This window comes from Ambystoma mexicanum, chromosome 11 (assembly GCF_040938575.1).
Source record: "Ambystoma mexicanum isolate Mex_15411 chromosome 11, UKY_AmexF1_1, whole genome shotgun sequence".
NCBI lineage: Eukaryota > Metazoa > Chordata > Amphibia > Caudata > Ambystomatidae > Ambystoma > Ambystoma mexicanum.
The window spans coordinates 544,099,333-544,676,048 of NC_090934.1; the positions used below are offsets into that span (position 1 = coordinate 544,099,333).

At 46.5% G+C, this 576,716-nt stretch overlaps 1 protein-coding gene across 1 annotated transcript; it reads left to right on the forward strand.

The window, feature by feature from the left end:
* The first annotated feature begins 11,150 nt into the window (after positions 1–11,150).
* SLC1A2 (solute carrier family 1 member 2) lies at positions 11,151–417,094 on the forward strand. Its single transcript, XM_069623362.1, has 11 exons — positions 11,151–11,658; positions 293,661–293,800; positions 328,317–328,469; positions 333,981–334,231; positions 339,448–339,616; positions 342,967–343,093; positions 368,910–369,143; positions 373,621–373,815; positions 387,757–387,891; positions 399,010–399,238; positions 403,808–417,094. Exons 1-11 carry the CDS (start codon positions 11,642–11,644, stop codon positions 403,895–403,897), a joined length of 1,740 nt encoding a protein of 579 aa, XP_069479463.1. The 5' UTR covers positions 11,151–11,641; the 3' UTR covers positions 403,898–417,094.
* The last annotated feature ends 159,622 nt before the right edge of the window (positions 417,095–576,716 follow it).

Genomic DNA, 576,716 nt, shown 5'->3' on the forward strand with positions numbered 1-576,716 from the left:
GAAAATCCCAATAAAATTCTGCCCTTGCCATCAGATCGTGCATACTATTTTCCCAAGTAGGATCGTTCTTCTTCAGTGCGGCCTCTTTTAACAGGCCAAATAGGGAGGTTATGTTTGCTAGGTGACACTTCCTAAGAAATGACAAAGATTTCCACTGGACCATGTGCCAAAGAAAGCAGAGCTAATTAATTTCATTGGTGTGCTTTTAGGAAGAACTAAAACTTTGTTTTAGAAGATACTTTCCATAAGGTTCCACGGTAGGTCAAGTATGTCTAATTTAAAATCTGATCCTTATCCCAACACAGAGACCACTTTCTGTTTATAAAACATTAGCACCGGACATAGGGAGTACAACCATATCTACGGTGCAGCACCAATCTCTGCGCTGCCAATGCTGCTGCCTTTAATCTAAGAGTATGTCTAACAGGAAGATATCAAGAATGAGGGTTCATATTGATACCCATGTATTTATATTCCTCTACTCTTTCTAGTGGAAACTTAGATAAGTGCCATTGAAATCCAGGGGTCTTCTTAGATCTCACTGAGCTCAACTTTAAGATACTGGACTTAACCACATTTATTTCCAGGTTGGTAATAGTGGCGTGCTCATATAGAGCATTTAACTGCCTCTGCAGCCCTATGGGAGTCTAGTCCAGAAGGACCAGATCATCCGCATAGAGCCAGTAAGGTAGCTCAGTGGGTTAAGCGCTAGTTGATGTGATCTGCAGGTCACAGGTTCAAATCCCAGCATTTTCATCCTTCAAGGTCGATAAAGTGAGTACCAATTTTGATTGGGTAGTAATAATATTGTATACAAATATGTGCTATGCAAAGTGCTTTGCATAAAAGTGCTATATAAATAACACATTATTATAGAGCAGCCATTGGACAGGATACATATTCGGGGAGGAAAAGTATATAGTTCACATAGAGTATCCTTAATATCAATATGAAAATGTTGAACAAAGTAGGGGTGAGAACACACCCCTGCTTTAATCCTCTGAACATCCATATCTCCTTAGAGAGCATCTCCTGCATATGTGAACAAACCTGCAACGAATTCTGATCATATTGCGCTCTTAAAATATTCAATCGATAGCAAGGCCAACCCCAGGATTTAAGCTTGCCCCACAACACCCACCAGTCGATACTATCAAATGCCTGTTTACAATCTATAAATCCTAATTAGGTGACCCAGAGCTTAGGGCTCACCTTAGGGCTGATACATAAATATAATCCACAATGGATTCCTGGTTACCTCTGGTTCATGTTGGTCTAGCCGGGGTATCTCCCTTTATGAAACCATGTAATAAAAGCAATCCTCTTGATTCCATTAAAGAAACCCAGAGCATACCTCTCTTCCTAGAATCAGTCCAAGCACAGTTTTACACTGGGAAGTGGAGTTCTAAAGCGGGGCAAGTGGCATTTAGATCTCTGCATATACCAATTGCAGAGATAGATAGATCCTCAAATGCTGCATTTAGGATGCTTATGACAGAATCAATAAAGGCTTCATCGAAGATACCTTCAGGGTTCCAGTATACATTGACCAGAATCCAAACCCTTAGCCCAATAGAATCCACAATGTCCACACAATTTTAGTAGCTTGCAGAAATGGATTAGGAGATAGCCATTCTGTAAATTCTAGACCTATATCATTATGGGCAGCATCAGCCAACCAGAGGACGGGCGCCCTAGAGGCCCCTTACATGCTGGAGATAGTAAAATGGAATATCCATCTACACTTGGGGTACTAATGAGCCATATTTTTTGCAAACAGAAAACATCAAATGCAGACAATTCACATCCCTCGGATTGAAAAAGGTGCAGAAACCCCTTTATAATATATCCTTTTGAAGTTGCTTTGATCTAGCAACACATGATTTTTTCGCCATTAAAGCTCCTGGTAACCACGATCAGGATTCAATTGAGTCTTTGATCATCAAAGACTTAACAGGTTGCTTTACAGTTCTTATTCCCGTAGGACCAAATGCACATGTCATCTTCAAGGTAAGAAAGGTGCTACCCTTCGTATCATCCTAGACTTCATGGGGTCCACTTTCCAGGGGAACCAAACATCATCCCTATTGACCTCACAGAGTTCATATCCGAGGGGATGCAGCATCGGAGCAGCTTCCAGTAGAATATTCTCCACTGGTCTTGGCCCAATGTTAAAAAGACCTGATCTAAATTGTGATCATTACAAAACTCGACATGATCTACATCCTTAGATTGAATAGAACATAGTGTGGGAAACAAGTCAAACAGGCTAAGAAGATTTGCACAATTTTAGATGATGTCAATCTTAGACATTTGGAGGCACTCCAATAACAAGCAGCCTACTCATGTAGGTTGATTAGGAAATTGAGGAGTTTATATGCCAGAGTTCAAATTATGGATTCCCAAATAGAGAGAATAATGAGACATTGTATACCATATGCGAATTGTGACAACGTCTATTTATGTGTAGACTACCATTGAGTCCTCTTCAGGTGCCAAGTGGGCCATGAGTCAATCTGGGAGTATAAATTGTGGGGGCATTTCAAAATCTAGGACCTACAGGAACATTCTTAGTCATATTGGTTGACCATTTTTCTAGATGGTTAGAATGTGCCACTATGGGCAGAGTGACTTGAAACAACATACTATTATTTTTAGATAAAGTGTTTAGAAGAGACAATTGTCCAGAGTCAGTGCTGAGTGACAATGGGCCTCAATATACAGCCAAGGAAGTGAAGCTGTTTTACAAACAAGTGGGTTTTAAGTGCAAAATATACTTCAGTGTATCATCCAGAGTCCAATTGTATGGTGGAAAGATCTAATAGGGTTTTGGTAAAGTGCATCCAACACGTGACTGCAAATGGAATCGAGTGGAAAAAGTAATTAAGTAACATGGTGTGGAGTATGAGAGTGCCACCTCACAGTACAACATAGGTGTCATCATTTAGACTAATGAGGGGTAGGGAACTGCTGCAAGTTCTCATCTTCATGGACTTCAGAGAAAGCAGGAGTAAGAGAAACTGAACGAGGATTCATTGCAGTGAAATAAGTGGAGCACAAGAGAGCTACAAGGAATATCATGAGAAGACGTGTCCTCCAATCAAAATAAGATGTGTTGGTGTCACTGTGGGAGATTATATACAAGTCAAATGGGGAAGGAGAATAAATAAAGGGGAATCAAAGTACTCTAAACTTATGAGAGTGATACAGATGCTGAAGAATGCTGTAAGGGTTGCAGATGGGAAGGTATGAAATCTTAATCGAGATTTGCATAATCAAGAGAGAACGAAGGACTTGGGGACAGGAAGTTTGTGAGAAAGAAGGGAATGGGACTGTTCCAGTGACATACTAATGAGAATATAGAGCGCTAAGAGGGGGAAGGTGTGAGAATGGACGAAAATTGCCCGGGAGAACGAAATTATGATAAAATGGTTGAGCATTGCCTGGGAGCAGGAAATTATCAGGGGAGTGAGATAGGTGAAAAGAGGAGTATATGGGTAAGGACGTTACCTGAAAAATTCAAGGATTTTGCTCCTAATGGGTGAAGTATTCAGAGAGTGAATCCTCTGCATCACATTAAATTCTCGTCAATTGTGACTAGATGTCTGTTGACACAGCTTTATGATTGTATTGGTTTTCTTTCGTTCTTGGTTATTATTGCCTTGTTAAATATGGGGGGGTGGTATGTCTGTGATGTCATGGAGCGTAGAATAACTCTGTGTTCTGAACTACAAGAGTTCTAGAAGCGAGTTGCTTGAAGAGGATCAGTTTGTGAGGTGTGTGTGGACATGCAGGGTTGTTACCTATGAACTATATAAACTACGCTACTCTGTTACTTACCAGAGTCTCCTGTGTTACTTCCGTGTCTATTCCCAAGCATTTGTTTTCTGGGCGTTCTTCACCCACACACTTGCATTCATTATTGAATCGGAAATATCTCAAAAGGAGCATAAAGGGCGCACATGATTGTTTTGAGAGGACAGAATGTGTTGAATTCCGACGGGAGTCAGAGACAGGGGCTGCAATCAATGATGTTAAACAAATGAATCAGAACAATAATACGCGGGAGCCTGTTCAATGCTTCTGAACGCTTTAATTAACCACGCGAGAACTGCCTCTGAGGCGGTAACCCCGCCTCTTCCCTTTTCGTAGGATGCAGTCCACTAATCAACATGCAACAATGGAAATGGGACTTAATTCCCAATCAACAATATTATGGACATAGAAAGGGGACGCAACATCTCCCCGCCACTTAAAGAAGGAGTGGACTCTAATTCATTTCTTCTATCCATCGAGTGGGCTTGCGTATAGTCCGTCTCGACGGGCTTCGCCTTGGGGTCACTGTCCAGTTTGCTGAAGTGTCACTATCGCTGTCATCAGTGTCCCTTTCTTCCCTTTTATATTCAGGTTCCACGTCTGATGATTCGTAGTTGTTCGTGGTAGATTCTCCAGCAGGTTCTGTATCTCCTTCAAAGGTTTTAAAGAATGATGAGTTTCTCGTGATTGTTCCACGCGGGCTGGCTGCTGTTATCATGGATCCGTTGATGTGGGTCACTGTCATGGGTTCAGGTCTGAACGCGGGTGTGTCCTTGGTGTTTTGTTCTTGTCGTACCAACACCACGTCGCCTACTTGAATGTGGCAAGGTTTGGCTTGTCTCCTTTGATCCGTGTATGTTTTTGTCTTTTCTTTGCTCGCCTTGTCTCTTGTTCTGGCATCGTCGGCAATGGTCGGGGTGGACGGACACGGGGATTGTGAGGAAGTTGTGTTCGTACAATGTGACCAAATATTAAAGTGGACGGACACTCACCCGTGGTGCTGTGTGGGGTGTTACGATATTCCCTTAGTAGCGTGCAGATGGCTTGCATAAATGACCCATTGAAGATGGAACATACTTGCAGTGTCCTCTTGAGACTGCTCATACATTTTTCAGCCATTCCATTGACTTGCGGCCACAATGGTGTTATTGTCCTGTGTTGGAAACCTAGGTGTTCTGCAAACATTGCAAAATCGTGTCCACTGAACGGCAGCCCATTGTCTGACTTTACAGTTGAGGGTATTCCATAATCGGCAAATGTCTTGTCCAGTGCAGGTATTACGGCCTGTGCGCTGGTTGAGTGTATGAGATGTACCTCAGGGAAACGTGACATTTCATCCACGATTACTAATGCATACTTTCCACTGGCTAGAGGTCCGAACATGTCGACTGACACTTCGTCCCACACTTGCAGGTGCGTTTCAGATGGCCGGAGTGGTGTTGGGAATGTTCTTGGGGCTACTGCTTAGCATTTGAGGCATCTGCTTAGGAGACTTTCCACCTGCTCATCCATTCTTGGAAACCAGACTTTGGTCCTCAATTGTCTTTTTGTAGATACTATTCCACGATGACCAGCGTGAGCTATGTCCAGTATTTGCTTTTGTAGGCTGTATGGAATTACGAGCCTGTTCTCTTTGAGAAGCAGCCCTTCCGGGGACATGGACAAAGTGTGTTGCACAAGTTTGAAGATGCAGAGTTGTTCTTTCTCTTGAGCCTATAGGCCCGAAGCTTTCCGATCCTTCACGTGCCACCGGCCCGATTGTATGCACTCCTTTACTATTGGCAAGAGTTTGTCTGTGCATGTGGCTTCCATGAATTGTGCTGTGGAGACGTGCTTTGAAAGTGCATTGTTGACAAGGAAGTTGACGTATTGATTTGCTTTAGTGGATTGCCGTTCTTCTTGTGCTGGCAGGGGGTATCTCGATAGAACGTCTGCAGGGTTGTTGTCTTTCCCTGGTCGATGAATGATGGTAAAGGAATACTCTTGTAATCTCAAACCCCATCTGGCAATGCGGGGTGGCATTTTGGATGTGGGTTTTCCATAGATCGTGGTTAGGGCCTAGTCGCTGGGAAACATCACCATCACACAGAAAGCCAAGACAGAAACGGTATGCCCCATTCGAACTCCTGCTGACTCATCAGATCAAAAGAAATGCCACAGATGCGGTTTCTGATTTCCCCACGTAGGTCCATGCCCTGCGATTGGCCATCATTGCGACAAATGTGGAGGGAAAACCACTTCCAGTCCGTCTGCAAGAACATAACATTTCCTAGTGAGCCTAGTGATCTGTGATAACGGTGAACGGGCGCCCGTACAGGAATAGATCATAGTGCTCGCACGCCCATACAACTGCAAGACTTTCCTTTTCAGGTTGGGAGTAGGTGCACTCTGCAGGTGATAAACTTCGGCTTGTGTAGGCCAATATGCGTTTAGGTGAGTTCGGTGGTGCTCCAGGTCTGGATTGAGCTAGTATAGCGCCCAAACCTACTGGACTGGCGTCTATGGTGAGTTCAGTTTCAGAGGCAGGGTCATAATACGCCATGCATGAGGCTGATGATATACGCCGTTTGATCTCTTGATATGCTTCCTCACATTCTGCTGTCCACTGGAACTCTCGGTCTTTCCCTGTGAGGAGCCTTAGTGGTGTGCTTACTGACGCGAAATCTTGGATGTATCTGGTGCAATAACTAGCCATCCCTAGGAAGGAGCGTATGGCTGATGAGGAGGTGGGAGTGGGGGCATCCACTAGTGCTTTCACCTTCTCCGGATCAGGACGCATGGCTTTGTTCGAGAATATGTGTCCAAAGAATTTTAACGTGGTTTTACTGATCTCACACTTCTCAGGATTGAGCGTAAGATGGGCATTTTCTAACGCCATGCAGACTCTTCTTAGGGTGTCATCATGCCTTTCTTGTGAGGTGCCGAATATGAGGATGTCGTCGCTATAGTGCGGGATGTGTTTGATTATTTGATGTATTTCGTTCTGGAAAATGTCAGCAGCGGATGACACGCCAAAGCTTAACCTCTTGTATCTGAAGAGGCCCAGATGAGTTGAGAATGTGGTGATATATCTTGATGAAGGATGGAGTTCAAGTTGATGATAACCTTTGTTCAGGTCGAGCTTTGAGAAGATGGTGGCTCTGTGTAAAAGATGCATCATATCTGTCATGCGTGGTGCTAAATGTCATTCCCTTTCAATGGCCACATTAGGGGTGCACATGTCTACACAGATGCGTATGCTTGATGCGCTGTCTTTCTTTGGTACAGGTACTATTGGCGAGACCCATGGTGTGGGGCCAGACGCTGGCTCGATGATGTCCTGTTGTATCAGCGAATGTATTTCGTCTCCAACCTGTCGCTGTATGTTGAGGGGAATGCCCCAGTAGTTCTGAGCTATGGGAGGTATGTGTGGGTTGATGTGTAGTTTGATTTGTCTATCTTTTAGGCAACCTAGTCCTTTGAATAAAGATGGAAACATCTTTTGGATCATGTCCTTCACGCTGGAGGTGTACGCAGACATGATTTGGTACAAGATGCTGATTAAACCCATTTGTATGGCTGTACGGAAGCTTAGGATGCTTCCTCTGGGTACTTCTCCTTTGATTACATATATTTGCACCTTATGGCTTTGTTCTTTGATTTGGCACTTAGCGGTGAACATACCTTTGCCGTCCAGCGGTTTGTTGGTCCCGTATGGGTATATTAATGTATCACCATTCCGTAATTCCTTCTTTACCTCGAGAGCTTTGTATACTATGTCACTTATAACATTAACTGTGGCACCTGTATCAATCAGGAATTCCAAATGTTGTCCGTTTAGTTGAAGTAATAGCGTTGGGCTGTATTCAGCTGCTATGTCATTGCCGATGGCATGAACATATGCTCGTTTCCTCTCCCCGCTGGATGATGATGATCTGGCTGTTCTTCTTTCTTGTGGTGAATCATCCAGGTATCTGATCCTTTGTCTGGGCTTGCGGTGTGGGGAGTTATGTCGACTCTTGCGATGACTTGAGGTGTCTCTCCTTTCTTCCCGCCACCGGGTAGATGACATGTGTTCCCTGGATGAGCTGGGTGAGCGCCGCCTGCTGGGCGCGGTGGATTGACTCGAATATTTGCGTGCGCTTTCCCACCTTGAGTTTCTGCCATCTTGTCTGCAGGATTCTCGGTTGGTTCCCGCACTTTGGAAAAATGTTATGTTCTTGCAGACGGACTGGAAGTGGTTTTCCCTCCACATTTGTCGCAATGATGGCCAATCGCAGGGCATGGACCTACGTGGGGAAATCAGAAACCGCATCTGTGGCATTTCTTTTGATCTGATGAGTCAGCAGGAGTTCGAATGGGGCATACCGTTTCTGTCTTGGCGTTCTGTGTGATGGTGATGTTTCCCAGCGACTCAGTTTGTAGCGTTAAAGCTGCGTCAGCCCTCGCTATTTGAAGGATTTCTTCCAGGGTTCTGCTTTTCTGTAACAGTTTTTTTGCGAAACTCAGGCGATCCACACCCTGCAATGGCTTGCGATTTAAGAGCCTCATCAGTGGAATATTTGTCAAAGTCACAATATTTTGCTCTTTTTCTTAGTCTTATGACAAAATTGTCCATACTTTCTTCTTTATCTTGGGTAGTTGTGTGAAATACATGTCTCTCATAATCGACATTTCTCAGAGGTGCAAAATAAGTGTTTAATGAGTCAATTATGCCCTGAAATGAGTCAGTGTTGGAATCAGGCATTTCAAAAACGATGTCACGTACCGTAGGACCCAGTGAATGAATCAGGATTCCTCTCAAACGGCGTTCCTCTCTGACTCCAGAGGTGTCAATGTAAATGTTGAGTTCTTTTATCCATCTGGCCCACCTGGGTGCCAAACTATTAGTGTCTGTCATATCAAAATGTGGCACTGCTTGCAGTTGTAGTGATTCTGACATACCTTCCTCTCTTCTGCTAGCCGCTCTGGGGGTGGAACTTGCCTGAGGGTTTTGAAGGCCACTGTCAGCGTTATCTTCCGACATGATGGTGTGCACGTGAGATCTACTTTGCTGTGACATGCTCTGGGGCCGTTATCACCCTGTATTTCCACGTGGCCAGAGGAATGTATTGTAAAATTTCGAGTTCGAGGGCCCACGTGATTTATTAGCGAGTCTGTGTCCTGGGCTGTGATTTCCTCCGTGGCGGTGCCTTCGATAATGAGTGCACACTCGAGCAGGAGCCTTCTTACTTCAGCTGCCTAACTGCGAAATTGTCACGGTGATGGGAACAGCAATTTGCTCTGTGGCGGTGCAGTGAATGGATGTATGCGCAGGCGAACAGGATCCGTCTCTCTGCTGCTGCCCGAGCGTGGAGTGACTCGGTAATGAGAAGCGGCAAAGAAGTTGTAGGCCTGCGGCCGCGGCCTTCCCGCCGTGTTGTAAACGCGGTCAGGTGGGTTCCACTGGGCTTGGCAACCCAGTTAAGATGTCCTCGTCGCCATTGTCGAATTAACCACGCGAGAACTGCCTCTGAGGCGGTAACCCCGCCTCTTCCCTTTTCGTGGGACAAAGCCCACTAATCAACATGCAACAATGGAAATGGGACTTAATTCCCAATCAACAATATTATGGACATAGAAAGGGGACGCAACAGAGTGTTTTCGAGAAGGCAGACCCACGTGTTCTTGACAGATAAAAGGTCTTCCCAGGACACCAGAAGACTTTACAATAGGAACATATTTTGTCTTTTGAGCACTAGATGGCAGCAAAGCCCAAGGAGTGAGAGATAACTCGCTTTACTGTAACGTACAGTTCGTGCTACTTCTGTGCGCATTTTAAGGCACAGGAGTTGCCAGTGGTTCGCACTTTGACTCAAAGTGCATAAATATGGGGCTGGGAAAGGGGACGAGTCAAAGCTAGGAAGTGAGGGGCTGTTTTAGGGGGGCGGGATGCAGGGGTAAACGAGGGGGTAGGGAGAACATCAAGGCAGCTGAACATTAACTTGAAAGCCCTCTGCAGCTCCTATCTCAGCTCCCCTCCACGACATGCAGATATTACGACTTCCAGGAGTGTTCGTGACCTGGGAGCAATCTTCTGCGCCCCACAATCTATTCGCGACTGGCACAACTGTCTAGATATCCAGGAGTAGGCGGCTGCTGAGCCTGGCGGTGTAGACAGCCAGTGGCAAAATGGTAACTTCTGTGCAAAGGTAATTTGGGAACACAGCACCCCTCCCCACACACACGTTAGGAGGCTGCTTTGCGAAATGCGCCCTTTGCATCTGTATGGGGTCCCCCATCCGTTAGGAACTGGCCATCTGAAATTAGCCACTCCCTCCTCGCGCACATACGTGTGCAAACCACGTGTCCCTGCCACCTCCCCATCACCTGAACACACAACAGCAAACCAGCACCGACAATATCACCTTTACGCCCTTAGCCGCCCCTTCCCCCAGCAGTCATCGGGGCCGCCCTAATACACGCATCCTCCCGTCTACGCGCCCAAGCCCCAAGCGTGACAGCTCCGACCGGATAGACCCACAGCGCTACGAGGCCGCGCCACGCGCGCTATGCAAAAGTCAAGTGCAATAACACGGCACATACAGTTACTCTGACTGAATGTAACATCTCCGCGCCAGGGAAACCGGGGTACTCCGGCCCACCCTTGGGCCAGGTTCCATCCTAGTCTTTTGGTTAAGACGAATTGAATTCTGCGATACGTAGTCTTAGCTAATTCCCAATTAAAAAAATGCGGCTTGAGCGCCCGATACCTGTATTTTTTTTTTTTAAAGCGAATCCTTGGAGTGATGGGGAAACCTAGTCACGTGCTTATCTTTTGTTCCCCGAAACACCGTTAGATGCCCATTCGTCCAGCTGATAAGAAGTTCATATCGGCCTTCTCTGTAAATATCACGAATCCCTCATGTAAGGAGGAAACCGTCACAATAGACAAGCAGCTGAAAATGAAGGAAAACAGCCGGCTCTCCACCTTGCGAGAACTCACACAAACCCAAGGTAACGGCTCGAAACTATTAAGGGCCCAGGAAACCGCGAGGGCATGCCATATAACCCCATATGTGCTCCTCTCTTCGGAAGAAAAAAAACGATACTAGGTAATGTATGGTAAGGGGACGCGTATAGCAGGGTACAGAAATAACGCACGAAACCATGGAAACAGCGGAGGCGCAAATAATACCATAACACGAAGCAAAACATGTATAAACTGCAGTAAACGGGAATACAAAATATATAACCCCCATCCCAAAAAAAATACACAGCGAGCGTTGCGGGGAAAGGGCGCTTGCGAGCGAGGGGCGCGTGGGTGCACGGGGGGGGGGCTCTCCTGGGGGCAATGTGCGAATGGAGCAGGCGAGGCGGCCGCCAGCCCCGCGGGTGCCCGTGCACAGGGCTTTGTCGGTGTAACAGCAGCCGGTGATGTTAGCTCTGCCTGAAATAGAGCGGGCTGCTGAGCAAATCCACGATTTAAACCCCTGTGCAATCCCGCCTCGCGCAGTCACCGCCAGGTCAGTGCGCCAGCCAGCCCCCCTGAGAGAGGAGAAAGCACGGGATCAGAGGCGGGCGCAGGAAGGGGTCCCACCGCCCCTCCCCCACCTCATCCTCCTCCTCCTGCAGCGGGGGGGGGGGGGGCACTGGCAGACCCGGACCGCGAGCGGCGCGCGGCAGAAGCGAGTGGGGGACCTGAAGGAGCAGCAGGGCTCGCGGACTCCGCCTTTTGGGATTACTTGCCTGAGGGCCATCGTATGCCTCCCTCGTAACATCACCTGCTCCATTCCCGAGACCGAAGTGGGCTGGATACAGTTTGGACCCCGAGGAGACCACGAAAGGAGCCCACATCAGAGCCACCATGACTTCCACAGAGGGGTAAGCGCGCGCTGCGTGGGCGGGGGGGGGGGGGCGGTCCGGCGCGGGCCCCGGCGCGGGCCCCATTGCTCGCAAACTGATGACACCCTGGATGCGGAGGAGTGCGGTGTCCCCGCGGGCGGGAGCGTGTTCTTAATTACCTGTAAAGGTGTGCGTGCTAATTACATTCTTGCGTGCACAGCTGTGTGGTGGAATCTCGGGGCTGTAGAATGGACGCGCCATGCATGTTTCCGCCCGAGAAGCGCCAGGTGTGCAGGGGAATGCTCTTACACTTGGGGGGGGGGGGGGCTGGCACCGAGCCCTCAACAAAAGACACAAGCAGCATGTGTTGATGAGTCGTTACAAAAGTATTTCACTTTGCTATTTGCCAAGGCCAGCTCCTGCAATCCGTGTCTGCAGTGGGCGGTTATGGGGTTTAAGCGACCCCAGTGTGTTCTTTGTATTTTCTGCAGCAGGGATGGGGTGTGTAGAAGTGGCTTCGGGTCTATGATTGCGGTGACAAGGTCCATGGTACCCGGAATTAATGAGTGAGTGAATGAATTAATGAATTAAGGAATTGCACTTGCTATGCATATAGCGCCAGCTTCCATTGTTAATGGGCGTTGGAATGGGTGGATGGGTGAATCAACGTGTGCCGGCCTCGAGGCGCTTTCTGGGTTGCACGGGAATTCGGGAACGGTGGGTGGACGCTAGCCCCCCGCAGCGGATGCACCCTGGGGCACTGTCCACAGCTGTGGGCCTTAGAAAGGCTAACCGCTTCTTCATGTTCTGAGCTGGCCGCGCGATTTAATAAGTCCCCAAACAGGGACGTTTTTAAGAAGCAGATGCATCCTCAACGAGACCCCAAAATGGAAATTCAGTGAGGGTCTTAGTTAGGAGGACACGCGCTCGAAATGGACCCTGGAAGTATTTGGCGAATAGGGAATGCCCGAGTCAGAATCTAGCTAAATCCCGGAGGGCCATGCCAGAGTCTAGGTAAGTGCCAAAGGGCAGTGTCAGAGTCTAGGTAAGTCCCAACAGGCCATGCTGGAATCTAGCTAAACCCAAAAGGTCTGTGTCATAATCTGTCCAATTCCCAAATGGCAGAGTCCGGATCTAGCCCAATCTGAGACGCTAGCTAATTCCCAAAAGGCTGTCTCGGACCCTCGCCAAGTCCTAAAGAGCCACGCAAGAATCTAGGAAAGTCCCGAAGAGCCATGCAAGAATCTAGAGCCATGCAAGAATCTAGAGCCATGCAAGAATCTAGGTAAATCCCTAAGAGCCATGCAAGAATCTAGGTAAGTCCTAAAGAGCCATGCAAGAATCAAGGTAAGTCCTAAAGAGCCACCATGGAGAATCGAGGGAAGACCCAAAGAGCCATGCAAGAATCTAGAGCCATGCAAGAATCTAGGTGCATCCCATTGAGAAATGCAAGAATCTAGAGCCATGCAAGAATCTAGGTAAATCGCAAAGAGCCATGCAAGAATCTAGGTAAGTCCCAAAGAGCCATGCAAGAATCTATGTACATTCCATAGAGCCATGCAAGAATCTAGAGCCATGCAAGAATCTAGGTAAATCCCCAAGAGCCATGCAAGAATCTAGAGCCATGCAAGAATTTGGTAAATCCCAAAGAGCCATGCAAGAATCTAGGTACATCCCAAAGAGCCATGCACGAATCTAGAGCTATGCAAGAATCTAGGTACATCGCAAAGAGCCATGCACGAATCTAGAGCTATGCAAGAATTTGGTAAATACCAAAGAACCATGCAAGAATCTAGGTGCATCCCATTGAGAAATGCAAGAATCTAGAGCCATGTAAGAATCTAGGTAAATCGCAAAGAGCCATGCAAGAATCTAGGTAAGTCCCAAAGAGCCATGCAAGAATCTAGGTACATCCCAAAGAGCCATGCAAGAATCTAGAGCCATGCAAGAATCTAGGTAAATCCCCAAGAGCCATGCAAGAATCTAGAGCCATGCAAGAATTTGGTAAATACCAAAGAACCATGCAAGAATCTAGGTAAATCCCAAAGAGCCATGCACGAATCTAGGTAAGTCCCAAAGAGCCATGCAAGAATCTAGGTAAGTCCCAAAGAGCCATGCAAGAATCTATGTACATTCCATAGAGCCATGCAAGAATCTAGAGCCATGCAATAATTTGGTAAATCCCAAAGAGCCATGCAAGAATCTAGGTACATCCCAAAGAGCCATGCACGAATCTAGGTAAGTCCTTAAGAGCCATGCACGAATCTAGGTACACCCGAAAGAGCTGTGCAAGAATCTCTGCACATCCCAAAGGGCCCTGCAAACATCTAGGTAAGCCCTAAAGAGCCATGCCATCGAACGACGTTGTAAAGGCCTTTGCAGGCCTGGACTTTACCTATTTTCCATAAAATGTCCTCACTCCATCCTCTCGCGTGCTCGCTCTACGATACCTGGTTATTTTAGGCCCTTGGTTTCTTAAGAACCTCTCCCACCTCTGCGGACTCAGACTGTCCTCCTTCCATTGTTAACATCTTTAATTCATAATTCACAAATGTCTCCCCTTCTCCACCTGCATGGATCTCCCCCCCCCCACACACACACACACCGGCAGAATGCCTTCCTCTACAAAGGGGAGGGGCACTCGCAGAATTCCTCCCTCTACAAAGGGGAGGGGAACTCATGCTTTAGGCACTGACAAGATAAGTCGATTTAAAATGTCTCCACCACGCACAGAAGGTGTCCTGGCGATGGAAGGTGGGGCTCGTAACAGATGTCACACGCGTTCATAGATATTGGGGGTGCTGGGCCAGTCTCTGGGTTACACTGGAAGCACCGAACACCCCCCCCCCCCCCCACTCACCCCTCTAACCACCAGCAAATCACCCATCAGTGATCGTGTGTGTTATGGCCAATGGGGTCAGGGGTCTGAAACCTGTGGGGCGATGGTCCCCAAATACCCCGGGGATGTGAACTTGCCCTCGGATCTGTGCAATATTGCGGTGGCCCCCGATAGGCGGTGTTATCGCGACAATGCCGCCCTTGGTTCACCCTCAACGCCGCTGTGTGACACTTTGGGACATTGAGACAGCCACCGCGCGAGGCATGAGTGGCCAGTGTAATGTCAGGTGTGTGTCACCGCCTCCTCGCCTGGGGGCGGTGGAGATTATCAACTAAAGTACCCATGACCATGTCCAACTTGGTCCGTACACCAACATCGCAGCCCGCAGGCACCGATATATACATGCAGAACACACACACGTATACACGCCCGAGCATGCATGCCATGTATGTGGTAGTTTAAACGCTGCATGTTTCGGGGGTACACTGTGTTGGCACGTCAGGTGATGGCTGGTGTCAAACATGGCACCTGGCATAGTGCGGGCAACATCTGGGGTGCGATGCCCGGATGTGGGAGACTACGGGTGGGTCTTGAGGCAGCAAGCCCGGGAGTCCCAGAACAAAAGAGACAGAGGGGGATGGGCACGGCAAGAAGAGCCGGGGAGAGCAAGACGGAAGTAAATATCTATATTCATGGGGACGGAGCGCTCTGGGTTTTCTGTAAATTCGCGAGTTCGTGGATGTCGGCGTCAGTAACGGGGCCGCGACAGCCCGCGACCGCACTGTGCAGCCTCAGCGACCGCCGGTCACATAACGGTGTTAACGCGTTAATTCAGGAGCTGCTCCGCACAGGCTGTTGATAGGCATGTAATCCAAGGCTCGCCTGACGCAGCGTGTGGGACGCAGGCCAGCACCGAGGACAGGAGATCTCTAGCGGAAAGCAGGCAGGAGCGAGCTGCCTGCGCGGAGCACGCAGGAGAGCAGTTCATCCTGCAGGGAGCAGACAGGAAGGAGCATCCTGCGGGGAGCAGGCAGTAAAGCAGTACATCCTGCAGAGAGCAGGCAGGAGAGAGCATCCTACGGGGAGCATGCAGGAGAGCAGTACATCCTGCAGGGAGCACGCAGGAGAGCAGTACTTTCTGCTGGGAGCAGGCAGGAGGGAGCATGAAGGAGAGCAGCACTTTTTGGCAGGAGCAGGCAGGAGGGAGCATCCTGCGTGAAGCATGCAGGTGAGCAGTACATCCTGCAGGGAGCAGGCAGGAGGGAGCATCCTGAGGAGGGCATGCAGGATAGCAGTACATCCTGCAGGGATCAGGCAGGAGAGAGCATCCTGCAGGGAGCAGGTAAGAGGGAGCATGCAGGAGAGCAATACTTTCTGGCGGGAGCAGGCAGGAGGGAGCATCCTGCGTGAAGCATGCAGGAGAGCCGTATATCCTGCAGGGAGCAGGCAGGTGGGAGTATTCTGAGGGGAGCAGGCAGGAAAGAGCATGCAGGAGAGCAATACGTCCTGCACAAATCAGGCAGGAGGGAGCATCCTGCTGAGGGCATGCAGCAGAGCAGTGCATTCCATAGGGAGCAGAGAGCATCCTGCGGGGAGCATGGCGGAGAGCAGTACATCCTGCAGGGAGGAGGTGACATCCTGCATGGAACATACAGAAGAGCAGTAACTCATTGCAGGAAGCAGGCAGGAGGGAGCATCCTGCCGAGGGCGTGTAGGAGAGCAGTACATCCTGCAGGGAGGAGAGAGCATCCTGCGGGGAGCATAGCAGAGAGCAGTAAATCCTGCAAGGAGGAGGTGACATCCTGCACGGAACATACAGAAGAGCAATAACTCATTGTAGGGAGCAGGCAAGGGGGAGCATCCTGCTGAGGGCATGCATCAGAGCAGCGCATTCTACAGGGAGGAGAGAGCATCCTGCGTGAAGCATGCAGGAGAGCAGTACATCCTGCCGGGAGGAGAGAGCATCCTGTGGGGAGCATGGCGGAGAGCAGTACATCCTGCAGGGAGGAGAGAGCATCCTGCGGGGAGAATGCAGGAGAGCAGTACATCTTGCAGGGAGCAGAGAGCATCCTGCGGGGAGCATGGCGGAGAGCAGTACATCCTGCAGGGAGGAGAGAGCATCCTGCGGGGAGAATGCAGGAGAGCAGTACATCTTGCAGGGAGCAGAGAGCATCCTGGGGGGAGCATGGCGGAGAGCAGTACATCCTGCAGGGAGGAGGTGACATCCTGCACGGAACATACAGAAGAGCAGTAACTCATTGTAGGGAGCAGGCAAGGGGGAGCATCCTGCGGGGAGAATGCAGGAGAGCAGTACATCTTGCAGGGAGGAGAGAGCATCCTGCGGGGAGAATGCAGGAGAGCAGTACATCTTGCAGGGAGGAGAGAGCATCCTTAGGTGAGCATGGTGGAGAGCAGTACATCCTGCAGGGAGGAGGTGACATCCTGCACTTAACATACAGAAGAGCAGTAACTCATTGTAAGGTGCAGGCAGGAGGGAGCATGCAAGAGAGCAGTGCATCCTGCAGGAAGCAGGCAGGAGGGCGCATCCTGCCGAGGGCGTGTAGGAGAGCAGTACATCCTGCAGGGAGCTGGCAGGAGGGAGCATCCTACGGGGAGCATGCACGAGAGCAGTACATCCTGAAGGGAGGAGTTAGCATCCTGCAGGAAACATGCAAGAGAGCAGTTCATGCTGAAGGGATGAGGTAGCATCCTGCGGAGGACATGCATGAGAGCAGTACATCCTTCATGGAGGAGGTAGGAGGGGGTATCCTGCGAGGAGCATGCCAGAGAGCAGTACATCATGCAGGGAGCAGGCAGGACGGAGCATGCAGGAGAGCAGTACATCATGCAGGGAGCAGGCAGGACGGAGCATGCAGGAGAGCAGTACTTTCTGCTGGAAGCAGGCAGGAGGGAGCATGAAGGAGAGCAGCACTTTCTGGCGGGAGCAGGCAGGAGGGAGCATCCTGCGTGACGCATGCAGGAGAGCAGTACATCCTGCAGGGATCAGGCAGGAGAGAGCATCCTGCGGGGAGCACGCAGGAGAGCAGTACATCCTGCAGGGAGCAGGCAGGAGGGAGCATCCTGCGGAGGACATGCATGAGAGCAGTACATCCTTCATGGAGGAGGTAGGAGGGGGTATCCTGCGAGGAGCATGCCAGAGAGCAGTTCATCCTGCAGGGAAGAGGGTGCATCTTGCCAGGATCATGCAGGAGAGTGCATCCTGCAGGTAACGGGCAGGGCCAAAGCACATCTTGCGTAGAGCAGGCAAGGGGGACCTTCCTGCTGAGAACTGGCCGGAGGCAACATCCTGTGGAGAGCATCCTGCGTGGATATGCAGGAGAGCAGTACATCCTGCAGGATGCAGGCATGATTAGAGCACATCCTGCAGTGAGCAGGCAGGCAGCAACATCCTGTGCGGAGCAGGCTAGAGGGAGCATCCCGAGGGGATCCTGCATGGGATCGCATTCTGCAGGTACCAGGCGGGTTTCAAATCACATCCTGCGGGGATCTGGCAGGAGGGAGTTTCCTGAAGGCAGCAGCAGCAGGCAGTAGGGAGCATCCTGCAGAGAGCAGGCAGGAGGGAGTATCGTGCATAGATCATGCAGGAGTTCACATCCGGCAGGAAGCAGGCAAGGCTCGAGCACGTACTGCATGGAGCAGGCAGAAGGGGCCATCCTGTTTGGAGCATGCAGGCGATCACATCTTGCAGGGAGCAGGCAGGATTCAGAGCACATCCTGCAGGGAGCAGGCAGGGGTGCACATCCTGGAGGGAGCAGGCAAGTAGGGAAATCCTGCGGAAAGCAGGCAGGAGAACACAACTTGTGGGGAACAGGTCAGATGAGATATCATGTAGGGAGCAGGCAAGAGTCAGAGCATATCCTGCGGGAATCGGGCAGGAGAGGTAATACTGCGGGGAACAGGCAATAGAACAGGGAACATTCAGGAGGGGACATCCTGTGGGTAGCAGACAGGAGTCAGAGCAAATCCTGCAGGGGGAAGGCAGGAGCGAGCTACCTGTGGGGAGCATGCAGAAGAGCACATCCTGCTGGAATCAAACAGGTAGAAAAAACCTTTGGGTAGTGAGTGGGAGTGCGCATCCTGCTGGGAGAAGGCAGGAGGCAACATCCTGTGGAGGGGCACACAGGAGAGCACAGCCTGTAGGAAGCAGACAAGAAAGAACTTCGTGTAGGCATAAACCAGGAGGATATATCCTGCATAGCCTGCAGGGAACAGACAGGAGGGGTCATCCTGCAGGGTGGAGGCAGTAAGGAACACCCTGTTGGGAGCAGGCATGATGGGACATCCTTCAGGGAGCAGGCAGGACTGCACAACCTGCGCGGAGGCAGCCAGAGGGTAACCCTGATGTGAGCAGGCCAGGGTCGAACACCTCCTAAAGGAAGCAGGCAGAAGGGAACGTCCTGCAGGGAGCCTGCAGGAGAGGACTTCCTGCGGGGAAGAAGCGGGAGGAAACAACCTGCAAGTGATGAGCAAGAGTTCCCGTCCTCCTGGGTGTAGGCAGGAGGGAACATACCTCAAGGAGCCCACAAGAAGCATATCCCACGTGGTGCAGGCTGGAGAACACAATCTTCGAGGAGTGGGCATGAGAGCGCGAGAGCGTGCCATGCAGGGGAAAGAAGGATAACCAATGCAGAGAGCATGCAAGAAGGAACATCCTGCAGAAAGACTCTGATACACCTGGATAATATACACCTTGGGATAATGAGGGGAAGCGGGCGTGCAGTTTTATGTGGCTTACTACAAGAGAGCCCATGGGGCAGGATAATACAGGATTCTGTAAACATGTAAAATGATGCAGGATTCTGCAACCATGAAAGTTGATGCAGGATTCTGCAACCATGAGAGATGATACTGGATTCTGCAACAATGGAAGATGATGCCGGATTCTACAACCATGTAAGATGATGCTGGATTCTGCAACCATGGAAGATGATGCTGGATTCTTTAACCACGTAAAATGATGCAGTATTCTATAACAATGGACGTTGATGCAGGATTCGGCAACCATGGAGGATGATGCAGGATTCTGCAACCATGGAAGATGATTCTGGATGTTTCAACTAAGGAAGATGATGCACGATTTTGTAACCATGGAAGATAATGCCGGCTTCTGCACCCATAAAGGATGATCCAGGATTTTGCAACAATGGGAGATGATACAGGATTCTGCAACCATGTAAGAGGATGCAGGACTCTGCAACCATGAAAGATGATGCAGGATTCTGCAACCATGAAAGATGATGCTGGATTCTGCAATCATGGAAGAAGATGCCGGAATCTGCAACCAAAAAGGATGTTCCATTCAGAATTCTGCAACCATGTAAAATGATGCAGGATTCTGCCACCATGGAAGATGGTTCTGGATTCTGCAACCGTGGAAGATATTCACCATTCTGCAACCATGGAAGATGATGCTGGATTCTGCAATCATGGAAGAAGATGCCGGAATCTGCAATCAAAAAGGATGTTCCATTCAGAATTCTGCAACCATGTAAAATGATGCAGGATTCTGCCACCATGGAAGATGGTTCTGGATTCTGCAACCGTGGAAGATATTCACCATTCTGCAACCATGGAAGATGATGCTGATTTCTGAAACCATGGAATATGACGCCGGATTCTGCAACAATGGAAGATGATGCAGGATTCCACAAACATGAAATATGATTATATGATGCAGGATTCCTCCACCATGGGAGATGATGCAGGATTCTTCCACCATGGGAGATGATGCAGGATTCTATGGAATGGGGCGCAGTATGCAGGTTAAAGCAGGCTAATGCAAGAGAACACAGCATGCAGGACAACCTGCAGGAAAATTTGAGATTATGCAAGAGAGTACAGCATGCAGGATAGCACAGATTACTGCAAAAAGCACTCCTTCCTGGGGGCTACCTGATGCCAGAGAGAACCAGGGAAAATCTGGCTGGATAGTACGGGGTGCTGCGAGGAGGACTCCGTGCAGGAAGGTGCAGGGGGGGAAAAAGGGAGTGTTTTCATTTTTCCTCCAAACGCCCTAGTTGGAGGGGCCTCTCCTGCTCGATGTACAGACCGCCTTTTCCGTATTAGCATCTATGCCTGTGTTGTGGGCGCGCATTTCAACTGCCCGGCTGGTGTACATAGCTTCACCAAACGCCCATTTTTACCAAAACGGTCCCCCAAGTGCATGTGCACAGCTCTGTTCCATGGATGCCAGCAGCTGCGCCTTATGCTACAGGGAGCTCCAGCCATGAAAGTATTTGACTGCGCCCATACCTTTTTTAGTTTGAACATGCATATTTGCACGCATCTGTGCACGCTTTGCGTTTTCATGTCTAGGGAGAATACCTATCCACGTGCATAGCATTATCCCCATGGCGCGGCGTAGTTGTCTGTGTCTTGCAGCACCATGGACAGGGCCTATCCGCGCGCGCCTTAGCTATAGCCATCATATCTAACTACTAGCCATGCATACACCGAACCAGCCCCTTTCGTGCCGTGGGCAGGGCACAGGCGCGGATATAGCGACCCATGCACGCAAACAGATGTGCACCTGCTCTGCAGGTCGCGGGTAGGACAGGACCCCAACACCAGTGATCAATCTATCTAACGAAATCAATACATCATCAGCCAATATCGTGTCCAACTTCCAGTGCTATGGAGAGGGATAGGTAAACACACACTTCTACGTATATACAAGCAGCGGTGAGCAGTGCTTTAAGTGGGTTGGTAAATTGAAGGGGGGGCGGGCTCTCGTAGTGGGCGTGGCCTAAGTACTGGTGCTTAGGCCACGCCCCCCATCACGAGCCCACCCAACCCCCACCCCACCCCCACCAGTCCTTGCATTCAAGGCGCCGTTAAAGAATTGCTCGCTGGTGTTCCTGACCCTCCCACTCAATATTTTAACCACATGGCTCCTTGAATGCAATGGGCTGCCTGCTGTGTGATGTCTCTTTATTCTGAAACAGGCTGAAGGCTGGGTTGGCCAGCGTTTCCTTTTGTTTCTGAGTAAAGAGCTAGCAAGCAGTGGAAGCCCTTTAACCAAGCATGGCTAATGCACTTCCTGCTGCATGGTAGCTCTTTACATAGAAACAGAAGGAGAGGCTGCCCAACCCAGCCCTCCTCCTGTTTCTGAATAAGGAGACGTCACACAGCACGCGGCGTTTTTTCTTCTAATACAAAATGCTGACACCTGCAGACAGCCGTGTAACCGTGTAGCGCTCAGCTAAGCGGCTGCCTGAGTGGTTGGCGTGGCTGGGGCTAGTCAAGGTGAGTCCTGGCAGGGCCCCGGATTGGGAGCCTATCTCAGAGACTGCCCGGGCCCCGGCAAGCCCCGGCCCACTTAATGCACTGGCCATGTGTCTGCCATTTTACCATGCCTATGGTTAAGCCTCTCCTCCAGCGCTCCATGTTATGCTATTAGGCTTTTATACTGCTCCAATCCCCACCATTTGTGCACCGCTATAGTTAACCGGACAGTAGTTGATCAAAAGAGCTGTGTGTAGGTTTTTCATAGCATGCATGCACATACAGTACAGAGTATGTGTAAATAGCTTTGTGTCTGCATTTCACTATCGAATAATTCATAAGATACAAGACAGACTGAATGGTATGTTGTGACTTAAGAGCTGTTATTACCCAACTCAGTGTTAATAGAGCTCATTTGACCAACTTTGGAAAAGATTTTACATTTCATATATGAACAATTTTTGCAGATGGGCATCTGTTGTGGCCTGTATTTCAGTACACAGGGTTTGGCATGTGCATTGGTTACCTACTGTTGGTATAGCTAAGCACCCATGGGAGGGGTGTGTGTAGGTGCGTGTATGTGTGTGCACGCACATCCACTCTCGCTGTTATCAAACTGTTTGGTTTCTTATACAGCTGCCTTGACTCGCCACATGTTTTGGCTCACAATTCCCTTCAGCGATAACCAGCATAGTCAATAGAGGGGGATCATGGGAGTCGTAGTCCAAAGCATCAGTAAAACCACAGGTTGTGGACCCCTGACCTGAGGTACCCAATAAAGATAAACAGCGCTCAATGCAAGATTCAGATATAAACATAAAGAGGCCATATGTTCAGTCTGAAGGAACCAAGTTTTCACCAGATCATTCGTGTTTTTCATGTGGATTGTTACCATATCACAGACTCTCCTTTTCTGCCTTCCGATGATGAGTGTCTTGGCATTGTGGGGAGCTTAAATGGAAAGCATGTCAGAAGTTGTAGTTCTGGCGGTTTGTGTGGACGCTGCCTTCAGAGAGGCCTGAGTGTCCGGTGCCACATGCCCTCTGTGCGGGAAAAGACTACCTCTGTGCTTGAATATTGATTGGTGGTGGCGGTATAGCCACACTATACTTGAGGATGAAAACAGATATTGAAGCAATCCCTAGAAAGGTTTTTTGACTAGAGGTCTATGTGGTAGTTGAGCAGGCAATGATCCAGGTAGTGGGCGGGAGAAAGGAGGCAGTCTAGTGAGACATGGACCCGGGACAGCAAAGCCTGACCATAGAAAGTATGTACAATAAAGGCATTTAGTCATTCATATTATTCAGTTTGAAAGTAAGTTCTGTGCCAGTGGCAGCCTTATACAGATAGGGTTTGCATTGCTTGATTACAGGAAACATGATGTCTTGGCCGGCAAAGGGCACTGTTGCCTGGCACCATTGCTGAGCCCGCTTCCTGATGCTACCCATGTCTTTCACCAATTAATTCTGCCTCTTAGTGGAGATGACATTTCATTGCACTATAGTAAATATTTTGTTTATAATATGTCTTTAATGCCATAAACAAAATTAAAATGAAATGAGACAATTGGATTCAAACGCCTCCCATGGTGTACACGCCTAGAGTAAAAAAAGGGACCCTGGACAGTTGTCCCAGGCTTACCTTGCCAGTGTCAGTGTGACGACTGCTGTGGGATTACCTCTGACACTGCTTTGAAATGACAATAGACGGTTGTTGTATAATCTTGTACAGATGACAGGAGGCGTGGTGACTGGCAGGATGGCTTTATTCAACAATTAACAAACTGCCATCAACATATAAGTATTGTAAGGCCTGGGGCTAAGCAGTGTTGCCTAATAGCAGTTCCTGGTCAGGGAGACAGGAGTGTCCAACGTTTGTACAGGCCCCCAGGCCCAGATCTCGGAGGAGCCGGGAGGACGCGTCTTGCCGCGTCCTCTGGTGCTCCCGTAATGCGCGCGAAGCGCGCGGGGGCGGTCCTAGCCGCCTACGCGAGATCTCGCGAGAGTAGGGTACTCTCGCGATATCTCTACAACGGTGCAATCGAGCCAGTGCTTTCATTATTATTGACACAGTTCACAGCTAAGGTAAACATTTCAGACAGGCAACTTTTGTCTGCGTATCTTTAATTTTGGAGCTTTTCAGATCCGTACAAAATAAACATCTCAGCACTAGAGGATTCTCATTAGCACAATGTGTACATTAGAATGTCAATTAGTGATCAGATGTCCCCTTCTCTGAGCACTCTAACATATCTCCCAAGATCCCTCTGTTCAGTTGCTTCCTCTGCCTGCACTTGCTGTGCCTTCAGCAAAGGGAGGATTACTCTGCAAGGTGCATTTTACTTATCTAGTAAAATGCACAAAGGCAAGAAAGCTTAAAATGACATCAGCATATGATAGAAAAAGAGATGGTGCATTTCATCGAGCCACGGGGGCTTAGTGGCACAGTGCATGCTTCCCTAAATCTGAGAGGAATGCCGGGTCCCAGAATACCACCTGGAAGACGGACTACATCAGGGGGTACTCAGGTGGTCCTTCCTAACCGCTATGAACTTCAGTGAATGTAACTCTTAATCTAAAGCCGAACACATTGTTTTCAAAAACACATGGTTCACCCGCTGGTAGTTTGGCTGAAGGTTCAGACTTTTCTCTGAAAAAGACGGTTGAGCAAGAGCAGAAGACTCCCCCTGCCTCTGAATCGGGGAAGGAAGGCTACACAGGGACAGATAGGCCAGAGCAGGGCACTCCTCCTGCCTCTGAATCAGGGAAGGAAGGCTACACAGGGACAGATAGGCGAGAGCAGAGGACTCCTCCTGCCTCCGAATCAGGGAAGGAAGGCTACACAGGGACAGATAGGCGAGAGCAGAGGACTCCTGCTGCCTCTGAATCAGGGAAGGAAGGCTACACAGGGACAGATAGGCCAGAGCAGGGCACCCCCCCTGCCTCTGAATCAGGGAAGGAAGGCTACACAGGGACAGATGGGCGAGAGTAGAGGACTCCTCCTGCCTCTGAATCAGGGAAGGGAGGCTACTAAGGGACAGAGAGGCCAGAGCAGGGCACTCCCCCTGCCTCTGAATCAGGGAAGGAAGGCTACACAGGGACAGATGGGCGAGAGTAGAGGACTCCTCCGGCCTCTGAATCAGGGAAGGAAGGCTACACAGGGACAGATAGGCCAGAGCAGGGCACTCCCCCTGCCTCTGAATCAGGGAAGGAAGGCTACACAGGGACAGATAGGCGAGAGCAGAGGACTCCTCCTGCCTCTGAATCAGGGAAGGAAGGCTACACAGGGACAGATAGTCCAGAGCAGGGCACTCCCCCTGCCTCTGAATCAGGGAAGGAAGGCTACACAGGGACAGATAGGCGAGAGCAGAGGACTCCTCCTGCCTCTGAATCAGGGAAGGAAGGCTACACAGGGACAGATAGGCCAGAGCAGAGGACTCCTCCTGCCTCTGAATCAGGGAAGGAAGGCTACACAGGGACAGATAGGCGAGAGCAGAGGACTCCTGCTGCCTCTGAATCAGGGAAGGAAGGCTACACAGGGACAGATAGGCCAGAGCAGGGCACTCCTGCTGCCTCTGAATCAGAGAAAGAAGGCTACACAGGGACAGATAGGCCAGAGCAGGGCACTCCCCCTGCCTCTGAATCAGGGAAGGAAGGCTACACAGGGACAGATGGGCGAGAGTAGAGGACTCCCCCTGCCTCTGAATCAGGGAAGGAAGGCTACTAAGGGACAGAGAGGCCAGAGCAAGGCACTCCCCCTGCCTCTGAATCAGGGAAGGAAGGCTACACAGGGACAGATGGGCGAGAGTAGAGGACTCCTCCGGCCTCTGAATCAGGGAAGGAAGGCTACACAGGGACAGATAGGCCAGAGCAGGGCACTCCTCCTGCCTCTGAATCAGGGAAGGAAGGCTACACAGGGACAGATAGGCGAGAGCAGATGACTCCTCCTGCCTCTGAATCAGGGAAGGAAGGCTACACAGAGACAGATAGGCCAGAGCAGGGCACTCCCCCTGCCTCTGAATCAGGGAAGGAAGGCTACACAGGGACAGATAGGCCAGAGCAGGGCACTCCCCCTGCCTCTGAATCAGGGAAGGAAGGCTACACAGGGACAGATAGGCCAGAGCAGAGGAATCCTCCTGCCTCTGAATCAGGGAAGGAAGGCTACACAGGGACAGATAGGCCAGAGCAAGGCACTCCTCCTGCCTCTGAATCAGGGAAGGAAGGCTACACAGGGACAGATAGGCGAGAGCAGAGGACTCCTCCTGCCTCTGAATCAGAGAAGGAAGGCTACACAGGGACAGATAGGCGAGAGCAGAGGACTCCTCCTGCCTCTGAATCAGGGAAGGAAGGCTACACAGGGACAGATAGGCCAGAGCAGGGCACTCCTCCTGCCTCTGAATCAGGGAAGGAAGGCTACACAGGGACAGATAGGCGAGAGCAGAGGACTCCTCCTGCCTCTGAATCAGGGAAGGAAGGCTACACAGGGACAGATAGGCGAGAGCAAAGGACTCCTGCCTCTGAATCAAGGAAGGAAGGCTACACAGGGACAGATAGGCCAGAGCAGGGCACTCCCCCTGCCTCTGAATCAGGGAAGGAAGGCTACACAGGGACAGATAGGCCAGAGCAGAGGACTCCGAGGCCAAAGCAGTGGACTCCTACTGCCTCGGAATCAGAGAAGGAAGGCTACACAGGGACAGATAGGCCAGAGCAGGGCACTCCTCCTGCCTCTGAATCAGGGAAGGAAGGCTACACAGGGACAGATAGGCGAGAGCAGAGGACTCCTCCTGCCTCTGAATCAGGGAAGGAAGGCTACACAGGGACAGATAGGCCAGAGCAGAGGACTCTGAGGCCAAAGCAGTGGACTCCTACTGCCTCGGAATAAGGGAACACAGTCTATTCAGGGACAGATAGGCCAGAGCAGAGGACTATCATGCCTCTGAAGCAGGGAAGGAAGGCTACTAAGGGACAGAGAGGCCAGAGCAGAGGACTCCTCCTGCCTCTGAATCAGGGAAGGAAGGCTACACAGGGACAGATAGGGCAGAGCAGAGCACTCCTCCTGCCTCTGAATCAGGGAAGGAAGGCTACACAGGGACAGAGAGGCCAGAGCAGAGGACTCCTCCTGCCTCTCAATCAGGGAAGGAAGGCTACACAGGGACAGATAGGCCAGAGCAGGGCACTCCTCCTGCCTCTGAATCAGGGAAGGAAGGCTACACAGGGACAGATAGGCGAGAGCAGAGGACTCCTCCTGCCTCTGAATCAGGGAAGGAAGGCTACACACGGACAGATAGGCCAGAGCAGGGCACTCCTCCTGCCTCTGAATCAGGGAAGGAAGGCTACACAGGGACAGATAGGCCAGACCAGGGCACTCCTCCTGCCTCTGAATCAGGAAAGGAAGGCTACACAGGGACAGAGAGGCCAGAGCAGAGGACTCTTAGGCCAGAGCAGAGGACTCCTACTGCCTCACAATAAGGGAGCAAAGTACATTCAGGGACAGGTAGGCAAATGCATAGGACTATTCTTGCCTCTGAATCAGGGATCAACGTCTTGTCAGCGATATATAGGCAGGAACGGAAGATTAATTCTGACTCCAAATCAGGGAACGAGGGTTACTCAGGAATAGAAAGGCAAGAGCAGAGGACTCTCCCATCTCAGAATAAGAGCGCAAAGTATATGCAGGGACAGAAAGTCAAGAGCAGTGGAGAATTCCTGCCTTTGAATCAATCTGGGAGAGAACTCTACCCAGGGAGAGATAGCCAGGAGCAGAGGACAGTTCCAGCCTCTGAATTCGTGAGTGAACTCTACCCAGGGAGAGATAGCCAGGAGCAGAGGACAGTTCCAGCCTCTGAATTCGTGAGTGAACTCTACCCAGGGAGAGATAGCCAGGAGCAGAGGACAATTCCAACCTCTGAATTCGTGAGTGAACTCTACCCAGGGACAGATAGCCAGGAGCAGAGGACAGTTCCAGCCTCTGAATTTGTGAGTGAACTCTACCCAGGGAGAGATAGCCAGGAGCAGAGGACAATTCCAGCCTCTGAATTCGTGAGTGAACTCTACCCAGGGAGAGATAGCCAGGAGCAGAGGACAGTTGCAGCCTCTGAATTAGGCAGAAAGGTCTACTCGGGGACAGGTAGACAAGAGCAGAGGCGTATTCCTGCCTCTGATTCGGGGTTGTGGCAGTCTATCATTGATAGAAGACTGCCCAGGCTCTTAGCAAATCAGGGTCTGACTCTGGATCACGTCATCAATGTCCAGCCAGTATTCAGTAAAGGTGTTGGGGAGATTACCACATCAAAGTGAGCAAATATCCAATCAACTCACTATGCATTTTTTCAAAACTCAGTCTCTCATTTCCCGGCAGGCAATATGTTATTTATAGACACAATGTTACAAGACGATGTAGTGGCATTTTTGCATCCTGGTGACATGTTATGTTATGAAGATCTCATGCTGCACCAGGTCATCAATGCAGTCGTCTCAGAGTGCCTCAACTTTGAAAACATGGACATATGAGAGGTGTGAGATTATTTCAACTGGTCACGACCTCCAAAATATACACCCTTTGAGCTTGGGTTTTCATTTTATAATTAATTCTGCTTTCTAGCACCTGTGAACTGTTAAGCTGGTCCAAGAAACAATGTGGCCTTATGTACCCATTCCACGGGCAACACCGGCGGGGAACAGCCTGTGGCCCCATTTACTGGCCCGAGCGAAGCCTGTGCAATAGGTATATAAGGCTTTTAGCACCCCGTGTTACCAAAGTTACCAACGTACTAAGAAAAAGGATTTTCCTTCCTACAACAGGACGCCACGAGCGTCCCGTTGTAGGAAGGAAAATCCTTTACCAACATGGCCGCCATGGAAAGGGACATGGGGCTCTGTACGGAGCCCCTCTTCCCTTTCCATGGTGGCCGAGGGAAACTGAGAAAGGTGTTGTGCGCAGCCAAAATAAGGTATATTGGGTGGGGGATAAGGGTAGTAAAAAAAAACAGGGACGGTGGGTAGGGGGGAAGATGGCGGCAGCGGGAGCCGGCCATCAGGTGGCATGGAACGCTGGCTTACACCGGCGGATCAAGCACACGTTCTTAGCCACATTATAGGCTGGCACCTCCGCCCAAGGTGCTAATTGTAATCCAGGCCTTATTGAAGGAAAATACATTTACACGTGTCTCAGAGAGAAGGGAAAAGGCACACCTAAACCAATTCTGTAGTGTGGAATTTTAAGTAAGATGGCTACCGCCAAATGTTCTCACCTTATTCCGTAAAAGAATCCTATTAAAAATCTGATACAATCTTTTGGATAATCACCACCAACAGGCTACTGCAGAGTGGTTGACTTGAGAGTAGTTACACTCCCAAGACAAGAGATGTTTGTATATCTCTGATGTGATTCACCAAACAGGGCATGGAAATGTCTTTAATGAATTACAGAAAAAGAAGGCACAGCAGTGATCGGATTTCATTAAAAAATAAATAATCTAAGGGAGCATAGTCCTACATGCTTAATGCACCGAACTGTCAGTGCACAGGAACAAGGTGAAACGTTGACAGGCTGATTTAGTCAGTGTTATACACAGAGATGCATGAAGGAACCATACGGGTGCAGAGGTAGAAGGAATGCAACATCCATGCCTGCACAATTACCACCCACCCCCTATCTTCTAGGGACTGTGCATGTACATCAGAACCAAGGTAGAGGAATACACTGTAGGCATGCACACTCATTTCTTGGTTTTAGCGATTGAAAGAACAATCTACATTTTTTGGGGTGCAATCCATGTGATGTATTTGGCATTCCCTGAGAACAGCATCTTGAGGGGCAAGAAAAGCCAACCAAATGCTAGCTAAAACCTCAGAGGGAACATAAGGATCCTAGAAGCTTGTGATGCCCCTTGGTTCGGGGTACGAAGCACACACCATAGCCAAACGATCGGGATATCCTTCTCTGGAGCAGTCCAGTAGGATCTGGAGATGTCCCAGAGGAGGGACAAGTCTGATTTGTGCCATGCAAGCAGGGGTGGTTGCTCTTTTGGTGAAGCAGTGGGCCATGACAATAGTACTGGATGACATCCGGGGCCAGCAGAGTATTTCATTGACTTTGGTACTGGAGCAGTCTCCAAGTCCTGTCCTCTAGAGCCAAAGCCACACCAGGCTTTCAAGATAACCACCGACTCCCATTTAGATGCACTGTATTCAAATGCATTGTGTTTGGACATCTTGAAAAAGTGGTGGGCATTTGGCTCGTTGTGATCTGACTTGAAATGTACAGCCTAAGTACCAAAGTGTTCTTCTTGATGTCTTGGAGCATGGTGTTCAGAATTCGGGTGAAGACTAGGACAGAAAGAGCACGGTAGCTCAGTCTGGAGAGTGCAGACCCCCAGGGAGATTCAGCGGGAAGAAAACCAGTGAAGTTATGGGCCAGGATCAGCTAGTATTTGTAAGTTGTCACTTCTTTGGTAGTGTCTCTGTAGTAAGAGTTGTGTGCTCTAGCACCTGAAGTGTCTCATGTGCTAGATGGAATTACCAGTAATGATTTCAGACCCAAATAATCAGACATACTCAAAGAATAAGGCAAAGTAATACTTTATTATTAGCATACAAATAAAGTAGGGCAATCTGGTGAACAACAAGCAGTAATTCCTGCACTCACATCCAAATGTGATTATACAAATGTTTTATACCTTGATATGTGTCATCTCTGATGTCATCCTAAGTGGCAAACTGTAAAACCTTTTGAAGGGAGGGATTAGTTAAGAGAACATGTGTACCTATAGTATATATAAGTGTTAATAACTTCATTGGCTGCTCCTTATCTGGCGGGCACACCTTGAACCACCTCTAAATAGGTATAATACTGATTGTAGTGGAAACATGCAGTGGGTTGGTTTTTGCAAAATTGTATAGCATGTTTCTACATAGACCCTCTGATTGGTTGGCCTGCTTTACCAACCTTGGACTGTGAGTTTGTTAGCCGCATGTAAGCAAAATGAAACTCAGGTGCCGAGAGTAACGCCAGGCTACTCTCCACCTTTTCAATTAGTCCATCAGCTCTCATTGGTCAGGCCCCAAGCAAAGGGTTCTCTTTTGCAGTTGACCTCGAAGCCTGTTCTCGGTTCTGGGAAATTCAAGGGGTTGTAGGCACACCATCATCCTTGTTTGGGCTCAATGAATAGCCCTCATTTTGGACTTCTGAATCACGTGTGAGGAGACCACAACTGTGTCCATCTTGACCTTCTATTTACTGCTATTTAATTCAATTGAGCTGGGTGTCATTACCCTTCTTGGTCTCTGGGGACTTGCTCACTCCATCTTGCATAGGGTTTCCACATCTTTAATTGTTCAATATTTGGTTCTTGCAGATGTTTTCTTCTTTGCTTAATCTAAGAGAAATATGTCTTTCGTTCATGGCTTATCCTTTTGACTCCCCTTGTGCCTTGCAATTATTCCTTGGTGTAGCATCCTTGATCCCAGGCCAATAGACCCCTCTTAATTCCTCACACAAAGCTGTTTTTCCAGCATATCCTTACTCTGCGGCCCTGTTTTGTCTCGGAGGTAGCTTGATAGGTTTCAATACGAGTCTGGCATCCATCTTTCCATCATGGACACTCTAGCCATGTTATGTTTTCCTCTGCTGCAAGCTTCTATATGTCTTAACTACCTTTCATTTCTGCAGATATACACTTATTGCATATATGATTTCTTCATATTCGATTACATGTTTCGCTTGTTACTTCAGGTTACATCTTTTTTCTTTGAGTATTTGCACATTGTTTCAGTTTCAGAATCTTTCCTCTAGGACGTCACTCTGCTCTTGTCAGATTTCACTTATACCTCTATGTCCAATCAATGGTGTGTGCAGACATCCTTCCACCCTCTCTGTGGGAGGGTACATTCGATAAGCTTATCTGAGTGCATATCGTCACTCATACACTCGATGCAGTATTGGGGTGATGGGTTCCAGGTAGGGTTCTTCTCCTGCTGCTCCAGTATGACAGAGGTGATGGGGTGGGTGCTAGGAATGACGTGTCCACCTGCTCCTCTACAGTTTTTTATTGACTTGTATGGTGGAATGGCAGCACAGATGTGTTAGGGGAGTGTGGAGGGTCTCATTTTGAGAACCAGATGAGGGGATTTGGAAATCAAAGCCGAGAGATCTGTGTTCATCATTGGTTAATGGAAGTTTGTTGTGGTTCATCATTTAGTCCTTAAAAACTGGCTTGCCATAACAGCGATTATTAGATTACTTAGAAGCGAGGGGATCTGGCAAGAAGCACTACAGAGAAGCCTTAATAGACTTGGGGTCTCTTACCACTAGCAGGGCACAATTAACATATATTTGGTATCTGACAGCTGTCGGAGGAGGTATGTCAGTGTCAAATAGTCGAGGTTGGGGAAGTGAAGATGATAAGGTAAGGGCAGCTGCTTAATTTTGGGGCGCCATTTAGGGGGTCAAACACTCATTGATCAGACTTCCCATTGCTCTAATCAGCTGGACCCCTTTTAAACTGACCCCATAGTTATTATGGGGCCTTCATTCCCGTTTTAGTGAGGAAGACGAACATGCAATGACAACCTGTGCATTGTCTGGCCATTTTTCTTACTTACACAAGAGCCATATCACTACGAGAGGTCCTGACCTGTTTTCTGAATGCCCTTATGCGCTCTGCTGGTTGGCGGAAGCCCTTGCAGAGTGAGCTTCTGCCCGCAGAAGGCAGGCACTGCACCGCAAGGACTCTGGGCGGTGGGCACGAGATCTTCAACGATTGATGCTGCTGCGCCGGTGGCACTGCTTCAAATGTGTGTCAGGAGGAAATGTGCAGCACCATTTCTGAAATTGTACACGACAATTTAATAAACACAAATGTATTTATTTAGTATAAGTTAGCCTGTTAAAGCTGCTTCTGCATAAATGCACATAAAAACAAATACAAGTCATCACACCCATGTATTTTTATGTTTCTGGAGGACGGGGCGCAGATGCGCTCTCACTACCCGAAATCCTGACTCTGTCGAAACATAGCTCGAGGGCGGCCTTCTGGCCACAGAAACACAACATCGTGGCTACCGTGTGCCCGCCTGGCACGGCTTTCGCGCAGTATGGCATGGCTGCCGCCTTCTGCTCACACATCCAGTGAGTGAGACAGCCTGCCTAACGTGGGACGACGGGCCTGGTTTACAAAAGCGTTTTCTAATGGCCCATTCCCATTGACAAGACTTTGGAAATCAGGGAGGAGTTTTCCCTTGTAATTTCCTCTAGAGGCCTCTCTGGGAACACACTGACAGATTCACTCAATTAGCTGCATTGTACTTATTGATACAAAAGGAATGGACTTTCAATCCGAAACACTTCATAGTAGGTGTGTGAAAATTGTGTTTACAAATGGTTTGGGTAAAATTGAAAGGGTGACTGTTCTTTCAAATGTGTTCTTTTAATTACCAATAGCTGGGTCGATTTTCAGACTGGTCACATCAATTTTCTGGCAGCTTGGTCACCCTCCTGAACAAGATTCTGACCCTATGTGCCGGGATGTCATTTTACCAAAATGCCAGGGGTAGTGGAAGTGACATCACACGACCATTGACCTCTGATGACATTATGGGAGTGATGTAATTTGACCCCACCCTGAAGTGACATCACAGGAAAGAAAGGGAACACAACCTTTCACCCCATGGCAAAACAGGAAGAGGCATCACATAGCATTACTCCTAAGTTCACTATTAAAAGTATGGTTACAAGATCACTGTAAGGTGATACACATTTCATACAAGAATGGATCACCATATGTATCTTTAAGATCAGTGTGTATAGGCTCATATTGTGAATGCAAGCAGATGGTCTAAGTCTTATAGTTTGTTGTTTCTCAGGGACACATATGTTGATGTTGGTTTTCAGGGTGCTGGTGGGTACTTCTAGTGTGTCACTGCCATCCTTGTACTGGGGTTGTAATAGGTAGGAGGTGAGGTTGGCAGGGACATCAATGAGTACTTTTATTGGGAATTCTTTGAAGGAGCGGAATGTCTGCTACATACCCTTAAATTATGTGCAATTGGCTGGGACGACATGGTTGATGGTGAAGTGTTCAGACCATAATTATGCCGCAGCGGAGGGTCATTTTGGGAGTGATGATAAAGGCTAGGATTTTGCCTTGGCTGTAGGTTGGGTCCGTTTTGTGCTGGGCGAGGTTCATTTAGTCTTGCAGGCTGAGTGGTGTTTCCTTAATAATCTCAGTGGCTGTGCTGTCTGGGAGGCCGAAGTCCCAGAGGAAGTTGGGGTGTGTGAGGGACATGGCGGTGACCAAATCGGCAAAGTTGTCAATGAAAGAGATTTTTGATGGTCCGTACATGAGGTTGAAGGTGACTGCTTCAGTGGGTGAGAAGGGAAGTGGTAGGAGAGTGCTTCAAAGCAGCCGATAGTGGCTACTTCACATCCGATGCAGGGCCAGGAATATATGTGAATGATGGACTGTCCTCTAGCAGTAATTTTGGCTTGTCCATGTGTTGAATGATATAGCAGTCAGGGTCAAGACATATGGGAAGTTGGTCAAGGAGGGCTTGATCCATGTTTCAACAATGAATGGTGCATACAAGTCGTGGGTGGTATGGATGTCTGCAGTGTCTGTTGCATGTGTTTCCTTAGCAGGCTTTGGCTAGCATGACCTTCAGCATCTGTGTGCTGGTAGGAGCTGCTGTGTGTGCTGCCCTGAGAAGAATGTAGACGTGGGAGTAAATGAAAACTACTCATCTGGAGGAGTTTAGGAGTGAGCAGTGGATACATTCAGCCACACACTACTACTAAACCAGCAGTGATCTCAATAATTTAGGTGAAATTGGCACAGACCGGCAGGAATACCTTGTTCTCCTCTTTTGGTAACGTGGGCTGAGGGCAGGCTATATCCTAAGGATGGGCTTGAGCTGGTAGCAGTAGCATCCAAAACAGCTAGCACAATGGATGCAAAATAATAGGTAGTTCAATCAGGGTTTTAGAAAAAATTAGAACCTTTATCAAAAAAATAAATGCAATGTACCAATTAAAACACCAAAAAAGACTCTAGTAAAAGAAACACAAACAATGGAGAATTGTGATGTGAGAGGGCAATTTGAGTTAATAAGCAGGTGTGTTCTGGCAAAAAACTCAGCAACACTGTCAATTGTTCAAGGACATGCCTTTGGAAGGTATTGAAGGGGAGTTTAAAAGTCACTGTGGCCCTTTAAAAATGGACAATAGCTTAGTTCTTGACTTTGGGTTCTCAAAAGTGTCCAGCTGCTCTTCTAAGTGCTTTCTCAGCATGCAAGACATTTAGAGTCTGCACTTCCACCTGCGAGTTGGTTCAATGTGTTGCACTGATGTTCATGATGGTCATGTTGGTGGCTTCCAAGGGCTTGGGACGGTAGTCGATTTGATTGTGTGGGCATTCGAGAAGGGCAGTGGGTCGAGACAGAATCTAAATGGCTCAAAGTGCATCATGCAATTAGAAGGTACAGAGAGTTCAAAAGCAGCAACGTGGATCCAGTGGTAGTTCGAAGTGCATTGAGCATGGTCGAGCTGACTCGCAGATGCCCCCAGACAACAAAACAATATCCATGCTGCTTGTGGTTTTCTGTGTTGCTTTGAGGCCCAATCCAGTGTATCCAGGACAAGGTGAGCCCTTCAGTTCTACACTTCCACTCCAGGACCTTGGCTAGCACCTCCGGGGACCTCCCATAAACATAATCCTGGTTCCATTGCAATAGCCAACAGAGATCTTGGTCCACAGCAGTTCACCCCACTGCTCCCTGCATATGGTTAGCAAGTAGAGTTTGCCTCTGCCTTAGATGCCATCTGTCTTTACCTGTGTCGCAGAGGATTTAGGAATAGGCTGTATTCCCAATATAAGTGAACCCTTTATCTTCTCTTGAGAGACAAACAATGACAGAAAGAAGGAGGAATTATTCCTCCTTATGAAAGGAAAATGTTACAGGAGATTGGCCCTGCTGTATGTGGTCCAATCCAGTCTGTTGTAAAAAGGGCCCTTTGCCTATTGACATCATACCCAGAGTGCCTTGTCCTGCAGGAGATTGGGGAGGGGCAGAAAGCTGAACAGGACCCTATAAGACACCAAGATAAGGAATCCCCCTCTCAGCATACCTATCACCCCTAGCTACCCTTTTCCTGGAACTTCCCAGGTCTGCTGACTTCAAAAGGACTCCACTGGGCAGTGTGAATGCAGATTTGTTATGTGAGTGCTGTCTTTGAAGCACCGATTTTGAGGTGAACTGCACGGGAGAGTTCCTGTGCCCTGGATGAGGGTGTTGCTCTGCTGGAGGCTCAAAGAGGACGTTTTCTGGGCATTGTCCCACATGGCAGTTGTGGAGACATCCAGGCCAGATGGCTAATACACATCAGCTCTGTCATAGCCGAAACCCTGTTTACAAATCCGAAACCTGTATGATATCAAATTGCTTTAGGGGTGTAATTGTGTGTCCCAAGTGGCCACCAGGATGCAACCAGACATGGCTTATATTTAAAGATTAACATGCCACCAGGCTAACTAGTTTACACAATTAAAATGTGTAACAGAAGTGAAGGCAGTTAAAAAGCTGCTTGTTTGTGCTCCAGCAGTTGGAGTGCACATGACACCCTTGAACTTGCCCTGTGCCATGGCAGGGCTAGTGCTGATGGTGTCAGTAGACTAACTCAGCAAAGGCACCTGTTTGCAATATCGTTTTGGCATGGATCTTTATGAAAGGCTGTCTGATTAGCAGACCTCCCTTTCAGGAACAGAATTACCCAAATTGCAGGAGGCCTATCAGGGTTTTTACCAGAGCCAGTTCTTTCCCAGAGGCAGGGTGAGAGAGTTTGGAGGGCACCAGCCTCTGCCTCCTTTATGTGCCATGATTGCTACCACGGGTCCCATTTTCCATCAACTAATCCCTCACCGCTTTGATGCTGTCCCGAGCTCTTCTTGTTTTGTTGCAGAACTCCAAGTACCAAGAATAAATACTTGGAAACATGAGAAGGGAGAGGCGGGATCTGCACGAGGACTGTAGGTTTGTGGGTGAAGAAAGCTGAGAGAAAAACAGAAGGAAAAGTGGGAAGGGAGAAGGGAGGGGTATGCGTAGGGAATGAAAGCAACAACAAAAAGCAGGCAGGAAAGGGTCAGTAGCAGCAATAAAGTGACCGGGTAAGACTAAATATGGGCAACGCCCACAGTTGAATCAGGAGGGGATGGGCGCTTTGGCACTCTGGGTTATTTAGGCCTGCTTTCAGAATGGTCACATAAAAGACATACGTGCCTTTTCTGCTCCTGCCAATCAGTTCGGTGCTCTCTTTTGAAAATGGAGTGGGAGAAAGCTAGGAACTAAATTCGGGCAAAGAACACCCCATTCACCGCATGCCAGCTCCCAGCCTGATGTCAGCCGTGCCCTTTACTGCCCATTAGCCAAAGAACTGCACAAAACAAGTGCATGACTGGCAACGCTGCCAGAGGAGTGGCTGGCGCCAGCCAATGGCTTCCTAGTTCCTGAGTTCTCTTTTCTTTGGGCTGCCCAGGGTCATGCCATGTTCAAGCCCGTGGTGATGGATGGCATTCGTGGGCGTTGCCTGGGAGAGTTGGCATAGGATGAACCCTTGAGCAACTTTCCCACGAGGCGGCTTCGCTTCGGTGAACCCCTGCCAATGTCTGGAAGGAACGCCTCTGCCACAGGGATGCTGAAAGGCAGCTTGCAGGTGTAGTGCTGGGCAAGTCTAAGTGGTAACTGTATAGGTTTAAATCCCAGTTTCAGCACTTGACTGAACTGAATAATAACAATTATGATAGTGTCAGATTGTTATCTAGCGCTTCGTGTCCATTTCCTCCTGCGTCTAAGCGCTGACATAATAGTTAGGCATACTCTCCAAGCAACTACTCTATTCATATCTTCTGTAGAGAAATAATTCAATGATTTCCTGTGTAAATTGGGATGAGTACAGGCCTTAGCACGTAAGGGTTTAATTGCAGATGGGCAAGAAGAGCCTCAAACTTCTTATCTGCAGCAATCGTCTACACAGGTCCCGGGAGGATAGCTCAGCGGCAACATGCTCGCCTTGGAAGCAAGACAACACAAAGCAACACAGGTTCGATCCCCGGGTCCACTCTTAGAATCCTCTGGGTATTTAAGCGTGTTATAAATACGCAACTAAGGCAAAAAACACCTACGCAACTAAAACAAACAATTCCAGTAACAGCGCCTCGATGCCCCCGGCTTGTGTGAGCACTTTAAAAAATACAAAAAAATGCAGAGGTGGGTGAGGTTCCACTGCCACATTTCCCATTGTCAACTACGCCAGTGTGTTTCTCTGCAGGTGCAGGGCCCAGATCGTGCCAAGGTAAAATACCTGATGGAGTATTTTATCATCTGGAAGCCCAAATCACCCCTAACTTCTACATCGGTACACAAAGCATCCCATGGCAACATTGACCCGTCTCTCCTCCGCACTACAACATGTCTTGATGAGAGAGCATCTTTACACACAGAAACAGGGAGTGCAACTTCACACCGCATGCAGAAAACTCTTCGGCAAACTGCACGTTTTACCTCCGTTCGATACAGCCGGCAGCGAAGGGTTTACATTAGTCAGTTTATTGCAGTCTATTAGTAAGAAAAATAACACAAACATTCGGTTTTCATGTTCAAATGTATGTGGGATTTTTTCTAAGCACTGTAATAATATAGTGTTAGCACACGATCTGGCAGGCCAGGTCGGGTGTTATCGGCCCGTTAAAGGCCCGAGCGAGGGCGTTTAAAAAAGGGTCCCTGGCCCAATAACACCCGACCCGGTGTTAATGCTATTGCACCCCGAGTGCAGAGAACAGGTTGTTTCTAAGAGGGAAAAGTGATACACTCTGGATACTGACAGGAGGGTAGTTGGTATGGTTAATAACCACAATCGTTTTTAAAGGCTTCTTGGCTTTAGCAATAAAGGGGTAACGGGTCTTAAAATGTCTCCATGGGCCTTCTGGGAAGGGTCAGGGGACAGAACCATAATGTACCTTTCGCTGTAGTTTGCTGTAGTTGTTCTTGGTGCTCAACAGCATTGAGTCAGCTTCAGGCACTTTCAGGCTTCTGCAACAGCGGTTGAGATGAGTCAGCAGCGGGTATCCGACTGCAAGACGGTTCCGCGAGCAAGGCTTGGCGAATGGCTACAGCCTGACCTTCACAGCTGCTCTGGGTCAGGAATCGTTGTCTCCGTGCTGATCGGCGGTTCCGAAGTGTTGGTCAAGACGTCTCTGGTTCCTTCAGCGAATGTGGCTTGATGACGATAGTTCGAGGCTTGATGGCGGTCAGCGTTTCAGGCGGTTGTACACATATCCCTGTGTGGTTCCTTTTTAAAGTGGCAGATCACACTTGAAGATGCTGAAAGACCAGACTCTCTGACTTCTGCAAAACACCTTCTTGTATCTTATGAATAGGGTCCCCCTAGTGGGGGTTGTCTGCTGGAACAATAGACTCAGACATGTCGGTTCACTATCTTTGATACTGAGGGTGGGAGCTGGCTTCAGGTTAACACAGTTACATATGAAAGGTTTGTTTGGATTCCTGTTTTCTTTGTGATCCTGTACAGCCAGGCCCCATGGGGGCTTGTTTGCAGTGCCCTGTATTGGTATGTTAATCGCTGCCACCAGATGCAGGACAAACAAAGGAGCAGGGTGGTTCCATGGAGCCGTTGTCAGTTAATCAGGCTGTCCATGGCAGGGGGAAGCTTTTCTCCCGCTCCATGGGATGACATCATGGTCTCCTCTCCTGCCATATTCCAACTAAATCTGACAGGGGTGGACAGTACCTGTAGGCTGTGTTCATGCCGGAGTACACAGGTCTATGTGTTTGTTGTGGTGTGAGCATAAGAACCTGTGTGGATTAGCCTCACACATTTTATTGATGCAGGGCTACCATCATCCATTTACTTAAACATTTTCAAAAAGCCCAGGCAAGCCCACGCCCACCATGCGGATGGTCGAATTCCTCATAGTGCCAACCGTATCTCTAGAAGTATGCAAAAGCCAGGCATGTACTGGCACTTATGAATATATGGAAGCTGGACACATGCACGGAAAATCCCTAGAACATCTGCAATCTTTGGCTCCAGAATGTTTTGGACTACAACTTCCATTGGCTCTAGTCAGCATAGTCAATGGTTAGAGATCTTGAGAGTCCTAATTCAAAATATCTAGAGAGCTGCAGGTTGCGGCCACTGCTCTAATTAATATGGACCAGCTGGGCATTTGTGTTGACAACCGTTGCATGACTATGCAGAGGTAGACATGTACAGACCGCCAATCAATGAATGCACATTAGTAGGGCTTGGGCAGATAGACTCTCAATTAATCCGCATTAGATGAAGGAGTGCATAGACATTCCTTTAATGTATATGAAGGTGCCAAGCAGTAGGGATCACCCCTAATAAATATATAGCCCCTTTCTCACAGATGTAGCTAGGACTACTGAATGACACAGCATCTCTGAGCCTACCCAAAATGGCCCTGAGTCTTCTTACGCAACAAGTGCCAGAATTGTTTGCAATGGGAGGCACGTGAACTTTGTTTGGCAGGGAAATATGTCATCCACAAAATGATGACACGAAACCATGCTTCTGCAATTGTGTACTTCTCCTACTCATATCCCTTTATCAGGCTTGTAACATGACTTATCTTTCTCCCAATCTGCATCAGCCTCTTCTTGGATTTCTCTCCCCTCTTCTTCTTCTCTCTGTCTCCAGCTCTCCTCACCTGAGGTCTTTCCTATCCCCCTCCTTCGTCTGTCATTCTTCCCTCTCTTGCTATTACCTTCAACCCCCTTTACACCTCTTTCTCCCTCCCAAGCTCCTGCCACTCTTCCTCCAAGCTCGTCACATTTTCGGTTGTTTCTTCTCCTCCCCCGTCCTCACCTCCTCCTCGCTGCTTCTTCATTCTTCACGTTCTCTGTATTCTTCCCCTCCTCATTCTTACTCTACACCTCCACCATATTCCTCACCACTTCCAAGATCCCCTCCAACACCCTGACATCCTCTCTCCAGCCTCCTCCATTCTCCTGCTGTACCGCCTCATCCTGCAACCTCTTCCAACACACCCTTGAACTGCCTCCAAATGCTCATCCTCTCTTGAAACGATCTGCACTTTAAAAAGGGTCCACCTCACTACTGGCGAGTGTCCTCGCCTAATATTCCTACTCGGGGTTCATGTGTATGCACCCTAGAGCAGAAATAGTTAAGCTTTCACACTCCGCAGCGCTGCTGCCACTCTGGTGCACCAGCATGCAAACACTTCCAAAGCCTTCCTATAGGCTGCCTGCCATGGAGGAACACCATTTCAGGCATGTGTAGAGTTGAGGTGCCTCAGCGGAAAACCTGGTATTGCTTGATCGCAGGTGAGGCTCAGAAAACTGGGGGCCTCTGATTGCTTGTGTGTGTATTTCATTACAAGAGTTCACGTGTCCTTCATCGGTCCGAAACCCAGTGTCTCCTGAATCATTCCGCCTTTGCCCACAGGTCTAGGCAATTTTCTTTTCCCTAGTGGCCATGATCTTCCCAGTCCAGGTGTCATGACAGTTCTAACAGAATCCCACTTGGGAGTTGAGGTTCTCGCTAAGGGGGAATGGAGCATGATTTGGGTATCACTCTACGAGGGGCAGGTCAGTATTTTAAAGAGTTGAGCCACACCGGGAGCTTCCCTGAGCAATAGGGGCATGGTTTCACTTGTTGAGACAAGCCGCTGCCACGTCACCGGGGCATGGTGGGGGCAAGCAGGGAATCCTCCCTGCACTACCTCTGAGCCCAGCAAGGTTTAGCGGGTGGTGGCACACGGGCCCCATTGCTCCAAGCCGGGGGGCTTTGTCAGAAAGCCTTCGATCTAACTAAAGAGCAGCCTGATTAGACATGTAGCACAGGACATTCGTTAACACCACATGTAATACAGAACATGCCCTTTGATCTACAAGCATGCTTGAAATCCACATTAGAACACGGCTGCATGAAAATTCACGAACCCTGCCAAAACCGCTCAATGAAGCCACATTTCTTTTGTCTGGGACATTTCGCAAACATTTGAAAATCCATTTCACCCCAATTCATGTCCAACCCTATTTGTATGGGAGTTGTAAGGCAAAATCAATCTTTTAGACCTTCCCCCTTATAACTAAACCTACATTGCTGCCACTCCCTTGCCCAATCTGCATTACAGCTTGAAAGTTACACAAGAAATATTTAGAACTTGTGGCATCCCTCAAGGCTCGTGCGTCTCGCCGACCTTATACAATATCTTCACAAAGCTTTTGTTCGACCACCTAGATAACCTGGGTGTCACATGCACAAACTATGCTGACGTTTCCCAGGTTCTCAACACCCTATCAGGTTGCTACGAAGAGGATGCCACACGGATCAACGACCTTTACCTGGAAATCCAAGCCTGGATGGCAGAACATGGCTTATGCCTCAACGAGGAGAAAACTGAGCTCCTTGTCGTCGGCTCCCAACCACGGCTAAACTAAACTGGACCCCTGTTACACTTCTATCAACATAGATGGTAACCTTATCACAGTAGCCAAAGAAATCATTTGGATTCCACGCTCTCGCTCAAAAAACAAATAACAGCCACAGCCTCATCCACGGCTTACACAAATAAGCTCATCAATGCCTGCGAAGCCTTCCTCTCGCCTTCCAGCTGCATTACCCTAGCCAGAGCGCTAGTGCTCTCAAAAATCGACTACTGCAATACGCTCTTCCTTGGCACTTCAGAACGCAACTGTCACAAATTTCAAGTGTTGCAGAACAATGCCCTCAGAGCCGCTCTGAGTATCCCGTGGCACTCTCACATCTCCAGCTTCAGACAAGATGCCCACTGGCTCCCGGTATGTGTCAGAATCTCCCTTAGATTCCTCTCTAATGACGCTCCCAAGTACCTGGCAGACAAGTTTAACAAAAACATATCAGCCAGACCTACTAGAACGCTGTATTCTCACTGTCTATCCATTCCCAAATTCTCCCTAAAAAAAGCAGGCGGCTCCAGCTTCCCGGTCCTAGCTGCCAAACAATGGAATGCTATACCACTGAACCTTAGAGCAGAACACTGCTTTTGGACCTTCAGGGCAAAAACCAAGTCTTGGCTTACCATCAAGAACTCTCCTTCTGTCTGACAGACTAGCCTTGTGTTTCACCACCGTACGTCTGCCGATGCCCGTTGACCACCCTGTAACCAGGCCATGTGCACTTATTCTTATTATCTTGTATGTCTGTAATATCTTGTATGTCTATAATATGTTGTAACCTGCTCTAAGTCTCTGGCCCCCAGTAACCTCAGGGTTCGGCGCGCGGTAAAAAGATAGAAAGAAAGAAGCAAACAAACAAACATTGGATGGAGACTGTACATGAGCCAACATTCCTGTGTAAGCCACGTTGTGATCTTAACTGGGCAATACCAAAGGCTGACTGGAAAATATGTAACGACGCTTGCACATACGTATGCTTTTACAGTCTAGCATTGACACCTACCCATAATAAGGAAATGACATCATTATGCAGTTGTAACCCCACATTATAGTTGAGCCGTGACATCATAATTCCAGCTTTCAGAGCCAGCACACGGTAGATCTCCTGCTGCCACCTGGGTCCATCACTGAACATGGGATTAGCATTTCGGATTCCCTTTTCCCGAACTAATCGAATGTGACAATTTGACGTAATTAGTAGATCAAGGGGCAGTTTATGGTGCTATAATTATCGTGTGTGCATCCCTAGCTGCTAGACTGGCTAAACATACAAGAGGCTGCGATGGGCAAAGCGTGCATGCTTTCTTTTTGCCAGGGAATGTAGCGTGTCTCTGTACATTCCCGCATGCGCAGAGTGAAATGCACGTCGCCCAAGAACAGAACAAACATGGCTGCCACGTCCAGTAAAGCCAAAGGGGAGTGCCCTTGTTCCGCAGCAGCATAGATGTGAAATGCTGCCAGGAGCACAGGGACTGGCCAGCTTCCTCGCCCCTTCAGTTGGAATGTGGTGGGAAGGGAGAACAAAGTGAACCCAGGATTGCATTTTACTGTGTGGCATCTGCATACATCTCAGATACACCCCTCACGGGTTTCCAATGCCACACACAATGTCCAGGTTCACATGAGCTTTTAGATTGGCTGAATGAACTTCCACTCCTCTGATACCTTGGTATGTCGATTTAGTACACGCACTCTGTAGTTTGGGCCTAGATGCAATTGTGGGCAGCAATATACATGAAGATTCAAGCATTGCCGCGGGTGGATATTAAGGGGATTCGCAGGTCTGCACAAAATGAATTGTGCCACTTTTTTTCTTCTTGCGGTCTGTTTTTGCCCGAATTACCCAAACATGATGTAAATCTAGGCCTTTGCTGCAGATGCACCGACAGCCCCCTCCGCCCCCCCAAAAAAGCCTAAGAGTTAGTCCTTTTTTTGTTAGAATGTTATCTTCTGAAAAGATCAAGAGTTGGTTTTAGGTTCCTGTGCTATTATTGTGGCTAGTTTTGAGGTCATTACCTTAGAAGATGTTTTATGGAGAGTGACTTTTTTCTCTCTCTTTCCTGGTATTGTTCATTGCATCGTTCTAATAATGTGTCTTATTCCAAGTGCTGCTGTCGGATGGCAAATCGGTTAGGTTGCTGCGGCCTTTCACATTTTGCATGTTAACCAGTGATACGTATCCTCAAATCAAAACTCCACCAATCTTGCCCAGAAAGATGCAGGTCCTGAATATTAAGGCTTCTCTCTGATTGGCTGAAACCCTTCCTTTGGAGGCCACCACATGCACAGCGCAGGACGGGGCATGTTTCTGTCATTAACTCAGGGCTCAGGTCGAGGGCACATGCGGGTGGATGGTGTCCACCCACTAATTTCAGAGGGTGGACGCGGTCCCCCCTGGGTATTTTAGAGGCATGTCCATGAAAATATACTTAGAACATTTCATTTTTAAAATTAAATATACTGCCATCGCTGGGATTCAAACCGAGGTCGCCAGGTTAGCTGGCCGGGGTCTTCACCACTTCACCAGATGTGCAGTGTTAACAAAATAGGCAGGCAAACACAATGTTAAAAGCAGACAGGCCAGGCCTGGATCTGCGTAACAGAAATACTTTTATTTTATTGGTTGCTTACCAGCCAATGAAATTTGTCAATCACTGAGTGTGGGTGGGGGCAGTGGCTCACGAGAGCCAGAAAAGAGAAAAGTGGACCTGTGCGTGTGGCCTTCCTTGCATGATGACTGGTAAGCAATCATCCCTTTCCTCAGTTTCATTCTTACTTCACTTTGCCACCCCCCTGCATGAGGGGACTGAGAGTCAGGTGGGCTACTAGGCCCCAGTCTCCCAGGGAGAGGCCGGGGCCTAATACCTCCGAGTTCAACTTAAAAGCTTCAGGCTACGGTCACCAGTGCGCGTTCAATTATATTATAACAATAATACAATCGAGCCTGCACTGGCTACCGTAGCCTGAAGCTTTTAAGTTCAACTCGAAGCTACTAGGCCCCAGAATGCAAGAGCTGCACTGAACATAATGTGAGGAGACAGAGCGACGAGGGACCAATAGGACAGGGGTGTAGGGAACATGAGGAGGAGGTAGAGAAGGATGTGGAGAGGGGGGTCTGGAAAGGTGTGCAATGGCAGGGGGGCAGGAAGTGTTCAGCCCCACTTTACAAAATTGTTGGCATAGCTAGTGCTCCTATACTTCATTCAATTACGTTTTACTGTTCCTATACTGTTATTTTAAAAAGAAACAGTTCCCCTAAACAGCAGGAGCATGTGTTTTGGGGTTTGTATTGTGCGTATGAGGGGGGGTGGCAATGGGGTGTGTGAGGAGTGGTGCAGGCCAGTAGGGAACACAGTGACACTACTTATTTTCGTACACTTTGACCACTGACTGATTTCCTATAATTAATGGTGCCGCACGTCTGTGCAATAGGATTTTCTGGCCCTGGTAACGCTTTTTTCAGAAGATATTTATTACTCACAGTGGAAGAGCAGTGGCTTGATTTATCGGAGTCCAATCCTTTTTTCTATGGAAAGTCTCTCCTGGGGTTACCTGGCCAACTGCATTTATCAGAGGAAAGAAAGAACTGTGACATGATGAGAGCAGTGGAGGTCTGTACCCTTGCAGGGAAAGGGTTGCCTATGATTAAACCACTGCATGTGAGAGGGGAGTACTGAGCATGCAACTGAAAAAGAAAGGGGAGTATGGGGGATACCACCACAGGAAAGTAGTGAGAATGGACTGTGCCATTGCAGGCAAAAAGGCTGCACAAAAGATGACGGGGGGGGTTCGGGCAGGGAGAATGGTGCACACAAGACATGATGACATGTCACTGAAAAATGCCTGTTCAACTTTGCATCACATACATTGCACAAGGGGAACGTTGTGCATGGTCTCATTGTGAATATGATGCTAACTGTACAAACCTGGTATTTTAAATAGCACTGTTTTTAAAAAAAACGATACCACTGAATTGTGATTTTCCATTGCATGGGATATTTATGGCATGGTGGTTGAAAAGTGTTGCATGGAGAAATATGGATTATGTACTTCATGCAGCGCAATCTATGTACCACGTGTAGTAAATACCCCACGTTACCCCAATTCACAATAAGATGGCATATCCCAACTCATAATAAGGAGGCATTTTAAAAACAGGAGCTTTTCAAAATATATTTCTTATCAGACACCTCTGCTTGCCGGGTTCCATATATTAGTAAACAGCAAAGCATCAGAGCAGCAGCACCAGCCTCTCCTAAGCAACGCAAACCCCACCTGCCCAAACCCAAAGGAGCACCTCCGGTTTCACAACTTCACTCTCCCTATTAACTTACCCCCACTGTTCCTTTCAGAACCAACTGCTAAAAGGTTGCCAAAATGGCAGAAGTCACCCCATAAACTGCCCTGTTGAATACATCACCGCTATGTCCATATTGAGTCCTTGGCTGGCAAAAAAGAAGGTACATTGAGGGGCAGAGTTTCCAAAGGGCCTCCAGCTATGAGTGAGGGCTAGAGGAGGATTGGAGACATCACTGCCAGGGAGGGGAGATGATAGCATGGGACATGCCAGTTCAAGAGAGGGGTGATAGCATTGAAGGAGAGAGGGTGGCATGGGAAGGACCACTGCAGGGCAGTGAAGGAGAAGATATTTCATCAGGGGAGCGGGTACATGGCAGAAAACCCTGTAGTAGTGATTTGAGTTTAAATGATTCATTAGTAAAGCACCTTTACTTAAGGAACCACCCTGGAGAACCTGTGTCTATACAAAAGAAATACAACAAAAAATAATGCAATATGTATTTTTTCTCTTGGTTGAGTGTTTTTGTCTGCTGAACTGTAATAAATGCCATAGTCCCAATTCCTGCATAAAGCCTTTTTTTGGTTTCGGTGAAACAAAACAGAGTCTGTGTCGACTGATGTTTTCTCTGGCTTGGATGCACCACAGGAAATGCAGTCTACTGGGGACAGATGTGTGTAGCAGCCTGTAAGAAGGGCACAGCACAACAACAGATGGTACTTCCGGTGATGGCACTTCTGGTGATTTCACTTCCGGTGACGCCACTCCCCGTTGGCTATTCTAATGAGTCCCCCACTTCTTTTTTTAGGACTTGACCCCTGCATTTACTGATGGGCCTGCCGTCTCACTTCATGGAAGCAAGGACATGGGAATTTTGTGTTTTCTTACCGCCCTCCGATCTTAGCGCCAGAGACCCCGAGGCCTATTGGCATCAGTGTTAATGATGATACTGCAAATTTGCCACCGCTTTATAGATGCCGGGCTCTGATCTCTCTGAAAAAACGACCATGAAGGCCATGATGAGTTCTTTCAGGGGTATCAGTGTTTTGCCTTTTTATTGTGCTTCCTGCATCACACCAGGGCATTTGAGAAAATAATTGTAATTGCTCATTTATAAAGCGCTGAATACCCAGAGGTTTCTAAGCGCAGACCCGGGGATCGAACCTTGCTTCCAAGGTGAGCACGTTGCCCCTGAGTGATCCTCCCGAGGCATAAGATTGTATTATTGGGTGGTGTACTTGGTACTGTATATTTGCTTTGATTAGTGGGATTGCTGCAGCTTTGTTGTTTATTTGGTATTTCTGCTTTCTTTTTTTTTGACATTTTGGTTTTGATTTGAAACTGTGGATTAATCCATCCATGAACTTTCCTGCTGAAATGCAGTCCACCATTTTATCATTAGTCAGGTTTATTAGAAGCTGGGTCGGCGCTTCCAAAGGTCCCAGAAACAGCCAGCCTCCATAATGAAGGGCATCCTAATGAAGATCTGATATCTTCCTCTCTTCACCCTGTGATCTGCGGTCCAGGCCTGCAAAACTCTCAGTACCCCTTACCAAGGTCTCATCTCAAGTGGAAGTCTGAGGTCCTGCTCCCCCATCCAGTCAGTGGCATGTGGAAACCAGTGCCCCAGATGGCATTGGCTCTGGACTTGTTTGAAGAAACCTGGAAGCGTGGCCCCTACCAACAGCAGCCAACTCTGCTAAGAAATAGAGCAATGATGCTCCATCCAGAGTGTATTCATGCAATAGGTATCAAATTCTGCTTAGATTGCCAGATCCCAAATATATATTTTATATATATATAATATATACTTCTCAAGACCAAGCCATGGACCTGCCTCCCAGCATGACCTATCTGGCCAGTGGGGCCCTGTGTTACACAATAGCCCACATATATCAGTCTTTTGGTTTACCTGAATAACAACTTGGGTGGTTTGCAATAGTGCTAATCAACTTTCAGTCTTTGGCCATCCAAAGACCAGAAGACCGCTGGAAGATAATGAAGTCCACAGCCAGTCCTCTCAGAGTCTCACTGGTCCCCAGCACCCCCACCAGTCCTCTCCCACTTGCCTCGGGGCCCTACACCCCACCCTCACTCAATGCACTGAGAAATGTACCCAAGAGAGTGGCTTCCTCTGCACTTACCCCAGTCTCAACCGACCGGGTGCACTTGACCCTCCCCTCCCTGTGACCCTCTGTGCACTTCTCAATCCATATGCACTACGCCTGAAGATAGTTTTGTCTGTCTCTCCCCTGTCTCCACCCTAATTGTACTGTTAAAAACATGCAGAATCGTCGTCAGGCCTATTTGCTATTTTCGACACTGTTAAATGAATTGCATGCACTTACTCTGCCTGTGCAGACTATTATCGTCTTAGAGTTACAAGGGCTCTGAGCGACTATTGTTTTTTTTCCGCCTGTGTTCCCACATTCCTTGAGCGCTTTGAAACTCTTGGCTGTGTATAGGCGCTATATAAATAAACAATACAATACAAAATAATATCTGGCACAGGGCAGTGCCTGTTGCTTAACTTCCCGTAGACTCATGTGGACTACATGAGTATGAAAATGTGACCCGCTCCTTGTTTTAGTGTTCGGGTTCTGGATCTTCACTCTCACTTGTTTGTTTGTTTGTTCATTTATATATAATGCGCACCCGACCCGAGGGACTCGGGGCGCAATAGTACAGAATATGCAAGGCTTAAGTTACAGTGTTTATACAATATGAGAGCAGAGCTATATATACAAAGGCAGTAGAGGTCAGATAAGTATGTACATATAGGAGGCAGGTATCAAAAACACGTAGATACATAAATATATACAAGCAATGTGCATCAGAAGTCTTATATACAATTGTGTGGACCTAATTATCCAAGGATTTCAGCATATTTATATAATTGGATCTGAATTTGAGATAGGGTATCTCTTCTCTTATCTGATTTGGTAGGGAGTTTAAGAGTTGGGCTGCTTTAACTGTGAAGCTGTCGCCTCCTACCTTAGACAACTTAAATCTTGGTATGATGAGGCTATTGGAATGGCTTGTTCTCGTAGGTCTGGTGGAGGTTCTTCTCTGGAAACTGTCCATGAGGTAACTGGGGGCTGCATTATTCAGAGCTTTGTGGGTAAGGGATGCAACTTTTAGATTAATTTTATTTTGGGTAGAAAGCCAATTATTTTGGCGTCTCATCCTTGATATGTGATATCTTTTAGAAATGCCGAGAGCCGCTCTCAGGGCATTGTTTTGAAGGATTTGAATGCTATGGATCGTCGGTTTATTCGCACCGATGTATAGGGCGTTACAATAATCAAGCCTGGATAGAATGAGGGCTGTAGCCAGGATAATACAATTGTCATCCGAGAGAAAGGGTTTACCTGTTCTGATGAGCTTACAGGTGTAGGATGTAGCTGATGCCATAGAGTTCACCTGTTTGGTCCAGGAGAGGGTAGACTCAAGGTAGAACCCAAGTGTTTTACCTCCTTGGCCACCTTAATAAGGTTCCCATCAATTACGAAGGAAGACTAGTCCTGTCCTAATTTCTTGAGGTTGGGGTTAGTACCCGGGATGATGAGCTCAGTTTTTTCATCATTCAGGCATAGACCGTGAGTTGCCATCCATGCCTGGATGATAAGATACATCCTATTTACCAAGGCCAAATCCTTGTTGTAATCCCCGGAAAGTGGGAGACCTGAACAGCCACTTGGGTGGTTTGCAATAGTGCTAATCAACGTTCTGTCAAACCATTCTAATGTTTCAAGGCTTTGGCCATCCACAGACCAGAAGACCGCCGGAAGGTAAGCAAGTAATACAGCTAACACTCTTCTCTAGTGCTGGTAGGAAGAGAGCGTCTTGGTGGTTCATGTTGGCATTCAGCACTGCACAAAAACATGCACTCATTGTCAATTACCTACCCACTTGCAGGGGAATTACATATATGGCTAGCAAATTAGAAGAAATGGGGAGAGACTATGTTTAATAGAAGCAGGAGCGGGTCGGGCCTTAGAAAGCAGAGCTGTCTCTCAACGGAGAAATGGGGAGAGAAAAGGTTTAACAGAAGCAGGAGCGGGTCGGGCCTTGGAAAGCAGAGCTGACACTCAAAGGAAAAATGGGGAGAGAGAAGGTTTAACAGAAGCAGGAGTGGGCTGTGCCTTGGAAAGCAGAGCTGTCTCTCAAAGGTGAAGTGGGAGACAGAAGGTTTAACAGAAGCCGGAGCAGGTCGGGCCTTGGAAAGCAGAGCTGTCTCTTGAAGGAGCAATGGGGAGACAGAAGGTTTAACAGAAGCAGGAGCAGGTCGGGCCTTGGAAAGCAGAGCTGTCTCTCGAAGGAGAAGTGGGGAGAGAGAAGGTTTAACAGAAGCAGGAGTGGGTCGGGCCTTGGAAAGCAGAGCTGTCTCTTGAAGGAGAAATGGGGAGACAGAAGGTTTAACAGAAGCAGGAGCGGGTCGGGCCTTGGAAAGCAGAGCTGTCTCTCAAAGGAGAAATGGGGAGACAGTAGGTTTAACAGAAGCAGGAGCGGGTTGGGCCTTAGAGGGCAGAGCTGTCTCTCAAAGGAGAAATGTGGAGACAGAAGGTCTAACAGAAGCAGGATCGGGTCGGACCTTAGACAGCAGAGCTGTCTCTTAAAGGAGAAATGGGGAGAGAGAAGGTTTAACAGAAGCTGGGGCGTCAGGCCTTAGAAATCAGAGCTGTCTCTTAAGGGAGAAATAGGGAGACACAAGGCAGGAGCGGGTCGGGCCTTGGAAAGCAGAGCTATCTCTCAAAGGCAAAATGGAGAGACAGTAGGTCTAACAGAAGCAGGAGCGGGTCTGGCCTTAGAAAGCAGAGCTGTCTCTCAAAGGAGAAATGGGGAGACAGAAGGTCTAACAGAAGCAGGAGCTGGTCTGGCCTTAGAAAGCAGAGCTGTCTCTCAAAGGAGAAATGGGGAGACAGAAGGTCTCACAGAAGCAGGAGCCGATCGGACCTTAGACAGCAGAGCTGTCTCTCAAAGGAGAAATGGGGCGACAGAAGGTTTAACATAAGCAGGAGCGGGTCGGGCCTTGGAAATCAAAGGTGTCTCTCAAAGGAGAAATGGGGAGAGAGACTGTTTAACAGAAGCAGGAACTGGTCGGGCTTTACAAAGCAGAGCGGTCTCTCAAAGGAGAAATGGGGAGAAAGAAGGCAGGAGCGGGTCAGGCCTTGGAAAGCAGGGCTGTCTCTCAAAGGAGATATGGGGAGAGAGAAGGTCTAACAGAATCAGGAGCCCGACAGACCTTAGACAGCAGAGCTGTCTCTCAAAGGTGAAATGGAGCGACATAAGGTTTAACAGAAGCAGGAGTGGGTTGGACCTAAGACAGCATAGCTGTCTCTCAAAGGAGAAATGGGAAGCCAGTAGGTTTAACAGATGCAGGAGCCAGTCGGGCCTTACAAAGCCGAGCTGTCTCTTAAAGGAGAAATGGGGAGACAGAAGGCAGGAGCGAGTCTGGCCTTGGAAAGCAGGGCTGTCTCTCAAAGGAGAAATGGGGAGAGAGAAGGTTTAACAGAAGCAGGAGCAGTCAGGCCTTAGAAAGCAGAGCTGTCTCCTAAAGGAGAAATGGGGAGACAAAAGACATGAGCGGGTTGGGCCTTGGAAAGCAGGGCTGTCTCTCAAAGGAGAAATGGGGCGACAGAAGGTTTAACAGAAGCGGGTCAGACCTTAGACAGCAGAGCTGTCTCTCAATGCACAAATTGGATGACAGAAGGTTTAACAGAAGCAGGAGCGTGTCGGGCCTTAGAAAACAGAGCTTTCTCACAAAGGAGAAATGGAGAGACAGTAGGTCTAACAGAAGCAGGGGTGGGTCTGGCCTTAGAAAGCAGAGCTGTTACTCAAAGGAGAAATGGGGTGTCAGAACGTTTAACAGAAGCAGGAGCCCGTCGGACCGTAGACAGCAGAGCTGTCTCTCAAAGGAGAAATGGGGAGACAGAAGTTCTAACAGAAGCAGGAGCGGGTCGGGCCTTAGAAAGCAGAGCTGTCTCTTGAAGGAGAAATGGGGAGAGAGAAGGTTTAACAGAAGCAGGAGCGGGTCGGGCCTTGGAAAGCAGAGCTGTCTCTCAAAGGAGAAATGGGGAGACAATAGGTTTAAAAGAAGCAGGAGCGGGTTGGGCCTTAGAAAGCAGAGCTGTCTCTCAAAGGAGAAATGTGGAGACAGAAGGTCTAACAGAAGCAGGATCGGGTCGGACCTTAGACAGTAGAGCTGTCTCTTAAAGGAGAAATGGGGAGAGAGAAGGTTTAACAGAAGCAGGAGCGTCAGGCCTTAGAAAGTAGAGCTGTCTCTTAAAGGAGAAATGGGGAGACAGAAGGCAGGAGCGGGTCGGGCCTTGGAATGCAGGGCTGTCTCTCAAAGGAGAAATGGGAGACAGAAGGTCTAACAGAAGCAGGAGCGGGTCGGGCCTTAGAAGGCAGAGCTGTCTCTCAAAGGAGAAATGGCAAGACAGTAGGTTTAACAGAAGCAGGAGCCGGTCGCGACTTAGAAAGCAGAGCTGTCTCTCAAAGGAGAAATGGGGAGAGAAACTGTGTAACAGAAGCAGGAGCTGGTTGGGCCTTACAAAGCAGAGCTGTCTCTCAAAGGAGAAATGGGGAGAGAGACTGTTTAACAGAAGCAGGAGCTGGTCGGGCCTTACAAAACTGAGATGTCTCTTACCGGAGAAATGGGGAGACAAAAGACATGAGAAGGTCGGGCCTTGGAAAGCAGAGCTGTCTCTTGAAGGAGAAGTGGGGAGAGAGAAGGTTTAATAGAAGCAGGAGTGGGTCGGGCCTTGGAAAGCAGAGCTGTCTCTCGAAGGAGAAGTGGGGAGAGAGAAGGTTTAATAGAAGCAGGAGTGGGTCGGGCCTTGGAAAGCAGAGCTGTCTCTTGAAGGAGAAATGGGGAGACAGAAGGTTTAACAGAAGCAGGAGCGGGTCGGGTCTTGGAAAGCAGAGCTGTCTCTCAAAGGAGAAATGGGGAGACAGTAGGTTTAACAGAAGCAGGAGCGGGTAGGGCCTTAGAAAGCAGAGCTGTCTCTCAAAGGAGAAATGTGGAGACAGAAGGTCTAACAGAAGCAGGATCGGGTCGGACCTTAGGCAGCAGAGCTGTCTCTTAAAGGAGAAATGGGGAGAGAGAAGGTTTAACAGAAGCTGGGGCGTCAGGCCTTAGAAATCAGAGCTGTCTCTTAAGGGAGAAATAGGGAGACACAAGGCAGGAGCGGGTCAGGCCTTGGAAAGCAGAGCTATCTCTCAAAGGCAAAATGGAGAGACAGTAGGTCTAACAGAAGCAGGAGCGGGTCTGGCCTTAGAAAGCAGAGCTGTCTCTCAAAGGAGAAATGGGGCGACAGAAGGTTTAACAGAAGCAGGAGCCGGTCGGACCTTAGACAGCAGAGTTGTCTCTCAAAGGAGAAATGGGAGACAGAAGGTTTAACAGAACCAGGAGCGGGTCTGGCCTTAGAAAGCAGAGCTGTCTCTCAAAGGAGAAATGGGGAGACAGAAGGTCTCACAGAAGCAGGAACCGATCGGACCTTAGACAGCAGAGCTGTCTCTCAAAGGAAAAATGGGGAGACAGAAGGTCTCACAGAAGCAGGAGCCGATCGGACCTTAGACAGCAGAGCTGTCTCTCAAAGGAGAAATGGGGCGACAGAAGGTTTAACATAAGCAGGAGCGGGTCGGGCCTTGGAAATCAAAGGTGTCTCTCAAAGGAGAAATGGGGAGAGAGACTGTTTAACAGAAGCAGGAACTGGTCGGGCTTTACAAAGCAGAGCGGTCTCTCAAAGGAGAAATGGGGAGAAAGAAGGCAGGAGCGGGTCAGGCCTTGGAAAGCAGGGCTGTCTCTCAAAGGAGATATGGGGAGAGAGAAGGTCTAACAGAATCAGGAGCCCGACAGACCTTAGACAGCAGAGCTGTCTCTCAAAGGTGAAATGGAGCGACATAAGGTTTAACAGAAGCAGGAGTGTGTTGGACCTAAGACAGCAGAGCTTTCTCTCAAAGGAGAAATGGGAAGCCAGTAGGTTTAACAGAAGCAGGAGCCAGTCGTGCCTTACAAAGCCGAGCTGTCTCTTAAAGGAGAAATGGGGAGACAGAAGGTCTAACAGAAGCAGGAGCCCATCGGACATTAGACAGCAGAGCTGTCTCCAAAGGAGAAATGGGGAGACAGAAGGTCTAACAGAAGCAGGAGCGGGTCGGGCCTTAGAAAGCAGAGCTGTCTCTTGAAGGAGAAATGGGGAGAGAGAAGGTTTAACAGAAGCAGGAGCGGGTCGGGCCTTGGAAAGCAGAGCTGTCTCTCAAAGGAGAAATGGGGAGACAATAGGTTTAACAGAAGCATGAGCGGGTCGGGCCTTAGAAAGCAGAGCTGTCTCTCAAAGGAGAAATGTGGAGACAGAAGGTCTAACAGAAGCAGGATCAGGTCGGACCTTAGACAGCAGAGCTGTCTCTTAAAGGAGAAATGGGGAGAGAGAAGGTTTAACAGAAGCAGGAGCGTCAGGCCTTAGAAAGTAGAGCTGTCTCTTAAAGGAGAAATGGGGAGACAGAAGGCAGGAGCGGGTCGGGCCTTGGAATGCAGGGCTGTCTCTCAAAGGAGAAATGGGAGACAGAAGGTCTAACAGAAGCAGGAGCGGGTCGGGCCTTAGAAGGCAGAGCTGTCTCTCAAAGGTAAAATGGAGAGACAGTAGGTCTAACAGAAGCATGAGCGGGTCTGGCCTTAGAAATCAGAGCTGTCTCTCAAAGGAGAAATGGGGAGACAGAAGGTATAACAGAAGCAGGAGACGGTCGGACCTTAGACATCAGAGCTGTCTCTCAAAGGAGAAATGGGGTGACAGAAGGTTTAACAGAAGCAGGAGCGTGTCGTCCTTAGACAACAGAGCTGTCTCTCAAAGGAGAAATTGGAAGATAGAAGGTTTAACATAAGAAGGTGCGGGTCGGGCCTTGGAAATCAAAGGTGTTTCTCAAAGGAGAAATGGGGAGAGAGACTGTTCAACAGAAGCAGGAGCTGTTCGGGCCTTACAAGGCAGAGCTGTCTCTCAAAGGAGAAATGGGGAGAGAGACTGTTTAATAGAAGCAGGAGCTGGTTGGGCCTTACAAAGCAGGGCTGTCTCTAAAAAGGAGAAATGGGGAGACAGAAGGCAGGAGCGGGACAGGCATTGGAAAGCAGGGCTGTCTCTCAAAGGAGATATGGGGAGAGAGATGGTCTAAGAGAAGCAGGAGCCCGTCGGACCTTAGACAGCAGAGCTGTCTCTCAAAGGAGAAATGGCAAGACAGTAGGTTTAACAGAAGCAGGTGCCGGTCGCGACTTAGAAAGCAGAGCTGTCTCTCAAAGGAGAAATGGGGAGAGAAATTGTGTAACAGAAGCAGGAGCTGGTTGGGCCTTACAAAGCAGAGCTGTCTCTCAAAGGAGAAATGGGGAGAGAGAGTGTTTAACAGAAGCAGGAGCTGGTCGGGCCTTACAAAACTGAGATGTCTCTTACCGGAGAAATGGGGAGACAAAAGACATGAGCGGGCTGGGCCTTGGAAAGCAGAGCTGTCTCTCAAAGGAGAAATGGGGCGACAGAAGGTTTAACAGAAGCAGGAGCGGGTCAGACCTTAGACAGCAGAGCTGTCTCTCAATGCAGAAATTGGATGACAGAAGATTTAACAGAAGCAGGAGCGGGTCGGGCCTTAGAAAACAGAGCTGTCTCTTAAAGGAGAAATGGAGAGTCAGTAGGTCTAACAGAAGCAGGGGCGGGTCTGGCCTTAGAAAGCAGAGCTGCCTCTAAAAGGAGAAATGGGGTGACAAAAGGTTTAAAGAAGCAGGAGCGGGTCGGGCCTTTCGAAAGCAGGGCTCTCTCTCAAAGGAGAAATGGGGAGACAGAAGGTGTAACAGAAGCAGGAGCGGGTTCGGCCTTAGAAAAAAGAGCTGTCTCTGTAAGAAATGGAATGTTCTCACTTGTGTCATGAGGTTTTAACCACATGGATGTAAGAGGTAAACATGAACTTTTGCTTTGATATTAGAGGTGGCTCATTCCTGACTGATTATTTAAAGTGTGTTCATGTAACCCTCAGTGCCATTACTTTGCGTGGGGCATTAAGATGGGCTTTCCGGGCCCCCAATGGCTGCTATTGCCCACCTGTGCATGCTCTTGGTTTCATCATAGAGTAACAGTTAAAAGAACTGGGCACTGTTACCAGGCAACTAAAATCTGTACAGGTGGACTCACTGGCTAGTCCCTCAAATGTCCATCTTTATCCCCAAAGTGGCAGCCTTTCGGAATATTGGTGAGTAGGAGCAAGATCATTGTGATGGGCTCATGATACTGAAAGCAGATGCGATAGGAGCTTGACCCTGTAGATAAGGCCGTATAGTGAGGTGTTTCAGCCCTATCTCAGCTAGAGTGCTGCTCGCATGCCTCCATGAGCATCCTTGGCCTTGATATTGAGATATGGAGCTATTGGTGCTGCCCCTTCCATGCATACTATGCATCTTATGCGCCTTATGTCCCTTTATGCCACTGCAGTCCCGCAGTCTAATATTGATATGCTGCCGTAAAGGGCACAGAGGTCGTAAGCCACACCCACTCCTTCTTCATTTATGTTAGTGTGATTTATACAGCTCACTGCTGCCATTTTCATGGCCTCCAGGTGCCCAGGCTGCTCTGAAAAGGAAGGGGGCTGGGATGGGTTTGTTAGTGGAAATGAGAGGGAAAAGTGCAAGAGAGCTTTGATGTGCTGCTGGTGGATTCAGTTCGGAAAAACCGGTCACTGTGTGCTGTTCTATATTCATTTCATCAACATTTGTCTGGTGTTTGGTAGGTGGTTGTATGTGGGTGTTTTATGTGCATCTTGGGTGTTGTGGAGAGTCGGTAGTGCTTGTAGTTTGCAGTGTTTTTGTTTTTGTGGCAACGGTTTGTGTCTTATTCTATTGATTTTGGGGGTCACTTTTTTAATTTCTTTGGGCGATCTGGTTATGCGGTTTCTTAATGTGTTGTGTTGGCAGTTCAAGAGTCATGTTTTTAGCAGTTTCCTGAATTTGTATGGATCTTCTGTTATTTATATTTAATTTGGGAGCGAGTTCCAAAGTCTCGCCACTATGCAGGAGAATGCTGATCCTCCAAATGCTCGTGTTTTGCGTATTGTTTCGGTTTGACGCGAATGTCGTTGCTGGACCTTAGTGCTTGTGTTGTTTTGTAGAGAGAGATTTTTCACTGTATGAATTCCGCTCTTTGGCTGTGGATTGCTCTGTGTGTTATGCAGAGTGTTTCGAAGAAGATACGCACCAGCGGCTGGTGTGATGTGTTCTCTCTTAGTGAGTCTGAGAAGTAATCTTGCTGCTGCGTTCTGCATTTGTTGTAGTTTTCTCGTAAGGTATTCTGGCATTCCGAGATAAATGCTGTTCGCGTGGTCTATTCTTGACGCGATGAGAGATATGAGGGCAAGTGTTCTGTGTGGGAAGGTGGAGAAGGGAAGTATCCCCTTGATTGTGTGTAAGTGGAAGAAGCATTTCTTAATTACTGTCTTGACTTGTGGCTCTAGTGTTAATTCTTTGTCCATTAGGATTTCAAGAGTATTGACCACTTTGGATCGTTCTGGTGGGTTTCCCAGCTCCGTAGGCCATGGGATGAGGCCTCCGAGCATGACACGAAGGCATGACGGCTGTAGGCCTTTCTTTCCGCTTCTGAGCAAAGATTTCTGGACTCCTATTGGCATATTTTGCTCCCTTAAACTCTTGACCCCACAGCGTCAGGTCCTAATTTACTGCGTGGTGGGGGTAGCCGGTCATGCAATAAAGCCTGTCTGGCTATTAGTTATTGAAAACTGTGACCTTGCAGTGTTTGGCTGCCCCTGATTCGCGATCAATGGCTTCCGAGTTGACGCATAGGCCGACACTTTGAAGAGATAGTGTTCCTCTGAGCCCATTCATCAGGCCTTTGCGTGCACATTTCCCACGGCTTGCAAAGGATACTTGCTAAACGTCCCATTCATTGTGTGGACTAGGCCAGGCTGTGTGCTGCCATGTGGGAGACCGGGCTTCCAGTTCACAGTGAGGATGGGATCCTGGCGTTTAGACAGATTGCAGGAGGGGGTTGTGCCAGAGGGAGAGTGATGACTCAAAATCTACAATATTCTCCACCTGCAGGAAAGCAGAAGAACATCAGTGGGTCGTCTCCGGATTGGCCCAGTCCCAGATAGCTCCCAGCGTTACTTATGACCCCAAACACACTGGAAAGCATAAAACCCCAAAATAAATTAATGCAATATTTTCTACAAACATAACCCCCACTTGTGAGCAAGGAAATGCAAATTCGCTTTGGAAACGTCAACGGCCAGTGTAGGAAATGGGCCGGAACGAGACAGGTCAGAGCTGCGACAATCTTTGTCTTGCCAGTGCACCGTTCCGCACATCAGTCCCCAAACCAAATGGCCAAGCAGCAGACATATTTCTAATGCAAAATGTGGTCCTTCTTAGCTTCCAAAAATGCGCTTTGCTTTTATTCAAATCGGCAGGATTGGGCTCCCTGAAAAGATAGGGTGCTTCTGGCCTTGAGCTGGGGCGCTGTCCATTCGTCCCGCCCACATAACTAACCTTAACTAACCTTAAGCCCCCCTTTAACCCCTCCCCCATCCCAACCGCACAAATGGGGGAGGGTTCCCAGAGTAAATTCTTCCCGTTTCCAGCTCTGGCAAGGGCTGCGACCACCATTAACTGGTTTTGGTGCTTAAACAGCAGGGGTGGGCTGGATTGGAACCAAATGCCACCCTCAACATTTTTGTCAAACCAGCCATATATTAGATTGCGCTCAGCAAGGGAGCCCCATAGCCTACCAAGGAAGCTGGGGATGGATCCAAGAAAAGGTTTTCAAAAGGTTTTCAAATTCAAAAATAGGGCATACCGAATATTTGTTTGCGTACAAACTGAACAAAATGCCATCTAATTTTAGAGCACAGATCCTGATCTCAGGAACTTTGTGCACCAAACTGGCACAAGGGCATCCATGAATTCACCAGGATATGCCTAAAATATTCAAACTTTTAGTAACATCAGCCATGCTTGCTCAAACATGAGATGGACGCCCAACGTTTGCTTCTTTTGGGCATCCTCCGCTCTGTATGCCACCATTCTAGCTGTGGTGAGATATGCCTACGATCTGGAAAGCATTCCCCATGAAAGGTTCTCCAAGACCGAATAGTGGGGGTGGTCGGGGTTCCCACACAGCCACGCTGTCTCTACCCCCACAGTGCTCTATTGCTCAAAATATCAGAAATTTAGACGCAGAAATAATTAGACTAATGAACAAAGAAAGATACCACAACTTGGCTTGTGTTTTGTTAATGATTCTATGACAAGAGTTATGTTTATTGTTTCAATTTGATGTTTTGTTGAAAATTAAGAAATAAAGAGTTAATAAAAAATTAAAAAATAGGTCACAACCAGAACGTTATAATTACTACCGTTAGAGGGTCAATTACTAGGTGGTCAAAACCACCCTCAGAAGTGTGCGCCTGCTTCCACCTGCCCCAAGATGGTGGCCACCTGAAGGGACTCCATGGGGCTTATCACATTTTAGGTTGATGGATGTTTCTTCCTGTGTCCGGGCAATCTTGCCTAGGGACCTACCCAAGGGGGACTTTTTGTACCGTATGGATTGTCTCAGTTCACTCAATGGGACCATTCATGACACAATAAGAGTTTGCCAACCTATATTGGTTCTCTGCCGCTTCACAGGCAGACCATGAAAGGTGACCAAAAAAACGTTTTGGTCCAGTGGAGGCTGTCCCTTGGGCCTTGCAGAAGTAGTGGGATCTTCAAATTCCACAGCTCTTGCCATGCTTCCCTGCATTTAGGGGTCCCTAAATGGGTAGGCCAAAAAAAGAGCGGACTGAGGTGGCAGATCTTACCTAAAGCGAACCTCCCCGCGGGCCACCCCCGTGACCTTATCTTGCCCCTTGTTTGCAGAGAACTCCCCTTCTGGCTGCTCTCCTGGCGCTTCTCTCGCTCTCGCCATTGCAACTTTTCTTGGTTCCTTCTGTGTCTGCCCCGGCTCCTCCACAGTTACTTTCCTGAAGCTGCATCCTTTTCCACAGATGCTCTCATCTTCTGACCTGCAAGTGTAGCAAAGGATAATTATTTCGATCCTGCTGTCACCCAGGCCTCCGCCAAGTGACTACTCATGTTCCTCATCTGCACCTGTAAGAAAGAGAGCGAGAAATAAAATCCTCGTTGGGCACTGGGAAACAGCTCTTGCTAATGTGTGGTGGCGGTAGCAGTACTGTAGCGGTAGCAGCGTCCCGTTCACGCAAAGAAAAGACTGTTCAAAGATGGCCACCATGGAATGAGAAGGCATGGCTCCATACGGAGCCCCTCTTCTCTTTCCGTGGCAGCCAGTCAGGGTTTTGCAGAAGGAGAAGGCAGCTGCGGGGGGCGGTCAAATAGGTGAGTGGGGAAGGTGGAGAAATATTTCAAAATAGGGAAAGAGGGTGCGGGGAAGATGATGGGCTGGGGATCTGGTGATCAGGCAGCTTGGAACATGGGCTAGATCAGGAGTATCAACCAGCGTTTCCAGCCTCCTGATTGGCCACTCCTCCCACCCCCACAGGGTGCTAATAATGTTGTTATTATGGCAAGCAGAGAAAATGGGAGCAGGGAAGTTTTCACCACAAAATGTGGTGGGAAACTAAACATTCCCAGGGCCATCTACCCACCCTTTCCTTATATAACCCCCTCTTACAGCTCTGCTACCCATCACTCCGCAAGGCCTCTATCAGGTCATGTTAGCCCGGGATGCTTAAAGACCACTAGGCATCGTGCCCATCCAGACAGCTCACTGCACCCCTTCCCTTTACTTGCAGACCTACTAGGCCGGAATATTAACCACGCCCACTTAATATTAGTGAGCATTTATATCTCTCCCAGGATCATCAAGGTATATATGGCTCCTGCGGGTATGCACATTTGCAAGGAGCCCCTATTTTCAAGTACCGCAGATCTAAAAGCGTACTCAGGCTAGTAAAGATGGATAAAGATGGAAAGCAGTGCCGTAATTACGACTTTGTCCATCAAGGTCCAATGTATCGCAAAACTGTAATAATTAGGGACATATTCTGCCTAATGCTTGCCTTATTTTTGTAGTCCCTTTTCACTTGCCCCTCATGTTCAATATAAGCACTATGGCCTTGTAGTTGGGCAAGTGCAACCCCATGCAGCTCATTAGCCTTCTTGCCAGGGACCACATTCTGTGCTTGAATTGGAGAGAAGGCAGATGACTGGGTTGGCCAACCTTTGGCCAGGTATACATAAGTGAGTGCCAACACATATCGGTTCTATATGCTTGAAACCCAAGGAGCGTTTCCTCTATCCTTGCTTCCTGTTGCACTTTTTGCCACAGAGTTCACTGTCGTGAGTGCCATAGAACATCGTTATTGGTTCAGCGCCCTCCCTTCCCCTCAAGTCACCTCATTGCACGAAACTTCACTAATACGGGGGACAGTCCTGCAAATCCTATCTTCACTCTGCCCTACCCTTGCCATCTCTGGCTCCCTCATTTGCAGGTGTGCAGGAGAGACCTCTGTTCCAGCCTTGGAGGTCTGAGAGGTGCCTTGTGTCGTGCCCGCATGCAGACCATGGAGCGCGCCACACTGCTTGAATAAATGGTACCCGCTTGGAAATAGAGGCTTAACAGCCTCTTGTGCACGTAAAGCCACTTCTTTATTTTTGCAGTGAAGTTTCATGACGTCACCACGTGCATGCTTGCATGCGTGCTTGTGCGTGAGGTTACAACCCCGGCTCCACCACCCTATCAGACTGACACCAGCACATTCCTTCCCTTCATAATAAAGTTTCAACATTACCTGCTTTTGGATCCCACCTTGTGCTGGGTCCAGGTCCTTTTCAGTCCATATAAAGTCTTAAACGTTCCTGGCATTCACCTCTGAACTCTTGTAGGTCTTGGGTCTTGGTGATCCTTCCGGGGCCCCTGGATCATGAATTGTGATTGGCATTTGTCCACCAGGGCTCTGCTGTCTTTGTCGAGGCACGTTCAGTCTGCACAATGCCTCCCCTTTTGGTCTCTCCATCCTCTTCAGACTTTTTCCTGGGTCCCAGAACACTCTCTGGATGCTTGGTCAAGGCTCTGAAGTGTGATGAGTTTTTGGTCACCATAGGTGACCCTTGTTTTGCAGTGACCATACTGCCTTCTTGGGCAGTGACTATGAGCGTGTGGCAGTTTAGAGGCAAATGAAACGTCCCTTGGGTTCTTGTTTCTCAAGAGTACAGAGTCCCTTACTTGCATCACAGGCTTACGTGCTCTTCTCCACCTGTTCTCCACTTTGTTGAGATCTTCTTGGTGTGTGGGGCTCCTTCGAGCATCGCATTCGAGTTGCCCCCATTGTGGAATGTTGGGGATGGTTGCAAGACGTGGGACGTGAGAAGGCTGTCCGGGCACACCCCTGTTGATGAGTTGGATCTTGTTCAGTATTCCTGCGAGAATAAGAATACGCCCCTCTCCGGGTCATCACTGTGGTCACCGGCTATGCTAAGCACTTTGTTGAGGGTGCATATAAAGCATTCTGCATCCCCTTTGGCTTCCGACCAGCTCTGGGTGATCCAAAGGTGGTGGATATTGAGGGCTTCCAGGAACTGTCCAAATTTATCTCCTTGAAAAGGAGCCCTGTTACCTGCTTTGTGGGGGTGGTTAATGACCCAAAGTAAGCACTGCTATGTTCCCACGGGAAACTGCCTTTCAATGTAGACCTGATTAGGGCTGGGTGGATTGGGAGGATGGTGGCCTGACACAGGATGCAGCTCGACGCAATTGCTTCCACAGATTGCTTCAGTCCCGAGGACTGCAGCCTTTCCCAAAGATGGGCTTTGGTCTTGCACTGTTGCAAGAGGATTCAATTCAACACTACAGCTAAGTCAATGCCTAGTCTGGGATACTGAATGGAAACCCTTATTGATATATCTTTATGTCCAGTTCATGAGTTCTGGATGACTACCCCTATATAACACCCCTCTCTTCGAATCCCCCTGACCCCACTGAGCCAAGAAGTAGTTCTGTTTTGCAAGTTTAAAAGGTTTATTTGAGAAATAAAACAAAATATAGATACCACGCTTTTATAATAAATTAATAATCGATATCGCCCTTATAAATATAATGTTAATCAACAATGGGTAATCTGACACTAGCACACTTCTTTATAATCAATGAGGAGTTAGTAAAGGATGGATAAAGTAGCAAAAATACTTTTATGATTTCAAGGGAAAAGCAATGAGGAATAAAATGCAGTACAGAAATACTTAATATGATTTTAGCAAAAGATAGGTAGGAGTTTGAAACACAGGCCCAGAATGCTTTTTAAATGTGATGGCAATTGATGAAAAATAAGCTGAAAATGCTTTTAATTCCCTTTAGGAGGTTCAGGGTGAGTGAGAGATACTTGGGATGAGCTCAGGCTCGCTTTAGCAATGATTCAGGGATGGTTATTAAGAGACAAATGAATTTTTAGCACGGGAAAGCAAAAAGCTGCTATCTTTTTACAGGTAAAGAAATCAGGCCAAATCGCGGCAAAATTCGCGAGTGTGTGAATCGTGATTACGGCAAAAGTATAAGGAGCAGCAAGTCGGTTCTAGGTTCCTAGCCCAAACGGTTCCAGGGATACGGACGATTAAATAAAGGTAGTTTTTCGGATTTAAAGTAAACTCAAAATGACAGGTGGCAGCTGCAGAATTGACAGGTGACAGTTGTGCAGCTTTAAAAATGACAGATGATACGATTTCTAGGAGGCAGTTCTACTTAGGTTAAAATAGTTTGGATTAGATTATTTTAACTAAGAGATTGGTTCTGCACAGTTCTGCTAGGTACTCACAATATAAATTTGAAATAGGCCTTGCCACGGATCTGGTCAGGTTTTGGACTGGACTCCGGTTCTGGTCTCGGCACTTCACAGTGATCTGGGTCAGCTCTCTGGTTCTGCTCACAGCGGTCTGGGTCACTCTGGATCTCTGGTCTGGTCTCTGGCAATTGTTCTTGGCAAAAGAATTCAAACAGCTCGCCCGGCTGTGGAATAGTTTGCAAATGATTTCAAGGTTGCTGAGGCCTGCTGAGAAGAGTTCTCAGTTTGTGGGTTTAGGCCCTTGCTTTAAGTTCTGAAGTAAAGTTCTGGTCTTTGGAGATTGATGGATTTGAAGTCTGGATCTCTGGATGTGAAGTCGTCGGTCAGCATGCTCCGCAGCAAATGGAAATGAATGTCTCTACCTGTCCCAGCAGTCTCTTTTTATGTGTTTTGAAAATGGGTGTGTGCCTGGGCCTTGCTAAGCCTGCCCCTCTCTACTTGTCATTTTCCCAGTTCTCCCCTCTCCCATGATTGGGGGAAGGAAATGGATTGTCAGCATGAAGAAGTCTGTTTATGGGTCAGAGGATCCTCCCCTGGTCAGTTTGCCCGCAAATCTATATTTGATTCAAATACATCCTTCCCAGATATACAATTTGTTGAAATTACATGTGCACATCATATATTTCTTATGGTCCATGCTTGTCCACCTCTGATCTTCCTGGGGGCTTGCATTAAAAAATGACAACATTTTGCGCTTTTTAACTGGTTTTGCAATATCGGACATTTACCCAAAATTACACACATGTGCGCAAGGAGTATGGACATTAATTGATGAAGTGTCAGATTTTTAACATGCAGACATTTGGAGTGAGACCCTATTTTCCGCTAGCAACCCCCCAGAATACACCACAGGGTCCTAACGCCACTCAAAATGTTCACAGAAAAATCACAAAAATAATGATATTACTTATATAATTCTGACAAGTCCGCACTATGATTATCTATCTTTTTAAAATTATGCCGTGGTCAAAAAGGGATGTGGCTTCCCACATCACAGGGTGAAATAACTGGTTTATCCACCTCCCCCAAGCTCATCTGCTAGCAGAGGCACTGCCCCTCCCAGTTTCCCCTAAGAGGAAGCCACTTTACGGCCCCCCAATATAACATTTGCCTGAGTCCAGGACAGGCCTTTGTTCAACTCCCTGTAGTCCCCATCTGCTCAACCCCTAATCTAATCAGAGAGGTGACAACTCCTTTTGGCAAGGGGAAGAGAGGCTGAGCAGGTTTCAACTCCTGTCGGGGGTAGTTGTCAGGCAGAATCCAGTTTCATTAAGCCAGGTTTCAGCTAAATGTCACTTTTTGTTCCCAGTTTTCTACATTCAAATCAAACTGACAATTTTTACATATACATTAAATAATTACTTCCTTCAAGTCATTTCAGAATATAGTTTTAAATTGTATCCACCTCTTGGCAAGTCTTTCCTTGGTCTGGTTTTGTTTCATTTGTTCAGTTTTACACAAAAGTCTGGTGGTTTTAAAACTCCGGCTTTCTGATAGTGGTGAGTACTGGTAATGCAACCATTTTTGGGATTAAGAAATTGAATTCCCCACAAGAAGGTTGTATCTTTGGAGTGGTCTCGTGCCAACTGCACAGTTCTCCTATTCTGGCGTGAATGTGGGCGGCAATAGCTCAACCCCACATCCACCCAGTCTATTGATTTAGTTTGTTCTGGGATAGAATAATGGGCGGCGACAGCTCATCCCCACATATACCCAGTCTATTGATTCAACATGTGTCAAAACCCATGACACTGTCCTTGGTCAGCATTGTGGCGGCCCCTCTTCCAACATGGGCAGTTCTTTATTTCTGAGGACAGGGCTCTTCAGTCGGTGCTGCAAAGCCTCCTTCCCATACTCTTGGGCTTGTAGAAAACTCTGCCACTTGCCTGTGGTGAGTGCTTGCCACTCCTGTGAATTCATGGCTAGCAGTGCTTTTCTGCATTCCTCCCACTGACAGGCTCTTTGGAGCACTTTCTGCTGCCACTGTGTTAACATGCTATTCCAATCACAGAGCAGCCTTCGCTTCTCTGGGAGACCTGATAGGAAGTCCGCTGGGTTTTCTGTGCTGGCTGGTATTCAATACTGAATTCACACTCCTGCAGCTGGAGGATCCATGTTTTCGGTCTTGTGGGGTGCAAAGTGCTGAGCAATTGAATATTGGGATGAGGGACGTGTGGTCTGTCAACACTTTGAAAGGTCTATCACTTTGACGGGTGAGTTGGACCCGGTAGGTATAACTCAAAGTCCCCCCTGCCCCCCACTAACAGAAAAGCCTCCTTTTCTATTTGTGAGTAACTGATTTCATGGGGAGATATGATATGATATGATATGGTATGATGTGGCAATCATAACGCGCCTGTACACAAGTGTTTCTAGGAGCAACAAGATAAGGATGGGGAAAGAAATGGAGGATAAAATAATGATATTACTAGGCCTTCTGTCATTCAGATCGTGGAAGTGCAGGGAAGAGGGACAGGGAGAAGTGCCAGGGGGAGGGGAAGGGGAAGTGCAGTTTACTCACAAGTGCAGCCTGTGGTGGCTCATAAGTGCAGAGAGAAGGGACTTTCGGGTTGCAGATACAGACCTTTAAGTGCTGGGGAGCCCAGCGGCAGTGCGAGGGCAACTGGACATGCAGGAGCCTGGGCCCGATTTCAGTGGGTGACCAGGTGACCAGTGGGTGGAGCAGTCAGGTACAGCATCAGGGGAGAGAAAGAGAGAAAGCTGAAGCAAAAAGGAATGTCTTGGCTTGCTTCCGGAACCGGAGGTGGTACTACTCAAGTTTGAGAGAGGCAGGAAGGCTGTTACAGAGGGAGGCCCCCGCCGAGGAGATAGATATGCCCCAACACTCTGCTTGGAGAATCTTCTGACCCTCACAGAGTTGCAGGTGGATGAGCGGAAAGCTCGAGAAGGAAGATATTTTGGAAGAGAAAGTTGGAGGTAGAGCTATCCCAGGCCCCAGAAAGCCTTGTGGGTGATGCAGAGGGTCTTGAAGTTGATCCTTGGTACCACGGGGAGACAGTCAAGTTATTTCAGTCCTGGAGAGATACGATCCCTAGGCTTGAGGCCAAGGACAAGTCTTGCAGTCCTATTCTGAATAAGTTGTAAAGGTTGAAGAGTAGAGGCAGGAAGATTTAGAAAGAGGCAGTTGCAATAGTCCTGCCTAGAGAGGACCAGACCTCTGGAGACAGTGAGCTTCTGGGGGAATGAAAGGAAAGGAACAATACCTCTGAGGAGGTGCAGCTGATAGTGAGACTTCCTAGATACATCAGAGATGTGAGGAGAGAAGGAGGGGGTGGAGTCGAAGAAGGCACCAAGGTTCTTAGCCTCACAGGAAGGAGCAGGAAGAGAGCGCAGAGTAGGCGGCCAGAGAGAGGTAACGCTATGCTTGTGAATGTTACTGGGACGATGTCACCTGCCTGTGTTCATTGATTGAGCACTGCTCCGAGGACGTGAGGGCTGGCATTGACAACAAACTCTCTCTGCTGCTTTGGGTCAAAGGACACCACAATGGTTTCTGCGGTTAGAGTGTCTTTCGTGGCTTGGAATACCACCAACTGCTGCTCTCCCAACTCCCAGGGTTCCTCAATCCGTGTCAGTTGCTGCATTGTTTCCGTGAGGGGGCAAAGCTTGGAATGAACTGCCTACAATAGTTGACCAGGCCTAGAAAACTCTGCATTTCAGACTGGTTCAGGTGGGCAGGTGTTGCTTTGATGTCTTTAAGGTTTTTGGGGCCTGCTGAGATGCTGAATACAGACCCAAAGAATTCTAATTTATCTTTGTTGAATTTGTACAACCTCTGCTTGAGGTTCAGGCCCTGGCCTCTCAGTCATTCATGCATGCTTGCAGCCATTGATGACATGTATTTAGTCTCAGATGCCTATGACTCTTCTTCGGACGACACTCCAAAGCTTAGGTATTGGTAGTGGTGGAGGCCCCTGTGAATGAGAATGTTGTTATATAGCGGAAGTCCTTGTGCTATGGGAACTGGTGGTATCCAGTGTTGAGGTCTAGCTTAGAGGACTGTTTTATTCCTCATACATTGGCTAGCAGATCATCGAGTTTAGGCGTGGGGTCCTCTCCCACTTTACTGCTCTGTTTTGTAAGTGCATGTAAATGCATTGGACTTCTTGAGTCCTACGTTACAGCCTTGGGGATCAGAGACATGCCCTGGGCCCTGGGGGCATGCAGGGATGCGCTGCTTAAATAAATTATGTCCGCTCTGGTTATAGCGTGAAGCTGAATTGCCGCTCATGCACGGTTTGCCTTTTCTTTATTTCCCAGTGACGTTTCACAATGTCACTGTGTACATGGGTGCGTGCATGCATGTGAGAGCGTGGTCTGTGAGGTTTCAAACTCTGACACACTGCATCATTGGAATGACAGAACCCTATAAACCCCTCACACCCACATACCATCTGCCCACCTCCTTACCTCAGGGTGTCCTAAATTGTACCTCAGGCACACCTTCTCCTCCCTCCACCGCTCACTAATCGCCCACTCTCTAGCTTCCGTCTAACCCCACCAGGGGCGGATGGGAACCAAAAGAGGCCCTGGAATAAGTTTCAAAGTGGCCCCATAGTCCACATTTTGAGCAAGCCCAACCATTTTCCTATGAGAAAATTTGAAAATAAAATACAAAAGCGGCCCAGGGTTCAGAGGCCCACTGGGAAATCTCCAAAGTTCCCTGTAGGCAAGTCCAGCCATGAACCCCACACACTGCATGGCCTGACATACGTATCCGGCCTGTTGTGGCAAATTGATACTTGCATGATTTAGGTGGGCAAACGAGTCGCTAAAAGTGTCCCGTCAGGAAGGCTTTTCTGGCAAATGAGGGCACTTCCCACATGTCTAGTTGAGCAGAGGATAACCCAAAAAGTGATGGGGGCAAGGTTTTGAATAAATCTGAACCACTGGCATTGCTATGAGCAACCGCCCACACCACCGTTACGCAGAGGAGATATTTGTCCTTTCTCTTTTTCGATTGCTATATGAGGAGGGGTGTTTCTAGCAGGTGACACAGTGCGCGGGGAAGTAAAGATCATAACTGAATTGTCGCACCATTATTGTAGAGAGGCTGGGAGATCGTCAAAAGTCGTGTAGGAGGCATGTCTTTACCCCATGCACTGCAGCCACCAGTACCTTAAGGCAACTGGGCATGTCAATGTGTATCAACAACCACGTGTCAGCAACTGGGCCCAGCAGAAGCCATCTGTAACTGGTCACCGGACTCTCGACTTGGGTGGAGGGGGGAGGGGGCAGGATTTCCAGCTGAATTGTGCCCATGCGTGAGAAAACAGAGCTTGGGGAACTGGACGGTGGGTTTTTTCGCCCAGTTCCCCGCCCCCACCCTTACTGCTTTCGGGAAGCGTACCATTGGCTCTGAACTGTAAACACGCAGCGCAGGCAGCCTGTCACTGCCGGTCACTGTACCAAGAGCAGCGAAGCAGGGCAAGGAGGGCGTGGTAACTGCGGCTTGGGGTGTCTTGCTGCGTGAGTGACGCACAGCCGGCGGAAAGCCAGGATAACGGGATGCTGAAACTAAGACAGGCGAAGACAAAAAAAGCTCCTCACATTCAGGATAGCTTCAAAAACGTAACACTTCCAACACGCGTATCTTAAATAACGGCAAAAGGTGCTCCTCGCCGCGTGTTCTACCTCACTTAAGAGTTGTTATGTAAAGAACGCTACGAGTGTAATGAATAGTAGCCTCTTATTTGCCAGGTAACTAAGGCGTGAAAATGGCCATTGTATCCTTGTTCAGTCACTGCCTACCCCTCGATCCCAGCTCTGTGCGAGAGCTCCTGTTTGTACATTCTCCACTCTTTGTGCCTTGAGGGGATGTGTTCTGTATGTGGCACGTTATAGCAAATAACGAATACGAATGAGGGTGGCTCTAGCCTTTACGGTCAGGAATGTTGCCAGCCGGGGCCAGAAGGGGGGACAATTGCAACTACTCTAGTCTCTGCACGTTGGATATTTATGTCGACGTGGACAGTCGCTCACGGTGTAGTTACGGCTCTTGATCACAAGATGGCGCCCGAGACATACCGTAGAGTCGCGCCTCTCCAGCCCGCACTCAAAATTGCTCATTTCATTTATGATTCTTAGCTCGCGTCAGGGCAGTCCCCGGGGAGAGCGGTGATTGAAAACGTGTGTTCGCAAATTTCATTATGAAAATATCGTGGCTGCCTGCCCCGGTGAACTCCGTTCTCCCGCACTTCCTAATACCCGCTTCCAAAAAAAGAACGCTCGGTTTGTTTTTCCAAACTCAATCGGTCGCTCCGAAAAAAACACACAGGGGCACGCAGCCGCCATTGACCACCGGGTGTGATGAGCATGAGGCGGCAAGGGTGGGCCGCGGCATGTCCCAGTTTACGGGGCCTTGTGTTTGGACTCCTATTTTGGGCAAGATCGCCAACCCAGTCACGTTCAGATATTCTAGAGAGCTTGTTGCTGTCCCTTGTGCACCTTTTTACACCGCTTTATGCAGAATAAATTAGAGACGTTGGCAGATAGTATGTATGACATTGGGCCTCTTTATGAGGTAGGAGGTAGCCATGGTGCTATGAGCACCATGGCTACCCCCTTACCGCATTCCGGGTTCCCAAAATAGGGACTTACCGGGTCATTCCAACCATGGAGGACCCGGTAAATCCCCATTCTGGGAACCATTCCCCATTCCCATTCGAGCCCCCATAGGGCTCAATGGGAATTGGGATGGAGCAAATAACGGTACCGCAATTTGTGGTACCGTTATTAGCTATGAAGTCTCTTAACGGGTCCCATCCTTAACGCCTGGTAAAACCCAGGCGTTGAGGAAGGGACCTCGGAATAGGGTGGTAAGGGATTACCGGCACCGGTGTCCTTACCGGTGCAGGTAATCCCTTACCACCTACCTCGCAATGAGGCCCTTTGTGTTTTCACTGTGGTCTAAATGTGTTATCAGCACATGGAAGTCATTATTGACCTCTTAGCCAAACAGAATGCATGTAACACAGTCAATAACCACTGTTATTGAATGAATTCCGAAACGTTCTAATTCCAGAAGAAAAAAGTATTTCTCTGCACTTAAGAAACAGTCATGCAATTTACCAGCACGATTTCTTTCAACAAGAACCTCCCTACAAGGATATGGAGGCCGGAGAATCCCTCTGGGGCTAAGCGCTTGCCTTGGCAGGTCGATGCCGGGCAGCATGGATTTAATCCCTGTCTGGTGCATAGAAGCTGGATGAGCCTGGCATTATGTGTGCCCTGATGGCTGCGGGCTATGGCGCATAACAAATAAATAAATAAATGCATTAAGTGCAGTATACATTACCAACGATAATAACAATACGTTCTCACCCCGTTCCTGCAACATACAATGCATTGCACCTAAGTGAGAGTAACATATCGCACCCTCCTTTCACTCGGCTACAGAGAAGCCATTTACTTTTACATTGCATCTCATGTTAAACTCTTCCATTCCAACTACACTTAGAAATGCTTACTTTACAAAGACACACCTTTTATTTGAAAACTGCAAAATAACACCACATTTCATTTACTAGTCCACTTACTTTACTCACAGGGCTCAAGTCGACGGGCCACTCTGGTGGATTGCACCCGCCTTCTTTTTTGAGAAGCTGCACCCCGTCCCCCTATGTTTTTAAGAAATGAACCAAAATATATACATTTCCTTGACACACATTTCATCCTTTTTTCCACTGGCGCAGCGACGCTGTTAGCCGCAAGGCCAGATGAAGTGTGCATGAAGACACAGTAAATTAATTATAATTTATTTCTTATGTAGCGCTACACAGCTATAGGTCTCAGAGCACTGAAATAACAGAAGACATTATTAACTCACAGAGTGGTACTCAATATATTAGCCTCAGAAGGGTGAAAGGCTGAGTTGACACTGCTGGGTTTCCAACCTGCCACAGCAGGTTGCACACAGATATCATGGGCGAGTGCTTAGCTCGCTGTGCTATCTGACCAGCAACATTTCTCCAATATTCACTTCATGTGACCTCACTTTCCCATCCTTGTGTCACCATCCCCTCACTTTTTCATTCAGCGCTCGAGCCCTGCTTACTCACTACTAAACTGTTATATTTCATAATACCAAGCTTCTATTGCTATGCCCACTCGGCACTGTAGGCCCCAGGAGCAGTCATTATCTCACGTGAGATGGACTCCTCACCCCCAACTTGTGTCCCAAGGCAAATAAGGCGATTTTAATTTTTCTGTGTACAGATGGTTTGTGTAAAACCTCCAGTTTTGGTAACATTTTGGAAATTTTAGCCAAAAAAATCGATGCCCAAAAATGTGGCAGTCATTCCCTGTTTTTGGAGGTCCAAATACTTCCATTCTTTACATTTTGGGAGTAAATGTCTTATGCACAGTGGTCGAAGTGTACGAAAAGAAGTGGTGGAACTATGTTCCCTGCTGGCCTCCCCCCGCTTCCCACAAACCTCATCGCCACCCCTCCGACACACAACCCAAACCCCCAAATAAACACACCTGCTATTTAAGGGAATATTCAGTGGAGTGCACTGAAGTGCAAGCTTCAACTTCTTCCTAAATTTTTATTTTAAAACGAAACCATTCCAGAACGGTTTCTTTTTAAAATAAAAGTATAGGAACAGTACAACTTAAAAATAGAAAGTATAGGAGCACCATTCCCGACCGCTCCCGCCCACTTCGACCTCTGCTTACGGAACACAAACATGTAAGGGAAATTAAAATACCATCAACAAGTTTAATAATGCATCACTACCGAGGGAGTCGCGGGAGGATAGCTCAGCGGAAACGTGCTCATCTTAAAAGCAAGACAACACTGAGCAACACGGGTTCGATCCCCACGCCCGCGCTTAGAAACCTCTGGTTATTAAGCACATTATAAATAACCTATCATATCACAGGCGAACTACAATGGGAAAATAAATGTTAGGAACCACAAAGCAAGCAGGATAGTCTGAAGAGTCAAGACTGACTGCAGTAAAAATAAACACATACAATGTGCCACCGTTACTAAACTGCAGAATAACACCAACAGGGCTTCTGAGAATGCTCTCAGTGGGACCACGAGTGCAAGCAACTGGAGTGGGGTACATTTTCATAGGCTATTATTTTAAAGAACATCACCCCAGCACATTTAGCCACGCCATATGCAAAGAGCAGTCCATAATCCATTTATAGAGCGTCTTTAACTGGTGAGAGACCAGTCCTTCTACTCGAGGGCTCCCAATGTCTTTTGGAATGAGGCCAGACTTGACCCTCCTGTCTAATTGCCCTTTTCACCACGGGGTTAGTGGCTGTGCTGGAAATAAACACGGCGATATCTCGCAAATAGAAGCACATAAAGTGCCAAAGGGGTCCCCATAAGCTTCCTTTAATTAAAATGAAATATTGATGCCAATGTGGGGCATTACGCTAGCATGGAGGACCCGGCCCGCAGTCGCCATGGAAACCTAATGTTGCCCGTGTCAGGATCATTACTCTGCTCTCAGCAGTGAATTATTCATGTTTTCATCTCTTGGAGCCCCTGCACTTCCCCCCTCCCCCAGAGACACTAATTGGTATGTCATAACCGGGTAGATGGCTCATTTATTCAGCGCTGGCTTCTGAAATTGGGGGAAACCTCTGCTACGCAATTTCCAAATCCCTAGCGGGGCTGACTCAGCCCTTGATCCCTCCGAGGTTCATAAATCAAGGGCTATTAAACTGGACAGTAATAACAGCTTTCATTACGTGGTTTGGAAGATGGAGGTCTCCAAAGGGAAGGTCTATATAACAACCTAATATTATTAATTTGATCATGCACTTTTTGCGATGGGGAATCGGAAACGATTGTAAACCCTATAAAAACACATCCATGCTTCATATGTAAACATTTTTAAGAAAGGAAACTAATAGACACCCATTTGTCTGATATGAAATTATTTTTTCAAAATTGAATTTCAGGGTTTCATGAAACTGATCGCATTTAGAGCTCTGCCATTTCAGCACATAATAACACAACCATTTTTCACAATGTCAGGTTTGATCCAATGACCACTATTTTGTGAGTGCTTCTTCTCCCCTGGAATTCCCTGGTTACAATCTGCTAGAGGATCTGTTTCCACCGCCATGGGATCAATGCATGTGCTTGATCTGTGCTTCATGGCGCTATCAGGAGTATTTGCAGGAATAAGCACCTGACAATAACCGAATGTGCCACTTTACAGGGTGCAGACTGGCATGCTAGTAACAGAATTGCTGCTCCAGGCTTTCAGTCACCTATAGACAAAGGAATTCGATGGAAAGTGCTGTGGATGGAAGTCATTCGTGGAGGGAGTGGTTTGGGCAGGGTCAGAGATACATGGTGCATTTGTGATCTAAGGGCCTCATTACGACCTAGGCGCTAATGGGTTAACAGCGCCGTAAAAGGCTTCAGCGCCGTTAACCTATTAGCGCCTAATTACGATGTCCCTTTGCGGGACCTGACCATAACAGCTGGTTTTACCAGACGTTAAAGTAGGGACCCGCAAAGGGACCTTGGTGCTAAGTACAGTGCCGCAATTTGCGGCACCGTACTTAGCGCCTTCCCCATTCCCATTGAGCCCTATGGGGCAAAAATGGGAATGGGGAAGGGCCATGGCGGCATGGGGAATTACCGCCCCGCCAACCTCGGAATGGGGTGGTAATTCCCCATTCCGCCATGGCGGACACCAGCATGGACCATGCTGCTAATAGCACCATGGTCCTCCGCCTGGGTCGTAATGAGGCCCTCACTGTGTTATAGGAAGTGATGCAGGTCAAACATAAAGAAACACGAATTTGTTTTGATGTAAGGAAACAATACATTAAGGGCCTAATTCACAGAAGCGTTTTATAATTGCAAAACCCATTAGAAAACACTCTATAAATGAGGCCCTTATTGACTTTGATGTAAGACGGTAATAGTGAAAGTGGTGGTGACAAACAATGATACGGGTAGTGATTGAGATGCCAGGCAGTGATAAAAGGAGGGATGTAGATGGTTGGCAGAGATATCAACGATGATATAGGTTAAACACAACGATATAAGGAGTTATCATGGCGTGGCTTAGTGTGTGCATTGCTTTTCAGAACTGGCCACTGTAGTGACCCGTCTCGGAAACGACAGATCCTTTGGGAGCACTTAACACTACTCTTCTTCACCCCTCCTGCACTTTCCCTTTGATGACACGTGACCAGTGACAGCCGTTGTTTTCATTTGAGGAGCTGAAGTATGTCCCACACATGTGTGTGAGTGACCAAGTGTAGTGAGGGCCCCAACTAAGTAAGGGTGTTCCAGGGTGATCTCCACCGACTCATGATTTCAAACAATTGGGTAAAATGGTGGATTTCATGGCCCTACCACTGGGGAAAATTGGCTAAGAAGCCATACAATTTGAAGTCGGTTTTGTAGGATAACACGTGAAGGCAAGCAACAATATACAGGAGCATTTCACAAATGCGTTTTCATGAAGCCCATAACATATGCAATTATTCTACCAGTTCCAGAAGACATTTCTATGCTGGATCTGTCCAATAATGCCAGTGTTTCTATTTGAAACAGGCACACCTATGCCGACTGTGCCAATTTATGCCAGCATGCCCGCATAAGGACGCACTCATTTTGGCTGTGCCCATAATGCTACTATTGCCACAGCAAGAAGACACGTCGATGCTGACTGCATCCATACATGCCAGTATTTTCATGTCAGAACACACATGTATTGGCTTTTTTTTCATTGTGCAGTAAAGTCCCTGTGGGGAAACATGTTAATGCTGCCAATAATGCCACCTTCACCACGATCAGAAGACTCGGTCCATGCTGGCTGCGTCAATGTATGTCAGTATTCCCAGGTCAGAATGGATATGTTGGCTTTTCCTGTAATACACTAATGCCACTGTAGGAAGACAATGACCATTTCAGCTGCATCAATATATGACAGTAGTCACACATAAGAACACATATTTTGCTTTGCTGATAATGCCAGTAATTTCACTATAAGAAAACATGTGAATACTGGCTACACCGATTTATTTATTTATTAAATCACAGAACTACGGTACAGGCTGTGGGTTGTCAGCACGGCTGTATTCCCAGGTAAGAACACGCATGTTGGCATGGCCCACAAAACAATAATAACACTGCAAGAAGACTAGCTATGCTGTCGGTGTCAATATGTGCCAGTATTGCCATGTAAGAACACAAATACATTGGTTTTGCCCATAACAACAAAAATGTCACTGTTAGAAAACATTTTGTTGCTGGATGTGCCTTTGTATGCCGGTATTGACATGCAAGAATACACATAGGTTGACTTAGTCCATAATTCCAGCAATGCAACTGTAAAAATACATGTTCATGCTGACTGCACCAATGTATGCCAGCATTGCCATTTGTGAAGGCCTGTTGGCCGTTTACACTAATGACACTGTAAAAGACAACATGTAAACTATATGTGCCTAATTCCCCAACACCATCACCAGGCCATGGGGGTGATCCCACACTCCACAGCCTAAACCGGCTCCTTGAACCCGCCTTCTCACACTGCCTGCACTGACTCGCATGCTCACACATAGATGCACACACCTACATGCTCAAATATAGACAAACATACTAAAATTCACACAGCACGCATTCACATGTGTGCTCACATTCACACATTCAAAGAACACTCATGCACACTGTTTATTTTCTCATGTACCTTTTGTGAAGGGCTGGTCCTGCGCCTTGTTACTCAGCTCCACTCCTTCCACCGTGGGTACCCACAAAAACTTGAAGCAGGAATCATGTTGGGGGGTGTTGATTGGCACATCCCACCATAGTTCCTGCCTCCTGCAAGGTTCATAGCGAGACTTGGGAGGAGTGTCAAGATTAGACAGTAGACACCCTCATGGCTTTCTCCCTGACATGCCTCCCCGCTGCCTTCTTTGAGCTGCATGGACAGAAGCCTTACAAGGCTCTCCCCAAGTGAGAGTCTGCAAAGCTTCTGTCCCTGCAGACAGTAGCCAGTCATTCTGTTTGGCACCCTACTCCTCGAATTCAGAAATGTAAGAGTGGCATAATGAGTGAGAGCTGGTGCATAATCGGTGAGCTTGCACCCCACTGTCCATTTCGCGTCAGACGTAACTTCACGTGATTTTACAAATGTTCTGTGTTGTGTGTGCATTATCTGGGTGGAAATTCTTTAAAACAACTCTGTAGCCAGTCTAGATCATTATTCCAACATCTTCCGACCCGAGGGCAGAATTGGAAGGAAGTAAAAAGAGCAAGGAGAACAACGAGTAGGGTTGGATATATGGGACTTTAAATACAAAATGGGTTTGGGGTGGAAGGTCGGATGCACTGGGGCTTCAAAATCAGAGTAGGGTACCACTAGAGAGCAGATAGCGCACATTTCCTCTTGGACAGTTTTTCCCCAATGACAAAGTTAATCTGATTATACTGTGTAACACCTAAGATCTTCCATGGATAGTCAATCGATGCAATATTAGGCCTCTGTTATTAATCCAAGCTTGGGCAAACATGTAAACAATTGTGTTGAAGGGTATCTTTACCAAAACAACCCATATTGTCTGTATCTCGATGCCTCTTGCGCACCACGTGTGCAGTTATTGTTTTGTCCACATTTTCACTTTTTGGTTAGGGAATGACTTTAAACCCTGGAAGACAGCACTAGGACCTCCTTCGCAAGGATGGCTATTTGGAGAATTTCGTGTTCCTTATTGCAGCCAGACTGAACGTTCTCATAATTGCTCCAATGAGAGCGCCATTGTTCCTGGGGAAATGGCAGCTAATAGCAAAATTGCAGCCTCTGAATGAACTGCCGCTCCGAAGTAAGGTTGTGCTTCGTGAGAATCCCAAATTCACTGCGCACGGTAATAAGCCTGCAGTTAATAACTATGTTCAGCTTCTGCGGCTCCTTTGTACAGGATTAGGGGGTCTGGTTGGCTCTAGGATTGGAACTTGCCCATGCTGTGCACCACTTATAGGTTGGGAGGTTTTTTTGTTTTTTTGTTTTTTTGGTGTCGCAAGATCACAGGAGTGGTTTGGGGTATAGCCAGGACCCCAATTTGGTGCGTATAAGAAGAGGGTTTACTCCTGGTTATCTTGTTTAGTTTTTGGTATCAATAATCTTCCTAACACGGTAGTTAGTGCGTTACAGGTCCGCTTTTATTGATGATTTTTAAAAGATTCCACTTGATACAATGGTTAGTGTGTGGAACACTGTTATGGCATTGTGTGCCTTGGTGCGGTCAGCCGACACGTGTTTCAACCCCTAAGGGTCTTTCTCAAGGCAGGTATGTCATGCTGAGATCCCCAGGTGGGGTTTCTTAGTGTGTTGTAGGTGGCTGTCCTTGTGGCAGTCTAGCTCCTATTGGGCTCTTCGTCAGAGTAGTATCAGTGGTGTGTTGCTCCCTGCGGCTTCTGTGTTCTTGTACAGGATTAGTCACAGTTTACAGAGCGACATAGTGCGTCCAGTTGGACGCATAGCCACCGAGGGCTCCCACGCACAACGCGTACCAAAGCTAGCAGTAAATGTATGTAGGCCTCAATCCAAACGCTACAGGCTTACCAGAGCTCAGTGCTTCTGAAGGGTGCCTAGACATTGGGGGCTCATATGGACGTCGATACACAGGCATGCATCCAAGCACTACTATGTGCGTGGCTCTGCTCCTTGGAACACGGAGTCACTGTCAAGAATCAACTTCCAGGGCACCCGTGGTCCAGGGATGAATATCGGTTTCTAAACCATCAATCAACCCCACACCTCTAGTACACCAGAAGGAATCCGAACAGATTGGAAACACAAGAAAATTATAAACCCCCTTGTCCAATTTTGGTAGTGTGGACGGACTGGCAGGCTTATCTGCGCAAGGTCCTGGATCATTTGTTAATTGCAACACACTGAAAATACAATTATTACCCAATGATAAAAGGGCTGTCCAATTATCTACTTTATTATTATCACAACAGACAGCCTGGCACACTACAAACACATCACACCCTGTGAAGGAATGCAGAGGACAGACAGTTTCAAAAAGAAAAGGGATGCACTCTGGATAGTGACAGGAGGGTAGTAGCCAAAGTAATTAATCACAATAGTTCAAGAATAATTGGTTTCAGCACAGAGGGAGCAATGGGTCGGAAAAATGTGACACGGGGCCTTCAGGGATGGACCAGGGGGACAGAACCACAATGTACCATGTGCTTGTAGAGGTTCTTCGTGCTCAACAGCGTTGAGTTGGTTTCATGGTGCTTTGCAGCTTCTGTGACAGAGTTTAAGATGGGAGACAGCAGAAGGCAGTTCAGGGAGTGAGGCTGGACGGGAAGCTGCAGGCTTGACTACACGGCGTCTCTGGGTCAAGAATCGTTGTCTCAGTGCTGGTTGGTGGGTCTGAACCACTGGTCAAGGCATCTCGAATGGTGTGAACGACGGGGTGTGACAATAGTCAGTGGTACCGTCGGTTGCAGCTTGAGGGGCTCGACTGCCTCGAAAAATGTCCTTTCCAGCAGATGCTGGTTGATGCTTGTCGATGCACTCCTCCTAGCATCTTCACTGGGCTCGTGTTGTCCTTTCAGGCGGACGGCCCAAAGATGAGGAGAGTGTTGCAGGTAACGGCTTTGTCCTTCTTCTGGTTTGGTTCAGAGACTCACTGGCACTTCCCACCTAGGAAGCCTGCTGCAGAGCCTAGCGGGGCATGCTGTTTTATAGCTGGGTACCGGTTCTGGAGCTGCTAGTGGGTCCCCTGGGTTCAGTATCTCCCTCTGTTCCCTGCCTGGGAGATGTTTAGGGGAGGGATCTTGCTTCCCCCTTTGGAAATCCTGCCCTTCCTTCACTGGTGGAAGCTATAAGGCAGACTGTACCTTCAGCCAGGGTCCAAATGAGTCCTTCTTGTTACTCCTTGCAAAGTCTTCATATGATCTTCTAAGAGAGGTCTCAGCCCTCTTTTAAAGTCAAATGGGATCCCAGTGATTGGTGCAGGCTAAGCCTACCTCAATGAAGCAATCCTGGGTCCCCACCAACAATCTTTTATTATGCGTGAGGTCATAACCAGAGTGCTTTGCAACAGGAAAGGTAAAGGGGGTGAAAACATGTACTGGTAAGCCCCACCCATCGTCCTGTATGTTGTGCATCAAATGGTCTCTCTGGTTAATTGAGCTCTCTCTGGTCCCTGATCAAAGCGCAGGTCTCCCTTGAAGTTATGGCGAGAACAGACTTTCTGTCTCCATCAATTCACATACTTATTCACCCTGAAAGGGGGTCCCCCTGCAGGGGGTTTCCTACTGTAAACAGTTGTCCCAGACACAACATTCACTGCCCTTCATACTAAGGGGTGGGAGCTGACTTCAAGCTGACACAGATGCATATTGAAAGGGTGTTGGGTATCCTGCCCTTTTTCAGTCCTGTGACCAGGCCTCCTACAGGCCTGCGTAAATTAACTCTCATCAGTATGCACTGCCACCAGCAGGTGGACTAAGGATAGGCTGGATTCATGGAACCTTTGATATTTAATTAGGCTGGCCATGGCAGGGGGAAGGTTTTGCCCTCGTCCTCTTGCTGCTTTCATGTACTCCTGGCAGTCACATTCCAATTGAATATGACAGGAGGACTGCGCCTGTAGGCTGTGTCCACCCAGAGTACACATGACTATCTGTTTGTTGTGCGGTGAGCATAGGAAAATGTGTGCGGATTAGCCCTGCACATTTTTCGAGGTTGATCTCCCATCATTTAATTTAAAAAATCAAAAAAGCCCAGGCAAGTGCACACCCGTCCTGCGGATGGTCGAATTCCTCACAGTGAAGATGCTCAAAAGTGAGGCCCTTCTTATCACATAAAACTCTGTAAAGAGGAAATGCCTTCATGCATCTCAAAGAAGCCATCCCCTAAAAGGAAACTGGGGGTTTACCAGAGCTCAGTGCTTCTGAATGGTGCATGGATTGGATAACAGTCGTGCTGTGGGCTGCATAGCCATCGGGAACTTTCACGCATGATGCAAGCTATGGCTAGCAATACATTCATGCAGGCTTGCATACAAGTTCTACTGTGCATGTGGCTACACACCATGGTGTATGGTGTGGAGATGCTCAAAAGTGACATCCTTCTCCCCACACTAGCTCTGTGAAGAGAAAATACCTTCATGCAAAGCACGGGGAGAGCGAGGCAGCATTCGGTAAATGGAAACTCAGGGATTTACCAGAGGCTCTGTTCTTCTAATGGTTGCAAAGGCATCAAGTAGAGTCGTTCATATGTCATCCATGCAGGGCTTTAAGTGGGCCAGGGCTAACTGAGCTGAGCCCCGGCAGGCTCAGAAATCTCTTTCTGAGGCAGGGCCCTGCTGGGGCTCATTGATTTCTCCTGGCAGCCCCAGCTGCTGGGGACAAGACTTTTTTTCTAAAGCCTGAAGATCTCAGTCATTTGTGGGAGTTTCGGGCTTTAGGAACAAAAGGCCTCGGCTTCCGGCGGCCTCACCTTTTCAGCCTTAATGGTGACGCTGCCTCTACCCAGGCCTGGCGAGGGGTAGAACCACCATTAAGGCTGTAAAGGTGAGGCGCTGTCCCCGGCCAGGCAAGCCTTTAGCAAATAAATGCAGAGATCAGCAATCTCTACAAAAGCCTGCCTGGCAGCGGTGCCTGTAGCCCATTGAGCTGGTGCTTGGCAACGGGATGTGGCCAATCAAGCCAGCAGGCGACCCCTCCAACCCCAGACCCTGCCATTAGGCCGCGCCCCCTTGATGAGCCCTGGCTCATTTTTCAGTGCCACATAAGGCACTGCAGCCATGGCACACAACTAAATAACGACTATGGAGATGCTGACGTGACAAAGTGACTCCCACCCTTACAAAGACATTATCGTTTGACTTCCTCTTTAAAGGGGTATGAAGATAGTTAATGGAACAAAAGCGTAGCAAAGTGCAGGTTTTTAACAATGAGCAATTAAAGGAAAGTCTACGGCAATCAGCAGAGAAGTTTCCAGAAATCTCATGGGTGGATGGGTTCCGCACTGGTAGGCCCGCACTGCATCCAGTGGGCACAGCCAGTAGGCACTGGCCTGTGGCACAAGGGCAGGGCTGGCCATGCAAACAAGGATACAAGCTATCCTTGAAGTATCTATGCCCACTTCTGGCTTGAAGTAAAAGCGCGGCCCCATTGGAGGAAAGGTCTGCGAGAGATGCGCTCAAAATGAGCGACATTTTGGCATCCAAGCAGCCATTTTCTGCACGAAGTGGAGCGTCCACACCCGTCTAAAGTTCTTCTTCTTGGTGCAGCCGTCTACGATTGTTGTTCTTATGCAGGGCCCCCACTGCCCGAATGTGTTGCTACAGAGATGTTTAGCAAACAACACGTGTGTGTCCTCGGGGTTACTCTGATATGTGACACTAAGGGCCTGATTCACTATAATGGCGCAATCCCATGGGAAAACGCTCTGTGAATCGGGGCCTATGTGTCTACTCCACTGACACGATTCAGCAGCCACCAATCAGTGCTTTGTCTGAAAGGGGTCCGCAGCTCTGCATTTCAGTTGCCGGGAGTCTAGATATTTATAAACCATTAACGGTGGGATTTTGCCAACTGCAGCAATGCAGCAGTAACTTTGTATGAGAGGGATCACCTGTGATGCGCTGCAGCTCAGGGAAAACATGTCAGTTTAACAGAAAGAGTAACTTCAGTGTTCATTCGCACACCATATAACCGACATCCCGCGCCACAGGGGCACCCTCTCCACTTTCCCAGAGATCGGTCACTGGACATTGGAGATTGGTCATAGAACCGTTTTGACGTTGAAGGGTGTGTGTGTGTGTGTGTGTGTGTGGGTGCGTATATGTGTGCGTGCGTGCGCGGGTGTGTACATGTGTGCGTGCGCGCGCGCGCGCGCATGCGTGTTTGCGTGGGTGAGTGTGAGATTATTGATTGGTTTCTGATCTTGCAAAGCACAGCATGTCCATTACAGTGGCACTTTAACAACATATAAGGCCTGGCGCCAGGTATGCCAATCGCCATTCATAACATTTCACAATCAAGTTTTTGAATTGTACCTGGGAGCGCATTTTAAGGAAAGCTTGTGGAAAACTGAGCACATTGGCTCCAGCAACTTTGGTCAAAATTAACAGATGCACAGGAAACTGGGCCAACAAAAGGCTCCAAATAGGTGTTCCTAGCTCACAGAGATGATGAAATCGGAGGGACACCATGGTGAGCATCATGGGCACACCCCGGTGACCACAGCGGGACCATGCTTAATCGTGGTGTGCCACGGATCGTAGAAGCAGGCCGCAAAGCAATACTTTAGGAAGCCATCTCCCCACTCGATGCTTCTGGTTTGATTTTTTCTTGGTTTTTCGTTGGTAAAAGAACCCGTATCCTTGCTTTTGAGGTATGAGTGCGCGAGCTGGGCTTATTCACAATACCCTTCTTATATTTAACATTGCATGTCGCTGTCCCTCACTGCAATCTGTGGGAAGAGGCGTGATCATCATTCAGCAAGGCCACTTGTTTTATCAACCCCGGTACAACTAACGCCCTGACTGGGTGGAAAAGCCTGAACTACTGTTGTGTGTATTAACCCACAGAGCTCTCCTGCTAGTTCTAAGATGTTACACAAACACAGGTGCGTCAAAAGAGGCAATCGTTACTGACCCTGCTCTGGCTGCATGTGCTGTCTGCCCACCCATTTCTCCAGCTTTTGTCGGAAGTGCTTGCTGACATTCTCTGACACTCTGGCAGGTGTCTCTGACAGCCTCGCACCTCTGATTTCCCGAGAGGCCGCTACAATTTACCCCTATTTTTCGATAACCATTTCAATCTTTGACGAGTGTGACGGATGATCACAGGCAGGCCTGACATCCCTGGCTGACATTCTGACCTTGATGAGATGTCCACTGTCACCGCCATCCAATCAGACCTCAGAGTGTTTTCCGGGCCTGTCTGTCACAGGAGCATAATGAGAATGCAGGAGGACTGGGAGCCCAGGCTCTGATTGGCCGCCTCTTCTATAATTCCATCGCTCTGTCCAGACACCGCGCTCCTCAGCTCAAGAAAAGACAAGGCAATAAAGGCGAGATCAGGCGCTGATGGAGCGAGAGCCAGGGCCATGCTGTGCATTCTGATGGGCCGAGAGCGTCGGAATAGAAAATGGGGAGTTGCCGCGCTGCCAGACAGTTTTATTCAACCATCCCTAGAGAGTCGCTATTCTACCCTTTCCCAACCTATACTCTGCTGTCTACCCGGACTCTACCTCTTTATGTGTGTACCCCCTCGTCCTTCTTTCTCCGCTTCCCACTCTTACCCTTCCTTTACATTTCTGCCCCATTATCTCTTTTATATTCTTGCTCTGTTTCTATCTCCCTCTTTCTCTTTCTCTCTATTTCTTTCTCTCTCTCTTTTACTCGTTCCTTCTCACTCTCTACTGCAATACCCCTCCCCTTCCTCTCCTTTTAAGTAAATTGTTCTGCATACTGTATCACTGGTTTGTTTCATGTTTGTAAATATGCTTCTTTCATTATTGTACCTTGTTATACTGTAAAGCGCTTTGGCGTAAAGCGCTATATAAACTCAATAAACATAAACATAATAGTCAACACTACACAACTTATTAAGTGGAGAAGGGAGCATGCATGCCTACATCCCAGAATGAAAAACCCAGAGATTTACGTCACTGGAATACCCTGCCCACATGTTTGCTAGGCCATGCCCACACGTTTGCAATATATTTTACTATGCACTATATGTGTTTTGTAAGCTCCCAGGATTGTAATAAGCACTAAATGTGCAAAACCTATGAAGAAATCCATCAAGAATATATATGTACGTGTATGTGAACTAAATGCATTATTAACGTGATAAAGGAATCTCGAGAACACATGGCGGGATAGCTTTTATTTTCTTAATCCACATGCAGTATAAGTGTTCCCCATAGTGGAGGTCTTAACATGTGCCCTTCATTACAGTTAACTCGTTTTGAAGGCAAACATGAGCGCATTTCCAGAGGGACAGTAAGGAAATGTTTGCTCCCTTCAGATCTGCTGTTAAAAAGTGCTGAAGGGCACAGTTACTTGCTGGTATCGCGTGGCAGGAAAGGGATCAAGCACACAAATCTAGTGGAGATGCAGGAATGGCTGGAAAACCCGGAGACTCCACGCTCTTCCCCGGAGACACGGAGAAGAGCTTAAAAACCCTGAGTCTCTGGGGTAAACCCACAGGTTAGGCAGGTATGGTAGGAAGTGAGAAAGAACAAGTAAAAGAGAGAGAGCGAGAAAGAAAGGGGGAGAGAGAGCCCTTCCTCCATTTCCATGCGCTGGTGTAACTGGGGACGGTGGTGGAATGTCGCACCTGCGCCCCATTGTTCCATTGTGGCTGATTTTGGGCAGCAGAGTTGGCTGAGTCACGGCAGAGGGGTGTGGAGGCAAGCGGGGATGGGTAATGGGGGGGTGCCCAGGGAGTCAAGAACAGTACAGGGGAGTTGGGGCTGCTGTCTAAAAAAGTGCAGAGACAAGCTGCAAAGTGGAAACTCAGGGTATGTGGTGCCGGATCAAATGCAGGCTTTTATCTTTAAATAAAACCTTCAGGCTGAGAATTCTAATTGGCTGGCAAATATTTCTCCTTAGTTAGTAAGTGACCAACCCTAGCTTGCCCACAAACTATCCTTTTCCAGTTCCGCTAAGTGTAAAGGCTTATATGATTCGATTTGTTTATTTATATACAAGAGGGGTGTTGTCGTGCACCGAAACTTAAAAGTGCTTCCTGATTGAGCAGGAAGTAAGGCATGATGGAAGAAGAGGGTTCTCTTTTCTGAAATGCCTTCCAAGGATTGCACTTGGGACATCTGGCTTCTAGGGGTAGCAATGCATGCTAGAGGGAAAATACTTGGGCAGGTTACAGGCAAGATGAATGGGTAAGGAAAGTGGGCGTACATTCCTTTACCTTCAATTTCGATTTAAAAAAAGGGGGTGTGGCACGTGAGTGATCCCTAAGTACTTGTATTAAAAAAAGGAAAGTCAGACGATATCTTCAAGAAAAGAAAATAACTACAAGCTCCTGTTGAGTTCTGCTCAATTTCCACGTCATTGCAATACTTTGCATATATTCGTGCTACCCTCTTTCAAGAAAATGTTCAGTAATTTCCAAACTTATCACATCTCATCCGTTGACAGCTCCCCTTCGGTTTCCTGGGCAGGCCTTGGTGCACTGGAGCAGCACAGCAGAGGAGGCAAGGAGGAGTCCAGGGGCTGTGGATGTCTGGCTGGGGGGGTGGTGGGACAGCAGAGCAGGGGGGTGCGCAGCAGTGGCTCGAGGAGAGTGCAGGATCAACGGGCAGGAAGAGAAGAAAGGCTGGTGGGCAGCTGCAGCACAGAGCTTGCTCAAAACCTGTGCCCGGGTTGGTGGATTCAGTGCCCGGGTTGGTGGATTCAGGGGTTCATTATGAATGTTCCGGTAATATCGGATCCGGCATTTATCCCGGACCTGCATACTTTGACTTTGCCACTCAGGGCAGTGAACTACACCGACAGGCCTGACCTGCCAGGAGTTCAGGCCCCTACCGGCAAAGTATTGGCCCTATCACTGGCACCGTTACTACCAGTGCCAGTGATAGGAGCAAGCCCATTCCAGGGAGTCCTATTGGATTCCATGGAATGGGGACTTAATGCCGTTGCCGGCACCTGGAATATCCCAGTAACACCGATATATCGGGCAGCGGTAACGGTAAGAGGAGTTTGCCGGTAACCTGCCTGGGCCTTTTTTGTGTGGTAACCTATATTATTTCCACATTTTCTCATAGGAAAAGGGTTGGACTTGCTGAAAATATGTAATATGGGGCCACTATGAACATCATTTCCAGGGCCTCTTTTGGTTCCCAGTCTAGCACTGGCCGGTAGTACCCGCTGGTTACCGGCAACCTCCTAATGAGGGCCTCAGTCTGGGTTTGAGCACCCTGACTGGCTGCCGCACCTGCCCCGGGTGCTAATGGCTGTTTCCATCATGAGAATACTTGAAATAGAGAACAATTACATGGTGGAAATGCCCACATGCAAATATTTGCTTGTACATTCTAGCATGGGGTTGGTCAAACCGGGTTAGAATGTAAAACTAGATATTATGTTCGTGTCTGAGATGACAACTGCACTTTCCCCCAAATTGGTGCATTAAGTGAGTCGGGAGAGGGGAGGCTGATGGGGGTTATGGTGACCATGATGTTGTTCTGCGGAGCGGTGGGAAATGGGTTTGCCAAATTATCTACACCCCAAATATTTTAAAGGGGTCAGAGGTCATGCAGGGGTAGTTCCGCCCATAACTAAAGCCTATTCATAACCCATCGACTGACTTCAGCTATGTGATGACCAGAATCCTTGGATTTTGCGACATTCATCAAAACCACGTGGCCATGAGAATGGCAAGCAATGCGCGTTACAACAGAACATAACAACATAACATGTAGACGGATCATGTTTCAGAGACTCACGCCCCAGCCGCATTTTTAAATGATTGATAGAGTTTCTTCTGTCATCATAACATGGTCAAGTACGGGGGGCACTAAACACGATGACATCATGTTTATAACACAATTATAATGATTATGTATTAGAGAAGGAAAAGAGGATTCCCCCTATGTGTGCCAGCTAGGGATGGACAGGTATAATGGTATATCCCCCCACCCCCACCCGCCACTACAGGCAGGCGCAAACCCGCACTCACAGACACACGTCTTCTTTTTCCTTCTCCCTCCTCTTGTCTCTTTCTCCACTCTCTTGCTTCCTCCTCGATGATTATTTTGTTTCGCTTATTTGTTATTTGTTAAGCGCCCACGGCAGTCACAGCTGCTTCACAGCGCTTCCAAGATAAGGGAGCCGGTACAGAGAGATGATCGTTCACAAGGGGATCGGGGAGGAACGCGAAGCGTTTCCCCCCCAGTGTGTTTTTGAGCGCTGCACAGGCCAGCGGGCTGGCCTGCGCATAGAGCGCCACTAGGTAGTATAAATGGGGGCAGGGAAGGTTCAGGAGCAAGTGACAGTGGGAACGGGAGTTTGGCATGGCCTCGGGGAGAAGATGGGAGAAAGCGTGAAGGAAAGTTGAGGAGATTTTAAGGAGACAGAAGGGAGCAAGGGATAGGCAGGGAGGAATTAGAAATAATTTAATTGTGGGGGGAATTAAATAGTATTTTGTTGTTTTTTTTTGGCTATTTGTTAAACATGGTTATGTTTGTCTGTAAGACCAGGTGCCAGGTTAGCATTTCTTTGTAGTGATCTTTGGCCTGTCACATTAAAGCGACCTTTCCTTTTCCACTTTAAAGCGAGTCTGGGTGTCTTTGTGCAGTAAACCCAAAAACCTGGACGCCTTCAGATTATTAAAAGCAAATGGAAGGAGAAGAGGAGATTACCATAATACAAATGCATGGAGTAAACTGTTTCAAAAAATGTGTTCAAGGGAAGGATGAGTGAAAAGGTACTAAAATACAAGGGTATTAAAAGTGACCGTTAGGTGTAGAGCACGAAAAGTACAAGGCCCCAGGAGGAAAATCAACAAGTCCTGCTTTGGAGATTAGGAACAGAGAGCGATTTTTTAAAGACAGTTTAAAAGTTTTTTCCATAACCATCATTGGCTTTCCTCCTTTCTAAGAGGGTCATTCCAGAGGGGACCTCCCGATTAAATAAGGAGGTCATGTACAATTCCCTTTGCAAGAGTAAAGTGTAACGTCGTCTTTGAAAACTAGGCTCTTCTTGCTAAACTCAAGTGGACCTGCTTTAGCTGAAAGTCAACATTGCATAATTGGTAAATGTTTCAAATTCTGCATGCTGTTTTAAGGGCAATGCCTATTTTTGACTGTATTTTGTTTACTTAAAAAAAATCTTTTTATTTTCATTTCGTTACAGTTCAGCAAACAATTTCCACATCAATACGTCGATATCACCCTTTTCTTCCATAATACAACAACCCCCAACAGGTTTAACTCACTAACTCAGTATCTAACAGCTCATCATTCCACAGAAGTTCTTCCAGGGGTCAACCACCTCAATATTCCTCCCCCTCAGTCCCTGCCCACCACCTCCTCCACACCAATTCCTGTATCCCACCCGTTTTCCGCGTCTCATCCTGCTCACCTCTTCTTATATCCCTTTGGCCGGATATGTACTTGCCCATCCTTACCCACGCACTAGGTGTTGCATAGAGCCTCCTGCCCCACCATAGAAACCCTTCCCCCACCCCAATTATCTCCAGAGAGGCATACAATAATTCCCAGTGTACAGAATCTAACGCCTTAATTGTGTCCAATGCCACCACGACACAACCTTCCCTCTACGTTCACATCCTGTCTATCCCCACATGTAGCCTCCTCAAGTTCCCAGAAGACGCCCTCCCTGGGGACATATCTCATCTGCTCAGGATGTATTAACGTCCCTATAACTGCCTTGAGCCTCTCGGCAAGGATAGCTGTAAGGATTTTACTGTCTTGGTTAATCAGAGAGATCGGACAATATGATTTGCAGTTTTGCACTGATTTGCCTGGCTTTGGTATCGGAACAATTATATATTTCTGCATACTCAGTGGTAATTGGCCAGTCTCATATCATTGCATCCTCAAAGGTTTTTAGCAACCTCGGAGCCACACCATCTATGAACACCTTGCAAAACTCAGCCAGTAGGCCGTTCCCCCTGGTTTCCTGCCTGTGGCTAACGAGCAAATCACCACTTTCAGTTCCTCTATCATAAGAGGTGCTCCCAGTGCCTCTGCCTGCCCCAAATCCAGGGTAGCAAATCTATATGTGACAATGTCTCCTTGATCTCCCGTCTGTTATCCACCACATCTATACTCTACCGGTCTCAATAACATTTCTGAAAGACGTCATTAATTTCCCGCTACAACACCCATAGTTCACCACATTCGTCTACAATCTCATTAATCCCACTTCAGGTCTCTTCTCTTCGGCAGTGGTATGCTAACAATCTGCCTGGTTTATCTCCCTTTCCATGCAGCCTCTATAAATATCTCGCATTGGCGATATCTGCCAAGTCGTTCACAGTGTTCCAGACATTCGTGTATAAGCGCGAGGATGTGTCCCCTCTAATTGTTTAATGCTTGCCTCAGATTCCAATAACTTCTGCACTAGCTCCCTCTGTACCCCTCCCACCTTAGCAATGGCAGCACCTCGCACCACCACCTAAAAGGCATCCTATAAAATACCCCACTTGCTGATGCACCCCTGATTAGTACTGAACTACTCTTCAACCTGTTCTGCCATACAAGCCTGAAAGGGTTCATCCAGCAGGGTCTCTGCCCTGAGCCTCCACATGGGCACAGGGGCAGGATGAGTGCTCACCACCCAATCAACAACCAGGGGAGAGAGATCTTAGTGTACTACCCTCATATGAGGTGCCCATAAACTCCCTGAGCTGATCCATCCCAGTAAAGAAATAGTCAATGCGTGTATAAATATAATGCATGCCTGAATAATATGAAATTCCTTCCTTGTTCCCTTCACTAACTGCAAATATCCTGCAACCCTAAATCCTCCAACAGCACCTCTAGGGATTTTGCCAGTGGGCAGGGCTTAGTATGCTTATTTTCGGATCCGTCCAATGATGGGTCAAGAGTGCAATTAAAATCACCACCCCAAATGCACATCATCCCCTGGAAGGGGGCCAACCTGGCATACAAGGAGCAAAGAAGGAAGACGCATCATGATTGGGGGCATAGTTGTTAATAAGACACAGATCCATCTTGTCTATAAAGACATGCACCAAAACCGTCCTCCCTTCATAATCTGTGCAAAACCCCCACCATCCGAAAGGGCACTGCAGGGGCCATCCAAATAAGGACCCCCTTGCATAAGTAGAGAAGGCTGATCCAAATCCCATCCCACCATATGTTTTAAGCACACTAATCTGTTTCCTGGTTGTGAGATGCGTCTTTTGTAGCATTGCTATCCCAACCCCTTTCCGGCACAGGTATGAGGCCACTCTGGTAAGCTTAACATGGGCCACCCTGACACGCTTAAAATCATTATTCAGCCCCCTGACGTTCCAAGAGAACACTCTCAACAATCCTGCCATGTTACTATTTCCATACATTAGTCTTTCCTTTCCCATACTTCAGATACCTGTGCTTCCCTTGTTCACCCCATTGTTGCTCTCACAGCTTCCCCCTTCCCTCCCAATCCTCCCCATTCCTTTACCTCTGTAGAACACCTTATATGTCCTGTCATACATTACCAAATTGTTATGTAAAAAAAAAAAACACAAAAACTTAACTAACAACCCTACAGAACCCGTCTGTGCAGGTATATCTGTCATTCATCCCACCCCCTCTTGTAGGACTTGACAGCTGGATAACACAGCAGTATTTGTGATTTCAACAAATAAAAGGTCATGGGGGGCCAGCCTTCTGGAACTGCCGGTCCACACATTTTAAAGAAAAGGAGTGTGAACCCAACGATTCATGCTAACAATGTAGCTCCCAGTCCGTAACACCATTGTAGGTCTGTGCATCCCATGCATCACAGCGCCCTCTTTGGTGGCCTAACGTAAGGTATTGCTCCTTTTGTCCTCCATAGCATCCATCCAAGTATTCACTTCCGCCGGGCATAAAGAAAAACACCTTTCTCTTATATATGATCTTTAACTTTGGCAATGGCATATATTTAATGCCCTGCTGTCTCCGTTTTTCCTTCATAGGGCCAAACTGGCCTCTCCTCCTTTGGACCTGCAAGCTATAGTCAGGGTAGATTGCTAGCAGAGCGGATGCTTGTTGGATATCCCCTCCCTCCTAGAGAAGGCCATGATTTTTTCCATGTATTTGAAGTTTAGAATCTTGGCAATGATTGGCTGAGGTGGTGCCTTCGGGGGAGTTCTTCTCGACAATGATCTGTGGGCTCTTTCCACCATGAATCCCTGTTTCAATTTTCCTGGGCTGATCTCCTGGAGTAACATATTTTCCACAAACGTGGTGGGATCTCTGCCTTCCTCCCCTTCCGTCAGCCCTAAAATCCTAATATTACTCCTCCCCGCACTCCCCTCTGCATCTTCAGCCTGATATTCCAGCATCTGTACTTTCATCATGAGATTTTGAACCATCACTTTCAATTCCTTTGTGGTGGTTGACATCTCTTCCACTTTCACTTCAGTCTCTCCCACCTTACTAGCCAAGTGTCATAGGTCTTGCCTCAAGTGACCAACGTCACATTTGATCTCATCTATGCATGACTCCATTGATGTTCTCAGGGCTGCAATCACTTCCAATATTTTGCCATCCATTCCTCCCGGTGCCTCCCGGTGCCTGGTTATCTCTGTCAGATTGTACCCTCAGATCCAGTAAATCCACCTTTGACACCCTCTTCTTCACAAAGGCATCCATCTTTGTCTGTTTTGGTTTTGCGGGGGGAAGGGGGCTTTCTCATGTCTAGCATGTGTCTCTGGGAATCCGGTATGGGGCCTATGCATTACCTGATTCACTACATCGCCTGACATACCTCCAATGAGGGACCTGCTCTCCTGCGAAACCCGGTCCTACTGGCACAGTTATTGTATCTCCCACACTTCCAACACCCTGTCTGATCCTAAAGACATCTTCACCATCCCCCAGCGACGCAGTCCCTTTTGGGCTCCACTCGGCTAGTCTCAGGGAGGCTACAGGCCGTGCCTCCAATCCACCCCCCTGCACCAGGCCATCTACCCAGCTACCAGAACAGCAACTTCTCGAGCTCCACTCGATTAAATGGTCCACTACCCACCAGTCACCTCACTAGCAGCTGTTGGGCCACCCCTACCCTATTTTAGCTGTAAGAATCTGGTGCAGGGTCACTTCCCCGGTCGTATCAGCCGCCTTCTGCTACCAGACCAACTTGATATCTCTGAGTCAGCAATTAAGGGCTCTTTGGGCCACCTCCTTGTACCACCAATCCTCTGTAGGCGTGCCCTGCACACAGGACTCCTCCATCATTCGTCTCACTACCCAGGTGGCCTCCCAGGCACTCACTGCCTTGACCAGCGACCAGTCTTCCCAGCCCCTCACACGTTGCTTGTGGTGCATCTTACCTCCTCTTCATTCCGAGGTCCCCCTGGGACAGGACCTCCATGACATGATAGGTTATTTATAATGCGCTAAATACCCAGAGGTTTCTAAGCGCAGACCTGGGGATCAAACTTGTGTTGCTCCGTGTCGTCTTGCTCCCAAGGCGAGCACGTTGCCCCTGAGCTATCCACCCCATCTCGGATTACAGCCGGGCCCCTCCATCCTTCTCATCTGTGTCAGCGCCAGTATTTGCAGTTGTCCTGGGTGGCCCAGGTCCCTCCTGGCAGGTCCCCGCAGCATATCTCAGCAGCAGTGAGCCTCCCCACCTACGGTAGGGCTCTGCCCATCGCAGCCACCATTTTGTTCCCCTAGGGCTTGGTGCCTTCAATCTCCTCCTTGCAGCAGCCCAGAGTGCTCGTTTCCTGGTCTGGAGACGAGCCAGACCATCTCCCAATGTCAGGACACACGGCCGAGGAGCTTTTCGAATTAATCTGTGCACGGGAAATATATAAGTTAGAGGATCATTTAGGGTGATCGGTGGAAGCAGGTCTTCCCTACATCGCAGATGGCCATGCCCCCTCTTTGTTTACCTTTATGGTCAAAACCAATACAATAGAAATCTTGATTGCCTTAAAAAACAAGAATATGGTTCTCCTTTTAAAAAAATGGCCTCCCTTTCTGAGAAATCAATGTTATATTCCTTTTTTTTCCAGAGAGAAAATATAGCAGGTTGTCCCCAAACTACACATTGCGATAAAACAAATATGGTTTAGGTGAACAGAATGCACTATAGATTTGCTAAATCCAGGTGAGTCAATTATTTCAATGGGGGGAGTGGCTGTGGGGGTGGGGGTGGGAGGCTGGTGCATGTGCGATGTGTGTGTGTTGATAAGAGCTCGAAGAAAGAGCTCGACAATGTGGAAATAATCATCATAAAAGGGTATGAGGGTGAAAAAGGTGAACGCTATAGTTTCCATGGAGACATGTGTGAGCAACAGAAGCGAACTCGCAATGTGCCCATTGTGAGTTGCTCCTCCAGTGAACACCTTAACGTTCTACGCTCAAATGACAACAGATGCCCCCCTCTACCTGATACCGATCAAAATTGGTGCTCTTGGAGCTCATGCAGTGGTAGAGAAAGGCCATTAATGCCTGGCGCCAATGAATACGATAGGTTTAAGCAGTGCTTTAAGTGGGATAAGAAATTAGGTGAAATGAGAGAAGCAGCATAATGTGTCAAAAAATAGCATGTACAATAGCAAAAATACCTTTAAAGGACATGGGGACTGTGGAAACAGAAAAATTGATATGAGGCCGGGAAGCCCAAAAGGAAACACACCAACACAGGTTACAAAGGACATACAAAGCGCTTTATTTCAAAGTTACAAAGTTATCAAAGTCAATTGACATGCGAATAGCTATTCGGCCCTCTGACTAACACACGAACCTTCAACGTTAGGTTCGCACTGAAAGTGGGAGAGACCGATCATCGGGATGCTTGGGTTTTTATACATTTAGCACTGCATTGGCCAGCCCTCTTACAAGTTAACCATTTCTGGAACCATGGCTAGGGTTCGTAGCCAGGTCGAACATGCAATCTCCATATATTAGATCGGTTCCGCTGATACAGTTACATATTTACATCGAGGTTAAACAGAGGACAGGGTCTTAGTTCATGACCCTAACAAGTAGCCTGTGGACATATTATTCATTCACGTGTGCGGAGGTCACCATGGCCGAAGTCTTACTCGCAATGTCATTCGGCCTCCATTTTGTGATTCGGGGTGACTTCCACACTGCAAGAATACCTAAAATGGCGGCTAGATCCAAGATGGCAGCTTACACAATACATTGAGGTCAAGACCTTGCCGCGGAACCTATGTTCACAATATTCGTTAGACAGCTTGGCGTAGGCCAACATACATTTAAACAATGCGATTGGGGTCACAATATTATATCGATTTCCACAGACCCTCCTTTTGGCCTATGCCAAGTGCTAAAGCATATTTCCTAATATTCTTGAAGATACTGAAAGGCATTATCATTCATAGGTTCCGCATCATTGTCTGAAATGTCAATGGCCATAAGGTCGTTCGTAAGAACTTCTTGCAACATGAACTCTTTAGATGCTGTCTTCGGGGTATGTATTCTACGCCCTATTGCACTCATAACTTGGGCACAACATCCCCCTATCATTCCGCACATACTCGGGAGGCATTGAAAACAGCAACAAAGGAATAACAGAGTCCCTAAAATACCAAAAATAACAGAAAGCACCTTCCACCCCCAAGATCGTATGGAATCCCAAAACCAAGTACTAAGGCTCCAGTCTCCTACAGGGATATGGACTTCAGAACTAAGAGTGTGTAAATTCTGAATTGCTTTAAATATTGTTGGTGAAGAATCTGGTACGAAAACACAGCAAGCGGACCCCACTAATTTACATACTCCACCTCGTTCAGCTAAAATGACATCTAATGCCATTCGATTTTGAAGTGCTACCAATCTTATCGCCTTTTGCTCTAAGGTCATATTGTAAAGTATGTCCGTGGTCCGGTTGATCGTTTTCTCCAATACCCTCGCTAATCCCCTAATATTTTCTGAATTTGCTATCGGTCCCCAAAAGGGGACTACTGATTTGGCTATATCCCCGAACACTTGTCCGGGGGTATCTCCATCACTATCTCGTCGCGAGCGAGCCTTGGATACCTCTAAGGTACTGGCTATAAATACACCTGGTAACAATATCCCTAAATAACAAGTCCCCTGCCAATCCTGGGGCAACCAGGGAAAAGCTAAGCTACCACAAACAAAATAAACGGGTCCCCCTACATACAAAGGCCTATTTTCCCCAGTCAAATTTACAATATGTACACAAGGCTCAAAATCTCCCATTGGCCTAGTGCCATTTCTTTGTACACAGAAAGGGACAGAATCAGGATTGTGATTTACAGAATAGGAAGGAGGCATGGCATCCTTATTGCCTATCGGAGCCATCTTAAAGGAAACTAGATTTTGGAAAGGAAAGGAAAGTTTATCAGACGGCCTAATAGAAGCGATATTAGGTCTACTCCTATTTGCGAAAAGCGAGCATCCCAGGGGAGTCAATTCACGTCTCTCAAATTCATTCAAATTAGTGCCATCGAAGTTCCCTGAGATGCTATCATTCCATCGGCCAAAGAAGAGTGCTCTAAGAGAGGCATAGCAGGAAGTTGTTAGAGGTAAGGGATGTATATACCATCCCAGTCCCTTGTTCCCATGCTGTGGTAAGTGAGTACAAATCCAACAATTACTCTTATTAAAAATAGCATGTGTAGCATTCATCACTATCATCAGAGTGTTATTATGATATTTCTGTCTATGCCGAGAGTCCCTAGGGGACAGAGTATGAAGGTGTACAAAGGGAGTCAAAACAGTTGGTACAATTTCGGTCGGTAACAGAGGCTTCAAAGGATAAATCTCTTCAAAGTACCAAAGTCCCACGGCAGCAGTTGCAAAACTAACAATAATCAAAACAAGAACACAACAGTACGTTTTCAGGGCCCAGGCACATTGTCCATTATTCGAACTGGTCACCTCCTTATCTAATAGTTCAATACGAGGAGCAGTGGTGAAGGCGGCAGGCATCATGGCTATCCCGATCGACGGCCCCAATGTTCGTTGCTGGCGGCACTTCGGCCGCGCGACTTCTTAGTCCTTCCCAACCCTAGCCAACAGAACCCTATTGTATTTCAATCACTCCTTTTCCTCTCAAATGCACTATACTCGTGCAGCGCGTGGTCGAAGGTTGTACCTGATGGTACCCAAGTTTGAATCCAAAAGCAAAGTATCGTCGCTCCCTGAGGGGAGCGTCACGTCGGTGGCGACGGAAGTCGCAGAACTTGAAACCAGAGTTTCCGGAAGTGATTGATCAAGGGAGTGCGGAGACAAAATGGACGGCTCCCCGAGCTCCTCAGGCTCAGAGAACTTCTCCGACGCACTCACAACATTGCTTGCTACTCCGAGATCAGAAGGTGTAGCATCAGCAAGGGGTTCTGTTTCTTCTGTAACGTGTGGCGTCGGGTGAGCGATCTTCTTGATGTGTGTTGCATGTATCCAGTTCTTCTTTCCTGCCACCCGCACTGCCGTCCTGGTGACCAGTAACACCTGGTAGGGTCCCCGCCAGCGAGGCGCGAGACAGGAAGACCTTTCGTAGGCTTTTACCAGGATCCAGCTGCCGGGCAATATATCGTGTCCTGGGCCCGTAAACCGTACAGGTAAGGCGGCCTTCACCTGGTGGTAGATGAAATACAGGTTTTTAGTCAATTGATTACAATAATCTACAAGCAATACACTCTCCACATCCCTCAGAGCTTTAGGTTTAGGGAGGCCCCAAATATTAGCAGGCCTTCCCATCACCACTTCAAATGGAGAAAGCCCAGTTCTAGTCTGGGGTGTGGTGCGCATAGCTAACAATACAATAGGTAAAGCATCTGGCCATTTTAATTTAGTCTCAGCACATGTTTTTGCAAGTTTGTTTTTCAAAATACCGTTGTGTCTTTCTACCAACCCCGCACTTTGAGGATGCCTAGCTGAATGAAAACGTTTCTCAATCCCTAAGGCAACACATATTTGCAATATTACAGCTGCGATGAAATGCGGGCCATTATCCGACCAGATTATCCTCGGGAGCCCAAATCGAGGAAAATATTCTTTTACCAAGATCTTTGCGGTAGTCATGGCGGTAGCATCTTTGGCAGGGAAAGCCTCGACCCACTTGCTAAAAGCACAAATGATAACAAGAACATATTTTAGGTTATTACAACGTTCCATTTCAATGAAATCAAGGTGAATGGTTTCAAAGGGGACAGAGGGGGGCCCGAAACTTCCCCTTGGAGTCACTGTCCCTTTACCCACATTGTGCTGCAGGCAAATCATACAGTTCTGAACGTACTTTTTTGCAGTTTCCAAAATTTTGTCATTCACCCCAACCTGCTGTAATATTTTTGTAATTTGCTGGGCACACACATGTGTTGGACCATGTGCCATTGTAACCATTGCTAATACATAAGAATCAGGAAGCAACCATTTCCCGTCAGATGCGTCCACCCAACACCCTTCGTCATCCAATTTCCCCATGCCTTCAGCCCATTTCCTAGATTCTTCAACAGAGGCATCAGTCTGAATATCTCGCACAGACCCAATGCCTTCATCTATTATACAACCATCTCTCACTTCCCTCGTAGTATACATGTCTGTGCTAAGGTCTGTAGCTGTTTGTCTAGCTATCGAATCTGCAAAAGCATTTCCTTTGCCCACATCATCTATGACCTTACGATGAGCTGCACATTTCATTATTGCTAGTTGTTTAGGGAGTGAGAGTGCTGAAAGTAACTGTACTATTAAGGGACCATGCTGAATCTTGGTCCCATGTGAGGTCAGAAACCCTCTTTCCGACCACAATTTTCCGAAGTTGTGAGCCACCCCAAAGGCGTACTGACTATCCGTATAAATATTAACTCTATGCCCTTGGGAGAGCTCACAAGCACGGGTCAACGCTATAATCTCTGCGGCCTGCGCAGAGTTATGCGGAATCCTTTTAGTCTTTACGATCTTGTTCAAAGTAGTAACTGCATAAGCAGCTGTAGATGTGCCATTCGGAAGTTTAAAGCAGGAGCCATCACAAAACAGCTCCCCTTCCGCATTCTCCAAAGGAGTATCTGAAAGGTCTATTCTGCCCTTCGTTTCCTGTTCGGTGGCGTACAGGCAGTCATGTGATCCATCATCACCGCAAGCAGAAGTTTGCGGGAGAGGCAAAAGTTCAGCCGGATTGAGAACACAACACCTTTTAATTTGGATATGAGGTGCAAATAGAACTAATTCATACCTGGTCAACCGGGCAGAAGTAAGGTGTTGTGTTTGAGTTTTATTCAATAGAATATCAACAGAGTGAGGTACCATCAAAATCAAATCGTGGCCTAGGACCATCCCCTCACTCTGTTTTACAGACGCAGCAGCAGCAGCAACAGCGCGCAGACATCGCGGCAAAGCGCATGCGACAGGATCGAGGGCGGAGGAATAATAGCCGCACGGCCTATTCTTCCCTCCATGTTCCTGCGTTAACACAGACAAAGCACATCCATTACACTCATGCACAAACAACACAAAGGCCTTATCGTAATTTGGTGTACCCAGAACCGGTGCTGAACACAGCGCGGCTTTGAGAAGCTCAAATGATCGTTGATGTTCCGATTCCCATGGCAGTGGCAAAGAAATGCCCTTCCTCGTCAAAGCCAACATCGGTTTTACCACTAGGGCAAAATTCGGGATCCACAGTCTACAGTAGGACGCCATCCCTATCAGGGCTCTGACTTCCTTCTGTGTTTTTGGGACAGACATGCCAGAAATGTGTTTTATTCGTTCAGGTGTCAATCTTCTCCCCTCCTTTGACAGGAGGTAGCCTAAATAGGCAACCTCCTGGCAACAATATTGAAATTTCTTAAGTGAAGCTTTGTGACCATGTTCAGCTAAATGAATAAGCAACAATATAGTGCCTTCTTTACAAGCTTTCTCAGAGTCTGCAGCTAAGAGCAAATCGTCTACATATTGTAGCAGCGTGCAAGTAGGTGGCAGTTCAAGGGTATCGAGCTGCTCTTTTAAGGCTCTACTATAGATACTAGGACTTTCAGTATACCCTTGAGGTGCCCTTGTAAATGTAAATGAGCGTCCCCCCAAGGTGAACGCAAACAAATACCTGCTCTCCTTGTGTATCGGAATACTAAAGAAGGCGTTTTTCAAATCTACGACACTGAAGTGCGTAGCCGTAGCAGGGATCATTGTTAAGATTGTTGTTACATCCGGCACGATCGGAAATTGTGGGGCCACTACCCGGTTAATAGCACGAAGATCTATTATAAACCGGTACGGAATTGCATTGTCGCCTTTCTTATATACCGGTAAGATCGGACTATTACATAAGCTACCTGTAATCTCTTCGATCACTCCACAATGTACAAAATCGGAGACAATGCATTTCAGAGCGCGCTCGCCCTCAACTGAAATTTTATACTGCGGAATGCGCGGTAGTTTAACCCCACGTTTCAATACTATCTTAACGGGCTCAACGTGCAATATTCCGACATCATTGTCGTTTATTGCCCACAAACATTCCGGGACAATACCGAACTCGGGAGGTAGAGGTCGGGTCAAGTACTGGGAGTTAAAAGGTTGCTGTGGTGAAACTGTCAATCTTATACCGTCAGGGGTACAATGGATCACTGCATTCAGTTTTTTCAACAAATTCAACCCCAGCAAGTTTTCTCCACAGTTTGAAGTAAGAAGAAAAGGGCACTGGTCTGTAAAAGGGCCCAAAGAAACAGATACCGGCGCAGAGACCGGACAAACAGTTGGTATACCAGAAAACCCTATAGAAACGTTTGTTTGCCCTGACAGGGGAATGTTTGGAACCCGTGAATGATCAATGGAGCACTTCTGTGCTCCAGTGTCGATCAAGAACTGATGTTTCCTATTCCCTACCAATAATTCAACATAGGGGCCCTTCTGAATAACGGGAATAGGTAAAGGTTCCAAACGCTGCTTCGGGCAATCCTAGTAAGGCAGAACTTCATCAAAGGGAAGTTCCTCAGAAAGATACACGGCGGAAGGGTGATCAAATATATTTCTCGAGTCCATACTCGAAGTCTGATTTTCCTGTGAAAAAGGTTGCTGTGGGTCTCGTAAAAGCTGACCCCTATCAGGACCCCCTGCTCCAGGGCGGCCCCGTGGTCGCCTACCCATACCTCCAAATGTGCCTCCTGACCTCTGACGGAGGGCAGGGCACTGTGTTCGCCAGTGACCTTCCTGGCGGCAATAAGCACACTGATTAATATTTAGAGGAGTATTTCCTCTTGGAATGTACTGACCTCTAGTTTGTGTCGTACCTCCTCTGGGGTGTCTGACAATTTGCTGCAACAATACCTTAGTCTTTAGGTCACCCCTTCTTTTTTCGATTTTCTCTTTTTCGTTATTAACCCGATTCTCATAATACTGAGCCATATGCAAAACCTCTGACTGAGATTTTGCCTGCCAAGCGCTCTCTGAGGACATAATTTGTGACTGGATGTCGGGCAACAATCCACGCACAAATTTGTCCACAAACAACCTCTTCCCCGACTCTGTACCCAAATCCTGTCCACTGAAGTCGGAGAACACCTGTTCAAACCTATTAAAAAATTCAGTGGTACCTTCAGTTTTCCCTTGGACACAGGCCGTAAGCTTGTCCCAAATAATCCTTTTTTCTGGAATTATAGTTTTCAATTTGGCAACTATTCTGTCAGGTAAAGTGAGTATTACCTGGGGTGGTTTCTCACCAGCTGGTCGTTCCCCATCTATTCTAGTTAGATTTACCCATGTATCCCCTAACCCCGGCACATCATCTACTGTCCGTACCTGCTTCCATACATCAACAGGTAAAAGCACTGGAAACAATAAATCCATGTCACTTAAGGTGAACACGGAAGACTGCAAAACGGATTCTATTTCTTTATAAAACCCTGTCGGGTTCTTCCTAATATCAGGGACTGATTGTCTGATCGTGTTCACTTCCTGTCGAGAGAACGGGACGTGGACAAACTGTGATACGTAATGTGCTGGGATATCCACCGCGGGAGCACCAGTCGCCGCGTTGGCGGGGATTTCTACTTTTGGGACAAGGGTCGGAGGGACCTCTCTCATAGGCAACTGAGATATAGGGACCTCCGACCGCTTACTGAGTAATAAGGCCAAATCAAGCGCTAAAGCAGCTGTGGAAGTGTCGGGCGAAAAGGCTCTTTTACAAATACCTAATAACTCTGTGGGGCAACCAACCTTCTTTCTTATACATTCTTCCTGCAAGTGCTGTATCATCACTTGGATTACCTTCCTTTGCATTTCTACCGTATACTGACTATATGTATCGTATACCTCATCCGGCGGTATTGATGAATCCGAGATCCATCGAACCGCATCTCTAGTACAGATCCGTACTTCCTCGGGTACTGATCTTCGGCACGAAAGGAACCGTTTCTGCATATATATCCTATCGTCCTCATCATCCTCATTTTGTAATCTTTCAAAATCCTGTCTAAACTCAAACAATCTATCAACATGTCCATATACTTTCTGTTCGGTATCCCTTGAGAGTGCCAAAGCGTTCAGATCTCTCACCCCTTGTGGGAGATCCGAAGTCTGCAATCTACCCCACATTACACCTAAATGAATCCCCAGCCCTTCAATAAAAACGTTTTTCTCAGGAAAATCATGCAAATTAGATAATGTTGAAAATACTTCAGTTTGATCACCTTTCTCCATGCAATGTTTAGCCCAAGCAAATAGTTCCTGTTTCCTGCCCGCAGGAACAGTACTACGAGTCACTATCCTCGACCCTGCACCAGGATCTGATTTAATAAACACAGGACTCCCCGAAATCGAAAGTGTAGATGAACCTAACATGGGTGCAGGGGAAAGAGGTAAAGTAGCAGACGAAATAGACGGAGAAGCGACAACTAAGGAACCAGGGGTAATAGGCTGTGTAAGAGAAGTAGGAATAACAATAGGAGCAATAGCAGGAATGGGAAGAGTGCCTACAACAGGAACATACGGAGGTGGCGCTGAAGAATCAGGCCTCCGTTCATTTAATATTTTCTCAATGAACTCCTCGGAAACATGGAAATCTTTAGAAGGGTAAATTTTCTGGACTCCGAGCGAAAAAGCTCTGTCCATTTTCTGGGTTTCGTCTAATCGTTTTTCCTTATCATATAACAATGCCTTTTCGGCATTCGTTTTATGACGTCGTGCATGTTTATCCCTACTTTTAAGCTGCTGTAATGCTTCCTTTTTCCAATTTTGTAACACATCAAAGGCTGCTGGCCTAGCCTTCTTTTTAAGCAAAATCGACTCTAAGTATTCAATACGGGGGATCTCAAAACTACCATTGATTGGCCACTGAAATTCGGAGGCATTTCTGGTCTGTCTGTGCCAAATGTCATTAAATACAATACTACCAATGCCATACTTACAGTACATAGTACACGCCGGCGACCCCTCCTGTGGTGCCGGACGGCTAAATTCCAAAGATTGTCGATCGCTGCGGAATAGAGCCCTAAAACAGCTAGACAATTTCCCAGGCATTTCTCAAAGAATTGGTGTTACCTGGTCCAATAATTGTGTCTGCAGATACAATACGCCAAATTCAAATTGTCAGGGTTAAATTAAGAGCCGGGTCACGACTACACCTGACCAAACCTAAGGAGGACCGTACGGTTTTCAAAGGACTTCAACTAACAAATTTTACCTGCGTTCAGTGGTTTCGGCAAATCTGCCCGCCTCGGAATTGGACCCTCGTCAAGATGCCGTGTCAGACCGCACGACTATCGCCCAAGGATCGGATCGTGCAGCGCTGCCGAGGTATCGCGTCTCGATCGGTCGGGCCCGCAGAATCACACCGTCCGATCCCGATTCGATAGTCTGCGTCAACCTTCAATGATCCGGCATCAATCTTGAGGGTCCCTATTCGGGCGCCAACTGTGGAAACAGAAAAATTGATATGAGGCCGGGAAGCCCAAAAGGAAACACACCAACACAGGTTACAAAGGACATACAAAGCGCTTTATTTCAAAGTTACAAAGTTATCAAAGTCAATTGACATGCGAATAGCTATTCGGCCCTCTGACTAACACACGAACCTTCAACGTTAGGTTCGCACTGAAAGTGGGAGAGACCGATCATCGGGATGCTTGGGTTTTTATACATTTAGCACTGCATTGGCCAGCCCTCTTACAAGTTAACCATTTCTGGAACCATGGCTAGGGTTCGTAGCCAGGTCGAACATGCAATCTCCATATATTAGATCGGTTCCGCTGATACAGTTACATATTTACATCGAGGTTAAACAGAGGACAGGGTCTTAGTTCATGACCCTAACAAGTAGCCTGTGGACATATTATTCATTCACGTGTGCGGAGGTCACCATGGCCGAAGTCTTACTCGCAATGTCATTCGGCCTCCATTTTGTGATTCGGGGTGACTTCCACACTGCAAGAATACCTAAAATGGCGGCTAGATCCAAGATGGCAGCTTACACAATACATTGAGGTCAAGACCTTGCCGCGGAACCTATGTTCACAATATTCGTTAGACAGCTTGGCGTAGGCCAACATACATTTAAACAATGCGATTGGGGTCACAATATTATATCGATTTCCACAGGGACCATGTAGTTAAAGGAGAAGAAAGGGTTTCATATATGCGATGAAACGGAGTAAAATCTATTTCGGAGGTGTGCCAAAGAAGCACACAGGACATGATTACCTTGTCATCATTTAGACCTGATACCAACTGCCTTCCTCAAATGTAATCCATCCAAGACTGATTCATCCTCGTCGGTCCCCCGTTAAATAACAATGTTTTCAACAATGACTCAATAATATGCTCCTAGAAGGATTTGATCTGTAACTCTTGTATTCAGCTAAATCCTCAAACTTGACCATTGACAGCAGACCGTCCTGCCAGAAGCAAATAGCCAAGAAGGGCCAAAAAGCCTGGCTTCAAATCTGCACCCTTCGCACAACGAAACCCTTCATCCCTCCGCATGACCTCTGGACTGTCGTGCAGACACTTGTGGTCTTGCACATCAATGGGGGGAAATGCCCTCCAGTTAGGGTTACCAGCCACACACGTGGTCTCCAAAAAGCAGTCCACCGTGCTGCAGCACATCTTATTACAGGTGCACAGAAATTCTTCAGAATCACCCCCATCCTACGTGAACTACATTGGCTTCCACTCCACGCCAGGATACTGTTCAAGACTGCATGCATCATTTACAAACCAGTCTTGAATAGCACACCAGCGTACCTGATGGCTAAGCTCCACATATCTGATGGCACATGTTTGTTGTGCAGCAAATCGACCAACTGGGTCAAATCACAAGGAGTCCGCAAATAGAGCATCCATTAACAATCCTTCCATTGACACATACCCACCCTTCAGTATAATAGGCAAAGGTAATAGGCTACTGTTAAAAGATGCCAGCCCAAACGCTGGCTAATCACACCCCGTTCAGCGCTCCACTGCTGTCGAGCTAGGTCTGAGCTTTAAACAATTAAATACAATATATATATAAATACTATATTGCAAACATCAAATGTATTCTCTATATTACCACTTCCCTTTCGTGTTAGAAAACAAATAATGTAATTCTAAATGCCTGTAACTGGTGAAGTGTTTCCAAACGTGGCTGATAGACATCCCTCTCCGACCAATTTTTTAAACCTTGCCAACACCACCCTGTCCTACAAGAAAGCCATTATTTCAACAAAGCCACCTCTTATGACAACAGAATATCAGGCAAAAGTTCCAATACAGAAGAACTTTTCACCATACAGAGGGAACTGGAGACACCTGTCCTAACTAGCACTCACACCAGGGTGGATAAAAATGGTGTGCCATCATTCAAGACAGTCTTGCTAACAAAACCGAACTGCTTTGCAACAAAATGAACCTAAAGAAAACACCACTTGCAGCTAAACACTCCACTGGCCGCCATCGAAGGTTCAGCCCCAAACAACATAGCCACAACAGCCACTTTGCTATCTTTCTCATTCTCCCAAGTGTTTCAGAGCACGTTGCTGGGGACTATCCACGCACTAAAACCATGCAACTGCAAGGGAGATGTACGCCCCGTGCACATCATCAAACTTTATGCCCCTACTGTGACCCCTATTATTACTGACTTGTCAATGCCTCCTTCAAAGCCTGCCCTGTCCCCAGCAACATCAAATCAGACTGGGTCACGCCACTTCTTAGAAAACCCACCAACTACCGCCCTATCACCACAGTGCCCTTCCTGCTCAAGATACTACACTTCATTTCTTATGCACAAGTTCAACAATCCGGTTTTCGATGCAAGCACAGTACTGAAACGGAACTTCTCGACCTTGAAAACAGTTGGACAGTATATGCAACAGTGGTAACCGAGCCCTTCTTCTCCTCCTCCTCGACCTCTCGGCAGCCTTTGAATTGGTTGATCACAACACACTCTGCCAACACCTCCGCTCTTACTTCCACTTCTCCTCAAAGGCTATCACTTGGATCAGATCCTTCCTTAGTGATGGCGCTTCAAGAGTGTCCACTTACAATGCAGCAGCCAACCCCATCCTCATCCCCTTTGGTGTCCTCCCAGATTCCTGCCTGTCCACCACCCTATATAACACTTACTCCAAACCGCTCTTTGACATTCTGGACTCCCTTGGTATCATTTACAAAAACTTTGCAGACGATACTCAAATCCTCATCCCAATTTCAGGCAACTACACTGAGGACAGCGGCACCATAAACAATGTGTACAGTGCTATTTAAAAATGTATGGCCACACACAATCTCTGACTCAATGATGAGAAAACTGAGTTACTCCTCGTTGGCTGTCCCCGCAACTCAAATCCTTGGATACCTCCTATTCCTCCCTCCAAATTGAGGGCGTCACTATCCCAGTCCTTAAACAAGTTAAAGCTCTGGGGTTCTACCTCGACGCAGAGATCACCATGATGAAGCACATCAATGCCCTTGCTTCCTCAACAGCCTACACATTGAAGCTCAAATCCCTGAGTAGAAAGTTCATCTCCACCATTAACTGCCTCAATCTATAGAGAGCCCTCATACTCAGTAAACTTGATTACTGCAACGTCCTCCTCAAAGGCACATCTGCTGCCAACATCGATAAGCTTCCACTCCTCCAAAATAATGCATTATGCACAGTTTTGGTGCTCTGCCGCTCAGACCACACCAAAGCAGCTCGCTGTGACTCCCATTGGCAGCCCATCAAAACCCGGATTGGCTTCAAGACTATCAATTGCTCACCGGTCAATCTACAACGAAGCCCCCTTTACCTGAACCACACCATCACAAGGATACAACAGAAGTGTATCCTGCGATCCTCTAGCATCATCGCATTGTCCACTCCACACTTCAAACGTGTTAGAGCGGGTGGCTCTAGTTTTAGTGTCATGGCGTCCACTCTTTGGAACGCATTACCACGGGCCATTAGGAATGAACCTTCCTACTCGTCATTCAAGAGACTTCCAAAAACATGACTTTTTGACAAATATGACTAAGTGCTCCAGCAGGGCTGCTCCAACTCTACTCTTCTGACACTGAGACTATTGGCATATGACCTTCCTCCACACCTCAGCCGCTGGCATTTGACTCGCTGCTAAGATCCATTTCACGTTTTGTAACTGTCATCGCTTTCTGGTACAAACACTTTGATACTTCTGGGTCTGGGCGTTACAATAATGTTGTAAATAAATAAATAGAGACACTTACTAGGGAGAAGCAGTATTGTCATTCAAAACTCTTTATTTACTTTTGCACACTAAGATTTGTGAAGTCTATTCGGGAAGCCCAACAGAGAACCAGTGTGAAGGCAATGTTTGTGGACTGCCATGGCTGAGTCCCAGCTAGCCCCGCCCCTCTTAATCCCTGGCTTTATCAACTTTGTGCTATCCATCGTGATAGTGCTGTATATGCCAACATCCCCCATGGTCTAAGGGCATCTTTCATATTACCAAGTTTGCTAATAGTGGGAGTTATCCAGGGAGCTTCTGAGCCAGGCCCAGGCAGAGCCCAGCTGGCAAAAGATCACATCGCATGGGCATTGCACCCGTGCTGCCACTCACGAAGAAGTCTGTTTGCAAGGCTGTCACTTAATTTCCACGTTTCCGTCTTTAGAATTAAAGATGAGCCATATGCTGGCGAATTGTACATGTGGATCAGCGTGTTGGTAAACTGGGCAAATCCGCGCTATTCTGAACTACTTATAGACAGAAGTGCACTGAGCCAATAGGTGAAGTAGGAGAGTTCCCAGCAGGCTGGTGTCTCAGCGAGGATTCCTCCGCTTTCCCTCCGAGAGGCTTCCACTGTTCCAAGTACCTGTTCTGCGCCCAAAGAAAGAAGGCATTGTGAAATTCTTCTCCACAGCCTGCCCTCCCCATATTATTTTATTTAGTACCCATGAAGAAATGTGTCACTATCTCCAAGCGCCCAGTGTGCCCTCCAATAGGTATCTAATCTACCACCAGGAATGGATGCATCATGAATTCCAAGCGCAAGGCGTGCCCTCCCTCAAATGTTCGACGTACAACCCTTGTCTGTAAGTCTCAGAAAGTGCACCGGCAGGCTGTGCACCCCAAGTGTATCTGACCCTTTCATGTATGGATCATGGGTTCCATCCTTGGATGGATGCGGTATAAAATACAAGGACAAGGTGTGCCCTCCCCCAACTGTCTGACCTACCACCATAAGGTACATCAGTATGAAATCCCAGGGCAAGGTGTGCCCTCACCCAACTATCTGACCTACCACCATAAGGTACATCAGTATGAAATCCCAGGGCAAGGTGTGCCCTCACCCAACTATCTGACCTACCACCATAAGGTACATCAGTATGAAATCCCAGGGCAAGGTGTGCCCTCACCCAATTATCTGACCTACCATCATAACATACATTGGTATGAATTCCCAGGGCAAGGTGTGCCCTCCCCCAACTGTCTGACCTAACACCATAAGGTACATCAGTATGAAATCCCAGGGCAAGGTGTGCCCTCCCCCAACTGTCTGACCTAACACCATAAGGTACATCAGTATGAAATCCCAGGGCAAGGTGTGCCCTCACCCAACTATCTGACCTACCACCATAAGGTGCATCAGTATGAAATCCCAGGGCAAGGTGTGCCCTCACCCAATTATCTGACCTACCATCATAACATACATTGGTATGAATTCCCAGAGCAAGGTGTGCCCTCTCCCAACTATCTGATCTACCACCATAAGGTACATCAGTATGAAATCCCAGGGCAAGGTGTGCCCTCACCCAATTATCTGACCTACCATCATAACATACATTGGTAGGAATTCCCAGGGCAAGGTGTGCCCTCCCCCAACTGTCTGACCTAACACCATAAGGTACATCAGTATGAAATCCCAGGGCAAGGTGTGCCCTCACCCAATTATCTGACCTACCATCATAACATACATTGGTATGAATTCCCAGGGCAAGGTGTGCCCTCCCCCAACTGTCTGACCTAACACCATAAGGTACATCAGTATGAAATCCCAGGGCAAGGTGTGCCCTCACCCAATTATCTGATCTACCATCATAACATACATTGGTATGAATTCCCAGAGCAAGGTGTGCCCTCTCCCAACTATCTGACCTACCACCATAAGGTACATCAGTATGAAATCCCAGGGCAAGGTGTGCCCTCACCCAATTATCTGACCTACCATCATAACATACATTGGTATGAATTCCCAGGGCAAGGTGTGCCCTCCCCCAACTGTCTGACCTAACACCATAAGGTACATCAGTATGAAATCCCAGGGAAAGGTGTGCCCTCACCCAATTATCTGACCTACCATCATAACATACATTGGTATGAATTCCCAGGGCAAGGTGTGCCCTCACCCAATTATCTGACCTACCATCATAACATACATTGGTATGAATTCCCAGGGCAAGGTGTGCCCTCCGACAACTATCTGACCTACCACCATAAGATACATCGGTATGAAATCATAGGGCAAGGTGTGCCCTCCGCCAACTATCTGACCTACCAGCCTTGGATGGATGTGCTCTGAGATCCAAGGGTAGGATGTATCCTCACAGAACCATCTGGTCTACCACTGATGGATGGATGTGGTATGAGGTGACAGGGCAAGGTGTGTCCTCACCCGAGTATCTGGCCAATGACCCTTTGTTGTTGTGAAAGCTTGTGCTGGTCAGCTGACCCCTCTCATCACAAAATTGGTAAACTCCTTGTTAAGGGAATATCTTGTGCCAATCTGCATTAAGCAGGCTTGCATCTCGCCACTATTAAAAAAATCTATTGACCCTAGTGTGCCCTCCAATTACAGGCTTATTTTTAACGCACCGTTTTTGCTTAAGATCCTGGACCGGGCTGCCTATCTGCCAGAAAAGGAACATAGAAGGGAATTACCCTGTCTCTTTTACTCGAATTCTTAAGGGTAGTGTCTAGTCATAGGCCTTTGTACAATGCCTTGTGTAGGTGAGTACCGACATAAAAAGAGAGTGCTTAATCAAACAATAAAACAATTGCTGATCCAACATCCTGAACCGAATACAATATCAAAACATACTGTATTATAAACTAAATAAACACAAAGTTTAAAGTAGAAAAACATACACAGTTCACAGTAAGTAACAAGAAAAACATTACTACAAAGACATAATATAATACAGTATGTTACAAAGCATCTAAGAGTGGGGTTAGTGCGTGTATCTGTGCATAGCACAATTCCTTTAAGACAAAGCAGAGTAATGGTGTTCAAAACACAACTCTGTCATACTAGCTTTTTAGATGTCTTTGCTGGTCCTTATGGCGTCTGAAGCGAAGATCGAGATACCGATCTTTTTGTAGTGAAACATTATGGGCCACGCGATGTGTGCCCATTTCCTGTCTTCCTAATAAACAATACAAGACGGGTATAAAGCTATATATCCTTTCGAAACATCAAACCCAAAGGGTTACTGCTAGTTATCCCACACGGGAAACACATCGCCTAAAAGCACACGACTATCGAGCCACTTGATTAAAGACGACTGATAAGAGATTAGACTCATCTACACTTGCGAAGAGGGCAATACGTCAATCAAAGAAATTGAGAGATTGAGGACTGAAGATATTACTTTTCCGCCTCAAACTCCGGCGACTTACACTAACAGAGTGTCTGTTTTTGGTCTCTGATTCGTTTTCTCAACATTGCTAAGTGGGTTAAAAATCGAAAAAGGTACGAAAAAACGACGATTAATTGCTACAACCATATTACCTTCACATCGTTTTCCTGTCCTGAAGACGGCTATACTAGCAAAGACAGACAACTGGTGATATCGTCTGATCTTTTGCCACATGCCGAAACATATGTCGACTATCGCATAAGATCGAGACATCTAAAAAGTTTGTATAAATTGCCTTCTCTGTTCCTTTTCTGACTCAGATTTCTGACCCTCGAAGTCTCTCCCCTCCAAATAATAGGGTCTACCCACATTTTTTATACTACCTATCTGCCAGTACGAGATTTTTTGGAGATACATCAGATCTTGGGTCAGAGGCAGTTGGGTTATCGCAGGGCTCACAGCACGGAATCCGTCTTGCTCGATCTGAAGGCCAAAATGCTGGAAATCTTGGAAAGAGGAGGCATGGCACTCCATACGCTTATCGACCTTTCGGGGGCTTTTGACTTGGTGGACCCTACTATGCTAGTCTCCAGGCTCACTCACTCCACCGACTTCTCACCTTCGGCCACAAGATGGGTGGAATCCTTTCTCACTGATCATACGGCATGGGTCTTTGCTGATAATCACATGGCTAACAACTTTGTGGTGCCCTATGGAGAACTCTCAGGGCTCGTGCTTGTCTCCTGCTCTCTTCAACATGTTTACCATGGGCCTCATTATAAGTTTTCCAGTCCAGAAACAAGGGTGCCAGTAAGCTCACTGGCACCCTTGTTTCTGGTTCCGTAAACTATGAGTCTGCCTACCGTGGCCGCTGTGCCTGACAGGTCTGACTTGCCAGGCGCAGTGGCCACAGTAGGCAGACTGGTCATGGAAGCACCGCCACCATTAGCAATGGTGCCGGTGCTTCTGTATCCCCACTCCCATACAGTCCTATCGGACTCCAAGGCAGCGGTATTCAAACTGTGGGTCGCAACCCACCACAGGTCCGTGGGTCCATCCCTGGGGGGACCTGAGAGCTCAGCAAGAAATATATTTTTAAAAAAAACATTTTTATTTTTTTTAAATTGGAAGAAATGAGTAGGGGTGGCTCACATGGTCGGGCTGAATCATGAAACTGTCTTAGGCAACAATGAAAAAGTGGCCCGCAGTTGTAAATGGATATTCATTCCTTTAGTCACAGACTGGGCCTCATTACAACTATGGCGGTACGGTAACAACGGTGCTGGTAAGCTACCGGCACCGTTGCTACCCTACCGCCATAGTGAGAGTTGTGCTCGCGGGTGCCTGACAGCCCACCAGGTCTGACCTGGAAGGCTGTGCGGCACTCGCGAGCACAGCTCATCGGATGCACCAGCACCATTATTAACGGTGCCGGTGCGTCCGAGCTCCCCATTCCCATTGAGCCCTATGGGGCTCATATGGGAATGGGGATCTACCGGTACCGGCACCTGCGAAAGGGCAATTATCAGGTCTACCTAACTCGGCATGACCCAGTAATTGCCCGTTCGCGGGTGGCGGACCCGGATACAACTCCGGCGGCAGCCATGCCGGTTTTACCGTCACAGCTACCGCCAGGGTTGTAATGAGGCCCACTGTTTCAATAGTACCCAAGGGGGTGCTTTGTGTTAAAATGTAAGTAAATTGTGATATATTCAGCAACAATGGTCAAAACTACTAACTGCATAGTTACTCATAAACCTGGTCCACATTGGCCAAAATGGTGGCCCATTTTGACTGGCCCACGCTAGCATTTTACATTTCTGGTACAGGCATTGCCCTATAGGCCAGTCTGAGCCTGGCGGCTCATCCATAATGGCGGGGGGACGCCCACCCAGTGGCCCCTCACCCATTATGGAGGAGCAAAGGAGCCAGCCCAGTGAAACAGTGAGCACTCCCTCGGCTGCTTTTTCCAACTGATGGAGTGCTCCTGGGCTGGCTGAACTGTCAAAGGGAAACACTGTTTCCCTTTGACAGTTCAGTTTAGTTCCCCAGCCGCACATGTTCACTGAGCCATGCAAGTGCTGGGCTGCTTTGCTTCGCCAGCATTGCATAGCTCATCGGAAATGCTAGCTGGGGCGCTGCATGTCTGTATATCCGAGGGGGAGCTCCTGCTCCTCCTCGCACATACGGACAGAGCAGCCTGGAGCAGGGCGTTTCAGCACCCACACGCAGGCCAATGCAGAAGGTACGTTTATGTTCATTGTTTTTATTTAAACATGTGTATGGATGCGTGTATGCTTATGTTATGAGTGAGTGTATGGTGATGGATGCTCGTGTGAATGATAGAGTGATTGCTGTATGAATGTGCAGTGCCTTGCATACACACATAATCATGTTGATTGTGTTAGGCCCAGTGGGGCCCAGTGGGGCCCAGGAGACAGGGATGGTATCTTTTTACTCGACGTCTATCATAGATGTCCAGTAAAAAATGTCATGCCTGCAGCCTGGGCCCCCCAGCACCAATTGCAAACTGTTTGGCTATTTACCCATTTTTTTGTTAAAAGTATGCTCTACAATGCAACATTTCAACCGATTATTTAACAAAAATTCACAGGGGGAAACCCCCCCGAACTCCCTTATATTGGTTCGGGCTCCCTCACTATGCTCGGTCGCTATGGCATTTTTGGGGGAAATAGTTATGCCCCTCCACTTAAAAAAATCACCAGCCGCCACTGGCCCTCAGACTGTGTTGGGAACGGGATGGGGGAACCCAGGGACTATGGTGGAGCACAATGGGCGGGAACCATGGGATAGTGGTGGGAGCAGAGTGGGGAGCGCCCAGGGTGTGTGATGGGATGGGGAGAGACCAGGGACTGGGTAGGATAGGGATGAGGGAGCCCAGCGACTGTGATGGGAGCAGGTGATGGCGCGCAATACATACTGTCCATTAGGCATTTCTGGAGGGTCCCGACCTGCCCAAATTTTGCTCAGTAGAGCCCCGGTCAAAAAAGTTTGAAGACCACTGCTCTAAGGGAATGGGGACTTACATTTTATTGGCACCTGGCTTCCCAGACCGCCGGACTTGGAATCTCCTGGTGGCACCGGGAAGTCAGGCGTCGGTAAAATTTTACGAGTCTGACAGCACCCCACCGGTAGCACCGGAAGCGTTACCAATTGACTCGTAATGAGGCCCCATGTCTCTATTTGAATTGCTTGATGCCAACGGGGAGCTATACATAAATTATGCTGATGATACTCAGTGTCTCATTCCACTCTGGAAGACTACATCAGGGGCAACATGGTCTACTCCCTCATAGAAACCCTGATGTTGGATAATGGCTTAGCACTTAGTGATGCAAAAACTGAGCTAATGATCAGGGGCACAGCCACGTAGTTAAGGAAACTAAGTCCAGACTATAGTGCGTTTCATATAGCCAGCTGTGTTATTACCACCCTCCTAAAGTTAAGACGCTGGGCATGGTATTTGACCAGGAACTTAGCATGAAGGACATTGTAAGCTAACTGGTATCGTCCACTTCTTACTAACTAAAACTGCTTGCACAGCTGAGGCCTTTCTTGTCTCTAGAAAACTGTGCTATTATTGCCAGAGCCAAACTGTATTATGGCTCTAGCCTGCTACAAGATGTGAGCAATGGAGAAATCCTGCACCTGCAGATCATCCAAAATAACACTGTTAGAGTTCTAGAAGGCTGGCGTAGAAGGGATCACATCTCAGAGGCCAGGAGAGTGTGGAACTAGCTCCCTATAGCCTGCAGAATGTATTTCCGTCTCCTCTGCATCACACACAAATGCCTGTATGGAGCTAGCCCAGGCTATCTCTCCACTTGTCTCTCTTGGTCGCCGGCACGACCGACGCTGAGGTCCAGTCATTTGGTCCTCTTGCAAGCTCCGGGGGCCAAACTTTTGCTGTGGCTCAGGGTTCTTTAGTATGTACTGCCCCCAAAAGCTGGAATGCACTTCCCCCTGACCTGTGACTGTGTCAGTCTCTCTCTAAGTTTAAACGCGGACTAAAAATGACTTTCTTCTGCTGACCAGTGGCCTAAATTTTGGATCGAGTGCCGTATCTCTGTTTTTTGTTGTTGTTGTGTGTGTCATGTTTGCACTACTATGCCCGTGCCAATGCGCTATAGAAAATAAATATAATAAAATTATTAAGAAGGAAGCAAATAAGAGTGATATAAAATATCCAACTCTCCCACCTCTTGCATGAGAGAAAGAGAAATTAGATGAAAAGAGGGCAGCAAGAATAGATGAGTCAGAGGAGGAAAGCCAGCTTTCAGTCAAGCCAAATAATTGTAGTTCTAGACGAAGACAAAGGTTACGAATGGAATGGGTCCTATTACAGATGGATAGAGCATTCCAAAGAGCAAAAGAGAAAGGAACAGTAGGGGGTGAGTGAGCAGTGCTCAATGAAACAAGGTTCGATGAATAGAGAAAGGCAGTGTGCCCAGTAGTATTACTAGAGGAATATTGAGCAGTAATGGTGCGAGTTATAGTAATAGCGGGAAGAACTAAAGATGAGAAAGTAATAATATAAGGATAAACTGTATGGAAGGAGAGAAACGGTGCCACCAGGTGGAATGCAAATCAGAATGACAGATCCGACTGTTGTGGGTAAAGGAGTATTCACACAGCATTTTCCAATGGGTTTATGCCATTATAAAAATGCTTCTGTGAATTAGGCCCTAAGAGCCTTTTTACTTTAGGCAGCTCTGACACCTCCGGATATTGTCAATCGATTAGCCAGATTTGGAGATTGACGAAGCACAAAAGCCTTATAAGCAAGGTAGTTCCATGAATGATTACCACAAGATAGATGCAGATAGCGGGGACTTCCCCATGGGTGTATTAAATCGAAGGATTTTGTTTAGGGAACATTTTTAAAAGGTGGCCACCAAAGCTTGAAAGCAGTGTGTAGATACTTGGTGGAGTGGGGTGTCTGGCAAGTTTTAGAGGGTATTTCTTGCAAAGTTCATGGTACTCAATGTACGCTTTAATCTCAGAACATTGGTGAACCATCCACTCTTATATTGCCAGGTAACTGGGATTTCAAAGCAGTCGAATGGCAGAATCCAAAGGCTCTCTCAAAGTGCAACACTAGAGAGATTCATGGAAAAGTGCGCAGAGATTCCACAGAGCCCAGGTGCCGAGAATGCCTCTGTGCAAGCCTGCATGCAGACGTTTTCGTGCAAGCACTACGTATTCATGGAATTGTTTGCGCAAAGTAACCGTATACCCAAGTCGGGGTACAACACTCCCGACACGCCCCCATGCAAAGCAAAAACGGGCAGAAACAGCTACCTTTCCACGCTCACCGGGCTACATGCACCCTTAACACTGTTCTTTGGGTCCACCACAAGCAGTTCTGCATGTCAGCACTCTGCGCGGGTTCCCCCGGTAACTGTTACCGGCAACCCGACAACGTGCATACGATTCATCGTAACTCGGGTAAAACTCAGAAAGTATGCTTGCAAACCCCTGTAAACTGTTCCTGCACTGCGCCACACTGCGTACGCGCACCGCTGAATTAGTTATGAACCTCGGTTGAGTACACGCGCCCCTAAATCTGACACCAATTCCACCTCTGCATGGTGATGCCCATGCGCAAGTGTCTGTGCGCCTGCCTTCGGGTGGCGATCAGATGAGGGCTTTACATGGCCATTTCCCTGCCAAGAGGTTGCACGGTTGGTTTCATGAATGCATATTGTTTCCAGCAATAGTAGGCATGGGATGGACTCCCTGCGGGCCATCCCTCGTAACGCCCCCATTTTTCCTTGTTCTTCTTACTTTTATGAGTTCCGCCCCCTTCCCTGACCTCTGTGCAAGCCACCCCCGTGCTCTGCGGGGTGTCTCGCTGAAGGCACTCGGCCGTTCGCAGAGACATGCCGAGCCTATGCAAAGTCCATGCAAGGTATGAAAAAGTGACACATAGTCGGTTCCATGAATTGACAAACGGGATTTTGCATGTAGTTTGGCACATAAATTACCCATTTACCGTACAAATAATTCCATGAATCGGGCCCTAGGTGTTGAAAGGGGAAGGCTAGACAGCCCAGCATGTCTTTTGGTGTCATTTCAGTGTATGTTCCATATATATATATATGGAGTGCATTCCAGGTCACCTAGTGACTTTCCCTCATCTCCTGCTTTGCTAAAGTGTGCAATTTCTTTACCGTTGCTCACTCCGGCCCAGAGGCGTTGCTAGAGGTGATCTGGGAGGGCTATAGCCCTGGGTCTTTTGGTTGTAGCCCCAGATAGAAGCTCAGGGGCTACAGCCAAAAGGCTAGCTAGCCCCGAGTCCTGACAGTCCCGTCATTAGTTTTGCCCCAGACTAGCAACTCCCCTCCTGCCTCTGCTACTGTATTCTGCATTTCTTTAATTTCGAGGGTCTTGAAGCACTCTGAGGTGGTCGAAAGGTGGCGCACACACGCACGCACGCACACACACACACACACTCTTTTGCCATTTTACACACGAAAGGAAGAGCCTGGGGGGGCAGGGGTGTTGCTAGGTATGGAAAAGATCCGGGGCTATGCTAATTTTCGGACTATAGGGACTCATGGTTAGTTAGCCTTTTTGGTTGCAACCCCTGAGCTTCTATCCAGGGCTACAACCAAAAGGCCCAGGGCTATAGCTCCCTCAGCCACCCCCCTAGCATCGCCTCTGGGGGGGGAGGGGGGTGTTGAGCTTGGCCTCTTGGAATTGCAGTGCAGCGAGAGGTGATTACAGCAGCCCTAGCGTGAACGCTCGATGTGCATCACTTTTCCCTAATGAGTCTAAAAATACCGCACAAAGAAATCAGACCTCAGCCAGTAAATTGCGTGCGCGCGCACATGTCAGTTTCTTGTCTGCGCTGGCGAAAAAAATATAAGAGCGATCGCTCGCTCGCAATCTCATTCAGCTCGCGTACGATCCCGTTTTCTGTTCAGGGACTGGAGAAGAAGAGAAAAAAAAAAAAACGAGGATTAATCGGAGAAAAAGAGCACTGGGTGTCTACTGAGGGCTTGCCACAAATCTGAGCTAGGGTTTACCGGGAGATCAGCCCCGTCTATCGAGCGGCAGCAAAGATTAGCCGGGCTTAAGCATAAAACACTTTAAAAAGTTTACTAAAAATAACCAGGCATGCTGTTATCCATGAAGAGACCCAAGGACTACAGGCGCAGGTCAGTACCCGCCACCGCCTGCGAATGGGGCTCCCTTGACAGGAGGGGGCGTAATGTTGGGGAAGGGGGGACACACTGGATAACATGCTAGTTTGGTGGATGTGCTTCTTCACTGCTCCTAATGATAATGATGCGTTATTTATATAGCGCCTTAATCCAAAGCGCTTTACAGAGCACATATTTACATACAATATCACCCAACCGAAATTGGTACTCATTTATCGACCTCTGAAGGATGAAAGGTTGAGATCACCTTGCCCTGATTCGATCCTGCGACCTGCAGATCAGGTTCAGATCGCTGCAGCAAGCACTTAACCCGCTGAGCTATCTTACCGGCAAAGGACAGTAAAGGAAATTGTTGCGAGAAAGGTACACATCAGGGACATCAATTTATACTCCAGCAAAAAAGGGATACCTGACTAGCACCCCTTTTGGGAAGGCTCTGCTCTTTCTTTCTCGATCTTTTCTCATCTTCTCAATGATGTGAAATAAAAAGCAACAGGTGCTGTGTGAGATTCAAGAATTCGAAAAGACCCGAATTGCGGGTAAAATCCTTCTTTTTCTTCTTCTTAATTACTGAATGTGTGGGCGGACCCACGCAGGCGCTTCCCCATCCAATAGGATAATGTGCACCAACCCACCAATCAACACATAACCCACATAAACTCACAACTCCTCCCACCACCCTGTCTGTCTCACAAAATCCAACAACACACTGCAATGTAAAGTCCTATCATTACAGGTCAGCATGGTGGGCTGCTGACACCATCATGTTAGGGTGGGTTTACAAAATGCACGGAAAATCCGGTCTACATTAACTGTGAGAGCAGACTAGGTCATTTCAGCTAACAAGTCCAACACGCCACAGCGCCTCCCAGTAGCCATGCCTGGAAGTTCAGATCCTGTTCAGAGCCGCTGATCACTGCATTGTGGGTATGCACATTACCTTATATGTGAGTTTGTGTGGTGTGTGTGAGATAGCATGGTGAAATGCACAACAAACAGGACGAAACAAGCGCTTTTGATGGTTGAATATTTCTGGGAGAGTTCCGTGAAGGGACAGTTCCTTCATGATGTTATCAGGAGTTTTTGGTCGAATTAGTTCGAGATTTAATCATAACGGGTGTTTCAGAGTGAAAGCCTGTATGCCCACTGCTTCACCTTGAATCTTAATGCTGTGGTGAGATCCCTCAATGAGGGGTTGGAAGTGCAGATGTTGGCGGAAATGGGAACTTTCGACGGCAGAAATAGAAATGAAAAGGATGGTTTCGCATGTCAATCCGGAATGTCTAGTCAAGAAATGACATGCACTCCTTGCGTGTTTGCAAACCTCCTGGCACCTATTTTTAGTTTTGGCTTATTAGTAGCACAGCTATTATCATCCGTGCACGTACATTGTGAAGGGATGCAAGGATTATCTAGGCAATGCTGTGTGTATACTTGTGCATTGAACAGGATTCATACAGCATGGGGCTCAAACTAGGGACCTTACCGATGCTTGTTTTTTTTTAGTTGGACAGCACCCATTTGACCCATTTGTTTTAAACATTTTAGAAACACTTAATGCATTCCTTCATCATCCCTTAACAGCAGGACATGAGGTGCCAATTTACTTGAAATGAATTACAGCTGAACCTCGTTAGTCGGGGGGGGGGGCACCAGTGACGTTGATTTCTATTAATACAAGGTACACACCTCAAAGAGCTGCAGGGTAAACGCATGTCCAGGAGTTTTCTTTAGAATATACAGGGCCTAATTCACAGAAGCGTTTTATAATGGGAAAAAATCCCATTGAAAAACGCTTTGTGAATAAGGGCCATACTTTTTTCCTTTTCCGGAGGCGAATCTCAGAGCTCAGGGCCTTCAATTCTCTTAATTGATGTTGGCCAGTGTTAGGTCGTCATGTTGTGCCATGGCCAGTGGTTGTACCCGCTGACATATTAAATTAGCTATTGTTGCATGTGCAACAAACAATTGCATGTACTCAGTATCTGTTTGTGAAAAGAGCAGAGAGAGGACATGCACATGTATTGTGTAGAAGTTTAGGCCTTGTGCGGTGCTCAAAAGCCAAGGTCTAATCTGCGCATCACTAAGAAAATGAATGAGGATAATGACATTATTCCAAATATTTCTTCTTGCTACGTCTTTAAACACAATGTTTGAATGATATCAACATCTTCACACCTTTCATAAAGGATTACTTTAAAAATGTGATCTTCTTCCTTTAAATTTTCTCTGAAGTTAAGTCCTCATTTTGTTTGAATATTATACTATACCGAGAGTTGTAACTTTTCATTTTTATATTAGATTTACAGCATACTGGGTGTCTTCATGACAAATGTATTGGAGGGTGTTCAGCTTAATTTAACACTTCCATGGCAGGCACTCTTTAGTTTTATTGAGAACCTCTGGGTCTGGGTTTCCCATACTTATTTGGTTATGCTTCACACCTAATTAACTCTGTGTCCTGCAGTTTGTCTTCTTCAACACTGTTTCGGGTCCTATGTTGTGGCTTCGCTGGATGTTTTTACAGTCACATGGGATGCACACAAAGCACGACTAGGGGGTTTTGTCCCCATTTTATCATAGGGGTGCTGTTCCACATGCTTACTGTGGATAGACGCCTGGCTTGTATTAAGCTTGCATTGGTTTCAAAGTTCTTAAAATGTGAATTGTTTCTGAAATCAAATCTCTACCTGTTAAAAAAGAGGCACGAGGGTAGCTAGCGGTAGCAATGTCTACCTTCTGCAGGTAAGTGCCAACAACATGTACTGCTGGCTAATCTTGGTGACCAGGCTGCCCACTTGACAGTGAAATACTCTGATGTTAGTTTTAGTAGTTGGGTGTTTTTGCCTGTTATTAATCACTGTTTATTTAGTTTATGACTACCCTTGATGCATGTATATATATATACCTCATAATTTCATGGTGGTTACATCAGTTAAAGGGTTAACATGGGGTAGCCTTGTGTTTTTACTAAAGATTTGTTTAAAAACGTTTGCAACAACCATTGTCAGTGTCAAAGCTCGTGTTATGTCACTGCAATGTGTCTAGGGTGCCACGGGCGGGTGATATCACTTCTGCTAATGTTATGATTTTGGTGAAATTACACTCATTGAAAGGAGCAATGTCTTTCCATATGAGGTCAGTGGCTGAGAGCCACAGAATGGCAACCTGTCCACAGCGCTGAACAGAGGAGCTATCGCTATGACCAGTGTGGATAGAGCTCTATTTAGAAATGTATTGAGAAGACTTGACATTCAAACACGTTAGATTTGATGAGGTTTCTGATCCGTATAATTCAAATAGATCAGAGATTCATGTGCTTGTATGTGTTGAGATGTTGATTAGATGAATTTGTGTCAGTATGAACGTATTAACCCCTGTCACCTGTAAGGAACTCATGGTGGCAACTGTAAAGACAGACACAAGTGATCACAGTTCAAGGGTGTTTGTTGAACAATGAATGCAGGGTGAGAAAACGCCTAAATTAAGCTAAATCTAAAATGGGAGCAAGCGTTGACCACAAATTAAAAAATAAGCTAGTCCTAGTGGCGTTGTGTCAAAATAAAAGGGCCTATACTAAAGAAAAACTTATTGCCAATTCCTTACAACGAATTATAGAAAGAGTGTGGGACAGTGCTTCAATAAAGAAAAGAAGTGTTCCAAATAATAAGTCAGGATGTGATTGCCAGGGCTCTCCCCTGCGCACATTTTCAGCACGGGACAAGGTAGCACCCTGGAGCACAGCACTCAGCATGAGCCAACAGTCCTGCTCCAGCTAGCAGAGTACATGCTGGAGGTTTCTCAGCACGACCCAACAGTTCTGTTCCAGCTATCAGGTTCTTTGATGGTAAAGTCTCTTTCTCATAAAAAAAAGTCTCTTGCCTTCGAGGCTTGATGTATCCAACAAATAAACACAAAGTTATTTTCACAGATCTCGTTGGGTGATGGCACCGACCCCTCGTGTATCATATTCAGCCAATCAGTTGAACAGTTTCTTTCTTAATGAACTTTGGGTGACAACTTTCCACCACCCGGAACTCCCTCTTTTGAGCTCGGACCCCTTCTTGGCGTTTGCTTCCCTCTGCCGGGTTCACTCTTGCCAACTTTACAACACACTGTTCATAGGGACTTCAGCAAACAGGACTAATTTCCTTTAGCTTCTCAATCATCTGTTGGTCAAAGACTTTCAACACTACAGTGGATTTTACAAGACCCCTGTATGACCACTTTGACCTTTTCTCACCTCTTCCCAAGGACTTCTGGTTATGGTAGTGTTTACCTTCGGGTAGTCACCCAGAGTTTCCTGTCTGAGCACAGTGCCGGACTCCTCTGTTGCTGGTTTTCCCCTTGCTCGTCAATTGTATCTTAAATTCTTTCAATGTTCAAATTGCCATTGACTATTTTCGTTCAACACAGTTCAGTATTTTATCGATTCTCCCTTTGACTCCCCAGCTGTGATGAACCACTTGCCTTTCTTTATGCTTGGTGTCAAGGTTGGTACCGGCGACACCAGCATCCTTCCCCGGCTTGGTTATTAGCAGAGGAGGGACTTGCGTACCCTAGACATCTGCTGCACCACACGCTGGCTATTGCTTGCGGTCTTATGATTCCTTCTGTGGAGGATTCACAGGCCTTAGTCGGAAAGGGCAAGGTCCCTTCTCTCTTTGTCACCCTCTCGGTCTGCACCGTCTTTCTCCTCCTCTTGAACTGCTGTGCTGAGTTAGCTCTCACATCGTGCCTTTTGCCTTGCTCGTCCTGTACTCTCATGCTCTACCTTTTAACCCTGTGGGGAAGGGAAAGGGCTGTCAGGTGTGTGTGATTCTGCTCAATTGCCTGACTTTGCCTGACCTAAAATGGCTCTGATGTTAGTCTGTTGTCTTTCGTGTAGTGCGGAAGTGTTCATGTAGGAAAAGGGGGGGGCAGTGTTTTGGAATATCCTACATGGTAGGATGGGGAAAAGGTGTTGAAACAAGGGGGATACCCCTTCTCACCCATCGGTCCCCATCCCACTCCCCAAGGACTCCCCCATCCAGGTGATCCGCCCTCACTAGTCCACCCCCAGGAACTGGATCCAATAGCGATGGCCATGCCCTGGCCACCTAGATGACAGATCCCCAGAGACTAGCTAGGGAGACACCTTCAGGTTCCTCACACACTAGATGACAAAGTTTGATTATTCAGATGAATATATATATATGTACAGTTCTGAAAAGACCTAAATTGTTCAATCAGAGTAATACATGTGTTCATGACTACTCTTCTGAGGTGCGCTGGGTATTAATGTGATAAATTCCTGGTGGGGGCAGCAGTGCTTCTGGGTCCCCTTTGTGGCCAGACAGCTGTTAACATGCTACAGCTACTTGCTCAGTATGTGTTTGGTTGCTCAGTTGCAATAAACAACATTCAGAAGGTTATCAGAGTCAAGGAAAGGACAGCCAAGTAAACAGACTCTGGCACTGAAAAATGTCTGTCCTCATACTTGGTACACTTTACGGCAGCAGTGTTTCTAATGGGGAATTAGGAAACATGGCCACTGACATCCCAATACAAATTGACTAGAAAACCAAAAAAGGTAACAGTCCCACATAATAGCTAGAGCTCCCGTGATAAATGGTTGTTGCTTACGACCCATCATAGCAGCTACTGCCAATGTCACAAACGAATGTTGCTTGCCACCGACCATAGCACCTACAGCTCATGTCATAAATGGCTGCTCATCATAGCAGCTACTGCTAATGTCACAAATGGGTGTTGCTTGCTTCCATCATAGCAGCTTCATCACCTGTCATAAATGGCTGTTGTTTGCTACCCATCATAGCAGCTACTGCTAATGTCACAAATGGAGGTTGCTTGCCACCGACCACAGCAGCTACAACTCCTTTCATAAATAGTTGCTGTTTGCTACTCATCATAGCAGCTACATCTCCTGTCATAAATGGTTATCTTTTGCTACCCATCATAGCAGCTGCTGCTAATGTCACAAATGGATGTTGCTTTCCACCGACCATAGCAGCTACAGTTCCTGTCTAAATAGCTTTTGCTTGCTACCCATCATAGCAGCTACTGCTAATGTCACAAATGGATGTTGCTTTCCACCGACCATAGCAGCTACAGCTCCTATCATAAATAGCTGTTGCTTGCTACCCGTCACCGTTCACAAGGTTACAGTGGCTGACAGATGCTAGAGGGCATCTCAGCAGTAGGGCCATTGGTGTCTGTGGTTCACGTGTGCTCAGCACTGAGGCTAAATATACCATGACATGTTTTAGCAAATGAGAATCCTACATAACTACTTCCACTTTCCGTCATGCTTTTCACAGAGCTCCTAGTTCATTCAAGAGCAGCACTGGGAACCAACTTTCTCTGAAGTTAAGGCCTCATTTTGTTTGAATATTGGAACCAATTATTGACCAGTTCACCTTAGAAGCAAGAACATCCTATGACAGGGTATCTTAAGCCACCATCCTTGATGTATTTTATTTGTACTGCTGTTTAGTGCACACATGTTCTGCTTTGAAAATCCACTGGTTCAAAGATGTTTCTGTCTCGTAGGAGTTTGCAGAATTTGCCTTCGGTTGATCTTCAGTCTCTCTCTGCTGAACATTCATTTGAGCTTCCTATTTTTATGAACGCTTCCAAAATGTTCAGGCTTGAGAGTCCAGAAAAGTCTGTTGTATTTGTGGTCAGAGAAATGAATGAGTAGATTGGAGGGTGGTGGTGGTCCTTTTGTGTCTTCTGCATCTATGTGTATGGCTTTGATGCTAAGGTGGCCGATGATGGGAAATAAATGAACGTTTGCTATAGGGTTTATGCCCCAGTGAAAGCCTGCAAATCGTGTACTGATTGTCTGGGAGGTGGAAACTATGGTTCAATACATCAAACATTACAAACTTTGATCACCATGCAGGATACCTGAGGTGGAGCATTGTAGGGGGGAAGATGATGTTTTGAAAGCCACCAAGCCAATGAGATAACGAAAGAGTGATATAACCAGGTGACTTGCAACTGGAAAAATATTGTGACCAGTCTATGGGCAAAGCAAGAGAAATATTAATATGCTCAAGAAATGAGTTGAGGTTGCTTTACCCATGGGATGGACTCATCTAGAACTGGCTGCAGAGCAGATTACCCAAGTTTAATTGCAGCAGGATTAAGGCCATGATCGATGATGCATGGAGGGGACTCTCCGCTTGGTCAGGAATTTGGGAATTCCACCTTCAAAAGTAAAGTGATGTCATGAAAAGTGGTCTCATAAAGAACACATCTGGCACATTATTTCTCTGCATGGCTCGGTATTAAAGAAGGATAGTGGGTTGTGAGTGGGATAGTGGGAGAGGCTGATGTGAAACCTATGGTGCCGATGGGCACAGGTCGGAAGCACCCAAGACCTGTGCAACGTTCTGCTTCCATGGGATTCGCAGAGATACTTGGCAATATACTATCTGAAAGGGAGAGCCCAGGATCTGATAGACTATAGCGCTTCGGGTATAATCAGCTGCTGACGGGGATGTGTGAAAGGTCTAGAGAGGAGAGATTTGCCATATCTCGATTATTGTTAATGTGGTAATGGCTAGGACTGTGGTGGTAGTATGAGGGGATATTGATTATGTGGTGTAAAGCGGTCGAATTATTTTCAATCAGTAAGAAATGGGTAGTAGTGGTGGGTAAAAGAAGCTTTGTGTGCTTCCGGAAGTGACGTAATAGGTACGGAAATGATTTAGTGGGACGCATACAATCACTGTATTGAGACAGTGCCAATATCACTCTTGTGTGGTTCCTTGTCCGTAACTGCAATTGTCTTTATTTGTGACTATCTATTAAAATTAAATTGGTTCTTGCATCTCAAAAATATGGCTGCACATCTGGTGGTTGCAATGCATGGCCACCATTCCATCTTTGTAGTTCAGCTGAACTGGTTTCCTGTTGACTCAATGAGTAGGTTTGTCATATTTGTGTATATTCAAGAAGGCCCTACTTCCCAAAGGCCAAACTTTCATTACTGATTCCTGCAATAAATCCTCAGGTGCACAATATCTACTCCTCAGGCCCTATTCTTTTTTTTTTTTAAAACTTATTTTTATTATTATTATCAGTGGTCACAAAAGATACACAGCAATTCTCACCTCACGTTCATAGTTACAACAGTTAAACAATACATAACACATTTGAATATTGCAGCTTATTCATTCTCGTCATCATCAGAAATCATGTCGCACAAGTGATTCTGAAGGGTCCCCATATATCTTTGGGTCTGCGTGCAGCTGGCCGGGTGAGGACAAATTGCTCCTCCGATTCGTTTATATATGCTAGTTCCCGAAGGAACTTTTTCATGGTAGGTGGTCCAGTACTTTTCCAGTTTTGTAAGATGCATTTTTTGGCCACCGCACATGAGATGTTAAACAATCTCCTGATCTTTTCGGAGCATTTGTCTATATCACCAAATAGGTATTTCTGCGGAGTTAGCACCAGGGGAACCTGTGTAATTTCTTCTAGCATCTCAGCCACCTCCCTCCAAAAGCCCTTCAACACTGGGCACTCCCAGTACATGTGTAATGCTCCAGCCTGGGGCTCTCTGCATTTAGGTCATTCACCCAGCCCATTCATCGTGAATTTGGCTACTTTCGCTGGGGTATAGTGTAACCTGTTTAAGATTTTAAACTGGATTAATCGCAGACCAGCATTTTAGGACACCCTCTTGGTGAGCAAACAGTATCTTTCCCATTTTATGTCATCAATAGGGGCCTGTAGGTCCCTTTCCCATTTGTCTTTCACTAGATTAGTCGTAGGGGTATGTGCCTGGACCACCATGCATAGTTTGGAAATTCCCAGGTTGTCTTTGGCAGTTGCCAGATGTATACAAGGATGTTTGATAGGCTGATCTGGGAAGAGTGGCCAACGCTTCTGGAAAGCTGACCTCATGCGGTAGTATTGGAGTGTCCTAAGTGGCCCCCTACCGAATGCCCCCAGAATGTCTTTTAGAGACGCAAATTTCCCCTCAATGAATATGTCACCTAGTTTCATCTCCCCATTGGTATCCCAAGCCTCTTGTAGACTGTTGTCATGTGTTGGTGGTATACCCTGGTAGTTCCATAGGGAAACTTCAGCGTTATAAGGGTTTTCCACTCCCAGCCTCTTGAATATAGCCTTCCATGCTCCGACCGTGCAGCTCACTGGGTTATAATCACATGTATCTCTGTAGAGTGTGTCAAAAATGACAGACTGAATATTCATGGGATGCGTGGTGTATTCTTCTATCCATGTATGGGGTGGATAATTAGTGTCATCATACCAGTATTTCACAAATTGAGCCTGGGCAACATAATAATACAACTTGAAATCAGGCGCCGCTATGCCGCCGGAGGAGTATGGTTCAATCATTTTTCCCCACCCTATTCCAGCAGTGTTCCCATTCCAGAGGAAGGTTACCTCCATTGTTCGGAGCCTATCAAAGAAGGGGCGCCCCGACCATATAGGGATATTCACGAAAAGGTATAGGCCCTCATTACGACCCTGGCGGAAATCGCGGTGCTAAATGCACCTCGGAGCACGGCGGAAAGCTGCCGATAGCGCCATGGGGGTTGGCGGATTTTCCGCCCCATGCCGACCTTGGCGGAGCGGTAAATCCCCAATCCCCATTTTACCCATCCCCATTCCCATTCTTGCCCCATAGGGTATAATGGGAGTGGGGAAGGCGTTAATTACGCCACCGTAAAGTACGGTGGCGTAATTAACAACAAGGTCCCTTAGCGCCATGGATTTCTCCGCCCGGTAAAACCAGGCGGAGAAAGGCTCCATGGCGCTACGGGAACTCGTAGTAGGGCGGACGGGTCCGCCACGAATACCGCTGGCGGAAACCCACTCCGCCAGGGTCGTAATGAGGGCCATAGTAATTTGGGTAGAACTATCATTTTAAGGACTGCGACTCTTCCATGCAGTGAGATCGGGAGGCGTCCGTACATCAGTATTTTGGTATTTAGTGTGTGCAAAACGTTTTCATGGTTGTCTGTGTACAATGTATGTCTGTCCTTGGAGACAAGAACCCCCAGGTATCTGATAGTCTGGTCGGACCATTTAAGTCCACACCGGGAAACTGGACATTTAGTGGCCGGTGTGAGTGGGAATATCTCTGATTTACTATTGTTTATAGTATATCCAGAGTGGACTGAGAATTCCTTTATTTCCAACCTTACGGGTGTAATGTTTTTCTCTGGTTCCCGCAAATATAAGAGCGTATCATCCACGTATAGGGAGATTAGTTGGGTTGCGCCCTTCATGTTTATTCCTTTATCTGAGTGTCTGAGTCTAATCGCGATTGCCATTGGTTCTATCGTGAGTGCGAATAGTAGAGGCAAGAATGGGCACCCATGTCTAGTACCTCTACCCAGAAGGATTAATTCAGACATGGATCTATTTGTCAACACCCTAGCACCAGGTTCCGTGTATAGCAGCTTCACATATCGAATAAAATTGGGGCCTATCCCAAATGCTTCCAGAACCGCCAACAGGTAAACCCACAACACGGAGTCGAAGGCCTTTTCAGCGTCCAGGGACATGGCCACAGCACTTCTTCCAGGATATATCTGCACCATAATGCCGAAAAGCCTACGGAGATTAAATCCATTTTGGTCTGGGTGGACAAGTGTTGGGACCGCCGGGAGAAGCCGATTGGCCAGTATTTTTGCAAATATCTTGGCATCAGTATTTATAAGGGAAAGGGGCCTATAGGAAGATATGTCTTGGGGGGGCCGCCGAGGTTTAGGGAGGATGGTTATTACAGCCTCCCTCATTGTCGGTGGTAGTATATTGCTCTGGAGCACTTCCTCCCAGACCTGCAGCAGCACTGGCACCAGCTCCTCGCAGAACTCTTTATAGAATTCGGCCCCCAATCCATCTGACCCCGGAGCCTTACCCGACGCCAATGCTTTATTCGCCTCAGCAATTTCCTCAGTGGTCACAGGCTGTTCCATTGCCAGCTGGGACTCCTCAGGGAGTTTAGGCATGGAGAGTGCTTCCAGGTAGGATTTAATTTCCGATTCTGTTTTGGTATCTTTGTTTCTATATAGTTCCTGGTAAAATTTAGTGAATTGGCTATTGATCCCCTTCTCATCCAGAAGAACCTCCCCTTGTGATGTTTGTATACTTGTAATCTGGTTGGGTTGCCTATTCTGTTTGAGTAGGTTGGACAGTATTCTCCCTGCCTTGTTCCCTTCCCCATATCTGCGGGCGCGGACCGGAGCCACCATATAGCTCACTTTTCCAGCGGCCAGCGAATTGTATTTTTGTAGCTGAGTCTGGATTTCAGCCAGTATTGCCTTGTCTTGTGTGTGCATATAGGTTTTTTCAAGTCCCCCCAATTTGCGTTCAGTTTCGGTCAATTCGGTTCGGTTCGAACCCCCTTTAGGAAACCAACGGATTTGGATATCAAAGTGCCCCTGGTCCAAGTCTTAAAGGATTCCCAGACAGTGATGAATCTGTCAACAGATCCAATGTTATTAGTAAACAATTCTGCGATTTCTATGTGTAATTCCTCCACTACCCCAGGGTCTCCCAGCATACCTCCCGGCATTCTCCATCTTTTAGTAGTCCCAGGGGAATCAAAAACCACCACCTCCATCACAACAGGGGAATGATCAGAAAATGTACGGGGTAATATTTCGCATGTTTTCAGCGTAGTAACCACAACCGGGGAGATAAACCAATAGTCGATCCTAGACTCGTAGTCATGGACCGAGGAGTAGTATGTGTATCCCCTATTGTCCGGGTGCAGCAAGCGCCAGGTGTCAACAAGGGAAAGCTGTGATAGAATGTGTTTGAGAGTGACAGCAGCATTGGCAGGAGCTCTGACAACACCGCTGGATCTGTTCAGCTCGGAGCCATGGCCAAGTTGAAATCTCCCCCCATATTATTGTAGTCACATTGATTGACACAATTAATTGATACATGTCCATGTAAAACGTAGGATCATCAACATTCAGACATACGTGTTAACCAACAACATCTTATTTGCAAGCAATCTCACCCCAAACCAATACATATCTGCCGAGCTGGTCAATTTTCTGGCCCAACAGTTTGAACCCTATGCCAGGATGAATAAGAGTAGTGACCCCCCTGGACTGTGATGAGTAATTGGTGTGAAACCTCAGCTTGTCCCATTTGGACATTGTGTGCACATTATTCATATCTATTGTGTGTGTTTCCTGCAACATCACAATCTGGGGGGCGTGTCTAGAGATATAGTTGCAAACTTTTTTAGTTTTCAATCAATTATTCAGACCTCTCACATTTGACGATAATAGTTTAACCTTTAGTCCGTCACCAGTGTTACATGGGGCAATGTTCCGCCTGTATCTTGCATCGTGATACCATAATATATGCCTGTTGTGGGTGGTGCTAGCATCTGTGTAACCATTAATTTAACCAATACCAAACAACTTGTTCCCTTCATGTCCCATTCCGGACGAGGCTCCATATCATGGGGTCCAGTCACCGTTTCAATACAAGAATCTATGTGCCAACAGCAAAACATCATACACCCACCCTCCACCCTCCCTCCCTCATCATCACCCCCAACTTGACGATGATTCCAAATCAACTTGTGGAGTATTCCAGGGGTGATCATGTTGCTCCACATGACCGCCAACTCCGGTTCTCACCGCTCCACCTCTTCATCCAACATGGTGCCGCCCAACAAGCCGCCAGCTTCGTTATGGTTCAAAGAAGAGTCGCTCAGCCAAACCACATGCGCAGCCAGTACGAGACCTTAATCCGCCGGACGGGGTCTATTGTTCTGCACGGGTCTGTCCCTCTGGGAGCAAGGGTATAGAAGACTCTATGTAGGCTAAAGCTTCAGTCGGATTTTCAACAGAGTGCGCTCTTCCTGCATGTTGAATCCTCATCTTGGCTGGAAACATTAAGGCGTATGTGATCTGTCGAGCTTTCAGGAGTTTCTTAACTGGCTCGTATGATTGTCTACTTGCCTGAACAGTTGTGGAGAAGTCTGGATATATGTGTATACGGTTTTCCTCAAACTGCAGTGTACCAGCCTCTCTTGCCAGGCGAAGGATTGTGTCTCTGTCTCTGTAGTTCAGTAGATGTGCAATTATTGTACGTGGCGGTGACCCAGGTTTGGGCACCGGCGCCAGCGTGCGATGCGCTCTTTCAAACAGGAAATGGTCAGAGAACGCATCAGGACCAAATATGGATTTGACCATGGCTTCCAGGTGCTTCTCCATCTGATTTTTTCCCAAAGGATTGCCGACCACAAGGACGTTGTTTCTCCTTGATCAGGATTCGAGGTCCTCACACTTATTTTGCAGCTTGCTTATCGTTTTCTTTAATTTGAGAAATGTCTTGACTATGGTGAGCAATAGTGTCCTCGTTAGCACTTATCCTATTTTCATTTTCTGTGACATGTGCGCTTTATTTATCTATCTTGGCCCTCATGGAGCCTATGGTAGCCACTATTTCATCTAGTTTCATATTTACTGGCAAGAACCCATTTTGCATCAGCGTTGCAAGTTTGTCTTCACGCTACCCTCCGTCATGTTCTCCCGAAACAGTAGGTTCCGAATGTACCTCGGCTGCAGCGGTTTGGCATTGGCTGCTAGTGTAGGTGTCATTGGGCCCATTTTCTTGCCACCCGGGGTCTTGGATGTCTTGCCTGCTTTATGTGGTTCCCCCATGACAGCGAGGAACCGTTTGTCACTCCCACCTGTGCCGGCATATGGCATGGCGGTGATTATTATAGGCACTCGAAGCGTCACCCCCTGGTTTGCATTTCCGGATAGAAAAGGGGTTTTTGGTACCTCTGTTATACACTCTGCGTTTTTGTGTCCATGGAGCTTGTTGGCACGAAAGGACTGTGCTCTTCCACGTATTTGATATATGTTTGTAGTATATCGTGGCCACAAATGCAGTGTTTGCCTGCGGAGTCCATATGCATACAGGAGTTCCTTCCCCCCCCTGCGGAAGGGGCCGTGGGGGCGATTCCCGCGCGCCTCCCGGTAATAGGGGGCCGCAGTATCTGGATGTTGTGGCTCCCCTGCACAAGACGATCGAGATGCAGCCGGCAGTATTGTGCGCGGTTAGTGAGATCACCGGTGGGGTGTCGCCGCACTTGCCGACTTCAGGCGGTCCCCAATGTGCAGAGCACAGGATGTCTTCCCCCTCACGGGCAGCAACCAGCTCCGTTGCAACGGCAGTCGTGGCCAGGACGGGAGACCCAGGTCTAACTAGACGGAGGCCGTCACACTGCGTTCCACCCCCACCTCGTCCCCACAGTATCTCAACAGGGGACGAGGGTGGGCCAGGGGCCGAAGCATCCGCCGCGCTGCTCCGTCTCTGTCCAGACCTCCGTTCGATCATCGTACACGGGAGGGCAAGGCGTGCCTCCACCTCCGTCTCCCCGCAGCCAGAGCAGCACCGGGTCATCCGATGGGAACTGGGCCTTGGGTAGGTGCCAGCAGCCGAGGTTCTCGTAATCCGTATCAGTGAGGGCCAGTGAGGCAGGGTAGGCGCGAACCGCGCGCAGACTCCTCCCACCAGCAGCGCGCCCACAACCACAGTGAACGGGTGGATCCATGCGGTTCCAGCAGTCTGGTCGCCTCAGTGCCAGGCGTCGGCCAATTTCCACACGGCCATATCTCGCCAGCACTAGATCGCAGTGGAACAGGATTTTCACTGACTTTGCCCAGGCGAACGAGTCAATAGCAGCACAGGATATTGCGGTGGAGCGGGAGCTCCAAAATCAGGCAGCCATCTTCCTTGTGCGCAACAGCGCCCCCCCCCCGTCCCCCAGCAGGCCTTATTCTATGGTTCTGTAAGTTCCAGCACAGATCTACGTGATTACTACGCAGTGCAAAATTGAAAATCAGAAAATATAGAATTCCAAATTCCTGCTGTGCAGTGATCACTTAGATTACTATCCCGACATCCCGTATCCCCCTATCCCCACACAGACCTTTTCTGTGGCACACACAGAAGTGTGCCGCCGACTCTCCTCTTTCCCTGCGGCGTCAGTACCCTCCCACTAATGTGGGCTGGAGCTAGCACTGCGGGGTCACTTTTTTCTGTTTTTTTCTTTCTTTTTCTTTTCTTTATCCAATGTCATGGAAGCGGGGGACACCCCTGTAAACCCTGAAGCCTATAATGCTGAACAAGGGGAGCAGGGCACCTCGGCGCAACCCCCGCTCCTCATGTTCAGCATTATGGGCTTCGATTTTGTTTCCAAGCCGAATGCTCCGTGAAAGCCCATTCTAAGAATGGTTGGATACGTCTGCGGAGAAGCTGAACATTCCAGACATTAATGTAATCCTGGCAGTGAGGGAGGGAGGTATGACAGGCAAGGTGATGGTCTCCAAGAGTGTAAAAACAGATCATTGTCTGTGCAGATGCGTTCCCAAAACTGGAGGTCATAATATCAGACTAAATGGTGGGGGCGGGAGTGAAATTAGATGATAATTGTTCAAAGAAAGAGTACAGTCTAGAATGGTATTGAACAACTCTCCAAGCAGGTCTGGTACAGAAACAATATTCAGCAATTTAGAGAAAATCATGAGACACAGTACAGGCATTCAAGGTCCTGGGGTGCTTTTGTCTTACAAAAAACAATTCTGTGAGCACCCCAGGACCTTGAATGCGTGTTCAGTGTCTGATGTTTTTACTCTGAATTGCAGAATATAGTGAGGTGGCTGTGTGTGAAAGTCTTTTGGGTTTGTCTACCCATTTATTTCGTGGTAACAATGTTATAGCTCGGGAAGTTTGTGAGTCCTGGTATAGAAACCAACATTAAATGAAAAGAAATAAAGCTTCAAGTGATGCAAGAGTTTGGCAGCACTGCAGCATCTGCTTCTTCCCTCAACCCACCCACCCGCCCCCTCCCAAAAGCCACACCTTCTCACTGCTTGATGCTGTCTGCACAGCAGGTGCATTCAATTCCGTTGTGCAATTGTGGGGAACTCTGTGTACAAGTTGTGTTTCTTTCAGGCAAATACTCAGTGCTGGCTGAACATTTGTCAGGGCCTGTGTGGGCCAATTTCAATATGATGTTTGGGGTCCCCCTTGCCTACAGTTCGGGAAAATAGTTGGAGTCATCCGTGCTTAAATAATAGGTACAAAGGAGTGCAGCAAGGATGCTAATCACTGCAGATTATCACAGGGCAGTCAGCCGGCAGGAGCCAAAAATAAAACGACTAATTGCTCTTTCTCAACAAGGTGCTAATGCAGACAAAACCGGAGTGAAAGGCAGCAAGGTGATAACAACACTGCTAGATGCTGGGTGACAGCAAAGGCAGCTTGTAACGTGTATGCCGCAAAGTGCACATTTAATGTTTTGAATTATGGTAACAGCCTGACGGCACCAGCAAAGGTAGCCTGTAACGTGCATGCGAAATAGCACATGTTTAATATCGTGAATTAAATAAACATGTGGCTTTGTAGTAGGACTGTTAGCATGTGAGCAGTTGCTGGGGGGCACCGCTTAGGCTCGGCCCATTTCAGCTGACAATATTGAAAGGCTATAAAGCTGTCCCTGCAAATACTTTTCATATATGGTACAAAGAGAACCCCCTCATATAACTCCTGCCAGCGCCAGCTCAAGGTGCGCTCAGAGGGTGCTGCTGCACACAAGGGCCACCCCCAGTCTTCCCCCTTCCCCCCAGTGCATCAAATAAAGGGCGCCTTGCCTCTAGTTTACATGACACTGAGCTGGAGGCTCCAGCTCAGTGTCATGTAAACTTAAGTATCGGTTTGGCCCAGCGCCTATTAAAGAATCCTGCTGCGCCCTTAAATACACTTTACAAGGACAGCAGGGGGCTCTGTTCTGTTCGAGAAAAAGTATTAGTCGAAGAACAGGACTGAGCCCCGTGCGGCGAGAGGAGCCAGGGGGACTGAAAATTCTTGTACATGGCGCTGGCAGACCTCACTGACTCTTGCTCTTTTTGTTTGATTTCTTAAATTTAGTTCATGTTTTTTAGGAGCAATCCTCTCTACTGCCCTTTTGCTCCCTAACTGTCTGTGCCAGTGGCGTTACTAGCAGGGGCTGGAGGAGGTGGGGGGGGGCTGGCTCCTTCTCTGAAATCCTGCCACCCCCCTTGTCCTCCCCCTACCTCAGCTGGGCTACGTTCTCTGCACTGTCTGCAGTGCTGTGACCGCCAGCACAGCACGCACACAGGTCCGCAATCAATGCTGCCGCACAACAATGAAGACATGTTAAGTTCCCCCTGCAGCCAAGAGCAGCCCCTCCAATCAGAATGTAGCGCATGAAAGCACCAATGATGGGTCATTACTGACGTAATGGTTTAATGCCTATGATTGGAGGGGAGGTGCAGTGGCGTGTAGTAGTTGGTGTGCACAAAAAAAAAATTATCTGCAGGAGTGCTTCTGATGTCACACATTGCCCTTTTATAGGCGCTCCCCCTACTTTTGTCTGTGGCCCCCTCTGTGCCCCTCTTAAATTGGATTCCTGGCGATGCCACTGATCTGTGCCCCCGACCGTAAAGACCACCACTGTGAAATCAGACCGCTCAAGCTTCCCCTTTCCAAGCATTAATATACATTATCCAGCCTGCCTTTTTTCTTGGAATTCTGGATTTTTAGTCCTGAATCTAAAATGCAAAAAACACAAACTAGAAGTTCCAGAATGCAAAAAAATGGAATCGGGACTAGATGCATCCTTGGGAATATACTGGGGCGACAGGATAGCTCTGCCAGTTGAAGAACCCCCGCGCCCTCCCAGTCGCTGGCTGCTCGGTTCCGTCAGTTTCCGCTTCACGTGCTCTTTGGCGGGAGTTCTGTCCGGCTCGCGAGGCTGAGCACGCTGCCAGCACTTGGCACGCTGCGAAATGCGGCGCACGCTGTTCCCTCCTCATCCGATGACATTTCCCACAACACAGGCCGGAGTGTGAATTTCCATCGGAGCCTACTCGCTCTTAATCCGATTATAGCTGCTCTTTGTCCCGGAGCCGAGAGCCCAGAGAAGAAAAGAGAACAGGGGGAAGCAGGATGTTGGCTGCGTTAGTTATTTACATTTTTCACTCGCCCAAGTGAACAACTTTTTTGCGGTTTGTTGAATAAGGGAACCTCCTATTATAGAAGTAATCTTGGAGGCCCTCTGAACGAGCACGGTGGATCATTGGAGGTGACCTGACGTGCTTATATTTAGAAACACTGAAAAACCGGCGGTGGTATTACAGACGCTTTGCATCAATGCAAGAGTAATGAGTGCTAGGACAGAAGTTGTCCTAGTGCAGGAAAGCTATTCCTTCAATGCATTTTTGCACCAGAGCAATGGATTAGGATGGCACAAATATGCATTCATAGCTTTGTTTGCATTGAAGACATGTTTAACTCTTGTACTAATGTCCCTGGCACTGGTGCAACGTTTCTGTAATATCACCCAAGATGGGCCACGGGGCTGAAAGTGTGGCCTTGCAGTCTGATTACAGTTGTAAGGCATATTCTAACTTTGAGTGTAGCAATCAGAGGGGGCGTAGCGTGTGAGAAGGGATTTTCCCACGGGCAATTCAGGGGGGAAAGTGTGTAAAGAAGTGCCATTAAGTCAAACTTGAGTAAGCACTCTGGCTGCTGTTAAACACAGTATACCATCAAAAGGATGAAAACAAAGTCTGGGAAGCCCTCTACAGAGAACGAACAGAGCCAAATAACCTGTTCTCTGGGAAGGTGCCCACTCGGGAGGGTCTATAACCATGTTTTAGCTCATTGCACCATTCACAGAGGAGACATTACCATTTGTATATCAGTCTGGTGCTATCCACTTAGGCAGTTCAGCACCGAAATGCTACCATCAAAAGATGTTCTATAACCACTACCATTGGGTAATAACTCACTTCCGGTCCAGCCTGGAGCTCCTTGTGGAATGAGTGGATATTTTGTATGAGCACATCTAGAAAAGTGTCACTAAAGTGATCTTAAAATGACACATGTGAGTAATTTTAGTGGGGACGCATGGGATTGTCCCTCTCAAACGTTGTGGAACTACAGCTCCCCCCCAACTTTAGCATGAGGCAGGAACGCAATCATTATTGTGATGCGGTATGGGCGGCACTCTACAAGATCCAAACATTCAGAGTGGTCATTCCTCCCCCACTTCACTGCCAGTCTGGATTTCAACCTTTAAGAGCAACAGATATTCTGGACATGGGAGACGTATGATATCAGATATATGATAGTTTATTTATAATGCGCTTAACACCCAGATGTTTCTAAGCGCATACATGGGGATCGAACCAATGTTGCTCTGTGTCATCTTGCTTCGAAGGCGAGCACGTTGCCCCTGAACTATCCTCCTGAGACTAAATAATCTCTATTCCTCTTTGGGCATTGAGTGGCCTGTGCCCTCATCCTCTTTCACATCTCTGCCGTATATGATACTGTTGACTACACGGTTCTCATCGAACGCCTTCAATCATAGCTGGGCGCAGGTGCGACTGCCCTATCCTGGTTCAAACCCCTCCTCAATGACTAATCATGTGAAGTGAAAATTAACATAATGACCCTGACATGTGGGATGCTTCAGGGGCCCACCCTGTACCCTTGTTTGTTTCTTCAGCAAGTAGGTAACGATTTTGGCTCCCTCTTGGAAACCCTCAATACACCTTTCCAGTGTAAGCGAACAACTTCAAGTCCAGGTTCATCTTAACCACAACCACATCAGTCATCAGAAATCAAGCAGAACCCACATCTCAAAAGTTATCTAGTGCATAACAGCAAGCAACCTCTACCTCAAGTGTGAAACATAGCCCTCCTGTTTTGCCTTTACATCACTGGTGCACTTCTTTTTCATTATCTAACCATGTGGGGTAACCCCTTTCGTCCCTCGACCAACCAACCTAAAAACCTGAGAGGCCGTTTTGACTCAACATTGCCATGCAAATCCCATGTTATATTTGCAGAAAGGCTCATCCCTGGCTTCAGCTCCTTGACATCCTCCTCCCATAGAGTGCCCCAAAAAATCAGAGCTGGCCCAAGCCCTGGTCCTATCCCATCTAGACTATTGAAACAGCATGATCGCAGGGGCACCGAGGAAGGTCCTACCATAATCACATCCCGTCCAAAACTGGGCAGCCAGATGTACTTAAATGTTATAGAATTATGAGCACATCAGCCTGCACGTTGCCCATTCATTAACTCCCAATGGACAGAGGATGCACTGATAATGTGTATCACCACAGGGCGTTAATAGACAATAGATCCAGTTACTTTCCCACACCTTGCACGGTTTATAGTCATAATTTTGAAATCAAAAATTTCGAAAGTCAAAAAGTCGAAAAAAAAATGTCGAAAAAAATAATGTCGAATTTATTTTTTATGACGGTTCTTTTTCGAAATGGGGGGGTTCCCCCCTAACCCCTGTTTTTTCTTTTTTTTTTGTTTTTACATATTTTTTTTATATAAACTAGAGCCCAAAAAAAAATATCAAAAAAAAAAATAATTCGACATTTTTTTTTTCGACATTTTGATTCGACTTTTTTGCCATTCGAAATTTTGTATTCGATATTATGACTGGACACCACCTTGCACCAGTGCCACTGACATTAGCACAAGAGCAAACATGTCTTCAGTGTAGCAAAACCTTCTATTAATGCATATTTGTACCATCCTAACCCTTTGCTCTGGTGCAAAAATGCACTGAAAGAATAGATTTCTTGCACTAGGGCAATTTCTGCCCTGGTGCTCTTGCATTGATGCAAAGCTTTTGCAATACCACCGCTGGTTGTTCAGTATTTCTAATCGTATGATGGCATTGAATGAGTTATGGTTACATGTCATACCATAACTAGCACATTTGTGGGATTGTGTTGTTTTGTGCTCCAACCATAATGTTCCTTTAATAACACATTTGTCTCTGAATTTGTAAGGCTTTTTCAGAGAAACGTAACTGTTCATAGGTGTTTAACTACCATTTAGTTACTGAATGCCAGTTTTTAATGATGTAGACTGCCATCTGTACAGTACTTGTGGGGTATAGCCTGGGAGGAATGGGAGTGGCTAGGAGTGGCTCGTGCCTGGGGAAATGCATTGAGATGACATTTGGAAGAATCTTCATGTGTACTGCCATGTCTTTCGTGATGTATGGATACAATGAGCTTGAATTTCTGTGACACTTACTCTGATTAAATAATACATATATGTACTAAACCAGACTGCCATGCCTTTGTTATTCTACCTCCAATGTTTACAGAGATGGACAACTGAACACCACATACTGGAAGTATGGAAAAGCATAGTAATGGTGTTGATTAAGAATCACAAGAGAATTTCCTTCAATGATGACAAACAGCCCAGAAGCACATTTGTTGATGACTTAGAATAATGGCACGCCTTTGCTTTATGTGCCAAAGCGTGCAAGTATGGCATGTTCATAATTTGTTCCTCTCGGGTATTATAAAACACATTCTTACTGAGTTGGAAGAACAGCTTGTTGGCTTTCCTATCACACAACAGGTGTTCAAATCTCAACTTTGCTTCTGATCTGGGGAGCATGTTTATAGAGTTCCCACTCTGAGGGAGAGTGATGCATAGGGAAATCAGAAGATTTTACCAAGAGGATGGTGATTTTGAAAGAGCAGTGGGGCTGGGGTAGAGTCATTCACCTGCCCATCCCACACTTTCTGAAAACACCACTCTACCTGTAAGGAGAGCCCACACACACGGATTCTCTTGATTGTGGTTCAAAGTCCATGTAAAAGGTTTTTATTATAGCACACAGCTGCTGTTGGTATGACTATGCAGCACTGTACCCTTGTCTGTTAGCTGCAAATGCTCTGGTATATCACGAAACAGAGACAAACTTCACAAGGCATGTTGCCTTGGATGAACATAGTCTGCATGTGGTGGCCTGCAGGTGCACGGTGAGCTCAGCGGTGTGCTCTTAACTACCACTGCAAGATTGATACTGGGGGTCATTATGAGTTGGACGGTAAGGGATTACCGGCAACGGTAAGGAGACCGGTGCCGGTAATCCCTTACTCCCAATTCCGAGGTCCCTTAGCGGGAACCGTAAGGAACGTGTGTTCTGACCACACGTCCCTTACGGGTCCCGCTAAGGGACCAGGGCGCTAATAACGGGCTTGCTAGCCGCAAGCCTGTTATTAGTGCCCTCCCCATTCCCATTGAGCCCTATTGGGGCTCAATGGGAATGGGGAATGGTTTGTTCAATGGGGACTTACCGGTCCCTCCAGGGTCAGAATGCACCGGTAAGTCCCCATTGAACAAGACCGGTGCCGGACCCGGTATTGGAGGCAGCCATGGCGTAAATAGCGCCATGACTACCACCAATCTCGGAATGAGGCCCACTGTGTCTATTTTTCAGTGAGGTAGACTGTGAAGTGAGCAGTGCATGCAGTGATCTGTGCAGTGTGGTTGTAGTACTGTAGCACGGGGTTTATCATGTCTTCCTATGTGGGGTGGCCGAACAGTACTCAACCTGAGTGCAGGTATGATGTGAGGTGTAACCTAGATTTATGTGTATCTGTGGGTTATGTGTATGGGTGATGCTGGAAAAGAGCACTGCACATGGCAATGTTTGCTAGTTCTATTCCTTTGAGCAATGTGCAGTATCCAGTTTGGCTGTGATGAATACAACCATCTGCATGGTGGGTGTGGGCTTGCCTGGGCTTTTTAGATATTTTTAAGTAAATGGATGATGGTAGACCTGCCTCAGGAAAATGTGTGGGACTAATCCACACACAATTCCCTATGTTCACACCACAACAAACACATAGACCTGTGTACTCTGGCCTGGACACAGCCTACATGTACAGTCCTTCCTTGTCATATTTAGTTGGAATATGACAACAGAGGAGAGCATGATGTCATCCTAAGGAGAGGGAGGAAAAACATCCCCCTTCCATGTACAGCTTAATTAACTGGCAAAGGCTCCATGGAACTGCCCTGCTCTTTTGTTAGGCCCTGCCGCTGGTGGCAGCGATTGACATACCAACAGAGGGTCCTTCGAACAGGCCTGCTTGCAGAGGATAACAAATGAGCCATGAAACCGAAGAAACTGTTCATATTTAACTGTGTCAACCTGAAATCAGCTTCCACTTCCTCAGTATAAATGACAGTGAACTGACATGTCTGAGTCTATTTGCAGTAGAAAACTCCCACTAGGGAATCCCATTCATAAGATACAAGAATGTGGCTTGCAGAGAGTCTGGCCTTTCAGCATCTTCAACAGAGACTGGCTTCTTTAAAAAGGAACTACACAGGGCGAAGCATTAATCAGAGAGACTATTTGATAATAGCAGCCAAGAAGCGTGGTGGGACCTAGTATCACACGGCAGTGAGCCCAGAGCTCTTTCTGGTAAGGGAAGGGTTCTGCCATATTTGTTCTGGGACACCCCTTTTTCCTGTAGGACCCACTTACCTTTTCCTGTTGCAAAGCACTCTGGCTATGACCTCACACATACAGAATAATGTTGAGAGGGACGCCAGGACTGGTTCGCTAAGGTAGGCTCAGCCTGCACTAATAACTGTGGCCCACTTGGCTTTAAAAGAGGCCTGGAGCTGCTCTTTAGGCAAATCCTCTGAAGACTTCACTTGAAGCATGAGGAAGAATTCATCCTTGGACCCTGGCTGAAGGTACAGTCTGCCTTACAGCTTCCATCAGTGAAGGAAAGCCAGGAGCATCCAAAGAGTGAAGCAAGATCCCTCCCCCTAACGTCTCCCAGGGAACAGAGGGAGAAACGAACTCGGGAGACCCCACAACCTCTTCAGAACCTGTACCAAGCCTGCACACAGCATGACCTGTTTGGCTCTGCAGCAAGCTCACTGGACAGTGAGCAGCAGAAGGCCTCTGAACCCAAAACCAAGGACAAGGCAGCTGCCTGCAACACATTCCCTAGATCTGGGCCATCTAGAGGTGGGGAGAAGGGCAACGACAAGCACCTTCCACTGTCTGCCTTAAAGGACAATTTCGAGCCAATCGAGTTCCTCAATATGCAACTGCCTGCAATGCTGACCGCTTTCAAGCCTCGAGCTATCACCGTCAATCTACAGTCACTTAATGAACCCAAGATGTCCCATCCAGCACTTCAGATCCGACGATCAGCGCAGAGACATTGATTCCTGAACCTGACATGCCATGAGGCTCAGCCTGCAGTCGTTTGCCAAGCTTCGCTTGCTGAACTGCTTTGCCACCCGATACCTGCAACTGACTCGCATCTCAAATTCTGTCGCAGAATCCTGATTAGCACCCTGAAGCCGACTCGATGCTCTTGAGCACCAAGAACAACTACAGCAAGAGGCTGGTTGTGTTTAGTAGTGTTGTTAAAATGTTGTGATAATAAAGTCGATATTTATATACAACCTTGACTGAACACTCCTGTTATCAATGGATAATAATTGTATTTTCGCTGTGTTGCAAACAACCAATGATCCATGACCTTTATCGGAGATAAGCCTGTCATATCACCCACATTAAAAACATGGGACAATGAGGTTTATACTTTTAATGGTATGGTTGTTTGATTTGTATTTGTATTTTATTTGGGTTTTTATAGCGCTTTATGACAAAGCGTTGTGCATGAGGTCATAAAAACAGTGCAATACAAGTGAGAATTAACAAAAGCAATCTGCCATGTTAACCAGAGTGAAGTAGATAAGATTGAGAAGAGTCACGAAATAAAGAATAAACAGAGAAAGAGCAAAGAGAAAGAGGGAGAGCATTCCAGTGCAGGGGATTTAGCAAAAAGAATGAACGAAAACGTGACAGAGCACACGGAGGACGAGGGACAACAAGAAGAAATTGAGAAAAGAAGCAAAGAGAGCAAGAGGGTAAACAGAATGAAACCAAAGAAGAAATATGGTCAGGTGAAAGACCATGAACAGATTTGTAGACAAGACACAAAGGGCCTCATTACGACCCTGGTGGAACGGGTTAACGGGCTCCGCAAAAGGAGGCAGACCCGTTAAACCCGTTCCGCCACATTAGGAGGTCCCCTCACGGGACCCGGAAAGGACGCCTGGTAAATGCAGGCGTTGTTACTGGGTCCCGCGAGGGGAAGAGGGAGCAAACAACGGGCCACTCGTAATCGGCCCGTTGTTTGCTCCCTCTCCCATTCAGCCCTATGGGGGCTGAAATGGGAATGGGGAAGGTCCGGGCCCGGGTTCCTGGAGGGAGGAATTACCGGGCCCTCTAAACTCGGAATGGCCCGGTAATTCCCCATTCTGGCAACCCGGACGCGATTTCGGCAGCAGCCATGCTGACAATAGCGGCATGGCTACCGCCAAGGTCGTAATAAGGCCCAAAAAGTTACATTTAAGTGGAGACTGGAGCACGAGCCAGCCAAGAGTAGAAAGATAATAAGAAATAAAATCATAAGATTCCCAAAAGGCCTCCTAAATTCTGGTGAAGCTTGGGCAGTCCTTCATATGTCATGAAGCCAGAATGTGACCTAATCTTCCCTAGACCTGCCGCTTGCCACACATCTCCCATTTTCTCTGCAGGCCAAGCTGATTATGTACATTTGTAAGTGTACTTGCGGTTTACATATGCTTCCATAAACATTTTTCTTTTTGATATAGATCTTTGTCAATAAGTAAACCAAATACAGCCCCTTGTAGCCAAGCCACCGTTTTCTCTCTTTCTCTGGTAAGGGGGAATCCCCTCATTCCTTCTGTTTTCCCCCTCTTGCTCCCTTCCTTAATTGTTTTCTAGTGTTTTAACCCTTTCCCGTTTCCCCTCTCAGATAAATATGGATTTAGGTCTGCTTTATTCCACTTGATCTTATTGGCGAGGGCTTTTTCTCAAAGCTCTGCATTCAAATGTCACTGTAGAGGTCTCCTGTCTCCTCCAAATGATCATTTTCTCAGGCAACCTCAACATGTGGGTGGCACGCAAGGTTTCCTCTTTTGATGTACACAGATCAAGGCATTTTTCACTGTGTTGGCTTCAGACTGCAACCCTCTCTTCCATCACTTGCTACTCAAAGCGCACGGAAAGCTAAGCTAGACACACTTTTTACAAATCAACATTAGTGTTGGCCCATTGCATTTGTTTCAATATTCCTCCCTCTATTCTTAACCCTTAGAGTAAAGTTAAGGTTCCCTTTTTTAAGTCAGGGCCAATATGTAGCACATAGGAGACTACCCAAAGCTGCTTCAGAGTAGATGCTGTTAGTTAAAATTCGTATAATGGGATTCCACATTGATCACCCATGGCACATGTTGACATTGTTATTCTCACACTAAGATATGGGTTGGCAAACATATTCTGTTCCATGCTTTGTTACAGCGCCAAGATGCCTTATCCAGGTGAAGTCTGCACCACACAGAAGCATGTGCCATCCCAGACCAAGATTGGAATCACACATTGAAAGGGGAGCCAAACCTTCTCTGAAGAAGTGCAGTCTTCACATCTTCACATCCTTCCTAAAACCGAGAAAGTCTCCTGTGCATGGCAGGTTGACAGACTGTGACTTTCAAATGCTGGCCCATTGGATTGCTACAGTCCTTCCTCTAATCATTGCCTATCAAACCTTGTCCTACTAAAAGGTGGCAACAGTCCTGACTGAGCAGTCGAGATGGTGTATATTTTTTCTCAAGATATTTGATATGCAGAAGTCCCTAGTTTTAGTGTGCTCAGTGGCAAAGGTAATTCTACTCTTTGCCCAATTGGAAACCAGCAGGGATTTTTAAGGATGAGAGAAGTACAGTCTCAAAGCTTTATTTTACGAATGATGCGTATCACTTTATCATATAAAGTAAGTGGGGCAAAATGACCATCCAGGCGAGGAGCATTGTTACAAATGAAGATATTCTGATAACTTTTCATGATGGTGGCAGCTTTTACCAGGCGTTGTACTTGAGCTGATGGTTGTAGTTCATTAAGAGGCCTCCTGCACCATTCATAAGGGGAGCACACGTTGAGTCACCAAAGAATGTGGGTGGTTCACATCCCACCAAGCTTCAGAACTACCCCAGAGGATCATCGGGGGAGTTTGAGATCACTAAGTGGTTGCAAACTAGGGCTACTGTCATACCCCACAGTGCCCTATAACACTGCCCCACATTGGTCTGGCGGGCCCCACACAACACAGGGGCATGTGAATATGTGTGTCTATTTCCAACACAATCAAAAACAATCTTTAAAACATTTTGTTGGAGTACAGGTGAGTTGTGGTGGCTGGCATGGGCCGGAGAGTAAGGCGATTCGTAGCAGAGTGCAGGACAACATGGCTGGAACCCATACCCAAGGTTTCATGGGTGCCGATGAACTTTTGGATCAGTAACACGTGAAATTCTACTTCTCTCTTATGCTGGTGCTCCAGAGCCCCGAGTGAGGTGTTTATGCCCCACCCAGTCCCAGTTTATTTTTTGCCTTGTTGGAGCAGAACTACAAGAACAAACATTCAAAGGAATGAAAACCGGATCGGCTGAACGAATCTCATCGGGCCATGGGTCAACTTGAGATCTCTAGAGATCCGATGGAAAGCATTAGATTGAGGGTCCTGATGAGACCCTTGACCAATAAAAGATAACTTGTCACATGTTTAGCTATAGAGGAAACATCATGGCCGCCCCAGTGACAAGGTTGCTTGAGTATGCAGGTAATTTGTAGAATGCCCATCAGGCAGGTGCCACTTAAGGAAGTCCAAGACTGGGATGAGCCTGACATGTGATTGATTCTGTCCCATTGGAAAGATGTTCCGATACAGGATTAAAAGGCCCCTCGTCGTTTACACCTACCGACAACCAGGTGACAAAAGAGATTCTTACCTTTGAGAAATGTGTACTCAAGGGGATCCGGGACTTAGAGCATGATAAACAGCACCTCAGATATAATCTGACCAATTTGGAAAGACAAGCTATTAAAACTATATCTGAGGATTCTGAATTAGTCATCAAACCCGCCAACAAGGGGGGCGGTATAGTGATCTTTAACCAACAACAATATCACACGGTGGGGCGTGGCTAACCGCCATGTAGAGTGGACGCGTCTCTGGTGAGCTCCGCTCGAAGGACATCGATAAGCTGCTTTACGGGACACTTAAGCAACACTTGAGCCCGCAGAAACATCGAAGGAGTGGTGGAAGCCTGCAGGAGGCCCTTGGACTTCTCATACAAGGAAATCGCGGCCCTAAAAGACCTAAACGCGGCTTGCGAACAACGGCGTAATCTGAGACCAAGATGGCGGCCGCATCCTACTAAGCCCGTGGAGCCCCGCGCTGGCCTGGAGATCCGCGCCCCCATCGCAAGTGAGAGAGAAGAGGCTCCGGAGGAAGATCGAAGGAGGCCTCACCGGGTTCGAGACGGTCCCTGCGAGGGCATATATAGTGGCCCCGCGGTGGGGTCCGACGGGGACTGGAGAGTGAACCGGGCCCGCCCGCTGAGACGAGGGAAAAACACAGGCGGCGGCCCTCCCGCCGGGGACCTGTAAACATGGCCAGCCTGGACAGATCTACGGGCAGGGGAGCCAAATCTAAACAGCGACAGACCACCCTGGATGTGTATGCGGCTAACGACCACCCAGCCCCTGGGTGCCCCGAAGCAACAACGGCTAATAAGGACCCGGGCCCCGCCGCGGCGCCGACCGAACCCAGCAATACCCAACTCATGGAGGCCATCGCTTCATTCCAAGCAACGATAGTGAACAAGATAGATGCCGTGGCCATCGACCTGGGGCTCCTGCGCCAAGACGTCCGTGCGCTAGCGGACAGGACCGAGACGTTGGAGACCCAGGTACGAGAAAATACTGAAGCAAAGGCCCAACTCCTACACGATGTAGACGGCCTACGGCAGAGAGTTAAGAATCTGGAAGACAGAGCGGAGGAGGCCGAAGGGAGGGCCCGCCGAAATAACATCCGGCTGCTAGGCCTACCTGAAGGCATAGAGGGCTCAGACCCCACCGACTACGTAGAAAATCTCCTGCTACAAGAGATCGGAGCGGGGAAACTTTCACAGGGATTCACCATAGAGAGGGCCCACAGATCACTCGCTAAGAAACCGCCACCGGGCGCCCCACCCAGGCCCATGATAGCGAAGGTGCTAAATTACAGAGACCGCGAGGTCATCCTGGCCTTCTCGCGCTCGGGAGGACAGATCCAGAGGAACTCGGCCAAGATTGCGATCTACCCGGATTACACGTTCCAAGTACAGATGAACAGGGCCCAGTTCATATACACTAAGGCTAGATTGAAAGCGGCCGGGGTGAAATACATGCTCCTGTACCCCTCCAGGCTAAAGGTACTACACAACAACAGGGCCCTCCTGTTCGACACCCCGGCACTCGCTCGTGACTGGATGGACGAGCAACAACTGCCAGACATCGAAGATAAGAGACGTAAGCAGAACTGAACCACCCATCGTAACTATAACGAAAAGAGCTCTTCCACAGATGCACAACGACACGGAATCGCGCCCTACAAGCAACTGAACGGATCATACCACGCGGAACACCGAAGCACCAGCTCCCTCAACCCCCTGGAGTTCTATTCCTCTTTTAGGGTACGTTTACCCGCCCGTAGGGCACCCGACGACCATGTTTGGTCCTAAGGAGCGGAAACGGGACAGTCATGACGGGGTTCCCTCCGTTAGACCAGTTTTTTGTTTGGGAAGTTTATTGGGGGGGAGGGAATTGCGGAGGAGTTGCACCCACGTTGGGACTTTGAAAGGGAAACGCCGAGACCCCAGGACATCCTTATCACAGATACATTGCCAACTAAACCCCCCGCCCGAGACAGTGGGGGAACATTGGACCCAACCATGCTCATGGCCGGAACGATTAAAATAATGACGTGGAACGTCAGAGGCATGAACAGTTACGTGAAACAACGCAGAATACACACATACTTAAGGCGCTGTAAAGTCAGGATTGCCATGATCCAGGAAACACATTTAACAGAGGAGAAACTAAAAGCCCTGGCCAAGACATGGCGAGGGACCCTGATTGGATCCTCCTACTCTTCATACGCAAGGGGGGTTTTGATATGGATAGACCCGACCGTCCCCTTCAGGATAACGGACACCAAGACGGATGATGAAGGTAGGATGGCCCTGGTGCGGGGTACGGTGGAGGGGAGGGAGCTGTGCCTGGTTAGCACCTATGCCCCAAACCATGATGCCACCCCCTTCTTCCACTCCCTATACACCAGACTAGGCCCTCATGCAAACTCCACGGTGATCTGGGGTGGGGACCACAACTGCACCCTCGACCCGCTCAGGGACAGATCTGATGCCAAACACTCCCGCCCGTCCCCCCCAGCCAAAGTGTTGCTTAAGCTAATGACTCAACTCTCGCTCTGCGACCTGTGGAGGGAGCTGGGCCCGGAGAAGCGTGAGTACTCTTTCTACTCCCCACCACACAAAGTCTACACTAGGCTGGACTACATGATGGTAAGTTGCGAGTGGCAGGCCACTTTCAGCGATGCACAGTACCTGCCTAGGGTCCTGTCGGACCACTCCCCCTTAATGGTCACATGGGAGATGCACCCGCCTAGACCCCCGGTTCCCACGTGGAGACTACGAGCTGAGGCCCTGCTAGATGTAGCCTTCCGGGACCATATACAGAACAGCACAGATGAATACTGGCGGGTTAACCTGGGTAGCGTAGACAGCATTGGTACCGCGTGGGAGGCATATAAGGTGGTCATGAGAGGGGACATGCTGATGGCAGTGGGGGGAGCCCAGAGAACTGTCGCGAACTCCCTGGCGGAGGCAGAGGGGAAACTGGGCGAGCTAGAAAGCAAAGCGGACGTAACCCCCGAGAGCCTGCGAGAAATGATTCAACTGCGACAGGCCTGTCTGACCCACTGGGAGACACTCGGGAAACTGAGCTACACTAAGCACGTTGAAAGGTCACACGCCCTAGGAGACAAACCTGGCAAACTCCTTGCCTGGCTATATAAAAGAGAGACCCCCAGCGCCCCTATCTGTCACGTGCGGAAACCTGATGGCGGCACTGCGCACACACAGGTAGAGATCAATGAGGTTTTCTCCGAGTTTTATCGTGACCTCTACTCCCAGACCCCCCTTTCGTCGGCCACCGGAATCGAAGACGCCCTAGACTGCATACAATTGCCCAGATTAGATCCACAGATGACGGAAGCCCTAGACGACCCCATTACACCTGACGAGGTGAAGGCTATAATCAGAACACTACCCTCGGGTAAAACGCCGGGTATGGACGGCCTTCCCGGGGAATTTTATAAGACATACGAGGAGACCATCGCCCCCTTGCTCGCACAGGTATACAACGAGGCCTTTGAGCGGGGCTCCCTCCCGGATTCTATGAGCGAGGCAATAATAATTCCTATACTAAAGCCTGGCAAAGATGGGACGGAGTGTGGAGCGTATAGACCGCTCTCTATGCTAAATGTCGATAGCAAAATACTCGCGGCACTATTAGCAAGCAGATTGCGCAGAGCACTCCCCCTCCTGATCCACCAGGACCAGACGGGATACGTGCCAGGACGCTCCATCACCGAAAATTTACGTAGATTGCACCACATCATACATGGCACCGAAGGGAAGCCCCAGAAGTACGCTGTGGCATCACTCGACGCCACTAAGGCCTTTGATTCGATCAGATGGGATTGGTTGTACGCCACCATGGTCAAGATGGGGGTTGGACCTGCCTTCCTTAAATGGACCCAATTGCTCTACACTCGCCCCACTGCCAGGGTCCGTACTAACAGGACCTACTCCGGTAAATGGCCCCTTCACAGAGGTACACGGCAAGGATGCCCCCTGTCCCCCATGCTCTACATCATAGCCGCAGAACCGGTGGCCGCGTACCTCCGCCAGGAGTACGGGGACGGAGGCATCAAGCTAGATGGGGTATCACACCTTATTTCTATGTACGCAGATGATATGCTGCTCTACCTGCATGATCCCGAGCTCCGCCTGCCCTACATCCTAGAGACACTAGACTGCTTCCACACACTTACGGGCATACAGATAAATAAAGACAAGTCCTGTCTCTACCCCCTAGCTGCTCTCCACAGTGAGGGGTACGGCTCCCTGCCTCCGCTAGCCCTCCAATGGCAAGCCACGTCCTTTAGATACCTGGGGATCACCATCCATCGCCACCCAAACACTGAACACATTCTTAATACGGTTAGGGCAAAGGACGCGCTAGAGAAATCCATGGGGTTCTGGGGGAAGCTCCCACTTTCAATGGCCGGGCGAGCGGGCCTCCTCAAGATGGTGGCGCTCCCACGCCTACTGCACTGCTTTACCAATGTACCCTTTAACATCCCCTCTACCTTCTTTAGAGATCTGTCCAAGCTCTGCAGGGGATTTCTGTGGCAGGGCGGCAGGCACAGGGTGGCACTAGACATTCTCCAGAGGCCTTACGAGAAGGGGGGACTAAAAATCCCCAACTTTGAGCTGTACTTCCTGGCTAGCCAACTAAGGCACGTAATGCACTGGATGGCAGATGAGACCACTGCTGACACTAGACTCCTCCAGCCAGCCCTGCCGAGACTGCTACTCAGGGACCTACTCTGGGTTAGATGGGGAAACACGCAACGCCTCCCTTACCTGATCAAACTTGGGACTCAGCTTTGGAGAAGGGCCTGCAAGGCAATAGGGGCAGCGGACCCGTATTCCCCACAGATCCCCATCGCAGCTGTCATGGCGAAATCCTCATGGGGTCACGTGGACACACGCACGCTGTGGGAACCATATGGTGTAGCAGTGCTTGGGGACCTCATCCAAGAGCAAGAATTTGTGGCTTTCGGCGACCTCTGCGAATCCACTGGCCTGCCACCGGGCCAGTTCCTGCTATATGGAGCAGTAATGACAGCCCTGAAGGAAAGATGGCCGGAGGCCGCCAATCGGTTTCAGGAAAACGAGGCTATCGAACTGTTGCTAAACGCTGCTGAAGGAGGCCATGAAACCTCCAGAATATACGAAACTCTCCTGCAGAGCACGACAAATGACGTATTGAAAAGCAAGAGTAGATGGGAGAGCGAATTGGGGATCGAATTTGAGGACAAATCATGGGGGAAAATAACACACTACCACAAGGCAATCTCTAGGAATGCCCGCCTCCAACTCATACAACTATATGTCACTAACAGAGCCTACCTCACGCCCGAAGTTATATCGAACTTCAAGGGAGCCACAATTCAAACATGCCCCAAATGCCATGAGCCTAGGGCGGGAATGACCCACATGTTCTGGAGCTGCCCGGTAGTTCAGCAGTTCTGGAGCGGCGTAAGGGAAAAAATGGGGACCGCTGAGATCGAGCTGGTGACCGATGAGCCGGCAGCCTGCATATTGGGAAGCTACCGACGGACCAGCAAGAACAAGCCCCTAAATAAACTCAAGGACTTGGCATATATAACAGCGAAAAGACGTATCGCCATGAGCTGGAAGAGTGCAAGGGGACCGAACAGGGCCCTCTGGTGGAATGACCTCAAAAAATGGATAGCTGCTGAGACGGCGGCCTGGGAAACGGCAATCCAAACACAGAGACTGGACTCTAGCGCAGATTTGAACCGATGGGTGGCTTTAACGATGCCATTACTCCACCCAGTGTCACTGGATAGCACCCCGAACAGTCCAAGTGGCCCTGACGAGATATGAGCCTGAGACGCTTTCCTCTTGAGAGTTCCAATGGGGTCTCGGTGGGGGGGGGGAGGGACGGGATAGTTGGGATAGTTAAGACCTGCTGTTCAGGCCTACGAATATTGCACTGATTAATGATTGATTGTTCTGATGTTGTAAAACCAATAAAGAAATTTAAAAAAAAAAAAAACAATATCACACGATGGTCTCCAACCTATTAGATGATACGGCCAACTATAAGAAAATCAAAAAGGACCCTTGCATGGATCTCAGTCATGCCATACAGTCAGCTACATCTCTGGCACTTGAACGGAGATGGCTATCTAAAGATGAGTTTGACTTTCTGAACCTTTCGGAAGGGCACACCCCTACATTTTTATGCAATTCCTAAAATACATAAGAATGCTGACAATCCCCTGGGGTGCCCAATCGTTGCTGGATGTGGTTCGGTCCTGGAGCCCGTATGTAAATATATTGCAAATTTTTGCAGCCTCTTAGCCAGGAAACTAATACCTATTTACGTGACAGTTCTTCAGTGATTAAATTGGTTGAAGGGAGGCCATTTAACACTGAGGAGGAGATTCTTGTCACGTTGGATATATATGTGCACTGTATACAAGTATCCCTCAACAGGAGGCGGTTCAATGCGTACGTGAAATCCTTACCACTGAAGGATCACCCCGGAATACCCCTGGGGAATTCATCTTGGATCTGCTCACGATGGCCCTTGAAAAGAACTACTTTCAATATAAAGATCAGTTCTTTCTGCAAACCCATGGGACGGCTATGGGTGCGGCTTTTGCCCCCAGTCTAGCCATATTATACATGGCTATGTGGGAACATCATTTTGTCCTCTCTGAAACTAATCCATTTGTGGGCCATATTAAACTATGGCGGCGCTACATTGATGATATCCTTTTGATTTGGCATGGTTTGGCCTTGGTCCTCCAGGAATTCTTTCTGTGGATCAATAGGCAACATACAGAGATCAAATTTACGATTAGTTCCAGCATAAAAGAGATCCAATTTTTGGTCCTCAGAATATATGCAAGGAATGGCAACTTAGAATGTTCATTATTCAGAAAACCTACAGATAGAAACACATTACTTCATTTCTTGAGTTTCCATCCGAGGGGAGTGAAAGAGAATCTTCCGTATGGCCAATTTCTGCGATTGTGCAGAAATTGCATGTCTATCATTGAGTGTGCCACCCACGCGGATAACCTTAAAACACGCTTGGTGGCAGGGGGTTACCCAAGTAAACTGGTCTCTAAGGCGGCAAAAAGAGCGAGATTTACCCTTAGGGAATGTCGTCTCACTCCAAAAGTACACATTACGGAAGAAAAACTTGTTTGTGTCCTGCCGTGTACTACGCATATTTATGCAGTTAAGAAATTGATCAAGAAATTTTGGCCTTTGATCAAATTGGAACTGAGCGATGAACCAATGCCACTATTTGCAATGACCAGACAGAAAAATTTGAGGGATCTGTTTGTGCATTCGAAACCTCAGGTATTGAGAAACAGAACCACGGGTTGGGATCTACGTCCGTTGGTAGGACACTTCCCTTGTGGAGGATGGTCAGTCTGTAAGTATACTAAGAAAATCAAGGAGTTTCAGGTGAGAGACAGAAAATGGGACATTCGGGCCATGACTAATTGCAAAACCCCAAACGCCATATATTGTATCCAGTGTCCATGTGGCCTTAAGTATGTTGGCCAGACTTCGAGACCAATTCATATACGGATTGTGGAACACAGATCCTGCATTAGGTGCAAGAACATCAATGCGCCGCTAGTATCTCATTATATGGAATATGGGCACTCTCCCGATGACCTATATTGGTGGATCTTGGAAGCTCTCCCCAGGCAAAAGATCTCGCCCCTTAGATTGAACCTGGCGGAGGCCAGGTGGATACATCGGCTAGATACTATCGAACAGGGTTTAAATGAAAGTAACCCCCAACGTTGGTGAATTTTCCCTGTTTTTCACTTTAGGCATGATTTCTAGGCCCCCTACCATGATTTAAGTGTGCCTCGCCATTACACACATTTTATGGGGCTTTGGTGCTGCTTTTTCTGTTCCTTGCTCTAGGTCTGTCTGTTTTCTTTGCTCCTCTCCTCTTCGCCTTTATCCCAGTTTTGGGTTAGTTTTCCGATTAGGGAGTCATTTCTGGGGGTCTCTGATTGTTGGTCTCCCATTATGGATTCTCCCATTATCTGTTTCTCTACAGACTGTTTATTAGTTTCTGTTTTTTTATCATTTTAGCAGTATGAGGCATTGGGCTAAAATTACAGCCTGAATTGTGCCTCATCATTATTATATATCCTTTCTACTAAGGAGTGGCCCGCTTTGGGGTTATTGAGCCCTTACGAGACTTCTGCAGTCCCAGTATACCAGTCTATCCGTGGCTGCCAGCTTTGTTTCTTAGTCCCATTTCTTTCTCCATTAATGGGCTGTCGACATTGAGATTATGCCCTAGGTAGCTGTTTCCTTTCTTTGTTTCTTCGCACCACTTGACGGCACGCGCATACCGTTTTTGTAGTGGCCTGCGCAGATGATGGAATGGTAGAGACGTTGTATGCAATTCGGAAGGTCTCTCCGCTTCGGCGCCGTATCTGCGGTCTTTAGGAGGCATGTTCAGGTAGGTGCCTCGTTTATATGTTAGTCGTCGCCGTTCAAGTTTGATGCATGTGACACGTGGTGGTTAGTTTTGGGCTTTATACCACGCGTACCGTGTGGACACCCATTCATTTTGTTTTATATGTACTTTGAGGCGGGAGTGTCGACAACTGGCGTTGTGTCTGGTCATTTTGAGCGGGTTGGATTCTAGATCCTTTATATTTATATTTATGGTCTGGCTGCTCTGTTCCTTTCCCTTTCTCCAGCTTGGGAACGGCGACTTGAGGACGTTTTACTGCATACTCGTCCTGAACCTCTACATTTTGCGATATGGGCTTTTGACCAATGCAACTGTCACCAGAGGGACATTTACTTATGATATGCCCAGCCCGACCTTTAAGGTGAGCAACTATGTGGCCCCGCGCATATTAAAGGGGTTGACAGGTAGTGCTTTCTATGTTGTCACCCCCTTTTGGATAAGGGTTTCATTGTATCTTGGTCGTTTTATTTCCACAATTGCAGACCTGGAGGTTTTTCCTTCTCCTTGCCACTACCGTGGCAGCGAAAATTCTTCTGGGGGATCGTTCTACCCCTTAAAGTAAGTTGAGGGCTTATATAGCCCACTATATACACTGCCTTGGGCACTGCAGATTTCACAGGCTTGGGCTCCGCCTGCTGGGGCGCTCAGCATGCTGGCACTTGGGCATAGCATCACCACACACAATCATTCGGGGGTTTATTATTAATTTCCTTTTATTTCCCTCTTTCCTCTTTTCTTTGATCGTGATTCTTTTCACTGCCCCCTTTTCTTGCCCGGTGACGGGGAAGGGTATAGTGAATGACACGTTCAGGTGGAGGCTCTGTTATGTAGATGTCACCCCTCTGGCTAGGTGTGGATTTCTGCTTACACACAGTAGCTTGGTGTTTTGTTAGTGGAGGCTCTCTTTCTCCCCACGTTTTTACATATTACTTTTCCAGCAGCTGGTTTTTTGGTTGCTGGCTCTTTAATATGTTTTTATATGACAGTAAATTTATTATTTATCACATCCACAGAGCTCCATTTCCCTTGGGGTCCTGATGAAGGCAGTATAATTGACGTCCTGCCGAAACGTCCCTTGCATTACTCTATGTCATCGAGTTATGCTGTATGGTTCAACAACGCCACCATGGACGTAGACCTGGGATGTGTTTTTTCGGTCATTAATAATTAATTTTGTCATGTACAATCAATTTTAGAACATGAAATAGGTGACACCTCTTTATGGAGGATGTCTGTGACTTATTAGCCAGATTGGGCCAGGAAGATAGTGTTTGTGCCCGCTTTCCTCCACACTATAGAATTTTTTCCGTGTCACTTTAGGTTTTATGATTCAATCACAAAATGCCATTGGATGTATGCCTACATCTTTCATATTGACATATGTATTTATGTGGTTTGTTTTATTCTGTAAATATAGGACCAATGGCCTATGCAATAAATTGTAACCATTTTAATATAAAATGACAAATACCTTGCACTGTGTGTAACATTCTGTGTGGTGATTCGAATATCCTATGGAATGGGACCCAGTATGAGCTAAGACTGGGCCATTAAATTAGTTGCTGAATTGTTCATTTGGGGGATCCCCCAATGTGTGTTGATTGATTCTGTCCCAGCCTGGCTGGACATTTATTATACCGCCCTGCGGCACAGTCCCAAATTTCCCTAGAGTCCAATTCCACTGTAGTGTGTATCAGGAACTTACAGCTTAACGCTTCAGCGAAAGTTAACACTTATGAATAAATAGTGTGGTTACCAAGTGAGAGGAATAGAGCTGGTGTTTTAATCCCTAAAAATGCCTTAATTAAACTGTAATGATATTCACTCGTCAGGATGCACGGTTGTAATGTGTTGCCACACCGCTAAAAGAAAAATGGTGCGAAAACAAGTCCTGGAGTCTTTGGAGCGCATCCGGGAGTGACGTCTTGCTCAGGTTTGATCAAATGTTATTTTAAAAATATCTACAATTTACCATATCCTTGTTTGGCGTTTAAGAGTCTTGAATAGACAAGAGATGTTTCAGATCTAGCAGGCAACAGGCTACCCTTGCCAAGTGTTCAGATGGTGTCCTGAACACCACTGATGCGGCTGTATGGAGGCCGCTCACGGAGATCCAAAATGTATTGCTGGCGAATCCTGGGATGGGTCATCCATCTGGAAGCTCAAGGGGTCCACATCTGAATCTCAGCAGTGGATCCGGGCTGCAAATCCCAAGAACAACAGCAAAGGAATGTGTGTTCTTGGTCGAGATCCAGTCCAGATCCACAAACTCTGGCCCTGGTAGCACTAGCACAAGGGTCCATAATGAGAAGAAAATTACATTTTTGAAAATATGACTTGAGTAACCACCCTAATGCCGACAGGAGGAAGTATACAAGGTCGTTCTGCCGCACTACCGGCAGCTCCTCACCTACCCACACCTATAACACCCACACCTATAACAAACCTCTGGAGAGCCACATCATGCACCAAACGGATAAAAGCTAACATATTGTCTCGGGAGGATAGCTCAGGGGCAACGTGCTCGCCTTGGAAGCAAAACGACATGGAGCAACACAGGTTCAATCCCTGGGTCTGCGCTTAGAAACCTCTAGGTATTAAGCGCGTTATAAATAACCTATCATATCATAGCAGTATTCCCATGTAAAGCCCCACTCCCCCTTTTTTGCTAACTCCCAAATCTGCAACAGCCATTTAAAATGATGATGGGGTTAATAAATCTACGAGGAGAAAGACTTCCCAAAATGAATGTGCCCTGTCATCATCCTTGTTATCTAAACACCTGCCCACCGTTTAAATAACCTAACCCTCGCCTAGAGTGAAACGTCTTGTTGACCTTCCAAAACTACTCAACCCATAACGAGAGCTCAGTAGACACCACTCCACCACAATCCCCACCGACTCTTCCTCTGTACTGCGAATTACATTCCCCGCTCTTTCCTTTACTACCAACACCAGGAAGAAAGAGATCGATGCCACGACACACACCATGCCCATTGCAGTCTGCCCCATACAACCTCCTTAGCATCACCAACATACCTATGAATCAGGCTCTCATAAAATCATACATGCTCCTCAATTCTATGAAAAGGGCAAGGGCCAGTTGGCCGGTCTTACAGACTCAGAATCATGCCCTAGAACTATAACCTGATGGATGACCGTTCACAAACCAAAGTCAGATTCACTCTTGCACTTGTTCCGGAAAAACGCTATTCCGTCAATGCTATACAGCTCTTCAGGCATACCACGAAAAATGACTCACTTCATTCCCCTTTCCCCAATCTGTTTTTCTCCTCAACCAGCTCGAATCCACTGGAGCAGTCAATTTCACCTATTCACCCCCTGCTGATACAACAACAGAAATCTATACACCACTTGCCTCTGGCTCGGACTTACAATAAACTTACAATGCTGACGAATCCACACATGGCCTGAAATACCATCCAATAGACTGACCAGGAATATCATCTAATACCCAGCCTAGAGAGGTTTGGTCTACACTTACTCAGCATGGAGCCATTTCACTTAGCTGGGCACACTCTCCATGGTGTGTCTAGCTCCCCAAATATACTCAGATCCTTAGTCACTCTTAGCTTACCCTGGGCGGACCACTCAGCCCTACACTTCTTCACTCTAATGACAGTGCACCTTCCCTCTGTTCAGCCTGACCCACAACAACCTTTCAGGCCTTGGAAAAAATGAGAACCTCTTTCCACTACTCCGTGAATAGAGGCTGAACTTTCTCCTCCTCTTCTTGCAATCAAGGCCTTTGACCAGTGGTCGTTGGACGCACTTAATCAGATTTCTCCATTAACACAACCCAACACACAAAAACATTCAGACAAACACAGATCGTTTTCTAAAAAGCTGTGAACTTTTCAAGCCACTAAAAGAAGCATCATACAAAACTGGAGGAAACAGCACCTCTTCTAAGACAAGCCTCCCTAAAACACAAAAGAATCTACCACTCTGAAAGTGGGAAATGCAAAACACTCTATTACTCCAACAGATTGCTCACAGCAACAATTCACAAAGAGGCATTCAGAATCTTAGGAGAATTCACGAATCCTTCAAGCCTAGCATCTGCCATCTCCACCTGTGCAGTTATCCCTCTTTTCACTTGCCAGCCAGCAACCAAACCTTGAAGAGACAATCTTCTCCAAACTTGCTGCCTCCTAACTCGGGCCCAAAGATACACAAGAACGTTTCTCTCCAGATAATCTCCCCCTCTCTTATCCCCTCTTTCGCAGGAAGAATTTCATTCATTGATCAAGCATTGAGCAAGTTCACAGGCTCTCTTTCTAATCCCTGCACCTCGGTCTTCTTCAAATGGCTTATGGAACATCTGAATATTACTGAATGGGTCAGAAATATGATTAATGCCTCATTCAAATCATGGATGTTTCCCCCAGATTACAAAGAAGCCTTATACAAACCCTGCCTGGAAAAACAGGCTTAGACCAACACGACTTATTCAACCATGGGATCAAGAATAGTGCCCTTAACCTCACAATGTCCTTCCTCCCTGGCTGATCCCAATGCATTATAATCAAACCCTTACACTCGAATTTCAAATAGTGTCCATTTGGAGTTCCCCAAGGGGCATCTCTTTCACCTTTAGTCTTTAACTTGACCTTTCCCTGCTTTTGGCCTTAACAAGAAAACCCAACCTATTTATTCACAACTATGCAGATGACACCTGGCTTCTCCTAAGAATTCCAAGTTATGCATCCAAGAAATTGATGACTGGATGGCTCAGAATCATCTACTATTAAATCTGGAAAAAAAAGGAAATCCCCCTATCAGGCAACTCAGCAATATTCCCCAATCTCAGGTACAATCTTTCAAATTCAGTCATCACCCGACCTAGAGCTTAGAAGTCGTAATAGATTCAGCTCTTACCCTTGACCCGCAAATATCTGCAGTAACCAGACACACCTTTGGGCATCTGAAAATCATGAAAAATATCTTCCCATTTCTGTCTTTTCGGCAGAATTATACTGCCACCATTCCAATCATCATCACAAGGCTGGGATATGCTAGCAGTCTTTATTTGGGTGCTCCAGCTTACCTCCTAGCCAGGCTTCAAAGAATCTGAAGCATGATGGCTTCTACACATTGGATTCAGAGACCACATCCCCCCAGTCGTGTCTCGCTCCACTGGCTCCCAGTTGGAAGAAGAATTGCATTCGAAACTCTCTGCCTCGTTTTCATGGCCATTCATGGAGCTGGACCCGAGAAACTAATTCAAGATACACATCTGCAGACGCACCCTCAGGTCACCATAGCAACTCTCACATGTATTTCCCCATGTGTCTAAAATGAAACCAAGCTGATCGCCCTTTTCCGTCCTAGCCCCTAAACTATGGAATTCTATCCCTCACAAAGTTAGGGCCATTCCTACATACACAGGATTCACAAAATCAAGCAAAACATAGCTTTTGCTCACTGAGGGCACAAGATGGGATCTCACCTAAAGCAATCTACTTTTCAAATCTTTCCTGGCAATACCTCTTACCTTCCCATTAAACTCACAGACCTACATCATTACAACGCACATATTTCACAATGAGTTTGGATCAGTATTCTCGGCATCCACATTTTACCAAATATATAATAAAATGTGATCACTCTTTTTGCTGATTCAGACTTCATAACAGGGCAATACACACCAGATACGTAACTCTAGACTTTCACACAGAGCTCTAGCTATAGCCGGCTGGATCGGACAGAAAGCTGCATATGTTGCCTCCAGGGATGGACACAATATTTGGACATGATATCCTAGATGTGGCCTTCTAGATGTGGCCTCCAGAGCTGGACACTATATTAACATGAGGGCTACAGACATTGTAACATTACTTTATATTTGATATCAAGACCTAGACACGATACTCCAGGGCAACACGCCAGTCCTGCAACAATCCAATGCACTGGCAGCTAGTGTATAATTGTTGTTAGGGTACAGGACCCCCATTATACACTTCTCTGTCATTCACATCACTCCACACCAGGAGTGCTGTTGATGACAGTGAATACACACCTCCTGCAGAGAGAGACAGAGGTACTGCTGGCAATCATTTGGGTCACTGTACCAGAGATATGCTCGCAAGGCCTCGCTCCTTGCAAGCATTAGAGGGAGCAAGAGAGCAGGGCGCGTAGGAGGCCAACCAGGCATCCATTTAGAGGCGCGCCTCATATCCTCCTGTGGGCCTTTTGGAGCTGGGACCCAGGGAAGGCAGTGTCAATTAACTTCCCTCCGTGCTTCCTGTTTCAGCCTCTAGAGAGAATGATCTGGGGCAAAGCCGAGGGACCACACAGACACCCAAACACAATAGGCCTCATTCTTACCTCGCTGGTCCGGAAACAACAGTGCCGGTGTTTCCAGACTGGCAAAGTACAACTCTGCCGGGTGTGGCAGGTCTGAGCGGCCGAGCGCACCGGCAATCGCCCACAGAGTTTCACGGAAGCACCAGCACCGTTAGTACCGGTGCCAGTGTTTCTGTGGTCCCCATTCCCATAGAGTCCTATGGGACTATCGGAATGGGGAACAACATTTTACCGGCGACTGACTTACCGGCCGCCGGGGTTGTAATCCCCCAATGTTACCGACAAGTCAGGCACTGGTAACTGTTTACGGGTCCAGTGGCTACCTGCCGGTTTTACCGGCACAGCTACCGCCGGACCCATAATGAGACCCAAACCGTAGCTGTGCCGGTAAAACTGACAGGTAGCCGTCGGACCCGTAATGACTTAAGAGCACCAGGAGCCGGTGCCACCTGGCTATTCCAAGTCCAGTGGAATACCAATACCGATATATATATATATATATTGTGTCACCTGCATGAAAATGTTTTCACATGTGCTAATGTTGGCAAATATTGGGCAAAGTCAGCAAGGAACTTTATTTTTTACAGTGCAATGCCGCTGGCACAGGCTCGGTACACTGTATAAGGCATGGACAGCGGTTACACCTCCCTTACACAATCACAACTATTGTGATTATCATCACAATAGTTGTGATTGTGTAAGGGAGAGGTAACCAATTTTCACGCCTATACAGTGATTATTTTGCTTTCCTGACTCGAAATCGGTCCCCCGTAAAGATACATTTAGGGAAGCGCCCATATTCTATATAGACAGGCTCGGTACAGACTGTGTGAACATGTTTTTATAACTTATTGTTGAAAAGATGTTCTCGGGGAGAACCAACAGCCGCATGCAGCCCCCCCACCCTTGACCGCACCCTTAATGGATTGGGCTTGCTTGCTTCACTCGCTGAGGTCAATTTGTGAAAAATATTTGCCAGCCACCAATGCTCCAAAAAAGCAAACAGAACAAAACACATTACTCTGACATACACCCAATACTCGAAATGCGTACTTTCATAACAGGACACAAGACTCTATATTTGGCCTCCAAAACTGCAAAGAAGGAAACCCTTTGTGCACAAAGGTACAGAGAGGACACATAAACCGAATCCTGTGATGTGTGCTGTGGCAACACAATTTCCTTTATTCTGATTGTTGATTCGTCGCTCTGTATGGTAGTATTCCTTCACTGCGAGTGATTGTTGTGTCCTCACCCCGGATGGCCAGGTGAGGGGCCCGCACTCACTCCTGCATGCACACACGCACACTCGGCACACATGCAAGGACGACGCGGGACACGTTGTTGCTTGGTCCGCGTCCCGGCGGGAACTGCCGCACGGGCGCCGTTTATTCTCCTGCGCATGCGTGGCCGGAAACGAGGCTCGCGCATGCGCTGCCCACTACTGGGACGTCACATCCCTTCTTTTTTTTGTAACAACAAACATCAGTGTAGTACGAACAAATTGTACTCACGTGATCAACGTAACAGTAATACAAACATTGCACCCATCAAGTGTAGGCTTCAGGACTACGTCGGTCAGTCACCCGAGTCCATCACATAGTCTTTGAAATGAGCCGGAAGTCTCCTTCCTCCTCGAACTGGATATCTTGGCATAACCGTGGGCACTAGACAGTCAGCGCCACGGGTAGGATCCGGAACTCTCGAAGGCTCGCTCTCCTGAATCTCCGGGCTTGATTCCCGCATTGAGAACTCCCCTGATGTCCGAGCTTCAGGCATGACGTCCACTTTCTTGAAGAACGATCGATTGCGGGTGACGGTGCCGCGTTCACTGGCTGCAGTCACCATAGTGCCTTTCACATGGGTCACCTTCCAGGGGCGTGGTTCAAATGGCAAGGACAGTTTCCCTTCCGGGTGCCGATTCTTGACGAGCACGGAGTCTCCGACTCGTACATCCTTTTCTTGCAGCCCTCTCCGTTCGCTCTCCTCCTCGTTGCGTTCCGCCCGTTCCTCTCGGACTCTTTCATCGTATATGACTCCGGGTCTTCGGTCATCCACTTCCGGTATCATCCCTCTCGGGCAGCGCCCGAAGAGTGCCTCGGCTGGGGCAACCCCGGTGGACTGGTGAGGGGTTGTGCGGTACACTCGAAGGAATTCCACAATTTTATTTTTGAGAGGCTCCCCATTGCTAGCTGAGATTCGCATCACCTTATTGAGTGTACGCATCATTCTTTCGGCCTCACCATTTGCACGCGGCCATAGCGGGGACACTCTCCGATGTTTAATCCCCCTCTCACTCAGGTACTGGGCAAATTGGCAGCCTGTAAAAGGTGGTCCGTTGTCTGAGCACAGAATGTCGGGAAACCCATGCTTTGCAAACATTCTGTCCAACGCCACCATGTGTACTCGGTAGCCGTCGACTCGACCACCTCCACCTCCGGGTACCTCGACCATTGATCCACTGCTACCAGAAAATACATTCCCCGACCCGTCGCGCCGAAGTCCATGTGTACCGTACTCCACGGCTTTGTGCTGCGTTCCATCAAGCTGATTGGTGGTGCTTTGTCCCCTGGCGTGGCAGCTTGCCAGACCAGACATCTCTTTACAAAACGCTCCACCCTTTCTTCCAGACCTGGAAACCATACTTTTGGCCTTAACCTGGCCTTTGTCTTCACGACACCCTGGTGTCCAATGTGCGCCAACTCCAGTATCCTCAGCCTGAGCTCTCGCGGGATGACGATCTGTCGGCCCATGAGTAACAGCCCGTCATCGGAGATCGATAACTCATCTCTCACCCTCCAGAGTGCCTGTAGGTCTTTCTGGGCCTCCTCCTGGCGTCGCGAGTTATTGCGCAGGACTTCCCTCCAGTCTCCACTTCTCACCGCAGCCTTGATGATGTCGAAGACTTCATCTTTAGATGACTCTGTGGCGATCGCCAATCTCGACAGCGCCCTGGGGGGCGCACCTTCCACTATATGGCAGAGTAGACTGTTGCATTCCATTTCACTGCCGTCTCCTTCTGCACTCTCTTTGTTGGGATGCCTTGACAAATAGTCCGCGGGATTATTGGTCACGGGTCGGTATACCAGCTTCACCCCGTACTCCATTAAGACCAGCATCCATCTCTCAATGCGGGGTGGGGGTTTTGATGATACACCCACGAGTATTGGCAGCAGCGGCTTGTGGTCGGTGACCACCACTACAGGTTTGCCCAATATGTACAGGAGAAAATGGCGACAGCCCCATAGGATGGCCAGGGCTTCCCTTTCTATATGGGAGTATCTCATCTCTGTGCTGGATAGTGCTTTGCTTGCTTAGGCAATCGGTCTCATATCTCCACGCTCATCGGGTTGTAACAGCACTGCCCCCACACCGACTGGGCTTGCATCTACCACTACCTCTGACTCCACCGCTGGGTTGAAATATGCCATGGTGTCTCCATCCGACAAGGCATTCTTTAGGGCCTGGAATGCCTCTTGTTCTCGTGACTCCCATTTCCACACTGCATCATTTTTTGTTAGTGCTCTGAGAGGTTCCGCCATCGACGCCAGTCCCTTTATGAAGCGCACGCAGTACTTCACCATCCCTAAGAAGCTCCTCACTTCCGTAGGGGATTGTGGTGCTGCTGCTTCCTGAATGTCTCTGACTTTTTCCGGGTCCGGTGATATTCCTGCGGCCTGGAAGATGAAGCCGAAAAACCCTATCCGGTCCTTGAAGAATTCGCACTTTTGGCGGTGTAACGTGAGCCCCAGGTCCTTCAATCTCTTTAGAGTACTTTCTAGACGTGTTAGGTGCTCTGCTTCTGAGTTTGCAAATACCAAAATGTCATCACTCATGTTTATGACACCTGTCAGCACCGCCAATGCTCCCCTAATCGTGTTCTGGAACACTTCAGCCGCAGATGATATCCCGAAACTCAAACATTTGAATTGGTATAGGCCCTCGTGTGTTGTGAAAGTTGTAATGAATCTTGAGTCGGGGTGGAGCTCCAGTTGGTGATATCCCGCTCGTAGATCCAGCTTGGAGAACACACGTGCCCCTTGAAGCTCGCCTACGATGTCGTCGAGGGTTGGCGTTAGATGTCTCTCCCTCTTAATTGCCGCATTGGGGAGGCGCATGTCTACGCAGATCCTCGCTGCTCCCGGCTGCTTAGGTTTGGGGGTGACTACAATTGGTGAAACCCAGGGTGTGGGCCCTTCCACCCTCTCAATGATATCCATGTCAACAAGCGACAGCAGCTCTTCAGAGCGGTCGGTCTGATGGTGTCGTCGATTTGCAGCCTTATCGGGGACGCCTTCAGTTTTCCTACTCCTTCAAAAATGCCTGCATATTTGTCCAGCAGGCACTCAATGTCCATTTGATGCACCTCCAGTGCGAAATGCACCAAACCAAGGGCCTCAGATGCTGCGCAGCTGAGTAATGAATGAAGACTCACGTCCGTGACAAAAAAACGTGCTTTGATTGCTTTGTCACCCTTGGTGACCGGCGTGACGAACACACCCTAGGTAACGGGGTGTCGCCTCCAAACGTGAATATTTTAGCCGCGGAGCAGTCTAGCGTGGGAGGTCCCGGAAGTTTTTGGTATTGTTCTTCGGCCAATACACATACGGAGGCCCCAGTGTCAATTAGAACCTGTGTCGGCACACCTTGTATGTCCACCATGCATTTTGGTTGCCTCTTCTTCCTGGGCCCCGACGCTAGGTTGGATATGAAGAACACTTCTTCCTCCTCCTCCTCCTCTTCCTCAGCTAGCTGCAGCCTTTGTATTTCCTGTTCTAGGGCGGCAATACTTTGTAGTCTTCTGGATGCCCTCCGCGACTTCTTGCTGGGCCTCTCTGTACAGATACGGAGGCTGGGGCACGGCACATACGGGCATAGTGCCCTGGTCTATCGCACCGGCCACACGATCTTGATTTGGCCGGGCATTCCTCTGAATGCGGCAGGTCATAACCGCAGTATTGACATATTGACTCCGATCCTGGAGGATTGCGAGTTTCTAGCTTTTTCTGGCCCCACTTTTCTTTTGTGTCCCCACGTCTGCTAAAGGCATACGCCTCGTCCGCCATACCTGGGCGCCTGGCTGCGTCCATCTTTGCGCCTCTCGACTCCGCCAGTTCAAACGTCCTGCCACTGTCCAGTATTTGTGCCAGTGTCCATCCCGGTTCTCGCAATCCTTAGCTTGCTCGAGCTACAGCCCTGTATTACCTGGTTCCGTATCATAGACTCATCATTGTCCCAGCGGCATGACGTGGCCATCATTCTCAACCTGGCACAAAACTGATCAAGAGTTTCATCATCTTTCTGCTTCTCACCACAGAACAGGAATCTCTCATAGTCCATATTCGACTGAGGTATGAAGTGGTTTTCCAAAGCAGTCTTGACCGTAGCATATGTGACCACCTGCAGATTGCATGCCTCAAAAATGCGTATGAGGTCCAGCCCTGCCGAGTACAGCAAAGTCGCCCTTTTCGCGGCATCATCGGTGATGCCGGTCGCTGCGAAGTACATTTCAAGTCTTTTAATAAAGAGCAACCATCTTGGCCCCAATTTGGATGGGGGTCCCGATACGTCAAATTCCTGCATCGGTAACAGAGATCCTTGTTGTGGCCCCGTCGTGCCATGTGCAGTCTCCGCTTCCCCATCACTGTCTGCCATTGTTGCAGGTCGCACAGGCACCTCTTGGTGTCACAGAGGCCGCAAACCTGATATGTGGGTCCCCAACGACGTGTATTGGCCACTCCTTTCTGTGCCAAAAGTAGAGGGTCGTCCCCAGGTGGGTGGGAACGACCAGGGTTCCAAAAATTTCCGTGTGGCGGAAGCGCAGCAGCGCACGAGCACCTGTGCAGGCCGCTACTGCTGCTTAATCGTGGCGTTCGTGCCGGGTCCGTGTCATGCCATGATACGCAGCACCGCTGATCTGATGTTCATCATACGTCGGGGCGAGCGTAATCGTGGCGCTCCTCCTCGTCGCCAGTTGTTGTGTCCTCACCCCGGATGGTCATGTGAGGAGCCCGCACTCACTCCTGCATGCACACACGCACACTCGGCACACATGCAAGGACGACGTGGGACGCGTTGTTGCTTGGTCCGCGTCCCGGCAGGAACTGCCGCACGGGCGCCGTTTATTCTCCTGCGCATGCGTGGCCGGGAACGAGGCTCGCGCATGCGCTGCCCACTACTGGGACGTCACAGTGATGTTTGATTATAAGCAAATTGGCCCCGCTGAAAGCCTCATGTATTCGAGCAATCAGTGTCCACATCAAGCAGGACAGGTCGAATGAAGCAGAATGGCAAGTACACCTTGCAATCTGCTGGACTGAAGGCACATTTTGGAACGCGGCCACGCTACCACCCCGCCCACCTGCATTTGATGTCTGACCTACTTCTCTGAAAGTGACGTAACAGCCAGAAACACGTGGGCATGGGGCGGTCCAGAAAAAGGGTTGACCTGTTGTTTTTCAAACTAATATTCTAAGCGAGCATTATTTGGAGAATGAAAAGCCTGGGAGTTGGTGGAAATTCAGCCATAAGTGTCTCTATACCCTATGCAAGAGTACTTTGTTCATGACAAGACATGTCAGTACTCTACATAAAAAATTATGCGCCCATGCTGCAAAGTAACAGTACTCCCCATTGCAAAGTGCTTTGATTCTGCTTAATAACAACAATATTAGTAACAATAATAATAATAACAATAATAACGGTAATAATAATCATAGTAATAATAATAATAATAATAATAATAATATTTTGATCATTTATATATCCCTTCATGCCAGGTTCTTCCAGCTTTTAAGCACTGCAAAAGTAATGATCCCTTTTATTACCCACATGTGTTACTTAATTTGTCAATCTTGGGGGGAAGTGTAGTGGTGAGTATTCCAAAGGCAAACTTGTTGCGCTTAAGCTATCGTCCCAATGCCGCTGGGACACTTTCACAGAGACTATTGGTGCCTGCTAAGAACAGTAGGTGAATATACTCTCCCACTGAACAACTGTGCGCCCTGTTGAGACAGTGCAACTCTCTCCCAATAAGATGCTTAAGAGCCTGTTACTGTCGATTTTCTAAGAAGTATTGGAGCCCTGCTGAGAACACCCCTTACACGAAGTAGTTGACAACGAGATAAAAACACAGTACTTTAGTTTCCACATTTTGGGTTCCATGACTTCTGCCGAAAGACCCTTATGCAGGCACTACAACTGTGCCACAGGAAATGCTGGCGATAAAGAGCACTGTTCTGACCGCCACTGCCTATCACTGAAGCCAAGAGCCTTGTGCTTTGAAATAGCCAGAGACAACCAACCCCGAAGAACCCACACATTTTATAGACCTGCCAGAGGTGCCCAAAGGGCTGCTGCAAGCACTGGGATTCTGTTTGACAAATCCAAACTATGCCATTGTTTCCAGCGTTATTCTAAGTGACACATGTACCAAAGCTGAACAGGGTCTGTTTCATTGGACCCTCAGGGTACCACTAACTCAAACAGTGTCTACCTCAAGACCTGCTCAACTCAATACTGTGGTTAAACTTAACCTTCATGAGTACAAGGTAACAAACATGCCCAGCCATGGAATGAGAACTGTCTACATTTTACCGTTACCTTACATGTTTATAAGGATTTTCCTACATCCAAGAAGACATCAAGCATACACATAAGTGTTAATGTGTTTCCCTGGATTCCTGTTCACATTTTGGGTTCCATGGCTTCTGCCGAAAGACCCTTATGCAGGCACTACAACTGTGCCACAGGAAATGCTGGCGACACAGAGCACTGTTCTGACCGCCACTGCCCATCACTGAAGCCAATAGCCTTGGGCTTTGAAATAGCCAGAGACAACCAACCCCGAAGAACCCACACATTTTATAGACCTGCCAGAGGTGCCCAAAGGGCTGCTGCAAGCACTGGGATTCTGTTTGACAAATCCAAACTATGCCAGTGTTTCCAGCGTTATTCTAAGTGACACATCTACCAAAGCTGAACTGGGTCTGTTTCATTGGACCCTCAGGGTACCACTAACTCAAACAGTGTCTACCTCAAGACCTGCTCAACTCAATACTGTGGTTAAACTTAACCTTCATGAGTACAAGAAAACAAACATGTCCAGCCATGGAATGAGGACTGTCTACATTTTACCGTTACCTTACATGTTTATAAGGATTTTCCTACATCCAAGAAGACATCAAGCATACACATAAGTGTTAATGTGTTTCCCTGGATTCCTGTTCACATTGCTCACCTCCTCTGCACTTGATCTTAATTTCATGAACATGTCTACCAACAGGTGAGCCAGGGAAAGCTTAGGCAGTTCCAGCCTTGCCGCTATCAGTGTCTACTCAGACACAACACCTCGACTGAGGGGTACAGCCCTGGCATGGCCCCTGTATCAAGCTGCCATTCTTGATTTTAGCTTCTAGAATCAGAGGCCGGGGTTATCCATTGGCTGTCTCCCTGCTACCTGAAGTTGCTAAAGATATGGAATCCTATGTAGCTGCCCAGTTTAGAATGTGTCTTGGATGCTCTGATGCTTTGCATCCTTGGTTGTTCTGGATTGACGTGCAGGTGGCGTTGGATCAGGGTGATGTCATTGATTTGGTCATGTTTCAACTGTTGCCACCGTTTGCACCTTCGCCCATACAAATGTGCTTTGGTGTTTGGCTGATTGTGGTGTTGCAGGAACTGCCTTAGCCTGGTTTTCTTTTCCTACACACTATACGCAATCCGTCTTCTTGTCTCTCTTTACTGCTATCATATGCCCAGGTAGACACACCATTTTCAGGCTGTTGCCATTTTATGGCCAGGTAGTGCCATTATGGATGTGACTTGCAAATGTCTATGCTAGCCCTACACATAAGCCAAACGGGTTGGCTTTACCAATGCTTGTTTTTCAATCTTGCTTAAAAGAAAATGCAGGATGGATGAATGACAACTTTCCCACCTCAATTCAGAGAAAACAGAGGTGATCGTCTTCAGGAGCACAGACCATCTTTGGAGCACGCAAGCATCTGTAGTTTACGACCAAACGTCCTGAAGCGGGTGTTCTTAGGGATGTGGGAGGGAGGAACTGGTGGTGTGCAATGCAAATGTAAATGAGCACCTAACAAGTCGTAAAATATGCAGCTATTTACTAACATTTGCAAATGCATGTTCCATACCATAAAAACCAACTTGCACCGGTGCTACATCTAGGTGTGTGTGTGTGTGTGTGTGGTGATGTAAGTGTGAGGCAGAGCACCAATTACTGTGAGATTCCAGTGTCTTTGCAGAAAGTGGCAACAGTCGTGGGGAAATCGTTTGCACCACGAGGGACAATAGATTTAAAATTAAAACATTGAAATCTCTTTTATTTAAAATGTTATTCTATGCACACCTGAGCCCACTGAACCCTGGGGGATCTTAAATCAGTAACACATCATGCATGAATGGGATGCAGAATAACTCTTACACCAAATAATAAGACCGACCCAGGAAGCTGACAAAAAGTCTCTCCTGGCTGTTTTATTATCACCTGTCTAAAACAGGGATTACAGCGGACATCAATGGACGTTTGCTCGAGTTCTCAATCATTTTGCATAAAGAACATAATTATATACTAAAAATTAATCATACGTGACGTGGTACTACGTGGCAAACAAGAAAAACCTACGGGGGGTTGTGATACGTTCAAATGGTACATCTAAATGTACTTTCTGTATAGGGATGGGTTGTGACTGGGTCTCTACAGTCAGGCGGACAACTTATGCCCACCCCTAGTGCAAGTAATCTTCAACATTTATTAGGTACACAGTGTATCATTGGTTCTCAAACTATAAGGCCCTTTGTTATATGGCCCTCTACAATTGGTTGGCACACTCGTGCCATTCTGGAACATTCGGCTCACTAGCAGCACATAAGCTGGTACCCTAGGTGTCAGTGGGTGGACTTGACCGTGTCTCCCCACCCAATTAGCCCAACATCTCTCATTGCTCATGCCTTCTGCCATTGAGATTGTCTTTGAACTCGACCTTGCAAAGTATCTTTGCTCCTGGGAATATAAGTGAGTATAGGCACACTCTTATCACAGTTCTGGTCTGCACGCCCAACTCCTATTTCCATCCTTGGCTCACATGACAGGAGACCATATTTCGGTCTGTTTTGCAGCATTTAATTCTCTTGAATTAATAAACTTGGCACTCGTGGTGTTCTTTCGTTGTACCGTAACAAGGAATAATTAAGCTTTTCACGTTCACTGTTCTTCAATGATAGGATAACCAGTTCTTGGCTGCTCCATCCTTTGACACCAGGCCAGACATCTCTTCCAGGCGTTTCCATGCTCTTAGCTTCATGTTGCTGTGACACAGCTTTCCGATCCTTCTTTCTCCGTGGGTCTGAGCTTACTAAATATGTGACACTGATGTCCAGAATTCAATATAATGGCAGCACCGCCTGCCATCTATTCACTACGTATAACTAGCCTTTAAGATCACTTTGTCTATTTGCGTTGCTGCAAATGTACAGTTATAAAGACGGCTTGAATTTTCTGCAGTGCTCTTCAAACGTGCAATCTTCATTCCGCATATGAAAGTTTACTCGATTCTTTATTCCGTCATCAGATTTTATAAAGTCTATACACCCTCTTCTGCAGCCACTCTTCTCAGTACGTCATGCTCTCTTCTAGTGACGTCACCAACTTCTCTTTCTCTCATCTTTATTTTCCTTCCGGGATCTCCTCCAAGAGGTTATCATCTCTATGGGGATACATCAGATAAGGTTTCTCAATGGATACCTTTTCTCGAAGGCTCTCTGTGGAATAGGCACAATCCCTAGTGTCGTGACTGTCGCGATCTCTGGCTTCCAGCATATAGGAAGGATGGGGCAGGACATCCTGCAGAGGCATTCAACTGCTCCTCTACACTACATTATCCGGTGTAAGTGCATTTTCTTTGTACATACTACTATATGCACAGTTAATTTGTTTAATTCAGAAAACAAACTACTGGGGCTCATTTTATATGGGTCAGTAGTTTCACGATGGAGATGACGGCAGCCCTGAACAATTGTGTGTCTGCTGCCATCTCCATGCAATTTTGATGTTTTTATTTAATCGGGGAAATGGGGTGTTGAAATCCAGACGGACCAAGTATTTTGTAACGTGTTACACCCATCACCAAAAAGCAATGGTTATTGCTGCATGTTATGTACTGCATTAATTTGAATTCCGCCAAAGGAGAACTGCTCTGTGTTGTAAATACCTGAGAAATACACAGATTGTAATTTACGGTTGTGTAAATTGTGATCGCTCTCCCTGCCTGCATCAAAATGACTCTTACTAATACTCGGGTGCAACCCGAACATATGGCAAGGCCATAGTTAGCATGACTGAATCCCTGCAGCAGGCTCATTCCTTAAAACGTCTGAGGTCAAAACATGGAGCACCATTAAATTGGGTAATACTTATTTTTGTCTCAGGAGGATAGCTCAGCAGCAAAGTGCTCACCTTGGAAGCAAGACGACATGGAGCAACACAGGTTCAATCCCGGGTGCGTACTTAGAAACCTCTGGGTATTAAGTGTGTTATAAATAACCTATCATATCACATTACAGCAATTAGAAGCAGGAGCAATTCAATGTGATATCAATTATGTAGGGTTCAAGGTAAAAATGCAATTAAATGCAGTATGGGTAAATTATGTATGTAATTGCCCACCTTCATGATGTGCCTGGTTTGTTATAGTTGCTGCTGTACATGAAAAAATGTGAACATTACTATCCTAATAAATACATACTTTTAAAGAATCAGGAGTGAGCTTGAGGAGGAATCCCCACACTAAAAAAGCTGCAGAATAGTAGAGCATATGTTCTCTGGACATACACTTTACCCAAGATCACAATGAGGCCCTTTTCAGTAATACATTATCTTTCCAGTGCTAATTGTTTCGCTACCTCCCCTTGTTTGCAACACCAGAACTCAGGATGTACTCTATGCACAAGATGAGAAGTCTGCCCTATGAATAATCCCTACAATGCCAGTACTGTCTGCTAGTTATTTTCTTCCCATGACTGGGACACAAGCGCCCAGAATGTATTGTTTGCTAAAGATAGTAAGGCTTCTGTGCATTGACAACCGCAGCACACCCATATTCGGATTCCCTTTCAATATTGAACAATGCCAACTATGCTGCTTGACTGTGACAACACTACTGTAGTGTAATGAATCCTTCTATTTCCCAGTGCCAATTGCTTCCGTTACCCTATGCAGAAATCAAGAGCTCACAAAATACTGCTTGCCACAGATCACAAGGAAACACTGTAATGAAGGTATCTCTTCCCCAAACAGTTTGTTGTCTTCCTGCCTCAGAGCAGGATCTAAGTGCTCGTGGTGATTCACGGAATCACCGGGCTGCACTGCAATTGATTTATCCATCTGAAAGTGGTATGTCCTTCCCTTTCCTCCACGCAAATGAAAGAGCTTGGAATTTATGATTTCCCCTGATCCCAAGGCACTACTTGCTACAGTTAAGAACAGCCCATCTTCTTCAGCACCACATGACCCCTGTTATAATGTGCTTTCAATGCAACATCAAATGCAACTTCTTGTAAAAATCAGCTGTGAAATCTGAGGAAAGGTTTTCATGTCTATTATTACTCCAATCGGTTGCTTATACTTGTGGGAGCTTTCAGAAGGTGTTGCATTCCAGTTTATTTTAGCCAATAATATTTTCCATGCCAAACACTATTATACAACGACTTAATTGTTTGTCTACTGTAGAAACTGTTTGCCCTAATTAATTGTTGCATGGCTGTATTTCCTGCCTAGCTTCTGAGATTACAGGTCACCCACTACCTGAATTGTCTACCCCAGATGTGTTGTTTGCCCGCTGTATCAGTTGTTACGCATAGACTAAATGCTGCCCACTCTACATAGTGTTTGCCCTAGATTAACTGTTGAGCAACTGCATTTTGCCTCCTGGTATCCTAGAATACTTGTTTGCCCTATATTTTTTGTTTCTCGGCTGTAATTTTCTCCCTGACATGTTACATTAATGCTGTAGCCTTTTTTTATTATATGGCTGTTAGCCTCTACTATGGGGTTTGAGAAGTGGCTTCGATGGACTGCGCTGAAAACCAGAGTAGTGAGGTAGCAAATACATGTTTACATTTAATTCATGAAACAATTAATGCACAATGAAGCAATACAAACATGTTAAAATAGTATAATTTCACAATTAATACCAAATCCCATCAAACTATATTTAAAAAACAAACACCCATCTGCAAAATACACATTTAGGGCCCGATTCATGGATATTCCCTGGACTTACGTGGATTTCGTGCATGCTCGGCACGGCTCTGTGGGCGGCCGAGTGCCTTGAGTGAAACTCCATGCAGCGCGTGGTGAGGCCTGCGCAAAGGGCGGAGAAGGGGCTGGAACTCGGAAAATGAGGAAGACCAAGGGAAAAAGTGGGCATTGCGAGGAACAGGGCGCAGGCAGTCCATAGCACGCCCACAAATGCGCACAGCAAAGTGTATTCACGGATGTGACTGCACAACCTCTCACTTGCGAAATGCCCAAGCAAATCCCTCGATCTCTCTGCCACCCAATGTCAGGCGTATGGAGACTTGCATAAAGGATTCACAGGTGAAGGTGAGTTTGCATGTCGCATTTAGGGATGCATGCATGCAGATGGGGTTCTGATCGGACTTAGGGGTGCGCGTACGTGGCCTAGTGGGATGCTGGGCCAGTTTACAGGGGTTGCTATGCATAATTTCCTTGTTTTACCCAATTTACAAAGTGTAATTCGCATTTTGTCCTTGTGGCGGCAACAGTTTCAGGGGACCTTGTTCAGAGTCTCCGAGATACAGGTCTGCTTGTGGGGGACCCCACTAACTGTTTGATGGGTGCGTGTATTTACGCCATGGTGAGCATACATATGTAGCTGTTCTGGCTGTTTATGCTTTGCGTCGGGGCGTGGCAGGGGTGTTTTGGGCGCAACTTGCGAATACGGTTACTTTGCGCTATAGATTTGATGAATTTGCAGGGTGCACATTTTTTATCCTGCGCGAAGGCTCGCACAGCGTCATTCTCGGCGCATGGCAATTGCGGGACAAATGCGCACTTTTTCATGAATCAGACCCTGTTACTCTATTTTATATATATTAATATATTGATTTTTGAACTGTTTGTTATAGATAGTCAAACGTGAAGCTCATAAGTAACCTGCAACCCCTACCACACACACATTCCACAACTCATCAATATCAGGGTCAGCATACAATATGTTCAATGCCTGCATATATGTCAATGTAAAATATCATTTTTGTCAACTATGTACAAATAGACAACTCCTCTTTAATTCAACTAAACATCTCAATCTCAGAATTTGACAATGTCGTTGAAAAACACAGAAACAAGCAGTGCAGCTTTAGGTACAAAGTTGCATCTTTCTAAATCTAATCCTTGATGCTGTTGGAATAAAACACTTTATACTCTGTCATACTCTAAAATCACGTGCTAGCATTAAGTAGAAATATGCCACTCCGTAGTATCTACATTGAAGAATTCTAACAAAGATAGAGGGTATTTCCTGCGAAGAAGTCACAAAACCAGTCACAAAATAAATAAAAGATGCACATTTGTGTCTGCGGATGAGTTATCCCAATGACAAACAGACCCTGATAGATAATGGTTTGTGTGCACTTTGACAGGAGCTACGGCCAATTGACAAAAACGAGTAATTATTATTTTCCTGAGTGTTAAAACCCCATGAAAGGCACTGCTCATCACTAAAGTACCAATGCATACATGGAAAATAGGCCTTTACTGTTTTCCAAAATAACTCATGTTCCTTCACTGAAAACCATTACTAATTTTTAAGAGCTTATGGACCTACTTTTTCAGTTTAGCATTTACTAACGTAGGTTCCTTCAAGAAAGCACAGAATCACAACTTGCATAGTTTCAAATGCACATCGATGAATCACTTTGCCTTTCTCTGGGGTCAAGAGATCCTGCATTGTGAAAGAATTGCGGTACCATTTTGCCAATTTGGAAGCCTTGGCAGAATTAGGGCCATTTCCCATTGTAAAATGATCAGAAATAAAGGTGAAGGTCAATCTGGTCTTTAGTGCACTTGCATTCAAATGTATGCTGTGTTAGCTATTAAGTTGGAAATCGCAGTGTCAGCTAATTTAGGCCTTATCCTCGAACTAAAACATATGGATAATGTGAAAATAATTACTTGACTTCTGCACTAACTGTTATCTTTTCAAAATTAGAATGAATGACTCCTATAAGGTTTTCAAACTTGTTGTATCAGTATACATTAAATAAAGTATTCAATCATAAATACATGTAACTCCAGTATATTATATCCTGTACGAGCCATTCATAAATACAGGTAACTCCTGAACATTATCCCCTGTATCAGCAGACACGTGTTAAAACAGTTTTCTCAAAATGTAACAGTCTATAAGACAATGTGTGTACTTTTTACTGTAGGTATTGCGAGAAACATAGAGAAAGCAACAAGACAGAGACAAACAAAAGAAAACGAAAAAGACAATTATTGTTATGCACTTAATTGAAACTGCTCTTGGTAAATTACTGTTGCCAAAATCCGTAACCACATACACCTCTTGTGAATGCTTACAACTTGTATCAACCCTATTTGCAGTCTGTGTGAAGCAACCACACTCCACAGCCCATGGTCCCCAAAAAATCTTATTTGATTTGTCCAGAACAAACCTAAGTTCATTTACACTAGAGCTCCAACCATCAGGAATATATTGAGCCAATCATTCTTAAAAACAACCAGAGAGCAAGCAGCAAGCAGCAAGTGGTAGTGACTGGTTGAGATGCAGGGTTTCCACACATGTGGCATCTGCAGCATGTGCAGATAAGCACATCCAGGTTGTTACAGATTGATTTGTAAAGCAGGTACTTAAATACTTATCAAAGATTTTATCAACTGTAAAACCAAATACTATATGCAACAGTATGTGTTAGCCAAAAGATCTATAGAGGAAGCACTACACGACAACTGAGAATACGAATTTGGGAACATTTATCTAGGCAGAACAACCAGGACCCAAGACTAGATCTGGCCAACCACTGGCAGGAGAACCGCCAGATGGAAGAAAAGGGAAACTTGAGATTCATAGGCTTACAGAAAGCCAAGTGTGGCAAACGGGGTGGGGATAAGAGATTGATGCTCAGACAAATGGAAGCAAGATGCATTTGCAGACTGTGGAGTGCCATTGCTGGCTTGAACACAGAACATAAAATGAATTTGTTTCTATGAATTATGACAATATCTGTATTAGAAGAATGTTCTGTATGAATATGCAATGCATTTACAAATTTCGTATGTGTGCCATTTGTAACTTTTGCAAGTTCAACAGGTGACCATACTGCAGGACTTACTTTGTCAATCCTTATAGGCAAGAGGATTTTGGTAGCACACACAAATAACAATAGGTTGCATAGATGCTACATATTGAGATTTACTTATGTACCAAAGGTAATGCCTATTGTATGTATATATGTTTTGTTAACCAAACCATTGATATTTCATATGGTCAACACTGTTGTTTAAGTAAACAGGATAGGTGTAAGATATTGCCATATTATATGAGCAAATAACATGTGTGTCACAAAACATATACAAAAACAGAGAAATATCTTTTTTCGAAGGAGGTCTAGAAACACTTGTAAAACATGTGAACTTCAAATCATTATATCATCCAGAAGGACAATGCAATGTACTGCTCCAAATCACGTATATATAATTATTCTACTCCTAATTAGGAGTGGCAATACTGTAAAGCAGGACAATGAAGCAAGTAGACTCCCAACCCATGGCAACGGTCAATGGCGACCATTTAGAAAATATTGGAATACCAAATTATACGAACAACCTTTAGAATTGGATGAACACCAAATTCAATTAAACTACTAATCACATTGGAAAAGCTAGTCAATTACACACATACAAATGGATATCTAAAGAGTCCATTTGGAGAGAATCACCTAACAACCACAATTTAAGGGCATTCTTACTTTTTATTGACGGGAGGAAGTGATGTCATGCGTTACGTATGCGTGACGTCACCCGTATGCTTATAAACAAGTAAAAATAAAAATGGTGCCCCCCATAGAATACACAAAGAATACCAAACCTTGCAGATGATTCCATACAGGCCATCCATAAATTTGAAAGGTAAGTCAGTGTTGGGGTGATGGAGTGGTGGTATGACCTTATATTTAATACAACAAAACACCATAGTTTGTTAACATACTCAACTATATAACTTGAAGTCAAATTCTATATAATAACAGCAGATGACAAAATGCACTGTGGACCTGGTGGATCCTAATAAACATTAAGAACAAATACAGGAGAATTCAGGACATATTGCATCATAGCGGGGCATTTTGTGCCACAAAACACATTTTTAACGGGAATCCAACAATAAGGTCAGAAGACATAAGCATCATTAGGGACATATTGTAATATTAGTTACACAAAATATCTTCAGCAAGCACCATAGTCAAATCACAATGGATAAGACCATCAGGCAGAAACAATAACAGTCAAATCAGACAGTAAAAGTCTTGATTTTGATCTTCAGATTGAACACACATGAATTGGAGCTTAGACTAGTATCTACATCTTAGAATTGCAGAACAAGATCTAATTTTCAATGGGTTAAGTGAACAACCAAGTTAATTGAGAACTTGGGTAAAAGAGTCACCAAGACAGCATGAATAATCAGAATCATTTTATGTGTTTTCCAGAACCTCATGTTCATCATATGGCCACCTAGAGGCCCTACTGTTAAGAAATTATATGTGAACACTGAGCTGAGTGTTCAACCAATACAATTCAACCGACACTAAGCATCAAGGGAAATGCCACGCTGTTAACCGCACTAGAACCTGGAATACCAACCATGACCAAGAATTTACACGATAAATAATACTAATGATGGAATTATGTAGCACACACATACACATGCATGGGTGCCAAATAGATTTGGCCGAGACAAATCAAGATTTTTTGGGGACCGTGGGCTGTGGATTGTGGTTGCTTCACTCATCCTGCACATAGGGTTGATACAGGTTGTAAGTAATAACAAGAGGTATATGTGGTAACTGATTATGTTAATAGTAATTTACAGAGAACTGTTTCAACTAACTGTATTGCAATCATTTTCTTTTTTTTGGTCCTTTTTTGTCTCTGTCTTGTCTCCTTCTCTCTTTTTCTCACAATAACTCAAGAAAAAAGTACACACAGTGCCCCTCATTACAAGTTTCCTAGTAAATCATTGGTGATTCTGTGATCCCAGTGACACCTTTTCCAGCAACTGAAATCACGGAATCACTGGTACATCACACGTATGCAAGCACGCGCATTCCAGCATGCCGATAATGGTGCCACTGTCATCTCGTAAACACTGCCAAATGTTACTGTTCACGCTGCTCCCATAACCAAAAATGCCATTGGTGCCGTTTCTGGCATGTCTACAATGCAAACAACGGTGACGATAACACCGAAACTGGAGACAACTTCATTGCAGGAACCAAAAGTTCTCCGGCAGCCATTTTGAAAAGCTCAATCTAACTAAAATCACCCACTTCCTGTAACCATACAGACACTGTAACATTGGCATCATGTCAGGAGATGCAAAATCCTGGGTACCCCAAGTCTGCATACATAAACCACGGTTCACAGAGCCAGAATTGAGCATTATCACAGACTTCATTGTGGCCAATGCTGGTGAGCTGTTCACATCTGCCTGCAGGCGCACCAGCCAACTAAGAAAGAGTACAATATGGGAGGAGGTGGCAGAGAAGCTGTCGGCTGTGGGCCCCATCCCCCGCACTCCAAAATATTGCCACAAGTGGTTGGACAACCTCCGCCTGAGAGTCTACAAGCTGCTCGCGGCCCACAGGAGAGAAAGCATGGCAATTGGAGGTGGGACTGGCTCCCCCATCAAGTTGATGTCCTGGGAGGAGACATGCAGCACTGTGCTGTATCTCGAGGGCATCGAGGGAGTCGGAGCGGCAGAGGCCGGTGCAGGGACACAAGCAGATGTTGGTGAGTACAACATGCATCACACAAATAATGACTGCAGGCATGCAAATCCAGGGCACAACACATGCACACATGAGTCCAACTGCACATCATTAGACCACATCCAACCTATACAGTGGCCAACATACCATGGCCATTGGCCGAGGGTGAACAAACATTCACCCTTTCCAAGCACACATATGCCGACATGAGTACGGGTCATGTACAGACACTGATGACATGAGAATCAACACATGCACGAGGCACACACCTTCCAAGGCAGAATGCATGCACCACAAGCAATCTGCCACTGTGAAAGACCCACATGCATGGCCGCATCCAAAGCACCCGAGCGTACCTGGCACTGGCATGGTTGACCGGCTATTTGTCCGTTCAACACTTCCAAGTGCCCTCCACACCCGTCCACCTCAATCCCCCACCTGTGGCGTCCCTCAGGGCACCATTGAAACCCCATGGGCCCAGAACACCTACCTCACACCTCTGGCCCACTCGATCAACACCATTGCATCCCACTCCCAGCATCATGCTGATCACACACTGCCCACCTACAGACTCCCATCCTGTGCTGCCTCTCCATCCTCTCCCAAACATGACTGCCTGACTGTCAGTCATGTAGCGTGTACTGCCGACTATCCCTGCCTCAACACCAGCAACCCAGAGAAGCCACTCACCTTGATGGGAGTTCCACACAACCACACCCTGGCCACCCTCCATGGGCCTGCTCTCCACACACCATTGAGAGGCCACAGACCCTATTGACAGCTTTGACCCATCCCACACCTCTCATCCGCACATGAAAAACCATGGCAAGAGGCCCAACACAGAGCACCACTACCTCAGAGGGACCCTGCCCTACCTCACCTACCACCAGGAGCCCAATGTCTACAGAGCACTGGTTCCCTCTGACCATGACAAAAGTACCAGCCCTCCCACATTGGACCTCTCACCTCCCTCTGCCCCCCTCATATAAATCCAGAATAATGCTGTGTGAATCAATCTAGGCCCAGGCCCCGGTACTGCTGCCTTCCAGCCCTAGAATCTCTGGACTGGCTCACTCTCACTGCAAGTCACAATACAGAGACCCCCTTCTCCATATACAAGTCCATATGGGGCCTGTTGCCCCTTGGGACATACTGCTGCCAGAACATCCAAGACCAGCATCCCTAACAGGCACTTGTCAATGGCCACCCTTCCCTGTGCCCCACAAATCTGGGCCAGTCCATCCTTCGAAATGCACTGCACCCCCTTCACCCCTTGCACCTGCCCCTGAGGCTCCCAGCCCTGCATCACGCCCCCTCCCATCCCAGTACGCCCACCCCACCCTCACCCGCATGACATTGTGCCAATCACATTCACGGTAACAATGACACAGGGCCCAGTGCACCCATATCTCCTAATTTGCCCTCCCATATCCACCACTGTCTTGTCTGTGGTGCCAGATCACACTTCTGTACATGCGACACATGACCCATCAATACATAAACTGTAGACACCATGCACAGGCATCATGTCACACACAGTTTGAACTGCATGTTGCAAGGTCATGGGAAGGCACACAGGTGACTAACGGCAAGCCCATCTTCCTCCTGCAGACACTCCATCTGACAGTGATCAGACTGGCCCAAGTGGCCCATGGACAGCCATACGGGGGAGGAGGGCCTTGCCACGCAGCACCGCTGCAAATCCAGCAAAGCACTGGTGATGCAAGCCATAGCCCAAGTGAGTCTTCGACCTTCCCATGCAGCTACTCCTGCTTCCCCTACAGAGGCACGACCAGGATGTCAATTCACCCCCCTACCAGTTCCTCCTGTACATAGGAGATTCCACAGATGGCAATGCCAGGCAGGGCGGGCACATGAAGGAGGGGACATTGAAGCACACACCCGCTGTCCCTCATTCATCCCCTGTCAAACACACAGCCCACCTCTACCACCCATCCCAAGCATCAGAGACATGGATGCCTGCCTATGGCGCACCGAGGAACGGCATGCACAGATGGTGGGACTCGTGCGCCAGCACCTGGAGTAGGCCAGCCTGATGCGGGACAGCATGCAGGCCGCTGGACGGTGCCGTACACGTGCCCTTGGCCGGTTGATATGCACCAGGGTACTGCTAGCACAGAGGGTGAGGGAGGGGAACTAAGCCATCTCAGCAGTGGCTGAGATGCTTGCCCTTTCCCTGCAGGTGGCACTAGAGCGCAGGGACATTGCAGGCTCAGACCCACCCTCTTCGCTCTCAAGACCTGTCAGCTCCCAATAGAGTAGCCCGAGGTGGCGGTCCATGCACCTGTCAGGCTCTCCACAAAAGAGCAGGTCAGGTGCAAAGAAGCCACGCAAGTGAGCCAGGCACAGATAGTGACACTGTTGACTACTAGGTGGTGTTGTTTGGATGGTGTGTACGGGAGGGTGAGTTGGAAAGTGTGAGTTGGGAAGGGTGAGTTGGGGAGTGTGGGTTAGAGGGGGAGAGTGGGGGGTGGTGGGCCACAAGTTAATTGTTGATTGTTTATGCACAAATACACATGGTTCTGCATATGAATTCACATACAGAAATGATTTTTTGTGTTTGAGTGCTTTATTTGTGTGCATATTCACATGCAGTGTGTGGCATGGGTCGTGTGCAGGAGCTGTGTGCTCAGAAGTAGTTCTATATGAGGTCCTGGCGGGCTGCAATGACATCCAGGCCATCCCTGTTGTGGCGTTGTCCAATGTCTGCAGCTGCATCAACATCACTGTCATCTTCATTGTCCGCAGGATGCATGTCCATGTCCGGGGGCAGGGAAATACAGTGCGCAGCAATTGAGAAACAGATAAATAACAATAAAGAAATAAATATTAAAGGCAACAAACAGTGGTAGTGCAGCCAGCAAGTGGCAAGTGCTGGGTTTAAGGCAACAGACAGGTTAGGTCTGATAAGTACAGGAAGAAAAAGTTGCGGGGGGCTGTATGGGTAAAGATACAGACCCCAGTGCAGGGGTGGCCCGGAGTCAGTGCGGGATAGTGGCAGGGTGAGCAGGTACCTTGGTCCGGAAGACAAAGGGTGGCCAGGTGCATGGCGCCGAGAGAAAACAGATCAGCAGGGGTGAGGGGAGGGCGAAGGCAGAAGCAAAAAGGAAGGTCTTGAGGTGCTTCTGAAACCGGACCTTGTTCTCCTCAAGTTCCAGAGTGGCAGGAAAGCCGTTCCAGATGGAGGCCTCAGCTGAAGACAGAGATCTACCCCCAGCTTGTTTCTATGAAAAACAACTGACCCTGAGGGAGTTAAAGGTAGAGGAGCGAAGAGCTCAAGAGGGGAGGTATTTGCGAAGGTATAGCTGAAGGTATTTTGGGCCCAGGCCTCAGAAAGCCTTGTGGGCAATGGTTTTGAATTTAATCCTTGCATCCACTGGGAGCTAATTGAGAGATTTCTGTGCTGGAGAGATACGATCCCAGGGCTTGAGGCCAAGCATGGAAAGGGAGATCACCTGCATGGAAAGGGAGACAGGGAGGGACACATCATTGTGGTGACTGGGCAGTCCATGCATGGTGTGATGTGCTGTTGTGACACATGCCTCCGGTTTGTGTGTTTGCAGCCCATCATCCACCTTGCTGCACCCTGTGACAGGTAATGCTGGTCTGTACATGTATAGGATCTCACTATTAGGGATGTGTTGATGGTGGTGGGTGAGGCATAGTGAAGACATTCTTTGCTTTGTGACATGGGAATGATGCATTCTGGTACCTGCGATGCATTACATGTGCCTGTCCATTCATGCCCAAATTGTGCTGGTGTGTCCTTACGTTTACTCATGTGGTAAATGCCGGTCGTGGGCACCCAATTTTGTGTGCAGATTGTATACCTCCATTTGCATGGTGTCTGTGGGACATGCACTGGTGAAAGTGGACATTCCCCACCCAGTGGCCCTGTACACATGCAATGTGGGGGTGTGTAGATACATTGACTCACCCAATAGCCAGGTCAGCTGTCCACCGCAACGTGCCATGTACCCAGGCAGCGTGCTATTGCTCAGGACCATGGAGTTATGTGTCGATCCAGGAACGCGTGCACCGCAGTGTGTGATGGTCATTTCTCCATCACAGATGACCTGCACATCTGAGTGGTACAGCTTCCTGTTCAGATGCATCTCCTCTGTGGCATGGCAGGCCATCAGCTCCATATGTGTGCAGTGCACCCAATACATTTGGCATACCCACAATGGCATGGAAGTGAACCTTGGTCACGTTCACCTCGGCCTTTGTCATTGGTAGGGAAATGTGCTGGGACACATGATGAAGGAGGGCATCCAGGACCTGCAGAAGCACTTTTGAGAATCCTGGCTGCAAGATGCCATGCATCTCCCCGACTGTATGCTGAAATGTATGTGTGGCTAGGGAATGCAGCACGGACACCACCATCAGCAAGGGCGGGGTATGGCAGTCTGGATGCCAATGATGCTCTGGATGTCGTCTCTGATGAGATCCACTACTGTGAGGATGGTCTCTCTGTTCAGGCGGCACAGTGTGTGGATTTGCCTGTCAGTCAGGGACCACAGTGTGGCCTTTGTGTGTGGTATGGGTGCATGCCTCCATGGCCTACTTGCTGCCCATTGTTCCTCTGCATCCTCATTCTCCTCCTCCTCTTCCTGTCATCCTGTTGCCACTGTGCCACCTCCTGTTCATAAAGTTGCATTCCTGCATGCACCGGCTCCATGTCGATGACTGCTGCAACAAGTGCCAGCATGGTTGTGTTAGAAGGTGTGTGTGGGGTGGGTGTGGTCCTTTACAACAGTCTCTGTGTTCATTTGATTCACCTGGGTCAATGAGTGCACCTGTGGCCTGTTACTGCACACCTGGGCCTGGTTACCGACTGCTCTGTGCTCCCGGTGTTTCCGGCATGGTTTTCAGGGTGTCACTGGCATTTTAGAGGCAATGTTTTCATTGACTCTGCTGTTGTGATGCTGCCTTGTTTCTGTGGTGCCAGTGTTTCCGGCACTTGTACAGGGGAATCCCTGAGTTTGTACGTCCTGTGCTATCGGCAATGGTAGTATGGAGTGCGCTCTTACCAGCAACACTGTTGCCGACATCTCCTCTTGTAGTGCAGCGGTCCGGAATGTGTGGCGGTAATCAGTATTACCGCCAATTTGTTTCCAGTCTGCCACACTTGTAACGAGGGCCAGTATTATGTAGACTGTTACATTTTGAGAACACTGTGTACTGGTCATTATAAGAGTGAAATGTTAGATGCCGCGCCACATATTATTCTTGAAAAAGACCACATGTCAAAACACGTGTCGGCTGATACAGGACATAACGTTCCAGAGTTACCTGTATTTATGATTGGCTGGTTCAGGAGATAATATACTGGAGTTACATGTATCTGTGATTGAATACTTTATTTTATGTATGCCAATATAACAAGTGTGAAAACCTTATTGGAGTCATTAATTCTAATTTTGAAAAGATAACAGTTAGCAGAGAAGTCAAGTTATTCTTTTCACAGTAAAATGATCAGAGTCACACCATTTTCAAAAGAGAGAAGTTCCTTAGTGGTTACATGGGATAAACCCAAAAGGTTTATAAATATATGTGTTAAATTATGTTGTGCGACACCATGCTCTCGCCGCACGGCATGCTATTCCACAGGACACAGCCTGTTACAGTTCGAATGTTTGTAAAGCCACACCACTACCATTTTTACCCAGCAAATGTAAAATCCCTGCATTTGTATATTTCAATAAAAGAGTTCTGTTGCTTCCTGAGCCGACCATCTGTGCCTATCACTAAAAGATACACCTACGTAATCAAGCGTATGCGCCTCTTCAGTATGCATTCATTAATAAAAAATGAGGGCTGAGATTATCTATGTCTTTTATAGATCATGATGAAAGATGCAATCATGTTAATCCTCATCGTGTGTTATCCCGTAAAGTCAGCGTAGCTTCCTTTCAATTTCTGAAGCAATAGATGGTCTCTTCCTATCAGCAGTACTACATCTACGGCATATGCTTAACACTGCAATGGATATCTCACAAAATAGGGGATATCTGCTGTTTAAATTAACATTTTCAAGCCCATCAACATACATGTTAAAATTAGGGGTTCCCTCAGACATCCTTGGCAGAAACCCCAATGAATAAATATACAAATTGTGCCTTACCCATTCTGGATAAATAACGTTTTGTTTCCATGTATCACTGAATTATGATGCTCAAGAGCTGCTAATCAACACCTGATTATTGAGGAGCATACCAAACTTCTGGCCTTCGACCTTGTTGAAGACTATCGACAAATCTATAATGGCCAGATACCTAGCGACCCTCTTGGACCTTTGACATTTGCCATTGGGCAATGGCAAGGTCAGACATTGTTCTATTGTACTCAAAGATTCACAAAAGCCTAATTATAAATCTGAAAATATGCCATTAGTTGAAAAACGTTCTTGCCATCTATTTAGAAATATCTCTCATAGGACCTTAAGTGACATTGGTCTATTATAACTATGCTTACATCTTTGCCCCTTTCTAAATATGGGGAAAAACAGCAAGAGATCCAAGGTTCTTTTATCACTCTAGGCAAGAAAACAGTTTTTGCTGAAATATGGCTATAAAGGTTCCCAATTTTCCAGTGTCAATTTACAAAGATACACTGGCACACCGGCCAGATTTAGAGACTTAAAGGAACCAATCACAGAGCTAGCAATTGTTCTTTTGGATATAGTTATACTCTTCACAAATAATCTTAAACTAGGACAATTCTCTAAGGTTTGAATTAAATGTCTTTGTTGACTTCCATAGGCCTATGAAAAATAGGCCAACCATTAATTTCCTGTGATGTTACCAATCAAAGGAAACCACATGCAACCAACCTCCACGACTGTCAAAAATACTGATGTGATCCAAAGCAGCACCATCAAATCACTGCTTTGCTTTAGAAACACTTAGTTCATATTTGGTTGAGGCTGACTTTCTTTGATAAGTCATTGAAGTTTGATCTTTTAGACTCTGAGAAAATTCTGTTTAGCATATCACCAGTTTTTTATCCAGCAAATTATTTAATATTCTACTAAACTTGTTGGTAGACAAAAGTGAGTTGATGATTTTGTACAGAGTAACAAATTAACCTATCATAAATTGTCCTGACAACTACAGTAAGACAATTATTATTCAATACATATCCTAATTGGCATATTTTCACATGGACTCTCATCCTATCCCGTTTTGAGTGCCAACAAGCCATCAGCTCAACAGGAGCAGGTTCTGATCACTTTCTGCCTGTATCCCCATCATCATATCCTTTACTCGAGACCAATCACAAAATTAAAAATGGCCAATCGGGCACTTCAATACTCTTATGAAAGTTCCCTCTGCTGGACTATCAGAAATTGTCAATTCATTAGTAACGCAAAGGGTCAAATGAGTTAAAAATGTGCTTCAGTTTCACTTCAAGATCATTTAAAATGTTTGACAAAAAATGTACACATGTACGCCACACAATTACCAGTTTAACATCGCCATCACCACAGAAGAGGATGTTAGGAATACAGTCATTAGCATCACCCACATGATCAGGTAATGGTCACCAGAAATATTATACCATTCCTTGTCTGACTGGGCTATTAGTATATGATCCAACGTGTTAAGTATGCTGAGTTAACCGCACCCTCCTCACAATTGAGTTAGATATTCATCAGAAGACCCATAAATGTATATACCCATAGAACTTGAAGGTTATTTTTTGAAGAAAGCATATCCAAAGAGGTTGGTACATCTGTACTGGTGGCAATTCATGCAGAAATTCCATGTTTAGATCTGCCCATTTCTATGTAATTGCAGGTGTAAAAAAAAGTAGGGAAAGGAGTCAATGCCCAAGTACCTGGAGTAATGTATTATTACACCAGAGATCTACGATTCTTTCTATCACATGGGAAATCTACAGCATGTGGGGGCAATGCTTCATCTAAACTGGCCCCAATCCTATGTGGTGCCCTCAGGGTGCTTGCATTTCTCCTACTCTTTCAACCTATACATCAACCCACTGTGTAGTCTCCTGGAGGGTTTCAGGGTCTGTTTTGCAAACTATGTGGATGATACCCAGCTGATACTGGAAATCAGCGGGAGTATGATACTGACTCCTCAAATCTCTTATGCACATACAGCAAGATTGAAAGATGGATGACAGAGAACTTGATGTGCCAGAATGGAGGAAAGACAGAGCTGATGATTTTTGGATCCCCCTCCGCAGGGTCAAATTAAATAACAATTTCAAAATCAAGGATTGTACCATCCCGGTACTAGGGAACGTTAAGAACCTAGGTATCTTCCTTGAATCCTCACCCAGCCCTGAGACACACATAAATCAGATCTCGAGAAATTGACAACACTATCTCAGATTACTAAAAAACATTAAACCTCTCATCTCTGAGTCAAATTGTCTTATGAAAGAGCGGGCTATCATACTCTCCTGAATAGACTATTGCAATGCCCTACTGATAGGCGCTAACAAAAGTTATCTACTAAAACAAAATATTCTACAAAATGACACTTTCCGCTTCATGAAATGGATCCCCTGATGAGAGCATATCTCATCGAGTAGGCAGGCTTTACACCTAAAATCCCACCTGACTTGATATGAGCCCAAAATAACTTTGCACTCCTCCAATAAGGCATTGATTGGCTGTCCTAAGATCAAATGCACTAATGGCCTGGGCAAGTCCTTTCCTGTCTTAGCAGCACAACTATGGAATTCCCTCCCCCTGAAAATGTGTCTAGAAACAAACATAAATCCATTCCGTAAATACCTACAAATTAATCTTTTTAGCTGAAGCAGAAGGCCGTAGACTGCACCTGCCCTCTTGCCATTCTCCTGTCCTATTACCTTTGTGTTTGTCTCACTGTGTAATTGTGCGCCCTGATGCACCATGATGGCTGTGGGTTTTCGGTGCTATATAAATAAATAAATACATAAAATGAATAAAACACCATTAGGGACCCCCATGTTTACGTTCATACCAGAAATATTTTATGACAGAATTAACTAATTACAATTAGTACCCGGCGAGTTAACAATCAATCTGGTTGGTCCTCGCTGGGGCTTTAACCGACCAGGAATCCCTCTCCCGATGTTCCTTTCCTTTGTCCGTGGCGGGAGGAGATGTGTGGCAGCCCCTCAGCCAATAGGGGGGCTCGGAACGTGGTAAACCCTGCTCCGAGCAACCACACGGCTGGAGGCTGCCATTTTAACCCACCGGGGATTCAGGTAAGTGTTTTCCCTCTCGCACCCTCCCCAAATCCAAACAATCTCCTCCACGTGCCACCAACACCACATATCTTCTTTTCGGTCCATGTCGGGAGCAGACGGGCTGGGAAAACTTCTGTCCCAGCGCCTCTGCTCCCGATCCGTGACAGGACATCATGGAAAGAAAGAAGGGACTACAAGTAGTCCCTTCTCTCCTTTCCATGGCAGCCATTTTATTTGTTTACGTTTTTCCATTCATTTTTAATGGCCGCCATGGTGGCCAATTATTTGAAATGTTTTTTTTTTTCTGTTCCGAAACGCTGGAGCATTTTGCAATAGAAAAACAATGCTCTTAGTACCCTGGTCTTGCAGGCGGGGGTGCTAATAGCAATAAGTCCCTCGACACGGCGCATTACCGATTCAGGTAAAGCCTGGGGCCTGTACCTATAGGTCCCATGTCTTACCTGACTCGGTAATACCCCTGAGTCTCGGGATTATTGCTTAATTAGTATTAGCCAATGTGGCCTACAATTTTAATCAAGGAATTCTAAAGGATCTAACGTACGCTTTTACTCGTCATTAGTGTACATTGTGACTGCCTATCACACACAAATTCTCCCTTAGATAAATATTTGTCAGGTGATTTAGCAGATGATTTGCATTAATTGGAAGTACCCGTTTGGTGTAAGCAGTGGGTTTATACATATCATTTTCTGGAGTTAAATAAATTGAACACCTGAGTAAATTTGCACCTCATGCAACTCTATGTTTCCTAACCTCAAATCTATTAGAACACACAATATCAAAATGTATATGTGACTGCAGGTGAACTCCAGAACTGGGATAGTCATACACAACTCAGTCACTATCTCTTGACGCTTCCAATGGACTGATCTGGTTACAATGTGGCAAGGACTCAGAATTAATATAACCTGAAGGTTGATTAAGATAAGGTAATCTTAACCCCCTAGTTGCAGCAGTATTTTCACTATCTTGGGATTTCTAATGGTTGATATCACCCAACCTCCCTCACAGTTTTTCTTTAAATGACCTATGCAGGGAACTGTTCTGGAAATAATCAAGTGATAGGCATGAGTAGCATGAAAGGATAGCCCCATCTGTATCTTATAGAATGCTCCCTCAGCCAGGCAGTTAGGGGGTGACAGGCTCTTCTCTGCGCGAGAGTGGGGGCGGAGAGGTCTTGGTATATCCTCACTCATGAGTCTTAGAAATCTATGAACTCCCGCTCTCTGGCTTGTTGCACTATTTCCACTTTGTGCCTGTAATGGTGGCATTTGGCTAGCACTGAATGTGGGCTGCCCGGAGGACCACCTGCTCGATGTACTCTTACAAACTCTAGCTCCAGGGACAAGGGAGATGAGAAGAGGGATACAATCAATGCTTTTACCCTTCTTTCCAGGTTCGCTGGCGTCTCGTGGGGGGCTTTGTTGAGGCCTTGGATTCGTATGTTCGCTCTCCATTCTCTGTTTTCTAGATCATCAACCTTTGCTGCCAGCTCCAGGCTCCTTTGTTCCAGGTCTTGAAAGCAGCTTTCTGCTCTCATTTTGTTGAGGTCCGCCGATTGCTGGTAGTTTTCAAGGGCCTCCACTTTGTCTTCAACCTTATGCACCCTTTCTTGAAGGGCATTGACATTCGTCGTCATACTGTCTTTGAGGGAGCGGATTTCTTCTAATAAAAGCTGCACTTCTGCAGGTAGAGGTTTCATGGTCTACTCCGGGAGTGAGGGGGCCTCATGGGTTGGGAGAGCTGCCATGTTTGTTTGCTCCCGGCGGAATTCTGGCAGATTCTGAACTGTGGCTGGGTTTATCCCACTCTGCATATGCTATGGGCCTTATTTGCTTCCCTCTCTTGGGGGGCTGCTGAGAGCCTGGCCGCTAGGGTCTGGGGGCCTTCCTCGTGTCCTTTCTGCTCTGCTAGGAGCTGCTTTTCCAGTCTTCAGATGAGTTGTTGGAACGTACGAAAACAAAAGGGGAGCAGGTGTGAGGCGATGTGTTTACCCTGGTGGGGGGAGCGCCCGCTGCTCTGGTTTTGCTGCCACACAGTTGCACAGTTGTATAGTCTTGTGCCTCCTTTTCCCAGGAATAGGTGTTGCCACTTTTATTTGTGATTATGGCCCACTCAGCTATATGCTCTCATAGGCTTCTCCAGGGTCTTGATGGCTGTTTCTGGGGGGGCTCCTTAGCGAGGGGCGCACCGCAAGTTGTTTGCCTCTTTTGCGGCGGATGTGGAGCGATTGTCACTCCGTGCTTTTTGCCGTTGCACACTGGGTCTTCTTGTGATTGGAGAGAGGGAGGGGGGAGGACCGAGGGTGAGTTGCACCTCTTGTGTTATATTGTGTTTTGTTTTATTCTGGGGGTATTTTCCAGATAGGCTGCTTTGCTCCGCATTGCCCTGTGGCGCTTATTGTTGTGAAAAAAGAAATGTCCGCTCGGCTTTTGGATTAACGCTGTGAGCTCTGCACTGCTTCTCTTTTCTCAGTATGTGTTTTAGCACCTTATTTGTTTGGCGCACGCTCCCTGAACATCGGGGGCGGGTTGTGGCGCTTTATTTTCTCCCCATTGCTGCCCTTCACATTTTGTTGCACCCCCCCCCCCACTGGGATCTTTACTTTCTGTGCTTATTGGAGCGTGGGCCTGAGAGCACTTTCCTGCACCTCCTCCCTCTCTCCTTACGGGCTGTGGCTTATGCACGGGTCACCTACTGGAGGGGAACCGTCTGCGTAATCCTTGCCGATTCTGCTCAGTGAGCAGATTCTGCCCACTCGAGCCAGAGGCGTTGCTAGGGGGGCTAAGGGGGCTATAGCCCCTGGTCTTTTGGTTGTAGCCCCGGATAGAATCTCAGGAGCTACAGCCAAATGGCTAGCTAGCCCCCAGTCCCAACAGTTCCAACATCAGCATAGCCCCGGGTCTTTTCCAGACCTAGCAACACCCCTGACTCGAGCCATCTCTGCAGAGCCCTCCAATCTCCAGACTGGTCGACTTCGTGTGTCGAACACGCCGCAGGTGCTGAGCTGTCGTCTGCTGCTTTTATGCAGTGACCACGCTTTCGCTGTGTCAGGCACTCTTCCCCTTGCCTCTCTCCCTCTCCGCGAGCACTTTTTGCAAGCTCTGGTGCTCCTGGGCCGGCTCCACGTGTTTTCGCTGCTGGCTAGCTCCTCCTCCTTACTCCTCCGAACTTGGTGATCCCAGAAACGATTTTCATCTGGGTTGGGGCTATGAGCTGCTGAATGCTTTACACGCCGGAACGTGCAATGAGTACGGGTTGCAGGCTGGCCGAGCTATGCGTTCTCAGCTGTTAATCTCCAGTCCTCAAGGAGTCTGACGTTCAGCAGCCACATTGCCTGTGCCCCCTAGTGGTCTCCATGATTGTTACTTATAATAATTCATTAATTTGTATACCAATCTTAATACTGAAGACCAGTCTCTAAGAGTGGGACTGGGATTCAACCCTGTGTTGCTTTGTGCTCTTTTGCTTCCAAGATACATGTGTTGCCCATGAGCTATCCTCCCTTGAGAATAAGTGGCAGGGTCCAAATATTTACCAGCACAACTTGCTCCCCAATGCTGCATCTGCAACTCCCACCAGCTCATTGGGTGATGATGTGTGCATCACCTATGACAAAATAATATAACATAACATAGTGGTTGTTTCTTGAAATGTAAGACACTAAAACAGTATCCTCGTCATCAAATTCCTCTGTTTCTGTAGCTTCCAAGCGGAACATATTGACTGTCTATCCACAGAAAATAAGCAAAAGCAGTTTCTTCATATAGTAAAGTGATGGACACATGCATACACAATCATTACTAAAGTGATTAACTTGACTGTCAAACTCCTCAGCAGGGTCTTCCATAGGTGGACACTCAGCACAGCATTCCACCTGCTGTGCTCCTCTGGCTGCACTTTTGGCTGGTGACTGTCATGTTTTAGTAGTATCTGAGCTGTGGGTCCTTATGCCCCACTAATGATACTGGTTAGTGAATGACACTGATGGCAGCCATCTATGATATGATTATTTATAACACGCTTAATACCCAGAGGTTTCTAAGCGTGGACCCAGGGATCAAACCTCTGTTGCTCCGTGTCCTCATGCTTACCAGGCGAGCATGTTGCCCCTGAGCTATACTCCCGAGACTGATAGCCATCTATCAGTGTGTGTGTGTAACATTCAGTGAGTAAGCAGCCTGGAACTTGCCTGATTATTGTTGCACCCAGTGCTGGCCACATACCAGAAGAACATGGCTAAGTGCCCAGCTTGGCTCTGCAGGTGCCCGCTGAGCACCCCACCTGCTGAGAAGCAGCAAACCAAGCATCATACTGGTACTGGCACATACACATGTGCCTGTCAGCCCAACTAGTGCTGCCTGGCTGCTGTGCCTGCACAACACCCAAAGCCACGCAGTCTACTGTGGCAATGCTGTCAGTTATTGCAGTAGAAGGCTCATTTTTAGCAAAGTTCCAGCATAACACACACGAGAGCCCAGCACTGTCAGCTTCTGGTCCACTGTTGTTCATGAATCTGGATAATTATCACACAAGCACCAGCACGACTCACCCTGTTGCTGTTTGTTGTGTGACGAAGACTATTGACATACACAAAATACAAAATATCCCACCATAATTGAACGGAGTCTCAGACAAGTCCTGGGTCTGAGCCTTGGCAAACACCTCCACAATTTTAGCACTGCAAGGCAAGGGGATCACCCAGATAGGGAGAATAGGAAAAGCATGTGTACCTTTGAATTTAAATGCTAAAAGGTGGCGCTGTAGGTACTGCCCATAATATGAATATGAAGTATTAATACTTCCAAGGCCCACGGGAACAAGGCTGGAGCCTGTTCTCTGCCTGGGAGTTGCTGTGGACTCCATCTGATGAGCAGGAGCTCATCCCTCAAGGCCCCGACACTGCAGGAGCAGCGGGCCGGGCCAGGAAGCCATCCAGGATCAGCTGCTGCTATCCGGTAAGCGCTGCCACATTGCGCTCATTATTAATCCATCCAAGTTCGATTTTGCTAAATTACTACATAAATGCTCGCAAGTGCTCTGAGTTGCCCCATTAAGGACCCAGGCAACCTGCACCTGCCCCGCACCTGCCAAAGCTCATTTTGCCCCGTATCCTGCACCGAGACACACGAGGTACCCCTTTCCAAGATGGCCGCCGTATTCAGGCCTGCTTCACTCTGTGCCTTACCAGGCACACATCAGTAGCCTTGCCCTGCCTGATTGGCTACAGCGTACACAACCCCTGCCATTGGGCGCGGGCAGGCGAAGCCGGCCCCCTCCTTCCAAGGCCCACGGGAACAAGGCTGGAGCCTGTTCTCTGCCTGTTAACTGCCGACTCTGCTGTCTGCCAGACCCCCTGGTCCACCGCATTCACCGGCCAAGGTAACACTGTGCCTGCTATATCAACGCTCTGCCGAGCCCACAACCTACCTGCAATTACACTTGCATTTGCATTGTGTTGTGCCCTATGGTCGCCCCAGACCTCACTTGCATTATGTTGTGCGCCTCCTGACCTCATTTGCATTGTGTTGTGCCCTATGGTCACCCCAGACCTCATTTGCATTGTGTTGTGCCCTATGGTCGCCCCAGACCTCATTTGCATTGTGTTGTGCCCTATGGTCGCCCCAGACCTCATTTGCATTGTGTTGTGCCCTATGGTCGCCCCAGACCTCATCTGCATTGTGTTGTGCCCTTTGGTCACCCCAGACCTCATTTGCATTGTGTTGTGCCCTATGGTCACCCCAGACCTCATTTGCATTGTGTTGTGCCCTATGGTCGCCCCAGACCTCATTTACATTGTGTTGTGCCCCACCTATATCACCAATGCCCCCTACCCGCCACTCCTCTGTACATCACCCTAGCCCCAGCATGCTACTTTGCCTGACTGCGATTATGTTCCCCTTCTGTGTCATGCAAAGCAACATACCATGCACTAGCAATAGTTACTTAGCCTATAACAATGGTCTAGTCAGACCTGCCTGCCCAAGACATCACCCGATCACCTGCCCCACACCATTCCTGCCCACCACACCAGCCTTCCTCCCAGAACCTAAATCCGCCCATCCTACCCATAGCCATGCACACTCTCCGGATGTCCCAGCTAATACGCACTCAGCTGTCTACAAGCGGAACCCCATCAACACGAGAGCATCATGCCCCACTCTCGACTACAGCACCTCCACAATGGCTAACCCAACTATCTCTCGAACCACTACTTTCATCCCTTCCGATCGGAACATTAGACTTGGCGCCAGAACCCACCACAGATCTAGCAAAGGCCCAGCTAAATCACCTAATAAGACCAACCACAGATTTAGCAAAAGCCCAGCCAAATCACCTAATAAGACCAACCCTCACACTGTAACACCTATCAACACTATCCCTCCCATTCCTAAAGGAGCTCTCCTAAATGTCAGATCATTAGTCGCCCATTCCATAGAAGTCGCAGACATTATTCTAACAAACAACCTGGACTTCCTTGCTGTAACCGAAACCTGGCTGCACGATGCTGCAGGACCATCTCTTACTCTAGCCATACCTGATAACTACACCATCCTTAGAGCAGATAGACCGAACGCTCGAGGAGGCGGTGTAGCCATTATTTTTAAGTCCACGCTTGACATCAGACTAGCCTCCTCTCCTCCACTTAAATCCTGTGAGCATCTCACAGTCAAATTACAAACTTCCCCTAAAAGTACTATCACGCTGCATTTAATTTACCGACCCCCGGGCCCACCTGGCTCATTTGAGGAAGACATCACCTCACTAGTTGCTGAAAGCTCCAAACCATCAGCACAAATGATTATACTTGGAGACTTTAATCTTGGGTTTAACGACCCTCTCGACACCCCAGCCGTCGCCCTGGCCTTGGCATTAGAGGAGCATGGCCTCCAACAACTCTGCTCCAAACCCTCCCACTCGAAGGGCAGAATCCTTGACTGGATAACTGCCCTTAACTGCAACATCACTGTGAAAGATCCCACACAACTTATCTGGACTGACCATTACCTCCTCCCATTTGACATTCATACCAGCAATTTAGTGCATAAAAGGCCCATTATTGCACCTGCCTGCCCAACCAGGAAAAAGAGCAACATCACAGCGGAAGCCTTAATACCTTTGGTGATCCCTACTTTGAACGCACTACCTGCTACTACGGACTTGAACCAATTGGTCAACGTCTACAACGATTCCATGGCCAAAGCCATCGACATCATTGCCCCACTGAAACTGCGTAAAGGGAAACCTAAAGCGCACCTGAACACATGGTACACCCCGGAGCTCAAAACTCTCCGTCAACAAAAAAATAAACTCGAAGCACTATGGAAATCAGTGCCTTCTGTAAATAACAGAACTAATCTCACCAACATCTCCGCTCTCTACAAAAATGAGATTACACGTGCCAAGAAAGAATCTCTCAACACTAGGATCTCCCAGGCAAGCTCCAATACAAAGGAGCTTTTTAACATTCTAAAGGAATTAGAAAACCCCATTACTCCCACTGACTCTTGCACTAAGGATAAACCGTGGTGCACAGGGATCCAGAATGCCCTAGCTAACAAAATCTCAGGGCTCCAAACCAAAATTAACAACAAACGACAACAACTCACTCTTGATCCCACCTCCAGTCCCATTCCTCCTCTGCTTACTGCCACTAGCTCAGGCTTCACCTTCAAAAAGGTATCCATATCGGAGGTTCAGAAAATTATAGCATCCTTGAAACCGTCGAACTGCAAGGGGGACAGCTGCCCCGCACAGATCATAAAAGATGCAGCTAGGGATCTCTCCCCATTCAACACTAAACTAATAAACCTGTCTTTCGCCAATAACCTGGTCCCCAGCAATCTGAAACAATCCTGGGTCCTACCTCTACTAAAAAAAACTACTCTCGACCCTGACATTCCCACGAATTATAGACCCATTACCACCGTCCCATTCTTACTAAAAATTTTGGATAGAGTGGCCTATTTACAAATCCAGGACTACCTCGAGGCAAATCATTTACTAGGAACTCGCCAATCTGGCTTTCGACCACAACACGGGACAGAAACGTCCCTTGTTGATCTCAAGTGCCAGATAGACGAACTCAAAGACAAAGGTAAGGCTGCCATCCTTCTTCTCCTCGACCTTTCCGCTGCCTTTGACCTGGTCGACCATAAAATCCTGTGCAACCATTTGTCTTTGGCAGCACACTTCTCCCACTCTGCGGTCACATGGATCCAATCTTTCCTGGACAATAGGACCATGCGGGTCTTCTCTCCTCTTGCAGCGGCTGACCCCATCCCCATCACCTGCGGTGTCCCACAAGGATCCTGGGTCTCACCCACCCTATACAATATATTCACAAAGCCCCTATTCGATAAGCTGGACAATCTGGGTGTCACCTACACGAACTACGCAGATGACACCCAGATACTCCTCACTTTATCAGGTAATTACAGCGTGGATGCCAAATGGATCAATGAAGTCTTTTCCATCATTCAGGCATGGATGGCCACACATGGCCTGTGCCTGAATGATGATAAGACCGAACTGCTCCTTGTCGGCTCACCTAACACCATCCGAAAACTCTGTCCCGGCTACACTAGCTTTACTATTGACGGTAACACCATACCCATCGCCAAGAGCGTAAAAACCCTCGGTTTCTACCTAGACACGAATACCAATCTAGCTAAACAAATCAATATGACTGCCTCAGCCACTGCCTACACTGGTAAATTAATTAGGGCCTGCAGACCATTGGTCTCCCCTAACAACTGCCTCATTCTAGCCAGAGCACTCATTCAATCCAAACTGGACTACTGTAATAGCCTCTATGTAGGTGCCAACAAAACAGTAATCAATAAATTGCAAGTCCTACAAAACAATGCACTCCGTGCCGCCCTAAATCTTCCCAGAAGAGAACACATCTCCGCCACCAGAATTGCTTGCAAATGGCTGTCCATCCAACAAAAAATAGACCTGAAAACTATATGCCTTACATACAAAGCTCTTAACCATCTTGCCCCGCCCTATCTCTCTAACAAATTTACATTAAGACAGAATACTAGAACCACCAGATCGTCTAACACACTACAACTAACAGTACCCAAATACTCCCTCAAAAGAGCCGGTGGATCCAGCTTCCCAGCTCTGGCATCACAACTTTGGAACACTATCCCACTGGATATCAAATCCACACCCACTTTCCAACCCTTCAGAACTAAGGTCATCTCCTGGTTACTCAACAAATAACCGACCAACCATGTATGTATGTATACCTAATGCTCAAATGTTTCCTATGTTGCTTGCCTATTTTATCTATGCACTAACTGCCTTCCTGTCAACCTTCCTATGCCTTATTACTACTGTACTATTGTCCCCTTCTGTTACCTGTAACCTGATGTTCAAAGCGCACATATACCCCTGGGTCAAGAGCGCTATACAAATAAATAAACAAACAAACAAACAAACAATACCCAGAGGTTTCTAAGCGCGGACTTGGGGATCGAACCTGTGTTGCTCCTTGCCGTTTTGTTTCCAAGGCGAGCACGTTGCCCCTGAGCTGTTCCCCCGAGACAATAATGGGAAACTATTGTCATGAGAAGTGAAGTGAAGGTAGGAGAGAGGTGGGATGGGAGGAGGGACGCATGGCCTGTGGCTGCTGTTTGATTACTTACCCATCCGTCAACCATGGAAATAAAAATGTCTTAATGACCTGTGCCTTCAGCCAAGCCCGGCCTTAAGGCCAGCAGCGCCCTGGGCGAACTGGCGCCGCCCCCCCCTCGCCCACCGCGCCTCTCTGGCTAACAGGGGGCGGGGTGGAAGGGGGCGGGGCCAGGATGGGCAACTTTTTTTTTTTTTAACCTCCACGCTCCGGTGAAGAGGTTAAATAGGTACCGTTAGCACCCCATTGTCATTGAATGAGCCTGCCATCGAGGGTTCATTCAATGACAATGTGGCGCCTGCCACACCTTCTGCCACCACGCCAGCTCAGGGAGCGCTTGAAAGACTCCCCGGAGCTGGCGTGGTGGGGGGCTAATGGTGCCTTTTCTTGTGAAAAGTGTCCACGGCGGAGGGGCGCATTTAAATGCACCCACCGCCACGGGCACCTTTTACAGTAAAAGGCTGCATGCTACGCCTTGTCCCAAAATTCCAGCTCGGGGGAGCTCTTGAAAGACTCCCCCGAGCTGGCGTGGCAGGGGCAAAAGGCGCCCTGGGGGGCGTGCCGCCCCGGGCGGTCGCCCGGCTCGCCCCCCCCCCCCCTTAGGCCGGCTCTGCCTTCAGCAACATGATTTATAAACAGTATGTTTGTCATTACATCAGTTCTTTGCAGTGAATTCTCATTAAAAACAAACATTGGAAAACACAGCAGCTGTGGCTTTTGTATGAAGACTAGATAGGCGTTTAACAGGCACTGCCATAATATGCCCAATCACTAACACCATGTTGCATCTGTTGCCATCACATGGCCTGGGGAACCATTATGACTGTGCATGGACATTGCTGCTCCCATGCCTACATAAACTGTTGGCTTTGCCAATGTTTCTCTGAGATGGTTCTCAAGAGGCTATGGTTTACAGCCAGCACTGCCATGTTAGATAGAGAAGCAGGGCTGCAGCAATATGCTGGGAGATGAGGCGATTCGCAGTGTGTGGCTGACTGTTCTTGAGAAGCGGGACATAATGCTGAATTGACGTGACTGTCCCTGCCCAATTCCTGCCATCCTTGACACGTTGGAAGACCCGGCATTACAGGGCAGTCTAACCTGTCTCCTCTAAAAACCCCGTTTGGAAAGGAATGCTTCAATATGATTGGAAGGAGAGCGTGTTAAAATCCACCCACAGTACCTTCAGTGGGAGGAGCCAGTTCTGGCACAAAGCATGGAGATCTTCTGAACTCAACTATGTAATCTTTCGAAATATAAATCAAAGCTGGCGGGTCGCTTCTTGCCCACCCACCCGTTCTATTCCTGTTTCCAGCATGCACGTGGCCTTGTTTCACTAGAAGCAAAGGATCGGAAGAAGTGACATTACCTCGCCCTTGACCCCTGAGCTCTGTTGGTTGCATCATGGGACGTGACATGACACTGCCCTGCGCGTGATGAAGGGTATTTCTTGGAAACAATCTTTACTGAAGACTTTAACCTTGAAGGATCTTCCAGTACAATGATAAACAGAAGGACAAAAACAGTGAGTAAAACTAAGCTGATTTGATTCTTTCCTTTCACAAGACCATTGGCTATCCTGGATAACACTGAAGATGAATGCAGTCCATTGGCAATCCTGAATAACACTGAAGATGAATGCATTCCATTGGCTATCACAGTCCATTGGCTATCCTGGATAACACTGAAGATGAATGCATTCCATTGGCTATTCTGGATAACACCGAAGATGAATGCAGTCCATTGGCTATCCTGGATAAAACTGAAGATGAATGCAGTCCATTGGCTATTCTGGATAACACTGAAGATTAATGCAGTCCATTGGCTATCCTGGATAAAACTGATGATGAATGCAGTCCATTGGCTATCCTGGAAAACACTGAAGATGAATGCAGTTCATTGGCTATCCTGGAAAACACTGAAGATGAATGCAGTCCATTGGCTATCCTGGATAACACTGAAGATGAATGCAGTCCATTGGCTATTCTGGATAACACTGAAGATTAATGCAGTCCATTGGCTTTCCTGGATAAAAACTGAAGATGAATGCAGTCCATCGGCTATCCTGGATAACACTGAAGATGAATGCAGTCCATTGGCTATCCTGGATAACACTGAAGATGAAGGCAGTCCATTGGCTATCCTAGATAAAACTGAAGATGAATGCAGTCAATAGGTATTAGCAGGCTTAGATTGGCCAATAGGGCAATGCCCGAATTCTAGCTGCAACCTGCGAGTGTGGGTCAGTTTATTCTGGGTCAATATGGGCCACTTTTAGCCCAAAGTGGCCCAGTTTGATGAGTTGATGAGTTGCTTCACTTTGCAGCTGGTAGATTTGACTAGTGGCAAAAATCACTCGTTGGTACTACTCAAGTAGTCTGTTGGAAAAAGAAGAAATTGCCATTTCGACTCTGGGTCACTTTTTCTCTTGACTCTTGAGCCAATTTTATGCCACAGTCCAACCCTGAGTATGAGCAATATACGTCAAGCAATTTCGACCCCTAACTAATCTAAAATTATTTGTTGGCCCACCCAAGGTAATGCACAAGCTGCAGATTTCTGGCATAGGATATCACACAACTGAGCTGCCTTGCGAGGCAAAACAAGGCACAGCTATCAAGCTCAGTGCAGGAATAGGGTCAGAGAAAAAAAAAAACGGTCTCCCTAGATGCCAGATATGGGGAAACAAAAATCCCGTTCCCAAAATGTCAGGCCCAAAGTAAATTCCAAACTCTCTGGTTAGTCTTTAGTCATTGCATCTGGGGACATGTGATTAACGTGAGATGACTGCAGGCACAGCAGTGAGCTGGGGGTGGGGGGCGTAGGGCGGGGCTATGGTCTGTGGCACATCTCTTTCAAAATGCAAATGCTGGGAGATGAGAAAAGGACGGGGTTCTTAAAGCGGCTTGCTTGTTTGAAACAATGACACAAGCAGGTGATCATATCATGCATGTTTCACAGTTTCTTTCAGTCATGGCGGTACAGTTGCCAGACCCATGTTTTCTAGGCTGAAGTTGCTTTGCGTTCTAGTAATTATAGACTTTCATGTATGATGGGGACGATAACGAACCATTCGGTTTGCTTTATTCCATCATTTGAACATGTTTTAAGTCATTGCTATCAACAATGCGTGTTGTTTTAGCCCTGTATTTTTGAGATGTTATCCAATCCTAATATGTGGCTGGCAGGCACTCAATTCCTAGCCACGCCCCCATTCCTCTGTCCATTCCCCCATGACCCTTCCATCCTAAGGTTTCCCAGCATAATTGTATTCAATATCCAGTGCTGATCATCAAAGCGAGTCTGATCCCCTACAATCATCCTTGTATGTTTTTTGCCAAAAGCAGTGTGGGTGTGCCAAGAGGTGGATCCAGTGCCCTCTGGGCCTCAGACCCCCAATCCACACCTCGCAGATGCCATCCATGGAGACGGAAACATATAGGGCCTCATTACACGTTAGGCGGTAATGGTTTACCGGTACCGGTAAGGGCACCGGTACTGGTAAACCCTTACCGCCGTACTACGAGTTCCCTTTGCGGGACCCGACCTTAATGGCTGGTTTTACCAGCCGTTAAAGTAGGGTGCCGCAAAGGGACCTCGGTGCTAACTACGGTACCGCAATTTGCGGTACCGTAATTAGCGCCTTCCCCATTCCCATTATGCCCTATGGGGGCAAAAATGGGAATGGGGAAGTGCCTTGGGGAATGGGGAATTACCGCCCCCGCTCACCTTGGAGTAGGGCGGTAATTCCGCCATCCACCAAGGCAGACACGGTAAAATACCGGCGGCAACCATGGCGCTAATAGCGCCATGGTTCCCGCCTACCGTGTAATGAGGTCTATAGTCTAAATGCAGAACGGATGTGTCCTAGCAGTTTGAGCTTGGCTGCCTATTTTGAGGTGGGCCCAAATCTGATTTGCATAAGGTTTTGCCCTTCTGTAACGTCAAAAGATTCCAGTATTGCTTCATTGTCACTGACATGACTAAAGAATGCAAGTATTGCCATGGATGGCCTCAGGTGATGGAATGTGAACCCGCAGAGTTGTCATGACTCATTTCCAAGCTCTCCCTTCCAAACATGTTTTGCTTAGGGGGATGAAATCGAGAGCTAACTCGCTGCCACCGGGTGGCATGAAATCAACTCTGCAGAGGATGTCTTAAATTATAAAGGGCAATTATGGGCAATCGCTCCGTAGGGCTGGACCGCGCAGATGTCTGGACAGCAGCATGACTGTACTCTCTGGCGCTCTTTCAAGCCCTCCCCACCCTGGTTTCTGTTTCTCAGCTCGAAGGAGTCATTTCTTGGTCCGCTCCCTATCGCCCGGGGTCTATTCCTGGCCGTGACACGCTTCGGCTGCAGTGAAAGCAGCGAGGACGAGTCGCGTAACTGCGTCACGTCACGTCCCGAGAGTCACGCCACGTCCTGGGAGTGGCAGGTCAACCGTTAGATGATTTAAAAGCCCACTGAATGCAACCAAAACGGGGGCTCCCGAGAAAGAACCTCAATACAGTCGAAAAAGTCCAAAGTTGCATTTACTTTGATGAATCACCTTCTTAAAAAGATATCTCAACAGAGCAGGGCAATAGATGGGAAGACCCTCGGCGCTGCCACCCTGGGAAACGGAACATGTTAATGGCATTGCGTTGGTCTTAGTCCCCACTAATTTGCTCCCCATCGCGTGCAACATCGCCCAAAAAGCTCTTGAAACTCAGAGGCTATTGGAAGCATGCTTCAAGTACACCACAGAGGCCTGTTGCCCTCCCACCACGCAGGTGGAGCCATGGTTTTACACAGATGCTGCTCTGGGGATAAGGTGACTAGGCCACGCATTGCGGGCCCATCTGGGCTGACCCATAGGTGACCCTCAATACGGGTGGGACTGATGGGGATGGCATGTCCCTGCCTGCCTACCCTACTGGATGCCAGCATGAGGCTGATCTCTGGACCAGTAGAAAAGGCATTCCAGCCATAAGCATGGAAATTGTGACTGCCCATCCTTTACTGTCCAGCGATGCCGGGCTCTGGAGGACTAAGGTTTGCCATCACTTGTGAGAGGACGCATACAATGCCCAAGTGCTATGGCCCCTTGGACCTGAGGCAGACACAGCTCAATAGAATTTGCCATCTGTCTGATTGGGCATATGGTCTCCTGTGATATTCACTCGGCTCAGAGTGTTAAGGTTGCAGTCAATCCTCTGCTAGGCAAAGGTGTGGCACAACCGCCACAGTTGGGAGAGCCACGAAACGTTTGCCAGCGATCTCAATATAACCTGGCCTAGTAGGATTGTTGTCTCTGTCTTCCCTCTGTTTCCCTCCCTAGCCTCGTCACGCCTTGAAACCCCTGTGTATAGGCGCGTTATAAATGCCATATCATATCATATCATATCATATCTGGCCCTCTGCATCCCTTGATGCTTAATGAGATGCACCCATGCCCACTAGTTGAGACAGACCAGCTGCCAGTCCATACAGTATTAACAAGAGTGTGGGGACCACTTTACTGAGAACGGATGTGGTTTCAATAACCTGTTCTATGGAATTTCCTCCATTCTGGATGGTTTACAACCACGTTTTAGCTTCTGCACACAGGTGTAGCTGCAGGCCCTCCTTTGCTGAGGCTGGAATCTGGCAGGCAAGGTGCAGCAGAAGTCGCTGTGGGGAACCGCCACCTCAGGCCATACATGCCGCCGCAGCAGACGGTGTATATGGCGAACACCAGAAACCATAGATCCTCCTGAGTTCAAGGTGATGGACGGTGCTCCCTAAGGAGGGAGTGCACAGCTGGACTAGTTTATTGAACCTTGCAGACCTTTTAGGACCCCCCCCTATTCCCTGTGCCGCAAGTGTGGATGCTTTGTGGTAGTGTGGCTCATATCCTGACAGAGAGCTGCAACGTATGTAACCACAAGACATCTTTAAGACTTGTCCGGGGGTATGCACCATTGGATGCCAATGTATATGGAATCAGTACGTGACTGGTATTCAGTCTGTCGTTAAGCTACTCCCCTAAGCCTTGGCGAAATCCTGAAGCCTATTTTGGATCATAAGAATCCTGCACTCCCTGTGTCCTTGGTACCGGAAACATGTATCTCTTATTCAGAGAGGGAGACTCCGTGTACCAGGGTTAGAGCGTCATGGGGACCTAGATGATATGACATCACTTGGGATGACCAACAACAACAACATTCTTCTGTGGGCTACAGATCATAGGTAGCATCAAGAATTGATTTTGGGTAAACAAACTACTTCTAAATAATATATATTTTTTTAAATAAAGAATAAGCAACAAAGCAAATACGTTTCTAAGGAAAAATTCTATTTTGCCTTACTTACAAAACTTCTTTAAGGCCTACACATGTAGGTGGAGTCTGATAACCACTAACACACACTAATGTGCTTCTTCAGGGCAAAGTAGTTCAACATTTCCCATTACTTAGGAGAGAGAATTTTCGAAACCATTGTATTAATTACTTACTTTGTTGTTTGTTTTTTAAAAATCATTTTTTACAATCGTGTTTATAAGTAGTTTGTTTATTCAAAATACATTCTCCAAACTATATAAGCTCTTGCGCATTGAAGAATGTTGTTGTTCCTGAACTTAGTTTCCCTAACACCATCCAGTGAGGTGTACATCATTTTCTTCTTAGAACTACACATGTTTAATCCATAAAACATCCTTTGTTAGAATGAATCAGTACTTATTGAGTGCAGACGTCCATTTGTTTCACCTGTTAGTTCAATGGGAGTCACTTGGGGTGATGTCTTTGATGAGGCATTCTCTCTAAAGTGAAGTCTGCGCTTCCGGAGTCATAGTCTGCAATAACTAAACAGTTCCACATGTGACGCGGACAGCTGTGGCTGGCCATTGCATGCTGGACTTTAGCCATGCAGATCCAGCCAGACCGGTCCTCCACCCACTTCAGTCTCTTAGAGACCAAGTAAGTCATTAATGGCCCTTCGCCAGAAGCCTCTTCTACGTCAACTTCTGTAAAGCCCTGTGTAAGGCTAAGTCTACCACAGAAACCCTGGATTTCCAGCGAGGGCACAAAAGCCCCCCAAATGGCTCAAACACTGTCTCTGTTGCAGCGATTAACGAAAAGAGGAAGCCGTCCATTACACTGTGCAGCACTGCATGGCCACGACCAAACCACACGCCCTAGAACCCTTTATCGAGAAGCTTTATCCCTCAAGCTATATGCAAACATGTTTTGATTTGGATAGCTCCCAACAGAAGAACAGACTAGTATCTTTATCTGAAGCCTTACAGTGTGCTTTGTTGAAGACAAACATATCATAACAAGCATTTGTGGCCTGTTTGCTCAAAGTCAATGCTGTGAAACATTAGAAGGTGTCCTCTTTTTGATTCTTTCAAGCCTGGATGAAGGAAGAGCCCTTCTCTATGAGCATCCTGAATTCTCGCCTAGTCCTCTAACTTCATCGTGCAGGCCTATAAATTGGGCGAGTGCAGTTACCACCTGTTAATACCCCCGAAATGTGTATTTTTATTTTGAATGAGCTCATCGGTACTATTATAGACCTCTGCTCAGCCATTCAGAATGTTTAGAAAGCAGTCGGAAATCTCTGGTATAGACCTCATTCCAAACATTGTCACTTGAACAGCTGCCTAAAATCATTCACTTTCCCTTTTACTTGCCCACCTGCCTGTGCCAATAGCCCTGCAGGCCTACGGGGCGCCATGATTGAAGGGGACGGTGACGCTTCCCCAACTTATGTCAGCAACAACTTGTGGGGGGTCATTATGCCGAAATAATGACTCCTGCCTCAATTTATAAGTCTTAATTATACCTGCAGCTGTCCGTCTTATCCCTTTGCCCAAAAAGAGTTAGCATCTTACTGTGTACCAAATCACTTTGCGTTGGCAACCTCTAGAAGCGTTGGTCAATTTCAAAGTTTGCTGTGCCATATGTAAGGCACATCTCTGCCACCTGCTTTCACATTTACACCACGAATTACCCATAGGATGCATTACTATAGCACCACAAAGTAAATTAAGATGTTTCCTGGCTATTCACCAAACGGAACAAGCTAAAATGGCCAAGCCAGACATTTCAAGCTTAGCCACCAACATCTGAAACAGTCCCCCATAAGACTCAGGCCTGGCTCCCTCCCTCACATATTTCCACTAAGCTGCGAAATGGCCACCTGGTTACAGCCTCTTCTGGTATAAAGGTGGTTTATAAAGGCTCTCTTGCAGCTTCTTCTGGGTGGCCTATAACTCCCTCCTCTTGTCGTTGGTGAATTGTTTCTGATCTTCTTCTAGGTTGCTGTATGGTACTCGGCTGCCTCTTGGCTAGCACAAAAGGATAAAGACAGAGAATACATGGACATCTTAAAGATGTGGCAGAATAGGACATATGTACTGGTTCAAATGATTGGTTGCCCTTGCTTAAACTGTGATCAATTTCCCACACTTGAGCTGCCTGCAATGTGGAACTCATTTCAAGTTTAAAATCAAAAATTCATTTGGTGGGGCTACCGTCTGCAGGGTTGGGGTGGGGCTAACCATCACAGTATGAAAAAGGGAGAGTGGCCTTGCAGCGTGCTCGCTGGATGAGAACATCCAAGGGATTACTGTGAAATAAAGACTTGGCCGCCGACGCTTCCGCTGCTGGTCCCTGACTGAATGAGCAATGTTTATCCGCAGATGAGGCTGAGCTTTGCTTTCCCAAAATGAATTACACAGGGTATATCACATCACATGTGCTGCTCTCGGGAACACATGTGATCCAGAGCGGTCAAGTGGCGGCAGGTCATCAGGAGCGGCTTCACCCAGCCCGCCTTTTCAGCCAGCAACACTTTGAATTAAGTAATTGGGTAGGTCTGCTGATCAGGGATGGGTTTGGACATTTGACCGAAGGCATAAGGTAATGTCATATGACACTGAGTTCTGAAGTCATCCATGAGTAGCTCATTCGGGCATGTGATTTCCTTCCATTAGGATCATGCGATCACACATTTCAAATTAAAAAAGCAAAATTTCAAAAACCAAAATACAAATTAAAATCATACAGCATGATTGAGGAATTCACACCTCATGTGTGTTTTTTTGGAGGGTCTGCATTACAAAAAGCCCCAGTATCAAAGTCCACACAGAAGGAGAACATCCTGGGGAAAGCCCATCAGGGACGTCATTTCACTAAAATGGCAGAGATAGCGGAAGTGACTTCACACGACCCTTGACCTCTGATGACATCACAGGGAGTGATGTCATTTGACCCCACCCCAAAGTGATGTTGGGGGAAGCGATGGAATGCGACCTTTCACCCATTGACAAAACTTGAAGTGGCATCCCATAGCATTGTTCCTAAGTACACTAAAAACAATATGGTTAAGGTGTCACTATAATGTGATATACATTTCATTCAAGCATGGATCCCCATATGTACCATTACGATCAGTGTGTACAGGCTCATATTACACAATGACTGTGAATGAAAGCAGACGTCCATGTCCAAATTATAATGATGTGTTATAATATAGCACTAATGCTTAAGCGCTTTATATAGAACAAATAGACATAATAACACCCAACCTGTGTTGGTACTCATTTATGACCCCAGAAGGATGAAAGGCTGAGTTGAGGTGTTAAAGAATAGACTAAATCAGTGACTCACCCCCTGAAGTGTGACTCAACTAAATCTTTAATGAGTCTAGCAATTATTGTATAGAATTCCAGAAAGACAAATTATGTGTTATTCCTATTTTTTTCTTATTTGGGGTCACTGTGGAAAGTGTTAGACTTGTGGACCCCCTGTTATTTTTTGTTTTTAAGAAGCCTGGACAACAAATCCAGCCACTCCAAAAGTAAAGAGCCAATTGGCACTGGTGACAGTCTAGGAGTTTGCATTTTAAAAAAAGACATCTTTTTTTTTTTAGGGGTCAAAAGGGGGACCACGTGGTTAGCAAGAGAGACCACGGTGGTCACAGTTGCGACCCCTGCGACACCTAAATGACATCCCTGAAGCCCATCTTTTGTGGCAGAACCTGCACCATTGAGTTACCACTGGTAACATTTCTTCAAGTGTGTGTGTGTGTGTGTGTATGCGTGCACATGCAGGTGGATGGGTGTGTTAAAGAAGAAAACTTTATTAGGTCAAGGTATATTCTTAGTTTTGGCACCAGGTGATATAGGTGGCACCAGTGCCCACCACCCTGATTCCCAAGATCCAAATGTATATTTTGCACCCCTAATAGCATTTATGAAGGTTGCTCCGGTTAAACCTAAACCTAGGGATCAAGTGGGTGGGCACCTCCAAGAGAGCTACCAACTGCCTGCCACATCTACTTACATGCAAAAGGTTGCTTACCTTTTCCAAAGTGTCATCAATGGACTTCGTTCACTTTACTAAAAGATAGAAACTGTTCCACACATATCGATTACATTTTGGGGAATTTCTGAAAAAACTGTGAATGGATGTGTTGCTGTTTTGTTATGCTGACTTCAGTGACGTTTCAATCTATGTTTTTACATACCAATTAACTCATGTTAGTGTTCGTATACGAAATATCCTTTTTTGGGATCCCACATCCTCACGTGCTTCACATTTTACTACCCTTAACTGATCTTTAGAAAACATGCAAGCATATATTACGGTCTCTTATTAATGCTTTTGTGCTCTAGCACCTTGAAGCGTCTTGTGTGGTAGATGGAATTACCAAAAATGATCTCGGACCCAAATAACTAGACAGACTCAAACTACTTTATTAAGAGCAGAAAATAAAGTAGGGCAATCTGGCGAACAACAAGCTGTAGTACACACACTCGCACTAAAACTTGATTATAGAAAGGTTATATACCAGTCATGATGTCATCCTACGTAGCAAACTATAAAACCTATTGAAGGGAGGGATTCATTAAGGGAACACGTATACCTATATATCAGGTACATATTAGTTATATTATTGGATCCCCTTATCTAGTGGGCACGCATCAAACCACTTCTAAATACGTATAATACTGAACATAGCAGAAAAATGCCAGCAGGGTGGTCTATAAAACATTGTAAAGCATGTTGCTGCATAACCCCTCTGATTGGTTGGCAGGCTTTCCCAACCTTGGACTATCGGCTCGTTAGAAGCACATAGACAAAATGGACCACAGGTGCCGAGAGTAACGTAAGACTATGCCCCGCTTTCCCAATTAGTCCATCACCTCTCATCAGTCCGGCCCTAAGCCAAGGCTTCTCCATTGTAGTTGACCTTGCATCCTGTTCTCTATTCTGGGACTTTTGAGGGAGAGTAGGTATACCATTAGCTTCACCTGGAGCTTAATGAATAGCCCTTGTTTTTGACTTCTGAATCACGTGTGAAGAGACCACAAATGTGTCCATTTCGACCTTCTATTCACTGATAATTGATTTCATTGTGCTGGATGCTATTACTCCTCTTGGCCTCTGGAGACTTGATCACTCCATCTTACATATGTTTTTTGCATCCTTAATGGTCTAATATTTGGCTCTTCAGAAAGTTTTCTTCTTTGCTTAATCTAAGAGAAATATGTCTTATGTACATGGCTTATCCCTTTGACTCCCCTTGTGCCTTGCAATTATTCCTTGGAGTAGCATCATTGATCCCAGGCCAATAGACTCCTCTTAATTCCTCACACAAAGCTGTTTTTCCAGCATCTCCTTACTCTGCAGCCCTGGTCTGTCTCTCCAGTAGTTTGATTGGTTTCAATACGAGTCCATCGTTCCATCATGGTCACCCTAGCCACGCTATGTTTCCTTATGCAGCAAGATTTTATATGTCTTAACTACGTTGCATTTCTGCATATACACATTTATTAGTCAGCAGGTTACTTTATCTTCTTTGCATATATGATTTCTTCATATTTGATTGCATGTTTCTCTTGTTACTTCAGTTACATATTTAATCTTAAGTTTTTCATATTGTTTCAGTATGTCTCAGTATTTTGTCTTCATGAAATCACTCGGCCCTCGTCAGATTTCACTTATAGCTCTTTGATGTCCAATAGTGTGTGCCGATATCCTTCCACCCTTTTCAGTGCGAGGGTACATTGGGTATGGTTGTCTGAGTGCATATAGTCTCTCATACACTTGATGTCAACAGTGGCCCTCACTAGCTTCAACCTTCCTTCTAGAGCCCTTTACTCGTCTACTTCTAACTCTCTGCGGTGAGTCGCTTCTCCAAGCAGAGAGTGGGGGGTAGAACTCTTTCATCTGCAAGTGCCTCCCTCTGGAATGGCCTCCCTGCCTCTCTCTGCCTTGAGCTGGACCTCCTTAGGTTGTGGAAGCTCCACAAGACCTCCCTTTTCTCCTCCTTCCTTCCTTCTTGCTCCCTCTCTCCTGCTAACCTTCCCTTGCTTCTACTCGATCTGCTGACTGGCTGCTCAGTGTCCTCTGAGTCTTGCAGGTCACCAGGCCCCCTGACCAGTCCCCCTGCACTTGCTACCTGACCGTACCTGGACTGCCACCTGGCTAACCTTGCTCTACTGGGCTGGCATTGTCCCTTGTAGTCCCAGCCTCCCCTGCAATTAACTCACAGCCCTGCTGCTCTGGGTGCACCTCTCCCTGTACCCGCCCCTGCACTTCTTGTTGCACACTTGCATGATCTCAATGACACAAGGCCTAGTAAGTTTGTTGTCTTGTCCTCCCTTTGTTTCCTCTCCTTTGTCTTGCTGCGCCTTGAAACTCTCAGGAGGATAGCTCAGGGGCAATGTGCTCTCCTTGGGAACAAGACGACATGGAGCAACACAGGTTCGATCCCCGGGTCCATGCTTAGAAACCTCTGGGTATTAAGCATGTTATAAATAACCAATTAAAATACATAAATAAAAACACTTGTGTATAGGCACATAATAAATAACCAATCAAGCAGGTTATTTTATCTTCTCTGCATATATGATTTCTTTGTATTTGCTTACATGTTTCTCTTGTTATTTGAGTTACATCCTTAGTCTTAAGATTTTTCATATCATTTCAGTACGTCTAAGCATTTCTCCTTCATGACATCACTCTGCCTTCGTCCGATTTCACTTATAGCTCTCTGCTGTCCAATAGTGTGTGCCGATATTTCAGTGTGAGGGTACATTCTGTACGGTTGTCTGAGTGCATGTCATCTCTCATGCACTCTATGTGGCATTGGGATGATACCTGGTGTCCCACATAAAGCTCTTCTCCTGCTGTTCCAGTATAATGGAGGTCAGGGGGTGGGAGCTGGGGATGACGTGTCCACCTGCTCTTTTACAGTTTGATGCAGATTTATCAAGGGTGACAACAGTGACAGGTCATACAAAATTCTGTCGTATAATGCGATTTTGCTTGTGACCCTAATTATGCAATGGTTATTGTCGTAACAATGAAATATATTTGTGTATTGATTTTTTCATGTTCATCTCACAATACATCGTCATTGCAGCCGAGGAATCCAGAAACTTTTAAGGCAAATGCATAAACTGAGCGCAGACGGAATGCAGTATCATCTCCACCTGCGTTTAAAAAGGAGCCCTATATCGAAGTGAGCACTTGACACAGGAGCCGACACCTGTCCTTTTAAAAAATAAACAATTGTGAAAACCAAATGGAATAGTATTGTTCATTCCTATTCATGACCATTGTGTGTTTTGAGGAGCTGCACTACTGGACATGCACCCCTCCTTAGGCTGAATGGACCTCCCAGTCCTGGTTACAACTCACCACCTTATAGTAGAAAAGTGATGGTTGGAAAGCTATGCATCATAGACTAAAAGCAATGGTTTGAAAAAGCAATGGTTTGAAAGGTATGCATCATAGACTAGAAGGAATGGGTTGAAGGCTATGCATCATAGACTAGAAGGAATGGGTTGAAGGCTATGCATCATAGACTAGAAGGAATGGGTTGAAGGCTATGCATCATAGACTAGAAGGAATGGGTTGAAGGCTATGCATCATAGACTAGAAGGAATGGGTTGAAGGCTATGCATCATAGACTAGAAGGAATGGTTTGAAAGCTATGCATCATAGACTAAAATCAATGGTTTGAAAGCTATGCATCATAGACTAGAAGCAATGGTTTGAAAGGTATGCATCATAGACTAGAAGGAATGGGTTGAAGGCTATGCATCATAGACTAGAAGTAATGGGTTGAAGGCTATGCATCATAGACTAGAAGGAATGGGTTGAAGGCTATGCATCATAGACTAGAAGGAATGGGTTGAAGGCTATGCATCATAGACTAGAAGGAATGGGTTGAAGGCTATGCATCATAGACTAGAAGGAATGGGTTGAAGGCTATGCATCATAGACTAGAAGGAATGGTTTGAAAGCTATGCATCATAGACTAAAGGGAATGGTTTGAAAGCTATGCATCATAGACTAAAAGTGATGGTTGGGAAGCTATGCATCATAGATTAAAAGGAACGGTTGGAAAGCTATGAATCATAGACTAAAAGGAACGGTTGGAAAGCTATGCATAATCGACTGAAAGGGATGTTTGGAAAGATATGCATCATACAATGAAAGTGATGGCTGCAAAGCTATGGATGAAACATAACCACATGCAGTTGTTCTGAACAGCTTCTATTCCATCATTTGTATCAAATATACATCATTACACGAAGGAGTCACTACATGCAAATCAGTCTTAGCCCTGGCACCAAAGGGAGAGGTCCAGTCCAAACTTCTAGGCCACATCCCCTATGAATGGGAACACAAGGAACGGTTGACATGTTCCACTGTGGTTGGGTCTCATCAGTGGTGATCCGATGGATTGCATTCCACCATCTGGCTAGATTCACCACTTTTAGGATAAACGCACCAATGCCTTTCAGGGGGCTATGTCCTGCAAGGTTTAGGCTGTATTTAAGATATTAGGCTTTATGTACCATTCCCCCGCTCAGGCAAGATTTATTATCTCCTGCCTCAGTCTACACCTTGTGCCCCAAACACACCTATGAAGCGAGATCCAGCCCCCTTAACCAACCTACTTTCAAAAGGAGAGGTGTCTAGCTAACAACACTGTCCGTCCTTGGCTTGCCAGGATGCATATTATCCAACCCAACACCAATGTTCCAGGTTCAGGTAGCCTCACCATCCACCCCATCTCGGAGTTCCCACTCAGCAGTAGGCGTTGGACGATTCTCATATCTCTGCATATGTTAAGTGTGGGATAATCACCTCGCTCTGATCTCACACTCACACACACACACACACAGTAAAGGCTTACGCCTGAGAAGATCTGGAATAGGGAATGGATCCAAAAGCAGAATGAAAGAGATGACCTCAGTGCAGTGGCGGCTTCATCTGGATCGCCTCCATCCTTCGTTTTCCCGGGTCGGACGAGGCCTTCCGCTTGTCCCAGATCGCAGTCTGAGCCCTCCCCATTTCTTGCTTTCAGCTTCTCTGGAGTGAGAGCTGTGACAACATGTCTCTGGCAGCATGCGGAGTTGGCCTTGTGTCCAGAACGAACAAGGGGAACAGTTCAAGAGATTTTTTTTCTTAGAATGTGTACATGGTTTACAAAATAAAACCTTTTACACAGAAAGTCACAGATTAATAGTCACATATCGGTTTACAAAAACAAATAAAGCGAATTCAAAATATCAATTGACAATTCAGGAGAGTACAAACAATCAAGCATATGTTCCATAAGCAATAATAAACAGAATTAAACCAATCATACAGGAGTTCTATTATCAATGAGGCATGCTGGCTCTATATCTGAGTCAGGTGATATCTAACCATTGTTGTTTTGTTTTGAGCACATTCTCAATACGTACCCATAGGTGATATGCAGCATTAGAGAGTATAATTGAGCTTTCCGATGTTGTTTCTAATTGTAACCGAGACTCCTACGCCAATAGTCTTAGTCGCCTTGCATCCTTGCCTCATGGATATGCACCCTTGTGTGAAACGAGCCTCGCACCTATCCTAAAGCATTACACCTTTCATTACTCTGCTGTCCACTGCTTTATTGCTGCCATTTAGAGCATAACACCGGGATTGCTTTACTGCTCATTGCATTGCTGATGCTGCCCAGAATATTGCACATTGATTGTATTGTTGCCCATTGCACTGCTAATGATGTCTAGAATTTCTTGAGCTCCTGGTTGCTTTAATGCCCTCTACATTGCCACTGCTCCCTAGAGCACTAAGCCTCTGGTCGCATCGTTGCCCAATTTACTGCTGTTGTTGCCTAGAACATTGAACCCTGGCTGCCTTGCTGCCCTTTGCATTGATGTTAATGTCCACAATACTGCGCCTGGCTGCACTCTGCCCAGAGCACCGCGGTTGATGTCCAGAAGTGTGAGCCTTTGGTTGCTCTTTGCCCATAGCACTGCTGCTAATGTCTAGAAATTTCCTGAGCCTCTGGTTGCTTTGATGCCCTCTATACTGCTACTGTTCCCTAGAGCATTGCACCCTTGTTTTCCTTCTTGCCCATTGCAGCCCCAAGCCTAATACTGCAAGAGTAACATTGACGTGTCACCCTATTGTCACTTTGCTGAAATCCTCAATTGCCCAATTCGTTGTTCGCGTGTCTTACTTGTCTGACACCACTGCATGTCTCCTCAGCCTTTATACTCCAGACTGAAGAACCATGTGTATGTATATTGAGTAACCGATAACTTGCGTCCCACTCTCCCGCTACTATGCATTTACAAAGTGTAGCACACACCTCCCCTCAACTTGCATTCTGCTGTTAATCAATTTTATAGCCCATCTAGACTCAGCATTATCTTGCCTGCACCATCACAGAAATACAAACACATCTTCCTGTCATCCCTCTGTGTATCACATCAAATACTGAACACGGTCGCACAACGCATTAGCAGCACCCACGACAACGCACACCAACAACTCCCTTCCTACTCTACTATAGACGCCCTACTGGCTAACCCCTACCTTAACAATCCAAAGCTCTGGCTAGAACATTTCACCAGGCAACCCACACCTAACCAACCATGCTCTACCTCAGTGAGAAACCTTAGATTATGGTCCAGACTGTCACACATCGCCTACCATCGCTCTGTCAGTACCCAGCCTACCAAGCCCCCTAACATCAAGCACACAGTTGACCCCATCCCTTCCTTGGACTCATCCTCGCTTGACCCTTGCCCTGATTCTCATACCTTACTGCCCAGTGCACAACCCTCAACAAGTATCAAAGCAGCACTGATCAACTCCAGGTCTCTTACTGCCCATGCCCTCGACATGGCTGATCTTATCACCACTCATTACGTGGACTTTATAGCAGTCACCGAAACCTGGCTCCATGCGGCCTCAGGACCTTTGCTTTGCCTTGCGATCCATGATGGCTACACTATCATCAGAAGTGACCGCAACACTTCTCAAACTAAAGGAGGAGGCATAGCCATTGTTCACAAAACAGCTATAAATCTCTGTCTTTTCACCTCTGGCCAATTAAAATCAGCAGAATCCCTCTCAGCTAAGCTCGCTATCTCACCAAACCAGACTATTACTGTACACATTATTTACAGACCACCTGTTCCCATATCTACCTTTACTGAGGATCTCGCCCACATTCTGTCTGAAAACACCAAGACTACTTTGCAAATCATTGTATTAGGTGATTTCAATTTAGGCCTTCTCCACCCTAACGATGCTCCTGCCCATGATGTTAACAGTTTACTACTCAATCTAGGCTTCACACAACGTGTGACCGCACCCACTCACTCTAAGGGTAAAATCCTAGATTGGATTGCGGACTTTAATTGCGATGTCAAGGTCAACTCCAACCTACCATGTGCTTGGACGGACCATCACCTTATTACCATCAGAATCCCCACTAAAACTATCCTTTCCACCCCTAACATAGCACCTGCCACACTCACTAGGAATAAGCGCAACATAACTTACGCCAAACATATCCCACTCATTCTCCCTGCCCTCAACGACCTTGCTTCAGTATGCTCGGACCCCACTGTTTTGGTGGTTGTATACGAATTGTTTGTTTTACAACTGTTCAAATTACAATTCACCTTTTCCCAATTGACCGAATTGTGAAGGTCAATTGTAACATATATGTCGGGGGAAACCCCCCACAACCCCCCACCCAACGCCAAACCCAGCAAAACCCATATATATATATATATATATATATATATATATATATATATATATATATATATATATATATATATATATATGCATATATATATGCATATATATATATATATATATATACGGTCAATTGTGAAAAGGTCAATTGTGACCCTTTAAATTCGGTCAATTGTTCATTCGAACAATTGTAAACGAACAATTTGGGTAATACCGTTTTGGTAGACTCCTACAACCAAACCATGTTAAAAGCATTAGATATCATCGCTCCAGCCAAATTACGTAAACCCAAACCCAGGGCTCACCTGCATTCCTGGTTCACGCTCGAGCTGAGAACCCTACGCAAGGAAAAAAGGACCCTTGAAACTCACTGGAGAAGCCACCGACTGAACCTAATAAAGAAAGCATGGCATTAGCGACGCTAAACAACAAAGAAGCCATACTATCTGCAAAAAAAGAGACTTATAATAAATGTATTGAAATTACCCAATCTAACACCAAGGAGCTCTTCAAAATCCTAAAGGAATTGGATTCCCCCGCTCCTCCTCCAGACAACTGTACTAAAGACAGCTCTTGGTGCACTAACATCCAAGAGGCTCTTCTGGGTAAAATTACTATGCTCCAAACTAAAATTAATGGAAAAAAAACAGTCTGCATTCTTTCATAGCACAGCTTGCTCCTCAGGTTAACCACAAACTCAATACTGACTCCATGCAACCATTCTGCTTCTCACCCCTCTCCACCTCTGAAGTTGAACGCATCATCAACAGCCTTAAGCCAACTAATTGTCAGGGAGACTCCTGCCCTGCCACTATTATCAAAGAGGCCTCACACAACCTGGCACCTTTTATCACCTCACTCATAAATTCCTCCTTCAGAACGGGGATCGTCCCGGACAACCTCAAGGATGCCTGGGTCATTCCCCTTCTGAAAAAAACAACCCTGGATGCCAACAATCCCCCTAACTATATGCCAATCACCACTGTGCCATTCCTTCTAAAAATTCTTGATCGTGCAGCGTATCTGCAGAACTAAGATTATCTCGAAACAAACAACCTCCTGGGGCTAAGGCAATCGGGCTTCCGCCCTCGCCACGGCACAGAAACTGCGCTGCTAGACTTAAAAACGCAAATAGAAGATTTAAAAGACAAGGGAAAATTGGCTCTCTTACTCTTATTAGACCGCTCTGCAGCATTTGACCTAGTCAACCATCAAATCCTCTGCCACCACCTCAAAACTGCAGCCAACTTCTCCAAGAAAGCTACAGCCTGGATTACCTCTTTCTTGGACAACAGATCCATGAGGGTCTTCTTCCCCTACCGCCACTGCAGAACCCTCACCTGTCACGTGTGGAGTCCCCCAAGGTTCATGTCTTTACAATGTCTTCACAATGTCTTCACAAAACCCTTATTTGACATACAGGATCGTATGGGCGTCACATACTCTAATTATGCTGACAATACCCAAATCCTTATTCCCATTGCAGGCGATTATAAAACGGACTCCCTAGCTATCAACTCCATCTATCAAGTCATCCAGGCCTGGATGGTGCAGCACAAACTGTGCCCAAATGACGAGAAAACTGAGCTCCTCATCTTAGGCTCACCTCACAAACTCAGTTACCTTGACCCCTCATTCAAAGCCTTCACCATCGATAGCAACTCCATCAAAGTGACCAAGGACACTAAGACATTAGGCATGTACATCGATTCCACCCTTTCCTTAACTAGACAAACCAATGCAGTCTCCTCAGCTGCATCTTACACATGCAAGCTCATCACTGCCTGCCCCCCTTTCTGTCTACAGCCAACTGTACTACCCTAGCCAGGCCCTTGGTCCTATCCAAAATTGACTATTGCAATGCCCTCTACTTAGGTACCAACCAATGCCATATCAGAAAACTCCAAATTATCCAAAACAATGCTATTAGAGTGGCCCTTAACATCCCTAGGACCTCTCACATCTCAGAACACAGACGTAACCTTCATTGGCTCTCAATTACCCAAAGAATCTCCTTTAAAGCTCTGACACTTACACACAAAAGTATTGCTAATCAAGCCCCCAGCTACCTATCCAACAGGTTTACAACCCACTAAGCTGCGAGACCCCTCAGAAGCACACACGCCAATTGTCTTGTCATCCCACGCTTCAACCTCCTAAAATCTGGTGGCCGCAGTTTCCCAGTCCTTGCGGCGAAGCTGTGGAATACTCTTCCCCACCCACTTAGAGCAGAACCTTCATTCCCTGCCTTCAAGCGCAAGGCGAAAGCTTGGCTGGCCACCCTGGACTTGGCCTGACCCTGACTGGAACTTATATCTCAGCATTCCAGGCCGCTCCTGCACAATATCCTGCCCTATATTTTGCTCAGACTGTGCATCCTTTACTCCCCACTTTATGCTTCTTGTACATTATGTATATTGTCATGGTTATATTTTGTCTGTAACCTGTACATCTTGTATATTTTTAAGTTAAATACTGTGCATGTATGTAACCTGCCTGTAACCAAAAATGCGCCCGGTTGCCCTCGGGCCTTGTGCGCTATACAAATAAACAAAATACAAATACAAATAGTATGTGCCCAGAATTGATCTTTTTGGATTTGGGTGATATTATGTGCCAACTTAGTGTAAGCTGCTACATATGCATCATTAAGTTTAGGGCATAAAGCCAGCACGTGACGTGCATATTCTACCTCAGAATGACAAATCCAACAAATTCTGGCAGGGCATCATTTTCCAAGAACCAATCAATAATAGTGTCTGGAGTGTGCCCTGCAAGAGAATTGATTGGAATTTAGGAAATGTTTTGTAGAAACAACAACAAAACACATATTTTGCAACTTCCTTGATGAAATGTTCGGTCCTCCCTGTTAGAGCTTAGTTCGCTGATTCAGATGTGTCGATGTCTTGATTACTTCAATCACGGCGAGCACGAATAACGAACAGTGACAGAGTTGTGGTCTTGCACGTCTTTATTCATGCTCGTTCCAACCAGTACTAGCCATTCCCATTAACATCACTTCCTGCCCGCTCCCGCTCCCTTGCCCAGGAACTGTACCTGTCAACATGACATTCCTGTTCTCTAATCGCAGCATATTGTGAGGCGGTATGCACATTCTGGGGCACAGGAAGTACTGGGGTACCAAGCCAGGCATGGTGAGAAATGCGGCGAAGGCCACGTGGACAGAGAGTGTGAAGAACCTGGGCTACCTGCATAGTCTACGGAGCTTGGGTTATATGGACAGTGCGGGTAATTTGGGACACATGGACAGACTGAGGAGCATGATGTGCAATGGTGGACAGTGCCGCATGCATGGGTGCGTGGGATTTGTGGACAGTGTGTGCTGCATGCATGGGCATATACTGCAAGGATTCCTGGGTTCAATGGACAGACAGTGTGAGTAGCTTGGGGGCAAATAGAGGAGCCCTATGCCATGCGGGCCAGCTGTGTAGGTAGCGTGTTCTACACTCATAGATAACGTGATCATTTTGAGGGGACATATAGTCAGCGCAAGGTTGATGATATAAGAATTTGAAGACACATGGCCAGCCCGTGTGGGCACTGACCACACTGCCAACACGTGGGCTATAATGTTGGAGATTTAAAAGCAAAAAGCATCCCAATGGCACAGCTGGAGCCCAAACTCCCAGACATGTTCACCGCGTATGCCCTGGCCCTTATTGTACAAGATAAAAGTATCATGTTTAATGTTGGATCCCTCCCCCTTCTAAGCACAATAATAAAACATGTTACCCAGTGCAACACTCTGAGATGGCTTTAATTCATGTGAAAGGTGAAGCACTTGATCCCACAGACATTAGCGATGTCCTATGTCCTTGCACCAAGCTCCAAGGAACTCTGCTAGCGCTGTACAGGCAGTTAGGCCTGCAGTGTGCACTATTCAATGTCAAAAAAGTCACTCACAAAGGCAATCTGTGTGTGCTTGGTGGGTAGTGAGCCATGCCTCCTCATCCTCAATAGGAAGTGTGGTCCTGACATGCAACCCAGGAAATATGTCCCAGCAAAGGCAAAACCCAGTCAACATTGCAGTGTATTAGCTGGTGATCCCTGTCCACGCCACTCATTGGTAGGGCCTTTTTGGGCCTTTGGTAAGATTTCCCTAGCAAAACTCCTGATTGGAGAGCTACTGCTGACCTCTTTACATAGGTATTGTGCATGGTGGCTGCACAGTGCTGATTGGGTATTCTGCGGTGGCTGTATTGCGCTGATGCTCCATTGTACTTGTGTGGTGGCATCATTGTGCTGTGGCTGCCTGCATTGCTCTGTGGCCTTGTCTTCCTTCCACTTTGGCTGCATTGTTCTGATTCTGAATTGTGCTGTTAGTAGTCACAGGCATGGGCTCTGGTAACCAACGTCCCTCTCACTAACTCACTCGTCCTCCACCTTTCCACCTTAGAGTGTACAACTCAACCAACAAATACATATAGAGCAGCGTTCCCCCACCTGAACAGTCCCGCTTCGACACCACACCTCCCCAGCCATTCCACCACAGTGCAGCCCTCCACACAACACAGGCTTGCAGGGCGGAACTGGAGAGCAGGCAACTGGGCAGAATAACACCACCTGGGGCTCCCCTGTTGCAATGCAAACTCCATATGATCTAACAGAATTCACCTCGAACCCCACCAGCACACAGAGAATCGGTGCTTCCGACATGCCCATTTTAACAACTCAGGTTTCACATCGCAGCTCACCCTCCCCCTCCACTATCTCTAACCCCTCCCACTGCGAGGACGGTGAAAACATGGCAGCATTTGTGCTATATGAGACTCACTTACATTATATTACATTGCATTGTGCTGATTCTGCATTCTGCTCTGGGGGCGTCCATTGCATTCTGGCTTCTTCTGCAGTGCGCTGATTCTGCATTCTGCTCCGGGGCGTGCATTGCACTCTGGCTTCTTCGGCAGTGCGCTGATTCTGCATTCTGCTTTGGCGGCGTGCATTGCATTCTGGCTTCTTCTGCAGTGTGCTGATTCTGCATTCTGCTCGGGGGCGTGCATTGCACTCTGGCTTCTTCTGCAGTGCGCTGATTCTGCATTCTGCTCCGGGGGCGTGCATTGCACTCTGGCTTCTTCTGCAGTGCGCTGATTCTGCTCAGGGGGCATGCATTGCACTCTGGCTTCTTCTGCAGTGTGCTGATTCTGTGTTCTGCTACGGGGGCATGCATTGCACTCTGGCTTCTTCTCCAGTGGGCTGATTGTGCATAGTGCGGCTGGTGACTGCATTGCACTGTACCTACATTCTGCTGTGTCTGCATTGCACTCTGGCTTCTTCTGCAGTGCGCTGATTCTGCATTCTGCTCTGGGGGCGTGCATTGTACTGTGGCCTTTTCGTCAGTGTGCTGATTCTGCACTCTGCTACGGTGCATGCATTGCACTTTGGCCTCTTCGGCAGTGCGCTGTTTCTGCATTCTGCTCCGGGGGCGTGCATTTCACTCTGGCTTCTTCTGCAGTGCGCTGATTCTGCATTCTGCTCCAGGGGCGTGCATTTCACTCTGGCTTCTTCTGCAGTCCGCTGATTCTGCATTCTGCTCCGGGGGCATGCATTGCATTCTGCCTTCTGCAGTGGACTGATTCCGTATTGTGCGGCTGGTGACTGCATTGCGCTCTACCTGCATTCTGCTGTGTCTGCATTGCACTCTGGCTGCCTTGCTCTGATTGTGAATTTTCCGGTGTGTGACAGCGTTGCACTCTAGCTGGATGGTGCTACATCTGCATGGCCCTCCGAGTGCCTTGATCTGATCCTGCATGTTACTGTGGGTGGCTGCATTGTGCTGGGCCCACACTGCACAATGACTTAATGGCACGGTTTCTGCATTGTGCGGAAGGTCGCTCCATCGCACTCTGAGTGTCAATTTTGTCATGTGTGACAGTCACAATTAAATTCAGTATCTTGGTTCTACGGAGAACAACATAGCTATGACAATAAACACATCACCTCTTTGTTTGAATGTGGAGAGTTGAAGTGAATTTTAGGATGAGGCATGTTGTCACACCAGTAGGGGAAAACCCCCAGTTTGAATTTTCAGAGATGTTTTTGAACTGCTTGCATTCTCCTACTTAAGAAGAACCAAAGCATACGTAGATGTGATGAAATGAACGTGGGCAGCTTTTTTGATTCTCCAAATAAATATTATAACTGAGAACTATATAGAGATATAGCTGGAGCATGTGTTCATCAATATACTGCTGGTAACAGAAGGGGCATCACAGCCAATCACCGCAGGCCTCGTGAGTATCCATGACTGGCACAGCTTTGAATAAATCAGCAAATCAAAACAATAGGGCAACCATGATGTTATGATTTTCTGTTATTGATCAGCTGTAAATACCACAGTGAGGGGCCATTATTTCATAAGCAATTAATGGCCTATCGAAGTATCATTAAGCTAATTCACAAAGGCGAGATCAAGACTGCAGTTGGAAGTGACATGAAAACAATGATATTAGCAAACAATGAATAAGTAGCCAATTCCGCCGGCAGAAATCTTTAATATGTGAATAGCAGAGCGGAAAAGAGACGTGCCTGAAAAGGTTATGCAGAAAGTCATTGATTTTCAAGGAGCAATTCTCTGAGCTCATAACCATGGGTTTATGAAATCAATATTCGAGGAAGGGCTTACTTCAAAGCTTGCTCTTTGACATATTGCTTCTAAGATGGATGCCGACCTTTGCAGTGAGAGGCAGACTATTCTATGCCTAGCAGCCAACCTGTTCGCTGATGAGCCCCTTGACGTACCCAAAGGGCATGTGCTGTCAATGAGAGTCTGAGCGTTTGTCCAGACGGGGCTCCCTCTTGTATTTTAAGGTGGTCATACACCCATCGACAGCTCCATCACTGGGTACCCCTCCAGCCCACAGAAGATGGAAGAGAGCTAACATTTCCCCAAAATGGCAGCATTCATATCATTTAAGAGGAAATGTCAGCCCCAATAATTCTGTCCCTTCCGCAAGTCATTATTATACAATAATCTATCCATCTATCCATCTCAAGTCTGACCTTTTATTGGGCATTTGGCAAAATGCCTTTACAGCAAGAACACTATTTAATATTGATTACAGTGACTGAGCGGGCCTCATCACGACTTCGGCGGTAACCCTTAAATCCGGCGGTAGCGCTATTACCGCCGGCGGGAAATCCGCCGGCGGTATTAGCGCAAAGATTCCCCATTGAGCCCAATGGGGAATGGGGCATTCCCGAATGGGCTCAGTGGGGAATGGGGGCTTACATTACCGCTGAACTCGTGATCCGGCGCTATTAGCGCCGGGGAGTTCGGCGGTAGGGCTAATACCGCCCGCGCTAATAGCGTTACCGTTACCGCCCAAGTCGTGATGAGGCCGGTCGAGGGGAATAGGAGGAGCAAGACAGACAGAGTTGCAATACAATGTTTGCCAGTTATAATGATATGTGGACTCTGGGGGCTAATCAAGTCTAAGGTTTAGTAGTCATACATGATCTCTGGAATGGGCACAGAAAGGGAAGACCAATGGTAGCATACAGTGACATTTTGGTGCCGGCACTAGATAGTCTTTGCCCACAAATATGAAGGTGGTCAAGCTCCTCTTTTGGGCGGATCATCTGAAGACATCGCAAGGAGTAACAGATTTGGACCCTGGCTGAAGGTACAGTCTGCCTTCCAGCTCCCACCAGTGAAGGAAGGCCAAGATTTCCAAAGAAGAAGCAAGATCCCTCTCCTAAACATCTCCCAGGGAACAGAGGGAGATACTGAATCCAAAGGACTCTCCATCAGCTCCAGAACCAGTACCCAGCCAGCGCACAGCGTGCCCTGCTAGGTTCTGGAAGCAGGCGTCCTAGGTGGGAAGTGACAGAGAGTCTCTGAACCAAACCAAGGACAAGGCATTGGGACATCCGACTTAAAGGACGACATGAGCCCAGTAAAGAAGCTAGGAGGAGTGCATCAACAAGCATCTCCCGGCATCTGCTTTAAAGGACATTTTCGAGCCAGTCGAGCTCCTTGAGCTGCAACCGACCGCACCGCTGACTGCTGTTGCGTGGCAGTTGCTACTGCAGTCCGAGATGACTCGAGCAGTGCTTCAGACCCACCATCCAGCACTGAGAAAATGATTCCTGACCCTGCGCCGCTGTGTAGGCCATCCTGCAGCTATCCATCCAGCCTCGATCGCCGAACCGCCTGCCGCCTGATATCCGTGGCTGTCTCCCGTCTAGAACTCTGTTGCAGTAGCTGCAAAGCGCCCTGAAACTGACTCTACACTGTCGAGCACCAGAACATCTACAAGCACAAGGTACATTATGGTTATGTCCCCCTGGTCCTTCTCCTAAGGCCCATAGTGACATTTTACGACCGAGTGCTCCCTTTGTGCTGAAACCAAGTAACCTTGAACTATTGCGATTAATTACTTTACTGACTACCCTACTGTCAGTATCCAGAGTGCATCCCCTTTTCTTCTTGAAACTGTCTGTCTTCTGTATTCCTTTACAATGTGGGTTGTACTTTGTAGTGTGCCAGAACTGCCTGTTGAATAATAATAAAGTAGATATTTGGATACAACCTTGATTGGACAGTCTCTTTTATCATTCGGTAATAATTGTATTTTTGCTGTGTTACAACTAACCAACGATCCACAAGCTGGCGGAGATAAGTCTCCTGTTCCATCCACGTTACCAAAATTGGACAAGGAGGTTTATAATTTGCTTGTGCTTCCAAACTGTTTACTAGGTGTACTAGAGGTGTGGGGCTGATTGATGGTTTAGAAACCGATATTCATCCTTGGACCCCTGGTGCCCTGGAAGTTGATTCATCACCGTTCCCTAATGGCAATGTAGTAAAGGAAACAATCCAACATATGGTGAACTAGCTGAGGTCGTAGATGTACAATAACTGTCTTTTGTGAACCTCCTGTTGTTTCCAAATGAAACAGGTCTTTTTGTACAACAAATCTACTTCATCAGGCCTTCCTGACTGCTAGTTTTGACTAAACAAATGGATGAGTCATGAGAATAGACAACAGTATTCATCAGGAACCAAAAGCATATGTTCTTCTCATTTTTTGTCTTTTCCTCTCCTATTAATTCACGAGGACTATTTTAGATGTAGCCCTTTGTAGCAACAGCATAATCTCCTGTTGTGATTAATATCTGGCCTTCCATTTTCCCAAACAAATCCCAAATTCTTAGGCGATAAGACAAAGAGTTGTCCAAGAGGTATGGATAACCTCAATCACTTCAATGTCTGGTGGCGAGCAACGCTAAGCCTAATCACCATGTACCCAAACAAATTCAAGTTCCCAGACGGTTCACCAAACGTTATCCAAAATGTATGGATGGCCACAATTGCTTCAGTATATGGTGGTGAGCAACACTCAACCGCGTTTATGCAGACTTCCTGTGGACATGTTTTCACTGCCACCACCATCTCTCTTCGATGACTGGCATGTACATTTACGAATACATGTTTTAAACTGGCCAACAGGGATATTCAAGGTACCACCAAGCAGTGCAGTATGGGGCGCACCATGGGTCCATCATGCTAAATATTTTGCATGATCTTGATATGGAGCAACTGGGAAACCTGGTGGCAAGGTTGGTCACCTCTCTTTATATGTATACCAATAATGCACAATTATATCTCACTGTGTCATTAAGGGGGGCAATCCACAAACAGAACAGGTGCCTTGCAATGATCAAATCCTAGACAACTAGTGACCTTTTTCTACTTTAATTCAACAAGAACAGAATTCCTGGATTGAACGCAGACTTCAATTCATGTTTTCATATTGTCTCGGGAGGATAGCTAACAGGTAACGTGCTCGCCTTGGAAGGAAGACGACACAGAGCAACACAGGTTCGATCCCCGGGTCCGCGCTAAGAAACCTCTGGGTATTAAGTGCGTTATAAATAACCTATCATATCATATCCTGAAAAAGGGTGGAATTTCCTTAATATTCATGTCTGATACTCGCTCATTAGGTTTTCTTGACAGCAGGCTGCACTTTAACAGATGATGGCAAAAAAGTGCATATGGTGCATTATCAGATTGCTCACCTTAGTAGAATACGAAAAGAACAGAAGGCAGAGTAACCCGCTACCCCTCCCTTTAACCCCCAGGTAGTGCTGGAAAGACTTGCAGAAAGCAAGAGACTATTTTAACTAACCGTTGAGGATCACACTTACAAGATGAAAACAATACAGGTAAGACAAAATGTATTCTAAATCAAGAAACACATAGTACAATCACAGAGGAGCAAGTGAAGATCATTATCATCCACTATGTATGAACCATGCAACTCAATACATAGTGTAGTTGGTAACAGATACAATATGGTAAACATTAGCAGCACATGTGCAAGAGTTGTCCAAGAGATATGGATAACCTCAATCACTTCAATGTCTGGTGGCGAGCGACGCTAAGCCTAATCAACATGTTCCCAAGCAAATTCAAGGTCCATAGACGGTTCATCAAAAGTTATCCAAAATGTATGGATGGCCTCAATTGCTTCAATATAAGTGAATATATTCACTTCCTTAGAATACATTTGGTCAAGATACTGAAGAGCTGAGATGTTTGGGTGTGGTAGCCCAGGTGTTTTGAAATGTTGGGAGCTTCAAGTAAATGGATACCGAAATGTAAGTCGGATCAGCTAAACAGTCTCACTTCCAGACAGTGCTCTGTGTTGAAAATCTATTCAGAAAAAGTATAAATGTGAACATGCTGAGTCTGTCTAGTGACACACAACAACTGCCCTGTACTGTGGCAACATGCCCAGGGAAGCATTTATCCAAATGATACACCAAAGTCTGGTGCCATATAAAAAAAGCTAAATATAAATCATGTTTAGTTTTTACATCATATCCTATGGGAATCTATAATTAGCTGGCCAAACATTTTGGTATCACACTTTATTCAGCTTAGTTGCTAGTGACTCATTTCACATAGAGGGCCTTATGTGTATCTGCACCTGGGGACTGAGTTCACCCAAAATAAATCATTTGGGCCCAGCCCAGGAAATCCCACTTTTGATCTTTCTGGGATGGATTGAAACCTTACCCAGAGGATAGAGAATCTCCCCAGGGAGTTAGCTGTGAACCAGTGCTTCAAACCAAATTCTTCCAAGCCATAGGCAAGCTCGCATCAGGGTGGCAATTACTGATAGCCCTTTGGTGTAGGACATACACAGAGAGTGTGGCTTAGGATGGAGGTTACAAGCAAGAGAAGGGTTTAACATTATTGGTATTCCTTAGACCGCTCAAATGTCCAGTGCACCCTCCCCACCTTGTGCATACAGAGCACTCTAGGTATGACATCACCAGGCAAACGACTCTGCACACAGCAGCCAAGATTGGATACTTACTGAAGTCTAGAAGGGAACCAATCTGCTCTGGCAGATTGCTTATTTAAGAGGGTGAGCCCACCCTCTTGAGTCCCCTGGCATAGAGGTGAAGAAAAAGACTTCCAAGAATGGAGCAGGCCCTTTCCCTGAACCAACCCAGATGAACACTTGTTTTCTTGACAAGGCCTACATGCAACTAAAACACTGGCCAACGTTCCTGTTAACTAAAGGTGATATCATTTGTAAGTGCTCTCTGGCAACCTTCCTGGCTGGTAAATACAGAACAAGGCCCCACCTTGCACCTGAAAACCCTAGACTGGGTCCTTTGGGAAGTAGAACCAAAGGAAGTGTTCTGGACACTGTTTCCCAGCTTTTATCTGCTTTTGAGTCAAACTTGACTGCTTTTGAGTCATCTTTTGAGCCATTGCAAGCATTTGCAGCTGTCTTTGACACTCATGGCATTTTGAACTGATTGATGTCAAGCTGCTCACTCGAACATCACCTGCCTGCACTCCAGATGTTTGTGCTGATCACCACTGAAGAACCACATTGCATCGTCAGACCTTTTTAATCCAACCCGAACACTACGAGATGCTGACTCTACCTTTGCTTGCCTGTTGTTAACCCATATTGAGCCAAACACTGCTGCAGGACATTGCTGGACTGTCTCGAACCGACCAGATCCCTTGGAAGCAATCACCTTGCCTTTCTCAAAATGCCAACTTGACCCACTGAGAAGCTGACTTGTCCTGTCTCATTGTCATTTCGAAATGCAGAAATGTGCTCAGAAGTTTCCCTTGACGCGGTTTAGCCTCACAAGCAAGCCTAAAAGCTATTTGTGCTGGTTCCGTGCCACTGTCCTAAAGGGCCCTGGTGAAATGTAAGGCCCCACTCCTTGCCTTTTTAAAGACCTCTTCACTTGAACCTGGACATTTGCTGCTGAAAATATTGCCCGTCTTTTCCCAATCATCCGATCCAGGCGGCCTTATTCTGTGCCATCACTTAGTGGGGCGAGTTGTAGTGTTAGTGTGTTTGTATTTCTAGTTTATTTTCAGTCTTCCATTTGGATTACCGAACCTCGGTGGGACACTCTTCTCTTTTGCTACCACAATACTATTGCTGTTTAGATGCTTCTTTGCTTGCTCAATTTCCCCTGAAGAGCAAAGCCTGCTCTTGCCCCACACTTCTACAAAGAGGATGAAGGTGTCGGTGCACCTGCCATGTGCCTTTTTTCTCCTTTTCTGTCTGAGATCACTGCTGGTTTTGTAGCCATGGGAGGTTGAGTAGGAGTTTGGAAACCACTACTCATCCCTGTACTCCTGCAGAGAGGAACACATCTCTTCATCCTGACCTGAAAGGCTGCCATTTGTCACCAAATTTCTGTATCTCAATGGAAAACTGAAGATTTCCGGGGTGTGGGACCTAAGGAGCGGAGTTGGGGTAACGGTGTCAGAGAATCAAAAAGTAAAGCTTGCGATCATGTTGATATCACCTGAGTGAGGAAATACTATACAAGCAATCACGGACCATATTAAGTAAACTCTGGGGCTAATTTGTATTTCTATAACTTTTTGCGTCAATGGTGTTAATTTGCTACGGTCAAAATTGCACTCCCGATAGGAATTGTGGGAAAAATATGGTAGCATGGAAAAAAAAAATTTAAATAGCTGGAGTACTCCTTTAAGAACAAGCAGCCTTGTGTTCACGCTTTCGGTTGTGTGACGCTCCCTAGTTCTGACAGCGGTGCCCTGCAGTACGCTGAAAGACTGGCAGCTTCTGGAAGGACTTGCCTGCTGACTCCACGCACTGGACGTAATTCAGAGCCCAGCCGGGCATGGTGCTCTCAAGGAAGTTGCCTGCTATTTCAGATCTCCCTTCATTAAGTATGTTCCCACCGACTAGTAATACATTCCCCCTGCTACTCCTGCCTCCCGGATCGTTTTGACAATTTATTCTTTTTGGTCGGCAGGAAAGGGGTCGTGCCACAGCGGATTCTGAACCTTCGCCGTCAGAGGCGTTGCTAGGGGGGCGGCTGAGGGGGCTATAGACTCGGCTCTTTTGGTTGTAGCCCCAGATAGAAGCTCAGGGACTACAACCATAGCTATAGCTAGCACTGAATCCCACCAGTCCCAACATTAGCTTAGCCCCTGATCTTTCCCAGACCTAGCAACACCCCTGTTCGCCGTGCAAGCTCCTAGGCATTCCATGACATTGATCACCCATCGGCTCCCGCTGCGGCATCAGTTCAGTTTTGACTGTCACTGTGTACCCAAGTGGCAAGACCTACTATCATGACTGTAGTACAGTCAGTGGCTTTCACCCAGGCGGTGGTGTCACTGTCACTCTGCTAATTTGGCTCAAGTCTACCCAAGTTCCTTCATTTTGCAATACCTTCTGTATTTTTCTTCACATACTGTGAATAGGACACTGTGCCTTGCAGCGTTCAAAACACCGAGTCCCATCCAGTACCGTAGAGCAGAAGTGAGAATAGACAGCACATGCTGTCATTCATGCTGTCATTCTACCACTACTACGAAATGTATTCTGGCTCGCCCCACCCTCTTTAATTGAGTGGAACAGTTGGCATTCCACCCAATCAGAGAGGCTGGCCTGTTAGGCGGTGCAAACATTTTGGCCAAATACGATGCTGGAATGTTCCACGTGTCCTGATTGGTTGGGATGCCCTGCCCTCACCATACACTTTGAAGAGGAAGGATAGCTCAGGGGAAACACACTTGTCTTGAAAGCAAAACAACGCAGCGCAACACAGGTTTGAATGCCGATCTCGCGCTTAGAAAACACTCGCTGGGATTAAGCGTGTTATAAATTAACAATAAAAAAAAATCGCATAACTGACTGGCTGAAATGCAAACCACACAAGCCAAACCTAGCTAGCCTTTCTTTAGGTCTGCCTACCACCAGTAAAAAGAGTATTGTATTCCCAGCAGGGACTTCATTTGGGAGTTGCGCGACCCCTGAGGTCTCCCTTGCTGCCCCTTTTTTATATATATATATATATATATGCATGTTTTGTAATTGAAACTCCTGGGCCCTGGTCAACACCATGTGGCTCTTTGTTTCTGGAGAGGCTGGCTTTCTTGTTCAGGTCTCTTAAAAAAACAGGGGGTTCCACAAGTGTAACACTTTGAGCAGTGAACCTAAATAAGAAAGAATAGGACTAACAAATAATTTGTCTTTCTGGAATTATATACAATCATTTCTAGACTCATTAAATGTTTATTTCAGGCACACTTCAGGGGGTGAGTCACTGATTTAGTCCGTTCTTAAACACCTCAAATTCACAATGCAGAAACAACGTCCAAAAAGCATTTAGAGTAGAATAAGCATCCATTTCACACTATGCATTTTGTATTTTGCAAGTTGCAGTTATAGCATGTTTTTGTTCAGCCGTTGTCTCAGTTACGATGATCACAAGACATTCCATCTCAGTGTCCTCAGTCACTTGACAAAATCCTTGTGCCTAAAAGTCTATGTGCAGTACAGAAATGTTTGACCATAGCCCATAAACTGGCCCTTGATTTCATTGTGCCAAAATACATTCTTTATTGTAATGTGTCTATCTTTCATATCTGCATGGCATGCTGTTCAGGATGTTTGTTGCATTTATGAGGTAATGAGTGCCCAGAGTACGGAATGTTGTGTGAGTGTGCTGCTCGTCCTGCGCTTCTCTAAATTCTTTAATACACAGTTATGAACCATCCAATGGTATGTATTTTGCCAGCCTCAAGCCTGAAAAGATCCACGCAGGTTTGACATGTGGCCAACTTTGCAACAGACCTGCAGATGAACTGGCTTGCTGTTAAACCTCAGTTACCAGCTCAATGGTGTCCACTACAGAGTGTAATTTGCTTTCTAATATTGAGAACATTCAGACATGTACTTTCTCATTATATTATAGCGGATTAGCTATAGCCGGTAAGATAGCTCAGTGGCTTGAGTGTTGTGATGTGTGTGTGTGATCTGCAGGTTGCAGGTTCGAATCCCGCCAAGGTCAAGTCAGTCTTTCATCCTTCTGAGGTTGATAAATGAGTACCAGCACAGGTTGGGTGATATTGTACGTATATTTGTTCTAAATAAGGTGCTTAAGCATAAGTTCTATATAATAACACATCATTATCAATTGGCCTTGGATGTCTGCTTGCACTCGCAGTAATTTAGTAACATGGGCCTATACACACTGGTATTAACGATACATGAGCTTTTCCATTATTGTATGAAATGTATGTCACTGTATAATGATATCGTAACCATAATTTTCATAGTGTACTTAGGAACAATGCTATGTGATGCCACTTCTTGTTTTGTCTAAGGGTGAAAGGTCGTGTTCCATCGCTTTCGTGATGTCACTTTGGGGTGGGATCAAATATATCACTACCTGTGATGTCATCAGAGATCAAGTGTCATGTGATGTCACTTCAGCTACCTCTGGCATCTTGGTGAAATGACGGCCCTGATTCCCAGAATTATGCTCTCAAGGTGTGCTACAACCTGGGAGCAGAATTTGCCTACTCTGCTTCCGCCCCTACACTTTGAAGCATGCCCAAAGTCCCTGAACCATCCCATTTTGCTTCTACCGCTCCAGCTGGAAAGAGCTTCCATGCATTTATGGAACAATCTGTGCGGACGAAGTTCCATATAGCACTCCTGCACCTCGTCCCAAAAAGTCTTATCCCAAAAAGTCTTATCCCATGACCCCTTCATCCTGCCACTGAAGTATAACTGCATGTGCCACATTTCATCAGTGCTGGCTAATGGGCCGGCTCTCGTTGGATCTGACCGTGCACAACCGTGCACAATGCCCTTGCATGTTACCTTATGTGCTCTGTGCAAGTGTACTGTGCACACAAAGCCTATATGCAGAGTGCGCTCGCACAGAGCACATTAGATCACGGAGGCCCAGTGGCATATCAAGCAGGGGTGGGGAGCAGCTGTGGGACATTTATCAGTGGGACACCGCTCCCGTTTGGCACCTCAAAGAGGGTGCTCAGAGGGAAAGGTGTCCTGTTGGCAGGACAATGTGGTCCAAGCGATTCCTGCTCAGCACACTCATTGTCCAGGCAGCAGGACACCTTACCTATTCTGAACGGGTGGGTGTCCCACTGCCAGGACAATGCCCCAAGGATCTCTGGGCAGCAGAGGGGCTCTCGCGTTGCTCTGCGTAAACAGAACATTAATATGTGAGCCATTAGGCACTGATGGGAGGGAGGGAGGCAATAAACAGGGACTTTTGTCGCTTTAGAAATGTGAATGGTCGGGAATGATAACTGTGTATAATGTTGCATGCATTATGAAATAATTACTATGGCTTTAAAACCCAAAGGGGATTTGTTAGGCTCACTATAAATGGATGGGGGAATACAACTAAAGCCATAGGGCCTCATTACGACCCTGGCGGTAAGGGGTTAGCGCCAGCGTTAGCTGCGCCGACCCCTTACCGCCAATTACGAGTTCCCTTTCCGCCATGGCGGTTTTTACACCTGCTTTTAGCGGGTGTAAAAAACCATGGCGGTAAGGGAACTTGGTGTTAATTACGCCACCGTAATTTACGGTGGCGTAATTAACGCCTTCCCCACTCCCATTATGCCCTATGGGGCAAAAATGGGAATGGGGAAGGGTAAATGGGGATTGGGGATTTACCGCCCCGCCAAGGTCGGAATGGGGCGGTAAATCCCCTTACCGCCATGGCGTTAACGTAGTTAGCACCATGGCGGTAAAGTCACGGCCCTGGCGGTAACTTACCGCCAGGGTCGTAATGAGGCCCATACTCTTATTGCTCAACTTATTCCTCTGACAATGTATGTAGTGTATAGTTAGTTTACTATGAAAGGCTAGTTTATTATGTGGTTTGCTTCCAAGGCATTGCTATAAATAAAGTATTGTTTAAGCACATGAAATGCGAAGCAAAACATTAATAAATATGTATATCAACTAGACCTGGGAAGATGTGCTCAGTTGCTTAAATTATCCACATCCCGGTTTCACCATTTAACCAAAGTGTGTGATCCTTGCCAAATCATTTAATCGCACTGTGTCTTATTTGCAGCTCTATAAGTGATTCTGATTCACTTTGTAGCTTATGTTAATAATGCTATTGCAAAAAAGCCCAGTGACTATAGACTTGCTCCATATATAATTAGATATGTTGCACCACAAAATTATTTGCCACTTGGTTTACTTATGGCAACTTATTCTAAAGTCATTTCTATGGTGCCTCCAAGTATCAAAGACGATGCCCCTTGCAAGGTCCTTTTTTATTAAGTCACTTCTGTTGGTGCAATCCATATGCAAATTAGGAGGTTTGCATGTATTTTGCCTCAGAGCTCCCAGTGAGAGCCCTCTATAGATATGATGTGATAGTTTATTTATATAGCGCCTATACACAATGTGTTTCAAAGAGAGATGAGGTTCCTGTATCTGTAATGATTTGCAGTTTTATTTTGTTTGTTATGTGTTAAATAGCCGTCTGCCAGTAATGTTACCAAAAAAAGACGATTGGGGCGGGGGTGGCTGGTTTGGGGTGCGAATGAGACGGTATAGAATTGAGTGCACTGCATTTTGGGGGGAAATTAACAGGATTTTTTTTGTGGCTAACTCCCCCGCCCTCCACTCTTGCAATGCTGGATCCTCCCCTGCAGAGGACAGCCCCTAGGTTCAGCGCTGTGACAGAGCAGAAAGCACACTGTGTACGCAGAGCAGAATCCATTTGGAAAACGCAATGATCACAGAGTTACCAGCTTCACGGGCTCGGTAATGTAAACTGTTTTGTGGGAGAACACTGTGCACGCAGAGCAGTAGATTATCGAGCCTGCAAAGCTGGCGGCTGATCATTGCCTTTCCCAAATAGATTCTGGTATTTGTAGTCTGGAGAAGATGGCTTGAAAAGTACACAAATCATAGTAAGCTACACAAATACATAAATACATCCTATATATGTGTGCATATTTTATTATGGTTTGTGCACTTTTCAAGCCACGAAAGAAATTGCTCCATTTTTAACCTATTTCAAACATCCTTTGATCAGAGTTTAACTGCCAGCTGCGCCCCCTCTGAACTTCGCCTCCTTGGAACTGCGCCCTTCCTCCAAACTCCGCCTACATCCCGGCCCTTGTGGGATCCCCCTTCAAATTGTTTCCATTTCCACCACTGACATTTTCTTACTTTATTTTACAATTAGCCAACCACACAATGAGATCTGATGATTAAGTGTGTGTGCAGCGCACAGTGTGATGATAATCACCCCTAGGCACTTCTTTCCTGCCATTGGATGGAATGCGGTTGTCAAGGGATTCTTCATACAGTACATTGCTCATGTCATTGCGCGTCAGTGTTCATTAACACTCAGTCTCTCTTCATTAACCCTGCCACGAAAGAGTCCCTGAGAGCCCTGCCCTGAACAAACAGTGGCAGGTTCTCTAATGAAAGCCTCTAATTCCTTCCTTGTTTACATTGCTGGCAATATTAAACTCATTAAAGTGTAATTCAAGGCTTATTGGCAATATAGGGAGAAACAGCTGTTTGACACGCGCACATCCCTCTGCTCTGGAGTCTAGGGCGATATGGCTGCTGTATCGCTACCTTTTCTTTGTGTCAATGCGCATAAGACATCAATTGTACACAGGGCCGCAGGTTCATGACCCGCCAGCTCGATTCGGTCGCGCATCCTGATGAATGGGCGAGCTCTGCGCTCTGCGGATGCTCTCCTCGTCCCTAACCAGAGGTTTAAATCTAGTCGGATTGGTGGACGCTCCTTTTCTGTCGCAGCGGCTTCCTTGTGGAATTCTCTTCCTCGTACGCTCCGGGCAATTTCCACCCATCTTTCTTTCCATCAAGCATTGAGAACTTTCTTTAGGCTGTTTTTCCTCTTCTTCCCTGAGTAATGCCAAAATGCTTTTTTTGTGACCATTGCACTCTGTAAATTCTTTTAACATAACATAAATCGTAAACAGTGGTCGAACCAAGAAGGGACTGATGGAAATGCTTGGTCCAATGGCAGGTATGCCGCTGGTTTGCATATTATTCCATCCTTATTTAGCTCGTTTGTGTCATTGCAGAGGAGCACAGTCCATTAGTTGACTATTGCACATATAAATCAGTCTTGGCCCCACCACCACAGCTCAACCGCAATGCCACGCTCCCTTTGCTTGGGAACCCCCTGACACATCTCTGGCTTGTTGGGCTTCATTGCTGAGGTGCAGCTGGATTCCCAGGGGGGGTTCAGAACCCACATCTGAGTATATTTCTCCCACGTAGGGAGACCCACTGAGAAAGCCAAATAGCGCTCTTTATTTTGAAATATTTTGGATAATATAAAAAACAAACAACATTTTCAAACCATATTGCCAATTTCAACAGTATTAAAGGTCTCCACTATGCCAATCAGAGATTGCCATGAGTTAAAGAAAACATACAACGGTGTAGAAGGATAAGGGAAAGGTGAGGGGGAAAGGAAAAGACAACCATCTCAGACAGAGAAACCAAGCATGGGTAAAGCCAACTGTTTTGCCTTTTGTTTAGGCATGGGATAGGCATTTGCCACTCACCGCCATAATGGTACTACCTGGCCGTAAAATGTTAAATGGTATGAGTAGCTGGGCTTATCATTTTAGTCCCTGACAAATGCATTTCTAATACCTATTCAAATACCAAAACTGTTGCCTTTGCCAATACTTATTTTAATAGGAATTCAGTGCAGGGGACAGGTTTAACACTGGCAGGCCCTATGCAGCACGGAGTTTGATGTTGCTGTGTGACTCTAGTAGCTCAAGAAAAGTCCAGGAGGGTGTCTTTTGACTGGGCAGAGGAAGGTAGTGGGCTGGAACTATCATAGGGACTATCATGGCCATGGATGGTCAGTGGGTGGGCAAATAACCAAACAACACCCACCACCTGTGTGCCCCTCATGAGAACACATCTCCCTCCAATCTGTACTCCAATTACATACTTTTGGATTATAGGTGGCACAAGAGCCAAAGTTAAAAAACAAAGGGAGAGTGAGCAATATGTGATGAATGTCAACTTGATTACTTCTAAACACCTATTAGGCCTATGAGGCAGGGTATGCCACATTTATACACAAATTTGTTCTTCTTAAATTGGTACTTCTCAAAAAATGCCAGAACCCCACTCTATTCAGCCCGTTCTATATTTTGGGCTTCTGATATGATATGATTTGGCATTTGTAATGTGCCTATACACAAGTGTTTCAAGGCGCAACGAGGCAAGGGTGGGGACAAAGGGAGGACAGACAACGATCCTACTAGGCCAAGTGTCATTCAGATCGTGCAAGTGCATGGGAAGGGGAAGGAGGAGAAGTGCAAGGGAGAAAGGGGAGAGGACAGTGCAGTACATGGGTTAAAATATTTTTTTAAAAAATAAACCATAAGTAAAAGTACGGCTAGCAGGTGGCAAGTGCAAGGATAAGTGCTGAACACCAGGTGTCAAGTGCTGGTAGTGGAACTGTAGGGATACAGAAACAGTCCCCAAGTGTGGGGGTTGCCAGGAGGGCAGTGCAGGAGTGCGACTGGCAGGGGGCCCGAGATCAGAGGGTGACCAGGTAACCAGTGCAAATTCAGTGTCAGCTAGGAAGTCAGCAAGGGAGAGGGGGAGAAAAAGCAGAAGCAAAGAGAAAGGTTTTGAGGTGCTTCCGGAACCGAAGATAATTCTCCTCAAGTTTCAGGGAGGCAGGGAGGCTGTTCCAGAGTGAGGCCCCAGCCGAAGAAAGAGATCTACCACCAACTTGTTGCTTGGAGAAGCGACTGACCCTGAGGGAGTTTGAGGAAGCTGAGCGAAGAGCTCGAGAAGGAAGGTATTTGGGGAGAGAGAGTTGAAGGTATTGGGGCCCCAGGCCCCAGAAGGCCTTGTGGACGATGCAGAGGGTTTTGAACTTAATCCTCACAGCCACTGGGAGCCAGTACAGAGATTTCAGTCCTGGAGAGATACGATCCCTGGGCTTGAGGCCAAGGATAAGTCTGTTGGTCCTGTTCTGGATAAGTTACAGGGGGCAGAGAGTAAAAGCAGGCAGCTTTAGAAAGAGGCTATTGCAATAGTGCAGCCTAGAGAGAACCAGAGCTCTGGAGACCGTGCGCTTCAGGGGGTAGGAGAGGAAAGGAAGAATACCTCTGAGGAGGTGCAGCTGGTAGTGTGACTTCTTAGAGATGTCAGAGATGTGAGGAGGGAAGGAGAGTGTAGAGTCAAAGATGACTCCAAAGGTTTTTAGACTTACAGGTGGGAACAGGAAGAGGGGCAAGGGAGGCTGGCCAGAGAGCTACAGGAAAGGAGGGAGCGGGTGTGCCGATGAGGAGCATCTCAGTCTTATTGGCATTAAGGCAGAAGTCATTGGCGGCACACCATTCCTGGATAGCAGACAGACAGTCAGGGATGAGGGAAGGAGAGGAGGAGGCCGAGGGTAGCCTGAAGATGAGCTGGGTGTCATCCGCATAGCACTGAAAGTTGGGACAGAGAGCAGCGATGATGCCTTTTTGAACTCAAAATCTATGTTTTGGCCACGGTTAGTGTCCCCAACAAGAACTGTCTATTGAGTCAAATTGATTGCACACCATTCCATCATGTTTTAACTGTTCAAGAGTGAAAATCACAAGCCATGACAAGCTCGCAGTTCCCCTGAACATTTGCTGAATTTTCCTTCCAGAAAGGCCTGGTTTCCTCTTTAGGTCTGGGGGCCCAGTTCTCCAGAGTGCCGACAGGCTCGCAATGCTGTAGTTATACTCCAGATGCCATTGGCTTCTGTGGGTCTAGGTCGCCAAAATGGTACAGTTGCCTGACTCACCAGGTGGAGGTTACCAGTTGACAATGTATTCATTTTGGGGGTGAATCGGCTGTGTAGATGCCTGGAGGCAATTCCACAATAAAGAGGTGTTCCCAGAGACAGGCTCTTGCCCCCGCATGCATAATACACGTCATACTAAAATGCAGCCGAGCCCTTCTTCGGGAAGCATTGCATTCATTTATAAGGGATAGCTTTACTCTACCTGGAAATTCCTGTGACTTGGTAAATACCCAAACCTGCTAGTCCAGAAGGATTGTCCAACTCTGGGCCAGAATCCTAACTGGTTTTCAGGATATCCCTCATTAATATTCATGAGAAAAATGTTTGCATACTTTGGGAATCATTGTGTGTATTCAAATATATCTCATGAATATTAATGAGGAATATCCTGAAAACCCGACATGGATCCTGCCTCGAGGCCTGGAGTTGAACACCCTGTAGCTAGTGCTTTAATGCCCCCATGTTTCCCGGAAAGATTACAGTATGATTTTTTTGTTTTTATTTATGTTATTGTTTGCTTGTTAGATGCTTATACAATAGGAATATACTGTTTCAAAGCACCCACAGGGCAGGGAGGGGGGGAGAGTGGGAAGGACATGGGTATTACACAAGGCTATTAAGTGAAAACATTTGTTTTTTTAAATCAATCAAACAAATGACCAATTAAGAAAGACTGCTCACAGACTGCGTTGAACGGTCTTTCTAAATCGGACTGTCGTCTTGTGTGATGCACTCAAGGGCACGCAGGGGCTGACAGGCACACAAAACCCAGAGGAGGAGCTGCGGGAGTGCCATGCGAGTGAGATTCTGTCTCGTTGTTGTGTGTATGTTGTGGGGATCGGGGAAGCAAGGTGGAAAGTGGAGCTCGGGGGTGAAACCCCCCTCGCCCCCGATGTCAAGCAAACCTACGGGCATGTCCTTTGTTGGTTTTTTTTTAGGGCTGCACAAAATCAATCAAAACAAATTGGTCTTTTTTATGTGCGGCCTTCACATAGAACCGTATGCGAGATGTGTTCCATCAGCATTCAGCCATTGTCCCGGGCTCCAAAGGTTGAGTACTGTCACTGTTGCACCCACACCTCCAGTAAGCATCCTACTTTTCACTTCAGTGTGTAGCTCAAGAACCACATGTCTTTGCTTTAAGATATCAGCGGGGGACTCGGCCAACCCATTCTGGCAGATAAGGACACCAAATACGCGCAGCTGCGAGTACCTCAATCAAAGCAGGTAGAATATCCCTGACAGTGCAGTCCTAGTCACAAGCCAGCGCACCAGGGGACAGATTGCAGAAACTGTGCAAAGTTACATGGTATTAGCACTAGGGTAAACATTTCCCTTGTGTAAAAAAACAAAAGTATTTTCAATGGGACTTATCATGTGAATTGTACTTGAAATGGCGCAAAGGTTTTCTAACATGGCCCGATGTTTTTTGCAGTAGGGCAAACTTGGTTCTAGTGTCTTAAAGCTACTAGCGTGCAACTTTGCACCTGCACGGGGGCAAAGTTTTTTTTTAATGTGGACCCGGGTTGTCTCTTCCAGTCTTATTTTCCTGAGTCTTCCCAGAGATCCAGAAACACGCAGCCTCGGACCAAGGAGAAGGCACACAGTGGGGAGCTGATAAATGAAGAACGCGGGATTCAGCAAAGACTCATTAATTGAATACTTCAACCAGGCGGCGCTGTCCATGGTGCTGAACCAGCACAGGGCACCCTTTCAACACCATTGGCTCCGTGTGTCCCTCTGACTGTGGCATCCCACGCCATTACCTGATCCTGTTTGGGAACAGAATTGTGTAGAAGTTCGGGCTAGAGACTTCCACTTTTTCCAGGACAACAACTGCGACGATTCATTTACATGTGTTACTCACTCTCCACCAGGGCAGCACCGCTCCCCTCCACTTCGCAAGTTCGGATCGCGTGACAGCGCTTAGAAAGAAGCAGTGGCAAAAAAAACATGCAGCGCTACATAATAAAACGACACACTATTATTCATTCCTGCGAGCCTAGTACCACCACTGTCCTACATGATTGCTCGTCCTCGGGTACACCAACCGAGCACAGGAAGCTGCAGAGTCCTGGCCAGTCTCTGCAGGCGTAGACCATGCATACTCTCCAGGACGGCAGTGACTTTGAAAGGTGGTGGGGCGTACATTTCTCTGGGTGAATTTTGAAGCGAGCAAGCCCAACCCACGTCGAGAGGTGCAGGGGTTCTCCCCCCGTGAACATTTGGGACAAATGGCTTCCAAAATGTGCAATTTACTGTCCAAACCCACACAAACATGGCCTAAAAAGCATTATTCTTACATGTGCAAGTGTGAGGGTGTATTTTACAGCAGCTTGTATTGAGAATTGCTGATACTATGCTGTATGCAGAAAGACATTATCATGTAGATATCCATTAATGATGGAAAAATATCATTTTGTCATGCTGTTTCTGGCATTCATATGCGTTGATGCTCTTACTAAGGTGGGATTTTAAGAATTAACTGAAAGGGGAGAAACTAAGCTAAAATTTCACTTGTTTACCACTTAATTAATGCAAGATTTGTCCTACCTCTAATGGCTGTCTGCCTCGCCGAGTCGCTGCATGTCCTGGTTTGGAGGCTCAGGGGCTTGGCGGGGAGACTCAGCCTATATAAAACAGTGCTTAATATAAGAATGTAGGTTGTGTAATATTCATGAAAACGTTCTTAACACATCCAGACCATCTTTATATCCCATGAAAAGATGTGTGTAGCGAGACAGGCAGAATCCTCACCATACACATAAACACACACACACATCACATTCTCTCTCCCACTAGATGAGCATAACAGGTTCCGCCCAAATGAAGCATTTGGAGGTGAGATTGCAGTTCAGAGGGCAGTATAGATGACAGAGGAAACCTTCCCCTACATGTCAATGTCAGGTCCCCCCAGCCCTGCCTGGGCCGGCAACAAACGATTTGCAATCATGGTGGCCATGGCTGCAAAAGGAGAGAAATCTCTCACTTGGGCACTTAGCATCCTTTGAAGAGAGCGGCCCTTTTATCTGGCAGCCCACAGGAAGGGCCATCAGGAAGCATATCATAGGGGTGCAAGAATCAAGGGGATGCGAGAATTAAGGGGGTGCCAGAACTGCCAACAGCCAAAGTGGAAACAAGGCCTGAGCAGACAAGAAAACCAACTCACAGGGTCACAACAGCAGCAAAACCTATTTAAATCGCGCACACCACATGCTGACGCATATTTCTTTCCTTATCAGTACTTGGTTAGCACCCATTCACCGTTGGTTTGATCCTGTAGAGGCAGAGCAGTCTGGAATATGTGTTCCATGGGGTGCATTCCTTGCGTGTGGCATACAGGGAAAACACATGTCTTTTAACAGTGTAAGTGGACGGTAGACTGTACCACACTGTGAACAAACCCATTATGATAGATGAAGTAGTACCCCACCCACAAGGGATTTATGAGACTTCAAGGACTATTTTTCAGCAAAGGAGAAAAAGTGGCCTGCACTTATCAAACAGCTTTGATGGGGAAGTTAAAACAAGTGCCAATGCGCAGCGCTTCAATGCAGAGCCAGACTGGAGATGAAATACTCTTATTCTTTCATAACTGCAAACAAACCTTTGATGCTTTGTGCTCTAATCCAATGCCGTTCACCCTTCTTGACCTGACTAACAGATGTCCCAATGATGCACATATCTTATGGGCAGATTTAAAAAAAACATGCATGTCCACCCCAAATGGCTGCCTTATTTAACTCCTTCCTATCCGAAGGATCGGTCACCAGATCAATGGCCGAATCAATCACAGTCCTGATACATAAATCCTGAACAACGACAGCAAGATCTTCGCCAAAATACTTGCTCGGAGGCTGGGCTCGGTTCTCCCGCTGCTAATCAACCAAGACCAAACAGGATTTATTCCGGGAAAAGGGACCCACGACAACATTAGGCGAACAATAAATATAATTGAAAGCGCCCATAAAATGAAGATAGGGATGGCAGTGATATCATTAGATGCCCACAAAGCTTTCAACCGAGTAGACTGGGGATACATTCAAGCAGTTCTTAAACACTTTGGCTTTGGCCCCAATTTCACCACTTGGGTTATGGCCAACTACCAAATCCACACGACACAATTGTGGGTCAATGGTACCAGATCGGATCACATACAGATATCCAGGGGCACTAGACAGGGCTGCCCACTCTCACCCCTGGTCTTCGCCTTATCTATGGAACCCTTTGCGGCTAGAATTAGGCAGAACAGGGATATAAAGGGGATAATGGTGGGAGACCAAGAATACAAAATTGCGCTATAAGGAGATGATGGGCCTCATTACACGGTAGGCGGTGAGCAATTAGCGCCATGGCTCATGCCGGTAAAATACCGGCACCGCCTTGGCGGAAAGGGGATTTACCGCCCCATTCCAAGGTTGGAAGGGGCTGTAAATCCCCTTTCTGCCATTGCCCTTCCCCATTCCCATTTCTGCCCCATAGGGCTCTATGGGAATGGGGAAGGCGCTAATTATGGCACCACAATTTTGCGGTGCCGTAATTAGCTCCGAGGTCCCTTAGCGGGTTGGATTTTAACGCCTGCAAAAAGCAGGCGTTAAATCCCCCAACCCGCAAATGGACCTCGTAGTAAGGTGGTAAGGATTTACCGTTACCGGTATTTTACCAGTACCGGTAAATCCTTACCGCCATCCGTGTAATGAGGCCCGATGTATTAATCACAGCATCAAATTTAGCAACGTCCCTGGGAATTCTATGGGAAGAAATCAATGAATTTGGGGCCCTATCAGGATTCAAGGTGACTCTATCTAAATCCTCAGCTTTAGCCATCAACCTTTACGCACAAGAAAGAGACTCTATAATCCCCCTGTCACCAGTCCCCTGGGCGAAAGGCACAATCGAATATCTCGGGGTCCAAATTCCAAAATACCCAACAAGGTTGTACACAAGCAACATCCCGAAATTAATCCGGGACCTACAAAATGACCTTAAAAGGTGGAAACAGCATGAAATCTCTTGGTTCGGGCGAATTACCGCCGTCAAAATGAACCTTATTCCCAGATGGCTGTACCACTGCACAGCAATATCAATACATATTCCGGGCCCGGCCCTAAAAGCTCTACAAAAGAAGATACTATAATTTGTCTGGGGAGGGAAAAAACCCTGAATTACCAAGAGGATCATGCTGAGGGGGAAGACAGAGGGGGGGCTGGGAGTCCCAGACATCGCTAGATACACCCTAGCTGCTCAATTATCACATGCATTCTCCTTGTTGCAAGAATCAGATCCCCCGAAATGGAAACAAATCGAAGAGTTCTGGTCGCCGGTCCCATTATCTGACCTCCCACACCTACCAAACATAAAGCCGCAGGCACATTGCGGTCCCCTATCAGCCACGATGGTTACGGTCCACTGGTGGAAAGCCGCAGTCCAGAAATGGGGCATACGCAGCGCCTTAGGCCCCTTGACTCCCATCTGGAACAACCCCGACTTCTCACCGGGTAGGCCCCCGCTTGACTTTCAAACCTGGATAAAGGATGGGCTGGGCAAAACCAGCGATTTCCTAGAAGAGGGCTCCCCCATTTCGTTCGAGAGATGCAAAACAAATTTGGAGTTGGGGAATGGGAAAGATTCCGCTATGCCCAAATTAGGCACTGGATGTCCCACAGGGTAACCCGAGAAAAATGCTCTAAAGAACTGACAGCGCTGGAACTCTCACTAACCACACCAACCGGCAGGGGAAGGACATTGACCATCAGACCCCGAGAAAAAAGAAAGATATGTGCTAGAATGGGAAAAGGATTTAGGTCGAGAAATAGAGGGGGAAGAATGGGGGAAAATATGGGCCAGATTGCACAAAAGCTTGCAATGCATCACTAATAGAGAAGGGGGCTATAAACTTTACTAAAGATACTATATCACCCCAACCCAAATTCATAAGGCTAACCTGGAAATCCCCGGAACCTGCTGGTGAGGTTGTCCAGTCCCCGGATCTTTATTTCACATGGTCTGGTCTTGCCTAAAAGCAGAGGCATACTGGAGAGAAATCTTAAAACACATCAAAGAAATCTCCGGTCTCTCCATACCCTGGCACCCAGGAATCGTTCTATTGGGCGGTACAGGAGACGGCGTGCTGCCAATCTCAGGGCAAATACCCCGCCTATGCACGCACCTACTGCTAGTGGCACAAATAGCAATGGCCCGGCTGTGGAAAGACAAAAGCGGCCCTTCGGTAGCGTTATAGTGGTACAAATGTTGGGACATAGCAGTGGCTGAGAAAATCATGGCAATACCATCAGGCTCCCTAAATAGAACCCTAAACATATGGGACCCATTTCTGGACTACGCTGCGAAATTCCCCGCCCTCACAAAAAGACCCCCACTCACCATATGGCTCCAATGCAGCCCGCTTTATTGAACACTGAACCTTACCCAAAACACAACAAAGGTAAGGGTCATAAGGTAAGGGTCATAATCGCTTATGAGAAGATCGGACCATGGACAATGACGGAACAGCTAGCAATGGTCCCATCAACCTATACACATTTCGAGAGACAATCCACCGTGAAACAACTTATAAGATATTGCATTGTTGTGATTACTGTATTGCTTTGAGAAAAAAAACAATAAAATGTTATTATGGAAAAAAAAAAACATGCACGTCCTCTATCACATGGCTGGAAGGAACAGTAAAATTTTAACCCCGGTTGCTGAATGAGGCCGAAATCTGCCTTCAGACTTTTCTGACTTATTTGTCATGACTTCGGGTGCAACAAGTGTATTGCTGCATTTTATGGGGACCTTTCTATTTATTTAATACAAGTGCCCCTCGAGAATAGACTGGAGAAAAGTAAACAGAAGGATGAAACCCACCCAAACCCTCTCTGATTGCAAAGTGCACCAACACGCGGTTGTATCCACAGATGACTAGATGAGAGGCTGTTTCATTCTTGATGTTTGCAGAATGGCAGCTAGTCTTCAGTGCCAGGTGCATCCCGTGCAAGAGGTCCTTCTCCCGGGACCCCTCGCTTTCCAACCCAGTATCCCAGCGCCGTGTTGTAGTAAGTGTATGCGTGGGTGCCAGGAGTGCTGCCGCACACCTGCCCTTTCATGCGCAGTTTTTTACGTTGCCATCATATGGGTACTTTGAGGTCTCTGGGGTTATTAGGGCTCGCTCCGGACACAGCCCCCCAGTGTCTGAGACCCCACTGCACAGTGCACCCTCCCAGCCCCAAATGCCTGGGCACTGACTGGAAGGGAAATGGACCCTAATTGCATATTTTACATACATTTCTACAAAGCAGGACGTGCCTCTTATTCAGAGAAGGCGCAGCCCACCACCACTCGCCCACGGGTTAATTCATTTGTGGTCCCACTGTTAGCAGTATCACCAGGAATATTTATCATCATGAGCGAGTATCCAGAATTCTGATACAGCTGGTTCCACGTGCATGTAGAGAATCCCATGTAAGCTACTTGGGTGAGACTCGTATGAGCCACCCGAGCGTCGATGCATCGACGCAGACAACTAGGCCCTGAATCCCCCGGGCCAGGTTTCCATGAGGACTGTCCTGCCGGAGCACTGTCCTGGGGAATGAAGTGCCAAGGCAGCCACAAAGAAGTTAGTTAAACTTCACTTACCTGGCAGAGTTGCTGGAATGGTAGGCCGTGCACATACCTGGCCTGCTCTCTGGGCAGCTCTTTGCAGTCCACACTCAGCAGGACCGTCCACGCATACGCCCAATGCCCATCATCATCGCCCCACCCACACTCAAATGTCATTGGCCTCTAAGCAGCCAATGACACTCCATAAATATTAGTTGCTATGGGCCTAACTGTATATCTCTCGGATCAGATCTGGTACGCTGTTTGCGTACAATGATTAACAATGGAAGGGCCACCCCTCTAGCGCCCGCCAGCAGTCTAGATTGTGATGGGTTACGTAAAGTGCGTGGAGCTACGTTCTCCACGCACTTTACAGTAACAAAAGCTTTGTAAAATGGGACGCGCCCCTCTGTGTTAGCTGGCCCCGGTTCCAGCCATGAAGACGCAGATCGGATGGCAGATAATTAATTATTTGTAGTGAATACAATGCCACCATGCCGCGCTGCTGCTCACATTGATGTCGAACAGATTCAGAACTTCTGAATCTGTTCTGCAGAAGTGTGAACTTGTTCAACAATGATCTCGCACACCGGGGCTTTGGGGGGGGGGGGCGCCGCATTTAATTATTATAAATAAATGATCGTAAACCTAAATGTAAATATTCTTGTTTTAAATGGTGGCTTTTTCCCAAAGTCTCATGAGCGCCTCTTTGAGGAGCGGCCTTCCAAGCGCTCGGGCGGTGCTTAGCTTCTTGTCTGGTGTTTCAGCGGCTCCTTTTTGATGATCACTGGGTTGATGATCAGATGCCCAAGGGGCCGGGTTGCATAATACAAATAAAACAAATACAAATAAGTGCCAAGGACGAGTATGCTCAGGATTTTTGCATTGACTTGCATAATTGCCTGGCAGTAAAGGGGTTAAGCAACTCACAACCTTGCTGCTCCCAGAGAAGCCCCGCCTCTGGCGCGGTTTCTTGGAGCATCCAGGAATTTCTTTTGACTGAAAAGTCACAGCAGTAATAAGAGATAACTTTTTACAGAACATTTGCTCCCTGGGCTTATGGCGATACGTAAAAAAAAGGGCATGTACCTGATGATATCAGAGACGCTCAGCTATAATTATTTATTTATGCGCACAGATCGTCCCGATGGCCCCCAGGCAAATGGCATTTCGTGTTAGAACTAGCTGACGGTCCTGTGCGCTACCTTTACCATATCCAACCGTTTAGGATTTTCTGATATTTGTAAACGTGTGAGCCTCTCTAATCATCTGTAGGGTTCGACACAGACATTCGCTTGCCTTAAGGTCATCTGCACATGCGCTTCAGCAGCGGCTCTGGGGGCTGTCTTTGTGCACCAAACTATGCTCTCGCCCTCAGGGTGGCATTGGGACAGGGGCGTTGCTAGGGTGGCTAAGGGGGCTATAGCCCCTGATCTTTTGGTTGTAGCCCCGGATAGAATCTCAGGAGCTACAGCCAAAAGACTAGCTAGCCCCCAGTCCCAACAGTTCCGACATCAGCTTAGCCCCGGGTCTTTTCCAGACCTAGCAACTCCCCTGCATTGGGACATACATACTCTGACGCAGTGCTGCACAACATACAGCCCGCTGGCCAGATGTGGCCCTTCCGGACATCATTTATGGCCCTCCAGGTCACCTGAGTTTAATGATGAAGTGTTGCCTGGCCTAACGTCATCTGCGTCTTTGCATCGTGATACCTGCAATTGTACTTTGATTTAAGACATGATTTAACTCCCATAATACGAATAAATCAAAGTGGTAGTGACTTTACAAGGCACTGTTTTACATAGGTTACTCTTAAAAATAAAGAGTACAAAAATTTCAATTGCACATTAAAAGCCGTTTTATTTTTTTAACTCACATTCACGAAGCTACGCCACGCGCTCCTCCCCATTGCCAGTCCGGTGCACTATATGAATCTCCTGCTGGAAGGGCAAGGCAGCAGGAGATGGCCACAGACATATATATGAATGGCGCGTTGTGTGAGCCATGCCGTGAAGGACACACCAGTTAACCGCTCAGGAAAATCGTCATAATGGGCCTTCTTCCCAGGCACCTAGGACAAGCATTCTAGTCCTTAGCACTTAAGTGGTTAACAGGATCCCCTTGTTTTCCGAGACTGAAAAAGCCCCAAGAAGCCATTTTCTCCAAAGAAGCTACCTCTGCGCTGCTCTGTAGAGTCTCCTCAGGACCTAGGTGGCTTGAGCTTCCATGACAGTTCAGCCGACATTTGTATTATTATTGATGTTATTATAACATGAACATGGCATGTTACTTTGGACTTGTTACACAAAGCGTGATGCAAATGGGACAAGGAGTGTTCAAGAAACCTACCACTGCCCTGCCTTTCATTCATACATTGTTGTGTAGCTGTAGTTCATGCGTCTTCGTTCACTTATACCTAATGTTCTGCCACGAGCCAGGCCTCTGAGCCCATAAAGCGCACAGGCTACGTTCCAGGAGTAGCTGTGACCCACACATACAATGAAGAGACATATCCCTGCGCTACTGCAATGCTCCCTGAAGAGAGTGCTGCGGCCACGCCTCCTCACTAATAATCACAGCGCGCCTCCTACTGTGCTGTTAGTGCCTTCTCGAGGGAGGGGAGGGCTGCCCTTGGGTTCCTCCTATTCCCATTCTGAGAGTGCCATGGTGTGGTTCCGCTCAGGTGGTGCACCCTGTAGAGCGGAGTTACAGGCTCTGATTCCCAGTACGCTGGCCTGAGGCGTTGCTAGCAGGGGATTGGGGGCCTATAGCCCCGGGTCATTTGGTTGTATCCCCGGATAGAAGCTCAGGGGCTACACGGAAAAGGCTAGCTAGCCCCGAGTCACGACGGTACCAACATTAGCGTAGCCCCAGATCTTTTCCAGACCTAGCAACACCCCTGTCACAGGCTTTGCTGATTTAATGCATCCACACAGGCAGTATGCGTCCATCATTGCATGGGCATGGCCAGTGCAGGACATGGTTCAGATTTCCAGAATCAAGCAAACGGTTTCTCTCTAGATCCAGGGAAGCCAAAAGCCCATGCCTGAACTGCCCTTCAACACTGCACCCACAGCGACCAGCTATTTCTGTCACTCTGTGGCTAACTTCCAAGCTCGGAAGAGCTCTGTCTTTTTTGTTTTGTGTGGAAATGCAGCAGATTTTATCACAATTAATGCTAGATGTCTGCAGGTACAGCCATGAGTGGGTAATTGGGAGTGACTGTGGTCTGTGGCATGACCCTTAGGAGGTGTGAATGTTAGATGATTAGACATAAGAAGGGGGCGCCCGAAGCTGCATGCTGTGTGGTGCAATGACTACAAGCAGCTGCTCCTATCACGTGTTTTCTTTCACTGTGCTTCTTCCAGTCTTAATAATACTTTTGTAGGGCCCTAAGTAGATATTTTTAGGCTGACATTTCTTTGGATGTTAGTAACTGAAGGCTTCCATTCAAGACATGGACAATATAACTACACTCATAGGGCCTCATTACGAGTTTGAAGTTAGCCATGCCGCTCTTTGCGGCATGGCTGCTTCCAAACTCGGGTCCGGGTCCAGGTTCCTTGAATGAGGAATTACTGGGCCATTCCAACCTTGGAGGACCCGGTAATTCCTCATTCAATTTACCCATCCCCATTTCCATTTGAACAACCATAGGGCTCATTGGGAATGGGGAGGGAGCTAATAACGGTTCTGTTAATAATGGGCCCGTTATTAGCTCCCTGGTCCTTTAGCGATCCCGCTAAGGGTGGCTGGTTTTACCAGCCGCCCTTAGTGGGACCCGCTAAAGGACCTCTTAATGCGGCGGTAAGGGGTTAACTGCACCGGCATCCTACCGGCGCCGTTAATCCCTTACTGCTGCACTCGGAATGAGGCCCATACTCTTTTTTTCTAACATGACATTCTAACAATGTATATATTATGAGTTGGAATTATATTTTAGGCCTGTTTTTTACACTCTGTAGAAACCTGTCACTTGCGTGCCAGGACTGAAGCCCCAGTCATGCCCCCATGGTTCAGTCCACTTTCCCACCACACTGCTATAGGACATGTGCTCCCAGCGTATTTTTTCATTTCCAACACTGGGCATAGCCCTATATAAACAAGAGTTCACATGTGCAAGAATTCACACCCGTACAGGCTAGCATGTACGTACTCAGTATTACAAAAGGGCCTTTCAACATATTCTGCTGATTGCATAGGAAACTCAGACTTAGTATTGAGGTCATTGGCATATTTCATTGAGAAAGTGACACAAGGTATACATGAAGGGTACAACGTCCTTTCATCGCCTACATTTTCATCCCATGGCATTTTAACGTGCATATTACAACAAATATGCTCATTGAATTTTTTAGGGGGGGTGGGAAAGGGAAGATAAGGGTTTGGGTGGGTAGGCAATAGCCACAGATAAGTGTGGGAGGAGGGCTTCCCCCCCAAAAAAAATAACGATGAGCATTTTCGTTGGAATGTACACGTTAAAATGACAGGGGATGAAATTGCAGGCAACGAAATGACATGGAACCACATGAAGGACTTTTCATGCAAACTTATAATCTGAAAAAGTGCTACATTTCTGTTGCGTAGTAGATAGGTTTAAACTACCAAACTGAGTTTGGTGATTTGGGGGTCTGCACTAAGGCCCTGATTCAGGGAATCATTTGCGTGTAAAACAGGGATTTGAGTGCCATTCTGCCTGTAAATCCCCATTCGTGAAACAGGGATGTGTGCACAAAATGGCATGCAAATCCACATTTTACACGCAAATAATTCCATGAATCAGGGCCTTAGTGTCTTTCTGTTTTTTTTGTTTTTTTTTTAAATGACTCAGATGATTCCTCACCATTCACTACAATGGCTGTGGCTGATGGGAGATGTAGTTCAAAACACCTGGATCAGGGATCACCAACCTTTTGTAGGCAATGAGCAAAACATGTGTATCAGATGCAATGGTGAGCGACATCCGTACTTTGATGGAATATATGGACGTTGAGCTGGTGGCACAATGACACGTGATCATGCTAAGAAGATGTGCTAATGTTCAGTAGTTAACAGTAATCTAGTTCAGGCAATTTGAAATGCCATTTAACTTAATTCAGTCCTACAATGGGGTTTGCATGGAATGTTCAGGAAATCAAGTGGCAGAGAGAGCATATTTAGGAACAGGAGGCCAGTAAAACAGTTCGTAAACACGGCAGCAAGAAAACTTTACAGAAGGCTTGGAGTTCTCTGCCAAGAAATGATCAAGATATTTAAAATTTGGGCCGAAAAACTGGGCACAAGTTGGAACATTGAAAACAACAATTATATATGGATTTTAGAGTTCCTCCAGAGGGCATTTTCAGATCATGTTTGGTAAATGTTGTATTTTTAAGGACACAAAACCAGTTACTCTGGTAAAAAAATAGTTGGATTTAAAGATCAGATCACTTCACTGGGATTTTGGGAGTTATCCCACTGGAAATTCCTCTGCAATGTAGTTTCAAATAATGCTTTTTTGGGCACACTGGATCAAAAAGTGGTTAGAAATAAAAATAACCTTTAATGAAGAATTTGGGGATTTTCCTCTGTGCTCCCTTCTGGGAAATTTAGAGGAAGGGAATTTAACCAGGTTTTTATGGCTCATAACTCCCAGTAAGGCCCAACTGTTTGGTCTATAAAGTTAATATACCCCTAAAAAACATTCAAAATAAAAGTTTTTAAAAGAAAACAGAAATCCCTGCAACCACTTCCAAATGTGATGAGGAAGAGGGGCTTGGCTTAATTAGCAGCTGGGCTGCATTGCCAGGTGCAGTACGGTGAAGGCTGCAGGAAACAGGGGGGTGGCCACCTGCCCCCTCACTGTAACAAGGTCATTAGTGGGGAGGTGCAGTTGATTTTACAGGCCTGGGCCGTATCTGTGAGCTGCGGCCCGGGCAGGATGAGAGTGGTGCAAGGACAAGGGCCTGCACCCCCTTCCGGAAGAAAGTAATTGACTAGGGAGCACCACGCTGACAACCATGGCTGCATGAATCTCAGCATGACGCGCCCATGATGAGAGGGAGCGCCACACTGAGCGCAGTGCTCCCGCTCATTATGGGAGCGCCGTGCTGAGAACCATGTGGCGCTAGTAGCATGGCTGTCAGCAGGGTGTTTTGTGATGAGGTAGTGGCATGCAGAGAGCCATGCTGTCAGCGCAACAAGCCTGTGGGAATGGCCAGGCATTCCCCATTGGCTAATCTCTGGGCTATACATAATTTGAGAGCCATAGCGGCTCATATGTTAAGATGGATTTCTGAACTCGGACCTGGATGGGCAGAGGTTCAGAAGGCCAGCCTAGTTTCTTGGAACAGGGTAACCTCTGGACAAGCCAGACCAATTAGGGTAGCGATGGCGGCGGTCAAGACTAAGTCTCAAGAGGGGTGAGGGTGACGGAAAGACCTCAATGAGCACACAAAGCAATGACACTTGCAAATTACTCCAGACAGGTGTTATATTAAAAATATAGAGACATGTATTACAAGGCCTTTGTAACATCGACCATAGCAAAGAATCACAATAATACTAAAGTAAACCAACACATCACAATCAATACAATATATATACAAGACCGAGGGGTCTAAGGAGTTATGAGCACGTAATATGTAGACCACCTAGATGGGGAGGAAAACAGACAGTGCAAGTAATCATTAGACCCAGTTCAACATCAGAAATACACCTAACTAGGAGGAAGTCCGAGCCCTACAAAGAGAGGAGCCTTATGCTCAAAAGTACCTGCATGCGCTGGTGCCAATGGATAAAGTAGAGTCTCTTCAAGGGTCTCAGGCAGTTCAGGAAGGTGAATGAAGCGATGCAGAACAAGTCCCCAGTACTCAAGCAAGGCCTCCACTTGTGGGCAGAGGCAGGGTGAGAGTGTGGGATAGAGTCGCTATTTCGCAACAGCGGTAGAAAAGCAACAGGCTTCTGTGTGAGGGGCCACCGGTTGGGGTATGGACTACTCACCAGTCCCCGATGCAGGCAGACCCAGACTTCTCCAGTTCAGTTTTCATGTTGCTGGCAGGTTCAGCTGCGATGATCAGGACGTCTCGACACCGTGTAGATTCTGCGTAGCAGGATGCAGGGTCGAGGGTGTCCCAACTGCAGCAGACGTGCACAGGTTGTTACTGCAGCAGGGCAACACGGCAACCGCGTTTACTCTGGTCCGGGCGCACTCGTCTCACTTCAGACCTGGGAATGCCAAGTGTACGAAATTCGGTGTGAGGGTGCCGTGGACACAGAGCAAGCAGTAGAACAAGTTTCGAGGGCTTCCCCGAAACGGCGGCGGTGACAGAGCAAAGCGTCCTGCGTAAACTGGTCAGCCCACTGGTTGGCCCAGGGACACTTCCGAAGAGGCTTACTTGCAGGGTTTGATGAAGGTGCCGGGAATAGTAGATCGCACTATTCCAAAGGGTCAGAGCGCCTTCGCAGACCTTCCAGGATGATCAGATGCAGAGGGGTCTCAGGGTGCCAAACCTTCAGCCAGTCACCAGCGGTTCCTCGACTCAGCTTCTTGTTGCAGGATACTTGGCTCCTTATTCCTTGTTCGGTTTGAACTCAGGAGATCAACATGGTAGTGGTGTTTTCAGCCTCCTCTTATCCAAAGTTCCCTTCGTGCCAAAACGGAGATGAGCCAATGGGAGATCTGCTCACAAACACTCACACCATATGTGGATCTATCATGGACCACGGTGGTCCCAGGCATTCAGGACACTCCAGACTCTCTGGCACCCAGGATGTGTATTGGGAACAGACATCCCAGCCCACATCCTGGAGGCACACACAAGGCATGCTGAAGCCCGCAAAAGCATTGGGTTTCACGGGAAAGTGCATGACCAAATAAGGACGGACCCGGGTCGGCTCGACCTGGGGAAGGTGAAGGGGCAAGACGGTCAGAGGACAGGACAAAGAACCTCATGGCATGGCCATTTTGGAGCCAGGCCACTCATTTGTGCCAAATGCGGTAAGCGCGGATAACATGGCGAAAAAGGGTTCAAAACACAAGAGAAACGATAGCTGCCACCAGTCTTGTCCGTGACATACTTGCACAGTTCATAGTAAGTCCAGCAAGGGTTTCTAGGGCCTTTGGAATGACTAGAGACCCAAGAGCGTGGTAAAGTAAGTTACAGTGCACTCTTGTTTCATGTTGCACAAAAGCTGCAACATGAGGAAAGGACTAACGGAAACGAAGTCTCCCAGTACTGACTGTCTTAAGGGCATGTCAGTTTCCCCATAAGAATTGAGCGAAAGCCCAGAGGAGTGCGGTGGAAGGCTGCGCTTCTCTGGAAAAGTCTAGTTCCGGGTATAAAACAACAGCAAAAAGTTTGGGGGTTGCCACATGGAGGGAAAATTACATACAATATGAAATCTTTCTTAACATCATATAACCTGGAAATTGGCCAATGGGCGAGTGCCGTTTCACTCCACCAGAATATAGTCCGAATTACGGCTACAGCATCATGGTCTTCATAGGGATGGTCAGGCTGGCCTAAATTCTGGGCCTCAGCTCCCCCTCAATTGCTGCCACTCTACGTCTTTATGCATTACAAGCTGAAGGGCAGTCGAGCAATGATTCATGTAATGCAGACTTTCCCTGACCTCAGGGTTTTCAGGATTCGTGTATTCAGGTTTCTCCACAACCTTGATTCTAAGCATTCTCTTATGTAGGTCTCTCAACAACCTTCTGTCTCAGCATTCACCTGGATAGTTCACTCCATGACCTGATTTCTCAGCATTCACTTCGTTAGGTCTCTCAGTTGCCTGGTTCACCAGTCACTTGGTTACGTCTCTTCCTGACCTGGTTTCTCAGCATTCAGTGTTCAAATCCTTCCCAGACTTTCGACAGGCTACACATCCTTGTATCGGAGTCCGGGTCGCCAGCAGTTTCTCCAGAAAAGCAGCCACCTTCTATCAAGTGGCAGTCTCCCTGCTTCGGCAGGAAGTGGCAAGAAATATGTTCTTCGGTAAGCAGTCTGCTGCTCCCACTGAGGTTGGCTTTTCTCTTTTACTTGGCATACTTTTTCTCCTTAATTGCACCTGTTTTTGTGATTGTCTCAGATTGCGAGGATTTTCTCTCTGGGTTTTGGATTAGGCTCTTTGTTCAGTTCCCCCACTGGTTCTTTAAATTTGTTGTAATGAGCCGCTCTGCATTGATTAATTAATGAATTTGACTCATAAGTGTCTCCACGAATTTGAATGTGCTACATAACATCGACACCATCTTGCACTATCTTTTGCAGCAGCTTCTTGGTACACAGTATTCCACGTCCTCCAGAGACTGACACACAGTCTCCTGCAGTGTCGGTGTGCAATTGCTTAACTCAGTTGCCCCATTTCCTCTCTCTACACACAGTGGTTACGTTCAGGAATGGTTGCTTGAGAAATCCTCAAACGCTGCATGTTTGTAACTGAACGTGAAGTGCTTCCTGACGGTTCTAGGTCAAAGGATCGACAGTAAAAGGGTTGAGAGGCCAAAGGATCTATACCAAAGGGTCGACAGGTCAAAGGATCGAATTTATTTTTGTTTTTTCACATTTTTTTTGGGGGGGGGGTTCCCCCGAAACCCCCTTTCTTTTGCTAAAACCCACTCCCCCCCCAAAAAAAAAAATGTGGAAAAAAAAAGAAATTCGATCCTTTGACCTGTCGACCCTTTGGTGTTGATCCTTTGACCTGTCGACCCTTTATATTCGATCCTTTGACTAGACACCCTTCCTAACAGTTTCATGGCCCGACATGCGCTCTTTTTGAGCTAAGGTCAGCAGTGCCTTAGCCTGATAGTCCCATTTGAGATTCAGTGTTTTAAACAAACTTGATGATAGGGTTTTAGACACCCTGATGGAATGATACTCTATCTTGGTGTGTGTAATGAGCCTGCGGGATCCCACTCCTTTCACCCTCTGGGAGGAACATTGAGTAGCGGCCAGACTAACCAAAGTCATTTGTTGCTAGCCCCCCTCACAAAAAAGAATGGAGAGTTATAACAACCTTGCCACAATGCCCACATGGGTCAGTAAACATAGGGGTACAAGTAAACTGTTGTTACTTCTGATTTCAGTGCCACAGAGGTGTGCATTACGGGACTTGTCTAATTTGCAGATTCAAGATCATCAGCAGTCTCCTCCCAGGCTCCCTGTGCTCTGCAAACCCATCTGAACCCCTCTACTCGCTAGCCCACACCTTAGCGCACTCTGCCGATGCCTCCATAACTTTTGGTATGTCTTGTCTGGTTGCCATAGAAGCCTATTTGGCCAGCTACCCCTGACAATTCTGGCTCAGGCTGCAATGCCTTGGTTGTCTCATGTGTGCAGTAATCCTTCTTGGCCTTCACACCATGGCACAGAGCGACTGGCGAGCAACATTTTAGAGTGCCACGAGCAACATGGATAGTTTGAGGTTGAAGACGCCTGCAGAGAATGGGCTACTTATTTTGTAAATGATGACATCATTTATTTTCTCCCTACCACTATTGGGTTTCTGATTCCGTGGGATTGGTTGTCTATGGTTGTCTACGAACGTCCTCTTAACAGAGGGAAATCATTGGGCCTCATTACAAGTGTGGTGGTAAGGCAACAACGGCACTGGTAGTGCTACCGGTGCCGTTGTTACCATGCCGCCACATTACGAGTTTTGCTAGTGGGTGCCGCTCTGCACGCATGGTCAGACCAGGCGTGCAGAGCGGTACCCACGAGCAGAACAGGATGGTAGCAACGGTACCGTTATGAACGGTACCGCTGCTACCATCCTCCCCATTCTCATTGAGCCCTATGGGGGCTCAAATGGGAATGGGGACGTACCAGCTCCGGGTCTCGCGCAAGGGGAATTACCGGGCCCGCAAAGGTCGGAATGGCCTGGTAATTCCCCTTTCGCGGGACCCGGAGCAGGACCCGAGTTTGGGGGTAGCCATGCCCTGGTCAAGGGCATGGCTACCTCCAAACTCGTAATGAGGCCCATTGAATGGTTCAATGTATTAATCACCTGGAAAAAGGTCTTGTAATGAACAAGAAAAAATTACGATGTAAAAATAATACATTTTACTTTGAAAGTAATATAAATAGAAAACCTAAAGACATTAAAATGAAGAAAGTAAGAATAGCTACACCTATTATTGTACTTAAGTTTTGCAAGATAATATGTAACTTGCATTGGGTTGCTGGTTTGGTAGCACTGGGGGATCCTCTGCTGTGATCTCCAGCTCAAGTCAGCAGCACTTCTTTTGCACGTTCCTGTTTTCATTGTTGACTTGACCATATACTTTCAAAGTGGGGAGACATCAGAGCCCCGAGGCACCTACCCAATGCTCCTTTGCGCTCCTCGCCTGAGCTAAACCATGCTACCGATTACCAGACGGGTTATTCTTCTTTATTTATACATACCATTTGAAACCTGCTTATATTTGGTTGATTAGTTGTTGGCTTAGTTATCTTCAGTTGCCATTATTTATACCTCCTAGGTTTCGGTGTTCTTCATGTTTATGGAGTTATATTTATTGTGTGCAAACCAAAAGCGCGACCCATTTTTTAATCCTCATCACCGCCACCGTTTATTGTTGTGGCCTCACTTCACTCTGGCTTTTCAGGAACAGACGCCGCGGCCGAAGGGCTCACTTTGTAGATTATCAACAGCCGCAACAGCGAGGAAATATAGAGCAGTTACCGGGCAATGCACCCCTATGATAACCAAATTGGTTTGGATTCAAAATACACGGGAATACAAGCCTTGAAAAAGAGCAGCGCTCGAAACACGTGTCGGCTGGTTTCATAGACAACCTACTTTGTGCAACTAGGCATTAAATCGACACTTTTTGGACATTGGCGCAGTGTGATTGTATCTGTGTAATATAATTACTCACTTCACTCTGGCCTGTGACCTGGGGTCATTATCAGATGGTAAAGCCCCCCTCTGGGGGTTTTGCTTACTTATTACACCAAGATTTCACACCTCTCTCATGGGTAGTGGTATACGCCCAGACAAGTAGGCCACGCATCAAGTGTCTATAGCTGAGGGGCTGCACCCAATACGATAGCTTCCATTTTAGCTGGATTGAGTTTTACATGGTTTGCCATTATCCAACGCTCAACGTGCACTAGACGTTCTCTACCTACATGGGGGTGTGTGGGAGGGGGGGGCTATTTGATCACTGCAGCCTCAACTAATGCTGACGTCACCAGCAGGGTGATCTCTAAGCGTGAAACTGTCAGCTACCTTAAGGTGTTCAGTAGTGGTTGGACAATTTCACTGGAGGAGCATGCATTTTTCCTAGAAATGAGTATGAGCAACCAAGCCTGGCAAGGGAGCCTAAACCAATCAAGGGATGCTCTGGGCAGAGAACGAAAGGTTTGCCCAGACAACATTTTTCTAATAATAGTTAGAAATTATGCATTTTTGTAAAATAATTTGACATAAAGCTGTAGAGTTTACAAACGGTTCTGTAGGGTAACCCATACAATTACCCAATAGATGCCAGGTCAACACATGTAGACAGGAACATTTTCTAACATGTTTGTGCCCAAAACATATGCCAGCATTATCACTGTAAAGCATACTACATGATTTCTTTATCCATAAAAATTCCGAAACTGCCAAGAACACGTTCATGGCCTGTGCCCAGAGTATATGGCACTATTTCCACTTTAAGAGCACATTCATGTTGGTGGTGCCAAACGAGGGGGCTGTAAGGAAGGAGGTGAGGGGGTAACAAGGGTATTGGTCCATTGGTGATAGGGGGGAACTTTACTAACTGATATGTATAATTGGTTGGGGTATTGACTCTGTATAAAATGTAATAAACAAGTTTGTAAAAAAACAAGCAATACCAGTATTGTAAATATAAAGTGATACTGACATGCTGGGCGTGCCAGTATTTGCCAGTATTGCCGAACATGCTCTTGCAGGTTGAGTCCAATAATGCCAACATTGCCACTGTAACAACAAATTGTCGTACTGGCTATGTCAGTATTTCCACAGTATTTCCACAATAAGGAAACAATAAGGAAACACTCATGTTTGCTTTGCCTAAAAATGCCTAAAAATGCCGATATTGCTACTATCAATAGGTGCTTCCATACTAGCTGTGCCGAAAATGTCCAATATTTCCACTGCAAGAACACACTCATATTGACTGTGTCTATTAATGCCATTATTACCACTGTAAGAAGAGATGTTCATGCTGGTGGTGCCAATGTATGCAACATTGCTCCGCAGCACATTGTCCTGCAGCATAAAACATGTTCATTTACTCTGTGCCCAAAATATGTAATCAGCATTTCCACTATAAACATTTTTCTTGTTCTGTCTGTACCCGAAGCATGACATTATTGCCACTATAAATAGTTTTCATTCCCTTTGTGGTCAATTTATGTCACTAGTATTGCCACTTTCAAATCCTTCCATATAATAGTTTACTCTGACGTTTAAAACGCCTTTTATTTGTTTGCATTGACTTCATATTTCATTTTCATTCAAGATTCTTACAGCCATGAAACAGAGGTTTTACACTTCTCAGAATATTTTGTCTTACCTTTTGGCCAAAGCTCATGTAATTCTATACATTGAAATTGACACCAATGAACTCTATTGAACTATAAACCTGTACTGATTAAATCACCTTTGTTCATTTCTAAAATCAGCCATCATTGAAAGCTAAGCACAGCATCGCATACTCAAAGGATAACTGGCCAAAAGATCATGAATTATGTCAATTAGCATTGAATAAACTGACCCCTAGTTCTAATAATACTTGTGGTTTCCTGCTTATCAACAGTGCCAAATCTGTCTTTCTGTTTAGTTCTTCACATAATTAGATGCACGAGTATTGAACTCGTGTGCATTCTGCACTCCCTGTTTCAAATAACTTGAACTGTTCATACTTTAAAATGTTATCTTTGCTGTGCGGGCTATACTAACATAATGGGCAGTTCTACATTGTTCTTGGGCTGTCCATCTGTGGACTAAGATATCGCCGCACCTGACCATAGCGAGAAGTTGCAGCGCCAAGGTCTTTTTTTCCAATCTCTCTTTACAGTTCCAAGAAAGCCATGTAAAAAGACTTTCTCAATCACTGACCTCAGCCATTTTCCCCAGAGTCTTGGTACTTTGCCAGTTCTCATGTATATCCGACTAGAGTCCTGGTCTTTTCCCCTTGGAAATTATTCACCTCTGCAGAGTCTGACTAGAGTCCACTCCGCCCCAAATGTAGGACTCTTCTCCCCTGAGATACTCTCTCCTTATTTTTCTGATCCGAGAGTTTCCTTCTTTCTGTGCCATGCCCATATTATACTGAATTGGTGGTTGATATTTTCCGTTCACCAAACACTTCTATTCTCCCAGACACCGCCGTCTGATATCATCTTGTTTGTTTGCTCACTCCAATGAGCCTTCCTTATTCACGATACAGGCTTTGTTTCTTTTGCAAATGTTTCATACTTCAACCATCTTTGCTCCGTGAGAAGAAATTCTTCTGTACTGCAAAGCCAGTTTTATGAACTTTCATGCGTAAACTGCATGTGCCAAAAAACAGTACATAAATAAATAAATAAATAAAATGTCTTTCTTATTTACTTACCATTGAATCCTTACCATGGCTAAGCTATCCCTATGTTCTGGTTCCGGTGTTTTAACACCCTCCATGTCTTTACATTACTTTTAGAAAATGCATCTTTTGAAGCCATTAATTCCCCCCCTAGCATAGCTCCTTACTTATTATCTTAGTAGCACAGATGGATTTTCTTTTCTATTTTGTATTTATAATGTAGATTGTCTTCATTACTAAAGTCTTGCATTTTACACTTTATCTCTCATCTATGTTTCGAGTAATGCCGCTGTTAAACATTGACATGCTTTCAGTGCACAAATATGATGCTTATATTGCCACTTTACAACAATGTCATGCTCTTTGTCCAAACAATATGCCAACATTGCCACTGTTGAATAGTTTCATGCTCTCAGTGCCCAAACTATGTTACCAGTATTGTCACTTTAAAGTGTTTGTATGCCCTTTGTCTGCAAAATAAGCTGGTATTGTCATTGTAAGAACCGTCTCAATTTGGCTGTACCTAGCAATGAAAATGTTGCCACTGTAAGAAGATGTTTTCACTCTGGCTGTGCTAATATATGCATGTGGCATCACTTAAATAACACACTCATGTTGAGAGTACCTAATACTAGTGTTCACACTGTAAAAAGATGTTTCCATGCTGAATGTGCCAATATTTGCCAGGATTGTTCTGTATCAGGTTATCAAACAGCATAGAACATTTTAATCTTGTATGTATCCAAAATATGCCAACATTATTGCCCCTCTAAAACGGTTTCATGCTCTCTGCCCCCCAAAAATCCAGTATTGCCACTGTAAAACGTTTGTATTGTTTTGCATTCAGCTGCAGTTTACTATATGTGGGGCCGATCTCATGGTGTCTTCGGACTGGCTCAACACTGCAAATGAGGAATGAGCCATTGCCCCCGTAAACTGGAAGTTATCTGCATAGGATTGAATGAAAGTGATTGGTGCCAATCTGGTGAAAGGCGGGGCTACATATGTATTATTCAGGACTAGAAGAGCTACCAGCCCTGTAGTACACCACCAGTGACAGGGTCAATATGAGTTGCGAAGCAACCAATCTAAATTAGTTGGTATCCCTGAAACCGTGAATCCTTCAAGCATCAGGCGGGTCCAATTGCTCATCCACTTCAGGAAGGAACAAAAAAACAGTTCTCTGAAGAGTACCTTATTTAAAGAAAATGACTTCCTCCTCTTTCTAACCTCCAGAACACACCCTGAATCCTGTGTACATCTTACTTATGGAAATCACTGACAAGTGTGTGTTATGTAGTGGATACTATTTGGATTTAAAAAAGAAATATGTCAGTCTTGGCTGCATTCAGTTCACGTTTACCATGGGAAATCCATATACTAATGTTGACTATGGCCAGGCCAAGCGCTGCTAAGAAGGAATGGTGTCCCTTTAAACTAAGTATCATCTGCATGGGAGTGAATGCAAGTTAGCAGTTCCAGCCTGGTAAACATATGGGCCAGTTGTACATTACATTGGACTGGGAGTACTATGCGCCCTGTGTTACACATACATGGCAGGGTTTGTATGAGAAGAGAAGAGAAAGGTCCAATCTGAATTTGTTGGCAACTCTGAAAAGGAAAGTCCAACAAGCATCAGACATGTCACGGTGCTATTCCAGTTCAGGAAGGAACCGGAAGTCGTGATCTTTAAAGAAGACCTCTTTGAAAACAGACTACTTCCACTTCTCTCCAACCTCCAGACCAACCCTCTGAATCCTTTGTATCCCCAACCTCTTCCGATCACTGACCGCCCCTAAACCAAGAATGCATCTTATTAACTCAACTGTATAGTGCTCTGCTGCTTGCCAGCAAGGTCTGGACTATTAAACTCCCCTTAAATGCATTCATGCCAACAAACCGTTGTAGGTCTTGTCTTTCAACCAACTTGGTTGAGCCTTTGCAACAAGAGCAGGCGTTTGACCATACCGCTGATAGACCAGACAGCACCAGAAAGGCTCCTTAACCATCGCATGTGCCCATACCTTGAAAGTCGTGTAAAAGATTGTACCTCCCAAATAACACCCCTAGTTGATCCCTTCTCCTTGTCCATCCTTCGCTCGCTTTGCCATTTCAGATAAGGGGAGAAGAGGAAAGTTCCTGCACCAGGTTTACTCTCCAGCTAGAGCACAGGTATTTTCCTCAACATGCAACACACTTTTGATAATGAAGGACTAAATGCACCACTGATATGGAAAAGTTTAACAGTATTCTAATGTGTTGTATCATGCTGTTAGAGCGAGCCGAGCTATTTTTTTAAAGCAAATGTGTTTTTCTTTTGTTTGCATAGCGTGTATGGTAACATTAGGCCTCTTCAAAGCACTCAAAGAGATCAGGAAAGAGAGAAAGGGGGCGCATTAGAAAGGGAAGAAGTGTGTAGGGCAGAAAGAAGCAGAGGTCAGGAGGAGAGAATAACTTCTTGGAAATGTGTTGATTTATCACACAACTCAATGGTACGGTATCAGGTAATAATGTCCCTGTATATAATGTTGTCGGGAAAAGGTTGTGGCAAAATTATATAGGTGACCATATAGATAGGGATAGGTGCAGGCGGTGGTTGCGGGGGTGTCCCCCGCTCCCCATGAAAAATAAAAAAGGGTTTGGGGGTTGTGGGAGTGTCCCCCGCATATTCCATGTAATAATGTCCCCACAAAAAGCAGCAATTTTTCCGCAATTTTTTTGCATGCTTATATTTTTGAGGGGACATTATTACATGGAACCAATGGTACTTCTTTCACTTACCTCAGAAGCACAAAAGGCGGAATCAACCCCTTTAGGGTTAGGTGGCTAATGATGTATTTGTGTTATATGTTATGCGTTGTTGAGAGCGCTCTGATGCCTCCGGGCTTGCCTGTCCTGGCGCTATGTAAAAAATAAAATAAAAAATTAAATAAATAAATAAACTGTTAAAACCCTGATATGCAGGATATTCAAGCATCAATGTAGTGGTTGATCCACCCACTGAGTTATCTGAGCAGGTAGCTTATAATAGCCACGCATGTTTATCGCTGACCCAAAGAAAAAATATCAGATTCACCCACAACAGAGCACATATGCGCTGTCACTTGATAGATGTGCGGAACACATAATTGGTGGTGCAGGTATTTGAAGACCATAATTCTATGGAGCCTTGTCTGTGGTAAATTGCCCACAAAATGAATCGAGGGTTTCTTTAAAAAACAGACAATTGCAATAAGAACGCCCAGGCTGCCCTACAGTTTTGTTTTTTTCTCCGTCTCTGATTCATATTTTTCCTAAAATAGTTTTTTCAGGTGTGCAGTAGGACCCCTGCCGGCCCATAGGACTGGGGGTTTCCCAACAGCACTTTAAGATGATCAGCAGCACCCTTGAGATGGATGGGGATGCATATTTATACTCTCGCATCAAATCAATAATGCCAACTCGATAGTTTGGCAAAGGGAGGCTGTTTAATGACAAGCACAAAAAACAGGGAGTTCATGAATAACAGCAATCGCTCAATCTTCCTTCTCGCTTCAACTCCAACTAATTTCATAAAAAACATAGTATTTTTAACAAAAACTTGTCATCACTGGCGTGTAACTCTTAAAACTTTAGCGTGCAACTCTATTGGTTCTAGGAAGCTAACTTTAATATAGGCACTATATCTGTATATGGTAACGGGGAGTGGGGATTGGATAAACACTGTAAGGTAGTGCATCTAAGCCCTTCCGTCAAAATGGCTACTGTAGACGTCATTAAAAGTACAACGTCTCATTGGTTCTACTAACTATAGGACCCTAGATTACTTGGTCCACTATGATTGGGTTGGCATCAACCCCACTTATACTTTTCCACTTGCTCTTAGCATCGTGCAGAATAGCCGTCCAGGTGCAGGGAGTTTGTCTGCACCCCCAGCTTCCCTCCAATTAATCATCAATCATCACCACAGTGGTCATGTGTCAATTATTTCTTTGTGGTTGGCCTCAAGTCTGCTTCTTGGTCTGGAAAAGTTTAAGACATCTGGGCATGGCAAGAGTCCATGCGTAGGTGTGAAAGTCTCATCCCTTCTGCTTGCTTGGTCACGTGATTCCGACACCGTGAAATCATCTTATTCTTCATGCAATTTTGTGTATTTGATTTAATTCTGCCAGCCATCTGCCTCCTGTGGCTTATCTTGACATTTTTTAACAGGATACTCTGTTCTTTTTCTCATTAATTGTATCCAATGTTGGTCTATTTCAGCCGATACGATCTTGGCTTCTTGGTACGATTTAGCTTTGTCTGAGTTTCTCCATCCGTCTTTAATTCTTGATTTGTTTTCTGCGAAGCTCTCCTCTTGAGACCTTTAGTAACCTTTAGTTGATTCTGCTCTTGTGCATAGTGGAAGTGTTCTTATATAAAGTGCTCCTTTTGAGGTAGATATGTATAGGTGGCGCTTGCCGCAATCTATTTCACTACTAAGCATAAGCAAGCCTCACGATTTCTTGCTTCTTGTGGTTCCTTGCATATGTACACGTTTAAACTAATTGAATATCTTCACGCATGTGGCATCATTTCTACATCAATGATTTCACTTTAGGCTCAGGATGTCACTTGTCCATGGTGTTTCGTCTCTTTTCATTTTTCACAGGTCATCAAATCTTCTATATGCGAGTCAGTCCGGTTTCTTGTGACGTCATCATTCGTCTTCCTTCAGTATCTTTTTAGCTTCTTCAGGGATTGCATTATGACAATCATCATTCTGTCTCATGTGTCGATATGGTTTCCTCAATGGGTACCTTACTGTCCAGGTTTTCTTAGATGTTGGTACTTCAACAGGTGCTGTTTTTCTGATAGGGACTGGACAGAGCCCAACTGCAGCTCTCTGCTGGTTTATTTGCTCAGCATACGTCACATATTTCAGCGTGAACGTTCCTGGTACTTCAAAATGGGCGGTTGGAGAGTGCATCGAGCTTGGCACCTCCTCTACAAAGGCTTGACCCAGATGGGCATTCAGGGATGTATTGATTATAAGCACACAACAAGCTGCTAAAACAGCTCAGTGGGATACATGCAATCTGAAAATACGTGTTTCCTACTATGTGGTTAACTATCTGGCCAACTATGCGGTGACATGTTCAAATCTAGGCTCATCTTTTTAAAGTTTATCTAATTAGTAGGCTATTGTTGGGTTAATGTAGTTGTGGTTTTCACTACTTAAATATCATGAAGTGTTAGAGCCGGCACCAGAGAGCTCCATTGTCTGCAGCCACACAAATTAGTGGTCCCTAGTCAAAGGCATGGACCTCTAACGAAGGTTGAAGGTCACCTACAACATCGGTAATGGCTTTCACTCTATTTAAGCCTGCACAGGGAAAGAAAGGGAAGCCTCACCCGGGGCTTCCTGTGAGACAGCGTATCAGTGCCTCATTGACCACTGACCAGCCACTCACTGTGTCTCAAAGTGCGGACTTCCAATTGACTGATCCCCCTGGCATGTTCTCTCTGGATGCAGGACCGCCTTACATTAAAGGGCATCACCAACCGGAAAGCAGTAGGTCAAATCGTTTATGGAGAGGACAGGTACTGTGACGAGTGATGCATACTGCAGTGTAATATCACAGAATCGAACACTCTGCTGCACAGGGTCAAGCATTGAAAAGGCTACTCGCATAACAGGACTCGGGAGCCGTGCACCCCCACACTTCATGGGAAGTACCCTACTCTCCCACTGCACTGGACAGCAACATAACACAATCTACACTTACATGGTGAACTTTGCAGTTTGACTTGCCTCTGCATGCTAATAACATGTTATTGTTACCCACTCAACGACAGTCATTTTATTGAACTCGGAAGGAAGATACACTGAGGATATTCAGTGGGAGTTGAACATGTTGATTTAAGGTTGCACTTAGATTTTTGTATTGGACACATTAGCCCACTGAGCTACTTTACCAGCAAACCTGCTGTGTGAATCCTTTAACAATGCATCACTTTAGATGGGCGAGGATGCACACAGCATGCAATGTGTGGGTTTAGGGATGTCATCTCGTCAATCCCCTCGGCCCTCTCTTGGCACTTAGCACTTGCCAACTGGTGTTGCATCACAAACCATCCAAAACTAAAACACGAAACAGAGGGACTGTACATCACAGATGTAAGAAATCTGCTATATTTTGCGACTCATCAATCCTGGTTATTTGCACACAAGCACAGAGCATTATGCGCACACAAGTATGTCCAGAAATGTCTTGGTTTGTTCAATAAAAAGACATGAAAATAAAGAACATAGTTTTTAACTTTTTCTGTGTGCCATGTTAATCCTCTTGGGGGAATGCACAGATTTGGTCTGCAAATTGGTGCTTTGTCCTGGTTTTCTGAATAGAAATACCCTATAGTCAGTTCTTAACACTGAAATGTTAAGCAAATACTGTGTAAAAACAATGGCTTGTTAAATGAGCTATCACTTATAGCTTGCCCCCACTTGAAAGGCTGTTAACATAAATAGTGATGGGCATAAGGTGTGTCTCTCCAGAGCATCTCAGAGGCTGTGTTGGGTTCAGAAAATGTATTCCTTTGTTTCTAACAAAGGAATGCTTACCCTTTTCTCCCGCGAGCTCAGAGGCAGCAGTTTGGGTGGGCTCTTTCCTGCACCCCCAAGCCCACTCCTAGCTATTCAGCTCTGCTCCCCGGGCAGTCACCCGCTTTGCCCCGGACCAAGACACGGGTCTTGGTGTCTGTGCACCATTGCACCTGTAAAAGCACACGTTTCTCAGTGTCAGTAATAATAATATAACATTCTAATGGCTGTGCTGCTGCTTCAGATTGCCCATCCATGAACTAAAACGCTCATTGTGACCTATAAACCCACAGGAGATCGTACAGGGGTTTTGTGCATCGAAAGGAGGCATAGTGCTATCTAGCAGTGATCTCAAGGCAGTCGAAAAAGACAGAAACCAAAATGAACAAGGCGAAAACACAAAGGCCTAGAAATGTGCAATCGATTCACATCACAGAGCCGGGGCAGCAGGAGGCGTGGCCAGTGCAGACTGGTTGTCGGCTAATTCTCAAGTTTTTTTTTTAGGTAGTGCTAAGATTCCGTGCGCCTGGCAAGTGCAGCAAACAGCACAGACTTTGGCACCGCGGGTGTAGCTCGCTGTCTCCACATGCAGCATGTTGCACCCTCACCTGGGGCGTGGTCTCCTGGAGCGTGCGTGCTCGCGCAGCAATGAGACGCGGGAGCCGGTGCTGAGTGCTGCTTACTTTATTGCGTACATCTGCGGAACTGCCGAACCCCGTTCCCCGTCCCTCCCCTTCCCCTGATGTCACGTCCGGCCGTCATGTCCGTGGGGGCCTCAACGGAGGCCCGCCCACACCACGATGTGGGCAACCCGACATCTCCCCCCTTTTTAACATGTAAGCCCTGAGGCCTCATTCTTACCCCATTTCTTCAATGAGTCTCATTGGCTTCATGCGGCTCCTCTGGGGTCGCTTTGCCTTGCTCGGGGTCGGTCTTTCTCCGGTGGGGTTTGGGAGGTGTGCCTCTTCTCCTGACTCTTCCCCGTCTCCTTGATACGCCTCTTCACCTGGCCTGTCGTCTTCACTGTCTCTGTCCATGGTCCATTGATCTTCCTGTGCTGGACTGACGCGCTTGAAGTGCGAGCTGTTCCTGGTCACTACCGACCAGTCGTCCCTTTGTGCGGTAACCATGGTTCCTTTCTTGTGTGTGACTATTAGGGGGGTGGACGCGAATGTGGCTTCTTCCTTCCGATTCTTGGGTTGCTTGAGCCACACTTCGTCCCCTGGTTGCATTATGCTTTCACGAGCTCTTCTTTTCCTGTCCGTGAATTCTTTTGTCTTCTCTTTCCTCACAGTGTCATTAGCTTTCGCTTCCTGCTCCAGCTGTGTCGGCTCTTGCGGTCTCGGGTCCTCCGGCAGCCTCGTGGTGATCGGCCTCCGGAATAGCAGGTCCGCAGGGCACACTCCCGTCGTGCTACGGGGTGTGTGCCTGTAGTCTCGTAATAACTAATTGAGGGCCTGTTCAAACGGCTTATTTTGGACATGGGCGATTTGTAATGTTCTCTTTATGTTGGCCATGAACCTCTCGACCATGCCATTTGCTTGGGGCCATCGGGGGGTTATTCGTCGGTGTCGAAACCCCATGTATTTTGCAAAGTTTTGGAAGTCTTGACTTATGAAGGTGGGGCCATTGTCCGACTTTATGATCTTTGGGATGCCGTATGCAGAGAGCATCCTATCAAGGGCCGGGATGACGCTCGACGTGGCGCTGCTTTCTACTATCTGAGCGTCCGGGTATCTTGAATGTTCATCCATTAGTACGACCACATGTGTCCCGTTGTTCAGTGGTCCAAATAAATCTACCGCTAGCTCCTCCCACACTTTGAGTGGCATCAGTGAGGATTGTAGGGGGTTTGGATGTGGCGGGGGCGCCACTTGCGCGCAGACCTGGCAGCTCCCAACGATGGATTCTACTAGACGGTCAAGCTGTGGGAACCAGGCTTTCTGTCGAAGGAGGCGCTTTGTGGCGACTAGTCCTCTGTGCCCTTCGTGTGCCTGGTGTACTGTTCTCTCACAGAGTGACCTTGGGATGACGACCTTGCATCCTTTTAGTAGCACGTTGTCTTCCACTACTGTCAGCTCTTCTTTTACTTGGTCCAACCACCTGACGTCCTCCCTTGTTGTTTCCGATTCCTCCCTGGCCTGTTGTCTCATGAGGGTCGTCTTGTTGGCCTGTAGACAGTGCCTTGCAATTCGCAGCGCTGGGTCCGCCTCTGACTGCATTGACAGTTTCCGACCATCCTATTGGGAGCGGTTGCAGGTGATGTATGATATAGTTGATGTATGCGTCCGCTATGGATGGCTGTGAGACGGTTGTGGACATGGGGTGTCGTGAAAGGTAATCCGCGGGGTTCTCCTCTTTCCCCGGGCGATGCTGAATTTGAAACCGGTAGTCCTGTAGGCGCAGGCCCCATCGGGCTATCCTCGGCGGCATTCTGGCATTCGGGCTTCCATATATGGTGAGTAGTGCCTGATGGTCCGTGATGATGGTAAATTCCTTGCCAAACAGGAAGAGGTGGAAGTATTCGCAGGCCCAGACGACTGCCAGGCTTTCCTTTTCCGCCTGCGAGTAGGCCTGTTCTGTGGTCGTCAGGCTCCGGCTAGCATATGCTACCACGTGTGTGATGTGTGGCTCCCTGGGATCTTTCTGGGTCAGTATGGCGCCGAGTCCGACCGGGCTGGCGTCCACGATAAGTTCGGTGTCACAGCTGGCATCAAAGTACGCCATGTCCTCAGCTTGTGATATGGCCTTTCGTATTGCCTCAAATGCTGCTTGGCATTCTTGTGACCATATGAATGGCGTGTCTTTACGGGTGAGTAAGCGTAATGGGTTGCTGACAGTGGCATAGTCTTTGAGATATCTGGAGCAGTAGCTGGCTAGGCCAAGGAATGATCTTAAATCTGTGGTGTTTATCGGGGGTGAGGCCGAGTTGAGGGCTTCAACTTTTTCTGGGTCGGGCCTCATACCTTTGTCTGAAAAGATGTGCCCGAAGAATCGCAGGGATCCTTTTGAAAACTCGCATTTGGTTTTGTTCAGGGTTAGTCCTGCTCCGTCTAGTGCCTGGCATACTCTGTGTAGTGCCACGTCATGTTCTTCCTGTGATTTGCCGTAGACTAAAACATTGTCCGAATAATTTAGACAGTTGGGGACGTGCCTGATCACCTTGTGAATCTCCTCCTGAAAAATGTCAGCGGCCGAGGAAATGCCAAAATTGAGTCTTTTGTATTGAAAGAGTCTAAGATGAGTAACAAAGGTGGTGATATATCGGGATTCAGACGCGATTTCAATTTGGTGGTATCCCTTGGTGAGATCTAGTTTAGAGAAGACTCTCGCGCCGTGAAGGAGGTGTATCATGTCGGTGATCCTGGGTGCCTGATGTCTCTCCCTCTCAATGGCGGTATTGGCTCTGCGCATGTCTACGCATAGACGTATGGATCCTTCAGGTGATTTCTTGGGGACGGGGACGATGGGAGAGACCCAGGGTGTTGGACCCGACACGGGTTCTATGACGTCCATTTTGATGAGCTTGTCCAGCTCCTCTTCCACTTGGCGTTGGATGTTGAATGGGATTCCTCGATAATGTTGGGCCACGGGTTTGACCTGAGGATTGATATGGAGGTGAACTTTCCTGTGTCGCAGTTTGCCGAGGCCGGTGAAAAGTTTCGGAAATGAACTTTCGATTGCTTCCGGTTTGGCAAAGTACTTGTGTGCCATCAACCGGTATAAAATGTGCACTAGGCCCATGTCAATTGCTGTCCGGAAACTCAAAATGCACCCGCTGTTGGCCTCCGTGTCCAGGATGTATAATGGAATCTTGGCGGTGTGTTCTTTGTGGGTGCACCATGCCGTGATCATGCCCTTGCATGGCAGAGGGGTAGTGGAGCCATAGGGGTATATATCTACTGTGGCTTTCTTGATTTTGGGTGGCGTGGCCAGTGATTGGTATGCTCGTTCACTTAAGATGTTGACCGTCGCTCCGGTGTCTACCAGAAATTTCACTGGGGTATCATTCACTTGAAGTGTCAATATGGGGCTGTGCTGAGTCACCGCGGTATTGTCCTTTAGGGCCCACACGTAGCCTTTCCTCCTTTGATCATCCTCTGATGATGGGGAGTCACTGCTGGTGGGGGACCGCGTTTCCACGTATCGTACATATCGCCGTCTGTGTGAGCGTCTTGTGTCCTCTGATGAGCGTTTGTCTTCCCGGGTGTATCGGCTTCTGTGGTCGCTGTCTTCTTTCCTATTGTGCCTTCTTTCGCTATATCCCACTGATCTGGGGGGGCTCTGACGAGTGTATCTGCGTCTGTCCTGATTTCGCTGTTTAGGTGGCGTGTGCGGCGGTGCGTTCTTGCACGTGGACCTGTAGTGATCCATGCCCCCGCATGCGGCACATTTTTGTCCTATCGCCGGGCATTGCCCCGTGTGTGGGTATTCGTAACCACATTTGAAGCATGTGGCTCCTAGGGGTTTGTTTCCTTGGGCGGGGTGGGGGTGCAGTTTGTTGATCGATTTGGTGTTTTCACTGTGATGTTGTAGGGTTACCTTGCCCAGGCTGTCCAGTTGAGAGTCCACCGCTGCTTCCATGCGGGCCAGCGCTAAGATCTCTTCTAGTGACCTTTGCTTTTGTAGGAGTTGCTTGTGAAATGGTTGCGAGAGGCACCCCGCTATCACTTGTGACCTAAGCGCTTCTTCATTGGAGTATCTATGGAACTCACAGTGTTTGAGTTTAATACGGAGGCGCATTACGAAATTGTCTATAGACTCCCCTTTCTCTTGTCTGGTTATATGAAACATGTGGCGTTCATAGTCGACATTTGTATGCAGCGCGAAGTATTCTGATAGTTTGGTGTGCAGCTCCCCATAGGTGACTGTGTCAACATTTAATAGTTCTCCTGCAATGTCTCTCACCGCAGGTCCCACTGCCATGAACAGTGTGTTTTTTAGCCTTGTGTCATCTGTTAGCCCAATGGCGCCGGTGTAGAATTTAAAATCGCGGAGCCATATATTCAATCTGGGTCCCAGATTTGAAGTGTCTCGTATTTCAAAGGGCTTGGGCATGTGCATGACTTGGGATGCCCCTCCCTCATTTTGTGTCTGTTGGCCGATATCTTGCGCAGTGTCCGCATTTCCAGGTGCAGTTGCCGCTGTTCCCACCCCTCCAGAGGAGGATGCCGTGGTGCTTGCCGTGTCTGACATGGCTGCAAACTGATGCTGTGCCTGTGTGTGGGCGAATACGCGTGGTGCTTTTCTTCCCCACGCTCCTGGCTGGTGTCACGTGGGGCAGGGACACGAAACGCTGTGTCCTTCAGCGTGTGGCGTGGATATGGCTTTCCGGCGACACCCGCCGGGTGTGCAGCATGCACGTGTGTCCACGTAGGCAGACTCGCGGTGTCCGTGCGCCTTTCCCAGGCGTGGTTACGCGGGAGACAGGGCGGCATGGTTGAATATTGCTGCGAGCCGGCCTTGTCAGTGTGCGCCCGCGGGGGCCCGTGTGCTGCTTCTGGGCCTTCTGTCACGCGGGAGGCGGGGCAACGCAGAGTGCAGCTCACCGCTGCCGAGGTGCGCCGACGCGCGATAGTGCCGACTGCAGACCTCGACGCGGCTTCGGCGGGGCCCGTACCTGCTCGTTGCCAGTGTTGCACCCTCGCCTGGGGCACGGTCTCCTGGAGCGCGCGCGCTCACGCAGCAATGAGACGCGGGAGCCGGTGCTGAGTGCTGCTTACTTTATTGCGTACATCGGCGGAACTGCCGAACCCCGTTCCCTGTCCCTCCCCTTCCCCTGACGTCACGTCCGGCCGTCATGTCCGTGGGGGCCTCAACGGAGGCCCGCCCACACAACGATGTGGGCAACCCGACACAGTCCTCTGCCGGAGAGTGGAGCGAGGGAAGGCAGGCACCTTTGCAGAAGCGGCTTTAGAAAGCACACGCGCCAAAGCAACCAGTGCTTCCTTGAGCAGACCGCTTTCAGAATACTCTGCAGTGGTGCAGTCTTCTGAAAGCTGCCGGCTCCTTGAAGCGCAGGTGTGTGTGCGTTGTGGGCAAGCCCCTGGGCCTGGGAACATGTCTTGCCGGAGTCGCGCTCCGTCGTGTTCCTGCTCATTTCCTGCCCTATGGGCAACTAAGCCTTCGTCCTGCACTTAATAGTAAGTGGTGAAAACCTCAGTCAGAGTAGGTTCGTTACAGGAAACCACTTGACTCAACTTAATTAAAATCCACTAAAAGGCTGGAAATGTACAATACCATATTAAGTGACGTGAAGTCTTTTTACACCTTCTCAACTCTGTTCTTACGTTTTTACTCTTTCTCAACTTTGTTCTTACGTTATGCGTATACTTGGCTTTATAAATCACAGAGTACCCCCTACATTACACAATGACCGTTGACACGAGTGGGCCTGATTCACAGAACAGATTCCTATGGGATTTGCACCTTTATAGAAACGCTTCAGTGAATCGGGCCCCTTGTCGCCTTGCATAGATAGCCTCAAACACGAGAAACAGTGCTCTACCAGGTCCCAGGAAAAAAGGAGGTGAGTGTGTACAGTTCGGCAATGGACAGACCGTAACAACGACACGTTCTCTGTACTGCAATCAGAGCCTCCCTGTGCCACTTAGTGGGCCTTTAATCACTCGGTTATTCACCCTTTAACTGTTTGCAAAGTGCGAAACCAGTTGATGTGCCTACCACTGAGGGGCGCCATCGCAGCAAGGAAATCTTGTTACAGTATTTGTTTAGCTCTCACATAAATACCGTATATTATGAGGATATAACCTCAACAATGCCTGCATTGACAGCGCATTGTACTGCCGTTTTGTTTGTAAAATGTGTTGAGTAAGAACCAGAAATGGAACATGCGTAACTATTTTCTTTGATATAGGAATCCAGAAATGTGGGAAATGCACTTTGTGGGGCAAACCCCTTTTTTCCCTCTCACCGATTTGTTGTGCTACATTTTATGCAGTTATTGTAGATATAAGAGGTCCAAATACTAAAAAAGAAGCGCAGAACTAATTAATAGGTTCCACAGGCAGTGGTCGATGTGGGCGGGTGTGGTTGGGAGCAGTGCTCCTCTACTTTTGTAAATCAAGGACCCGATTCATGGAATTTTTGCACGGTGCAAAATGACTATGCACTGCTGAAAAGTGAGTTTGCACTGCCCACACAACCCCTGCTTCATGGAACTGTGCACACTTTGCACTGTTCCCTGAATCGGGGCGTTTGTTGGCAGTGCAAAGTCAATTTTCAGCAGTGCATAGTCACTTCGCACCGTGCCAAAAATTCCATGAATCAGGCCCTACGTTTGACCATTCCTATGTGTTTATTTTTCCAAGAATCTGTTCCAGAATGGTTTCGTTTTAACATAAAAGTGTAGGAAGAAGTTGAAACTTGCACTTCAGTGCACTGGACGTTCTCTTAAACAGCAGGCGCATGTGTTTGGGGGTTTGCATTGTGTGGTGGGAAGGGCGTAGGCGATGGGGGTTTGCTGGGAGGGGCGGGGGGTGCATGTGAGCAGGGAAGATAGTTCCACTACTTCTTTTCGTACACTTCGACCACTGGCAACGGGAAGTGATGTCACAAGTGTGCCTACATCCCACTTCCATTTCCTAAAATAACATGGCATGTAAAAAGACTAGCGCAAATTATAATCTCTATAATAGTATAGTGATTCAATATCACTTACTTGGCTAAAACATCTAATGATATTGACAACCGTATGTACGTTTTCGACCACAACAAACACCAACAAATGTCTATTCATTTACATCAGAAGGGCAAAGAAGGGTGAGTGGCTTTGCAAAGACAGCTGCCTGACTCAGCGCATGCCCAGTGTTGGACATGTCTCCTCTTCCAAGAGAGCAGAGCTAGGAAGCACACATCATCTCCCCACAGAAATATTGTACGAACGTTATTATATGATATATGATATGACATAAGTCATTTATAACGCGCCTGTACACAAGTATTTCTAGGTGTTTCTATGCGAGAAATGTTGCAAAATATTGCAACCTGAAATGACTACACCTTTGAACTGGAAATAAGCAATGTGTACATAGCAACCAAAACTGCTTGTACTTCTTTACTTTTTGCTTTTCGCTACAAGGTGGCGTTATTGCAGCACCGACAAGGCAAAACTATTGCATTGAGGTGCAGATAGGAGGGAGATGGGATGTGAGGCAGGGACGTAATTTGGCGGTTGCTAGGGGTCTGCAACCCCTGGCAACTACCGTAAAATCCCTCGCACTGTCTATGCGACCCCTGGGGGAGGGCTCGGATTTCAGGAAGAAATAATGTCTTTTTGATTAATAATTTCCATTTCAGTTTTCCTTAATGGAAATGATTTCTTTTTGAAGTCAGTCAGAGTAACTTCAAAGGGAAATGATTTCATTTGGAAATCTAAGCCCGCCCCCAGGATGTGGGTGGTTCTGGTTCCTGTGCTCTGCTCTGCATGACAGGATCAGAGCTGGTTCCTGCCAGAGTCATGCCTGCAGAGGAGGATCTGCAGATTCTGGAACATAAGGAATTTCTTTTTATTTTATGTAAAAATGTATGTGTGTGGGAGCGTATGTGTTTGTGTTAAATACCTGTATTACTTACTGGTAATCTATATTACTCCCAGTCCTCCTCTTCCTCGTCCCAGTACTTGCATATGAAGCACCTTGCCTCATACATAAGTACTGCAACGAGGAAGAGGGATGTTGAGGTAATACTGGGCAGGGGAGTTGATTTTGTGGGTTGATGGAGGAGAATGCGAGGGGGAGGGGACGTGTGGGAAGGGTGAGGCAAAATATGGGTGCACTAATACATAAAGGTCATCAATGATAAAGCAGGAATCATATGTATTAGTGTCTAGATTGGCATTTTGGTACAGCCAGTCTAGTCATTTCTTAATCTGGCATGACATTTTTACTGGGCAGCTAAAATAAAGTATGAATGATAAGTGTTGTTACCTATATAGCCCGGCATTTGGGTGCACCAGTATATCCTTTTCTTTCTGTGTCGTGGCATATTTTCTGGGCATATATAATGAAGTAAGCACCATAAGCATTCATTTTGGTGCAGCTAGTCTAGCAATTTATTACTGTGGCTTTACATTTTGCACTGGGCATCTATAATAAAGAAATCATGATAAGTGTAGTTACCTGGCTAGACTGGCATGTGGGTACAGCCAGTCTAGCCTTTCCTTACTGTGGCATGGTATATTTGTCTGTGCATCTATGATAAAGTAAGCACAATAAGTATGATTACGTGGTTAGATTGGCCTTTTGGTGCAACCCATCTAGGTATGTCTTACTGTGGCATGGACATTTTCTACTGTGCATCATCACGGCTTCAGCAAACACGATAAGTGTTATTAGTACCCGGCGAGAGTCAAGCAGAATGCAACACGCATTCTGATTGGCTCTCGCCGGGTCGTTACCGGGCCGAGAATCCTTCGATTCTTGGCTGGGATTCCAGCTGCCTCGTCCTCGGCGGGGGGCGTGGCAGTCCCTCAGCCAATGAGGAGGCTGGAAGCGGGGCTATCCCCGCTCTGAGCCTCCCCACGGCTGAGAGGCTGCCTCTGCCCCCCACCGGGGACTCGGGTAAGGCTTTTTTTTATTCCCTTTCCTCCCCTCTCCCTTCCCTCCCCAACCCCACTTACCTTCTTGTTCCTTCGTCAACGTTGGGGACGCAGGTACGTTTTTTTCTTTTTCTTTACTTTTTTTACCCTCGCGGCAGGGCTAACTATGGGCTCCAGGGCATTAACGGAATCGGTAATGCCCCCCCCCCGCTCAGGTCATATTGCTTAATTATGTGTCTAGCCTACGTTGTGCAGCAGTTTTGACATGTGTCCTTATAATGGCATTGCATTTTTAATAGCAAAGTGGTAAGATAGTGCAGCGGGTTGAGTGCTCGCTGCTTCAATCTATGTGTGATCTGCAGCTTGCAGGTTCGAATACCGGCAAGGCCATCTCAGCCTTTCATTCTTCCAAGGTTGATAAATGAGTACCAACTTCAGTTAGATTGATCATTGTTTTTAAATCTGTGCTATGTTTAGTGCTTTGGTGAAAGCGCTATCCAAATAACAAATCATTGGGCCTCATTACGACCCTGGCGGAAGACCATGGTGCTATTAGCACCATGGTCCATGCCGGTAAATGACTGACTCTGCCATGGAGAAAGGGGGAATTACCACCCTGTTACAAGGTTGGCGGGGCGGTAATTCCCCATTGAACATTGGCCCTTCTCCGTTCCCATTTTTGCCCCATAGGGCTCAATGGGAATGGGGAAGGCGCTAAGTACGGTGCCGCAAATTGCGGCACCGTAATTAGCACCAAGGTCCCTTTGCGGGTCCCTACTTTAACGGCTGGTCTACACCAGCCGTTAAGGTCGAGTCCCGCGAAGGGACCTCGTAATTAGGCGCTAATAAGTTAACGGTGCCGCAGCCTTTTACGGCGCCGTTAACCCATTAGCACCTGGATCGTAATGAGGGCCATTATCTTGAATGAAAGCTTTAATGCTCAGGTGCATTGTTGGTGACTTGCATCTATTGGGATTTTGGATACTGTAATATTGCAGAAACTGGCAATGTAGGGGCTTTACTTATCATATAATGACAATACCTGACATGTAGAATATTATGGAAGTAACAGGCCATACAGTGCTGAAATGGCGTGGAGTGCCACGGTCGATGTTGATTCTATTGAGTCTAACCCTATCATATCATGACTCCATCCCTGGCATATGAAGGCAGCACCCTTGTTAAAATCTGGTTGGTATTAAAAATATCCATGTCTGCTTTAGTACCCATTTGATATTTTAAAAATGATACATTTATGTACATTTTTCATGCCTGCAAGCCACTTCTGGGGTTGTCACCAGGGTTAAAGAGGAGCTGGTGCCATCCAGGTCATAGGTCATGTGACATCACTTCCTATGATGTCATACAGTGTGTGATGTCACTTCCGCTACCCCAGGCACTTTGGTGAATCGATGTCCTTGATGTGAGGACAGACAGAAAGCCTATCAGTGCTATTTGGTTATTTACCCATCTTTTGACCTCCCATGGCCATGCTAATCCCTAGCGCCATTCCCATCCAGTACCTGACCTTTCCGCTAAAAAAGAAAACAGACTACCACGACCTCTTTGTGTTAGCTCTCTCATGCAGTAACATTACACTTTGTACAATATTGGGCCTGACGATGTTATTTCTAAACCATCTTCTGAGAGTTAATGGCTACATTGACATAGTTAATGGGCTGCTGGTGCAATAAAAATGTCTTAACAAAGCGTGCCTTCAGAAACATGATTTGTAAGCTATATTTGTGTCCTTACATCTGTTGCTTGCACTGAAATCACCTTAAAACAAGCATTAGCCAAGCCAACAGTTTTGTCGTGTGTATAGCTGTTAGACATAATATGCCCAGGTACTCACACCATTGTCCAGCTGCTGCCATCTTAAGGCCAGGTAATACCATTATGTTAGTGTCTGGCGAATGCCTATCTCACAAGTCAAAACTGTTGTCTTTGACAGTGCTTATAGAGTCTCAGTGTTGTGGCTATGCAGCCTGTATTCATAATGAAATGGTCTGTGAGCACATCCGTTGTTTTTTGTAGAGCTTGAGCGAGCCTTTGGTTGCTATGTAATCTCTTTTGAGGACATCTGTTGGCTTGCAGCCTAGTGTGGCTCTAAACTAGAGCTCTCTACCTGATGCAGTTCGATGACTGATTTGTGCTATATCAGCCCGACACAGTTCTTAGGCTCGAGCTTGCTGCCCGGTGTGGGTCCTTGACTGAAGCTCTCTGCTCTCTGCCTGATGCGGTTCGTTGACGTGTGTGTTGGCAGGTGCTGATGTCCATGCTGGAACACATTTCAGGTGGCAGCTACGATCGGGCCTGTGAAAATGCAGTGCGAGTGAGAAAATAGAAAAGGGAATTGGAGTATGGAAGAGAGATAGATTTGAGAAAGAGCGGTTGAGTGTGGGGTTGAGTGAGGACAGGAGGAGTCGTTGTTTCGGGAGTCGTATATACTGGCAATAAAAGGGAAGATAAAACCCAATACCTCTAACTGGGGATGTCGTGCTTCACGGCCAGCGGCAGACCATAACAGTGTGTGCTCCCTGCCTGATGCAGTTCGTGGGCTCGAGCGCTCTTCCTGGTGTAGCTCTAGAATGGAGCGAATTCCTGATACAATTCTATTACCTGTGCTCGCAGCCCAATGCAGTTCTTGTGCTTGAGCTCTCTTCCTGGTGATTTTCTAGGGCCAGAGATCCCTGCCTGATGCATTTCTCGTGCTCGAACATGTTCCTTTCTTTGGCTCTAGAATGGAGCTCATTTCTTGATAAAATTCTATGACCTGTGGTCCTGGCCTGATGCAGTTCTTGGGTTCTAGCTTGCTGCCTGGTTTGGTTCTAGAATAGAACTTATTTCCCGATACAGTTTTATGACCTGTGCTCCCGGCCTGATGCAGTTCTTTGGCTCAAACACTCTTCCTGGTGGTTTTCTAGTGCCAGAGCTCCCTGCCTGATGCAATTCGTGGGCTCGAGCGTGTTCCCTGGTGTGGCTCTAGAATGGAGTTAATTTCCTGATACAGTTCTATGACCTGTGCTCCTGGCCTGATGCAGCTGTTTGGCTTGAGCACTCTTCCTGGTGCTTTTCTAGGGCCAGAGCTCCCTGCCCGGTGCATTTCTTGGGCTTGAGTTTGTTCCCTGGTGTGGCTCTAGAATGGAGCTAAATTCCTGATACAGTTCTATGACCTGTGCTCTCGGCCGGATGCATTTATTTGGCTTGAGTGCTCTTCCAGCTGCTTCTCTAGGGCCAGAGCTCCCTGCCTGATGCAAATCTTGGGCTCGTGCTTGCTGCCTGATGTGGCTCTAGAATGGAGCTAATTTCCTGATACAGTTATATGACCTGTGCTCCCGGCCTGGTGCAGTTCCTGGGCTCGGGCGCTCTTCCAGGTGTTTTTCTAGGGCTAGAGCTCTTTGCCTGATGCAATTATTGGGCTTGAGCTTGCTGTCTGGTGTGGCTCTAGAATGGAGCTAATTTCCTGATACAGTTCTATGAACTGTGCTCCCAGCCTGATACAGTTCTTTGGCTTGAGCTCACTGCACAGTGTTTATCTAGGGCCAGAGCTCCCTGCTTGATGCATTTCTTGGGCTCGAGCTTGTTCCCTGGTGTGGCTCTAGAATGTAGATAAATTCCTGATACAGTTCTATGACCTGTGCTCCCGGCCTGATGCAGTTCTTGGGCTCTAGCGCTCTTCCAGGGGCTTTTCTAGTGCTCGAGCTCCCTGCCTGATGCAATTCTTGGGCTCGAGCTTGCTGTCTGGTGTGGCTCTAGAATGGAGCTATTTCCTGATACAGTACTATGACCTGTGCTCCCAGCCTGATGAAGTTATTTGGCTTGAGCTCACTGCAAAGTGTTTTTCTAGGGCCAGAGCTCCCTGTCTGATGCATTTCTTGGGCTCGAGCTTGTTCCCTGGTGTGGCTCTAGAATGGAGCTAAATTCCTGATACTGTTCTATGACCTGTGCCCCGGCCTGCTACATTTATTTGGCTCAAGCGGTCTTCCAGGTGCTTTTCTAGGGCTAGAGCTCCCTGCCTGATGCCAATCTTGGGCTCGAGCTTGCTGCCTGATGTGGCTCTAGAATGGAGATAATTTCCTGATGTAGTTCTATGACCTGTGCTCACGGCCTGATGCAGTTCTTGAGCTAGAGCGGTCTTCCAGGTGCCATTTCTAAGACTAGAGCTCCCTGCCTGATGCAAATCTTGGGCTCGAGCTTACTGCCTGATGTGGCTCTAGAATGGAGCTAATTTCCTGATGCAATTATATGACCTGTGCTCCCTTCCTGATGCAGTTGTTGGACTCGAGCTCTCTTCCTGGTGCTTTTCTAGGACCAGAGCTCCCTGCCTGATGCATTTCTTGGAGCTAATTTCCTTATACAGTTCTATGACCAGTGCTCCCGGCCTGATGCAGTTCTTGGGCTCGAGCTCTCTTCCTGGTGCTTTTCTAGGGCCAGAGATCCCTGCCTGATGCATTTCTTGGGCTCAGGCCTGTTCCCTGGTGTGGCTCTAGAATGGAGCTAATTGCCTGATACAGTTCTATTACCAGCGCTCCCGGCCTGATGCAGTTATTTGGCTTGGGCTCACTGCACAGTGCTTTTTCTAGGACGACTGCAGCACTCTACCTGTTGCAATTCTAGGACTGGCACACCTTGTACGATGCAATTCTAAGACAGGCACTCCCTGTGTGATGCACTTCTAGGATTGAATCTCACTCTCTGATTGGGTTCTAGGACTGGAGCTACCCTGCAGTATCGGTCTAGATTACGGCTAACACTGTCTGTCATGGTTATAGGACTAGAGTTCCATGATTAAGATGCTGTTCTAGGCCAGAGTGCGAATGAGGGGTGATGGTGGCGGGCTACTAGCCAACTGAGGGCATAGTTTCCCGGACAATAGGTGGAGGGCAGCAAAGGATGAGTGAACGTTGCTAATGCACAGTGTGCTTGACTGCGTTCTGGGAATGCCCATGGAATGTTCCTTGCTTCGGAATGTTGACCTCTGCCCTAGGTAGTTTTGGAAAATTGAATTTTGGCCTGTTGATGCAAGGAGGTTTTGCAAGGCTAATCAGTGCAAGAGAAGGGATGCCAAGCATGGCTGAAGATCATAGGACTGTTACAAGAAGCACTCAGTGAACTACCCCCAGGCCAGGCCCCACCACATCTGTTTTTTAGTGCATGGTGAACCCCTTGTTAGAGAGGTCACCAATGGGCTCCATGTGTGGCATACCATCCCACCTACACTCCAGATGTTGGGAGCAGACACCGTCCAGTGACTAACGCGTTCACTCTGGTGTATTTCTCCCTGAACCCCAATCCCTGCTGCTCCCCTTTGAGAATCTGTGTGATTCTGTGCACATCGCTTTATCTCGCTCTGTTCCCTCATTTGACGATATGAGTGGGCCCGCCACAGCAGGCTAAACGTTTAGAGTAATGTATAATAGCTGGACACGTACACTACTGGCATGTTTAACTACTTGCAGCTGGGACCATGTACAGGTGGCAATAAGCTGGGGATGTTTACTGGCTTCTAAAAGCGATGCCTTGAATCTCTCAGTCGCTTTATTTAGGCAAGTAGCACAGGTTTCAGCAAAATGGGTGAAGGACTGACACCACGACAGACTGGACTATGGGGGATTGGCCTACAGAGGAATGGCTGACACTAAGAGAGGTGGGAGGGCGGGGTATTTATACTGCTTCACCAAACAACCCTCCAAACTAAGGGGAACAACCCTTCACAAAAATACAAAAGGTTTGGTGAACAGTGTGTTGACCAGGTGGGGCATCTACCTTAGGCTGGATCAAATTAACTCGGCTAAAAAATGATAGAATATAGTTCTCCACATTAGAGTGTAGAGAAAGCTAACCTAGACGGTGCTACACAATAAACCACATTTATCAAAATTTATACATTTTATTAAATTGATCAGCAATAATTTAAAACATCAAATCCTTCAAAGAAGCAATTTGTTTATAGTAGTACAATAAAATGACAAAATGTGAAATGTTCACAAAACAACCTCAAACAAAAACTACACGGGAAACAGTGACAATAGTCAGAACCATAATTGGTCAGGTTCCGTCTCACAAATTAAAGAAAAAATCACTAATCTCAGGAATTCACAATTTTAGGAAAACACACAAGGGGTCAACAAATTCACCCACAATGTGTTCACAACTAAATTACACCAAAGTACTCACACTGCATCATACCCAATCAACCCGACAGAGGAATCGGACATTTCATATCAGACAGGGGATGTCACGTTATATAGTTCATATTTGATACTGAGTACATCACCACCGTGCAGGTCTTAAAGTGCGGAGCCATGCCCATGTAGAGTGGAATTCTGCTTCGCCCAGGGTGGCATTCAGACTGTGGTCTGTGGAGTGAAAAGGAATCAGGGTCAAGGAGAGTAAGGAAAGAGGACGAGTGGGAAAAGTCAGGGAGACAAACCTGTGCAGACTTAGCCTGCAACATGAAGGGCCCGGAACCCATATAGGGCGAGTGATCCTGATCCTTGGGATGCCTGGGTAGCTCCTGGTGTTCTGACTAGAAGAAACTGTAAACAAGAGAAGGGCAAAAGCTTCCCTCATTGGCCAGCAGATCTTTCACGAAGGCGGTTACTAGCGTGGTGGGGATATCAGGTTGCCAGGGTCGGACTGGGACAAGAAATAGGCCCGAACACCCAAAAAAAAGTGGCCCACCCCTTGCCTCAAAAAAGTGGCCCTCAAACCATGATCCATGAATCGCGGCAATTCACGACTTCACAGAAAATGCAACTTATGGAGGGTTAATCTGTCTGTTGCATGTTGGTGTGGTATAGACAAAAAGAGGCTGCCCATGTACCGGGAGGACTGCAGGGCCTATAAAGCTATAACTGGGGGGTGGTCCTACCCTCTAGAATTCAAATGCATGCAATACAATTTAAATGCACAATAGTTTGAACCCTTGCGAACACCCAATTTAATGGGGCATTCACCATTTCTAACAAACACAAACTGCTAATGAACATATATATCATCCATATTTTGTAGAACAGCTTTTCATTAATTAGCTGATACTATGGTTTTACTTTGCATGTTTTTTAGAGTATTCTTTTGTAGAGACAAAAAGGTGATCAACATGGTAGTGACAAGCCATTGATGTTGAACATAGTTGTGTCTACAGTACAGTACACAAACCTAAAAGTTTACACAGCGTGATAAGTGCGTTAACATATTTCGAGAACAACTCATGAATAGGTGAAAACCAACATGTAGTTAAATACAAAGAACACAGAGTGTATGTGAAAGTAGGAGGAGGGAGACATTCGCTGAAGGTCTCCTATGCCCGGCTAGAGTCTGACCTCGTAGCATGTTGGTGTGGGGCAGTTTTTTTGGTCAAAGTGGGCCATTTTTTGGCCAACATGGCCAGTAACAGTTTAATGAGTTACTTCACTATGCGGCTAGTATTTTTAACCATTGTTGCCTATTTCAATATTCTTTAAATTGAACAATTTGATTACAAATGCAGGACTACAAGTCCCATAGTGCAATATGATGTGACGACAGCGGGTAATCTGAGGGTGTCTCACAGGGCCCCCACACTGTACTGATGTTGGCTGCTGAGCTCCCCGTTGTGCAAGGGTCTATGTGCAAGACTGGCAGGTGTAGCCATTTTGTACTTGTATGCAGTTCAAATGGCAATTAGTCTTGTTTGTTGGATACAGCCTCATGTGTGCAGCTGGTTCCATAACATGCTAAGTGTGGCTATCATATGCCTAGGTTACCCAAACACATGTACACATGATTGATCCTTCACAAAGCACACCGGCACCACAAGACTACATTTCTAAGAATACACTCTACTTATTTGACACAGAAATTCAAACATGCCCTACATTACACTTTGCCTCACTATGTAGAAACTCCCGATGGCAATACATGTCCCACACTGCACTATGACTGACACAGTGCAGAGCACAAGGAATTCCATGTCCCTCAATACATTATTCCCTACTGATTAATGATGTCACCAATTACCATAGGTGTTCTCTCGGGTGATACTTGTAGGCACCTATACTGGGTGAATCACGGGGCTGGCAGATGCGTATGTCGGAATGCATTCCCTCACTGAATATTTACACCCTCATAGTGCACAGCATGCCTTGGAACACATACAGCTTCTGTACATCTCTCCTCACCAAACTATAGGTCCCCAGACTGCCCTCTGACTCTTGTGATCTACTTATCACAATATACAACGTGGCTTACTTACGAAAAACAGAAGGCTATGTATCCCATAAACCAGCTGGCCGCCCTCAAAACAGACACCTCAAGATGTCTACATGTTTCAAAAAGCACTCGCTCTGTTCAGAGGCATCCAACACAATATAGAGAAAATGAGTATCAAAGGGAGCCAGGAAAAGCAAGCCAGAGATGGATTATTCGAATTGTGAGTGGAAAGATGAAAGAACACGTTTAGCAGAATCATAGATTGAGCGAAGAGTTGCTAGCTTGCTAAGCCGCTAGACCAATCAGAAGGGCAGAATAGCAGTCGATTCAAGAGAAGATGAACAAATGCTCAATAAAATAAAATAAATAAGGCCACAATTAGAATTTTTCGCAGAGTAAAAGGAAAGAAAAGGACGAGCCTTGTGCATGTTATACAAATGGAAACTACAGGAATGAGCAATGTTAAAAATGTAAAGGGAATCAGATCACAAATAACATCAGGATTGTGTGTTATCCTCCCCAAAGCATGGCAGCAGCATGGAAGCATCTGGCAGAACTATGTGGGATACATGTTTGATGTAGTTACAGCCAGGGCATACACAGGTAGTTAGACAAGAGTCTCAAAGGCAAGCACCTTTTGCATGATCCCATCCTCTCTGATCCCAACCATCAACTCACTCAGGTATCACATACCACACTCAGCATTCCACAAATACCCCGCATGTCAGCCACTGTTGGTACAACATAGCAAGGTCACAGAACACCACACACCTCCTTTCCTAAAACAATCAAAAAGTCCTCGCACCAATACCAAGATGAAACCAACCAACCAACCAACAGAGAATCCATTCAGAGAACCAATACTCACATACAGACCAAATCGTCATAAAGCATTAAGGAGTGAGCACTACCATGCAAGGTGTGCCATGATGCACATAAAACGTAAGCGGTCCAACATATCAACCAACATAAGCACGGGCAGGCTTTAAAACATGCCCACAGGGTAGACGAGCAATAACGTCTTTTTGCGGAACCTGAGCCGGATCCAAGCTCTAGATGCAGAGCAAAACTTGTTACATTGCAAACACACTGAAACCCCAAAATCGTCCCTTCGTCTCCATACCACAAAGCTGGGATAAATAAGCAGGACGTAATTCCTGTGTGTGCTTGGAGTGGTGCTCTCACTGGTCATCAATAGGGCATGCTGTGTACGTACCTCGTGAAGGAGGCGGCCCGGCCAGCACGTACAAGGTAAGGGAGGTGGGGGCGTGCATTGCACCCTGCCTGATGCTATATCACTGCAGAAGCCGGGAACCTTCAGTAATCAACAGCACCCCATCTACGGTCCATCCCGAGACCTGCTGCCATGCATGCTCCCAAAAGCGCTATGAGCTGCAAGGGCCAGGGCTGCAAGTCGTGCTGTGCCTAATGTACCTATCTTCCCACAGAATACATGTTTATTCATGTGTAAAGTGCACACGCTTCTTGGCGCTGAACCAGGCAATAATGTAATATATTTTTAATGGTTAATGCAACGCGCTTCTTGACACTACAGCAGGCAATAATTGACATCTCTTCGCTCTAGCTCTAAAATGTGTATTCATTTGTGAAAGCAAACCGCTTCTTGGCGCCATAGCAGACACTAAAGTGTATCTCTTTCCTGCTCAGACTCGCTGGGACTGGGAGTAATATGGATGTCAGTTGGTAAAAGCGCACACGCTTCGTGGCGCTTCGTGGCGCTGTAGCAGAGAATAATAATGCATATCTCTTCCCAGTGGGACTGAAATGTGTATCCATTTGTAAAGCACCAATGCACATCTCTGCTCGCTGTGGTGATGCCACATGTGCATTCTGTTATTCATTTGGAAAGCACACCTGCTTCTAGGGGCTGCAGCCGACAATGTTGTGAATCCCTCCCGCTGACTCCGATAGCTTTATTCATGTGTGAAGCGCAGACGTTTCTTGGCGCTGCAGAAGACAATAATGTACAGTCTTCCCACCGGCTCTTATATGTGTGTTAATTGGTAAAGCACACTGCTTCTCAGTAGGGTTAGGAGCAGCAGACTAGTTGGACAGCACAGACCAAGACTTGGAGGGCTGTGGCTTGAAGAACAGAGGGCGAGTGATGGACTAATCCTTCACTGAAGGAAATGTGCGTGCGCGGACTGCGCGCATGTGATCCTTTACTGTCCAGCTTGCATTGAACCTGTTGGCAGTTGCAAACAAAAGGCCCTCTGAAAGGGTGCCCAATGCCTGGCCAGTGGCCACATGTCACACAGCAAAAAACTGCACAATGAAACAGTAGTCAAAAGGGATCGTGCGAGAAGGCCTGCAGCCACTTCACATGTCTCCTTAGTGAGTTAAAGCGGACTACAAGTCCCAGCAGTCCCCGTAGTTGGGTCGCCATACCCCCACCGCAATGCACATTAGCACTTAGGTGGGCAAGCCAATAAAATTAAATGGAGAGTCGTGCCAGATCCAAGCCGGATGTCTGGCTTGGCCCAAAGAGCCAAACAACAAGCTGAAACATTGAAAGACGTGTTAAACGGCATAATATTATGTAATTAACTGAAGAGACATAATACAAAATGTTGTATTCATCATCCCAATAGAATACTATAAAAAATCATTGTCTACAAGCAAAACTGGATTAGAACGTTTCTGAAGAACGATGAACTCACACCTGGGGGTCCTTGAATGAAAGCGCAACAGGGTGGGGGGGCATGACGATACCGGTCCTTGACCATGCCGACGACGGCTCCTCTCCTCCACTGCTGGCTGTGCTGGCTGCTGCACACTCCCTTCTGGCTGCTGCTGAGGGCGGCCTGAGGCTGAGCCACATGAGGTGCCGAAGGTGGCGGTGGAGAGCGGGCGTGCTACTGCTGCAGTCTGCTGCTACCTCTGTGTGTGTACCCAAAATGCCCAGGCCAAGCAATACCCTGACGAGAGAGGTCACGGGATTGACCTGACCTCTTCATGCTGAAGGCGCACAGTTCTGCATTGCATTGGCTCACAGTCGCTGTCATTTCCCAGTTCCCAGCCCCAGGGCACTCAGACAAAGTTACTTTCAACTTTGTAAGTGTATCAATTTGATGTTGTAACTTGGCACCTGCAAAGTTGAAAGGAACTAGCCAACTTGCAAATGGACTGTACTGCCGTGTGCGCACTGCGAGGCCAAGCCCGGCAACCCAGACAGGGTGGGTGGGGATAGGTGTAACTAAGTGTTACAATTCGCAATCAGAAGTGGCCTGGCAGGCGCCAGCCATGCTGTCGCCGGATGCCAGACCTGTGGGCTGAGGGAGGACGCCACACTAAAGCAGGCCAGCACCGGGGGCTGGTTCCTGAAGTGTGAAGGCTTCACAATGAAGCCCATGCCTTTGCCGAAACCGGCCCACATGGTCTTCAGGAACCGGCCCACAGGTCCCAAGCCATGATTTTGCATCGGCCACGGGCCGATGGGCCGACGACCCAATCCGACCCTGCAGGTTGCATCATGCTGTGGTTGCCTGATGGACTCCTGATGTGTTTAGAAGTGCATAGGAGTTGTGTGGGCTACTAACTAGATCATCTTATTGGTTTCTCTCCTGCTAATGGTTGGAGGGGGTTATGGTAAAGCTGTGCCCACTGACGGAGGGGTCTCAAAAAATAAGTGGGGGCCTAATTAGCATATGGAATGGGTAAAGACGGTTCTACGTTTAATCAAAGTGAATTACTGTGTGGTACACTCCGACAAAATAACTTGGTGGTTTTTTGTTTTGTTTTTTATTTTTCTTTGGGTTCCCCCTTATGACTATTTTCAAGTTCCAACCTCTGCCCCACACCATTCCAACCCCCCCAATTCCCCTTACCCATTAATACATATATATGTTTACTTCACCACAAAGTTATTTTGGCAAAGTGAATTACCACAAAGCAATTCACTTAGATAAAAACAAAGCACACGGTAAAGGTACAGTAAGTGGCACCAGAGGACTTGCCAGACCCTTCCAGTAAATGGGGATGTTCTGTCCCCTCGTGTCAAATGTACTTGATTGGCGGTACATCTGCATGGAAGATATGTGCTGGGAGGTGGGGGGGGTGAAATTCTGAAGTCCAATCAACTTGGTGATGATCATAAACTACTGCCCACTTTCCTCACCTAAGGTTTCCCATCGGAATCTTGCCAATTATTTAAACAAAAAAAGGCAGAACGTGCACGTGACTTTCTGCAAGTTCTGATTATAAGCTTGTAGCATTTTAAACAATTGTAATGTACTTGTAGGGTTATTTTCCTTTTGCAAATGTAGAACTGCAAGTACCAGAATGCAAAGGGATGTAAGCATCTCCACTCTGAGACGTGTATTTATGTACGATTAACCCTTGATGGAGCTTTGTCCACCTCCATACCTACGGCTCGTGGCCTTAAACAGGGCTGTCTTTTGGCATCATCTGTTTTTAATTATTTTATCCATGATATAGCTTTCATATTTCAAAATCTTGATTCAGATTCTCCTAAAATTAATCATCGTCAGGTACAAACCCTAATGTATGCTGACGACATGGTACTGTTATCCAAAACTCAAATTGGCTTGCAGAAACTGCTGACTGCTTTTGAATCTTATATGATTCGCAATGAATTAAAAATTAACTCCAATAAATCTCAGATAATGCTGTATCAACCAACCAAAAGAAATAAATCATTCAACTGGTACATTAATCAGGCACAATTGTTGATTGTGCCGCAATACACCTACTTAGGTGTGTCATTTGAATTGCGTGGGTCCTTCAATGCTCAAGTGGACGGGATTCTGAAAAAGGTGACAACGGCCGCGTCAAAAGCTAGTGTGATTATGTCTAGATATGGCAAATTTTCCATCATTCCGGCCCTTGCTTACTGGAATCAGAAAGCAGTGCCGTCAATATTGTATGGGCTTGAAACTTTTACATGTCAGTCTAAATTTGTCTTCCACAAATGGGAAAGCCAGTTTTGGAAAAAGATACTACAATTACCAGCCTGTATCCCCATTTCGTGGATCAGATATGAACTAGGCCTAATCTCACTCGAAACCCAATACATCTGGCGTCTGTGTGCGCTTTTCAGAAAATGCCTTCTTGCATCCAGGGATCAGACTCTACTTTCAGAACTTGCTCTTCATATGTTTCGTACTACACAAACATTTTTTGCCTCTTGGGCGACTACTGCCTACTCTGCATTGAGTAGTGCTGATATCTCCCTTGATACATTAATTAACAATCCGGATAAAGCTAAACGTCAGCTATATGAATTTGACTGGATTAAGACAAATGAATTGTGTTTATCCTATTGTGATGGTAATGTTTCCCGCTTTCCTCCAAAAAAGATGAGAACACCCCATCCTTATCTAGTCAAAGCCCCAGCAGTCAATATTCGCTCTGCAATCATGCGTCTACGTTTTAACATTTGGCCAACTAAAGCCATTCTTCACAGACGCAAGCAAATAACAGATCGTGATAACTTTTGTCGCTTTTGTAAGAACAATTGTCAACCTGAGACTTTGGAGCATCTTATCATTGAGTGTCCTGCTCTCACTCTTCATAGACTCAAGTTCTTGGGTCGACATTGCCGCCATTTAGGTTTCCTAGACTATGAAGCATCATGGCTTACCATTCTGAACTCTACGTACCTGCCTATTCAAACTGCAGTTGTTAAATTTATTGAAAGCTTGTCCCTGACAAATTCAGATGGTTAAACTCAGTGATAATCTACCCTCCAGCCTCTTGCTATCGTGTCTTGACATTTATGCTATGAACCAATGAGTGCACTTTCTTTTTACTATGTCTTAACTTGGTCTATGTGCGTGGTAAATTGTTAACTTATCTTTTCTAAATACGACTAGTTGTCGTATCTTGTTGTTTTTATACCATGTCTTTGTCATAACAATTTTTATCTCCATTGTATTTTACTTTGTATAATATTTATTGTTGTGTTTCTCCTATTTCTTTTGTAACATCTTGAAAGGTTGATTTGTTTCAACCAAATCAAAAAAAAAAAAAAAAAAAAGTAAGCATTATATATTGGGGTAGTATAGGAGATTTCAAAGGCTGTGTGAAGGTAGAGCTGAGTGTTTTGCTATAAGAACTCATGTTCATAGGTCTTGAGTGGATGAAGATGGTTGAAAGGAAAAAGAGACAGTGAACATCCTTGGAGTGACTGAGCAGTATTCAGTCAGGACGGGCACATCTTAAGGTGTAGTGAGCAGTTGGTCATGGTGGAGAACAATTAAGGAAAAGAATACAAAATAATGTCATCCTATTAAATACGATGTACAAATTGCTAAATCGTGACGTCCTCTTCATTAAATTGAAAATGAATTAATAATATCAACTTTTGTTAATTCCCTAAAATTTGCCTTAAAAATGAGCTGTTGATACTGAGTTAATGTAGGGATTATCCCTCATAATCCTTCTTCTGCGAGAAACCCTATCCTTCCACCAATCACCCTGAACAACTGAAGTCTTCATTTTGTTTTTTGTTTGTCTGCTTTTAATTTACTAATTTTTAACATAGTCATTGGGCCTCATTACGAGGCTGGAGGTAGCCTTGCAGGTTTTACTGACAAGGCTACCTCCAAACTCTCATCCAGGTCCAGCACCCGCAAATGGGCAATTACCGGGCAATTCCGGCTCAGCCGGACCCGGTAATTGCCGTTTCGCGGGTGCCGGGCCCAGTACATCCCCTTTCCCATTTGAGCCACATAGGGCTCAATGGGAATGGGGAGGGTGGTAGCACCGGTACCATTTGTAATGGTACCGATGATACTATCATGTTCTGCTCACGGGTGCCGGTACGGCCCCCAGGTCAGACCTGGTGGCTGCAAGGGCACCCACGAGCACAACTCCTAGTATGGCGTTTCGGTAGCAACGGTGCCGTTCGTGATACCAGCGCTGTTGTTGCCTTACCGCCTACTTGTAATGAGGCCCATTATGTTATATTTGACCTGTCACCATTTGTAGTTCATCGATCATGGACTTCTTTAGGATTTCCTAGATGGTTATACGTTTTAAAATGGTGCTGCCGTGTATTTTGGGTCATGGTATAGGTTTTCTATGATCTGTATGATGATCCCCTGTTTTGAGGGTGGCTTGTAGCAGTTCTTTTGAATGCTTGCATGTGATGAGTGGGGCTATCCAATCAGCCCATTTTTTGGGGAAGTTTGCTGGGGAAGATGTAACCAGGAAAGGCGCCATCTTGACCCCCTTTCCTTAGGGCATGCGTGGTGATGGGGTGGATCATACATGAAGCATTTTAACAGGATTGATAAATGTTCTTATAGGGTTGGATCAATTCATTCCACTGGTCACAGTGGGGGAAGTTTTGAGTTTCCCCAGAAGTCTTATTTTCATTGTATTATTGATGGGCAACGTTAACTTTGGACATTCCTATGGGGGGTTTGCTGTTTCTTTACTGGAAAGATCACTGTATAGTATCCTTGAAGTTAGAAGTGGTGGTGGCATTTCTTAAGGCTGGTCCAGCTATCTGGCTTTCTTGGGTTAGAAGTGTGATGGAGCTGTGAACCAACCAGAGCTTTTGGAGCACCTGGGTGCTTTGTGGAGGTGAAAGGTCCTTTAGAGTGAGACCCATCGATGTGGCTTGGAGCCGTAAGAACAATAAGTGATTTATCATTAGAGGTAGTCACTGTAACTGATTGATCAAACTTTAATGTTGATGATCACCATGCCCCTAAAACTGGTTTCTGTTTGTCGGTATTTTAAATATATTACTTTGGTGAGCTGAACAGTCCAAAAAAGAAACAAAAACTGCAACCTTTTCCATGCGAATGGCAGTGTTTGCCGGGAACTGCCTCCTACGTGTAGAAGCAGAGAAAAAAAAAAAGAACAGGAAATTAAAGTAAAGGACACCAGAGAAAGAGTCTGGAAAGGGACAGTACTTGGAAAGATAGTGTTAAGCTAGGGATACGGGGGGAGGGGGTACTATGGTGTTTATATGAGCGGCACTAAACGTGGGACCCAAGGATAGATCAAGGTGGTCCATCTCACTCCTCCTATGCTATTCAATATACAGTTCATTACATTTCTAAGTGGGTTAAAGCACTTTCTGCAGACAGTTGTGACACTGATAAAACGAGAACCATGTAGTCACTTTATGAAAGACCTGTATGTTAGGGTCCTGAACCACTCTCATACAACGTGCAATAGGAATAACAGTGTTTTCTTTTTATGTAGGATAAGCCATGACCATGTATTCTAACCCATAACTCGCATATCTGTAATGCTGCGCAGCCCTCATTGCTTATTCCGTGTTGACTTACGTATGCCCCTATCATTCCTTTTCTGTAGTGCCAACAACATGCCTAAACAAGTGGAAGTGCGGATGAGCGAGAGCCATTTAACCACTGACGAAATCCACCCAATGAACAAATGCCTCAAGATCTGGAAGAAGCTGACGGGAAACCTTCTGCTTACGCTCACCGTGCTCGGTAAGGACCCTTATCCATTGACTATATACATACATCGCTGCACCGCGTTTCTTTCATAGCGGCGCGTCCTGAGCTTTTCCTGTGGGTACCCCAGCTTCGATGGAGATTGTCAATAGACATCCTATATGGTGTGGAGAGAGTTTATAGATACATGTGCAACTTCAACTAACAGGCAACACATCTAAAATGACGTATATAAAACAGAGTGTCCATTGTAATGTCCCTTGCATAGTCACAAGGCAATTAGGAGCAACACTCCAGCTATCTGGCCAGCATTCTATGGTATACTGGCCTACACTGGCACTGATATCCTTACATGGCATTCTGCTAGTCCAACAAGATGCTCATCCACTGGTCTCGTGACACCATAAACATGGGACTCAGCTGTGGAAATATCCCCCAATTGGGGGGGGATGCCCCATATGAACATGCCAGCTCAGCAAGCTGGCACTTCAACACTAAATATCAAGACACAGCTCTCCATTCCATACTTATAACACTTCTATATGATTGCATGATGAAATAATACATGTGTTCTAAACATTTGCCTTTGTTCAATGTATTTGTTAAATATGTATTGTTAATTAAAAAGTCATCAAGAAGAGTTGCACACGTGCTAATGCAAAATCACCCCAAATGGCTTAATATTACTTAAAAAAAAACACTTACATCAATGGATGATTAATAAACATGTACGGGATAAACTTTAGAATATTTGAAGTCATTTTTCTAAATAAACTATATGCTGACAAGCAATTTCTAAATTTCAAGGTACCAGCTCACTGAGCAAACACTCTAACTCTCCAAAACCTTCGTCCATCTCTCCAAAGCATCTCTCCTAAGCAACACTTCAACTCTCTATACCACCTGTTCAACACTCTGTGCTAACACTCAAACTCCCTATTCCTTCACAAGCACCCTCCATGCCATCTTTCCATTTCTCGATAGCAGTGTTTCATCTACCGATACAGAGTCTGTCAGTACCCACAATCGACCACCTCCCTGGTAAGTTTCCTCCTTCCTGTACCAACATTCCACAACGTCACACCAACAATCCATTTCTACTATCAACACTCAAATTCCCCTTACAAGCAATCTGGCTCTACCTTTAATGTGCTAAACCTCCACAGCAGCACTCAAGTTATTCATACCAACACTCAATGTCTCCATACCACCACTCACGCTCTCCATAGCCACGCTCCAACTCTGCATAACAATCCAGTTCTCTATTGGAAAAAACACCCTATTTCACCCATAATGTGCTAGTCAGCTGGTTGGCAAGCCATGGCTGGATGTCCCAGAAGTCAGAGCAGTCTACTTGCATGGTCAGGATTCTCCAGCAGCCTTATTAAGTCAAACTCAAAGGGACTCATACTTGCCATAGTGAAGTTCAGTATCAAGTTACAGACAAAACTCCAAAATTGAATTGCTAATAACATTTGACTTGCATGACGGATTTGGCTGATATTTTGCAAACAAGAAAATGGTCACGCCATTGCCTCCCACCCCCGCACCACCCTACACCTTACCGGAAAGTTTGGGACAGATGGGAAAGATTCGCTATAAAATTAAAAACTTATTAAGAAAGCAAAAAAATGCTGGTTTCTGTCTACTTCTAGTCATTTCCCCGTAGAGAAAAAGTCAAAATTACGCTGCAACGCACAGCAAAAACCGCTGGACAGAATGTACAAAAAAACGGGTTTGAAGTATTGACTCGATTTCCGGGAAACGAAGACTGGGGTTAATCCTCCCAGTAGTTGTTAAAATATTTGATGGGGAACGGGCCGCCCCATTCTCCCAATATTACAGCTATATATGTGTCCCACAATGCATCAGAAATGCAAGAGATAACCACTGTTATAACATGAATAACCATGGTGAGTCAAAAACGAAAAGTGGAATAAAATGCCATTTGAGGAGGAAAAAGGATGAAATGGCATTAGGGTAGATGTGGGGAAGAGGAAAGAGGACACTCTGTGAAATTGGTGAGTTGGGGGGTGCCAGGAACCAAGTTCAGAGCTCAAATGTTTTCACTGTTATAATAGAATGAAAGTGCATCACATCAAATGACGAGTGTTTGGGGGAATGGGAGATGAGTAGGGAGGGAAAAAGGACCTGAGGGGAGTGGGAGAGCATGACAGAGGGGGGTTACTTGGTGGGTGTCTGGGAGGGCAGGGGAGAATTTTGGATTTGGTGAGCATTTATTTTTCTGATAAACATGGTTATTTGGGTGCGTTTACAGATGCCATGGCTAGTGTGTTCAAAAGAAACATAGGAGTGGGTCCCGAGGAAAGCTATTGGGGAACATGTACAGTGCACACATGTACAGAGGACACAGCCGAAGGCCAGTGTGCCAAAAATAAAACTAATTGTGTGGCATGGCCAAAGGCCATGGCTAGTGGGTCAGTTTAGGAAACCTATTGGAGCAACATGTAGAGTGGCCAAGGCCGAAGTGGCTAGTGTGACCCGAGGAAAGTTGTTGGGGGAATATGTACAGTGGACACGGTCAAAGGCCACGGCTAGTGGCCCTTAAACAAACTATGGTATAACAACATTTTTGAAATTCACTGAAAACATAAGTTAAGGTGCAGTTAATTTGAGCAAATATAATGCAACAAAGCCCTTGAAATTCATCGGATGTGGGAAGTCATGAACATGCCGGTAAGATAGCTCGGCGGGTTGAGCACTCGCTGCTGCGATCTGAGCTTCATCAGCAGGTCGCAGGTTCGAATCCCGGCCAGGCCAACTCAGCCTTTCATCCTTCCGAAGTCGATAAATGAGTACCAATTTCGGTTGGGTGAAATTGTATGTTAATATGTGCTCTGTAAAGTGCTTTGGTTAAAGGCGCTATATAAACAACTTATCATTATCATTAACTCGGAACGTGATATATAGAGGCCATGGTGTTATAACTATTTTGTCGCCAGTGTTACCACTGTGTTATTATTGGTGGCACCTGCTTCATGCAATAGGTGTAATGTTGGAGGGCACACAAAATCCAGTGTCACTAATTTGTTTAATTTTTCTTTCTTGTGGGGGCTTGGTAAAGTTTGTTCTTTGATGTTCGAAGCTCCTTTCCTTAACCCAAAAGAAAAATAACAAAACAAATGTGAAAATGTTGTGGTGAATAATTCTTTTCCTGCCATGTTCTTGCCAAACTTGTTTCACCCCAGCCCCACCAGTTACACTTTTAAGAACCACCATTCAGGTTAAAAGGAAAGTAGAAATGTATATGTCCAATTTTATCCTGTTTGATGGATGCTCCAGAATCCTTAGTAAACCTTCAATGACATTTTTCAAAGTTTCAAAACCACTATTGAGGTTTTGGATAACTTTGTGAAGTACACATTTTGGGAAAGAAACACTTATAGGTGGATCCGGGAAGGGAAGCCAATGAGCGAGTTAGAGAAGCCTCTTTTTTGGGGGTTCACATTGTCTCTTCGCTGGCACAGAAGCAAAGAGAAATGCCTTGCGTGCCATTCATTGGTGGCAATGCATAGGTTTGCAGAGCATCACGATGATTAGGGACAGTTTTTTGACTTGACATATTCTAGTTGAGCGCGTCAATTGTGGGAAAGTGGTAAGCATCAAGAGTCTCTTGATCTTCATCGCAAAGTTCATGTGTAAGAAAACAGTGTCATGCACCTGCTGCAGTTGTTGTGCCATCTCCGTCATCGGGGGCACCATCAGCAACATTGTAGGTGTTGGCACCTGCTTCATCATTGTTGCTTGGTCAAGAAGGGATATCCTCATTGTCTCGTCATCTATAACACGTCTTCCTCTAATTCCATAGGGGTCTATCACGGCATGCCTCTTCTACCGTCAAGCTGTTATGATTACAGGTCACCGCTTTGATGCCTAGGAAGATGTGTGAGTGAGCATAACGTGTTGGTTTTTTTTTTTTTTTTTGGGGTGAGCTGAGTTTTTGTATTAAAAGTTCTAGGTTTTGTTTTTTCCCAATAATGAAAAAACAAGCAGAACATTTTTTAAAAATAAAAATAAAAAACGTTTGGGTTTTGTTTGTTAGACTTTCCTTCCCGGTTTTTGCCTATCCTGTCCCCTTAAAACCATGTTTATTTTAAGAACCACCAATTTAGTCCCAAAAAAGGAGAGCAATATATTGCTTGTTGTCCTATTTGTTGAATGATCAAGAAACTTCACAAACCTTATAAAAATATGGTACATTTACTTGAGGTCCAAAAAAGAAGAGTGCATGTTTAATACTGCTGTAATAACTACTGACCATACTGGCTCATAGACTGCAAATAGTAAGGTATACCATTCTTAAACATGACACCCTGTTACACAGATTATAACTCTTCAAGGGGATTCTTATGAGCTGAGCATGATTTAACTTTATTAATGCAAAGTGAATTCTTATTTGGGACTCATCATTATGGAGAATTGAACCTTTACTCCAAATCCATCTTACACAGCTTATGAACGCACTGATCTCATCGCAGGGGACATGCTTGTGTCATAGGTTTGAGCTATAATTACAAAACCATTAAAAATAGAGTAAAAAAATGAGTTAAGTGACAGTTTAGCTGAAACAGTACCACACTATAAATCCCTTTAAATTCAGTGAACAAACATTAGTTGAAGTAATGTCAAGCTGCTGCATTAATGCAACAAACCCCCCACAATGTGACAATACTTGCAAGCTATGCCACTTTAACTCCAAGCCCCTAATTGTGGAGTCCATTAATACAATGATGATAACACAGGTGGCGTCACCGGTGGAATTAAACATTATGACATTTATATTATTGGAGGTGACATCACTGGAGACTATACCACTCTGATGACATCACAGGTGACATTACTTATGAAATCACATATGGCAAAATCTCTGGCATCACTGGTAGAGAAGATCACACCTGAAAGTGAGAAAGATGCAGGGCCAAATTTACAAAACTTTCTTGGGTGCAAACAATAAGATGCACTGCTCTCATCCCCTTTATTCATTTGCGCGCATGAGTAGGTGTATGTGCACATTCTAAAGAGTTTCCATATTCACAAGTGGGGTCTGCTTTAAAAAAGAAAACTCATACGATTCCTAACGCCTGTTTGTTCCAGGTGCGGGGAATGTGCAAAGTCCTTTTCAAGTGGAACTGCAGCGGTGGCAGCCATTTCTCTAACACTTGAATTTGTATTCTTCAATCAAGGATAGCAATGCCTTTTTTTCTTTGTGACATACATATTTCACAATAATATGCCCATAAAGGGCCCATCACTACGAAATGCACTCTGGCACCCAGCTGGGCGCTGGGAACCTGTCATACATTAGTGTTGGTAGCACACTCCTGACAGTAATGACATGTATATATGCAAGTCCCTTTAAAATGAGCTCGTCCCTTTTCACAGTAAGATGACCTGCACGTTTCTTCAACTACTGCATAAACCCACCCAACGGCAACTCAAGCCATACAGCGATGATGCACACTAGCACCACATCATGATGCAACACAACCCGTCATAAAGACACACAGCACCACTCCAAGACTTCCATCAAAGGAAATGTACCCCTGCGATTTAGCGATATTGCTCTACGCGCAAGAATGCACGATGCTGGCGCAGCTGCTACCGCCACACTCCAGCCAAGGAGCAGGAGATGGAGGGAGTGGTTTTTCTGCACCAGGGTCAACCTCTTTGGAATGGAAGACACAAATATATACCAAAGGTATTGATTCCCTCCACATGTTAACATTCAGGAGTGGGGTTGCAGGAGTGGGAGGCTGATTTTCACCCTACCACTGTGTGTTCACTTGCCATCAGGGCACATGTGAACCCTTTTCCCTGGACACCCTGCATTTTATTGTCACTGCCTTTTTCCAGAGGACCAATGCCATCACTGCAGGCATCACCCACGCAATCCCGCCCCCTGCACCAGGTAGTGGCATGCATCATATCACACAGCCGACACCATGTTCACATGCCCTTGACTCAGGAGGAACTAAGACAGGTGGTACACAGATTCTACGTGGGGAATTGATTTCTCAGGGGCATTGGAGCCCTTGCCCCCCCACCCAGGCCGATGCATATATTTATCCGGAACCGTTGGCACTATATCAACAGGCAACTGATGCCTCCAGGTTCGGCGCGCTATATAAATTGCAAAATAAATACATAAATCAACAGGTTTGTGATGCCAGTGGCCTTTTCAAGGACGTGTATGCCAATTTACCGGGCTCCATCCATGGCAGCCACACCTTCCATAGCTTCATCTTGTGTGCGCAGTTGGAAGCTAGACACTACAGGGACTTGTGCCTGATAGGTAAGTACATAAGCATGCACCACATCCTACCACACACACGCAGATGCACATCCACCCATAAGATCATAGTCACATGACCATCTCAACAGGTGTACAAAGTCACTGCACCATACAAAGACAACTCCCACCCATCTAACACTACCCATGAACAAACACACAATGCACAATTGCACCATTCATGTCCGTCAAAATGCAGGTGATGGCGGTTACACATTGCGCCCATACCGCATTACACTGTACAGGCGGGCCGCCAGTACGCAACAGGAGAGGTACAATATGGCACACAGGGCCAGCAGGGGCATCATTGAGTGGTCTATAGGCACTCCTGAAATAACAATTCAGATGCCTAGATCACTTGGGTGAACTGGTCGTCTACAGGCCACATGTTGTGTGTGTCATCATACATGCCTTTTGCTTCCTCATAAAATTGCAGTACACAAAGGTGTATAAGCCGAAATAGTACCTGACCTCAGGCCACAGTCAGTCGTGAGGCCGCTGATCCGGTTGGAGACCAGTGCAAATGCAGCATGAGTGAGGGAACGGCTGGTCAACAGCTTCTTCACATGGGTATGCATGCAGCTTGAGAGGAAGAGTGACCACACACACGGCACTGTCCATGAAGAAAGAATGACAAGTGCTAGGCTTGGCAACACACAGTCAACTGACTGAGACACCCATGTAAACATATATGTGGCCATGCCAACACATAGGAAACATACATGCCTCCACACCTACACCTTCACACTGATTGAAAATGCAATGGCCACATACACACAACCATTCTGCCACACCATTGCGGCACATCACCAGAAGTCTGTAAAGGATGAACATGGAAGGAATGGGGAACAACAGCAGGGCCATTGCACACAAACAGACATGTACCCCTCAGCACAACCAGGATCTGCATCAGTGTCCACACATACACCCGCCAGCCCCACACATGCAGGACACAAGACATGTCACACATTACCAATCGTCTGCATGCCGTACACACAACAATGACCAATAGCGCATGACACAATGACAATGCAGTCAAACAGAGTACAAAAACTCACCAGCGCGTAACAAAGACATCACACTGGCACACATTGCCTGTCCTGACTTGCGGGTAGTCATTCAGAGATTACACCATCCTCCGGAGGAACATCAACAACCCTCTGATCGGCAGTAAGCGGGCAATGGCAATAAAGCACTACACCACACTCACGCACAAAGCACATGTGCAGCAGGGGCAAAGGTTGAATGGGACACAACTGAAAGTGCACATGGGGGAAATATGCATTCATAAATTGCATGGTTGTGGTATCATTACACACGGGCTGAGCCTGACCCTCAATCACGTCACATGCACCCATGGCCAACTATTGGTGTACACTGCATGGGGTCTGAACGGGCATGTCACCATGGGTAAATAGGAGCAGGAGTCACAAAATGCCCCCATGGAGTGATCAAAACAAGCATTCCACCACCCGAAAGTGCCCATTGTGCGACTGGAACACTGGGAGTATCTGGACCTTGCACATCAAACATGACAGACCCCAACCTCCTGAAGTGTCAAAGGGCATAGAACAAATGCCCTGGTCCCACCAAATACAGAGTCTGAATGTATCCACATCATCATCTCCTCACTGGGTGATTTGGGGGGGTCTGCACACATGTGAGCTGAATGTGGAACTCAAAGGGAAATTGCAAGGAAGGCACACCTTGTGAGGCGACACCTGTGAGCATGAAAAATGCAGTGGAGCTATGACCTTACACCCAATGGGGAACAACACCATTGACAACAATGGGGAATTTGGGTCTACATGACAGGACTCACCGACAGGACCATCGCCAGGCAGGACAGGAAACACTACAGACAACAATCTTGAGGCTGCACTCATGACAGAAGTGCCGTGTAACTGCAGTCTCCATCAAGCAGAATGTCAGTAAGTGACAACACAAACACACATGTCAATCAACTCATGATGGCACATCATAGCTGGCATCGAGTCCTCTGATAGTGTGTGTAGGTGGCGTTTCGAAAATGCTGATGCACACTGCATACCTGCACTGCCGGGTATGACACATTAGGGGGAGAGTGCACTGCATGGAACAACGTTGACAGACCTGAAAGGTTCAACCACAGAGCGGCAACAACTCCACTTCGCTAACATGAGGAAGAACAGCACAACACCTGCCCACTGCAGGCAACATCTGTCCCTAAATGTTAACCTCCTTCATCCCTCCACTCAACGTGACAGCCAACGTTCAACCCTGCATACATGTGAACATGAGTGAATCATGATTATTTGGCATACGACATACCACAGTTGACCCGTTTGAGAGCACCACAAATCAGTTATTAGAAGAATAAAACATGAACCCTGCATGTCTCCCAAGGAATGCCACACCTCCCCACAGTTGATCTTGCACACACCACCCATGCATGGCCACTCAGCATGCAGGTGAGGCAGGCAAAACATTTCCAGCATACTGCCAGGGCACCAGGATGAGCAGCGATCACCATGACATGCTCATGGTGCCTGGGCCGACTGTACACTTTATTAGAAATTACACAGATAGCATCACAGAGGTAGCACAAGGCCATCGGTCACTGTGCATAGCACAGCATGCAGTCACATCAATCCATACATGTCACTGTGCATAATCAATAGTGACCTGTAAATGGAAGGTGAATGGACGTAACTTCCCGAAATAATTTCAGGGACTAATATTCTCCATCTTCTGAACACACCAACGATGTATCTAGGAACAAGGAGAGGGAAGGCACAGTCAGAACCCAAAGGAACGTAAGACCCCATCTCTTGCTACAACTCGCAGCCATGCTAGTCAAGAAGTGTCGTTATATCAGATGGTCCTGAAGGATGGACTTATGTCTGCATCCTTGCCCTCTGCATGGGTCCCACGCTGAGGCTGTAATACACATAGGCAAAAGCTGACGCAAGGGCTAGGAAAGCACGGAGCTCTGCACACAGTCATACATCTTGGTACACACTGGTACACACATACTCATAATGTTGCCACCTGCAGTGCGATGGTATCCTAATGAGGACCAGCTGGATGTCCAAGAAACCCCTTCCAAATCTCTTAGTTGGAAAATACTTGCAGGACGGAACATGGCACCCATATACATAGTTATCTACCGAAGGATTCATGCACCCCACACACATTAAAACAATGTACTCATTGTCAGACTCCCTCTCCAGTAATCAGTTCAGGTAGGCCACAATAAATGCTGAGTCCTTCACTGTTGCTGATGAGCCTTTCAACCCACAACCCACAAGGTTGCAGGAAACTAGGCCTCATTCACCTTATCAACAAAGCACGAATATCCAAGGTCAGAGTGTTTTTCCGGGATGTAGGCAGGCCATGGCTTCTGCGTACATAAATGCATGGCACCTAATACCCTCCTGCCCACCCACCCCCACACACCGCCCAGGAATACCATGCGCATTACCCTTCCATGTAGAAATGTGTTGGTGATGCGCGTACTGTCTGTTCCATGTTTTGGACGCTCTGCAAGATGATGTGCACTCAATGTATGGACGTATTCATTGGCTGTACCTGGAAATGACACTTCCAGCAGCTACATGACCTGACATTCACATCACTGGTGCAGTGGACACACTGCCTCCGTCACAGGACTACACACCTGATATACATGTGGTTGCACATGTGCATCGTGACACAATGACATAGACAAGCCATGCGAAAAGGCACATGTCAGGGAATGAGTATACATGGCACAAGTGTGAAGGTCACACAATGCCATGGCAAGGATCCCATGCCTTGACCATGTGCAGGTTCAGGGTCTCCCCACCCAAGCTACATAAGTACGAATTACACATAGCACATGATATTCTGTATTGGACAATACATCACAGTGGTCAAAATAATGAGGGAAAAGGTGCACATGGCCAGGGAATCCATACTTGATTGTGTGATTACATACAGGTAAATGAAACATGATGAAAGATGGTGCCAGTCACAGATGTAGTCAGAGGGCAAAGTGTCAAAGCAAAGTGAAACTTTTCAGGGAGAGTGAATGCGAGGGACACAACACGGTAAATTAAAACAAATCACAGGTCACCCTCTAACCTCTCTGAATCACTGTCCCCCATAAATACCACTTCCACCTCCTCATGCAGGGGCCACTGGCTTTGCAAGATGCAAGAAAATGAGAAGGAGAGGCCTGCTGTGTGTCTCGAGTGGCCACTCTTGGGTGTTGGAGAAGTGAAGGTGTCTGAGAGTGCAGAGGACCTGTGAGGTGAAGGGGCTGTCTGTGTCAGTGACGGATGTTGTAGGATGACACAGAGAGCATCCTTAATCGCCCTCAATTCCTCTCTGTACACGCTCAACTCGGCTCTCAGCACTACCGTCTCCTCCCTCAAAGCCCTCTGTTCCTGCAACTGTCTCCTTCTCTCACCTCCCTCTAGTCCACCCTTAATGCATCCCTTTCCACCTCTTGCAGCAACAGTTGGTGGAATTTCACAATGGCACCTCCTGGTGTGAGAACCAGAGCCATGGTGACATCCGGCTGGCCCCTGGAGGTGCAGTATAAGCCATCGCTGGGAGGTCACAATTGCCTCCATGGGTGGCTGTGCTGCAGCCAGACAGATGGTTCGGGTAGCGCAATGGGCAGTTTGGGCTCCTCTCCTGTAGGTGTCCCAGAACACAGATGCACTCCATGCATGGTGGAAGGAAGAGTACATTCCTTGCATGCTGGCCCAAGCTCTAAAAGGGGTGCAGGTCTCACAGTGGAATAAGGGCATGAGACAGTCAAAGAGGAGGAGGAGCTGGCCACATGCAGCTGGCTGGAGGACACACAAAGTAGTGGTGGGGGGACAGGTGGAGCCGGAGGAGGCACATGAGCTGCAGCCGACAGAGCTACTGTCATTACTTGGGGGCTAGATGGCCCTGAATACCCTGCCTGCTGCCTCTCCTGTGCCTCCTCAGACCCCACCTGTCCCTCCATATTTGCCATTTGCCTCCTTATGTGCATGCATCCTGTGGGTGGGATGCAGCTATAACACAGTGTTGTTGTCCTGGGCCATGGGGTTACTGGCAACAGAGGCTGCAAGAACAGAGAAAGGGAGCCATGACACAACGCACACACCAAGAGACATACAGCAAAATGTGGTGCACCCATGACGTCTCCAAGGATTACAGACACATTAGCACATGCAGATACCACACCAATGCTATTCCACACTGGGAGTGCAGTGAACATGCATGTTGCACACATCCGGAAAAGAAAAGGCATGACACGAGTGAACTGGAGACTTCCAGCCCTTTGAGATGATTAGCAATAATCTGGAGATGAACGGGGATGCAGATTTTAACCAAACATCAATAATTCAGATGACACAAATAGCTTGGCACAATGTTTGTCTGTTTTAATGTAAGTAACTAAAACAACGAACATCAGCAATCGCTCAATACTCAACTCTCAATCTTTTCATAAAAGAGCTGGGTTCTTAAACCCTAAATTGGTCATAGCTGATGTGCTGACCTGTGTCATTACCAACGTCATCCTACGTGGCAAACTTCTAAAACCTATCGGAAAGCGGGATTGGCTCTAAGTGAATAACTAAACATAGGTGTTATATCAGTATAGAGTAACATAGAGAAATAATTGGATATTTAACATTAGATGGGGCAGCTAAGCCCTCCTTTCGAAATGGTCACTATGAACGTCACTAAATGTATGACGTCCCATTGGCTACACAAATTCTAGTACCCCAACTACGTGGTCCTCTACAATTCTTTGGCTTCTAACCCCCATCAATAACTTTCCACCTACGTGAGCAGCATGCAGACTGAACAACCAGGTGCGGGTGAGCTTGTCTTGATACCAGCTTCCCACCAATTAAAAGTACACTCCTTCATCACCTCAATGTTTCAGTGTCAAATAATGTTTGAAGTTGGCCTTGAGTCTGTACTGTTCTCTGAGATTTTTTAAGGAATATGGGTATTGTCTGGCTTCCGTGCGTAGGTCTGATCTCCTCATGCGCCAAACTTTCTTCCATCACGTGACTGGACAACCCGAATTGAGCCTTTTTCTTGTATTTGATTGTATTCCCCAATAGTCCTCTGATTTCTTTTGTTTTCACTTGACCCTCTTGAACAGGAGCTTCTGTTCTTTCACGTTAATTGAATCTAATGTCAGCCAATTTTAGTTCTGATAAGACCTTGGCTCTTTGGCTCATCCACCTCCTTAGCTGAAATATAATTTGTTTAATTCAATTGCTTTTGTAACTGCGACACTGAATTGAGGCCTTCCTCATTGCTCAAGACTGCTATATACGTAGTGGAACCTTCATTCTTTATTCAGTCCATAGGTATCTATGAGGTATATATATATGTATATGTTGGCGCTTGCCGCAACCTATTTACTATAAGCATTTGGCGAGATTCATGATTGCTTTGCTGCTTGCGTTTCATTGCATTTGTACATGTTTAAACTAACTATCTTCATCATCTCTATGGCATAAATCTCTTTATCTTGATCTCAAGATGTCACTTATCCTTAGTGCTGCTTCATTCTTCTTAAATCATCTGCCTCTCTGGTCTTGTTATCTTCTATATATGGAGTCGATTCAGTTTTGTATGATGTCACCATTCATCCTGGTCATTCAGTTTCTTTGTTTCATCAGGAATCACATTTAAATGGCCTTCATATTGTCTTGGATGTAGGTATGGTTTCCTTAATGGATACCTAATTTCCCATATTATCTTAGGTATAGGTATTCTTATGGGTACTGCACAGAGTCGTTGCTCCTCTTCTTGCCTTCTGATTGGTGTAGTATATGTCACATACTTTGGTTCATACTTCTCAGGTAATGTAGGTGGAGTAGGGGTACGTGGCTCCTCCTCTACAGGAGCATCATCGACATGCCACAGTGGCCTGTAAGGTGGAGTGCACCTCCCGGGAATATGCAGGTATGATGCGCACAACCCTCTTGTAGTCCTCTGGGCAAATTTGCTGTTGGACTCAGAGTTCCAGGGGCCTGAAGGGGGCCCACAGCATGGGCCAGGATGAATCCTTTGGCCCAGACTCCAGAAACATCCACCAGAGGTCGTCCCAGCTCTTCTTGTCCACCTTTGCATTGTTCTAAAAGACCCCAAGAATGCTGATGTGCCTTTCTATCTTGGACCAGGACTTGGCCTGTGCTTCCACTTTGGTGTACAGTGAGATGCGACCAGTGAGGTGCACATATTCTCTGAGCCCCTCTGCCCCAGGAACTCCCCCTCCTGTCGGGTAAAGTAGGCGTTTCATAACTCAGCAGGTAGATAAAAGGGGTAATTCCCAGAAGATGATGAGTCGTCCTGTGGTATGGAGTGGTGGGTTGTTGGGGTGTTAGGTGCTGCTTGCAAGGTTGAAATAGTCATGACTGGATGGTTGCCCAGAGCAATGCCAGAGGTTGAGATTAATTCTAAATCTTCCAGCCTTCACCCCTTTTGTTTTGCTATAGTCACCCTGAGTGGGACGTGTATGCCCAGACATGGGTCCCATGCTGGCTGGGTTTAGAGCCTCAAGTTACTCCTCACTGATGAGGCCTAACGAGGCAGAAACGTGTTTGCCGATGCTTGCCGCGCTCTGAAACACTTGTGTACGAGTGCGATATAATTAAATATAATTTCATTTCATTTTTGGTCTCGTGCAGAAGGGATGTGACCACAAACTTCCAGCTGGACTGCCTCTTTTGTGGTGGGACCAAGCCTGATTTGCATATAGACTTTCCCCTTTTATAATGGCCTGGCAGGTGAAGAAGGATGGTCTGCGGGGCTTCCCATAACAATGCCTGAGGTTGAGAATAATTCTAAACCTTCCAGCCATCACCCCTTTTGTTTTGCTATAGTCACCCTGAGTGGGACAGGTATGCCCAGACGTGGGTCCCCTAGAGACCCAAGCTGATGAGGCACAACAAGGCCGAAACATGTTTGGGGATGCTTGTGGTCTCATGCAGAAGGAAAGTGACCAAGCAGTTCACACTGGACTGCCTCTTTTTGGTTGGGACCAAGACTGATTTCCATATGGTCTTTCCCCTTTTATAATGGCCTGGCAGGTGAAGAAGGATGGTCTGCGGGGCTTCCCATAACAATGCCTGAGGTTGAGATTAATTCTAAACCTTCCAGCCATCACCCCTTTTGCTTTGCTATAGTCACCCTGAGTGGGACGAGTATGCCCAGACGTGGATCCTGTGCCTGCTGGGCCTAGAGACCCAAGCTACTCCTCACTGATGAGGCCCAACAAGGCCAAAACATGTTTGTGGATGCTTGTGTCTCATGCAGAAGAGATGTGACAAAGCAGTTTTGGCTGGACTGCCTTTTTTGGGGTTGGACCAGGCCTGATTTGCATATGGTCTTTCCCCTTTTGTAATGGTTTGGCAGGCAAAGAACAATGGTCCGGAGGGTTGTGCAGAGCAATGCCAGGAGTTGAGATTAATCCTAAACCTTCCGGCCATCACCCTTTTTTTTTCCTAGTGCTGTCAGTCAGGCAGGGGCGCCCTTCCCACTGGGGTTCTCTACAGGTACAACATGGATGCAGGACCCTACTTTTTCTTCTTCCGGAGTCAGGTGAGGTAATCTGTAGGAGTGCCCTCAATGTCGTTGGTAGTGGCAGTTGGGGAAGTTGTGCTTGGCGGGGTGTTCTGCTAGTCTGTGATGCAACCTCCTCACGGATGCGTCTGATTCCGGCGTCCTCCGTGGTGGCCTGCATGCCCCTGCTCCTCGTGGTCCTCCTGCGCAGACCAGAGGGTTCCTCCTGTGGATCACAGTCATCCCTGCCTCCACAGAATTTCCTTCTCCCTTCCATGTCAGCTATCGAACATGTGTACTGGCACGGTCATCCTTTATATCACGAGGGAGGCCTATGGTTGCGAGGTATGCTCACTGATGCCATGGTGCCAGACTAAGGCAGAAGTGATGCCATGGGTTGCTATGATAGGTCGTTTATAATGCTCCTGTACACAAGTGTTTCTAGGCATGACAAGACAAGGAAGGGAGGACAGAAGGAGGACAAAACAACAATCTAACTAGTCCATGTGTCTTTCAGGTCATGGAAGGGTGGGTGATGGAGGGGGAGGAGTGCATTCCGCATCAGCCTGGGTACATTCATGTGTTCCACATGTGTACTGGGTATGGTGCATGCACAGGACTCTCCCATGCACATACAGTGGCACTGACACAGATGCACATGCATATGCACAGTAACATGCAATGCAGCGTTGGCATGTTAGTTTGCCACCTGTCTCTGGTGCTTCTACTTTAAATCAGTGGTTTATTTTTCATGCATTGATCAGACAGGACAGGGCCATGTACTGTGCAACCTCTGCATGTGCTAGGGACAGTTTGACTGTGTCTGTCAGGAATGTGATGCAGTATACATACATGGTCACTTGTCTGGTCTCCTTTACTTGCATGCAGTGGTCGCAGCCCACTGGCGTGTATTCCTACCCTAATTCACATCACATCCACTCAGGCGGCTGACTGTTAGATGTTTCTGTGTGTGTTGAGAAAGGCATGATAATGTATGAACGTAATCATCACATTTCCATTAAGTAACAAGTGTTGTCGTGTTTGCAGATGCCTGATCTGTTGAATGTCTGTGAATTCGATCTGCACAACCTGTGGTAGTGGCTTTGTGTGCCTGACACATGTTTGTGTGGCTTTGCCGCTCTATGTGTGAGATCTGTGCACAGTCAAAATGGCAGGACCTACATTTCTATATATGCAAACGCGACATGAACCTGACACTGTTGAGTGGGTCACATGTGAAATGTGACTGTTGTTTGTATGTTGTGCAACCCTGCATGTAACTACATCGCCTGAAGTGAACAACATTGTTTGGCCACTCTTGCTTGTGACATTGCACTTGTTTGCCAATGTGCAAGACCCATGGAGATTTGGCATGGTGGTCCTGCTGTGTGGGGGAGATATGTCCCCCCTAGTCCTCCTCCTCCTGGCCTTCTTCGGTGGGCATGCTTCAGACAACCAGGCATTGTATACCCTCCTCACTGCTGTGGGAGCGTTCTGCATGGGCCCTTTTCCTCCATAGTCACGGCTGCAAAGTGAAAAGAAAAGGGGACATGTCAGTCCATGATTTAGAAGCGAGGTGTGCAAGTAGGTGACACAGTTGTAACATGTTGCTATATCTTGGCACATATGTGGCCCCCAGTCATCTCCTCATTGCACATTCACCCACTGTTATTGTCCATGTATGTTTGACCCATATGGATGCATTGGTGCTGCTATTGGCGATGAGTGGTGCATTTGAAGGCAACGTGGCGATGAGTCAGGTGTTTCTGTGTGTTGTATGTCAGTATGGTGACAGCCCCTAGACTTATTACCTGGCTATGCGTGTGGGGGAAGATGCATTGCATCTTGTGTCCTCTATGTCCATGTGGCTTGATGTTGAATGGTTATTGAGCATGTCGGGACGTGGGTCATGTGTGGCATGGCTTGATTGCTGGTGGTGTTGGGGCCCATATAGGGGTGGTGTGGTATATGTCGATTGTTGGCAGTGCAAACATGGTACTGGTTTGTGTGTGTGTTTTGTGGAGTCAGCAATATTATTATTATTATTATTATTATTATTATTATTATTATTATTATTATTATTATTATTATATACATGAGCAGTGGCAGTGTCATATTCTGTGAAGGATGCCAACATGTATGTGGAATGGGTGTTCTGTGGACATCTGGATCCAGGTCCGTATGTGGTGTTAGCGCTTTGGCATGTCCTTTGTGCCATAGGACGATGTGGTGTACTTGCAATGGGTATGATCCATGGGCTCTGCGATTACATGCTGTGTTTCCTTGGAGACAGTTGTATTCATTGTTCATGTCTTGCGTGGGTGGCAGACATGTGGATGTGAGTGTTTGCGCAAATGTGAAGTGCTTACCTAAGATGTCTGTGACTGTTGCTGTTCTTTGTAAGCCATTTCAAAACTCCTCTGGGGATATGCTCAGGATCCTCTCATCCCTGGGCATCAGTCACAACCCAGGGCCTGGTGCTGCTCCACCGAGAGCTTGGGCAGCGTTGTACTCAGTGTATTTGGTTTTGACCTGTCGCGTCTCATCCAACTACTTTTTCTTGATTTTCTCCTCAGTACGATGCTCTATGCGCAGGGCATTGATTTGATCCATGAGTGTGAGCTAGTGTGTGTGCCACTGGCTTTGCATGGTGTGATGTCCAGGGATCCAGAGCATGCAGGTCCGGTGGCTGTGGATGAACTCCACCATCCGGTACACCTCACCTTCGTCAAAGTTCATCTTGAATCGTAGCTCCTTTGCAGCCCCCAACTTTCTGGACATAATGACCACTGCAGCGATTGGTTCCACGGGTTTGATGGTATTTATTGATTATTGGAGATGGAGATGGATGCATTTGACGCATATTAGGATGTGTGCTGCATTCTGTTATGTTGTGTCATCCATGTGTACTGCGTTGGCTAAAAGCATGCACAGGTATTGTGACTACCATGTGATCAGGGCTACATCTTTTTACAAGTGTGCACCTTGTTAGCTGATTGTGGGGCCACAAGGTATTTATGGGGTCACATGGCTGCTCATGTTTTTGGGTGCATTTCATGTATTTGTATCTTAGTATGTGTTGGAATGTGTGTGTTGTTGTGTGATGGGTGTGTCCTGTCGATGCTGTGTCTCTATCTATTGCCTTGTGTTGGGCATGTTGATGTAGTTGAAGGAGTACTTGCATTGATGTGACATTTTGCAGATGTTCCGCTATTCCATGGCGTAATGTCTGATTTGGGAAGTCTGACGCGTAAGTTCCACATCTCAGTGGCATGCTTACTATGCCTTGCCTACTCTCTGGGTGAACTGGTATGGGTGTCCTGTGATTTGTGCACATGTCAGTGGGGTGTATCTATCTTTGGTGGGTGTGTCAGTGGGGCGTCCCATCTTTTTGGGGTGTGTCTGTGTGTGTTCTTGTTTTGATGGGCATGTCAGGGGTGTCTCAGTGAGTGTGACACCCCCTAGGTGTAAGCTAGTGTGCATTTACTAAGTGAATGCAGATCTTCGGAGGGGTGTGTCAATTGTTGTAACTTAAACCATGAAGTTGTAAATGTTGTGCATGATGCAGTTTGTGGATATGCGAGGTGACATTAGGGATGTGTGGCGTAAGTGTGTGGGTATATGGGAAACATGTTTTCTTGTTGGTAGTAGAAATGTTTGTCGAGTTTAGCTGAATGTTTGTTTTCCCTATTGACTTGCACCAGCATGTGTTCTGCTTTGAGTCGTACGTACTTTTCCTTAGTCAATCAGGTGTGACTTACGTCTGAATTTGGATTCGATGTGAGATCCAGCTAGATTTCTGTGTCAGACTTGGTAAATTTGGCAATCTTGAAGTAACTTAAACTTCAAGTATGACTAAATGACTTTTCATGTATCTTCCACACAAAATAAACATGGGGGTCATTAAATATTCCCCAGTCCAGAAAAAATACTGGTAAAATTGCCTGTAATTCCAGCACCAACATTTTTACCAGACCGGTAAACGTAAGTTTGCAGGTGGGGGCAACGGAACGTGCTCCATTCCTGACCTGCGAGTAGATCAGGCCCCCACCGACAAAAAAATGCCTCAATTACCTCCAGGGAATGGGGAGTTACCGGTATTCCAGCCACCCACAATATCCCGGTAGGAAAGGGATATCAGGCAGGAGGAATGTCTATTCCGCTTTGGTGGAATCCCGACAGAATAACAGGCGGGATACCACCAAACAAGGAATGAGGGCCATAATTAGTTAGGGCCATTTGTGTTCTAATGGACTGCTCAACGGGCCTCTCAGCGGGTCTCGGAGTAAGGTAGAGTAGTTGGCAGTAACTGTTGAATTTAACAGCACTTCAACGAAAGGTTTTTCATTGATACATATGATGATTTTCCAAAAAGAAATCGAATGAATTTTGCTATATGACGTGCACTCAGTACCATTCGCCTTTTGCTGCTAAGACAACTATCATTACAGCCTATTCACTATGAACTTTTGATCTACCCAATAGAATTCCAAGCTTACATATGATGTCCAACGGGAGTTATGTAGTGGGGGGTGTATGTTTTGTAAGGTCATGATAATGTTGGCTGCATATTGTTGCTTGAATGGTATTTTATTGCGTTAATGTATGTTTATAATGTGGTCGCAGTGGGGTTGAGTGCGTCTGCTGAGTGTGGTTATTGCTGCTGTGTGTATGGGTGGCGTGGTTGCTGAGCATATGGTTGGTGTGTATTTTTAACATAGTTTGTATTATTTTCTGTCAAAAGCTAGGTTGTTATTGTGCATGAATCATATATAGATACATTTTCAATGGTCAATATGTCAAAATTTTGGGAGTCGATTTTCACATTGTTTTTTTCAGTGCACCGATTTCACATGAAATCTAGTCACCTGCAAAAAATTGGGTAAATCTTTTTTTTTTCCTATGGGAAAACCCCATTTTATAAGCTGTTCAAAATGCGATCACGGTAAAAAAATAGTAAACTCTCAACTGTCCATGTGCAAATCTAAAAGTTTGCATGCAAAGGCGGCTGCCTCAAAATATTACTGTGGAATATTTTCCGATTATTTTCATGCAAGCGTTCAAAAGTTATTGAAAAAAGTATTTTTTTTGGAAACTTCCTAGAAACTGCATCTTAACCATAACTATGCCTAGCGCTAGCACAAAGGCATAATGCATATATCAGTGAAAAATATATATAATAGATATTTATGGATACTCCAAAAGCATCAGCCCAAGGACAGAGAAATTAGCTGCAAACAAAAGGTGACAGACTCTTTGAAGTTCCTAATAAAGCAGCAGTTCCCCCTCATCAATGCTGACGGTAGACAGGAGTCCTGGACCAGATGCAGAAATCAAACGTTTCACCAATAAGAGGTTTTGAGATCTAGAAATGTGCTAAAACCATCCACCTATAGTAAACTGCATGTATCAAATAATAGTGTCCTCCCCTTCCAGTTGTGCAATGGATAGCAGGCTGACTAGCCCGTCTATTCTTTCCATTCCATTTCAGTTACAATCATTTGCCTGCCACGTTTCTCAGTATCTGCTACAAGAACAATGTATCTTCAAATACCAAATATTTTAAGGATAAACCATTATCTGCATCTCGTAGGTGGTGAGTCAACCTCACTGCTATGACACTCATTAAAGGAGGGGGAAACATTATCTAAAACTAAAGAGTGTGTGACAAAAATAATGAAGCTTTGATGAGTCTGTGATCTCATTAAAATGTCAACATTTTGCCATTATCAGCATTAAGAATGTAATCATTTTTCCAGATTATAGTCAGAGAGAAAACCCAGAGGAGAGTTAAAACCACAAGTAAAGCATCCTTTTCACCATATTGCCTATGTTTTCCATACCTCTATCTTTTTCTGAATCGCCATTTACTATCTCCTATCTTCCATTAGAGTGTGCAAATTTAATCTAACTCTATGCATTGAGGACAAGAATGAGAACATTCTCCCATCCTATAATTGTAGTACAGCCAATGTTGACCACCAGATATTGCCACTCATAATGGGCTTGATATCTAATGTTAACTCTATTCCTTGACGTGGTGTTTCATTAAAAGTTACCTATCTACTAATTAAGCAATATAACCCGAGCGTCGGGGGCATTACCGAGTAAGGTAATGTCCCGGGCCCATAGGTAAGGCCCCGAACGAAGAGACGGTCCTTACCGAGGACCCCGGGGCATTACCAGAGTCAGTAATGCCCCTGACACAATGGTTATATTGCTATTAGTACCCCGGCCCGCAAAAATTGCATGACCTTGGCACTAAAAGCTTTTTTTTTGTCCTGAAACACTGCAGCGTTTCGGGAGGAAAAAAGAAAAAAAAAGAAAATGGCCAACGCCATGGAAAGGGAAAACGGAGTCCATTTTCCATTTCCATGGCATCCATCGGGAGCGGAGTGTTCCCAGCCTTTCCGCTCCCGAAAAAGGATCAAAAAGAAGGTAAGTGGCGTTGGGAGGGTGGAAGTGGGGTTGGCAGGGCGGGAGTGGGGTTGGGAGGGCGGGAGTGGGGATGGGGAAAAAAAAAACGTACCTGCGACCCCGGCGAGGGACGCGGGAAGCCTCCAGCCATGTGGAGGCGCGGAGCGGGGGTGGCCCCGCTCCGAGTCTCCACATGGCTGGACGCTTCCCTCGTCCCCCTGCCGGGGACGCAGGAAAAAGAAGGTAAATTGGGGGGGGGCAGTGGGAGACAAGGGAATAAAAAAAAAAGACTTACGGGGGGCGAAGGCAGCCTCTCAGCCATGGGGAGGCTCGGAGCGTGGATGGCCCCGCATCGACCCTCCTCATTATCTGAGGGGCTGCCATGCCCCCGCCCGGAACAATGGCCATGGAATCCCGGCTGAGGGATTCCCGGCCGGGTAATGACCCGGCGAGAGCCAATCAGAATGCGTGTTGCATTCTCCTTGGCTCTCGCCGGGTACTAATATCTTTTCATCACCTTTATCTAAACTTATGATGGACCGACACATGGAAGAAAGAATAAGAGGGAGGGAAAATGGCAGATTAAAAGGGAAATAACATAAAACAAAAAAGTGAAATCTTGTAAGAAGGAGAGGAAAAAAGATGAATCTGTCGATTTGTTCAGCAAATTACTGCTGATTGTCTCTCATTCTTATGTTCACAGGAAAATATGAAGTTCTTTATCTGAGTTGTGTCCCTAGAATCTTGGTATTAATTAGGATAATGAACCTTGACTCTTTCTGTTGTAAAAGCCTCTTGCGGTCCCTCGCTTTGTGAACTCCATTTTTGTTTCAACTGTCCATTGTGCGTCTGTAAAATATACTCTGCAATAGGGTAGTTAAAGTCTTTGTTTTTCTATAGCTCTCATATGTTGTAAAACAGTCGTCTGAGTGAGCATTTAGTGCTACCAATATACCACAGATTACATGTGCACACTAGTTATATTTCTTGTGACTTTGGGCATCTCTACATTCCTTGGCACTGATACCATAAGTTCATGCTTTCCGCCTGCTGCATTTCCTGAAATCTAACTTCTGTTGTCAGCCAGTTCGTTGTTTCTGTTAAATTCTTGTTGTTTTCTCTGAAATTACTTGACACCAATAGATCATTGACTTTTAGGTCTCCATGTGCCATGAGTATACCTCAATAATTATTATTAATCTTTTGCTCAATTGATACAGGTGTTACAGGCAGTTATTTATCAAATGGATACTCCAGAGGCACCTTTGGAGGATGTTAATTCTGTAGTGTGTTTAATGATTTGAAGTGCTTTTCTTGTAGTTTGGGCATTTATTCATAGATATCTGTAAACCCTTCAGAAATGGGGCCAGGCTACTTGGGCTTAAATTGCATTTCACCCATAGGGAAACGATAAATGAAGGCACAGACACTATGGGTGATTCATGAAAGTATATTTATTCTATATATATATATATATATATATGTGTTTGTTTACTGCACAATACTCACTTCTCAGTAGCAGAATACATCCTGTTAAGCAGGAGGGAACTTCGACTGTGGAGCTCCAGAAAATTGAACATGCTTCCCCTTTCCAGGAACAGTGGACTAGTTCCTAAAACGGAGAATCAGGGATAGGAAAAAAAAATGTTAGAGTTGCTAGAGGTGGTGCATGCGCATTTGGCACATCCGTCGGGGGCGGGGGGGCAAGCAGTACTCTTCCAGGTTGGTCTGCATATGATCGGAGTGGCCTAGTTAGAGCTGGAGTCTGGGCTGCACAGGTGGAGAAAGAACATTGGCCACTTGAACGGTGTGGACCGGAGCTCAGTGGCCTGGATGAGTTTTGGCCCTCGCTGGGGCCAAATAAGTCGGTTCCACAAGATCATACCTGCCCAGATCATGTGAGCAATGTGGACTGAGCAGAAGATGGTGCCTAAATTAAGTCAGCACACCCTGAGGCCAGACAGTGTAGGCTTTGAAGATTCAAATCCCAGGCTGCATCTGCGTTGTGACGCATGTGCAGAACTCCAGTATGCCCCAGGCCAGAAGAGGAAGAGGAGTGCGTGAAGTGAGCCAGCCCCACCGGGGCCAGACATGGTGGGATGGAAGAGGCAGCAAGTCCTGAGCTGCTTCTTCCAGGTAGCCCGAGATAGACCACAGAAGCACTGCACAACTGTGTGAATTAGGCAGACTCTGCACCTGCTTCTTTGAAGGAGCACGGTAAAGGAGATGTGTGCCTGCTGTGGGTCACTGCATTCTTGAGCTGGATCAGTGATGCTGGATCCCTCCTGGTGGCATGGGCTACCACCTTGGTAGCCTGGGCAGTGGCAGTGAAGGCATTGGTGGTGCCCTCTTAGTGTATAGGTTGCTGAATGGAGGACATTATCCTGGCAAAAAAAGAGGTGATGGCTTTAAGGTTTATAATTCATCTTAAACTCTGGCTTAGCTCTGGGCAACCCTCCAAACCATCGTGTTTCAGTCTTCCAAGCAATATAGAAAGGGGAAAGACCATATAAAAATCCGGCTTGGTCCCACCACAAAAAGGGAGTTGAGCGCAACCTGCTAGGTCACATCTCTTTTGCACGAGACCACAAGTATCCCCAGACATGTGTTGGCCTCAGTGAGTGTCATCAGTGAGGGGTAGCTTGGGTTTCTAGGCCCAGCAGGCTTGGGACCCACGTCTGGCCATACCGGTCCCACTGGGGTGATTGAAGCAAAACAATAGTGGTTATAAATGGAAGGTTTAGAATTAAACTTAACATCTGGCATAGCTCTGGGAAATTCTCCAGAATATCTTCCCTCAGTCTGCCAGACCATTAAAGAAAGGAGAAAGCCCATATTTAAATCATTCTTGCTCCCACCCCAAAAATTGAGTTTATCCTGAACTGCTGAGTCATATGAATTCTGCATGAAACCATAAGCAACCCCACACTGGTTGTGGTCTCATTGGCCATCATAAGTGAGGAATAGCTAGGGTCTCTAGGGCCAACACGCTTGCGACCCATGTATTGGCAATTCCGTCCCACCTGGAGTGCCTAAAGCAAATTAGTACCCAACAGGGGTGCTGGGGGGAGCTGCTCTGACAATGAGAAGGCTCGGAATGGGGGGATTACCAAATGGTAATTCCACCCAACCTGAGCCTCCTCACGGCTGGAGGCCGCCATCTTCCCAGCCAGGGAATGAGGTCAGTGGTCCCTTCTCCCCTCCCTCCCCAACCACAGATTTCCCTCCATGCACCCCACCCACACTCACCTTCTTTTTTAAATCTATTTTGGGAGCGTACGCACTGGGAATACTTCTGTCCCCAGCGTGTCCTCTCCCAATCTGTAACATGCCCCGATGGAAAGGAAGAAGGAACTACATGTAATCCCTTCTCTCCTTTCCAGAACAGCCATTTTTTTGTTTACTTTTTTCCAATTTTTTTGAATGGCCGCCATGCAAGGGGGAAGGGAGTACATGTACTCCCTTCTCCCTTTCCATAGTGGCCATTTTGTTTGTTTACTTTTAAAAATTATTTTCAATGGCTGCCATGGAAAGGGAAAACTGACTTTGTTTTCCCTTCCCCGGCGGCCCTTTTTTTGTTCTTCCTTTGGGAAGAAAGAAAGAATCTTTTAGTACCCTGGTTCAATGTTCAGGCCTGTAACTATGGGCTCAGGGGCATTATCAGGCTTGGTAATGCCCCCCACACCCTCAGCTCTGGTATTATTTCTTAAACATTAGAGGTTATGGCTGGAAGGTTTAGAATGCATTTTAATCTCTCCCATAGCCCTGGGCCACTCTCCAGACCATCGTTCTTCAGCCTGCCAAGTAATTAAGGGAAGACGAAAGACCATATACAAATCAGCCTTGGTCGCACCAGAAAGGTGGAGTTAGCCAGAACCCCTGGGTCACATGACTTCTACACAATTCCACAAGCATCCACAGGCATGTTTTAGCCTCATTGTGCATTATCAGTGAGGTTGGGTCTCTGGTACCATATGGTCTTTACTCTTTCTGTAATTATTTTCTTGTGACTATATCCAACTAAAATGTATTGCTAATCAACATAAGTGACTTTAATCAGGAGGGTGGAATCCTGGAGAGAAACACAGAAACATTAGATTCAAAGTTGCTTTCTAAATCAGGTAAACATTGGCCTAAAAAGGAGGGAACATGTGGCATTAGCTCCTTAATGACTTGACATCTTTTGGGTCTCATTGGGGAATTAAAAGAGAACACACTTTGCTTCCACTCTCATACCAAAAGAAGCCAAGGCAGAGACTCGTGAATACTGACCAAGTGACTCAACAGTGCAGTTAGTAAGGTTATATATGTAACTTACAGGAATAAAGCTTCAAGGGGAAGACAATTGCACAACCACCAACAAATTAATTACATCTATGTCTGACTTTCGATAATTTACCTGTAGCCCCTGCCTATAATCCACTGTATTTCCATTCATCATGCCCATCCAGGTGTGCCCTTAAAAATCTGCGCTTCTAATTGTATCCATATTATTGTACCCTTTGCTGTATCCCCTGTTGTACAGTGCTCTGTTGCTTCACAACAAGGTGTGCTCTACATAATAACTACACATTACAGCACATATATTCATACACAATGATTGTGAATGCAGTTGGTTGAATCTACTTACAATATCTATTTACAACACATTGCAAACTGTGCTTTAGTGCTTTTTTATTAGCCAACTGTAAAATATGCTACGTATAATGGGCATATGAACAACCGGAAGACATTTTGCATCAGCAAGTCTATAAAAGGAGATGACTATGCCACACACTATTTATTATGTCACACAAAAAAGTATACTGCAAGTCATCTCGGAGTTTCAGGATCTGCTTTTTGACTAAGCATGGTATCAGAGGGTAAGCTAAGTCACATAAGCATTGTCTCCCGGCAGAGAGTTTCTCTACTGGAGATGACATGTTGGCATTTCCCCAAACACACAGACTATTCAATGCACCAAAGAGTGTACAAAGCTTACTCAGTGTGTTTCCAGTATTGAATTTGCATGCTGGGAAAGCAGGAGATCTCAACAAATAACACACGGTACAGGGACATTTCACAGTATGGTTACTTGCTTCCAAGATGGTGGGCATGCCAGTTATAGACAGGGCCCAATCCTCCACGTTCAAAGCGGCCCCAGATGCATTATGGGAAAATAGCCAATCCCATTGCACATTGACTTACAAACAACACAGGGGCAAACATCACTGAGGAAACCACTCCTCAGGGTGTGGGGGGGGGGGGGGGAAGCATAGTATAGAAGTACCCAGGCTTGATTGTCCAGTGTGTTTGTGGCAGGAGCAGGAGGCTTACTTTTGGGGAAGACTAGAGACTGGAAAGATATCAGATGTTAAAGAGGTGGTAGTAGTAGAGAGCTGTAGGAGATTGAGAGAGCTAAGAAGATGAAGGGCGATGTGGTGGAATCTCAGGCTGAGAATGGAAAAAGAAGGTGGGGTGAATTAAGGATATGAAAGAGGAGTTGGTAAGATCAGAGGTCGATACTGGACAGAAGGAGATGGTGGGCATCAGGAATCTGATGGCAGAGCTTATCCTCCAAAGGGGAGGATAATAGGCAGGAGGTGGTAACATTAAGAGGAGAACAGATCCAGAAGATAGGGGTTCACATCAAGGCCCAGGCATGAACAATATTTGGTAGGAGACTGCGTGCTTGTGTCAGTGGTGAAGCGCGAGGGTCAAGAGGAGATGATAATATCAGAGAATGGAAGGGTCGCTGAAGAGGTAACATCAGGGGATGAAAGACGGGTGAGCGCCACAAGTTGGAGGTTGTAGTGAAGGTAGTGGTGGAAGTGGTGCAAAGGTCAGGAGCATAATATGAGATGGAGATATTACCACATTTAAAATAACACCCAGACAGGTGGAAAGACAGATAAGATGACTAGGAGGTGAATGAGAGGTTGAAGAAACCCAGTATCTATATTTCCAGAGCAGTAAGAATCCATTGGCCATGTCAGCCCTAAGATGGACTAGACATTGAGAAGAGGAATGAGACAGGGCCAGGGAGACTATGGTCTGAACAGAGAGGGGAGAGGAATCCAGGGGTCCCTCAGGCAGACCCCAGGGATCCCTATCTACCTCTACCTGCTGGCTACATCCAATTATCTGCCTGCAGATAAAGGCTTGTTCTATTATCAGCCACGTGGTATGAGACCCTGGAAAGGTTTCAACTAATTAAGACTGAGGAGCAGGGGGATTTGAACACCTTTAAGCCTGCAATGCAAACAAGGATGGGTGATGGAACCTCCATTGAACTGTTTGGCCAGAGGCACTTATTTCCAAAGTCTGCAAAGCCAGATGAGCCATTTATCATTAGAGACATTTGGACTAGGACCATCCTAATTGCTGTTTATTTTGTGCAGATTCTGCTCTGCATTTAAGTTGCCCCCTACTTGTATACCCCCCCCAAAACAAAGTTATACAATGTCAGTGAATAGTATTGGCACATTACTTGATCCGTTTTGCCCTATGTAACACCTATACCAATAAAACTCACATAACATAACCTGAGCAGAACCACAATGAACACGTTTATCACCATTGCTCTTCAGAACATGCATTGTCCCACTCCTTGGACTCATCAAGAGACAACGATCCACGTGCTATAACTGTGATGAAGAACTCCAAATCATCTTCAAAATGTCAGCCACCAAAGACACAGACACCAACCTCACAAGTTGCATCACACAAGTGAACATATTGTTGACACGAAACAACTCAACCTTTATAAAGCAGAGATTATAATTTCCCCTGCCAGCGCTAGATGTCAGACAACAATCCCTTGGCCTACAGAGATGGGGTCTTGTCAAGAGACATTGAAAGTGGTCCAGAATTTAGGAATTCTGATGGACAGTGGGACAACAAAGGAAGCACAAATCAGCCCTGTGATCAAAAGGCACATTTTCACCCACGCTTGACCAGGCAGATAATGTGCTTCCTCAATTTCCACATAGAACCTTCATGGTCGCTGGTCACTGGTTCCAGAAACCTCTACATTTTGGACCACTTATTAAACAACAAAACATCAGAACAAAGCCACAAGATTGCTGCACAGGCTTGCCTCTAGATCACATCAGAGCAGCCCTAAGAATGCTCTATTGGTCAAAACTAACGAAAATAATCAAGGCCAGGGAGCTGAATTGCTGCAAAGGAAGAACATCCCATGCCACCAAAGGAGGCCTCTCACATCAGCAATAACAACCAATATAATTTCTAAGAGTGATACCACAAAAGTAAACATGGAGGAGCGGTGTTCTTTAACATCACAATAGAACTTCCAAGTCACTTCCAAGAAGAATTTCCACAATCCTGGACCACAATACTTTCTAGAAAAAACTAAAGACATAGATGGTCAACACATGTTTAACAACCAAGTCCCACCATTTGGATCCAACTCCAGGCATTGGCACCTAAGCAAAGGCAGCAAGTCGACGACTAATGTGTGATGACGGAGTCAGGATTTGACCCCAGGATGGTTTGAAGCATGAACGTAGGGTGAGCCAACACTTGAGAACACACCAGGATTCAACTGCAGGCTCAAATTTTGTACCGATCAGGAGATCTGCGAGTGACATGGCCTACCAAATCAAAGAAACATCATGAGACTAACTAATTCACATTTCCACATGGTGGACTGCATGCAAAGATGTGGCCATTAAGGCAGTAAACCCACAGATGATGGTCACAGCACCGGACTGCGGGATTATCCACAAGTGGGTGATACTTCCCTGAACCTCTTTAGGAGGTGTACCATTTTAAAAGTCCCATCTGTGGCTTTGATTCTAGATGCCCCACTGTAGTTTGCTCCCAGGTATGTTTCCCATTGTGATTTTACCCTCACTATGATTTATCTCCTTTGTGTCATGCTGTGACTTTGCCAACTGTGGTTTGTTTCTGACTGTCTCTACTATGATTGTCCCTGGAGCAATTTCATTCCACTCTTGACTTGTTACCCATTTCCAACTGCTTTATTTTTCTTGACTGGTTATCCCACTGTAATCCAGAACCAGGCACAGCACACTGTGCTTTGCCAGGGACACGCACCTACTCTAAGCTACCTGAGGGATTCTATTCACAACTGCCCTAGTTAAGGATCACTAGTACCATGATATCATCACTGATGTTCTCAATTTGCCCATCAGAGTCTCATTTCGTTGCTCCACACACGGCCCCACAGAAATTATGTTCCAGCACATAATAAGCATAGCATCTAAGCCACCCACAAATTATAATGGAATACCCCTCCCAACAGACACCGGATATCAGAGTGCTACACCAACCCAATCATCTTATATACCATAGTCCTGACCAACGCATCATTCATCGCATCCAGGGCTCACCAGACTTGCCCCTGGGCACAGATACTTGCTCTTGGCACAAACCACTTCGAAACAGACCCACGCACAGAACATAGACTGCATGTATCAGCACAATAGAAAGTATATTGTATGTATTCATTCTCAATCCTGATGAACCAAACCCAACCTTAACTTTGGTAAATCCACCAGTGCACCAAGAGACCATGCAAATAGCAGGGGAGCCCAGCAAAAAACACATAACAGAACAATTCTTAATGGAACTCAAGCTTTGTCTGTTTTCCTTGGATTATGGAACTCCTCTCTAACTTGCGATATCCTTGTACGGTATGGTAGAGTTTACTTTACTCCTATATAAAACACTCCCACATGTGTGTAGGGAGATATATATATTTATTTGTATTTGGTTTATACAAACCTTTACAAAATTAAACACAATTCAATTACTTTCTTAAATTACACTTATATCAAACCCCCAAGTTTACAAGGTATACATACTAATACACAATTTTCTAAAAACATTACATATAATTCCATACTTATGGTTAAAAATCAAATATTATCACTAAAAAAACTTAAAAAAGGAAATGAAAAACAAATAGATTCACTTAGACCAACCATCCGAACATCACTAAAATTCATGAATCATTATAAAACAATTAAAGCAGATATCTCCATACAGATAGTACAGTACATTTGATTAAAGTGCAACAGTGCAAAACCTTTAAAAAATACACCAGGTCATATTCCAAGCTTTGTTTTCATACTAACTATTAACAAAATACTTATCCCAGCAACATTGTTTTAAGCATAGTGCATTCAGAGCTTCGGGTTCCCAAAAGGAAGGAAGGAAGACCCGCTTATGAACCAGTTTCTGCAGACGACTCCCCAATCTCTAATGGATTTAGTTCCAAATTCTTTAAAAAAGCTGCAACAGCATGACCAATAGAAGTGGAATTGGCACTACAACATTGTCTCCAAATAAAATTACTATCCACACATTTTAAATCCATGCCCAATTTCTTAATCTAACTCATTCTCGATGTCGGCAGTGCAGGACACTCGATAAACAAATGTTTCAATGTTTCAACTCCATCTTCAGCTCGACGGAATCAACAGTTTGCATCTTGAACTTCTATCAACGTCTGCCTCAGTGGGACCTCCTTGGTTTGTAAGAGGTTCCACCTGAAGCGCATAGTGATTTCTCTAAAATGTCGATTCGGAAAGCACATTAAATATTGTGCAAGGGAACCCCCTTTTGTGTGCTCCAACGAGAGATGTGATAAAGAGGGGTACCCATGAAACCTATCCACTGTCTTTGACCAGTCCCAATGCTGAAATGCCATTTTCACCCTTAATACATCATACTCAAAATCAGAAGTCTCACTTCCAATTTGTTCCAAGGTATCTTCACAGTGTTTGAAAATTCCTTATTGTAAATTAGGCATACCATTCACCATCAACATATTGTCATGTAAATGACAATATAGTGTCTTCTCAACAGGAAACCTAATTCTCTTGTACAAACACAGTGACCACCATGTAGCTTTTACTTGCAGCGAGTAAACACCTGATTCAACTTAGATCACTGTTAAAGGAATACATTTGGGAACTCTTCACACTTTTCTCCAAAACATCGTTTCGATTTTAATCCAAGTATTCATACAGCCATGTTCCCCACAACTCTGTCCCGTACAACAATTTCAGGCAAACTTTCTCCTCATATTACTTCAACATAGACCTAAATGAAAAGTGACTATATTTACTATTAATTTCAACATTTCATAAGCTAACAACAATGCTTTACTCTTTAAGCCAGAGATAATCTGTTTTTTTCTGAGGTTGACTAACAATCATAAAACCTAAATATAAAATGCTCTTCTCATTACTCAAATTAACCTTATTCAAGTTCCACTGAAACACACTGTATTTATGAATTTTTGAAAATTCTAGATTTTTTTTGCAGTTAATAGTAAATCTATTATCTTTTGCAAAGACTTCATAACCCTCAAGAGATGCTACAGACCAATTTGCGTCTTATCAAAAAGAAAAAAGCCATCTACATAAGCAATCCAAGGTATGCACAAGGAACACATTTTTGGGGGGATAAACATAGCAGGGACTAGATAATTATTCAATTTGGACACATAAAGATTAAAAAGGCAGGGAACCAAAACACAACCCTACTTAAATACAATCCCAGTTTCAATCCTGCGAAAGAGCTCGCCTTCTTTATTCAGCCATATCCTTCTTCCTGAACTATTATGTATAGCTATGATCAACTTCAGAACACCCTCCGGGATTCCCCAACTCGCAAGCTTGGCTTACAATCTAGGATGTACTACAAAGTCAAATGCTTCAGATAAATCAATCGAGGCAGCAAATATCTGATCCTAAAAATAGGGATCACAAATGCAGTGTGCCATATTTTTGGAAATGATTCTGTCAGTACAATATCATTAAACAAAATTGTTAATTGACAGGCCCATCCATAAGGGTTACTGTTAAATAGGCTATTTGTAAGTTTGCTAGGACCTGCTGCCTTAGAACTACTAGATTTGTTTATACATTTCAATATCATTTCACAGTCGACCAATGGGATTCTTTTTTACACCCTTATCAATTCACCACCCTTATCAGGCTGCAAAAACTCACATCCTATTGAATATATCCCTGCAAAATGGAGCACCTATTCATTCTCGGGGACAGCAATGATTTGTTTAACAGCCTAATCAATCTCTAGAGCATTTATTATCTCCCAGAATGCACATATATTCTTTTACCTAAGAATATCCATCATTAATTCAGCATCATTCTGGAGTAATAAAGCTTGTGATGTTTCATATAATTTTTAAAATGTTGCCTTAGTTTTCTAATTCTTTTTTGAAATTGTTTTATTAAGTGCCGCTGGTCAGCATTCAACCTTTTACAATACAAAATGTAAGATCACATGAGTTAATCAAACATAAAATACGATACATCCTAAAAAATTAAGTGTGTTAAAAAACAATATATAGCAGCAGGTACAGATAGCAGTGCATCAAATTCCGAGAAGATATTTCCAGCATCATTCATATAGGTATATTTCCTTCAGTAAAAGTTTTATCTTATGCAATATCACTCACAATCCGTATAATAAATTTCAGCAGCAGTTGACCATTAGAATGTCTAATCTCTTTTTCACAAGGATGCAGATATGGTACGAGCAGTAGTCACAACCACGTCCTGTGCTCCATAGATTGTGCTCCAAAACTGCTCAGAGGTATATGCAGACCATTTGGGATAACCTTTCTCCTATAAACTGGTGAATACAGTACATTGACCTAACACATGTCTCGGGGTTTCAACAGCTAATACACAAAAGCGACATAAGCGTACATCCCTCTTGTGACCAATCCATGTCCCCTTATTTTCATAGTTTTCTAATTCTTTCCAATGTGTCTACCATTGCAAGATCACTCCCCCTCACCAACCTAATAGAAGAATGAAGCTTTCGTTTTTCCACAGTTGTCACATGATCATATCTATGTCTATGTAACTTTGTTAGTCTGCCTGGGCTGTAAGACGTAGCGAAGGCCGCAGAGACCAAGTTCTCAATAGACCCACCGATCATGAATATTCACCCCAGAGGTGTTCAGTTTCCATGCATAGGTGGTTTCTTGTAGTAGCTCGTCCATCCTTGTATTCAACATTTTTATATGTCCTTGGTCTCCAAGAGACCCTATTACTAGCTGGATTCACCACATCGCCAGATTAGTTTTGCTCACAACAGACTCAAATGACGTGATAATGATACAATGATCACTTCATGGAGTCTCAATGACATACATTTCCACACGTTCATTAAATAAAGAAAAATCTACAAAAAGGTAGTCCAAACCGGATCTACCCCACCCCTGAGCCAGGTAAAATCACCCTCTTTCATCCCTTGTACATTTCTATTTAGCAAATGGAGGCCAACTGACACTAGTCCCGTCATCCATCTTATCATTCCACAAAAACAAACTCCTCTGACCAGGCCACCAAGCTTCATCTGTATCAATTTCCACACAAGTAGAATTCAAGTCACCTGTCAAGATGACTCTACTACCATTAGGTTGTTAACATTTCCAATTTACTGCACATTCCAAAATCATTTTCAAGAAACAGTTAAATTCACGCACCCATCTATGCCAATACACATTTAGCAAAAGCAAAGGCCATTGCTCACTCTCCCTCCCCAGAAACACCTCAACCCCTAGAATGCCAAATGGTAGTTCAGGTGAGGATCTACCCCCTAACTAGGTGTGTCATCTTGTAAGAATATATCACTGATCACCCTTTTAGTCACAGATCACCTTTTTAGTCCATAACCGTAGAAAACCTGTTAGCCTGTGGCCTTTTTCCTCTATATGGTCCCCATACTTCTTGGCGACTTGCTACATCCTTCTAGCAAAAAGATAGGGCACATTATCCTATACCCAATCTTGGGGGTATATTAATATCTGAAAGGATACAACCAATGGTTTTGTGGTTTGTCAGTGTCACTATACATGAGGGCCATTTGGAAAAATCATCTATTTAATATGATGCCTTGTTGGCATTTGTTTGGGGAATGATGGGGAAATGAAACAGGGCTATTTAGTACATAACAGTACCAAACCATAAAATAGCCATAATAATGTGCAGTGTGGACTGAATATCCTTATAAGTTGTACTTGCTTCAAATCCATATGGCATGAGAACCAATATCAGAAAGCAGAAATCTATTGAACACACAAGCTTAGGAGTACAATCAACAACTGTACAGGCAAGTACTCTAATGCACAATCACAGTGATATGTACACTACTCTGTACTGTTGTAATTCTTTTGTAAGCTTTTTGCATTTCAACAGGTAATCTATATGGAATGTTTACAAAGTCTGAATTGATAAATGTTGACTCTATCTCTCTTTCTTCTCTTAGGTGTTATCATGGGAGCAGTGTGTGGGGGCCTTCTGCGCATGGCATCCCCGATCCACCCCGATATCGTCATGGTAATTGGTTTCCCAGGAGACATCTTAATGAGAATGCTCAAAATGCTGATCCTCCCGCTAGTTATCTCCAGTTTGATAACAGGTGAGATGAATATGACTTTCCAATATGGTATATTGCTGAATATAATCGGTTGGTCTGTGCTTAGGGTTTCCAAAAATGTTCCACGCATCATACCAGATGGTCATGTGTCATTGCCTGTCCATTGTGATCAACTGAGCACAATTCTACCAGAATTCTTCAGCCTTGTTTGGGAAACATGCTCCCTGATCTGAAAACTGACTTTCTACTTTCATTACGAATGGTTTGGGGGAGGGGGATACTGTAAGGACTCACCTACAATGCAAGTGCTCGGAATGAGTAAGATACTTAGTACAATCTGCATTAAAATGTAGGTTTGTAAAATAGGAAACACCTCTACCTTGGTCCCCACAGAGGTCTTAGACTTGTTTTGCTTGACTGGGTATCAGGTACGAAAAGCCTTGAATCTAGCCTGCCTTCTGACAGTTAGACTGAGCACCTTCGATTCTTTAGTTTTTAGTCTGTTCACCTTTACAGAAGAGAGAAAATATATGCAAGCTAGTCTTGATCACACCCAAACAAGGGGCAGTTCAGCCTGAGCTGCTAGGCCATGCTCCTTCTGGATGGTACCACCAGGGTCGGTTCTGAACTATTAGTGAGGTCTAACATGGTAGTCTGGGCACCTCAATCCCAGGGCAAACATGCGTGTGGGCATATGCATGCCACTCAGAGCGACTGCAAAAGAACCAACATTTTATGGATGAAATTTTTAAAAATAATAATAGTCACTTTTTATAAAAACTGGTAGCAAGGGTAGTGGGCATTCATTCATACATGTCTCAGGCAAATATTCACAGTTCTAACCTACAGACAGACAAAATATTTGTTTAGAAAAATATACCAGCCCATTCCTTTTGGATATTTCTCTCAATATTTTTTCTTCCATTTACTCTCATCTTGGGCCTGTTAAATAACATCTATTAGCAGTCCTTGAGACTTTGCATTTGCACCCGTCATTTCAGTGAAAACACACACTAATGTTAATGTTAAAGGATATTTATACGACGCACTATCACCACCAGAGTGGTCTCCTGGCGCTCTGGCGGATCTGAAAGGAAAGAGGGTAGGGTGGGTTAGTAAGGCTGAGCTAATCTGAAACAAAACAAAATGACATAACAATCATAGCAACTTGTGATTGCTCTCGATGGGCAACTAGCCTGTAATGGACTACTCAATTTGGGGCATTGCTGAGACTGGTTAGCATCTACTACAGGTGGTATAGATTACCTGAAAAGCAACAGAGTGGAAATATGCCCAAATGAATGTCCAGTGGTTGTGCTTCAATTAACAGGTTTATAATATGTAATAGGCAGTGGGCATATCTAGAGGGCATACCTTGCTGACTGTGCCTGGACCAGTGGGGCACATCATGCGGCCAATGGGGACGAATATGTGCCCTTTTAGGACAAGATGTATGGCCCCCCAAGTTCATGAGTTTAATGATGAAGGGGTGCCTTTTCTAAAGTCAGTCACTCATTATGTCATTTCAGGTGTGTAAAGCCGCTGTGGCCCAGCCTCATTACGACCCAGGCGGTAAGTTACCGCCTGGGTCGTACCTTTACCACCATGGCGTAAACTACATTTACGCCATGGTGGTTGGCGGACTTACCGCCCCATTCCGAGGTGAGTGGGGCGGTAAGTCCCCATTAACCCATTTACCCTCCCCCATTCCCATTTTTGCCCCATAGGGCATAATGGGAGTGGGGAAGGCGTTAATTACGCCACCGTAAATTACGGTGGCGTAATTAACAACAAGGTCCCTTAGCGCCATGGATTTTAACACCTGCTAAAAGCAGGTGTTAAAACCTCCATAGCGCTAAGGGACCTCGGAATCAGGCGGTAAGGGTCGGCGCTGTTTACGCCGCCGTAAACCCCTTACCGCCTGGGTCCTAATGAGGCCCATTGTCTTTGCATCCTGATACGTGCAGTTTTACTTCTATTTAAAAACATAATTTCAGTCCTATAATACAAAGAAATCAAAGTGGTAATGCCATTTTGAGGCTTTGTATCACGTGTTATCGTAAACGTGTGGCAACAAGTACACCTTAAAACACATGGCTTTTAACTCAACTAACTACGTGCACCGATGCCTCTATCACCTGCTCATTGCCATGGCTTTTTCAGCCATCTATATGTGACGTGTGTGGTACATTTGGCCCTCCAGAGAAGCACGGTGTGCACCCCTGGTGTAGGGAATCAAGATTCCCATCATTGATGGGGCCCAGCTAGGCTGACACATGTCTGCGATTGCTTGCGCTACCGTGCCCTTGGAAGCAAGATCAGGCAGGGGTGCTCATCCCTGGTTCCCTTAAACGATGGCATGAAAGCTGCTCGGCGACACTACCAGGGCCTATGAATGATTCACAGGTTTCAATAAATCATAATTGCTGGTGTTTATGGTGAATGTGTTCTCACCCTAGTTCGCCCCTGTGACGGCTCTAAAATATAGAAATAACTCTTACATTCATGTAGAACCGTTTCCAGAATATACAACTAGAAAGTGCGCAGATCAGGTCGAACCGATCAGGTTACACTGGGCTCAGGTTGGCCCATACTTACACATCATCTATGGATTTACAACTCCTTTGTGCATGCACCAAAGCACAGCAGTTCTTTGATGGACAACGCATGAGCCCTTTACATCTAAGCACAGGCCTATAGGTGCCAAGGGTCTGTCTCCCTGTCATTGGTGATCGTACAATACTTGAAAACCCTACCAAACCCATTGCCCTGTTACTATCTTCAAGTTCCTGTTCCAAGTGCTTATCTCCATTGCTTAATTTGTAAAACAAAATAAGTGCCAGGACCTAAATATGTTCTAGTACTGCTGTGACACTGTGGGTGGGCACCTCTGCTGCCACCACCCATAGCTGTTCCCTACAGTGTCGACATATTTGTGCTTAGACTACAGCTCGTGCCTGCTCATTGTGATTGATGGATGCACTATCACCACTTCATAATTAAAGCGAGGCTGAGACAATATGTGCAGGGGCTCAGAAATAAGTGCCTTGTCTGAGCCCTGGCAAACACCTCCACAAATTAAGCACAGCTTATCTCCACTTCATGGCCCTGGTAGATCCTCCCCATCTCCAATTATTGGTGGATCTTCATCTGTTTCTGCACTGCCTCAAACGCCAAATGAATGCAAATCGAGTGTAATTTCAGCAGCCAGGCTCGTGAATTGGGCGCTTGCTGCAGAATTCTGCAGGTGCCTGGTTCGAATCCTGCAGGGGGAGATTAAGCCTTCCCCCTTCTGAGGCTGACGATAGTCCTCGAGCCAGGAGTAATAAAAAATACACCAATGGCATTCTGATGTGCGCTAAAAAATGGTGAATATAAACCATTTGTAATGTTGCTGGTGTGTGGCTGTAGCTGAGTTGCTCATAATATGTTGGGGTCGTGATAAGTAGCCATACTGCAGGTGACTAGCGAACGTTTACTCCTCATATGTGTCCAGTGCTTGCAGCCTATTTCCAAGTTTGCAGTTATGAATAAAATATAGTTAACAATTGAAAATGCTCTCTGAGTTTGCCTGTGGCCATTGCCTGCCGGTGGTCTACCAGTCCTTTGCAAATCTGAACTTTGGTCCTCTTAACTTACGCTGCTTAAGGTTGAAGGTTGTGAGTTTTTTACACTAGTTGTACAGACATTTCTTGGGAGATATAAAACCTGTGCAGTTTATTTTAAATCCCACCGTGTGTTCCTTGAGGTTGGTGTGCCACAAGATCATACTGTCCCCTTTTGCATGATGACCGGGGCAGGCTTCTTGAATTTTTGTCTGTACATGTTCCGCCACATATGAGGCTCATTTGGTCACGTTCAAAAATGCTTGCAACTTTTGTAACATTCTCTGTTTTTAACCCTCCCCACCCCTACCTACCATGAAAGTAACAAATAATGGTTTTCAACTAGAGGGAAAAGGTGCAGCATTGGACAGATAAACAAAACCTGTAAAGATCCTAGAGTGCTGCCATCTTGGCTTTTAAGTTGCTCTGAGATGGACATAAACCATGGGACCTTTCCAGAAGATTCCAACGTCTTAATTAAAAGTAGTGCCTTACTTGCATGGGATGTAAAGGTCGCACCAAGTAAAGCAGGCTCCAGCAGTACCTACTTGGCTGCAGTACACATTAAAAAAAAACACACCCCAGGGTCATATTACATACATGTTGCATCGCGTGGGCATTTAGCACTAGGGGAAAAATTGCCCTAGTGCAACTCATGCAATGCATTTTTGCACCTGGATGAAGGGCTACAAGTAGGACAGACATTGCCTTGATCCAATATTTTTGAAACATTTGTTTTTGGCCATAGTGCTAATTGCGCTTGCACCGGTGAAACGTATCTGTGTTTTCTAGACATGGAAGAGAATTGGTCATGCAGTAAGTTCCTACTCTCTCACATTGTTTGATGAATTCAAGGATATATTGACACATTGAATGCAAGGGTTATGTCACCATAGAAACGCTTGTTTGGAAATGTCTGGATGTATTACAGAAACTGTCCAATTAACACTATGGCAAAGAAATGTAATGGTGCAAAAACGTATTCTTTTGATGCATTTTTGCACCAGGGCACCAGGGCAATATTCACCTAAGTCCCAGTCACCTAAGTTCCAGTCCTTTGCTGGCTCTGCTCTAAGAATGCATTGAAAGAATGTTTTTTGCACCAGGGCAATATTCACCCAAGTCCCAGCCACCTAAGTCCCAGTCCCAGCGCTTTGCTGGCTCTGCTATAAGAATGCATTGAAACAATGTTCTTTGCACCAGGGCACCAGGGCAATATTCACCCAAGTCCCAGTCACCTATGTCCCAGTCCCAGTCCTTTGCTGGCTCTGCTATAAGAATGCATTGAAAGAATGTTTTTTGCACCAGGGCACCAGGGCAATATTCACCCAAGTCCCAGTCACCTAAGTCCCAGTCCCAGTCCTTTGCTGGCTCTGCTATAAGAATGCATTGAAATAATGTTTTTTGCACCAGGGCACCAGGGCAATATTCACCCAAGTCCCAGTCACCTAAGTCCCAGTCCCAGTCCTTTGCTGGCTCTGCTATAAGAATGCATTGAAAGAATGTTTTTTGCACCAGGGTGAGTATTAGCCTCGTGCTAATTGCACTAGCACTGGTGTAAAGAGTCTGTAATATGTCCCCTGGTACTTTATAATGGTGCATCCTTTTAGACTGGAACAATGTACTCTGTCTTGTATAGACGTCTTCCTCAATGCTAGGGCACCTTCAGGCATGTATTGGTTTCAGAGGGATTAATAAGGTCAAAGTAGGTGTGTGCATAGCACGTGCCTCTACACCTGCCAGCTGCTTTGGTCTGATTTGATCGCATTTCTGTTACTCTAAGAATACTGTTGATCCGTCACTTTTGGCCGCAATACGAACAATCGAAAGGAAGTGTATGTCTGGATGGTTTATGTATGTTCGTAAAAAAAATACAAAGATGTATTAAAAAAAAAAGAATGTGCACAGCCCTCTGTAAACTTCCTTCTGCTTTGCCTTTCCCCCACAGGTCTGTCTGGGTTGGATGCCAAAGCCAGTGGTCGCCTGGGCACAAGAGCCATGGTCTACTACATGGTGACCACCGTCATTGCTGCCATACTTGGGGTGATACTGGTGTTGGCTATCCACCCGGGTAACCCGAAGCTCCGAGAGCAGATGGGTCAGGGGCAGAAGAATGACGAAGTCTCCAGCCTGGACGCCTTTCTGGATCTCATAAGGAACCTCTTTCCCGAAAATCTGGTTCAAGCCTGCTTCCAGCAGGTACCCCGCTTTCCGTTCATTGCCCTCTGTTTCCGCTCGGGGTCATTCGACTACTTGTGACGCATGTAGTTACACCAGGAACTTCTGGACGGTCCTCTTCTAGAGAATATGCTACTTCCCAAATTTGAGTGTCTATTGACCACTTTCAATGAGTTTCTCGAACGTATGCCCGCGTCCGTCTGTATGACTGCATTGATTTGAAAATGGAGCAGGTATCTTTATCATCTGTCCTTGGTGTTGCTCTGCCCAGTGTTACTTGCTCTGTGGTAACTTTTGATCTTTTTATCTTAATAGTTTATTTTATTTATTTATTGGTCACTTATTAGGCGCTTGTACAATTAGAAACACTCTTTCAAAGCGCCCATAGGGCTGACAGGGTGGGGAAAGAGGATGGTAGACAATGAATTACAGCAAGGATAAATAATTGCATTAATAATACAAATAAACTATTGAGAAATGAAGGAAGGGGAGACAAACCTCCTATGTGTTAAATATGTGTGTTGTGTGAGATGCCGGCATATAAGTATATTCATACCCTCGGTGAACCATGTAAAAAAGATGAAGTTGGGAGAGAACCCACTCTGATTTACCTCACATGATACAACTATGAGCAAATGCTTGCCTGTCATGCTCCCGGCAAATAACGCCACTGTAGCCATTCCTTTGTTTCTACCTAGGGGGATATTCCCCACATCCCTATTCCTTTCACATCTACGTACCCCACCACAGAGACCACTTCCCCTCACCCCCTGTATTAGGCCACACACTGGCAGAGTGACCTACTAAGTGTTAATAACCAATGTGTGATTCAGAGCATCATTTTACGGATTCCACGTTTTAGAAGCAACGCTGAAGCTTGACCCCTCCCTTTTATTACATGTTTGAACCCCCAGTGCCATCGCATTTTACAGCTCTCAAGCTGTGGGGGCAGAAGATCAGTGGGGTGAGCTGGTTCAGGCAAAAAGACAGGTCTGTGCTATCGGTGATGAAAACGACTGCATCAAATTAGCTGAATTTATAGAGTTGTAATACATGTTGTTCAAAATGAAGTGTTTTCACAGATCATTAAATGCACGCCCACTGCATACTGCGTTGCTTCTACAGGGCCACCCAGTTACTGTATTTACCATCCTATGAATTTCAAGCAGGAACTGCAGACTACTCTTCATAGAGCATCTCATTAGCCACAGAATGGCGGCTCACAGTATAACTCTCTATTCGCTGATCTATAGCTCCCCATATATGGTATCCTTAACTTATGTCAGATGGTGCTACATTGTCCCCAAGTTTTTCTTGCCAATAGCAAACCCCATACATAGATATGTATCCCAATATTTGTCACAAACTGAACATGAGTTCGTTGATGCAGTTTTCCAAATCAAAATAAAAATAAAAATGGAACCAAGACCAAGGATGCTCTGATAGAAACCACCTGGGGATACCCAACACCCCAACTCCTCCGAAATCAAACAAGCAAAGAAATCGAAATCAAACAAGCAAAGAAATCACACATCCTGAACTCATCGACAAAGAGCACTTTCAAAATAGTCCCACATTTTTTACACATCCCCAGCATGTACTTCCCTCACATCTCAAGAACAATGCATCAAGATGCAAGGCTTCCTCACATCCAAAATGCAGAATATAAAAGACAAGAAATTACCCATCTCCTCAAAATGAAGGAATTCAAAGACCACTTTGCCTTCATTCTCTCATTGTTCCTTCTGACCCAGCTCTACTCAATCCACCCTTTCTATTATCAGCACAAATAAACCCTGTGGTTCTCCTTCACGCTGCCGTGCTGCCAACTTCTAGGACACATGTGTCGTACTCCTCACCCACGCAACCTGGCCTTCTCTCAAGCCTCTTACTTAAGAAACTTACCCTTGACTCAAAAGCCCTGGCAAACTACCTATTAGACGGTGCATTACCCCTGCCAACAAAGGTCAGGAGTTAGACACCAATACACATCTTTAGATGCTTGATACTCTTGACACAATGCAATCTCTTCCTGCACCAAACATGGTCTTGAAACAGTCAAAGCTGTTGATGGTTGATGACCTTCGCTGTCTCCTTGACATCAACAGATGCACACTCCTGATCTTTTTTTTATCAATCTCTCTGGCACGTTCACCACCCTAAAGCACCAAATCCTAACTGAGCAAATAGTTTTGATATCTCAGCCCTAAAAGGGTTTCAAACATTTCTCTCCAATAGATTCTCTAAAGTTTGTCAAGACCCCTTAAATGCTTCAACTATTCTGCCAACTTTTGAAGTCATAAAAGGCTTTATTGTAGCACCCTTGCTCTTAAACATCTACTTGCAGCCCCCGGGCAATATCCACCATGCTGGGATGGGTTATCACATTTTCCCAATGACATCAGATAACCTCCATCTTAAACCAAATCCACCTTTGAATGAGCATAACATGTTTTCTCTGAATGTATCCAAATGGAATTCCTCACAAACCTCTCACTACTCTCACTACTCTCTGCTGCCCCTACCCGAATCCTACAGTCTGGGACCACAATATCTTCAAAGCATAGAAAGACATAAGTCTTAGAGTGACACTTGAATCTTTTCTCCAACTACAGGCCCACAGCAACTCACCTCTCTTTTGGCCACTTCATACTAATATTCACAGCAAAATAAATCCCTCACCTCTCACTTTCAAACAGTACTCATTAACCCAAAACTGGGCTATCACAATGCCATGCTGGAAGTGGAAAACTCAACCATACTAAATAAATTGCAAATTCGACAGAATTTGGCAGCCAGACTCATCTCTGATATCAACCGCTATGCCGACAATCACTCAAACATTCAAGATCTTCATTGGCCCCCCCCAGTGAAATTAAAATTCTTGGGTCAGGTCCTCAAAGCAGTGCACAGAAATACTTAGAAGTACCTATCTAACATATTTTCCGCTCATACTATATCAGAGCCCTATGACTTTTCAACAAAAGCCTGATTGGCCCATCCCCTTCAAATCCTCATCCATGAGAGGCAGAGGATTTTCTGTTCACGTCACCCACCTATGGAATTCTCTTCCTCCGTATCTTTGTGAAATTTCCAGATTCTTCAAGTTCTGATGTAGCTTAAAGACCAGGCTTTTTGACCCGGCCTTCATCAACCTTTCTGCTCTTTTTACCACCTTGCCAGGATGCTTGAAGTGTCTCTGTGATAAGGGCACTCTACATATTTCCAAAACAAAAAATAAAAAAAGCAAATAAGAATCAGAAGAGAATCATGATTCCTTCAAATGCCTCGCCCTATTTGCTAAATGCATGGTTAGGAGTTGTGCCTTACATGTAAGGGGAGTGGTTCACCAATGGGTGACAGAAGGGTTGGTTAGAGTTTTGAGTTGACTGCTTTTCACATGTTCTTCTTTCTACCTAGGGTAGTTGGGAGAGACAAGGCCTTTCCCACAGTGAACTTTGAAACTTGACAGGGTCTGAGGATGGTATTTTGATGGAAACCTTGAAGCCATCCCCAGACCCAGTCAAGTTTCAAAACCTTGAGATCAGAAGAACATTCTCCTTGTGTTGGTTACTTTGCATTTAGGATACTCTGTTCTCCTCGTTCAGTTGTCTAATAGATTCTACATGGTACATGTGATAAGGCTATGATATTAGGAGTCAATGCCTGCAGACTACCTGGCCTGCTTATGCCAGTAGATATTGAAGTTTTAGGTGGAGTACTTTAGTTCAGTACCATCTACACCTATTACGTGAATAATATGAATGATTAGCCAAAATGATGCCATGGGCTGCAAAGGAAAAGCTACTTTGCAATTCTTTCCCACCATTTCTCAACCAATATTTAATCCTTGACTGCCCCAGCCCAGGAATTCTAAAGGAAGAGTGTTACATATGAGTCAGAAATAGAAAAAGTATTTAAGGGACAACAAGGACAGCAATATAAGACGAAGCGTTCTTTAATCATATCTAAATATCAGTGGTTCCTGGTGACACTGAATACATTGCGGCATAGTCAGGTTTTCACTATAGAGGAATCCAAGTTTTTATTTGGATGATCACAGCTGGCACAACTTACATGACTGTCTAAGACGCGGCAGAATGATCATAAGAGTAGTATTTTCTCCATCGAGCCTTCTCAGAAACATTTAATCTAGAGTAGTTGTGAGGCAAGAAGCAAATCAACAGATGTTTTCCAAATAAAGAACGAGCAAGACGAACACAAGCACTGCATGTATCCATGGTGAACACCATGGTGAACATGTTCCAGATATCCACCTGTGTTTCTCAATAAATAGACCCACGCACAGTCCTCAACACATGGAGCTATTCATTGTTGTTGTTCTCAGTAGGGGAAGTCTCACTTAAACACATTTTTTTTTTTTTTTTTTTTTTTTTTTTTTTTTACTTAAACACATTTGTGTGGCAGTTATCATTGAATGTCAATGAACATGTGCTCACATTTGCTAATTCAATGATATTCTCTCCATTCATTAAGCGGCAGTGATTACATGTTTTCACTAATGCAGACAGATTTCTTAATGGACATTGCTAACTGTGGCATTAACTGTGCATTTCAGGGCTAGAGTATTGGTTTGTTGTAGAGATGGGACAATACACCTACCTGCACATGCCTTTTCACCCACAGTGTTGTTAACCAGCAACATTATGTAAACATTAAGTTGCAGTCTCCTAAGAAACTATGAAGAAATTAAGAATGTTTACCCATGTATTATTTAGCACTGTTTGCCAGATGCGTTAGAATAGTCTTATTACATAGATTGCCCTTGTCCCAAAGGCTTGGCTGAGCTAGATGCCATACATTAAAGACAACCTCTAGCAGAGCCAATAGTAGAGCTATGTCAAATGCCATTGTACAGGTTTTGGAGAAGGACATAATTACAAGAAAGGCATTTGACCAATGCCAATAGGATGATGAAAATGTGGTGCTCAAAGGCTGCATCCCAGCATTCTATGGAGACGCCTGCGTGTGTCATGATTTTGTAATGTGCTAAATATGGATAGCAATTCAGTAAATGTGACAAGTTATGGTGAACTCTTAGAAAGTCACATCTCATTGATATGAAGATGCTACTCATCCTCTCTATTTCTGAGTGAGGTGTTCAGAGTAATTTTAAACACATACCTTACAATATACATGGGTATGAAGTGTTTGTTAAATTGTTCCTGACTAGGCCACAACACTTGAGGCAATGCTATCTTTCTCTTCTCTATCAGATCCAGACCGTGACCAAGAAAGTGGTGGTGCAACCGCCGCCAGAGGAACCCTCCAATATCACCGAGTCTCTGCTTGCCCTGGTCAACACTACCTTGAATGAAACCACAGAAGAAGTGAAGGTGATCCTGAAGAAGGGTCTTGAGTTCAAGGATGGGATGAATGTCTTGGGTAAGGAGCACAATTTCCACCCTACATTGGTATATTTCTTGATTAGAGGTTGAGCAGCTGATGCTTTAAAATTAGATGAGGAGAAGGGTGGGTGAGTGCCAATGCCTTCTCACCAACACTCTTGACAAAACCCTATCAGTAGGGCCAAGAGAGGCATATATGGAAAAACATCATGCCATATTCCACCCCGTTCTAAGCATTGGAATAATAGGTGTTATTATTACCCATTTGAATGGTACCCAATGTATTGATCTCAAAAGGATGAAGGGCTGAGTCAACCTTGCCAGGATTTAAACTTGTGATCTGCTGGCTGGTCCCATGTCTGATGTGAGTGCTTAACTAGAAAAGCTATCCTCCCAGCATTGCTGCTTGTGGCAGGATTGACTTGTAGTCTCAAAATTCCCAAAAATAAGAGTGCGGCCTATTGTTTTGTCATTTCTCACCATAGGCATGGAAACTTAGCATACTGTGAAACCCCTGCACCCGAGTGTCACAATATGCGGGTACGTGTGTGTGTGTGTTTGTGACCTCGCAGGATTGCACTACGGATTCATCAGCCCTTGTTGTATGGTCACTGGTGGTGCTGATCATTTTATACTGTGCAATATGTTAGGACACGTCAAGCCGATTCTCACTTTCTTAAGTGTCCATAATATGTTGATAGTTACAGTCTGCCTTTGCATGGGACATAGATAGGTTGCTTGTTGACGCAGTAGATGTGAGAAGAACACGTTGTGATTTTGATTTGATGTGCACTAAGGAACACATTTTAGAGTATGGTTTATATACAGAATAAGAACAAGTGGCCAAGATGCAGGACAAGTTACCCACATATTTGTGTTAATTACCGTCTTTTAGCTCTGCATATATCTTTATCATTTTTTGGTTTACTTTACTACACACTCTTGAAATTATAGGACTAAGGATGAACCTAGACTATGCCTCTAGAATGTGCCGCTTATGTGCTCACCTGGGCCAATTAGAGACTTTAAAGAATATTAAACATCTGTTTTAAGCGGTGACCTGTGCACTAAATTTCTCAATTACTCTTTTTTTATTTATTCATAATCTTTTGGGAAATGTTTAGGGAGCGATGAGACAATTTCACTGATAATTGCACTACTAGAATTCTTATCAAACTATTTAATCTTCTAGGCGAGTAAGGCATTTTAGCGAATAAGACATTTTGAATGGTATTTGATATAGTAAGAGAATGCTTTTTTCTTCAAAAACAGTAACACATTAAACAAATAAATTAAAATATGTGGTGTTATTGGCACCTTAAGTCACATATGTATTCATAGGCGATATTAAAGCAATACTTGCTGTTGGCATTTGATCATTCTCATTAAATAGAGTGTGTTTCTTCCTTCTTTCCATCCTTTATTTTGTAGCATTCGTTTTTTCATCCATCAGCCATCGTTTCTTCCTCAATGTGTTTTATACTCTTTTCTATGTTACTGTTTCCTGTTTGTTTTGTCTCAATTGTCTTATTTTTCCTCCTAGCATGCCTTCTATTTCATTAGCTTCTTTCATTCCTCCATTTTTCCATCTACTTATCGTTTATTCTTCTTCACTTTTATCCTCTTTTATTTGTTTTTTCCCACTTCAGTTGCTTTTCAGTTCCATGCTTCGTGCTTGCCTGTATTCTTGCTTTATTTAGAACTGAGATATTAAGTATTTTAAACTCCATCAGGTTTATATGGAGTGTAATGTTGAAATGGTATGAAGTTCTACGGTTTTTGACTGTGGTCCATAACGTATGATAGACTGTAAGCCACAGACAAGAAACATTGCGTAATGATGAAGGTGCCGCATGAGGGGGGCATCTTCAAGAGCATGCAGAAGCTCATACATGGTGAGATCTTAACTAATCCAATGAATCTGCAACAGATGATTTGTAAACAAAATATGTGTAAGGAACTTCCCCAACAAACAATGATAATCCACATTGTGAGGATTGGATTTGTAAATTTCAAATGGTCGCCAGGAAACCCACACCATCACGTGAATGTAGGCTTGCCCTTCTGCAAATGCAATCTCTTTTCCTTAAAACATTTTTTTAATGCAATATTTTAAGCATTCCTGTAACAGAATACCCTTACATTTCAACATAAAATTCATAAAGGTTTCATGAAATTGACCATGACATCTTCAGTCAATGCAACTACCTTTTCAATACCTTTGCCATTATCCTAGCCCATGATGAACCACACTATGGGCCTCATTATACGGTAGGCGGAGAACCATGGCGCTGTTAGCGCCATGGTTCATGCCGGTAAAATACTGGCACCGCCTTGGTGAAAAGGGGAATTAGCGCCCTATTCCAAGGTTGGCGGGGCAGTAATTTCCCCTTCCCCCATTGCCCTTCCCCATTCCCATTTTTGCCCAATAGGGCATAATGGGAATGGGGAAGGTGCTAATTACGGTACCGCAAATTGCGGTACCGTAATTAGCACCCTGTTCCCTTTGCGGTTTGGTTTTTAAACCCTTGCAACAAGCAGGCGCTAAATTCCCCAACCCGCAAAGCGACCTCGTATTAAGGCGGTAAGGATTTACCGGTACCGGTAAAATACCGGTACCGGTAAACCCTTACCACCTACCGTGTAATGAGGCCCTATTATGTTAGTAATCCACTTCCCCAGATTTGAAGAGGACTACGATCTGAATCAACGAAAGATTTGCCCCAATAGGCGTCGAAAGCCACTTCACGGTCATTATCAGAATGCCCACTTTATGTACAGCTTATACATGACAAGACTGATCAAGTTGCTGTTGCCCTATCAGTACTTGTCTCAGGAGGATAGCACAGGGCCAACGTGCTCACCTTGGCAGCAAGCCGACACGGAGCAACACAGGTTCGATCTCCGCTTCGCGCTTGGAAACCTCTGGGTATTAAGCACCTTATAATTAACTTATCGTATCATATCACCTGAGATTGTGTAGTGGTAAGAGGTAGGACCTGAGATTGTGTAGTGGTAAGAGGTAGGGCTCATCGCACATTCTGCAAACTGAAGGAAGCAGTTGGATGAATGTAATGGATGCGGTCCAAGTTCATTGAAATCGATTACGTTTGTCTTTTTCGTGGAAGTGCTTTTATTGCATGTTTCTATTTTTGAAAGTTTGTAAAGTATGTTAATTTGTGTATTGACAACTTTTATAATAATGTTTTAATAAACGTTTTAATTCCCCCAGAAAACATTTTCCACCTTCGCGTAGGTCCACCATTTCTTCCAAACATTGCAATATTTCCAGCAGATGAGCATATGTAGTCTCTTTTTTGGCCTTCAATGATTTTTGCACACAGAATTAGTTGAAAATAACCTGTGCCTTCGGTATTTCATGCGCAGGTCTGATCGGCTTCTTCATCGCCTTCGGAATCTCCATGGGGAAGATGGGTGAACAGGCCAGGCTGATGGTCGACTTCTTCAACATCTTAAATGAGATCGTCATGAAGCTGGTGACGATGATCATGTGGTAAGGAGATGCTAACCTGGGCGGGTGAGCTTAAGATGCCCAGCAAGTGTGAGTTCTCTGTGCCACTCTGTAAGTCCCAGGAACCTCAAGAAAGCCTGTGCTGATGAATGCATTCTCTGATGGTCTGTGACGCCAGTGCCACACTCTGCCACTCCATATGCCCTATTCCCCTATGCCCCCCATGCAGTTCTTTGTGTGATGCATAGTATGTGTGGGGTCTTTTCCCAAACTTGCTATATGCCAACTTTACTAAATAATTTTCAGCACCTACCTACTTCCTACCCTGCCCTGTCAAGAGTGACTGAAATGCATTATTATGTTCAGTCTATTTCAACTTTTATCCGGAATCATTTGTATTGAGCATTCTCAAGACACGCTGTAAGTTTCATGCAAGTGACCACGTGAAACTGACATTGATAAATGTGAGCATATTCCACAGTGTTTGTGCCCCAGCCACTGCAATCTTTCTGAAGTTATTATTTGCTGTTGCACACACTTTAGAGGTGATTGCTTCAATTTCATGTCGACTCCAATGAAAAGTTCTAAGGAAACAGAATGTGAACCCTTTTATGTTGAGGATGGAAATGCGAAAGCAACTGATTGGTTGGCAAGAATCTGTGCACCAAGGCCAGGGCTGGCCAGAATCCTTGACCCATTCGCTAAGACTCATCCCCGATCAGGATATTTAGAAAGTTGAATGCATAGACATTGGTGTTGCTTCTCGTAGTCATGTCGAATGTGTAACCAACGATGGGCCTCATCACGAGTCTGGCGGTAACCCTTAAATGCAGCGGTAGCGCTATTACCACCAAATTTAAGGGTCCGCCAGATCATGGCTTTGGTGGATTTCCTACCAGCTATGAGCTGGGGAGAAATCCGCAGCAAAATTGATAATTTTCGGTGCCATTACCGCCAGCGGGAAATCCGCCGGCGGTAATAGTGCACATTTTCCACATTGGGCCCAATGGGGAATGAGGAATTCCCAAATGGGCCCAATGGGGAATGAGCAACAACCCTTCCGCCAAACCCGTGATCTGGCGCTAATAGCGCCGGGGGGGTTGGCGATAGGGCTATTAGCGCCGACGCTAATAGCGCCGGCGTTACCGCCCAACTCGTGATAAGGCCCTATGTGTGAAACGACACGCTTCATCTCCGAAACAGCTAATTCAAGCGTGTTGATGGCAAGAACCCGGCGTTCATATTGTGAAAACAGAGAAATAATATGAGGCCGGGAAGCCCAAAAAGAAACACACCAACACAGGTTACAAAGAAACATACAAGTGCTTTATTTAAAAGCTACAACAGTTACCAAGTCAATTGACAAACGGATAGCTATTCGGCTCTCAGAATAACATAACGAACTTCAACGAGGGTTCGATGTGTTAGTGAGAGACCGCACATTGGAATACCCGGGCTTTTTATACAATTTGTCCAGCCCTTGGCCAACCCTCTTGCGGGTTAACCATTCTACGAAACAGGTCTTTGGGTTCCTTGCCAGGTCAATCCTTTAATATATGCATTTCGATTAGTTTCACTGATATAGTTATACATTTACATATAGGTCAATGGTAGGACAAGGTCTCAGTTCGCCACCCCGACAAGTGGCCTGCAGGCATATTAATTATTCAGTTGTACGGAGGTCACAACGGCCAGAATCTTACTCAGAATGTCATTTGGCCTCCATTTTGATGTTCAGGGTGACTTCGGCATAACAAGAGAACCCAAAATGGCGGCTTAATCCAAGATGGCGACTTACATTAGTTTTTCTAAGGTCAAGACCTTGCCATGGAGTTTGTTCGCACATGATGTTTAGAAAACTTGGCGTAGGCCAATACACATACAATTATTACTATAGGAGGCATAATATTGTTTCTATTCCGACAAACCCTCCTTTTGGCCTATTCCAAGTGCTAATATCATTTCTAATGTCTTTGTAAATAACTCCATGCATTGTCGTTCATACATCCTGAATCGTTATCTGTAATATCTATAGCCATTAGGTCGTTCATCAGAACCTCTTGTAACACAAACTCTTTAGATGCTGTATCTGTGGCATACATTTTGTGCCCTATCGTGCTCACTGCCTGAGCGCAACATCCCCCTAGCATTACACATAGACTAGGTAGACATTGGATACAGCAACAAAGGAATAGCAGGATTCCCAAAATAACCAGTATAACAGAAAGCACCTTCCAACCCCAGGATCGTAGAGAATCCCAGAACCAAGCACTAATACTCCAATCTCCCACAGGAACATGCACTTCTGAACTAAGGATGTGCAAGTTCTGTATTGCTTTAAAAATTGTCAGTGAGGAATCTGGTACGAAAACACAGCAAGCGGACCCCACTAATTTACATACTCCACCACGTTCTGCCAGGATGACATCTAATGCCATCCGGTTTTGGAGTGCTACCAATCTTACTGCTTTCTGTTCCAGTGTCATATTGTAGAGTATATCCGTGGTCCGGTTGATGGTTCTCTCCAGTACTCTTGCTAGTCCCCTAATATTTTCAGAATTTGCTATCTGTCCCCAAAATGGCACAACTGATTTTGTTATATCTCCCAATATTTGCCCAGGGGTATCTCCATTCTCGTCCCGCCGTGGGCAGGCCTTAGAAACTTCCAATGTACTAGCTATGAAGACCGCAGGTAACAGGATTCCTAAATAACAGGTTCCCTGCCAATCCTTGGGCAACCAGGGAAATGCTGCACTACCGCAAACAAAATAGACAGGCCCCCCTACATACAGTGGCCTGTTCTCTCCGGTCAAATTTACAATGTTCACACAACCTTCAAAATCTCCCATTGACCGTGTGCCATTTCTTTGTACACAAAAGGGGACTGAATCAGGGCTATGGTTATTGGAGTAGGAAGGAGGCAGAGCTTCCTTATTGCCTATCAGAGCCATTTTAAAGGAAATTAGAGTTTGGAAAGGAAGAGACAGTTTATCAGATGGCCTAATAGAAGCAACATTAGGTTTACTTCTATTTGCAAAAAGCGAGCATCCCAGGGGAGTCAATTCACGTTTCTCAAAATCATTTAAAATAGTTCCATCAAAGTTCCCTCAGATGCTATCATTCCAACGGCCAAAGAATAGTGCTCTAAGAGAGGCATAGCAAGCAGTCGTTATAGGTAAACGTTGAATATACCATCCTAGCCCCTTGTTCCCATGTTGCGGTAAATGGGTGCAGATCCAGCAATTACTCTTATTAAAAATGGCATGCGTTGAATTCATTATTATCATTAAAGTGTTATTATGGTACTTTTGTCTATGCTGGGAGTCCCTAGGTGACAAAGTATGAAGGTGTACAGAGGGAGTCAAAGCAGTAGGTACAATTTCAATTGGCAGAAGAGGTTCTAGAGGATAAATTTCTTCGAAGTACCATAGTCCCACGGCAGTAACTATACAAAGTCCAATTACTATTAACACAACACAGCCATACGTTTTCGGGCCCAGGCACATTGTTAATTGTCCGAGTTGGTCACCCCCTTATTCACAAGTCCACTGCGAGCAGCAGCGGTGGAGGTGGCAGGCATTGTAGTTTCTCAATCGACGACCCCAATGTTCGTTGCTGGCGACACTGCGGTCGCGCGACTTCTTAGTCCTTCCCTAACCCTAGCCAGCAGAATCCCTTTCTTTTCAAAACTTTCTTTTGCAAGAACAAAACTCTCAATGACTCTTTTCTTTTCCAGATGTACAGGCAAAACCCATGCCGCAGTTCTATTTTCTTCGTCGAAGGTCGTACCTGGTGATTCCCGGTACTGTTTGATCCGGAAATAAGGTAACATCACTTCCTGAGGGAAGCAACGTATCAGAGGCGACGGGAGTCGCAGAACTTAAAACAACGTTTTCCGGAAGTAACCTTTCCAAAGAGTGTGGAGACAAAATGGACAGTTCCCCAAGCTCCACGGGCTCAGAGAGATTCTCCGACACACTCACAGCGCTATTTGCTACTCCAGGATCTGAGATTTTAGCATCAGCGAGGGGTTCTGCTTCTTCTGTAATGTGTGGCGTTGGATGAGGAAGTTTCTTGACATGCGTCGCGTGTATCCAATGCTTCTTTCCAGCCACCCGCCCTGCTGTCTGGGTGACCAACAGCACCTGGTAGGGTCCCCGCCAGCGAGGCGCGAGACAGGAAGACCTTTCGTAGGCCTTCACCAGGACCCAACTTCCAGGCTGAATATTGTGTCCTGGGCCTGTAAACCGTACAGGTAAAGCTGATTGAACCTGATGATAAATGAAATACAGATTTTTAGTGAACTGATTACAGTAGTCTACAAGCAATACATTTTCAACCTCCCTCAGTGTTTTAGGCTTCGAAAGACCCCAAATATTAGCAGGTCTCCCCATCACTACCTCAAATGGAGAGAGCCCAGTCCTAGTTTGAGGTGTGGTACGCATGGATAACAATACAATAGGTAAGGCGTCCGGCCATTTCAGTTTGGTGCCGGCGCATGTTTTAGCAAGCTTATTCTTTAGGATACCGTTATGTCTCTCTACCAATCCAGCACTTTGAAGATGTCTAGCCGAGTGAAATCGCTTTTCAATGTGTAACGCTGTGCATATCTGCAAAATTACTGCTGCAACAAAATGGGGACCGTTGTCCGACCAAATTACTCTTGGCAGCCCAAATCATGGAAAAAATTCCTTTACCATAGTCTTTGCGGTGGTCATGGCAGTAGCATCCTTAACGGGGAAGCCTCAACCCATTTACTAAAAGCACAAATGATCACAAGGACATATTTTAGATTGTTACACCGTTCCATCTCAATAAAATCAAAGTGGATGACCTCGAAGGGAACAGAAGGAGGCCCAAAACTACCCCTTGGAGTTACTGTTCCCTTCCCCACATTGTGCTGTAAGCAAATCATACAATTTTGAACATAGCGCTGTGCGATCTTCTAAATTTTATCATTTACCCAGACTTGTTCTAACATTTTCGTGATCTGCTGAGCACACACATGCGTAGGACCGTGTGCCATCGTAACCATCGCCAGCACATAAGAATCAGGGAGCAACCATTTCCCTTCAGATGTATCCACCCAGCACCCATCGTCATCTAGTTTCCCCATCCCTTCGGCCCACCTTTCAGATTCTTCTATCATGGCATCAGCTTGGATATCTCGCACAGACCCAATACCCTCATCCATTACATAGGCATCTTTTGTTTCTCTTAGAGCATACATGTCTGCGCTAAGGTCTGTGGCTGTTTGCCTGGCTATCTGGTCAGCAAAAGCGTTCCCTTTTCCCACATCATCTATGACCTTACGATGCGCTGCACATTTCATGATCGCTAACTGACTAGGGAGCGCGAGTGCCGAGAGCAATTGCACTATCAGGGGGCCATGCTGAATTTTGGTCCCATGTGAGGTTAGGAACCCTCTTTCCGACCAGAGCCTCCCAAAGTTGTGAGCCACCCCAAGGCGTACTGGCTATCAGTATATATGTGTACTGTATGCCCTTCGGAGAGTTCACAAGCTCGGGTCAATGCTATAATCTCTGCGGCCTGCGCGGAGTTATGCGGAATTCTCTTAGTTTCAACAACCGTACTCAATGTAGTAACTGCATAGGCAGCTGTAGATGTACCATCCGGGAGTTTGAAGCAGGAGCCATCACAAAACAGCTCCCCTTCCGCATTGCCCAAAGGAGTATATATAAGGTCTATCCTGCCCTTCATTTCCTTTCAGTAGTATACAGGCAGTCATGTGATTCTTCGTCACCGCAAACAGTGTTTTGCGGGAAAGGTAGAAGTTCAGCCGAATTAAGAACACAACACCTCTTAATTTGAATGTGAGGGGCAAACAAAGTTAATTCATACCTTGTCAGCCGTGCAGAGGTGAGGTGCTGTGTTTGGGTTTTATTCAATAGGACATCTACAGAGTGAGGTACCATCAGGATTAAATCATGGCCTAGGACCATTCCCTCAATCTGTTTTACAGACGCGGCAGCAGCAGCGACAGCTCGCAAGCATCTTGGCAAAGCGCATGCGGCAGGATCAAGGGCGGAAGAGTAGTAGCCGCACGGTCTATTCTTCCCTCCGTGTTCCTGTGTTAACACAGCCAAAGCACATCCATCACATTCATGCACAAACAACACAAAGGCCTTATTGTAATTTGAAGTACCCAGAACCGGTGCAGAGCATAACGCGGCTTTGAGAAGCTCAAATGATCGTTGATGTTCCGACTTCCATGGCAGCGGCGAAGAAATGCCCTTCTTCGTCAAGGCCAACATCGGTTTTATCACTAGTGAAAAGTTCGGGATCCACAGCCTACAGTAAGAAGCCATACCTATTAAGGCTCTGACTTCCTTCTGTGTATTTGGAACAGACATGCCAGAAATGTGTTTTATTCTTTCAGGTGTCAATCTTCTCCCCTCCTTTGACAGGAGATAGCCTAAATAGGCGACCTCCTGACAACATTATTGAAATTTCTTAAGCGAAGCTTTGTGACCATGTTCAGCCAAATGAATAAGCAACAATACCGTGCCTTCTTTACAAGCACTTTCAGTATATGCAGCTAAAATCAAGTCATCGACATATTGAAGCAGCGTACAAGTAGATGGCAATTCAAGGGTGTCAAGCTGCTCTTTCAAAGCCCTACTATAAATGCTCGGGCTTTCAGTGTAACCTTGAGGTGCACGAGTAAATGTGAACGAACGTCCCCCCAAGGTGAACGCGAACAAATATCTACTATCCTTGTGTATAGGAATACTGAAGAAAGCATTCTTCAGATCCACAACACTAAAGTGAGTAGCTGTAGCAGGGATCATCGTTAGTATCGTTGTCACATCAGGCACAATTGGAAATTGTGGGGCGACAACTTTATTAATAGCACGTAGATCAAATATGAAACGGAATGGGATTGCATTGTCGCCTTTCTTGTACACGGGTAAAATCGGACTGTTACATAAACTACCTGTAATTTCTTCAATCACTCCTCGATGCACAAAATCGGAGACAATGCACTTCAAAGCACGCTCGCCCTCAACTGATATTTTATATTGCGGAATGCGTGGTAGTTTAACTCCATGTTTCAAATCTATTTTAACAGGTTCAATCTGTAGTACCCCAACATCATTGTCGTCAACCGCCCACAAACATTCCGGGACAACGCTAAGCTCAGAAGGCAATGGTCGAGTCAAAAACTGAGAGCTGGGAAGTTGCTGTGGTGAAACCGTCAGCCGCACTCCGTCAGAGGAACAATGAATTACTGCATTTAGTTTCTTCAACAGATTTAACCCCAGCAAATTCTCTCCACAGTTTGAAGTCAAGAGGAATGGACAGTGGTCCATGAAGGGACCCAAAGAAACAGGCACCGGCGAAGAAACCGGACAAGCAACTGGTATGCCAGAAAACACTACTGAAACATTAGTTTGCCCTGACAGTGGAATGTTTGGAACCCGGGAATGATCAATGGAGCACTTCTGTGCCCCAGTGTCTTTCAAGAACTGATGTTTCCTATTCCCCACTAACAATTCAACATAGGAACCTTTCTGATTAACGGAAATAGGTCAAGGTTCCGAACCCTGCTTCGGGCAATCCTAACGAAATAAAATGTCGTCGGAAGGAAGCTCTTCAGAAAGATAGGCAGCAGAAGGGTGATCAAATATGTTTCTCGTGTCCACACTCGAAGTCTGATTTTCCCGTGGAAAAGGTTGCTGAGGATCTTGCGAGAACTGACCTCTATCAAGGCCCCCCCACTCCGGGGTGACCTCTAGGTCATCTACCCATACTCCCAAATGTGTTGTTTGACCTCTGTCGAAGGACGGGGCACTGTGCACACCAATGACCTTCCTGGCGGCAATAGGCACATTGATTAATATTCACAGGACCCAAGGGAACATTCCCTTTTAGAACATACTGATCTCTGGTCTGTGAATTACCTCCTCTGGGATTTCTAACAATTTGTTGTAACAAACTTTAGTCTTCAAATCTCCTTTCCTCTTCTCTATTCTCTCCTTTTCATTATTAACACGGTTCTCATAATACTGAGCCATGTGCAAAACTTCAGATTGGGATTTCGCCTGTCAAGCGCTCTCAGAGGACATAATCTGTGACTGGATGTCAGGCAACAATCCACGTACAAATTTGTCCACAAACAACCTTTTCCCAGACTCTGTGCCCAAGTCCTGTCCACTGAAGTCAGAGAATGCCTGTTCGAATTGATTAAAGAATTCAGTGGCACCTTCAGATTTTCCTTGAACACAGGCCGTAAGCTTGTCCCAAATAATTCTTTTTTCAGGAATTATGGTTTTCATTTTTGCAACAATTCTATCAGGCAAAGTGAGTATTACCTGAGGTGGTTTCTCACCAGCTGGTCTTTCCCCATCAAGCCTAGTTATGTTAGCCCACGTATCTCCCAACCCAGGCACATTGTCTATTGTTCGAACCTGCTTCCATAAATCTACGGGCAGGAGTACAGGGAATAGCAAGTCAATATCACTTAAGGTGAACACAGAGGACTGCAAAACAGACTCTATCTCTTTGTAGAATCCTGTTGGGTTTTTCCTAATATCGGGAATTGATTGTCTAATAGTGTTCACTTCCTGTCGCGAAAACGGGACGTGAACAAATTGCGATACATAATGTGCAGGGATGTCCACAGCGGGTGCACCAGTCCCAGCGTTAGCGGGAATCCCAACCTTTGGGACAAATGTCGGAGGAACCTCTCTCATTGGCAACTGAGATATAGGTAACTCCGACCGCTTACTGAGCAACAGAGCCAGGTCGAGCGCTAAGGCAGCCGAAGAAGTGTCGGGTGAAAAAGCCCTTTACAAATACCCAATAACTCTGTAGGACAACTAACCTTCTTCCTTACACATTCATCCTGCAGGTACTGTACCATTACCTGAATCACCTTCCTCTGCATTTCTACTGTATACTGACGATACGTGTCATATACTTCATCTGGCGGTATTGATGAATCCGAGATCCATCGAATCCCATCTTTGGTACAGATTCGTACTTCCTCAGATGCCGATCTACGACACGGAAGGAACCGTTTCTGTACATACATACTGTCGTCTTCATCATTCTCATCCCGTAATCTTTCTAAGTCCCTCCTATACTCAAACAACCTCTCAACATGACCATGTACTTTCTCCTCTGTGTCCCTCGAAAGCGCTAAAGTATTTAGATCCCTCAACCCTTGTGGGAGATCTGTATTATGTAATCTACCCCACATTACACATAAATGAGTCCCCAAACCTTCAATAAAAACATTTTTCTCGGTAAAATTGCCCGTATTTGATAATGTGGAAAAAACATCAGCTTGATCACCTCTCTCCATACAATGCTTAGCCCATGCAATTAATTCCCGCTTCTTTTCTGCAGAGACAGTATTTCGAGTAACAATCTTTAACCCCGCACCCTGATCAACTTCAGTCAGTACAGAACCACTCGGGAGCGGAGGTGCGGGCAAATTCAATGGAGGTGCGACTATCGGCGCAAGAGGAAGGGGTAGTAAGATAGGTGGAGGAACAACAATTAGAGGAATAGGAACAATAGGTTGTGCAGGGGGAACAGGAATAACAGCAGGAATGACAGCAGGAATGGGCAGAGCGCCAGGGAGAGGATCATACGGAGGTGGCGCAGAGGCACCAGGCCTGCATTCGTTTAACAATTTATCAATAAATTCTTCGGAAACATGGAAATCTTTAGAGGGATAGATTTTCTGGATACCGAGTGAGAAAGCCCTATCCATATTTTTGACTGACTCTGAATGTTTTTCCTTATCATATAACAACGCCTTTTCAGCATTTGTTTTATGACAGCGTGCATGTTTATCCCTACTTTTAAGTTGCTGCAACGCTTCTTTTTTCCAATTCTGCAAAACATCAAATGCTGCAGGTCTGGCCTTCTTTGTTAGCAAGACCGATTCTAGATATTCAATACGGGGGATCTCGAAAATACCATTGATTGGCCACTGAAATTCGGAGGCATGTCTGGTTTGTCTGTGCCAAATATCATTAAATACTATACTTGCAATGCCATGCTTACAGTACTTAGTACACACCGGCGACCCCTCCTGTGGTGCCGGGCGGCTAAATTCCAAAGATTGTTGATCGCTGGGGAACAAAGCCCTAAAGCAGCTAGACAATTTCCCAGGCATTTCACAAAAAAATGGTGTTACCTGGTCAATAATTGTGTCTGCAGATACAATACGCCAAATTCAAATTGTCAGGGTTAAATTAAGAGTCGGGTCACAACTACACCTGACCAAACCTAAGGAGGACCGTACAGTTTACCAAAGAACTTACCTAACGAATTTTACCTTGTGTTTGGTGGTTTCCACAAATCTGTCCGCCTCAAAAATGGACCCTTGTCAAGATGCCGTGTCAGACCACACGACTATCGTCCAAGGATCGGATCGTGCAGCGCTGCCGAGGTATCGCGTCTCGTTCGGTCGGGCCCGCAGTATCACACCGTCCGATCCCGGTTCGATAGTCTTCGTCAATCCTTCAATGACCCGGCATCAATCTTGAGGGTCCCTATTCGGGCACCAACTGTGAAAACAGAGAAATAATATGAGGCCGGGAAGCCCAAAAAGAAACACACCAACACAGGTTACAAAGAAACATACAAGTGCTTTATTTAAAAGCTACAACAGTTACCAAGTCAATTGAGAAAAAGGATAGCTATTCGGCTCTCAGAATAACATAACGAACTTCAACGAGGGTTCGATGTGTTAGTGAGAGACCGCACATTGGAATACCCAGGCTTTTTATACAATTTGTCCAGCCTTTGGCCAACCCTCTTGCGGGTTAACCATTCTACGAAACAGGTCTTTGGGTTCCTTGCCAGGTCAATCCTTTAATATATGCATTTTGATTAGTTTCACTGATATAGTTGTACATTTACATATAGGTCAACGGTAGGACAAGGTCTCAGTTCGCGACCCCGACAAGTGGCCTGCAGGCATATTAATTATTCAGTTGTACGGAGGTCACAACGGCCAGAATCTTACTCAGAATGTCATTTGGCCTCCATTTTGATGTTCAGGGTGACTTCTGCATAACAAGAGAACCCAAAATGGCGGCTTAATCCAAGATGGCGACTTACATTAGTTTTTCTAAGGTCAAGACCTTGCCGTGGAGTTTGTTCGCACATGATGTTTAGACAACTTGGCGTAGGCCAATACACATAAATTATTACAATAGGAGGCATAATATTGTTTCTATTCCGACAATATGATGTTGATCTTGTTTGTAAAACGAAGAAACAACAATGTTTTAAGTGTCACACTGGGTGGGATATCACTGGAAAATAGAGCAATGAACGATCTGGAACGCTGTTTTATAAAGACTTTTTTCCAGATGATATCCAGAACCTGATCTTCTGGAATTGCTCTACTTATTGCACTGAGAGGTGCCGGTTAATAGGGCTTTCAGGGCGGCTGAGTGCTGCATATGTGAGCGTTTGCTGTAGATAGTGTCATTTCTAAATGACAAGGAATCACCTGCTTAGGAAGGACCAACGAACCCTTTTTTTCCAAGCAATCATTTGGCAATAGCGAGTCGCAACAGCACTCCCCACCTTCCCACCAGGGTACTACACCCTGTCACAAGACTTTGATGCACAATCGCTTGACAATTTGGCAGTCATCATCCCGATATTACTAGTAAGATCTGAGACAGTATATTGTAAGGAGACTTGTGCTATAAGCACTAGTTCTCACTCTAGACTGATGCTCGCATTGTGTTAAACCAGCTGATATGGTACACGATATTGGTGTGGTATGGTTGTTTGTGTGTTTTATTTTGGAAATTAATAAACATTATTTAAAAAAAAAGACAATGCATGTCGAGCTTTTGTAAACTGAATAGGTAATGAGGAATCTATACATAATATCCTGTTTTGTCCAATTATCAATATTGTCACACAAAATATCAAAAGATATAATTCTGGTCGTAGTTTGCAACGTTGGGGCTCCTTCTATTGGCTTTGGCATCTTTAGTTTGCCTACGACTACTACTACTACACACACATACACACCTTCCCCCATGGTTACGCCCCCCCCAAAAAAATAGAATGTTCATATAGCTCATTGCTACTCATTGTGGGACCTTCCATATGTTTCGGATGTCATCTCTCCTTAGAATGAGTGGTGAGGGGTCATAGGAAACATTATGAGGGCTACTCGCTTTGGTGAAGTTTGTGTATACATTGCATTGACGCCACCTATTAAAGGTCCAACTACACTGGCTGTTATTGCCAGGTAACCTTCTATAAAAGAAGGTTCTACATTGCATTGCATGTCTTCTTCGGCCGGTCTTATCTGCAGCAACCAGGTCGCAATATCTGGTATCTAGGATCAGTAGGGTGTCACTATAGCTCTTCATGGCTTACTGGTTTACACTAATTTGGCAACCAACAATCCCTCCAATGAATTGCTGTCACCAGTCAATCCTACAGTTTAGTCCCAGCACACATCTGTTTTACCATACAATTCTGTTCATGGAGCACAACCATTATGTCAGACAACCCCTCTGCTCTTGTCCTACATATTGCACCCCAAACCCTACCCCTAAGTGTCAAAGCCAGAAAACCATTCCTATTCAGAAAACTTACAGCCATGAGATATCGGGAACTCAGAAGTCAAGAAGATCCCTGGCTGTCTGTGGCAAGTGAGAAGACCGAGTGCCTGTTGCAGACTTCTTACGTTTGTCTTAGATCTGCTCAGGTCTCCACTTTTCTTGGACATGAACATGACCAGACACTGCAACGTTTCTGGAGTTTGGATTAAGCTCCTGCTGCTAGATTGTGCTAAGGATGAATATGCTCGTCCTTTTTTTGCATAGACTTGCCTAATAGCCTGGCACTTAAGGGTTAATTCTTTGATGATTCCATATCAGCTGATTTGAATGTATCTGTATGTCTACAACTGCTCAAGCAATATGACCACGTGCTGTGCCTTTGGACCACACTGCAATTCGGGGATTTTCTGATAGTCCTAGGAGTCGCTACTGAACTGTGGCAGGCCTTTTGCAAGTTAGGTGGTAACATAAACAGAACTAGAGAAGGCCTAGAGATCTAGCAAAGAGGATGTGCTTTGCTGGGTTGTATTTATAAAGGTAATGTATTTAAGCCCCCAGGCATTGCCAACCGACCGTCTGCTTCTGTGAACATGGGCGCAATACTCCAATGAAAGCCTGGCTTTCAAGCTGCCAAATGGCCCCGCCCAATGCGCTTTTGGCTGTTTGGTCTAGCCCTGGATTCCCTGATGTCTCTCCTCTACTTCTCTGAGCTTGTGCTACGCCATTCCCTCCTTGTTATCTTTGGGAGCCGCCGCTCCACTGCCGTGCCCTCGTCATGACTAGCCGCCACTCATAGTCCATGCCTCTGCCCTCAAAGCTCGCCATGGAAATGGAAGAGGGTATCCCCATGTTCCGTGTCGATGTTAATGGTGGCCATATGTATATTCTTTGTGACTCCCCGTATGCTTAGAAGGCTTTTGTTTTTTTTTAACTTTAAACTTGCCCCTATCAACCTAGGGGTTTGCCATGGGCTGCTAGCGTCATAAATGTCCCCTTACTCGGCGTTTACCTACTAGTAACGTCCCTTGGCCCTTGTTAAAGTAACTTGGGCTCAGGGCCGCTATCACCTGGTAATGTCCCTCAGAACACAGCATTATGGCTTGAAGAAAAGTCCCTACTGGAGAACGGTTTCACTGTTGCTTAGTGCAAAGTTCATGATCTCTCGCAAACCAGTTCCCCTTGAAGTACGTCTATCAATTTCAGATACACATGGATATATGTACGTGCATTCCTTTGTGCCTTTGCTTTGTATCTCGCTGTTGTGTTATTATTGTAAGTGCTTTATATACTGAAAGTATTTTATAGTTGATTCCATGCTTCAGCTGTAGCACTGTTAAGCTGCCATCTCTCTCTCTCTCCCTCTCTCGCGCTCTCTGCCTTGCCCTTTCATCTTCCATTTGCAAGTGCTTTGAAGCTAGCTATATATGACATTAGGGGCTAGATCAATTGGATTGATAAGTCATTCCTCAACATGGCAATGTGGCGGGTTTCAATATGCAGAGCCATCCCTCATAGTCTCTTGCGGTGGCACCAGGAACTCTCCTATTACCCTCTTTCCTATCTGTCACCGCACCATCCATGGAATCCCAGACTTCCGCTTTGCCAAGCAATCCTCAGACAATTCTGGCCGCGGTTCATTCCGTTTTTAATTAGTCTTAAGTGCACACTTGTGCCTCTCAGCAGCTCCTGAGATATCACATGCAATGTCTCTGTGAATGACTGTTCTGATGGAACAATGAACACTGTGATGGAATATTTTCATAACTGCACGTGGATTCCAGCCATACCTCCAAAAGGAAGCGGCGGTGACCTTCATCGCTCTAGCAGGTCAATGAGCATCAATGGAGCCTATTGTCTATACAGGCTTTATCATTGAACTAGAACCTTCTAAACAGTCATCTCTGGGCTCAACGGGCCCCGCCACCGTTCTCCTCGGATCACAGCTCCCTCAACGGACAGTCTAACACCGTCAAACATATTGGTAAATGTGACAAAGGGAAGGTTACTTCGAAAATAGGTCACACGTACCCTTAGTCACACGTGTCCGTATTAGTGGAAGTGTCGCCCAAGAATATCAAATACAATGGAAGAAAACAGAGTAGAAACAGAGCGTTAAAAACAGGCACTTTTAAAAACCTGCTTCTGCTAAGCATATAACCTGGAGTAATTGTGACATGATCCCGGTGGATTGAAGCACACCCACCATTCCCCCCCAAAGCACACACTTAAGCATTGTCAGGGCTATACAAGGTGTGGAGGGAATTGAAATTTTTTTTTTAAAAAAAGAAAAAAAACATTAAGAAACACCACTCCCAGCTCACGAGTGAGCGCAGGGGCGGACAGGCGTAGGCAGGCGAGACAACCCGCAGAGCGAGATAAGTATATTGTAAGTATGCATGTGTTGATGTTATGTTAATGTTAAAGGATATTTGTACCGCACACTATCACCACTGGAGTGGTCCCCTGGCGCTCTGGCGGCACTGAAAAAGGGAGGGGGGGTGAGTTAGTGGGAATTGTGTGGGTTTGTGAGTGATTGAGTGTGTGTCTGTGCGGCAGAGGAGGGGAATGTTTCTGGCGGGGAGGGGATGGGGGAAATATGCTTGCAAGACTGTGTAGGGGAGGAGGTGGAATGTGTTGGGCTGGGAAGGGGGGTGGTGGTGGGAGATGAAAGTGGAGTTCGGGGGGTGAACCCTCCAATTTACTAAAAATCCAGCAGGAGGGGGACAGGGTTGGGATCACCTTTCCAGAGTCGAGGTGGGTTTAAGAGTGTTATATTCGGCATTTTAAAGGACACAGAAAATCGACAGAAAAAGAATCAGTCTTTTTCGTGTTCGCCCTTTAAAATGCAGAAATATCGCATAGAACCAGGGCTTTAAGTGGGGTAAGAAATCGAGGGGGGGCCCTCATTTGGGGCATGGCGTGTGGGTTGAGCGTGGGCTTAAAAACGTACACAAACCATAGTAAGGTACGTACACATTTTATATATGTGTATGCGTACCTTACTATGGTTTGTTTAGTATGCAAGCCATCTTTTATAATAATATGGCTTGCATACTACACAAACCATAGTAAGGTGCGCACATAAATGTATACATGCTTACATTTATATATTTGTTTGTGTGCCTTACAATGGTTTGTGGACTTCAAGATGGCTTGAAAAGTACATAAACCATAGTAAGGTACGCACACAAATTTATAACATCTATATATTTGTGTGCGTACCTTATGGTTTGTGTACTTTCCAAGCCATCTTTGTTAAACAATTCTATGTTTATAAAAGATGGCTTGAAAAGTGCACAATTCAATCCATCTTTTATAAAGCTTTCCCGACAGACAAAGCCAGAGGGGTCTTTGTCCATCGGCAAAGCTTTATAAAAGATGACTTGAATTGTGCAACCAAGGCACAGTAACTTCCTCTGGCGACCCGTCGCGCGAGAGGTCTCCATAGGAAGTTACAGTGACTGACGGAAGGGCCAGCCAGCTACAGTGATGCTGTGGCTGGCTGGCACTCAGTCAGCTTGCCTGACCTAATTGCGGGCGCATCTCCCGCCAATGTTGTGGGGGGAACGGGTGGCCCTGGCAGGCCCCAGCCCACTTAAAGTACTGCATAGGACCCTTACTAACTAGGCCCCAAATGTCTTTCTGTAAGACAGCCGGGTTAGTGAATGAATGCCTTTGCTGGGGTCACCTGTCTGCAATCTGTCACGCACCAAAATAGCCTACACAGAATACCTTTAGGAATACTAGCTCATGCAAATTAGCTTGCATCAAAATAGGTTATCACAAAAATGTTTACTGAGAAACCGCGTATGGTTCATTAATAAGGCCATTTAAACATTCTACAACTGCGGTGTGCAATTGTGCGTTGTTCATTCCTACTAAAAGTGGGAGGGTGCTATGTAGTTACCCTAAATCTTCTATCCCTGGTGTTTGGAACAGTAAATAATCGTCCTGTCGTCGTATTGTATTTCACCATTTTTCAATAAGCTGTTTTGCTGGGCAGCCATTTTGTCTATGAAGTCCTCACTAATGTTATTGTAAACCCTGCAATTTGGGGTCACCTGCTTGAACGTGAGTCTTACTCATATAGCCTCTCACCCTTCCGAGGAGAGCTTTTTGAACATCTTAGAGTTCCGTGGGGGTAACACTAGTGAGGACAGCATTTAGAAACGTTATGGTGTTAGTGCGCTATCAGCCCGAGATCCTCATAGTAATGGCACAGTTTCACAGTACTGCATTAGGGTGCACGGTGCGGCTGTGAGCGTAATGACTAAGCCAGGAACTGCAGGTAAAAACGGGCCTGTATTTGCCCAGACTTTAGGGGGGGTCATATTATTTTGCGTCTAGTGTGAGTTAGGGATAGAGGAGCTATGTGTGACTTCTCGGCGGAAGGCAGGAGACCACAGTGAGAGATCTCGAAACAGAGAGTTTGGAGTAAAAACAGGGGGAATCGCCTTTACCCTTAACTTTGCACTCCGTTTTGTGCAAAAGTAAAAGACTGCATACAGCTAATGTTTTCTTTTACATTTGGAATTCGCCAGAATTAGAGCATAGCCTCCCAACTGCTGCAGCTGGCGCCAGAGCTTTCAGGAATGGCAACACTCAACAGCTCCCGGGAATTCATTGCTGACAATAACCCCAACAGCTGGAAAAGATCCAGCGCTATGCTCATGTCGGGACTGTTGGGACTCAGGACTAGCCAAACTTTTGGTTGTAGCCCCTGAGGTTCTATCCGGGGCTACAACCGAAAGACCCAGTACTATGGCCCTCCCAACGCCTGCTCTACCGACTCCTCTGCCCCAGGCTGATTTTGGCACTTACACGATTTTTTGAAGATGTAAATGATGCCTGAAAATAACGCTTTGTAGTCAGAATTTTCGATGACTAAGGAATCTGCCTGCTTTTAGCAGCTGATAAATGCTGACTAACTCCACGGCAATCCCTTTGTTTTATGCTTGCTTGCATGAAAATGTCATGCAGGAGTCAAATTTCTATGTTATGCCAATTATAGCCCCACACTCTACCATAGTCTTTAAACTCTAAGCATAGTCCCACAGTCCTAGGTGCTGCCATACTATGCCAAGTGCAGACTCCTATATGAAGATATTTCCATCCTATGCTTGACATAGCATACACGCCTTGACTAGTCAACATGTGTAAAGTACAGCATAATTTGTCTAGTTCCTTTTATAATATACCAACTGCAACCTCAAATACCCCACTTAGGGTATTCAATGCCAGTTAAGGCATCATATGGATCGACATGTAAAATGCAGCCTCACATGGCTGATTCCTGCCATCATATGTCAAGAGCAGCCTCAAATGCACCAGTAATTCTATTCAATGTAAGGCCAGCCAGCATGCTTCCGATGCATAGTACTGGTATGCTATATCATGTATGAAGCACATCTCTGGCATCACCCCTCCCAACCACCATCCGAAGATTCACCTAAATGTAAGTAATTCCAACCTTCACAGCTGCACTCAAGTTGGAATCTGTTAGACAAGTATACCAATACCAGCATCCTGGCACACACTCTACCAGTCACTGCGCACACTACTCATTTCTCAGAGCCATCCAGTTGCAGCTTCATACTTGCAGCACCAGTTCAGAGAGCCCCTACACCTTCACCTTCCACCTGATAGTCACCCACATATAGACAGGACGCATCACAAGAACTATTTACCAGACTGTGGTCTGTCGGACCCAGCATGTGAAGGGACTGCACTCTCAAAGAAAGAAACTATGCTGTAAGGTCATACAAAGGACAACTATGTGCTACACAAAGGAGCTATTGACATGTATACATGCAATGTGCAGGATCACAGGTACAGTTTCTTTAGTCATGATATGATATGATATTGTATGGCATTTAGAACGCGCCTGTACAAAATTGTTTCTACGTGTGACAAGACAAGGAAGGAGAAACATAGGGAGTACAAAACAATGATCTTACTAGGCCCTGTGTCATTCAGATCATGCAAGTGCATGGAAGTGTGAGGGGAGGGAGGACCCAGTCCAAAATAGATCTGCCCCCAACTCTCTGCTTGGAAAAGTGACTGACCTTCAGAGAGTTGGAAGTGGATGAGCAGAGAGGTCGAGAGAGGAGATGTTTAGGATGAGAGAGTTGGAGGTAGTGAGGTCCCACCCCCCAGAAAGCCTTGTTAGTGATGCAGAGGTTTTTGAACTTGATCCTTGCCACCACTGGGAGCCAGTGAAGAAATTTCAGAGCTGCACAGATACAATCCTGTGCTTGAGGCCAAGGACAAGCCTTGCAGTCCTCTTCTGGATAAGTTTTCAAGGTCATACAGTGGAGGCAGGAAGATTTAGAAAGAGGTTGTTGCAGTAGTCCAGCTTAGAGAGCACCATACCTCTGGAGACAGTGAGTTTCTGGGGGAAAGTGAGGAAAGGAAGAATACCTCTGAGGAGGTGCTGTTGATAATTTGACTTCTTAGAGGTCAGAGATGTGAGGAGAAAAGGAGAGGGTGGAGTTGAAGATGACCCCAAGTTTCTTACCCTTGAAGGTAGGAACAGGAAGAGGGCCCAGAATTGGTGGCCAGAGAGAGAGAGAGGAAAGGAGGGAGCTGGTGTCCTGATGAGGAGGATCTCAATCTTACTGGCATTAAGGCAGAGATCATTGGTGGCAAACGATTCCTGAATTGTGGTCAGACAATCTGGAATGAGAGAAGGAGAAGAGGTGGCTGAGGGGAGCCTGAATGAAAGCTGGGTGTCATCCGTATAACACTGAAAGTTGGAGCAGAAGGAAGCGATGTGGTGGGCAAGAGGTGCCAGGTATTGGTTGAAAGGCCAGGGAGAGAGGTTAGACCCTTGGGGAGCACCACCAGTGGAGAGAGAGTTAGAGGAGAGGAAGGACCCCAGTTGGACCTGGGAGGGTCGGTCAGTGAGAAAGGAGGTCAGCCAGGCCAGGGCCTGATCAGTGATACCCAGGTTATCACGGAGGAGATTGGCCTAGGATGGCATGGTTGACCATATTAAAGGCAGAAGAAAGAGGAGAATGAGGACAGAAGGAAGGTTAAAGAGCAGATCTTCACAGGTGTTCAGGAGAGCAGTTTCCGTACTTTTGGCATCTCTGAAGCCTGAATGGTGGTCGTGGAGACAACCAACGGATTCAGTGTGCAGATTAAGCTGGGAGATGGGCAGCTTTTCCAAGAGTATGCCCAGAAAGGGTGATGGAGATCGGGTGATAGTTAGCTGGAGAGGAAGGATCGACAGAGGGCTTCTTTAGCAGGGAGTGCACAAGGGAGTGCTTAAGGGGGAAGGGAAGGTTCCAGTGGCAATGGAGTGATTGCAGAAATCAGCCAAGGCTGGAGAAAGGGTGTTGATGTAGTCCTTGATGGTGCTGGATCAACAGGGGAGAACCTGTTTTGACAAGACTTTCATAGATCGAACTTGTCTGGAATCATCGTCAGGGGAAAACAAGGGAATGGAAGAGAAGGGGGATGGGAGACATCCACAGGTGGGCCAGAAGTGGAAGAGGAGGAGGGGGAAGAGAGGGTTGACAGGATATCCTGAGGTTTAGTGATGAAATCAGATGCCAATGCCGTATAGAGGGCCTGGGAGGGAACAGGAGAGGTAGAGACTGCAGCAGGATTGGCCAGCTCCTTGCAGATTTTGAAGAGTTCGACTGAGTTGTAAGATGCCACAGAGAAGCGGGCTTGGATGTGAGCTCTCTACTTGGCAAGGACAGAGAGTCTGTATTGCCTTTGGAGCAGGCCAGTTTGTCAGAGGGTGCACCTGAAGCCCTCCATTTCCTCACAACCACCCTGCACTTGCATTTGAGGGCGACGAGGTCGGAGTCGTATGAAGAGTTGCACTTGGATTTGGGCTTCAAGCACATCCTCATTACAGGGGTAAATACATCAAGAGTGTTAGCGATAGAAAGATGAAGGTTAGAAAGTGTGAGTCAGCAAAAGGTACAGAAGGAGGAGAGAAGGTAGCAGCTTCATGGGTCGGATGACCGAAAAGGTAGGTGGCAGGTTGGAGTCAGCTTGGCTTGAGGGGTAGAGAGCGAGAGGTGGGAGGAAAGGAGAAAGTGATCACTCCAGGAGAGAGGAGTGGTGAGAGATTTGGAGAGGGGGAAGTCTGAGGAGATCAGAACATCCAGGGTATGCCCTGCAGAGTGAGTCAGGCCAGAGGGAAGACACAGAGGTGGAAAAAGAGTACTGAAGAAGGGCAGGTAGCATCCAGGTGGATGTTAAGGTCTCAGAGGAGAAATTGAGAGGTAGAGGCAAGGAGAGGAGGAGAGGTTCACCCTCTCAGAGGGGAAGGGGGCCACCTGGCCAGGTGGCCTGTAGATAATGGCCACAGTGAGAGGAGGGCCAGGAGAGATAGAGAGCCTGCAGATCAGGCATTCAAAAGAGGAATAGTCCTGAATAGGAATGATACAAGCAGGTATCCACTATGGGAAGATCAAGGCTACATCCCCGCTGGGATGGTTAGTTCCGGGTTTGGAGAGGATCTTGTAGCCATCAGGAAGGAAAGTGTCAAAGCTTGGGACCGAGCTGGCCATGAATCAAGTCTCGGTCAAACTGAGTAGATCCAAATCGAGTTCTTCCAGGAGATGGCCGATGTCAGTGGAGTGTTTGACAGCTGAACTCGAGTTGAGAGTAGCAATGTGGAGCAGGTTGCCCCCTTTGAAGGACTTCCTTGGAGGGATACAGGTCAGAGGTACGCACTGCGGAAGTGTTGCAGGTGCCCGAGGATGGCTAGAGGAGGAAGGAGGGGAAGGCAAGGTAGCAAGGGAGGAGGAGGTGGGTGCCAGAGGGGTGGCAGGGGTAGGTTGGCTGGAAAAGCAGCAAAGGCTGCCATAGAGTTGGCAGAGGATGGAGATAGCAGAGGAGCCAAAGAGAGAAAGGAAGGAACAGCAGGAGAAGAAAGGAAGTTGAAGGGGTGGGAAGTGTCTTTCAAAAAGGAGGAGGTTGGCCTGAGGGCCTTGAACCAAGACAGTGCCATTTAGGTAAACATTAAGGATGATCTTGGAGGAGTAGAAAAAGGCCAGCAAGGCCCCCCACAGGTTGCCACCATTAATGGGCGAAGAAGAAAAAGGAGAGAGAACAGATACCATATGGGGGTCCATAGGTCTGGAGAGGGAAAGACAAAGAGGATGTTGGTAGGGTTCTGTCTGGAGAAAGCACTGGTGTAGGTATCAGCCATAAGGAGGTCTGGGTTGGAGACCAGGATGTCCCTTTTGAGCTTATTCCTGCCAGACGTAGTGAGAGGGATAGGATAGTCGATAGATAATCAGTTGGAGAAGATAGGTGAGAAAGAGAGCACCATAGAGGGTGCAGAGAGGAAGAGGGGTGAAGAAGAGAAGGGGGTAGAAGAGAGGCGGACAGGGGAGCCCAGGGAGGGGGGTAGTGCTGAGAAGCAGGCAGGAAGGGGAGGGAAACACTAGGAGGTGGACACAGAAGGAGGGGGGGCAGACAAGGAACACAGACAGAAAATCAGATGCAATGCATAGACAAAGTCAATCACCAAGGGAACCTCAAAGTAAGGAATGAACACACAGGAATGCAGGCAGTACAATGTAAGCAAGCAATCCTGGGGAAACAAAAATGACAAGGAACAGAACAGTCGCCAAGGGAACCTAGAAGTAAGGAATGCACAGAGCAGGAATGCAGGCGGTACAATGTAAGCAAACAACCCTGGAGAAACAAAAATGACAAAGAACAGAGCAATCAGAAAGTAATTTTTCCTGTGTGCGCCCACCCCTCCCCATGACCTCGTGATTTTCCCTGTGTGCCCCTACCCCTCCTCATGACCTCATGATTTTTCCTGTGTGCCCCCCACTCCTGCCCATGACCTTGTGATTTTTCTTGTGCCCCCCACCCCTCCACATGACCCACACTGTTTTAGTTGTTCCCCCTACCCCTCCCCATGACCTGTGATGTTTTACTTGTCCCCCCACCCCTCCCCATGACCCGCAATGTTTTTACTTGCCCACCCACCCCTCCCATGACCCACAATGTTTTTACTTGTCCCCCCATCCCTCCCCATGACCCGTGATGTTTTTACTTGTCCTCCCACCCCTCCCCATGACCTGGAATGTTCCATGTGTGCCCCCAACCCCTCCCCATGACCAGCGATGTTCCATGTGTGACCCCAACCCCTCCCCATGACTTGCGATGTTCCATGTGTGCCCCCCACCCCTCCCCATGACCAGCAATGTTTTTACTTGTCCCCTTACTCCTCCCCATGACCCGCAAAGTGTTTACTTGTCCCCCCACCCCTCCCATGACCCGCGATGATGTTTTTACTTGTCCCTCCTCCCCAGGACCCACAATGTTTTTACTTGTCCCCCTCCCCATGACCCGTTATGTTTTTACTTGTTACCCCTCCCCATGATCCGCGTTGTTTTTAGTTCCACCCACCCATCCCCATGACTTGCATTGTTTTTAATAGTCCCCCCTCCCCTCCACATGACCCACATTGTTTTTAGTTGTTCCCCACCTCTCCCCATGACCCTCAATGTTTTTACTTGTCCCCCCACCCTGCCCCATGACCTGCAATGTTTTTACTTGTCCCCCTCCCCATGACCCACAATGTTTTTACTTGTCCCCCTCCCCATGACCCGCAATGTTTTTACTTGTCCCCCCTCCCCATGACCCGCATTGTTTTTAGTTCTGCCCACCCATCCCCATGTCCCGTGTTATTTTTAGTAGTCCCCCCAGCACTCCACATGACCCATGTTTTTAGTTGTTCCCCCCACACCTCCCCATGACCTGTGTTTTTTTAGTTCCCCCACCCCTCCCCATGACCCGCGTTGTTTTTAATTGTTCCCCCACCCCTCCCCATGACCCGTGTTGTTTTTAGTTGTTCCCCCACGCCCCTCCCCATGTCCGCTATGTTTTTAGTTGTCGCCCTCCCCATGACCTTCATTGTTTATAGGTGTCCCCCCACCGCCTCCTCCATTGACGCTTGTGGCTGTCTTGCCTCCCCCCTCCGCCTCCGTTGTCCTTCGCTCTTCCTTTTCTCTCCCCTTATACCCTCTCTCTCCTCTCCTGTCCTGTGTTTTCTCTGGTTTTCCCCCTCCCCTTTTGTCTACCCTTGTGGAGATTCCTTCTACGTGTATCTGCCCTCCCCTTTTTATTTTCCTTTGACCTCCCCCCTGTTCTACCTCTTTCCCCCCTCCTTTGCTCCCTTCCCCCTTAGCACTTATGTTTTTCTAAATATGGCATCTCTGTCCTTTTTAGAAAGCCACTTGTTCTTTCTTCCGCTCCCCGTTTTTCCTCCACCTTTCCCCCCCAGCACTATCTAAATCGTCGGCAGACCTAGTAAAATAGTTGCTTGTTCTGTTCTCCTCCTTCTCCCTCTTTCCAATGCCCCCTCCCTCCCCTCCTCCTGTTTACTTTCCGGCACTACCTCCATTGCTGTCAGGCATAGTAATGTAGCCGCTTGTCTGTCTCACTCTCCTGCCCACCCCTCCTCCCATTCACTGTTTTTTTTGCTCTTACTATTCAGTTATGTCCACCTGACCTATCTGTTGCAGCTTGTTTGTTCTCCCCTCCCTTCTGTTTCCCCCTCCTACCCCCACCCCTCCAGCACTACCTGAATTGTCGTCAGACGTAGTAAAGTTGTCGCTCGTGTTGTTCCTCTCCTACTCCTCCTTTCAAATCCCCCCTCCCCACCCTCCTCCTGATTTACTTTCTAAATCAGGAGGAGGGCACTACCTCAATTGCTGTCAGGCATAGTAATGTAGCCGCGTGTCTGTTTCCTTCTCCCTCCCCATCCATCTTAGCACTTGCACTATTTGCAATGTTGTCAGGCTGAGTATGATAGTTGATCTTCTGTTCTTTTCACATTCTAACTGTTTTCAAGGAGTGAAAGGCTGTACGTTGTATTTTTTCCCATGTTCCCTCCCCTCCTTGAAGCGCTTTGAACCACACTGTGTATAGGCGCTATACAAACAATCAATGAAAAGGAACAGAGCAATCACCAAAGGAACATAGAAGTGAAGGATGAACACCGCATGAATGCAGGTGGTAAGTACAATGTAAGCAAACAACCCTGGAGAAAGAAGAACTACAAGGAACCTAGAAGTGAAGGAACAGAGCAATCACCAAAGGAAGCTAGAAGTGACGGATGAACACAGCAGGAATGCAGGCAATGCAATGTAAGCCAACAACCGTCGAGAACAAAATGTCAAGAACAGTATACAAAAGTTCAGGTAAGGGAGCTAAGAAGAGGGGACATGAGACAGGTGCAGGCTTGAATGCCTTAAATGACGCACTAGTGCCATCTGATGGTAGTTAATGTCTCATGTGCATGGCAATGCCATTGGTAATGTTCAGACTCACTTCTACAATTATATAATTACATGCCAAGTGCTCCCTTAAATGTCCTAGTACTGTATTCAATGTCAGTTCATGCCTCATCTGCAAAGTGCAAGTCACCATTTGCCATGAACAGCATCAAATGCCCAGCCGCTGCCATCATTTGCCAAGTGCTGCCTAAAATGCCCCAAAAATGCCATTTATTCCTCATATGCATGATACAGTCAGTCACCACTAGTCATGTGCTTCTTCACATGTCCAGTTGCTACAGTTATATGACAGACACAACCTGATAGGCCCCAGAAATGCAGAGGAACAGCTCCTATGCCTGGCATAGTTATCGTGGGTAATGGAGAAACTGACTTGTCGTCAGCAGCAGGATGGGAGTTGCTCTTCCTCCTGTTCCTCTGCCTCTTCCCTCGCCTCGCCTGTCAGCAATGTCCTAGTGATGTGATGAGCATTGGGTAGAGAAATCCCCACCCCGTGATACTCTGTTAGCTTCTTTGCGCCCATTGTGAAGACACGAGGCGAAGCCTCTAAGCAGAGGCTCCTTTACTCTCAGCTTGGCACTGCTTGCTGCCTTAAATGAAATCTAGTGACAGCTAACAGTCGTTGATGCCAATGCAGAATAGAGGAAGCTTGATTCAAGCGTACTTGTAGTTTGGCTGATCATTTATCTTAAAAACCAAGATAGAGGCTACTGCAGTAGTGAAGCTCGATCAACATTATTGATCTGGCTAGGGTGGCCCAGTTCTTATTTCACTATACCCAGGTTTGTCATTTTTTTTGGAACAGGTTGATGTTGTGTTGACAGATGACTAATGTGGATTACTCGAATGTTAAGACTGATGGTGTTCGTATGCCTTGTATGAATAATTTACAACAGGAAATATTTCCCTGCCTTTTCGTTTGATTGCATTGCTGCGCGCCACCTCCAGGAATGGCCTGCAGTGTATTTAATAACTTGCTCTGCTTGTGTTTTTCAGGTACTCTCCACTGGGTATTGCTTGCCTCATCTGCGGCAAAATCATTGCGATCGCCGACCTGGAGGTGGTTGCCAGGCAACTGGGGATGTACATGGTAACGGTGATCGTGGGCCTCATCATCCATGGGGCCATTTTCCTGCCCTTGATTTACTTTGCAATAACAAGGAAGAACCCCTTCACTTTCTTTGTTGGAATCTTCCAGGCCTGGATCACGGCTCTCGGAACTGCATCCAGGTAATGTTGGCTGAAGCGTCCTTGTGAGGAAAGCTTGACAGGTTGTGCTGCACTCTCTCTGAGGAGCTCAATGTGCCGACGAGGACAATGGGCCAAATAGGAGCAACTCAGGGTAGCGAAAGAGGCCCAAGCTGGGACAGAGAGCATCTGCATGTTGATGCGTGGTCCCTGTTTTGTAATTTCATGGACTGGAAAACAGTCTTTTAAGTAACTAAGTAATTTCCTTGTAACAGCGCCTCGATGCCCCTGGGCTGTTTGTACGCTATATACATTTAAATAAATAACCAAATAAATAAATAAATAAATAACAGGCTTTTGCCCAGGATCATTCATGCTAACAGGATATTAATGAGCAAAAGCTGGAAATGTTGGACATGCGGAAGGAAAAGTCGATAAACCTCATATCACAAATGATAGACAGGTCTCACAGGAGATGTGGGCCAGTGGCCAAGTGGTTACTCTGTCCTTATGTTCAATCAGACCGAAGGCGTATCGTACATGACATAATACCGCTCCCCCATAGCAGGTATTTACCTTCCGGTCCCCTCCAGTAACAGCTTGCCATCCTCTGCCTTCTTGTAAGGCGCTCATGCCTTCTGTGGAGAAGCTCCCACTGATGACACCAGGGCATTACGTGTCCCTCTGTTCAGTCATTAACCCCCACTATTGTACATCACCCTCCCAACCCCAAAGCTTATCTAGATCAATGGTGTGTCGTCTCTATTCCATAGATAAATCAAGATGTCTCTCAACCAAGGGACCCACGGCATAGTTATTTTTCAGCCTCATCACGTCGTTAGCGTCCATTGGTTCAAAAAATGTTCTGTATCCTACATACATTACATGCTGTATCTGCCCATTCTATACCAGGATAACTTCTTAAGCATATTACGGGTTCCTTGTCTTTCCCGTGGCATGCTTTAGCGCGCCTGTCTTTCCTATGAGTATTTTACTCGCTATTACATTTCCACCTTTGAACAGAGGCATTAACATCCCCGCCTTTACGTCCGAGGGTCACTGGTCCCACACCCATGCTTTGCTAAGAAAGGGGGATCTCCCACCTTAAACTGACTGTCTTGTAGACCCCGCAGCCAGTCTCATTCCCCCCATCACATCCCCACAGTCTTGCCCACGGCTATCCTGCCCCACAATACAGATAAGAGTTTGAAGAGGGTGTATTTTACTCGCTATTATTTTATCTTGGTGAGTACAGTAACTTTTGGGAGTATACTCAAGTAATTCTCCATCCCGTATGGGGATTTCTTTTGGGTGAGTAGACATACATTTTAACTTTTAACCCTCTCTGTGTCGTTGTTGGGAGTATTATGCCTAACTTTGGGGGGCTGGCGGTGTTTGACTATTTTTTGGGAGGTTAGAAGTCGCTGGTGTGCCACTTTTCTGTCGGCCTGATTCCTCCAGTCCCCAAATCACCCTTAAGAAACCAGGGAAGCAGTTACATACATGTGTTAACATTCGGGCTTGGGAGCTTGTTCATATGCATGTTCCTAATGGCATAGGACGTTCCCTAGAAGCTGCCCTTTCTGCGTGGACGCAGCGTCCCTGGCTGTTGCCTCTCTGCCAACACGTGCACCTATAGACCCACGCATCTCTAAATGGGGCCGACATTGTGCTGCTGCTCCCTGGGAGCCAAGCGGTGGCCTCTCGTGACCTTGAACACGTGTCTTTCCCGTTCACAATGGTCTAGCGCCCGTGGTTTCTTCCGCTCTCAGTGTGTGCAGACGCCGCACGGTTTAAGCTAGGACCTGGCAGACATTCTCCACGGACAGACCAAACGTGCTGTGTTTTGGGGGTGGGAAAAGCTAGCATATGCAAGAAACAAGAAAAGGGTTCTCAAAAGGAATGCATTTAAACATAGTTTTCCCATCACTTTGAAAATGCGAGCACCGCAGGCTTCGTGCCACGGAAATTCGAGCCGCCCTTTCTAAATGGGCGCTAAATTGAACGGGCCTCCGCGGCAAATGAGGCGTGGACCATATGTGGGAAAACTATGGCAACCAGATGTAAAAATGCGAGCATTCCTTTCTCGCTGCAAAGAGCGCGCAGCTGAGAGGACATCAAAGGGAGAGAGGAGCTGCGTGCCCCCCAGCCTGTTCCTGCACATTTTAATGGCAATGTTCAATGCGTAGACGCTTCGGGGCTATTAGCTTTGACATGATCTTGTAGGCACCCCTACTTCGCTTACAGTTAAACATTAAAGCATTTCCTGGGAATCCAATTCCATCCTGTGACACAATGTTTAAGCATCCGTAGGCAAACTGCTTCCTCCTTACAGAACAATGCCTTCTACCTGCCTATCAGACTACAGGATCGAGCGTGCGGCCTGTATTGCCTCTTTCTTCTTTCCTGCCATCCAACCCGCCTACCTACCTCTTTGGTTGTTTAATCACCTGTCAGTCTCTCTGTCATTTTCTATGTCTCTTTATTACTCTATTTTGGGGGCAGCGGGAGCCAGTTCTCCCACTGCGGGCCTGTCTCATCTTCAAATCCGGTTGCATCACCTGCACGGCTGTCACCCTGACATCTCCAAGCTACCTCACTGAGACGCTGAGCATCTCTGGGGGGCCTGCGATCCACCAGAAGTAAGGACATGTGCAGACTTCAACTTCACCAGCGCAGGAAGGAAAGAGTCAGAAGGCATGCCTTCTCTGTCTACGCTCCAAGACTCTGGAACGCCCTCCCCATCAACATCAGACTTGCTTCAAGAAATGGCTCCCCCCTTACACATAGGTCGTCACACCCTGCACCCCCCACACTACCTGACACCTAGTGATCTGCTCCCCACTGTGCCCTCCCCTGGTTGCTTGTAGATCTCTTGCTGCCAATTGGCCACCCTGGCTCTCCCCTGTTAGCTTCCCACTCCCCTTTCTCTGCTTCCCTCACTGGGTTATTCCCCCTAAGATTGTAAAGCACTCCATTGCTCCTGAAGTTAGGTCTGTGCTCACTAAATACCCTAATAATAACATTAATAATAATAATGATAATCTGCTGGGGGTGGGGGCTGGATGCAGCCAGAAAGAAATGGCAGCCTGTGGGAAAGGAGATGGTGGTCTTTATGGAATGTGGGCTTTCCCATACAGTAAAACCTGCCTTTTCAGCCACCTGATGCTAAGGGCCATTCTTTCTATGAATTAAATAGCCATGATATGCCAGCAAGAAATGTGGATAATGTTTTGAGATTTCTCAAGACGGCCCTTCAGTCTCCTCGGGAAGACTTTGTTCTCTTGTCCTGAAAGTGAATATGTTCTTCCAAATAGAATGACAGACAAGGAAGGAGGAGTTAGGGTGCGTGCACATGTGTGATTAGGGCTTTCACCCCCGCTGTGGGGGGACGGACATGGTCTTTAACGACCCACCAGCTTGAGCCCGAGCGAAGCACCCTGGATGCAAATAGAAAATCGCCATCTTAACTAAAAACTCCAGTTGCTTCCCATCTGGATCTTAAATGCCCACAAAATGCCTGCTAGTGGTGCTGCATTCGTCTGCTTTCCATATGAATGTAGTCATCTGGCCACATTTCATCTTAATACACAATTGTGCACATCCTCCGTGTGTTCAATGGATCTAAGCACTCGAAAAAAAAGGAACTTTATTAAAGGACAATCCGTGTCCCATAAACAAAAAGGAACTCATAGTCATGTGATGTTCTTGAATGAGGGATACGCCTTGAAGCTGACATGTGTGTACCTTTTCAGACATACAGCAGTCAATCCTAATACTTTCTACTGAACTACTATTGGCTACAGTGACTGTACTCTACGCGGCAGGCAACTGTAGTTGACTGGCTAAGTTGCCCACTCTGTAACCAGGAGACCGAATTCCATTTCTGGATTCTGCAGCTGAAAACACTGCACGGTTTTTGACCTCATTCTCCATCAGTGTCGTAATTTGGGAACATTGGACATGCTTATAATTGGGTTAGACCCACTATTTCAAACAGTCACTGACAAAGCTAACATTGTTGCCTCAAAGCTAACATTGTTGTCTTTTGCAGTGACATTGTTTAGCCATTTCCAAGGCATTCACCATTTGCTGGCTATTGAAATCCTATGCCCAGACACAACAATCATGTGTATGGGCACTCACATTGTGCGACAGTTGTTGGTGACACATATATATACATCATTGTCAACAAAAGCCTATGTACCCACACTGTTTCCAAGTTGTGTAATCAAAGATCCAGGCACTCACACCAGTGTCAGGCATTGCCATCAAAATCCCGGCTAATCTCGCGATTAGACAAGTATTGAAAATGAAGCTGTCATGTGACGCATCCACAACTGCACGGCACCTTTACGCACCCAGATCCACCATGCGTCAGGAAGCATGCAGCATGGAGGCCACAACATCGCAGCACACTACTTTGCATGCAGTAGTAAAGCCTGAATGTTAGTGAGACGTTGCACATTAACCCCAACTTGATTGTCCCGAATGAAAGCATGTTGTTCATATTTTTCAGTGCCGGAACCCTGCCAGTGACATTCCGCTGCCTGGAGGAGAACCTGCACATTGACAAGCGCGTGACGAGGTTCGTGCTTCCGGTTGGAGCCACCATAAACATGGACGGAACTGCGCTCTACGAAGCCGTTGCAGCCATCTTTATCGCTCAGATGAATGGCATTGTGTTGGATGGGGGGCAGATAATCACCGTCAGGTGCGACATGAGTTTTCTTTTGGTTTTTCAGTGGATATATAAGAGTGCTCTGCTTCGTAAAAATAAAGAAAACTTCTGAAGAAACATTATTAGAAAGGTTTTGAATGTATCCCTTGTCAGATACAAGTTACCCGGCTGCGAGAGATGGTTTTGAGTAGGCCTAATCTCTGCAAGTGGCGTAGGGTTTGTGCAATAATGAACATTACCCAATAGGGGTGTACCGAAGAGTGAAATTATTATTTGTCCGAATACCGAATGGATAGCCCCAATATTCAGCCGAAGCCGAAAAGAGAGCCAACTAGTTCCCTATGGGGTAAACGTGCGGTTCCTGCCCTCTTTTCTACAAAAGGAAGTTTAATTTCTGATTTAAAATGTTCATGTATGCATAGGAAAATGTTGCGCTATTTCCATTACGTACCTCAAGAAATATATCATATATCACTAGGAGCACGTGATTTGCAACAGCAGGTTAATTTCTGCCACCAGTGGAGGTGGTGTGCACATAACGTACCTTTTGAGGCACTTTATGTAAACACCACCTTCACTGGAGTTCTGGTTGCTGAGCGTATTTTGCTCACAGAGCGTCTCCAAAGGAAATCCTTTGAGTCCCTCTGTGAGCAAAATCCATTCTGCACACCAGTGAAGGTGGCATTTACATAACGTTCCTTTGCAGATGTTCCATGAGCAAAACACTGCCGGCTAATACTGCTGGGCGCACCAGCGAGGGTGGCATTTGCAGCCGCCTTTAAGCAAATAGATAATTGCCTGCTGCAGTCTACCCCCAGCAGTATTTCCCCGGCAGTGTTTTGCCTCACACAGCATCTCCAAACTCCTTGGAGACCCTCCATGAGTAAAGTACATTCTGCACACCAGTCACCGTCACTGGTGTGCAGAATGTATTTTGCTCACAGAGGGTCTTCAAGGATTTTCTTTGCAAATGCTCCATGCGCAAAAGACTGCCAGGGTAATGTTGCAGCAGCCGATGAGCTACTGGTTTATTGGCTGCTGCAAATGTCACCCTTGCTATTGTGCCAAACGTGTTTTGCTCATGGAGTCACCCTCTGTGAGCAAAATATATTTGGCACACTAGCGGGGGTGGCATTTGCAGCAGCTAATAAACAAAGAGCTTATTGGCTGATGCAGACTTTCCCTGGCAGTTCCATTTTCTGTGATTGGTTATCAGCTCTCAAACAGAGAGAAGATAGCTAACAGAAGTAAGGAAATGTGTAGTCTTCAACTATGATGGTGCAGGAAGCAAAGAACCGGAAGACCGGTCTTCTCTGTCTACACTTCAAGACTGTGGAACCTCCTCTGCGTCAACACCAGACGGGCCCCATTGCTTCTACGGTTCAGGAAATTGCTCAAGACCTTCCTCTTCAAGGAATGGCTCCTCCCTAACACCCAAGCCCACACACCCTGCACGCCACACCCTACCTGAGACTTGGTGAACGGCTTTCCACTGTCTCCTCCACTGGTTTCTTGTAGATTCCTTGCTGCCAGTTGCCCACCTTTGCCCTCCCCTGTTAGCTTCTTACTCTCTTTTTACCTGCTTCTGTCACTTTGGTCTTCCCCCTATGATTGTAAAATGCTCCATATCTTCCCGAAGCTAGGTCCGCACTCAATAAATACCCTAATAACAAAAATTATAATAATTATAATTAGCTTTGAGTGAGAGTTCCAGAAAAGTATTAGACCAAGGCCGAATAGCTGGATTTTAGCTGAATGTTGGCCGAATACTCATTCAACGCCAAAGTCCAGTACACCCCTATTGCCCAGTGATAATATTGCTGAAATGAATACCATTCTTAAAACAATGTTTATTCCTAATGAAACCCTGACCACCATCGAGCATTTTCCCCAAGTATTCTAGGATTGGAGTTAAATTATACAATATTAACATGTGGGAGAGAACTACTTTATGTTGGCTGAAGTCTGCACAATGCTGTTTGGAGGTGTGGGGACAATATGTGACAGAGCAGAGTACTGGCTAATTGGGTGGGAAAGAAAAGGTCCTTTTTTATATCGTGCTTCAGGTGTGTGGGCAGATCAGGCCACTTCTGCTTATATTCATCCCTTGAAATGCGAATGATATGCTTATTTACTGCCTCTGGCTCTCCCCAGCACTGTCAGCTATTTTAGGACATGTTCATTCATTTAGATGTCTCACAACACACTGGGAGTCATTCTGAGTTTGGAGGCAGCCATGGTGCTATTAGCACCATGGCTGCCTCCAAACCCGTTCCAGTGTCTCTGAATGGGGATTTACCGGGTCATACCAACCTTGGAGGACCCAGTAAGCCCCATTCAAAAAACCATTCCCCATTCCCATTGAGCCCCAATAGGGCTCAATGGGAATGGGGAAGGAGCTAATGATGGGCCCGCAAATTGCGGGCCCCTTATTATCTCCATGGTCCCTTAATGGGTCACGCTAAGGACGGCTGGTCAGACCAGCCGTTCCTGGTGGGACCCACTAAGGGACCTCGGATTGTGGCGGTAGGGGGCTAACGGCACCGGCATCCTTACCGGTGCCATTAACCCCCTACCGCCAAGGTCAGAATGACCCCCACTATATTATAATAAATAATGAGAGTGGGATAGAAGGTAAAAGGTCAGTGCGCCATCTCAGCTAAAACCAAGGGCTGTATTATAGAGCCTGACCTGAAGAGAGAGGGGAGGAGAGCAAAGTATGAGGGACGGTACGGGTTAAAGGTCATGGGACCATCATAGCAAAACCCACAGGCTGCATTCAAGTGCATGGAGAAGGCACACAGGGGAGAGGTAGTAGAGAGAGATCATAAATGGGTGGGACTCAGCAAAGGAAACGTGTATAGAGAAGCGAGGTCACAGATGGACCCAGGGGGCATGGGTGAAACAAGTCATTGTAAGGCAAAGGGACAAATCCCATATCTCTAAAGATAGGTAGTGGTGCAATATCATCAGTCAGAAGGTAATTACAGCTGTTTTGGAGCATCTTGCAAGGTCAAAGTCCAACATGTTGGACTGTCTGCACAGGGGCGTGGCAGACTCGAGGGGGGCAACCCTTCAAATGATATCTGCTCTTGTCTGGGTCTTTCAGGAGTTTGTGGGGAGCTTTCAATCTGGCAGATGCTAGTGGCAAGCATCTCTCACCATGCTGCATATCACACAAAGGGATTTATAATTTGGGGTACTAACGGGTCCATGCAGAAAATCTAAGACCAAGAGGCTTTGTGGAGGGAAACTTCCAAAATAAATAGTATTAAAAAAATGTGGAAAAAATTTGGAAAGCGATGAAATATGAGCATTTGGATCTGGGCCTAATAATGACTGCATCACAAGTGCTCACAACTTAGTGCAGCCCAATACTGCAGTACTGGAGTGCAACCGTGTGCCCCCAAGTGAAGTGGGGGATAAACTTGCCAGTCATTGTACATCATGAACTACCTCAGCTCATGTTCAGCAAGGATCTATCTAAGTTCAAGTCCTGGCCTTTCCCTATGTTCATGCTATCTTATCATCTTGCTTGCGCGCCATGGAGCCACATCTGTTATGTACTGAATTGGCCTTTATGTCAGTTTATCCATGAAATCTATGACACACCTATCCAGAATAGGACACCCTAGAGGGTCACTGGTTAAGAGAAAGGTGGTTGGATTAAACAGCTAAAACATCTAGACAACCAGTACCAATAATGCGGAGGGAGTACTTCAAATCTCTCTGCATTGTACACCAGGGTATCTAGGGAGATAATACATGCCAGATGTTGTCTAATTCTACATAGCTACCAGGAACCTCAGGTCAGCAATCCAGGGGCTGCTTCAGTCTTCTTACAACAAGAACAGTAGTTGTGGAGGCAGAACAATCTCCCACCTTTGTCCTAAGATGTGGAATGAGCTCCATCAGAGTTTAAGGCAGGAAGAGAACCACCATCGCTTCAGAAACACTTTGAAGGCTTACCTGCTTCACCAAGGTAATTTGCATATCCACAACGCATTGCCGACCTGGCTATGCACTGGAGATTAAATATTTATGCAGTTGTATACATCACCGAGAGATATCTGTCTTGGGTTGAAAATGATATGTATAAATTAGCACTGTCATATAGACAAATATCTTTTTCTGGAGCAAAGGCTTGACAGTTCAGCTAATTTGCATACCCACAATGCACTGGACATTTGGATGTGAACTCTAAGTGCTGGTTACTGAGTGAGACTATGGTATGTGAGACTTGGCTGAAAAGGCTAATTCTGATTATGTATGTGTGTGTGCACACACACATTGCTGTGACAAAGCCCTTTCTATAGGGCGAAATGCATAGTCGGGATGTTTTTCCTAATCACAGCCATTCTTCTCTCAACAAGTTGTGCATATTCACAGTTTTATTCAGTAGATTGTAGCTAAACCACAGGGAACCACAGACAAAATAAAAGCCATACATATTAACCATTATCTGATTTTACTTATTTCATTTTTATTTATTTTATTCAGTATTTGTTAAGTGCTTGTACAACTGAACAGTGTTTCAAAGTGCCACAAGGCTAAATGGGAAGGGAACAGGAGAAAATAACAAAATGGCAAAAAACTGTAAAACACAGTCATGGTCTTGTACCATTTGGGCATGCAAGTGCAGTGAGGAGAATTGCAGGAGATGAGGGGGGGCAAAGGAGTGGAAAGTGCTGGTGGAGGTCGAGGAGGGATGTGCTAAGGGGAGCCCAGGGGGGAATCCCAGGCTAAGCGCTAGTGTTAGCAACTCCCAGGAGTGGGATGCAGAGCTGCCGAGCAGGGGCATGCAAGGGCAGAGCAGTGGCGTGGGGATGCTGGTATCGACTGGGAAGAAGGCCTGGACTCCCCAAAGGTTCATGACGATCAAGGCACCAGTCACAGCAGCAGTGGGGTGATTAGCAGGGAAGGGATAGAGGGAAGGAGGTAGAGAAAAGCAGAACTTTGGGCAGTTTCTGGAACTTGTGGAGATGCGGCTCTAGTCTGAGAGACATGCCCCTCACTCTTTACCCGGAGAAGTGTTTGACAGTTAAAGAGTTGGAGTTAGAGGAATGTAGGGCTCCAGCAGGAGAGTATTCAGGGAGGGAAAGTTGGTGATAGGGTGGCCCTAGGCCCCAGAAGGCCTTGTGGATGATGCAGAGCATCTTGAATTTGATCCTTGCAGCCACCAGGAGCCGGTGGAGAGATTTTAGGGCTGGAGGGATACGGTCCCTGGGCTTGAGGCCAAGCATACGTCTTGCTTCCCTATTCTGGGTAAGCTGGATGGGACAAAGAAAGGAAAGAATGGGACTGAGAAAGAGGCTGTTGCAGTAGTCCAACCTGGAGAGGACCAGAGCTCTGGAGACATTGAGCTTCTGAGGGAAAGTGAGGAAAGGAAGAATGACTCTGAAGATGGGGAGCTGGAAGTGGGACTTCTTAGTAAGATCTGTCATGTAAGGGATTAAGGAGAGAGTGGAGTCGAAGATGACCCTGAGGTTTTTGGCCTCACAGGATGGCGGAGGTAGAGAGCCCAAAGAGGGTGGCCAGAGGGTAGGAGGAAAGGAGGGCACAGATGTCCCAATCAGAAGGATCTCCGTCTTACTGGCATTAAGGCAGAGATAGTTGGCTGCACTCCATGCCTGAATGGCGGACAGTCAGTCATCAGAGAGGGAGGAAGAGGAGGTAGTAGTGTAAGAGGATTCAATTCAACACCTCGGCTAAGTCAATGCCTAGTCTGGGATACTGAATGGCAACCCTTATTGATATATCTTTATGTCCAGTTCATGAGTTCTGGATGACTACCCCTATATAACACCCCTCTCTTAGAATCCCCCTGACCCCACTGAGCCAAGAAGTAGTTCTGTTTTGCAAGTTTAAAAGGTTTATTTGAGAAATAAAACAAAATATAGATACCACGCTTTTATAATAATTGAAAAATCGATATCCCCCTTATAAATATAATGTTAATCAACAATGGGTAATCTGACACTAGCACACTTCTTTATAATCAATGAGGAGTTGGTGTAGGATGGATAAGGCAGCGAAAATACTTTTATGATTTCAAGGGAAAAGCAATGAGGAATAAAATGCAGTACAGAAATACTTGATATGATTTTAGCAAAAGATAAGATAATCACTTTTTCTCTGGCAATTCACCCCCCTCCCCTATGCAATGTAAGAAATGGAAGGAGATGGAAAGAGGAGCACACAGTTCTCAGGAATGCAATCAAATACAATACGAAATTCAGTTCCCCCCCAGCAAGCTTAAAGGAAACAAGTAGGAGTTTGAAACACAGGCCCAAAATGCTTTTTAAATGTGATGGCAATGGATGGGAAAATGTGCCAACTGATTTTAATTCCCTCTAGAGATTCAGGGTGAGTGGGAGATGCGTGTTGGTATTACTTCAGGCTCACTTTAGCAATGCTCTATGAGTTATTACCAAGTTGCAAACGGATTTTAACAAATGAAAGAATGGAGCTGCTATTTTGACAAGTGGAGAAATTGAGCCAAAACCGCAAATCGCGGTAAATTACGCGAGTGTGTGTGTCGCGATTACTGAACAAGTATAGGGAGTAGGAAGTCGGTTCTATGTTTGTTGCAAAGCCTAGATTCTAAGCTTTCAGATGAAAGTTAAATTTCGTTCCTAGCCCAAACGGTTCCAGAGATACGGACGATTAAATAAAGGTAGTTTTTCGGATTTAAAGTAAAACTCAAAATGACAGGTGACAGCTTGCAGCTGCAGAATTGACAGGTGACAGTTGTGCAGCTTTAAAAATGACAGATGACACGATTTCTAGGAGGCAGTTCTACTTAGGTTAAAATAGTTTGTATTAGATTATGTTAACTAAGAGATTGGTTCTGCACAGTTCTGCTAGGTACTCACAATATAAATTTGAAATAGGCCTCGCCACTGATCTGGTCAGGTTTTGGACTGGACTCCGGTTCTGGTCTCGGCACTTCACAGTGATCTGGGTCAGCTCTCTGGTTCTGCTCACAGCGGTCTGGGTCACTCTGGATCTCTGGTCTGGTCCCTGGGTCTCTCTGCTTTCTCTGGGTACAGCACTGCTTCTGGATCTTTCTGGTGCAGGGTTTCAGGCCAGAATCAACAGCTCAGCCCGGCTGTGAATGGTCTGCAAATGATTTTGAGGCCTGCTGACAAATACTTTTGCTTGCAGTGGGCCTTCTTGGTTCAAAGTTCTGTAGTCTCTGTTTAGCTTGGAAGTCTAAGTGTTGGATCTCTGGATGTGAAGTCGTCGGTCAGCATGCTCCGCAGCAAATGGAATTGAATGTCTCTATCTGTCCCAGCAGTCTCTTTTTATGTGTTTTGGAAAGTGGGTATGTGCGTTGGTCATAACTAAACCTGCCCCTCTCACTTGTCATTGGCCCAATTCTCCCCTCTCCCATGATTGGGGAAGGAAATGTGAGTCAGAGTGATGCTGTAGGTTTTATGGTCAGAGGAACCTCCCCTTGTCAGATTGCACACAAATCTATTTCTGACCCAAATACCTATTTATCTATGCACCATTTTTCTAATATTATAGGTCCAGTTAACATATTTTCGGTAGCACCAAACCATCCGATCCCTGTCTTTGTACGATGTCTTGTCCACTGATGACAGAATTCTCCCCTTTTCATCCAAATAACGACCTCTAAACCTTTCCAGATTTTACACAAATGTGCACCAGGGATATGGGTTACAGATGATAACGTGTCAGATTTTTAACATGCATACATTTGGAGTGAGACCCTATTTTCCGCTAGCAACCCCCCAGAATACACCACATGGTCCTAACGCCTCTCAAAATGTTCACAGGAAAATCACAAAAATAATGATTTTACTTATATAATTCTGACAAGTCCGCACTATGAGTTATCTATCTTTTTAAAATTATGCCCTGGTCAAAAAAAGGGGTGTGGCTTCCCACATCACAGGGTGGAATAACTGGTTTATCCACTTCCCCCAAGCTCAGCTGCTAGCAGAGGCACTGCCCCTCCCAGTTTCCCCTAAGAGGAAGCCACTTTTACGACGCCCCCAATATAACATTTGCCTGAGTCCAGGACAGGCCTTTGTTAAACTCCCTGTAGTCCCCAGCTGCTCCACCCCTAATCTAATCAGAGAGGTGACAACTCCTTTTGGTAAGGGAAAGAGTGGCTGAGCAGGTTTCAACTCCTGTCGGGGGTAGTTGTCAGGCAGAATCCAGTTTCATTAAGCCAGGTTTCAGCTAAATGTCACTTTTTGTTCCCAGTTTAAATCACTTACAATTTTTACATATACATTAAATGATTACTTCCTTCAAGTCATTTCAGAATATAGTTTTACATTGTATCCACCTCTTAGCAAGTCTTTCCTTGGTCTGGTTTTGTTTCATTTGTTCAGTTTTACACAAAAGTCTGGTGGTTTTAAAACACCGGCTTTCTGATAGTGGTGAGTACTAGTAATGCAACCATTTTTGGGATTAAGAAAATGAATTCCCCACAGTTCTGAGTTGCTTTTTTTGGCAATCAGCATTGCCATTCCCAATGGTTTCAGGCTACTGTGTGTGTAGCCCAATGGTGGTTAGGCAGTACCCTTCTGTGCCCACAACATAGGCAAAAATGGGTGGCAGCCTATTCTTCATGCATTTCCCTGTGCATTTTCTGGGAAGTTCTGGCCATCATGATGTTTTCAATGCCAGTAAGGCACAGTTTTTGTGGTAGGGCTCGGATGCATGGGTAAAAACATCCCACAGTAGAGGGAAGTCTGAAGGCAAGCTGTGTGTCATCGGCATCACACTGGAAATGAGGCAAAAAGGAAGAATTCAGGTGAGCAAGAGGGTAAGATAGATGTTGAAGAGTCATGGCGATAGGATAGAGCCCTGGGGGATGCCACAGGTAAAGAGGGAGGTGGTGGAAGAGAAAGGGCCCAATTGCAACTGGGAAGGGCAGTTAGTGGGAAACGAGGTCAGCCAATACGGTACACAGGTAAAGAGGGAGGTGGTGGAAGGTAAATTGCCCAATTGCAGCTGGGAAGGGCAGTTAGTGAGAAACAAGGTCAGCCAATACAGTGATGCCGAGAGTGTCATGCAGTCGTTTTGTGAGTATGGACTGGTTGACCATATCAAAGGCAGAGGACAGATCAAGGAGAATGAGAACGGTGGGAAAGTTGGAGTCAAGATTTGCGAGCAAGTTTCACAGGTGTTCAGGAGAGCAGTTTAAATACCTCTGGATGCCCGGAATCCAGATTGATGGTCATGAAGGCAACCAACAAGATCAGTGTGGAGGGTAAGTTGGGGGAGTACCAACTTCTCAAAGAGTTTACAGAGGAAGGCGGTCATGGAAATAGGGTGATAGTGAGCCGGACAGCAGGGGTCAGCAGACAGCTTTTTTAGGAGAGGTTGCACCAGGGAATGCCTGAAGGATAGAGGGAAAGAGCCAGTGGTGAAAGAGTGGTTACAGAAGTCAGCAAGAGACGGTGCGAGATAGGGCATGTGGTCTTTAATGGTTCTGTAGGAGTAGGAGAGCAGCTGTTTGGAGGAGACCTTCATAGAGCAGACCGCTTTAGAGACCTTATCCTGTGCAACGGGCAGGAGGGATAAGAGTGAGGGGGGGAGGGAGAGGAGCCCAGGGGGGCAGTAGGGGAGTGGGAGTGGATGAGGAGGAGACAGGATGTTCTGTGTTTCTGATATGAAGTGGGAGGCCAAAGTGGTGCAGAGAGAGGGAGGAGAGAGGTGGAGACTGCAGCTGGATAGGCAAGTTCATTGCAGATTTTGAAAAGTTTGGCCATTTTGTTATTTGCTCCAGAGATGCATGCTTGGATGTCAGCCCACTTTCTAGGAGCAGATAGAGAAGCGATATTGCCTTTGAAGCAGGCGGCAGGCCAGTTTGACAGAGGGTAAACCCAAGGTCAGCCACTTCCTTTCAGCAACTCTGCACTTGCGTTTCAGAGATGCTAGGTCGGAATCGTATCAGCTGTTGTTTTTGGAGGCAGGTCCTAGGCGGATCTTCATGACAGGGGCAAGAATGTCAAGCATGTTAGAGATGGAGAGGTGTGGGTTAGCAAGGACAGAGTCAGAGGGAGAGTCAGAGGTGGGAGTGGGAGAGGGAATGAAGGTGGCAGCAAAAGCAGCGACTGACACTCACTTCATAGGTCGCATGACGATGAAGCGGGCTGGTAGTGCTGGGGGTGGCTCGAATAGAGAGCCAGGGGGACCCAGGTGGGAGGATAGGAGAGAGTTGTCAGACCAAGAGAGATGGGTGGTTACGAGATTAAAGGTAGGAATATTGCCAGAAATGACGGCATCCAAAGTAAGACCAGCAGAGTGGGTTGGGTTGGAGGGGAGAAAAATATAGAAAGGGAATCACAGAGGATACAGAACTAAGAGGTGGATGATTCAAGGGAGTTGAGGTGAATGTTAAAGTCACCAAAGAGGAGGAGTTTCGAAGAAGAGGTTGAAAGGCATGAGGCGAGGTCAGCCCATTCAGAAAGGAAGAGAGGGATAGTGACAGGGGGCCTGTGGATAATGGCAAGGGTGAGAGAGAGGGTAGGTGAGACCCCGAGATTACCAACAAGGCATTCAAAAGAGGAGTAGGATTGAGTAGGTATGGTACAGACAGGGACCCACTCAGGAAGGAGTGGCAGGAGAAGGAAGGACGTTTATGATAGAGGTCAGGCACTGGTCGAGAAGGAGAAGAGTGGGTTGAGAACCTTGGGCTATGGTAGTGCTATTGTGATGGACATTAATGATGCACCTAGAGGATGATACATAATGCAGGAGTACTTCCCACCTATTGCCACCATTGATGGGTGATGAGGACAAAGGGGAAAGAGTAGAAACCAAATGGGAGAGGTCCATTTGTTAGGAGAGGGGACAGAGAAGTGGATGTCTGTAATAGATTGCCTGAAAGTAGCATTGACATAGGTGTCCGCAATAGGTAGTCCAAGAGAGCTTTTTTCAACTTTTTATTCCAGACCTAGTAAGGATAGGTGATAGAATAGCATTTAGAATAAATTGGAGAAATAGTGAGTGCCGTGGGAGTAGTGGATGAGAGAGTGAGATAAAGAGGGGGGCTGAACAATGCACAAGACTCACCAAGTGGCCTAGCAGTCAGACGGGCACAGAAGCAGGGGGTGCGCAATGGAAGACAATCAGTGCACAGATTTACCAAGCACACCTCGATCTGAATGTTCCTAAAAAGCACTGTAAAAACAGCACAAAGAGGAGAATGCACAGATTTAAAAAGCCCATTCAGATTCTTATTTCCCAAAAAGCACTAAAAACAGCAAAAAATGGAGGATGCACAGATTTAGAAAGCATGCCTAGATTTGAATTTCCCAAAGAGCACTAAAACCAGCACAAAGTAGAGGATGCACAGATTAAAAGTATGTGTAAGGATTTTGAGTAAGGCACTAACAAGCGGTGGCAGGCGCAATATGTGAGTTTAAAGCAGATACACATATTAAGTTTGCAGATATGCTAGAGGGGAAGGGAGGCAAGATTTAGCAGCAACCAGGCAGAGGGTGGTAGTTCAGGGCAGGGCAAACCGGGGTGCTTACCAGTGCAATGTAGAAGCAATTCTTTCATGGTCCCTAAAGGTAGGTGCAGTTGTATGCATGTTCATAAAGCAGCGTGGTGTGTTGGAAAGTTGCAGGAGCGGTGGCAGGTAGAGGAGCTCCCTCCAGCTCTGGACAGGGCCAGACGGGTAGCCTTGGTGTGGGCCTTGATCGGTGGGCCGGCTCTTACCTGCCGGCTCACCAGTTGGCTGTATGCAGGTGGAAGCACAATCACTGCTGAGGATGATGCTGAAGCAAAGGCACTCCAGTGCCTGGGTGAGAGAAGGTGGTAGCAGCCATTTAAAAGAAGAATCAAAGCCTTTTAAAGAAAGCAGCTCAAATGTGAAATGGGTTTTCTGGAGAAAATGGCACTGTTTCGGTGGATGTAGAAAACAGGCTTTAGTAAAGTGCCCAAATAGGCAAATTAGCTTCACAAGTGTGAGCGATCAACAGATGAATTAATGATTCAATGTAAAACAAATAGACTACAAAGATATTGGCTGTAAAATTACAACAAAAGATGTCCTGCATATTTTCTATTTTAAAATACTAAAAGTTTTTTTTTTTACTCCCCTTAAAATCTATAAATCAGCATGCCCCCACACACGCGTATCAAAACAATCTACAAGAAATGTACATGTATTTTAACCTCAAGCCTTCAAAATGGAGAGCCCCTCTTGTAACTTTCATATTATCATGATTACTTCTCCTTTACTACTTGCCACAGGCCATGCACCACCATTTCTTCAATTCATCCAGCAACCACGCAATCCCTTCAATCACACCTTTCTTTCATTTTTATTCAGTCTACATTTTTTTAGGTCTCTATTTTTGAAGTGCATATTATTTGCATTGATGTGTCAACATGATACATTCATGAGGAATCACCTTTGGAAGAAATTAACAGCGGGAAATGTCCTCATGGCCTGTTGAACATGATCATGCTGCTGAACCACAATACGAGTGTAAGAGTGCTTAGAGGTGGATACACTCTAAAGTCAATGCTTCTCATCAGGTTGTGTCTAATCCCAGCCCTTGAGATGGAGCAGCTTTTGCTCTCTGTGGTCGTGTACAAAGTACAATCATCTCCAACACAACGACTAAATAGGCACCGACTCCAAAGAGCTTTACTAATATGAACAGGGTGTACAGTGCCCCAAAAGGCAACCGCTCACCATTCTGATGAAACCAATGTCCGCAGGAAGTTGAATCAGGGGCATAAATGACAGAGAAGAGAATTCTAAAGAAAGTAAAAGAGGTACATAAGAGGAAAGCAGATTTGGGGGAAATAAGGCTGAATATAGGGGAGGAAGAGGCTAGGAGAACATGTGGGTAGATTTGGGAAGGAGTAAAGAGAAATAATAGATTGCAAGATGGTGAGTAGATGGTGACTATGGGGTGGAGATAGAAACCCAATAGATTAGAACCCCCCCAGAGTTGTCAAATGGCCATCTGTCATCAATAAACACTTGTGTACAGGCGCGTTATAAATGCCATATCATATCATATCAATATTGCCTTTGTCCACTCCTGTCTTTAAATCCTGCAGCAATTTGCATATCAGCACTGCCAAGCATTGCTGGTTTAATAACTAAGACTGAATGAAGTTGCTCATGGTGACATGTTGACAGATGGCAGCTTTGAAGACAGGACATCAGACTTGACATTAAGAGAAAGAGAGGGGAGTCAACACAAGGGAAGCTACAACAAGGAGATATGTGGGGTGAATACAGGAGGTGGACTGTAGTATTTAGGAATCATTGACAGAACAGAAAGTACAGAGCAGATGCAAGAGGAGAAATCAACAGACAGTTTGTGCCAGAGAACAGAATGTTTTGAATAGAGAACCATCAAGGGCTAGGTAGGACTACCCATGAATGTGGTTGCATTGGGTTTAGTGGACTGCTATCAAGCCTGTGATCTTACATGTCTCACTGTTGTTCCGTTCAATGTGAATATGCATTTTGATTCTGCAAGCTTTAGTAGCTGAAGTCCATAGTACCGTCTCCCATCCTAAATGATATCCTCAGAATCCAAGAGGAATGAGCTCAGATGACCGTCCAAATGACCAGAGAAGAGACCTTTAAATCCTAATGTCATTGTAGTAGTGCACACACACACACACCTTTGCATTAACCTGTACATTTCCAAACTGCACACTGAGCATTAGCACAATAACCCCCTTCAACACAGGCTGAAATCAGAAGACTAACAACCCTCAGTGTCCTGACTGAAGACTTTTAGGACAAGGAAACCATATTGTGTGTCTCATGACTCAAGACCAGATTGCAAGAGTTTGGCAATGCTGCCGGGTTCCTTAGAGGATCCTTGGTTGAATGTTGTGCATGCTGTTGCAGCCGTGAGTACCGCCATTGGCCATCAAGATGTGGCTTACAATAAACTAGTACTTTCTAATTGATCTGATGCCTCTCTGTTGTCCTTATATTTGCAGTTTGACAGCAACCCTTGCCAGTGTCGGTGCTGCCAGCATCCCCAGTGCTGGTCTGGTCACCATGCTCCTCATCCTCACTGCAGTCGGGCTTCCTACTCAAGACATTAGTCTACTTGTTGCAGTTGACTGGTTCCTGTAAGTAATATTTTCTATTTCAATTATCTACCTTTGAATTCTATATCAATGTAAAGGTCAATTTCTTAACATGATAATGTATACTGGTGATGAGTTTGTTTGTGAAAATCTTTTATGCAATAAGAACAATGGGCCACATGGAGATGCCAGTTTTCACTGGATCACACACTTTGGCACCCAAAGAACTGAGTTGAAATCGTGGCTGCCCCATTTGGCCAAACATATTTCCACTTGACCATATTCCCTCACCTAAAGACTCCAGAGCACTGGACACAAAATGGTTCTCTTGTAGCCATGGACCAACGCAAGTATGTTCACATATCGTTTGGTGTGCAGCAAGCAGCATAGGCATGATGAATCCAGTGCTCCACATTCGCCCATGGCCTTTGAGTGCAGCATTATCAATGGCCAATGACCAGCTTGACCGGGCATGGCACCTCTTTTGTGTTTTGCCATCGCATAAAGTCATCAGTGGAGTTCGACCTTCTTCCCCGCTCTGGTGTGTGAGGGATGAGCTTGTATTCAGTTCAAGTATTGGTCTGTCTGAAGAAACCACTGCCAATGCTGCTAATTGTGAATGTGCTAGAAATCAGGGACCCTGGAATGAGTGTGTTCACCCATGTGTGCATATTCAGGACATCAATATCAGCCACTACTTAGAAGCACTTAGCAATGAGCAATATCCTATTATCGGCTATGAAAAGACCCCTGCATGTGGAAACCTGTGCAGTCATTGTGCCCAACCACTGAGCCAGCCTCCTGACCCTAAAATGCAATGCGCCCGAAATGCTGCACCAGTTTTGATGTCAAAACTACTTTGTAGGAAAGCTAATGTTACAGTTCCTTGCAGATACTATGTGCCTCCTTCACAAACCTTGTTTGCGAGTCCAAATGCATTTGTATTCACAAAAAGTACAGTTTTGCATATGTTCACATTTTGTCTAATTCACAAAAAGGTAAAGAAGCAAATGTGTGCATGCAGTTTGTGCTGCGTGTTCACATACTGCACACATGCAGATGTCACTAGCATTGTTTTCTATCGCACACAGCTGCCACTGGTAGGTGAGAGTGAATTGGCAGGAATTGTATCCTCCTTCAATTTCCCACAATTTACGTACACAGATTCATAGTGACAGAAGGAGTGGACATCAGGGTCGGACTGGGGCATAACATTGTCTGGGGCACCAATGAGAAAGTGGCCCACAGTTGCAAATGGCTATTCATTCCTTTTGTAACAGACCGTTTGAATAGTACCCAAGGGGGAGTTTTTTGATAAAATGTAATGCAAATTGTGCAATTTAAAGAATATGCATTCAGCAACACTGGTCAAAACCTCTAGCCGCATTAACTCATCAACTGGCCCACATTGGCCAAAAAAGTGACCCACTTTGACCAGAAAAATTGGCCCACACCAGCATTTAGCGTGGTTTAGTTCGGGTATTGCCCTATTGCCCTATAGGCCTGTCCAAGCCTGGTGAACATTGGCAATCAATATAAATGAGGGACATGCCTACAAAACTATGGAGAACATGGTGACACACAAGATCGGAGAAAAACACTTGCATCTTTTCACTAGAGTCCAATTTGCCCTTGTTTCATCCTGACCTCAGTTGGGTGGGACACAGGGACATCTGCAGAGACGATTCCAATATTACATATCTCAAATTTGCGAGAGCCGATAATAATTCCATAGTAAAGGTCATACAACAAATTCTATTCTCCATAGTCTGAAAAACCATCAATAGGATCTTCACGAATTAACTGGTATACCTCCTTACTAAAGTGTACACATGCAATTTTAATATGTTTGTTATTGTCCAGAAACAATAAATCCCACAATAATTACGCACAATCGACTAATATACCTGATGCAAACTTTTGAAGCCATCGATCGCGGGGGAGATTTGTTTCTTTACATTCCATGATCAAATGTTTCTAAGATTCATTGTTCGCCTTACAGCAGCGCCACTGTTTGTCCTCATGGGAAAGCCTGCGCAGAGGGAAAATTATATCCAGGGTGCATAATATGTTAAGCCTAAATCTAAGATATATTACTCTAACCCTACGATCTGGGAACAGCGATAAATAACTTGCTGGCTTATAAATTGCCTCTTTGTGTGTTTGTAGTGGTTATGCGCCTTATATTTTTGTATAGCATCACATTGGTTACACCAGTCCTATAGTTTAACTTTATCTTTTATATAAAGTGTAATGTATATATGTGTGTATGTTTGTCCGCATATACAAAGCCACACTTTTGAACCCACATCTACCAAATTTTGCATGGATTCCTCTTTTGTCTGGGACAAGATCGTAGTCTCTGTTTAAATGCACAAATCTTATATGCAAAAACATTTTGGATGGGTGTGTATATGTTAGTCCGGCTATATAAATTCACACTGTTGAACCCACCGCTACCAAATTTTGCATGGATTCCTCATTTGTCTGGGGCAATATTGGAGTCTATGTTTGGATGCAAAAAATTCACTCCGTAGATAGGTACTACTACAGTAGGTACTAGAAGGAGGCAACATTTTGAAATGTATGTGTGAAGCTAAATGTTCGAGGTGTTGGTTATTTCTTTGAAATGTATTACTACTGTATACAGTTTGAAAGTGTTTATTAAAGCATGTTTAAAGGGAATTTAAAAAAAATTACTTTTATCATGCCACTCCAAATATGGGAAATGGCAAGGTTACAGTTTACTCAAGTTCATTTACGGGAAGAGAGCACAATCAATCAATCTTTCTTGGATATTTTCTCAAATGTGCTGAAGCCATTGAGTGACTGGAACATGCTGCACAAAAAACGAACCTCACTAAGAAAAGCTCCGTCTGATGCAAAGTGAAAATCAATATCAAGAGCTTTTGAAACACAACAATAAACAGCAGCACGACTTGCCGACCAGAGGACAAGAGCAACTTTCTCCAGGGCAAATGAGATGCCCGAGCAAACTGAAGCAAGACTTGCTCACATGGACAAGAGCAACATCCTCCAGGGCACATGAGACACCAGACCAAACTGAAGCAAGGCTTGCAACAAGAGAACAAGAGCAACATCCTCCAGGGTACATGAGACACCACTCGATCAGGACACGGGAAACGCCAGGCACCCCAGCTAGTTGTTTACTAAATTAGGGTTACCTAGCAGTTCATGACGAGTGACTAATGTTTTCAAAAACTGTTGAACATTCAGAGTACAAGTTGTTCATTGGTCCTGATGTACCTGCTTGACCAAAACTACCCAGGTCTTGAAATAGTGGCTGCTTTATTGGATTCCGAATCTTACTAAATAACACCAGCTTCTTAAAATGAACAATGATTGTAAACCAAGCTCAACTCTCAGAAAACACCCAGGTAACAACCTAGGAAGCAGAAGACAACACTTCCATATAAAGCCCCCCATCCTGTCGAGGGAGTACTTTTTTAGGATGTTCAGTACTTCCAAGCCGTAGAAACAACATCGGTACAATCTTACCCTTATAGTAACCTATAAGCGGAGGCAGTGTATATGTACAATATTTTGCGTATATTTTGTGCATTTAGGCAGCCAAATGCACCAACTTGCCATAAAGCCTCTCAACAAACTTTACCAGGCCTTCTAGTAGAAAAAAGTGAAAATCCCAAGTTGACAATGTGGTCTACTATCTTCATAGGGACTTCTCCGAGGTACCACTCATAGTTACTCCTCTTTTTCCCTTGGCTGCAGAACATTACAGATGTTTTAGGCACATTTATCTTCAGCCTGTTACCATCTATGTATTTAGCCAATGCCGACAAGAATTCTGGAACGATCAACGGGAGTTCTATCAAATATTATTATATCATCTGCAAATGCCATTGCACCAATTCCGAGGTTACCAATCAGGGGCAGCATAGATCTCACACTGTCCAGGGCATCAAACAAGTCCAATAAATATCAATCAAAGAGGTGTGGCGCAAGGACACACCCTTGCCTTAGCCCTAATTTTGTGTTAGCCTCCTGAGTAGCACTACCAAGCATCTTTAGTCTTACTTGGGTCATGGTGTCCCTGTGGAGTGTAATTGAGATGTTTAACAGCCACGCAGGGATACGCCACCTACATCGTTTTTTCCACAGCAGGGTGCGGTCAACATAGTCAAACACTGGTGTAATATCTATACATGTCATGTACAGTGTATTCTCTACATTCCCAAAAGCATTTTCCTGTAACAAGTTTACATTAATGCCGTTTAGAGTCCATCCCAAACCTGATCTAAATCCTTTCTGATATTTGGGAACAATATTGGCCTCGTTTGCCCATTTATCAAGATTTTCAAGGACTAACGAAGCAAAGATTCCAATATACAAGAAAATGGCGTAAGGAGCCCCCACCTGGGGTAACCAGGCATAGTCTGTGGTGGAAAACAGGGAAGAACGCATGTTGGGGGAGAAGCTAGAGTAGGATCAAGTTCACAAAGAACTGTGGTGAGAGGTGCATGTTAAATATTGTTTTGCTGCAAATGAAGCCAAAATATAGAAAATATTCCAGAAAAATAGGCAGAGATAGTATATTAATCTATTAAAATACCTAAGGCAGACAATGGGAGCAAAACTGTTGACTAGGCAAGGGTAAAGTCAGAGACCATGCATTGTTGTGGTCTGTGTATCAAGAGCAGAAAAGAGGGTGGAGCCGTTGGGCGATGCTACGCATTCTGCCATATCATTCTATCATTCTATATATTTCTCAGCTAGTCTTACTTTTGTTCTTGTGTAACTGAAGGCTGAGCTAGTCTCTCTTCTGAAAGTTCTCAAGACATGGCAGATCTACTTCCAGAGATCATTAGTGCTAGTCTTTCTTCTGGTTCTTTTGTATTGAATCAACGCTCACTGCGTGCTGGCCTGTTTTCATTAGTAATTGTAAAATAACACTTTTGGCTCTGTGAGGTAGGTGAGAACCTTGCAGTGCTGTGGGATTCTTTAAAAAAAACCTTCCCGCTTGGTTTCCTTTACAAACAGAAAAAATATTATTGTGTATAGCTCACTGGCACAGCCTGATTTGCAAAGCGTTTTTCAATAGGATTGCTCAATTTTAAAACGCTTTTGTGAATCAGCCCCCGAATGTCGTAAAAAAAGAGCGCAAGAATCCCCTTAACCCTTTGCTGTCCTGCCCTCTTCTGCAGTACCGTAAATAGTATTATGAATGCGTTACTACATGTTTTTAAAAAAACTGCTGAAAACATAGAAATATACTTTTTTCTATTTCCAGGCTTCTGGGCAAATTCTTAAAAAAATATGCAGTGTTTTTGTTTTAAAGGGCAAGCTCACCGCTCTGTACAATTTAGTATTCTACTTCCCTGGCATAGTATGCACAAGATTGCATACAGCTGTGGTTAAATTGGCATGCTTCTTAACCCCTTGCTCTCCTGCATCTCCAATGTTATGAATCACTGAGAGGGCTGTTGGTGGAATGCATCACTGTGCAGAAACCAGAGCCCCTGTGTTAAAGTTGGAGTCATTTAGCAGAACAAAATGTGCTCGCTCGTGCGTCTTCCAGCCTTATTTTAAGAGCTAATTCCACTTCCTGTTTTCGGGACATATGCACAAAATGCATTTGAACAAAGTGGGCCTGATTTACAAAAGCGTTCTCAATGGGAAAATTCCATTGAACACGCTTTGTATATCAGGTTGAGTCGAAATGGAAGTTTCATAGTCAGTGTTTGGAGCCCTGGAGCCCCTAGGACTAATCTTGAAGACCCCTGCATCTTCTGATCCTCCTCAGTGAACTGGAGAAGCCATGCACCCCGCAACATGGCTGGACATAAAGCAGAGAAACGCACTGACACGCCGACAAACTTACCACTATACTGGCGAAGAGTGGGGACGTGGTGCTCATGTTGGTGCATATCTTAATATTTGCAAAACAGAACAGCGATTGTGAAACTATATATATTTTTCACTTTTTCATCTCTTGCACATGTTCCTACCCTTTCTTCTACCACAGGTAGACGCTGTGAGATAAGTCAACTACTATCGATTGTGATAGATTTGAGTTTACAACAAAACAAAAAGCAAAACAATGGGCGTCATTACGGGTCCGGCAGTAACCTTGCTGGTGCTACCGGCATGGTGCCACCAGACCCATAAACATTTACCAGTGCCTGACTTCCCAGTGCCACTGGGCTATTACAAGTCCGGCGGACGTGAAGTCAGGTGCCGGTACTTTTGTTAATCCCCATAGGACTCTATGGGAGTGGGGACACGGAAGCAGCGGCACCATTGTTAATGGTGCCAGTGCTTCCGTGACAACTTTGCCTACCGTGACCGCTGTGCCCTCCAGGGTCAGGTCTGTTGGGTACAGCGGCTTTGGCAAGCAAACCCGTAGTTTGCCTGTCCAGAAACAAGTTTCAACTCAACATGAGGCCCAATGTCTCCTTATTTACAAACACAGGACGGCGAAGACTTTTACCTCCACAAACGCCTGGTAATCGGATTAGGAACACAGTGCAGAAGGAATGGAGTGGAAAGCGACTGAACAAGGTAAGGTAATCCCTGAAGGTTCTGAGCCGCGGTTAGTGAGACCTGTGCTGTGCAGGGGTTGCCGCTAGAGCTGGCGCCATGTGTGCAGCCTAAGCCAACAGCTGGAAGTCATCCAGTCTTGGAGGCGGCCTTTGCCAGCACCTGGCTCTCGCTTCTAAGAGAAGCTGGTGTAAATGTCACTGCACTGGCACCTGTCCGAACTGCGTGGGATTGTGCAAGGCCCGAAATGAGAGAGGATACAATAGAAAAAATAAAGCTGCATTTGCTTGGGTGCCAGCATTGTGGGAAGTCCACAGTGAAAGTGCAGCACTTTCCTCGACTAATACTATCAGATTTTAAAAGGGGCTATAAGGCGGCGTCCTGCAAAAGATTTCTGTATACACCTCAACCTGGCATGTATAATGACAGGTGAGTGTGAACTAGTGTGAGAGACTGATAAACTTTGCTACACCCAGAGCTGGCTCAATGGGCGATCATGTGGTGCAGTGGCACAGGGCTGCTGCAGATTAAAGGGCGCCATCAGCTCACACAATGTAAATTACATGCCACTTTACATTGTGTGAGCTGGCAGCGCCCTGATGTAAAGTGTCAGTCAATTTAAAAACGCACAATCCTGAGTACAGGATCACATGCTAAGAGCCAACCTCAAATCCCCTGTGACACCCTCACATGCAAATATTCAACATCAGAATGCCAGGTTCAGCATCACATGTGTAGGTTCATCCCAACCCCCACGTCTATTTTGAAGCCTGATTGTCTGAACAGACATCCACTGCCTGTGGAGAATAAAGAATCATTCTTCCAAAAGCACATGTAAGTCATTTGCTCGCTCATTAGTCAGTACATGAAAACAAAGAGGGTATGGCTAATGCAAATCAGAGTTGGTCCCACCCCAAAAGGGGGAGTCCAGCCCGAACTGCTTGGACTTCTGCAGAAGGGATGTGACCAAACAGCTCGGGCTGGACTGCCCCTTTTGGGATGGGTCCAAGCCTGATTTGCATACAGTCTTTCCCCTTTTGTAATAGCTTGGCAGGGGGAGTACAGTGGTTTGAAGGTTTGCCCAGAGCAATGCCAGAGGTTAAGATTATTTCTAAACCTTCCAGCCATCACCCCTTTTGTTTTGCTGATGTCAGTACTTGGCCTGAAGCCGTAATCCAGCAGGGCTTTGCACTGCCTACTCTTGCAGCCAGGCAGTAGACCAAAGTCTCTCGACCCGGGTATCTCCACGTGCCTGGAGTGGGAAGGCATTTACAGCACAGTCTCCTGAAGCAGTGGGGTGGGCCATGTGCGCCAAATCCCAGATGATAGAGAAATGCCTGTCTTCTTCCCATCAGTACCACTAGTACTTCCTGTGGATGCTCTAGACGGGAAGAAGCATACTGCCTCATTCCCTGGTTCATCAATGATTCCAACAAAACCTTTAGGAGGCAGCTTCAGCAACAGTGGCCCATAGAATAGCATCAGTGTACCACGAGATAGCCCTGCCTATTTCTGCCAAAAAGTGTAGGCCGCTGTGAGCATAGCAAGTAACTCCTGCCACAGTGTGCCTGGATCAATTGCTTTAAGCCTTCCAACACTATGCCACCACACAGAAGGGAACATCTTGCTGCTAGTCGTTATATCTAAGTGATCTGTTCAGTTGACTGTCCACTAGCAGTCTCCTTCCTGAGTCCTACAGAGAACCATGGGGCCCAGAAATCCATTCCACAGACCCCAGGTCAAAGTAATGCAAACATGGTTAAAACGACGCAGCTCTCCCCTTAGTAACTGCCAGCTCCCGACAAACACTCACACATGCACACTACACATCTCCCCAATGCACACATTTGATTCAAGTGAAATCTGAAGGCAAATTTACGATTCACTTGAATCAAATGTCTTCAGATTTGTCTTCAGATTTTGATATTTCGGAATGCACAGTAGTGAAGTTAGAATGTGGTGCATTGTCACGTCAATATCAATGAGTATCAAAATCTGTAAAAAGCATTCAAGGAGGCAAATACGCAATATTAATCCTCTGGCATACAGTCAATTAACCAATGTCAGCTGTTTTGCAACTTCACGTTCCCCCGAATTATGTTAAATGATAAGACTGTGGAGCTCAGAAAAAAAGTTATGGAATTTGTTCTGCCACTGGATCACTACCATCGACCCTGCACCACCATCAAAAAACGTAGACGACAACCCTTCGATCATACCGCAAGCGTAGGCTGCATTTTTAAGCAGAATGTACTACGAGTTCCATCTTGTGGCTCAGTTTTTTCCCCAAATCACCTTGAGCGCGAGTGAATGTGTTATGAGTGGTGTGTTTTAAAGTTTGGTTTGTTTGGGTTGCATGTGGATACCTGTTTACAGACAGGGAGATATGCACTTGCACTTTTTTATTATATGATCATGAGTTGTGTATTTTGAAAATCAATTTGTACCAGTATTTCATAAGGTTGTTTCTGTACATGTTTCTTTGTGTGTTCACTTTTCACATTTCTGATTGTAATTTAAATCATTTTTTCAAATTCATTCCCAATAAATTCACTGTGCATTTTCAAATTTAGTTTTCTTCAAATAATTGTAATTTCAAAATGCTTTCTTAAAACAGTGGAGGAGAACATTTGTTTGTTGTTCAGATTTTGCCACCGTTTCTTCACTTTGAATTATTTTTGTGGTTTGGCCTCATTGTGTGACATTTGTCAAGGGACATGCTGCATGGATCGCAGTAGTATTTTAGTGATTTTAGCCCCACGCCTTATGCTTCTTGAGAAGACACTGCTACCAGTTGATGCTGATGTGCATTTATAATTGTAGACTTACACCTTATATACTTCTAAGGAACATCGCCTTTCCATTAAATGGAAATGATGTACCTAACAGTAGTTTACTTGAATCTTCAGAGAGGATAACAGGCCACATATTATTAAATATAGTGTTTTTGTATTGTTATGTATGGCTAATAACAGTATTATCCTCATGATGTTGCTCTAATGAGAATTGTAAACTAGTTCCATGTACATCCTGAGGAGGCTCTAACGAGCGAAACACATGTAGGCATTCAACATTTTCATGGGTAACGAAAAGTTATATTTCATATTTTTTATACAGGCAATTAGTTCTTCTCAAAGTTTATAACCTATTCTGCCATGCAAATATAAGGGTCCCTTCAAAATGAAAACAGATATTCATTTTATTATCCACCTGACAAATGTAAAATCTATTATTTGGTGTGATTAAGGTACTCATTTAGAATATCAATGTGTCTTTTGTGGCCAGCACGCACTAACTATACCCTCTTTTCATGTTATAAAGGGCCTTGCATGTTATGCCTCAGACCAGATGTGTATACACACTATAGCCACATTCTTTTCATTTTGGGGCCAAGCACAGGAGGGAATATTCACCTATTTTACATTGCAAATACTTTAAAGTAAAACATAGCTTGAAGGTTGCCTACACAGAGTTGCAGTAATTTTGACAAAGGTTTCTTTAGGGGCCTTTTGATGAGCTTAATTAAAATATTTGGGAGTCTTCGTCTGGAATTAGCAGGGCTGCAGAAAGCTGTTTATTTATTTGGATTTGTAAAACGCGCGAAAGCCCATGGGCATAGAGGCGCTGTTGCATGAGAGTGTCTTAGTTACAGGGAACACTGTCAACTTTGTTTCCTATGGGGAGGTGCAGGATGGTGGCTCATACTTTCCTTACTAATTGTGCTATTCCCAAGATTGTCTGAGGTTGAGTGGTTGTATTAGATTTTGTGCATGAGGTTGAGTGGTTTTATTCGTTTGTGTTGAAGATGTAGAGCAGTTTTATTCTAGAGTTTGTAGATTTCAAACATGATAGTTGAAGTTCAGCTTCTGAGCCATTTACTTTAAGATGGCTTAAAGACTGGTCAAGATTCTTGAAATTGTTTTCGGATTTTGAAGTAAATGTATATGGCAGCTGTGTAGTAATTTGATAATAACCTATTCCACAGTATGCCAGGTTCTTGTTAGGAAGAGAATCATGTACAAACTGAAGAAGATCATGGGGAGGTGCGATCACTGGTGTATTCCAATCACGGACGTGGTGATGTCAGAGAGATATTGACCCAGTTTTTTATAACGCGCGTAATACCAGCGAGTGATTTCTAAGCGCAGGATGGGGGATTCAAACCTGTGTTGCACCGCATTGTCTTGCTTCCAAAACAAACGCGTTGCCCCTAAGTTATCCTTCCTCCCCAATGATTATAACCATGGCTGAGCCTGGCCAGATATGGCTGCGCTTATTGGAAGCTTTCTGTTAGGGTCATGTTGGTTGCAGTATCATTGCTGCTGTTAGGGTGAGGATTTATCCCAGATTTGCGCAGTGTGGTTATTGTGCTGTTTCTGGGTCTAACCCAAACTGTACAGGTTCTAGTAGATTTGTTCTATCTAATATTTTCTGCAGTTATTGAACTACCTTTTGTTACATGACCATTCCTGTTATGGCGACGTCGGCAATAGGGCATTACTTTTTCACCTATGCAGAGTTCAATGTGAATTTTTGAGGAGAGATTGTATTTGCCTCGTGTCCCCTGAAACCTCAATATATTCAGCTTCCTTATTCCTAAATGCCTTGCAATTCATTCTCTTTCCCACACATTCTTTGCAGAGATCGAATGAGGACGTCCGTTAACGTGGTTGGCGACTCGTTTGGTGCTGGTATTGTCTATCACCTCTCCAGAGCCGAATTGGAGGAGATTGATGCACAGCACGCTCAGCAAGAGATTGAAATGACCAAGACGCAGTCTGTTTACGACGACATGAAAAATCACCAGGAGAACAACTCCAACCAGTGCGCCTACACGGCTCACAACTCAGTGGTGGTGGATGAGTGCAAGGTACCGTTGACCTTTATGGATATTGAGACGTGTATCTAGCACTTGCATGGACCTCTTTTTTTTTTTTGCATCTGCATGCGCTGTATTTTTTTATTTGCATTTATTTTTTAAAGTTTTACCATGATGGCAGTCTCTATGAACCCCGGACATAAAAACTGTGTTCAATAGATTTGTGGACCAAATTCCTGCACTCAAACAAAAAAGAACATGGTGGTACAAGTGACAATATATCCCAGAAACTCATTCTCTGGCATTTCATCAAAATGCATAGAAGACTGTACAAGCCAATCTAATGCTATTTTGATATGGTTAGCATGTCTACAGATACTGATGCTCATCGCTCACACTGGAATGTTTTGGCTGATGAACTGACAGATGTGGTAGTGTTAATGGCCCTCATTGTATGCCACTCAATCTTCTACCCCCTGGAGTACTCATTGAGCAAAATGCAACTTTCAAATTATTCTGTAGAAGCAAGATATGAAATGTCAGTTCCTCTGTTATTTTTAGAAAATGTACATGGAACAAATCCTACATGGCTTCATTTTTGCATGCTGGCCGCTCCAATATCTGATGACCCACAGCACACCCACAGCAGTGAGCACTCACATGATTGAAATAGGAAAAAGAGTAGAGCGTGTAATCACACCCTTCATGGAGGAATATACATGTGTCGACCATTACGGAAAGCTGGTCCTTGTGATTCCAAAATATATTTTTGGGAACACCCATGAAGTTTAAACATTTTAAACTCATCCTCAAATTCCCTTCACCTTGTCATCACACCCACCAACCTTGCAGTTTAGGCTGCGCAGCCACTGCTCTTACCGTTAATTGGTTTAAAACAATGTGGGCACTCGCTGTCCATTTCCACCTTGCACAATTTGTTGTTTGGATGTTCACATATTTTTATTCTTATATCTCTTTGTCAAATTTCACCCAGGAAAACTATCATTACAATAGGCACTCCCACTGATAGCGCATTTCAGGGGTCTGCAACCTCCGGCTCCTCAATTCTGGACTACAGCTCCCATGATCCCTCATCATTGACTGTGCTGGCTAGGGCTGGTGGGATTTATAGTCGAAATCATCTGGAGTGCCAAACGTTGCAGACCTCTGGTCTATGTAGAGAGGGCTGGGTTGTGTAGTTATGGAGTTTGAACTCTACCACAGGGTGTTCGAGGAGCCCTCGCCACCGGTGTGATAGGTTATCCCTGCTGGGCTTTACTTCACTTTCCAATGGTATCAATGCTTTCAGTCCAGCACCGTTTACAATCATTAAGGCCATTGGTCAATAACTGCCTTAGAGGCTCTATGCTATTTGCTGACGTTACAGTTGTAGACATTATTTTCTAGCAAAAGAACTCCACTTGCTCTTATGCTATAGTAGCTACATTTCTTCATGGAGAGCTTCTTGCTCGAAGTTACGAATACAAACATTTCAAAATGGCTGCCATGTTTACACACTGAAAGTATTTCTTTAGTTACAATTATGAGCACACCACTGTTGGAATAATGTGTGCATGCTCACCGCTATGAGCCTGCAGGTGTCCATCTAGTGTTGGCGAAGACTTAGTGTCAAAAAGCACTTTTTATTTTACCGCTGAGAAACAAAACATAACATATTATCTCTTACATAAAGGGTGGCAGTGACATTGGCAGATTGATTTCTCTCTTTTGTATACGGATGCCTGAAACTGGGCACTCCTGCATTCTTATAGCAGCACCTGATCTGTTGACACGATATGATATTTGCCAATATCCAGCATTGTCCTACGGTAGGTGATGAACCTAGTCGAAGAAAGTAGGATATGGAAGCATATGTACTCTTATTGGGTCTCCATAGATAGTTTTCCCGTTCTCTTGTCTGTTTTTATGATGGGGGATAGTGGCTGTTTTTGCATGAACTTTGTACAGTCGATTTTTAGTCCTAACACATAGCACTACCATGCCTGCCTAAACGCCTTGTTGCATGTGACTTCTTGTAATGCATGAACAACCCTTGCAGGATTCTTGACTTGAAGGTCAGGTGGGCTTGTTTTGAACCACTGTTGCATCGTGTCATGTTTCATGTCCCATGCTTTCATACATACAGTCTGTACATCATGTGGAATACCAGTCCTGTCTTTAAGTTTCACATGAAGCCCGATGTTGCAAGCATGCAAGGTAAGCTAGGAGAGAATTAATGCATTGTTAGAACTAGGCATTTGAAGCACGCTTTCTTATGCTATAGAATGGCCCAGTTTCTCTCTAGCCAGTCTTGAGCAGCTCTTGCATTCAAAGTATTTACTTCACCCAGATGTAGTTGTGTGGTATCCAACAAAATGGACGCTGCGCCTCCATTTTGACATCTTCTGCTGCCTTACGTTTCAGGTATAGCCATCAGTCTTCCCCTATATCTATTTTTAGGGAAGACCGATCTTTAAGGAAATAGACGAAAACGTTATATCTAAAAACTGGTTATCTGAGATAAACCACTTAATCTTATAAAGGTGCATGATTTTGAAAAGCAACTATATTGATCTGAATGGATATTTATTTCAATGACTCTACAATAATAAAAGCAGAGCAGACAGGATTTTTTCGAACCCAGCTTCTAAGATATTGTAGCTGGTATGTTGGTCCGCTAAACCGTAGTGTAGGTTCTCATCAATGTTTGACCACCTACTTTCATACGTCTGTAGTGCAGGGAAGGGACCAACCAATCATGGGGCAGGACACAGCAGAATTATCCTGTATCAACCTCTTATCAGAAAGTATTTGGACATCCTCGTTCATATTCTGCAGGTGGGGATGAATCCCAGAAAACCTGTTGTGAGGGGGGGGTGCTCTAAAATCCCAAATAAGCAATTGCAGACTTACCGAATGATTGAATGCCCTTTTTTGGGTGGGGTTACGTTATTTGTCTTAATGTACATCTGCCGCTCCAACATCAGCCACTAATAGATATGTTCGTCCTACCCTTGAATGGTGCAATAACCAGAGGTTAATATCGTAGGATATTGGCAGACTTCCAGCACCAGCACTTCCTGCCTATTTTTCTTTTCATTTGTGTTATTAATCAGCACCTTTATGCTCCCCTGAGCCTTTATAATTATTTGAGCTTATTGATTACTAAACACCTTCATACCAGCATGTACCAGGTGGCAGCTAAAATTCCTTTAGCAGTTTAGCAAACCTCTGTTTGTAATTTGTCATTTTTTAAAACCTATAATTTTTAGGCTGCACAAGGAATCCCAACTACTGCTTCTCCCTATTGCAGTCTCGTACAATGCAAACGTGTGGAGGGTACACATAAAGACAAAGCTTTAGCTCTGTTTTAGACATTTTTCGGAAAGCACAGTTTCATGGTTGGTTCTTTTTTCTGTGCTTAAGTAGCCACCAGAAACCCCTGTCTCCTCTTACATGGATAACAAAGTTATGGCTAAGAGATCATGACTCCCTAAGGAGATAAGACATCACCATTCGCACACAGGGAAGTGTGCTTTGCCAATCAGGTGACTGGAAGAGCGGAGGAGAATACAGTGTCTATCACCTGCTCTTTCCAGCTACCTGAGGCCCTCCTCTGAGTGGCAGCATCTTGATTGTGGGGAGGCAACAGGGAGCCTCTCCTGTTGCTTCCCCACGTCCCCAGCTTCTCCCCCTCCCCCAATGACAGTAGCATCCTTTCTACACCCCCTTTACGCCCAATGTACCTGCTGGACCAAAGTGTTCTACTCCAGGCCAGGGCTCCTACCGCATATGGCTACTGCCATGGAAATGTAAAAGGGGCTAAGTCCCTTTTCCATTGGTGGCGGCCATACTTTCTTTTGCCTTTGCTCAGGCTGGGGGGTTGTTATCAGCCATGTGCGGCCCCCGCCTAGGGCATGATTCCTACAGTGTTGTTTTACAGGACTGCAGTACTGTTAAAGGGACTGTACTGCTACGACTGTACTGGTACTTCTATGAAGACCTGTAAAAATGCATTTGTGCAGTATCTGTACTTATCACAGAAGTACAATTGTTTAAATGGACCTTACAAGCAGGGACTTTACAAGAAGGCATCACTATTAAAAGGGACAGAACAATTATACATATTTGCCCTTTAGCTGGGTATTCCATCATACTGCTGTATATCTGTATTACAATAAATACAAAATGATAATAATAACAACAATAATAAAAAAACAAGAGCTGTGATTGGATTGGCCAGATTGAAACTAAACCTTCTTCAGGGCATGATTAGAAATAGCTGCAGAAGTAAATGCTTTTCAAACATTATGTGGAGTGGCAATTACACTTGTCTTGCTTGATGGGGCTCTTCAATTACTGGGTGAGAAAAAACAAATTATGTATGACAAGCAAAGACAAAACTTAAAAGACACAATTGTTCGGAATGTTATTATGCCTAAATTGTAATATACCATATTTCCATTGCATAGTGCAAATATGGCTCCCAGTGCTGTGGCATTACAATGCAGGTGAGCAGTGATGCTCCTCCACATGACCTTTGATCTTTTGTTAAAATAAGAATGCAAAAAGTTGTGCCTTGGTTTTCAAAAGTTCACAGCTAACGAGCATCGGTTTCAGGTCACCCTGGCAAACAATGGCAAAGCCGCTGACTACAACGCCATAGAGGAAGAACCGCTGGACGTTACAGTGGAAACGAAAAACTTGTAGAAGCCCCAACCTTCAGCCAACCACCCCTGCAAAGTGAATGCTAATGTATCGACTAAACACAAGCTTGTTGTGTCCAGAATACAAATACCTGTATCTTAGTTTGGCGAGCTGGAGAATGGAGAGATGGCGGAGAATAATTTTAGTTTACTGTACGTACCTTTTGCCAAGTAGCATGATGTTATGTCATGACGAGTCACTGACAACCATAATGGTATTTTATCTTGTATTAATGTAGTCCTGGATGCAGGCAAACAAATTTAGTGCCGTAGCCGGTTCCCGCTTAAGAGGGACTGCGCTTCTTGTCACAGAGAGAACGGGATTGAGTTTTTCACTCTGCTGTTGGCAATCAAAACCCGAACCATGAGAATTTCAATGTTCCTCCCCCTGTTTTTTGCTTCACTTAAGCATTTTATTTTTTGAGATTGCACAACTGCAAAGCTATAAAAAAAAAGAAAATGTAAGAAATGACACATAGGTGGAGAAATATTGAGCCCTGTTGTTATCTTGACCTTTGTGCTCCTTACACCATAATGCCTCTGAGCTGCCACACTTGGAAGTACAAATACTAAAGTGGTGACTGTTTTCGACAATTGTGCAAAGCTGTGAAACTCATGCAAGGGGAGTTGGGAAAGCAATTGAAATGTTACTCTTCAAATTTGCAGACAGAAAATATTTCAAAATGGGAAGTTTTTTATCACAATAATAACATCTAACAAAAGGGACTTCAGTAGAGTGGTCTGGAACGCCACCCCCTTTCATGGATATTGTGTCAGCAGAGGCTACAAGAGAAAGACCTGCCCAAACAGTTCTCTGTGTGTGGACGCAGATAGTTGGACATCTCCAGGACAAAGAGAATGTAGACTGTGCATCCTTCTTCGCATACAAAGGAAATTTCATTATGGCCGCCTTGCTCTTTTTCAGACACTCAGGGTTATAGAATACTTATAGTATAGCACATGTTCATGACAGTGTTCACATTTCTCATACGTTAACCAGAGGCGTGTTGCACAATTTAGTCTGATAAGCTATGGCTGTCACTTGCAGCTTTGATATTTATTAAAAAAAAGTATTGTTTTCAAGGTGTTACTTTTGATGGAATGACTGTCAACTGTACAGTAGCTTTTGAGCCTGCTGAACTCTAGTTGTGTGGTTCATGTCGCACATGTTGCAGTACGCTTCAAAGTAGGGCTTTCAGCTCTACATCTTTTTTCCTACTATGTCTACTGTATTTGGGGTGGATTTAATTTCCTGTTATAAAACACTGACACTAACCAAAATGTTAAGAAGCATCTTCCTATAAGGGCATCCATAACGTATCAGTAATCAGTCTTTGAGTGTGATGTCTTAATACAATATCTGTGTAACTGCTCTTTGATATTGGGCATCCAAGACAAATCTGTTTAACTTTCAGTTTGTATTTGAATACTATTTGGCTTTTACTTTATGAAACCCAATTGGGTTGCTCCAATATCCTTGCATGCCCCCAATAACGTCAAAGAAGATTCCACATAATGTCGCACAGTTATGACATCGTAATTTGTGTGCATGTTCTGGCTACAATGCAAACAAACAAGAATTAATTCATTCTTGAGGCAGTGTATTCTGGTTAGTGGAATTTGGATTTCTCTGCGGCTGTTTGTATCAATATTTGAAATCTTAAGATATAATCCTGCAACCAAGTAGAAAGAGGAGACTTGTGCATGCGCTGATAACATGAGATTTCTCTTTTAATGATAGAAATGACCACACCTCGATTTGAAGTCCTGCAGTACATTTTAAGTGAAATCCTTGTTAATCAGACAGGAGAGCTTTCTTGTCATGAAATTATTATTTATATCGCAGCATGAATGTATACATCGACTCTCAAAATAGCACATATGGTGGGTAATGGTTTCTGGTTCCTAGAATAGAGTCATAGAACTAAGTTCTTTATCGTTTGCCATCATCAGCAATGTAAGACTTAGGGCCTCATTCCGAGTTGGGCGCAAAGGGATTACCGGCACCGGTAAGGACACCGGTGCCGGTAAACCCTTTGCGCCCTATTCCGAGGTCCCTTAGCGGGTCTCTCCTTTAACGCCTGATCTGACCAGGCGTTGTGGACGGGACCCGTTAAGGGACTTCAGAGCTAATCGCAGTACCTCAAATTGCGGTACCATTATTAGCAACTTCCCCATTCCCATTGAGCCCTATGGGGAATGAAATGGGAATGAGGAATCTTTTTTTCAATGGGGATTTACCGGTAAGTCCCCATTGAACCAACCCGGAGGCAGTACCGGTATGGGAGGCAGCAATGGAGCTAATTGCTCCATGGCTACCACCATACTCGGAATGAGGCCCTTAATTTCTATAGAATAGGAAAAAAGAAACAAATCAAATATTCCCTGTCCTGAAAAATACTTCCAAGGTAGCTACATTTTCTCTTCTCAAAATGTCAGATAGAACATTTTTTGAAATGAGAATATCACATGTTGTAATATGTTTGAGTTACACCCTGTGACTTTTTTCTAGAAGGAGTCTTAATAAATGGGTCTGTTTTTCTTTTATTTTTTAAATCATGGAGTTTGGGCCATTTATTAAATTGGTCCTTTGATCCTTATGGACAAACGAGAACACACAAATCAAAAATCCCTCCAACACTTTCTTAAAATTTTGACAGCAGCTTAAATAGTTGTTCTGAGATCAGAGATTGACGTGGCAAACACATTAACCATTTTATCACTGAATGGTAGATGGTACTACTATTATTTATCCAGGATAGTTCTTATAACATTTACACTTTTGTGAGAAATGTATATCTGATTTGAGCATGTTAGTTCCTAAATGATGTGATCAACATTTTATGTCCAGTAAGTGATTGGGTCTAAATGAAAAATACATTAAAACTAATATCAAGTCCCGGAAACTACAGCAACAGCATGGGCCAGAGCTACTGGTGCATAGGAACATGGCATCCTCCATACATTAGCTGGGGTCAAGCGAAAATGAACTTTAACCATTACAGAAATAAGATGCAAACGTACCTCCGTTCTATAGCATCTTCAACTGCTTCGAGATGAAGATATAATAACATTGAAACTTACGGCCATGTCACACAAAGTAATCCGGGTGAGTTTCCCTTCTTATATGAGCTACCCACTCTTCTTGTATTCTACCAACAGTGCTCCCCCACAATCTGCAGGTTCTAGGTAGTTAAGGCAGAGGGGGCATCAAGGCACTCCCACATCCAAGACAACCACCCTGTGAGCTGATGTGCAATTTAACTCAGGAATAGCAAATGCTTCAGATCCTGGATATTATTCCATTAGAAGAAGGTCCTTTTAACAATTCTTAAAGGCCAATCTATGGAAATTTCTCAAATGAGACATTGGGCCTCATTACAACTCAGGCGTTAAGGGTTAACGCCGTCGTTAACCCTTAACGCCTGATTCCGATTTTAACAGCTGCTTTTAGCAGCCGTTAAAATCCATGGCGCTAACCCGCCATGATGCTAATTACGCCACCCTAATTTACGGTGGCGTAATTAGCGCCTTCCCCACTCCCATTATGCCCTATGGGGCAAAAATGGGAATGGGGAAGGGAAAATGGGAAATGGGGATTTCCCGCCCCACTCACCTTGGAATGGGGCGGTAAATCCGCCATCCACCATGGTGTAAACATAGTTTACACCATGGTGGTAAAGTTGGCGTAATTACCGCCTGTGTCGTAATGACCCCCATTGTTTCTTGTATCAATCAACCTTCCGGTCTGAACTAAAGACCCAACCATTTTGGATTTGGTTCAAATACAAAATGATAAATCCGCCTAACTGTACCCAAGAGTGCATCACCTCACAGAGATCCTCTCTTCCAAACTAGATTTCAAAGAAAATGTTGATTGATGAACCTTCTGGTCAGTGGGAAATGGTGCTTTTAAAGGGGCTCCAATTGATAGCATAAAGAAAGACTTGGCTTAGGTGCTGACTTGACTTACCGGCTGTATTTTATATAGATACTTGCTGGATACCATAATAATCCTGGCATTGGTAAATTATGAATTATATTTGTTCAACTGTATGGGTTTGAACACTATATTTTATTTCAGTAGCATAATGAGGAGCATCACAATGTCCATCTCATACTTCATTCATGGAATTAAGAAGTGAACACTTTTACAAGGGATGTCCCTAGGGACAAAGAATGTGTTCCTTTGTTCTGTTAACATTAATTTTTTGGCTAGCACCTGTCCACTTGTTATAGAGGATGTCTACACAAAAGCACATACGCGTTCTCATTTTTTAAAGAAAAGCAGGAAGTGCCAACAGATATTTTGCTGATTCTTAGGGAAGGTTCAAGAGATTGGTATGAAAAATGGATTATTGGAGAAAAGGAATCACGGGGTGATAAATGCCAACTCTAGTCTGGTTCACAGAATGCATTGGGCAATTACAGCCACCTTTATCACTTCCTCTCTAGTATCTCACCAACATGTATCTCATGGCATTTATATGGATGGTGACATCCTGTAAATATATGTTGAATAGACTACCTCTCCTTCGGCCTCTGACATAGTCTTCTCTTTGACTAAATGACAATAAGGCGCTCGCTTTAGAAACACCTAGACTCATTGTCTGTGTGACAATGGAGGCATTTGACTGCCTTGCAACGTAACAGGCTTGTTGGGTCAGTTGCCAAATCAGATGATTTTGGGTCTGGCAGAACCAGAATGTTGTCTGAGGGCCAAGGCTCCTGAGGTGTCATTGCTTGCCTAGAGCAAGAACATGATGCCGATTCATACAGGGTTGCATAGATTGGTAGAACTTATTTGCCTGCTCTTTGCTACCTAGAAGGAATATGTCATCAAGATGGAAAAAGGGAATGCGGACATCTATCAATTTAGGTTTATCATTTAAACTGAGGATGCTCCCCAGAAGACTTGTTTTTCAAAACAGTTTACAAAAGGATCATTATTAGAAAATGCATGGGCAGGACACTGACACTTGATAACTAGAGATTCAGCTGTATGGCACAACGAGACAGCTTACTTAAAAATAGCCATTGCTCATTTATTCTAGGAAATGATGCCTGCTGAGGCTGTACAAGTTATGGAAATAAGTTCATTCAGAACATGTTTTATCTCCCCTGTTTATTCATATTTCCTCGCAAAGAAAGTGGAGTGAGTCATCAACAACTCTGAGTGGTGAAGAAAGAACCCTGGAACATAAAGCCTCAAAACAGTTACTGCTCCATTGTTGTGGTCCGATGAGATCACCAGTTTCTTTGCGTCATTTGAGCTGCAGGTTCTGTGTCTCTTTCTTTTCGACTCTGTAGTCTTGTTGTGGCAATCTTACATTTGCTGATACCTCAGACTTTGAATTTCCCTGCCTACCTTTGCACTTTCAAATTTAGTACCAAAAGGCCAATTTTCTTTGCAAGTGCCCGTTCTGTTCCAAACTGGAGAGCATTCTTCGGCCACCAGTTTTGCTCCCTGCTTTCCCCTCTTTTCGCCATGCTTGCCAGAGCAATGAACAGTTTCAACCTCACCATGCCAGAAGGTAAGACAAATCCTGGCATTCACTTTCAAACAAAGAAATGAGTACGTCTTTAAGCCTGATGAACCGTATCCACTGATATTATCAATAGAGACAAAAGATTCATGTTAATAAGATGTGAGTCTCTCGATCTGCATATATTCTAATGAACGGAGTTTAACGTTTCGGGTCTATCAATTTTTCACTTTGTTCGTCAACTCTATGGGTGCATTGATCTTAAAAAGGCCCTTGATCCGCTTGTACACGTGCATCAAAAACAGCACAGCAGAAATGGGATTTCGCACTCCCTCTTAGTTCTAGTCCATGAAGTAATAGCTGAACATTTGCCCACATCATCCTCCATGCAATCAGGTTCCTCTAGTGGATCTTTACAATTTCTCAATGAAGACAGCACGATTTCAGACAAAACCCGAAACTTAATATCTATTGTCCATATTTCTTTTAGTAAGACTATACCAGGTGTTGTTGATGCAGCTTCACGCAGGGATGTTGGAGACAGTCCACAGAATTCAAAGCATACAAGTCATTGGCACATCATGTTCGATAAAACAATGCCCACCATTGTGAGCCGTTGACAAAATAAGCGAGATTGTGTAACAGGTCTGAGACCGCATGTTCGAAGCAGAGGGAAGAGAACCTGTGTGGTTTCAATATAGCCACACAGTCTGCTGTGCATGTTATACCTGTATTCACTGTACAACCAGATTCTTTAACAAGCAATGCTTGTTCTCACAATCACACTTCGTATAATGATGCATCACCATCTCTCAATGCAGTAGCAAAGTGGTGTTGCTTCTGAACCTTACGGTACAGTGATCATTCTGAATCTCTCGGAAAGATTGCATTTTGGATTAATTGCTAGGGTTTAAACCCGTGACTTGGATGTTTGGTAAATATTTGTTGAGATTTAAGGTCGCTGGTCCTCATTACAATGGATATACAAGTGCCATAAATGGAGATGTTTTTCAGAACTGATAATGGCATTTTCAATTTCAATTGCGGCCACATTTGTAAACGTTATTCCTCAGTAATCGACATTGTTGTACATTGTACATTCTGCACAACCTCACTGCACTTTGGAAGCATGGGTACGTGACAGTCAGTCTTGTTACCGAACTGCTAAATCACACCCATCAGCAGAATTTCTCATGCTGACATAGATGGATGTGTTGGGCTTTCTCGAGGGACATGGGTGCATTTTCGGGTATTGCTCAAGGTAGAATTGTTTTGATCATATCAAGTGTAATTGCACTCTAATTTGCAAAAGATTAAGAGGTAGGAGCTGGAGTATGCTGCTCACAATGCAATATTGAGTGAAACTCAAAGTCTAGCGTGTCCGTTGATTTGCACTTGTATAGCGTAGTCTTCTAAATACGTCCATACGTACAGCATGAAATGGTTAGTCCATTCTATCAGCTTAAGTGAGTTTATCATGGCTTCCATGGGCTGTATTACAGAAACTTTGAACTGGTTTAAGTGAAACGTTGCTTAGTGTGAGCACGAGAGGATAAATGGACCTAGAGCAAGACACATTTGCTTCAATGCATTTTTGCATTTGGGAAAAGTTTGCCCTAGTGATAATACCATATTAGGACAAACTTTGCTTGGAGGCAAAAACGCATTGAAAGAAGAAGAGCCGCATTAATCCCTGAGATTCACGTGCTACAATGCGCCAGGAGCACTACTGAGACTGGCCAAAACACAAACATTGCAAGTTTCTTTATCGTGCTATGATAATTTGGGGTCTGTCAACAGTTCTACCGAATCTGAATTAACATTGTCCTCATGGGCCGTTTTTTAAATGAAAAACTGTGCACTGTTTTCTTTACCCCATCACATTCGGGCAAAATCTCCTCCTGAATTCATACTTCTAGTGTTCTGATGAATTAATAGGTGGGATGTACCAGGCCAGTGCAAGGGCAGATAATCAAATGACATGGCACTGCCGCCCAGCATATGGATGACACCATCTTTAAAATAGTACATTGATATTGTGAATTTTGCAGAACTAATGATGACAGAACAGAAACTGAACATTCTTTAGGATGAGAACACATTGAAGGCAACTGGTGAATAATGGGTGGGACAAGCAACTGACCCTAGCTGCTTGGGAAGTTCAGGAAATAGGATTAAACATTACATGCTGAACAGAGTCGTTTTCTTTCACATTGAGCAGAATTCATCCTACAATGGTTTTAAGAAAATCTCTCAAATGTTTCTCTTTTGTTGAGGATTACTGGTTCTTTGTGTCTCGTGGTTTTGGAATTGAAAGTTGCTGCCTTAGGACCTACTTATTCGCAGAGTGAGCCCACATAAATTGAGTTACAAATCAATGCCTGAAGGGAAGTTTTAAAAATGACAGCTGCACATTTTGGGAGAAAAGTGAGGTATATGGCAAAATATTAAGTAATGTATTGAGAATAGATTTAGAAAACTACCAATCTTGTATTTGAAGGAGACCAAAAATGGGCTTCAAGCAAAAAGTAAGATGTCAATTGATTAGGTTATTAATAACCCCGAAAACATTCTATTTCTGCATGGATCCTGGTGATTATGGCTATGACTTCCTCAACGAACATGAGAAATGTATAATGCGGCACATTATAAAACCCAGTAGATAAATAAATAAATAACTTGAAGGAGGTGTTAATTTAATCTACAGTGAAAAATTGGCTAAGACTTCCAACAGACTCATGCCATGTTCTGATGTCAGTATCTAGAAAAGAAACATTTGAACGTTCATGTTGATATTTTTTCTACCTTGACCAGACAGAAAGAAACTCATCTTTTAAGTCTATCAAATATATCCTAGTTGCTAGGCCATTCCTTTTTATTTGCTCTAAAAGATTTTTATATTAAGAAATCCTAATCCTTATAACCTCCTATGCCCTGTATTCGATAGTGATTTTGTATTGTGCTTTTCCATTCGTTTTTTATACTGTTTCAAGGTGAACTTTGAATGTGTGTGTTTACAACTGTTTTCTTTTGTACAGTAGAAACGCTGAGTCTCCCCTTCGTCGTCTACATAGTACTGTAACTTGTTTGACCTTGACTAGTTGACATTTGCTTATGATTATATGCAGTAGAATAGACAGCCTCTGTAGCGTTTCACTGCCCAGTTCTGTTGTCTAATACACAAATGTACTGTATACATATCAGGTTAATAAAATAATGTGAACTGTTCCTATTAGAATGCATGATACAAAATGCTGCATAGGTGTATCTACTTATGCAATATAGTTTACGTAATTGATAGTAGAGTTTTGATGCAGTTTGTATGCATTTGCACCTGTTTTCCAGAAATCCATAACAACTACAGTGTAGCTTGAACTGAACTGCTCAGTATCTGTAATTTACAGACCAACATTATTTTACCCTATTTTCTATGGCACAATGTTGGGGCGAGGGAACGCATTTTGCAACTGATCCTTGATGGACTGGTTGATAAACTTGCTACATAACAGTAGACATAGACTAGTCCAGGTAGTTTCTGTTTGACCAACCCACCGGACGTAATCTCAGTTGAGCATTAAAGGAGTGCACAAGTACACTCGCATGTGCTTTTTTTGGTAAGTGTGGTGTAGTTTTACAAATGTCCCTAAATGCTGGAGTCTGCTGTAAGTCCATACATGAAGCTTGTGATCTGTTAACTGGCTTGTTTACTCTTCTGTCCCTGGAGGGTCTTACATTGTTTTTTTAATGATGTTGTTGACATTGGAGCCTGGTTCTCCCATGACAATATGTGTACTATTGCCTTCAAAAAACTGGACCAAGTTAAACAAAAAAAGTATGGGACCATTAGGTACTTTCATTGAAAAATGCCTTCCTGCCTTTTGTCACAGCTTGTAAGAAACCAAGTGGTATATTTTTGACCAGATAAAGTGTTTTTTTTAATTGCTTAGTGGTTTACAGTCAGTTCCAATTTGGAAATGACCTGTTAGTGGGGCCTCCTGCAAATGAGGATGGAGAATTCAAGTAGTTGTGTGTGTATGTGTGTGTGTCTCCCCCCCCCCACACACAAACAAACACACACACACAAACACACACACACAACACACTCATGGTCTCTGAGCAAGCAGCAGAGAGGGAATGGCAACTTGGAATGAAAATGTGGTTGCATCACTAAATTGACCCAAGACAACTGTGCAGAATAGTATCCTTGTGTGCAATTACTGAATTTACTTTTGGGGGGCTGGAGTGACAACATATACAGAGGTGTGCACTAGTGATTCATGTGCACAGTAAACATTCAAAAGTGTAGCTGAATGATTTATAGATCAGTCTGAACATTTACACATTGGTGCTTCTTCATTCCTATGCACATAAGTATGACCAAAAGGAGAAATTGTGATGAACGCAAAAGCCCCTAATAGGCCCACCTCATATAGTGAGCAACCTTCATAAAGCCCCAGTGCCACTTTACATACAGGGCCTTTAGATTTACTTTTTCTAAAATCAGAATGGACCAACAGGTCCACACATGAATTCATTGGCTAAAATGTCATGACCGGATAAAGGTATCGCTGATGACATTGGGCGAGTTACAAACAGTGTCAGCTGATCTTTTCTGAGACACCACCCCCCCTGCAACTTACTGGAGGAAAAAAGGCCCTTTGTCAGAAATCAAAGCACAATCTGCGTATCCAATCATGACAATGGTGCATTTTTCCCCAATGAGCATCGTCATCATATCCTCGGCATAAAACTATTGCAATAACTGGTGATGTTCTTAACTCAACTTTTAATAAGATCCCTCTCCGACAAATGTTGGGTGCTCTTGTTCATTTTCCATCCCTGCTACTTGCTCACCCAATAGGCATGGTCATCTTTTACATGGAACTGAACCTTCTAGTAGATTATTCTATGAGGTATTGGTAGGTTTAGACGCATGGAGTTCTTATCAATAAAATGTCGATACTTTGTGTACGCATGAAGAAAAAGTGCCTCTCTGCACTTGATATAGAGATGATGTAGTTATCAATGTGTAATTTCAGTGAAATGGTGTACATTAGCTGTCTTTTGATGTTCATTACAATACTGTAGTAGCTTTGACCGTCGTCATTAAAATAAAATTACAACATTTTGTTGATATCTGTGAATACCTTTACATTGGCGTTGTAGGATTTACCGTATGTTGACGTACTTATTGATTATGTTTGAACTTTTGCATTCCAGGAACACCTCAAATGTTGCCAACATATGCATAGGTCAATTTATATTTGCAAATCTCTAACCAGCACTGTTTACACCATGTAAATGTTTATTTTTTTTCCATCGAAAGTGATTCTCCCATTTCGGTGCTTGCTTTGAAGTAGAATATATTTAAGGAAATGGTGACAAAAGTCAAAGAATACATTTACCATTTAAGCGCTGCCTTGTTATAGTTATGGTGTAATGTTATGTTATGTCATGCCACTGAAATGTATATAGCACAACTGTAGCCATTTGCACGGTCTCTTGGTGCTTGGAATGGGGAAGGTCTATATTTGTAGCTGCCTTACAATCACTGTGCATTTCTCTTTCCTATGAGCCTCTGAAATGAACACCCACATGGCAAAAGGTCCATTCAAATTGCGTTTGTCTTCTCATGGGGTATTAGGTGGGATAGAACACATATAAAAGCATACTGAATTCAAGCACCTGACCAATTTTTACTACCATGCCCCAGGAAAAATATTTCAGCTAATTTACTTTGTTATATTTCTTTAAAACTGATTTAAATAGAACCATTCACTTGTCCTAATTTGGAAGAGCAATATTCTCAATGTATTTGTTACCTTTGCACAATTCTTGATGGCCTATAATGCGATGGGGCGGTAGGACAAATAAGCATCTTGAAATTAAAGCACAAAATTGAAGCACAAGTTCCCTAACACCACTACTTCACACCGCCCACTATCCCTTCATTAATTCTGAAAAGTAATACTGATGGAAAAAACAAAGCCTAATCGTTATGCGGTTTAATAATGCACCCTGCTGTGATGGAAGAACAGACATATCACTGTTCGGACCTAGTGGACTGAAGTAGGCCTTAAACGCAAGTGTATATCACAAATAAGTGTTGATCTAAGACAATCTATTTTTCAAATGCAAACATGTAGTAGCCAATTCTAGGCAACCTATGATTGGTCAGTTTCCCAAGGAGTGATCGGAGACTTTAAATAAAATGTGTTTGATCTTTTTTTGGCCTCTGCTAAAAGATATAGGACCTGCAGGAGATAACTTCACTGCTAGTATTTAAGCAAGTTTCCTTTTCCATCAATCACTCACTGCGTGGGTGTGGTGAACGATTTCTTTATTGTAGATAAGGCTATTGTATCAACGGGTAACTTCACTAAGGGATACAAGCCGGAACCAGATCCATGTAGATGCCACATATAATATGCATAAGGAAATGGTCATAAGGGAAAATGAGACTAGAGCTATGACAGGACATCATTAACGTCCAGTGACGATTATTGTAAATCCAAGTTATTTCCAACACGGTCCTCTATGAAATTCCCCATTCTTGATCAAGCAATTCCATTAGATCTTCTGATAGAAATGTCCTGGTCGTGTGGCAGCTGTGAGAGGAATCAATCTTGGGTTCTCCATGGTTGAATGTGTAGCCCATTTCTAATTGAGCCCTAGAAGTGTAAGGTTGCTACCGCCTCTGTAGGGTTCCATATTGATGCTCCTGAGTATTGTGAACACCTAGTTTCCAGAGACCACTCTGGAATCATAAGTCACGCTGTGCAAACATCCAAAGAGTCCACATCATAAACTGCATGATTAGTAAGCTTAATCGCTAGGAATCACTTGAACATAAATCTAGGTCAAAACTTTAGAAAACGATGGTCAGAAGGTTCAGCGAGGTGAATTTCCTGATGATGCAAAGTGGTCACCAAAACAAAATCATTTATAAAAGGACAGATTTGTCATGCACTAGTAATTGCATGATAAAACCAGTATGAAAAACGTACCCATTAAAAAATCCCCAAAATGTAGAAAAAAAACAAAGGTCTAGTCCATGTCCCCCGAGGGTGTTTGCCTACAGCATTTTGGTACCATACCAATGGAAATAGGCACTATACAAATGACAAATTACATTACATGACATCTGCGCACTATAAGACTGCAGTGGGAGCACAGAGCACATACACCTTGGCAATTGTCATAGTGAGTTCACTTATCTCTTCCATTAGTGATGGACACCTGGCAGCCATTCCCTTTGGCATATTATCATTTCTTTTTCAACAAAAAAGGGGTTAAAAGAGCAATTTCATGCCATTGCAATAGGGAGCATCAGATTCACCATTTTCTTAAATGTACATATTCAACTTGCAACGTGATCTTTCAGCAGAATATGTTCTTTTTAAACACTAATGAATTTACAAAAGCTAAAAAAAAATCAAGTCTAATTTTGTGATTGTTTCCTGTTGGCTGAAATAGAAAATGCCTTTTCTGTGACCTCTCTTTTCTAGCATAGTTAATAACGTTTTTGAGTTTTATTCTAGAGAGCTACACGGATGTTTTCTTAATATGTGAAATTATTTTCTGTAACTCCTGTAAAAAAACTGGAAATTCTTATATATGACTGGAATAATTGGTGAAAAATCATGTGAATATAATATTTCACTAAATGTTGTTAACTTTTATGTACATATCAATAAATGTTTGTTCATATTTTCCTGGATTGGCTTCTATTAATGATCAATTTTTCCTTAAGATTTGGGGATGGGAATTCAATAATTAACCTGGAGACATATTCTGTATAAGCTTTCAGAATCATGTGGAATGCAAACTCTTGGGGCACCCTTGAGACAAGAAGTCGTTGATCTCACAGCAGAAATTGAAATGGGTGGACTGGAGACCACATAGAATAATCAGTTGCAGGTGATAATGCCAGTATGTCTATATCAAATATAAAAATGGAGCCAACCTTATTCTCTTTGATCCCCAAAGGTGCAGGGGACAAGGGGCCAGACGGTGGGCAGAATTAACAGCAATTCATTGTAAAAAGAGATGGAATGTCACTGGATACGTTTTTACCAAAGGTATTATAGTGCCAGCAAAATTACATAAAACAAAAGGGATGTGTACAGTAGGCATTGGAAGTCATTGAAATTACTGTGTCAGCATTTTTACTGAAGAAATTGAAATTGACAGTCCACACACAATCGCCATTTTTAAAGTAGGCTTTGGCAACAACATAGAACATATGAAATCATCCAGAATGTGCTTCCTGTGGGCTCTGTTTGACTGACGATGAAGGTAAGAATTAATCCCAAGATCTCCACATTTGTTGGCACTTGAATTAGGACATTGTACTCAAATTTTGGGCAGAAGAATCTGATAGAAATCAAACCTTTAATGTCAAACATTGTCACAGTGACAACACAGGTGGAGTGCCTTTCACAGTGAACTAATCCATCCTACAAAATAATCATCTAACTACCAATCCCAGACAGATTGATCCTATTGTCAGGTGGTATCACTTTGAACGAAATTGTACTTTACCCTTTAAACACCCTCCTTCTCCCTACTGATAACTCTCAAAATACAGAATGATATCATCTGGTCGCCCACTCTACAGGGCCTATATTTTATAAATGACTGTCACCAAAATTGAGCTATTTCACCAATATCTTCATGGAGACAATGTCTGAATTCTGCTGAATGGTGAGTGCTTTCATAGCTGTTTATTCAATCTATTTGAGGAATGATGTATATTGCATTTCTCTGGCAAGTCAACAGGCAACTAGAGAGCCACAAACATAACAAAATGTGACGACACTTGCTCCTTTTTCACATTGTTTCTTTGGTGAGCTTTATGTGTTTTTGTGTACGCTAACGAGGAAGCAGAAACTGTAGATTGGGAACCAATATCCCCTCTTAACCCAGCCCTTTGACATTGTCCTCCTTTTTCTGGATTGTAGGTGGCTAATGGCAATGTCATTATTGACCTTGGAGCTAGTCAATAACACTAACAAGTGTTCCTTAACTTCCTTCTGTAACCTTGCTTGCAGATCAGGCCAATAACTTGATGGAGAGCAATACAAAGCATTAGTGACTGAAACCGAAGTCATTAGTGTTACATGATTGCCAAATGTGCTGAATAAGGTAGAGAAAATTCATGGGGAATGGGTTGGCGGATACTAACAGAAATGAAAAAGCACACCAATCGGGAGCTGGCTAAAATCACTGTTCAAGCTTAGCATTTCAAACGCATGTTTTATGGATGAAACACTTGCCTCCTTGCAAACTCATAGTCAGCTAACGCCGTCCCATACAGTTATTTTCCTTGCTGGGGCCCATGTATTGATTAGACTGTAATGTTGCGCAAGTGAAGTGGTGATGCCTTGAACATTTGCGCATGAGTGCAAGGAAAGGTTTGATGCTTTTATGGGAATGAGTGCACGTATGTACATTTTTGCATTGAACCTGAAACTCATACCAGAATATAAGTTACATTTTGGAAATGTGTTAGGTCAAGTTCTAAATTATGATTTCAAACCCCTGATTATAGGGGATGATGAATTCCTGGAGTATCTATGTACTTCATAACGTTAATGGTTATTTAGAGGGCCTTCAATTGCAAAGACACTGATGCTAAGAGGTTTGGGAGAAATTCCTGGATATGTATTAGCCCTGCAGTTCTAGCAATTAATTTTAGGGAGCAGTGGGAAACTGTTGGTTGTAATGTTTGTAGTAAGATAGGTTGGAGGGGGATTACTTGTTTTTTGTTGAAGAATGGTTTATTGATTTATGATCTGAGTAGAATTTAAATATTGTGATTTAACACAACTGTGTTTAAAAAATGGTGGTGTTAATTTCAGGAATGGTACAATAAGGAAGAGTTATATAGATCCGGCAATGCCATTTTGGAAATGTGTTAGGTCAAGTTCTAAATTATGATTTCAAACCCCTGATTATAGGGGATGATGAATTCCTGGAGTATCTATGTACTTCATAACGTTAATGGTTATTTAGAGGGCCTTCAATTGCAAAGACACTGATGCTAAGAGGTTTGGGAGAAATTCCTGGATATGTATTAGCCCTGCAGTTCTAGCAATTAATTTTAGGGAGCAGTGGGAAACTGTTGGTTGTAATGTTTGTAGTAAGATAGGTTGGAGGGGGATTACTTGTTTTTTGTTGAAGAATGGTTTATTGATTTATGATCTGAGTAGAATTTAAATATTGTGATTTAACACAACTGTGTTTAAAAAATGGTGGTGTTAATTTCAGGAATGGTACAATAAGGAAGAGTTATATAGATCCGGCAATGCCAATCTACCCCAAAAGTACTGAAACAAAGTTTGAAACTGTCTAAAGGGAGAACAATGCCAGAAGGCAATTCTGTGAATTAAAGACACTAATAATGCTATTATTGCAATAACATAAGCTACTTCGACTGACCAGAACATCAGATATGTATTGGCCTCCTTCTTTTTGGTAATTTTAAGTGAAGCAGTGTTTGCCGTACCCTCCATGAAATGTCAAGTATAAATGGCTGCGCATGCACATACAATATGCCTTGACAGAATATAAATTGATATTAGGAATTCTGATGGTGCATGTCAGATTTAGTCAAAACTGTAGCAAATTAGGATAACAAATGAAGATGCATCAGGTGAAATAATAGAAATATTAATTAACTACTCCCAAGACCAAACCTAAAAGTAGTCAAAATCAGGTGTATACCTCAGGGATGCACAACAGGCTATGTGCTAGATTACATGATCAGTTATATATGAAGCTTCCATTGCAAGTATCTGCAGATTGATGCTGGATTGCTTACAGATCAGAAGGCAAGCTACTTTGACAGAAAACTATGATGCGATTGGCAGGCCGCACAGCAAAATGTGGAGAGATCGAAATAACAGTTCTGATGTAGGTAATGTGCATTTAGGCCATGGGGATTCACCATATGAATTCCCCAACAGGACATGTTAATTCCAAATAAGAAGCAGACATGGCTACAAACTATGCTGAATTGCAGATTGTAGGTACGCAGGAAAGTAGTCAATGCCGACCTAGAGACTTCAAAATCCAATGAACAGATTCCAGTGTCTGAAGAAATAGTCTAGAGATCAGATGCACTCCATTAAACCAGAAGGAAGACCACATCCATAGGCCAACAAGCAAGCCAGGTCAGAAGAGAACGGACTTGACGTCAGTTTCCTGAAGTGTTCAAACTCAGGCTCTTGGATAGAGCAAGATGTAAAACATGCCATTCTGTTTTATGCCCGATTATCTCAAGCCCCAATCTTCCAGATCCACTCTAGTCAAACCAATTCAATTCTTTTAAAAAAAGGTTCATGTTTTGATTACTTTTATCTAACTTGGAAGACCACAGAGCAGAGTCAAGTGAGAATGTACGTGCAAAGCAGCCATAGTCATGCAGATGGTAGTCAACGGGAAAGTTGGTGGTGACTGACTCTAACAGTAGTGGTTGGATGCATAGTAAAAGCAAACGTTTCATTTTTACTTCCTCCTCACTTGTTTGGTCTTTAACAACTAAAAAAGCCACTCTCGAGCTCTGAACACCACACTCACAAACTCAAGGTACTGCCTCAATTATTTTGGACCTAACAACAAGCAGAGCCACTTCCATTCTCAAAGTACCACATTTTCTTTTTTTATTTTTTGTTTTGTTTTATTGTTTATGGTTAAAAACAATGTTTTCCGACTTTTACAACATAATACAAATTCCATGTAAGTTATACATAGTTACATAAATACAAACAATACACTATAACAAAGTGATGTCAATACATTTATCCCTATTCTAATACCAACAAGTCAATTCTTTCAGATGCCATCTGGATTCATATGCAGAGTATTCCAATGCCCCAGAACTGCAATTCCTATAGATTTAGAATGACCATTCATTCACTATGTCCATAGGGTTTCACAGTCAATAAAATTAGTTCTATAAATGAAACGGCTGAAGTATAAACCGCGCTTGCATCTGACAACTGAGCAATAAACTGTTATATGGTTCAAGGTATCAACGGTACTCGTATCTCCACAGAGCCTACAAAAAACGTTTTCTTTAGGCCATAGGTTTCTTCTAGTTAAAATGTTATGAGTTGGCCACAAGTTAAAATGAAATCTCATCAAATTAATACGGCACTACCTATTGGGAGATGAGATCAAATATGAAGGTATAAATCGCTAACCTCCAGTCTTTAGAATAATCGCTAACCTCTAGTCTTTAGAATACAGAAAGCTTCTAATGATCATCATATTCTGAGGCAAATCTTCCATGCTAAAACCCAAGTTTTGCAATATGTCAGCACAGAGTGTCACATCATTAGTAACAGTTTTTACTTTCTTATCTCGGACCAGCTGTTCGATTTGACAGTAAAGTGAGTTTTCGGGAGGGCTAATAAATTTACATAGCAAAGAGAAATATGTCTAATTAATCCTTGCGACTAGAGACTTCAGTCCGAACTCATATTTTATTACAGCTGTGGGTACACTGTTAGGAAGCCCTAACACTTTCCTCCAAATAGGATTTTCAAATAGGCCAATTTCTCCCGGACCCAAAGTTGCATTACCCCCACCCCAGACAGACCCTTTGGTACAACCTTGCCTTTGTAAAATCGAACCAAGGGTAGAATTGAAAATGTGCAATTTCTTATTGATTGCGCACATTTGGCCAGCTAAACATACCACTTTATAGTTTAAATATTCCAGCGTACATGCTTTGCCTGGCTTATTTAAAAGAGGAACCCCCCAAATTAAAATATCCACTACAGTTAATCTTCCATTATTTAAAACCCAGGAAAGATTCTATCTATCAGCCCCAGACATACATTCAACCTCGGCCTCTACACTCCAGACACAGCCAGAGGACAACTTTCCTCCTCTGTCACGTGTCTCTTTTTAGTTTTCTTCCGTCTTCGAGAGACTCACCTCTGTATTTACATCACATAAAACATGGCAGCCGTCACTGAATCCAGTTCGACCACCAATTCAACCTGTAGGACTCTCATCAGGTAAGGAGGCATTGCCTCAACTCAGTGCTCTCAACCCTGCCGCTTTCTTACGACTGATGCTCTGGCACTCCGCTCACACACGGGGCCTGCCACACATTGGTTCCCTACACAAGACAACCTTCCCCAGGGAAGCTCCTTTTCACGTCTTATTTACTTTTCAGTGGCAGACTGGTCCTGTGGTCACTCTCCTCAGCCCCAGGACGCGTACCACATATTGATCAGCCAACTTGTTTACGTGCCGACCTTCTGGCCCACCAGACCCTCGAATTTTGCACTCACCGCTTTTTTTTGTGCTGCCACACACGAATGCCCTTGGTGCTGCTGTGCTTTAATTTGACCCATGCACTGCTATCTTTGTGGACAGCACCTGTCTGATCTCTCAGACTTGCAGACCCTATGCCTTCAACCAAAGCTCTTGGCTTATATCCCGCTCACACATGCCAGCCTCCAGAAACCCACCTGCATTCCTTATGCTTTGCACTCTAGACGCACGTGGCTCACGGCATGAGTATATATTTTTTAGTCGTTCTTTTACTTTTTCTTTCGTTATTACTTCCGTGGCACCTCACCATACCTTACATGAGGCACATGCACCACTTGGCTGGATATTGCTCCGTGCACTACTGGCACTCTCTCGCTACTAATCTAGTCACACCACTCATCCCTGTAGGGCTTAACACTTCATCCCATGGTCCCCAGGTGGCATCAGGTCCTTTTACCTCACGTTGTCCCGCACAGGCTGCACATCCATTCAGGACTGTGGAATACCCACCAGAAGCAATACAGGGGCATCCCCCTACTCATGACGAGACGCAGTAACCAGTCTCACTACGCTTATCTTGGTAATCCCAGGTTACCAACCAGTAACCTATTCAGAACTTTGCCTTCCCCCCTCCCAGGGGGCAATCTTGCTGACACTACTAACCTATTTTGGTCCTTCTCCCTCTTCTCCTTACTCCCACTGTGTATGCCCTGTCTTACATGTTCCTCCTACCCTGCCATCCACGCATGCCACCGGCTCATACCACTTACCTCTGTTTGCCACATTTCTGTCCTTGTTTAATGTTTGTTTAACACTGCAATTGCTTACACACATGGGACATCACACACATTGGTGACACATGCAATACTGGTTGCAATCCTTACAATAATCAGTCTTAAAAATGTCCTCTGAAGGTCAAAACATGTCTCCGCAAAACTAATAAGCACTTGTAACTATGTACAAATCAAGATCTCGGAAGCCTAATTAGAGAAACTACGCAAAGCATTTTATAAGTGCCTAGCGTGAATGTGGATGGTCTCAAACCACTTTCCCAAAATTCTTCGAATGCCTAGCTGAGGTAAAGTGCATAATTTTTTTAATAGGATTAATTCTCAAAGAATTCTTCTCAGAATAAAGTGCAATTGCATTGGTTAAATATTGGAGTCCACCCTGGGTACAATCGAACAAGAGAAAATCATCTGTGTAAGCAATCCAAAAATAATTAAAAATAGATAACTTATTTGCATTATGCAATGCAATGCGGCAGGAAGCGCCTTCTCAATATCAGACATTTACAAGTTAGACCTGTATCAGTATACATTTTCTTTGTTAAAGCGACTTGCTAATCGAGACTACCTGTATTTTTGAATTTTCATGCAGAAGAATTTCCCCACTTTGCCAATTTATGCCACAGCAAGTTTCTATTTACTAAATCAAATGCATTTATAAGTCAATGGAAGCTACGTAAATATGAGAACAAAATCGCAACCAGAACCTACCGCAAACCAACAGAGGTGAACTCCACCCTGCATGCACAAAGTTGCCACAGAAAAAGTGTTATACGCAACATCCCTAAAGGAGAATACATTCGGGCAAGAAGAAACTGTAACACAGAAAAATTCTTCAAGGAAGAATGCGACCTACTGGACCGAAGATTCAGATGTCGGGGCTACTCCACTGAAAACCTGACGCAAGCAAGGGAACAAGCTTGCCATCTGGAAAGATCCACTCTACTTTCACCCAAACCAAGAAGACAAGATGCCAATCCTATGATTAGATGTGTAACAAGATATAACAAAGATAGTTATGCACTCCAAAAAATCTTGACCAAGCACTGGGGACTACTCCGCATGGATGAACACATCAAACCTCAATTGGAAACATACCCCAGCATGTCATACAGTAGAGCACCAACTCTGAGGAATTTGCTGAGCCCCTCCTTTCTATCAGACAAACATATTACGACACAGGACTGGCTCAGTAAACTAACACCAATTGGTTTCACGAGATGCGGGACATGCTCAATGTGTAAATATGCAACTCCAACTAAATGTGCAAAATTTAAAGGCTGCCCAATTTTCAATATCACGGAGCACATCAATTGTAAAAGAAAATTTGTGATATATGCAATAATCTGTGTATGTGAGAAAATACACATAGGTAGCACCATCAGAGAAACACGCTTCAGGATAAGGGAACATATGAATAGTATATATTCACAAGATCCAAAACTACCGCTGGCCAACCACTGGCAGAAGAATCACCAGATGGACAACAAAAGTGAGATAATGTTCATCAGACTCAAGACTGTCCGGCTGGGCCCCAGAGGAGGGGACAGAATCCAAAAGCTGAGGCAAGAGGAAGCAAGATTGATCTGTCATTTCAGATGTGTTAAAAATGGCTTAAACAAAGATCATGACCTGAATGTTTTCCTGTAACCTCCTCTTATTCCTCTTCTGGCACACCACTTGGCTCTCCCTGGGCTTCCACACCGCCCAGCAACCAACTGAGCCACACACATCCTACACAACTGTAACATCCTAGGACTCTCCGCCTGCCCTAAAGACAGGACCCACATTACGGGGAAGACTAGACCATTTTTCAATTTAGGGAACACAACCCCTTTTGCAAATTGGGCCGCTCTTTATCAATCCTACCGCGCTCTTGGGCCACTAAACCCACCAAGGCTCATTGAACTCTTCTACCAAACACGCTTTAATTTCCTGCCTCAATTCAGGCATTTCCAGGCATAGCCACTCTCCCCATTACACCAGCCAAAGGGGACATTTTCATCCTTTAGCTCGGCCTCATCCCATTAAACGATCCCCCCTTCATTTTGGCCCCCCACAGGGCCACTTGCCAACTTGGCATTCTTTACTCCAGGTTCAGGCCTAGCCCGTGAAACTCCTCTCACTGATCCACAATGCATGCGCGCTGACGCTCTCCGACGCGCATGCACTGGAATCAGCTCAGAGACACTACACAATCGCGCATGCGCTGTGCAGTCACAATACGTGACTCAGCGCTTGCGCGTCTTGATATTAATGGCGGCACGCTGCACAGCCTGTAGGAGCCATACAGAGCTACCCAGGACGCTCAACACAGAACCAAGGTAAGCCTCCCCATCCGCCCGTTACTACGGGGATGCCACCCCGCCTTGCACTAGCTATCTAGCTATCTAGCCTCTGGCTTCCTTCCATTGCCACAAACACCGGCATGGAAGACTCACACGGGCTCCTTCACAAACGCCCGTGGGGGAATGCTGCCCCGCCTCATATGCAAGCTGCACGAGCTATTAGCTCTCAGCCTCTGGCCTCCAACAATTACTTTACATAACCGGCATGGGAGACCCCTTGCCCAGCTATGCCCCAACCAGGATGGGACAAACAACCCAATCCCTTAAATTTCTCTTTGCATCCCTCTCCAGGGCCCAACAGGAGCCAAGACTGACCCAAGGACAGTCTTCAATTTATACCAGGGCCCCAATGATGGCATACAGCAGTTCACACATGGTAAGAGGATTAAACCTCCTTCTTCCGCCTACCAACTGCCTTCGTACCCAACTCGCTTGCTGACCTTTCCCTTTTCTCTTCCTCCCTTCTTTTCCAACTGGAATGTATTTTTAATCACAAATCTGTATATGATGTCATGTTTTTTACCTGTCACAACAAATTCACATCACCCACCACAACGACAATTAAATATACTACAATTATCTTGTCGCGATTTTGTCACGTATCACACATCACCTGGCACTCTTGAATATTGTTCAGCCTTGAGAAAGACCCCCCGGGTCGAAACACGTGTCGGCTGACTGAACTTGCAAGTCCTAACAGTGTTTCTAAAAACACTCACAATTGTTTTTCAAAAAAACCACTCAGAAAATCACTAATAAAAAACGAATTGCTTTGTATCAACCAAAGTGTTATAAGCAATTATTTCAGAAAACTCTAGCAAGATAACCAGGAGTAAAAAGACTTTTTCCTACGTAAATATGATCTTAAGATTTACCACAGGCAACTCCTGAAGACACCTCAGGACAAAACCATTGATCGATGTGCTTTGGAGTTTCTAAAATCCCACCTGAGGTTTCTGCAGTCTGCCCATTTCCATTGACCATACTTCCAAATGTTGTAACAGCAGTGACGCAAAGGTCTTGCTGACAGCATCCATAATCATTATGGGTCTATAGCTGTTAGGATTACTTCGGCCGCGTTTATGATTGGGGAGTACAAAAGAGATCTGCCATGACAATGGAACCTTCACAGCCATCATCGTTTGAGTAAACAAAATAAGTTAAATACCCACCCACTTATCAGGGGCAGCCTTAAAGATCTGATTAGTTTGATTGTTCGTGCCCACAACTCTAGTTAAACTAGCTGCTGAAATCAAATCATGAACAACCTCATGAGTAGTATTTAAGGACCACCCAATAGAATAATATTGGTATAGGGAATTACACCTAGGACAGAATCTCCATTTTTATAAATCATCTCAAAATGCTGAACCAAAATAGATTCCAAATTGGGATTTGCTCGAAGCAATGACTGGCAATCCCTCATACTATTAATGACTTGCAAAAAATGTGAGGTATTCTTTTGAACTAAAATTTCCAGCATTTTTTCCCCATCATTTTGCCACATAATACTTCAGTGACTTTTTATACAGTTATTATGAGATTGTTTCTCTTTATTTATGGCATCCAATTTTGCATGATCGGCCAAATTACCTTTTCTATCTCTATTACCGCCTGTCTCATTTGTTTAAAGGATCATATTGATGTAGATGTTTAGTATAGTTTTCCCTACTGCAAAAAGGAAACCTTTCCAATAAAAGAATCTGAATAAAAGTCTCCTTAATGAATACATGAAATGTATCATGATTAAAAGTGAGTAGCTTCCAGTCATATGTACTTACATTCCAGAGTTGACTCATCTTTTTGTTAAAATTAATTATCGGGTGATTTGGCCACTTAAGGGATGTTATATTTCCATTTAACGCCCTCAATCTCAATGCCGTAGGTATGGAATACCACTGCAGACCTTAGTGGTTGTATTCAAAGAAACCAAATTATCAGAAAAGGAGGACTCATCTGACTGGTGACAGGTCGAGTTAAAATCCCCAGCTAAAATAATATAGCCATTCCTAGTACAATCTATCCAGCTTAGAAGGAATTTCTCTAAGGTTGATACAAATGCCATTCAATTACATATCCCTGTAGGCCAACATATATTAACAACAAGCACTTTGGAGGGTTCACTGTCAATGGAAAAATCTAAAACAACACCCGTATCACCTCTCTGGATATTTAATTTGATGCTATCCTTCCATGCAAGCTCGGATTTGGATGCAATCAATAGACAACCTTATGGTCTTCCCCCAAAAAAATTCTGCAGCTTGAAAAAATAGCCAGTGTAACCATTCAACATGGGACGACTCAGCAACCATGTTTCCTGCAAAAATGTTATGCTGTGACACAATAGCATGGACCCCACATCAGGATTAGTAAATAAATTAAGGTTTTGTCAAGAATTCCAAGAAATTAGGTTTATCTCTTCACTAAAGGTGTGACTGCAATACCACTAAATTTGAAACCTTACTTTTAAAAGCTGTACTCTGAGTTGAAGAGATCAATTGTATTGTACGGGCAAAATAAGCACAATCTTTTACAGAAATCGCCATATCCTGAGGGAGTACATCATACCTGAGATTCCCTAAATGACCCCTTAGATCTTTCATAGATGGTACCTTTCATAGATGGTATGAAAGCAACAATATCACATCCTAATTGTCTCAGTGGAATCGACTCCCTCAGTATCACTTCATAAACAATCCCAGAATTTATATCCATAGTTACAAGGTCCAGTCCATTATCATCAATAAGCTCAACCCTCGCAATATCCTTCATGGATATAGGCATGATATTTTGCATTTTAGAGAAGAGGGACAGAAGATTCTAACGATTCAATTTCACAAAGCAGGCATCAAATAGAATATATTCCAATTATATTCTATTAAGGTGTGTCGGTGGAGAGGAAGCTTGCATCCATTTATTGAATCGATAATTTCGATGGAGGCTTGGCGAAGATGTTGCAATAGCCAACATTTCCTGTGAATAATTTGAAGTAGAGAGAGCACCCTGTAATATACTAAATGGCTTACCAGATTTTAATTTTGGGACAGACTCATCACCAATTGTAGGAAAACACACATTACAAAAACCGACACGCCCTTCACATTCAAACCCCCCGAAACTGATTTCTGGACTGCAGCCGGAGCCATTGCATTGATTGGGTCAGTTTTATGATTCACTAATAATTTATCAATATCAGTTAGAGTATCCTTTAAGACTATACCTGCATTTTGCAGCGATTGGGACAAAATAACACCCTGTGGTGATCATATTGACTCTTCAACATCAAAGCTAGTTCAGACTGCACCATCTGACCCAAATCATGTATTAACAACCTAATGTCCTTGTTTACGTTGTCTTGTAACATCAAGGGTGCATTAAAGTCCTCAGAACTACTGCCATGGCTTTCCACAACAATATTAGTTGAATCAGGACCCAACACATGTTTAGGGAGTTTCAAGTTTCTAGGACATTTCTGGGAGGTACTACCATTGATCTTTCTTCCACTTCACATTCTTAGTTTTTGTTGCTTCTTTTCCTGACACTTTATCCTTATTTTTGGGAAGCGGAATGGATGATTGAGTCTTAACATTAACATTATAAGGCCCCCTTTCATCCAAATGAGTTCCAGTAATATCAATTATAGTTGCCCTCAAGTCCAATTAAGGTCCCAGTAATATCAATAATAGGTTCTCTGAAAGCGGTTTGAGACTAAATAATATCAATAGTCCATTCCCGCAGGATAGACACAGTGTCAATGTCCTTTATGAAGTCAATATTACTCACACACCAGGGTGGAGTTTGACTCACTCTTGGAACTTCCAAGGAATATTTCACAGCACCCAATAAAGGCTCAGTTCCCTTGGGAATAATATTCTGATGGTAGTTGCTCAAACTCTGAGAGCCCAACTTATAATAATGCTCTGAGACACTGGTCCTCATTATAACCCTGGCTGTAGCCGTGCCTGTATAACAAGCATGGCTGCCACCGGAGTTGCATTTTTTCCGGCACCCGTCAATGAGGAATTACCAGGTAATTCTGATATTGTCGGAGCCGGTAATTCCTGCATTGCCGGGTGCCTGTGCGTGTCAGTCCCCATTCCCATTGAGCCCCATAGGGCTCAATGGGAATGGGGACATCGGATGCACCGGCACCATCAACCACAGTGCCGGTGCATCCAACATGCTGCGCTCGCAGGTGCCGCTCTGCCCGCCAGGCCAGACCTGGCGGGCTGACAGGTGCCCTCGAGCACATTTCATAGTATGGCGGTCCGAGAACTACGGTACCGGCATGCTTACCGGTACCTTACTTCCCGGACCGCCATGCTTATAATGAGGTCAACTGTATCTGGAGGGAAAATAACGGCTGACTGTAGATGAGAGTTAGGCACAATTCCCCTGTCCGCTTTAAGTCCCATTTCCACAACTTTTATTGTTTTGTCCAATTCTAATAGGGAAGAATGTTGTTTCACTTTGGAATGTATCTTTTCATATAGTGCCACAAATTCAGTCAGGACACAGTTGAGAGCTATTCTTGTGGATAAATTTGCATCGTTGCTTTGGGACTATCTAAGCATTAATGTTAGCCCATCTCTATGCTGGGATCTGGACGAAGAGACAGATGAACATTCACTATCATCAATATTCATTTCTGAAAATATAGGTGGAGTATTTAAATAAAAAGCACTCTCCTGACCTATAGTAGGACTAATATTTACATCTTGAAGGTCGGTATCTGAGATGGCTAGTCTCTCCCTTCCCAGCATCTAATGGCTTCTCCCTAGTTATATGTTCAAAGAAAGAAATAATTTTAGCTGATTCCTTGCTTTTCCCTGTATCTTTAAGCAGAGCACCCAGCCCACTTGCGGATAGAACCGGCTCATCTTTGGGGGTGGTTTGGAGGGGGTCTATCTGTGACATGTCAAGTTAATTGGTGGTAAAGCGAACAATAGAGGAAGTAGTTGCCATTCAAGATTTGTGGCTCAGCTCATACATAGGCGACAACAGGTGGCTAACCAAGAAACGATATTCAACAATGTTGCTCGTGATTGTAGCAGAAACAAGCAATTTAGACAGTCAACGCCTCACCTCTCTCAGATCCATCATCTTCACTTCTCGGGCACTTTGCGCGCTTCACGTTGCCCGGGGATTTTAAAGGAGAGGATCCTCCTCTTCTGAGTACGTCACAGGCCCACGAAGTAAAAATAGAACACAGACTAAATTCTGCACGTCCGTACTCGTAATCCACAGCAATCAGAATTTTTCCCTATACGATAGCAGCCGCTACGACACTCCACTGCTTAACTGCATTTCTCATGCACTTTGCCCGATGATTTTAAAGGAGAGGATCTTCCTCTTCCGAGTACATCATCGATCCACAAAGTAAAAATAGAAAGCAGACCAAATTCCACATGTAAGAACTCATAATCCGTAGCAATCAGGATTTTTACCAATATGAGAGCAGCCGCTCTGACACTCCACTGATTCACTGCACTTCTCTAGCACTTTCACATTCACAAACAGGAGTTTCTGCCTCAATTGCTTTGAATTTACCAACCAGCGTAGACACCCTCATCCTCATCTTAGTACCACACTAACAAACGGGTTGGTCACCTTCATTTTCTTTGGCTATACCAACCACTCAAGCCACTCTTGTACTGCCAGAACTGCACTCACAAACTGGAGGTTCTGCTTCACTTATTTTATCTCTACCACAGAGCTGAGCCAGTCCTCCATTTTGTAAGGCTCTCACAGTTGTCCACGTCTCCCCTTGTTCTACCCTTCTGCCCAGTCACCTACAAGGGGTAAGATGTTACTTATGAGTCTCCATGGCATCCACGTCTACCATGGGATTCAACTCCTCTGACGGACAGATTCCAGGCAATGCAGTCACAATTTGCCTGTATGACTTATCAGTCAGTTCCCCTCACTTGAATAAATTGCACCAACCCAAAGTTCAACCAATAAAAACTGGAAGCAGCAATGCTGGTGGTGGAAATGTGGATCTGCTGGTGAAGATTGTCAGTGGTGCAGGCTAAGTCGGGCCAGACACGGATAGTTGGGATGTTTTGACTGACCCAGGGAGTTGGGTCGATGAGGATTGTTTGTGACATTGTGCTTAGTGTACAACTGGTGTCCATGGCACTATCATCACTGGAAGATGATATGATAGCACATCCCTGTTATACACTTTAAAGTGCTTCTGAACCACTGAGGTGTCCAAGGCATAACTCATAGTTTAGCAACAGGACTTGACAGTCTTTTGTCAGAGGATGCACATTACTATACATTTCACTCCTCTGACAATAATTCCTACTGACAATCTAAAGTAGTCCCAGCCCCATGGCTGTGTGTATGCTGTCAGCTCACACTCAGCCATGAGTGTGTGAGTGACCCATGGGACACTCAACCATTCACCCATGACAGCAACCACTCACCCATTGCTAAGCGGGTGCTGCCATGGATGAGGGGTGACTTCTGACCTGCATGAAACTGAAAAAGGAAATAGCCATAGTAACCACAACCTCCCCATGCACATTATATGATATGAAATGGCCTTTGGAATGCACCTATACACAAGTGTTTCAAGGCACGACGAGGCAAGGGAGAGGGGCCAGAGGGAAGCAAAGACAAAGATCTTACTAGGCCCAGTGACATTGAGATTGTGCAAGTGCAGGGGATAGGGGAGAGGGTAAGTGTGGGGGGATGGAAGAGTGGGCAGTGCAATACATAGGCTCAGCAGTAAAGAAGGTAAAAGTGTGGCCAGCTAGTGGCAAGTGCAGGAGTAAGTGCAGATATCAAGTGTCAGGAGCTGGTGGGGACTGTAGAGATACAGAAACAGCCCCAAGTGCAGGGGTTGCCCGTGAAGCAATGCAGGTGTGCAGCTGGTGGGGAGGGGGACCTCAGCCCGAGATCAGAGAGTAGCCAGGTGACCAGTGCAGTTTCGGTCTGGAGTTTAGCAGGGGAGAGGAGGAGAGAAAGCAGAAGCAAAGTCGAAGGTCTTGAGGTGCTTCCGGAACCGGAGATGGTTCTCCTCAAATTTCAGGGAGGCAGGGAATCTGTTCCAGCGGGAGGCCCCAGCCAAAGAAAGAGATCTACCACCAACTCGTTGCTTGGAGAAGCGACTGACCCTGAGGGAGTAGGAGGTGGATGAGCGAAGAGCTCGAGAAGGAAGATATTTAGGAAGTGAGAGTTGGAGGGTTTTAGGCCCCAGTGCCCCAAGAAGGCCTTGTGGACAATGCAGAGGGTTTTGAACTTAATCCTCGCAGCCACTGGGAGCCAGTGCAGAGATTTCAGTCCTGGAGAGATAAGATCCCTGGGCTTGAGGCCAAGGACAAGTCTTGCAGTCCTGTTCTGGATGAGTTGCAGAGGGTGGAGAGTAGATGCAGGCAGATTTAGAAAGAGGCTGTTACAGTAGTCCAGCCTAGAGAGAACCAGAGCTCTGGAGACAGTGAGCTTCTGGGGAAAGGAGAAGAAAGGAAGAATACCTCTGGGGAGGTGCAGCTGGTAGTGTGACTTCTTAGAGACGTAAGAGATGTGAGCAGAGAAGGAGAAAGTGGAGTCGAAGATGACCCCGAGGTTTTTAGCCTCACAGGTGGGAGAAGGAAGAGGGCCAAGAGCGGTGGGACAGAGAGTGTCAGGAAAGGAGGGAGCAGGTGTGCACATGAGGAGAATCTCAGTCTTTCTGGCATTAAGGCAGAGATTGTTGGTGGCACACCACTTCTGGATAGCGGAGAGGTAGTCAGAAATGAGGGAACGAGAAGAGGTGGCGGAAGGGAGCCTGAAAATGTCCTCATAGCACAGAAAGTTGGGGCAAGAAGTGCCACGTACTGGTTAAACAGCCAGGGAGAGAGGTTAGACCCCTGGGGTACACCACAGGTAGAGCTAGAGATAGAGGATAGGAAGGCCCCAAGTTGGACCTGGGAGGTTCGATCGGAGAGGAGAGAGGTCAGCCAAGCCAGGGCCTGATCAGTGATACCCAGGTTATCACAGAGAAGGTTGAGCTTTATGGCATGGTTGACTGTGTCAAAGGCAGAAGAGAGAGAAAGTAAGATGAGGACACAGGGGGTATTGGAGTCAAGGTTGGAAAGCAGATCTTCACAGATGTACAGGAGAGCAGTTTCCGTGCTTCTGGCAGCTCTGAAGCCAGACTGTCGATCATGGAGACAACCATCCAATTCAGTGTGAAGATTAAGCTGGGAGATGACCAGCTTTTCCAGGAGTTTGCCCAGGAAAGGAGTGATGGAGATTGGGTGGTAATTATCAGGGCAGGAGCGGTTAGCAGAGGGTTTCTCAAGAAGAGGGTGCAGAGGAGTGCTTTAGTGGGGAAAGGAAGACTCCAGTGGCGAAGGAGTGGTTGCAGAAGTCAGCCAAAGTAGTAGCCAGGGTGTCAATGTGGTCCTTGAAGGTTTTAGAGGAACAGGGGAGAACCTGTTTTGATGAGACATTCATAGGTCAGACTTGTCTAGAGACCTCCTCTGGGGAGAACAGAGGAAAGGCAGTGAAGGTGGGAGGAGAGGTGGCAACAGAAGGGTCAGAGGAAGAGAGGGGAGTAGAAGGAGGAGGAAGGGAGGAAGAGAGAGAGGACAGGATGTCCTGAGTTTTAGAGATGAAATGAGAAGCCAGGGCAGTGCAGAGGGCCTGAAAGGGTACAGGAGAGGTAGAGACTGCAGCAGGATTGATCACCTCCTTTTTCACTCTATTTTGCTATTGCACCAGTTACTATAATGTATATCATGTTGTATATTGTATATTTCTGTAATTTATGTACATGCCTAATTCTGCACAAGTGTATATAAGTGTATATTAGTGTATATTTCTGTAACATTGTAAGCTTCGCATTCTCTTTCCTGCTGCGCCCTGCTGCCTCTGGGTATGGAGCGCATTATTAATAAAGAAACAAACAAACAAACAAAGAGTTTGGCTGATTTGTTGGATGCCACAGAGCGGCAGACTTGGATGTGGGTTCGCTTCTTGGTGCGGACAGAGAGCCAGTATTGCCTTTGGAGCAGGCGGCAGGCCAGTTTGTCAGAAGATGTATAGGAAGCACGCCATTTTCTCTCAGCCACCCTGCACTTGCGTTTAAGGTTAACAAGGTCTGATGCATACCAGGAGTTGCACTTAGCTTTGGGCTTCAAGCGGATCTTCATGACAGGGGCAAGAACATCAAGAGTATCAGATATAGCAAAGAGGAGCATAGAATGGCGCTGTTTCAGTGTGTGAGTCAGCCAACGGAGTATGGGAAGTGAGAAAGAGGTGGCGAATGCCCCAACTGACACACGCTTCATGGGTCGGATAACCGAGAAGGTAGGTGGCAGTGCTGGAGTTGGCTTGGCCTGGGGGGTGGAGAGAGTGAGCTGGGAGGAGAGGAGAAAGTGATCAGTCCAGGAGAGAGGAGGGGTGAGAGGATCAGAAAGGGGAAGGTCTCTAAAGATCAGAGCATCCACAGTGTGCCCTGCAGAGTGAGTTTGGCCAGAGGGGAGTATGGAGAGTGAAAGAGAGTTGCAGAGGTTGCAAAAGAGTCCAGAGGAAGGGCAGGAAGCAACCAGGTGGATGTTAGTCTCCAAGAAGGAGGAGTTGATGACCAAGACCAGGAGGAAAAAGGAGAGGTCTGCCCATTCAGAGAGGAACAAGGACATCTGACCAGGTGGCTGATGGATGGTATCCACAGTAAGGGAATGGCTAGGAGAGAGAGAGAGCCTGAAGACGAGGCATTCAAAAGAGAAGTAGGCCTGCTTAGGAATGACAGAGGCAGGAATCCACTCTGGGAAGATCAGGGCTACACCCCCCCTGGGACAGTTGGGTCTGGGCATGGAGAGGATCTTGTAGCCATCTGAGAGGAGAGCGTCAAAGCTCATCACAGAGCTGGCCATGAACCATGTTTCATTGAGACTGAGGACATTGAGGTCAAGTTCTTCAAGGAGGTGGCAGATGTCAGAGTAGTGTTTGACAGCTAAGTGAGAGTTTAGAGTGGCAATATGGAGAAGGTTGCGGTCCTTGAAAGATTTTTTCAGGGAGGAGTACAAATCAGAGGTATGCCCTATGGAGGGGTAAAAGAAGCCAGAGGGGGTGCAGAAGAGGAAGGAGGAAAGGGCAAGGAAGCCAAGGAGGAGACAGCAGTGGGAGGCAAGGAAGCCATGGAGGGCCACCACCTCTGGCCCAAGGAGGACTCTGCACAACTACATGGCCCCCTCCAATGGGCCTGACTGTTCATCCTACTGCTTCTCCAGCATTGTCTTCTCCTGTTGGACTTACTCTTCCACCTCACCTGCTTTGTGCCCCCCTCCAATGGACCTGAATTTTCCTTCTCCCTCTCCTCTAGCATTGCCTTATTTGATGGGCATTACTCTTGCACCCATCCCTCCTCTGGCTCACACTCCCCTCCTCTAAGACCTGTCTACGTAATCCTCTGACAAGTAGAAGTAATCTGGCTCCTGAAACCCCTACTTCACCCTCCAGATAAAACAGCAGGTTAACAAATAAAAAAAGACAAGGGAACACTAATATACAAGATAGATTCTCAGGATCGTATTCTAAGACTTCCGAGGTTCGTAAAAAAGGAAAGGTCTTTCAAAACATGTTGTTCTTTTTGATGTTTTTAGATACTACATAGGGGAAAGGAACAAGGGAAACATGGGAATACAATTTAGCAGCGGGATTTATACAAGAATGTTTTTTTTTCTCCAAATATTGTATAAAGGGGTGTCAGTAAAAAAGGAACATTGAGAGTGAGAATACACACACATAAACAAAACGGGATTTAACAGGACCAACAAACACTACAAACACTGCAAATAACTACAAGCAAACATAAGGGGTTTAAAAAGTGACCAACAAACACCAGAAAAACAACAAACAAGTAAAGGCACTAGAATCCTCCTCCAACACAAAAACGTCTCCTGAAGGATACCAAAATACCTTCAAAGGTAACAAAAGAACGTGAGCTGGCCCTTGAGACAGTGTGAGGCCTCTAAATGGCTGGTTGAACTCCTGTTTCGAGTTTGGACCCTCACGATTGGACTACAGGACTTAAAACACACATACAAATACATGGTGGGCTGAAACCAATCAAAAATGGTTGAGCACCAAACACAGCTGTTTTCAAGTGTTTTGAACCCTCGTACTCTTGACTAATAACACTTGGACTATTGCATGCCTGCCTATTGAGCTGTGCAATGCCTCAGTAATCAGGTATGTCTCTACTGTAACATTTTATTTACTATTTATAATGCTCCACTGCCCCCACACCAACATAAATACGACTGGAATAATAAAAAGAAAAATACACCGTCGCCATGTAATCAACTATGTAAACGTAATGAAAGGTCAGTAGTTTTAATTTTAGGTAGATGCACGGGCACAAGTCTATTAGTAGCAGTTTCTTGCAAGAAAACAGACAGCCTTCCATCCCAACCCCGACAACCCAACCAACTGCTCTGGCCCTCAGTTCTACTTCCCATTTGCCTCTCACGACTCTCGACCACATGTTTTAAGGAGGCTTAAGTAGGCCTTCTGGTTTGCTGTTCTGCCTCTTTCATAACAAAAGAACTTGCATTGTCACAAGAGTCTGTCTGCCTGTCAGATATGCCAAATATGTTAGATATTATATTGTGAATGCAAACACAAGTGAGATACCAGCAGGCAGGTTGTGAGTTCCTTTCTGTAAAGCTGCTGGTCTCTAATTTCTTGATTATTTGTTTTAAACAAAACAGAATATTGAGATTAAATATAGCCAAATTCCTTTTCCCGATTTTTGGGTGGGATAGTCCTGGTTGGGATACTAAATCAGGGATATTCTTCTGTGAAACGAATCACAATAAAAGTAAATATGTTCCATAGAATGAAGTCATTACAGAACACAGTTCCTTATTGGATGAGGGTCTGCATGGCGCTATCCTGTGTAACATGACAGGGGTACCTAAAGTACCCGAGATCATGGAAATAAGGCCAAGTGAAGCTAGAGGTCAGTTCCTCACATAAACCAAATGTTTGAAAGACAAGTGCTTTGGTTTAAGAAAGGCTTGGATAGTGTCTCCTTCTGCCAGATTAATCAGACAGTATGTGCGGTGCCTGCATTATTCATCCCATAACATTCACACTGATGCTATAATTAACACTAACTTCTGCTGTTAGAGGACAACACATTTATTTCATTTCTGTAGCCTGCTTTGAACATAAACAACCTAATAAATATACATAAATAGATAAGGTGCCCCGGCCAAGCATAAATTATTTTATTCTCTGCATGATACATGGCCCCAAACCTGCTAAAACTTGAGAACCCATGTGGCACTCCTAAGGGACAAACAGGTGATCCAACGCAACGATGTAAACCCCTGATGGCTGTCAAACAAAAACATCCAATCTGGTTCATTCACTTTAAGCACATCATCGCTCATTCTGAGCTCAGTATACGGAAAAGAATATGTGTAAAGTCCTTGCATAAGGCTTTCCGAGAGTTTCTTTCCAGTGTGCTCAATTTTCATTGATTTGTGTGGCAGAGAGATGGGGTGGAACAGTTCTGCAACTCCCTTCCTTTCCGCCAAACAAATATTACAGCGTTTGTGCCACAATGAATTTTAACCAGGCCCAAATGCTGGAAATGCCTTAGGAGTCTTCTAGCTTTTTGCACTGGCAAAAATCAGATGCGCTCCCTAGGAATGCATTGCAAACACTGCCTTCCATACGTACAATGCCTTTTGCCCTCCCCTTTTGCTCTCCATTGTGCAAATGATGAAAAACTGTTGTCGGGGACCGTGTCCACTTAATTGGTCCCCACCCCCAAATTATTAGCAGGCATGTAGGTAGACATTAAACCCTCAGAATTATTCAAATAAATCCCTTCATTTCATTTGCTTGGAGCTTGCTAAAGAAACCCTATATGAAACTAAAACTATAGGGACTCTGTCACTGAAACGACATTACTATCATATCATAAAACAAAATGCACGTGCGCGTTCTCAATGTCACTGGGCATAATAACGTCGTTTTTTGTTCTCCCTTGTTCCCCTCCCTTGCCTTGTCGCGCTCTGAAACACTTGTGTACGAGCGCGATACAAATAAAATATATCTGTCTCTGACAGTCAGAAAGGTCATTCAGGACCACTGACCATCAGGGCCCAAAGATCAACAAGGGCTGCGATCCGCCTACTGCAGACACACTCCATCTCTCGGAAGACCTTGTTGATGCAGTGTGAGACATACACATATGGCATAAACAAACCATCAGTTATATGTGGGGTGGGGGAGTTTGGGAAATACAGTATTTGTTGAAACCATTACCAAAACAACTTCTCGTTGAGCTTTCTACTCTCTTTTCTTCTTCTCAGAATAGAACCCACAGAAAGCTACAGTCAGAATACTGCATGCCAAAAGGTCAATTAAACTGTCAGTCAGCCTACACCCTCCCAGGTAGCCTGATGTCGCAGGGCGTAGCTCTGCCATGTACTGGGCAGCATGTTCCACTGCAAGTACTTCAACTCCTAATGAAAATGTCCCTGCCATAGTCAAAGCAGGAACACGTTGGAAGAAAAACAATCAGATACCAAGATGCAGCTCCCATGGAAAAAAAACACAAAAACATACAAACACTAAAACAGTCTGTCACCCCAAATTAAACATAGTGCTAAACACACTATGGCCTCCTCTCTAGACACATTGGACGATTCATGGAATTAATGTACGCTGAAAATTCCGGCGCAGAGGTGCCAAAACGTGCGATTCGCAGTAAAAGTGCGAAAATCGCAGTGCAACTGCGAAAATCGCAGGGAAACCAGCGCACATCGATTCATGGAAGTCCGTGCGCGAGAAAAATATTGGATGTGCGCTGAGAAAGTGCACGGCGCATGCAGGCGCACAGGTCATCCAACGGCGTGCGCCACGGCCGCTGCGAAATCGCACATAGCGCGGCGCACATTACAAAAGTAGGCGGAACACAGGGCGTAACACTCGGAATGGGGAACAACGCGTGAAAATATGGGCGTCTCGGGGGAAGTAAAGGAGGCAAGTGCGTGGAACGCCCACACGCTCGCCTACAACTCGTATTCATGGAATCGAATAGGGCAAACCAGCGCACGGTCAAAGACGCACACAGGGCCAAACAAGTACGCCACAAGAAAGCAGGCGGTAGCGTCCCTGCGCCTGAAATAAATGTGCGCCAAAATGTGCGCTAACAAAAAGCACCCATATACAGCTATGATGAATGGTCCATACAGTGGCTCTCTATGACAAATGAGGTGCAAAGGAGTACCGACAAACACGGACACCCACTGTGTGTAAAATATCATGTGCGTGTATTACGGGGTTCGTGGGAAGTTCCACACGCGATTGGCCTGGGCACGTGTATTCCGGGGTGCGCGTGAAGTTTCCTACGCGAATTAGCAGGGTACGTGTATTTCGGTGTGCGTGTGAAGTTCCACACGCAATTTCAGCAGGGTACGTGTACTCCGGGTGCGCGGCAAATTCCACACGCGACTCCAGCAGCCTACATGTATTTCGGGAGTGCCGGGGAGTCCCACACGTGAATTGGCCCTGTGGGTCCTCCCAGCTGTTCCCTCTACACCCTCCACGGCCCCTGCAGGCGGCCCACACCACAGGTGACTACCCTGCACCCCTGCACATGTCCCGCAGGCAGCCCATCCACCATGGCATTGCCCCCCAGCCAACCCACATGTCACCTTGCACTACTGCCCACCAACGCATGTCTCCCAGCACCTCCACCCCCCAGCATCCAGGGGCACCATCCACCAGGCCCCCACTCATGTCTCCCTGCACCCCCACCCCCCAGCACTGTAGGGGACCCTCCACCAGCCCCCCACTCCTGTCTCCCAGCACCCCCACCCCTCAGCACTGTAGGGCACCCTCCACCAGGCCCCCACTCATGTCCCCCTGCACCCCCACCGACCTGCATCCAGGGGCACCCTCCACCAGGCCCCCACTCACGTCCCCCTGCACCCCCAGCCCCCTGCATCCAGGGGCACCCTCCACCAGGCCCCCACTCCTGTCTCCCAGCACCCCCACCCACCAGCACTGTAGGGCACCCTCCACCAGGCCCCCACTCCTGTCTCCCTGCACCCCCACCCCCCTGCATCCAGGGGCACCCTCCACCAGGCCCCCACTCAAGTCCCCCTGCACCCCCACCCCCTGCATCCAGGGGCACCCTCCACCAGGCCCCCACTCCTGTCTCCCAGCACCCCCACCCCCAGCATTGTAGGGCACCCTCCACCAGGCCCCCACTCCTGTCTCCCTGCACCCCCACCCCCCAGCACTGTAGGGCACCCTCCACCAGGCCCCCACTCCTGTCCCCCTGCACCCCCACCCCCCTGCATCCAGGGGCACCCTCCACCAGGCCCCCACTCACGTCCCCCTGCAGCCCCAGCCCCCTGCATCCAGGGGCACCCTTCACCAGGCCCCCACTCCTGTCTCCCAGCACCCCCATCCCCCAGCACTGTAGGGCACCCTCCACCATCCTCCCACTCCTGTCCCCCTGCACCCCCACCCCCCTGCATCAAGGGGCACCCTCCACCAGGCCCCCACTCATGTCCCCCTGCACCCCCACCCCCTGCATCCAGGGGCACCCCCCACCAGGCCCCCACTCCTGTCTCCCAGCACCCCCACCCCCCAGCATTGTAAGGCACCCTCCACCAGGCCCCCACTCCTTTCTCCCTGCACCCCCACCCCACAGCACTGTAGGGCACCCTCCACCAGGCCCTCACTCCTGTCCTCCTGCACCCCCACCCCCCTGCATCCAGGGGCACCCTCCACCAGGCCCCCACTCCTGCCTCCCAGCACCCCCACCCCCAGCACTGTAGGGCACCCTCCACCAGGCCCCCACTCCTGTCCCCCTGCACCCCCACCCCCCACCAGTGCAGGGCACCCTCCACCAGGCCCCCACTCCTGTCCTCCTTCACCCCCACCCCCCTGCGTCCAGGGGCACCCTCCACCAGGCCCCCACTCATGTCCCCCTGCACCCCCACCCCCCTGCATCCAGGGGCACTCTCCACCAGGCCCCCACTCCTGTCTCCCAGCACCCCCACTCCCCAGCATTGTAGGGCACCCTCCACCAGGCCCCCACTCCTGTCTCCCTGCACCCCCACCCCCCAGCACTGTAGGGAACCCTCCACCAGGCCCCCACTCCTGTCCCCCTGTACCCCCACCCCCCTGCATCCAGGGGCACCCTCCACCAGGCCCCCACTCATGTCCCCCTGCACCCCCGCCCCCCTGCATCCAGGGGCACCCTCCACCAGGCCCCCACTCCTGTCTCCCAGCACCCCCACCCCCCAGCACTGTAGGGCACCCTCCACCAGGCCCCCACTCCTGTCCCCCTGCACCCCCACCCCCCAGCAGTGCAGGATACCCTCCACCAGGCCCCCACTCATGTCCCCCTGCACCCGCACCCCCCTGCATCCAGGGGCACCCTCCACCAGGCCCCCACTCCTGTCCCCCTGCACCCCCACCCCCCACCAGTGCAGGGCACCCTCCACCAGGCCCCCACTCCTGTCCTCCTTCACCCCCACCCCCCTGCATCCAGGGGCACCCTCCACCAGGCCCCCACTCATGTCCCCCTGCACCCCCACCCCCCTGCATCCAGGGGCACCCTCCACCAGGCCCCCACTCCTGTCTCCCAGCACCCCCACTCCCAGGCATTGTAGGGCACCCTCCACCAGGCGCCCACTCCTGTCTCCCTGCACCCCCACCCCCCAGCACTGTAGGGAACCCTCCACCAGGCCCCCACTCCTGTCCCCCTGTACCCCCACCCCCCTGCATCCAGGGGCACCCTCCACCAGGCCCCCACTCATGTCCCCCTGCACCCCCGCCCCCCTGCATCCAGGGGCACCCTCCACCAGGCCCCCACTCCTGTCTCCCAGCACCCCCACCCCCCAGCACTGTAGGGCACCCTCCACCAGGCCCCCACTCCTGTCCCCCTGCACCCCCACCCCCCAGCAGTGCAGGGTACCCTCCACCAGGCCCCCACTCATGTCCCCCTGCACCCGCACCCCCCTGCATCCAGGGGCACCCTCCACCAGGCCCCCACTCATGTCCCCCAGCACCCCCACCCCCCTGCATCCAGGGGCGCCCTCCACCAGGCCCCCACTCATGTCCTCCTGCACCCCCACCCCCCAGCACTGTAGGACACCCTCCACCAGGCCCCCACTCATGTCTCCCTGCACCCCCACCCCCCAGCACTGTAGGGCACCCTCCACCAGGCCCCCACTCCTGTCTCCCTGCACCCCCACTCCCCAGCACTGTAGGGCACCCTCCACCAGGCCTCCACTCCTGTCTCCCTGCACCCCCACCCCCAGCACTGTAGGGCACCCTCCACCAGGCCCCCACTCATGTCCCCCTGCACCCCCACCCCCCTGCATCCAGGGGCAACCTCCACCAGGCCCCCACTCATGTCCCCCTGCACCCCCACCCCCCTGCATCCAGGGGCACCCTCCACCAGGCCCCCACTCATGTTCCCCTGCACCCCGACCCCCCAGCACTGTAGGGCACCCTCCACCAGGCCCCCACTCATGTCTCCCTGCACCCCCACCACCCAGCATTGTAGGGCACCCTCCACCAGGCCCCCACTCCTGTCTCCCTGCACCCCCACCCCCCTGCATCCAGGGGCACCCTCCACCAGGCCCCCACTCCTGTCTCCCAGCACCCCCACCCCCCAGCACTGTAGGGCACCCTCCACCAGGCCCCCACTCCTGTCTCCCAGCACCTCCACCCCCCAGCATCCAGGGGCACCATCCACCAGGCCCCCACTCATGTCTCCCTGCACCCCCACCCCCCAGCACTGTAGGGCACCCTCCACCAGGCCCCCACTCCTGTCCCCCTGCACCCCCACCCCCAGCAGTGCAGGGCACCCTCCACCAGGCCCCCACTCATGTCCCCCTGCACCCCCACCCCCCTGCATCCAGGGGCACCCTCCACCAGGCCCCCGCTCATGTCCCCGGCACCCCCACCCGCTGCATCCAGGGGCACCCTCCACCAGGTCCCCACTCCTGTCCCCCTGCACCCCCACCCCCCAGCACTGTAGGGCACCCTCCACCAGGCCCCCACTCATGTCTCCCTGCACCCCCACCCCCCCCAGCACTGTAGGGTACCCTCCACCAGGCCCCCACTCCTGTCTCCCTGCACCCTCACCCCCCAGCACTGTAGGGCACCCTCCACCAGGCCCCCACTCAAGTCCCCCTGCACCCCCACCCCCTGCATCCAGGGGCCCCCTCCACCAGGCCCCCACTCCTGTCTCCCTGCACCCCCACCCCCTGCATCCAGGGGCACCCTCCACCAGGCCCCCACTCCTGTCTCCCAGCACCCCCACCCCCCAGCACTGTAGGGCCCCCTCCACTAGGCCCCCACTCCTGTCTCCCAGCACCCCCACCCCCAAGCACTGTAGGGCATCCTCCACCAGGCCCCCGCTCATGTCTCCCTGCACCCCCACCCCCCAGCACTGTAGGGCAACCTCCACCAGGCCCCCACTCATGTCCCCCTGCACCCCCACCCCCTGCATCCAGGGGCACCGTCCACCAGGCCCCCACTCATGTCCCCCTGCACCCCCACCCCCCTGCATCCAGGGGCACCCTCCACCAGGCCCCCACTCATGTCCCCCTGCACCCCCACCCCCAGCACTGTAGGGCACCCTCCACCAGGCCCCCACTCATGTCTCCCTGCACCCCCACCCCCCAGCATTGTAGGGCACCCTCCACCAGGCCCCCACTCCTGTCTCCCTGCACCCCCAACCCCCTGCATCCAGGGGCACCCTCCACCAGGCCCCCACTCCTGTCTCCCAGCACCCCCACCCCTCAGCACTGCAGGGCACCCTCCACAAGGCCCCCACTCCTGTCTCACAGCACCCCCACCCCCCAGCACTGTAGGGCACCCTCCACCAGGCCCCCATCCCTGTCCCCCTGCACCCCCACCCCCCACCAGTGCAGGGCACCCTCCACCAGGCCCCCACTCATGTCCCCCTGCACCTCCACCCCCATGCATCCAGGGGCACCCTCCACCAGGCCCCCACTCATGTCCCCCTGCACCCCCACCCGCTGCATCCAGGGGCACCCTCCACCAGGCCCCCACTCCTGTCCCCCTGCACCCCCACCCCCCAGCACTGTAGGGCACCCTCCACCAGGCCCCCACTCCTGTCTCCCTGCACCCTCACACCCAGCACTGTAGGGCGCCCTCCACCAGGCCCCCACTCCTGTCTCTCTGCACCCCCAGCACTGTAGGGCACCCTCCACCAGGCCCCCACTCATGTCCCCCTGCACCCCCACCCCCTGCATCCAGGGGCACCCTCCACCAGGCCCCCACTCTTGTCTCCCAGCACCCCCACCCCCCAGCACTGTAGGGCACCCTCCACCAGGCCCCCACTCCTGTCTCCCTGCACCCCCACCCCCAGCACTGTAGGGCACCCTCCACCAAGCCCCCACTCCTGTCTCCCTGCACCCCCACCCCCCAGCACTGTAGGGCACCCTCCACCAGTCCCCCACTCCTGTCCCCCTGCACCCCCACCCCCCTGCATCCAGGGGCACCCTCCACCAGGCCCCCACTCATGTCCCCGTGCACCCCCAACCCCCTGCATCCAGGGGCACCCTCCACCAGGCCCCCACTCATGTCCCCCTGCACCACCACCCCCCTTCATCCAGGGGCACCCTCCACCAGGCCCCCACTCATGTCACCCTGCACCCCCACCCCCCAGCACTGTAGGGCACCCTCCACCAGGCCCCCACTCATTTCTCCCTGCATCCCCACCCCCCAGCATTGTAGGGCACCCTCCACCAGGCACCCACTCCTGTCTCACTGCACCCCCAACCCCCTGCATCCAGGGGCACCCTCCACCAGGCCCCCACTCCTGTCTCCCAGCACCCCCACCCCCCAGCACTGTAGGGCCTCCTCCACTAGGCCCCCACTCCTGTCTCCCAGCACCCCCACCCCAAGCACTGTAGGGCATCCTCCACCAGGCCCCCACTCATGTCTCCCTGCACCCCCAGCACTGTAGGGCACCCTCCACCAGGTCCCCACTCATGTCCCCCTGCACCCCCACCCCCTGCATCCAGGGGCACCCTCCTCCATCACCCCCACTCATGTCCCCCTGCACCCCCATCCCCCTGCATCCATGGGCACCCTCCACCAGGCCCCCACTCATGTCTCCCAGCACCCCCACCCCCCAGCACTGTAGGGCACCCTCCACCAGGCCCCCCCTCCTGTCTCCCTGCACCCCCACCCCCCAGCACTGTAGGGCACCCTCCACCAGGCCCCCACTCCTGTCTCCCTGCACCCCCACCCCCCAGCACTGTAGGGCACCCTCCACCAGGCCCCCACTCCTGTCCCCCTGCACCCCCACCCCCCTGCATCCAGGGGCACCCTCCACCAGGCCCCCACTCATGTCCCCCTGCACCCCCACCCCCTTCATCCAGGGGCACCCTCCACCAGGCCCCCACTCATGTCCCCCTGCACCCCCACCCCCCAGCACTGTACGGCAGCCTCCACCAGGCCCCCACTCATTTCTCCCTGCACCCCCACCCCCCTGCATCCAGGGGCACCCTCCACCAGGCCCCCACTCCTGTCTCCCAGGCCCCCACCCCCCAGCACTGTAGGGCACCCTCCACCAGGCCCCCACTCCTGTCTCCCTGCACCCCCAGCCCCCAGCACTGTAGGGCACCCTCCACCAGGCCCCCACTCCTGTCTCCCTGCACCCCACCCCCCAGCACTGTAGGGCACCCTCCACGAGGCCCCCACTCATGTCCCCCTGCTCCCCCACCCCCCTGCATCCAGGGGCACCCTCCACCAGGCCCCCACTCCTGTCTCCCAGCACCCCCACACCCCAGCACTGTAGGGCACCCTCCACCAGGCCCCCACTCCCGTCTACCTGCACCCCCACCCCCCAGCACTGTAGGGCACCCTCCACCAGGCCCCCACCCCTGTCCCCCTGCACCCCCACCCCCCTGCATCCAGGGGCACCCTCCACCAGGCCCCCACTCATGTCCCCCTGCACCCCCACCCCCCTGCATCCAGGGGCACCCTCCACCAGGCCCCCACTCATGTCCCCCTGCACCCCCACCCCCCTGCATCCAGGGGCACCCTCCACCAGGCCCCCAATCCTGTCTCCCAGCACCCCCACACCCGAGCACTGTAGGGCACCCGTCCACCAGGCCCCCACTCCTGTCTCCCTGCACCCCCACCCCCCAGCATTGATGGGCACCCTCCACCAGGCCCCCACTCCTGTCTCCCAGCACCCCCACCACCCAGCCATGCGATTTGCCTGGGTACGTGTATTTCAGGGGTGCGCGGGTAGTCTCACACGCGATTCCATCAGGGTATGTGTATTATGGGTCCGCGTGAACTTCCACACGCGATACCAGCAGGGTACGTCTATTACGGGGTTCGCGGGAAGTTCCACACGTAATTGCCCTGGGTACGTGTATTTCGGGGTGTGCGGGAAGTTTCACACGCGAATTTGCATGGTACGTGTATTTCGGTGTGCGCATGAAGTTCCACACGCGACTGGGCCTGTGAGAGTGGGGTACGTGTATTCCTGGGGTGGGCGGGAAGATTTACACGGTCGCCTACAACGCGCCAAAAAATAAAAGGTCCAATCCTGAAACACTTACGCCAGCATGAAGCAGGCGTACGTCCCCCGCAGCATAAAAGAGTGCGCAAACAACAAACAAGCTCAGACGCCAGGATGAATATACCGTTCCTAGCAGCAGTGGCCGTGGGATACCGCAGGAGGAGGAGAAGGATAGTCAGGACCAGAATCTTCACACCCAGAACCAGCCTATTTGGTATGCCTGATGACCAGGTGTATGGGAGGTACAGGTTTCCACCACACATAATACTCAACCTGGTCAGTCAGTGGGAGGATGACCTCACATCACCCACCCTGTGCGCCCAAGCACTCAGCCCCCTGAAGAAGGTCCTCAATGTACTGCACTTCTTGGCTACCGGATCATTTCAGCGGACAAGTGCCATAGTGGGGGGGGGGGGGCGTCACAGGCCACGCAGTCACGGTGCCTACACCAGGTGTTGGCCATCATCACTGCACGCCCATCAGTCCGCAGGCACATATACCTGCCCAGAACACCTGCAGAAAGGCAGGCTGTCAGCCAGGATTTCTACAGGGTGACACAATTCCCCAAAGTGCTAGGTGCCATTGATTGCATCCATGTGGCTCTACGTCCCCCCGGGCATCTGAGCACATCTATAGAAACCGCAAGCACTGGCATTCCTTCAACGTCCAGGTATTATGTGATGCCAAGGGAATCATCACCTCAGTATATGCCAACTATCCAGGGTCCACCCACGACAGCTTCATTTACAGGATGTCAACCCTAAACCGGGACATGGAAGCTGGGTGGCATGGCGATGCATGGCTGCTTGGTGAGTAGAAATGCCACAGCACACGCATGCATGACAGATACAGAGTAATGCCAATACCCCACTAATGATCCCCATAACCACCTCCCCAGGGCACAGTGCCTACCCTCTGAGCACACACATGATGACGCCAATTCGGAACCCCATCACGCCTCCCAAGGTAAGATACAACACAGCCCATATTGCAACACGAGGCATAGTGGAGCGCACATTCGGAGTGCTCAAGTCACGCTTTCGCTCCCTTGACCGTTCTGGTGGGCAGCTGTTATACGCTCCCCCAGTAGTGTGCAGGATCATAGTGGCAGCATGTGTCCTGCACAATGTTGCAACACGCCGGGGCCTGGCTGTGGACATGGTGGTGCCCCCACATTCCCAACCACATGCACGCCCGCTGCGCATGGGAGGGGAAAGGGCCTGGGGTGAGGCAGCCCGTACGCAGCTGGCGGCTAATTACTTCACATAGAAAGCACACCCCTGTGGAGTGCACACAGCCCTGGCACATACCATCTGACAATCAATGATGACTCAATCTGACAATTCTGATGAATTAAGGGACAGTCAACTGTCAGAACCATAGCAGCCTGAGATTGTTCATCTGGAAGTGTCACAATGTGTGCATCCCTACCTACACAAACACCACCAATGCAGTGTCATCAAAAGACACACTTCCATGCAGCAAAAATGAATACCCACTTGCAAAATACAACATGGAACAGTGCCATGTCACCCAACCCCTCCCCGGCACGGCCACACAACACACCATGGCATGTCATGCAATGTGAGAGCAAACAAATTAATCCCCACAACATGACCCAAGTGTCACCATCTACAGTGTCCTTAATGGAAACTGGCCACACATGAAATGCTCACAGTAATACTTACCAATCACCTACACAACCTCCAACCTACCTTAAACATGACAGTACGGACTTAAAAAATTGTAGCCTCACTACCTGATAATGCCAGCACTTCGAACACTTCCAACTATACAGTGTTAGCGCCACGCAAAAGTGTAGGTGTACTGCTTACAACATGGACTCCAGTTCCAAAGTAGACCGCCTTGTGAAGATATGAGAAATGGACCTGCAAATTAGGAGGATGAGATGGATGCAGAGGCACATATCAATACACCATGCAGTGTACAATACAACAACAATATGCACTAGGAATGTATACACAGTATTGACTACAGACTGTTTACACATCAATTGGGAGTCCAACGTCACCATGTAAGTCAATGTCACTTGGGCACACCCTTTGCAAGCCCATGGAAACGGGAAGCAGGAGGGGTGTGTGTCACACAAACCCAAGCATCTGACCCAAATTCAGGACAAGCCTGCATGTGCCCAGCCACAATACAGCGTATGCCCACGGGAGCCACACAAGGCAACACACTGTACAAAAAATCAAGAATCAAGAATCAAAAAAAACCCCCACAAAAATCAAAAATCAAAAATGGCCATGAATGGGCCGGGGGGTGTGGGGGAGGCCACCCAGGAGATCCGAGGACAGGGTGTACACCAAAACCCACCTGTGTGGATCTTGCAAAAAGAAACACCTCCATGGACTCATGGCCTGCACGGCTACCCTATTGTGGGAGAAACGCTGCTGTCGCTCTCCTCAACCTCTGCAGCTGCATCAGGAGGTGGTGCAACTATGGGAGGCAGCCCACGCAAAGCCCTAGTCTGGTCCTCCATGGCAGCAAGCATGCGGGTGTGGAAGGTCTGGAGGATAATTGTGCGGAGGTCCCCATGCAAGAACTCACAGGATGCCCGGACCTCCTCCCTAGTTGCCTGCATCTCAGCTGAGAGCGTACATGTGAGCCGCTCCAGCTGCTGTTCTGTCCTCGTGTTAGCTGAAGCCTCAAGCTCAACCAGAGTTGCCCTGAGCTGACGGAGTTCCACCCTCAGGGCTTCCCTGTGGCCCTGGGACTCAATAGAAATGGCTTCCCGCAGAGTTTACAGTGCCGCCTGCCTGTCCCTGTTGGACGCCAACATGTCCTCCCTGTGTGACTGGCTAATGGAGTCTGTTGCCTGCTGTAGTTGTTCAATTAGCCTTTCTTGGGGGACAATGGAAGTGGCCACCCTATCCATGACCTGAGCCATCATCTCAGTTGATGCTGCCTGTTGGTTTGCCATACCGTATATGGATTGCTCCCATGCGGTATTGCAATCCAGGTGGCGTACGGCCACCGCGTCAGCGGGCACCACACCTGTCTTGGGCAAGGCGAACTGCGCCTTGCTGTGCCGGCACTGCCTGAGGCTGCAGGACTGCATTCCCCCTCTGATCTGCTGGCCCAGGAACAGGATCAGATGTAGTGGCGTGTGACCCTGCATCCGTAACCACCAAAGGCGGACCTACCAACACTGACATCCCCATTGAGGGTTCTACCCCTGGTGCAGGTGGGTTGGACAGTACAGAATCCCTCCCAGAAACACTTACCTTCGACGGCACATAGTGTCACGCCCCTACGGAGACCTTGGTCACTGTGGCATAGATGGTCGATTAGACGGGTTGCGGCCATCTTTACTCCCAAGATGGCCGTCGCTACAGAATGTGTGGGTCTAGGCTTGCACCATTGCCGCGCGCTGGAAGGACCGCCCCCCGACTCCAGAGCCGGTTCATCTGGTCCTGCGAACAACGCCCGGATGCGTTGCTACTCTTCAACAACAACGCTTCGCTCGCTTCCTTCTCCCAACTCATACACGACATCTAAGTATCGAGTGGTTTCCCTCGGCATCACTCGTTCCGAATTGAAGCTCACTGACCGGTTCGCTAGTGAGACTCCCTCCCTGGCGTGCAGTACGTGAATATTGCCATTCAATCCGTAATATATCAAAGGTTAGAAATAGACCAGAAGTTACATCTAATATTCTCTTACCTGTGCAGAAAGATCTGAGAACCATTTTCTTTCGGGAACATCCTCGAAGTTACTTCTGTCCGCGGCTCTTCGGAAGACCTGCAATATAGCCTTATAGGTGCTTCCCCCTTCCCATCAGGTACTCCTCATTTCCTCAACCTATATTCTGCTTTCTAGTTTCCTTGCTCCAACTTACCGCTTTCCTCTGTCTCCAATCAGACGGCCCACTCCAGCAGACGTTCTGGTTACCAAGAACTTCTCCGGACAGACGACATCCATCCAGTGGACATCGACACAGGGTTTTCTTCCCCAGAGGGTTTCCCTGGAATCCTTCCCTTCCTTAATCTTTGTATTTGAGGCGGAGGAAGGGTCTCAGGGAGGCACTCATTCTCTACCCCTGTCGGAACCATTTCCGAAGGAGGAGGCGAAGGAGGGAGAACTACGAGTGTTTCTCTAAGGTAACCTTTCGGTTATTCACATTTCTCGTAATCAGTCTGAATTATTACAGTTAGCAACGCCCAGGATAAGAAGGAATACTGGGGCTTCCCCGGTGCTGAACGGTTGCCTTGGAGAACTCGATAGTTCTAGGTGATACCATGGACGCTGCCCAACAGCAGCAATTGGTTTCTGCAGTCCAGTCTCTGACTGCGGAAGTTCAGGCATTAAAGCAGGAAAATGCCTTTTTGAGGCAACAGGTTGGAAGGGTACCCAGTTGTTCAGAACTACCTCCAGGTCCCATTCCAGGGGGTTTATATGATGGGAATCCTCACAAGCTTAAGGCCTTTATCGAAGCATGTACGGTCCAGTTCTCATTTAAAACGGCATTCTTTCCGAACGATCGAGATAAGGTGGGACATATGATAGCTAACCTGACTGGACCGGCATTAGCATGGGCTACACCACTGGTTGTGACAAACAATGCTCTGCTAGACTCCTATCCTGCCTTTCTGAACAGTCTTAGGTCCATGTTTAATAGACAAGAGATCACTGTTTCTTCCCAAGAGCAATTATTAGACTTCAAACAGGGATCACAGGATCTAATGTCGTATATCACCTCCTTTAAGCAGCTTGCTGCTGGAACCTCTTGGGCTGATGATGCTCTGATAACACTATTTCGCAGGGGTTTGAATGAGGAACTTAAAGACGAGGTGTCTAGGATGTCTCGACCTCCCAACCTAGCGGAAATGATTACATTAGTGATGCAGATGGACTACCGTCTACAGGAAAGACTCAGAGAACGACGTCGTAATCGTTCTGTGAGACCATTTACTATGCAGCCTTCTAGTCCTATGAAAACCCCAATTGATGAACCTATGCAGATAGGAATCACAAGAGGAAGAGGTAGACTCACCTTGGAAGAACGTAATCGACGGAGGGCGAAAGACTTGTGTATGTATTGTGGTTCCAAGGACCACCGAGTACAGGACTGCCCCATCACCCCTATCAAACGACAGGGAAACGCTTCCTCCCAACCGCACGGGGAACCGCGGCTAGGGAGCCAATAACGGGTTCCTCATCCATGTCAGTGTCTTCTCAAGTCACAGACACTCCCGATCCTCTCATGATTGTCATACAGGTTTCAATGGAATGGGGCACCTCCGAACCAATTTTGGTTCCAGCATTGATTGATTGCGGAGCTGCAGGGAATTTTGTAGACACCCAATGGAAGAATGACAGAAGTATACCATGTTCCCTTAAGACCATTGCTGTTCCAGTAGAATCGGTTGATGGAAGTCCATTGACTTCCGGTCCTATCCGGGAACAAACAAGACCTATTCAAATGAAGATTGCTTCTCATCACGAGACCATCGTATTCAATGTCATTCGCACCGCACATTACCCCTTAATACTGGGTTTACCGTGGCTTAGAGCTCACAATCCATACATAAATTGGAAGGCCGGCACCATTTTTCTAGGATCAGAACATTGCATTACACATTGCCTTTCTGGTGGAGCGTTGGGGTTCTGTTCTACACACCCCGTCCAAGAAAGGAATAGCACTACTTCAGTGTTGCATAACATACAGGAGATTCCTCCTGACTACCAAGAGTTCCAAGTAGTATTCTCCAATTCAGAGTTCGCTGAATTACCTCCCCATCGTAGAGATGATTGCGCCCTAGAACTAGATCAGGGTGTTCCAATCCCTTTTGGTCGCATGTATATACTATCAGCACGCGAACGGGAAGTCCTGAAGGAGTATCTCCAGAAGAACTTACATAACGGCCTCATTCAGGAATCCACTTCTCCTGCCGGCGCCTCACTGTTTTTTATCCCTAAGAAGGATTCGACAGAACTCATACCATGTGTAGACTATCGGGGTTTGAACAAAATCACTACCCCAGATCGCTACCCGATGCCATTAATCCCAGATATTCTTGAGGCAGTAAAGGGAGCCAAGATATTTACCAAGCTAGACCTACGCGGGCCTTACCATCTTATCCGAATCCGCGCAGGAGATGAATGGAAAACCGCCTTTCGTACTCCCTTGGGCCACTATGAATATAAAGTGATGCCATTCGGACTTTCCAATGCGCCAGCTGTTTTCCAACGTTTCATGGATCACATATTCTCGGATATCCTTCTACACACCGTCATTGTCTATTTGGACGACATATTGGTCTTCTCAGTTTCCATGTCGGACCATATCCGACATGTGAAGGAAGTATTACAGAGACTGGAGGAGAATCATCTTTTTTGTAAACCTGACAAGTGTGAGTTTCACAAGGATAAAGTGGCGTATTTGGGTTATATACTATCCGCCAAAGGAATTGCCATGGATCCCCGAAAAGTCTCTGCTATAAAGGAATGGCCAATTCCACTATGTGTTAAAGATCTGCAGAGATTCTTAGGATTCGCCAACTTTTATAGGCGTTTCATTCCTCACTATTCGGAGAAGATTCTCCCGATGACGACTCTCCTTAAGAAGAATGCAAGGTTCTTTTGGTCAGACAGGGCTCTAATAGCCTTTGAGAGTCTCAAGGAAGAATTCACCAAGGAACCTATACTCCTGACCCCGGACCAAGACAAGAAGTTCATCGTAGAATCAGACGCCTCGCATCATGCTATAGGTGCCGTTCTACTGCAAGAAAATGAACAAGGAGACGAGTGTCCTGTGGCCTATCTATCTAAGACGCTCTTGCCTTCGGAGATCAACTACTCGGTCCTCGAAAAAGAATTATTGGCTATTAAGAGAGCCTTTGAGGAGTGGCGACATCTGCTGCTAGGGGCCAAACATGCCATCGAAGTACGGACCGATCACAGCAATCTCCGAGTCTTACAATACTCTCAAACACGAAATAGTCGCCAAGCTCGTTGGGCTCATTTTTTTTCACCCTATAATATCATCTTCTCCTTCATACCGGGAAGAGTTAACCTCAAGGCAGATGCATTATCCAGAAAGGATTACAACTCTACCAATCCTTTCCGTTCTGAACCCTTGTTTCCCAAGGCCAGATTTTTGCAGGAAGTCACCACCTTTCTTCAACTAGTAGCTACGGATACCTCTCGATTTATACAGACCAATCCTCGGTTTGCCGTTGTCTGGAAGCTTAACTCATCTCAGGGATGTTTCTATAGAAACAAACAGTTATTCATTCCCTCCGAAGAACTAAGAAAAGTGGTACTTCAACTCTGTCATGATTCTCCGATGGCTGGACATCGCGGTATGGCTAATACCAAGGAATTGATTCAACGCCATTTTTGGTGGCCAGAGCTGAGCAGAGATATCAGAGACTATGTGACGGCATGTGCCATTTGTTTACAGACAAAGACCCCTCGGTCTGCCCCAGTGGGTCTCCTATCATTGATGCCGATTCCTGATCGACCCTGGCAGATAATTTCGACAGATTTTATAGTCGAACTCCCTATCTCGGAAGGTTGTACAGTAATCATGGTTACAATAGACTACTTCACGAAGATGGCACACTTTATTCCTTTACCTTGCATTCCCACTGCAGCTCAGATGGCGAAAATTTTCCTTTCGCGGATCTTCACGCTCCATGGGCTTCCAGAAACTATCGTCTCCGATCGTGGTCCCCAATATACTTCACGTTATTGGCAACAGATATGTAAAAGCCTCAAAATCTCCCGGGCTTTGAGTTCTGGCTTCCATCCTCAAACTAATGGCCAGACGGAACGCCTGAACCAGACATTGGAGGGCTATTTACGCTGCTACATCTCAGCTTCACAGGACAACTGGGTTTCTCTATTACCATTGGCTGAGTTTGCCTACAACAACTCCCGTCATTCCGCTCTGGGTTCCAGTCCTTTTTTTTGTTCCTATGGATTTCACCCTTCTTGTTTTCCTACTGGACTTCCTTCTTCGTCACGATTTCCTGATGCGGATAACCTACTTCGAGCTATCCAGGCAGGTCATTTGGCGGCCAAATCTTCGCTACTTGAGGCTCAGGATAGAGTCAAACGGTTTGCGGACAGGCACCGTTCTCCAGCACCCTCCCTGAAGGCGGGAGATATGGTGTGGCTTGCCTCTCGTTTCTTACCACGGCATCTGGTCCCGTCCAAGCTGTCTCCTAGATATTTCGGACCTTTTCCCATTTTACGGGTGCTGGGCTCCTCTGCTTTCAAAATCAGGCTTCCCCCTTCTTGGTCCCGTATTCATCCCGTGTTTCACGTGTCCCAACTTAAGAAGGAAGTGTGTGATCGATTTTCAAGATTAAGGAATGCTCACCCTCCTCCGGTGTCTACCCCGTCGGGTCCTGAATATGAGGTGGCGGGTATTTGTGACTCTCGCATCTTTCGCGGTCGCCTGCAGTTTTTGATTGACTGGCAGGGTTATTCTCCGGCGGACCGTTCCTGGGAACCTGCATCTGCAGTGCATGCACCGGCCCTTATTCGCCGTTTCTTCCGTAATCATCCGGGGAAGCCGGGGGGCCCTGCCCTTCGGAGGGGGCATACTGTCACGCCCCTACGGAGACCTTGGTCACTGTGGCATAGATGGTCGATTAGACGGGTTGCGGCCATCTTTACTCCCAAGATGGCCGCCGCTACAGAATGTGTGGGTCTAGGCTTGCACCATTGCCGCGCGCTGGAAGGACCGCCCCCCGACTCCGGAGCCGGTTCATCTGGTCCTGCGAACAACGCGCGGATGCGTTGCTACTCTTCAACAACAACGCTTCGCTCGCTTCCTTCTCCCAACTCATACACGACGTATAAGTATCGAGTGGTTTCCCTCGGCATCACTCGTTCCGAATTGAAGCTCACTGACCGGTTCGCTAGTGAGACTCCCTCCCTGGCGTGCGGTACGTGAATATTGCCATTCAATCCGTAATATATCAAAGGTTAGAAATAGACCAGAAGTTACATCTAATATTCTCTTACCTGTGCAGAAAGATCTGAGAACCATTTTCTTTCGGGAACATCCTCGAAGTTACTTCTGTCCGCGGCTCTTCGGAAGACCTGCAATATAGCCTTATAGGTGCTTCCCCCTTCCCATCAGGTACTCCTCATTTCCTCAACCTATATTCTGCTTTCTAGTTTCCTTGCTCCAACTTACCGCTTTCCTCTGTCTCCAATCAGACGGCCCACTCCAGCAGACGTTCTGGTTACCAAGAACTTCTCCGGACAGACGACATCCATCCAGTGGACATCGACACAGGGTTTTCTTCCCCAGAGGGTTTCCCTGGAATCCTTCCCTTCCTTAATCTTTGTATTTGAGGCGGAGGAAGGGTCTCAGGGAGGCACTCATTCTCTACCCCTGTCGGAACCATTTCCGAAGAAGGAGGCGAAGGAGGGAGAACTACGAGTGTTTCTCTAAGGTAACCTTTCGGTTATTCACATTTCTCGTAATCAGTCTGAATTATTACACATAGATCTCATCATCCGAATCGACACCTGAATAGAGCTTGGGGGAGGTGCACCCAGAGACACCCCTTGAGATGACGGTCTGCAGCAAGTGTGGGTTCTCACCCACCACCACACCACGTCCCTCACTGGTGCCGGTTGGGCCTGAGACCCCTCCTGGGTCTGCACCATCTCCACAGCCCCAGCAGTATCAAGTGCGTCATCCCCTGCAAAGACATGAAAGAAAAGAAATGGGAACAGGCATTAGCACCATGGAACACAATTAGGGCTGAGAAGCAACAGAAACAGTACTTCATTGACACATGTCCCACATGACTATAACCCTCCCATGCATGCACTGTCACTGCGTATGAAGGGGAGGCAATGACACCAAGATGGCAGACCAACAAATTTGCTGCATTCTGCCTAGCAGTGCCATCACACATTGGCCTGTGATTGGCATGTCCAATACACATACATGACACATGCCATCACACAGATGGCATGTACCCTAGCCATGTCACACATGTGACAATAGGACTGAGAAATGCCTAGTGAAAGTGGTGGAATGCAGACAATCAGCCTGAATGAACACAGAATAACATGCAACTATGTTGTGGCAAAATGACACTTCAAGGGCACCTGGCGTAAGGTTGGGCTGAATGTCTACTGTTGCCAGAAGGGATACTGCAACACCCAAATCCTGGTGCGCAGAATGTATTGGATGAAGCACATGGGTGACCCAAACCACTCAGGCACACGCCCCCTCACCTGGCACTCAATCAGAAGCACTCACACACACACCATGCACATGGATGACACACACATGCATGTGCACTCACCGGACAATGCCTCGTAATCTGGCAAGTCTCCCACGCCTTGCATCTGTTCCTCCATGACGTAGGTCCCAGCAACATACTCATGTGGAGTGAGTTCTATGTCCTCTGCCGGAGACCCACCTCCAGTCTCTAGAGTTGCAACATGACTTGAGGCCAGCTTTTTCTTTGCCCTGCGCTTAAGGTCATTCCAGCGCTTGTAGCAATCATTAGCTGTGCACCTCACGAATCCAAGGGCACTTATGAGTTCCGCAATGGTCTGCCAGTGTGCCTGACGTTGTGTAGGTGTGGTCTTGCATCCTGCAGTAATCACCATTTCGCTGTCATGTGCGGACACATACTCCACAAGTGCATCAAGTTCGGCCTGATTGAAGCTGGGCTTCCTTGGTGGGCTGGACTGTCTAGCCGTGTCTGGGGCATCAGCCTGTACTGGACGAGCACTCTTCCTCTTCCGCTTGGAAGGTGGTGGTGATACTGAGTGTCCTACGCCGCTCTGGACACTAGGGGCAGGAGCCCCGGTGGATTGTGAACTAGGAGTGTGGGAATGAACACTCACCATGGGACTTGGTGCAGGCATTAGCTGAAGTGTGATGTAGTCAGGGGGAACGTCAGCAGGATGGACTAGGACCGACACTGTCCTGGCTGGGAGACTCAGAGCTGGGGTGGATGGAACCGCAGCTGCCCCTGCAGCCTCCCCACCCTGCCTACTCGGGGCAGCAGATGAAATAGCTGCCCCTGATCCACGTGGGCTGGTGACACCAACGTGTACCGCCACATGTGGCCTAGACCTGCTGACCTGGAAGTCATCCATGGAGTCACCCTGTGCCAGGTCTGGTGCCACAATGGGCTGGTCCAACAAGGGCTGAGCAGGGATGGTGTCAGCCACATTACCCTCAACTAGGGGGGGGCATGGGTGTCCCTGACTGGTCACCCACACATGGGGACTAGGGGCACCCTGCAAGTTCTGGCCACGTCCCCTACCGTATCCACCACGGCCACCTCTTGTGGCTCATCCACCTTTGCCACCCTTACCACGTGCTCGCCTCCCAACCATGGCACTGATGTTGTTGTGCATATGGGAGTTGCAGTAAACTAATGTCCTGGGCTATTGGGGGTCAAAGGAGTAGGGTACTAGATGGAATTCATACCCTAGTGCTCTAGCAAGGCTGTATGTGAACCCTGGGGGAAGATGACGGGTCACGCAACGCACAGGCACCCCAAAAAAGGGAGATAATGTGCACGCAACCCCTCCTAGACCACGTGCGTGGAAAAAAAAAACCTGCACTAGCTGTGGCACCCAGAAACACAAAAATGAACGTATGCGTGTCACACGCAGCCTAGACTGACCTCTGAAGGGGTAGGCAACACACAGGGCAAGCACAGATGTCAAATACATGCGCGACTCACCGTCTGCCAGGAAATATCGCGTGAAAAATACGCGCGTGTGCGCGTTGGCAATACCCCTGCCAAAAGAAGAATTGTACACTGTCTGAGGAGACAGGACAACAGGAGAAGTGAATGCTGTTTGAGGAAACAGGCCCAGGAAAAAGACAAGAAGAGAAAAAGCTGTCAGAGGTAACAGGGAGTACGAACTTGGAACGCCGCGAAGTAAATCGCGTGTGAACCGACAAGAAGTACAGATTTCACCCACTCGCTCTCCACGAAAAGCACGTACAAGGAAATGGCGTTCTACACGTACCTTTTAAAGATGCCCACACGTCCAGCGTCACTTCCGCGTGTACGCGCTAAGGCCCCATCCTCCAATTATACGAGCTGACACTCTGACGTGCAGTCATTGGACGTGTAACATGCACCCGTGTAAAGGGAAACGCCCGCGCACGCACGTCACTGACGCGCATACGCGTTGGTGGCCTTTGGGCCAATGAATTCGCGTACGTGTGCTGACGCGCTTACGCGCTAAGGCCCTTTCCTCGAATTACACGCAGACGTGCTGGATTTTCACGTGCCAAATCATTCCGTATCGAGCTGGCCACGCGTAAGCACACGGAAGACCACACTCCTGCCCAGAAGGCCGAATTACTGCCCCCCAGTGCCCCGAGCACGCTCCCACCTGCCATCTGCTGCTGCCTGATTGCCTGCTGCCCATGTGCCCTGCCATTTGCTGCCTGCACATCAGCCAGGGGTGCTGTTGCTGTGACCACCCCTGCTGGAACCGAAGACTCCTGACTGGGATTCCATCGCTCCACAGACCAGCCCCAGTACCCAGTTGCCCACCAACTCCTGCCTCTGGGGTTGTCATGTCGGGCACTGCAACATCTGGCACCACTGACAACCCCCGGCCAGAGAGGCAGAGGGACACCAGCTTCACTGCCACCGAAGTTGGTGTCCTGGTGGAGCAAGTCCTGGGGCAGTATGATCCCCTCTTCGGAAGTTTGCACGCCGACAAGGAAGGACGGACTCGGTTCTGGACGGACATCGTGACTGCCATCAACGCGGAGGGGGTGGCAGTCCGACTATTCCATCATGTCAAGAAGCACTGGGAGGACTTCAGGTCCAGGACCCTCAACAAGGCCCGGCGCCTCTTGAAGGCAGCAGATGCTAAGGGGCGCCGGGGCCACTTGTCGGACGATCAGATGAGGGTCCTGGAATGCATATCCCCAGCGCTCCACGTCCAGGTCCTTGAGAGGCAGACCCGTCTGGAGTCGAGCGGTAAGTGTACATGCATCATGACTGTGTGCTGTGCCTGTGGTGATGTGCCAGTAGTGTGCAGGTTGCACATGTGTTTTTATGGGGCCAAGTATGGGGGCGGTGTACAGCGCCGTGAGGATAACACATGCGAGGGCAGTCATGTGTGAGACATGGATGGTGCTTGTGTGCGTAGGCTTGCATGCCAAATGCAGTTGTGTGGGCACACATGTTTGGATGAATGTGTATGTAAGTAGGCATGTTCGTGATGTCACACATGGATGTTGTTTTCAGCTGCATGTATCAGCACTGTGTACATGTGCATGTGTGTGTATCTGACAAGGGTGCAACAGTGATGCAACATGGATGCATGTGACAGCGGGATGTGGAAGCCTGATTGGCAGATGTGACATGGATGCCAATCTTAACACTGCCTCAGTTGGCAGAGGTGTACACATGCATGCAAGTGTGGTGGTATGTCTGCATGTGTAGTGCACTCCCTGTGTTGCATGTGATGTCTGGCTCACCTCTGCCTGCTCATGCTGTTGTATGTGTATGGATGGTGCTGGCTGTTGTGATATGGCTGTGATATGGCTCATGTTTGCGAGTTGAAATGACATGTGTGTTGGCGATTGTGATGCCATGTCTGAGGTTTGCCAATGCCACTCATGTACAACTGTCATGTGTGTATGTGTCCATTGTACAGTGCCCTGATGCCTGTGTTTTATTTCTCCCTGTCTGCAGCGTCAACTGATGAAGAGGGCGGAGAAGGTGCTGTGGAGCACAGCGGTGGGGATCGCACCGCCAGCCGGTGACGCAAGGCCCGGCTCCCCTCCCAGGTTGTGATCTCGTTGGGGAGTGAGGAGTCCGGTGCCGCGTCCCAGGCCGCAGCTGCCGGGGGAAGGTCCAAGAGGCGGAGGTCAGAGTTAGACTCCTCGGCAGCAGAAGGGGCAGCTGGGACCCCACAGGGCCCAACGGGGGAAGATGGCACGGAGTCATCCAGGTTGGTGGGGGGTTTGGTGGAGGAGGAGGCCGTGCAAGCGACAGAGATGGGGTCTGGAGGTGGGGATTCCACTGGTGCTAGTGGTGCAGTGCAGGACCAGTGACAGGAGGCAGCACAGGCCGCCGCGGAGGTGCCTGTGTGCAATCCTATCCCTGATCCTGCCACTGCATCATCTTGCACCAGCAGGGATGCCTACGTACAGACCTGTTTTCAGGCAGGAGATGAACTCACAACAACTGGCCTTCCTCTGCCTGCGGATGTGGCTACCCAGGTACGGGTTGAGCCTGTCCTGACTGGTGTGGCGTTGCGTCAACGAGCCATGCGAGGTGACCTGCAGTCTTTTCATGAGGAGACTGCACGTCATCTCGAATGGTCGTTGACCGCGTCGGCCTACTGAGACAGGTCGCCCAGGCCAGATTCCTCCATTTTCTGCAGCTTGCTCCGACCCCCTCCTCAACTGAACACCCTATGCGCCAGTCGTCCTCCGTGCCATCTTCCCACCCATTTGTCACCTGGGTGTCCTGTGGAGCTGCCTCTGACGGTGCGGCCCGGCTGGTGGAGGAGGCATCCCTGCCAAAGTCAGGAGTCGGACGTCCAGCAGGGGTGGCCACATCAACGACTGCACCCCAGCTGGTGGAGGATGTGCAGGCAGCAGGAGCCAGGGCACGGGCAGAGGCACAGCAGCAGCAGCAACGAGGTGGGAGCCATGATGGCTCGGGGCCTTTGACATCGGAGGGGCAGGCATCGGCTGGAGGGCAGTAGGACCCAGGACGGGAAGTGTCTTCCGTGTGGCAGCGGTTGGGCCACACCATAGATGCGGAGCAGCAGCGGGCAGAAGAGGCACGGCTCACGATGGTCAGGGTGGAGAACTCCATGCGGAGGGCCCTGAGGCGGGCCGAGTGCCTCGAAGCAATCCGCAGGGAGTTGGAGGTGAACATGTCGTCGGCCCTGCGGACCCTCAGGGCCATGGAGGAGGACCGCCTCCGGGACATTGAGCAGGAGTTTGATGATGCCCTGGCCCAGAACATCCCGAAGTGAGCCGTCGGACTAGCCCACTGCCCTTGTAAATAGTTCTGTAGTTAGTGTTAGGTTTCCTTTGCTTTTTTATATTTTTTGGACCTTTTGGACAATGGGCCACTTTTTTGTATATAGTTATTTTTTATTAGGTAGTCTTATTAAATAGGTTTCATTTCTTCTGTTGGGATCATGGACCCTGGATTGTTTATCTGTATATAGTTGACTGTTGGGATTTTTTTTTCATTTTGATTTTACCCATGGAGCAATGGTTTTAGGTTTTAATTTTCCATTGGATTTACTTTTGTGAACTGTGACTTTGGACACCTTTCCTTTGGATTATGATTTGTGGTTTTACATTATTTCACAGACATGCTGCTTTTTGTTTTTAATTCACATTTTCGTTTGTTTCTTTTTTATTTGATTTATGTTGATTTTAATACATATTTTTTCATCATATTTCAATGTGTAATATCGTCTCATTGGTTTCATGCATGTCATGATATGGGTTTTGACATTCCCTGACACCCATTGTGTGTATGTGAGGGAGATGTGTTCATTTACATACTTGCCATTGGGGTTGTATCATGTAATTGGCATTTCTAAGTGGGTGGATGCAATACTTGGGTGGGTGTTTGGCATGTGGAGGCTGCCCATAAGGGCCAGGGATCTAGATTGTGATGACGTGTTGGCTGGGGGACATGTGTGGGGGCCTGCTGGCAGGTGCCCCTGACTGCTGGGGGGTGGGGATGCTGGGAGACATGAGTTGGACATGAGTGGGGGCCTGCTGGCAGGTGCCCCTGACTGCTGGGGGGTGGGGGTGCAGGGGGACAGGAGTGGGGGCCTGGTGGAGGGTGCCCCACAGTGCTGGGGGGTGGGGGTGCAGGGGGACATGAGTTGGACATGCGTGGGGGCCTGGTGGAGGGTGCCCCACAGTGCTGGGGGTGGGGGTGCAGGGGGACAGGAGTGGGGGCCTGCTGGCAGGTGCCCCTGACTGGAGGGGGGTGGGGGTGCTGGGAGACATGATTTGGACCTGAGTGGGGGCCTGCTGGCAGGTGCCCCTGACTGGTGGGGGTTGGGGGTGCAGGGAGACAGGAGTGGGGGCCTGGTGGAGGGTGCCCTGCACTGCTGGGGGCGTGGGGGTGCAGGGGGACATGAGTTGGACCTCAGTGGGGGCCTGCTGGCAGGTGCCCCTGACTGCTGGGGGGTGGGGGTGCAGGGGGACAGGAGTGGGGGCCTGGTGGAGGGTGCCCCACTGTGCTGGGGGGTGGGGGCGCAGGGGGACATGAGTTGGACATGAGTGGGGGCCTGGTGGAGGGTGCCCCACAGTGCTGGGGGTTGGGGGTGCAGGGGGACAGGAGTGGGGGCCTGCTGGCAGGTGCCCCTGGCTGATGGGGGGTGGGGGTGCAGGGGGACAGGAGTGGGGGCCTGGTGGAGGGTGCCCCACAGTGCTGGGGGGTGGGGGTGCAGGGGGACATGAGTTGGACATGAGTGGGGGCCTGGTGGAGGGTGCCCTGCACTGCTGGGGGGTGGGGGTGCAGGGAGTCAGGAGTGGGGGTCTGGTGGAGGGTGCCCCTGACTAGTGGGGGGTGCGGTTGCAGGGGGACAGGGGTGGGGGCCTGGTGGAGGGTGCCCCACAGTGCTGGGGGGGTGCAGGGGTACATGAGTTGGACATGTGTGGGGGCCTGGTGGAGGGTGCCCCCCAGTGCTGGGGGGTGGGGGTGCAGGGGGACATGAGTTCGACCTGAGTGGGGTCTGGTGGAGGGTGCCCCTGACTGGTGGGGTGTGGGGGTGCAGGGAGACAGGAGTGGGGGCCTGGTGGAGGGTGCCCTGCACTGCTGGGGGGTGGGGGTGCAGGGAGACAGGAGTTGGACCTGAGTGGGGGCATGCTGGCAGGTGCCCCTGACTTGAAGGGGGTGCTGGGAGACATGAGTTGGACATGAGTGGGGGCCTGGTGGAGGGTGCCCCACAGTGCTGTGGGGTGGGGGTGCAGGGGGACATGAGTTGGACATGAGTGCGGCCTGGTGGAGGGTGCCCTGCACTGCTGGGGGGTGGGGGTGCAGGGAGACATGAGTTGGACCTGAGTGGCGGCCTGCTGGCAGGTGCCCCTGACTGGTGGGGGTGCAGGGAGACAGGAGTGGGGGCCTGGTGGAGGGTGCCCCACAGTGCTGGGGGGTGGGGGTGCTGGGAGTCTTGCGTTGGTGGGCAGTGGTGCAAGGTGACATGTGGGTTGGCTGGGGGGCATGGCCATGGTGGATGGGCTGCCTGCGGGACATGTGCAGGGTAGTCCCCTGTGGTGTGGGCCGCCTGCAGGGGCCGTGGAGGGTGTAGAGTGAACAGCTGGGAGGACCCACACGGCCGATTCACGTGTAGGACTCCACGGCACCTCCGGAATACATGTAGGCTGCTGGATTCGCGTGTGGAATTTCCCGCACACCTTGGAATAAACGTACCCTGCTGAAATCGCATGTGAAACTTCACATGCAACCAGAAATACACTCACCACGGACAATCGCGTGTGGAATTTCCCGCGCACCTTGGAATACACGTACCCTGCTGAAATCACGTGTGGAACTTCCCGCGCACCCCGAAATACACGTACACAGGGCAATCGCATGCGGAACTTCCCGCGCACCCCGAAATACACGTAACCAGGGCAATCACGTGTGGAACTTCCCGCGCACCCCGAAATACACGTACCGAGGGCATTCGCGTGTGGAACTTCACGCAAACCCCGTAATACACATACCCTGCTGATATCGCGCGTGGAAGTTCATGAGGAACCATAATACACGTACCCTGATGAATTTGCGTGTCAGACTACACGCGCACCCCTGAAATACACGTACCCAGGCGGATCGCACTGCTGGGGGGTGGGTGGGTGGTAGACAGGAGTGGGGGCCTGGTGGAGGGTGCCCATGGATGCTGGGGGTTGGGGGTGCAGGGAGACAGGAGTGGGGGCCTGGTGGAGGGTGCCCCTGGATGCTGGGGGATGGGGGTGCAGGGGGATATGAGTTGGACATGAGTGGGGCCTGGTGGAGGGTGCCCTGCACTGCGAAGGGGTGGGGGTGCTGGGAGACATGAGTGGGGGCCTGGTGGAGGGTGCCCCTGGATGCAGGGGGGTGGGGGGTGCAGGGAGGCAGGAGTGGGGGGCTGGTGGAGGGTGCCCCACAGTGCTGGGGGGTGAGGGTTCTGGGAGACATGCTTTGTTGATCAGTGGTGGGGGGCATGCCCATGGTGGATGGGCTGCCTGCGGGACATGAGCAGGGGTGCAGGGTAGTCCCCTGTGGTGTGGGCTGCCTGCAAGGGCCGTGAGGGTGTAGAGGGAACACCTGGGAGGACCCACATGGACAATTCACGTGTAGTACTCCCTGCGCACCCCTGAATTACATGTGCCCTGATGGAATCGCGTGTGATACTTCCCGCGCACCCCGGAAATACACGTACCCTGCTGAATTTGCGTGTGATACTTACCGCGGACCCCTGGAATACACGTGCCCTGATGGATTTGCGTGTATTACTTCACGCGCACCCCTGATGTACACGTACCCAGGACATTTGCGTGTGAAACTTCCCGCAAACCACTGAAATACACGTTCCCCGCTTGGCGTTTGCTGTTTGGCAGCCCTGTGGACTGGTCCAGGGTTAGCTCAGACATTTGCGATGAATTGGGAATTTTTATGGCTTTTCCTTGCGCGAGGGCGTTATTGGGGGCGTAACTGGCGCTGCTGCAGGGTCGCTGCGCCACTCTGTGCCACGGCTGATTTTTTAGAGGCTAAAATCCATGAATACGCTGTGCGATGATATGGATTTTTTCGCACGCGGCTGGCGCAGTGTATCGCACGGGGACACTGTGCGCCAGCCGCGTGCGCCACTTTTGTGCGAAATTCTATGAATTACCCTGACAGTCTTCAGCAGTGACACACTAAAGCCAGAGGTTTTAAGACAAGAAACTTTTAGAAAATATCCAACTATTCAGCTAACAAAACATTGAAAAAGCCAGCAGGTCCGTCTTTGCTGCATGCCGGGTGCAGGAACATACAGCCAGCTGAAAATATCATAGAGCTCGCTGCAGCCTTCCCGGCCCAAGGACTTTACTCTTACTTTCTTGTTTATTTCTGATTTTAAAAAAAATCCTACAACATCATGTCTATCAAATATAGTTCGGCTATGATGCTTACATTACGTGTGCTGTGCATATAAATTGTAGAGCACAGATCATAATAACCTGTCACTTATTACAGCCATTGTTACAGTTCCCAAAAGGCAAATAGACAAAACACAACAGGAATCAAAACACCTTCACAAATCAGGATAGCATGCATACAAATCGTTTTTGCATTGGCTAAAAATAAAACAGAGAGCAAATACTAATAAATAATGAAAAGTCAATGCTGAGCAAAATATAATCACCTCATGACATAAACAGGTTGTCATCGAACTTCTCACAGTTCTGACTTGTAGAGTATGGAAGATGGGATGCAAGCACCTTTGGCGAGTTCTTTGGTATAGAGAGCGGAATGAATCATTACAGTGACATGTGTCTGATGTCCCAGAAGACAGTTCTAACGCATACCCTGCTACTATATGTACTCCCAAGTGCAAAAACAGACATGTAATTGTAAGGGGATCAAATGGCAGAAGTTCAAAATATATCTCTCTCTCTCCCCTGCAAATATATATGTGAAGTATTCTGTGTGCATAACACATCGGTCTTCTCGGGTCCTTTTCCCAGTCATCCAACGAGTATTTCCAGATTCTGAGAGGATAATGAGATACGTGCTTTCCAGAGCTCAACAGGGTCAAGCTTGCTCAACATCCATTTGGGCGTACATCAACCACCACTAAGACGAATGTCCCAGGTCAGATTTATAAAGATTACAATGCGCATATTTACAAATGGCCAATTTACTGTCCAACCAAACTCTCGTATATGCCAACAAAGACTTAAAGGCAGCTTTGAACTCTACAGTCTCATTTCCTAATTCAACAGTTAGTGAGATAGCAGGTCCCACTTGCGGAAGACATAGGGCCTCATTCCGAGTGTAGCTGTCTGGAAATAAGGTGGCCGATCGCACCGTACCGGCACCCTTACCGGACTGCCACACTCCAACTCTGCTACAGAAGTAACTACGCCCTTAGCAACAGTGCCAGTGCTTAAGGGAATGGGGACTTACACTTTCCGCCGGCCGCCGGTACTTGTAATGTCCCGGTGGCACCGGGATATCAGGCGGCGGAAACGTTGTTATGAGTTCAGTAGCAACCTGCCGGTAGCACCGGTGGGTTACCCCCAAACTCGTAATGAGGCCCATATTGTTTTTTGAAACCATACATATGTTCTGCAGTGAATAGTGATTGTACGTCAGCCTTTCCCCATAATTGTGCTCCGTAAAGAGTTGCGAGAACAGCTTTTGCTTGCTTGTGGGTTTTGATTGCTGCCGATCCATTTTTGCCCAGCATAGATAGACACATTCTTATGATGGCACCTGATTGTTGTACTCACTTCAATTTGATTTTCTCCACAGGAGGAACCAAGCTCAGATTGTTTGCAAATCTCACTTCTAAAAAATCTAAACAGTCAGTCTGCTCAAGTTCAATGCCCTTCAGGAAAAAAGAGGGTGTGACAAGCAATTGTTTCCCAACATTTTTAACTTTTCATACTTGATCATTTTTCCTCTACAGCGTATAATTATACTAGGGTACCACTACTTAGCTCAATGACATCTGCCTTGGCTTTCATTAAAACCTAATCAAAATCATTAATAGAAATATGTAGGAGCGAAACCATATCCATGCCTTATACCTAGTCTGACCTCAAAAGAGGCAGTCCTGTGACCATGATGTTCAAATCTCACCTGGGCCAAATTATCCATGTGAAATTACATGATCTCACTGATTAATGTAGGATCCATACCAGCAACAATCAATGCTTGTCAGAGCTGTTTATGATCAATACCATCAAATGAGTTTTTTAATCAATAAATGCCATGGAAACAGTTGCTTTGTTAAAATGTTTATAATTTTCAATAATCACTTGTAATCTTAAAGATTGCTCTACAAAGCCAACACCTTCTCTAAGCCTAGATTGGGTGTGTGAGAGGATAGCTTTCTCTTCGAGCCAGGCTGCCTGCCACTCACAAAATATTTGAATTTGAATGTTGAACGATTATTGCATGATAGCAACCGAGTTCTGTTTCATCAACGTTTATATAAACAGGAACAATCTCCGTTCCAAACTAGAAGTCAGAAACTAGTCACTTTTAAAAGTAGTATTTGCTTCCAGCCAAATCAGAAGACCCCATGTAGCTGGATCTGACTTAAATAAATTAACCGAAATCCTATCTAACTGGGGTTCCTTGTTGAATGTCTGTCAGTTACTTGTTGGAAGAACTTCTTCTTGAGTAAATGTAGCAAGATTAGTTCTCAATTCAACTCACTGATCCACTATGGCATCTGAGCAATCTGCTTTTATCGGGTTGAGTTTCTCGTCAGAGTACAATTCTGAGAAATGTGTATACCAAGTGTTTTCTGTTATATGACATTTGGTACTGATAGATGCATGACTGCTATTAGAAGTCATGACTCTGCAACATACTGGGCCTCATTAAAATCTTGGCACAATGGGTTAACGGACTGGGCCTCATTACAATCTTGGCACAATGGGTTAACGGGTGCCTCTAATGGATGCGGACCTGTTAAACCCATTCCGCCTGATTACGAGGTCCCCTCGCGGGACCCGGTAAGGTCGCCTGGTAAAACCAGGCGTCGTTACCAGGTCCCGCGAGGGGACTAAGGAGCTAACAACGGGCCTGTCATAATCGGCCCTTTGTTAGCTCCCTGCACCCATTCCCATTGAGCCCTATGGGGGCTCGAATGGGAATGGGGAAGATCCGGGCCCGGGTTCCCTGAGGGAGAAATTACCGGGCCCTCCAAACTCTGAATGGCCCGGTAACTCCCCATTCAGGGAACCCGGACCCAGACCCGGTTTTGGAGGCAGCCATCCTGCCAATAGCGGCATGGCTACCGCCAAAGCCATAATGAGGCCCACTCTATTATCTTTCTCGGAAATGGTGTGCTGTATTTCTTCCCATTTCTCTTTCTCAAAGTCTTTTCGCCCTTTGATGTGGTCCTTATAATTCTTCCTTAAGGCAACTAGCTTTAGTCTTTCTACTTTGTTTAGACTATCTATCTTTCATTTATCAATGTCCATAACTTTATTTCTGTCACCGCCTGCCAGTCTGGTGTTCAGTGTTCCCTCCTACTGGTTTAACTCACTGGTCGATCGTACGGCTCCTTGCAAGGTCTTCTGCTGCCACAGGTTTCCTCTTCTCTGTGTAGTCACTTGCGTCTTCACCTAGCGGTCTTCTTATGGCTCCCGCACAACCAGTAGTGCTTCAAGCAGGACTTACACAACTCGGTACAGACGCTGTTTGGCCACTGTCTCTCCCCAAGGCTACTACACCACCCTTCTGGTTTGCTGGGCTCCTCACAGACTATGGGCAGGATATTTCCAAGGTGGCTCCTGACAGCCTCTGCACGGGGTGCACTTCCCATGGGCACGCACTCTCTCCGAAGAGACCCACAGTCCCCAAGGGACTGCGACAAAAGAGGCAGCTCTTTGCAAAGTGAACCATCCCTCTGCTACCATTTGTTGGCTTGGTATGCCAGAGACGGGTTCACACTACGCAATCACTGTTCAGAGCACCAAGGGCCCAACAAACCTTCCCTCGGTAAACAAACCAAGGACTCCGCCAAGGGCAAGTTAGAACTGCCCTTTATTTTCCATAACAGACAGGGATACTACAGGAAATAATTCTCCGGCAATCACAGCTGCTGAGCCAGGGTCAGGGTTTTTTTACATTCTGACATCACAAATTAGGGCTCTTCCCCAAAAACCTAAGAGCTCACCTGATTGGATGATTGGGGTGGTCTCACCTATACCTGGTGTGTATAAAGGTTATTCTACTGGCCTTCGCATGTTAGGTGGCTTGCCTGGCCCTTCCCCAAAATCTATCTATTACATTGTTTCAGGGTCGCAGGATTACCATTGGCCCTTGGCCTCTGCCATCCACCCCTTGATTTGTGTTGCCTTATTGGCTGGAGCTGATCTCCCCAGGCTTGGGACCCAGCTCTGTTCTCAGCGATCAGTGGTCTTTCTCCAGGTGATGAGAAACACCATGGACCTCATTCTGAGGTGGGCGGTAAGGGGTTAACGGCACCAAAAAGGGTGCCGTTAACCCCTTACCGCGCATTACGAGGTCCTTTAGCGGGAGCCGCTAAGGGCGGCTGGTTTTAGCAGGCGCCATTAGTGGGAGCTGCTAAAGGACCAGCATGCTAACAATGGGCCCTTGTTAGCATGGTCCCCATTCCCATTCAGCCCTATGGGGGCTCCAATGGGAATGGGGATGGGTTCCCTGAATGGGGAAATACCGGGTCCTCCAATGTTGGAATGGCCCGGTAATTCCCCATTCAGGGAACTCGGATCCGGTATACCGGAAGGTGGTAGCAATGGCGCTTATAGCATACCGGCTACCTCCTACCTCGGAATGAGGCCCTATGTGTTCCCATTGTTGCCGTCAGTAGTACCACTTTGCCTTTGAGAGTGCCTGCAGGTTGCAATGTTGTAAAACAATATATGTATAATTTCGTATCTGCTTTGCTGGGAACTGCTCCTCTTTACACCATAGGTAAATGGCCATTGTTCATTTCGGATGCACCACGTGGGTGAAGACCGCAAAATTTTGCTTTGTTGTCTGCGATTAGTGGGGATATATTCCGCTGTTTTGCAGGTGGCTCCTTGTCTCTAAGCTTAGGAATGTGCTGCTCGTCTCTGACCTTGGCTGGGAGCCCCTGGCCTGGTGCTTTGTGCAGCCTAATTCTGCTTTGCTTCGTCTTTCATTCGGAGGCCTGTGTCTTCATGTAACTCTACTAAAGTTATGCTATAATTGCTATATCTCTATATTGTGCTATTCTTCTTATAGGTTAGTAGTGTGTTCATTCTTCCAGGTTCCTTATACGATCCTGTAGTTCCATGTGGTTAGTTGCAATAGGCTGCTGCAAGCATGTTCTGCATCTCTTGTTGCCTTGCTTTTCTGCATTTCTGCGTTTGGCTAATGATGAAAATAATAAATGCTTTAGACAGTATGTATATGTATCTGTCCTCTATCTACAGAACTGTGTGCACGTGTGTGTCCATGTAACTTTGTTTATGGATGTAAGTGTGCTTCATGCCTAACGTTAATATGTCGTTGTGTCTCTAATGACATCAGCACTGAGGATATTGGTTAATAATCGAACATGTCCATTGAGGCATCTGGATCCATAATCAGTGTTGGGGCACCTGTATCCATGATGACGTTAGCTGGTTAAGGTTTGAATGGCTGTCTGAGAGAGTATCTGTTCACATATGTATTTGTCACTGGTCCTCCTGGAGGCTGTCCAAACAGCGACCAGCATCTTGCATCTCTGATTCTTTGGGCTGTCATGATTATAGGGGTCAAGCGGGGCATTCCAGGGACCCTCTCTTCAGTCCCCCCCTCTGGTTGACTTGTTGACCAAACCACCAAACCTAGTCCCTTTTGCCTTTGGTAGTCATATTTTTGTTATTCCTCCACAATGTCCATAGTAATTTGCATGGGCATCAAAACTCCAGGTCATGTAACTGCAGTCTCCTTCTGAGTTAACATACCAATCTCGACCAGTACCTCTTGTTGTCCATGGGATCATCGAATATTATCATCTCAGTCGGGAAAAATGGGCACTCCTTCATCTGTGTCCTTATTTTATTTATTTCCTCTACAATCTTAACTTCTTCAACATTCGTATTGATGTCTACTATCACCTCCCTCCCTACTGTTTTCTCTGTCATCTTGCGGCATTGTGTGATGCAGATCTTTATCACACACAATCCTACTAGTACTAATATTAGTGCTCCTAGTAATACCTTTAGTCCGTCTGCCATCCAATTTGGCATCAATGAGAATATATACGACAGCCAGTTTTTGTCTTTTCCTGTGCCTTTGGCTTCCTCCTCCATTTTGGCGTGCATTTTGGTCAACCTTGTCACTGCTTCCGTTAGTGTGCCATTTGCTTCACCGTTTGCATGCACAAATGTACAACAGGAACTCCCGATCTTGGCGCAAACTCCTCCTTCCATTGCTGTGAGAAGGTCTAGAACATATCTGTTCTGGAGCGCCATTAACCTTACTGCTTGGAGCTCTTCTTTTATTGTGTTGAATCCATTTACAGTTGAGTTTATTGTCTGCATCAGCTCCTATCACGTAATCTGGAGCCATTTTCTGTTTGTGTATGTCTGTACAGCTGGATCTATTGATGCAAAGAACATCTCCGTCCTACTGAATAATCGATGTTCAGGTGATACATCGTCATCTGATGCTTCTGATTCTGTTGAGAAGTAGTATCTCTTTTCACTCTACTCACTTCTACTGACCTCTTCTTTCACTTTGTATTGTCCATCTTAGGGAAGTCTTCTATCTTGATGCCTTTCTGCAGTAATACTAATGCTAGTGTATTGATGTGGACCAACAAACATATTCCTCCCAATTGGGTGGCAGCTTCTCCTACGCCTTGGATCTGCATACCTAGCAGTGATCCATTAATACTGCCATCCCAACTTTCATTGCTAGATGCTTTTCTGTATACTTGCACTCTTTGTTCTCTCCAACCATTACTGCACCATCATTCTGGAAACATAATACTGTTTTTTCAGTGGAATTATGAGCATTGGCCCAGCGTCATTGTTCACCCAGGTCAGTAACTTTGTACTTGCATCCCATTCTTTCAGGCATTTATAATGTTCTCCTTTTACTGTTTTCACTTCAGCCTTTAGGATTGTATGTACTTTACTACCTTCTACTCCCTATTTCCATCATTCAGGTGTGTACACTTGGCCATACATAAACATCTGTGGTTATTCCCAACACCCTGGTTCTCCTCCTATTTCCTTGGGCACCTTCTTAGGACATGGCAATTCTTTCAGTGTTATCGTATTTGTCTCTCCTTTCTGTGGGCTGTCAGTTATGTATTGTATAGCCAGGTCTAGTTGCCAATAATGGTTCATCATGTCAAGTGTCTTTATATAACTATCTTCATAGGGAAATGTTGCCTTGGACATCCATCTCAATGTTGCGGTTCTCCCTTGGAATCTTCCTCGGTTTGTAACCATGGAAAGGTATAAGGCATTGTGCTCTTGCCGCTGGTATTTCAGTTGCTACAAACATTATAGAGGCACTCATGGCATAGGGGATTAGCGAGCAGACATAGCAGCTCATCCCAGTGGTTTGTTTACCTACTTTAGTCATGTGCTTGTACCACATGTTATTGGATACTCGAGCAGTATTAGTGAGATAGAGTTTCACCCCCATGTCTGCATCTGAACTGTGTCTACCTCTCATTATTGTACATACAGTGCTTACCTGTCCACCTGACATGGTTGTTCCACCTGCTGGAGCAGGGGTTGTGTTAGTAGAGCAGTGGTCTTCAAACCTTTTTGGTCTGGGCTCCCCCTAAGAAAAGTTTGGGCAGGCCGGGCCCCCCAAAAGTGCCAGATGGACAATATGTAGAAATCTCTATGAACTTTTGCGTGCCGTCACCGCACCATACTCCCAGTACAAACCCTGGGCTCTCGTCACCCTACTCTCACCACTATCTCAGTGCTGCCGCCCATCCAGCTCCCACCACAGTTTCATAACACAAGCATACACACATCCATACACATTTAAATAAAAAATAAATTGCCATAAACGTACCTTCTGCAGGGGCCTGCGCGTGGTTGCTAAAATGGCCCACTCCAGGTTGCTCTGCCCGTATGTGCGAGGAGGCACAGGAGCACCCCCTCGCACATACATACTTGCAGTGCCCCAGCCAGCATTTCCAATGAGCTATGCAAGGCTGGCGAAGCAAAACACCCCCAGCGTTGCATGGCTCAGTGATCATGTGTGGCTGGGGAACTGAACTTTCAAAGGCAAACAGTGTTGCCCTTTGACAGTTCAGCCAACCCAGGAGCACTCCCTCAGCTGATGGAGTGCTCAGTGTTTCACTCTGCTGGCTCCTTGGTTCCTCCATAATGGGTGAGGGGGCCAGTGGGTGGACGCCCTCTTACCCATTATGGATGAGCCAGCAGGCTTGGACTGGCCTATAGGGCAATAGAGCGATGACCGTACCAAAAATGTAAAACGCTAGTGCATGCCAGTCAAAATGGGCCACTTTTTTGGCCAATGTGGGCCAGTTTGAGGAGTTACTTCACTATGCAGCTAGTAGTTTTGACCATTGTTGCTCAATAAATATTCTTTAAATATCACAATTTGTTTCCATTTGAACAAAAAACAAGCCCTTGGGTACTATTCAAACAGTCTGTGACTAAAGGACTGAATATCCATTTTCAACTGCTGGCCATTTTTTCATTGGTGCCTAAGACCGTTTTATGGTCCAGTATGACCACGTAAAATGCCCCTTCCCATTTCCTCCAATCTAAAAAAAATATATACCTTTTTTTTTTTTTTACATTTCATGCTGGGCTCTGGTGCCCCCCCTGGGATGCGGCTGTGCCCCCATGGGGGTGGGGGGGGTGCCCCACAGTTTGTAGATCTCTGTAGTAGAGGATACAGCAGTATTGATAGCCACAAATCACAGTGACCAAAAGATGAGGGTGAAGATACTACATGAGAATAAGACACACAGCACAATAATCATTCTTTTAATAATGTCCTGCATCACATACTCCTCTTGGATACTTGTGTATTTTGAAGATATAAGTTGCCCATCTGAAATGCACAAAAACAGCGTTACTGTGTTAGTATTTTATTAATGTAAGCTCCACAAACAAAATAATCTGCCATAGCAAGAAGGAATAGCTGTTCCCACACAGCTTTTATTATGGGGTCACGCAGTACCGAGAGTACTGATGGATTTCCTCTTTCCAGTTGTGGAGATAGTTAGGACAAATAAGCTATGAAGACACAGAAATATACATTTGAATGGCGTCTCCTTGTGCTATTGGACCTCCTGATAAATTGGACAAATTTGCCCGTGGAAGGTTTTGGGATGATGATCACGGGGAATCATGAAACACTTCAATAGTATTGCGGCAATAATAACAGTCACACTTTCACAATGAGTGATGTCAGTGTGCGGAAAGAAAAATAATAAACAGACAGTGTTCCCTCAGTCTGGATGTTTAGGAAGTCCTTTCCCTATCTATCCTGCTCTGGAAATAGTAATGATAGGGTTTGCTCTGCTGGGTTGTGATTGTTCAAGGCAATTGTTTTCTTCTTCTGCTTTTGAATTGTTGGCCCTTTCACTGTTGGTGCTGGGCGAGGCCACTGCTTTGTAGGGTTTGATGTCCCCTGGGTGATTCCAAGTGTTTTTTCCTTCAGGTTTTACATCGTCGCTCAGTGACCAGTTTGACAGTGTGCGGTCCAGTAAAACATGGCTCGTTCCACTTTCTGCTAAAGTTTTGTAACAGGACGGTGTCCCCGGGATACACTGGTGGCTGCTTTAAGAGATCCTCATTCACCTCAGTGCTGTTATTCTCTTCTCCTGCTTCAGGCCTCTCCTGTTGTCCCTGCAGTTGACGAGAAATAAGAGAGATACCAGCCATCAAGAAAACAGTGTATTTGTACATTTCCTGACCCAATACATCAGAAATGTGTTCAGTGTCTTTGAGTGCCCTAGTGGGAGGAGCCAGGGGAAGTCGCAAGTGCCATCCTGTCACAACCTCATGTGGGGTTAAATTTTGGTCGGACCATGGTTTATTGGGCAACGCAAATAATGCTAATGGAAGCCATCAAGCCAAAATCCTATTGAGGGTCTTTTTAATTTTGGCTATGCCTTCTTTGAGCAGACTGTTGAGGTGTTCACACACCCCGTTTCCTTTTGCGTGATAGGCACACAAGAATGTGTGTTGTAGTCCTAGCAAGGTTGAGGTTGTGATGTGCTGGAACATCTCATTGGCGAAATGAGGGCCATTGTCAGACCTCAGGACCTCAGGCACGCCCCATTGTGGGAATATCTCCCAAACCAGGAATTTCACCACTATAAGGGCATCAGGATGGGAACAAGGACTGGCTTTGATCCATCGAAAAGATGAGCATACAACCACTATCACGTAGTGGTATCCTTGGCATTCTAAGATCATGTTGACATAGTCGACATGCAGGTGCTGGAATGGACTCATTGGGTGAGGTATGGCTCCTCTCACTACTCTTAATGTATGAACTGCTGTAAATTGTTTACACACTAGACAATTAGTCATGAATTCGGCCACGTGTTCAGTCAAGTTGGGGCAGAACCAGTCCTCTTCAATATGAGCAGCAAGCACCTCCTTTCCTATATGGTTAGGATGGTGTAATTGTGTCAGTGCAGTGTGCAATAATGAGAATGCCATTACCTCTTTTCCATTGTTATTTTGCCGCCATGAGCTAAAGTAGGCAGGGTGTTTTGCTTCTGCGTCTGCTGCCTTGTTACCCCTGGACATGGGGTCCTCCCCCTCGTGTGTGCTTGGCACTTTGCCACTGCTATGCACTGTGGGTACTGGAGTGCCTCTATCAGTCTGCCCAATAGGATTACCTGCTGAACCAGTGACCCATCAGCACATCTGAAGCCCCTCCTCAGCCAATGTCACAGCCCAGAATTCACTATGTCACGTAAGCTGAATCTGAGTACATGGTCACTTCCTTTCCTTTGCTGTGCTTCAATGATAATATTAAAGCCACTAATTCTGCTGCTTGTGCTTATAAATGTGACAGTAGACGTGCGTTTGTCACCACCTCGCTCGGCTCGTCCTCTATCAATCTCACTACTGCTGTCCCAGTATGTCTTTCCCCAGTCGTTTGGTCAATTGTTGATGACCTGTCAATATAGAGTACGTCCCTCCCTCAAGTGCATTCTCCTGTACTTTCCTAGTGTCACTGAATTGTTCTATGATGGCTATGCAGTTGTGTACATAGTCGCCCTCCTTTACGGGGTCGCCGATGAAAGTCTCCGGGTTGACAAGTCTGCATCTCACTATCTTCAGAGCAGGGTTTGACAGTAACACCTTGTACCCTGAAGTTCTCTGTTTTGTCAATGTATTTTTCGGTCTTTCCAGTATTGCGAAGACAGCATGCTCCACATAAATAGTGGTGCTGCATCCCATGGTAATACTCGCTAATTTGTTGACTGTGAATGTGGCGGCAGCCAATGCCTCTTTGCATGCACAGTGTCCTCTCATTACTGGGTCTAATTTTCCACTGTAATATGCTAGAGGTTTGTGCCCCATGCTTGTCATTTGTGTCAGTACTGCAGTCATAACCACTCCATTTGCGTGCAAGAATAAGAAAAAATTCACCTTGATAGTCTGTGATCCCTAACACTGGAGCTGTGCATATTGCATCTTTAAGCTCATCAATAGCCTCAGTCATCTCTGTTGTCCATTGTAATGCACCCTCACCGTCTTTGTGCTTCCTTCAGTGCACTCAATAGTAACATAGTCCTAGAAACTGCTGCATTTGTCTTATGGTTCTAGGTTTGGCTGTCCTGCGTATTGCTTCTGCTCTTTCTGGTGTCACTTTTTGCCCATTTTAGGATATCATTTGTCCAATGTACAACACTTTTTTCTGACAACATTGTAATTTGGCCTTGTCTACATTGTATCCCTTGTCTGCCATTACTGTCAACATGTGCACAGAGTCATCTCTACACTGTGGGCCTCATCACGAGTTGGGCTGTAACCCTTAAATGCGGTGGTAACGGTATCACTGCCGCATTTAAGGGCTGGCCCTATCACGAGTTGGGCACTAAATCGGCTGTTTTACCTCCAGCTTTTTTCTGCAGGTGAAAATCCCTGTTTTCGGCGGTATTACAGCCGGCTGTATTGGCCCGCAGTATTAGCACCGAAAATTCCCCATTGGATCCAATGGACCCAATCAGGAATGGGGATTTACCGTTAAGGCCCAACCCATGATCCGGTGGTAATACCACTGGACTGGTCGGTACTAGGGCTATTACAGTCGGCAGTATTACAGCCAGGAATACAGCCCAACTCGTGATGAGGGCCTGTGTCTCTGTCTTGTTGCAAATTAATATGTTGTCTACATACTGTATAACCCTGCTCTCTAATTTTACATTCCCTTAGTCCATCTGAAGTACTCTGTTGAATATAGAAGGTGATTCGCAGTACTCTTGATGAAGTCTTGTATGTTTCCACTTCTTATTTCTATATAGAAATGAAGTTAAGTCTTGTGAGTCTGGGTGTGATGGTATACAGAAGAACGCATTCTTCAAATCTATGACTGTGAAATAAGTAGCTACACAAAATTGTCGCTGGTTTTGGAACTAAAGTAAACTCTGCTTCTACAATATTTTTCAGAGGGTGCAAGTCCTGTATAAAACGCCATGACCCCCCATTTCGCCTTTTTGACAGGGTATACTCCAGTGTTGCACAGGGATTCTGATGGTACTAGGATGACCTGCTTCACTACTGCTGCAAAGGCCTCATATATACCTTTGTCTGCCTCCCTCGACACAGGATATTGCCAAGCTCTTGGTAAAATGGCTCCTGGCTTTAGCTTTATGTTTAATGTTGGATGGTAATCTTAATCACAGCAGCCATTGGCCACACACAAGACATGTAATAATGCCATTTGCATGACCTGTTTGCTGAATATAGTGTGCCTAGCAGGTGGTGCACAGAACATTTCAGGAATTCCCCAAGCAGTCTTCTTCTGTACGTAACCCTAGGTGTGGTGTTTCAAGGTCGCTTTAATTACAATGTTAATGTGCCCTGCAAGTCAAATTCTTTCATCTACCACGACCCCTTGTAATTGTGACAAGAACATTACCAAATCATCAATAGTAACACTCTGCACATGTCTCTCAACAACCCTGTTATACATAGCTACTCTACTCAAAAGATTCCCCTTAATTAAAATGTATTTGAACAGCCCAGAATTCTTTGGTCTCAGTAGACAATATATTATATTCAATGGGAAGATGAACTGACATCTAGATTTGGTGCTCACCACAGGGATGGCCTCTGCCGAGTTACTGTCATTTTATTGCTCTATCTGTTCCATCCCACAAACATGCGGTTTATGAAATAACCTTTTAACTTGTCTTCATAGGGAAAAACTGAACGATCATAGCAGTCATTGAGGTCTCAATTCGAAGTGACTCAACTCAGGGTCAGAAAACACACTAAACCTCCCCAGACTAGAAACCTAAAGGTCACAGGTCACCAAAAGGTCACTGAAATCTCTTTCACACGAGGTGGATGATCCATGATGCACCTGTCGGGCACAGACACACCTGTGATTGCTTTGGAACTGATAAACCCACAGAACAACCCCCTGAAACAGATTAAGGGGCACAACAGAAACATCAGTAGGTCAAAACCACATGGAGGAAGGGCAGGAGCTGGCGTGCACAGGTGTGGACCAGAATGGACTTTACTTTCATGAAATAAAAAATCCAGTGAGGCTGGAGAAAGGAGACAAGAGGATTATTTAGAAAATGCATAAATTCTCTTCCCACCTACCCTAGAGTCCGTCTCTCACAGGCCAGATCAGCGGGCAACACTACTGGTAGGCAGAGTCGAGAACGAAACATAGTTTGAGCCAAGGAAGTGCAGTTTCTTTAGGAGCTGAAGATAAATATGAAGCCAGATCTTCAGTCAAAGAACTCTAAAGCAGGATGAAGACATCTTCTCTTGGAAATGGGTGGGGTAGCCATGCAAGCAGAAACGATCAAAGAACGAGTTCAAGAGAACCAAGCACCAAGATATCGGACAAAATTGCAAGGCACTTATGCTTTTGGAATCCATGATAACAAGTATATACTAGACACTGGTTCTCTTAATAAAAAAAAGAGCCCAGTTTGTGCTGTGGCAAAGCTGCGCAGATTCTATGGATTACATCTCCGGGTTAACTCTTACAGTTCTGTCATAGCACTGCAACGTTTGGATGCCATACCCCACAGGGGGGCTGAAAACCCTGACAGTATACCAAAGAAAACCCTGACAGTATACCAAAGATCCTGTGTTATCAGGATGTTTGGAGTAGAATTACTGGAGTAATCTCAGGACCTGAACATTGACGCCTCTGAACTTCAGTGCCATTGAATGAGGTTCTCTACACTTATCGGAAGCCAACAAGTTCCTGTCAATTGGTTCATTACTGGTATCATTGTTTGTTTTTATTTTTTATAAAGTGCTACATTGCCATGAAAACAGTTTCAAAGTAAAGAGCTGACATAAATATACAAACAACATTAAGCATTAAATACAATTCAAATAATGTAAGCAACAATAAAATAAAAGAACATAGACGGCAGCACCAATGAAGCAAGTACACAGAATACAAATGAATGCAATCTCATAGAAAGCCTTCAAGTTTATTTCAGGTTTTAAAGGATGAAGCATTGCCATTGGCATTGTAGGCCACACATCATACATGTTTGCCAATTCAGCTATCATAATATCTTTTTAAAAAGCCAAAATGCGTCAGCGCTGTTAAGGGCGAAGGCAACACTTTCCATAGCATAACACCTGCAACCTGCAAAGATTTGCCTCCAGAGCGTACTTTATCAAATATTGTCACCAATGGTTTGGCTCTGTTCCAGATAGAAATGGTTTAATTGGATCATAAAAGGCAACCAGATTGGTTAGATAAAACTGCTGCAGGCCAGACATTGCCTGACGAAGGACCCTGCGAGGTCTGCAAGGCATTGGCTTCAATATCAGCTGCCAGATTGTTGTACTAATTTATCAATATTAGGCCAGAATGTTTAACCAAATCTGAAAAGGTTTTTCCTTTAAGAGCGTATCCATCCCTGTGGGACTAATCCCATTGTCCACCAGTCACAGGATTCTTTCTGACCCTGCCATAATTTGTTTTTGAAGTGTGACAGCCTCAGGTTAAACCACAGTTGTGACACAAGCATTTCCATCCCTCAAACGGGGATGGAAAATATGTTTTTCTTTCTGATGCTTCCACAAAGACGTGCCTTTAATGAGTCTGTCTCTGTGAAATGGGCTCCCAGCAGCCACGTGGTTGCTGGGAGCCTGTCATACACTAGTGTCAAACACTCCCAACACTAATGTATGAAAGGGGGCTGTACAGCACATGTTTGCTCCACTATCCAGTCCCTCGTGAAATGTTCAGGTCACCTTTATGAATAAGATGGCCTGTGTATTTCTAAAAATAGCGCTAATAAAACCAGCGCATTTTCTACTGTCCTTGTATTTACGCTATTTTTTGAGAATCTGGCTTTTTGCAAAATACTGAAAAACTTTGTTAAAGGATGTTATGGTTAAATTGCACTAACAAAAACCCTTGAAATTCAGTGAAAATCCTTTGTTAAAAGGATGTTATGGTTACAAGTACAACCGGAAAACCTCAGAAATTCAACAATTATGGTAAGCAAAGCAACCATAACTCGCGCCACCACTGTGCATGGCTAAAACTAACCCCCAGGACATCAAAGATGACATCATGTCCCGTCCGAAGGGAGTCCGGAGACGACGTTAGGGCTGCGGACATCCAGAGACATCATGTGACTGCGCCCGTGCAGCGTGATGGTGGGGTCCACGAACGGTGTCCGAGGCCGTGCACAGTTTAGAATTCTTTTCCAGCCAATCTATGATGTTTCAAGCAGAAAGCTTACCACTGCACAGCTCCCAGGCCCAGTCTACGTTGATCTGGCAACTTTTTACAACTTTCCAAGTCCTATTTTTGACTTGGTAGTCCTCGGACAGTACGACTGTCTGTGGACGGTTCCTCTAAAGGGACTCACAGCGGAGGATCACGAAGAAGAAGAGGATGAAGATCTGGAAGTCCCTGTCACCAGTACTCAGAATGAGTCTTGGGTGTGGCCATTTTTCACGTGGGAAACCTGGCTTGTATTCCTACAGGACTTCTTCCATGAGGCACCACACCAAATCGTCCCACCAGGCTGCTCTGAAAAAGGCGATAACTTTCTCAGTTAAGAGGAGGTTGACTTCCTCCACCCCATCATCTTCATCTGCTCCTAACACCACAAAGGATACTCCTTTGGGGCAGAGGATCCCAGCTGCAGCTTCAAAGGCCATACAGAATGCTGTTGACCCTTACCTTTCGAGGGTCACATAGCTATGCATGTACTTTGAAGCACTGATCTGTAGTGGGGAGCAGTTCCAGAGCGCTTTCGAGGCTGAGGTCAAGGAGCATAAGAAACATTGCCACCTGCCTGATTAATGCCCGCCCAACATCTTCCTCTCTCCACCTGCCACATGGTCCCTGTGGTTGGTGCCCCTACCCCCCATTTCCTCCCCTACTTTGCCTCTCCTGAGAAAAATACAAAAGAAAATACAAAATTGAAAAAATAAAAAAGGTTACTTTATGAGCCACGTTTCACAGTTAAAAAATAGAAGTGAGAAAAAAATCACTGGCCCCTGTGCAGCCTGTATAGTCCACGGACAGCGCAGTAGTCCGCAGACATCTAAAAAATTCCAGTTGTGGGACAATTGCGATCATTGCAATTGTTTTGCGCTAAAAAAAGATGTCTTTTTTATTTTTTGTTTTACAAACTGAACAAAGAGATTTTCATGATTTCTTCTCACTTTCACAGAAACTGCTTCAAAGCATTGTGAATGTGTTCCACAAAAATCTGATTACCAACATCTTGCCGAAAAATGTTGGTCCTATCAAATTTAATGTTCTCATTATGGAACAATGTCATGCCAACATCGAGAACAAAAGCACACACAGCTTTATTGACGTTGCTCCTCGCTTTTTCCATTTGTGGACCAAATGAACTTGAATGCATACACATCCTTCTCTGGGCAACTCGTGACAAATTTATTTTGGAATTAGGGAACATTTCTTTCAACTTTCCCAATGTCTCATTCATTGCAACCTGCAATGAGATTCCAGTCACATTCCACAAACTGTTCCCACCACAATGAATGATAATAATGTCCGGATGCTTCAATTGAACCATATTTGCACAAAATGGGAGCATGTCCACCGACCTCATGCCATGCACTGTCCATTGCCTTTGTAGACCTCTTTCCATGCCGGGCCTCCTCAAAAGACCCAGATGTGGCACGTGCAATCTGTGGACTACTGCGGTGTCTGCGGACAGATCGTCCAATTGAAGCGGGTTGGGAGTTATATAAAACACTGTGTAAGTCATTTGATCTTCAGTGGTGGCTCTGAAAATAACCTTTTTTTGGGGGGTTGTTAACAAACAACATTTGTTTTTGCTTTTATGTTTTTTTTCTCACAGGAACCTCTTCAATGCACTCCTAAGATTGTAAAGGAAAATTGCATTTCCGACATCTGTGAAGTCAACTCCATAGTCAAAATAATTCACACCCTGAGAATTGATATTATCATTCTCAAAAGTTGGCATTCCTGCTGCATACAAAAAAGCAGCTACATCTTGGTTGACAATCGGCCTTGATTGTTCAATTTAAGGACTGAAAAAGTTTTTTGTTGTTCATATCCATATGCGTCTCTGATTATTTCCAAAAACATAATCTGAGAAGTAGGAAACAGTTGCATTAGGCTTTTAAAAAAATCCTTAATTGCAATTTGCAAAGACACTGGAGTCACAAACCCCAAACTGTCCCCTCCACAATGGACAATCGCAATATCTGGACATTTAAAGTGAGACGTACGTTCACGGAATGAAAGCCGGCTTGTCCCATTTGAGCCACAAACTGCAATCCAGGAAACTTCCACTTCTGCCAATCCAATATTTCCAAGGATGCCTATACCTTAAATGAATGAATTGAAGAGTCCCCCAGAATCCACAAAGTCTCCCTTCTCAAACACGTAGCCATGGCCATTATCACTGCTCTCATAACTCCTGCAAACAAAACACCTACTACCCTCTCTTCCTGTACACCACACCCAGCAAACCTAATTGGCTACTCCCCAGTGTCCCCTTACCATGGCAGGCATCCTCAAAAGACCCTGATTTGGCATGTTCCCTCTGCGGACTACCACGGTGTCCGCGGACCTGCTTACAGAGGGGCAGCCCTTCTACCCTTTCTACTTCCATGTTTTCAACACTCTCTCATTGGCTAATTTCAAAGAGACACACATCCATCCACCGATTACATCCAAAACCTCTACACCTAACCCTGTCATCACACTTCAACACTTCAGATATACACTTGAACTCTCAGAGTACGTATCTCCTATTAATGAAAGACATCTGCATCAAAAACGACTGTGCAACTGCCCAAGATTTCTATTTCCAGATTCAACAATATATGCATCTAACAAAACTTAGTACAGGTATGCTATATTTTTAATAACGTTTTCTTGAACTCTTTCACAAATAAATATATACAGAGGGTTCCTGCTACTTACCCTGTAATAAGCTGCTCAATAGGCATATTCTCTTTTTAAACACTCTAGCAAAAGCCATGCAGTGCCGCATTCATCCCCTGCTCACATAAAACAGCAAACAATTACAATGCTGTGCTTTTCAAAATGTTTATTTTACAAGCATTTTGATGAAAGTTAAAAAATGCATATGTGCATGTACAGCAGCACTGTGTCACTTTTCTATAAAATAAAGGAAAACCAGATAAATTAGACCTGTAGACCATTTTAAAGTGGCATTTAGTGTCTCACAGTGTATTATGTCGGCAGTACATACATACATCCCAACCTCACCCATTCCAATGTATAGGTGATTCTTAAGTCTTTCTTTTTTCGTTTGCATTCTGTCACTTCCAATTGCATGTGCCCATTATAAAACTGAAACTACAACTCCCAGAATGCAAAGAAAAAAAACATGACTGAACTTCACAATTAGAAACTGTGACATATATATCAAATAAACATATGAAATGCTGTGCTTTTTAAAATATTTTTTTTAATCCTTTTTAAGAAAGTTATAAAATGCATCTCTGCATTTCCAGCAGGACTGTGTCACTTTTTCCTAAAAGAAAGTAAAAGCAGAAAAAAAAATGTGTACAGAAATAGTGATTGGCATTCAGTGTGTGCCAGTTGGATATATTAACAGTACATGTACATGTCCTAACATAACCCATTCCAATCTTCAACTGCTTATGCAGTCCTACTTATTTCTCTACATTCTTTGACTTTTACTCCAACTTTCACAATGGTAAAAGTGGAACTAAAAGTCCCATAATGAAAAACAAAAACTCTATGACTACATAAACACCTACAGATCATGTTGGCAATTATGCATATTCTCTTAACACATTACACTTATACACACCAACTGCCATTTAAAAGTGTACTACAAATCTTTACCATCAACTTTTTTTCTCTTTTACAAAATGTTACAGAGCTTCGGCAAATGCACACAAACATTTCTTAAATTTCATGAAAATGCTCCTAAAGGCAACAATTTTTAAGCGTTCACCAATTGTATTAACATTTTCCCCACCACTCCTCCTTCCATTACAAATATGACCCTCCCTTCCTAATATTACTTCGCTATTACCACAGATCCCCACTAACTTTACAATTACAGGAAAGAAGCACATCACTGCAATGAACAACCAGAAACAAAATACCCTTTGCATCCGACAAAGTAACTACCTTAATGTACCAGGTATATGTATGTTATTATATCAGCACAGTGCCACTGTATATATATATTACCCCATACTACTCTTTTCACGCCATTTCTTTCACTCTAGACCATTATATTCCACCATTCACACTGTCTCTATTCCCATGTACACACCACCATTGCAACACCCACTCTGTTCCTCAAAACAGCACAATCAACATACAGATTCCATCACACTACCACTGTCTTCCTCACTAACTCTTAACACATCACGAGCAGAATCTATTTTGTTTAAACAAGTTATGCCTACAGCTTAAGTCCTTAACAATATTTACATGTCCCTATGGGTGAAGCTATCTATCTCTGAAGATAGCTGCCCCTAGTTCAGCGCTGGTGTATCACCTCTATAGGTAAAGGCCAAACAAAAAACTCACCCTATCCTCGCTCACTACTTTCCTAAGATTCTAAAAGGTGTACACCGTGTGGGAGTCAACAATCTTCTTTAATCGTGTTGCTGCCACTTGGTGTGACTTATCATAAAAATCATAGCAATATGTGGTCCAATATTCATTGAGCTCATCACCTGCTGAGTATCATAAAAACAAGGGATGTTTTATAACTAAGCTCATATATTCATTGCTATGAGTCAGTCGGATCAGGTCATCACCCTGAGCCAATTTGTGTCAACCGGTTTCAGCGGGGAAATATAGTTTGCCGCTTTCTTCAGTACTATGGATACTGCCTACTGGGGCACTCTCTATACATATAAAAAGGACAGTTACATCATTTCACTGTCACTTAGTTTCCTTTATCTGGAGCGGGCGTCTTCCTTTTGGATGGGACATCTCATCAGTGCATCTGCTCCCTGCAAGGGATAATGCATAAATCAGGGACCTAGAAAGCATCAAACTACTATCAATCTGTTTGTTACATTTTTTCTTTGTTCCTCTTACCGAATTCCGTTGCCTACTGTGGTAGATCAGCGGTTCGGTCTCTGTATTCCCTCTGTTGGGGTCTTTTAGTCTCTGTTAAAATACAAGAGCTCCGGTCAGGTTTTAGCCCCACTTGTTCTCATAGTATTATTCATAATATTTGTAATGTCTTGTGCATTGTAGCACTTACCCTTTCTATTCATTTGGTTCTATCAGTGCTGGATAATCATATGTTCTCTTTTTTCATCATGTTTCCTTTTTCATAGACGCTGTTCCGTGAGGCTGTTGTGCCTAGAGCGTATAAAAGGTAGGTGGAAAGTATGTAAGCCATAGCAATACCTTGCTAAATGCACTTTCACGCAGCCATGCATAGACAATTGTTATTTGTTAGGTATGAGCAAATGCTGTCTGACCTATGTCTTGGGGAGAGAGTGCATTTAATAGCTACTACATGAACCTTCGGGTTACAGTAACAGTGTTCTCATAGCATAGTGCACGATGGGAAAGGCTTTAAGGTGCACCGTAGTCAGACATGAAACCCATGTATCTGTTCATACCTGTATCTTTCGTCTGGAAGATCTACTTTCATTACCAAAACTGATAGTCCTTTAGTGTGTGCCCATTTAATTGCTTTATGTATGAGCTAATGTTTCGATTCTGTAGATCAGGGTGCGCAACAGGTTTCACTGGAGGGCCCGATGTATCAAACAAGTCCTATGCTGTGGGCCGAAACTATCCATGAGCATGAGCAGGTGGTAGAGGCATTAGTGCACGAATATGAGTTAATATATAGATGGCTTTTAAGGTGTAATTATTATTTTATTTTTACTGTGACACATGATGTATTGTCTTTTAATGGCATTACCCGATTTTAGGCCAGGCAACACTCTGGGACCGATTCCTGGAATAATTGTGCGCCTAAATTGGTTGGGCAAGCAAGATAAATCCAGCGCACGCGTGCGAATTGCACGCAAGCGATTCATGGAGGCCTGTGCGCGTGTTTTGCCTGGGAACAGCAAAAGCGCACAACGTTTAGCGCACACACCAAAAAGGGGGCAGAACACGCGAAATGGGGAACAATGGTGAAAATGAGGGCGTAACTGGGGAAGTGCTGCTGGGAAATACACGGAACGCCCACACGCTCCCAAACAACACCTATTCATGGAATCGAAAATGGAAAACCCACGCACATTAAAACACACGCACAGGCGTAAAAAAGTCCGCCACACAAAAGCAGGCGGAAGCGCCACCGCACAGAATAAAAGTGCACGCAAACAACAAACACGCAAATACAGCTACGATGAATTTCCAATTCTCACAGCAATGATCGTGGGACACCGCAAGGGGAGGATAATAGCCAGGCCCCGCATTTTCTTGCCCAGGACCAGTCTTTTTGGGATGCCTGGTGACCAGGTCTACAGCAGGTACAGGACTCCACCTCATATCATCCTAGACCTGGTGAATGAGTGGGAGGATGACCTCACATCACCCACCTTGTGCTCCCAAGCACTGAGCCCCTTGGAAAAGGTGCTCAATGTACTGCATTTTTCAGCCACTGGGTCATTTCAGCGGACAACTGTCATGGTTGGGGGCATCTCACAGGCCACCCAGTCACGCTGCCTACACCAGCTGCTGGCAATCATGACTGCGCGTCCCTCAGTCCGCAGGCACATATACATGCCCAGAACACCCACAGAAAGGCAGGGCGTGGTGCAGGACTTTTAAAGGGTGGCACACTTCCCCAAAGTGCTCGGTGCCATACATTGCACACATGTGGCCCTATGTCCACCTAGGGCCACTAAGAACTTCTACTGCAACCGCAAGCACTGGCATCCCATCAACGTACAGGTTGCATGCGATGCCCAGGGAATCATCACCTCTGTCCATGCAAACTATCCTGTGTCTACCCATGACATTTACATATACAGAATGTTCACCCTGAGCCGGACCCTGGAAGCTGGGAAGCATGGCAACACTTGGCATATCAGTGAGTATAAATGTCTGTGCACATGCATGCATGTCACACACAGACAAATACACAAACCCAACTAATGACAACCGTCATCACCTCCCCAGGGGACAGTGCCTACCCGCTGAGCACCCACATGATGATGCCAATATGGAACCCCAACACACCACCCCAGATAAGATACAACACAGCCCATATTGCAACCAGGGCCATAGTGGAGCACACATTTGGAGTGCTCAAGTCACGCTTCCGCTCCCTTGACCGCTCTGGGGTGCAGCTACTATATGCACCCCCAGTAGTGTGCAGGATCATTGTGGCAGCATGTGTCCTGCCCAATGTTGCAACACGGCGGGCATACCAGTGGACATGGTGCTGCCCCCATATCCCCAACCACATGCACATGCGCTGTGCATGGGAGGGGAAAGGGCACGTGGCGAGGTAGCCCGGACCCAGCTTGTGGCCACATATTTCACCTAAACTCCTACCCCTGTGCAGTGCACACAGGCCTGGCACATACCAGGTGACAATCGATGACAAAGGGACAGTCAACTGTCACAACCATACCACCCTGAGAATGTTTCCACGGAAGTGTGACATTGTGTGCATCCCTAGCTACTTAAACATAACCAATCCCGTGTGACCAAAAGGAACACATGCAAGGTGCATATCCCACCCCCCCTGCAAAACAGGCCATGAAAATCACTGGTATGTCACCCAAACCATCCCAACCCCCATGACCCCTGTCCTCCATGCCATGCCATGGCATGCAACAGCTAAAGAGCCAACCAAATGCACAACACATGACACCATTGTCATTAAGTGCAACATGAGAAATGTAAACAGGAACGAGACATTCACACCTGACATGGAACCTGATAAACTCACTTGGAAAAAATCTCCCACACATACAAAGGGGGTCATCATGAGTATGGCGGTACGCCATGGACGGTGCAGCTACCACTACCGGTGGGCCCATGTCAGCACATGTTACTGACTGTCGGGTCGCAAGGGCGCCAGGGTCGGATGCAACAGCAGCATCACCTGGAGCCGCAGGGGGTGGTGGCATGGCTGCAACACCACATGGCTGGACATCCTGCCCCTATGGTGCACCCCTGCATCTTCCCCCTCTGCGGCCACCCTGTCCACTCTGAACTCCACGTACTCCCTGGTCACCCTGGCCATGTGCCCAACCACTCCCAACACTGGCAGGATGCCCAGCTGAGCCCCCCTTAACCTTTGGTGGTCTCCCAACCATGGCACGGATGTACTAATGCCAATGGGAGGTGCACTGAACAATTGTCATGGGCAATTTTGGTGAAGGGGGCAGGGTACGTGATGGTAGACACACCCCTGTACTCCCGCAAGGCTGCCTGTGGACCCTGGGGATAAATGATGGGTCATGCAATGCTCAGGCACCCCAAAAGTACAAGAAAAACGTATATGCAACCCCTGTAGCCCACGTGTGTGTAAAAAAACCTCACTCAGTACGCTGTGGCACCCAGGAACACAAAAAGCAATTAACACGCGGGCTACTATGACCTCAATAAATGGGGTATGCGACAAACAGGGGCCCCTGCAGTGGGAAAAATAGTGGGCAATAGTGTGCGCGACTCACCGTCTGCCTTGCGTGGAAATGAAATACGCATAGGCACTGTAACCGCTGTGAAGTAATCGTGTGTGATGCCCCAAAGTAGGAAAAACACACGCGTCGGTCACCACGGAAAGCACGTACAGCGCGCTGCAGACCTACATGGACCATTAACATGTGCAGAGGGAAACACCTGCGCGCATTACCTCACTTACGCGCTTACGCGCTAAGGGCCTTTCCTCGATTTTCACGCAAACTTGCTGTTTTTCACATGCGGATTCACTCTGCATCAAGCTGGCCACGTGACAACACACGGAAGACCAGGCTCCTGCCCAGAAGGCCATTTACCTGCCCCCCAGAGCCCTGAGCAGCCTACCAAGAGCCATCTGCTGCTGCCTGCCTGCTGCTATTGTGCCCTGCTATTTGGTGCCTGTACATCAGCCATTGCCAGGGGTCCAGTTGCTGTGACCACCCCTGCTGGAACAGAAGACTCCTGACTGGTGTTCCATCGCTCCACAGCCCAGCCCCAGGACCCAGTTGCCCTCCCAGACCTGCCTCGGGGGTTGCTATGTTGGGGCAAACACCATCTCAGACCACTGACAACCCCCAGCCAGAGAGTCAGAGGGCTGTCAGCTTCTCAGCCGGAGAAGTTGGCATCCTGTGAGTTGAAAGACATCCAGGAGCGCTGGGAGGACTTCAGGTCCAGGACCCTCATGAAAGCCCAGCGCCTCTTGCATGCAGCGGATATAGGGGGGCGCCAGGTCCAACTTACCATCGACCAGATGAGGGTCCTGGAACGCATCAACCCAGTGCTCAACCACCAGGTCCTAGAGTGGCAGACCCATCTGGAGTCGAGCTGTGAGTGTATGGGCTATCCCATTCCACACAGTGCATGTTGAGGTGTGGCAGGAGTGTGCAGCTTGGACATATGTCTGACATGGCCCATGTATGGATGTGTGTGTGCAGGGACATACCTGTGCTGCATGTGAGTCCAGTCATGTGTGATGCACATCAATGGTGTATGTGTTCCAATGCATGATGCCCAACTGCATGTGGAGATGCACACATGTTTGCATTTCTGTGTATGTACTATGCCATGGTTGTGGTGTGACACATGGATGCTGGTCCCACCTTCATGTACGTGCACGGTGTACATGTGCGCGTGTCTGTTTGGCATGTGTGTGACTGTGAGACGCCATGGATGCATGTGACCCGGACATGTGGGTACCTGATTGGCAGATGTGACATAGATGTGACATAGTTGCTGATGATTGCACTGTGACAGGTGGTGGAGATGTACAGATGCATGTCTGTCTGGTGACGTGTGTGCATGTGATCGGCACCCCCCATGTTGCTTGTGACGTCATGCCAACCTTTGGATGTTCATTCAGTTATGTGTGTATGGATGCTGATGCCTGTTGCACGATCTAAGTTTATTTGTGCATGTGTGTGAGTTAAAATGACATGAGTGTTGGGGAGTGTGATGCCATCTGTGATGTCTGACACTGACACTCATGTGCAACTGTCATGTGTGTAGCAGACCATTGTACAGTACACTGATGCCTGTGTTCTGTCTCTCCTTGTCTGCAGCGTCGACTGATGAAGAGGGCAGAGACGGTGCTGTGGAGCCAAGCGGCAGGGATGCCACTGACAGCCGGAGACACAGGGCCCAGCTCCCCTCCCATATCTTCCGGGAGTGAGGAGTCTGGTGCCGCGTCTATGGTCGCAGCTGCCGAGGGGAGGTCCGAGAGGCCAAGGTTGGAGGTGGACTCCTCGGCAGCAGAAGGGACAGCTGAGCCCCCATAGGGGCATACTGAGGAAGACGGCACAGAGTCATCCAGGTTGGTGGGGTATGTGGTTGAGGAGGAAGCTGTATCAGCTCCACACATGGGGCCTGGAGGGGGTGGTTCCACTGGTGCGAGTGGTGCAGTCCAGGGGTAGGGCAGGAGGCAGCACAAGTCGCTGCGTAGATGCCTGTGTGTAATCCTGTCACTAATCCTGTGACTGCATCATCCAGCACCGGCAGGGATGCCTCTGTCCAGGACCGTTCGCAGGTAGGGGATGCATCTACAACAACTGGCCATCCTCTCCCTGCAGAGGTGGCAATCCGAGACCATGTGCAGCCTGTCCTAGTCGGTGTGGTATTGCGCATGCGTGGTATTCGGGATGATGTGCATGGTTCTAGACAGGACACTGCACGTCATTTCGAATACCTGTGTCGGCGCCTCGACTTGCTAGGACAGGTCACTGGCACAGGGTTCCTCCATGTGCTGGACGCTCTTGCAACCCCCTCCTCAATTGCACTCCCTATGCGCCAGTCATCCTCTGTGCCGTCTTCCTGCCCATGTATCACCTGGGCCCCCTTTGGAGCTGCCCCTGAGCCCACGGCTAGGCTGGTGGACAGTACATCCCTGCCACAGTTGGGAGTCGGAGGTCCAGCACGGGTGGTTACGCCACCAACTGGACCCCAGCAAATGGAGGATGTGCAGGCACCATGAAGTAGGGCACATGCACAATGGCACCAGGGGATTCCATCTGCCCGGAGGCCGTCGTGGTGGCAGAGGCAGTTTGCTCTGATGCAGCAGCAGGCTTAGTGTGGGAGGCATCATCGCTCAGGGCCAACAACATCCCGTGGGCAGCCATCGGCTGCCGGGCAGGAGGAACCAGGAGTGTCTTCCGTGTGGCAGCGGTTGGGCCAGCAAATCGGTGCAGAGCGGTGGCAGGCGGAGAGGGCACGGCTCATGTTGGCCAGGGCGGAGAACTCCATGCACCGGGCTTTGAGGTGGGCTGAGTGCCTCGAGGCAACTTTCAGGGAGTTGGTGGATGCCATGGCTGTACCCCTGCAAGACCTCGAGGCCCGCCTCCGGAACATCGACGTGGAGTTCGATGATGCCCTGGCCCGGAACATCAGTAAGTGAGCCGTCGGACTAGCCCGCCACCTTTGTACATAGTTATTTATGCATAGGTTTCCTTTCTTTTAATTTATGATTTGGAGTCCACAGCCATTGCTCCTCCTTTGTGCATATAGTTCTGTTTTTGATAGGATTTTTGATAGGTTTCCTTTATTTTTGGGATCATGGACCCTTGTGATTTACATTGTGTTTAGTTCTGGACATGTACATACTTTCTTTTTTATGGCATCCCATGGAGTAATGGCTTTTTATGGTTTTCAAGTGTTGGATTTTTATTTCTCCTTAGATTTTAATTTCTTTTTGGTATTGCATTGAAAATTTCTTCATTTGCATGTGTGGTTTTGATTTTGTCATTTTGTTTTCTTTTTAATACATTTCCCAAATCTTCATTATTGGTGTGGTCTACTCTCATTAGTTTTGTGCATGTGTCACTGTCCATTGCCTCTGTCATGTGCCACCACTGTGTGGCTCTGTTGGACATGTCTTTGGGTGCATGCGTGTGCTTTTTTGAATGTCAAGGTGTGGTGCTTTTTGTGGGTACAGTATATGGTTGTGTGTTTGGACTGGGGTTTGAGGTATGGGGTGGGAATTGCGTTGGCATTGCTGACATGGGCCTCTATTCTGACAGCACATTGGGTGGGGGGACATGTGTCGGGGCCTGCTGGTAGGTTGCCGTCAATGGGGGTGGGATTGGGGGACATGAGTCGGGGCCTGCTGGCAGGTTGCCATCAATGGGGGTGGGGGGACATGAGTCGGGGCCTGCTGGCCGTTGCCATCAATGGGGGTGGGGTGGGGGGACATGAGTCGGGCCTGCTGGCAGGTGCCCATTACTGGTGGGGGGACATGAGTCAGGGCCTGCTGGCAGGTCGCCGTCAATGGGGGTGGGGTGGGGGGGCATGAGTCAGGGCCTGCTGGCAGGTTGCCATCAATGGGGGTGGGGTGGGGGGGCATGAGTCGGGGCCTGCTGGCAGGTGCCCATCAGTGGTGGGGGGGACATGTGTTGGTGCTCAGAAGTGCATAATGCCATGTGGGCTGCCAGCAGGGCATGGTCAGGGGTTTTAGGGGTGTCCCCTGTGGTGAGGGCTGGCTGCGGGGCATGCCCAGGGGTGTAGGGTTGTCCCCTGTGGTTTGGGCTACCCCGGAATACACGTACCTTGCATGTGCCAGCAAAATCACGTGTAAAGCTCACTCGTGTACCCCCAGATTGGCGCACCAGTGTGGTGAGGAGCCACATGCACCTCTGCAGGCAGCCCACACCACAGGGGCCCACCCTACACCCATGACCATGCCCCACAGGCAGCCCATCACCCCTGGGCATGCCCCGCAGGCAGCCCATCCACCCTGACCATGCCCCGCAGGCAGCCCACACAAAAGGGGACACCCCTACAATCCCTGGCCATGCCCCACAGGCAGCCCATTACCCCTGGGCATGCCCTGCAGGCAGCCCATCCACCCTGACCTGGCCCCGCAGGCAGCCCACACCACAGGGAACACCCCTACAAACCCTGACCATGCCCCGCTGGCAGCCCATCACCCCTGGGCATTCCCCGCAGGCAGCGCATCCACCCTGACCATGCCCCACAGGCAGCCCACATCACAGGGAGGACTTTTTCCATACTGCACAGTCGGGGTACGCGAATTGCAGGAGGTGCACGAGGAGATTTTCATGCGATTGGGCTGGTGCGAGCGGGCTACGCGTATTCCGAGGGGTGCGCAAGAAGTTTTACAAGCAATTGGGCTGGTGCAAGTGGGGTATGCGTATTCCGAGGGGTGCGCGAGAGGTTTTACATGTGATTGGCCTGGCGCGTGCAGTGTTTGCATATTCCGAGGGGTGCACAAGGAGTTTTACATGTGATTGGGCTGGTGCGAGCGGGGTTCGCATATTCCGAGGGATGCGTGAGGAGTTTTACATGCGATTGGGCTGGCGCGAGCGGGGTTCGCGTATTCTGAGAGGTGCGTGGGGAGTTTACATGCAATTGAGCTGCCGTGAGTGGGGTGAGTGGCGTGTTTAGCGCGATTACGTTGTTGGGGTGCTGTATGCTGGTCCACTGGCCTTTGCGCCTTATAGGGGATTTGTGCGGCTGTTTTTGGTGCAAGGGGTGGGGTTGGGGGCGTAACTGGCACTGCTGCAGGGTTGCTGCGCCACGCTGTGCCACGGCTGGATATGGATGGGGAAATCCATGAATATGCGATGCGTGAAAATGTGTTTTGGCGCACGCAGCTGGCGCACTCTGGCGCACGCTCCCTCTGTGCGCCAGCCGCGTGCGCCACTTCTGCACTTGATTCCTTGAATTACCCTGATTATCCTTTAACTCATGTGACTTGAATGGCCATAAATAATGTCCTGAAGGGCCGCCTTTGGCCCACAGGCTGCATGTTGTGCACCACTGGTGTAGATCTAAACCTGTTAGATAAGATGATCATGTTACGGCATTCCTTACATGTCAGTTTTGTGGGTCAAAGTCTCAGTATTGTTATTTATCCTCCCTTGCTTTTTACAATCTGATGCAGAAGATCTTTGTGACTTCTTTTTTTAAAATGTTTTATTTATCAATTTAATGAATAACAATAAAACAAAACAAAACACTCTTGAAATAAAAGGGTGTAGTGATGATGTATATAAGTTACAGGGACTTAATGCTTCATAATGACGACAGAGTGGCGCATCAATCAGCCAATCCCCATCTCTGAGCCCAAAGAATAGGTTGTACATAAAGACACTTGCTCACTGAGAAGTGCTGTAACATTTGTGGCTTAATAGCGAGTGCTGGATATTTCTCGTAAAACTTGTGAAGAGGGAGCCATGTGTTGATGGGCCTGGGTAAGCGATTCTGAACCACGGCACAGACCTTTTCTGCCGCTGCAATCTCTCAGATCTTTTACCACCAGAAATTCACCTGTGGCCCTGAATTTTCTTTCCAATTCTTTGTAAGGGCAATAAGAGATACAAACAACAATTGAGTAATAAGGAATACTCTGAGGCCCCCAGAGGATATAAAGGATCCTGTGGATCACCAAGGACCACCACTGTTAGATTAATAGCTAATTTGATCTGATTTGATTTGCATGGCATTTATTAAGAACAGCTTTCACCCGAGGGCATCTTGGTGCTCCTCGCAGGACGGTGGGAAAAGAGACTTTAGAAAAGGAAGGTCTTCAAAGCCTTACGGAAAACCAGATGGTTGACAGTAAATCTAAGGGGGGGCAGGAGGGAGTTCCAGTGATTTCCCCTATAAGGGCAAATGCCTCCCCCCAGAAAGTCTGAGCTTTCCTGCAGGACCACCACAGATGGAAGTAATCCCCATTCTGACCACAACCGCTCTAGCAGAGGGGGGAAATTGATGGATCAATCTTATACCAGGAGTACAGCTTCTTGTAGGCCTTTTCTTTATGTATGACACAGTGGGATGAGGTCACCCCCCTCTGCCAAATCCGCCCCCAGGCCTCCTCAGAGACAGGCCGACCCAGGCCCTGTTCCCGCTGTTTCAAATGCGCAAACTTGGAGGAAGGGTCGAACCTCCCCAGGACTTTGTAAATTCTAGAGATTTTCGTGAATTCTAATGCCATGAGAAGTCTTGTCTTGCCACTCACATTTCGGAATTGGTGATCCAATGTCGGAGTTGGCAATAACGAAAGCGTTCTGCCTCAGAGATACGAAACTAGGCCCTACATTGCTCAAATGTCAGGGGAACTCCATCCTGATATAATTGCTGCAATCTAAGTAGGACCCCCTTCCCGCAATCACACAAAGGCAACACCCAACAGGCCCAGAGCAAACCGAGAATTCCTCGAGACCGTAGGTAAGGGACCAAACCAACTATCAACTCCCCACCGTCTGATTGTCCCAATATGACAATGAGGCTTGAGTCTTTGGTAAAAGAGGGCTGTCAAGCATTCGACCTGCCAAATCCATATGTGGAAGGTCCCGCAAAGAGAAACTCATTGCTGATTGCTCCATGCCCACCCAAATGGCCCCATCCCTTCCTCGCGCAAGGAATATTTCCTAGCAATGTTATCCTTTGTTATATAGTTCTAGAGAATTGGGTGACATAAGCCCCCATGACAGGTGTTCGCATGAAGGGCTTATCTACTGACACTGGGTTTGCGTCTCGACCATATGAATTTCATGACATTCTGGTGCAGCGTCTGGAGAGGCACCGTAGGTATGGGGACCGCCAAGGATGAAGCATAGTAAAGAGGTATAGGGACTATGTTAATTTTCCCCATGGTGCCTCGTCCCAACCAAGATATCTCCTGCATCTCCCACCTTGCAAGGTCATCCACCAGAGTTCTAAACAAGGGTACAACGTTTCTCCTCTATAGATCCGTAAAAGAGTGGGTACATTTTTCCCCCAGATAATCAAGTATTATGTTGCTCCACCTAAGCCCAATATTCCCAATTGACAAGTGCCATATTATCCAGCAACTCTGAGACATTCAAGCCCATAGATTTCCCCAGGTTAATTGTAAATCCTGAGACTTTCCTAAACCTCTCAAGCTCCCGCATCACGGCCCAAAGGGTCTTGAGGTGTGAGACATCAGTAGTAGGATATCATCCGCACAGAGTGCTGCTTTATGTTCTGTAATTCCTTGCGGACTTCTCTGATTTTTGGGTTAGAGCGAATACGAGTGGTCAAGGGGTCCATCACCAGTGTGAAGATGAGAGAGGACAAGGGGCAACCTTGACGTGTCCCCATAATGATAGGAACATAACGAAAGTAATTGCCATTGATAGTGAATCTGGTCCTAAGGGAGTCATAACAGGATAGAGGCAAACCCGAATGTTTAGGCAAACCTGAATTCTTGAAGAACGAGTCTGATGAAGCACCAATCCTCCCTATCAAAAGCCTTTTCAGCATCCAGCGCCAATAGGGTCACTGGACTGCTGCTCCTTCTCCCAAGTTCCATAACGTTAATAGCCCTCTTGATGTTTTTGTATGTGCTCCACCTCCCAATAAACCCTGTTTGCTTGGGGTGGATCGAGGAGGGAAGATACTCCATCAACCACATAGCTCAGACCTTTGAGTACATTTTTGCATTGGTGTAAAGGAGGGAGATTGGGTGATAGGAACTACAAAGGAATTACAAATGGCAGTGTCTGTGTCCTGCTTGAGCAATATTGAGAGGTATGATTCTCCCATAGACTGCATCACTGCCTTTGATGTGAGGAACAAGTTAAAGAGGGAAGTCTGAGGGGCCAGTACTTGTGCCTTGAAGGTTGTGAAACTGTCAGGCCTGGTGGCCTTTTCATTGTGGAGCAAGACAATACCTTGCTTCCTCTCATCCTGCCTTATATGGTACTCTAACAAGGTTCACAATTCCACAGAGAGTCGAGGAAGGGAAGATCGAACTAGGAAGATCTGGGTCTTCATTTCCGGGGATCCCGACCTAAGCAACGCTCTGTGAAAATCTGAAAACCGTGCTTCTCTGAATCGGAGTGTTTGGAAACCCCCTTCTGATAACTAATCCACTGGATGCTATTTCTTGGTATCTGATTCTTCAATGTATATCCTCAAAACCAGTTGGCTTATAATTGACTGCGAATAATAAAACTGTCTCGCACGCTTTAGGCAATTCGGCATCTCGGAAGCCATCAAGGCTTCTAAATTAGATCTGACCAACCTCCACTCTCTCAGTGCCTCCTGGGTCTTGTTGCGGTGTTCATCTTCTCCCAATCACTCACCTGCGACTCCAATAAGGCATTATTGCGATTCCTGGTGGCAAAATGCACAGCAAAGTAGTTAATAAACTCTACCCTCACCTTCGCTTTCGTAGCATCTCGCAAAACCTCAAGTGGCAGGCTATCCTTATAATTTTCAGTGAAATATTTAACACTATCCTTTTCCATTTCCCCTTGCAATAGGGAATTCTGGAGGAGAGCATTGTAAAGCCTACATTCACATCTGGCTGGGGGTTGAGGCCTAAAGACCCTCAGATCTAGCAATTCCATAGAATGATCAGAAAACAATCTTGGGCCTATAACAAAATTGGAAGTGAAAGGGGTTGCAGAGAAGCTAACACCAAAAGGAAGTCAATGTGGGAGAAACCTTGTGGACATGTGAACAAAAAGTGAATTCTGACTCCCCCCATGGAGAAGCCTGCCGATATCCACCACTTCTAGCTCCAGCTGACGTTTATAATCTGCTGACGAGGAGTACAGCATCTTGTCCACGGCTGAGTCTGGATCCAGATTGAAGTCAACACTCAAAAGTAACCTATCTACAATAGATTTGGCCAAGACAGGGAGCAGAGGTTCCAAATATTCATGATGATTTTAATGGGGAGATAAAGTGAAACCAGAGTCACCGGCTGTCCCATCATGACCTCCTCACCAATAGGTATCTACCCGCTGGGTCTCTAAGAACATCGCTTGGGAGAAAAGAAACCTCCCTGGTGAAACATATGGCAACTCACCCCCTTTTTTCGTCCTGTGCAAACAAAATATTGCCTTATACTTAATCTAAAACTCATCTGCAGGGAGCAGGTGTGTTTCCTGGATCATTGCTATGGCTATCTAAGATGTCTGGAGCCTCCTCAACATTGACATCATCTTAATCAGGGAGTTCTGCCCTTATGATTTAACAGTCTCTATCTTACGCAGCTCATCCCCCACCATCAACATGATACTGATGTATTCCTGTCCTTGCTCCCATAGTCACCTTGTGCCCCAAACTACACCCCTGAACACTCAACAGTTGCAACAGTTGAACAGAAAAAAGACAGAAAAAAGACACCCCCCTGCAAATTGAATCACCCTCCCGCCTCCCCCTGCAAACTCCCCCCTCCCATGGTAAAAGGTGGCCTACATTGCCTCCGGGCTATCGGGAGAAATAGACCATTTCCATCTTGGGCCAAGACCTGGTCAAGTAGGGCCAGATGACCCTCAACCTTGATTTGAATCCAGAGTATCTACTAGGCCTTCAGGGTGATTGTGAAGCAGTACTGAGAAGCCATTATGTCCAAATATTTAATAGACAACATTTTTCTGGGAATTGCACTCCCTTCCACTCAAGATACCAGAGGGCGTTTGATACCCAGGTTCCCCCCTGTGTCTTCTTGATCTCGTACCCTTCGCCCAGGTGGCCGCACAAGTAGGTTGATCAGAGGAAAAGGCCTCGCCCCAAGGCTCCTCTGAGGGAAAGGAAGGGCAGGAGGTCGAATTCATTATAAGCATCGCATCCTGCATTGAAGAAATCATTCTCCTCTCCCCCTCCATGTTGAAGATCACAGCACATGGGAATTCCCAATGGTACTTTATGTTCTTGCCCCTCAACCATTGCATGAAATCCCAGAGAGAACGCCTCTTAGCTAAAGTATACAGCACCAAGTCTTTAAGCAGTGAAACCCTAGAGCTCCTGAATTCGAATCTGGAAGGGTGTGGGCAGCGTTCATTATGTCCTCCTTAAAATTAAAAACGTCCACTCTGATTAGGATATATGGCATCCAGTTGTTGCCTATTTGAATGGATCAGTAAACCCTGTGTGTATGGTCTAATTCCAATTCCTTGTCCGCCGGACATACCAGCAGAGCTCTGAACATAGCACTCACATAGGGATCCAGTTCAGCATCCAGGACCTGCAATGGGATTCCTCTGAGCGAACCATTATTTCTTCTTGACCGGGTTCCCTTGTCCCTGTGTCGCAATTGCAAATGTTCGGTAACAGACTTGAGCTCCTCCACTCTGCCTGTCAGTTGCAATAGGTCATAGGAGTATTCACAGGCCCCCATCTCCAGCTCATCGGTGCAGGTCTCATCCGACTCCTCTAGCTTGTCTATCTCCGACACCTTTTGAGTGCGTTCTCCCACAGCCCCCTGAATCTCTTGCTTAATGTCCATAAGCATTTGCCACAAGTCTGTCCTGATGGCAATGACCACAGGGTCCCCCACTGATCAGCCACACCATCAACATGCTCCTGGGCCTCAGCCTTCAAGTCTTGGCTCCCTGTCTTCTCCTGGATATGCATAGGTGTTAGCACATCGCTCCCTTTACCGCTCTTGGGCAATTTCCCATCTATATTGGGACACAGGGCCGGACAAATTTCCCAAACACTGTCTCAGATGAAGAAATGAATAGTGTGACTGCAAGAGCCACCCGGCAATAGGCACAGATCCTCAACAAAGGGCTGAGTCTGGAATTGAGCAGCTCGGGGTTCCAGACACTAGTTCAATGCACGAGGGGGCTCCTCCAGCAGAGCTTAGGAAGATAAACATATTAGGTCACTCCAGTCCAGGGCACAACACTCTCCTCTCACCCAACAACCAGGAGACTTTGCTCAGATTTTGCTCGGAGTGCAGGAGGAGATCCCAGGGCTTAGGTGTGTGTGGGGAGACTACAGGTCCCTCCTGTCTGCTCTGATGCAGGCAGGCAGAATCAAGCCTCTGATGCCACAAACAAGGCTCCCATGCACCACAGTGCATTCCTCTCACCGACTCTGCTATTGCCGCCCCAGAAGCCAGCCCTTCAGAGGGTGTGACACCAGTCCCCAGGCTGTTGGGGAGCTCCGATGCCAGGGCAGGCCGAGGGCAGCCCCGTGGAGACACCCACATTGAGGAGGATCTGGCAGATCCACTCCCCTCCTTGTCCAGGGGCACAGGCCGGTGGGCCGGCAGCACAGCGGTCTGGAGGCAAACTGAGGGGCAAAGACTAATCACCACCATGAGGATGGTCTGCAGAGCTCAACGTCCTGGAGGTGGACTCACTTCAGCAAGTCCCGGGTGCCATCTTGCATCGGAACGCGGATACCGCCCTTCACTGAAAAATAGAGACTCTCCTTGGTCCCTGCCAGTGGGAGTCAACTCCAGATCAGCATTTACTTGAAGTCATCGGGGCTTGGGCTATCAGACAGACCCAAGACCACCCTCAGCTCAGGGAGCCCTCATAGAGTGTGACCTCTCTGTCACTCGGCTCGGACAAGCCCTTGGTCTTTGTGACTTTTAAAGCTCATGCATCATTCCATCTCAGCGTAACATTTATAGTTAGTACAATAAAAGGTATAAATATTCAAACATTTATCATTTTTAAAGAAAAGAAAAAAACACAGGAACCTCTTTTTTGAAAGCCTTGGGAAATTTTCAGTGTGAGTTTTGGAAAATAAGGGTGCTATACGTGTTAATGTCATGTGAAGAAGGCAGTACCAGGGTTGATTGCCTTTCACTACTGTCAACGCATCCTCTTTGCTCGTGCCATTAATTTCAGTTAGGGTGACCCAAACCTGTCTTCTTGGTTAGAGCTAGTTGTGGATTGTCCGGGGTTCTGCTCACTCTTTTGTAAAGTCTTGTGAGCAGTTGGGTCAATTAATGTATCTGGCAAGAAGTAGAGAGGGGTCCTGGGATCTGGCAATGCCTGGACTTCCACCTGGTTTCTATTCTGCAGCTTTTCTGATCATGCAATAATCTCTCTGACCCCCTTTTGTTCCCCCTTCTACCATTTGCCCCAGCGTAACGCCAATGGAGCCTATTGAACACTGCTTCCTCAGGCTGCCTACTTGTTGGTTCTCTTTATCTTGATCCATCTCTCAACTCAAAAGAAGTAGTGGACCAATGTTCCCTACTGGCCTGTCCTCGCTCACCACAAACCCCATCAGCACACCCCCTCCCACACACAATACAAACCCTCAAACACATGCATCTGCTGTTTAAGGGAGCGTTCAGTCTAGTGCACTAAAAGTGCAATTTTCTCCTTCACTTATTTTAAAATGACCCTATTCCAGAATAGTTTATTTTTAATATAAAACTATAGGAACAGTAAAACATAATTTTAAAAAGTAGAGGAGCACCGCTTCCAACCACTCCCGCCCATTTTGGCCAGTGGTCTTGGGATGTCAGAACTTGCTCTATTCTGGTCTCTCTGTCCATGATTGTAATCTCTAAACCACCTCCTCTTTTGGGCAATACCATCACCAAGGTATTTCCTCTGAGTGATGTTAGATCTCCAATCTCCTTTGCACCACCCTCACTATAAACTGCATGTTGTGGTGCCTCCATATTACCACTTGCTCCTTGACCAGCTTAATTCCCAACACTTCTAGCTGACTCCCTTTTTTGCATCTTCCAGCACTCTCCAGTTATCAGTCTCCTCCAAAGATAAGCCTCCTGTGCATACAACCCATACTAAAACAACTGAGGCTAGGTTCTCTTATACTGTGTTCTCCCCTCCCCCTTTGTGGGTCTTTTAGTGGGGGTCTGCACCCGTGGCTTGTATTTTGGTGAATGGTGTGGTTATCTACTCTTCCTGAGTGCATCTGAAGCTGTTTTGGAGTTAAGGGGCTGGGCAACGTTTTGGCCTTTCCACCATCTATGTTTTCAATATTTTCTCCTGGCCCTCCATAGTGCTGCCTGAACTGTGATGAGCTCTTCCATGTTTCCAGTATGTGGTTTAGAGGCTGCACACACACCTCTCACTGAGGATAGTTCAGAAAATACTTATTGTTCTTGAACTTGCAGGGAAATAGAAACATTGTATCCCCAGCATGAGAATTCCATGCTGGGGAACAATGCTTCTCAATCTTTACATCACATTCTGATCTTTCAGCAGTTGGAGAGTTGTGAGCAGGCAACATTGTATCCATGGAACCACTGACTTGACTGTGGATCTCACAAGATTTGTGAAATGATTTCTTTGGAGAAGCTTTAACAATATCCAGCTACCTATTTTGAGCAACGAGAAACTTTTTTGTGCGATAGTTTTGGGTCTGTTTAGGGATGGCTTCAGGCTTTCTACATTGGGGAATGTGATGTCCTCATTTGCTTGTTTTCCCCTGAGGACAGAAGTCCTCTGTTTGTGTTCATGGTTATTTCGCGGGCTGCGACCCACGCGTGTTAAGGGGTGGGGTTACCGCCCGAAAGGCAGTTCGAGCCTGGTTGTGAAAGAATAAACATGTGTTGCACCCCAGCTCTGTGTCGGTCCTCTTTCAGAGTGTAGGGAGTTGAACCTGACAGCAGAACGTGAGGCGGTCCACGTTCAGACACATTACACTGGCGACGAGGCGGACGCGAAGTCCCGCCGTGCCTGTGCTCTCCGATCCTGTCGCTCGTGGTGTGCCACCTGACACCACTGGGAGCCTCGGAATTTCGGTGCCGGGAGGCCTGCCAAGGTGGATGAAGCACGAAGGCTCCGCACCATCCACCCTCCAGCGCGAGCGCCGCAACAAACCAGCGGGTGGAGCGGAGACTCCCCGTTTTGCATTTCCCGGGCAGGAGAGGTGCACTGACCTCCCGCCAACGGCAACACGTGCAGACGAGCACGCAAACATCAGCGGGTGGAGCGGAGACTCCCCGTTTTGCATCTCCCGGGCGGGAGAGGAGCATTGGCCTCCCGCCAACGGCAACACGTGCAGACGAGCACGCGCAGACGAGTGGTGGAGGCGCGAACCTCCCGCTCCAACAAAGCACATCAAAGGGGTAAGAACATAGCCCCTCTCCTCTCCACCACAAGTTTGAACAAGCACGCCAGAGACTTGCAACCCATTTGCAGCGCCCCCAGCTGGCACCAAGAACCTGCAGCGCTAAGCAAAGGGAACCACCACTCAGGTCAGCTGAAATAACACGTGCGAGCTATCTCTCATGAGCAATTCAGAAGAAGACTCACTTACCATTCCAGTGACGCCAGTCAGCACCGGCCACAGGAAAATGACAGACAGCCTCTTAACCCAGCTGCCAGCCAACTTCGACCTCACTGACACAGGCACCCTTGGCTCAAGGTGGAAGAGGTGGCTGAGGGACTTCGAAGTGCGTCTCAAAGCGGCAGGTACTTTAGTTTAGTTTAGTTTATTCATTTGTATTGCGCACCATACCCGAGGGTATGAGGGCGCATGAGCAGCAAGGTGATTCAAAGCTTGGTTACAGGATGCTTATACTTTACATTACATAATTATACATTACATTACATAATTACAGTGTGACGATGAAGGAACATGTGTACAGTTTGGCAGGAGAGAATGCAGTAGATGTATTTAAAGAATTACAAATATATACAAGTTTAGTATTACAAATTTACAGATTCTCTTAAAGCATGCAACGCGGAGAGCAGCCGTGTGGTGTTAGAGGTGTTAGTGGTTCGTGATCTTTAACCAATGGATGTAGTTGCGTCTAAAAAGTGAGTAAGGTTGGGGAGTTCTGAGCGATGGTGGTAGGGAGTTCCAGTGTTGGGGTGCTTTCACCTGGAAGCTGTTGCCACCCATTTTAGTGCGTTTAAACCTGGGGACGGTGAGCAGATTAGCATTGGAGGTTCTGGTGGGTCTGATGGGGCTGTGTTTGCATATTCTGTCTGCCAGATAGCGTGGGGCAGCATTATTCAGGCATTTGTGGGTGAGCGATGCTACTTTAAGCAAGATTTTGTCTGTTGTGCTGAGCCAGTTATGGGATTTCCTGATATTGGAAATGTGTTCCCTCCTGGGAATATTGAGTGCTGCCCTAAGGGCGTTGTTTTGTAGCGTCTGAATTTTGTTGGTGATTTGTTTGGTGGCTCCTATGTAGAGGGCGTTACAATAGTCCAGTTTGGATAATACCAATGCTCTGGCAAGTGTAGTGCAGCTGTGGGTGGAGAGGAAGGGTTTGGCTGCTCTTATGAGCTTATTAGAAGACGAACAAAAGCTCAACCTTCTAAACCACGCTGTAGGGTCAAATGTGCGAGACATTCTTGAAGAAATACCTGAGAACAACATAGACACGTACGTCAAGCTAAAAACAACGCTCACCGAGTATTTCACACCGCACACAAATGTAGACTATGAACGGCACGTGTTCCACACCACCAAACAGCACAAAGGTGAAACCCTAGACGCATTCGTCATGAGACCAAGAGCGAAGATGAAACACTGTGATTTCAACAATTACTCCAATGAGGAGGCCCTCAGGTCACAAATCATAGTGGGGTGTGAAAGCGCCGACTTACGCAAACGACTTCTGCAGCAGCCGCGCAACCTAGTCGAAATCCTACGACTGGCGCGATCTGACGCGGCCCTCGCTGCACAAGTCGAAGGCCTGGATGACATAAAAATCACCCATGGAAAACACGAGAGCCTCAACAAACTGGAGGGGACCACAAGAAACAGTGATCCTTTCTGCTACCGATGCGGACACGAGTACCCCCACGAAGGAACATGCCCTGCAATGGGCCAGAACTGCTCCGCGTGTGGTGGAGAAAACCATTACAAAGCCGTGTGCCTGATCTTCCGCAGCAAAATGAGAGGAGCAGGAAAGAACTACAAGTCCATGCCGGAACCGGAACAAAGTCAAGCAACACCCCACCATCATCGAGGAGCACGCCAGCCCCATGAACCAGAGCGCCACAAACCCCATGATGAACCAACAGAAAGAAGGCACGACCGGAGAGAATGCAGGGAGAACAAGACCCCACTCCCCAAGGCAAGAAGAAGACCACGAAGATACATAAGGTGCCTCATCGAACAGTCACCGTCTGACAGCCTGTCAAGTGCATCATCCGATGAAAAAGCACACCAACTGGAAAAACACCAGGAAACGCCAAGAAAGAAGGGATACCTATACGCCCTAGGAAACAGCACAGCAAAAGAACATAGCCCAATACTCCGAATGCAAGTAAATCAGACAGCAGCGGAATTTCTAATTGACACGGGGGCAACCATAAATGTGATCAGTGAAGAGGTCTATGAAAATATACCAAATGCCCCCCCGCCTGCAGCCAGCTCGAACACTCATTTTTCCATATGGATCCAAAACACCGCTGGCATGCAAGGGGTTCTTCATGGCGTCGTGTCGATACAAGGAACACAAAAAGAAGATCCCCATGCACGTTCTGGAGGCAGCCACTGAGAGCGGATGCATACTGAGTTACCAAGCAGCAATAGAAATGGGACTAATCCACATACTGTACCGCCTCATGGTACACAAATATCTAGACCCCACGGCAAGCATAGACCAAGTCTTCCCATCACTGTTCAAAGGCCTCGGAAAATTAAAGGACAGGCAGATAGAACTCCACATCGACACCAACGTCCCGCCCATAGCCCAGCACTACCGAGGAATACCCATCAATATTCAAAAACAAGTGGAAAATGAACTGACTAAGCTGCTGGAGGCAGACATCATTGAGCCGGCGGAAGGGCCCACCCCATGGGTCTCTCAAATTGTACCCGTGCCCAAAAAGGACTCCCAAGACATCCGAATATTTGTGGACTTGAGAAGGCCAAATGAGGCCATACTAAGGGAACGCCACCAAGCCCCTAGAATAACCGACATGGTACACCTGTTGAATGGGGCAACCGTGTTCTCAAAACTGGACCTCAACAAAGGGTACCACCAGTTGGAACTCCGCAAAAGCTCCCGATATATAACCACTTTCGCCACCCATCTAGGACTCTTCTGCTACAAGCGGTTAAGTTTCGGGGTGTCATCCGCGGCCGAAAACTTTCAGTCAGAAATTCATAACGTCATCAAGCATGTGCCCAACTGCTTGAACTACAGCGACGACATCCTGGTCTTCGGGCAAAATCAAGAGCAACATGATGACACGCTAATGAGAGTGTGCATGGCTTTGGAAGAGGCACGGCTCACCCTAAACAAAGACAAGTGCGAATTTCGCAAGAAAACACTCCGCTTCTTCGGTCACATATTCTCTGAGAAGGGAATGACACCCAATCCGGAGAAGGTCAGCGCACTCCGAGAAGCCAAGCCGCCTGCCACCACATCAGACCTCAGGTCATTCTTGGGTCTTGCAAGTTACTGCACTAGATACATAAAGGATTTCGCCTCCATCAGCGAACCCCTCCGAGCGCTCACCAAGCTCAACACCGACTTCACATGGACACCACAGTATCAAGAAGTGTTTCAAGCAATCAAAGACCGCATCTCCGACGCCCGGAACATGGCATATTTTGACCCCAAAAGAACAACAGAACTCATCGTCGACGCCAGTCTAGACGGTCTAGGCGCAATCCTGACACAACTGGACGACCGAGGAGAAAGCAGAAAACACATAGGCCCTCATTACGACCCTTGCGGAAATCGGAAAACGATGGCGGAAATGCAATACCGCCATCGAATAGCGCTCGGTGCGACTATGACCCGTCACCGCAAAGTACGAAGCCATTAGCGACACCGTAGTGAACGCCAACGCTAACTGCACCAAGCACGCGCGCGCGCGCCATGCGAAACCGCAAACACCACCATGGCGCAACGGTACGCCAATTCCGACCCTAGCGGACATGTACCTAACGCCATCAGGCATGGCGTAATGTACCATTCCGCCATGGTGAGAAGTACGGCATCGCGAATCAACCGTAAACGGCCCCACTGAGTGCCTGTACACCGCTCCCTGCCCACAAAGTACAACTCCCCGTAGGCGCAATGAAGCCACAATGCAACCATTGAAATGTACAAGTCACCCATGCATGGCAACGAACAAAAGAAACACAAGAGGGGCCAATGGGAGCTGCAGGGCACAGATGGCACGAATACAGAAGCCATCCCAATGGACATGACCACAGTCCCCCACCAAGAAACGCACGCAAACACAGGCACCTGTGACCAGCCATATTCCGAGAATCACATCATTCCACCAGTCCACCTGGCTGACCGGCATCTGTTACACAAAACCCAATCCCCCGCCCCTGAGCATGACAACATTCAAACTGTCATATTGGCAGCCCCCATCCCTGACCTCACGGGCTTAGTAGGCAAACGCGCACAGTACAGTACCACGCAACTAAACTCCGAAGCTGGAACCCAATGCAGATCTCCTCACAATACATCGCCCCCCAAATAGGCATATGCCACATCACTTGCAAAGAATAACGCTACACGGGCCAAATCAGAATAGAAATTTAATGCACATCAAAGTCACCAAGCCCATACAGCCATCAGGCCATGAACTCCTAAACACCAATCACCATTGTGGGCTGCATCCGCAAGAAATGACCAGCCACTACTTGTGTGTCGTCCTGTTCCCTCATGGTACACAGAGCCACATTCACGTACGAAAAGGCAACATGGAAGCGCACAGAACCGCAGGGCCGTCCCAATGGGAAGGCACTAGTCCAGCTGAAAGGCCGAAATGTTGCTCCGAGCCACCAGTACTGCGTAAGGGCATGTGGGCCATTGGCGATCGTCCCATAAGATCGTAACGCTGCTCCACTGATTAACACGAAGCAGCAGGTGTCGGGAGTAAAACCCATCTGCAGGAGTGGCATACAGATGGCAGTGGCAAAAGGGGAGGAGATACCTGTCAACCAAAAGAAAAGAAAAAGAACAGAATGGCCATCAGAACTACATTCCAACAACTCACTTCAATGATCACACGAAATCCACAGCCATATGCATGCTAGCCCACTCCAAAGGATCATCACCACCCCAAAACCACTTGCGACTCCTAACCATCTATATCGAGGTGCAAACACCATCACAAACGAGTGTACCTGTGCATGCGTCTGTCAAAACAGAATCCATCAGATGGGAATGTTAATGTGCATGGACACAAGTGTCTGAGGGCGTGTCGAGACAGGGAGGGCTCAACAAGGCCAGATAGACGATGGTCCCACCATGGCAGCCCTGCATCACATAGCGTAGGGGAGGCGGATAGATCCCAAGAAGCCCTGTACATGGCAAACTCTGTATCAAATCCCCTGCCCATGCATCCATTCATCATTCCCTCATCCCGGAATCAAAACGCCTGAATAATTACTCACATAACATTAGAAACATCCATTGAGTCTGTGCGTTATGCAGCCTGCAAAATCCACAGTGCCCCAGCCCGTAATTCCAGTGTTGTGAAGTAACATGTATGTGGGAACGGCCGGCCTCATCGCCCACGTAGCAATTGCGCATCCCAAACTATTCATATCAATCATTGCTTCCTCGCCATGGGCCCTGTCTCAAGGACATTGAACAACAGAACGTTATATTTGCAGTCAGACCTGTGGGCATCTCCTCGCCGCTAGCTGGAAACCGAAAGCGCCGCCCTTGGAATTCCACATTTGCAACATCACGCCGAAAAGGCATCTGTGGCCGTTTGAAATCACTAATTATTCCATCGAGTGCGGCTGTGTGTGAAAATGTCAACTGCCTTCACCCACAAATGGGACGCCCCGCCCGTCATTGCAACTCGGTAAAGTGATGCATGAGGGCCCACCGTTACTCGAGTACTACGTTCCACTGACCCTTCACAAGTCTGTTCGCGACTGCACAGATAGTATGTGCAACAATGGGACCACAGCAGAATGAACATGTCAACCAATGTTACACGGCCATCGGGTACAAATACATGATTGCAATAGCAAGATGCCATTCCCAGATTTGCAGCGTTGTGCGCGGGACGTGCTCGGCCAAAGGGGAGAGCAGCTTGCACAGGTGGAATTAATCACCACAGGTGGAGGCCATACAGCCTGAAAACACATAAATTGCACAGCCAGTCTCCTCCCACAACCACACCGAAATGCTACCGGCAGGACTCGCGATGTTGGCCCTGGGGGACCTGATAGCACTGCAACTACTCCAACTCCAAGAAGAAGACGAACACCAACTGCTACCGGCCGCACGAAGGAGACGCAGGAGGAGGAGGAGGCCAAGGCAGGGCCAGCAAGGGCCGCCAGCACAGCCACTACCACCACGCAGGCAGCCCGCAATCCCACGCCTCCGAGCACATCCGTTCAACCTCACTGATGAGCAGATCCACACCCTCTACCGTCTGGACCGGGACACCATAGCCGCCATTGTGGACATGACACAGGCTGACCTTGTCAGCATGATAGATAACCCTACCGCCATCCCACCCCTACTGAAGGTGGTGTCTGTACTCCACTTCCTGGCCACAGGCACCTACCAGCACACAGTCGGACAGTTACATGGCATTTCTCAGCCACTGTTCTCACGGACACTATTGCAAGTGCTCGATGCCCTCCTGCAGCACGCAGACGACTACATCTCTCTACCACGCTCGGAGCAGGAAATTACCAACACAAAAGTGGGATTCCATGCACTTGCCGGCATACCGGGTTGCATTGGTGCCATCGACTGCACCCATGTGGAATTGGTCGTCCCACATGCCATGGAGGCCCAGTACCGCAACAGAAAACAATTTCATTCCCTGAATGTACAAATGGTGTGTGACTCCAACAGGATCATTACACATTGTTGTGCCCGATTCCCTGGATCAACCCATGATTCTATGGTCTTGAGGAACTCTACAATACCACGCTACATGGAGCGACACGCAGGGAACAGATCCTGGCTACTCGGTGAGTCTCATTACATGCATGATTATGTGGGGAATGTGATTTGGCAATGACCTGGCAGGAAGGGGGGGGGTGTGCGTACGTAGCAATGGCATTCCACATCATACGTTTCTCGTCCACATACAGGTGATGCTGGATATCCACTGAAGAGATGGCTCCTCACACCAGTCCAGAACCCACGGGACCAGCATGAGGAGGACTACAACCATGCCCACTCACGTACCCGTGTAGTCATTGAACAGGCATTCGGCCTACTGAAGACTCGTTTCCGCTGCCTCAGCAGGTCTGGCGGGGCACTCCTGTACCGCCATGAGAAGGTTGCAAAGATGGTGATGGCATGTGTCATGCTCCACAACATGTGCGTACGTAGAAATGTGCCCATGCCCCCTGACGCAGAACTGCAAGCACCTGATGATGGTCATGATGAGGGTGGGGATGTGGCAGCACCTCATGGAGTCTGCGAGGCACCGGAGGCCCGTGACATTCGTCAGCATCTCATTGATGCATGCTTCTAGCACTCACGCCTGGTGGCTGATACATGGACACGGGACTCGTGGCACTGTGCGTGTCTGGGACATGCACAACATGGACTGTACGCCTATGATGGCCTAGTACACAGAAATCAATGTCCACACATCTCATTGGTTGATCGTGCACTTTTTATGGCATATGTGATGTCATGTTGAACACCCTATCGACCCGCCACCCAAGTGAGCCCAACACACCCCCTCCACCTTCCTACCTCCCCCACGAACCCCAGTGTCCAAAGATGCTCATTGTCAGTGGGCTGTCGCTATTGCAAGCCCCCTCTGCGGGTATCAGGGGCACCCCTGCCTGTGGAGCGCAGGTTCCTTCCAGATCTACGTTGGGGGCTGCCCTGGACGGAACTTGCAACGGATGATGTGTCTGCCTGCTCACGTCCATGCATGTCCCTAAGGGTTTGCGAGAGCTCAGTGAGCACACGGCGCACTGCGGCAAGTTCGGCACATACGTCTTTGGACGTCGCATGCAGTTCCCCCCTCAGGCTCTCGGTGCTTCTCTCCATTTGGACTCTCAGGCTCTCGGTGCTACTCTCCATTTGTGCCCTCAGCGTCTCTGTGCCTCTCTCCATTTCTGCCCTAAGTGTCTCAGTTGATGTTTCTATGTCTGCCTTAGTGCCCCCACATTCATCGGCATGGTCCTTGAGGAGCGTGGCCATTTGCTGCTGTTGCACGATTAACTGGTCGAGGGACTGTTGCCTCTGCTGGGCCATGCCCATTTGCGGGGGTGTCACAGAGGGGCTGTTGTCCTCATGTTGCCTTGCCACAGGGCTTGGGGGGGATGGCCAGTCGTTGTCTTGTGGGTGCCCCTGCGTGGTATCCTCATGTTGTACGGGATGGGACAGACAGGGGGATTGGGACAGGTCATGGATGGATCTGACTTCGACATCCCCGTTTTCTGTGTCGGAGCATGCTGCCATCAATGGGGTGTCACCTATGGTGCTGCTGCCACCAGAGGCAGTGCCTTCTGTGGCATCCATTGGGGGGACCTGTGGTGGTGGTGTTGTGGGCATGCTGGCTGCTGGGGTGCCTGTTGATGTTCCCTCCTCTGTGCTGCCACCTGATTTGTGCTGCTGCCGTGTCTTGATGCGTGCAGCTGAGGTGGAGGGTCTCTGGCCGTTGGTCTTGGCCCTCTTTGCAGGTGTGCTGGTAGGGGTGTCCTGTAGCTCGTCGTTTGGATCGGACCCTGTGGTGGAGTAAAGGAGGGCGAGGGTTAATGATGGGTCTGTGCGAATTGGAATGGCATTGTATCACATGCTCTGGGGTGGTACCTGAGGGTGATTTGGGTCGGGTCCTTGGAGGTGCTTTGATTTGTGTGTGGAGTGAGGGTGCAGTTGTTTGGCAGCCTGCAGTTAGGGTGTGCCTGCTGCACGTGTAGTGCGTGTATTAGGGGTTTTTAATTATTTATGTATTTATTGTGGGTTTTAACGTGCGCTATCAGGCCGATGTGTGTGGCCGTTCTCCTGGACATGTGTTTCTGTTGCACTATGTGGACGCATGGTACTTCACATGGATGGACTGTGTGGATTTGGCATTGTTTTATCTGGTACACCTACCTGAATCTTCGGATGTCTGCACTCCTTTCTCCATCCCTCCGACTCCCTCTATGCTCTCCATTCCGATGGTGGAGGCACAGATTTCTTCCCAGGGGGTCAACTTGATGGGTGATTCAGGACCTCCCCCGGTGGCTGTGGCAATGTTGCGGTTGGCAGAGAGTATGCTGCGGACGCGTATCCGCAGGTCGTCCCATCGCTTGCGGCATTGCTGTGGGGTGCGGGGTGCGGTCCCCACCGCACTTACCCGCTGTGCCACCAGAGCCCATATGGTCTTCTTGTTTGCAAGTGCCGTTCTGGTCATTTGCGTGGAGAAGACGACGGCAGCATTCTCCTGGAGGGTCTCTGTTAGCACGGTGAGTTCCTCGCGGGAGAAGTGGACCTGCCGCTTGCGGTCGCACGCTTTCTTCGCTACTTTTCCCATTTGTCTTGGTTTCGCTAGGGTGGGTGACGGGTTGGGGTGTGTTTCAGGGTAGTGATTTTAGTGGTTGTGTGGTTTTAGTGTTTTTATAGGTGTACGCCGGGATGTTTCCCGTTCCGGGCCCATGTTTTAACTTCCGTTTCCGTATATTTCCGGTCACCGTACTTTCCGGTAGGCGCACACTGCGGTGACCGCTAAGAGGGGTGGCGGTATTGCACCTAGGGCGCCGTACGGCGGCGGTGTGGGCCGTTTTGGGGTCATTTCCGCCATCGCGGACTTTGCACTTCCGCCGTGGCGTGGTGCTCGTGCCCGATGGGTCGGAATGGGCCGCACTTTGCTCCTTCGTGCAATGGCGGAAACGCTATTTACGCTGTGGCGCTCCGGTCAGTCGCTTTCCGCAAGGGTCGTAATGAGGGCCATAGTGTCCTACGCCATTCGAAGCCTCTCCAAAACCGAACAAGCCTACTCCCAGGCTGAGAAGGAGGGTCTGGCTGTGGTCTGGGCCTGCGAACATTTTCATTTATTCCTATATGGGAAACCTTTTGTAGTCGTAACGAACCATCAAGCCCTCGTCTTCATTTTTGGCAACCCTCAGGCAAAAATGCTACCACGAATCGCTCGATGGGCTCTCTGACTACAAGACTATCAGTTCTCCATCACCCACAGACCAGGAAAGGAGCAGAAGCCCGCCGACTTCCTCTCGAGGCATCCGAAGGATGAGTGTGGACCAGAACCATCCATAGCTGACCAGTACATACGGTATGTCATCCACAGCAACACGCCACAGGGACTAGACATGGAGCACATAACCCGTGAATCAAACACGGACCAAGGGATACAAACCATTCTCAGATGACTAGAGACGGGGCGATGGAAGCATGCGAAACAAATTCGAGAGACCATGAACGAAGACATCAAGCAGGACATCACCTGTTTCCTAGCCGTGAAAGAAGAACTTGCGAAATCAGATGAAGGTATGCTGCTCAAAGGAACAAAGCTCGTGATAGCACGCAGCCTGCGCCAGAAGTTGCTAGAACTCGCCCACGAAGGACACCGAGGGATCGTATCCACCAAAAGGATGCTGAGGCAGAAACTATGGTTCCCTCAACTAGACACTGCAGTGGAGGAACTACTGCGAGACTGCCCCACCTGTGCACTCGTAAAGCCACACACCTTACCAGAACCCCTAAACATGACTGCACTACCCGAGGGGACATGGGAAGAGATAGCAGTGGATCATTTTGGGCCCATGGAGGGAGGAGAATACATTTTGGTGGCCGTCGATGAATGTTCAAGATACCCTGATCTACAGATAGTGCCGTCGACAGCAGCTCATCACACCATACCGGCCCTGGATCGAATGTTTGCAATCTACGGAGTACCCAAGGTAGTGAAGTCCGACAATGGACCCCCCTTCACAGGACAAGACTTCCAAAGTCTAGCTGAGTACATGGGCTTCAAGCACAGGAAGATGACACCCCTATGGCCCCAGGCCAATGGAACAGTCGAGCGATTCATGAGCAACATCAAACGAACCACCCAAATTGCTCGCATTACGGGAGAACCTGTTGAGAAGCTATTATACCAGCTCATGCGAGACTACAGAAACACGCCACACAGCACCACCGGGAAAACACCCTCAGAAGTGATGTTCAGACGAACGATAAGAACACGCATACCCCATGTGGCTGTTGAGGAAGATCAATATGAAAGAGATGCAGAAATGAGGGAAAAGGACAAATGCATGAAGGAGAACATGAAAAGAGCTGCGGACACCACACGACGAGCCAAAGCAAATGATCTGGCGCCAGGAGACATGGTGGTAGTCCGCCAGCCCCAGCATCGGAAGAACATAGCACCATTCAACGAGAACCCTCTCATCATCGTCCACAAAAATGGGTCACTCATCACTGCAGAAGGAGACCGCAAATCCATAACGAGGAACTCATCTCACTTCAGGCGGGTGTCGAGAAGCCCAATGCGCGAGGACGCACATCCGAGTGATGAACTCACTACCTGGGACGCTCCATATGAAGGAGACCGAGAAGACTCGGAAGGAGAAGTACTTCCCGAGGACTGGACAAACCAGTCGGCCCGAATCGAGAGTCGACCAACGAGAACGAGAAAGAAACCCCACCGCCTCATTGAGGAAATGAACTGAGCCGGACTTAATGTTTAGTGACGGGAGGGTGTGATGTCCTCATTTGCTTGTTTTCCCCTGAGGACAGAAGTCCTCTGTTTGTGTTCATGGTTATTTCGCGGGCTGCGACCCGCGCGTGTTAAGGGGTGGGGTTACCGCCCGAAAGGCAGTTCGAGCCTGGTTGTGAAAGAATAAAGATGTGTTGCACCCCAGCTCTGTGTCGGTCCTCTTTCAGAGTGTAGGGAGTTGAACCTGACAGCAGAACGTGAGGCGGTCCACGTTCAGACACATTACAGGGAACAACCGTGTCAGTTCCACCGAATAATTGGATAAGTATTCAGCCGGAGACGAATACAGAGCCGAATAGTTGCATTTTTAATAAGTAAAGTTACGTGGACAAGAAAAAGACGTACATTAAAATATGTATATCCATTCTTGATTGCATTTCTTTTCTTTGTTGTCTATGGAAGATGTTTGTATAGACCCTGAAAGGGATACATTATCAGATAAGAAACTGTCGAAGTAACAGCACAGTTTGTATTTTTGTGCTTTAAATGTATTGCTTGTTCGGCAGTGCCTAAGTAACTAAGACTAGCCCAAAATTATAGTACACATGTATGCAATCACTGTGAGGGGAGACTGGGAGATGTGTACATGTACTTTCACATTTTCCTTTTAGGCCTGCCCATCTTTAGCCTCAAGGCACTGAAACACAAAAGGAGTCATCACAACTCCAATTACTTAAACATTTACATGTTAGAATTGGCCCAGCTACTAACAAAGAAACAACTTAAACAAGCAATTCCCTAGTCTTTCCAAATCAATCCAAGCTGCAACAATTTAAAGGTGAAGCCCACTTAGTAAAAAACTTCATGTTTCACTCTCCTTTTGTTCTGCAGGGTGGGCCCTGAAGGAGACATTATGGGTGCTGCGGGTGATGGAGAGAGGAGGAGGGAAACAGCGCTGCTTTCTGTGCTGTGAATTACAGTTACACAGAACTGCAAGAAAGTGCAAGAATCACAAAGGGTCAGGAGGAGCAAGTGCTGCTCGGTGTGGTAAGTGACCCTGGTGGGCGTGCTTGTGTCTGTGTTGGGAGTTGGGGGACCCTCCAGGTGACCAAGGGGCACTGAGCCCCTTGTGACATGATATGATATAATGATTTCATATAATATGGCATATACACAAGTGTTTCAAGGCGCGACGAGGCAAGAGAGGGGGACCAGGGGGAAGACAGACAACGATCCTACTAGGTCAGGTGTCAATCAGATCACACAAGTGCATGGGAAGGGGAAGGAGGAAAGTGCGGAGGGGGAGGGGAAAGTGCAGTACATGGGCTAATAAGATAAATAACAAAGTCAAAGAACAGCCAGCAGGTGGAAAGTGCAAGGGTAAGTGATAAGCAAGCTCTGCCCTCTGCATGTCAACAGGCTGCCAGCAGCAGCTGGTCCCTGCCAGTAGCAACAACTGCAGACAGATAAGCGCATTTATTGAATTCTCCAATTAAAGTATTTTTATCGAACATATGTCATCTTGCATTTGTATCTTACATTTGTATAGCACCCCATGCCCTAGTTTATGCGTTGATGCGCTACCCAGTAAAATGTGTCTACTGGATGCATCATAAAACATGCATTTACCGAACGTCTTTATTGACTGTATACAACTAATCTGTACACAATTAATTGCTCCTGGCAAACTGCATTTTTTTAAGCCACTCCAGTCAACGAAATGCATTGAATCTATACTACTAACCTCTATGCATTGTATGCATGCCAGTCGTCTGCATTTATTGAATGAGCCCTCATAAACGAAAGGCATTTAAAGTATCACTCTAACTTGAATGCGTTGAATGCGCTCAAGTAAATTAGATTCATTGAATCAATCCTAGCAAACGCAATTTATTGAATGCATCCCAGTAAACTTCATGTATAGAACATATCTGTGTAAATAAAAATGTAATATCTCATTAGAGATCATTTACAGAATGCAGGCCAGTGATTTGCGTTTGTTGCAGGGCTTGCACTACAAGGCTTTTGTCGACTGCATCGAAGTGAAGTGGCTCAATTAAAACCACCTCCGACGTGCTCCATGTATGGTCCATGTCAGGGGTGATATACAGTCAGTTTTTTAATGCCATGCAGGCACCAGCAGCGACACACATCCCTTTAAACATATAACCTAACCCTGCAGAAGGGCTGAACACCACTGTGTCTCACATAGGCCATTCAGTCTGTTACAGTGACACGTATGCTTACACATAAATGTTCACGCAAAAATAGTTATATTGTAATGTCGTGGGCAGGCCTTTCGTAAAATAGATCTGTGGGTCACCTGCTGCAGATACATGTATAACTTGCGTTAAGTGTAGGAGTTGAATTGTTATTTTAATCTGAGAAATGTTCACTCAAATACTGTGAAGCTGAGAGTGCTGCAGGACAGTATTGTCCTGAGCTTTTGAGACCACGTTTTGGATACGGGCAGGGGACAATTAACTGCTGTTTAAAAAGAAAAACAAACACACAAGTCCAGTGAGAGTGAGTTTGAAACCATACATTTTTAGAGCCTGTATCCCATGCGCTGCATTCTGAAAGCATGGAAAGAATGGTGGTCCATGTGTAGGCATGCTGTGGGAAGGAGGGGGCCGTGATAAAGACGTAAAATCGGCTCCAGACTGCAAAAAGGTCTCTGAGGATTCAAAGCCTGTATCTCTCTATGGTATAACTTTGGCTCGAATAACAATTCAATTAAATATTCGGCTGAAGCAGAATAGCTGATTTTCAGCCGGAATTCGGCCAAATACTTACTCCAAGCAGTAGTTCGGTATACCCCTACTCAGTACAGCCCTAAAAAGTCTGAAAAAGGGTTTGGTTATGAATAACACTTTTAGGCCTGGCCGGCCCTTCTTGAGAAACCAGTTATTTTATTACATTTGTGTGTCTGACTCTGGTTCCAGGAATAATTATATAACATTGGTGCACCAACCATTTGCAAGGACATGAATCACTCTGTTTCACTATCTCAAAATCTAGCTCTGAAGGGGAAATAAGTTGTTCAAGAAAGTTTCAAAAGAGTATGACAAATTCATCTATCAACAAACTCAGCTATCCAGGCTGTATTCATAGTCCTTGGTTGGGGGGTCAGGGAAAGATACAAAAGCTTCACAATATAAACTAAAACTAAAGAATGAGTATGCCCGACTAAGCGTGAACTCTAGTCCGAAAAAGCAAATGTCAGGCATGCAGCTCAACTAGAACTTCAAGGATCTAATCCCAACCTCAAAAGTATAAACAAGCTATTCTAAGTTGGTACTAGTTAGCCGCACTCGCCTTGTTAAATAATTATAAGTAGATAAGTCTTTACATCTTTGAGCACAAATCTTGCTTTACACTTTGAAAGAAAATTCAGCCAACACGTGTTTCGACACAGGGTCTTTCTCAAGGCTGATAAATAAACAATGGTAATGCAGAATCAGTTAAACCAGTGTATGTTAACAGTAACATTCACATACATGAGAATTATAAATACGTACCATGGTCATGGCTGGGTACAAGAAAAAGAGCAGACAGAGACATAGGAAAAACAAATATTGAAAACTTGGAGATCTGCACAAATAAACAAATTATCACCCATGACTCAAATTATTCCTTTACCCCACCTTGTGTGAGTCGTAGGATGGTTATGTTGAAGCACCTAAAATCCCTGAATATTGGTTCGCCATAAAGTTGTTGGAAAGTTGGATTAACAATGCACCCATGCAATGTGCCAAAAAGTGCCCTAATGACAGGTAATGATAGTAAAGGGTCTAGCAGCGTTTTTAAACGCTAAAGTGAGCATAACCCATGGGCAAATATATAACCAAATAGGTGCTCTACTTAAGGTGTTTGGGTGAGATGTCATGAGACAGACTCACCATTAGTAGCGAGTTGTATTGCCCTGTAAATCCAATTAATACATTCTTGTGAATCAACTTAGAACTATACAGGATCTCTCCTAAACCTAGTAAATAGATCATAAAGGCACTTACCCTTGATGTTGTGGGCAATGCTTGAATGAAGCTCGTTTGTGGCTTTGAATAGTCTACTTGTTTCTGCTTGGTAGCTGAGACAGTTTCCAAAATAACCTAATTAGGGATTCTAATTAACCCTTCCTCAAAATAATAACAATAATAACTAAAGCTATACATGAGACCATGAGGGTCTTCTCACCTACTGCAGCAGCATTGCCAGCTCCTGTCCCCTGCAGAGTTCCTCAAGGATCCGGTGTCTCCCCTACACTCTATTATATTTTCACAAAAGCACTATTCAACCTTCTTGATGACTACACCAACTATGCAGACGACACCCAAAATCTCATACCGATAACAGGCACATACGACCTAGACTTAAAATCACTAAATGAAATCTACCAAACCACCCAGGCTTGGATGGCACAACATGGCCTCTGCTAAAACGATAAACAAACAGAATTACTCCTCATTGGCTCGCAACATCACCTAAACAAACTCAGTGATGCCTTGAAATCCTTTGATATTGATGGCATTACCATCAATGTCTCTAAGGAAGTAAAAACCTTGGGCATTTACTTTGATTCTGCTCTCACCTTAACTAGATAAGTCTATGGTAGGGCATCCGCAGCAGCTTACATATCTAAGCTTATCAATGCCTGTAGACCTTTCTTGTCGTCAGTTAGTTGCATCACATTGGCTAGAGCTCTTATCTTATCCAGGTTAGACTACTGTAACACTCTCTATACTGGTACTAATAGCCGCAACATAAAAAAACTTCAGGTGATTCAAAATAATTCCCTAAGAGCAGCGCTTAACATCCCAAAAAATAATAACATTACTACAGCGAGATGGAATACCCACTGGCTGCCATGATCAAATCTTATTTAAACCCTCTCCTTGACACACCTGCATCTCTAACTCAGCCCATAAGTACCTATCCAACAAATTCTCCAAAAACCAATCCAATAGACCGACACGCTCAGCCTACACACATTTACTCACGATCCCTAGATACAAACTACAGAAAGCAGGAGGTACCAGCTTCCCACTGGTAGCTGCCAAACATTGGAATGCACTACCATCTTCATTAAGATCTGAATCTACCTTCTGGTCCTTCCGCAAAAGCCTGAAAACTTGGCTCTTCACACAAGAGTGGCTAAATTAATCCTTACTCATTCCACACTATCTGCCTCATCACGAGTTTGGCGGTAACCCTTAAATGTGGCAGTAACGCTATTACCACTGCATTTAAGGGTCTGCCAAATACCCCCAGTTCTGAGCTGGGGCAAATTTGCCATGATTTTTCCGAGTTTCGGCGCTATTACTGCCGGCGGTAACACCGGCGGCAGTAATAGCACCGAACATTCCCCATTGGCCCCAATCGGGAATGGGAAATTCCCAAATGGGCTCAATGGGGATTTAGGGTTCCACCAAACCCGTGATCTGGCGCTAGTAGCGCCGGGGGGGTTGGCGGTAGAGCTAAAGCACCCAACTCGTGATGAGGCCCAATATATCCACTCTGCCTAGCACCGTTTAACTGTATGCTCCACTCTGAACTGAACTGTTAAGTTACACCTTATTACACCTGTATGTATTACTATGTGATGTACTCTCAAACTGAACTGAACTGTTAAGTGACACATTATTACGCTTGTATGTATTCTCAAAAACCAGCTCTCAGATGCCTCAGGGTTAGGTGCGCTCTAAAAATGCCAACACAAATAAATAAATAAATGTGATGGAGCATGCCAGGCTTCCGATGCTCCCCCGGCCACAAAAACAAATACGTACCGGGGGATACACCACTGCTCAGAGGCAGGCAGCACAGTCCACTGTGCAAATAAACATACGGGTGGATTATCCTGTCTGCTGCTCAGCCGAAGTAGCAGTGCCTCCCCACCCATAGTGGGGGGGCATCACTAAGCACCTCTGTGGTGCTCTTGAAGGGTAGGCTGGAACATTATCCACAGGGATCTGACCCCAATGGCACTATGACAATTGTCAGCTTTGTTGTTTGTGAATTTCAGTCAGAAAACTCCCTAACACACACTAAACCCTGTTGATACACACTGAGAACAGTGTTTCTTGGAAAGGGTAGCTATTTAACCATTGGAGTTGTCAAAACCCTTTAATCAACTATGTAACATATTTCACCACTCCTCCTTTCTTTCTCCAACTACATCACCTGCCATTCTGTCATACATAGGTAGTCACTCGCAAATCCCTTACCAACAGTGACTAAAACCTGTGGGCTATGCTCAGTCTAGCTTCGAGGCCTTCCACCTCCTGGAGGGTCAGACTGATTGTCTGAAAGCCATACAAGAACATATTCCAAGCCCTCTGCACTTGTATCTTCGAGGCTCCTCCCTCTCATAGCTTAGATAGTGAAGCCCTTGAGATTAAGAATGAAGCTTTCAGACTTGTACACTGATGATAAAACCCCATTTCAAATCACCTTCTTCAGTAGCTTCTGTTTGTCATCTCCTCTTAGTAAAGAACTGGCTGTCAACATGTCTCCACACAGTTACTCTCTGTACATATGCATCAGCCTATATTCTCCCAGATTACCTGAGGTCACAGTGTCCAGTTCCTCCTTACTGGGAATAATGCCACACCACAGTCACCTCAGTTGACCAGCAAAACTGACCACTGACTGATATTAATGCCCAATAGGAAAAATAAAGAATACAGAAGCAGATGAACCCTTGTAATGCTTGGCATGAGAGGTCTCAATGGAAAAAGGAATAGCCCACATACACACATATTGCTCCATATCCAGTTCATGCAGGTAGCTAGAATTGCATCTCAATAATTCAGGCTTGGACTTTGAAGATGTTTGAACCCTCTGTCATGCTAACACTTTTTCAGCATCATAACATCGTAAGGAAATCAATTATGCTGCAAGTTGTTTTCTTGAATGGGTTAAGATGAACTTCAAAAAGTAGGCAATCTGGTCATACATATTCCTCTAGTATCCTCTTCTGAGGTGGCCAGGGAAAGGCCATTGCTATTGGATCCCAATCCTGACAGTGGATATGCGAGGGAGGATCACCTGGGTGAAGGAGACTTGGGGAGTGGGCAGAGGACGCCCTTAGGTGAGACATGATATCCCCCATTTCCCTTTCACAACAAACCCTCCATCTCTCAAGCATTTATAGGCTTTTGTCAGCCCTTTCCCAGTGACTCCCCTAAAGCATTTCCCAAATTCTTGGACGAAGAAGAGGATGACTAGAACAACACATCCTCATTTAGTGAAAGCAAACAATTATCAACCCCAGTCAGGTACTGGGCTGAGGAGGAGGACAACAAGAGCAAAGCAAGACTACCGCTTTGATGGTGAGCTGTCTAGTCCTTTTTGGCATGAACATGGAGGCGTGAGCTTTAAAAGCTGGAAGCCTGAAAGAAATTGAGTCGGCTGCGGGAGAACACCCACGTACAGCTGGGTGCAAGCAGACCTCTCCAGTATGGTGGTGTGGCAGGAGGAGTGTTCGAGTCCCGTGGAAAATTGAAGGGCACATGCAGTGGGAATCGAAGGCACATGACACTAGAGGCCAGAGGCAGGCCGTAAGAAGAAACAGTTATGTAAGTGCAGCTTCGACATGGAAGCACTGCTGGGTGTGCACAAGCCACAAGAAGGCTGCTGGGAGAAGACGCAAGTGACCACGCGAAGAAATAGAAACCAGTGGCAGCAGAAGACCTTGCAAGGAGCCATAAGAGGGACTGGTGAGTGAAACCAGAAGGTTGGAACACCGCGCTGGCAGGCGGTGACAGAAATAAATTAATAGACATTGATGTAAATGAAAGCAACGCATTTTGAATACCGAACGAAATGAAAGCAAGTTATTTTAAATACCGAACTAAATAAAGCAAGTTAAAGCATATCTGCAAGACATTTTAAATACTGAATGAAAGGAAAGCAAGCAGGAAATACTCTTGCATCTTGAGAGGAGTGAAAGAAAGTTTCTGAATCTTACTGACAGTACGCTTTTGAACTGCATTGAAACAAATAACTTAATTTACTGAAACAAGTGCTAGCAAAGCCAAGAGAACACAGAGAGTTGAATGCATGACATGTGAAATCCGGCATTGGTCCAAGCCAAGAAATTGCAGAGAACTATATATAATAAGGGAAAGAGCATTACTATAAGCCAAGGGAACATGAGAAGATGTAACAAGTGCATGGTGGTCAGACAAGCCACAATACATTGTCAGGAGAGTGTTACACATGTGACATATGCAAATCTCACTGCTGAGAAGCAGTGGACTGGTGGTAAAGGAAAATCAGTAAAAAAAGGGTACCGGTTGCGTGACCTGTAATGGGTGGACCGTGTGGTCTGACAACTGTGCCTAGACTGAGTGACCCAGAATGGAAAAGTCACTCAAAACACCTATAAACAAGCTGGTATTGTGCAAAGAACTTTTTGTGATTTTACATTCAAGTGTTGTTTTGAAAGCTGGAATATTTGAACTCTTTGGGAAGGGAACCCATGAGTTTGATGAACTGCTTTGAACCTGGGGAAGGGGAGCTGATTACAAGCCAAAGAGCTAGAAGACACTTAGAACTTTAAATTGAACACTATTCATGATATCCCTGCACATTGCATACAGTTATTGTGTGGGCAAGTATAGGTTTTGGACACAGACTGATGTTTTACTTTAGACTTCCTGACGCAGACTATCCTTAGTTTTCTTTAGGTCGGGAAATCCCACCTTAGCATAGGACAAGTTAGGCATTAATCCACTTTGATTTTTTAAGTTAATAAAACTTTGTTGAAGAACTTGAACCTGTTGTCTATGTCTGACTCATGATGCCTTCTCACTGCCGCCACCCATCAGAGCAAGCTTCTTTATCTGCTGAAACGTTTCCAACTATGATTGGCCTCTGAGAAACTGAAACAAGTTTTAGTCAGCCACTGCCACAAATTTTGTATAACTTTTAGACAAATGGAATCCAAAAAATAATTTGTGGCTCCAATATCATGAACATTTGATTTTATTTATGAATTTGCCATCTGCACTCAGCAGCCGGACGACAATCCCTCCTTCCACCAGGCAACTTCAGGAGAAGTGTGCCCTTCGAGGGATCATTGCCATCAGTGGGTAAATAGAAGACCATGGGGCCTCATTACGACCCTGGCGCTAATGGGTTAACGGTGCCGTAAAAGGCTGCGGCGCCGTTAACCCATTAGCGCCTAATTACGAGGTCCCTTTGCGGGACCCGGACTTAACGGCTGGTCTAGACCAGCCGTTAAAGTAGGGACCCGCAAAGGGACCTTCGCGGTAAGTATGGTAAAGCAATTTGCGGTACCGTACTTAGCGCCTTCACCATTCCCATTATGCCCTATGGGGCAAAAATGGGAATAGGGAAGGGCCATGGGGAAATGGGGAAATACCGCCCCGCTAACCTTGGAATGGGGCGGTATTTCCCCATTTCACCATGGCGGACACGTTACGATACCGGCACCAACCATGGTGCTAATAGCACCATGGTTTAGCGCCGGTATCATAATGAGGGCCATGAGAATGAGCGTTAAGATGGCCGCTCTTCATTTTTGTTTGTAAGGTTTCTAAGCAACCATGCTAGAAGAGCCGTGAGCTCTGATTGGGCCCGTGTGCCTTCGCTTCTCGAGTGCGGCACCGCCGGGTGGCGTTATCCGGCCCAACCATCATAAGGTCTGCCTAATAAGGCCGTCGCCTGTCTTAACCTGTCATTTACCGAAGGAGCTGAGGGGCCAGCCACCCTGCTACCCACTCCACTTAACCACAGGGTAAGAATAATTTGTTAACGTGTCCTGTGACTATAACTACAAACTCTGTGTCTATAATTCTAAAAACGCCCCACCTCTTCATGCTGCCTTGTCAACACTCCTATTGAGCCAAAGAACCTTGCCGCCACTAGACCTGCTACAGTCGGCACACGAACATACTTGCTCAACCAAATGCCAAGCATGCCTCTGCATACATATCACAGAGCTGGCTAGCGGGCGTCCAACTTCAACCGAGCTTCCGAATGTATGATAAATTGTATCTTTGTTCGGTTCGGCCATCGTTATATGGTCTATACTTCCCTCGCCTTACACTTGCTTGATGTCTTGAATGTGTATTTGTCCATTCACACTACACCTTGCTGTAAGTTCTGCCTTACCTATGCTCAGACCAAATCCCTGCTTAATATTGCCGAAATGTTATTAGTCGATTAACTTGCCTCTAACGTGTAATTGCTCTAACATTCCTTAGTATACTCTAGTTCAGATGTTTAGCGCGTGTTACTTCCTGTTTGAACTCACTGAACTTTCTCATATTGTTGCTGCCTCTATTACATGATGACTTAATTGATTTTACATTGCCTAGCCTTCCTAATCCTCTAGAAATGTATTGCCTGGATGAATGTCCAACTTACATTAGAAGTCTGCAACCTAGTCATTGCTTAATGTATACTGAGACCTGCAATGTGCTCAGTTGTACTTAACTCATACACTTCAGAGATTACTGTACTCCCTTTGAGTCTTAAATTGTGCCAGTTACCGCCAGTATGCTCCACTCCCCTAGACTGCACCTTTATTTATGCTAATTAGACACTTTGGGCCTCATTACACAGAATGCGGTAAACCATGGTGCTATTAGCACCATCGGTGCTGCCGGTACCATACCGGTACCACCATGGAGAAAAGGGGAATTACCACCCCATTCCAAGGTTGGCGGGGCGGTAATTCCCCCTTTCTCCATGGCCCTTCCCCATTCCCATTTTTGCCCCATAGGGCTCAATGGGAATGGGGAAGGAGCTAATTACGGTACCGCAAATTGGGGTACCGTAATTAGCACCAAGGTGCCTTAGCGGGTCCCAACTTTAACAGGCTGGTCTACACCAGCCGTTAAGGTCAGGTCCCACAAAGGTACCTCGTAGTAAGGCAGTAAGGGTTTACCGGTACCGGTGCCCTTACCGGTACCGGTAAACCCTTACCGCCTACCGTGTAATGAGGTACTTAGTCTACTACATACTAACTGCCTATGTATAACATGTATGTTTCGATATTACTACTGCTACTGTTGCTAGTTTCCACCCTTGTCTCTCACCAGCACACGTCATTCTCACTTCCAACACCTGCGTACTACCCCTGTCCAACTATGAATAATACTAATCACTGATCACCTGTGATCAGAGCTACTCCGTTCCTACCATCGCTTAAACTCAACCTATTGGACGCATCGATAAGGCCCACCAAATTTCTACCTAAGCTATGGCCAGATTCTAAAATCCCAAACAGAGCTCCTCTGATTGGCGCCAACCTCCCCATGCCGCCAACTAAGTAGTGCACCAATGGACTACACATCCTGACTACATCCATTAGACCCCCCTGCCCTACTAAAGACAGAAACAGACTCCGTTCTAGACTCACAACCCATCACCAGCCTATGCTCAATGCTGACCCTAAAAATCATCACTAACAAACTCCAAAAACCTCCTTGCATCTAACAAAGATGCCACCAAAATTACGAATAACCAAAATAAGAAACCAAAACAGCTTAAACCAACTGCCACCCCTACCAACGCTACCACCCAAACGATTAAGGGAGCATTGATAAATGCTAGATCTTTGGTAGCTCATGCAACAGATATCGCTGACCTAATCATAGTCGAAAACCTTGACTTCTTGGCTGAAACAGAATCATGGTTGTATGCAGCAGCAGGCCTGTCACTCCTACTAGCCGTACCTGATAATTACTCGATCATTAGAGCTGACAAGCCAGATTCCAGAGGAGGGGGCACTGCCATCATATCCAAGGCTAACTTAGATTTAAGATTAGCTACTGCGCCCACACTCTTATCCTTTGAATTACTCACAGCCGAACTACTTGTATCGAACACATGTAACTTAACGGTGTACAGGAGGGTGGAGCGACCTCTGACGGCCCATGGGGTCAGAGCTCAGCCTCAAGTACTTTAAAACGGGATGGGTTGCAGGATTTTCTTACTCCAACACCAATCAATAAGGACAACTCAAGGGTTTGGCAAAGGGAAGTCTGTTTAATGACAAGTACAATAAACGGGGAAACAATGGAAATAAACAGTGATGCAATCGCCCATCTCACTTTAACTCCACAAAATCTTCATTCAGACAGCAATAGTTATAGTGAATTTTCGTCATCGTTGACATTTACACTCAAAGTTTGTCATGCAATTCTATTGGTCGGAAAAGGTAACTTAAGTATAGGTGCTATATCTGTATATGGTAACAGAGTGTGAGGATTGGATAACTCTTATCGGGTGGGCGTCTACGCCCATCCCTCTACATCACTTGTGATAGACGTCACTACAAGTACGATGTCTCATTGGTTCTACTAGCTATAGGACTGTAGATTATTTGGTTAATTGTGATTGGGTAGGTTACACTCCTAGACATAAATCTCCACTTTAATTAGCAACATGCAGAATGGACACCCAGATGCAGTGTGCCCCAATATTCACCCTGCCTCCCTTCCATCAATCAGTACCTTAGGGCTATGTGTCAATTAGTTGGCTGAGGATGGCCTCGAAACGGTAGCTTCTCATCAGGAAAAGGTATGGCATCCACGGGTTCTGGATGACATCAGACGTTGGTACCTCTTCGCACTTGGTTGGTCACGTGTCAGTACACTGTGAATCTGCTTATTTTCCCTCTATTTGTGTATTTGATTCTTCGTTTAGCCTTGCCACCTGCCTGGGCCTCCTTATCTCGACCTTCACGGGGCAGGCTTCTGTGCTCTTAAGTTTCGATTGTTCGAAGTTGCCGCTCTGCTCCCTTCCTTGGGTGCCCTTGAATTCCTAGGCATGAGCTGCCTTTTGCTAAGTTTCAATTCTGCTCTTTCGTCTGGCTTGTGCTGGTATATGAATCCTGGCTGGTTTGACCCCGCCGTTCTGAGCTTAATTCTGCTTTTGTAAAATGGAGTTGTACTTGTATAATGTGCTTCTTTGAGGTAGATATATAGTTGGCGCTTGCGCTATATTCTTCTACTAAGCATAGCAAGCAGTACCGTTTCCTTAGCTTCTTGCGTTCGAAGCCTATTTACAGGTGTTTAGCCAGTTGCGTATCTTCATCCTTCTTTCATGGTTACGTTCTTTGTGTTGCAACATCGTTTCTTCTTTTAAGTCCATTACACCATTATTCCTAATATTTCGTCTTTACGTGTCGTTCTTTGCTTGTCGTTTTGTTCATTAGTACGCCTGTCAAGGCCCTTGTGTCGTCACCATTCGCCTTCCATTAAGGCCCTTTGGGTCTCTTCGGGGACAGTTTGTAGGTAGTCTTCATTTCGTGTCAATTGCTCTTATGGTTGTCTCAACGGGTACCATGCTGCCCACGGTTGTCTGGTTATAGGCACGTCAACAGGTATTGCTCTTCTGATGAGCACTGGGCAGAGCACAAGCACTGCTCTCTGTTGGTTTATTTGCTTCTCATACATCACATATCTTGGCGAGTATGTTCCTGGTATCTCAAAATGGGTTGCTGGAGTGCAGGCCATATCTGGGACCTTCTCTACAACGGTCCACCTCATTTATAGACCTCCAGGGCCCATTGGCTCATTCGACAAAGACATGATGACATTACTCTCGGATGATGCTAAAACATCCACGCAGATACTAATATTAGGAGACTTTAATCTAGGATTTAACGACCCTAACGATCACCAAGCACTAACAATAGCTAACACCCTCATGGAACATGGCTTTAACAAAAACGTTACCCAGCCTACTCATGACAAAGGGATGACTCTAGACTGGGTAGCAGATTTAAATTATGATACTGCAATCACTGCTATTGCGCTGCAACCATGGACGGATCATCACCTTCTCTCATTTGCGATCGTAGCTTACACTCCTGAAATCAAATCTAACCTCGTAGCGCCTCCATGCCCTATGGGGAACAAACGAAACACCACGGCGGACGGCATTATGCCACGTGTGATCCCCATCCTAAACTCCTTAGAGAAAACCACAGACCCAAACCTGCTAGTGGATGTTTATAACTCCACAATAACCAAAGCCTTAGACATCATAGCCCCTCTTAAAATACGCAAAGGCAAACCAAGAGCTCACCTGAACTCATGGTTCACCTCGGAGATAAAAACCTTACGCAGCGAAAAAAGAAAACTGGAAACCTTATGGAAGCACGTCCCTTCTATAGAGATCAAAACTATCCTGACAAACCTTTCTGCTAAATATAAAGAAGAGATACTTCAAACTAAACGTGAGGTGTATAATACAAGAATTAACCAAGCTAGCTCTAGTACTTAAGAGCTCTTCATAATACTTAGGGAAATGGAGACGCCTAATCTCCCCCCAGATCCTTGCCTAAAAGACAAACTCTGGTGTACGAACATTCAGAATGCTCTCACCAATAAAATATCTACATTGCAAAACAAAATTGCTGACAAACGCCGAAACCTAACAAACTCAGATACGCCACACCATACCCAAAAGCCAACGACTAAACCTTCCCAAGGTTTCACATTTTCTAAAGTCTCTGTCCCAGAGGTACAAAATATCATGGCTTCCCTTACGCCCTCAAGGTGCCAAGGAGAGGGCTGCCTGGCCCAAATTATTAAAGATGCCATCAGAGACCTGGTGCCATTACTAACTAAACTAATTAATGCCTCATTCACCTCACACCTCACGTATTGTACCCAGTAACCTAAAGGAATCTTGGGTACTACCACTCCTTAAAAATCAATCGCTGGACCCCACAATTCCTACTAATTACAGGCCAATCACCAAAGTCCCTTTCTTACTGAAGATCATGGACAGGGTTGCATACGTGCAAATCTAAGACTACTCAGAGTCTAATCAGCTGTTAGGGATTCAGTAATCTGGCTTTAGACCTCAACACGGTACAGAAACAGTGTAATTGACTTAAAAAGCCAGATTGACAAACTCAAAGATAAAGGGAAAATTGCACTACTACAATTGTTGGACCTATTGGCCGCGTTTGACCTGGTTAACCACAGAGTTCTCTGTAATCACCTTGCCACAGCAGCCCATTTCTCTCAGAATGCAATCACATGGATTGAATCCTTCCTAAATAACCGGACTATGAGAGTCTTATCACCATCTGCTGCGGTTGACCCAATTCCCATCACATGTGAAGTACCACAAGGCTCCTGCGTGTCTCCTACCATGTACAACATTTTCATAAAGCCTTTATTGGATGATCTGGATCTTCGGGGTGTCACCTACACTAACTATCCCGTGACACCCCATTCCTCCTCCCCTTAACGGGCAACTATGATTCTGATATACGGCTAGTGAACAAAATGTATCGGATCATTCAGGCATGGATGGCCACCCATGGACTCTGCCTGAATGACAAAAAAACAGAGCTCCTGCTCCTAGATTCCTCTTGAATAAACTTAACACAGACTATGCCTCATTCAATATAAATGGGAACAACATCCCCGTGGCTAAAGCGGTAAAAACATTAGGTTTTTACCATGACTCCACTTTAAACTTACACAAACAAGTTAACGCTACAGCCTCAGCCACAGCCTATACAGGCAAACTTATAAGGGCCTGCAAACCGATGCTCTCCACGGAAAATTGTTTTACCTCAGCTAGAGCCCTTATCTTGTCTAAACTGGATTATTGTAATGGACTCTACAGGTGCCAGTAAGTTTGTGCTTAACAAATTACAAATCATGCAAAATAATGCATTTAGGACTGCTCTGAGCATCCCAAGGAGATAACACATTTCACAAATAAGAGGCAGCACAAATGGCTCTCTATCAGGGATAAGATTCAGTTGAAAACCATGTCTCTTACATTCAAATCCTTGAATCATGCTGCCCCACCCTACCCAACTGAGAATGTCACCATTAGATCCCCAACACAGGTCACTAGGTCGGCCAATACTTCCTGCCTGGTAATCCCAAGATATAAATGCAAAAAGTCAGGGGGGGGGTGTAGTTTCCCTGTTATGGCAGCCCAGCTATGGAATACACTCCCACCCTCCCTCAAGATGATCCAGTCCTTCACTAACTTCAGGAGAAATTCCATCACCTGGCTAACTATGAAGAGCTAACCGTGACATCTGGAGCCTAAAACCTTTAAGGCCTTCTCACTGCACTCTACGTATTGCTCACACCACCTCACCTGCGCAATGCTCAAGCTACCCAGATTTAATTTATGACATTTGTAACTGCTGCCGTGTCCTATGTATCTCTTGCTTCTGGCAATGTAACTGCTCTCAATGTACTTCACTGGGATTTGTAACTGGCTACATGCCTATTCTGTAACAAGTGTAATTTGCTCTAATGCGCCCAGATATCCCCCGGGTTCGGTGTGCTATAGAAATAAATAAACAAAACAAAAACAAAACAAAAAGTATTGCATTTTTGATTTGTATGGAATCAAACATTTTGGGTCATACATTTCAAGGGGAACATTGTGTCAATCAAGCAGAATGAGTTTTTCTCCAAATAAATAATTGTCAAAAACGATTAAAAATAGATGGGGGTATTGAGATTTTGGATGAAACCTATGGACTAACTGGATCCATTGCTTGTTGTACGTAACCAAGCGTTCCTTTGATTTTGTAAACCTTTTCTACAGTAATGAGGCTACGGACCGTGTGACCTATTGTATTGGATTACTCTATGATACTGAATAGCTTCAATGATTTTTTTCAAAATTGGGTATCCTCAATGTATTTTGTTTTGCTTTGTAAGGTATTAGTCATCTGAGTGTGGGCCATTATGATTACAGACAATTAGGTGAAAACCTATAATATTTTTGTAACGCGTCCCTCCAATTCACACATACTCGACTAACACTGTTGACTTTCAAGAGAGACAATTTTAGCTGTACAACTACTTATTTTCTAAACCAGTATTTGATTATTGGGCATGCTTCATTTCCTTTATTTACACTTCATTGTATGTTTGCATGGGTTTGAGGCAAGAGAAGATTTTACCCAAAGTTAGCTTTGAGGTAGAAGAAATTCAAGGCAGTCATAATTCTAAGTGTAATCTTTTTCAGAGTTGATTTTGGAAAGTTCTTTATTATTTAGAGAGGAACTTCTTGAGTGGGGATCTCATAAGGTGTACTCTCGCGACCCGTATGTTAGTGCTATTAAGGTTGGCAATGGTTTTCTTATTTTATTATTTTATTCTTGTGTCGCAAGGATGTAGGTCAAAACGGAGACATAGAGTCCCTCAGCTCCGTTTGTAAAGTAAGCAGTAGTTTGTTTGTGCCTACACCTCTTTGCGCCAAATTTCTGTTGTAAATGAATAAAAGTACGTAGTCAAGTTTCTTCAAGTATATTTTCTTAATTTATTTGATATATGTTCTGCCCATATGGATGACACGTGTTTCGGCGTTTCATTGGCGCCTTTTTCAAATCCGGGCCTTATTGAATGTAGTGCGAATCTCCCTTTCCTTATTTCCGGGAATTAGTTTTTAGTTGAAGTGTATCACGGTAGTTCCAGGGTTAAATCCCACCTACAAAATTCTCTTGCTCATGCCTCAAGCATCGGGGGTCCTGAGCAAGAGAATTTTGTAGGTGGGATTTAACCCTGGAACTACCGTGATACACTTCAACTAAAAACTAATTCCCGGAAATAAGGAAAGGGAGATTCGCACTACATTCAATAAGGCCCGGATTTGAAAAAGGCGCCAATGAAACGCCGAAACACATGTCATCCATATGGGCAGAACATATATCAAATAAATTAAGAAAATATACTTGAAGAAACTTGACTACGTACTTTTATTCATTTACAACAGAAATTTGGCGCAAAGAGGTGTAAGCACAAACAAACTACTGCTTTATTATTTAGAGTTTGTCATTTGAACTTCTTCAATGATAGAATTTGCTAGATAGAAGAGAGAACTGATTATGCATGATTTCTACGTAGAGGTTACCCTCAAAAATGTATTTCAGCATCAGGATTTATCCCTACGCCACTGCCCATTCCTCTCAGGTGTAACAAAGATTCTGAACCCTGACCTCTATGTGTAGCAATCTACAAGGAGTAATTTATGTACGTGCACAAACGGCAGAACTGGAATTTTCTGTGATGGGTTTTACAGACAAGATTGTAGCATAGCTATGGTTTTGTCTCCGATCCCAGCTCAAGCAAACTATGGCAGGATGGAGTTTGTCAAGTACCTCTGACGGAACCGCATGGAACCACATTCACAATGCTTCTGCTATCCTCCAGATTAGTCACTGAGACCCATTCTGTATTTTGTCTGAGGAGAAACCTTTATTCTAGTCATCAAGAAGCTATGGCTGATGGTTGCTTTTGTTTGTTAACAGCTTGTTCACGAGTTTACCCAGAAATTATTCCTGATAATGGTGAATGCATGACTGGATCTTTGGATTCCGAACATGGTTCTGTAATTGGAGGCACCAATTCTGCATGCGTATGGCATAAAATGTCTGATCCAATTATAAAAAGGATGAACTTATTAAAGGACATTTAACTTTTATTACAGGGCTGTGCATGGGTCTCTAGGAGAGTACATAGGTTTACGCCTCCTCAAAAAGACCCATTCACCAAGCTGAAAAATTCAAGGCAAAGCTTTAATGTTTCAGATGACGTTGAGACGTGACCAGTAAGATCAACATCTAGTTCTTCCTTGGGGGCATGATTGATACATTGGCCCTCATTACAACACCGGCACTAAACCATGTCACTATTAGCACCATAGTTGGTGCCGGTGTTGTAACGAGTCCGCCATGGTGAAATGGGGAAATACCACACCCCAATCCAAGGTTGGCGGGGCGGTATTTCCCCATTTCACCATGGCCCTTCCCCATTCCCATTTGTGCCCCATTGGGCTCAATGGGAATGGGGAAGGTGGCAATTACGGTACCGCAAATTGCGGTACCGTAATTGCCTGCGAGGTCCCTTTGCGGGTCCCTACTTTAACGGCTGGTCCAGACCAGCCGTTCAGGTCGGGTCCCGCAAAGGGACCTCGTAGTAAGGCGCTAAGTGGTTAACGGCGCCGCAGCCTTTTACAGCGCCGTTAACCACTTAGCGCCTCGGTCGTTGTGTGAATTGTTCCATTTCGATGTTTTCATGCCCACATTGGCGGGGCTATTACCTGATCTTTTCGTACACTCCCCGGTTGTGCTTAGTGTCTTAACACGTGTGAACCTTGACCAGATGATATAAGGTCTCCTATTACATTCACTTGCATAATGAGCAGAAGAATCACTAGAGATGCACAGCTAAACATTATCTTCCTTCTCCTTCTTCTTCAGTAATGAGTAACACGTGCTATTTAAATAGGGTCAGGGGACATTTCTCAATTTATCTCAAAGGGGAATTAAAAATTACTCCCATGTCTGGGGTGGTAAAGCAAAAGTATGGTCGTGTTCTCCCCTACCATCTGCCATGACTTGGTCTAAATGGATCACATGGCCGTTAGTTTGTGACATGTATCCATTTGGTGAACTGCATGTGCCTAGAGCTCTTTCCCTTTGTCCTGAACTTTGAAAAATAATTGAGCACTCTTATTTTATGTCCAAGTAGATTCAGCTACTAAAATGCTCTAGGTAAGAAAGCAAATGTTGGGTGTTTTTCAAAAATTATTTTTAGTCGCTCAATCAGAAAGTTTTGTAAACTGTGAATAGCGATGGGCCTACGACCAATCCTTGCTGACATGTAATGGGGGAGGGGTAGGATCAGAGGTGTCTATTTTAGAGAGTGATAAGTGTCGATCCAAGTGAGAGAAGTGCCCGGGATGAGGGTAGAGACAGGCAGCAGGAGTGCAGTCTGATTCATTTGTTGCATGTGTCGAAGAGGGAGATGGGATAGTGACCTATCCTCTGTGAGCATCGACCCCCTGGACAGGGTTGCGGGCAAGCCCGCCACATCTTTTTAGCATGAGCCCTGCATTGTCGAGCAAGCACTGCACCCATTCCTGCAGAAGCAGCTAGTGCAGGCACCATCATGGTGGTGCGCATTGGCACCACTCCCTCTGCTGTGTGCACCCGGGGATAGAGGTGGCAAAGTGATTGCGTCTTCTACGGCTTATGCCTGCAAGGTCCTGCTACAGAAAACCATCTCAATGCCTTCTGAGACTGGGCCCCTGTCAGGCCGTAACTCTTATGGTGGGGGAAGCTGACCCAGAGGGGTACAGATGAGCATTAGATGTGACTACTCTGGTGTTGCATGACTGGCAAGCTGTCTGAGAGGTCCTGCACTACGCATCATCTAGGTAGTCTGTGGAACTCATCCAGACCCCACACCAGTTGATATCATGTAGACGCTGGATGGTGTTTTTGGAGCCACCAAGTTGGGCTTGCAGCTGATGAAGTATTATGCCACCCGCCTCAAGCTGGGTGAGAAGTTATTGTAGCACCTAGTAAGGGCTGATTCCATTCTGCAGATGGCCTTTTAGCCATGTGTGAAGCAAGATCCATACCGCTGATACCAATGATGTTGCAACTCCGAAAATTGACCTAGAAGCAATCATCCTTCCATGAACATGTCTGTGATGTGCGTTCTCTGGAGGGAGGCGTGGATGATACTGAATACACCCTACCAGTTAACTGGTGTCCCAACCTATAGCCTGAGACTACAACCTGGGAAATCGGCTAAGGAGTTTAGAGAGGCCACCCAGGCCATGCAGCTGCAGAGGGTGCCTATAGCGGCCACTACTCCACCAGACAGCGGAAGAGGCCCTGCACCGTCATCTCGTGAGAGGGAAAATCAGCTCTTTTAAAGGTGCTCAAGTACGTAGGCAATACCAACGGCATACCAGACCACTCCAGCCTTTTTCAGCATGGCCATAGGTGTGGGCAGGAGGGCCAGACCTTCTGTATGTGCACAAACCACTGGATTAGATCATAATGGCTGAGCGAGTCCAGGCTTCAAAGACTCCAGCCTTCATTATTGTGGGAAACCCAGCGCGGTCCAGGAAGAGGAGAACCTGGAACATAGCCTGTACTATGCCCCGACAGAGGAATGAGAAATTATAGTAGTGTGCCACAAGAGCAGCAAACATCCCTGTGGGCCAAATCGGTATTACTAGTCATGTTGTAAACTTGGGCATTAAGGGTTGGGTAAAGAGAAATGGTGAAATAAATCGATGCAAACTCCTATGGCAGAAACTGATATGCAGAAGGAGCATCATAAAAGATCCTCAGGAGTAAAATAATTTCCCAATTCCCTGCACAAAAAACAAGGAAAATCAGAGTCCAAAGGAGCTCCGAAAATTCCTCAAAAACGAAAATCAAACCGCAACACAAACTTCAAATCAACCGAATCCCTACAACTCCAACCTGTACCTCCTCCCTCCACGCACGTAGATAGAGAGTTTACCGAGTAAACAATACCTCCTGGGGAGACACGCACACTACTATTGCTAGCATTTGCCAAGCTTAGACGGGCCTGTAATCGAGGTTTAAGTGCTTTGATGTCACAGGAAAGGAGCTGTGCCTGCATGTGGTTTGCTGATGTCACAAGGCAATGGAATTTGTGTTGGGCCGTGCATGCACAGAATGTAGATAGACTTTCAGTATTTTTTTGTTGCCCAAGTACTTGCACAATTGTAGAAGTTCACCAGGGACTTTTTTTTAAAATGTAAGCTCCTGGACAATGGCCAACGGAATACAACTCTTTGTTTCTGGAGTGGTTGGCTTTCTTGTTCAGGTCTCTTAAAAAAAATAGGGGGTCCCACAACTGTAACACTTTGAGCAGTGACCCCAAATAAGCAAGAATAGTAATAACAAATAATGTGTCGTTCTGGAATTCTATACAATAATTGCTAAACTCATTAAAGGTTATTTGATGCACATTTCAGGGAAGAGTCACTTACTTAGTCTGTTCTTAAACACCTCAACTCAGCCTTTCATCCTTCTCAGGTCTATAAATGAGTACCTACACAGGTTGGGTGATATTGTATGTATATTTGTTCTATATCATTATTATTTAGCCTTGGACGTCTTCTTGCATTCACAGTAATTTGGTAATATGGGATTATACACACTGATATTAACGATACATATGGTGATCCATTTTTGTAAGACATGTATATCACATTATATTGATATCCTAACCATGTTTGTTGTAGTCTACTTAGGAACAATGCTATGTGGTGCCACTTCCTGCTTTGTCAAGGGTTGAAAGGTCATTTTCCAGTGCTTCCCATGATGTCACTTCTGGGTGGGGTCAAATTACATCACTTCCTGTGATGTCATCAGAGGTCAAAGGCCGTGTGACGTCACTTCCACAACCCCTAGCATTTTGGTGAAATGATGTCCCTGAATTTCACCCTACTCATTCTGCACTTGTTTGACCAACCCTTCTTGAGATGCCAGCCCTGCCAACCCAGATAATACAATCTTCCTCACAACCACCGGAAGCTGTACCCTGCCACATGCTCTTCCAGGTAAGAAAAATCACATTGGAGTACCCTTAACATCCAAAGGCCCCGCCCAGTAAGAGAAACCACTCACCACTTTACAATATGTGGCTGCTTTAAGCAATGCTGCGACTAAGATTACATGACAAATAATCTACCTATGTCTTTCACCTTTAACGCCTTTGAGCGCTGAGCGCTGATGATATAGGTCCTAATGAAGGGGGCTTATTTTGCCCTCAATAGGTATATGTATCTGCTAAATCGGGTGTGGAGGTGAGATCTATGCAGCCACAATTGCGGGGACCACTGGTGAAAGGTGTTTCTCCCTTTCCACTCACCATTGTGCGTCTCTGGGGGGCAGTGGTTCCATGGCAACATTTGACTTTACATCATTGTTACATCTTACATTGTTGCACTTCTTCTCATATCCGAGTATGAGATCTACAGTGTTCTCTGACATGTCATTACTCGCCAGCAATTAAAAAATCTCATTATTTCACGCCGCTCACCTTTGCATTTCAAACAGCTTTCTGATGTTCGAATTGACATGTTTAATTGCTATTAATTACACCTTTCCATTGACTCGCGAGCAATTACAGAACATGGGATTATTAATTTCAAAGCAGCTCTTTTCCTTCAATCACTACGGGAGCTATACACCCTCCTCCCCCCTTCCCCCCGAACAGTCTACTCTGCAGCCCATAACATCTGACAATGCTCCTAATTATCCCAGTGCTGGGACTCGCCTCGCCACGTTATCAAGGCGGAGCTCAGTGAAGCTGCCCTTTATTGTCTTCCAAAAGACCATGTTTGTTGTGAAACCTTGCTTCTTGTAATAGGGCAGGCCGTGCTTCATTGAAGCCTGTTTGGGCGCTTTCAAGTCCAGAAAAATACAAAAACGCTTCCAGAAATAGGAGCCATACAAATGAATAGAGCCCATGGGTTGCAGTGTGTTCATTATAGGGCATCCAGTTGTGCCGCTTCCAGCAGATGAAACCTGCTCATGGTATTTTTTTTTATTTCTTTTTTGCTTGAACGTCTCCCGGAGTCCTTCCATCCACTTAACGAAGCCAGATTGCGACTTAAAAACGCGGTTGCTTCTTTGTCTACCATTTTAGCTCTCAGACTGGATAAAAGAAGGTAGGAGAATTCTATCCATCTATTTTATTTAAATATTGACTTTCATTTTTGTTGTAATAAAAAGACATGTACTCCCAAATTTCAAGCACAGATTTATTTTGTGCAAACACAAAACGGGTACTCCTATTGCAACACAACTGCCGTGATGTATTTTATTTTTTCACTGTTTTTTCACTGTGCACGTCTTTAAAACAAACCTTGCACATGACCAGTGAACATTCAAATCCAAAAAGATAAAAACAAACATAATAAAATACAACGGATAGGAATATGAAAGGGAAACTAAAATACAATTATAATACACCTACATAGAAACTACATATTAACAGGCTATAGGTCCCTCAAGACATTGCTCGACATTTATAGCAACCACAAAAAAATTCTACCTCTTGTGATAAATAAGAGGGATCCGCCCTTACTTCCCCGCACAGAACCCTTGAGTTCATCTCCCTGCTATTATCAAAAATAGACGATGCAAATAGCCTCTACCTTGGAATGCCAAAATGCCTCATAAAAAAAACGACAATGCGTCCAAAATACTGCAGCACGACTACTCCTGACACTAAGAGAAGAGACCACATCACACCGCCCTTAGAAGCCTACAGTGGCAACCAGTAAAGAAGGGCATTAAGTTCAAAGCCCTCTGCATTGCCCATAAATCACTGCACGGACAAGGAGACAAATTCTTCAAGCAGAAATCCCCCATAACCAACTAGGAAGAAACGTAAGATCGAGCAAAAACCTCCAGATAGAAAAAAGATACTACAAGAAAAGGAAATTCACGGGAACTGCCTTCTTCTATCTGATAGCCAAACTATGGAACTCAATAAGCAACGTAACAAGAACATGAAGGGCTACCGAATATTCAGGAAACGGCTAAAAACCTGGCTGTTTAACTCACCGAGATAAACATAGAAGCACCCCTCTACAAACCATACACCTGGACCGAAGCATTGGACAATACTTTACTTTCATACTTGTAGCGCGCAGCTGACTACCCATGGGCTTCAGAGCGAGAGCATAGATACAGACTAAACAACGAACAGAAAGACATTTATCCTAGCCGGGTTGAATGAAAGCAGAGTTTATGTGTCTAGTAGAACAGGAGAGTTTTCAATTTCTTCTTGAACATGTTTGTGGATTGTATTCCTCTCAAGTCAGGTGGAAGTTTATTCCATGCCAGAGGTGCCGCTCTACTGAAAGACCCCTTCAGAGTTTTAGACATTTTACAGAGTCGGCTTTGTATCTTAATAGTATTATTCGATCTTAACTGTCTCTGGCTCTGCTTTTCTACAATGCATTCCTTCAAGTAAGATGGCATTAGACCTGTCAGATATTTATGTGTGATCAATAGCATACGGAAGGTCATTCTAGCTTTTACTGGAAGCCAATGTAAGCTACGCCTGGCCTCTGATATGTGGTCCCTCCACGCTAAGTTCTTGATCACTCTAACAGGCTGTTTTGTATGACCTGTAGGCGGCCAATTTCAACTTGGGCTACCCCTATAGGGAGGCTGCAACAATAATCTAACTTTGCACCTATAATGGCTCTAGCTATAGTCTCGTCTTTGTCTGTGAAATAAAAGGGCGAAGATGTTTAAGTAGTTTTATAAAATACGCTGCGGTCGAGACAAGACTGCCCACTTGTGCCTTCATATTCAAGCTAGCATTTTTACTTTCCTTTGAGTGTCTATTTTGTGATTATCTACAGTGAAACTACTATATAGGTGGCATAATTTTGCCAATTTGTTTACTGAGCCAACCCCCATGAGTTCCGTTTTGGCACTATTTAGTGCCAGTCCATTTTGCGCCATCCAGTTATGTATGTCATAAATATTGTTGACACATTTTTCATCCATACTGTGCGATCCATCTGCTTGTCATCGGCATAGTTTGTAAACATGATGAGGTTGAGGGCCAAGAGGTCAAAAAACTGGACCATACAAATATTGTACAGTGTGGGTGAAATGAAAGCTCCCTGCGGGGCACCAAATGTGAGCATGACTGGTTTTGCTTCTGCCTCCGAACCTGCCACTCTACTTTGTCTCCCACTTAAAAAGGATATCATCCATTGAGTAGCCTGTTCTGAAAAGTGGGCGACCTCTCTCATGTAGAAGGAAGAACTGACAATAAAACTAATCAAGAACCAGAGGTCACCAAGACGCCAACTAACCACCCCCGCCTTCTCTTTACCACCCCGCACAACTCTCCCGTAGTACACATGCTGAGAAGGCTAGTGAAACTACCTACCAAAAATACACAGGCCACGCACACCCACTCTAATCATGCTACAAACCCAATACCTGCAGACAACAAACAACTCAGACACTGGCGACCACCATTATAGACAAAACAAACCCAGCACACACACCAAAGCACCCCTAGAAAGCTTACACACATAGACACCAGTTTCTCCTGGTTCTGCACGCATCAACAGATCTGCACAACCAACCCAACCCACTTTTCTTACAGTCACGTGAGCATCTGGAGACCATGCAAATAGCAACAGTGCGTGGTATAAATCAACATAATATAACATAACATTTCTAATATCATCGTTAGAAAATAAAAACTGTAGACAAGGAACTGCCGCTAGCATTAATGAAATCTGTATATCATTAAGAATCCTTACCCAGAAGGCCGTTCCTGAAATCACATCTAGACTATTTACACATTCAGAAAAATAGTCACAGCCAGCCAACCACAAAGCTGGACATGAAGTCACCAGATGTTGTAAGGTTTCAAATTGGTCAAAGCCACACAGTCGACATGTCATTTAAAAAAACATCTAATTCTGGACAAGGGCCTACATCTTCCAAGGAAGGAAAAAGGTTAAAACACACTCTCTTAAATTACCTCCTCCAAAAGGGATGAGGAAATTAAAGCAAATAACAAGGCAACTGTCCAAAACCGCTTTTCTTCAATAATAACATATTTATACAATACATACCTGGGGATCTCTGATTTGGTGTTAATCAGTCTTTGTGCCAGAATTTCTTTTTAATATGGTGGGATTGATATACATTTGCTTCATAGATACGTTGAAACAGAGCAACAAACCTTGACACTTGTTCAATCAGGAATTTAGAACTACCAATGACTGATCCACAGCTGTGTGATTCATGTCTTTAAAGAGGGAATTTTCCAGGCAAAGCCATCATTTTCATGTAAAGTGACAGTAGTTTCAATTGCACATGGGCTTGGAATGCCAACAGGCCCAATTCCCATAGTATCCCTGCAATCGGCACATAACGTGGTAACGCCACTTTCCTTTAGATCAAACACCCCCAGAGTAATACATCTTTAGAACCATCAATCTCTCCCACATACAGTAGACCTGGAAGGACTTTCTGTTTGTAGTATCATATAGTAGGGAGCAATGAGAGCGTACCAAATTTCTTGATTGATCTGATGAGTTGGTTTCCAAATGCCAGAGCTTTAATTCTTGTTCTGATACAAAGGTCCTCATTGGACGATCTGCCTCTAAGAACGTAATCCAGGTATTTCAACAAATGGATAGTTTCCATCCTAAACTGTCAAACCACCAATTAAGATGTACATATTTGACTGAATAATTCTTACTTGTACTAATTACTAGATTGTTCTCAGCCATGAAGGCATTAACAGCTCTAAGTGAGCTCTGTAGAAGCATAAGGGTATAGTCAAACAGAATGAAAATTCAAATCTTGGACCCGGAAGTCTACTGTGGAAGGAGAAGTTGGAATCAACTATTTACTCAAACCAAAAGACAAAAATAGCCTACTGTCGGCTAGCAGCTTCCACCCACAAAAAACAATGGAAAGCATTCCCTACACTCAATTCTTAAGCTATAAAAGGATCATATCAAATGAAGTGGATTATAAATTGAAATTGGAAGGACTTCAGAATACATTTGAGAGGAGGGGCTACAATGCTGAAAATGTAGAAGGGACAGCAGCTAAAGTTAATAGGGTGGCTCGAATAACCTTATTGAAACCAAAATCCTAAAAAAAGATAAACCGAAAAAGGTGTATGTAATGACCCATTCGGTACAGAGTCAAAAGATTAAGAAGATCAATAGAAGAAACTGGGAAGGTTTAAAATTGTATCCAATTTTTTATAAATTATTTCTAGACCCACCGATATTTACACACAGGAAAATAAATCATTACAGAATTTGTACGGGATGAGATGAGAACTACACCAAGAAGGAATAAAATGGAAAGGAACAGTTAATTGTGGGAATTGCTAACATGAGCCTCATTACGAGTCTGGCAGTAACCCTGCCGGTACTTCTGGCGGCTTGCCGCCGGACCCGTAATGATTTACCGGTGCCCGACTTCAACCCCGGCGGTTCGCAATGTCAGGAGCCGGCAAATGGTAAGTCCCCATTTCCATCTGACTCTATGGGAATGGGGACCACGGAAGCACCAGCACCGTTAATAAGTGCAGATGGGTACTGTTCTGCACGGCAGGTCTGACCGCTGTTTCTGGACCAGCATAGTTGTAATGAGGCCCAATTTCTTTTTGAAGTATTTGGGCTCTCTTCAACCCCATGATGTGTGCGTTTGTGAGTGTATAGTGAAAAGGTGCACACTTAAATGTATAGGTGGCTTCCTCTGTGAATGTATGGTGAAAGGGTGCATACTTTAATGTATGGGTGGTTACCTGGGTGTACCTGCATGGAGAAAGGGTGCACACTTAAATATGTAGGTGGCTGCCTGTGTGAGTTTATGGTGAAAGGGTGCAAACTTAAGTGTATGGGTGGCTGGGTGTGTGTGTGTCTAGATGTTACATGGTGTGTGTGCTTGCGTTCAGGGGTGCAACAAAACCTACATTTTCGAGAGGCTAACCCTTCAAATGTTGGGAGAGGCGCTAACTTCATGGGCGGTGGGGGAGGGGCAAACTTATTTGTTTGGGGGCATCTCATTTCTTTATGCATTTTAATGAGACTATTCTAGTGCAGCTTCAAAGTTACAAGCAGTTACCTCTCTCCTTTAAGGTTGAATGCACCCACTTATGGACTGCTGTGAGAATGAGTTGTCTCCTGTTTCCTCTCTACCCTTCATATCACTCCCCTGGCATGCAAGTATTAAACCCACATCACAATTTCAATTGCCTAAAAAATGTGGCATTTGAATACAGGTACTAACAGGGAAAGGCTTTATGTTAGTAGTTGCTGGGCTCTTGTTAATAGCGAAACCCAGGTGCCATTTAACATCTGTGCTGTGTTCTGTCTGGCAACTTCTCTGAAGGTCAGCCAGGTCGAGTCAACATAGCCCAAAATTTCAGGGGGGGGGGTTCTGAATCCCAGTCAACTCAATGGTGTTGCACCAATACTTGTGTTTAATGCCTTGATTACTCATTACTCCTAGCCCTATTCTTCCTCGTTCCAGTGTGTATGAGACAGCACTTGTGTATAAGGCACTCTGCCTCATACACAAGTACTGGGATGAGGTACTTGGAGATAATGCCTGACTTAGTTACCTGTAATCTTCATTACCCCAAGTCCCACTCTTCCTCATCCCAGTACTTTCCTATGAGTCAAAGAGCCTCATACGTAAGCTATGGGACAAGGAAGAGGGACGTGGAGGTACGTCTGGGTCCAGGAGCTGATTTTGGAGGTTGGGGTAGGGTTGGGATGGAGAGGGGATGTGTCGGGGGGCAGGATTGTGCAACAAATTATAATGCTGTCCATGTCCACGCTAAGCAGGCATGATATGTGGTATTAGTGGCTAGAGAGGCATTTTGGTGCAGCCAGTCTAGTCATTCCTCAGTTTGGTATGACTTATTTTTAACTGGGCATTTCTGATAAAGCAGTCCTGCTAAGTGAATTAACTGGCTAGACTGCCATTTGGGTGCTGCCAGTCTAGCCGTTTCTTTCTGCGGCACTGTATATTTTTCTGGGCATCTGTGATCAAATGATATGATATAAGTCATTTATAACGCGCCGCTACACAAGTGTTTCTAGACGCAACAAGACAAGGGAGGGAAGATAGAGGGAGGACAAGACAAACGATCTTACTAGGCCTTGTGCCATTCAGATCGTGCAAGTGAAGAGGTGCAAGAAGTGCAAGGAGAAAGGGAGAGGGGAAGTGCAAGGGAGAGGGGAGGGAAAAACAGGGCAGCAGTGCTCTGAGTAAGTGCAGCCAGGGCAGCGCGGCTCTGGGTAGTGCAAGGAGAACAAGAGACTGTAGGGTTACAGTTACAGCCCCTAAGTGTGTGGTGGGCCCAGAGACAGTGCAAGGGTGACTGATCAAGAAAGAGTCTGGACTCAGTGAGACTCTGAGGGTAGCCAAGCAACCAATCGGTACAGCAGACAGGTAGGTCGGGTAGGCCAGCGGAGGAGGGAGCGAGAGAGAAAGCAGAGGGGAAGAGTGATGTTTTGAGCTGTTTCCGGAACTTCAGGTGGTCCGGCTCAAGTCTGAGAGGGGCAGGGATGCTATTCCAGAGAGAGGCACCTGCAGAGGAGAGAGATCTACCCCCACTCTCTGCCTGGAGAAGCGTCCAACCATTAGAGAGTTGTAGGTAGCTGAGCAAAGGGCTCGAAAAGGAAGATATTTTGGAAGACAGCGTTGGATGTAGTGTGTGCCCCAGGCCCAGAAAGCCTTGTGGACAATGCAAAGGGTCTTGAACTTGATGCTTGCAGCAACTGGGAGCCAGTGGAGAGATTTCAGGGCTGGAGAGACACGATCCAATGGCTTGAGGCCAAGGATAAGTCTTGCAGTCCTGTTGTGGATTAGTTGCATAGGGTGGAGCGTAGAGGAAGGCAGATTGAGAAAGAGGTTATTGCAGTAGTCCAGCCTAGAGAGAACCAGGGCTCTGGAGACAGTGAGCTTCTGGGGGAAAGTGAGAAAGGGAAGAGTCCCTTTGAGGAGGAGCAAGCAGATGGTAGTGGGACTTCTTACCGAAGTCCGAGATGTGAGGAGCGAAAGAGAGAGTGGAGTCAAAGATGACACCCCGGTTGTTTGCCTCACAGGAAGGTGAAGGAAGAGGGCCCAAGGCGGGCGACCAGAGTGAGAGAGGGAAAGCAGGGGCTGGAGTCCAAATGAGAAGGATCTCCATCTTACTGACATTAAGGCAGAGATCGTTGGAGGCACACCAATCCTGAATCGTGGATAGACAGGAATGAGCGAGAGAGGAGAGGAATCTGAGGGGAGCCTGAAGGAAAGCGTAGTGTCATCTGCATAACACTGAAAGTTAGAAGAGAAGGTAGAGATCAGGGGCCAAGTAGAGGTTGAAAAACCAGGGTGAGAGGATGGAGCGGAGAGAAAGGGACCAAGTTGGACCTGGGAGGGGCTGTTGAAGAGGAAGGAGGTCAGCCACTCAAGGGCCTGATCGGTGATGCCCAGGTTCTCATGGAGTCGATTGATCAGGATTGATCAGGATGGCGTTGTTGACCGTGTCAAAAGCAGAGGAAAGATCAAGGAGGATGAGGACAGAAGGAATGCTGGAATCAAGGTTAGAGAGCAGATCTTCACAGGTGTTCAGGAGAGCAGTTTCTGTGACTCTGGCAGCTCTGAAGCCAGACTGAAGGTCATGGAGACAACCAACAAATTCTGTGTGGCGAGTAAGCTGGGAGATGGCCAGCTTTTCCAACAGTTTGCCCAGGAAAGGGGTGATGGAGAATGGATGATAGTTTGCCGGGCAGGAAGGATCGGCAGACGGCTTCTTGAGGAGTGGGTGCATAAGGGAGTGCTTAAGGGGAGAAGGGAAGGTTCCAGTGGTGAAAGAGTGATTACAGAAATCGGCCAAGGCTGGAGCGAGGGTGTCAATATGGTCCTTGATGGTTCTCGAGGAGCAGGGGCATACCTGTTTGGATGACACTTTCAAAGATCAGACTATGAAAGCAAAAAGAAGATATCGAGGCTGACTACCCCAAAAGGAAATACACCAAACGCGGGTTCAAAAGATACACAGATCTTTATTCTACAACTGAACAGTTTCAAAGGACAAAGCAACAGATAGCTATCAGGCCTTCAGTACAACACAGCGAAAACCAGCCCTGTTCGGTGTGTTCAGTGAGTGGGGCTTTACATCAGAATAGTCGTACCTTTTATACACTCCAAACCATGTTGTCCAACCCACTTGTAAGTTAATGAATCTCGGATTTAGGGTCCGTGCCGAGTTTGTTCCTAATTTATGCATCCGTACATTTAGGGGTTTCGCTGTATACATTCGCCAACAAGTTACAATAGCAAAAGTGTGTCTTTGGATTTCATATTGAGCCTTCGTACACATTTATACAATATAATAAAACAAGTGTTCACATTAGATGCTCGAACAGTATTGTACATGATATATGTTCATGGATTAGCTTTGTTGGTACAGGTAATCCTCTAAACACAGGTCAACGAAGGACAATGTCTCAGTACATGACCCTAACATTTGGCCTGCGGGCAGTTTACACATTAACTTGGACACAGAGGTCAAGGCGGCCATGTTACATTCAAAACGACACTGTCCACCATCTTAGAACACAGGGTGACTTTAGAGTGAGAATCTAAAATGGCGGATGAACCTAAAATGGCAGCTAACACAGATCTAAGGTCAGGACCTTGCAACGCGGATTCCTTCGCAGAGCGACTTGGCCTAGGCCAATATATATACATACGATCTAGAGGACATAATATGATTTCCCGTTCGACAAACCCTCCTTTTGGCCTATGCCAAGCGCTAAACTACTTCTACTCACTTTACAAATAACTCCATGTCTCAATGTCCATACACCCTAAATCCCCATCGGTGATATCTATTGCCATTAGATCGGTTACCAGAATTTCTTTCAGCACATATTCATTGGAGTTCTTGTCTGGGCGTATACCTTGCATACTATTGTACCTATCGCCTGTGCGCAACATCTTCCTAACATCGAACATATACCAGAAAGGCATTGTATACAGCAACAAAGGAACAACAGAATTCTCAAAATGATCAGCAAGACCGAAAATAACCTTCCAGCCCCAAGATCGCAAGAAGTCCCAGAACCAAGTGCTAACATCCCAGTTTCCCTCTGGAAAATTCACTTCTGAACTTAGGACATGCAGATTCTGTATTGCCTTGAAGATAGTTGGGGAAGAATCTGGCACTAAAACACAGCAAGCAGACCCCACTAATTTACATACCCCTCCACATTCAGCCAGGATGACATCTAATGCCATCGGGTTCTGAAGTGCTACTAACCTTATTGCTTTCTGTTCTAAAGTCATATTATAGAGTATGTCAGTGGTCCGGTTGATGGTTCTCTCCAGTACTCTCGCTAGTCTCCTGATATCTTCTGAGTTCAGTATTTATCCCCAAAATGGCACAAAGGATTTCGCTACGTCTCCCAGAACTTGTGCTGGAGTGTCACCATTCTCGTCCCGCCATGGACGAGACTTTGAAACCTCTACAGTACTGGCTATGAACACCCCTGGTAACAGGATCCCTAAATAACAAGTTCCCTGCCAATCCCTGGGCAACCATGGAAATGCTACATTACCGCAAACAAAGTAGACAGGTTTGCCTACATACAAAGGTCTGTCTTCCCCAGTCAAATTCGCAACGTTGGTGCAACCTTTAAAATCACCCATTGACTGAGTACCATTCCTCTGTATGCAAAAAGAAACTGAATCGGGGCTATGATTGACAGTGTAAGAAGGAGGCATGGCATCCTTATTGCCTACAGAAGCCATTTTAAAAGAAATCAAAGATTGAAATGGACGAGACAGTCTATCGGAAGGCCTAATAGAAGCAACATTAGGCTTACTCCTATTCGCAAGAGCAAGCAACCCAAGGGAGTCAGAACACGTTTTTCAAACTGATTCAAATTAGTCCCATCAAAGTTCCCTGTAATGCTATTGTTCCAGCGACCAAAGAATAGTGCTCTAAGAGAAGCATAGCATGCAGTTGTCAAAGGTAAAGGATGAATATACCAACCTAGCCCCTTATCCCCGTGTTGCGGTAAATGTGAACAGACCCAACAGTTGGACTTATTAAAGATGGCATGTGTAGCATTCATAGTGAGTAATAATGTGTTGTTATGATATCTCTGTCTATGCTGAGAGTCTCTAGGAGATAGAGTGTGCAGATGCACGAAAGGAGTGGAAACAGTAGGTACATTTTCAGTCGGGGAACAAATTCTCAAGTGGATGTACTTCTTCCAGGTACCAGAAGCCTAAAACAATGACTATTAAAAAACAATTAACATTATCACAATGCAGCAGTATGTTTTTGGGGCCCACATAGTTAACTGTTAATTTCCGTAGCTGGTCACACAGTCTTTTCCCTTTTCCATACGAGCGGAAGCGGTTGCAGGCAGTGTACTCTTCAAACGAAAAACACCAATGTTTTTAGCTGGCGACCTACAGGCCGAGCGTCTTCTTAGTCCTTTCACAAACCCTAGCCAACAGAATCCCCTTTTTAAACAATTAATTGGGCCAAAAGCAAGCCCTTGATGACTTTCTTCTTCTCCGAGCGCACAGCTGAACCGTGCCGTAAGTCTATTTCCTTGGAATATGTGGCAGCTTTACTCCATGTTTCAAAACGATTTTAACAGGCTCAATTTGCAAAACACCAACATCATTGTCGTCAATTGCCCACAAACACTCTGGAACATCACTAAATTCCGGCGGCAAAGGTCTAGTCAAGAATTGAGAAACAGAAAGTTGCTGTGGTGAAATCGTCAAACGCACTCCATCAGAGGAACAATGAATTACCGCATTTAATTCCTTCAACATATTCAACCCCAGAAAATTCTCTCCACAATTCAAAGTCAAAAGGAAAGGACAGTGGTCCGTAAAGGGACCCAAAGAAATAGGTACTGGCGAAGAAACCAGGCAGACAACTGGTGTGCCAGAAAACCCTACAGAAACGTTAGTTTGCCCTGACAGTGGAATGTTTGGAACCCGAGAACGGTCAATTTAACACTTCTGTGCCCTGTATCTATCAAGAATAGATGTTTCCTATTTCCCACTATCATTTCAACGTAGGGACCGTTCTGATTAACGGGAATAGGCGTTGGTTCCAAACACTGCTTTGGGCAATCCTTACGAAACAGAATGTCCTCAAAAGGAAGTTCTTCAGAGAGGTATGCGGCCGAAGGAAGGTCAAAAATGTTTCTAGTATCCACACTTGGGGCCTGATTATCTTGTGAAAAAGGTTGCTGTAAATCTTGTGCAAACTGACCTCTACTAGGGCCCCCTACACCTGGGCGAACTCTGGCTCGTCTACCCATATTCCCAAATGTGTTATTTGACCTCTATTGGAGGATCGGGCATTGTGCACGCCAATGACGCTCTTGCCTACAATAGGCACACTGGTTAATGTTTACAGGACCCAAAGGCACATTTCCTTGTGTAACATACTGACCTCTAATTTGTGAACTACCCCCCCTAGGGCTTCTAACAATTTGCTGTAACAATACTTTTGTCTTCAAATCACCTTTTCTCTTTTCGACTCTTTCCTTTTCATTATTGACACGATTCTCATAGTACTGAGCCATGTGCAGTACTTCTGATTGAGACCTCGCTTGCCAAGCGCTCTCGGAAGACATAATTTGCGACTGGATTTCAGGCAGCAATCCAAGCACAAATTTGTCTACAAATAATATTTTCCCAGCCTCTGTGCCCAAATCTTGTCCACTGAAATCCGAGAATACCTTTTCGCACCGATGAAAGAACTCGGTTGCATCCTCAGACTTCCCTTGGACACAAGCAGTAAGCTTGTCCCAAATAATTCTTTTTTCGGGAATTATAGTTTTCAATTTCGCAACTATTCTATCAGGCAAAGTTAATATCACCTGAGGTGGTTTTTCACCAGCTGGCCTTTCTACATCGAGTCTGATTATGTTAGCCCATGTATCTCCTAACCCTGCTACATCATCTATGGTTCTAACCTGTTTCCACAAATCTACGGGCAGGAGTACGGGAAATAACAGATCAATATCACTCAAAGTGAATACTGAAGATTGCAAAACAGACTCTATTTCTTTATAGAACCCTGTCGGATTTTTCCTAATGTCAGGAATAGATTGTCTAATGGTGTTCACTTCCTGTCTTGAGAACGGGATGTGAACAAACTGACACATAGTGAGCAGGGATTTCCTGAGCAACTGTACCCGCTGCAACATTAGCGGGGATCTCAACTTTTGGGAAGAATGTCGGAGGAACCTCTCTCATAGGCAACTAAGAAATAGGCAACTCTGAACGCTTACTGAGCAACAGAGCTAAATCGAGCGCTAAAGCAGCCAAAGAAGTGTAAAATGAAAAAGCTCTCTTGTAAATACTCAATAACTCTGCGGGACAACACATCTTTCTTTTTACACACTCATCCTGTAGGTATTCTACCATTATCTGTATCACTTTCCTCTGTATTTCTGGCGTATACTGACTATACGTGTCATATAATTCAAGAGGAGTTATCGATGCGTCTGTGATCCATCTAATCGCGTCTTTCATGCAAATTCGCATTTCCTCAGATATCGATTTACGACAAGGGAGGAACCGTTTCTGCACATACATACTATCCCCATCTCCATCCTCATTCTCACTTGGAAGATGGAGAGCAGGCATGTTCAACGGAGGTGTTACCACTGGTGCAACAGGTAAAGGTGGAAGAGAAGGTGGAGGAGCAGCGACAAAAAGGAGGACCAAAAACTGGAGGAGGAGGACCAACGGAGGGAACGATAGGAGCAGCAGGAGGAGGAGGAGGAGGAGTAACAGCAGGAAGAGGCAAACCAGCAGGAAGAGGAACATATGGAGGTGGCGCAGTGGCACCAGGCCTTCGTTCATTTAACAATTAGTCGATAAGTTCATCAGAAACATGAAAGTCTTTAGAAGGATAGATTTTCTGGATACCAAGTGAGAAAGCCCTATCCATATTCCTAGCTGACTCAGACTGTTTATCTTGGTCATATAACAACGCTTTTTCGGCGTTCGTCTTATGACGGCGCGCATGCTTTTCTCTACTCTTAAGCTGCTGTAAAGCTTCTTTCTTCCAATTCTGTAATACATCAAATGCTGCAGGTCTAGCCTTTTTCTTTAATAATATAGATTCTAAATACTCAATACGAGGGATTTCAAAACTACCATTGATTGGCCGCTGAAGTTCGGAAGCATGTCTAGTTTGTTTGTGCCAAATATCATTAAACACTATATTACCAATGCCATGCTTACAGTACATAGTAGAAGCCGGCGACCCCTCCTGTGGTGCCGGACGGCTAAATTCCAAAGATTGTCTGTCACCGCGGAATAATGCCCTGAAGCAGGCAGACAATTTCCCAGGCATGTCAGAATACTGGTGTTACCTGGTCAATAATTGTACTTGCAAGCACAATACCCCAAAACAAATTATCAGGATACTTAAGAATCGGGTCACGACCCACCTGATCAAGCCTAAGGAGGTCCGATCGGATTTCAAAGTTTTCTAACAAATTTTACCTTGTGTTTGGTGATTTCGGCAAATCTGCCCGCCTCGATAAGTGGACCCTCGTCAAGATGCCGACTCGGACCGTATGCTCACCGTCCAGGGATCGGGCCGTGCAGTGCTGCTGAGGTGTCGCGTCTCATTCAGGAAAGGGGCCCCTTTTACACCGTCCGATTCCGGTCCGATAGCCGCGTCAACCTTCAACGAGCTGGCATCAATCTTGAGGGTCCCTATTCGGGCGCCATCTGCGAAAGCAAAAAGAAGATATCGAGGCTGAGTACCCCAAAAGGAAATACACCAAACGCAGGTTCAAAAGATACACAGATCTTTATTCTACAACTGAACAGTTTCAAAGGACAAAGCAACAGATAGCTATCAGGCCCTCAGTACAACACAGCGAAAACCAGCCCTGTTCGGTGTGTTCAGTGAGTGGGGCTGTACATCAGAATAGTCGCACCTTTTATACACGCCAAAACATGCTGTCTAACCCACTTGTAAGTTAATGAATCTCGGATCTAGGGTTCTTGCCGAGTTCATTCCTAATTTATGCATCCATACATTTAGGGGTTATTCTTAATACATTTGCCAACAAGTTACAATCGCAACAGTGTGTCTTTGGATTTCATATTGAGCCTTCGTACATATTTATACAATATAGTTAAACAAGTGTTCACATTAGATGCTCTAAAAGTATTCTGCACGATATATGTTCATGGATTAGCTTTGTTGGTGCAGGTAATCCTCTATACACAGGTCAACGAAGGACAATGTCTCAGTACATGACCCTAACATTTGTCCTGTGGGCAGTTTACACATTAACTTGTACACAGAGGTCAAGACGGCCATGTTACATTCAAAACGACACTGTCCACCATCTTAGAACACGGGGTGACTTTAGAGTGAGAATCTAAAATGGCGGATGAACCTAAAATGGCGGCTAACACAGATCTAAGGTCAGGACCTTGCAACGCGGATTCCTTCGCAGAGCGACTTGGCCTAGGCCATTATATATACATATGATCTAGAGGATATAATATGATTTCCCGTTCGACAAGACTTGTCTAGAAACCTCATCAGGTGTTGTCAGAGAGAAAGAGGAGAAAGGAGGAAGAGAGGTAGAGATGGCCTATGGGGGGTCCAGGAGAGGAAGAGGGAGAGAAAGAGGAGATGGAGGACAAGATGTCCTGAGTTTTAGCAGAGAAGTGAGATGACAGAACCATACAGAGGGCCTGCGAGGGAACAGGAGAGGTAAAGACTGCAACAAGATTGACCAGTTCTTTGCAGATTTTAAAGAGTTTGGCCGTGTTGTTAGAGGCCATGGGCTTCAATGTGTATTCTCTTCTTGCTGAGTGTTATTGCTTCAATTGGCATTTTGGTGCAACCAGTCTAGGTATGTCTAAATGTGGCCTGGCATGCTTTACTCTAACGTTATTACATGTCTACACTGGTCTACATTGTGAAGCCAGTTGGACATGTTTTCATTGTGGCATGGCATTTTTAATAGCAAAGCATTAATGTTCCTGTGCACTGTTGGTTCCTTGTATCTATTGGATTGGTGTTACCCTACAAAACCATTGCAAACACTCTGGCTTTTTAACCAATTATTCTCAGAAAGTGTGCTGTATATTGCATTAAAACACATATTTATATCTTTCTCCTAGTGCAGTGTGCAGCATATCCCTTCAGCAGCACGTCCGTGCATATTGCGCAAGTGTGATAATGTATGCCTGCCCAGAGTGTGGCATGACCAGTGATTTCTTGCCGAGTTCGGGTTTGGCAAGCAGGAGGGCCCCTACATTTTGTGTTACGCCACTGATGGTCGCGTAAATGTTGAGCTCCCTGGGCTATGGTGGAAAATTGGAGAGTTCACCCACTGTGCCCTAGCAGTGTATAATATCTTGTGCTGTTAGGAACCAGATGTGCTTGGCAGCCGTGCTGCTGGGGGTGAGGCATGCAGCTGGTGCTATAGGCTGGAGAATTATGTGGCTGTAGTGGATCAGAGATGAAGAGAGGCCAAGTTTGGCATTCGCTGCAATTGCAACAGAAGCTGCATGAGGCTTGAGACAGAGTGCACTGTGCAAGCCACAAGGCTCAGTGTATGGTCCTGCCTTGTGTTTGTGCGCATCTGTACAGAGGGAGCAGGGAGTCCCTGAAAAGCTGCACATCTGTGGCTCTTACCCAGAGGAGAGATACACAGATTCCAGGAAGAGAGGATGGACAGAGCACAGATGTACGCTGGAGCAGGAAATTGTAGAGTGATGAGTTCCCTGACCTTCTCTAACCACTTTGAGAGGTGTGTTGGTACGTCACCAGGTTTAGGAAGTGTGGAGTGACCAGAAGATGGGACAGTGACAGGTGGCCTGAGGGGTGAGGGGTATTAGCAAAGGCCAGAGAGTAGTGTGATCAGGTGCAAGCCAGCAAGACTTTTGGATTAATAGATTTTGAATTAATAGACTTTGCAGTCTTCAACTAGTTCCCTTGCTGCTACGAGTATTTCCACAAGGTAGAAAAGTGTTAAAGGGAAGAGTGGATAAGGTGTAGAAGCGCGTGGAAGTTCTGAAGAATAACCATGTGTCCGTTGGTACTGGAAATAAGGAAAATTAAAGAACTTGAGAAGAGGGACAGAGAAACATCCCTGAAGCTGGAAGACTTGGAAAATCAGGAGAGATGTTACAACGTTCGTCTTCTGGGTCTTCCACAAGTAGATGGAAAATCCCCTATGGACCTTGAGCTCAAAGTCAACCTAGTATGGCAGGCTTTATTTAGAGAAGAGCAATGAGAGGCCGTCCGAGTGGATAGAATGCATAGGGGAGGGAAATGGCAAGAGGACCTCGGTCAGTGATAGTGAGATGTCATTACTATACGGACAGAATAGATATTCTAGCAAAAGCCAGGGAATCTGAAAAATGATGATTGAGGGTGCCGAGGTCTGCATTTATCAAGATCTTTCTTACTCAACCATGGATTGTTGGAAACAATGTAGGCTCTTGACCACTTGGCTCCTGGAGAGAGACTCCATATATTGCCGAGAGTACCCCTTTCTCTATCCTTTGAACTGGGAGGAGTGTCATATTCGGTGACAGATGCAGAGGAAGCTATGCAGGTTTTCAAAGAGCTTGAAGGGGAACGTCCAGTGAGAGAAGTATTTCTAAATAAGGCTAAGCAAGGGAACCTTTTAAAAACCTTTTCAGAAGGTGGAGCTCAGAGGAAAGTCCTGGGTGCCTAGAGGTTTCGAAAGGTTATCCCGATGACAGGCCAGAAAACTGAAATGAGGGGCGATGGCCCCCGAGACACTGATACAATATTGTAAATGATGCATGGAGTGGGTTGAACTAGGGGGATTTATGGTCGAGTGACTGGATGAATTCACAATGTTATGGGTGAACGTTTGAGGACATGTTTAAGTGGAGCCATGGTATAGCCATGGTAGGGGAGCAGGAGTTGGGGGAGGAGATCCTTCATGTTCTTGGTCGCCTGCCTTATTCTAGGCATCTCTACATTGTTTGGGGGAAGGGGTTTATTGGAGAGGGGTTCGGGAATTGTTTTCTTGTTGTGGGGGCTGGGTGATTTCCGAGTAGTTGGGGGGGTTGGCGAGTTCTGGGGTGAGCAGCCCAATGAAAGAAAGGTGGACAGCCAGTTTGTGTAGGGACTCTTGTGGTACTATCGGCAGCATGGGGGATGGATGCCATGAACAACCATGAACAAATAAATTGAGGATGGCGGATATAGGGGTTTACATTTGCATCCCTGAATGTGTAGGGGTTGATTGCATCAACAAAATGGTCATTATTGATAAGGGAGTTTTTAAGGAGTAGGCTTTCTGTCCTATTTCCTCAGGAAATGGACATTGAAAGGGGAGAACAGAAGGGGCTAGAGTATAGGATTACCAAATGGATACTGGTCTTCAGTGCTGGAGAAGAAAAGTGGGGTTTGGCCTGTGCTGCGGAGGAATGTCCAATTAGATGACATAATCACAAAGGTGTATCATGAAGGGAGGCTTTTCATGGTCATGGGGAAACTGCAGGGACAGGTGCTGCCTCTGGTATCGCTTCATGCTCCTAATGCGTAACAAGTGGATTTTATTAAGATGCTGCTACAGCATAAACAGCAGTGGTTAGAAGGTACAGTAATCATTGGCAGGGATTTTAATGCTTCAGAAAGCCACATATACACAGGCTGACAATGGATACAAGCCAAGATGACAATTAGGAATTGGGGGGGTTCTTGATTCAAAGAGTGTTTGCAGGATTACTATTGGTGTGAGGCATTGAGGGAGTTGCATCAGGACAAGAAGTGGTATACTTTATTCTCTCAGGTTCACAGGACGTACATGAGAATTGATTGTCTGCTTGTGGAGGAAGGGAAGGAGCACCTTTTGAGAAGAGCGGACATTGTCCCGATAGCATGGTAGGGCCACGATATAGTGAAAGTTATGATAGAGTTCTCAATTACCTCCTGGGGTAGAACGAATTGGCATTTCAATTATACACTATTTCAGGACAAATTATTTAGGGAAGACCTGAAGCTGAACATGCACCAATATTTTAAAGTAAATTACATTGGCGTTGTGAGATTGGAAATGGTGTTATGAGGCTGCCAAGGCCAAGGCAAGAGGGCTTCTAAAATCACAGGCATCCAAAAGGAGGAAGGCTGGTGAGGCTCAAGATGGAGACCTTCAGAGATATACGGAGGGCAATGGAGGAGTTACGGGAACACAGCGTGGGGAAGGTTTATCAGGATTTGAGAGCATTCAAACACCAGTATTACAAGAGATGGGATAAGGCGGGATATGTTTTAGCCAACAGGCTTAAGGCCCTTAGAGTGGAAAGGAGGGTATGCAAAATGCGAGATGGGGAGGGCAATGAATAGAATAGGCCTGAGGATGTGGTGGAATGCTCTATGGCAAGGAGCCGGAGTCAGATTCAGATTCAATAGGAGAATACCTCGCAGGCATGAGGCTTCCTAAATCAAAGGTACAGCATTTTCAGATGTTGGATCAGGACATTACTCTGGAGGAGGTTAAAATCGTGATTCAAGGTCTTAAGTCGGATAAAGCGCTGGGTAAAGGTGGGTGTATTGCTAGCTTTCATTGGGTGGTAGACTTGTAATCCAAGCACTAATTGCTCTTATATACCTATGCCATGACTGAACCTGATCATTGCCCCTCCAGATATGCACCACACTATCAGTGATTCCCATCCTTGTTATTCTTACTCATCTGAAAATCGTAGCAGCACTTATGCTCCTTCGCCAGGATGGATCTGATTTATTTCCTCCCTCCACCAGGTATACACTATGCAAGGAGGCCAAGAGATATTCAACTCGAATTATCTGGACGGACTAGACTCATAACCCAAGCACTAATAGCAATTAAAAAGCAACTCCATGACAGAGCTTGATCATTACGCCCTCCTGACATGCACTACGCTATAAGCCCAGGAGATACCCATACTTGCTAATCTTATAAATCTGGAAATCCTCGAGAAAATCTATATACCAAGGGTCTGCCAGCACGTATATCCTTACTAATGTTACCTATCTCAGAATGTATCTAGCAGAACTACTGACCAAGGGTCTCTCTAGCACCTATATTGAAACAATAAGATTTGGGCCATATCTGGCTGTCATTGTCTAACAGAAAACACCAATAAGGAATTACAGACCCAACAAGACACAGGGAGGACCTTACCCTAATAGCCCAGAGCCATAGGGAGATACCATCCACTCGACAGGCACTGGGAAAACATCAGGAACAGTGCACCCCTCAATTCCACGCAAAAACTCATACACAACAATATGCTAACTCTTCCTTCTGCACCAAGAAACAATATAATGCAGCTATACCCTTTGATTTATTCTGGCTAGCTGCAAACATACTTACACCACCACAATCACCATGACAGTCTTCAGAACGCAACTATACCCCGCAAAAATTGGCCTAGCTGCATGCCTAATATCACCCACTAACTCTGCCGCAAGAATGCACCTACACAAGTCCAACTGGCCTTGCTGCACACATTCTACTGATCTCTTACAACCACTGCACCACACCTAGCACTAGAATGCAGCTACATACCACTTAATCTGCCCTGGCTGCACACATACAGAGTGAACCCAAGCACTTATTACACTACTGTGCTCTAGCACCTTGAAGCATCTGTGTAATAGATGGAATTACCAATACAATATCTCAGACCAAATAACCGAACAGACTCAAAGGAGATGGTAAAATACTGCTTTAATCTCAACAAAGTAAAGAAGGGTGAATAAACACTCATCAAATCAATTCATGCAGGATCACAATGTCTTTTCGAACATTCGTAAGTTTATATAACGCTAGATGCCTCCTCTATGACATCCTTGACTACCTCTGTATATACTGAGACGACTAACTACCTTTGTAAATGTGTGTATATTTCTCTGCTTTATGTATATTTATATTATGTAATATGTAACTGCCTTCTGTAACTTCTTACTGTAACCTTTCCAAGCATGCACCCTGATGGCCGTGGGCAGGCTGCGCAATATAAATACATAAATACAAATACAAATACAAATCATCCTACGTGGAAAGTTGCTAAAAATGTATTAAAGGGTGGGACTGGATTAGGGGAATGTGTCCACCTATAGAATATATGCATTTTAGTCCTTCATTGGGTGTCTCTTATCTGTATGACACACCCTGATCTACTTCTATACATGTCGTGTAAGACACTTGTCGTAGCAGAGAATGTGGCAGCGGAAATAATATTTTGCAACATTGTAGGTAAAACTGCATGGCAGGCTATTGTAATTGGGTCGCAACACAACCCCAACCTTGGGCACTTGGCTTGCTAACAGCACGTACAAAGAAACGAAACCAAGGTGCTTGGAGATACATCAGTTGTCCTCCTGTTTTTTTCAATTAGTCTACCCTGCGTCATTGGTAGGCCTTATGCCAGTGTCTTCTGCTTGAAGACTGACCTTGCCGGTCTGCACTGTTTCGGGTCATTCGAGTGAGTGTAGGTACACTGTTATCTTAGCTCCAGACTTAATAAGTAGCCTTTGTTTGCGAGCTCTTCGTCACACATATTACAAGACCATGAATTTGCCCATTTCGACAATGTATTAAATACCATCTGATTCAATTATGCTGGGTGCAGTTGCTCCTCTTGGCCTTTAGGAACTTGCTCACTCTATCCCATATTAACTACATGCCCTTTTAATTGTCCAATATTTGGCATCCATAAATGTTCTTGTTCCTCGTAATCTTTGGGAAATATGTCCTTGCGCCTGGTCTGCTCGTAGACTCCCTTTGTGTTTTTCCTCCATCTCTTGAAATAGCATCCGGATGATAGTTCCAAGCCAATGTATTCCTTTTGAAAAGGTGGACCCTCTGCACTTCATCAGCTTTGGCATCTGAAGACTCTGGCACTTGAGACTGGACAAAGGAAGAAGGGATGCCCGGGTACACATTCACAGCCATCCTTAATACAGGATCAAAAAGTCAAATTGGAAAGCAGACTGAGCTGCACTAATCAGCTTGCTGTTATAAGCTTTTTCAAATGACACAACACATTCATGCAAATTCAGGATACAGTTCTAAATGGTTCTCTCGCCTAGAATATAAGCCATCCTTGTCTTTGATTGGTTGGCTTACTTGTCACTCACAAAGCCCACATTAGCTCATTTTGGCAAGCCCTGGCTGACTGACAGATAGACTGATAAGCTTTTTTTAATACTCAGATTATTACACATCCTTTAATGCCTGCCAAGAAACAGCCCTTATCTACTTCTTGAGGTCCTGCCAACTTTACTTGGCAGCTCATACTGTGAAAAACTTCATGCGCTCATTTTAATTGTTGCTAATTAAGCGGCTGTTCTGTCTAATTCGTAGCTTTCTAATGCCTTTATCTAATTTACTATCAATCGTGTCTGCTTTCTTTGCCAACATTTCTAAATATACCATCCCAGATGTGCCATATGTCACAGTTGTCATGATTCCTGCCCCTTATGTCCCCAGCCCTCCAAGATGTCAGGCTGGAGCCAGGCCACAATCACCTACATGGCCCTCAAGGGCCTCTCCATCCCTCCAAAGACCCACTTGGAGTCAGACTTGGCACTTGTGGCACCAGACTCACTCACTCCCATAGAATTACATTGGGGATTGGACTTGTAGTGCATTGATGGGGACAAGATGGATGCCCCCACATATTTCGGTTCCCAGAACTGCATGTGCGGTCTAGTCTTTTGGGTGTGGTTCAGCCCAGAGGCACCTGGGATACGCAGATACTATTTAAGCCACACCCAGGCTGAGAAACATGCTTTGCGTTTTCTGCACCTGCAGCATGACACTCACCGTGTTCGGATCGGTCTCCAGTAGGCCTGCATCTTTCTTCTGCGCTCAGCTCCTGCAAGAACAAGAACACTGTTAGGAACAGCCTTACCTTGCGGCGCTTCTGCCCATCAGTCATCACTCCTTCTGTTCTGCGGGCCTCTTCGGCGGTGTCATTCCCATCCCGGCACGCCGCTTCCTAAGGAAAAGGGAAAAGAACAGAAAAAAGGCATTAGTAAGCATTCTGCAAACCTTTGCTTATTTTTAGATACTGTACGAGCTTCAAATGCTTCCCTGAATCCCAGCCGTTTTGGGGGAACTCTGTCTCCGGAACTTCTCATCCACCTGCAAGAGGGAAAAGACACTCCAGGTTAGCGTGGAAACTTCTAGAGGCGCCGCATATCACACTTACCCACCGCATTTGTTCTTCATAACCGGCATCCACGCTGAAAACATCACGGCACCTAAAAGACACAGAAAAATAACTCAATTCAATACGAATATGAAACGGGTGCATTGCGCATCGTGCTTTCACTCACCTTCAACGCTACTCCTCATCTCAGCAGCACGCCGCCATGCCCGGACGCCGGCCATCATCTAAGGAAGGGCAGGAGGTCGTCAGGCTGAGTGACGTCCCCGTGGATACCAGGTGAGCGTTACAACAGTGAACTGCTGCCAAAGAATATTCATCATCAGCATCACTCAGGCCTTTTGACACCTGCTCCCAAGAGACCATTTTGTATTTGGCATCCATTTTAGAATCTATCTCAGCTTGTTCAGCCTTGCTACCAAACTGTAAATCGTCATTTACTTTTGAGCATAATTAATTTTATATCTAGTTGTTAGATTATATTTGTACATATTCCTGATGCGCATGTAATACCTGAGGCACCTTTCACTGCCTGAGTCATTCTGAAATTTGAAGGTCACTGGATTGATCGACTTCTTCTAATGGACGTCCTAAACGTTGCATATATACCTCTCATGAGCGAGCTTCAACGTATTCTTTCTACCATGCGTTTCAGAATATTTACAGTTACTGACCAGTGGGTTAATTCATTCTTTATGTTTATACGTACTGCATCATAAAACACATATTTTTCTTAGTACTCTAGTTGCATCATCCTTATTCTTAAGTATTTTCATATTGTTTCAGCATAGATTCATATATCTTCTTTGGGGCATTCCTTTGCTGTCATTGGACTTTGTTTACGTACATCCATGCGCACCATTTTATTCATGATTGCATTTCGGCAACTCTGCAAGGGACGTCCTTCCTGGTTGCTTTCCTCCACTGTTTCAACGTGAGGGTATCTTCAGAATGGCTGCCTGAGTGCATATCTTCTTTCACATAATCGACGTGGTATGGCATAAACTTGTGCATGGGTTCCCAATTGTGACTCCCCATCTGTCATTCCAATAGGGTGGGGTGATGGGGCGGTGACTAGGGACAAGGGACAATGAGTCCACTTGCTCCTCTACATTCCCCCCTCTGGTCACATCCTTGACCAAAATACTCACCTCCTCTTCTGTAATTCCTGCTTCATTTTCTTTGAACATCTCACCATATTTTCTTTTCTTTGGAACCCATATTTTTGTCACCCCCCTCAGGTGGCCAGCACTCTTTATATGTTCACCCACAGACTAGGTCATCAGATGACAATCTCCTGCCGGTGCACAAAATATCCAAAGTCCCACATATTTATTCTGATCCTGAGGATACCAGAACTTCATTTCTGGAGGTGCAAGAGAGCTCTTCTTTATATTGCCTTGAGTACTTTATTCAGGTTGTGTCTTTTCTCCAGTATGGCTACTAATGTCAATAATTACCTTAATTCCAATAGCTTTTTTTGCTGTTTTCTGGAATTGTCCCAAAATGATCCTTATGAGACAGAGGCCCTCATTACGACCCTTGCGGAAAGCGACTGACCGGAGCGCCACAGCGTAAATAGCGTTTCCGCCATTGTACGAAGGAGCAAAGTGCGGCCCATTCCGACCCATCGGGCACGAGCACCACGCCACGGCGGAAGTGCAAAGTCCGCGATGGCGGAAATGACCCCAAAACGGCCCACACCGCCGCCGTACGGCGCCCTAGGTGCAATACCGCCACCCCTCTTAGCGGTCACCGCAGTGTGCGCCTACCGGAAAGTACGGTGCCCGGAAATATACGGAAACGGAAGTTAAAACATGGGCCCGGAACGGGAAACATCCCGGCGTACACCTATAAAAACACTAAAACCACACAACCACTAAAATCACTACCCTGAAACACACCCCAACCCGTCAACCACCCTCGCGAAACCAAGAAAAATGGGAAAAGTAGCGAAGAAAGCGTGCGACCGCAAGCGGCAGGTCCACTTCTCCCGTGAGGAACTCACCGTGCTAACAGAGACCCTCCAGGAGAATGCTGCCGTCGTCTTCTCCACGCAAATGACCAGGACGGCACTTGCAAACAAGAAGGCCATATGGGCTCTGGTGGCACAGCGGGTAAGTGCGGTGGGGACCGCACCCCGCACCCCACAGCAATGCCGCAAGCGATGGGACGACCTGCGGATACGCGTCCGCAGCATACTCTCTGCCAACCGCAACATTGCCACAGCCACCGGGGGAGGTCCTGAATCACCCATCAAGTTGACCCCCTGGGAAGAAATCTGTGCCTCCACCATCGGAATGGAGAGCATAGAGGGAGTCGGAGGGATGGAGAAAGGAGTGCAGACATCCGAAGATTCAGGTAGGTGGGCCAGATAAAACAATGCCAAATCCACACAGTCCATCCATGTGAAGTACCATGCGTCCACATAGTGCAACAGAAACACATGTCCAGGAGAACGTCCACACACATCGGCCTGAAAGCGCACGTCAAAACCCACAATAAATACATAAATAATTAAAAACCCCTAATACACGCACTACACGTGCAGCAGGCACACCCTAACTGCAGGCTGCCAAACAACTGCACCCTCACTCCACACACAAATCAAAGCACCTCCAAGACCCCGACCCAAATCACCCTCAGGTACCACCCCAATGCATGTGATACAATGCCATTCCAATTCCCACTGACCCATCAATAACCCTCGCCCTCCTTTACTCCACCACAGGGTCCGATCCAAACGACGAGCTACAGGACACCCCTACCAGCACACCTGCAAAGAGGGCCAAGACCAACGGCCAGAGACCCTCCACCTCAGCTGCACGCATCAAGACACGGCAGCAGCACAAATCAGGTGGCAGCACAGAGGAGGGAACATCAACAGGCACCCCAGCAGCCAGCATGCCCACAACACCACCACCACAGGTCCCCCCAATGGATGCCACAGAAGGCACTGCCTCTGGTGGCAGCAGCACCATAGGTGACACCCCATTGATGGCAGCATGCTCGGACACAGAAAACGGGGATGCCGAAGTCAGATCCATCCATGACCTGTCCCAATCCCCCTGTCTGTCCCATCCCGTACAACATGAGGATACCACGCAGGGGCACCCACAAGACGACGACTGGCCATCCCCCACAAGCCCTGTGGCAAGGCAACATGAGGTCAACAGCCCCTCTGTGACACCCCCGCAAATGGCCATGGCCCAGCAGAGGCAACAGTCCCTCGACCAGTTGATCGAACAACAGCAGCAACTGGCCACACTCCTCAAGGACCATGCCGATGAATGTGGGGGCACTAAGGCAGACATAGAAACATCAACTGAGACACTTAGGGCAGAAATGGAGAGAGGTACAGAGACGCTAAGGGCACAAATTGAGAGAAGCACCGAGAGCCTGAGGGGGGAACTGCATGCGACGTCCAAAGACGTATGTGCCGAACTTGCCGCAGTGCGCCGTGTGCTCACTGAGCTCTCGCAAACCCTTAGGGACATGCATGGACGTGAGCAGGCAGACACATCATCCGTTGCAAGTTCCGTCCAGGGCAGCCCCCAACGTAGATCTGGAAGGAACCTGCGCTCCACAGGCAGGGGTGCCCCTGATACCCGCAGAGGGGGCATGCAATAGCGACAGCCCACTGACAATGAGCATCTTTGGACACTGGTGTTCGGGGGGGAGGTAGGAGGGTGGAGGGGGTGTGTTGGGCTCACTTGGGTGGCGGGTCGATAGGGTGTTCAACATGATATCACATATGCCATAAAAAGTGCACGATCAACCAATGAGAAGTGTGGACATTGATCTTTGTGTACTAGGCCATCATAGGCGTACAGTCCATATTGTGCATGTCCCAGACACACGCAGTGCCACGAGTCCCGTGTCCATGTATCAGCCACCAGGCGTGAGTGCTAGAAGCATACATCAATGAGATGCTGACAAATGTCACGGGCCTCCGGTGCCTCGCAGACTCCATGAGGTGCTGCCACATCCCCACCCTCATCATGACCATCATCAGGTGCTTGCAGTTCAGCGTCAGGGGGCATGGGCACATTTCTACGTACGCACATGTTGTGGAGCATGACACATGCCATCACCATCTTTGCAACCTTCTCATGGCGGTACAGGAGTGCACCGCCAGACCTGCTGAGGCAGCGGAAACGGGTCTTCAGTAGGCCGAATGCCTGTTCAATGACTACACGGGTACGTGAGTGGGCATGGTTGTAGTCCTCCTCATGCTGGTCCCGTGGGTTCCAGACTGGTGTGAGGAGCCATCTCTTCAGTGGATATCCAGCATCACCTGTATGTGGACGAGAAACGTATGATGTGGAATGCCATTGATACGTACGCACACCCCCCCCCCCCCCCCCCTTCCTGGCAGGTCATTGACAATTCACATACCCCACATCATCATGCATGTAATGAGACTCACCGAGTAGCCAGGATCTGTTCCCTGCGTGTCGCTCCATGTAGCGTGGTATTGTAGAGTTCCTCAAGACCATAGAATCATGGGTTGATCCAGGGAATCGGGCACAACAATGTGTAATGATCCTGTTGGAGTCACACACCATCTGTACATTCAGGGAATGAAATTGTTTTCGGTTGCGGTACTGGGCCTCCATGGCATGTGGGACGACCAATTCAACATGGGTGCAGTCGATGGCACCAATGCAACCCGGTATGCCGGCAAGTGCATGGAATCCCACTTTTGTGTTGGTTATTTCCTGCTCCGAGCGTGGTAGAGAGATGTAGTCGTCTGCGTGCTTCAGGAGGGCATCGAGCACTTGCAATAGTGTCCGTGAGAACAGTGGCTGAGAAATGCCATGCAACTGTCCGACTGTGTGCTGGTAGGTGCCTGTGGCCAGGAAGTGGAGTACAGACACCACCTTCAGTAGGGGTGGGATGGCGGTTGGGCTATCTATCATGCTGACAAGGTCAGCCTGTGTCATGTCCACAATGGCGGCTATGGTGTCCCGGTCCAGACGGTAGAGGGTGTGGATCTGCTCATCAGTGAGGTTGAACGGATGTGCTCGGAGGCGTGGAATTGCGGGCTGCCTGCGTGGTGGTAGTGGCTGTGCTGGTGGGCCTTGCTGGCCCTGCCTTAGCCTCCTCCTCCTCCTGCGTCTCCTCCGTGCGGCTGGTTGTAGTTGGTGTTCGTCTACTTCTTGGAGTCGGAGCACTTGCAGTGCTATCAGGTCCCCCAGGGCCAACATCGCGAGTCCTGCCGGTAGCATTTCGGTGTGGTTGTGGGAGGAGACTGGCTGTGCAATTTATGTGTTTTCAGGCTGTATGGCCTCCACCTGTGGTGATTGATTCCACCTGTGCAAACTGCTCTCCCCTTTGGCCGAGCACGTCCCGCGCACAACGCTGCAATTCGGGGAATTGTATCTTGCTATTGCAATCATGTATTTGTACCCGATGGCCGTGTAAGATTGGTTGATATGTTCATTCTGCTGTGGTCCCATTGTTTCACATACTATCTGTGCAGTCGCGAACAGACTTGTGAGGGGTCAGTGGGACGTAGTACTCGAGTAACGGTGGGCCCTCATGCATCACTGTACCGAGTTGCAACGACGGGCGGGGCGTCCCATTCGTGGGTGAAGGCAGTTGCCATTTTCACACACAGCCGCACTCGATGGAATAATTAGTGATTTCAAACGGCCACAGATGCCTTTTCGACGTGATGTTGCAAATGAGGAATTCGAAGGGCGGCGCTTTCGGTTTCCAGCTAGCGGCGAGGAGATGCCCACAGGTCTGACTGCAAATGTAACGTTCTATTGTTCTATGTCCTTGAGACAGGGCCCATGGCGAGGGAGCAATGATTGATATGAATAGTTTGGGATGCGCAATAGCTACGTGGGCGATGAGGCCGTCCGTTCCCAAATACATGTTACTTCACAACACTGGAATTACGGGCTGGGGCACTGTGGATTTAGCAGGCTGCATAACGCACAGACTCAATGGATGTTTCTAATGTTATGTGAGTAATTATTCAGGCATTTTGATCCCGGGATGAGGGAATGATGGATGGATGCATGGGCAGGTGATTTGATACAGAGTTTGCCATGTACAGGGCTTCTTGGGATCTATCCGCCTCCCCTACGCTATGTGATGCAGGGCTGCCATAGTGGGACCATCGTCCATCTGGCCTTGTTGAGCCCTCCCTGTCTCGAGGCGCCCTCAGACACTCGTTTGTGATGGTGTTTGCACCTCGATATAGATGGTTATGAGTCGCAAGTGGTTTTGGGGTGGTGATGTTCCTTTGGAGTGGGCTAGCATGCATATGGCTGTGGATTTCGTGTGATCATTGAAGTGAGTTGTTGGTATGTAGTTCTGATGGCCATTCTGTTCTTTTTCTTTTCTTTTGGTTGACAGGTATCTCCTCCCCTTTTGCCACTGCCATCTGTATGCCACTCCTGCAGATGGAATTTACTCCCGACACCTGCTGCTTCGTGTTAATCAGTGGAGCAGCATTACGATCTTATGGGACGATCGCCAATGGGCCACATGCCCTTACGCAGTACTGGTGGCTCGGAGCAACATTTCGGCCTTTCAGCTGGACTAGTGCCTCCCCATTGGGACGGCCCTGCGGTTCTGTGCGCTTCCATGTTGCCTTTTCGTACGTGAATGTGGCTCTGTGTACCATGGGGGAACAGGGCGACACACAGGTAGTGGCTGGTCATTTCTTGCGGAAGCAGCCCACAATGGTGATTTGTGTTTTGGAGTTCATGGCCTGATGGCTGTATGGGCTTGGTGATTTTGATGTGCATAAAATTTCTATTCTGATTTGGCCCGTGTAGCGTTTTTCTTTGCAAGTGATGTGGCATATGCCTATTTGGGGGGCGATGTATTGTGAGGAGATCTGCATTGGGTTCCAGCTTCGGGGTTTAGTTGCGTGGTACTGTGCTGTGCGCGTTTGCCTACGAAGCCCAGTGAGGTCAGGGATGGGGGCTGCCAATATGCCAGTTTGAATGTTGTCATGCTCAGGGGCGGGGGATTGGGTTTTGTGTAACAGATGCCGGTCAGCCAGGTGGACTGGTGGAATGATGTGGTTTTCGGAATATTGCTGGTCACAGGTGCCTGTGTTTGCGTGCGTTTCTTGGTGGGGGACTGTGGTCATGTCCATTGGGATGGCTTCTGTATTCGTGCCATCTGTGCCCTGCAGCTCCCATTGGCCCCTCTTGTGTTTCTTTTGTTCGTTGGCATGCATGGGTGACTTGTACATTTCAATGGTTGCATTGTGGCTTCATTGCACCTACGGGGAGTTGTACTTTGTGGGCAGGGAGCGGTGTACAGGCACTCAGTGGGGCCGTTTACGGTTGATTCGCGATGCCGTACTTCTCGCCATGGCGGAATGGTACATTACGCCGTGCCTGATGGCGTTAGGTACATGTCCGCTAGGGTCGGAATTGGCGTACCGTTGCACCATGGTGGTGTTTGCGGTTTGGCATGGCGCGCGCGCGCGTGCTTGGTGCAGTTAGCGTTGGCATTCACTACGGTGTCGCTAATGGCTTCGTACTTTGCGGTGACGGGTCATAGTCGCACCGAGCGCTATTCGATGGCGGTATTGCATTTCCGCCATCGTTTTTCGATTTCCGCCAGGGTCGTAATGAGGGCCAGAATCCCAACTTTAATAATAGTAATATTGCTCCAAGTAGTTTAAAGTATTTGCCAACCAAGATGGAATCCAACCAAACAATGATGCAAACTAATCGTCTCCTGCTGTTTCATCAGTTTCATCTTCCATTTGTGTCTGCAAGGTCGTCAGCATCATTATAGCATCTGTCAGGGTCACATTTTCTCCATCACAAGAAGGTGTAAATGTACAGCAAGAAGGTCTATCCTTGACGCACATGCCTCCTTCGATTGCTGTTATCAGATCCAGAACATATCTGAACTGGAGAGTCATCAGCCTGATGGTTCTCAACTCTTCCTTTATTGCATTTAATCCTTTTATTGTTGCATTGATTGTCTGCAGCAGCTCCCATCTTGTAATCTGGACCCACTTGGAATTCACTGCAGCTTGAAGTCCTGGTATGAGTATAGATGTCCTTATCATTGCTTTCTTGCTCAATAGTTTGGACTCATCAGGAATGTTGTTGTGAGCCTCTATTGATTTTGATGAGAAATAATTCTCTTGCTTTAGTCGGGGAAGATAAAGTGATCTCTTCCTTCTGTTATATTAATTCATTTTCAGGAACTCTTCAATGTGGAGGCCACTTTGGGTAATCTCTAGTGCTCGGACATGTACATTTACAATGGAGCACACTCCTCCCCAGTCTTTAGGCAACTGCATGTAGGCTCTGGATCCGCAGGCCCAATATCAATCCATCTGATTTGCACTTCCTCCATTCATTCCTGGTACTTCAATTGTTTCTCCACAACCTTTGTTCTTTCCAAAATAGACCCTGACATCATTCTTGAAGCAGGTTGTTGCATTCTTTATTTGTACTATATGCACTGTTCCTTCTTCATTGTCAACCCAAGTTAATAGTTTTGCGTGTTTAGCCCATGAATCCAAGCATTCATTGTGCACCTTTTGCACTTGGTAGACAGAGGCTTTCTTCAGTAGGCGTGCAGTGCATAACATTAGTCCATCTTCCCTTCCATTTCCGGGGGCTAGACGGCCATTAATCAGCAACTGTGCTCTTTCCCAGCATCCTGGCTCTCCTAATTTTTTGAGCATATCTGAGCAATTCATTCTCTTCATGTGAACACCTTGTTTCTTCTCTCCAAATTGGGATGGATACATATGTTTTTTTTTGTCCACCCTAATCCACTCTCCATCCTTTTTGTCTTTAAGTAGGTATCTTAGTATGGAAAAGTCTGTCTTGATCACCATCTTAAAGTTGCAAACTTCCCTTCAAATTTGCCTCACGTTGTACGGGCTGCTAGATGACCGTGACATTTTGCATCATGTGGGGACATTTCTCTTGCAATACATGTTCTTTTGCCGCATTCATGGCATTCGGTATCAAGGAGCAGACATAGCAACTTTCTTCTGACGTTTTTCTTCCACCTCTTTCATGTGATGATAACACAAGTTATTTGCCAAATGAGCCGATTTATCTGAGTATGAATTGATATTTTCATTATCTTCCTCAGCATCTCTTTTCTCAGTAAAAGTAAGGGGATTCTTGGTTTCTTAAACAGCAATAATGGGACTAGTGGGAGATAGCTTATTTTCTGCTTTCTCTCTGCTTATAAAACGTGTGAATGACAACATTATAAGGAAAACTATCACAATCAAAAGACCACAAAACCTCCAATGATTATTTTTCATTTGGTACATCTCTTTCGTGGAGCTACAGTTCTCACCTCTTGTAACCTTTCCATTGTTACCGCTTCATTTTTAATATATCAATTCCTATAATTTTAGCTATGAGTTTATAACAAGAACTGTAAAATGACAATTAATCCACTCTTTGGATCTCCGAAAAATGTCCCAATATTCGTAGTTCTTCATATTAAAGCTGGATAAGACCGAAGTATATAGGAAAAAACATCAATTAAGAATGTATGAACAATCGGCAACATAAATGCTCAAATATTTGTTTTCTTCTTTGATTATGTCATAGTCTTCTCTATCTTAGTATAGGGAAGGTGTTCCAAGATTACTGCATATGAATTAAATCATAAATCAAGCCTAATCTAAAAATGTTTCGCTTTCCTTATCCAGGTTCTTGGCTATCAATCGCATTGTGGTCCTTTGTTCTTCTCTTGCTTCATTGTTGCCACTTATTTCACTGTGGGCGGGTGCAGCAGAGGTCAATGTTGCTTCACCTTTATATGGTTTGATGTCAGGCAGGTTCATCCACGCCCTTCTTCCCCTCAGTGTAACTGCAGTAGGGCTTATGTCCTCCACTTCATGTGGGCCTTCAAATCGAGGGGAACTCCAGGTATGCACAAACTTGCATACTAGCAGCTGGTCCCCTACATATACTGGCAATGTCTTTAATGCATTTTCCAAATTAATAGGCAAATTGTCTTCTTTATTTTGTGTTTGACACCTCCTGTAGATGCTGTATCTGTTGAGAAATAAAAGAAATACTTTAAGTCATCATTTTCAAATAATCATGCATCTCATCGCCTACGGCCCTCTCTACACTATGGTCATCTGTATTTGCCCTTGTTGGTTAGGTGAGAGGAGTTCTCATTCTCCATCCAGTCACTAGCTCATGGGGTGTTAAATGATGATCTGAAACAGGTTGATGTCATAGTGCATATAATGCAAGGGGTAGGCAATATAGCCATCCTTGCTGTAATGTCAATTTAAGCTTTGCTATCCTTTCTTTCAGAAGTCCATTTAATCTCTCACATATCGGACTGGCTTGCGGGTGATAGGCCAAAGCAAACGTATGCTTGATGCCTTATAGTGACACTATATTTTCAATGTGTTAATTCACAAAATATGGTCCATTATCGGATCGCAAAAATTCACCCCCCCCATCTTGGAAATGCCTCATGGACTAAAAATGTTGCACGGCATGCAGCTTCAGGATGTGTGCACAGGCCTGCTTCAATCCATCTGGAAAAGGGACAAATTACAACCATCATGTATCGGTTACCATTATATGTTTGCAACATATCCGCATAATCTATGTGCAAATGTTGGAAGGGGCCATTAGTTCTGGGGAATACTCCTTTCACCATTCCTGTCACACAATACAGTTTACAATTAACTGTTCCACATGTTCACTGAGGATCGGTACAAAACAGTCTACTGATAATGTAGCAGCTGGACTCTTTCGAGTCCCATGTGCTGGGTAATGGAGCTGCTTCAACGCTACTCTCAACGATGCTAGTGGCATAACTGGCTCTACTGTACTGTCCTGTCTCCAAATTGCCTCAATGAAGGATAAAGAACACCTCTGCTTTTTCCATAGCTCCTTTTCTTCTTGCGATGCTCGTCCTTGTATTTCAATTAACCCTGTACAATGAATGCCATATTAAATCCTTCTTTTACCAACATTCTTAATCCTGTCGCTTGCTTCAAATCTTTTAACTCATCATCATACATATTTGAATAATATGCGGCATGTTTGGTCTCTAAATATGCAGCTTTGTTCACGCAAGAGATTAAATCTGTTCTTTTTGAATCGGCTATGCATTTCACAATGGCTATGATTGCTGGAAATCTTAAGGCTTCAATGAGTCTGTCCAATAGCCCTGCATGTTGCACTTGAGTGCCGACTGCGCTGAGGAAGCCCTTCCTCTTCAAAGGTGCTAGGCCTGCAATGTACTGTTGACGTCACATAGGCATAGTCAGAGTACACCATCACTTCCTCATCCTCAAAACTTCATAGTGCATCAATAAGCACAGTTAATTCTGCAGCCTGTGCTGAATACGTTGATGTAATCTTTGGCTCATTAATACTTCAAAGGTGCCCTCTATGGCCACCCTTACTACTGCCAATCCCGAATGTCTCACCCCAGTCTGTTGGTCAATTTCAGATGAAGTATCAATGAAAACCACTTCCCCTCTTCCTAGAGCATCCTCCCTAATATGGGGAATATCCTTATAACACTCGGTGAATGTAACACATTCATACACATCATTATCTTCTCCCACTGGTTCAGCTATGAACTTTGCTAGATTCCCTATAATACATCCTCCAATTTTAATCACAGGATGTGATATATTTACCTCGTAGCATGATGCTCTTTGATTGGTCACCCTACTTTTGGGTTTCTATAGAATTGTAAATAATACATGCACTACAAAAAGAATTATGGAACATCCCATAGTTATACTTGAAGCCTTTTTTATGGCAAATGCAGCAGCTGCCAAAGATTGTTTGCAAGGGAAGTGTCCTTTCATTAATCGACCTAGACTCCCACTAAGCTAATGTTTTATGACTGTGTCCTAATGTCATTTTCTGTGTAAGGACTGCTGTCATGACTTCGCCATTTGAATGTGAAAATAAGTAAAATTCTTCACTGTAATTTGGAATTCCTAATGCAGTAGCTGTACTAATCGCGTTTTTTTAATTCATTAAATCCTTCAGTCATGTCTTCTATCCACACTATTTTAGTATTAGCCACCTGTGCCTCTTAGGCTTTTAAAAGAGGTTGAATATATGTACTGTAGTTAAAGACCCAGGCCCTGCAATAATTGCATAGACCTAAAAATTGATGCATTTGTCTCACTGTGTTCGGTTTGGCTTCACAGTTCTCACAATGGCTTCTGCTCTTGCAAGGGTCACTCTTTTCCCTTCATGTGAGATTAACTTTCCTACGTATAATACTTCTTCTTGACAATAGTGTAATTTTTCCTTGTCTACTTTATACCCTTTCTCTGCAAGTATCATCATAAGTTTGACAGAGTCTTCTCTGCATTGTTCTTCTGTCTCACTGCACACTAAAAGGTCATCCACGTAATGCATCATGGTGCTCTCAAGCTCAACATTGCCTAAGCCCATCTGAAGGACTCTATTGAAAATAGAAAGAGACTTGCAGTGCCCCTGAGGCAAAAAAGTATGTTTCAGGCGATTGTTCTATATGAAAAGGAAGTCAAATCCTGTGAGTCTTCATGTAAGGGAATTGAGACAAATGCATTTTTCAAATCGACAACAGTGAAATACTTGGCTGTAGATTGGATATTGCACAATATTGTTGCAGGGTTTGGAACTAAAGGAAACTCTGCCTCAACTATATGGTTTAGAGGTTGATGGTCCTGGATAAATCTCCACCCCGCCTTTCGGTTTTTTGGCAGGGTACCTGGCCAGATTGCAAGGAGAATCTGATGGTACCAGAATGCCTTGCTTCATTAAAGCAGATATGGTTTTGAATATCCCCTCATCAGCTTCTCTGGACAGTGGATACTGTTTTGCATGTGGAAAAATAGCTCCTGGTTTAAGGTTAATTTTCACTGCCCCTACTCCTTTCAATAGGCCCACCTTATATGGACCTGTGGTTCATAAGATACTTTGCATTTTCTCTGTGTCATCCTGAAAAAAGTATGGCTTTGATTTTACCAACACCATTCTCTGTGGTACCTCTATGCTCTCAACTTTAATCCAGTGAGACTTATAAAAAGTATAATACTTCTTCTTGACAATACTGTCATTTTTCCTTGTCTACTTTAAACCCTTCCTCTGCAAGTATCGTCATAAGTTTGACAGAGCCTTCTCTGTGTTTTTCTTCTGTCTCACTGCACACTAAAATTGCATTCACGTATTCAATTATGGAGCTCTCAAGCTCAGCATTGCCTAATTCCATTTGAAGGACCCTATTGAAAATAGAAGGGGACTCACAGTGCCCCTGAGGCAAACAAGTATATTTCAGGCGAATTGTTCTATATGAAAAGGTAGTAAAATCCTGTGAGTCTTCGTATAAGGAAATTGCGAAAAATGCATTTTTCAAATCGACATTAGTAAAATACTTGGCTGTTGATGGGATATTGCACAATATTGTCGCAGGGTTTGCAACAAAAGGAAACTCTGCCTCGACTTAATAGTTTAGAGGGCAAAGGTCTTGGATAAATATCCATGACCCCCCCTTCGATTGCATGGAGAATCTGATGGTACCCGAATGCTTTGCTTCATTAAAGCAGATATGGTTTAGAATATCCCCTCATCCACTTCTCTTGACATCGGATACTGTTTTGCACATGGCAAAATAGCTCATGCTTTAAGTTTAATTCTCACTGCCCCTACTCCTTACAATAGGCCGATGTCATATGGACTTGTGGTCCATAAGATACTTGGCACCTTCACCAGGTCTTCCTAAAAAAAAAATGATGGCTTTGTTTTTACCAATGCGATTCTCTGTGGTACGTCTATGCTCTCAACTTTAATCCAGTGAGACATTCGTCACCTGAATAGTCATCCCTAAATAGTTCCTCCTCTGTCAAATCTGTCAGTCTATATTCTTCTTTCAGAGTTATCACTGTTCTCCATCCGGTATTAGCATACTTGATCGCAGGCCAAATTGAGCTTTTCTATTTGACTGAATTTCATTGATCATTTTTGCAGGAATTTCGGTCAAAATAAATGAAATATATAGGTGGTGTGGGGTAAGGGAATAGGCTAAGGTTTGGGGAAGTGGGGGGGTAGAGGTCTCCCCCTGCAATTATGAACCAAAAAATGAACAAAACAAATTCAGTCAAATAGGAAAAGGTAATTTTTTTCAGTCAAATAGACCTAAACCCTCCATCCCCTTCCCTCATCGTCTGTCCCATGAAGCATCACCCTTTCTTATTTTAGCACTACTGCTTCAAATTCTAAAGAAATAACTTGCCTCATCATCCATGGGAATCTCTGGTCTGAACAAAAATGTATCCAGCATCCTTATTATTTTACCTATCCATTTGGGTAACCATTATACTAGCACATTCACTCGATACAAGAACACTTCCTCGTCTAGAGGGGCTCCCCTTAAGGCTTTCTTTCCTTCAAATGTTAATATAAATTCCCTCACATTTATATAATGTATCCCCGGGTTGAACACATGCCTTCATCAGTAAAAGATATTGTCATGTTAAGTTTTGTCAAATCACATCCTAGTATGTTCACTGGTGTCTGCTTAGACTATAGTAATGGCATGCACATATCGTTTTCCCCTATAGAAATAGGTAAATCATCTGCAATGGGAACTAAACTTGTCATTCCAGTAAATCCCTGACCATTGATAGCAATGCCTGACATTGGGTGTTTTCCCTCATGGACACAGGAACGAGTCGCCCCAGTGCCTACAAGAAATGAAAATGCCTTGCCTCCTATCGTCACCTTGACCCTTGGTTCCTCTTGGGGGTCTGCTGTTACAGATAGTACTGAACACATCAGGTAATCCTGTGGGCTGTCCTATTGTGGGTATACATTCATCCCCGTACCTGTGAAAGGATTCTCTCCCACCGCAGTCACACTCCCTAATTGGGTTTTACTATATGTGTTGCTCCCGTGTCCATTGTCCATTGTGGTGCACATGTTTGTTGCATTGGGTTGTGTTGTATGTGTTGAGTGGTTGTCTGTTGCATTTTCATAAGTGTTTGTTGTTGCTGCTCCTGTAATGATTGTGTCTGCATTGGTGCTTGTTGAAAT

Excerpts from the sequence above, each read along its gene's own strand:
- SLC1A2 (XM_069623362.1), top strand. Across the intron at positions 373,816-387,756 it reads GGGCAGATAATCACCGTCAG|TTTGACAGCAACCCTTGCCA; the intron begins GTGCGACATGAG and ends TTATATTTGCAG. Across the intron at positions 387,892-399,009 it reads GTTGCAGTTGACTGGTTCCT|AGATCGAATGAGGACGTCCG; the intron begins GTAAGTAATATT and ends CATTCTTTGCAG.